Source organism: Sus scrofa, chromosome 12 (assembly GCF_000003025.6).
Source record: "Sus scrofa isolate TJ Tabasco breed Duroc chromosome 12, Sscrofa11.1, whole genome shotgun sequence".
Taxonomy (NCBI): domain Eukaryota; kingdom Metazoa; phylum Chordata; class Mammalia; order Artiodactyla; family Suidae; genus Sus; species Sus scrofa.
Genome location: NC_010454.4, coordinates 10,831,144 through 11,407,859, shown reverse-complemented (window position 1 = coordinate 11,407,859; position 576,716 = coordinate 10,831,144). Strand labels below are relative to the sequence as shown.

At 41.3% G+C, this 576,716-nt stretch overlaps 7 protein-coding genes and 1 long non-coding RNA gene across 42 annotated transcripts in view; 1 reads left to right on the top strand and 7 right to left on the bottom strand.

Moving 5' to 3' along the window:
* LOC100520512 (ATP-binding cassette sub-family A member 8) overlaps positions 1–41,126 on the bottom strand; it is an 80,564-nt gene extending 39,438 nt beyond the window's left edge. For 3 of the 14 annotated variants that reach the window (XR_002337431.1, XM_021068089.1, XM_021068095.1), the window contains exons 1-20: positions 40,738–41,126; positions 38,944–39,055; positions 37,760–37,971; positions 36,008–36,401; positions 33,466–35,753; positions 31,650–31,751; positions 30,141–30,345; positions 26,894–27,058; positions 19,630–19,733; positions 18,088–18,314; positions 16,120–16,261; positions 15,334–15,519; positions 13,925–14,072; positions 7,350–7,518; positions 5,222–5,280; positions 4,159–4,269; positions 3,175–3,350; positions 2,601–2,720; positions 2,223–2,361; positions 1,279–1,369 (exon numbers count right to left, since the gene is read on the bottom strand). Coding sequence is in view for 13 of the 14 variants with exons in the window: in XM_021068089.1 (XP_020923748.1) it covers positions 1,279–1,369; positions 2,223–2,361; positions 2,601–2,720; positions 3,175–3,350; positions 4,159–4,269; positions 5,222–5,280; positions 7,350–7,518; positions 13,925–14,072; positions 15,334–15,519; positions 16,120–16,261; positions 18,088–18,314; positions 19,630–19,733; positions 26,894–27,058; positions 30,141–30,345; positions 31,650–31,745 (2,138 nt within the window). In the remaining variant the exon portion in view is untranslated. Of the gene's footprint in view, positions 1–1,278; positions 1,370–2,222; positions 2,362–2,600; positions 2,721–3,174; positions 3,351–4,158; positions 4,270–5,221; positions 5,281–7,349; positions 7,519–13,924; positions 14,073–15,333; positions 15,520–16,119; positions 16,262–18,087; positions 18,315–19,629; positions 19,734–26,893; positions 27,059–30,140; positions 30,346–31,314; positions 31,564–31,649; positions 31,758–33,465; positions 35,754–36,007; positions 36,402–37,759; positions 37,972–38,943; positions 39,625–40,737 lie in introns of those variants that run through there. The other 11 variants (XM_021068092.1, XM_021068097.1, XM_021068096.1 and 8 more) reach the window with 10 other exon arrangements.
* ABCA6 (ATP binding cassette subfamily A member 6) lies at positions 38,699–182,792 on the bottom strand. Of its 9 annotated transcripts, none has more exons than XM_021068081.1 (41): positions 182,222–182,780; positions 181,328–181,445; positions 181,044–181,144; positions 179,605–179,809; positions 178,414–178,575; positions 176,927–177,030; positions 176,317–176,543; positions 172,859–173,000; positions 171,923–172,108; positions 166,754–166,901; positions 165,234–165,402; positions 161,935–161,993; positions 160,700–160,810; positions 159,854–160,029; positions 159,523–159,642; positions 157,533–157,671; positions 156,723–156,813; positions 154,543–154,682; positions 150,532–150,648; positions 149,058–149,238; positions 148,510–148,676; positions 146,244–146,377; positions 144,535–144,672; positions 141,164–141,271; positions 139,975–140,148; positions 139,638–139,751; positions 135,899–136,024; positions 135,465–135,575; positions 133,993–134,070; positions 132,390–132,481; positions 131,596–131,713; positions 130,913–131,030; positions 129,760–129,851; positions 129,350–129,528; positions 128,248–128,323; positions 128,076–128,170; positions 126,907–127,026; positions 126,334–126,474; positions 124,963–125,042; positions 123,308–123,363; positions 122,931–123,180 (listed from the first exon to the last, which is right to left on the bottom strand). In XM_021068081.1, exons 3-41 carry the CDS (start codon positions 181,137–181,139, stop codon positions 123,079–123,081), a joined length of 4,992 nt encoding a protein of 1,663 aa, XP_020923740.1. In that variant the 5' UTR covers positions 181,140–181,144; positions 181,328–181,445; positions 182,222–182,780; the 3' UTR covers positions 122,931–123,078. The 9 variants fall into 9 exon arrangements, with proteins under 9 accessions (XP_020923747.1, XP_020923740.1, XP_020923742.1 ...); XM_021068083.1 differs by having other exon boundaries at positions 181,328–181,435; XM_021068080.1 differs by having other exon boundaries at positions 182,356–182,780.
* On the bottom strand, positions 48,331–113,131 carry LOC100520216 (ATP-binding cassette sub-family A member 9). 2 transcript variants are annotated; one of them, XM_013980819.2, is made up of 40 exons: positions 112,798–113,018; positions 112,026–112,313; positions 104,074–104,175; positions 101,792–101,999; positions 99,711–99,875; positions 99,035–99,138; positions 98,230–98,456; positions 95,364–95,505; positions 94,939–95,124; positions 93,911–94,058; positions 92,532–92,697; positions 88,692–88,753; positions 87,774–87,884; positions 86,608–86,783; positions 86,292–86,411; positions 85,747–85,885; positions 85,146–85,236; positions 82,893–83,032; positions 79,986–80,105; positions 77,761–77,959; positions 76,065–76,231; positions 74,392–74,525; positions 72,079–72,216; positions 67,555–67,662; positions 66,322–66,495; positions 66,008–66,121; positions 65,731–65,850; positions 63,297–63,365; positions 62,733–62,824; positions 61,414–61,534; positions 60,484–60,601; positions 59,702–59,793; positions 57,434–57,594; positions 56,006–56,081; positions 55,841–55,935; positions 54,164–54,283; positions 53,815–53,955; positions 52,816–52,895; positions 49,430–49,485; positions 48,331–49,309 (listed from the first exon to the last, which is right to left on the bottom strand). In XM_013980819.2, exons 3-40 carry the CDS (start codon positions 104,167–104,169, stop codon positions 49,214–49,216), a joined length of 4,872 nt encoding a protein of 1,623 aa, XP_013836273.2. In that variant the 5' UTR covers positions 104,170–104,175; positions 112,026–112,313; positions 112,798–113,018; the 3' UTR covers positions 48,331–49,213. The 2 variants fall into 2 exon arrangements, with proteins under 2 accessions (XP_013836273.2, XP_020923774.1); XM_021068115.1 differs by lacking the exon at positions 86,292–86,411 and having other exon boundaries at positions 112,798–113,131.
* On the bottom strand, positions 195,230–242,674 carry LOC100626206 (ATP-binding cassette sub-family A member 10). Its single transcript, XM_021068074.1, is given in 34 exon segments — positions 195,230–196,157; positions 196,278–196,333; positions 197,543–197,622; positions 200,497–200,554; positions 200,557–200,636; positions 200,774–200,893; positions 201,684–201,778; positions 201,849–201,924; positions 202,274–202,452; positions 203,441–203,532; positions 204,423–204,476; positions 204,479–204,539; positions 205,396–205,516; positions 206,776–206,829; positions 214,310–214,538; positions 214,838–214,957; positions 216,091–216,230; positions 216,760–216,850; positions 219,394–219,532; positions 219,771–219,890; positions 220,797–220,974; positions 221,463–221,509; positions 221,511–221,572; positions 222,893–222,951; positions 224,255–224,423; positions 227,778–227,925; positions 229,441–229,626; positions 230,083–230,224; positions 233,396–233,561; positions 233,564–233,621; positions 235,759–235,862; positions 236,479–236,643; positions 238,018–238,225; positions 241,953–242,674. Coding segments are annotated over 34 exon segments (3,852 nt in total). The 5' UTR covers positions 242,049–242,674; the 3' UTR covers positions 195,230–196,058.
* On the bottom strand, positions 242,731–244,059 carry LOC110256158 (vegetative cell wall protein gp1-like). Its single transcript, XM_021068073.1, has one exon. It carries the CDS (start codon positions 244,057–244,059, stop codon positions 242,731–242,733), a length of 1,329 nt encoding a protein of 442 aa, XP_020923732.1.
* On the bottom strand, positions 254,944–389,168 carry ABCA5 (ATP binding cassette subfamily A member 5). 12 transcript variants are annotated; one of them, XM_021068106.1, is made up of 41 exons: positions 388,927–389,034; positions 372,968–373,048; positions 370,916–371,016; positions 313,821–313,940; positions 311,449–311,653; positions 309,015–309,176; positions 308,017–308,105; positions 306,061–306,290; positions 304,110–304,251; positions 302,681–302,869; positions 300,863–301,010; positions 298,447–298,615; positions 297,091–297,149; positions 295,131–295,241; positions 293,731–293,906; positions 292,584–292,703; positions 291,106–291,244; positions 289,750–289,840; positions 289,432–289,571; positions 287,903–288,022; positions 285,172–285,373; positions 282,412–282,581; positions 279,250–279,377; positions 278,671–278,808; positions 274,970–275,083; positions 272,225–272,395; positions 271,154–271,267; positions 270,656–270,790; positions 268,746–268,820; positions 267,985–268,076; positions 265,057–265,183; positions 264,487–264,604; positions 264,294–264,385; positions 263,321–263,496; positions 262,294–262,369; positions 262,086–262,180; positions 260,908–261,027; positions 258,359–258,508; positions 257,619–257,698; positions 255,985–256,040; positions 254,944–255,465 (listed from the first exon to the last, which is right to left on the bottom strand). In XM_021068106.1, the coding sequence occupies exons 4-41, from the start codon at positions 313,920–313,922 to the stop codon at positions 255,358–255,360; spliced, it is 4,929 nt and encodes a 1,642-aa protein (XP_020923765.1). In that variant the 5' UTR covers positions 313,923–313,940; positions 370,916–371,016; positions 372,968–373,048; positions 388,927–389,034; the 3' UTR covers positions 254,944–255,357. The 12 variants fall into 12 exon arrangements, with proteins under 12 accessions (XP_020923765.1, XP_020923766.1, XP_020923769.1 ...); XM_021068102.1 differs by lacking the exon at positions 388,927–389,034 and adding an exon at positions 389,049–389,168 and having other exon boundaries at positions 255,167–255,465; XM_021068103.1 differs by lacking the exon at positions 388,927–389,034 and adding an exon at positions 389,049–389,163 and having other exon boundaries at positions 255,167–255,465; positions 313,821–313,937.
* Positions 389,243–516,415, top strand: MAP2K6 (mitogen-activated protein kinase kinase 6). 2 transcript variants are annotated; one of them, XM_013980816.2, is made up of 13 exons: positions 389,243–389,534; positions 468,635–468,701; positions 478,365–478,413; positions 479,011–479,124; positions 482,021–482,140; positions 484,327–484,443; positions 485,832–485,883; positions 487,900–488,027; positions 488,898–488,975; positions 490,822–490,961; positions 498,339–498,384; positions 505,364–505,479; positions 510,555–516,415. In XM_013980816.2, the coding sequence occupies exons 1-12, from the start codon at positions 389,519–389,521 to the stop codon at positions 505,439–505,441; spliced, it is 1,005 nt and encodes a 334-aa protein (XP_013836270.1). In that variant the 5' UTR covers positions 389,243–389,518; the 3' UTR covers positions 505,442–505,479; positions 510,555–516,415. The 2 variants fall into 2 exon arrangements, with proteins under 2 accessions (XP_013836270.1, XP_020923775.1); XM_021068116.1 differs by lacking the exon at positions 389,243–389,534 and adding an exon at positions 466,200–467,208 and having other exon boundaries at positions 505,364–516,414.
* LOC106505399 lies at positions 439,290–455,002 on the bottom strand. The gene is made up of 2 exons (XR_001299802.2): positions 453,141–455,002; positions 439,290–439,583 (listed from the first exon to the last, which is right to left on the bottom strand). It is a non-coding gene; the product is annotated as an uncharacterized LOC106505399 (long non-coding RNA).

Genomic DNA, 576,716 nt, shown 5'->3' with positions numbered 1-576,716 from the left:
AAAATGGGAAATGTGATGATGGTTGTACAACTATAAATATAATAAAGTTCACTGAAATTTTTTTTAAAAAAATGGGAAATGGGAGTTCGCTTTGTGGCTCAGTCGTTAATGAAACCAATTAGGATCCATGAGGATGTGGGTTTGATCCCAGGCCTTGCTCAGTGGGTTGAGGATCTGGTGTTGCCATGAGCTGTGGTGTAGGTCGAGGATGCAGCTTGGATCTGGCATTGCTGTGGCTATGCTGTAGGCTGGCAGCTGTAGCTCCTATTCAACCCCTGGCCTGGGAACTTCCATATGCCATGGGTATGGCCCTGAAAAGCAAAAAAATAAAAAATAAAAAAGGGAAATGTAGGCCAAGATATGGTATGTGCAAGGAACAATGAATAATTCATTTTAACTAGAGGGTACTAAAGGCAGGTCATGTGGTATTCACGAGTGGATGGGCTATACCAGCCTTACCTGGCTATACCATTTGGACTCTTTTGGTAAAATGGAATTGAGTTTTTATTTGTTTGTTTGCTTGCTTGCTTGTTTTGTCTTGTTATTGTCACATTTTTTTTTCTTTTTAAAGTTAGTACAAATCAGAACTGCACCTTAGACAAAATGAGTGATTCATGCCTAAATTAAAAAGTAATTTAAAATATGGATTGGGATACTAGACTTTGAAGTTAAAAATATCCAGGTTCAATTTCTGGCTTTACTACTTATTAACCTAGAGAGCTTATAATTTCATTTTATGTAAAGTAAAAGTAACAACGGTTCCTACCAAAAAAAAAAAAAAGATTTAAATGAAATAATGCTAAATAGCCTATCTCTTAATCACTCAGGATATAACAGCTAGAAAAATAAAATGAAGAGGATGGAAAGGATAGGAAGACCAAGAAAGAAGAGGAGTAAGAGGTAGGCAAGGAGCCTACCTAAGACATTATGTTAACACCTGGGTGAGAGAGAGGAGGAGATGTGAAATATAACAGGTCAGTTGAGAAAGTTCCCTTAATACACCTTGTCCTTAACAAACAATATGTTGTGAGTTAGAGGCTCAATTGCTAAAATCTACCAAATCAATATCTCTTATAGATACATTTTCTTTCTCCATATAACATACATATATGGATATATACACACAAACATCTCAGTAAGAATATGTGTATGTGTATATACAAACATCTGTGTGCAATAGTAAAATATTTTCTCCCGTGTTGTAATGTTTTGCTGCAAGGATCATGCCTTACTGTAGCCAGTTTCTCCTTTCTCCCCAGCCTCCTCTGGTGTCTATACCTTAAGTGATATCCAATCCCCCATTTCTTCTTTAGAAACAGGGAAGAGCCTGCACACTTCAGCCTCCCTTTGGAGAGAAACACTTTCCTATCTGAAAAACAAGAAGCAAAGAAGAAGGTTACAATTTGCCCATTCTTTCCAGAGAAAATCATCTACATTATCCAACTCTTTTTTTTTTTTTTTGTCTTTTTAGGGCCGCACCTGTAGCATATGGAGGTTCCCAGGCTAGGGGTCTAATCAGAGCCACAGCTGCCGGCCACAGCCACAGCCATACCAGATCCGAGCCACAGCCATACCAGATCCGAGCCACAGCTCACGGCAACACCGGATCCTTAACCCACTGAGCGAGGACAGGCATTTAACCCGCAACCTCATGGTTCCTGGTTGGATTCCTTTCCGCTGCACCAGGACGGGAACTCCCCACTACCCAACTCTAATTCAGTGCTCCTACATTTTCATAGACAGGGCTTCCTTAAGACTCATTAGATCAGACACATTTTAATCTTATGTATATACTTTAGGTGACAGTGTTGCCATTCAACCAGGGCAGGAGGTTAAATTAAGTGGTGTGGATATATCTTCTAATATAGAGAATCATTACATTATAAATCGTAAGGGATCAAACATCGAAATTACACATCTACTTCAGATATACCTCAATTTTGAGTAGATTCATGTCTTAGAACACTGGCTCTCAATTTGCAATAACTGATTTTCACAGCAGATCATTGCTCCTGTGTAATTAAAGGATGCAAATTCTAGGCGATACATGGAAATGGTTGGGAGTAAGACTCTTTCAGCCCAGTTTTATCATGACCGGGGTTCAGATTACCAGATGCAGCTAGATGACCAGATTACAAAATACGGCTGTTCGCAATGCCAATCCATATGTCTCAAACCTCATACAGCCCTCATCATGGTACTTAAAAGAAGCCAGCAATTACCAGCCAGGATGTCAGCCTCATCCATGAACTGGGTACTGAAGAGGATCACGCGGTCTGTTTTCCGCTCTTTCAGGATGTTCCACACTTGGTGCCTTGAAAAGGGATCCAATCCAGCAGTTGGTTCATCCAATAGGAAAATCTACAGGGCAGGGATGTGTATAAAGGGGTTTTCCAGTAAGGGTCAGTTCTTCCAGAAAACATGTAGAAACTATTTATTTATACTTCAAAGGATATGGTGATTCTGGTTCTTCCTTTATATTTAATGCTCTATCATAAATATTTTATCACAGATGTCCTTTGTGAAGAAATGTTTTAAACTACCACCAAAAGTTTCATTTTTAAAATTTCGAATTCAACTCTAAATTTAGTCTGACTCACCTGAGGATCTCCTAAAATGGCAATCCCAAAGGTTAGTTTTCTCTTCTGTCCACCACTTAAGTTTTGAGCAAGGATGTCCTGAATATTTTTCATTTCCAATTCCAGCAAAACTCTCTGAACCTAGCCAAATGACAACATTTATGTCACAAACCAATATGTCTTTCTTTTTTATTTTTAAATGTATAAATATGAGGCTGAAAAATGTAATGATTCAAAGCATGGGTACTAAACCAGACTGCCTGGATTTGAATACCACTCCATATTAACTAGCTGCATAATCTTGATCAAGTTACTTGTTCTCTTGAACCTCAGTTTCCACATGTGTAAAATGGGTATAGTACCATCATCTTAGGGCTGTTTTGAGTAATAAATGAATTACTATATTTAGAGCTAAGAATGATGCTTCGCATGTTGTACATTACATATAAAGGTTAGATGTTATCTAAATTAGATTTTTTGGGTCCAACGTATGTACAACGATTTGTACAGAGATAATTTAATGAAGTCATAAAAGCTCAGTGCAAACAGTTAATCTCATTTTGACGAACACATTATATCCAGCATATTTAGATACCTCTTTATCAATTTCATGTGGCTGAATTCCTTTTATTTTTGCAAAGAGCCTGAGATTTTCTCTCACAGTAAGGAAGTCAAACTGCACATTGATTTGTGGACAAACTCCAGTGAGCTTGCTGATGTTTTCTAGGTATGCCGTTTGTGAGAGTTTATTATCATAGATGGTGACTGAACCTATAACAAAGATCTCAAGTTAATATCAGGATAATGCTTAAATTAAGATATTTCTAAATGAAAAACCACTATTTGTTAATAGGATATTAGATGATTTTTTATCTTCAAGTTGTATACAATTCAGGCATTATGAACTTCCATTTTAGTTGTGCGGGTATACGAAAAAGAAAAAAAGAGGTCCTATCTGCAACTCTTCCCATTAAGATGTAGTCTATTTTATCCACTCCTCACATTTAGGCTTGGCTGTCTCACATATGGAATCTTAGCAAATGTGATACAAGAAGAGACCGTGAAATGCCTCTGCCCTGGGATTTACCCTGTCCTTGCTTCTGGGGTCATGAAGACCTCTGGGTGAAAAATCCAAGACCAGCCTCCTGGAAGAGGGATGTCCATGTAGAAAGAGAAGTACAGCAGTCCAAGCTGAAGCCTACATATGTGAGTCGACCTGTGTTAAAATATCCAGCCCCAAACAGTTTCGTCCAGACAGAGAAACTGCCAGTTGACCCATAAAATCATGAGAAAAAATAATATATTTTTATTCTAAGCCATTGATATGGGGGATGCTTGTTGTGCAGCAAAAGTTAACAGATACACACTGGAATGTCAAATGATGATTAATGACTCTGAAAATAATTATCATGAAATACTCAAATTCCTTAAATATCAATTAAATACGACATACTTGAGAATAATGCCACAATTTAACTCGTTTTCTGCTACTTGCCTGTGTTTATGATTAATGATCAGAAGGAGTTTATATTAATAGCTAATTTATTTATCAATCTGACTTTGGGAAAAACCCTTTTACCTTTGGTGGGAACAGATAGCCCACTAAGAATGTTTAACAGTGTGGATTTTCCAGCTCCACTGTGACCAAGTATTGCAGTGATTTGGCCTTCATATATGTCAAATGCCAGATCTAGGAAGAAAAAGCAAAGAAAAGGATGGGCGAGAATAAGGAAGGAAAGGATGTAAAAAGGAAAACTATTAAAAGCATAAATAACATTATGGAGCTAATTAATTGTTTGGGGTTTTTTCCCCCCTTGAATGTCCATGCTTTTTAAACACGAACATACTGGGTCGTTAAATTCAAAATAAAAATAATAAGATACTTTTCATAAATTTACTTTTTAATCCTACTTTTTTTTCTTTCTAGGGCCGTACCAGTGGTGTACGGAAGTTCCCAGGCTAGAGGTCAAGTTAGAGCTGCAGCTACAGGCCTACACCACAGCCACAGCAACTCGGGATCCAAGCCACGTCTGCGACCTACACCATATCTGGTGGCCACACCGGATCCTTAACCCACTGAGTGAGGCCAGAGATCAAACCCACATTCTCATGGACACTACGTTGGGTTCTTAACTTGCTGAGCCACAATGAGAACTCCTTTAATCCTATTTTGAAACATAAAAATTACTTGGTTTAAAGGAAACATGTGTTACACTCTTAGGCTCAGTGAAACTGCCTGGCATTTGGTAGATGGATGCCAATATTTATTGACTGGAACAATAAATCAATAGTTTAGTAAATTACTATGTGGCTGGAACTCCTTTGAGGTAAATGACTTTTATGCACAGAAGAAAAACATATACTATTTACAACAGCTTTGGAATTACAGAAGAGAAATTTAAGTTTACTGAAAAAAAACCCAGAATATGTTTAGACTACATTGTAAATCTTTAAAATACATGTAATTCTAAAATATGCTCAATTTCTTCTAACTTTTATACAACAGAAGTAATGTGTTGGAAGGAAATTTATCATGTGGTTCAAACAATTCATTTTAAATCCGAAATACAACCACTAATTGCTCACCGAGAACAAAACAAATTGAATTAAAATCAATATCAATATAATAAGCAACTTTTTACCTTTCAAAGCTTCTATTTTATCAGGTTTTCCTTTATATTCTTTTGTAACATTTCGGATTCTGAAAAAAAAATTAAAAGTACTTCAAGTGGTGACAATTTTCTTTAGTTTGTAATCCTAGGTTTGGTTGACAATATTGGATGAATCTTATCTTCAGGGAACAGGAAGTTTGGGATTCCATTTGCATGCAGTTGTGTTTGATTTTTTATGTTTGTTTGTTGCTTTTTAGGGCCGTACCTGTGGCATATGGAAGTTCCCAGGCGAGTCATCGAACTGGAGCTGCTGCACCTGCTGGCCTACGCCACAGCCACAGCAACACGGGATCCAAGCCATGTCTGTGACCTACACCACAGCTCACAGCAACAACAGATCCTTAACCCACTGATTAAGGCCAGGGATCGAACACACACCCTCATGGATATTAGTTGGGTTTGTTACTTGAGCCACAATGGGAGCTCTCAGTCGTGTTTGTTGAGAGAGTAACTGGAGTACTGCTTGCCAGCTCTAGCTGCACCCTGGCATTACCTAAGGCGTGTTCAAAATGTACCTATGCTTGAAACCCATCACCTTCTGATTCTGGAAGCTTAGCATTAATATTAGGAACCAGAATCATCTCTGAATTGCAAAGTCAAGCAAATTAGACCAAGATGTAACAAAGTCATCTGATACTAAAAGGCTCATTGTGAACGACTGGAGTGGACTGGAGATATCTTTGAATATTTTGCATCAATATAAGAGGTTGCTTAAGACAGACGAGGTTGGGGTTAGGAAGAGAGGCAAAGAAAATAGCAAGGGCATTGGTTCCCTAGCCCTACCTGCCTGAGTTCATCCCATCTATACCACTTAGCAGCTCTGTGACCTAACTAACGTACTTGTTTTAGGTTTAAGCTTTCCAACCTGGAAAATCGGAGTGCTTTCGGGTTGTCCTGAAGGGCAAGTGAAATATTCCATCTTGCATTGTGCTTGGTTCATGATAAATATTCAATAAACATAAGATGATATTGGTTAGATGAGGATGATTATACAACTAGAAAGGAATAGAATTAACATACGCTGGTTGCTATTATAGATCTAGAATCCTAGGCAGTTTATCTGTTTTATTCTACCAGGTAAATACATAATTCATCAACTGAATTGACTTCATGTTTCTTATTTTGTCATCTCCTAGTCAACAAATGATTCAGGCTCCATTCATAATGAACTCATCATGATTTAATTAGATTTTTCCATCTGTATTTTAATCCCATTTTACCATCATTCCAGAGCACTTATAATTGGGTGAGGTGCTAAAGAGACAGAAGACAAACAAAAGGAAGACGCAAACAGAGCAAATCGTGCCATTGCTCTGCCCCAGGCTGCCCTGATGGAGGCTAAACCTAGATTACATCACAAGATAAATACAAGTATGAAAGAGAAATGGAACAGGCTAAAATGAAAACATGAAATGGGCTCCAGAAGCTCCAGAGACTAGACTCGTCTGAGACCATTCATGGAGGACTGACATGTGCGGCCACTGATGGACAAGTAAGACTTAAACAGGGCTCAAGGACTTTCTTCTTATTTTTTAATTTGGTAATAAAAGTTACCAGCACCAAACACGATGCCCACAGAATGAGGATATATATGACTTTAAAGGGCACACCTTCCTCGAGTCCTTCTGAGTCTACCTTTAGGTCTTTCCTCCCTTGCCTTTCTGTGCTCTTTCATCCTCTTTGGAAAGGCAATAAATAGAAGATGAATGAGAAGTCTAAAAAACTGAGAAGAAAAACACGGGATATGTAATAAATGAGGTGCAGGCAAAGTGTGAAGAAATGAGACCCAACAAAGTAATGAGTGAGGGTAAGAATGGAGAAGAGAAACAGTAGGTAAAAGATGGAGAATCCAGACAAGGTTTCCTTGAATGATCTTTGTTGGTGAAATCTAAATTTGTACTTATTGTGAAAGTCAACAATACAGGGCAGCAAAGGTTGAGGGCAGTTTTCTCTAAACTTGAAGTGGGAAGTGATGGATGCAGTGGGTGAGGTTAGGTGGGAGCCATCTGTGGAGCATAAAAGAGAACTTTGCTCCCCTTCAGGTGCTCACTGCTAGCTTCTCAATTTTTGGCCTCTTCTCCATGTGCCTCCTTGTTACCTGATGGCTTCTTTCCCATGGAACTCTGGAGACATTGGTTCAAAAGAGTCATTAGATGAAGGATTAGAATCCAGTTCGTCTTCAAGGGCTATATGATCAGTCCTCTGTTGTTTTGACCGAAAGGAAGACTTCAGGAAAAACAAGGGTGAATATCGATGTCCATATTCACCTACAAGACAAATACCGGGTCAATCACCACCGGAAGGGAGAGAGCCACCCTCTTTCAGTACAGCAACGCACACGCTTTGCCAGTAAACCGGAATGCACAATCAACACAAGGAAATGCACATGCTGTTTTTGATACGTGTACCTTCATAAGGGAAAACAATCACTAGCATACCTCTATTTCAGTAACTGCTCCTACAGGAAGAAATAAACTTGTGATTAAAAAAAATCCAGCAGGGAACGTGGACATGCAGACAACCAAGAGGCATATGAGAAGATGTTCAATATCGCTTATCATCAGGGAAATGCGAATCAAAACCACAATGAGACATCACCTCACACTGGTCAAAATGGCTCTCATAAAAAGAACACAAACATCAAATGCTGGCAAGGATGGGGAGAAAAGGGAACCCTCAAACACTGCTGGTAGAAATGTAAATTGATGCAGCCACTGTGGAAAGCAGTATGGAGGTTTCTCAAAAAACTAAAAATAGAACAATCATATGACGCAGAAATTCCATTCTTGCATAATATGAGAAAAAAAATCCACTAATGCAAAAACTACAGGCATCCCAGTGTTCATCACAGGATTATTTATAATTGCCAAAGCATGGAAGTAACCCAAAGGTTCATCAACAGATGAATGGGTAAAGACTACTACTCAGCCATAAAAAAGAATGAAATTTTGCCATTTGCAGAAACATGGATGGACCTGGAGGGCCTTATACCAAGTGAAATAAATCAGAAAGAAAAGACAAATACTCTATGATATCACTTATAGGTAGAGTCTCAAAAAATACAACAAACCATGAATATAACAAAAAACAATCAGATTCACAGATAGAGAGAACAGACTAGTGGTTACCTGTGGAAGGGGGGCAATGTAGGAATGGGAATTATAAACTATTGGGTGTAAGACAGGCTCAGGGGTATATTGTACAAAAGGGGAATATAGAAAATATCTTGTAATAACTCTAAGTGGAAAGTATCCTTTAATAATTACATTATTTTTTTTTAATCCAGGAGGATCTTAAATGTTAAGACCCCTTAACTTCAAAAAAGACAGATATTGGACTACACTGAGCATGCTGCAGTCTACCTAGGAGTCCAGGTGTCATTACACTGGCAAAGGAAGAAGAAATTGAGAAGTTATTATTGTATATATAAAACAAATAGTCCAAGAAAAACAGAATAGGATTCAATAAAAATAAGTGTAGGAAAGGGAGAGAGTAGGGCAAAATAATTGAGTGCAACTTAACACAGAGTAGAATTTTAACATGCTACTTTGTACTTATGCTTTATCTCATCCCCAAATAGTAACTTTCCTCTCAAGCAAATGTATTACTTGCTCTAAGAATATATTATTCATGAAGCTCTTTCTGGAAACTAATCCACAGTGTATCTGCATGTAGTAGTCACTTCTGTTTTCATGCCTGTTAGGAGATATGATGAACTGAATAATTCTATTATTCTAATATTTTGAAATTGACCCCTACTGTACAATTGATGGGTTTTCAAACTTATGCGTACTTTTCACATGTTAAGTCATTCACCCATAAAAACATATTTGCTGAGCTCTCTTTATATATGTGGTGTTGGTATATTATTAATTGGTACCTATTTCTTCCCCTTGATTAGAAAGTCTAATAAAAGCATGTAGCTATAATTGAAAACATTCCACCACTAAATTTACTAAACATGACTTTGTCATTCTGTCTAGTTAACTTTCCTTTCTGTCATTCATATTTTTAATATTTTTAGAAGAATTTTGAACGAGGTTGCCCCTGATCTTAAATTTAGGCTTCATGAATAGGTCCTACATTAGGAAGAAAATTAACCACTCAGTTTAGATTAAAGAAACTTTATAGTTATATTAATAAAATGGAATGGTTTTAAAACTGGAAAAAGTATACATGTGAAAAATACCTTTGTGATTAGAATAAAATGTTGAATAAAAGAATAAAGTTAGAAAGGGGGTTCCCTGGTGGCTTAGCAGTTAAGGACTTGGCATTGTCACTGCTGTGGCTTGGGTTACTGCTGTCATGAGGGTTTAATCCTTGGCCTGGGAACTTCTGCATGCCATGGGCATGGACAAAAATAAAATAAAATAAAGCAGAGGCATGAAAATGTAACAATATCTGATATAAGAAGAGACTGATGGGGTTCAGAGCAAGCCACCCCAAAATCCTTTCCTATGGTGTATTGATTATTTTGAATTAAAGTTACTTAAGAAACAGGAGTTCCCATTGTGATTCCATGGTAATGAACCCAACTAATATCCACCAGCACTAGGGTTTGATCCCTGGGCCTTGTCCAGTGGATCAAGGATCCAGCATTGCCCTGAGATGCGGTGTAGGTCTCAGACACAGCTTGGATCCTGAGCTGCTATGACTGTGGTGCAGGCCTGTAGCTGCAGCTCCGATTCAACCCCTGGCCTGGGAACTTCCATGGGCCAGGAGTGGGGCCCTAAAAAAAATAAAAGCAAAAAAAAAAAAAAAAGTTACTTAAGAAACAGCCAGTACAAGAACCCTCTGACCCTGCTTTGTAACTGCTGAAAGCAGGAAATGAGCTCTCTATGTGAGGGGTCCCCTCACTGCAGAGTGAAAGGCATTCTCACCTCCAGAGACAGGGATTCAGGGCCGAGAGGGCTTTGTAAATAAACTTCATTACTTCTGCACGGGTTTGCTAGGCCAAGCCCAAACCCCCAGGTCAGTTTTTCACAAACAACTGTTTCTTTGTTCAAAAGGTCTAACACGGCCTACTTTGGACATTTCTTAGAATCTTATATATTTCTATGTGCTCCCATGCATATGACGTTTAATTTGTTCTTCTGTTCATTTGTCCTTATGTCAGTTTACTTCAGCCAACCAAAGATTCCAGAAGGGAAGAAGGGAGAAGTTTTCTTCCCCTACAAGATTAAAACATCAAAAACTAGAGTATTTAAAGTCTTAGTATCTGAATGTGTTTAAAACAAAGCCTGAAAAAAGGAGAAATACATCACATAACGCACATCAACAGGAAATTTAAATTGACGAAACACGTGCCTAAGAGGATCCTATGAAGCAATTGGAATATAGTGACCTCTGCTTGTGGATACATTGGAGATAAATACATTGGAAAAACAAACAAATACGGAAGAAAATATGAGAATATTTTAAGAAGTAGGGGAAAAAAGAGAAGAATTAATGGTTATAAGGGTCACAGAAGTGGCCCGAACTAAAGTTCTCTAGGAATAAAGACTCTATGATGTAAACATGAACAAAGATTGTTGGGATTTTGCCATGAATGCAAAACCACCAACGCAGAACGGAGGAGAAACTGATAAAATATAATTCATACAGAAACAGTATTAACATAGGGCAGAAGAGCTTAGAATATTAATGGGTGAAACAAATTTTTCAATATAGCTGCATAATTTTTACATCTAATGGCAAAAATAAAGCAAAAATATATTATATGTATTCAAATAATTATAATTGTATAATCAATGTATTAGCCCAAAACGGTAGATCCTAACATCAGGCTTCTCTAAAAGGCAGAGACAGTTACGGTTCTAAGGCATTATCTAAAAAGAACATGGGAGTTCCCGTCTTGGCATAGTGGAAACGAATCCAACTAGGAACCATGAGGTTGAGGGTTCCAACCCTGGCCTTGCTCAGTGGGTTAAGGATCCAGCGTTGTTGCCGTGAGCTGTGGTGTAGGTCACAGACGCAGCTCGGATCTGGCATTGCTGTGGCTCTTGCAGCAACAGCTTCGATTAGACTCTGAGCCTGGGAACCTCCATATGCTGAGGTTTCGGCCCTAAAAAAGACAAAGACAAAAAAATACATTAAAAAATATAAAAAATAAAAAGAACATGATCAATTCACTGCTTCCAGACCTTGTCACTCTTTCTCTTTCCCCTTCTCCACTTTCTGCAAGCGCTGAGTCATTTTATTTAACCTACTCGGTGTGTGTATTTCATCAGTGATTTCCATAGCTTTTCCCAGTTTTACTGAATCACTGTTAACAAATAAAAATTATATACATTTAAGATATATGTCATGTTTTGATACGTGTATACATTGTGAAATAATTACCACCATCAAGCTAACTGATATATCCGTCACCTCACAGTTACCATCTGTGTGTGTGTGTGTGCACGCACGTGTGCGTGCATGGTGAGAACACTTGAGATTTACTGTCTTAAATTACGAACATATGAGACATCATTATTATTATTTTTTTTTTTTTTGCCTTTTCTAGGGCCGCTCCTGCGGCATATGGAGGTTCCCAGGCTAGGGGTCTAATCAGAGCTGTAGCCACTGGCCTACGCCAGAGCCACAGCAACGCAGGACCCGAGCCGCGTCTGCAACCTACACCACAGCTCACGGCAACGCCAGATCCTTAACCCACTGAGCAAGGGCAGGGACCAAACCCGCAACCTCATGGTTCCTAGTTGGATTTGTTAACCACTGTGCCACGACAGGAACTCCGAGACATCATTATTAACTACAGGCACCATGCTGTACATTAGGTCTTCAGAACTTATTCATCGTATAAATGAAAGTTTATATCCTTTTGCATTTCCTATTCTTTTGTTTGTTTGTTTGTTTGGCATTTCCTGGGCCGCTCCCGCAGCATATGGAGATTCCCAGGCTAGGGGTCCAATCGGAGCTGCAGCCACCGGCCTACGCCAGAGCCACAGCAACGTGGGACCCAAGCCGCGTCTGCAACCTACACCACAACTCATGGCAACGCTGGATCCTCAATCCACTGAGCGAGGCCAGGGAACCTGCAACGTCATGGTTCCTAGTCAGATTCATTAACCACTGAGCCATGACGGGAACTCCTGAATTTCCTATTCTGTCCTCACCCCAGCCCCCAGTAACTACCATTCTATTCTCTGTTCCTGTAAGTTCGACAGTTCCACATATAAGTCAGATCATGCAGTATTTGTTTTTCTGTGTCTGGCATTTCAGTTAGCGCAGTATTCTCTGGGTTCTTTCACCCATGCTGTTGCAAATGGCAAGATTTCCTTCTTTTTTAAGGCTAAATAATATTCCATTATGTATATACATACAATGGAATATATATATGTGTGTCCACACCCCCCCCCCACACACACACATATTCTTTCTTCTACCATCCCTTGATAGACTCTTGGGTTGTTTCCACATCTTGGCTGCTGTGAATAATGCTGCAATGAACAGATATCTCTTTGAGATAGTGACGTTATTTCCTCTGGGTATATACTCAAAAATGAGATTGCTGGATTAGAGCATGTAAGGAAGGGCACTTAGCATTCTGTTTTGAATGGGAAATGCAGACATGGAGGACACAGACCCTGCCTTTGATTAAAAGAAGGGAGGGAAGAAAATGCACCAGCATTTTGGCCACAAGTACTCCCAGGGCCCCTAGTGTTCATTAGACACTGAGGTGTCAGTTGGGGTGCATTTATGAACAAAGCAGATCCTTGCCTTTGTGGAACTCAAATGCTTTTAAGTCGAAGAGTGTTAAAAATATAACCTGTTGCCTCTGGGTGACTTTTAAAAATATAGATACCCTGGCCCCACTGCTGATTAACTGAATCAGAATCTCTCAGAGCTGAGCTGGGTTTGGTATCTCTCTCTCTTTTCTTTTTTTGGTCTTTTTTGTCCTTTTTAGGGCCACACCCAAGGCACATGGAGGTTCCCAGGCCAGGGGTCCAATCTGAGCTGTTGCTGCCAGCCTACACCACAGCCACAGCAACACCAGATCCGAGCCGCGTCTGCAACCTACCCCACAGCTCATGGCAACGCCAGATCATTAACCCAGTGAGCAAGGCCAGGGATTGAACCTACAACCTCATGGTTCCTAGTCGGATTCATTTCTGCTGTGCCACGACTCCGGGTTTGGTATCTCTTTAACGTTCCCCAAGTGGTCTGGTGTACATCCAAGGCTTAGAACCACTGAGTAAAAACAGACAGGCAAAAGCAGCTGTAAATTTCCATGATTAAGTACCACGCCAGACCCATTCGGGAACTAGCTTTCTAAGCATCTCTCTCTCTCTCTCTCTCTCTTTTTTTTTGCCACACCTGTGGCATGGAGAAGTTCCTGGGCCAGGGACTGAACTGCACCACAGGAGTGACCTGAACCACTGCAGTGACAATTCCATATCCTTAACCCACTGAGCTACATGGGAACTCCTGAGCATCTCTTTAAAAAGAAAGAAGCCAGACACTTGAAGTTAGTGATTCTATAAACAAAATTCGGCTTTAAATTCTGACCAATCCAGAGAAACGTAGAGAGCGAACTTGACCAGTGACAGTGACCTCCTCTATTTCCTTCCCAAGTGGGTTCTTAGAATATAAATAACATGTGTTAGGAGATTTGCTTTCAGAAATAAAGGTATTAAAATGATATTCAATTTCAATCGCATCACTACTCACTTGATAAAATTCTGTCAAAATAAATCGCCAGTGCCAGATAGAAGAAAATATCAAAAGTTAACACAAAGTTTGTTGCTATTATTAGATTCGAGCTGTCCGATGCGTCAAGAAGTGCATTTGAATTCAAATCATAGTCCGAGCGTAAAAGCTGAAAACAAAAAAGCAGTTAAGTAAAGGCGTTCAGGTTTATGATGAATTTTGAACAGTTAGGTTTAGCATCAAAATAAAAAAGCTACTTTTTTGTCTCATATTGGGAAGACAAATTTGAATGAGACTGCCTGCTTTACAATTCTTACATCTAAAGAAAGGCATGAGCATGTGAACAACTATAATGCAATTTAGTAACTGCTCCGATAAAAATATGTTCCCAGTGAAACTGAAGCAGTAGGAAGAGGAAAGGGAGTATAGGGAAAAATGCATTTTAGCTCAAACTTAGATACATTTTTACTAAATATGATACAGGAAATGGTGTGATGTTCCTTAAAAGTGTCTGCATGAAAGACCATTTATGCTCTTGGAAAAAAACCGCTGGTGTGCTTAAGGAGAGAACAGTGAAAAAAGTGGGCTTGTCTATCATGTTTAAGTTAATGAGTACTTTATAATTAATAATCCTTTTGTTAAGCACTAAATAATGGATATGTAATGATTGACATTACCTTTTAGTTGGAGGGATGGCAAAGTACATTCAATGGGAGACTCAGATAATGAGAAAAGACATTTTAGGAACAGAAATGTACTAATCAATTAACGTGTTTTTAAGGTGTTTTCAACCTTGAATTTTCTCTTCTTTGTGCTTTTTACGGTCATGTGTGCTATTCAATTATTAAGTCAATATGTGCACTCAAATAGTTATTTATTTTTTATTTTTATTTTTTGTCTTTTCTAGGGCCGCACCTGAGGCATATGGAGGTTCCCAGGGTAGGGGTCTAATCGGAGCTGTCCCTGCTGGCCTACACCACAGCCACAGCAAGGCCAGATCTGAGCCGCATCTGCAACCTACACCACGGCTCATGGCAACGCCGGATCCTTAACCCACTGAGCAAGGCCAGGGACCGAACCCGAAACCTCGTGGTTCCTAGTTGGGTTCGTTAACCACTGCACCACAACAGGAACTCCTCGAATAGTTACTTAGAATTAGATTTTGACCTTAAGTCCATTATTTAATAGCCAAAGAAAAAACTTTCTGTCTCTAAAGAATTCTGTAATACTGATCCTCCATTTCCTCACATACCAAACGGCTTATTTTGCAGGGCTAAATACTTCTGAAGCTTTTAAAAGTGCATCTTTGCAATCTCCCAATAGTCTTCCCTAGGGCTTTAAGCCTTACAAACATGAGCTACAGATGACTGAACTCCAGAGGGGAAAGATGTTTCAGAAATGTCATTATAAACAATCTGATTGCTTCTCACCTGGGTCATTCCAAGCATGAAGGCAAAGGGACTCAGAAAACTTAAAATCCACTCCAAGGATGCAGGGAGGTATCTGTACAAAGCCATGAATCCCAGACTCCCGCAAAAGACAGTGAGAAGGAACACTGTCAGGCCAGTGAGGAAAGACTTCTTAACCAAGACACTCATCAGAAAAGTCAAAGCGATCTAAAGCGAGAGAAGATTCAGTTGGCTTACAGTCCTCTGAGAGTTATTATTACCATAATAAAATAAAGGAGATAATATACAAAAGCAATTATATATATATATATATTTTTTTTTTTTTTTGCTTTTTTAGAACCACACCTGCAGGATATGAAAGTTCCCAGGCAAGGGATCGAATCAGAGCTGCAGCTGCCAACCTACACCACAGCCACAGCAACTAGGGATCCAAGCCACGTCTTCGACCTATGCCACAGCTTGTGGCAACACCAGATCCTTAACCCACGGAGTGAGGGGGGCCAGGGATTGAATCTGCATCCTCATGTATAATAGTCAGATTCTTAACCCACTGAGCCACAACGAGAACTCCCCCGTTACACTATTACTTTGTTTTGCAAAATACAAAACTATGTTTTGCAAATTGCACTACAAATTGGCATCACAAAACACTACAAATCAAATGCTACCAGCCCACAGATTTTTCTCATGCAAACAGAGCAGACAGAAGAGAAAAGGGATATATGTAAAATTATAATCTAAATGGAAAAAAACACTTGATCCTTAGGGTAAGAGCTGGATGGGAAGAAATTAAATTCATCCACTCACTAGAGACAATCCATAGAGGAGAAAGAGGGCGAAGATCACCACGAAGCCAGACAGGATGATAAACTGGGCAGATTTTACAATGAGCGTCAAGAAAAGGGCCATGATGAAGATGAAACCAGCATAGAGCAAACCCCAGGAGAGCCTAATGTGGAAACAGAGCGTTATTTTAATTTTTCATGTTCAACTGAACCTGACATCATTTGTTCATTCGTTTATTCATGCAGCAGCTATTTATGGTTTTAAGCATATGTGAATACAGGGAAGAATTCTTTAGGAAGTAGGAACATTCTTTTTCCGGAAATTAATTCCAGAAACACACATACACACACACCATTGTGACAAAAAGGAAAAAAATAGGCTTCCAGTCTAATAGATTTTGTTACACACATTTTCTGCTGCATTCTTTTTTTTTTTTCTTTTCTTTTTAGGCCTGCACCTGTGACGCGTGGAGGTTCCCAGGCTAGGGGTCAAAATCGAGCTACAGCTGCCAGCCTACGCCACAGCCACAGCAACACTGGATCCGAGCTGCATCTGCAACCTGCACCACAGCTCACGACAACGTGAGATCCTTAACCCACTGAGGGGGGCCAGGGATTGAACCCACCTCCTCGTGGATACTAGTCGGGTTCATTACCTCTGAGCCACAACGGATACTCCTCTGCTGCATTCTTAATCTGTGATCTTGGGCAAACTCTGTAACCCCTCCAAGTTCCTCCTGCCCTGGACGATAAGAATAATACTGCAGTGTGGACTGGATGAGGCCATGTCCACGGAGGACCTGTTCCTAGTACAAGGCAGCCCCTCGGTGAATCTCAGACCCTTTTCTATCTCTGAGGGCTCCGGGGTGGGGAGCTTCATGGATTTCCTTGGAGATAAGAAATTCTGTCACTTCTCCCTTTTTCCGGAAGCGGTTTTCGTTGTTTTCTGGATGTGTGTACCAAAGAGGTCACACGCTTGCCTTAACTCCATTTTCTGTTAAGACAGAACAGCTCACTCGCTTCCACAATTCCCTTATTTTGTTTATTAACATTCTCTGAAGGGTATAATGAAGTAATAATAAAAACAAACCAAAAACAGCTGCAAAAACCAACAAAGTAATAGGCACATAAAACAATTAGTATGTGCTACAGAATGTTTTAAGAATTTAGGAAATACGAAATCATTTTATTTTCACAATACGCTATACGAAAATACCATTATTCTCCTCATTTTAGAGACAAAGGGCCTACTAAAGAGGACCTTGAGTGCTACTGTTCAAGTCCAGGCATTTTGGCTCTGGAGCCTTTAGCTTTCACTCTTTGGCTAGCTTCCCTCCACTATTAATTCAATAGAGATTTATAGGATTTGCTTCTGGACTCTTAAGCTGCTGGCCTATGTGGATTCCACCTGGCTCCTTAGCTTCTCTGTTGTTTTACTTCCTTCTCACTATCAACATCACCTCCACACTTTTTCAATTATTCACAAGCTTTCCCACAGGACTCTCTGTTCATACTTGGAGTCACTCAACCCCTGATATTTTAAATTCAAACTACCCAGCACCTATAGCCAATCTTGTTCTGCCAGCTTATTCCCTCAAATATATCCATCATACGTGCTCTTCAATCTCAAAAGGGTTCCTGATCCTTGACCTCTTTCTTTTTCCCTTTCAGTCCCATCCTGGCTTGAATTCCACTTCCACCTGCCTTAGACACCAAAGTCTATCATTTTTCCCACCCTCTTACCTGTGGACTCTATGGTCAGCCCCCAATATCCATGCTTCACAATCACCCAGCAAATCACCCACTTCAGACGGAGAAGCACAGTAACACCTAACCTGAGCCTGGCCAGAATGACACCAAGGATAATTTATTCCATTCATAGGGACAGAGGAAAAAGGTAGAAAATCAGTTGATCTTAATCATGATGTTTGGAATAAGCCCACTTTTCCTGGAGTCCCCCGTTTCTTTACCAAGACTACACTTTACTCACCAGAATGCTGAGTCTCGAAGACCCATCATTGTCATCAGGCCCTTCATCTTCTTCCTCTCTCTTGTGACATTAATAGAAGCATAGTAAGTGAACGGGGCAAAGGAAATAACACAGAAGAAAATGAAGACATCCGTGGCGATCCCCCCTTGACTGATGAAGGGATGTATCTTCATATTTTTTCCGGTAACTGACATCAGCTGCTCCATCACTGACTGATTTGTTGTGAACTGAAGAGAAACATCAATAAACAAAATGTGTATCTTAATGAGCGTCATGCTCTGTTTTCTTTCAGTTCCTCTCTCTTTTCCTGGGAACCCGGAGCAGGATGATTTTGTAGATTTTAATTATTTTGGTTTCTCGACTGGGTCGGATGCTAGCCTACCTCTGCACTTCGTGTCGGGCCACTGGCCCACCTGGAGCCTCAACTCAAGACATTCCGAGCTACTCACGGTGTCTCATCACCGCCTCACCTCCCTGGCCACCACTGCCTCGTGATGTGCTTGCGATGCCTTTACGACCTAACAAACGTAGCAAGCCCCTCACCTCAGGCTTCAGTTTCAAATGGGATCTCAGTTAGGAATTCTTCCACGGCATTCTCAGTCGAGAGCCGTTTTCTTATTTCCGTGTAAGGACTTTAGGGTGTGTCCTCTGATCCGTGTTTGGCTGCGTCTGTGGCTGTGGAACCTGCACATACGCAACCACAGAACCCGCAGGTATGGAGAGCCAAGCGTGAGGAACTTGGCATCGGCAGAGATTTCAGTGATCAATATCCCACGAACAACGAGGAACGTTATTTATTCCTCCGTGGTGGCCTACTTCTACTTTAATCATTTTCTTATCATGGGTCTGGCTTCCTGACAAGGTCAAGTCCTTCAAAGGGAAAATTTCTCTTCTGTCTGTGTCGATGTCTAGGGGGCATAGCGCAATTTAGTAAACTTTATTTTAAGGAAGCTAGTGAGTACCTGAGCAAACAAGGTTGTCAGTTCTTTTTTTGGGAAGGGGGGTGGACGGCAGGGCTTGCGGTTGGAAAAATGATTTTGTAGATTTTAATTATTTTGGTTTCTCGACTATAAAATGCCAGCACTAACGTAGCAAAAAAAAAAAAAATATATATATATATAATTATGCATACCCAAATGTTTCCTAATAGAAAATAGAGACTGAACATTAAAGGCTGTCAGTTCTTTCAGGAAACTTTTGTTTTTTATTTTTTGTCTTTTTTTTTTGCTATTTCTAGCGTGGCTCCCGCGGCATATGGAGGTTCCCAGGCTAGGGGTCTAATCGGAGCTGTGGCCGCCAGCCTACGCCAGAGCCACAGCAACGCAGGACCCGAGCCGCGTCTGCAACCTACACCACAGCTCAAGGCAACGCCGGATCGTTAACCCACTGAGCAAGGGCAGGGACTGAACCCGCAACCTCATGGTTCCTAGTCGAATTCGTTAACCACTGCGCCACGACGGGAACTCCTCAGGAAACTTTTGATGCCCCTAATATTGTGAATGTGCCTGGAACATGGGTTTGCCTTGGATATTTTGTACTCACTTCTATAATAGCAGCATTAATGGCAGCTTGAACAGCCACAAAACCTTTCTTCCAGAATTCTGACACCTCGCAATCAACAGCTTCGTTCATTTCATAACAGTGAGCTTGACGATAGGAAGCAAACCAGAATTATTTCAGTCCCAATTATAAGCAACAGTGGACTTCACAAGGGCCCCAAATTCCAAATGTTCTTACTGTGACACACAGGCTATGAAAATACAAGTTCTAGTCACAAGTCTCAAAGTTGGGCAGGCAGAGCATGCCTAGGAGATGTTCTGCATAAAATTGTAATACACGCTCTCAGCTTTCTCACCCTGTCTTCCATGCTTCATTTGCCAATTAAGAATTTGGTTGAGCTCTTCTCTTTTCTGATTTTTCTACTGTGAAAACAGTATCTTCTGTTTTTTAAGAGTTAGCAGGGCCTAGCATTGCTTGATTCACATGGAACTAAAGCTTTATCTAACATCAGATATAACACAGGCATAACAGGTGAACAGAGGTTAGGATGACCCAACTCACTAGGTTAAATGATGTCAATTGGAACATATCTTTCGAAGAAAAAAAAATAATTAAAAAAAAGCCTAGCAAGCTACTGAATATTACACTACATTAAAGAATTTTGTTTTTGTTTTGTTTTTGGTCTTTTCTAGGGCCACACCTGTGGCATATGGAGGTTCCCAGGCTAGGGATCTGATCGGAGCTGTAGCCGATGGCCTACACCACAGCCACAGCAACTTGGGATCCGAGACAAGTCTGCAACCTACACCATAGCTCATGGCAACACCGGATCCTTAACCCACTGAGTGAGGCCAGGGATCGAACCTGCAACCTCATGGTTCCTAGTCGGATTTGTTAACCACTGAGCCAAGAGGGGAAGTCCTAAAGAGATGTTTAATACAAAAAAATTAAATTTGAGCACAGGAATGAAAGGCATGTTTCATTAAAGTGTTAAATATTTAAGAATTATTTGGAAATATTTTAGATATACAGATGATAGATGACAATGCAATAAACACATTGTGTACCTTGGCCAGATTTTAAAAAGAAATCATCAAGAATGCATTTGGCACCCTCTGTGTCCTGTCTATAATTTTATCACTTCCCCTAGCAGCAAGCCCCTAACTGGCTCTTTCCCGGACTTTGTGTTTATATGTAAGCTTTTAAACTTTCCCTGTGTATCCCTCTTCTATGTATGTAATTTTAAAAAATATCTTAACCTTATTTAAACTTTATATCTCATTGTAGTTACCCTTCTGCATTTTGCTTCATTTTTTCTATGTTATGATTTTGAAATTTATACCAATGGCCCTGTTTTTTTCTTCTTCTTTGTATTTGTATAGAACCCCACTGCAGGAATGTAATTCAAAGTATTTATCCCTTCTCCTACTGATGACAATTTGCTTAAGTCCCTTTTTTCTCTTTACTGTCTCTCTCTCTCTCTCTCTCTCTCTCACACACACACACACAAACACACACACACACGCAAGCTTCTGCTACGAAAGTCCTTTTACATGCCACATCTTTTGATCATTATATGTATATGTCAGGATAGTCTACATTATGCTATCACAAAAAAACAACCCCTGAATCTCCAGGGTTATCACAGCAGAAGTTCACTTCTTACTCAGACTACAAACTCCGTAAAAGTCTTTGGTAGGAGGGGTGGAGAGTCCTCTACTCCACATCAAAGGAAGGGCCCCAAAGTGATGGTGTTTCCTCCAAGGGCAGCTGCACTGCCTGTGAGGCAGGGCTATCTGACTTGCAGAAGCAGGTGAGAAAGGGTTATAAAGAACTTGCACCTGCTTTTCAGTGCCTGGAATCCAGGTATCTGCTTATAGCAACAAAACTCAATTATCCTGTGCTCTCTGGAAGGAGAGGAGACTAGGCAGCCAGTCTTTGGTTAACACAGGCACAAAATGCTCCCCAATAAGATGCTGGTTATGGGTTCCACTTAAAAATGAAATGTCTCAACTTTTGTGGAATTTAAAATATTTTGTAATATTGGGTTCTCTTTGCCACATACACTTGTCAATATTGCGTATTGTTCTCTTGACCACTTTCGGCCAATCTGATAAATGTGGAATAATATCCCTTTGGTTTCAAAAGGCATTGTCCTGATTGTTAATGCAGGTAAGCATCTCTTCACTGGTTTACCCTTTTTCTTCTTTTTTAAAATTTATTATGATTGATTTAATAATCTGTTTTTCTCTCTCTTTTTTATGGCTGTGCCCACAGTATATGAAAGTTCCCAGGCCAGGGTTTGTATTCGAGCTGCAGCTTTGACCTGTGCTGCAGATGTAGCAACACTGGATACTTTTAACTCACTGCACAGGACTGGGGATTGAACCTGCACATCCGCAGTGACCTGAGCTGCTGCAGCTGGATTCTTAACCCACTGCTCCATGGTAGGAACTCTTGTGTTGCTCTTTTTATGAAATTCCTATTTATGTCTTTTCACTACTTTCTCATTTCTAAAGTTTTTCTTATTTATTCAAAAGAAATCTTTATCTAGGCTGGATATGAATCGTTTGTTACCTATAACTATCTCATCACAAGTTTTGCTTTTGTGTTTCACTATCTCTATGATGTCTTTTGATACAGAGAATTCCTCAATTTTGATCTAATCAAATTTATCAATATTTTACAGTTTACATATTTTCATTTTGTTTAGGAAATTATTTTCTATCCCTCAGTAATAAAGGTATTTTCCTATACTGACTTCTGAAAGGTGTATAGGCTTGTTTTCATCACTTAATTCTTTACCTGGAATTGGATGTTCCATATGAGATCATTTCATTTTATTCTTAGGGAAAGGAAATTTTCCTAGAACTGGTGTGTAATGTCTTCTCGGTCACTTGCTAGTTTTCACGTTTATATGAGAGCTTTCCAGGGCTTGTTCTTCTGCTTCATTTGTCAATCTGTGCATTTCTGTATGTTACTATGGCAACAGCATCTGTCTTAGGGACTTATAACACCATTCTTTTTAAAGAGCACCTTGGCTATCAAAGCTGTCAATTTATCTGAAGATTTATTATGATTTTGATTGGAATTACATCAGGTCCCTGAGAAATTTGGGCAGAATTCACATCTGCAGCAGGCAGATATCTAAAAATAACCCCCACTGGCTTTCGCTCTGGTATAATCCCCTCTCCTACGTGTGTGGGTGGAATTTGTGAATATTATGATATGTCACTCCTGTGATTATATTTTAAAGCAGAGTTAACCTTATGTAGGGAGAATGTCCAAGTGGGCTAATCTAATCACCAAGCTTTTTAAAAGTAGAGTGCTCAGGAGTTCCTGTTGTGGCTCAGCAGGTAAGAACCCGACATAGTGTTTTTGAAGATGCAGGTTCGATCCCTGGCCTTGCTCAGTGGGTTAAGGAGCCATAGTTTGAAGACACAGCTTGGATCCCACGTTGCCGGGGCTGTGGTGTAGGCAGGCAGCTGCATCTTCAATTTGACCCCTAAGCCTGGAAACTTCCATATGTTGCAGATGCAGCCAAAAGAAAAGAAAAAAGGAGAGTTCTCTCCAGATGACAGCAGAAGGGGGAAGTCAGAGAGATCTGAAGGAAGAAATTCATTGCATTACTGCTGGCTTCGAAGATGGAGCAGTTTGCATGCAAAAACCAGAGAACTGCCTCCAAGTACTGAGAGTGAACGCCACCTGCTAGTCAAGAAAGACAGGAGGACCTCAGCTGTACGGCTGCAGGGACTGGATTCTGACAGCAACGTGAGTGAACTTGGAAATAGATTCTTCCCAAGAGGCTCAAGATAGGAACTCAGTGGTCAATCCCTTCATTTCAGCCTCGAGAGACCCTATGCAGAGACCCACTCAAGCCTGCCCTCACTTTTCACTTGCAGAACTGAGAGCTGACCCCTGAGTCTTGTTTTAAGGCACTGCTTGTGATAACTTGTCCTGCAGCCATGGGGACTAGAGACAGAAGTTCCTAGGAATGTGGTATAGCCTTGCATTTATTTGGGTCTTTTATAGTTAAGTTTTACACTTTTTTCATAATAGTGATCTTAATCTTTCTTAGGATTTTTTTCCCTACAAAGTAGATCATCAGCTGCTCTTACCTATTTCTTATTTAGTCAGTTAGCTGACTGTATCTTGTAAAAATGATACTTTCCAAATTATTTCTTATGGCATCATTTTTCCTTTCTTGTGTTTTTGTTGTTGTTGTTGTTTGTCTTTTTGCCTGCTCCTGCGGCATATGGAGGCTCCCAGACTAGGGGTCTAATCGGAGCTACAGCTGCCGTGCTACACCACAGCCACAGTAATGCAGGATCTAAGCCATGTCTGCGACCTACAGCACAGCTCATGGCAACACCGGATCCTTAACCCACTGAGCAAGGCCAGGGATAGAACCCGCAACCTCATGGTTCCTAGTCATATTCGTTAACCACTGAGCCATGATGGGAACTCCTTTTCTTATGTTTTTGATTCTTTTATTCTTTAACCTTTTAGACAGGCTCATTTAATTTTCTCAGTTTTATAATTCCACTAGGAAAGCTATATGCTGCTTTGTTCCTTCTCCTGATTCTTGCTAATGACCCCTTGGGTCTTCTCATGCTGGACTGTACATTTATATTCAGAGATATTTTATCTTTGTGGCCTGAGCTGAGGTTGCACTTTCCTATAGAGGATGTATAATTTCTTCTGCTAAGCACCTCAGTGCCTGAACAATCCAGGATCACTTTATTTATATTTATAGTTGGGGTTTCCATGAATATGAATAAGAATCGACATGAATAAGAATCCCAGGCCCCAGGGAAGGTGAGCTACAAATTCTCCAAGGGGAATTTTCTTGTTGTCATCCAGAGCCCACGGTGAGACAAACAAGCCTCCTTCGGTTCTTCCTTTGCCGACAGGTGTTTTCTTCCTTGTCTGCTCTTTCACTGAGTACGCAGCCTCTCCAGGTTCCAAATTAATACAGGAAACTTCACCTTATGTAAACCTAAGATCTTCTCACCTGTCTTCATGCAGCTACTAAAACCCAAATCTCTTAGTTACTGAGACTGGCAAAAAATCATACAGCGCGGATAACAATTGAGCCCTTTGGATTCAGAGCCTTCTTCATTTTGGGTCCTTGGGAACTTTTCTTTTCTTTTTTCTTTTCTTTTCTTTTCTCTTTTCTTTTCTTTTTTCTTTTCTTTTCCTTTCCTTTCCTTTCCTTTCTTTTCCTTTCCTTTCCTTTCCTTTCCTTTCTTTTCTTTTCTTTCTCTCTCTCTCCCTTCTTCCCTTCCCTCCTTCCTTCCTTCCTTCCTTTCCCGTTACACCCTCGGCATATGGAAGTTCCCAGACTAGGGACTGAATCCAGGCTGTAGCTGTGACCCACGCCACTGACCAACACTGGATCCTTTAACCCACCATGCCAGGCCAGGGATAGAACCCACACCTCTGCAGTAAGAGGAGCCACCGGAATCAGCTTCTTAACCCAGGAACTCCCCAGTTGCCCTTATTTTCATGTAAACTTACTCAAACATTTAAAGGGAAGTTTGTTGTATTTTATCCATAAACAATTTTATTTTTAACAATAATGTCTCATAACCATGTATTACATATAGTATATATGTATATGTATACATGCATGTGTATAATACACATATGTATTTGTATATATATAACCATATAATGTACATATGTATATATTCCAATCATGTGTAACAACCACATGATAAATATGTTAATATACCCAAAAATCAATGTATGTTCTTAAAATGTGTTGATTGGAGTGCCTGTTGTGGCTCAGAGGTAACGAACCTGACTAGTATCCATGAGGTTGCGGGTTTGATCCCTGGCCTTGCTCAGTGGGTTAAGGATCCAGTGTTGCCATGAGCTGTGGTGTAGGTCGCAGATGAGGCTCAGATCCTGCATTGCTGTGGCTGTGGTGTAGCAGGGCAGCTGCAGCTCAGATTTGACCCTTAGCCTGGGAATGTCCATATGCCAGAGGTATGGTCTTGGAAAGCAAAAATAAATAAATAAATAAATAAATAAAAATAAAATGTGTTGCCTGGTCTGTTGACACTGTAATGGAGCAGGACCCTGTGGGGCTCCTGGTCACAAAAGCCTTGCTGTGTCCCTCATTTCCTGTTTTTAGGAAATGGGCCTCATTCAGCCTCCACAGCCTTCCCTGAGTTCCAAGGGGCAGGTTCAGACAGTCGCTGGTCAGGGAAGAAAGGAGATGCAGAGACAAGGGAGCAACAGTCAAGCACCAATAGTACGTCCTTGGGGCAGGATCCCGGTTGCTCCTCAAGGGATACACATAATGACACAGGCACCTTATACAGCTAAGTGAAAAGTTATGCTTTAAACATAGTTTTCTTTATGCTGCTTTTAAAAATGAATACTTTAAAACTGAACCCCTTGGAGCCCTTCCTTGTAATTCTCTCTCATTTGATTGCATCCTAAACATGATCACCCATAAGCTAAAAATTAGGCACCCTGAGCACAATTGCCTGTGGGTTAAAGATTATTAGCACATGATGTTTTTCCTTCCTAGTTTGTTCTAATCTCTGATCAATATGCCCCTTTTTTTCAAGTACTGGTATTCTAGGCAACAACCCAGAAAACCCCCACCAGGATCATGGCGCAATCTCCTGATGCCGCCTGCTTCGATAACCGAGATTCTCCCAAAGAAAGAAGAATGCAAGTTTGCCCCAATCCTGATTTTTTCCTCCTTTAGGCTATAGAACTCCCTGCAATCCCTCCCCAGAGGAGGGTGCAGACTTTATGGCATTAGAAAGCTGTGGCCTCCTTCGCCTGGCAAAGCAATAAAAACTACTTTTTTTCTCCTTCACCCAAAACTGTCACCACATTTCTATTTGGCGCAGGGGGACAGAGGCTGAGTTTTGGCAACAACATCACCATTGCAAACAGGGATTTTTTTTTTTTTGTCTTTTTTTTTTGTCTTGTTGTTGTTGTTGCTATTTCTTGGGCCGCTCCCACGGCATATGGAGGTTCCCAGGCTAGGGGTTGAATCGGAGCTGTAGCCACCAGCCTACGCCAGAGCCACAGCAACGCGGGATCCGAGCCGCGTCTGCAACCTACACCACAGCTCACGGCAACGCCAGATCCTTAACCCACTGAGCAAGGGCAGGGACCGAACCCGCAACCTCATGGTTCCTAGTCTGATTCGTTAACCACTGCGCCACGACGGGAACTCCCAAACAGGGATTTTAATAATTGCTGTACTAACATCTGTGCTCATACATGGCTTGTGATACAACTGAAAGAGAGCAGAAGTATACATCTGGGGCCTTACCTGTGTGGTCCATGTGTTCCTTCCTTACTGGGATTCTGTGTCCCGGCGAGAATTTCAAATGATATGCGAATGTATCAGTAAAGATGACTCCTATGATCTCCTCAGGGTGATCTGCTGTTAGTTTCTTAATACTTTCTTCATTGGACAGTCCCAAGACTTCTGTATCTGTCATTATAAGAAGGGTATCTCATCGTTAGTAAACTACCAGGAGACCAGCATCAGGATGTCATGTTCCACTGCCTTTACTAGAGTTCTTTATGGAAAGACAATGAAATAAAGTATTAACTTCCAATATGTTAGGCTGGAGTATAGGTTAGGAAAGACATTTCTAAAGCGCCCTCTGGATACAATCAGAAGTAATATCTGAAAATTATTTTGTTTTCATATGTTGTAAGTATTGAACCAATTTTAGTCACATATAATACTGCACAATATACCATTTAAACTATTTACAGAAGAAGTAGCATTGCAGTCTCCAAAGATAGTAAAAAAAATCGTTAATAAGTAATAAAAATAAATATATTTAAATCACAGTCACTTGTTTCTTTCTATCAGGTGGAAATAACTATGTAACTTCATTTTCTTTCTTTTTTTTTTTTTTTCTTTTTGCCTTTTTCTAGCACCACACCCGTGGCATATGGAGGTTCCCAGGCTAGGGGTCTAATCGGAGCTGCAGCTGCCAGCCTACGCCAGAGCCACAGCAACGCGGGATCCAAGCCAAGTCTGTGATCTACACCACAGCTCACAGCAATGCCGGATCTTTAACCCACTGAGTGAGGCCAGGGATCGAACCCGAAATGTCATGGTTCCTAGTCGGATTCATTAACCACGGAGCCATGATGGGAACTCCATAACTTCATTTTCATTGAACAGTCATGACGGTGTGGTTAATATGTGAAAAAAGTGAAAAGTTTTAAAACATGTTGAGTGACTATATTGTCATCACTATAATAATCCCTCTTTTCTGGAGATAATGTGTAGATGTTTTATTAAGGCCGAAAAAAATGAGAAGGAATATGAGAAAAGTTCTGCCCTTCGGTGGGAGCATTGGAGATGCAAGTGGAGGCAGCAGGCAGCACGTATTTTGATAGAGTTAATTTTTTTTTCTTGAATCTATTCTTTGAATCTTTGTGATCATGAGCAAGTCACATAACTTTTGCTACTCAACTTCCATATTTGTAAAATAAACTTAGTAATATCTATTATTAGTAGTGTAGAATACTAATACAGAGTACAGAAAATTTTAATGCAGAATAATATTATTACAAAAATATTCTATTACTACAGAGCATAGCTCCATAGAAATCTATCACATGGTAGCATTTAATAAATATTTATTATCATAATTGCAATAATTCGTAAAGATAATAACATGTTCATTGTGGGGAGAAAAACTTGAGGTAAGACCTTGTACATGGTAGTCATTTAATGACTATTTATTATCACAATTGCATGCGATTTTGGATGAGGGTGTTGTTGAGAAGCACAAGTTCGTAACACTGTGGCACCCAGGAGGACGGCTGTGAAACAGACGGTGAGAGCAAACACGTCTCAGCACAGATTGGGAGACGGGGCCTTAAGTGAACAGCTCCGATCCCGTTATGAGTATGAACCAGAAGTGGATTCAGGAGTTCCCACTGTGGCTCAGTGGTAACACACCCGACTAATATCCATTAGGATGTGGATTTGATCCCTGGCCTCGCTCAGTGGGTTAAGATCTGGCATTGCCATGAGCTCTGGTGTAGGTCACAGATGCAGCTCAGATCTGGTCTTGCTGTGGCTGTGTGTCATCAGCTGGCAGCTGCAGCTCCGATGTGACCCCTAGCCTAGGAAATTCCATATGTTGCAGGTGCAGCCCTAAAGAGACAGAAAAAAAGAAGAAGAAAGAAGAGGCCGGGGTGGAGAAGGGGGAGGAGGGGCGGGTGGAGGAGAAGTGGATTTAGCCTCTGTACTCGAGATGCACGGTGGAAGCCGTGGTGTGGGGTGGGGGTGGAGGAGAGAGGTCCCACGGTAAAGTGAGTTTGGGTGGCTTACACCCACCTGGCTTGGCAGTGTGCTGTGAAGCACGGACAGGAAGGTAAAGTCCAACATAACCCGGGGACTGCGGCCACAAAGACTCCAAGTAGCAAGTGCCCACATACAGACTATGGAGAAGGTGGACCTCTGGATACTGAATTCAGTTAAGGGGTCAGAATCCAAGCACAAAATTAATAATTACCTAGGCTGGGTGGAATTATGGACAGAGGCTGACAAAGAGAATGAAAAATTTCCAGTGACCAAGTGGAATAAGATCCATAGGGTTCCCTTACAATAAAACTCCTGGGAGGGAATTACAGTGCTTAAAATTAATACTGAGTATCTTCAAAATCACATTTATATATCTTTTTAAAAAATGAGATATAAAAATTTATTATAAAATTCATCCTTTTAAAAACTTTTTCCATGCCATTAAATATTCTTGTAAAAAAACAAACGTTATGGTTGTGCAGTTTTTGGTGATACCGACGTATTAAAACCTCCGATTGATGGACATTTTTCCAGTTTTGTTGAGATATAATTGACATACAGCACTGTATAAGTTAAAAGTGCATGACACAATGATTTGACTTACATACTCATGAAATGATTTCCACAATAAGTTTAATTAACATCCATCACCTCATATACACAGTGAGAAAAAAAAGAAAAGAATATTTTTCTCCTTATGACAGACTTGTTGAAAGCCTGTGTGCTCCAAGCGGCAATCTCTTGCAGGCAAGAAACAGATGCGCAGGAGTTCCCGTCGTGGCGCAGTGGTTACCGAATCCGACTAGGAACCATGAGGTTGCGGGTTCTATCCCTGGCCTTGCTCAGTGGCTTAAGGATCCGTCGTGAGCTGTGGTGTAGGTCACAGATGCGGCTTGGATCCTGCGTTGCTATGGCTCTGGCGTAGGCCGGCAGCTACAGCTCTGATTAGACCCCAAGCCTGGGAACCTCCACATACCTCGGGAGTGGCCCCAGAAAGGCAAAAAGACAAAAAAATAATAAATAAAATAAATAAAATAAAAAAAAAAAGAAACAGATGCACGGTGTTGGATTGGATAGCGAGTGACAACCTCTTACTTCCAACCAAGGGAAAGTAGATTTACATTTCATGTAATCTAGACATATTGACAACTGACACAGTTTATCAACTGAAAAGCAAACATCTGCAGTCAAATGAACCAAATATTGACATCCAAAATTCTTAGGTTGCTAGAAAACTCACCTTTCATGAAGGAGGCTGAGGCTACTATATTCATTATCTGTAGGGTTGTATTGGTGACGGGTGTGTATGCAATTTCAGATTGAGATGCATTAAATGAATCTACCTGTCCCAGGTCCATGGGAGGCAGTGAAGAAAAATCATTAACTTCATGAACATGAGGATATAGATACAAAGCAAGTAGCAGGAACAATGCAATCAACCATTCCTATACAATCCAAGAGAAAGGATAAAGAAAATTAGGATTTCAAATTGGTCATCTGTAGTCATTTGGTCATATGGTTTGTCTCGTTGGGCACTTTTTATTTCAATGTATCTTGGAATGCTTCATTATAACTTTAAAATATGTGAAGTACAAAATTCAGCAGGTCTGAGTAATTCCAATGAACTTTTCTTTTTTGGCCACACAGTGGCATACGGAGTTCCCCAGCCAAGGATCAGATCCAAGCCGCAGTTGTGACTTACACCGTAGCTGCAGCAATGCCAGATCCTATTAACCCACTGTGCAAGGCCGGGGATTGAACCTGCGTTCTTGGTGCTGCAGAGACGCCAAAATCCTGTTGCACTGCAGTGGGAACTCCTCCAATGAACTATTGATAAGAATTCAAATTTACTGATCCACAGCACCAGCCTGAAGCACGCACTGATCATAAAACTATGAGAGGCAATAGTGGCAAGCTATAATAATTTATTATCAGCTGCTATTACCTGGTATTTGATTCTGCTGAAAGCCTATGTGTTACATGACATGGTTCCAAGGCACTGTTCACTTAATAATATACTGGTTACATGCCAAGATTCTGGTATTGGAAATGAAATATAATGCAGGCCACCTGAGAAATGCGGTCTCGGTTATTTATCAATACTGGTCACTTGCAAACTTCTAAGAAGAAACCACTTTATTTCCTAAATGCATGATTGCAGGAAAAATTCACAATAGATATACAGCAAAAGTCCAATTTAGTTAAAAATGCTATTTTGCTATATCTCTGATTTTAAAACGGCATCAAAGTTCATGACCAAGATTTTTGTTATATGCTAAAATCATAGGAACAAATGCTAATTTTTTTCTTGGCACTGATTGCATTTCTATTTTATATTTATTTTTACTATTTTGGAAGAAAATGGTTTTATTTTTAAAAAGAGGAAGAGATTTAAAAGAGAAAATGCCAGTTACCTATTTCTGCAGGTTGGTTTGTTGACTATACCTTCAGAAAACCAGCATCTTAACCTGAGCGGCCATGCGTGGGCACATTAGTTAAAGGCATGACCATTGGCTTTGAAAACATCCATTAGATACTCTCCTGCTGACCAGCCTCAGTGCTTTGAGACCTCAAGTTATGGGCCTGTGTCAGCGGAAACATCTTCAGATAGCTTAATGATGGGAGGAATAGCTTCTTCTGTCGTATGAAGGTATTTTATTTGTCTGGAGGGGAGAGAAAGCATAGATGCCTCCCAAGGAATATGCATTTGTTATCACACATACGAAGCGACACAGATATTGAATCATACCATTATGGGCTCTCTCTTCATTCTCCATTTTTTAAGAAAGTTCTTGCATAATAAGGCCCCAGTTTGCTGACACACACTCATCTCTCTCTTACTCATTTTGTCCTGTTTAATAAGGAAGAATGGGAGAAGATACAATAAACACAAAGGTGGTAATGAGAAAAAAAATACTCTGCAAACCCCAAATACCTGAGTTCATAATAATAATAATAATAATAATAACACACTTTTCCATAGCCCTAAACAACCTGTACGACACAAATACGATTTGCTGAACCTCTCCTAAAAACCTTGAGACTTGAGAGTTCGCCAAAGGTCTTCACTGCAAGAAGAAACAGTGTGTCTCAGCTGAATTAGACAAAGCAAAGAGATTCTGGAATAGTCATCAGTTTTCTGGGAAACACACTAAGGATGTGACTTGGAAGACTGGGCCAAGACTTTGGAGCACAAAGCTCCATCCTGAATGTGGTCCTTAGGTTGAATCTGGGCCAAGGGGTCTGCTACCTCTAGGCGTCTGTCACATTGGCCAGGCATAGAAACCGGATGGTTGCCACAAACTCATCCACAGCCCCTGCCTGAAGCTCTTACTCCATTCGTGGAGCAGGATGACAAAGCTCAGGTAAGAGGTGCAGGGGCCAGTTGCATCAGGAGGCGTATTAATCACAACAGCCTCAGAGGAAGAACCTCCTGTGGCTGCTTCACGAGGCTGAGAGGCAAGTCTAGACAGAAGCAGACTGAGTAAAGAGTCTGGAAAGCCCATGCGGTGACAGCTGGAGGAAGGAAGAAAGTTCCCGGAAAAGAAGCAATAAGTCAAGAGTACAGTGAGAGAGAAGTGAGGAGCCTCAAGCTGGTCCTAATGCAGAGAATTCTGTGTAGACACGTCTGTGTGCAGGAGGCTGAGCTGGCTGAGAGGGGGATCTCCTCCCTGTGGAGTCAGCCACAGCCCAACAAAGCACCGAAACTTCTGTTTGGCTCCAAGCCCTTCGATTCTTCCCACTGTAAATTAATACTGCCTCCTTTATTTTTCCCCAATTCATGTATGCGCTGGAGTTTCTCCAAAGGCTAGCAACCACTAGAATTCCATGTTATATCATTCTTTCATTATATTGCAAAGGAGACGGTTTCAAATGGCAACGACTTATTTTTCATCTCTCACGTAGTTGTTAAATCAGAACAACATGTTTACGCTACAGGTGCCTGGAAGTTCTGTTTGTTGCAGAAAATGTGCATTTGAAATAAGACTGTGATAAGGAAAAGCTACATAGTTCAACACATGGTGTGCGCAGGATGAAAACATCCTGGAAAGCACCTTACATTTCTAAAACTGTTAAAGCCTGAATGTGAGAGATAGGGACAATAAAAATATTTCTGTAAATGCTTTTGGTAAACAGTCTCGAAGTCAGAAAAACGGTTTAACCAGAATGCCACTAAGTTATTGTGCAATAAAAGAAAATAACTCTAACTTCAAAAACAATCCACATTCTCAGTTCTCAAAATTCTTTGTTCTCCATTATCAATTTGTTAGCAAATTTCCACTCTCAGTGTCTGGCTTCAAACCAGCTTCATAACTTAAAAACAAACAAACAAACAAAACTCTTATGTTTTAACTCATTGGTTTCACCTTTATAATATCAAACACCAGATATCCAAACCCATCAAAAACAGCCCTTTAATTTTCAAATTAATTTCTCCATAGACATTGGCATTCATTTCTTAAAAAGTCTTATTTATCCTTTTGTGATAGGGAAAAAAAAAAGAAAAAGAAAAACCTCAAAACAAAACATATAAAACAAAAACAGAAAAACTACGATGAACTTACTTCTGAGACGTCTGAAGCAAGAAGGCTGCTACAAGCCCAATGGATCCCCTGGTCTCCCTATTTAGAAGCAAAGGGTTCACACTCTTTTTCCTGGTTTCTACATCTCTAGAACTTGCTTTAACTGTTTGACTTCTGTGAAAAGTTCCTGTGAAGACCGCTGTCAGAAGAGAGTTAATGCTCTCGATTCTGTTGGCCCTGCTAAAACATCAGATGCACGTGATCTCTCTGAAACTGTTTGTCCTCTCTTTGATATCCAGCCAGTTCCTGCTGAGCAGTGGCATTTACACTCGGTTGCCAGGCCGTACTGTAACCTAAAGAGCAATCTCACAGGGGCAATCCAATATTCATGAGCTTTTCTCTGTTATGACCAAGATGATGTGGCTGATACCAAAATTTAAAGCAGTGTCTTTAAACCACAAGAAAGTCAATGGGTTTAATTGGGGAAAAGCACTTTTCTCCACATAGACCACTAGCCTGCCTGACTTCATCACTTGGATAAAAAGAATTTTCATTCCTTTCTCCTTTTCATTCAGCTCAGAATATTGTCTCACCTCCCTTGAGACTTACTCGATGACCCATGAACGCTTGAGCAGTGTGTTGTTTAATTTACAAGTGTCTGGAGGCGCTCCTGTTATCTTTTGGTTATTGATTTCTAGTTTACTTCTGTTATGGGCAGAAATTTTATTTCGAATATCACACATGTAAAGACTTGTTTTATGACCTAGGATATAAACTATTTGGGTGAATATTCCAAGTGAATATGCACTTGAGAAGAGGTAAATTCTGCCACAGACTGAGTGGAGTATTATATAAATATCTACTCGATCTAGTTGGTCGATGCTGTTATTTACTTTTCCTCCTTGCTAGTTCAGCCTAGTAGTCTGCAATTTTTTGTCTACTTGTACTCTTGATTATTGAGAGAGGAGTATTAAAGATTTTAATGAAAATTCGGGATTTTTCTCATTTTCCTTTCAGATAAAACAGATTTTGCCTCATGTAATTCGAAGTTGTGGTGTTCAGTCCTCTTGGTGAATTGGACTTTTTTATTATTCTATAATGTCCACCTTTTTTTTTTTTTTTTTTTTGGTTGTGCCCTTAGCATATGGAAGTTCCTGGGCCAGGGATAGAACCCATATCACAGCAGTGACCCAAGCTGCCTCAGCGACAACGCAGGATCTCTTCAACCAGCTGTGCCACAAGAGAACTCCTACAGTGTCCATCTTTGTCTTTGGTAAATTTCCACACCCTGATGACTACTTGTCTGATATTAATATAGTCATTCCTACTTTCCTTTGATTAGTATTTGCATGGTGCCTTTCTTCCACCCTTTCATTTTCAACTATACCAATGTGCCTATACCATTCTATCTGAAGTGCGTTTATTTTGCACAGCACGTAGTGGAACCGCGGGTTTTGCTGTTGTTACTGTTGTTATTTTACGTCTCGTCTGACAATACATGTCTTAGTATCACCACCCCAATGAAAAGGTATCCCTTGCTTAGTGCCCAGTCCTGAGCTAAATTTCAGATCCCAGTTTACTGTCTGAAGGAGTAGCCTGAAAGATGAAAGATCCTGCAGCATCTTGACAAGTCCATACTCTGATTGTTTCCCCAAGTCCCTATGCAAAGGGATCGACAGCCTTTTATTTGGATGACCCCGCCCTGGAGACATTTCGAGGGCTGTTAGGCGTAGGATCTAAATATGCATTGACCCCTGGAAAACCAAGGTGTTCCTACGGCCCCCCTGTTAGAAAGGTAGCAGAGCCACGGTACTAAATGGAGCTCTGGTTAAGTTCAGCTTTATGTGGCCCTCCCGGTTCTCTAAGCACACCCAGTGGTCATTTCTCTATCACCAAGCATAGTATTGGAATAGACAGACTCAGCAGTTGGGATAACCCCATATTGGGTCCTTGCTGTGGGCTAAGAACTCTCATTACGGGGAAGGAAAAATGAACGCCTCTGACAAGTCCCCCTATCCCACCCCACGCCATCAAGAGCAATACTGCATCTCGAAGAGGGAAAAAGCAAAGACCATACATGGCACCGAGAATACAAAGAGAGAGGTGTTACATCTTCACTTAATTCGACGGCCCCATCCCTCCAGAAGTCAGATGGACCCTGGAGAATGACCAGGAGATGACAAGTGAAAACAAGGAGCGGTTCCAGTCACAGCTGCTTTTCCGACATGACACCTATTCCCAGAGCACATTCATGCAGTGACAACGTTGGGTCCTTAGCCCGCTGCGCCACAGGAGAACTCCTTGGGTTTGGTTCTGTTTTTATCACAAACCTGTGAGGAGTCCAGGAAATAACTAGAATTAGTATTTAATTTTTGTCAGATAGTATACAACATCTAACATTGGCCTAAATGAGAGCTGTGACACTTTCAACGTTCAGGACCTGTATATCTACCAGCTTGATGTGTTAGTGAAGAGAATTATCTCTCAGCTATCTAATGTCTATGTACCATCTATCTGTCTGTCTAACTATCTATCATCTATCTATCATTATTTACTATTATCTATTTAGCCAGCTCTTACCTACCTGGCTTTCTATCATGTCCGTCCATCCATCCATCCATCCATCCATATCTGTATCTCCATCCATCACCTATCTACCTTGGCTACGACTGGGTGATGGTCTCAGCCCGTGCCATCACTGATTGACTTCAGCACAAGCTCTCCATCTGGCACGAAGACTTACATCAGCACTTCTGGGTAATGTCGTAACATGAGTTCCACGACAGTTTGTGCCAAATGATTGATATCATCATTACACACTGCCAAAATAATTCTCTTACAAAACAGCAGAGGTTTAAAGAGAATCATAGGGTATCTGAGCGTTAAGGCGCTTCCTGCGGGAGCTTCCACTTCACCGAAGGATCAAGATCTGCATCAAAACCATCCACGTCCTGCCCCTTGGAGAGCTCCAGGAAGACCTGAAAGGGGAAAGGAATAAAGAGAGAGGGGTCGCCATGCAGCTCCAAGTGGATAAGATGTGTTATTAACCTATGATGTTCACTTGCTGATATCTAATTCTTAAAATACGACCTTCCTGTTCCAGGGTGGACTGCAAGAGGCTGCGCTCCTCCAGGTCAAAGGATGACATTATTTTAAGGGTTCATACATTTTTACATCCAGAGGTCTAAAAAACTGACATAAAGTGCAAGTACAAATATGAAAGTATCTTAAATGAATAAGATAATAAACAGTTATGGACTGAGCTTGTCATAGGGTTAAAACACACCCCTGCGTTTGCTTACGTTTGAGAAAATTAAAAGTGCTTCCGTATGCATAGTTCATGACATCTGAACCCAAGAGGAAGGGAAACATGCTTAAAAGGGTCCTTCCCTGCATGGGAGCCAGCATTTTGGCACCCTCAGTACGGCAGCAGAAAGCTGGAGGAGGAAGAGACGTGTGAAAAAGGAAGCATGAGATTTTAGAGTAAGGTGTCTGTAGTTTCCCAGGGAGCAGATATCCTCCTGGGTCTCTTTCCAGAAACCACAGCAGCTGCACACCCTTCTTCTTGGCCAAAGCAGATTGAGGAGGGCAGTTAGAGTCTAAAGAGGGGTCCAGCAGACTGAAAATACACCAGCAGCAGCACCCTCGAGTCAGCACAGTGCCAATTTGGGGAGGGTAACAAATGACCATATGACCCACACAGTTGGGGGGCTCTGTTTAATCAAAAAATGGAAAGAAGACATGTCCCTGTGACCGGGAATGCTGTCTGTGGGACTGAGAAGAGCCTTCTGGAAGCAGGAGACCTGAGTCTTCCTTAGGGCAGGTGAGAAGCAAGCCAAGATGCCACGGAGCAGTGAGAAGGAAAATCCCGCAGAGAGGGAGTTCTGACCCACGGGCTTCAAGGGCTAGAGGAGGAAGGAAAACAGACAGACGGAAAACATAAGGCTGCCCCGGAGCGAATCCTGGAGGAAGCTAGTTGTAAAGTGCAACCAACCAAAGGAGGATGTGCCACTCGTGTGGGTGAGTGGCCTGGGAACAGTGTAAACTTTATGGTATAAACAATGCAATAACATCAAGTACAAAGAGATGCATCTTATAGTTAATGCATGTAACGTGCATGGCTCTACATTCTAAAAGAAAGTCATTTCCCTTGAATACAGATACGTATATATTCATATTTATCATATATATATATGAGTATATAACTGAGTTTTGTCTTACTTTGTACTAACATGTATGTGAAACAAATGAAAAAAAAAAAAAAAAAAGACTCTCAAAGCAAGAGAAAAAACCCACCCCAGTCTCAATGTATGCACATACGAACACAGGGCCTCACCTCCACGGTTTCACGCTCTTGGACCGCAGCTGCAGGTCGTAACACTGACCATGTGATGTCCCAATTCAGGGGATTACAGTCATGGATTATTTACATATTTGCAATTATCTGCCTCCCAGAGTCTCATTTCAAAAATATATTTCCTCTACATCTTTAATCCGAAGAGAGTTTGGGCTGAATGTTGCCTTTTGTAGACCATGAGAGAAGAAGACCTGAGAGATACAAGTGAGGCTGGTCTCTGGGGCTGTCAGATTACACGTCCAGGAGCCCCACAGGGTCCTTGCTCAGTTTCATTAGCTTCCCAGACACCATGTGCCCTGCAGTCACACAGAGCTTCCGTCTCCACCATGTAATGAGGGGTCCATAGGCACTCCTCTCAGAGTTCCCATCGCGGCGCAGCAGAAACGAATCCAAGTAGGAACCATGAGGCTTCAGGGTTCGATCCCTGGCCTCACTCAGTGGGTTAAGGATCCAGCGTTGCCGTGAGCTGTGGTGTAGGTGGCAGACGCGGCTCGGATCTGGCGTTGCTGTAGCTGTGGCGTAGGCCAGCAGCTGTAGCTCCAATTGGACTCCTAGGCTGGGAACCTCCACATGCTGCGGGTGCAGCCCTAAAAAGCAAAAAAAAAAAAAAAAAGAATTTCTTACAAGAGGACAGAAGGGAGGCAAACACAGAAACCACGATTGTCAGGACTAGCCCAGAAGAAAAGGAGTGCATAGCAAATGTACAGTTGACAGCATCCATAAACCTTGAGCTGTACAGGTTTGGTGAACTAGGTCTGCAAGCTAAGCATTGGAGCCGTGTGGGTCTGGCACTGTCAGCAGACATTTGCACACCTACAAGGTCAACAAGCAGCTGAAATACTACATGGATGTGGAGCTCTGAATGCTCCCCCCACCAGTGAAAACTGGATATAAAAATATGAGATAAAGTGTTATTTTATGAAATATTAGTTTCTAATGATAGGGACAGTGTTTGCTACATTTAAAAATTGTTTTAAGGGACAGTTCTGGTTTAACAGGAAAAAAAACACAGATTTCCCAAAAGGTTTCCGTCTGCAAGGGCTGTGACCAAGCGGTGCCCCCTGGGGTCCATCCCTGGGTGGACGGCTCGTCCAGAAGCACCACCGACGGGTTTCCCAGGACGCTCAGCACAAAGCACAGCTGGAACCGCGTCTGTCACCCACCTGTGGGTGCGCAGAGGAGTCCCGAGCCCCACCCCTTCCTTCTTTTTTCCCCTCAGATAAGGTGTTCTCGGGAAGCTTCAGCTGGTCCTGCAGCTTGAGTGCATCCACCAACCTGAAGGAGATAAAGGAACGTTACAGGCTTCTGGACAGAAGGGAAGTTGATGGGAGAAACAGCCTCAGAGGACAAGCCTGGGGACTGGAACTCAGAAATGAGATGCTAAAAAACAAACAAAACAAAACAAAGCAAAACAAACGCTGGACCATCTTAAATTGGTCTGATCTTCCCCCAAAGATAACTTTTCCTTTTAAAGCAATGCAAGCACATTATTAAGATATACACATAAATTTTAGCCTTTTTGATTAATTTTATCAATGATTTTTTTTTCTTTCTATGTTTAACATGCAGAGAGCAACAATAACTCTTTGAAATCCAAGAAACCAGTTTCTAGTTGCAAATCTATCCGGTGTGGTCTGGGTCTTCACTGAGATCCCCTGCCCTGAGCTTCCCGGATGCCCCCTCTGCGCCCTGCCCAGCCCCCTTAGGTAGAGAACAGGTGTGGCTTCTCTGCGGGTCGGAGGCCGCTTTCCTCGGCCCTTTCAGGTGCTCCTCCACCATCACCTTGGGCCACAGCATTACAGGAAGGCCAGGGGGGCCCCTCCGCTGCTCCCTTTTAGTAGCACCTGCAGAGAAACGTTCATTCTCAGAGCCTGCAGCCTCTGAATATTTCCACAACATCCTTCTCTTTGTAGTAGGCTCGGTAATAACCTAGCAAAGGGGAAAGCATTCATTCTGAGCAGGAATACCCCAAATCAGGTTTATACAAAGATAGGACATCTACTGTGTTGAAAAATGAAATATCCCAGACTTGTTAGATCTTGCCTTTGTGGTTGAGGTCTTGTGATCAAACTTCTTCATCTTTGTCAGAATAAAGCACCTTAATTGTTCAGCACGTGGCTTCATTCACACCGCGTTATTATTTTTTTATTCCTCCTATGTCACAGACATTGCATAAAGAGATTTTCCAGAGGGAGCAGCAAGGTAACTAGAGTCCCTAGCCTCATGGAACTTAACCTACATTTGCTAACTGTTTAATTTTCTTAATCTTATCGTTATCTTTTCCTTTGTTGTATGGAAGTTTTAATGTTGCTATAATGAAACACCATAATTTTTGCTCTATGATTGTGTGTGTGTGTGTGTGTCCTGGTTTTGGGGGGCCTTGCCCTGCAGCACGCCGAAGTTCCCGGGCCAGGGATTGAACCCAGGCCACAGCAGTGACAACACCAAATCCTTAACTGATGGCCCACCAGGGAACTCCGTGGGTGTATCCTGTTTTAGAATCACTTTCCTTTCGGGACGTCAAAATACACTCTCCTATATTTTCCTCTATGACTCCTAAAGTATGTGTCACATTATGTCTTCAGCTCACCTACAGTTCCTTTTCGTATAAGGCACAAAGCAGTGATCTAAATTTTTCCTTAACATTTGTCAAGCTAATTGTCACAACACCATTTACGTAATAGCTCTTTTCTCATGGATTCTTTCTCGGGGGCTTCATTCTCATTTTCTGGCTTTCTGTTCTTACTACTGGTTTCTTTGCATATCCCTTCCATACTGACTTAATTACAGAGCTTCATAAGACTTGGTAAATGATTCCTTTATCCTTTCCTTTAAGAATTATCCTGGCTCCTCTGCAACTTTACCCTCTGTGGTTGACATTATGAGCTCATCACTTAACGGTATTTCTTCAGTGTTTATAGGTTTCTTTCCCCCCATTTACTTTCCTAAGCACTTACCTACAGTCCATTTCCCAGTGTCTCTGCAGTCAGGTATGGCCATGAAACCAAGACCTTGCCAGGAAATGTCGGCGGGAGTTTGTCCCTCTTCGTCTCCCTCACCTCTTCTTTCCTTCTCCCGCTCCTCCTTCCCACTGCCACCAAATGTTTGTTCTCTGCATCTGTGACTCTTTCTGTTTGTTCATTTGTCTTGTTTTTGAGATTCCAGATATAAGTGAAATTATACAGTATTTGTCTTTCTCTAACTTATTTCACTGAGCATAAGTGTCTCCAGGCCCATTCATATTGTTACCAATGGCAAGATTTCATTGCTTTTTTAAGGCTGGGTAAGATTCCATTGGATATGTGTACCACATCTTCTTTATCCATTCGGCTCATCTACGGATGGATACTTAGGTTGCTTCCATGTCTTGACTCTTGCAAATAATTCTTCAGTGAACATAGGGGTGCATATGTCTTTTCCAATTAATGTTTTTGTCTTCTTCAGATAAATACCCGTCCGGGAAAGGTGGATCAAAACCACAATGAGATATCATCTCTCTACTGTCAGAATGGCTGGTATCCAAAAGACAACGAACAGCAAGTGTTTGCGAGAATGTGGAGAAAAGGGAATCCTTATGCCTGGTGGGAGGGAAAGTAAACTGGTGCAGCCACTGTGGAAAACAGTACAGAGATGCCGCCTCTTCCAAATCTTTGCATCTTAGAAACATTTTGATAAGAAACATCTTAGAAACATTTCAGCAGTGAAATGTCATTCCTTCAGTGTTTAATCCTTACATTTTGGACATTGCTTCATAGCTATAATTTATTCTATCAAAGCCTGACATTTTTTTACTCTCATCTTGGCTGCTAAGAAAGAAACGTCAGCATACCTTAACTCTCCGTGGAATTCCCAATCCCTGTCATCCTGGTTATTACTGTATAAAATTTCAGTTCCACCTTCTCTGTTTGTAACACACACGAGCAGACATTTTACTACAGTCATAAGCTGCCTAGATGCATGAGCGGATGGTACTGGTTACCGTGGGAAGGCCGCATATACGGATGGGATGGGAAGAACTTCCCTCTGAAACTGAGATGCGGATGGGCTTTAGCTGGTAAAAACTCAGGTTCTGCTGACCTGTCTTCTTTAGCTTCCTGTCATTGATGATCTAGGAGAATAAAGACGGTGTGAATTAGAAAATGAGTGATTAGGAGTTAGCAGAAACAAGTCTGACTAGTATACATGAGGACTCAAGTTTGATCCCTAGCCTCATTCAGTGGTTAAGGAGCCGGCGTTGCCAAGAGCTATGGTATAGGCCACAGATGCGGCTTGGATCCCACGTTGCTGTGGCTGTGGTGTAGGCCGGTGGCTACAGCTCTGATTCGACCCTTAGCTCGGGAACTTCCATATGCTGAGGGTGTGGCCCTAAAAAGACAAAAAAAAAAAAAAAAAAAAAAAGAAAGAAAAAAAAGAAGAAGAAAGAAAAAAAAATAATAATGTGAGTGATTATTTTAGAGGTATCCTGAAAAGTGGATGTGCTCAGGTGGGAGAAACTGGAGATGGGGAGAAACAGCATTTAATATTTTGGAGGCTCGTTTACTAGCAGGACTGGGGGTGGTGATGTAGGAGAGTATGAGCCAGACCAGGGTAAAGAGCCTCCTAAATAATCTTCCCTGGTGAGGAGTGTCTGTTGCCATAGACACCAACCTCAGCCACTGTATGTCAGGCACTTAGGCAGAACTGCCCAAGGCATGGCTGGTTTCTGGCCAGTGAATACAGTTAAAAAAAAAAAAAAAAAGTGAGTGCATGCTTTTATAACTATTCAACATTTCTGTGACCCTACAGTACACTTTTTTTTATTTTTTAAAAAATATTGGTCTGCAGATTAGAAATGAAATAGCCCCTTACCATGAACAGTTTGAGAGATATTACTGGATAATGTACTGGCAGAGTAAGATTTTTTTCCAGAAGTTGACAGCCTGCTGGGCTGTGGTGGAGCTTGTTGACACAGAGACTTAGATGTTATTGTGACAGGGGTGCAGGTGGAGCTGTGTGGATGCCCTCGGCATTTGGCAGGACTGTCACTCTGTCCCTAAGAGAGCAACAGCAGTAATTTCCAAGAATATGATACAAGTGCTACTTCTGCCTTTTACTGTTTGCCGCTATGCATGTGCGGATGCCTGTATGGTTTGTGTGTAGGTAAAGGGATGGGAGGCAGGTGGGATTGGGAGGGAGATAACAGCAGCAGTGAACCCCCGGGGAGTTTAAGCCCTCAGTAATCAGAAGCAGACCAGATATACAGCAGCAGACCAGCTCCCTCCTCTGGCAGCAGCAGCAAATCACAGCCTTAGCACGTCCTACCTGTGGCAAAAGGAGTGTTTGCTGAGCTTGGCGGGGGTGGAGGTTCTTATACCTTTTTGGGTGTATTGGTCAGGGTTCTCCACGGAAACAGACCCAATGGTGGGGGGGGGGGGAAGAGTGAAAGAGAATTTGAGGAATTGGCTTACATGATTGTGAGGCTGACAATTTCTGAATCTGTAGAGCAGGTTGGCCAACTGGAAATTCAGGGAGGAGCTGATGATGCAGACTTGAGTGAATTCTCAGGGCAACGGCTGGAAATGCAGGCAGTAGTTCTATGTACATTCTTAAAGAGAATTCCTTATTCTTTGGGAAACCTCAGTCTATATTTTCAAGGTCTTGACTGAATGAAGCCCGTCCTTGTAGAAAGCGTGTCTGTTTTACTTAAAGTCCAATGATTTCAACGTTAATCACCTCTAAAAATTACCTTCTCAACATCGAGATGGGTGTTTGACCAAACAACTGGGCACCACAGCCTAGCCAAGTGGACTCATAAGATGAGCCATCGCAACAAGATGATTCACACGCACTTTCGTTGCAGCAGTGAATGTTTGTTCTGGTCACCAATTCCAAAGTGCATGTGGGGAAGGGTTTTCCTCACCCCAAACCAAACAAGCAACACTCTGGACGCCAGCTGGATGTCCCGCAATTTAACTCATTTCTGACACTGTCTACCCAGAGATGGAGCGAGATACCACAGGTTAAGGGTTCAGTCCCACAAGATCGCCAACCAGACCCTTCGGAGGCCAGTCTCAAGCCCAGAAGCCCTGTGCTTCTGACCAACTGGCTATGAATTAGAGGTTCCCACAACCCCTTCTTCCTTGAGTTTGATCAGTTTGCTAGAGCAGCTCACAGAACTCAGAGAAACATTTTACTTATTAGATCACCAGTTTATTATAAGAGGATATAATCCAGGAACAGCCAGATGGAAAAGATCCATAGCACAAGGTATGTGAGAAAGGGCTCAGAGCTTTTATGTCCCCACCAGGAACACCAGGCTTCCCAAATATCCCTGTGTTCATCAACCTGGAAGCTCTCTGAACCCCATCTTTGGGGTTTTATGGACACTTCCTAACAGGATCATGACTGATGAAATCATTGACCACTAGCAACTGGTTAAGCCTCCAGCCCCCTCTCCCATCCCTGGAGGTCAAGGAGTGGTGCTAACAATTCCATCCCTTTAATCACTTGATTGGTTTTCTTGATAACAAACCCCACAATCCTGTGGTTCTGTCCAAAGTTCATTAACATAACAAAGACACCAATACAGCTTTTCATCACTTAGGGAACTCCAAGGATTTTAAAAGCTCCATGCCAGAAAGGGGGTAAAAGCCAAGGACATATTTCTGATTATAAATCACAGTATCACAGAAACCCAAAATATCTCTCAGGGGACACTTCATTGCATAGTCGAGTATCATATCTTCCCATAGCTTCAATCAAAAATCCCATACCAATATGATTTTCTGGGTCTACTCCAAAAGCCGTGGGAACTTAGTTGTTCACAAATGATCTTCACTGCATACGAAAATAATTTCTCAGTCTGAATTAGCAAAGAAAAAGTTATTTTAGAGGGAACATTAGTTTTGAGGAAAGAATGCCAAGGGCATAGAAGCGGATCAGGACTTTTAAGCACAAACAGCAGCTCAGCATATGGAAACTCCCAGGCTAGGGGTTGAATCAGAGCTGTAGCTGCCAGCCTACACCACAGACCCAGCAACCCAGACTCAAGCTGTGCCTGCAACCTACACCACAGCTCATAGCAATGCCAGATCCCTGAGCCACTGAGCAAGGCCAAGGATTGAACCCGCATTCTCATGGATACTAGTCAGATTCATTTCTGATGCACGACAATGGGAACTCCCTGTTTGGCATTTGAAGGGATCTTCCCTTCCCAACTCCACTGGCCAAGAATGATCCACACAGTGTCATGGAATATTGCAGGGAGCTAAGAAGAGGTACCCTGTCGGAAGGCTTCTTCTTATTCATGGAGCAGGATGACACTCGGGTCTGTGCTGTTTCCTGGAGACAAAGCTCAGGTAAGAGGTGCAGGAGCCAATTGCAACAGGAGGCACATTAACCAAGACAGCCTCAGAGGAAGAACTTCCACGTGGCTGCTTAATGAGGCTGAGAGGCAAGTCTAGACAGAAGCAGACTGAATAAAGAGGTTGGAAAGCCCATGTGGTGACAGTTGGAGGGAAGAAGCTAGGTCCAAGAAAAGAAGCAACAGGTCAGGGTGTCCAGGATCCCCCCAGATTTCTCCCAGGTGTGTGGATGCTTTTAAAAGGATTGTGCAGGGCTTCGGGGGAGGGTCAGCTGGCCAAAAGATTCCTGCCATGGAATCAACCATAGTCCAGCATAGCTTAGAGAACTGAGTCTGACTCCAAACCCTTAGATTTTCTATTGTAAATCAGTCTTGCTTATAAACAAGTTCAGTATAGTCATTTTGACAATATTGATTCTTCCAATCCAAGAGCACCGTATATCTTTCCATCTGTTTGTGTCCTCTTTGATTTTTTTCGTCAGCATCTTATAGTCTTCAGAGTATAGGTCTTTTGTCTCTCTAGGTAGGTTTATTACTAGGTATTTTCTTCTTTTCGATGTGATGGTAAATGGGATGGTTTCTCTGATTTCTCTTTCTGATCTTTCATTGTTAGTATATAGAAATGTATCTGATCTCTGTATTAATTTTGTAGCCTACAACTTTGCCAAATTCACTGATGAGTTCTAACAGTTTTCAGGTGTTGTCTGTAGAGTTTTCTAAGCAATGAGGTACCACCTCACACCAGTCAGAATAGCCATTATTAACAAGTCAACAAATGCTGGAGAGGGTATGCAGAAAAGGGGACCCTTCTTCAGTGTTGGTGGGAATGTAAATTGGTACAACCACTATGGAGAACAGTATATTTACGTTCCTCAGAAAACTCAATATAGAACTACCATATGATCCAGCAATCCCACTCCTGGGCATATATCTGGACAAAACTTTCATTGAAAAAAATACATGCACCCCTCTGTTCATCACAGCACACTGCTACTCATAATAGTCAAGACATGGAAATAACCAAAATGTCCATTGACAGATGAATGGATTAAGAAGATGTGGTACACATATACAATGGAATACTACTCAGCCATAAAAAAGATAAACTAATGCCATTTGCAGCAACATGGATGGAATTAGAGATTCTCAGACTAAGTGAAATAAGCCAGAAAGAAAAAGACAAACACCACATGATATCACTTATTTGTGGAATCTAAAATATGGCACAGATGATCTTATCTACAAAACAGAAACAGATCACGGCCAAGGAGAGCAGACTTGCAGTTCCCACGGGGGAGGAGGGCAGGAGTGGGATAGGCAGTTTTTGGATACAAATTGTTATATTTAGAATGGATGGGCAATAGGAACTGTATGTGATTGGGTCACTTTGCTGTACAACAGAAGTTGAAGAAACGCTGTAAATCAACTATACTTAAATTAAAAAAATAAAAATATAAGTCTGAGTGTGAGGCAGAGACAATGAAAACATTTTTCTAAATGTTATTGATGAAAAATTCTTGAGGTTAGAGTAATTATATCCAAAATGCCTACAAACCATCAGGCAATAAAATCATTTATAGGGAGTTCCTGTCATAGTTCAGTGGTAATGAACCCAGTTAGTATCCATGAGATGCGGGTTCCATTCCTGACCTTGCTCAGTAGCAGGTTAAGGATCCGGCATTGCCGTGAGCTATAGAGCAGGTCGCAGATGCAGCTCGGATCCTGTGTTGCTGTGGCTGTGGAGTAGGCCAGCAGGTGCAGCTCCTATTCAACCTGTAGCCTAGGAAACTCCATGTGCCACAAGTGTGGCCCTGAAAAGGAAAAAAAAGAAAAAAAAAAAGCTGGAAGAAAGTGAAAAGCTTAGTCAGAGAAACTTCTACTCAGAAGTTCTGGACCTTCTGAGTGACATGTTGACTTGGGTCATCTAGTCAGGTTCTGAGCATTCTGAAAAGCAAATTCCTGAATCTTCTCTGCTCCCAAACCACCTCTTCCATTCCTATTTCCTTTATCTTAGGAAACAGCACCATCTTCTAGCTGCTCAAGAAAAAATACAGGAAGTCTCCTGAACTATTCTTTCCTCCATCTCTCAACACTCGCTTCACACCTAATCCATCAGCAAGTCTTATCTGTCACCTTTAGTTCCCAAGCATATTCCACTCCATTCACTGTCTCCATATCCCACTGGCACCACCGCCCTACTCCAACCATCCATCATTTCTCATCATTGCAACAGCCTCTAAATGAACCCTCCCCCGACACTGACCCCTGCACCAAACCCACTGTTGATATCACAATCTCTTCTCCAGTCTGAGGTCAGCGTTATCCTTTTAAAAGTGTGTATCTGAGATGTAACACGGCCTCTTCACACCCTCCAGACTTCCCGTTGCACTTGGTTTAAATCCACATCCACGTCCTCATCTCACCAGGTCCCTCCCTATGGCTCCCACATCATCTCTAAAGACTCAAACCCGTTCCTGACTTGAGGCCACCGTAGGTGCGCTTCTCTTGGCCTGTCCCTCTCTCCCCTGTTTTCAATACCACTGCCTTCTTCTTGTCATTGAATCCTCAGTTTAATTGTCATCCACCAAAGAGTCTTTTCGAATAAACCTCCCCAGAGTTTCCCCTCCACCTCTTCTGTTATCTGATCACATTATTTTATTTTTTGCATAGCATTTACCTCTGTGTCAAGGTTTCTCTACCTCAACACTATTGACACTTGGGGCTAAATAATTCTTTGGTGAAGGAAGGAGCAGTGATGGAAGTGAAATAAAGGAAGGGCTCACTGGAAATGAGAAAGTTTAAATTATAGAAATGTATTTTCTCATGGTTCTGGAGGCTAAAAGCCCGTGATCAGGGTGCCAGAAAATCTGGTCGCTGGCGAGGCCTCTCCTGGTTAACAGACAGCCACCTGCTCACTGAGCCCTCCCGTGATCTTTTCCCTGTGAGTGTGCAGGTAGGTGAGGTGTCTTTTCCTCTCATTAAAAACACAAGCCGCTATCAGATTAAGGCCTCACCCTTATGACATCATTTAGCCTTAATTATCTCCTTAAAGGCCCCAACTCCAAACACAGCCACACTGGAGACTGGAGGCGAGGGCTTCAGTATATGAATTGGTGAGCAACATAATTCACTGTATACCAGCTAACAAGAACAGCAGCAACAACAGCAATAAAAACTCACCCAAATAAGAATGTACAAGAATAGTGCATTGATTTTAAACTGTTTATAGGATCACCAGATGGATAGGTCATAACATATACAGATATGGGAAAGTAATATCTATGACATTTTAGTGCTTTGCGTAAGAGTAGACCCTTATATTGTAAGAAAACATAAAATAAAACTATGCTTCAAAATTGTAAGATATATATTTTTAAACTTTTGTCCACTGATGAAATTCTCACTAGAGTTATTTTGACAGGTTTCAAAGTTTCCATATGGTCATGATAGACAAAATATGAACTCTGCAACTAAAGTCTGAAAAAATGACAGAAAAGGAAAATCAGTAAACTAAGAACAGGTGAAAAAGAAGTGAATTACAAAAAAGCAATACTGTGCTGCTGTGCAATCATTTGACTGCCCTTCCCTACAACCAACAGTCAGCACTGTCTCTCTACATACTTACCTACTCAAAAAGAACAACTATTATCATCACTATTATTACTATTATTGGCCATGCCTGTGACTTGCATAAGATCCCAGGCCAAGGACTGAACCCCTGCCACAGCAGGGGCCTGAGCTGCTGCAGTGACAGCGCCAGATCCTTAACCCATTGCGCCACAAGGAAACTCTGCCAAGAAAATATTTAACATTTTAAAGTTCAGAGCAAGAAAATTAATCTCTGTATCATCCTCAGAAATAGAAACAATTCTGTAATAAATGCATTTAGTTTGCTGCTGTATGAAACATGGGGTTTGGTTGCTGTTACGAAGGCTGCATTGTGTCATCGCTCTCACTGACCTTAGTCCCATCATGCATAATAGTATAGGACAAAAACAAAGACGAGAATTTCAAAGGCATTGGGAAACTATATCTGAGATAAGGTATATTAAGATTGCAAAATATTCTCTTAAAAATAGGGTACTTGGGCTCTAAGGGTCTCCAGGCAGGAGCTTCCACTTCACTGAGAGATCAGCTTCCCCATCAAAATCATCCAGCTCCTGCTCCTTGGAGAGCTCCAAAAAAACCTGCAACAGGGGAAAAAAATAAAGAGGGTGCTGTCATGCTGCCTCCTGAGTGCAATGCAGTATGCACACGTTGTACATTTGTAGCCCAAGGATGCTATAAAATCCCTGAAATGGACCCACCTGCTCCAGGGTGGACTGCGAGAGGCTGTACTCCTCCAGGTCGAAGCTCTGCTTAACTGCATGAGGACAGCCATGTATTAGGAGTGCATGTGTTTTTTCTTTCATTCATAGAGTTTTACCAAGTCATGTACAAAAAGCATGTACAAAAAGATCTTCAATATAAAAGATAAGGTAATCAACATTCTTGGATTAAATATGGGAATGCAAATTCATCATATGGTTCTGTAACGGGATGGAAATACGCTCCCATTGTCATAGAGCTTGGCCGGAGGCTCCACAAGCTGGAAAATGTTGTAAGAGGTTCCAGACCCCCAGGCAGGTTAAGCTACGGGATGGACAACTCCCGTGTGCCCCTCTCCAGCCGCCCTCCCTCTCCTCTACCCTGCTCTCTGCTCCAGACTTCGGAGGCTCCTTCTGGTGAGTCCCACCCGTGGAGAGCTGAGCAGGAGGGACAGAGGACAGAAGAGATGATGACTTTTATTCCTTCTCTTCTTCCCTGACACCAAGTGCGTCCCTTGATTCAAGGTCACGACTCCCCTCAACGTGACAAAGGCGACATGACTCTACTCCCGCGTTCTAGTCACTCCCTCCTCTCTTAGTCCCCTTGGACCTGGGGATGGGCGACACTTCTGCCATTTCCAGCCTTGGGTAACTGCACTGTTCCATGCACCTTGCCAAAGAATCCCTTCATAAACAAAACTTACTGGAATTATCCTGTTTTTGAGTTTACAATCTGTTACCCACGTGGACTGTGACTGAGCCCCCAAACGTGCAAATGCATAAGAGGGAAGGGCAATGAATGGGAAGGTGAGACTGGAAAGCAAAGATTTCCTCTGGACACATATCAGAGGGCTGTGACACCTCCTTTCTCCTCTCCAGGGACGGAGGATGTGGTCGGATTGGCCTATAATTTGGGGACATGGGCACTTGTGTCTGGAAACATGCGAAGCAGAAGCATGGTAGCTGGCTGACTGCCCTGCACTTCCAGAACTTGGAGAAGTGAAGTGAAGGTGTGTATTTCTCCTGGACTTCAAAGGGGAGGTTCCCCAGAGTACCTCCTGGAAGGATACAAAGATCCTAAGAAGGGGGCCTGGGGCTGCCAGGTGTTCACAAGAGGCCAAAACAAGGAGGCAGCACCTGCTCCAGGAAGCCGTGGACAGAGATTACAGATGGGAGGGGAGAGGAGTCTTCAAGGGGCTCACGAAAGCATCCCACGAAAGAAGGGCCAGCGATTGTTCAGACTGTTCACCTTTACACGGGAGGCCCTGACACCCTACTGCAGCTCAAATGGTCAAGTCAAGCTTTGCTGCTCTGTTCGCACTTCTCTCCTTAGGCTCCACCAGCACATCAGCTTATGAGTAGAGGGGGGAAGAGGGTAAGAAGAGAAAGAAAACTGAACATCCTACCCTCTTAGTTTCAGGTCTTCAAATCTGAGGCAAGTCTGACCTGGAGGGGGCAGGCGAGGCCCGCGCTTGGCTGGAGTGTGCGTTACCCAACAGTGCTCCGATGGTGCAGAGGGACAGGTCTAAGTATCAAGACCACGAAAGCGTGCCAGGCATGTGCGTTTTGCCTGCATGACCCCGGGCCCAGCTTACCCTGGGTTCTAGCTCATTCGATACGTGTATTGAAGCTGAGAATATACTTGTGTGTAAACTAACATTTGGAGGAAAAATTGCCAGCCTACGTTTCCATAATGTGCACTCTGTGTAATTGGCACACAACGGGGCAGAAAACTGTCAGAAAAAGTTGTTTCTTCTCCCTAAATGAGAACATCAGTTTTAGTAAGTTAGGCACAGCCGGAGGAGTGAGAGGTGGGAGGGAACACTCTGAAAGCAGGAACATTGGAAGGCTCTTAAGAACAAGGCTCCATTGTATTCTAGGGAGGCAGCCTTCCTGGACCGGCTCCCTCTCTGCTCTGAGCACAGTATAAAACCCTTCTGTTGAGCGCAGTCGGCTGTGGGAACCCTCCCCAGTGGAAGGATGCAAAATCAGTCATTCGGCCACTTGGGCAGTGTGGAGAACGGCCCCATGAGGGGTGGCGTGAAGGTGGCCAGCAGAGTGAGAAAGTGGCTAGAAACCCTCCCTGGGATGGCCACAACCTTGTCTCCAGGAGAAGAATCTCTTTAAGAACTCGGGTGCCGGGACTTCTCATGACAGGTCACAAGCAGGAAAGTCAAGACCACGAAGAGGGGAGGGTGTTCGCTTGTTACCAGGTTTCATACACGGGTGTGACGGGCAAACCCGAGTCCACATAGACCCACGCAGTGAGTAAAGATCGAAAGCCCAGAGTCTAGAGCAGAGTTATGCCCTAGCCCAGCTCCACAGAGAGGAAACGTCTTACCAACATCTAAAAGAGCATAAAAGGGAGTTCCCCCGTGAATCAGCAGGTTAAGGACCCAGTGTGGTCGATTCCCGGCCAAGGAACTTCTGCATGCCATGGGCACAGCCAAAAAATAAAATCAAGTAAAATCAAATAAAAAAATAAATAAAATAAAATAAAAAGTAGGAAAGGCAGAGTTCTGGACACCTTAGCCCCAAATGCCCATGGTCTCTGCCTTCTAGAGTCTCATTCAGTTAGGGTGGGGTTTTCAATCTTGGCACCACTGACGTTTTGGTCGGATCTTCCTTTGTTATGGGGTGGGGGCTGACCTCAGCACCCCCAGCCTCTAGAAGACCTGCTAAATACCAGTTGTACCTCCAACCCCACCCCGAGTCATGACAGCCAAAAGTGCAGACCTCATTTTATTGTGCTCTGCTCTACTCTGCCGCTTTTTTTTTTCATTAACAAACTGAAGGTTTGTGGCAAGCCTGCATCCACCAAGAGTACTGGTGCCACTTTCCCCACAACACTTGCTTACTTTGCGTTTGTGTCATATTTTGTTAATTCTCAAGCTATTTAAAAATTTTTGTTATTATAATATTTGTGGTGATAACCTGTGATCTAAGCTTTCCGATGTTACTGTTGCAAAAAGATTATGACTCACTGAAGGCTTAGATGAAAGCCTATCTTTTTCAGCAATAAAATATTTTACATTACGGTATGTACATTTTTTATACATGCTATTGCACGCTTAATAGATGACGGTGTAGAGTAAACATCACTTTTTTATGTACTAGGAAGCCAAAAAATCCCTGTGACTCACTTTATTGTGATACTTGCTACACTGGGTTGGTCTAGAACTGAACCCCCAATATCTCTGGAGTCTGCCTCTACTGTACCCCCAACATTGCCAAATCACCTCTGCCTGCGAACCACTGGATTAAACATCTTAATATTTATTTATGGTATAATGTCATCATTGTATGTTCACTACTTATCATGCTGGTTTTATGCAAGATTTGGAAGTATGTTTCCCAGGGTCCCTCCTCCCAAGGCGCACTCTTACCTGTCTCTAATTTGAAGAAAGCCTGTGATAAAGGTCGCACATCCTCAACTGGCAACTTGTAGACCATCAGGGAGGAGAACCTGCGAGGAGAAGACAGAGAGGCTGAACTCGAGTTGCAAAAGCACAGTCACCATGGATGCAGATCTAAAAAGGTCCATGTGCACGCAACTCGGCAGCGCTCGAGGCAGCCATGGTGTGAAGGTTCTCTGATCAACGCAAGAGGTCAACTGATGGGAGCAGAACCACTGCAAGGGTCTTGGGAAAAAGGCTCCGTTTCACTCCAGGCAGGAACGGGAGAAGAAAGGGAAGAAACTGACAGCATCGACACCTCAAGGAGGGAAGAAGCAGGACTGCATCTCATCTCCCTTTCCTAGTGAGAACAGCACTCAAGGAAAAAGAGCCAGGTTCACCTTCTGGCTCCAGCACTAGTCACTGGGCATCCTCTCACCTCCCTAGCGTCAAGTGCCGTTACTGATACTGATAAAAATGTGAAGAGACGCCGTTCACTGAGCTTTGACTGACGCCTGGTCCTGGGCACAGGCTTTATGCAGGTGATCTCATTTAATGGGGATGGGTTTAGCCTCTAGAAAGAACTGCCGAGATGACTTAGGTACCTGCCTGTGTTAGGATCTGGCCCATTAAAGAGCCACCAGAGATGCTCATTTCCTTCAAGAACAGTTTCCGAATCAGACTTTGTTCTCTTATCTCCCCCCAGTGGTACCCCTTGGATGTGTCTTTGGAGATGTGCCTTTCTGTAGTCATTAGAATACTCAAAAATACCATAAAGATTTTCTTAAAAAGAATGAGAAGATGCAGCTTTTCTCTTTTTACGATTTTTATTTTTTTCCATTATAGCTGATTTACCGTGTTTCGTCAACGTCTACCGTACAGCAAAGTGACCCAGTCATAGATATATATACATATTCTGTTCTTTCTCATTTGCCGTAACAGAAAAACAAAACAAAGACCAAGAGGAAACAAAACAATTCCTGTGTTTACCTTTCCTGCCGAGCCGCCTGGGGGAACATCCGCAGAATTTCGCGGTGGAGAGCCTCCACTTGGGCCAGGGTCTTCACCTTCATCTCCAGCAGGTAATCTTTGCCAAATTTGCTCTTCAGATGTTGGATGGAACCGATACACCTGGAGGCAAGAGGAGGGTGAAGCCAAGCAAGAAAAGGGAGAGAGAAATCCCTTGCTGCTATCTGGGGGCTTCTGGAGCCAGGGCAGGGCGGCGGGGAGCCAGGGCAGCCAACCGCCCCAGGTCCTCACAGAGATACATGTGGGCGGGGAGACGGCCTTTGCGCTGAGCACACCTGGGGACCAGGTGTGGGCTTGGACGGGCACCCACCTCAGCCTTCCGGACACCATGATGGCCACGCGGTCACACACGGCCTCGGCCTCGGCCATGTAGTGCGTGGTCAGGAGGGCGCCCCTCTCCGTGTTTTTGAAGGTGGCCCGGATCGCCTGCCTAAAGTGAGGTTGAGGGAAAGTGTGAATTTGTGGAAATGCTCCAGGCAATGAGAAAATCAATGTTTAAATGTTCCTCCGGCACATACGAAACAAATAGTGAATTCAGATTAGATAAAGAAAGGGGCTTTGGAGGGACCAGAGGCGCAGGAATATCCAAACTATTTGAGTGTTTCATTCAGACCACGGCTTGAGCTGAACATAGAGAATGATATCGGGTACAAGGTTGTTTAGAAAGACGCTGGGGAATTCCTGTCATGGCACAGTGGTTAACGAATCCGACTAGGAACCATGAGGTTGCGGGTTCAATCCCTGCCCTTGCTCAGTGGGTTAACGATCCGGCGTTGCAGTGAGCTGTGGTGTAGGTTGCAGATACAGCTCAGATCCCGCGTTGCTGTGGCTCTGGCGTAGGCTGGTGGCTGCAGCTCTGATTCGACCCCTAGCCTGGGAACCTCCTAGAAAAGGCAAAAAGACAAAAAAAAAAAAAAAAAAGAAAGATGCTGGATTTTCAGAATACTTATGAGAAGGCAGTGGGAAGAAAGAGAATGAGAAGAACTTATTTAAAAGCATGACAATAATGATATTTTCCCTAAAGTACAAAATGACAGATTTCAGAATGTTCTTAAAGTAAAGAATAAATTAAAGAATACACTGAGTATAACCTATAAAAATTTTTGAATCACTATGTTGTATACCTGCAACTAGTACAATATTGTAAATCGACTATACTTCCATAAAAAATTTTTTAAAAATAAAATGAACATTTTTTATGGCAAAAAACCACAATATACTGGAATTTATTTTTCCCTCCATAAGAATTTGTGTATCAGGTGACACTGCAAAAATTTTAAACTTAATAATAGATTGATTTGATTGAACATAAAAATGAGCCTTGCATACCTGGGAGATCTAAGATGAAACTGAAATTCTTTTTTTTTTTTTGTCTTTTTGCCTTTTCTAGGGCCGCTCCTGTGGCATATGGAGGTTCCCAGGCTAGGGGTCCAATCAGAGCTGTAGCTGCTGGCCTAAACCAGAGCCACAGCAATGCCGGATCCAAGCCACATCTGCGACCTATACCACAGCTCATGGCAACGCCGGATCCTTAACCCACTGAGCAAGGCCAGGGATGGAACCCACAACCTCATGGTTCCTAGTCGTATTTGTTAACCACTGAGCCAGTACAGGAACTCTGAAACTGAAATTCTTAGAGTGAGTCTTGAACTGTTAGAATTATCTTTTGCTTTTTCTCCCCCATAGTGCTTTTTCTTTCACTAATCAGATATAAATGTGAATATCTTTCACTATATAAAAAATAATTTAAAAAATTTTTGTTGTTGCATTAAGGACATTCCTAGGATTAAATTTCAGACTTGCCAATGATGACTGTGAAGCAGCTGCTCAGGTGTATTTATAAATTGAGTCAAAGGAGGGAAAACACCTTTCAGCACAAAAAAATTCACTGAATCTCACCATGGGATCTGTTACAAACAACAATTTTGAAGGTCAGTTGTTACAGGACTAATCGATTCCCTCAGGGCTACTCCTGACATCCCCTCACCACATCTGCTGCTGCCCCTCAGGGTCCATCCCCGTGGACGGCTCGTCCAGAAGCACCACCGACGGGTTTCCCAGGATGCTCAGCGTGAAGCACAGCTGGAACAAGAGGAACTGTGTCTGGCACTGACCTGTGGGGGCGCAGAGGAGCCCCAAGCCCCGCCCCTACCTTCCTCTTTATTCCCTCGGACAAGGCCTTTGTGGGGAGCTTCAGCTGGTCCTGCAGCTTGAGTGCATCCACCAACCTGCAGGAAACAGAGTGAATTAATCCACATTATCTCGGCTCCAGGGAAATGGGTGTGGGATAATGGGCAAACCAGAAAAACATTACAGCAGAGACATTTTTAAGAGCTTGCCCAGTGACCATAACATTGAAACTACCTAGGATACTTTATGAACTTTTCATGGCAGCGAAACACATATTTTCAATGACTTCTTTCCGTACTGACATTAATCCTTAACCAAACAGTGTAGTTTCCTTTAAAAACTAAAAGCAGAGGGAGTTTCTGGCACAGCACAGCAGAAACAAATCTGACTAGGAAATATGAGGTTGCAGGTTCAATCCCTCACCTCGCTTAGTGGGTTAAGGATCTCACATTGCCGTGAGCTGTGGTGTAGGTCGCAGATGCAGCTTGGGCCCTGGCGTAGGGTGGCAGCTGTAGCTCCAACTGGATCCCTAGCCTGGGAACCTCCATATGCCGAGGGTGCAGCCCTAAAAAGACAGAATAAAAATAAAATAAAATTAAATAAAAACAGAGCTGCCATATGACCTAGCATTCCCACTTCTGGGCATGTACCCAGAAAAGAGGAAAACTCCAGTTTGAAAAGATACATGCACGCCTGTGTTCATAGCAGGATTATTTACAATAGCCAAGGCATGGAAACAACCCAAGTACCCATCAAGAGACAACTGGCTTAAGAAGATGTGATATACTGGTACATGGAATATTACTCAACCATAATAAGAATGACATATTGCCATTTGCAACGACATGGATGGACCTAGAGAATATTACACTTAGTGAAGTAAGCCAGATAAAGACAAATATTTTATGCTGTCACATACTTGGAATCTGAAAAAAATAATACAAATGAATCTACCCACAAAACAGAAACAGACTCGGACGTAAAAAACAAACGTATGGTTTCCAAAGGGGAAAGTGGTGGTGGGGGGACAAATTAGGAGTATGGGATTAACAGATATAAACTACCATACCTAAAACAGATAAGCAACGAGGATTTACTGTGTAACACAGGGAACGACATTCAATATCTGGTAATAACCTAGAATGGAAAATAGTCTGAAAATACACATGTGTACATACACTGAATTTATGTGCAGTACATAAACGGAATCATTTTGCTGTACACCTGAAACTAACACTGTATGACAAACCAACTATAGGTCAGAAAAAAAAAAAAAAATCCGTAGCCTTTTCCTCTCCAGGCTTAAATGAGAAAAAACACTGCGTCGGGGTCTAGAGGATGAAATCTTCTCCCCCAAGAGTGGAGTTATCAGCTAGACTCTCCCGTCCTTATTATGTATGACGGGATCGCGTCCCCCTCAGGTAAGAACAGGTGCGACTCCTCCACGTACCGCTCGATGGCCGCGGCGGCGTCCGCTTTCCTCAGCCCCTTCACGGCGGCGAACACCTCCAGATGCTCCTTCACCGTCAGGCTGGGCCACAGCGCGTCCTCCTGGGGACAGTACCCCAGGAAGCCCAGGGGGTCCCCTCCGCTGCTCCCTTTCAGGAGCACCTGCAGAGAAAACGTTCATTCTCACATTCTGCCCAAAACTGGGTGGAAAACTCAAATTCCAAGCCAGAGCCCCCAGGTGGCTTCATCCTCCATTAGAGTTTAGACTTTACTCCCAAGTCCATCACCACCAGGGAGTTCAAGGTTGCTCATTTGGATGTCCAGTGCTGGACTTCATTTACTGATCCAGACATTCAGAGGAAGAGACAATGTGGTGAAGGTTCTGGTGTTCCCCATATTAAAACAGTACAGGATCTATTTTGACAAGTTTATTAGGAGGATTAAATCAGGCAGTTCTTCACCACCTGGGGCTCTCCTGGGGCATGTCTGGCCATGTCAGGGGACATTTTTGGTTGTCACCACTGGGATGCTACTGGGATCTCGTGGGTTGAGGCCACGAGTGCTTCTAAACAGCCTGCAATGCCCAGGACAGCCCCTCACAATAAAAATAACCTGGTCCAAAATGTCATCGGTGTGAAGCCTGAGAAATCCGGAACTCCAGTCTGACACATAGGAAGCAGTCCACACATGAAGGCGTTTATTATTTGTATGAGCCAGATACTGTGCGATATAATCATAATAACAGGTAACATGTGTGCCCGTGCTTACATTTTATATGTTTTGAATTGCTTTAGCCTTAGAAAAACCCTAGATGGCTGAGGCGTTCGTTTGGTCATCCCTGTTTCATATATGAATGGACATGTGCACAGATGTAGGAAACGGCAGGAGGTCACACATGGTAACTCTGGGAGCTGAAACTGGGATCGCCCTTCCACATCCGAGCCCTTGACCTTGCTGCTACATCATCTCTCTCCAGGACAAAGGAGGAGAGACCTTGCTAACCTTGCCTCACAGAGCTTTCAATCTAGAGAAAGAAAATAAACAATAAACACAGACATGAAGGAATGACAGCTCCAGCTTAATGCTTTCAAGGCAATCAGGATGCTGAAAAGGAGGAGACAACTTAGCACCTAGTGTAACGAGGGAAAGGCCTTTTGGGGACATAAATTTTAAGGTGATGAGAAGGAGATAACCAAACACCTAAAGAACCAAAGGAAGAGCTCTCCAGCCACCAGAAAAACAAACCTGAAGATCTTACAATGGGAAAACAACCAGAGGCCAGTGGGAGCTGATGTGAGCAGGGGGTGTGAGCAGGGGCCATGGTGTGAAAAATGCTCCCAGCTCTTACAGGGCCTTTTGCAGCTACAGTAAAGATGCTGGATCACTTCTAACTGAAGGGTTATAAGCAGGATAATGACATGACCTCATTTGCCTTTTTTAAGGACCACTCTGGCTGCATGTGAGGTGAGAGCAGAAATGGGAAGCTAATGCAGGAAACCTCTGTGCAGCCTCTCCTCTTTGCAAACACTCTCTCTGGCCTTGACCTTCTGTCAAATGTCAGTAGCATCTCCCCTTCAAAGCTAAAGCACTTCGGTCCTCTGTCTGTTATTTTACACAACTTGGCCTAGACACACCACCACGTGGTCTTCATATACGATTCTAGCTTTTGCTTTGGAATTTGGGTAATGTTTCTTTAACCTATGATCTCTATTTTCTGAACAAGTCCTGGATCTTGAATCATTCGATTCAACTAGTCCTCAAGACACATAAGTCAAAAAACAAAACAAAACAAACAAAAACAAAACCCAAAGATCTTTGACCGTGAATAAAGCTCATGTTTGGCTTTATTTACCAAAATATGTCTTGTTGATGCCTCTATTTTTCATTCAATAAAAGACATAGTATACTTAACATGTAGCCCCTTTTAGCACTTAACTATTTGTGGAATTAAGGGGAGAAATTTTTAATTAATCCTCTCATTCAATGCATAAATTATATTGATAAATAAGAAGGGACCATCTCGGCATTCCTTGTGGCACAGCCAGTTAAGGATCTGGTGTTGTCACTACAGCGGCTCTGGTTGCTGCTGTGATGCGACCCTGGAAACTTCCAGGATTGTGTTCAATTCCTGGCCTGGGAACTTCCACATGCTGCAGGTGTGGCCGAAAGAAAGAAAGAAAGAAAGGGCCATCTATGTAACTTTAAGGCTGTCCTTATAAGATGTTTGTTCCAGGCAGCATTAATAACCACAGTTCTGTGTTTTACTGACCTGCCCCGCAGTTGGCTTTGTGTCTCCAGTTATCATCTTAATAGTTGTACTTTTACCTGCTCCATTGTGTCCTAAGAGCCCTATGACTTCACCTGAAAGAAACAGGTATGGTCACAGAATTATAACCACAAATTATTACAAGATAGAATAAATACTATTTCAGGGTTTGCCATGTGTCAAACTCGTCAAATTCACTCTAGACTTCATTTATGCTTCACACATACAACACGCGAGGGTCATCACTAACTTCATTTTGCAGGCAAGGCAACTAAGTCACAAAGAGGATAAATGACTTGCCCACGGTTATCCAACCAATAAGAGGATGAGCTGCAGTTTGAAACTAATGTTGCTTTGTTGCAGGGAACCAACACTCCCCAACATGGGCTCTTTGTTAGAATGCAGAGTGTGCACTGCTGCTGTTATGTACCCCCAGCGAGTTCCCGTCTGGGGGTGGGGGGTACCCCCTGTTGTGAAATTGATTATATGGCTTTAAAATCCATCTTTCCTAACAGAAAGACTGCCTCCTTTTTTTGGTCATTGTTCTTATTATTACTCTTTTCTGTTTGTTTGAACAGAACAGACATACTGTCTTCCTATGCAAAGAAAGACATTAGAATTAACTGAAACTTTTCAATAGGGTGGATCAGCCTTAGCCTGCTCATGAGGGGCTGCCATTCCTGTTGATCAGTAGATGGCCCCAGATTCAGATGGTATTAGCGCCTTCAAAAGACCTCATCTTCAGGGGGCAGGATGGCTCTGCTAACAGAACTACTGCTTCCAACCTTTTTTAACACAGAAAGAGATATTTCTTGTGGCTACTTTCTTCTTCCTCCTGGCAAAGCAGTTTCTCTTTTTGCCTGCATATTCCTTCCGTAGACAGCTGGCGATAATAACTGGTTTCTGTAACGACAAGGAAATACCCATGGGGCTTCATTCTCACCTTGAAATGAGCAAGTGCCCCAGACTCCCTAGGACCAGATTTTTCTCTGTTCAGTACCATGAATCAAACCAACCATTCCCCTAGAAACCTGTTTCCAAGCAAACCCGCCCAACCGCTCTTCCTGTATGGAAAGCACATCTGTACTGTTCCATGTCCTCTGTGCTTGTTCTTCCTGAGAGAGCCGGAAGAGAGACAGCCACCCACCAAGATATCTGTGGAGACACACACACTTGCACAACACACTCACACACATACAACACGCGAGGCTCATCACTAACGTCATGTTGCAGGCAAGGCAACTAAGTCACAAAGAGGATAAATGACTTGCCCAAGGTCATCCAACCAATAAGAGGATGAGCTGCACACAAATGCACTCATACACAGACACACACGATACACAGACACACGCATGCACACAAATGTGCACACCTCTCCGATGAAGCCTCTGTGAACTGCTTGCAGCAAGCTCTACTCAGTTTATAAAACTCACAAAGTCTTACTCAGATCTTGTAATAATTAGTTTTACTTGCAAAACCTATGACTCTGAAAAATAAATGAACAACTCTTGGATATGTGTGTGTGGGGGGGTGTATGTGTGGTGTTTTTCCTTAGTTCTCTTCTCTTTGGGGGCATATTTAGAGAAGCCAAATAATGCGCTATAGGGGTAACGACGACGGAAGAAACTTTAGTGTTTTTGAAAAAGTAAGACTACAAAGTGGTTCACTTTCTCTGACAGCTACAGTTATGTGAGACACATTTTTAGCAGTTCTACCTCATCAGAATCTGGGACTGTCACAGCATTTGCTGTTTTTATTCTTTCCATCTGGACATCTTCATCCTCTCCGTCGGGTTTTTCTGGGTTTGGAAAAACACTGCTGCCTCTTGGTGAAATTCTAAAATCAAAACATTACCATCAGGTTTCCAGTTGTAAAACCTGGAGCAAAAATAATAAATTTCGTATATACGGCTCTCAGTTTTTTGAGTGGATTGAGGGACTGTGAGCAGAAGCTATTCTCCACCTTTCTCCTCTACAGCGTTTGCCTTTCAAACAGGCTAGTTTCCATCCGTGATTCAAATGATGCTGCTTTTATATCATCCTGGATTTTTGCATAAGCTTAATTCTACTTACCCGTCGTGACGTCTTTAAATAATAAAACAAGGATTTTTGAGGCAGAATTCCACGTGAAAGGAAACTAAGAACTGTAGTTTTGATACAGCTACTTTGGAATTCTGAAGGCTCCATGACAACAATGGATCGAAACATTTAGAATCAGAGACATGTCCTAGAAAACCCAGGACATATGATCACCAGTACCTGGGCACTGCTACTGCTTGGGATTAAGCGTCAGAATCCCTCTTCCCCGACTGCTACCCAGCCAGTTCTTTCCTTATCCTCCCACACTACTGATTACTGCTGACTGTGTCTCTCTCTCCCTCATGCTGTTCCAAATGACTGCTCTCAGCTGATCTCCTAAAACAGGGCTGTCATCTTGTCACTTTCCTGCTCCACTGCCTACACTGGACTGAGCTGGACTCGTGTCCTGTGAGGTAGGCAAGGTTTGCAAAGCACACCTGTCTTTGTTTCCCATTATGTAACTTGCGAACCTTCCCTATGCTTCCCTATTGAAAGACCCTCCAATAGCTATAGTTTCAATTGAATTTTCCATTAACCTTCAACACAAGCTTCAAGAGCGTTCCCGCTGCCTTCTCAAATCGACAGGAAGGTGTTATTTATTTCAACTTTTGTCCTTTTGCAGAGTCTATTCCTCCTTCCTGGGTTGGCTATCTTTACCCAGTTGCTTACCTATACTTACTCATTATTTTAAAGATTCTACCTCTTGGATATAACTTTCTTCTCGTCTGTCAATGAAATGATGGTGTGCCTTCATTTTTCAGTTGTCATATGTGTGCTAATGAGGCTTCTCTCTCTAGACTGTAAACTCCTTAAAGAACCATGAATTATGTATGCTACACAGTCCCTTAAAAACGATCCTACACAGTACTTTTTACTCAATTAATTGGGCATATTAAAATGTCTTTAAACAATGAATATTAAAACAAAACATGAAATTCTATTTGAATTGTCTTAACCTGAACACGGGATCCTTTCTCATTGACTTCTTCCTAAAGTTCATTTCCAGACATCGTAGAACAAAGAGGAAAATGAAAAAATGAAGGTAAGGCTGAGGAGAAAAAAATAAAAGATTAGCATCACCGGAAAAACAACAATTTCCATACTGGAATTGATTTAAGGAGTTTGATCATGTGCAAAATTTTTAAGTACCTGACAACATTTCCACAAGATGGAAAGATAATGGATTTAATATTCTATGAAACTCTCATGGGTAGCTTGACTCCTCATAAGAGAAACCCTGACAGAAATAGCAGGAGTAAGTAGACATTCGTATTAGCCATGCCTTTGAGAGTCTGGGCTTCCCACTCAGTGATCTGTATTATTAAGATAGTGGTCCAGATTTTAATGCCTCTGTTGTGTGTGTGTGTGTGTGTGTGTGTGTGTGTGTGTGTGTGTGTGTATTGCTTCAGATGCCTAAAGTGAGGAAATTTTAAGAGACAAAATTAAAATTTTAACCTAATGCAGAGCATACAAATGCATCCCCTCATGCAAAAACATTTAAATGAAAAATGTCCTCTTACTATTAGCAATGCCAGAAATACAATTTGCTGTTCTGAAGCTCCCAAATAATCCATCGAGTCAGGGGAAATCTGCAAAACGAGAGGCACAGTATGTTTAGGTGAACTTTGCAGATTGCTTCTCACAGAAAATAGTGTCCATTCAATAACCTTGCCAGCGTTCTCTGTGGTTCTCTTATTTTAAATTAAATTTTTTTTTTTTTTTTTGCTTTTTAGAGCCACACCTGTGGCATATGGAAGATCCCAGGCTAGGGGGTCGAATCAGTATTGTAGCTGCTGGCCTGTGCCACAGCCACAGCAACACAGGATCTGAGCCATGTCTGCAACTTACACCCACATCTCACGGATCAAACCCGCATCCTCATGGATATAAGTCGGACATTTCCGCTGCGCCACAATGGGAACTCCCCAAATTTTGTTTATTGAGCTACATATTTCTCAAGACTTTTTTTTTTCTGAGCAACTTTAAGCCTGTGTAATAAATCTCTAGCCATCACAGCTATCCACCATCTAAAAAAGATTTTTTTTTTTTAACATCAGATGATTTGCCAGGACCCTGATGTCATTTCAGATGATCTTGTTCCCTAAATGCTTCACTCCCGCGCTTCTAAGAACTAGGTCACATCCAAAGTCAACTTCAGGCCCCCGTCTGTGCCCAGTGTGCCCTCGTACTTTATTTCGTCAGCTTCCTTCCTCGGGCATCCTTTCTGTATGATTCGGCATGGATGAACCTCCAAACCACCAAACCCACCACATCTTCAGTGCCCTTAACCCCCCTCATGTACCACCCTTCTTCATTCTGAGCTTAGACTCCGCAGTCCTTGGAGTTCCTGTGGCTCCAGTTGGCTCAGCAGTAACGAGCCAGATACATTCGAATGTGTCTCCCCTCTTCAACCAAAATCTATTTTTATCCATCCACTTTTCCATTTCTTTGGTACCCTTTTAGAAAAACTCCCAGAATATGTGTCCACATCCACAGCACTACCCCGCAGCCTCAGGTTCTCTACTAAGCTCACTTTTCTTAGGCTTTTGTATCCACCCTTTCACTAAGTGTCTTGTTAGTATCACCAATGACTCCCATTGGTCAAATCCAATAGTCTCTTCTCAGTTGTCTCCTTTTAGGACCTCTCGTTTGATGAATCACTCTCTCCTTTTGGAAACATTTTTTTTATTGCCATCTGGCACACATCCTTAGGTACTGGTATTTTGGGTGTTTAGGAGGGGCTTCGAAATTCCCATCGTGGTGCAGCAGAAATGAATTCGACTAGGAACCATGACATTGTGGGTTCGATCCCTGGCCTCGCTCAGTGGGTTAAGGATCTGGCATTGCCATGAGTTGTGGTGTAGGTCACAGATGCAGCTCGGATCTGGCGTTGCTGTGGCTGTGGGGTAGGCTGGCAGCTGTAGCTCTGATTCAACCCCTAGCCTGGGAACCTCTGTATGCCATGGGTGCAGCCCTAAAAAGACAAAAAGACAAAAAAAAAAAAAAGAGGGGCTTCTGAGAAGAGTTTCTAGCACATTAATTTCCCCCATTTTTTTCTTGCACCTCATAGGCTCCTCAAATTGATCTGCAAACTCCTCCTCTTCCTGATCTTTAAATTTTGGAGTTCATATCCAAGTCATTCTACTAATACTTGCTCTGTAGATTGTCTTATCTAATGTCAGGGCTTAAAATAAATATCATCTATAAGGATATGAATCTCAAGTGTTTAGCTTTAGTTCCAAACCCCGCAGAACCATAACCACACACGCTCTACTTCAGACTCATACACCCAACCGGCCACTTGCCATTTCCTAGTGCATGTCTATCAGGAAACTTAAACCCAACAGGTCCAAAATTAACCCAAAAAAGCCATCTCTTCAGGCTTCCAGTAGGGTCAGGAATAAGAGTTATGAGGCATGTAAAATTCTTTTACTGTGGAGTTGCTTTAGAGCCTCATAAACCACAACAGGGCTCCTTATTGAATGAGAACGTGACCCTTGCTTGTGGTACATGAATTTGCTTTCTTTCTTTCTCCTCTTCTTCTTCTTCTTTTTTTTTTTTTTGTGTGTGTGTGTGTGTGTGTGTCTTTTTAGGGCCACACATGTGGCATATGGTGGTTCCCAGGCTAAGGGTGGAATCAGAGCTACAGCCGCTGGCCTACGCCACAGCCACAGCAACATGGGATTCAAGCCATGTCTGCGACCTACACCACAGCTCACGGCAATGCCAGATCCTTAACCCACTGTGCAAGGCCATGGATTGAACCTACATCCTTGTGGATCCTAGTCGGGTTCGTTAACCACCGAGCCATCACGGGAACTCCTGAATTAGCTTTCTGAAGCCAGAGATGTCGAACATTGCACAGCTAAAGACTCTACTTACATTTTACAATATCCAAGGCTTTCTCCAGTGGCAACCCATTTCCTAACCCTAGGGCAGAGTGTACTTACTTACCTCGGAGAAAATGAATAGAGAGCCAATCAGGGTGAAGGGTGGTATTAATATGGTGCAGAGAAATAGCCCTAGAAATCCGTACTCGCTGAGATCGATGGCAACTATGGAGAAGATGGTGATCTAAAAATAAAACGAGAGCATAGTTTCACTGAAGTATTAACAGCCTGACGGCGATATCAATTTGCCACTATTCCTAGGAAAACGATGAAAATGCATGTTCTTAGAATTATTAAAACTGACTTAAAAATACAAGAATATACACTGTGTGCATACTTACAATTAAGAAGAAAAATGACCAAATGCCACTGTTTTTTCTCCCGTTGCGGAAAATGAATGAAATCACGTATGTCAAGAAAACAAGAGAGGAGACATATCCAATACTACACAGGATCTGAAAACAGCAACATCAAAGCTGCCTTAGGTAAATGCCATCTAAGAAGCTATTCATACTTACACCTCAATTTTCCAAAACTTGGCTATAACGAAGGCGGTCTGAAGTTTTTTGGTTTAATATTTGGTTTAATATTAAGAATGCTACCGCATTCATGACAAGTCGTCTAATGAAGCCATTCAATAACTTTTGCCACTTACCTGAACTGACAAGTTTTGAATTATAAATATAATCTCATCTGGGCTAAAAATGTAATCCATTATTTGCATTAGAAGCAGGATCAGGAAGTACAGTGGGATGTCCACCAGCGCCTGTCCAAACCAGTAAGCGGAAGGATAGAGGCCTGAAATCCGTAGCTGGGAGTAAGCTTTTTTCTGATAAAGAAACAGAACAATCATTAAAAGGTCCTGAATAGCTGAGGCTTGAAATATTGCGAATAGGTAATCACAAGAGCATTAATTTTCTTTACATCTCTTTTATGTATTATGTGAGTTAGCAAATGACGCCGTCACTGGCCACGCTCCTATTCCAGGGACATTCATAATGCTGCAAGCCACTTGACGACCTCATTGTCTATAGGGAAAAGCACCAAATGAGCTAGCTCACTTTCCATCACAGAAGGACTGAGCATGGCCTCAATGAGAAGATACCTGTTCTTTCCTTTACAAAGCTACTGTTCCCTCTGAGTCTACGACAACTTGCCAACTGCACAACATTTTGACAGGTGTATGTTTACAGTTTCTTGTGAGAATCTTAAGTTTTATGCTGCATATAAATCGTGCACTTATAACTGGCATTTTATTTTGTTGCTCATGGGAGAAATTGCTAGAGAGAGGGATAGTTTAAGAGCAGAATAAATTGAAATTAATTCAAGTCCACCAACAATATCTCCTGAACTTTCACAAGGCTCAGCAGCACAAAGGGGGTCCTCTGATGGTGCTAAGAATACGGAGACCTAAGAAAGGAACTTTTCATGGCACAGAGGTAACATGAAGAGGCAGAAATGAACTATCATGGACTCCTTACATTTTTAGAACATCCCCACAACAATGAAGCTTTAAAGGGACAGTCTTTTCCAACCATAAACCAGACTACTCTGGTGAGCTGGTCAGGGCTGTTTAGCAGAAAGTGGAAACCATCCCTGAGGGGATGTGATTATGCCAGTGGGTAAGTGGCTATAAACAAAGGGCTCAGGGACGTGCCAGGCAGTGGTTGCTGTTCCTGGTTCACTGACGACACCTCCTAAGCTATGCTTTCTGAGGTCTCACATTTGTTTAGGAAAAAGATCCTTTTTTTCCATATGTGCCAATCTTTTGTTAAATTGTTTCACGCATAAAAATTAGGTGCGCTGCCTACATATAAATCTATGGTCGTAAGATGGGGACGGGGTCTCGGGTATGAAGAACACTCAGGACTTTATCAACTCTTCTTACTTTGTAGTCTCCGATGCTGCTCAGGGCAATGTAAGGAGTAAAACAGGCTGCCACCGGGATCCAGAAGAAGGCGTTGCTCAGGTACCCGTACTCGTAAGACATGTGCTCCTGAAATCATGCAGACAAGTGAGCTGATGGCAACGGGGCAGATGCTTCATTTGTACTTTCTAAGCTGAATCATTCAAATGAGTGACTCTTTCAGACCGCCCAAAGTCCTTGCCAAGGTCCTAGCTCCAACTGCGTACCCACATTCAATTTCGATCCTGTGTGACAGCAACTTGGACATTTGAACCTGTATCCTGATTTATTCATGAAGAAGCCAGCTCCACCAAGGAGTATGAATGGGCTAAGATGCCACAGTTAACAATGTTGCGTGGTTAAGTACAAAACTTCTGCTCCCCAACTTTATGAGGACAACACTTAGGCGGATGTTTTAATAGACAACAGAGTTTGTGGACTGTCAGTGGAGGAGTTATTTTGCTACTCTCAGAAACTGAGGCCAAATCTGTTCAGTTCAACATTTTCGAAGGGTCCTTTCTCTTGCTTGACATAACGCATAAGTGGAAAGTTCAAATGCCTTCAAAGTCCTGGCAGATATAAGTGAATGAACAGGTGGATGTTAGGAAATAACTGTGATGGGGATTGGAGAAAGATGGTCAGCACGCACACCACATAAAACACTGAATTTAAACACAACCAAAACCGAAATCCTGTACAGGTTAAAGAGGACCTTGGGTTCTGCAAGAAGCCTGACGTGACCTGCGATCTGTTGCCTCCCTACAGTGCAGGCCATCTGAGGTCAAATCTGAATGGAAATCTCCTTACTTCTCTCTTCTCATGGTCCCTCTAAGACTTAGTGTCCTCGAGCTCTTACAATGTGTAAAAGCTGCCTGAATAAAGATGCACACGTGGAAATGAGACCCCAGAAGGGAAGACAGTGCACCCAGGACCACCTCACTCATTTGGCCTGTGGTCACCCTTGTCTATTTCCCAAATTTGGAAGATCTTTGGGAATGGAAAATTCACACTTAATCTCAACAGCCAGTCCCCTTACTCACAGCTTGGATCATCAACAACCTATTGTGTCCATGTTGAATAACATTCACCCACAGTCAGAGTTTTGGAGAACTCAGCCCGGAGGGACCCACAGAGACACTTGATATCAACCACGTAGTGTGGTCAGGTGTGAACACACAGGGTGGTTGCCAGGACGCTCGGATAGATGGCTGAAGTCATTGAGGGGGTCAGAAGCAAGCCCTGAGAGCTGGAATCAAGGAGAATGGGCTTGCAGGATTGTACAAGCATGCCAGGAGCTGACTCAGGGAATCAACAGGGGTAACTCCGACAGCATGTATCTCCATAGGAACTTGAGGTCAGACCGGCTGGAGACAGCAAGCACTTTGCAGCAAAGACTTCTCTGTAAAGTCAGGAACTCAGTTCAGGTTGTTTTCTCCACTCCTGGGAGCATTCTATTCTTGGTTATGCATATAATAGTATCTTCAAAGACAATAGCTAACGAGACATATCAACACGTCTCTGTGCTGCAGTTTCCTCCGCTGTGTAAAAATGATGATGACGACGGTGTTCATAACCCCATCACCTAGCTCAAACTTGTGTTAGGACATTTAAAAACGAAGAGTTCCCACTGTGGCTCGGTGGGTTAAGGACCTGTCATCATCTCTGTGAGGATGCAGGTTCGAGCCCTCCCCTCGACCAGTGGATTAAGGATCCAGCATTACTGCAAGCTAAGGTGTAGGTTGCAGACGCGGCTCAGATCTGTCAATGCTGTGGCTGTGGTGTAGGCTGGCAGCTGTAGCTCCGATTCGACCCCTAGCCTGGGAACTTCCATATGCCGCAGGTGTGGCCCTAAAAAGAAAAGAAAAATGATATATAAAATAATACATGTAAATCACATAGTAAATGATCTAAATATTGAAGGTAAATTGGGGCCTCATGTGAACAGGGAGACAGTTGTTTCTGCCTTAGAAATCTCACAAGGAAGAAGGATTGCTGACACGTGGCTTGAGAGGACAGTGGTGTAAGATGCTTAGGAAAACGACAGGCAAGCCTCTGTAGCTTTGGAGCAGTCAGAGTGCAAGAAGCGCTCATCAGTTCTCACAACTCTTTTGAAGATGCACGGAGGCTAATGCAGGGGCAGAAGCTGTTAAACTACCCGGTGATGGCAGGTCCCACAGTGAGCAGGGGAAACTGGAGAAAGCCGGACAGTGTGGACGTCTCTGCGGAGCCCAAGGGGAATTGTACTCTGCAGCACCGAGTGTGTCTTCATCTACAGAAGGGACTGGGGTTGAAGCTAAACACTACCCCGAGCAATCACACGGGTCATCTAGACAGTGGTGCCCACATAAGGAGAAGCTACCAGGAGCAGAGACAACTAGAGGAAGCAGGGATGGGCCCTCAGCACCATTTCTTTCTCTCTTGATCTCTCCATCCTTCTCCGCTTCCAGAACCCCCAGCATTTTACTCAGAAGGGAGAATAAAGGGGTTTCCGGAGAAAGATTCACTATCCTTTCTTCTCCAAGATGTTAGACTGTTAAAGAGAAGGAAAGAACAAACTGTATCACCAACAACCCACCCTGGTCTTACATCCGAGGCCATAGCTGACCCTGCAGTGTTTAAATTGGGTAAGAAGCTTTGGACAGCACTGGAATTTTTTTTTTTTTCTGGCTGCACCCACACCTTGTAGAAGTTCCCAGGCCAGGGCTCGAACTCAAGCCACAACAGTGACAATGCTGAATCCTTAACTGGTAGGTCAACAGGGGACTCCAGCACTGGAATAATTCTTTTTTTTTTTGTCTTTTGTTGTTGTTGTTGTTGTTGTTGTTGTTATTGCTATTTCTTGGGCCGCTCCTGTGGCATATGGAGGTTCCCAGGCTGGGGGTCGAATCGGAGCTGTAGCCACCGGCCTACGCCAGAGCCACAGCAACACGGGATCCGAGCCGCGTCTGCAACCTACACCACAGCTCACGGCAACGCTGGATCGTTAACCCACTGAGCAAGGGCAGGGACCGAACCCGTAACCTCATGGTTCCTAGTCGGATTCGTTAACCACTGCGCCATGATGGGAACTCATGGAATAATTCTTCATAACAAAAAGAGACCCGGAGTTCCTGTTGTGGCTCCGTGGCAATGAACCTAACTAGTATTCATGAGGATGAGGGTTCGATTCCTGGCCTCTCTTGGTGGGTTAAGGATCTGGCATTGCTGTGAGCTGTGGTGTAGGTTGCAGCTGTGGTGTAGGTTGCAGGTGTGGCCTGGATCTGGCATTGCTGTGGCTGTGGTATAGGCTGGCAGCTGCAGCTCCTACTCAATCCCTAGCCTGGGAACTTCAAGATGCTGGATGTGGCCCTAAAAAGAAAAAAAAAAAGTGACCAGGAAGCTATAGGATAGGGCCTCATTTAAAGAAGACAAAGGGAGACTGAACATAGCAGGATGAAAGAGGTGACCTGAAGATACAGATTTGCACACCTTGCTCCCCACTGTGGAGATTTTGACTCAGAGGGTCTGAGCAGAGATGGCAAATCATGTTTTAACCCAGACCATCTTCTAGTTCTAATTTAGCCAGTCCCCTGATCTAGTCAAAGCTGAATAGGCTTTAGTGGAAACTTGATAAATTGCCAAGAAAAACAGTATTCATCTCAATAATGATAATTAGCGCAATTGACTGAGTGCCTATGGTTTCCTATGTGTGTTATCACTTGTCTTTACAGTAAACTTGGCCAAATCAACTGTGCTCATATTGCCTTGCTTCCTTCCTTTGTGATAAAGCTTTTTTAAATTTTTTTATTTTATCGGAGTATAGTTAGTTGACTTACAATGTTGTATTAGTTTTAAGTGTACAGCTAGGTGCATCATTATACCCATATATATATATCCATTATTTTTTCCCATATAGGTTATTAGAAACTTTTGAGTAGATTTCCCTATGCTATACAGTAGGTTCTTGTTAACTATCTATTTTGAATAACATATACACACTACTTTTTTTTCTGGCTGTGCCCACAGTATGGAGACATTCCCCAGGCCAGGGATGGAACTCCGAGCCACAGCAGTGACAATATCAAATCCTTAACCGCTAGGCCACCAGGGAACTCCCATACCTATATCTTTTGTGGAATGGTGACCCATGGTTTAGGAAAGTCAAGTTCTTTGAAGGCCACATAGCCTGGTATTTAAGATGCTGGTCCAATACTGAAGGCCACAGACAGTAACGGATCTAAGACCAAAATTTATCATTTCTTTTCCCCAATTAATTGTATTTTCTAATGTTCCATTGGCCCTAAGTCTTCCAATTGAGGTTATAGTGTTATGTAGTCATTGCTAAGTATTGTATGTGTAAGAACACATATATATGTGTATTATATACACATATATATGGTAATTCCAATGTATGTAAAACAAACATTCAAGAACGAGTTCTAAAAATTAACACGTTATTTCAACATTTCAAGCACTCTCTTGAGATCTTCTTATGGCTCAAGTTAAGTGAGATGATATTATACTTACTTCAAAATACGTGCTTCTGTCGGTCTGAATGTGTTCTGAAGAATTAAAAATTCTAAGTAGCCCATTGCTAATGATATCCATGAGGACAGGAAAGCAATTCAGTCTTTTGGTATTACATGCAACTGAAAATCTGTAATCCTAAAATGTAACAAATATGGATTATAAGTCCTCAGAAAGCAAACATAAAATTTAATGAATGAGTTTGGTAGGAAATCATTCAAATTATGGACATCGCAGTAAAAAAAAGGCTAAAGCACCAAAGGCCATTAATGTCACCGTCATTCATACTATTTGATTAATTCCCAATATACTGCAAGGAATCCAGTATTTCAGTCTCTACCAACCATGGCATCAGCCATATGGCTATTTATGCCTAAACTCTCACAAAGCAAAATACCTCACATGACTTTTAGTGGCAACACTATAAAATCCCATGATGCAACCTCACTTTAACATGGGTGTAGGCTTTGCTTCAAAATGTGGTGCATTCATTTTATAAATAAAGACTATGCAGATACTCGGGAAGAAAGAGGCAGGTAGCTGTTGTTTAACGAAAGCATACGTTTTCATGAAGAGTAAGCTTCCAATGATAATGTTGCATTAACATATATATCTTTAAATGACATTTTAAAATCATTTCACAATGTATGCAAGTCAAGTCTTTATACTGTACACCTTAAACTTACACAGTGCTGTATGTCAATTATATCTCAATAAAACTGGGAAAAAAACACATAGTATAAAGGTGACTACACACATTTTTTAAAAAGTGTATATAAAAACACGATTATTTCTCCCCAGATATAAAAAAATGTACATATGTTATTATCTATGTCGCCCAAAATGTGGGTAAGCTTTGAGTGTACATTTCTGCAATCATAAATAAATCAAGTGAATTTTTTCTAACCTAATTATTTAAATGTTTACTGATATTAAGAGTGATATTTTTGGAACAATTTTTCTGAATATACTGGAAATGAACCTATTTGAGACATATTAAGGAATAGTTAGATCAGAGGTAATTAAATTTTTAACTTTATTTTTGGTGTGGAAATTATTTTTGAAAATTAACTCTGACAAGCCACAAATGGTTCAGCTTTGTGACGCTTAACTGCTGTGGTTTATGCTTTTAACACTATCTTCCTGTCTTTTTCCGTTTGTCAGGTAAAGCTAGAAATTTATTTATTTCAAAGAAACTTTTTATTGAAATATGGTTGATGTACCTACCACATTATGTTCGTTTCAGGTGTACTGCACAGAGATATGACATTTGCAAACATTATGAAAAGACTGCTATGATAAATTTAATAACCAGCTGTACAGAAGCCAGTAATTTAAATTTTATTTTATTTTTCAGGGCCACACCCACGGCATAGGGAAGTTCCCAGGCTAGGGGTCAAATCAGAGCTACAGCTGCCGGCCTACACCCAGCCACAGCAACGCCAGATCCGAGCTACATCTGGGACCTGCACCACAGCTCATGGCATCACCAGATCCTTAACCCACTGTGCGAGGCCAGGGATCGAACCCACAACCTCATGGTTCCTAGTCGGATTCATTTCTATTGAGCCACTAAGGGAACTCCTCAAATTTTATATGAAATATACAAATCTTAAATATTGCCCAGGAAGGCAACCCCTCTCAAACTTTAATGCCCATACTAGTCCTCTGCACGTTTTACTTAGGTGCAGACTCTAACTCAGTAGCTGGAGTGGGCCCCGAGATTCTGCATGTCTCACAAGCTCCCAGGTGACCGAACGATGTTGATACAGGAACCACACTTAGAGATGCAGGAAACCAAGGCATTTTTTTTTTTAAAGCAACGGATAGCTGAGCATACATATTTATCCGAGGATTTGACCCAAGTGTGTAGGTAGGAATTGAGCTTTTTTCCCACAAAAATCTACTGGAAAAATAATTAAGAAAATGTTTCAGTAACTGAAGCTGACATCAGCTCAAGGTATTCATTAGGTTTATGTTTGGAGGATTCATCAAATCCAATTGAAATCCAATTGAGAGTGAGATTTAAGTTAGTTATTGGAATAGGTACAATCCATAATGAGATTTAAATTCTTTGTTAATTTATAGCAGTGCCTACAACTTAATAAGGAATAAAATCGAACAGCCTTTCATTGCGTGTTGTTACAGTGGAGGCTGTAGGGGAATAATCACAGGCTAGCTTCGCCTCTAAAAGTAATAATTGTCCCCTCTGTTGGTGTCAAACTGGCCTCTTATGCCAGTTGATATATATTATTCAAATCGCACATTTAGACTGTACCTTTGGTGACAGGCAGCCGTCAGAGCGCCACATACCTTGTCATCACCGGACACAGTGATAGCACCATTGTACAAAGACTCGTTTGGGCCATTTCTTGTTCCAAGGGCATCCACTTCCAAAGCTATGTCCTGTTGCCTCAGTGAGTAGATGAAGTCATCAATGCTTGACCCTACCATGCAGGTAAAGATCAAAAGAAGCAAGAATGAAGTGAAACTATGGTTAAGTAAGATTATGTCTTTATTTGTTTGTTTATTTGTTTATTTATTTTTAGGGCCGTACCTGCAGTACATGGAAGTTCCCAGGCCAGGGGTCAAATCGGAGCTGCAGCTGCTGACCTACATATGCCATGGTCACAGCATCGCCAGATCTGAGCCGTGTCTGAGACCTACACCACAGCTCAAGGCACCGACAGATCCTTAACCCACTTAGAAGGGCCAGGGATAGAACCAGCATCCTCATGGATACTAGGTGGGTTTGTAACCTGCTGAGCCACAATGGGACCTCCAAGTAATATTTTTTTAAAACACTAAATGATGTCACTCAAAGCATACCATGATAAGAATTTCCTTTAAAAGACAGACTTGAAGCTGTAAGACTAAAATTCTTTTTTTTTTTTCCTTTTTAGGGCCACACCTGCAGCATATACAAGTTCCCAGGCTAGGGCTCAAACGGGAGCTGCAGCAGCCACAGCAGCGCTGGATCCCAGCCATATCTGTGACCTATACCGCAGCTCATGGCAACACTGGAACCGGATCCTTAACCCATTGAGGGAGGCCAGGGATCAACCCCAAATCTTCACGGACACTATGTCAGGTTCTTAATCTGCTGAGCCACAACAGGAATTCCCTAAAATCCATCCTGATAGCAAGGATATGACAAACTTACTTAACCTAGAGCCAAGACATTTTCTTATCATTTCTGTTCATGTGCAAACACTTCTTAAAATTAACATTCTAATCCTTAGCATTCCCTGGCGGCACAGCAGGTTAAGGATCCAGCCTGGGTAGCTGCTGTGACATGGGTTTAGTCCACATGCCGTGGGGAAAGCCAAAAAGATTAATATTCTAATCCTTGACTATATTACTCTTCTATCTTAGAAATTTCGAACAGATTTTTTTTTTTTTCACCCAAAGCCCAAGACTGCGTAGTCCTTAAAATCTTTTCTGGAAAGATCTCAAAGATTAGTCAATAATTGCCTTTCTAAATCCCCTTTTGTTGCAGTGTGCAAGAAGCTTTAGGGTTAAGGTGAACTTGCAAAATACGTTTCTAGAGCAAACTCCCCACCTTGGAATTCCTGTCATGGCTCAGTGGTTGAGGAACCTGACTAAGATCCATGAGGACATGGATTCAATCCTGGCCTTGCTCAGTGGGTTAAGGATCCAGTGTTGCTGTGAGCTGTGGTGTAGGTCTCAGATGTGGCTCAGATCCCATGCTGCTGTGGCTGTGGTGTAGGCCAGCAGCTGCAGCTCCAATCTGACCCCTAGCCTGGGAACTTCCATATGCTGCAGGTACGGTCCTAAAAAGACAAAAGACAAAACAAAACAAAACAAATAACAACTCCCACCTTGTATTTTCCATTATGGATTTAATTTCCTATTTGGCCTCATATACACTTTCTAAAACATACAGGATTTACTTTTCCCTTGTTGCCTGGGGAAAATCTCAACACAAACCAGCAGTTAAATGTCGTCCTTCACCCCACGTTCACCTGTCTTATTGATGACCAGTAGGTGGGTCAGAGGTGCTCGAGGTGGCTCTTCCGGTGAGAGGAAGTACATATTAGGAGACAGTCCCCAAGAATAACTTTTCTGATATAACTCATAGAATAGATGTTCCAAAAGCTGAGGGCAAAAGCTAACCCCAAAAAGCAATAATCTGCACAGAGGAAAAGATAAGAGAAAAAAAATTCATATAGCAACTTTTGGAGGTTTTTACATTTGAGCAGTAGAACAGGAGTGATCACAAAAGTAAATGAGAAACACTAGCCTAACATATGAACATGCTTCCCCCTGCCCCTTTTCTTCTTTCTAAACTGGGAGACTGCCAATGCATTCACCCTTGGTCTCTCTCTAAACGCCTCCCCTCTCCCCACCTTTGAACTCGTCTTTCAAGCTTAAGAAGGGCGCTGGCTGAGAGACTACATCTCTCTCTCCAATGCCCACTTTGTTCTGTTTCAGGCTTGCATGTCTTCCTTTTTGGACCCCTGCAAGCTGGCGTGTCACCAACACCCAGATTTACTACAGTCTGAACCCTTTCCCCTTCCTGTTCCCAATTTCTGTAAATTACATTTTCTCATTTGCTCGAGATCTGAACCTCACTCATTTCCCACTCATTTCTCTCCCTTATGTCCCTTTTCCAAATGGTTGGAAAATTCTGCTTATTGTATCATCATTATTGCTTGCCTCCAAAATCTCTTTCGCCTTTCCAGTTTGGACCTTAATGATCCCCGCCTGACCTCTTTCAACTTGTCCTAAATGTCTGTTTTCCTTTTTTCCCAGTGCCTACTCTTTCCAAACTATTTTGCATTGTTGCCCAATTAGGTTTCCTGGCATTCTACTCTAATTATGGCAATTGCCTATTCAAAATAAAAAATAAAACCTCACTAGTTCCTTATTTTTTAATAAGTTCAAACCCTTTAGCTCTATTTAATATAGGATCAGAACTATTTGCACTCTTTTGTGCATCCTATGTTGCAATTAACTCAAATTAATAACAATTCTTCAGACTCCCCATGTATCTCCATGCCCCAAACTGTTCCTATACACCAAATTCAAATTCTCCCTCATGTAAAATTCTTTTTTGGTGATGCCCCTATTTGGACATAATTTCTCTTGTACTGAATGCTGCAGTTGACAGTATTGTCTCATTTTGTGCCATGCCGAATCTATGTCAGGTTCATTTTGACACATGCTACAGACATTTCACACAGAGTGTTGTGCAGGCGTCCTCACAAATGTCCTGGGCAGAGAGAGGGCTTTTGTAAGGAGGTATTACTCAGCAAAGAGCTCGAAGCTTCAGAGGAATGTGTGAACCATATAATAAGTTTCAGACAGTGACTTGAATTCTTGGCTAACACATGGCCTGGCACAGAGCTACTTTGGGAAAAGAGGCACGTCTTTAAGATGGGACCTAGGATCTAACTTCCATGCTTCTGAAAAACAATGTCAACCCTAAGATCAGATTCTGTGCAAAATGAAAAGAAAACCCCAAGCGTCAACTGGTTTAATTCCATATCTACCAAAGCAATGAAAAATTGATTTCTGTGCGAAAAACCATATGCAGCAGCTGGATTTTATCTCAGGGTTTTTTTGTTTTGTTTTGCTTTTTGTTTTGTTTGTTTCTTTCTCTTGAATGTATTGGTGAGGGCACCTCTCAAACACATCTGAAAACACCCGGTTACTCACATGGTCAACAGCGTTCTTTTTTCAGTCTTTAACTTCAGGAAGCGAACTCTTGCTATTGCGCGGAGCTGCTGCCTCCAGAGAGCCATGCCACCGATCACTTTCGGTGGCTCATTAAAAGAAGACAAAACTCGCTCCAGCTCGACAAGACTTCCTGTGTCTTTTGTCCTGTCGCTTTGTAATTGTCCCCAAGTGCCAATATCTATAAAGCATAAAATCAGTAACTTATAAGGTGTCCCTTTAACTGTGCATTATTTATATTGTCCTATGATCACTGTTTCACCAAATGGATCAGAGTAGAGAATCTTGGCCAGAGATACAAGTGATCTAATTTATGGCATTTCTAGAGCAACTACTAAAGAAATGGGAACAAGGCGGGGGGGGGGAGATACAATACAGGAAGAAAAAATAATGACATAATAAAAGAAAACCTTGTTTTGAAAAAATAGATCTGTGTCTAGAGCTTTAAAGGATTTAATTCCTTCTAGGAATTCAATGAACAGAAACCCATATTTAGGCTTGAAAAATCTCTTCATTGCAATACTATCTTAGTATTTTTAACCAAGGTAGAAGAGTCAGCGTGCGTAGAATTTGAAATTGGTAGTGGAAATATTTTTAATATAGCTCTTGTTGAAAACTAGTTAAAAATTACCTCAGAGTTCCCATTGTGGCTCAGTGGAAATGAATCTGACTAGTATTCATGAAGATGCAGGTTCGATCCCTGGCCGGGGTTAAGGATCCAGCATTGCCATGAGCTGTGGTGCAAGTCACAGATGTGGCTTGGATCTGGCATTGCTGTGGCTGTGGTGTAGGCTGCCAGCTGTACTGACTTGACCCCTAGCCTGGGATCCTCCATATGCCACAGGTGCAGCCCTAAAAAGGAAAACCAAATTACCTCTTTTGGAAGAGATGCCTAGAAAAACTGATGGACTCCAGACTTTTAGAAAGTTCTAATATATGTACTCTAAAGGTTAATTATAACCACTAAAAAAAGACATCAAGTATGTAACTTCAAAAGTGGATAAGACAAAAAAAAAAAAAAAAAAGAGTTCCCTTTGTGGCTCAGTGGTTAATGAATCCGACTAGGAACCATGAAGTTGCGGGTTTGATCCCTGGCCTTGCTCAATGGGTTCACGATCCGGCGTTGCCATGAGCTATGGTGTAGGTTGCAGACGCGGCTCGGATCCCACGGTGCTGTGGCTCTGGCGTAGGCCAGTGGCTACAGCTCCGATTCGACCCCTAGCCTGGGAATCTCCATATGCCGCGGGAACAGCCCAAGAAATGGCAAAAAGACAAAAAAAAAAAAAAAGTGGATAAAAGAGGGAATGTGGGATCAAAAGCCCCTCCCACTTAATCAGTCAAAAAAGGAAAAGAAAAAAGAGCTAGTAAAGAGTAAACACCGTAGGATGATAGAAACTAGAAATAAAGAAATATCTTAGAGCAACTAGAGAAGAAATGCAGAGTACTTTCCAAGGAATGGTAATTACACCGACAGCAAATCTCTCCACAGCAATAGTGGAATAATATCCTCAAAACATTCAAGAAAGTAACTGTCACCCTATAATTCTACCTTTCTTTTCTCTATAGCACTTATATTCAAGGACTATTATACTGCATACTTATATCTGCTGCACAAGGACCTAGTCTTGGACTCTACATGCTTAGAAAAATGCATGGTGCGAAATAAGGAATTCGGTATGGGAGACCAGTATTGAGGGAAGAGGGAAGCAAACAAGAAATGCATTTTCTCTCTGCTGTTAGTTTTCTCAAGACCATTTTGAATCGTAGCATCCCTAAAATCATATAACTTCATCATTTTCAAGATAAAATATAGCACAGAAAGATCAAATTCAAGTTAGTAAGAATGTACATACATGTATGACTTGGTCACTCTGATACACAACAGAAACTGAAGGAACACTGTAAACTGAATATACTTCAATACAAAATTTTAGGGAGTTCCCATTGTGGCTCAGTGGGAACAAACCTGACTAATACCAGTAAGGACGAGGGTTTGATCCCTGGCCTCACTCTGTGAGTTAAGGATCCGGTGTTGCTGCAAGCTGAGATGTAGGTTACAGATGTGGCCTAGATCTAGCATGGCTGTGGGTGTGGCGTAAGGCAAGCAGCTGCAGCTCTGATTTGAACCCTAGCCTGGGAACTTTCATATGCTGTAGGTACATCCCTAAAAAAAAAAAAATTTTAATCATTAAAAATCTATTTATTACCTGATTCATCAATAGCTGATTTTCCTTCTAATTTCAAGAACACCTCATTCAATGTTGTCATGGAAACACCATAATTCTCAATGCCCTGATTAGAACATCTATCAAGATCCCTGTAGAGGTCTAAAAGTAAGCATAAAAATGCAACAAAATAGTATAAGTTGTAACAAGAGTCATAATAACTATATTTTTCAAAAACAGAACATTTGTGATAAGCCAAATGCATTCATCAGAAACAAAACTATGACACAGACATTCCCCTATTTCTAAAAGAAACTAAACAGTGTGTTAGTGTCTATAGCTTCTTGAGTATAAAAGTCTGGACATTTCTCTTCCTATGCCTAGAGAACTACATATGTGGGGGGAGGGGTTGAAAAAATGTATTATATTTTATGCGTTTTTGCAAAAATTGTTAAATTATGGGAAGTGTTATGGATGGACTGAATGTCTGTCCCCCCCAAATTCCCATGGCGGAAACCCGACCCCACAATGTGGCGGTATCAGGAGGTGGGGCTTTGGGGAGATGACTAGGATTAGACGAGGTCACGAGGGTGGCACCTTTGTGAACGAGAGCCACATCTTTCTAAGAATCGCACAAGAAAGCTCGCGTCCCTTCTCTGCTCTCCGCCACGTGAGGACCCCAGAAGTCAGCAGTCTGCCTCCCAGAGGGATAACTCACCAGAACCCAACCATGCTGGTACCATGACCTGGAGACGGTCCAGCCTCCAGAACTGTGAGAGAGACGTGTCTGATGTTTCTGAGCCACCCAGTCTACAGAATCTGTTAGAGCAGCCTGAACTAAGATGGGAAATATTTAACTCAAAACCTTCCTTAATTTAGGAATGTTTCCCAGAAAATTGAGATTTGTGCTTTCACATGACGGATAATTGGTAGGCAATATAGCAACAAATACCAAAAAACCCCTAAGGTTTATAGAAATAACTAGGTGCTGGAGATCTTTCCCTCACTTAAACATAAATCAATTAAAGGAAATAACTTTGAATTCTCACTCTCTCACTCTTTCCTCTCTTCCAATTTCTGACTATGGTGTGAAAATTACACAAGAGCCTTGAAAGAGGGAAAGTATTTATAAGGGATTACTAGGTCATTTGGAGAGGGTTTTTTTTGCTTGCACAAGGGTTTTGTTTTTGTTTTTGTCTTTTTGAGACATTGGGAATGATCCTTGGGCAGTTCAGGAAAATTGCAAGTAGAATAAAGAATAAACTAATTAAAATAATGGGAGAAATTAAAGGTTTCTATCTTAACTGTGCATAAGATAAAGAAAAACAGATGTATTCATGATTTCTAACAAGTTCTTACATCCACTTAGGTGTTGGGTTTTTAGTCCTTCTCTAAATTGTGTTCCTGCTTTTTTTTTTTTTTTTTTTTTGCTATTTCTTGGGCCGCTCCGGCGGCATATGGAGGTTCCCAGGCTAGGGGTCCAATCGGAGCTGTAGCTGTCGGCCTACGCCAGAGCCACAGCAACGCGGGATCCGAGCCGCGTCTGCAACCTACACCACAGCTCACGGCAACGCCGGATCGTTAACCCACTGAGCAAGGGCAGGGACCGAACCCGAAACCTCATGGTTCCTAGTCAGATTCGTTAACTACTGCGCCACGACGGGAACTCCGTGTTCCTGCTTTTGAAATGCATTTAATAATCGGGTAGTACTTTGTTCTGTGGGCTTCATAAAGATTTCTGTTTTTGTAAACAACACATATATCAAAGGCATTGTGCATGCATCTGAAACTATCATTATTTCACTGATTCTCAGATGAACACATTTCATTATCTTTTAACATATCTGAAGTGGGCCTGCATCATAAATGCTAGTAGGTCATGTTTTAAGTGCCAGCATTATTTCTTTCTGTTTCTTTGTTGGTAGCACATTCCGAAGTTGAGGGGGTCTTCGACTTGGTGAAATTCCATAGATACTACATATCATGTATTTTTCCAGGTGCTTATTTATATTTAATATTTTTAAATAAATTTAAATATTTTATATAACTTAATCTTCATTTAAAAAAAATCTATAGAGTCAGTACTACTGTGATCCCTTTTTATAAATGAGCAAACTGAGGTCCAGAAAAGTAATACAGCCTGTTTGAGATGACAGAGCTGATAACAGCACAGCTGGGATTTGCATCTGCCCTGTCTGGCTCTAGCAAAGCTTTCGGCCACCTCACCCCATTGCCTGGTGCTGAAATTCCTTATTAACCATGATTATGATAGGCTTATTAATTCAAGCATGCAGCAAGGGCTCCAGTACCCTCCATCAAGAAGCAGGCAAATTCCCAGAACTCAATAAAGTAAACACACTTATACTTGTTAAGTGTACTTGAGCTCAGAACTCTTGGGAAATGAAACAGCATGTTGGGAAACCAGATAGAAAAGTAGCAAAGGCAATGATTCTCCAGGATTTTGTATTTGCAGCAAAGTCGTGGCTCTTACACTGCTCAGCAACAATGGGTCAATCATAATTACTACTGAATTTTTAGATGGTCACATGTCATGGTGTTTATAACACAATCTACATGTTGGGTATCACTCCCTTAGCTCCCATCCAACATGCTGCCACTGTTTTCACAGCCTCTTCCCGCCCAGACCACCCTCTCATTCATTCCTGAAAAGTATTTCCCCAATAAGCCTAATTTTAGCTTGATTCTGCCCTGGATCTCTTCATTGCAGAGCTGCAACTTGAAACATATGTAGTATCTTCCATCTTCAGTTTACTCATAAGTGTTGTGGGGACAAGGTCCAGGGCAAATATTAGAAGTGACAATGGGGCTAGGGATAGTAAATAAATTAATGCATAGGGCCACGCACTTAGCACACATTACAATGTGAGTCTTCATTCTATTCTTAGTAACATCATTACAAATCATTCTGTGGTCTCTACATTCTGATACCTGGAAATCTGTTTGTCCTTTCCAAAGGCAAAATATACACCAGCTTTTCTTCACTTTGTGCTGCTAATTTGGCCTCAGGGATGTGCTGTTTGACAAGCGATGTTATACTGTCTGGATCACATGTTTCCTTCAGATGCAAACTGACATTTAAAGAGTAAGTTAAAGCTATTGTTATCCAACATGCTCTCTATGAATAATCATAGCATATGTTTGTCACTTCATTAATACTTATAAGACAAAACAGTATAATCTAATAGAAGAAGCAAGACTTAAATGTATTGATATCATCCAAAATGTATAATCTACACAACATGCAGAGAGACTTTTGTAAGGGATAATTGGTGGCAGATAAGGTGACTCAAATTTTGTTATTTGGAGAAAAGAGATGTTGGGTTCCTTCTTGGCTGGGATCAGGTGGAGGGGAAAGCCCAGCTTTGTCTCCATCCAGTCAACAACTTAACTTTGAATTCTCCCTTTGCAGTAAAGTTGAGTTCTGCAAAAGCTAGGATTTGAACATGGTAAAAAACAAAGACGGTAGCAATGTGGGGCAGTCACTGAGAACGTGGTCCCTTTGCTGTATAGAAGAAGTTGGCTCAATGCTGTAAATCAGCTCTACTTGAATAAAAAACAAAACCAAAAACTAATTTTAAGAAAAGAACACGGTCCTCATGCCCTGCTGATCCATATTCCAGAACTCGGGCTTAATGTCTCTGAGCGTCGGTCTTCTAATTTGTGATATCAAATAACGCTCAGCTCTCAAAGAGTTTCAAAAGAGAATACAATGAAGCATGTATGAAATCACACAGGGCATCACACTAAGTACACCCTCAAGATATAGTCAATAATTTCATCATAATTTTCGGTCCAAAATTTGGTCAAGTCAAAGCTGGTCTGTCTTCTTGATGAAAACATATAAAGTCCTTCATGAAATCACCAGGTTTTAGAATCCCCATTGTTAGTCACATCAGAAATTTACAGAGGCTCTATAATGATGAGACTATCACAATGGATCTGGATGAGATAAACCTAAAAAATCACCTGCAGATAAAACCATTCTGTGTTTACAAGACCCTATGCCAGTCATTATCCAGGACCACCAACTAGTACCTTTCCTGGAGCTGGGAACTTAAGAGTAATACAGAGCAGTCTGTTTACAGATGTGAGCGCTGAGCTAAACCAGTTAAGCATGTGGCACCTTGTCCGGTATTCATTCATTCAATATTTTTAGCTTTAACGGCAAGTAGGTATCATTTGCATTTCCTTTACCAATGAAGTTACTGAGGATCAAAGAAAGTAATTCAGGTTCTCAAGGCAACAATTCAAAATTGTGCTTGCAGGGTTTCCAGAAAAGAAGATGCTTCTTATTAAAGAGAAAAGACTCCGACAAGAACTTCATGAATGGATAAGATGTAAATGTGGTTAATAGTCCAGCAGAGACAGGACTCTAAACTGTGGGACACACCTGGAGAACAGTGAGTGGTTCTTTTAGCTGAGTGTACTGATTCAGTTAGATCACGTTAAACATGGGGTACATAATGGGGGATCCATTTAACCACTGGGCATGAAGTGACTTGAATTATTTTTAAAGTATTAATACTTTAGTGGGAAATATAGCGAGCAATTTATATCACACCTGTAATCTTGGTCCAAATATTCTACCCCTTATCAATGACGTGGGATTGAGTGGATTATTGCAACTCTTTGTCATGTCAAAGGAGCCTAATAATATCATCTTCTTAAAGCTATTTGGAGGATGAAGTATGACCATATGGGTATATTATTCATAAACATCTTAGCAAGAACCTAAACTATAGCCCACACTTAGTAGGTGATGGACATTACTTAATAGTGAAAATAAGTCTTAGCAGAAAACAGGAGACAGAAAAAAGCAAAGGAGAAAATGAAGTCAGGGAGAACAGAGAGGAGACTATTGAGATTGCCAAGATGAACAGAAATAGACATTAGAAATAGGATAAAAGAGAGGGCTGGAATAGCCAGAAATTTCTCCTAGCAAACAATGTGTTATGAAAATATTTTCTACTGTATTGAAACATAGGTTAATCACCCTTCTAGTCTCACTGTCTACAATCCTATCAACCCCTCATTCTAGCGGAGGAAGAGAGCAGTTGTGGTGTCGTTCTAACACAGCTCTCTTGAGATGGACGTACTAACTGCATAGCCTACGTGAACATACTGAGATAGCCTCAAGCCCCCACATTTCCAGCACATTTGAACATACAGTCAGGGCTATACCTTAAGTGGTAGCCAATGCCCCATTTCTTCTTGAGGAACAGCGAAGAGCCCGCACACCTCAGCCTTCCGTTGGATATAAACACCTTCCTATCTGTGTAGAAAGAACAAAATAAATTGCACTAAGAGGTGATTTTTTTCACTACTGATGAGAGAACAAATTCACTAATAAAGAATGTATCTTAGGAACATGGCTCACTAACATGCAAGCTAATTCCGGCCATATATAAGCCACTTTCTTTGCCAACCAATAAATAAAAGGATATATTATGTTAGTTTATTCTCTAGTCCATTTAGAAAAGGTTGGCATACCTCAAAAGGACCTCTTTCAAGCCGCCTGGCCTTCATACTGAATAAAGCATACTATATCTTTGGGAGCAGGATATGTGTTTTATAACCAGTGAGATGCTTTGCAATAGGGTCAGGATGCTTCCACAGGAGGCTGCCCTCAGGGACAGAAGGCTCAAATGGGTGAGAGGACGATTCTCCTGTCCTGGCTCATGGCAGGCACCTGCATGGCAGCTGCGTTGGAACGTAGCTCTACATATTCCACGTGTGTCCCTAATTGGTCACTCAAGATCCATGAAAGAAAACCACGACTTACCAGCCAGGAGGTCAGCCTCATCCATGAACTGAGTACTGAAGAGAATTACTCTGTCTGATTTCCTCTCTTTCAGGAGGTTCCACACACGGTGCCTTGAAAGAGGATCTGACCCAGCGGTGGGCTCATCCAGTAACAAAACCTGCAAGGTAGGAAAAGCACATAAAAGCATTTTCCCCTTCACGCATGATTCTTAAAGACAGCAGCACATAATGGTCCCTTGAACAACATGGGTTCGAACTGCACAGATCCACTTGGAAGTGGGTTTTTCTCACGACACACTACAGGACTACACGACCCTCGGTAGGCTGAATTTGCAGAGGCAGAACCGCAGATATGGAGGGCTGTAACGTTAGAGTCGGATTTTCAACCGGGCCTTGTTCCAGAGTCAACTGCACTTGTGAAATGGGAGGGAGAAATATTGCAGTACTTACTTTTTCATGGTAAGAATCCTTCTACACTGATCATTTGCAAATGAAATGTTAGATTGAATACAGTGGTTTCACAGCCCTTAATCTGTTGTCACCCGTAATTTCAGTTTAACTTACCTGAGGATCTCCTAAAATGGCAATCCCCAAAGTTAGTTTCCTTTTTTGTCCGCCACTTAAATTTTGAGCAAGAATGTCTTGAATATTTTCCATCTCTAAGTCCCGTAAGACTCGTTGGACCTAACCAAATAAAGGATTTTTAGTCCAAAACCTAGAAAGGTTCTCTTAAAAACACTTATCACTGTGCTGGTCACTGCAAAAGGACTTTTTGATCTTTCGATGATGAATTTTGCAGCAATCACACAAATTCATTTAGAATTTTCTAGGTAAACAATTTCCTTTTCACGGTTGCATGACCTCTAACATGCTCATCTACCTCTTGCTCGGCTCCCTGTGGCTGAATCCCTTTTATTTGAGCGAAGAGCCGGAGGTTTTCTCTCACGGTGAGGAAGCCAAACTGCACATTGACTTGCGGACAAACTCCAGTGAGCTGGCTGAGATTTTCTAGGTCCGCCACTGCTGACAGTTTGTTATTGTAGATGGTGACTGAACCTAGAAGGGACAGAGTTAGTGTCAGGATAACGTCGCATGCTTCGTTTAAGATTTTGGTTTTTTCTTTTTAGGGCTGCAGTTGTGGCATGTGGAGGTTCCCAGGGTAGGGGCTGAATCGGAGCCACATCTGCTGGCCTACACCGCAGCCACAGCAACGCCAGATCCGAGCCACATCTGAGACCTATGCTGCAGCTCACGGCAATGCCCGATCCTTAACTCACTGAGCAAGGCCAGGGATCAAACCCGAATCCTCACAGATGCCAGTTGGATTCTTAACTGGCTGAGCCACAAGAGGAACTCCTAAGATATTTTTTAAATGGAAAACAATGTGTGTCAACCACCAGAGTCCTCTCAGCATATTTTACCCATAAGAATACTGTACACTCCTTATTTTTTTTTTTTTTTTTTTTTTTTTTTTTTTTTTTTTTTTTTTTTTGCTTTTTAGGGTCATACCCGCAGCATATGGAGGTTCCCAGGCTAGGGGTGGAATCAAGAGCTATAGCCACTGGTCTACGCCAGAGCCACAGCAACGCGGGATCCGAGCCGCGTCTGCAACCTACACCACAGCTCACGGCAACGCCGGATCCTCAACCCATTGAGCGAGGCCAGGGATTGAACCCACAACCTCATGGTTCCTAGTCGGATTCGTTTCTGCTTCGCCATGATGGGAACTCCAGGAATACCGTACACTCTTGACTAGTTAAAAATGTAATGTTCGCAATACATGTGATCCAGTGGGAACACCACTTAGGAAGGATAAAGCTACTTAATCATGAGATATTTATGCCACAAAGATTTTCCTAAATAAATAAAATGTAAATCTATACGATAATAATAACTGGAGGAGATGTCTAAAGTTTTAAATACCTGGGTGTGACCAGAAGTTAATGAAGCTAATTATTGAAATTAACTAATGAAACTAATTAACTAATGCAAAGCACAGTAAATTCATTTGCCCTCGTTCTTGTCATTCAATGCTTGTCTTCTCACCTGATGTTGGGACCGAGAGTCCACTGAGTATATTTAACAGGGTTGTTTTTCCAGCTCCACTGTGACCAAGGAGGGCAGTGATGTGGCCTTCATATACGTCTAGTACCAGACCTGGCATTATTTCAAAAAAAAGGACACCGAGAGCCGAGATAGTAACTTTACATTCTCTGAAACTGTTATAAGTTCTTATAAAAATTATGTGTATATTTGGCTAGCAATATTCAAAACAAAACCCATTCCCAAAATTCTTCCCTTTAAAATTTCATCTTCAATGATGCACATTTTATAGATGTAGGATAGCCACAATCTATCATGACATGATTAAAAAGGATTTTTTTACATTGAGAGTTATTTATTTACTAGTAAACCGAAATTCGAGGCTATAATATTGCTTTAAACTGTGAAAAATAATAGTTTTACATGGGTTTCAACGTGCAAAAAGCCAATTCTACATAACGGTTTCCATTGACCATTAGTCTCCTTAACTGGTCCAGTTCAGAAGAATCACTGTTTAACCTCGTAGACCTTAGAGAATGATAGATATAATAAAGATACTTAGCTTCCTGTTAAATTATACTTAACCTTAGAGCTTTCAAGCTCAAACAATTTTTTTTTTTTTGATAAAAGCTGTTCTGTCATTCAAGATAGGCTGACTACCATAAAGATAGCTTTAGGGTCACAGCATATGATGAGTTGAATATGAACAATATTACGCTGTATCTTTCAAACCTATGACATCAATGGCGCATCTGATTTCCTAAAACTGTAATAAGATTTTTAAATTTACTTGGAAGAAAACATAATGTGTTCAAATAAAAGAGAGCCACGATATCTGGAATACGGGCTCTTAATCGCTACAACGGTGAGGCAGAGTCACTAGATCAAATTGCTATGTTAAATATGACGTCACTTTATTACCTTTCAAAGCTTCTACTTTTTCATGCTTTCCTTTTACATAGTCTTTTTTAAGATTTCTTATTCTGAAAAAAAAAAGAGGAAAATGTTTTGAGCCAATTGCAGAGGTGGACAGAGAAATGCTAAGTCAAGTCATTGAGGCTGTTGGGAGGTCTGGGGGTTCTTTTTCATCACACAGGACCAGGGGACTGGCAGAGGGTGTAGGGCATCTCACAGAAGCAACATTCCTGATTGTTATAAACGGAACAGGTCACACGATGAGGAGGTGGCGAGGGGATGGGGACAGAATGCTGCAAGGACTGTGAGAAACGGCTCGAGAAGAGGAAGGCGGGAGATAGAATCAACGCCTGGAAGAGACGATGGTGGGGAAAAGAAGAAAGCAGTGCACCCTAACAGAAAGACCGGAACTTTGGAGTCAGACCATTCGGGATCAAGTCCCAGCGGGGCCACTCACAAAATCCCTGGTCTCAAAACTCACTGAATTCAGTCCTTCCACAGTAAAACTGATGGCATGAACTATGTCATAGGGTTGACTGGCAGAGTGAATAAGATCCTACACGCAGAACACAGAACACCGGCGACATCGTACACTTCCAAAGGAGAGGCGAGGAGAGGAAGAAGATAAGGAAAACGGACTACAGAGAAAGAGCAGTGACGGTCTCCGGTAAGCCAGGTCCTGTGAATTTTATCTGCATTATTCTCTTACATCCTCACAAGAAACCAGCAGGTGGGGACTCCGATCCTAGCTTGCAGACGGCTGCCTTCTCACTGTGTCCTCACGTGGCAGGGAGAGAGCTCCAGTCTCTCTTCCTCTTCTTATAAGGACACAGATAGCATCATAAGCGCCCCACTCACATGACCTCATCTATCCCTGAATACCTCTCAAAAGCCTCACCTCCACATACCATAACACAGAAGGTGAAGACTTCAAGACGTGTGCTCGCTTTAGCAGCACACGTACTAAAATTGGAACGATACAGAGAAGATTAGCATGGCCCCTGCACAAGGAAGCCATGCAAATTAGCGAAGCATTCCATATTTTTGAACTTACCTAAAAAACAGTATCAGACTCGGGAGTTTGCATTGTGGCGCAGCAAAAAAGAATTTGACTAGTATCTATGAGGATGCGGGTTCAATCCCTGGCCTCGCTCAGTGGATCGGGGATCTGGCACTTCGGTGACCATGGTGTAGGTCGCAGACGTGGCTTGGATCCCACGTTGCTATGGCTGTGGTGTATGTAGGCTGGCAGTGGCAGCTCTAATTCAACCACTAGTCTGGGAACGTCTGTATGCCACAGGTGCGGCCCTGAAAAAGAAAAAGAGAAAGAAAGGAAACAGACTCACAGACATAGAGAAAAGACATATGGTTGCCAAGGGGGAGGGGAGGGAGGGGGATGGGCTGGGAGTTTGGGGTTCATGGATGCTAACTATTACATTTAGAATGGCAAGCAAGGAGGCCCTACTGTATAGCACAGGGAACTCTACCCAATCTCCTGTGATAGAACATGATGGAAGATAATAAAAGAAATGGAATATATTTATATGCATGATCTGGTCACTTTGCTGTAGAGCAGAAATGGGCACAACCTTGTAAATCAACTATTCTTTAATAAAAAAATTCAATTGAACTTTCTTTTTTTTTAAAAAAAGACTTAAAAAAAAAAAAAGAAAAAAGAAAAAAAAAGAAAAGGAGTTCCCGTCGTGGCGCAGAGGTTAACGAATCCGACTAGGAACCATGAGGTTGTGGGTTCGGTCCCTGCCCTTGCTCAGTGGGTTAATGATCCAGTGTTGCCGTGAGCTGTGATGTAGGTCCCAGACGCGGCTCGGATCCCGCGTTGCTGTGGCTCTGGTGTAGGTTGGTGGCTACAGCTCCGATTCGACCCCTAGCCTGGGAACCTCCATATGCCGTGGGAGCGGCCCCAAAGAAATAGCAAAAAGACAAAAAATAAATAAATAAATAATAAATAAAAAATAAATAAAAAATAAAAAAAGACTTCAACACAGGAGTTTGGAGGGGACAATTAGTCCATTTAATTCCAGTTAAGTATGGAAATAACCGAAGAGGATGGGCTGTGAAGTGTGATGTCTGGGGAGCTGAGCACACGTGAATTCAAGTGCCGCCTCTTTCCGTCCGGTGAGACTCTGGGCAAGCTGCTTGGCTTTTCTCAGCCTCTGTTCCCCTGCCATTTCTTTCTCAGGGAGTAACAGGTATTGGTTTGTTTTGCTCCTTAGTTCCAAATAAACAATCGGAGTGATGGCTTTTTTCCGTATGTTTTAATAGAATTTTATCTTAATGTTTTGGTAATAGAGTCTAGATGAGGTAGACCCACTCTGTGGTTGGCACAAGAATGCATTTTAATTGACATTCCATTCTTCTGCCTTCTCTCCTAAGAGGTAATGTGAGCCCAACTAGTTTGGTCTCTGGGGTAGAACTACCTGGCGTCTACTGGTTGCAGTACAGGCCATAGCAATGAAACAAGAGAGGTAGCCTCAGGTGGCCAATCCATAGATCAAACTTCTAAGCTATCTGACAATCAGTCAAATATGTGTGATTCTCTGCTCCCCATACCTCCATCCATTGCTAGCGATACTTTTCCTAGAGCATAGAGCTAATTCACAAACCTTCATACCCTGCTCTTTGCAATGGCTAAGTCAAAATGCTTTCTCTTAGCATTCAAGGTTTTCCATGACTACTCTGACTGCACCTGATTCTGGCCTATACACTGCAAGAGACATAAAAATGAGAGTTCCAATTTGAAGGGAGATCACAATTCTTGATAAAAACAGCACTAAAACATCAGGAATGAAAGAATACTACCCTCTGCTGTCTGTTCCTATTGGACCCATGCTTTCAGATGTTAATTAACTATTTAGACTGTAAGTATCATAAGTGGTCAGAGTTCAAATAGATTAGTGGAAGAGGTGGATTGGAAAGGTTTTATTGGTGAGTGAGACAAAGGCAACACTGAATGACAGGCAAATTCTTTTTTGTCCTTTTCTCTTTAGGGCTGCACCTGGAAGTTTACAGGCTAGGGGTCGAATCAGAGCTGTAGCTGCCAGCCTACACCACAGCCATAGAAATGTGGGATTCAAGCCGTGTCTGTGACCTGCGCCACAGCTCACAAGAATGCCAGATCCTTAACCCACCGAGTAGTGCCAGGGATCAAACCTCCATCCTCATGGATACTAGCTGGGCTGGTTAACCACTGAGCCACAACAGGAACTCCAATGATGGGCAAATTTTGAGCCATGAGCTAGGGATTTTAGGTTCTTCTAGTTGTTTGGAAATAAAGCAATCAGCATTGAATAAAACACACACACATCATCTCAGAGGGAAGATATACATGGCATGAATACTTATAATTTGCATTTCCTTCCCATTTTTCCGGAATCTCTCTTCCCCTTTTCTGTGCTTCCTGTGTCTTCCTTCTCATCTCATTGATCAGGAAGCAAAAGGAAGGGGACAAAGTGAATCACACAGAAAAAGAGGTCAGAATAATGAAGATAATGGCCGTATCTGTCATAAGGGAATGGGCAGGGAAAAAACAGAAAAGGATGAGGAAGAGAAAAAAGAAATAATCGGGAAAATGGAAATATGAAGATTTTTCTCTTCATTGATGGTTATTGCTAACTCCTGAGATCTCAGTAGATGTAAATGTGGATAATGTGAAAAAACAAAGTGCTATGAAGAAGGAGTGAAGCCCTTTAGGAGTGTAGCAGCCTGGGGTACAGGTGGGTACAAAGCGACACTAAAAGAAGTCTTCGTCACATTTGGGTTTTGCCTGATACATCTCTGGTTTCTGACCTGTTCTCCATTTGCACCTCCACATAATACATTTATTACCTGATGGCTTCTTTTCCTTGGAATTCTGGAGACACCGGTTCAAAAGAGTCGTTAGACGAACAATTTGAGTCTATTTCATTCTCAAGGGCCACATGACCAGAGCTTTGGTGTTGAAACCAAAACGATTTCAGGAAAAACCAGGGAGAATGTTGACGTCCATATTCAGCTATGCGAACAGGAGGCAATTAAATACTGGGTCAGTCACCACTTTAAGGATTACTGTCACCATAAGACAGAACATCAGTGCAACTCATTTGGGAAGCATTTAGAAATTTCTAAGGTCCAGTATCAAATACTAGCATTCTTTTTTTTTTTTTTACACTGCACCTGTGGCATATGGGGTGGGAGTGCAATCGGAGCTGCAGCTGGGGGCTACCCCAAAACCACAGCAGCACCAGATCTGAGCTGAATCTGTGACCTACACCCAGCTTAGAGCAACACCGGATCCTTAACCCACTGAGTCAGGGTAGGGATTGAACCTGCATCAACAACTAGGTCCTTAACCCCCTGAATGGGAACTCCAAGCACCACATTTCTTTAACTTTCATTCTGACACAAGCACCAACAGTAATGATTATCCTTAATCTCTTGCAAGTGCTTTTTTTTTTTTTCATCTTTTTTTTTTTTTTGTCTTTTTTTTTGCCATTTCTTGGGCCGCTCCCGCAGCATATGGTGGTTCCCAGGCTAGGGGTCGAATCGGAGCTGTAGCTGCCAGCCTACACCAGAGTCACAGCAACGCGGGATCCGAGCCGCGTCTGCAACCTACACCACAGCTCACGGCAACGCCGGATTGTTAACCCACTGAGCAAGGGCAGGGACCGAACCCGCAACCTCATGGTTCCTAGTTGGATTCGTTAACCACTGCGCCACAACGGGAACTCCTTGCAAGTGTTTTTAAAAGAAAGTAAGAATGAATGAAAGAAACTATCTAAAGTGTTATGGTAGAGCAAAATCTTAGAAAGAGATTCTACAAACAAAGTGCAGAATACCACTAGGCTTATTTTATAAATTTGGGGAAAAAATGCTTGAAAATTTACATTCAATATGTTGTAGGAGTTCCCGTTGTGGTGCAGTGGAAAGGAATCTGATTAGTATCCATGAGGATGCAGGTTCGATCCCTGGCCTCACTCAGTGGATTAAAGATCCAGCTTTGTCATGAGCTGTGGTGTAGGTCACAGACACAGCTTGGATCCCGTGTTACTGTGGCTGTGGCATAGCTGTAGCTCTGATTCGACCCCCAGCCTGGGAATTTCCATATGCTGCAGGTGTGGCCCTAAAAAAGCTAAATAAATAAATAAATAAATAACTGTTGTAGACAGTTCTTTTAAAGAAACACAATAAATGAAATTATGTTGGATCACAACCACATTACTACTTACTGGGCAAAATTTTGTCCAAATATAATGTCAATACCAAATACAGAAGAATATCAAAAACCAATATGAAAAGAGTAGCTATTATTAGGTACTGGTTGTTTGAAGAATCCAAATGGCTGTTAGCATTCACGTCATAGTCCAAATGTATAAGCTGAAAAAAAAAAAAAAGGTATGTTTGGAATTTAAAAAGGATAAACAAAGCATTAAGAATTATTATTGTCTTATTCCTGCTGGACCCTGGGATTGAAAAGATAAATGAAACAGCCTCTATCTTTACAGTGCTCTCGTCTGTTGGAAGATACAGCAATGAAACCATCTAACAGCAAAGGAACTTGGGAAGTAAGTGAAGGTAGGTACCAAGTGTTTAGAAACCCACAGGCATCAACAGCCAAGTCCTCCAGGCAGAGGTAAAAGCAAGGAAGGTGATACCTGAGCTGGCTGCAGGACTTCACCAGGTTTATGACGGGGAAAAGGAGGGCATTCTGGATGCCAGACACCGTTTGAAAGTGAAAACAGGAAAGGGGAAGATACTTCCATGGTTGAACAGAAGACAGAGTAATTTCTTAGTAATAGTAAAATACAAGTTTATATGTAATATAACCTTTTGTTTAGCATTTTATAGTTGTGATGTCATAACTAGAATTAAAGTTTCTGAGAGGAGATTCAATTTCACATAGAACTGGCCCATCAAAAAAATAAAAATTTGTTTCTAGGGAATTCCTGGTTTTCAAATAATTGTGATAAGATGAAGGGGCTTGTTTCCTGAGCATTAAATTGGATAAATGTTCCTTGGAACAGTTCAATGAAACCAAAACTGGACCCATATCAATAATGGAGTATCAGTCTACATCAGACTTTAAAGGAACGTTATTTATGCTGAGAACGTAGAAGAAAAAGTCTCATATCTTCCCAGTGTGTCTTTACAAAAGTAGATGGGGATTTTAATAAGTAGCACATGTTGCATGAATTATGCAGAGGGAATCTGTTTTAGATGCTTTGTAAAAAAATGAAGTGGTTACATTAACTCTTACCTGGGCCATTCCAGCAGTGAAAGCAAAGGGGCTAAGAAGACACAAGGTCCACTCCAAAAATGCAGGCAGATGTCTGTACAAAGCTGTGAATCCCAGACTTCCCCACAAGACAGTGAGGAGAAAGACGACCAGTCCAGTGAGGAAAGGTTTCTTCACCAACACGCTCACCAGGAAAGCCAAAGTTATCTGAGAGGAGAGAAAAACTTCAGGTAGTGTATAGTCCTCTGAGAATCATCAGTACTGAAAAAAGAATTTCATAATTCAAGAGTATATTTCATTATTCCCCCCAACCTCTAGATACTGTCTCATGCAAAGAATCAAAAACAGAAGAGGGTGAGCAGAATCAATGAGAAGTTACTGGTCAGTGTCTCAGAGAAAGAATCCAGAGAGAGAGAGAGAGATTGATATTCAATTCACCAACTCACCAAAGACAGGCCATAGAGGAAAAAAAGGGTGAAAACGACCATGAAGCCAGTCAGGATGACAACGGGGGCCGATTTTATGATGACAGCCATCAAAACTGCCATAATAAAGATGAAGCTGGTGTACATCAAACCCCAGGAGAGCCTAGCCCAGAAATAAAGCATCAGTTCAAAGGACTGTTACATCATCACTTTATTCATTCATTTTTTTCAGCAGATGACTTGTTGAGATTACCATAAACCAAGAGTTAAAGGAATGCAGCCGCTAATAAATCAGAAAATTTCTCTGCCCCAAAAGTTCATATTTTAAAGGGGAAGGTAGGCAATAAACAAGTCAAGTAAAATAAGCAGCTAATTTCAAAATAAGACAGAAATAAACTGGATAATATCATGAGAGTAATTTGGACAGGTTTCCAGGGAAGACATTTATGACGACTGATTTGTCAGTTCTGGACTTTTTCTTTCGGTAAGTATATAACATCATGGGGTAAAAAAGGATGATGAAGCAGGGATCAGTAAACTTTTTCTCTAAAGATACAGAAAATATATATTTTAGGCTTTTCAGACTAGTCTCATTGCAACTATTCAATGCTGCCTTTGTGACACAAAGGCAGATGCAACACGCACGTGAGTGTAGTTGTTTCCCAGTAAAAATGTATTTGCAGACACTGAAATCTGAATTTCACCTAAATTTTCGTGTGCCATAAAGTATTATCATTCTTCTGATTTTTTCAGACCTTTATAAAAGCCATTCCTAGCTGGCAATTTGTAAAAGAAGAGGGGGGGAGGGGCACAGAGTTTGCCAACCCCTGGCATAAATGATCAGATATAGGTTAGATATAGAGACAGGTAAATCCATAGACATAGGCTATGGATAGATACAGATATACAGATGGATATGAAAATACGATTTCCCTGCTATCAACTGCAGAGAATCAGGAAGAAAGTTATTTATAGAGCAGAGAGAATGAACTCTCCAATCACGGCGATCTGGGTTCAAGCTTTCTCTGCTACTTGGTAACTATATGATTCTGAGAAGTAGCTACTGAACCATCTCGAACCATCCTTATCCTCTACTGAAAAATAATAAGAGAATTAAATGAAATGTTGTATTTCATGAGTTTAATATGGCAACTAGTTTATAATGGGTCCAGAATGAATAGTAAGTTTTATTTGAAGGAGAAAATGCCACCATGTTTTGGGACGTCTCCCCTTGTTGTAATGATTCCTTTTGCACAATACCCTTCTGTTCTTCTGAAATTGTTCACCTCTCTTCATTTTTTCAACTGCCATAATTTCACTCACAGGATCTACAGAGTATCACGTCTTTTTCTTGTGGGGAAAAAGCCCTGACTTTTAAAAATCTTCCTTTGATGCATTTGTTTTCTTTTTTAAAAAAATCATACTGGGGAGTTCCCTTGTGGCTTAGTGGTAATTAATCCGACTAATATCCATGAGGACATGGATTCAATCCCTGGCTCTGCTCAGTGGGTTAAGGATTCAGCATTGCCATGAGCTGTGGTGTAGGTCACCAACATGGCTCAAAGCTGGTGTTGCTGTTGCCGTTGCCATGGCTGTGGTACAGGCCGGCAGCTGCAGCTCCAATTCCACTCCTAGCCTGGGAACTTCCTATGTTGCGGGTGCAGCCCTAAAAAAAAAATTAAATTAAATTGGTTACTTTTCTCTGTCTCTGTACATTTCCATGATTTAAAATATATATATAATGACCAAAATTTCCTTCAGAATTGAGTTACACAATTTCCATACAAAAAGAGACACCAAAAAAACTCCCATTCTAGATCAAACCAGCAATCCATTTTCTCCACTTTTATACTCAGTTTATTCAACACTTCCAAAGGAAAAATAAATATATTTGGTATAAATTGGAATTATGAAAAATGTGGGCTCTTCCTACTCAACAGTGTTGAACATTTTTTAAACAACTACGTGGCATATGTCTAGAGCTATTCTATATATTTTATAAATCTTGTTTATCATTGAGCATATCATCACAGTGTGTAAAGGCAAATTCCAACCACTGCTCTCTGACTACATCTCAAAAACACCCCTTGGCCAAACTCATTCAAAAAATTTTTATGGCTAATTGGGGATTCGATCCTTGGTTTCTTAACTAGCATTTACTGTCTCCTTGGGCCATGATACTTCCCAGAGTTCAATGAACTGCTATTTAACATCAAGTATTTAATTTTTGTTAAGCTCAATAAAACCTACTTTAAAGACATTCCTTTTTAGAATGCTCATGACCAATGAGAGACAGATACTATTACCAGTGCTTCACAGAAAAGGAAACTAAGGCTTAGAGAGATTAGGTAACTTGGTCAAGGGAGTAGGTACCAAATGCTCAGATGGACATGATCCATGGCTTCCCACTTCCCTGGTCTGCCTTATTACCACCCTGCTACTCCTCCACTAAGGAAATCTCTATACTTAAAATGCGTAACAGGCTCTTCTCCTTGGGTCTCATAAAAGTGGTGACCCATTCATTGTGGGGGCAAAATTGCTCGCCCTTCCTAACAAAATGTCTGAAACATATTCATTGAACATAAGAAACCTCAAGTTCTTACATATTTAGGTTCACCCAAATATGGTGCCCAGAGGACAAACTGTCATCATTTGTATTGGTTATTGGCCTGTGTTTCAACCACCTGTAGGATCAGGCTTTCCTTAACTCAAAGAAGTAAGAAAAATTTCATTTACCAAGCCCATGGGTCCACCCACTCCATTTATACTGCACTACTTTATGAAAGCATCAGGTTTAAATACAATACTTTATAGGTCTACGGAGTGCAACCAGCTAACTTGATCTGTTTACTTATGTTGCATGATGGATTGTGGCCCTGTGATTTACCAGAATGCTGATTCTCGAAGTCCCATCATTGTCATCAGTGCCTTAATGTGCTGTCTTTCTTGTGTGACATTGATTGATACGTAGTATATAAATGCAGAAAAAGAAATAATGCAGAAGAAAATGAAAAAATCAGTTGTAACTCCTGCTTGGGCCACAAAAGGTAATATCTTCATATTTGTACCAGTAACTGACATCAGTTTTTCCATCACTGAATGATTTGTTGTGATCTGAAGAAAGATATCAGTGAACACATTGTTACCTTAAGCTCATTAGAAGCTCGTGCATTTCTTCTCAGTTATAAGAAGCTATGTGCATTCCACATGTAACTGCATGTGCCCATCATGATCTGTCCCCTTGTGGTTCCCTGATTCCTGGCACCATCTCTACTTACCATCTTCACCAGACAAAATTCTACATATGCTTGAAGTCACAATGGAAATGTCACTTCTGTTAATAAGTCTTGTCTGACATTTCTCCCCAGAGAACCTCCTGCCTCAGTGTTTGCGTAGCACATCGTTTACAATTCCAGGACAGAACCAAACTACTTATTCATATTTATAACTATTTATTCATTGCTTTATCCCCCCCCCACACACACACACCCAGTATCCCAGGAGAAAAGTGCCTGTGTTCTACTCATTTCTGGATCCTTAGGGCTTAGCATAAGATTTAAATAGAGTAGCTGTTCAGTATCCTGTGCCAAATTAATTCAGTGAATAAGTTAATTCAATGATGGATCCATTTTCTCACCATCCATGAAAACTGAATTTACAATGCGATGAGTTTCCTTTAACTCAATACTCACTTCTATGATAGCAGCATTAATAGCAGCTTGAAAAGCTACGAAGCCTTTCTCCCAGAACACTGAACTTTCACATGTGGCTTTTTCATCCATTATTTGACAATGAGCTTTAGGGAAAGAAAAACACACCCATTATGATAGGATGGGACACTCTTTGTTGCGGGAAATATCGAAATTTCAAATGTTCCAAATACACTCTAGGGCTATAATAATATAATGGGTGGGAAGAGTTTTCAGGGGAGACTTAAAAAGAGTTCACCAGAGGAGAATACACCAGAATTACTTTATTGTTCTTAAGAATGGCTCTCAATGGTTTTTCATTAAATCTTACAATTGTCTCCATGAGTCAAGAATGTTCCCTTAAGCCTTGCTCTTATGCTGCTTGTGCCCAGAAAACACTTTTTCAAAAAATGATTGGGAATCACTGAGCAAGAGCCTCTTTGTGAGGTTTTCTTTAGACGTAACACAGGAATAATAGCAAATATAATTTCTTAGTAAAACAATACACCTAAGAACATAGGCTTCATTTAATAAGAAAGAATCTCATTTCTGTTCAGAAATTAAAAGTTTATGTTGCCTGTGTCTGTGTAGACGTCTGCTATTACATACGCCTCCTTGTGGCTAATGATGTAATAGCAAAATTTAAAAAAAATTTTTTTTTTTCTGATAGAAAAGTTACCTGAGTGATCTCTGTGTTCCTTCATCCTGGGGATTCTGCCGCCCCAGAAGAATTTCAAATGATAGGAGAAAGTATCTGTAAAGACGACTCTCACTGCATCCGTAGAGTAGTTTAAATCCAGTTCATCCATGCTCTTTTCATCAGGCCACCCCAGGATAGGTCTTCCTGACATGTGAAAGGAAGGGACAGCTAAGAAAGAAGATGTCTGTGGGGTCCAGCACAGCAGATCATCTTCAGTGATATTAAAGCTCTTTTATGCTAGTTACTTCTTCACCGTAAGCAGGGCTGATCCTAAATAAAAGACTCCCACTTGGAGAGACTAGATGGGGGAATCTTAACATTTTAGATAAAATTAGAAGCATTATGGAGCAAACGCTTTTTTTAAAAAAATAGATTATACCATTCTGAATAAATTATTTAATCCATAATTCAAAACACAAGGCATCTGGAATCACAACAATGCCAATGTGTCCATTTAAACTCACTGCAACACAGATCTACCTAAAGTTGACACAGATGCCATAATTCTAAGTATACACTGTAAGTAGAGTATATATTTCCATTTGACAACAGTGTCAATGTAGCCAAACTTCCAAAGGCAGCATAAGATTGTTTAATTCAGACAGCATCTAAAGAGACGTTGCTTATTCTAAAACATACAAACGGATGACCGTTCCCAACCATACCCCGACCATTTAACCTGTATAACTTTCCACAGTCTGGATTCTGCTGCAAGTGTGTGCCTAGTGCCATTCAGCATCTTCCTTTATCCTCTGCATTTCCTGCAATCTGGTGTCTGGATCCAGAGGCCGAATCAAACATGGGTCTAATTCTTTTGGCAAGATCATACAGTGGTGGTACCTGCCTTCATCAGAGTGTCATAATTTTGGATTGTCTCTCTTTTTGAGATAGTAGCATCCATGGATGCTCAGTACCTAGATCCATTACCTTAGTGGGAATTTCAAAATCATGATGCTCTCTTGCCATCATATGTCTTTCCTTTATCAGTAGAAAATGTTTATAAAACAGTACTTCCATCACCTTCTTGGTTACTCGATTGTACATACAGTTCATATGAGATAAATGCTAGTATTTCCCCTGACTTACAAATGTTCACAAGAACTGATTTCCTACCCTCCTTCAAAGGCAAACAGGTTTTTTTTCTTTTAATATTCTTATGAGAGCATGGATCTACATATACTTTGGATGAGTTTCAAATCATTGCACTTACTCTTATTGAAGCTCAACGTAAGCCAGCTCTGACCAGTGGCACTCTCTTCAGCTGAGTCCTTCGGACACCACCTGTTCATTCACAAGGGCTCCCTAGCTCTCTGGAATGACAGGATTCTTCATCCTGTCAATTTCCCTTCTTCTCACACTGAGTCTCCCCATGTTTCATGGACACAGGGGTGAGAGAGTAGAGGAGTCCATAATTACCTATTAGGTATTTTCCATGTTACAAATCTAATATCCTCGGAAAAACATTCGGATACTGCACCACCAATACAGCTGCTGAAAGTGGCTTCTGTAGCCCTCATGTTGGGCTTCCCTGCTTTGCAGTGGCCGCTGGTTTCCTCTTAAAGGGTTCGTGCTCCTGTCTTGGGTCCATCAGATACCCTACTGCTTCCCCTTGCTCTCTCCCCACCCCCTTACATTTTGAGGTTCAAAGAAACATTTTTGTCACCAAGTTTTGTTGTAAGTATTGCCCATGGTTTCTTGGTTTTGCTATCTGATTTCTCTCTCAATTTTTACATGAGTATTTGAAGAGATTAAAAAAATCGTGCTGTCACCTCTGTCCCATCTTCCCATAATCTTCTCACAAACATACATTTGAATGATCCTGCGCTGTCTCATTTTGATGTGGATTCATAAGAGGATAACCTTTTTAATGTAAAATTTCTCAAATTAAGAGACAAGTAAATAGAGTAAAAAAGCTCCTTGATAGTTAACGGGAATATGTATTAAAGGTGTTAATTAAATCTAGACACTTGAACATTTAACACAATTTATCAAGGAAATTCCAAAATGAATCTGTGTATTTCACAAATAAGGAAACCACCATGAAGTGCCAGGGAACATACCTTTCATGAAGGGGGCAGAAGCCACTTTGTTCATTATCTCCTGGATGGTTTTGGATTCGGGTGCAAAGGCAATAATGTAATTAGAGTCATTAAAATTATCTACACGTCCCAGATCCATCGCAGGCAGTTGAAGGAAGTCATTAACTTGGTGTAAATTGGAGGAAAAGAGGAATGCAAACAGTGCTAGAAGAAATGAGAAAAACCATTCCTACCCAGCAAAGAGAGAAAAATGAAGCAAGTCAGTAGTCGTTCCACCACAGATTCATCATCCACGAACAATTTAAAACACTTAATTCTGTTACGTTGCTTGGACACCGTTTTTTTCTCTCTCCCACTTTCAACTTCTCAATTTTCTTTTGTCCTTTAATCTGCAGATTTTGAAATATGTACATCACTCACGAAGACAGCACTGTGGTCTCAATTTCAATTAGAATTAAGAATCTAAGTTTATCATAGTTCAATTCAAATGTTAAGGGTTGGATTGCTTCATGAATGGCCTTGTGATATGCAGTTGTGTTGAAACTTGAGTGATAATGATAAAGAAATGTTAGGTGGTATGAAAGAGATAAGCAGCTTCTATAAACAAGAGTGAGGCCATATACTTATCTTCCGCTGCCTGCGTATCAAAGATCGTTCCAAAATACTGCTTCACAAAAAGAATTTTGAAAGCTTTTATCATTATAACATTCTGGAATTGGAAATGCAACAGAATACATTTGAAATTTCATGATAAGAATGCATTTGATGGTTTAGTTATAATTTTAAACACATGGCCTTTAAAGGAAGTATTGATTTTATTCACTAGATGATCTTATTTTAGCTATATATGTTGGTCTATTTTTATACCTATATCTATCTAGGTAAATACAATGACAGATATAGTACTTATACTGAAAAGAGATGAAAGGTTAGAAATAAAACATCTTTATAGTGTAGAATCCAACATTTATATTTATATAATCTTTGCTCCACACAGGGATTTTTGTATGCTTTTTTCACTGCCAATCTAAGCACTCAGTGCATATTTGTTGAAAGAACACACAAACACACACACACATACATGCACACAATGCTCAGAAATTGAAATGTTCAGAAACAGAGGCAAAGATTTTGAAACCAAATTTATGGTTACCAAAGGGGAAACGTGCCTGAGGGGAGCTAAATTAGAGGGTTGGGGTTGACATATACACACTACTATATACAAAATAGATAGGTACCAAGGACCTACTGCATAGCACAGGGTAATGTACTTAATACTGTGTGATAACCTATGTGGAAAAAGAATCTGAAAAGAAATGGATATATGTATAACTGATTTACTTTGCCGTATACCTGAAATTAACACAACTTTGTAAGTCAACTAAACTCCAATAAAATTTATTTTAAGAAAGGAAATGAAATGTTAATGTATCAACTCCTGAACTGGGGTATTTTACAAGTGATTTTAACTTATTACATTTTTCTGAATTTACTAAATTTTCTACTCAAATAACATGTAATCATTCTTATGATCAGAAGAAGCTTAGTAGAAGCAAAAGTTCAAAATGCCATTTTCTTTTCCTGTTTGTTTATAGGCTCATTAATTCTTTCAAACTGACGTCATCTCTCTCCAGTGTGGAAGTGCTACAATTTGTCTTTTGAGTGTTTTTAAAAAAAGTGTTTACTCTCTGGATTAAATCTTGCCCTTTTCTTTGTCTTCACTCCTAAACTTCTGTACTTATTCCTTTATGAGACTCAAGTGAGTTCAGATGTTAATTGTTATGCCTGCAGTATAAAAATGTGGTTTTATTTCTCCAGGAGTTTCTGAATATGAATTCTTTACCAAATGTCTGCAGTAACACATGTCTCAATGACATATTTCAAAGGAATCTTTTTTTTTTTTTTCTTTTTTCGGCCTGATCTGTGCATTTAAAAGTTCCCAGGCTAGAAGTCAAATCAGAGCTGCAGTTGCTGGCCTATGCCACAGCCACAGCAACAAGGATCTGAGCCACATTTGCGACCTATGCCGCAGCTTGTGGCAATGCCAGATCCTTAACCTACGCAAGGTCAGGGATGGAACGCACATCCTCATGGAGATAATGTCAAGTTCTTAGCCCATTGAGCCTCAACAGGAACTCCTAAAGGGATCTTATTTGAAGTAACAGCAGAGTCTAGAATTCGAAAAAAATCCAGCCTGCTAGCCAGCTGTAGAATATATATGACACATTAAATAATGACTGTGCTGCCCAAGAAAATCCTTTTTCCTCTTCTAAACATGAGAAGACATCAACTCTGAACCATACCAACAAGGTCTCTCTTTTCATCCTCCATTTCTTAAGAAAATTCTTGCAGAGAAGGGCCCACGTTTGCCGACCCACACTGATGTGCCTCTTGCTCATTCTGACCTGTTTATTTTAAAAAGAGAAAGTAAAGGAAGTAAATGCGAAGGTCCGAAATAGAAAACATTATGCAATCCAACCCAAAAGAAACATCGTAGCAGCTGTTTCCAATTGCGTGCAAAGGAAGGAGCCAAAAAGCTGAAAAACACACGAAGGGATATTCGAGCACAGGACTGAAGGAAACAAAAATTAAAACAATTAGGAGATACAGACAATTCATACTGACCCTTCACTGGATTGAAAAGATTATGGAGAATTTAAGAGAGTCAAGGGTTGTTGTTCCATCACTTAGCATTGGTAAATTTTCTCCTGGGGAAAAAGGAATTTTATGTACTGCTGGTGGGACAGACTCACCCATTTTGGTAATTTGTCACCAGTTCATTACTATTTAGCAATATCCTGCTGTCAATCAGTTCTGCTTCTGGGTACATCTGGGTATGTATGCCAAGGAAATTCCCACACATGTCCATGAAGGCACCCGTACAAGGATGCTCTTCATGATGTAAAAGATTGTGGTGCAGTGTCATGGAAGGAATTTTATTTTATTTATTTTTTGTCTTTTTGGGCCACACCCATGGCATATGGAGGTTCCCAGGCTAGGGGTCCAATCAGAGCTGTAGCTGCTGGGCTAAACCACAGCCACAGTGATGCCAGATCCAAGTCGCATCTGTGACCTACAGCATAGCTCACGGCAAGGCCAGATCCCTGGCCCACTGAGCAAAGCCAGGGATGGAACTTGCATCATTGAGCCACAACAGGAATGCCACAGAACAAATTTTAATGGATACAGTCCAGAGAGTACAGTGTAGGATTCTGAAGCAATGGATTCACACCCACCCATCAACAAGAAGAGATCTTAAGGGAGTTCTTGTCGTGGCACAGTGGTTAACAAATGCGACTAGGAACCATGAGGTTGGGGGTTCGATCCCTGGCCTCACTCAGTGGGTTAAGGATCTGGAGTTGCCGTGAGCTGTGGTGTAGGTCGCAGATGCAGATGCGGCTTGGATCCCGTGTTGCTGTAGCAGTGGTATAGGCCGGTGGCTACAGCTTCGATTAAACCCCTAGCCTGGGAACCTCCATGTGCCGCAGGAAGCGGCCCTAGAAAAGGCAAAAAGACAAAAAAAAAAAAAAAAAAAAAAAAAGAAGAGATCTTAAAAACATACTGGCAATTTTTTAAAAATTGAAAAGGTTGAGAGTAATACCACAATATCATTTATATTAATTAATACTGCATACAATACAGAGTTTTCAAGAACATCCAGGAAATAAAGGATTTCCATCAAGTATGATGCAAAGGTGACCAGTTGAACATACATCAAACATACATAACAGCTCCTACAACTCCATATCAAAAACACCCAACCTAATGACAAAGGAGGCAGAGGACCTGAACAGACATTTTTCCAAAGAGGAAATGCAGATGGTCCACAAGGCACACAGAAAGATGCTCCACACCCCTAATCATCACGGAAATACAAAGTAAACCTACAATGCGATACCACCTTACGCAGGTCAGAATGGCCATCATCAAAAAGAACACAAATACAGATGTGGGCGAGGATGTGAAAACAGGGAAACCTAGTACACTGTCGGTGGGAATGTAAATTGGTGCAGCCACCAGGCAAAAGAGTATGAAGGTCTCGCAAAAAACTAAAAATAGAGCTATCATATGACCTAAAAGTTCCACGCTTGGGTATACACCAAAAAAAAAAAAAACCCAAACTATTAATTTGAAAAGATAAGGCCCCTCAATGTTCATAGCAGTATTATTCACAATTTCTAAGGTATGAAAGCAGCCTCAGTGACTGTCAACAGATGAATGGTTTTTAAAAAATGAAGATCCCATGTGGCTCAGAGGGTTAAGGATCTGGCATTGTCCCTCAGTAGCCTGGGTTGCTGCTGTGGCTTGGGTTTGATCCCTGGCCCCGGAACTTCCACCTGCTGCAGGGCTGCAGGCATGGCCAAAAAAAAAAAAAAAAAAAAAAAAAAAAAGAGAGAGAGAGAGGAGAGAGAGAGAGAGGAACGGATAAAGATATAGTATATATGCACAATGGGATATCAGCCATAAAAAAGAAAGAAATTTTTCCATTTGCAGCAACACAGATGGACTTGGAGCGTATTATGTTAAGTGAAATAAGTCAGAGAAAGACAAATACTATATGATATCACCTGTATGTGGAATCTAAAAAATACAACAAACTGGCGAATAAAACAACAACAACAAAAGGAGCCTCACAGATGTGGAGAACAAATCAGTGGTTACCAGTAAGAAAAGGGCTGAGGGGAGGGCAACACAGGGGTAGGTAGCGGGAAAAGTGTCATTGTGGGATTATATGAAATCATGTCTGTAAAACTTTGGAAAATTGTAACGCACTCTAGAATTTAAAGAATCTTTTACTCAATTTTTAAAAAATGATGACTAGTGGCAATGGGAATTGGAATCAAGGTGGAGTATGACATGGGTGTTGTAAATTCAAGAAAGTAAATAACCAAAACAAGAGAGATGCTTTCTTTGACCCAATCATTCTGTGTGCCAAGAACCCAAAAAGATGAACTCAATCTTTATCAATTTTTTATATGTAATAAGTCCAAAAAAGTCCCAAGCCAACCATGAAAACAACAACAAACCCAATAGCAAAACACCCAACCACTAAAACAACCACCACCACAAACCCAATAGCAACAAACCCGAAGGCAAGTAGATAGAAAATCTCATGAAATTTTAGAGAATTTTACACTGTTCATTAATAAGGCTGAAACAGAGCTAGGAAGTGGTATGAACATAGGACATCAGAAAGAAAACAACATTAACTATATTCAGTGATGATTTTCTATGTTCTAGGTAGTTCTGAGTGTTTTATAAAACTTAATTAGTTTAAGCCTCCCAATAAACCTCTGGGATATTATCCTCCCTGTTTTACAGAGGAAGAAATTGAGGTACAGAAAGGCAAAGTGGCTCATCGAACACAGCTCAGGGTGGTACAACCCAGGTAGCCAAGTTTTGGGGGCCTCCCTCTCAACCAGTGGGTCAAGGGATCAATTCTCCCTTCAGAGCAAGATCAGAGATGCTACCAGCATCGAGCAGTGCGGGGAGGACCCTAAGGAGGGTTCCCTCTAGCGATTTATTCACAGGCTTCATTGTGTGCAGTTGTTATCAGGGACCCCCACGTGCTAGAACATAAGGAAAGCTAGATTACCCTCAAGAGCCAAAGAAAATACAAAATTTTTAAAGAGAAAACATCATTACAACATACAGAAGAAAAGCGTTAAAACCTTCCACATAATGACTATAACAAAATTCAAGAAGACAAAAAATGGAATGGAAATGAAAAGCAAATAATGTCCTTAAAATTCCCATTGAAGTCAGTCTAGAACAAAACATCTTCCACGATACAGAGAAAAATGTTGTAATCGTCCCAAATTTTCAAAGAAAATTAAAATGCACTTGAAAACAACGTGGGACAGACATAGAGAACAACAGACTTGTGGTTGTCAAGTGGGAGGGGAGAGCGAGTGGGGTGGATAAGGAATGTGGGGTTAGTGGATACAAACTATTACATTTAGAATGGATAAGCAATGAGGTCCTGCTGTACAGCACAGGGAACTCGATCCAGCCTCTTGGGATAGAGTATGATGGAAAATGATATAAGAAAAGGAATGCATATACATATGTATGACTTGGGTCACTTTGCTGTATAGCAGAAATTGGCACGACATTGTAAATCAACTGTACTTTAACTGGGAATTCCCATCGTGGCTCAGGGGTAATGAACCCGACTAGTATCCAGGAGGACACGTGCTAGATCCCTGGCTTCACTCAGTGGGTTAAGGATCTGGCATGGCCGTGAGCGGCGGTGTAGGTCGCAGGCATGGCTCAGATCCCACACTGCTGTGGCTGTAGCATAGGCTGGCAGCTGCAGCTCAGATTCATCCCCTAGCCTGAAAACGTCTATATGCCATGGGCGTGGCGCTTTAAAAAAAAAAAAAAGGCAACTATACTTTAATTAAAAAATGGAAAAAAACCAATGTGAGATAAAAGTACATGAAGTAGAGAAAAAGTATTTGGTAAAGAGATATTCAAAAAAGAAGAAAACAGTTGCAAGAAAATATATTGGAAATTCTCTCAAAAAAGTACTATGGAAATTAATTTTTCAGGGGAGTGGGAAGACATGCATATTTACAGGAAAGGCTCTCTGAGGACCAAATATAATGACAAAAAGTATTTCTTTTTAAATTAAAGGATCAAGGGAAAAGTCTATAAGAATCAAGTTGATGGGTAGGGTGGGATAGTTCAGAAGGGAGGGAATAAATAGTTTATAATGGAAAAAACGAATCTGATATCCTAAAAGGGGAAGTGAAAAGTTGATTTCTTCAATTCCCTTGGAAAAATTTACCAAAACAGGCAAAAATAAAGAGCACTGAAGAAATACCCATTTGTGATAAAACTAGACTTTGATTTAACCTCAAGCCTTATACACCTTCTCCCACCTCCCAAAAAAGTCACCCAAATTATTAAAATTCACCTCCAATTAAGGAAAACACACAAATGGGTTTTTCAACTCTGCTGACCAACATGTACATATTAATCTAAAATAGATTGAGCAAGTTAATTCAATCTGCAACTATGCAGAAAGCACTGAAACCCACACAATATTCCTTCACTTGAAATGCCCTGTAGTGCCAAAGGTCAAGACAGACCCACAGGGTCTGATTTCATCTCACAGAAGGTCAGGGAGGTTTGGGGGGAAAGAGATGTGCATGGGTATGATATCTCTGTTTTCTTCAAGTCCAAGGCTGAGATACAAAAGAATGTTAAACACCTTTACACCAATGGCAGAAACAACAATAACCTAAACATAGTTAAAATCATATTCGCCATGGTGCTTGCAAAAACAAAAAGACACTGTGTGCAAGGAGCACACAAGCCCGTGAGGGGCAGAAAAAGAACCATTCTGGCAGCTTTCAAGCATCCTCATCTAAATGTGGGCAGAGAAGGTGAGTCTACTAGAAAGGGTATTTGCAAGGATGAGGGGAAAAAAAAAATCAACCCATAAATGATAGTATTATAGGCAGGATGGAATCTGAAAGAACACAAAATGCAAAAGAAAAAAAAAAAGTAGCCGAAATAATGTTTCCTTCCCTCTACAGCCACGTTGGATTCCTTGCCCCCTGGGCCCCCATAAAAAAGCGAACGTGTAAAAGGACCTGAAAAACAGAACAGACTTGAAGCTCTGAGTATTCCGTCTTCCTGTGATGCCTAGATTCTGAAGCCTTGCCTGAAGGATCCCTACTGAAGAGGGATGGAAACCACATCTCTGCCTCTTCCATTATTTGACCATTCCAGCTACTAGGTTCATGGCCTAAAATCCAAATCTTACCCACGGGGCAGGAACCAAGCCACGGACGTGCTGGCCCATGCTGGTGCTCAGCAGGTGGGGCACTGCCAGGGGTTTATTTCAGGGAACGCTGAGATCCTACCAACAAGGCAAGAATAATTGAAAGGCAAGGAATAACTGAAGAGGAACATGGCAGGCAGGAAAAAAAAAAAAAAAAAAGTCCTGTTCTAACCCTGAAATTGGCAAATCTATTACATTACAGGGCAAAGGAGAATTAAGGTAGCAGCTGACTGTCAGGTTACTAGACGAATGACTTAATTTTTTTAAAAAATTTATTGTATTAAAGTATAGTTGGCTTAGAATGTTGTGCCAATTCCCGCTATACAGTAAGGTGACCCAGTCATACATATACATATATATGTATTCTTTTTCTCATATTATCTTCCATCACGTTCTGTCATAAGCGATTGGATATAGTTCCCTGTGCTCTCAGGGTTAGGGTTAGGGTTAGGGTCCCTCAACAGCAGGACCTCATTGTCTATCCATTCTAAATGTAAGAGTTCGCATCTACTAACCCCAAACTCCTTGTCTATCCCACTCTCTCCCCTTCCCCCTTAGCAACCACAAGTCTGTTCTCCAGGTCTGTGAGTGTATACTAAACAACTGACTTTATGTATTTATTTATTTTGCTTTTTAGGGCCACACCCCCGGCACATGGAGGTTCCCAGGCTAGGGGTCCAATCGGAGCTACAACCACAGCCACAGCAATGTGGTATCAGAGCCGAGTCTGTGACCTATGCCACAGCTCATGACAAGGCCAGATCCTTAATCCACTGAGTGAGGCCAGGGATCGAACCTGCATCCTCATGGATGCTAGTCGGATTCGTTTTCGCTGTGCCACAATGGGAACTCCCTAAACAACTGATTTTAAATCAGGGAGATAACCTCAGATTTTCTGGGCAAATTCAGTGTCATCACAAGGGTCCTTAAACATAGAAAAAGGAGGCAGAAACGGAGGTCAAAAAGTAAAGCAATGTTATGAGACTGTTCTAAGTCCGCTGCTGGCTTTGAAGATGGAGAAAGAGGGCATGAGCCAAGGAATGCAGATACTTCTAGAAGTCTTGAAAGACAAGAGAGCAGAATTCTCCCTCCTTCCTCCAGAAAGGCATTGTCCCTTGCCAGCATCTTGATCTTAGTCCAGTAAGACTCAGGTCCCACGTCTTACCTCCCACACTGTACGGTGCTCAACCTCACTTGGCGTTAAGCCCTTCAGTGTGTGGCCATTTGTTACAGCAGCAAAACAAACAAGCAAACAAACAAAACCTACAAAAGGAGAGTCTGAGAGCATAAGGACTGAGAATGAGACAGGAGGAAAGCCTAAAGTCAGGCCAGGACAAGGGCTTTGGGACAAAAACAGCGGCTGGAGCTTCCCTACATGATGCGCCTCATTCACAGAATAGAAGAGGGCACGGATTCGTGTTTTCAGAAGTGTCCGGGAATGAAGGATGGGATTCAGAAGCCATGGGGATGAATTCCTGATACGGATGTCATCAGAGCAGACAGGGACAGTTCGAGACCCACCCCAACCAAAGCCAAAATGGAGCATTTCTAATTAGGCAATCAACGCCACAGTGAACCAAGGTATCTGAAAGGGTTAAACATCTTCCTTGCACGGCATCTACTTTTCTTTCTTTCTGTGGATGAATGTGCGGCTGGAAAATATTTATAAATAAAGAATAATTAATGTGATCTAACTGCCACGACTGTCAAACTCTTAGGATCGTCAGACTGTTAAGATCAGTTTTTTCCACTGCGCATCCTGATCAGGAAAAAAAAGATCAGAAAAATGAGTACTATTCACGACAGTGGCACAAAACGTCTAGTTAGCTTAGATTGCTCTGAATAGGAAGTCGTGTGATCTAGAAATAATAATGTGGCTATAAAAAGCCAGTCACTTTCTAGTCAGAATTCCCAGTATTCAGAGAATAAATATTTTACACAAGTCAGATCAAACGTCTTACATACGTAGGATGATGGAAAATGCCCATAAAAATATTGCCTTCGGATTTCTTGATGAAAATATTCTCAAGCCAGTTAAGTCAGTTAAAAATTCAGAAAATCATGCACCCTCCAAAGCTTTTAAATCCTCTGACAGCAAAACTGAAAATGAACATAAAAGAATAAGTCATTCCACTAACTCGGGAAATGGCCCATATTTGTAAAGAGTCAGCATAAAGTCACATTCCTTTCAATTTATTCGATAGTCTATTAGATAATATATGTTATGTGTCCAAATACGTTTTTAGTCATAGGGTAAAAATGAAAACAAAAATCTTAGTTCTCCAACGGGTTATTTAGTCAGAGAGCACAAAACACTCAGACGATCTGAAAAATCAAAATGACTCACTAACAACTTACTACACTTAATCCTTTCCATCCAAATGTTTGGCATTCCCTATCTGAAGTCAGCACCTTATATTTTCATACGCAAAACAACCACAATCTTAGAGGTTAACTTACTCTCAGGAAAGCTGGAGCAAGAATCTAGAAACAGTTCATCCACAGGTCTCTGCATGTCCTGGAGAAGAATTCACATTCCTTTTGGGTCACTACTACATCATGCTTTTAATTTCATGTTTATTGTGAATAGTTCCGTTTAGAATGATTTCCGAAAAGGATTATGGTCTTCATTCAGCCAGGCTGCCAAAAACTCTCTGCTCACATCACATGGCGACTTCTTTACAGTTTTCCATTTCTTTGTCTCCCTGCCAGTTCCTCAGCAGGGAGTTTGCAGTCGCAGATGGCTGGCTGGACATAAGCAAAACATGAGGAATTATCAAATCAAAGAGAACCTAGTCTTTCTCCATTAGATTTTTCACACAAGGTCCTCAGGAGAGAGGTGGCCCCCAACACAGCCTTTTAAAGAAGCATGGGCAAATAAACAGTTCGGAGCAGAGTAGAGAAAAGGAGGAAAGAAAAAAAAAATTTTAGTCACAGTTACAAATATACAAACAGGCCAGAAAGGAGCTCAAAAGCTTCCACTAAGAAATTTAGTTCTTAAAACCTGGATGTAGAAAAATTGCAAGGAAGCCATGCAATTTTTATTCAGGGGAGCAAAATGAACTCTGAATTTTCATCTGCATCTCAGCTGCACTGCATGCCAGCTACCTGCAGCATCTTTCCTGGACTGGAAAATAGGAGACTCCCTAGAGCAATGCCACATGAAAATATCTGCATTCCTAAGAGGTACAGGCTTGATACTTCTGCAACAAGTCTCAGACAATATACTTACTTTCTCTGTAAGGAACCACTGGTTTTTAGCATGTCCTGCTTTCCATGTTGTTCAAGAAAAATTTTTATCAGATAAGAGCTGCTGTTCTCTCTTTTTTGAGCATTTCAGGTAAGTCAAAGACGAGGCAATTCCAAAACTTCTTGTAATTAATGGAATTGGTCTTTGGATGAACCAGAGTGGTGAAAAGACACCACCATCTTCTTGCTGGCAGTCAGTCTGTTAAATTCCTTTGCACTATAATTACTTCCTGAATACATGACTGAGGCGGGAAATGATGTGCAATGGGTAGAGTCCCCAAAGCTAACAGACTCTGTGTTGCTCTGGCCACGACAATCACACAAAGTCTTCCTCACCTACGTCCCGTTCCCTCAATATTTACTCGTTTGCTCATTATATATTGAGTCCAGAAATTGCTCAGCCAGCAAAATGCAGGCAGATTGAACTCATTAATGCACCAGACTGTCAAACTTAAAAAAGAAAAAAAAAATCTCTGATTGTTTCTGTATGTCTGCTGTCTTCTGCAGAAGATACAAAGTTATCACATTTAATAGCACTATTGGCGCTCGGCCCGCAGAGGATATAATTTAGCAAATTTTTTCAGTAACTGTTTCCTAGAAGAATTTCTTACCTACTAGACAGCTTCTGTCTTCTTGCCCTGGTTGGCATCTGGGCTGTATTCTTTTCTTTCAATATGTTGGCCTCTTCCTTTACCACGTGGTAATTTCTGGAGCCCTGTCACAGAGCAAGCTCACCCTGGTTAATCTTTTTTTTCAATATGTTCTTGATCAAGTCATACGTCTGCACGCTTCTAAATAAGCTTTAGTATCAGCTTGGCAATTTAAAAAAAATGGTCCTGATGGGATTTCAAAAGTGAAAAGCACTGATTTTATAGCATAATGTCTTACTGAGCAACCACCGTGATACTATAAGCGTGGCACCCTTAAATATCAACACATTTAATCCACATAATCATCTCATGAGGTAGGCATTATTCCAATCACTCCCACTTTACAGAGGAGAAAAGCGAAGCCCTGAGTTTATTGCCCAAATTGAGCAGCCAGTGAGTAACAGAACCTGGGTGAAAATGCACCTTCAGTCTGTGAGCTCAGATAACAAGTGCCGTGTCCTCTGATTCGTGTATGATCTGTTCCCTCGGTGATTCTCATCCGAGGCGCACTCCTTAGACCATTCTCCTTGGCTTTTGCTTCACGTATTTTGCAGTAACATCTCTAGGGCTGGATGCTTTCTGGATGTCAAAGGCTGGACTTTGCATGTAGCTAAAATCTCCCCCTTGGATTCTTTCCTGGCTACTTTCCTGGCACCATGGGGCTCGAATGCTGTGTCGTGTCACGTAAAGCATGAAAAGCTGATCGGCAAAGAGAGAAGGTGGCAGCCCAGCTGCCTGATAGAGAGAAAGGGAATGGCTGCTGGCTTCTAGGCCTTTTCTGCTCTTGGCCTTCATCCTTCCTCAGACCCAGCTGCACTGCCTGCATTGGGTTTCAGTGGATACTGTCCAAAAATGTCTCTGGTTCTTAAACATATAATAAAGGAGTTTTATGTGATCTTGCTTTTTTTTTTTCCCCCTTGCAATATCTTTTGTATGACATATTCCTGCACTTTATGTGCAGTTTGATTTCTTGGGTATATTTTAGCCTCCCCTTATGATCTGTCTATAGGATGTCTCTTGAAACAGTATGATTTTGTGTTTCTTTCATCTCTTCTGCAAATCTTTTACTTTGCACAAGGGCTGTAGCTCCCTAGGATAACCAACCCATTTCATCCAGTCTCTAAATTAAGCTTTCCAGTGGTTTTCCGTTTCTCCATTCCTACACCCATCATGTTTTTTCTCTGTTCCTTTTTTTTTTTTTTCCAGGTTCCTCTGGCTCTATTTTCCTCCTCTGATCTGGTAAGTTCTAAGTGAGAACTTTCTGGTGTTTCATTCTACTGGTGCTCAGCTTCAAATGCTGGCAGGCAAATGTACTAATGGCTGGCAGGCAAACATACTCGAACCTACCTTATTCTGGCGATGACAGTATCCGTAACCTCACTTTCCTCTGACAGATGACAGTTAATGAATCCACTGCATTTTCATTTGCCTCTGTTGGTCTCCTAGAATGAACCCCACCTCTCAGGAGGCCATCCCATAATGACTATATGCATCTGCCTAATTCTTGTCCTGTGTGTCTCAGGTCTGACCTCTTCTCCCCAAGGAGGCTTCCCAGCCCTCCTCCCACGTCATTAGATGCCCCTCCCAGGTGCTTCGGTCACACACCGTGGTCACTGCCATTGTTGTATGTATGCACCCAATTTTAAAGAAAGTCTCTCTCTCCCACCACAGATGATAAACTTCTAAAGAAACCACAGAATTCTCACTGCTGTACACACCACAGAACCTGGAACATGAGAGATGCTCAATACTCTTACTTTGAGTTGTAAATATATATTGTTGAACATGATATAAGGAAACAAAACAAATAAACAAAATTAGCGTTTATTCTTTCCAGAAACCTAGTTATGAAAGGAAAGTTTCTGTTGAGTGGTAGCCAAAATGAGTTGTTTTGGTCAAGGGTAGGGTTTGTTTTTTTGTTTTTTTGTGGTTTTTTTTGTCGTTGTTTTAAAGAATTTCAAGGGAAAGGGAAAAGGGAAATACTGAAAATACAGAAGTACGCAAGTAACAAATCGAATGGTGCCCTTTTGGGGGTGGAGGGTTGGGGGTAATGAGGGATTACTCCAGAATTAAGATGAGAGGACGGACTTGAAAAAAGGGAAGGGAGAGTTTTTTGTCATTAGAAAAAAAAAAGAAGTGAAAGTGAGAGCTGGGAGAATTTTTAAATATGACAACATCCAGTACAGATGTACTTCTGAGAGTTAAGATATTTTTCTGTGAAGTTGGAAGCAAATTCTAAGAACAGGTACCAGATGTGTTTGACAACTGAGAATAGTGTTAGTAGCCTTGCAATAGCTCTCAGGAGAACTGGAGACCTTTACCTTGGATGTGCAGGGAGTTGTCCAATCACGCTGAGAGCCCTCAAGAAGTAGGTAGAGCTTCTTAAAGCAAAAGAGAAAACTGAAGTCTGCCTTTGAACCAATGACTCAAAATAACCTATTTTCAAAAATCGTCTATTGTTAACTAAAATCAATGGTGGATCAAGAAAGGCATCAATAGTGACAAAAACTGACAAATGAATTACTTAAAGGTGACAAGAAAATGACTAAAATGAGCAAGAAAGAAAAAAATACAGTTATTGGACAAACTGAGTTATTCACATTCAAGGCACTCAGCACTAGTAGCTCAGTAACTACAACAACAATGCAAAAACAAAACAAAACAAAAAATGCATGAACTGACAAGCTATGGTTGAATTGTGCAATGTTTTTGTTATTTCATTTTTGAAAAGTGTGATTTGCCAAATGCATAACTAAATATGATTTAATAGTGTTACTTATACTCACTAATTTTGAATTTAGAAAATAAAGTCATTGGCTCTACACGGGCTGCTCTCTCTATTTTTACTTCATATAAGCCTAACTGGTAAGCTTTGGGCTCCTTGGCCATCACCATCAATTACAAGCTATAGGTAGATTTAGCAAAAGCTGCACACAGCTCTTGGGTTTGAAGGAACTAAGCATTACTGCCACTGAATTCCTCCTCAACCTTTGTTGACAGTGGGCTAACATCACAGGGCCTTGTGCAAAATCCCAGGGCAGGATGCCTGACTAGAGCCTGGGAAATTTCAGCTCCTTCTCCATCAGAGACTACGAAGTCCAAGCCTCACCCTGCAACATCTTTGGCTATTAATCTCTCCTAGATTTGTTTTTCAGATTATTTGATGAAATCCACATACCTTAAATTTTGCGTGAGCTTTTTTGTTCCTTCGTAGAAATTATTACTCTTACCCGAGAAGCTCAGATGCTCAGCCCTTTTGCCTATTCAAATGATAACTTCAGACAAACATGTATTCAGTCCTCTGAAAGTATCTGTTCACAGTGTACAATCATTACTCTTCTAAATCACCCCCCAGGAGTCTCTTCTGCAAGTTTTCTGGTTTACTTTAATGGAAAACTTTAAAAAGCTGAAGAAAATATTGGGCCAGTTAGTTACCTTTCAACTGGTTATTTGCACTAAAGTAATACACAGTATGATTTTAAAGACAATAGCAGGATTTCTATCAGTGGTTGAACTACTGATGGGTTTTCCTCACTCCCATTTTAAAATGGATGACTAAAATACAACAAAAACAGGGATTAAATTCAAAGAAAAATAAATACCCAGAAGCCAGAAATAAGACAAGAAAACAAAGCTAAAAAAAGAGTGCTAACTTCAGCAAGTAAGTTTTGGAATGGTCTGGCAAAAGCTGATTGATAAACTAAAGCATAATTCATGTGTAAGGATACAATAGCCACACTGTTTTGTCTCCAAGGGCTGCGAGCCTTTGTCATGGGCTACACAGGGCTACTCTCCAGAGAATATGTTGGGACCAGCAGGCAGCTTCAAGCATGTCATTAATTAAAATGGTCATCTCTTTAGTCTATATTGTTTTAAATTACCTACCTGTGTGGGTTTTGGCAGCTCCCTTGGTTCCCATTTTAGTGCATCCAGTTCAGACAGGTCTGAGGGCGGACTTTCAAGCTTCCTGTTGATAATATTAGGTAGAGAACGCAACCTCCAGTCAGATAGAATATCTATCTTAATAATATCCATCCCAACAATACAGTCAGGTGAAGAAGACCCACTCACCTCCCATAAATTTTGCTCAAAAATCTCAGTTTTTACCTTAATCCCATCAACTTTGCATCTCCATATCCTCCCTCTAATTTAGCTGCCATTAAGATTTCACCAACAGGTTACAAATGACGGTGTATTGGGCTCCTGTGTCAAGGAGTCCCAGACGAGTCTCGTCCCCTCCTCCTCCCTGGCCCCAGCAGGTAGGACCAGAACACTCAAGCCTCTCCCTCAATCTTTACCTTGATTAATCTGCTTAACCAAGACCATTCTGGGTGGGATATTTCATAATAATGTTTTCCCTCTGGTTTTTTAAATTCCTCCAAACTAAGGTAGATGGAGTGGACTTGTCTGGGGTCTTCTGGTGTCGGGGACCGGCAGTGGGTCCCACAAGTCCACCCAACCTTCGACAGTGCTGCATCAACACCTCTGTTTCAACTCCACCAATGTCCACCACATTCCTGCACTTTCTCAATAACCATCTAAAGACCTTCCCCTCCTAGGTCAAGTTCTTTGACTCTCCTTTCTGTCTCTCCTCATTTTTTCCCCAATTACTTTAGTGACCTTGATGTACCAGGAAGATCCATATGAGGAAAATGAGGCAGCCTATCTTTTTTTCTTAATGGCCACACACATGGCACATGAAAGTTCCCAGGCCAGGGTTTGAATTCACATCTCCACAGTGACCTGAGCCACTGCAGTCGGATTCTTAATCCACCACAGCACAGTGGGAATTCCAAGGCAGCAAATCTGATAAAGCTTCTCAGACTGTTGGATTTTGCAAAAGTAATACCAATGGGGTGTCCATGTAATAGGGACCCTCCCCCCCCGCCCCTGCTTAATCACTGCATTTACCATAACCTGGTAACAGGCATATTCAGGGGATGAATGTCCCAGTCATATAAAACCAATCCTACTTGCATTCCGAGCATATCGACTGCTTCATCTGAGATGTCCCACTTGGCATTTCTCAAGGGAGTTGGGCACTCATGCTTTTCAGGATAAATGCACTTTACGGCTGCTTTTATCCAGTCCACTAGTTTGGCCATTCCCTCAAGAATAACCTTCTGTGTGTCCAGATCACAACGAGCCATCTGAGATGGTTCAATAGGGAGCTGCAGGTCCTGTAAGACCCAACTGCAGCATTCAAACCAGATGCGCTGCTTTTACGATGCACTTTCGTAAAGCTCTGTGGAAGCTCATGACACCAATCCATGCAATGAGACAACTCCTTCGCACTGTACCTGCAGCTTCAGTCATTTCTCGTTTTTTGTTTTGTTTTGTTTTTCCTTCACCATGCTGCCTTTCTTTTTGGAGATGAGAAGCCTCAGAGATACTTTCTTGGCATAGGTTTTCCCTTTGCAGGCAGCTTTGAAGTTGGTGGCCAGAGCTAAGGCTACTCAAATCTGAGCTTGGTCCAGCATCAAGGTCCAACTCAACCTTTCTCTCATCTTAGCTATTACAGATGATGACGACTTGGGGAGATAATATGATTAGCCTGCTTATTGTTCCTTATATATCCGGTGAGCCAGCTTCCCAGGATTTGCGCCTCCTCTCATCTCCAACTCCATGGGTCACTTTCACCTTCAGTAACTGATGGAAGTGCAGCTGCTGTTTTATCCCACGAGTGATTAGGGAACAATCAGGGCTCCAAAGTTCTCTATCCCCTACCCTTTTATATTTTCTCTTCCCAACCCACAAGTCTCCATGAGCCAGTTGTTCTACTTCCAAATTCTACTTTGCTGACACCAAATATCTAGGAAAATGACTGTTTTCTTCGGTTCCCACACCGCGCATTTGACCACCAAACATCAGTTTGCCATAGTGACCAATTCTCCAGCATTAGCTGGGTGATGGAGCATTCAATTCAATTTAGTTCTTTTTTTTTTTTTTTTTTTTTTTTTGGTCTTTTTGCTATTTCTTGGGCCGCTCCTGTGGCATATGGAGATTCCCAGGCTAGGGGTCCAATCGGAGCTGTAGCCACCGGCCTACGCCAGAGCCACAGCAACGCGAGATCCGAGCCGCGTCTGCAACCTACACCACAGCTCACGACAACGCCGGATCGTTAACCCACTGAGCAAGGGCAGGGATTGAACCTACAACCTCATGGTTCCTAGTCGGATTCGTTAACCACTGTGCCACGACGGGAACTCCTCAATTTAGTTCTAACACTAGCGCTCTGGAGTCAGTGTCCCATTCCACAAGTTAAGGGCTCAGTCTCACAAAATTACTCCCACTAGAGATGTTAATTGCAAGTCCTCAGGTGATCCCCGTGTGCTTCTGACCAGCCGGCTATAAACTGGGCTTCCCATGACTCCCCTCATTGGCTTCAATAATTTGCTAGAACAGCTCAACGAGCTCAAGGAAACTCATACTTACATTTACCAGTTTATTATATAAAACAGTTAAGAAAAGGGATTTAGATAAATAGCCAGAGGAGGATACACAGGGTGAGGTCTGGAAGGGTGCTGGGCACAGGAGCTTGGGTCCCTGTGGAGTGTGGGTGCCTCGCTCTCCTGGCACGTGGATGTGTTCACCACCCCAGAGGCTCTCTGAACTCAGTACCTTTGGCATTTTTATGGAGGTTTCATAAGGTAGGCATGCTCAATTATTAATTCAATTCCTAGGCCCTCTCCCCTCTCCAAAGAATGGGAGTTGAGGCTGAAAGTACCAAGTTTTAAATCATAGCTTGGTCTTTCTTGTGACCAGCCTCTATCCAGGAACCCACCAAGAACTGCCTCTTTAGAATAAAAGATGCTTCTATCACCCAGGAAATTCCAAGGAATTTAGGAATTTTGTGTTAAATACTCCCATTGTTCAGGAAATTACAAGCGTTTAGAAGCTCAAAGACCAAATACGAGCAGAAGCCAGGGGCAAAGCCCAAGGTACATATTTCTTACTCTTTTACACAAGTGAATGTAGAGAATGATAGCCAAGATCAGCTTACCTATAGCAGAAGTCACTAGTCATAAACCGGTAGGAGCAAACACTTACATGGTAATTTTGATGAACTGCTGGAGACTGAGTGTGGACTAAATGAGAAAGAGACACTCCTAGGGTGAATAGTCTTAAGAGGGGCAGTCAGAAGCAGGTGGACGTAACTGGAGGGGAACAAAGACTATAGGCCTGGAAAGATACAGCTGCTCCTAGAGATCTGAAACTAAAACAGGAGGAGGAGGTGAGAGATCCTCTGACCTTTCGCTTCCACTTTCTCATCTCTTGTTGCTACCTTCTATTGGATTGTTCAAACCCAACTGGAAGCCACCCATCAAAGATGAGAATTGGGATGCAGTCCGTGGCGGTCAGCCTCCCCTGGGAGGGGATGCTAGGAACAGAGAGAACAAAACCAGCACAAGATCCATCCAGAATAGAATTAGAGATGACGCAAACTCTATCCTTTTTAAAAATCCCTTCCTTTGTTTTATTCTGATGGCCTTCTCTTCTGGTACCCATTTCCCTGCTCGTGAACACAATTTCAATAAAATACAAATTAATAGTTTCCAAAACAACTGTTTTATGATGGTTTTGGCAAGCTGTGTCCAGATTAATCTTTTAAAATATTCATAGCAGAAGTTCCCTGGTGGCCTATTGGTTAAGGATCCAGCATTGTTATTGCTCACTGTCACTAAGTTGGCTTGGGTTTGATCCCTGACCAAGAACTTCTACATGTCATGGGCACAGCCAAAAATTTATATAGTCATAGTACTATATATGATACTGGTTATCCAGTGTTTTGTAAATGTATTTCTATTACAGTTTTTAAAATGTATAATTTATAGAGTACAAAGATTTCTTCATATTGTTATGTAACATGTTTATATATTTGGTGATGTTATATAGTTGAGCAAGATAGAATTGTTTATAATTTGAGGTTTAGAAGTTATTTATTTATTCATTTATTTATTTATTTTGCTTTTTAGGGCTGCACTGTGGCATATGGAAGTTCCCAGGCTAGGGGTCGAATCAGAGCTATAGCTGTCACTCTATGCCACAGCCAGAGCAACCTGGGATCAGAACTGTGTCTGCGACCTACACCACAGCTCACAGCAATGCTGGGCCCTTAACCCACTGAGCGAGGCCTGGGATCAAACCCGCATCCTCATGGATCCTAGTTGGGATTGTTAACCACTGAGCCACGAAGGGAACTCCCAGAGGTTTAGAAATAACTTGAATTCAACTCTCATTATGACACGGATTTTTTTGGCAGGCACTAAGGGCTCCTGAATAAATAGTAAACTATAGATCATTTATCATAGATTTAGAAACATAAAGCTCCAGATATAATTGTGATATACGTAAAATATTTACATAAAACATTTAACTCTACCAAAAGTTTATAAAATGAATAAGAAAAAGATGAAAGTACAAAGATAAACAAAGAATACAAATAGCTAACACAAAATAAAATGCAACATGTAAAGCTGCAACCTCACCATACATTTACAAGTAAACTAAAGCTATTTCAATGTTATATCAGCAAATATGCATATATACTTAATCAGGAAATTATATGTACTATCATGATTGTAGGTAAAAATTCACTAGAGAAAAAATAGTTGATTTGGGAGGTATGAAGAGATGGTGATGACTCTTTTATTCAATTTTATTAAATTTCTGAATTTTCTCTATTCTATAAATTTTCTTCTATGAGCATAACAATTTCTTTTAAAGTTATGTAACAGATCACCCCCCCAAAAGCAACAAGAATACTGCTTGGTCTTCAAAATTTTTCTGGTGGTATTCAAAATGAAACAGCTCTTAAGAAAAAAATAAAATAATATGTAAAGCTGGCAAGGATTTTTTTTAATTTGAGTAAGAGAAAATATGTGTGTATATGTGTGTGTGTAAGATATATAAGACATAAATGATCTTAAAACAGTATTAAATATACAGAAAACTATGGATCAAGTGATGAGAGAAATCAATGCCTGCCACAATCATAAGAACATAAATATATCCTATTCAAATATTTTAAAATGTGAACATATACTGCTGTGACTCTCATTGTTTTCAACAGGTATGTTTGAGCTGCTTTTCCAATGCACATACTACTTCATGTGTGAGTCCAAGGGGCTCCTAATCCTATGAATTTTAAATCAATTTCTGAAAAGGTTTCAGAGGAGGACCCTAGGTTGTACTTGTGTATTAAAGCACACTCACGACACACACCCATGTCACAGACCAAGGGCAATGATCCTGCCGCTTCTGGTTGTGGAAGTTGTCCCTCACCTCTGTCTGCAAGGAAATTTCGGTACACTGTCATATTTCCCAAAAAGTTGTATTTCAAAACATCCCCAGTCCGTGATTTGATTTTCACAACACCCTATGCCTGGCTCTTCAGGTATCTGTACTAATATTTTGTATGCCTTTATCGCAGGCTTTTCTATCCTCCTAAATTTGAGAAGAAGAAGAAATTTCTCATTTTATTTGTTTATTGATTAAGTACACAGAATATGCCTAATACCGATATCCATAATTTTTTAATTATACATACGGCCAATTATTACATGAGATATAAGCTTATATGACATTAACAAAGAATTATTAGGCTTGAAGTTTCAAGGGTCCTCTGAATAAGGGAGGAGTTTCCATCTCATGGTCGTATCCACCTCTTCATCAGCACTGCCCAGCTCCTGCTCCTTGGAAAGCTCTACGAAGACCTAAACAGGAGACAAGGAGGAGAAAGAATTAGTAAGCTGTTGGTCCTCTTCTGAACATCCAGGAAGAATGCATGTCATTTTCACGTGAAATTACAGGGATGTTACAAAACCACACGGGTTAACTCACCTTTTCCAAGGTGCACTGAGAGAGGCTGTATTCTTCCAGGTTAAAGTCACGTTTCACTGAAAAAAAAGACTCATCGTAGATGCTTACAATTTACTTCGAGAAATCTTTTCAAAGTCATTAAAAAAAAATGCAAACAATTACTCCCAATGGAACGTAGAGTTGAAGAAACACATGCTGGGTGAAAGAATGAAGCAGTGAAAAGTCACAGCATCACTATAGATACATGTTAAAGTCATCTTGATATTGGAATCGTCTCCTATTACCTTTTGAAAACATGTGTTTTTCAAGGTGTGTGTTTTGAGGAGACATATAAGTTCCTAGAGGAACTGCATAATTGATTGATATACTCTTACAATACCAAGATTTCAGTTCCATCCCGTTCCCTTTCGAAAGACCCAACAGTTCCGTGCAACTTGTATCGGCCCGTTCATCTGCTGTACCAGATTTACTGGGCTTCCCCACCAGGAAACCTGCAGGCAACTGGTCCTCAGATTTATAATTCATGTGTCCATCGTTCACTTTTTACACATTAAGAATCTAGGCCTGAGCCATCCTTAGGTGCCAGGGGTAGAGCAGTAGAGAAATCAGGCAAAAACAAAACCTCCTGCCTTTATGCAGTTTGCATTCTAGTGGGAAGAATATGGGCATCGTCTAAATAAGCACTTAAATAGGTAATAAAGTAAATAATGAAAAAATAAAACCAGTAAAGGAAATAAGAAACACTGGGCATAGGATAGCTGGGGAAGGCCACAGTAATAAGGTAATAACTGAGCAGAAACCTGAAAGAAAGTGAGGAAGCAGCCTGGATATTTAAAAAGTAGAGTTCCAGGAGTTCCTATCACGGCGCAGCAGAAACGAATCCGACTAGGAACCATGAGGTTGCAGGTTCCATCCCTGGCCTCGCTCAGTGGGTTAAGGATCCGGTGTTGCCAGGAGCTGTGGTGTAGGTCACAGACCCGGCTGGAATCTGGCGTTGCTGTGGCTGTGGCTGTAGGCCAGCAGCTGTAGCTCTAGTTAGACCCCTAGCCTGGGAAACTCCACATACAAGATACACGCACCCCAGTGTTCATAACAGCATTATTTACAACAGTCAACACAGAGAAGCTCTCTAAGTGTCCATCAACAGATGAATGGATAAGGAAGGTGTAGTCTATATATACAACGGAATATTACCCAGTCATAAAAATAAAGAAATTCTGCCATTTGCAACAGCACAGGTAGACACAGAGGGTATTATTCTTAGTAAAATAAATCAAAGAAAAATACTGCCTGTTATCACTTATATGTGGAATCTAAAAAATAAAACAAACAAATGAATATAACAAAATAGAAATAAACTCACAAATATGAGAACAAACTAGTGGCTACCAGTGGGGAAAGGGAAGAGGAAGGACAAGATAAAGGTAGAGAATTAAGAGGTAAAAACTACTGTGCATAAAATAAACTACAAGGATATATTGCGTAGCGTAGGGCATCCAGCCGATATTTTGTAACTTTAAATGGGGAATAGTCTCTAAAAATTTTGAATCATTATGTTGTACACCTGAAACTAATATGATACTGTAAATCAACTTACATCAACTGAAATACCGAAAAATATTACCTACTTCTGGATTCATTCTTCGGAAGTTTTATTTTAAAATGGTCATCCTTACCTGCCTCTAATTTATGAAAGGCCTGAGATAGAGGGTGAACATCCTCCACGGGCAGTTTATAGGCCAAGAAGGAGGAATATCTGGAAATAGAAACACGTCACACTTGACCTTGCGTATCAATGGAAAAAAAAAATAATGACCAAAATGTTGATATTAATGGCAATTTCCTTTTTAAGATAATGCAAGTAAATGTATGGCTTAAACATGCAATAGACAAAACAATTAATCAACAGACGATTCCTGCAGTGGCTTTGGTGCATAATTCTGGCTGCTGGAGATAATTCTCTTAGAAATGATTCAGAATGATTACATGTATGCTCAGTTTGTGCAAACCCTTTTCTTGTGGAACACAGATACTCTAAAGGAATCCCTTTGATTAGCTCGAATTAGGTTGCAACTCATCCCAACTTGTTACCAGAGAGCTAAGGAAAGCGAGAGACCAGGTGGAGAGTGGAGGGATTCAGCGGGTTCTCAGGAAACCTTTCCTGACCTCCAAGGAGAGGAAGAGCCAGTACTGATCTCTGGCATCGTCTCCATGTGCTACTTCTGCCTGGACGACCTCCTGCCCCAGGCTGAGTTCATTCCCCAACAGAGTCCTGGTGCTCCCAAGCAGCCCTAACGCTGGGCTTCAGCCCAGTCCTTGCTCTTCCAGCCTCACCATTCAGGACCGTGTCAGCTGTACCAAAACTGCTTCTTAGATTTGTGCCACCACGAGTCTGGGAATAAGACAGAGCTACATGCCTTTGTATATCCGTTAGGTAAGTCTATTCAACTTGCACTGTGCTAAAAGGAAAGCTTTCTTGGATGAGCTTATTCTTCCAAGGAATTTCAGATTTCCTTCTTGCTCCACACCCCCCGCCCCCGCCCCTTAATAACACACAGACCCATATGCTCTCACATAGACGCCTTTCTTTGTTGTGAAGCATGAAAACGCCATTGGAGGGACACTGATTATCTCAATGTGACTGATTCATCTCTGATGAGGGGGCTTCACCCTAAGTGGCTGCATCTTTAAAACCGTAAATATTTTAGATCTTTATAGGAAGGCCTAGGGAAGGTGCAGCCCTGTGAAGATCTGAGTCACCCAAAGCTCCTTCCCCCACTTTTCCCAGGACCCCCACCAGAGCTGGGGACCAGCCCTGGATGGACGAGGAGGGCCATGAAGGATGTCCCCAGGGCTCCCTAGGCGGGGACACTGCTTTCTGCGAAGCTCCCACGTCTCCTATGATGTGGAAGACCCAACAAATCAGTTTCCAAGGTCCCTAACTTGATTGTGAAGTCCAGTCGCCCTGCAGTCCCCACAGACGAGAAAAGGACCCCCCTGCGTGGGTAAAACCGACACAGTCCTCCGTAATCAAGAGCTCCTTTCACCTTTCCTGCTGGGCAGCCTGCGGGAAAAGCTTCAGAATCTCGGTGTGGACCGACGTCACTTGAGACGTTTCCTTCACTCTTAGTTCGAGAACGTAATCCTTGCCCAGTTTGTTTTTCAGGTGTTGGACGGAGCCGATGCATCTGTGAGCAGGAAGGAACACATGCTGGCGAACGCCCTGCCCCTGACAATTTTTCACATTAGCCTTACATTTCTTCTTTTGTTGCTTATGGTTTAATTTTTTTAACGATTGTTATTTTTCCACGATAGCTGGTTTATCTGTCCATTTTCTGCGGCACAGCAAAGTGACCCCATCACCCATCCATCCATCCACACATGCTTTTTCTCACGCCATCCTCCATCCCGCGCCATCACAAGTGACTAGAGAGAGTTCCCAGTGCTCTCTCTACTCAGCCATGAAAAAGAACAAAATAATGCCATTTGCAGCATTTGGATGGAACGGGAGACTCTCCTTCTTAAACTTCAAATGTAGGGGACAGGGCACCCCTGGAGGAGGCGAAAGAAAGCGCCCCACTTTCCACAGGACGTCACATTTTGAAAGTCAAGACACCCACCTCAGCCTTCCGGACACCATGATGGCCACGCGGTCACACACGGCCTCGGCCTCGGCCAGGTAGTGGGTGGTCAGGAGGGCGCCCCTCTCTGCGGTTTTAACAGCCGTCTGGATCGTCTGCCTGAAGGGAGCCCCAATATTAGCACCATGTTTTTTAAAGACAGGAAAAAGGAGAGATGCAAAGGAAACCTTATCGATAAAATACAATTCATCAATCATATTGAAATCCTAATTTAAAAAAAAACAGGGAATGTGAATACTGAGTAGGATTTTTATAACATTAAGAAAAGTTTAGGAGTCCTCTTGTGGTGCAGTGGGTTAAGAATCCAGGGTTGTCACCGCACTATCTCTGGCTGCATCTGTGGTGCAGGTTTGATCCCTGGCCTGGGAACTTCCACATGCCACAGGTGAGGCCAAAAAAAAAAAAAAAAAGAAAGAAAGAAAAATTTATTATTTTAGGTGTGTTAATGGTATTCTGGTTACTTTTTTTTTTTTTAAAGAGGAAACTCCATACCTTGGAGAAACTAACTGAAATGTTTGTAAGTAAAAGATATGCTGCCTAGTATTTATTTGGAAATAACTGCAGAGCAGGGAAAGAAAAACTGGCCTTACAGGGATAATTCTGGGTATTGTGGGTTCAAAAGTGATTCCTTTCCATTTGTATAAAATTTCCATTTGTACAAAGCTCTTTTTAAAAGTTGGGAAAGTACTGGAGAGTCCCAAATATGAAACTGGATTGAAGAATTTTATAATTCCAAGTGGAGCATCCTAGACTGGAAAGTAAAAAGAATTTAAAAACTAAGAAAAATTGGATCAACACATCTGACAGATTAGGTAAAAGTAGGGGGAACAAAAGGAAAATCCATCAACAAGTTAATAGTTTCTAGGGAAACAGCTACAGACATCTCTGTTATCAAAGGCAAAATGAAAACACGTTCCAAACTGCAAAACCTAAAACTCCAACTAAATATACTCAGAGGGGTTTTTTCTTCAATGTGAACACCATATGAATACGATGCAGTATTAGAGAATATAATTGTTCAATATTTGTTGTCCTAAGAATCTGGATTCTCTCCATTAAGTTAGGAGCCAGTGGACTCGATTTTCCAAGATCCGTTACTTTTCCATAAGGTTTGTCCTCCTGGCCCTGAGGGTGATGCTACGTCTCACCACACTTGCTGCTGCTCTGCTGGATCCATGCCTGTAGATGGTTCATCCAGAAGCAGGACAGGTGGGTTTCCCAGGATGCTCAGCACAAAGCACAGCTGGAAAGCAGAGGAACACGGCTATGTGCTGCCACCACCACTTCAGCCCTCAGAACAGCCCCACCCACCGCACGTACCTTTCTAGCAGCTCCGGCGGTTAAGTACTGCACTGGAACATTCAGCTGTTCGTGCAGTTTGAAAGAGTCCACCAATCTGATGGAAAACAGGATGAGACGGTGAGGTCAAGAGTGGATTTGGGGAAAAGGGACTCAGACGCGAGAGTGACAGCGCTGGAGTTCCCTTCCTGGCACTACCTATCTCAAAACTAATGATCAGGAGTTCCCATCGTGGCGCAGTGGTTAACGAATCCGACTAGGAACCATGAGGTTGCGGGTTCGGTCCCTGCCCTTGCTCGGTCCCTGCCCTTGCTCAGTGGGTTAATGATCCGGCGTTGCTGTGAGCTGTGGTGTAGATGCGGCTCGGATCCCGTGTTGCTGTGGCTCTGGTGTAGGCCGGTGGCTACAGCTCCGATTCAACCCCTAGCCTGGGAACCTCCATATGCCACGGGAGCGGCCCAAGAAATAGCAACAACAACAACAACAAAAAAGACAAAAGACAAAAAAACAAAAACAAAAACCTAATGATCAAGGTAAAAAGTTTACTTTGGAAACATGAAAGATTTTTCATCATTAAAAGCTTTTTTAAAATAACTGAACTCTGGAGTTTCCATCATGGCGCAGTGGAAAAGAATCCATCTAGGAACCATGAGGTTGCGAGTTCGATCTCTGGCCTCACTCAGTGGGTCAAGGATCAGCTCTGACTGGACCCCTAGCCTGGGAACCTCCATATGCCATGCAGGTGCAGCCCTAAAAAGACAAAAAGACAAAAACAAACAAACAAAACACACAACAATGAATTCTAACTGAAATGGATGATTATTCATTCATTCATTCAACTTTGTCAATTAGTCTATGCAATTTTTTTGAAAGACCCCTCGATCAGGGAGTTCCTGTGTGGCTCAGCAGGTTGAGGATCCGACACTGTCACTGCAGGGGTTCAGGTGGCTGCTGTGGTGGGGGTTGGATCCCTGGTCCGGGAACTTCCGCATCCCTCCGTCTTCCATCCCTGCCCTACTGCTGACCCTCCCCTGGAAGGTGACGTCATTCCTACTCGCCACCCTTTAGGAGTGAACCGTCACTGAACCTCCTGGCACAAAGCAATCACATGACCACGCAGTACCGTGAAATGGCAACGCTGGCATCCGCTTTCCTCAGCCCTTTCACAGCGGCGAAGACCTCCAGGTGTTCCCTCACTGTCAGGACAGGCCACAGCACGTTCTCCTGAGGGCAGTACCCCAGGAACTGGACCCTGCCGTCCCTGCGATGACCCAGGCCGGAACCGTATCCCGTCAGTTCTACCTAAGAAGGGACACTGGTTTTAGAAATGCAGTCACTCCAAGCACATGATTGCTCAGGAAACTGACAAGGAGCTAATGCCTACATTTTTTGAGCATCAAAGAAATAGTACTTCATCTATTAATTATAGGAAACCATGTAAACTGCTAAACGTACAGTCTTAGGAAGATACAATCTACATACATTACGACATTTCTCTTTGGGGAATGGAAACCATTTTTTCAGTTTCTCTACCTCTCCAGCCGTGGGCTTGGTGACCCCAGATATCATTCTAATAGATGAACTTTTACCAGCACCGTTAGGTCCTAGCAATCCCAAAATTTCACCTGAAAGAGAATCATCGACTATCAATGTTGGAAGTAAAACAGTAAGACAAACCTGTTCCTTTAATAAGCTTCCGAGGTCTATGTGCACCACGAAGTAGCATTCGGAAATTTCTAACATACGCGTAATCCACGTCACCCAAACATGTTAACGCCTACGATTCTATAAAGTGTTTTTGAAAAAGTTTAGGGATGGATATTCACTCTCAATACATGGGTCTTTTTTTTTTTCAGTTTACTTTTTCAGTGAAAAACGGGCCCATATTTTTATATGTACATAGCAAGTGGCTGATGGCTGAGTACATAAATGATTCCTAAACTGAGAAAGTCAAGGCCGCTTTCTCCATCCCCCATTCCATCACCTGTGTCTGAGCTACCAGCATCTTTCATCTGAACTGATGTAAAAGCCTCTTAACTTGTCTACCAGCCCAATTCATGAACAAAGAGTAGCCAGGGTGTAGTTCCTTTTGAAATATAAATTAAATTGTGACAAAAAACCTCTAAGAACTCTCTGGTGGGGTTCCACTAACTTGGTGTAAGATCTCAAGGGCTCTAACCTGGCCCTGCTCCCCTCTTTGACGTCACCCCAGAGGCGTCCAGTCACCTCTTTGTGCCTCCACCACTCCAGAGTCGTCCCTGTGTCTGAGGCCCTGCCCTCCATGTTTCCTCTGCCTCGAGTTCTCGTATCTCTCCATCCCCACATAGCTGGCACCTTGGTATCACCTAGGTCTTGGCTTAAATGTCACTGCCCTAACCTGAAGTGAATGCGGCCCTAAGGCACTCATGTCACTTCGCATATTTGAACCTGCCAGTGTGACATCTGAAACTTCTCTTTTTAGGTTATTTTTGTTTGTCGACCCCTTTAGGATGGAAAACCCATGAGGTGGGGAATGTGCCTATCTGTTTCATAACATTTCCAGATCCTAAAACAGTTCCAAGAACACTCAGAAAAATACAGGTTGAATGAATGAACGAACGTTTCAGCAAGCACAAGGTGATGGTAACAGACGTTCGGCGGGTATTTCTTAAAATAATGGTGAATTTAAAAAGTGATCCTTCCAAACCTTTTTTAACACAGAAGGAGATATTTCTTGCTGCTATTTTCTTCTTCCTCTTTGAAAAGCAACTTTTCTTCTGGCCTGCATATTCTTTGCGTAGACAGCTAGCAATTACGACTGGTTTCTGGAATAGATGACAGCGTGATTTTCCTCTTAAACTTGACTTTTCTACGTTTCTTGCCCTATGTCATGAACCAAACCACATTTTGAGTTGAGGGTGGATCCATATCGCTCATTTCACATGCATCATGCATGCATGATGTTGACATTTCTTGCTTCCAAATGGACTGCGTTAACAGCATAGTTTCATGGAAGCCAGTTCCTTGCCTTCCCAGAACAGAAGTATCTACGTTCATGGGTCAAAATCAAATCGAAGAATAATCCTTAAGATCTGAATCTCTACTTGGCATTTTATAACAACTCTCACGTAAACTCTTCCACTTATGAAATTTCTGGTTTGGAAAGGATAATTCTACCTATCCAAGCCCATTTCTCTCAAAAGAATAAAACCACTATGATCTGTGTTCTTCTCCGAGCTTTCAGGACCCCCTCCAAAGAAGTGCCTGCATATGTACTTATATAAATGCGCCCAAATCCAAGCTTTCAAACCCAAACTCAGCGTATCGGCCTCTGTTTGGACAGTTCTGGAATAGCTCCACTAACATCCATCTGGTCACTTGCTTTTCTACCTCCTCTATGGATGTGGTCAGGGCGGTGGCTGTCCTTATTCTTTCTGCTTGAACATCTTCATCTTCATCTACAGGCTCTTCTGGATTGGGACGAGCATCTCTACTTCTAGGGGCAATTCTGTGGAGAAAGTGCAATGAGCGACACATGAGTTTTCTGGGTGTCAAAGATGTATCAGAAGTCATGTGACTTTTACCATGGTCCTTCCTTTCCATAAGCTGGTGAGGAAGATGGCTTTATGAATACTGCATCTGCTTTTGCCAAGAGATTCCGTCTCGGCGGCCAAATCCCTTTCTCAGGGTTGTCATTCTCCTAATGAGCATCTCTGACCCTCTCAAATTTGTCAGCAAGCACTGCTGCTTCTTTGAAAATCAGGTCACCTACATTTTCTCTGTTGACTGAGCCCATGTTAATCACACCCAGTCTGTGCCTCAGCGTCTTTTACTGTTTCCTCTTTCTAGAATCTGTGAAACACTTTGAACAATTTTGCTAAATCAATTCCATCCCATCTCTTCTGTTTAAACATGTATAATGCTCTCGAATAAGAGAATGGCACATCTGAGCATTCGTTAAGGTTTTGAGAGACTGAAAGCTTCCCTCGGCTGATTTGTGGCAGAACTTGGCCCTGGGGGTCCTATTTCCTGGCAGGGAAGCCAGAAATCCATAGACTATCATGAAAATCATTATACTGTTTACATTGTCAATATAAATCAGTATTAACAGGCGGATAGTATAGCCACTGTCTAGGAATATTAAAGTACAATATTAAGCATGAAATCAAGTTTTTTTTCCCAACCTGAAAACAGGGTCCTTGTGCATTATTTTCTTTCCACACTTTGTTTCCAAGCATCTTAGAACAAAAACGAATAGCAAAGCCTGAAAGTAAGGCTACAAGCAAAGAAAAACATGTAGGCATAAGTTGATAAATACTATTTAAACATTCGAATCAAATATGTGGTCTTTTGTCTTCAGATAAAAGAGACATGAATCATTCTTACAAATCAGGGGAGGAACGGAGCCCTACAATGATAATCCAGTTTGGAGGAACCTGTTTCCTTTCTTCTCCTACAGCCTACATCTAGCCCGACAGCAAATTCTATCTGCTCCGACTTTCTTCTCTCTGAGAAGAGCCCAACTGCTTCTCAGCCCTGCTTGTGCTGCTCCCATCCCGACCAGGTCACTGTAATTGCTCATTATAGCACGATGGCCCCCTGCTACCTGGGCTCCCTCTTCTTCCCTTGCCCCAAACATCTATGCTCAACACACGAACTAGAGCTCTTCTTTTATTATATTATATTATATCTTATTTTATTTTATTTTATTTTATTTGTATTTTTAGGGCTGCACCTGCAGCATATGGAATCTCTCAAGCTAGGGGTTGAATTGGAGCTGCAGCTGCAGGCCTACACCATAGCCACAGTAACACCAGAGCTGAGCCGCATCTGTGACCAAGGCCAGGGACTGAACCTGCATCCTCATGGAATCTACCTTGATTCTTAACCCGATGAGCCACGACGGGAACTCCTAGAACTTTTCTTTTAGAATGTAAGTCCAGTCATATCACCGAGTGACTCCTTGATTATTCAAAGTAAAATCAAAGTCCTTAAAGTGGCCCGGACTGCTCTGTGGACCCCTCTATCCACTCTTCGTTTTGCTCTGTTCCTTCTGTGCCCTTCTTCACACCACTCTGCCCTGTGATTACTCTGCACAACCACGCTGGCCTCCTGGCTGACCCTGGCACATCCAGGGTCACTCTTTCCTCTCCTCCTGGAATGTTCCTGCCCACGTTACCCCTACAGCTTGCCTCCTTGCCTCTTTCAGGTCTTTATTTTCACAGTCAGTCCTTCCCTGACCACCCATCTGACACAGCATGTGTTATTTCTTAGTTTATTAGGTGTCTTCTTCCACCAGAATATAAGTCCCAGGAGGGCAAAGACTTCTATTTTTGCTCTATGCCTAGAAAAGTACTGACACAGAGTCAAAGACAGTAGTTTTCTTCAGCTTAAATAAATATACTAATATAATCAGCTTTTTCTTTCATTTTTTTGGTCCTTTGCTTTTTTATCTCTAATGCGAAGGACTGAAGGGGTGTGTGTGTGTGTGTGTGTGTGTGTGTGTGTGTGTGTGTGTGGTTTTACAAGCTCTGACAAATTTGGAGGGGGCAATAGACAGGACAAACATGAAAAAGTAATTTTGTTCTGAATTCTGGACATATGCAGTCCATTCATGCATATAAAAAGTATCTAGGATTTAGAATCTTGTCCGAATGTAATTGCTTTATCTAAGCCTATATGAAAAGCACTTTCAAAGTCGGCACACTTTAGACAAGATCAAATAGTTATTACAGTAAATGATAACTATTCAAAAAAGTGGATGATGAGGTAGAAAGGTCTTCTTACTATTAGGCAGAAAAGTAGGTCAGCTGCATTCAGGTCGTAATTTAGGTCTCCATAGTTCATTTGGTATTTGTGGATTCTCTGCAAAGACAAAAAAATGACTAAATGGAGATTTATCAGTCTTCTAATTTGCATTTAAATAGTATGGAATTTCACATATTGAATATTCCCCTCATTAAACTTGAGTTCCCTTTGAGCACTGGTGGCAAGCAATGCCCCGCAGAGAAGGAAGAGGGGGACTCCCCACCTCCGTCTGCTCAACCCTGAGGGTCTCTCAGTGAGGAGGCAACCTACGGCTGTTCACCTCTTCTTTGTTTTGTTTTTCTGGAATATCTTGGTTTAATGTTTCCAAAAAGCCCGCTGAAAGCATAACAGAGAGAGGCAGGCACCTGCATGGTGAGAAATGCTAGGGGTGGACTACATTTGCCCGAAACGCCCCTCATGAAGCTTTCTGGGCCCTTCCTACGCCAGTGGGGACTGTTTCCCGCCACGATAATTAGTCCCATCCGGTGGTTCTTTCTTCATCAACAATGCTTTTAGAAAGCAACAATGCGTGACAGACTTCGGTTACTGTATTTTACCTTACAGGTCTAATTATATTTTAGGAGAGAGACGCTATAAGCAGAGGAAGGAATTTCCAGTTGGGAACTGCAGGCATGGCTTCAGGAGGGGAAAAGAGTTTTTTGCAGACTTTCCAGGGCTCCGAGAGCACAAACCATGAGGGCAGCCCTCTCTTTCTTTACAGCCACTTCACCCTGGATGCTGCAGTGCCCTCACACGTCCGTTCCTGACTGAGCCCCTCTGCTCATCTATGGTCCACTTCCTTCCATTTGAAGCATCTGCGTTTCTTTCGTGCCTTCCAGACTTTCCCGCATAAACCCTGTGCTTTCCTCTGCGAGACCCCCTGCATGGACTTGCTTGAGGCTGGTCTATCTTTGCACCACTAAGTTCTGCGAAAGGAAGTTTGGTGCCAGTTTGTTCACTGTGTCCCCAATTACTGGCACAGCACCTTTAACACAGAATAGTGTTTAATATATATTTGGGAATGACTGCTATTGTCTGAATATATCCTGACAATGGATAGTGGATATCCATTAAATTAGGCAACATTTTAGAGTCTGGCATTAGTTTTGAATAGCATTTGACAGTGCCTATGTTTTGCAAAGTGCATATGGCAAAGCTTTTTAAATAGTTTTCTTGAGGTTAAATTTTCATGCCATAAAATTCACTCATTTTAAATGTATGATTCAAGGATTTTTAGGGACTCTACAGAGTTGTAAGAGCATCACCACAACTCAATTTTAGAACATTTCCATCACCCCAAAGAAGTTCCTCCCAGGCACGTGCTGTCACTCCCCCTTCCCGGCTCAGCCCCAGGAAGACACTAGTGTACCTCCGGTCTTTATAGATTTAGGAAAAGCACTTTAACAGGCTGCACGGTCAACATTACTGGCACAGTTGGTTACATTTCTTACCGTTTCCAATAAAGCTACAAATCCACCCAAAGTCATTGAGGGAAACAATACCATGCAAACAATCAGGTCGAGGTAATCTATTACAATGATGCCAAACGTGAAGACTGGGACCTACAAGGTAAGTTGACATACGTTACATGTCACACACACTCAGTCCATTGATACCTGAGAAAATAGTTACAATGTACGTGTTCTCATCAAATACAGCAGAATTTTCCCATAGGCGGATATACCCCTTTCAAAAGGAGAAGGGAAGGAAGAAGCTTTTGTTAATGAGAATATATATGACCTTCAGCTCTCCAACAGAATATTCTTAGATGAAAAATCCGGAGGCGAAAATGAAAGCTAAAATGACCAAAGAGACTTTCTGAGACTTTGATCTTATATCTGAGTCTGTCACTAATTTTTGTGTGACTTTAAACATGTTACTTAACTTTTCCCTCCATAAAATGAGGTGAATCATAGGAGATACTCTTGACTTCTTTCAAAATCTGAAATTGCAATATTCCATAACTATGTAGTCTCTTTCCAATGGTATAAACATGAAATAGACAAGGATACTGAAATTGATAAAGATGAGAAAGGAAAGGGGAAAATAATCAGAAATTATAAACAAATATTATACTGTAACAATATGGTTTCTTTTTTTTAACATTTTGAACAAAGAAAAAAATTGTTTTAATGGCTGCACTCACAGCATGTGGAAGTTCTAGAGCCAGGGATTGGATCTGAGCCATGGCTGCGACCTATTCTACAACTACGAGATCCTTTAACCCACTGAGCCGGGCCAGGAATTGAACCCGTGCCTCCAGAGCAACTGGAGCCACTGCAGTCAGATTCTTAACCCACTGTGCCATAGTGGGAACTCAAAAAATGTTTATTTTACAAAATTTACTTTGCTTTTGCAATAGTGTTTTGTCTTATTTTACTCCATCATAACTAAAAAATAATTGGCAACAAAGAAAAAACTGTATCCAATCATCCGTAGTACATTTTGATTCAAGAAACAATGTTTCACAGTCAAATGTTCAGTTCTCCACTGTGGTCCTTGATCAATAGTTTGTTGACATCATAATGAGGAGATCTTAATCATCACATTAATCCACAAACCTAACAGGAAAAAAACCCCTGTATTATCATGACTTTCCTTAGACACAGCAAAGTCAAATGTCCTCATTTTTTCATGCATTCACTTGCAGCTGAGGAATTACGCAAGAGGAATTCACAATAAGATAATGCAGATTCTGTTCTGCCCTCTACCACGTACTGAAGAGACTTTGCCCGCATTAGACGTTCATTCCTTATTATGTAAAGAATTGGGGGAAATGCTCTCTGCTCTCTAAGCCCGGAGAGGAAAGCTATTGCTCTGGAAGAGTCTGGTGTATTAAGTTCCAGAAAGCCTGTCATATTCTGCTGGAACTGATGCATTGTGAAATCCTAGAACTTGGCTGAGAAAATTCTGTCCACATTTTTTCCAACCCCACACATCACTCCAAAGCCTGCATCCACGAGAAAAGCTCCATCCCTGAAAGGTGAAGGGTAAGGGGCTGAGGCACAGTTCGCTGCTGGTTCTGAGGGCGCCCTCGTCTGAGATGGTCAAATCTGTACAAGCCAGGGCCAAGTGGGAGTATGCGGTCAACCAGGGGCTGAAGTTTTGCTTGGACACGTAGCAAAAGGGCATTCATCAAGATGCCCGTTCGTCAGTTTGGAATGGTTTCTGTTTGAGGGCAGCCAACACGAAGAGTGGAAAAAGACACAAAGGTAAAGGAACCATGACGCCAGGCTGCTGGTTTCTTAGGACGATGGCCAGTAAGCGTAACGAGTGTCTCTGAGGTCACTCTTAGAACACCTCATGGACACTTCATCCCCCTCTCAGGCTGACAGTAACGGACCTGTCAACAGCCAGACGGGCCAGTGCCTCTGACACTGCTTAGCATCAGCTCCAAAAAAGGCTTTGTTCAGAGTTGAAACAACTAAAAAACACAGAGTGTGGGTGTGAATTCTTCATTCACCTCTGCTGGATGTGTACAGGAGGGGAGACTGAGAAGAAATCAACTATTAGTCAGACTATACCTGTTCTTCTTATTCAATATCTGGGTTTACACTGGGAAAAAGAATTAAGTCTGCTGACTGAACAAAAAAGAGTTTCCTAATGCACAGCATGAATGGAAAGCTTGTGATGCACCCAATGACTGCCTCAAGGCCAGTCTTCCAAGTCAGACAGCTCTATAGTTTTTTCTGGGACATCTGTACTTGGACTGGGTTGTGCTGATAGTGAAAAGAGGGATTGTAAGAGACACAATCTTCTGAATACAGAGACCAAATCAGAATACTGTCCGCTGAGAAAAGGTTAAGTCCACAGCTACCTGCTGACCAGAAGAGCCCCAGACTAATTTCTTATAGAAGTCAGCGGATGGGAGTTCCCGTCGTGGCGCAGTGGTTAACGAATCCGACTAGGAACCATGAGGTTGTGGGTTCGATCCCTGCCCTTGCTCAATGGGTTAACGATCCGGCATTGCCTTGAGCTGTGGTGTAGGTTGCAGACGCGGCTCGGATCCTGCGTTGCTGTGGCTCTGGTGTAGGCTGGCAGCTACAGCTCCGATTGGACCCCTAGCCTGGGAACCTCCATATGCCACAGGAGCGGCCCAAGAAATGGCAAAAAGACAAAAAAAAAAAAAAAAAAGAAGAAGAAGAAGAAGAAGTCAGTGGATGATGTCGTATGCATTTTCTTAGCAGATGGACTTGGACTGGGTTCCTCTCATGATCTCAGGACTCCTATTTCAAGAGGGGGCAGCTGTGTTTGAAAGACAGACATTCAACATCCAGCTGGGAATATCAGCTAAAAGGCACCTGATAAGTCCACAAATAACAAACGCTGGAGCGGGTGTGGAGAAAAGGGAACCCTCCTACACTGTTGGTGGGACCGTAAATTGGTACAACTACTATGGAAAACAATATGGAGGTTCCTCAGAAAACTAAATATAGAACTACCATGTGATCCGGCAATCCCACTCCTGGGCATACATCTGGGCAAAACTGTAATTCAAAAAGATACATACACCTGTATGTTCATAGCAGCATTACTCACAATAGCCAAGACATGGAAATAAAACAGATGTCTGTCAACTGATGAATGGATTAAGAAGATGTGGTACAAATACACAATCGAATACTACTCAGCTGTAAAAAGAATGAAATAATGCCATTTGAAGGAGTATGGCTGCAACTAGAGATTCTCATTCTAAGTGAAGTAAGTCAAAAAGAGAAAGACAAATACCATATGATATCACTTATATATGGAATCTAAAATATGGCATAAATGAATCTATCTACAGAACAGAAACAGACTCACAGACATGGAGAACAGACTTGTGGTTGCCAAAGGAGAGGCAGTGGGATGGATGGGGAGTTTGGGATTAGTAAATGCAAACTCTTACATATAGAATGGATAAGCAATGAGGTCCTACAGTGTAGCACAGGGAACTGTATCCAATCACTTGTGATAGAACGTGATGGGAGATAATATGAGAAAAGAACACACACCCATGAGCAAGTCACTTTGCTGTACAGCAGAAATTGATAAGACATTGTAAATCAACTATACTTTAATAAGACAATTATTTTAAAAAGTCACCAGAAATGCTGCGATTAGGTACGCTGGGTCTCTAGAGCCTTGATAAACTTTTCCATTCAAGTTTTCAGTGATCTTGGACTTTCAGTAATCTTTCACTTAGATTTACAAATAAATCCTCTGGCATAGGTATAAAAGCATCTTAAATCTCTGAACTTATTAGTATTTGAGGTAAAGAGAGACTTTCTTGAAGACTATAGAAATGGGTTGTACTGTTAAACATTATAAAGCCATTTTTTCTGTTCCAGTGTTGCCAGGAAGCCCTATATTCTGAGAGATCCAGTAACTCAATCATAGCATCTTGAACGTCAGGACTTCTGTAAGGTTCCCCATAAATTCAAGTTAAAGTGTGTACATGAACTAATTCTCTAGGAGCACCACTGACTCCGTAACATGTTACATTCCCTCACCTTTCTAGGGCATAATTTTAAGGTGTTAATTTCCCCCATTGTTCAAGGTAAATGTGGCTATATTTAATATTACATTAAAAGTTTTTTTTTTAAAAAAAACACCTCTATTTACGTGCTTGTATAAGTACTTACGATATAGAAGCAAAAGGACCAAAGGCCACTATTTGTTCTCCTCTTACGAAAAATAAATGATATCACATATGTCAGGAAGACAAGAGAAGCTGCATAACCAAATGTAATTACACCCTGAAGATAAGACAAATAAATAACAGAGTCAAACAAAATGAAATATTAACTGAGGGTAAGATTACAATGTTTTTATGATTCTTATTACACGTGCACTTTGATGGTATTTGTTTAGGTTTCTGACAAAATAAAAATGAAAAATTCATGTTTATATAAAAATACCCATATTAAAATGTATTAAGAACTGCTTGAGAAGATATTGTCCATGTCACATGTTACTTACCAAAGCAAACACAATTCGACTTGTGAGATAAACGTGCACCAGGTTTGCTAGGTAGAAAATTAAGTACATTGAAAGGAGAATGAAATCGTAGAGGCTGACATCCACCAGGGCCTGCCCACACCAGTAGGCAGAAGGGAAGAGTCCCGAAATCCACAGCTGCGACTTAGTTCTCTTCTGATGGAAAAACACAGATGGTGTGCATAGGTTAGGGTGAAATCCAAATCCAAAATAAACACATCGGAAGATTTTTAAAGATAAATATGAGCTAATATTCTAATGTTTTAAATCTTCTAATAGTTTTAGTTAAGTGTATACTATTTAGGAACCTGAGGTCTACTAAAGAGCCAGTTCCAGAGTTCCTGTCATGGCTCAGCGGTAATGAACCTGACTAGTACCCATGAGGACTCGGTTCGCTCCCTGGCCTCACTCAGTGGGCACTGCCGTGAGCTGTGGTGTAGGTCGCAGACGTGGCTCTGGCGAAGGCCGGCAGCTGCAGCCTGGAAATGTCCATGTGCCGAGGGACATTAGACAACTAACTAACTAACTAACTAACTAGAGCCAGTTCCATAAAGGTGGACATTTTGAAAATGACAATTGTTTTATTTGATAGGCTTGAGTCACAACACAACTTTAATTCGTGAAGAATTAACAGAAAAGTCACGCTCATAATGCTCCAGGCTTTACCCTCCTTCAAAACACATGTCACTTTGTGATCTCAAGGACTACAGAGTCTCCATTATCCACCGGGGAAGTCACTGACTCAGAACGCTGAGAGATGACCTATGTAAATCTGATGTAACTGTTTGCCTCGATAATGGACAAACCCAACACAAATATAACCCCCCAAGCTGTACTGTCCACACTAGAAAGTGGGTTCAAGTTTTCAAGGTGGCCCCCAATTTCAACATCGATTCTCTCTTCCTGACAGCTAGGAGACAAGGCAGCTGACAGTTTTATAATACTCCCCTTTGAAGGTTTAGCTTAACTGGAGTCCCTGCAAGATTACTGCACTTTTCCTGTACCTTTGAAGTAGAAAGAATCTTGCGTTTTTTAGAAGTAAATTTTCTGACTTGATAGAAACAGGCTTAACTACATTATTTAACTTAAACATATGCTAAAATGTTTTCCTGTGAGGAAACACACAGCATTTAGACGACAATGACTGAAGTCCTTCTCCTCCTTTCCTTACTTTGTAATCACTGACACTGCTCATGGCGATGTAAGGAGAAATGCTGCACATGACGAAAAATAGGAAAAAAGAGCCTTTTGGCAGTCCAGTCCAGAAGAGTGCATAATTCTGCAAAGAGAAAAAGTACTGTGCTTGGCAGGGTATACAGAAGAAATATAGTGTCATACACATGATAACTTATGTGATAAATCAAAGTTACCTCAAAACAAATTAATTACTTAAAGTTATCGAATTAATTAACTTAAAGTAGTGAATATTTTTGCAAAATGAAACAAGTACTAATCACCATAAAAGAATGCACTTCTTCGAACACTGAAAAATCAGAAGAAAAGTGTATGTTTAGTTCATCAACATCTACACAAGGAAGTGGGAGGAAAAATAGTTTCTGATCATCCAACATGAAGCTTTAACTTCTAAGGAGAAAGAGAAGTGAAAAATAACGCAGGACCAGTTTCAGAAAGAACCAAAAGCAAGGTCTCAGAGAGATGTCTACACACACGCATGTTCACCGCAGCACTGTTCTCCGGGGTAGCCAAGAGAGGGAGGCAACCAAAGGTCCATGGATAGATAAGTGGATAAACAAAATGTGGTATGCACATGCAACGGAATATTACTCACCCTTAAAAAGGACAGAAATCCTACCACTTGCTACAGTGTGGATGAACTGTGAGGACATTATTCTGAGGGGAATAAGCCAGTCACCAAAAGGCAAATATAAGTATATGACCCTACTTAGATGAGGTATCAAAAGTAGTCAAATTCCTACACTGCAAGGAAAATGGTGATCACCAGGGATGAGGAGGAGAGGTAAAGGGGAGTTTGTTTCCTGGGCACAGAGTTTTAATTACATAAGACAAAAAAGTTCTGGACATCTTTTTTTGTGTGTGTGTGTGTCTTTTTGCCACTTCCTGGGCCGCTCCCGCGGCATATGGAGGTTCCCAGGCTAGGGGTCCAATCGGAGCTGTAGCCACCGGCCTACACCAGGGCCACAGCAACGCGGGATCCGAGCCGTGTCTGCAACCTACACCACAGCTCACGGCAACGCCGGATCATTAACCCACTGAGCAAGGGCAGGGACCGAACCCACAACCTCATGGTTCCTAGTCGGATTCGTTAACCACTGCACCACGACAGGAACTCCAGTTCTGGACATCTTAATTACAACAATATGAGTATATTTAATATATTTATGTACACTTGAAAATGAACATATGGTAAGTTTTCTTTTTTAATGGCCACACCTACAGCATATGGAAGTTCCCAGGCCATGGACTGAATCCCAGTTGCAGCTCTGGCAACACTGGATCCTTTTTAATCCATTGTGCTGGGCCAGGGATCAAACCCCTATCTTCAGAGCAACCCAAGACACTGCAGTCAGATTCTTAACCCATTGTGCCACAGTGGGAACTCCAATGGTAAGTTTTACGTTGTGTGTGTGGTTTTTTTCTTTTTTTAATACAAAAAATAGTAATTCAGGAGTTAAGACCCTAGAGAAACTGATTATTCAGGCTGGAGCATCATGTCTTTCTCTGCAAACCTAGTGAAGAAGATGTGAAGATACTGGCAACTGACTGGATGCTTCTGAAGCATATACTTAAAACGAAAACTCGTTGCACAAAGCCCATCCTCAAAGAGATCAACTTTATATCTTTTTTTTTTTTTTTTTTGCTATTTCTTGGGCCGCTTCCGCGGCATATGGAGGTTCCCAGGCTAGGGGTCCAATCGGAGCTGCAGCCGCCGGCCTACGCCAGAGCCACAGCAACGCAGGATCCGAGCCGTGTCTACAACCTACACCACAGCTCACGGCAACACCGGATCGTTAACCCACTGAGCAAGGGCAGGGACCGAACCCGAACCCGCAACCTCATGGTTCCTAGTCGGATTCGTTAACCACTGCGCCACGACGGGAACTCCCAAAGAGATCAACTTTAAATCGCTACCCCCCACCCCTCCACCTGCCACCCCTGCAAATCAGTGACTAAGGCTGGGCTTATGCTCAGGTACGGTACAGGGCATCCTCCTGGCTTTATTTGCGGGAAACCAGTACAGTAGACTCTCAAAATAATCCTACAATTCTCAAACATTACTTAAAGCTTTGGAGGCTATAGCTACAAACTCTAATTTTCACCAGATGGGAAAATGCATCCTATCGTCACAAGAATGGCTGATGATCACTGGTGATGCCTAAGAGAATAACCATGGAGCCTCAGTCCATTTTCATCCTGAACACACAAGCAATGAAATGAAGAAACTAAAGGACCAAGAGGGGGTAACATCTACCTCTTTCTATTACCAGAAGATTCCACTTTCTGGAGCGGTCCTTTCAGACACCATGACCCTGGGACCCTGCCCACTTTCATGGTCAGTGGTGGCTTCAGCTCACAGATGCATGTGTCCATCACTGATGGTATATCTCATTCATCTGCTTCTGCATGTACTCCCGGCACCACTAATGCAGGGAAGCCCCAAACTGAATCCAACCCCTCTGTCACAAAATGTCCCTTTTTGAGGGCTCCATTTCAAATCCTGTTTCCTGCTCTTCCAATTTCCTTGTTCGGAAGAGCTGGAGTCAGCTTTGAGAGATCCATCTTGGGTATCAAAGAAGGTCTAACCAGAAAGTGCTAACCACCTTCAGGACTTAAAATAGAGAGAAGCTAATCATGCAATGGTTACATGGGCGGGAAGAGTATAGGAACCAACAAAGTTGATGAAGCCAGAAGCCCCGGTCACTTCTGGGTTAAAAAGCGAAAGGAAAGGGGTCATACGATTGAAGCCCAAGGTGTGGGGATCTTCTACTTCCCTGGCTCCTCTAACAGCTTCCTGCCATCTAAATCCAGTCTGCAGCCAGCTGACAAAGATCCTGAAAATGTAGCCTGTGGACATCTGATACCCTTGTGACGTAGAGCAATGATGCATAAGTAAATGAATTAATCAGAAGGCATACAAGTCCAAGAACTGACAAATTTTCCATCAGCTCACTACCCGTTTAGTCATTGAAGGGTCCATCAACAAATTACATTGGATTTATAAGGTTCGAAAGCTGGGTTACGAGGGCTCTTGATTTCCAAATCAGCACCCCCCCACACACACACTCACACACACACTCACTCTCACACACACTCATTCTCTCTCTCCCTCTTCAAACACTTCTGCAATCAAGTATTTAATATTTCAGAAGATTCCCTATGAGACTCTGCCGTAATATTGAAAAGTATTCTCCCATACAAATTCTCTAATAATAACAAGAGAAAACTCATATTTTGTTAGGTATAGTCTGTTTAAAATGTTAGGACAAAATCATTTTTAGGATTAGCAATCAACTACAAATATTTAAAAGCCAAAGAGGGAAAATGAGTAAACCCAATACTTACAAAAGGAAATGAGCCGCTCTCAGTTCGAATATATTGTGTATAATTAAACATTCGAAGTAGCCCATTGCTGATAATATTCATAAGAATAGGAAAACAGTGCAGTCTCTTGGTATTGCACACAACTGAAAATCTATAATCCTTCAAATAAAACAAAGACAAATAAAAATAGTGTTAATTCTAAGTCATTAAAGAACAAAAAAGGTTTTCTATAGCAGAACTTAACAATACCACGTTCTAGCTATGTGGCTACCTCTGAGTTCACTGGCTTTCCTGAGCTTCAGCTTCGTCTGTGAAAGCGGATGATAAATGGGTTGTTACATAGTTTAAATGAAATCATGTATATTAGGCCCTAGCACAGTGAATAGCAGTCAGCAATATAAATTTTTATTATAATACTAATTTTAGATCATTTTTTCTTCATTTTGCTGATGAGGAAATTTCAACCAACAGAACTTAAAAATGGTCCTGACAAGTCAGGAGACACTAAGTTTAGGAACTCTGATTTCCTGGGTGGAAATAAAGAACAACAAAGGATCTCCGTTTTTTCTGGGTGGGAGATAAGCACAGGATTCAGAAAATACCCATGGTTACACTGCCAGTGAAGCATTTTCACACTTTCTAAGGCAATATTCGTGTTTATGACAATGTTCCTGCTTGCATCAAGAGGCTCAATATTGTTTAAACAGTACCGATAGTTCTTGTAATAAATATATTAGATAAGTAGCAAGTAAAGCAACTGCCAAGTAACATAGTTTCCCAGAACTGGCACAAAAAGATTACATTTTTAGATGTACTTAAGCTAGACTGAACTGCATTCAGTGATACATCTTCAAAGGCTTTGTTCTTTGTTTTTAATGTCCCTCTTAGCACGAAATAAACAGGTAGCTTCATTTAATTTAGCCTCCAGCTTTTCAATGGAATGTAAGATGCAGAGTTTTACTTAAGATTAGACTATATTTTCAATAGTCTTGTTCCTGAAAGGATCTTCATTGCCAGTACTCTTTTACCCAAATTGAAACATATTAAATGATAAACTGAGAACACTTTTAATTCAGAGATTTCCTGCAGCTATTATAGTATTTAGTATATTTTCTCAATATAAGAAAAGTATCATGTGAATAGTCATTAAACAGGATTTCTTAAATTCATAATTATATTGGTAGGTAATTATAAGGTCTAATATTTTGATTCTGAATAATGCAATGACATTCAGCTATTTTCAATGTAAAAAATCATCTAGTTCAAAAGCTAAGGTAGAAAATGGTTTACAACAACTTATTTATTTATTTATTTATTTATTTTGTCTTTTTATCTTTTTAGGGCCACACCCGTGGCAACATGGAAATTCCCAGGCTAGGGGTCCAATAGGAGCTATAGCTGCCAGCCTACACCACAAGCCACAGCAACACGGGATCCAAGCCTCGTCTTTGACCTACACCACAACTCACGGCAATGCCAGATCCTTAACCCACTGAGCAAGGCCAGGGATGGAACCCGTGTCTTCATAGAAGCCAGTCAGGTTCGTTAACCACTGAGCCACGACGGGAACGCCTACAACAACTTATTTAAATGTCACAGTTTACTCAATAATAACCTCAAATGTCTTTGAGTCAAGGTGCTGTATACTACTGGGGTTGACTTTCTGGAGTTTTTGAAAATAGTTAAAATGTAGTATTAAAGCAAAAACAAAATATAGGTAGCAAACACACCTTTCGTTTACCAGAAACTATGATAGCTCCATTGTAAGATGGGTCATCAGTGCCATTCCTATTTTCAAAGTCATCTATTTCCAAAAGTATATTTTGATGCTTCACTGACTGTATGAAGTCTTCAATGTTTGATCCTAACATGAAATCAATAACAGAAGGCCATATTAAGAACATATATGTCATTAAAAAAAAACATGCAGACAATTTAAAATCAATATTTATAGAATATTATGTAAAGGGCATCAAAATAATAATACTGGCCCCCAAACAGAACCCATTCTCCTATCTTCTAAGAGACACTGCCAGAGGAAAAAAGTAGGGCAAGATCTAAAGTTACCCCAGACAATAAAAAGGCCAGGATGGAGTGGAAAAGGAAGAAAGAGGATGTTTGCTTTTTACTCATTTGAACTTTTTTTTTTTTTTTTTTTTTTTTTTGTCTTTTTGCTATTTCTTGGGCCGCTCCCGTGGCATATGCAGGTTCCCAGGCTAGGGGTCCAATCGGAGCTGCAGCTGCCAGCCTACGCCAGAGCCACAGCAACACAGGATCCGAGCCGTGTCTGCAACCTACACCACAGCTCACAGCAACACCGGATCGTTAACCCACTGAGCAAGGGCAGGGACCGAGCCCGCAACCTCATGGTTCCTAGCTGGATTCGCTAACCATTGTGCCACGACGGGAACTCCTACTCATTTGACCTTTGAAATGAGAGTTTATACTGGGATCAGAAAAAGAAGGCCAGGCCACAGATGATAGGGTTCCTGCCAGGTGGGAAAAGGATGACCACATTGAAAATAAGCTTTGCATGTGCATCCTGGGGCAGTCACGCCCCCACTCCGCCTCCAGGGTCACTTGAAGTAGGACACCTTCCTGGTGACCCACATTCATCTAAGCCAGCAGGGACGCTCCGACTTAAAGAGGAACATCTAACCTATAATCATCAGGCTTTGAGAAAAGAGGAGGAAGATGGCATAGACTCGCCAAACAAATCACAAGACAGCTAACAGCTGAGAAAAAATAAGTACATTAACACAAGGATACTGATCTTGGAGTGACTGGGGAGGCAAACACACACGTGAAACTGAAAGGTAAAGGAACAATTCTAGACCTCGGAAACCCAATACACAATTAGCAAGATTTGCAGTTTTAAGGTAGCAGAGTGAATAAAACTTACTTTCTAAAACCCAAATGGAAAACAAGAAGAGGAGAAACAGAAACGCAAAGACCACTTGATTTAAGGTGGAGGCATCTAGAATTCTGAGGCACAAATTGTTATAAAAACTGGAACGTGTGGGGGACATCATCGAGAGAGGGCTTGTACTCTGAATACATTTTTTTTTTTTTTTTTTGGCCACACCTGCAGCATGTGGAAGTTCCCGGGCCAGGGAACTTGATTGAACCCGTGCCACAGCAGTGACACCACCAGATCCTGAATATGCTGACCCACAAGAGAACTCCTGAATATATTTCTTAACATCTTAAGGAAAAAAGTATTAACAGCTTATTCCTCAAAGTTAAATAAGTAGTTAGGCAAAGCCAAGTTCGCATCATTCAGGATGACAAGATCACAGGTTCCAAAAGGACTAAAAAGGAATCTTCCTAGATTTTCCTGGAGTGACATAGGGTATTAAATGCCATCTTAACACATCAATCAGTATGTACAGTATTTATGGTATAGGTTAGGCTGCTGTAACAGAGATCTAAAAGTAGAACGGAGAATTGTGGCTCAGTGGCAAGGAACCTGACTCACATCCATGAGGACATGGGTTTGATCCCCAGCCTCACTCAGTGGATTAAGGACCTGGCGTTCCATGAGCTGTGGTGTAGGTCACAGATGCTGCTCGGATCTGGCACTGCTGTGGCTGTGGCTCAAGTGAGCAGCTACAGCTATGATTCAACCCCTAGTCTGGGAACTTCCACATGCCATGGGTATGGCCCTAAAAAGACCAAAAAAGTAAAAATAAAATAAAAAATAAAATAGATCGGGTCAGTAAATATAAAAATCTATTTCCCCCTCACATAAGAGCTTAGATTAGCTAGGTAAATAGGCTGATAGCTTAGCTAGGTTAGATAGTGACTCAGGCTCCTTGTCTTAGCCACCACCTCCAAAGTCACAGCAAACATGCACGAGTCCTCATGAGTTGTTTCCTATAAACACAGTTTAAGTACATGTTTTCTTCTCTTATAATTCGCTTTCTCCCACCTACATGTGCTCTTTGGCAATAACCGTAACTTACTTCCGGATTTAAATTTTGTTTTGCTGTTTACCTGTGTTATTGATGATCAGTAAGCTGGTACGAGGGTCTTGGGGAGGTTGTCCAGGAGAGAGGAAATACAATTCAGGTTTAAACTCCCAATCAGTCTTTTGATTTAGTACAGCATAAAGTATCCCTTCCACAATCAAAGGGAACACTGCAATTCCAAATACCAAGAGTCTAGCAACAAAAAAAAAATTACCCTATGAGTCTATAACAATGTCCTCTGTTCTGCCAGACATTTCACAAACATGTCCCATCTATAATAGGGGCTAACACCTTGAAAGTCCTGTCTTAGCATGCCACACAGTACTAAGAGGCATTGCTATATAAACACGGGGCTATCAAACTATGCCTATTAAACAGACCCGTGAGTAAGGCTCATTGAGTACCAACATACAGGTAGGTATTCCCACCACTGGTATCCCAGTGCTACATTTATCCATCCACTCTGCCGGCAGCAGTATTGGGTGAGTGTTGTGTTCTTGCTTTAAATTCACTCCTGGTTTAACCCTCTCTGGACACTCACTAACAAACAAACCCCAGTGCTCTGATACTCACAGCGTAGAAAGCGCTTTCTTTCCACGTTTTAACTTTAAGAAACGGAGCCGGGCCACTGCGCAGAGCTGCATTCTCCAAAGGCCCATATCGCTCACAGTCTTCTGCATTTCAGGAAGAGAAGAACAGGCCGGCTCCATTTCATGCAGGCTTCCTGAGTCTCTTATCTCTGCTTGTTCCAAATCTGTACACAGATGCAGACATACACACACACACAAAATATTAATGCCATCTTTGGGTGTCATGGTTTTCTTTTTTCAGTAATATTAAAAATTGCTTTAGAATGTCTGTCGTATCAAAGCAAAGAAAATAAGAATTATGTTTATCATGTCCACATGCAATAAACTCAGTGGTAAAACACACTGAATTCACACCAAAGGAAGATTCAGTAAGGATAAACTCATTATGCCCAGTCTTTGAAAAGGTAGAGAAGGTCCCTTATGTAAAAATATTCTCAGGGATTTTGAGATACCTTCTCCATAGGAATAGTCAATCACTGATGCCTAAATGCCTCCTATTAAACTATCAATAATTTAGAAACACAGGTGAAAGATTGCCAGCTCTGAAACCACCAGACCTGTATCTGATCCCCAAATATAGCAGCATGATTTTGCACAAATCACTTAACTGCTCTTAGGCGTGAATGTCTCATATGGAAAATGATGCCAATAACATTTATTGGAAAGGTTATTGTAAAAAGATAATGCAATATAGCTACACAGTACTCAGAGACTCCCTAATCGATAGCTTATATTATTAGAGCTCATTAAAATACATTTTAGGAGATAATCTAATCCTTTTCCCCATGAGGACCATAGTGGAATTTTGTATTTCAAAAAGCTAAGGGTCGGAGTTCCTGTCATGGCGCAGTGGAAATGAATTCGACTTGGAACCTGAGGTTGCTGGTTCGATCCCTGGCCTTGCTCAGTAGGTTAAAGATCTGGCATTGCCGTGAGCTGTGGTGTAGGCCGGCAGCAACAGCTCCGATTAGACCCCTAGCCTGGGAATCTCACATGCCGCAGGCGCGGCCCTAAAAGGACAAAAGACAAAAAAAAAAGAAAAGGAAAGAAAGAAAAAAAGAAAGAAAGAAAGAAAGAAAGAAAGAAAGAAAGAAAGAAAGAAAGAAAGAAAGAAAGAAAGAAAGAAAGAAAGAAAAGAAAAGAAAAGAAAAAGCTACAGGCATTTTTTACTAGAAGTATCTGATCAGACTTTATGACCCTAATTGAAAGCCTTTCACATCCACGTTAGCAGTGACCATCTGGGGACAAGAGAAAACCACTGAAATAGGAAGCAAATAGGTCCCAAAGGGAAATTTGGGATATTCCAAGAAGGGATCTGCATTCAGGTCTAGTAGGAATGTTAAGAAACTATGACAGCCCTTCCCAAACAGCAGAGTCGAATTGAGTATCTGTCACATTCTTTGGCATGAATCATGCATAAGATGTTGATCTTCCATGAATTACACACATGGATCTACCTTGTTCGGTAGCTGACTTTCCTTCTAGTTGCAGGAAGACTTCATTCAGAGTTGATGTGGAAACGTCATAACTCATCACACCCAGGCCGGAGCCCTTATCAAGATCACTGAAGAGGTCTGGGTCAACAGAACGAAGCAGGTACACGTGAAACAGCACACTGAGAAACCTTGTCAATTAACCCTTATTTTAAAACGATGCAGAACACTATTCAGGAAATGTAGGTCTTTGGAAAGTCACAGGAAGCAAAACCGTACTAGTGGATACGTATGGCAGACCTCTCCCCCAGCCTCAAACCACCTTCACTCCATCTTCTTATCCCCAGCTCATCAACGGCCTGCAAACTTCTCTGAGGAAAGACAGGCAATCAGAAAGCATCCTCTTCTCACCTTGACACCACAAATCAATGCATACGTCTACCTGTATTCCTCACTTTCCTTTTGTATGATCCGTAGCTGCCTCCACCAGAGGCACCTCTTCGACTTGTGCCCTGAATTCCTTCCCCTTTGGGCATCTCGAGGATACCTCAAAAATAATTTTATCTCTTTCTCTCCTGAATCATCAATTGTTCCTACATGCACTGGGTCATCCCAAACGAGAGGCAAAAAAATGCTCTAAGGTCACACAGTGAGCAAAGACAAGCAACAGCAAAAACAAAAAAACCAAAAATCTACTCCTGTCCCCCCTCCCACATGTATGCATTGCTCCAAAGACTCGTCTATGTTGCTTTCTTTTCATTAGTCTCGTCCTATTCACGCTTTACATACACAAATCCTACCCTTATCTCTTCTTGAAGCTACTCTTTTCAAGGTCATCGGTCTTCCCAGATTTTTTAATTCAATGGACCAGTTCTGGAGGGAGGGATTGTTTGTTTTTATTCTTTTAACTTGGTCTGTCTCCCTCTTTGATTTTTTTCTGTTATAGTCTATTACAAGGCACTGAATATAGTTCCCTGTGCTATAGAGTAAATCCTTGTGGTTCACCTATTTTATACAGTATGTATCTATCAACCCCATCCCCCAATTTATCCCTCTCCCCCTTCCCCTTTGGTAATCTTAAATTTGTTTTCTATGTCTGTGTCTCTGTTTCTGTTTTATAAATAAGTTCATTTGTACTTTTTTTTTTTTAGATTCCACATGTAAGTGGAATATCATACAATATTTGTCTTTTTCTCTCTGATGTACGTCACTTAGCATGATCACCTTTAGGTCCACCCATATTGCTGCAAATGGCATTATTTCATTCTTTTTTATGGCTGAGCAATATTCCAGTGTATATACCACATCTTCTTTATCCATTCGTCTGTTGATGGACATTTTCCATGTCTTGGTAGGGTAAATAGCGCTGCTATGAATACTGGCGTGCCTTATCTTTTTGAACTAGACCTTTCATATTTTTTTTTGGATATATGCCCAGGAGTGGGATTGCTGCATCATGTTCTATTTTTCTTTCTTTTTTGACTCAGTGGCATTCAAAGCTGTTGACTGTTGACTTCTAGAAACATTTCCTCCCTTGAGAACATAGTCTCTTGTTTTTCCTTCAACTTCATACAGGCTCCTGAATTCCACCACCTCCGGCTCTTCCTCTCTCTACCTTCTCCTGAGGGTTCAGTCCTAGATCACCTTCTCTTCCCATACATCTCAACCCAATCCTTTTGCATTAAATCCATCTATGTGCAAATGATTCCCAAATTCAATTCTCACTTTGTTCTCTGATTTCCAAAATCCTATAACCAACTACATCCTTGGCGATCAGTCATCTCTGCTTGGAAGTCTAAAAGCGTATCAAGGCAAATATTTCCAAAACGGAACAGTAGTTCTTCCTTCTACAGCCTACCCAACTGTTCCTTCCATCATTTTATACAATAAATGACATCCCCTCCACCCAGTGATTTCAGCCAAAAATGCTACTACAAGTCCCCCTTGATTTTTCACTTTTGTGCTCCACAACCTGCCATCTGCCAGATTCTTTGGCTTTATCTCCAAACGTGTTTCCAATCCACCCACTTCCATCCATTTCTCAGTTGGCAGCACTACAGTAACTCCATCACCATCGTCTTCCACCTCTACCTCTAAAACGGCCACACGGCTGGTTTCCTGGTGTCTACTCGTGTTCCTCTATCTCTAGTGGGATCTTTTATATCCAGAGAGTGAAAATATAAATCACAGCACATCAATCCCCCATTTAATGACAGGGTTTCCATGGTTTCTCCACACATTTGAAACAAAAATTCAAAGGCCACCCAAGAGCCTCCAAAGCTCCATAGGAAGAAGTCTCCATTCCTACAACCTTACCCTCCACCGCTGCCGCTCCCCCCGCCACCGCAGCCAGGACACCTCAGCTCCCCCTCAGCTTAGACTGCTTTGACAGTTTTCTTCTTGCGGCTTTTGGTGACCATGCTATATAAACCCAAGCCCGACACCAGTCAACCCTATACGTGGATTATATTCCTAGACAATGGAATACAATTTGGTTTCTTGTGTACGTCCACTCCTCCCTCCCCAATGGACTGTTGGCTCCTTGAGGGTAGGGACGCATATCTTACTTAATCCTTAGCACACCAAGCAGGTTCCCAGTAAACACTGATGGTGGGGACTTGGACGAGGATGCAAGCTTTTTGAGAGGCTTCTCAGCTGCCACTTTCTACAGTGGGCGGGATGGTGACAGGCCAGCAACATTACCGAGGAACTAGAGAAGACCTGAGGAGAAGCACTGCATTTCCCCGTGGCCTGCACATGACATACGGGGATCTGGGAGTCCCCTCATATCCCAACAAGGACAGAAGTACATCATCGGATTGGCAGAGGCCTGGGCTCTGCAGACGAGGCTGCCACGGGCTGACCCTGGCTAAGTGACATACGCTAGTAGCGGTATCAGCTTACAACTCACTATCTCCTTATGACCGAGAAAGACGGTAAGCTAGTCGCACCTCACTGGACATTAGCCCAAGAAGGGAAGAACCTCATACAACCTGAGGACCTAAGGACAGCATCTTCCATGCCACCACAAGGACAGGGACAGCTGCTCTATCTATACATGGGGACGAAATCTGAATTCCTGAGTATTTGCCTAGCGAGATGGAATCATCCAAAGACACCCGTTTGTTCAGGCCTGTGGGGAGTTAAACTTTTAACAAACCAAATATTTAAATAAAAAGAAAGCCGTTCACATGAGAAAAAACTGAGATACACTTTGTAGCACCAACCCCACAGAGCAGTTGTGAAGGATAAATGGGTTAGTTAATATGCAGGAAACAACAGAAGAGCGTCTGACTCGTGGCAAGCACTGTGCAGTGATGGTGAGAATCACGTATTAAACGAACCCTGGGTGGACAGCGCTGCCCGGCAGAATGGAGACCCATGATGAATGTGTTTGCAGAATAAATAAACCATGTTTCTCTCTGCAACGTAATTACCTACACTATCACATTACAATTCAAAAGGCAGATACCTTGGCACTCTGCCCCCACCTCTTCTGCACTCGCCCACACACAGCAAATCTCTTTATTAAGGACACCTGCCTGAAGGCATTTTTCTCTGGGTTCTGCAGGATGCTAAGTTCATGGTGAGCACAAGCCAGAAGGGTCAGAAAATTAATGCTCCTGGACGCATCTCCTGACCGATGATGGATGAGCGGTGAATAAATACCACCACCCCCCACCCCCGATTTCTCACCCTCCGGTGACAACTCTGAGCCCCTTACTTATACATTCTTGTATTTCTTGCAGTGGTTTCACACCTCAGATGCTGACTGCAGTTACCTGCCTGATAATGATAAGGCACACTTTGCTGGCCTCCTCCCCTTCCTTCTCTCAGGTCCACGTTCCCTACTGGTTCTTCTAGGCATCCTTTGCTAAACAAATTAGTTGCACTAAAATCCACCTCTCAGGTTCAGCTTCCTAAGAAACCCAATCCCCCCAACAAAATCCACACCCATTAAACGAATGAAAACGGTAATAGTAATGAGAACGTTTATTCCCCCATTTCATTCCACCATATTCATATTTAAATTACCTGGAAATTTAGTTGTCCTTTCTACAGGCAAAGTATACACAAGCTTTTCTTTGCTTTCTGTTTTCAATTTAGCATCAGGGATGTGACGATTAATGAAAGATGTTATTTTGTCTGGATCACAGATTTCATTTCTGTACAAACTAATACATAAAAGGAAAGACAATTCATTTGTATTTTCTCTCTTGCTCCCACAAAAAAAGAACTTACTGGAGTGCTACCTTTGTGTATTACTTTACCATAGCTTTAGGGAACCAAGAAAATGAGTAAATGAGAACAAAAATCATGACAATGCCATTGGTTTGAAAAAATCTTATGATCCATACATAAACTCAAAACAACTACAAAAATACAAACAAATACATAATGTAATTAAAACTATATATCTAGTATGCAGATAAACAGAGGGAGGTGAAAACATTAGATTTCTTAAGGAAAATAATGATCACACCAGACTGCGTAGATACCAAAAGATTAGTGTCTAATAGAAAGATTTTGTCCCCTCCATGCATGTTGTGTTTGGCCATCAGGGTTTTGTTTTAAATTCTCTTCGCCTGGACACACTTTCTTCTTAGACACAGCCCTCTTCACTCTCTGCCAGCAGATGGACTCCTTGTTGATACCAGCTACTAAAGTATGTGACTTTGTGCCTTGTTGAAACAGAGCAAGACCCTATGCTCCTTCCCCCATCATGTCCTCTGCCTGCCTTTTTTTTCTTTTTCTTTTTTCTTTTTTTTTTTTTTTTTTTTTTTGTCTTTTTGCCTTCACTAGGGCTGCACCCTCGGCATACGGAGGTTCCCAGGCTAGGTCTAATTGGAGCTGTAGCTGCCGGCCTACGCCAGAGCCACAGCAACCGGGATCCAAGCCGCGTCTGCGACCTACACCACAGCTCACGGCAACGCCGGATCCTTAACCCACTGAGCAGGGCCAGGGATCAAACTGAAACCTCATGGTTTCTAGTTGGAGTCGTTAACCACTGAGCCACGACGGGAACTCCCTGCCTGCCTTTTTTTAATTACGGATTTTTTTTATCTTTAAAAAAATTTTTTACAATTTCTGCTGTACAGAATAGTGACCCAGTCATACATTCATATACATACACATTTTTCCCCTCATACTATCTTCCACCATATCCTGTCCCGTGATTCTGGATACAGTTCCCTGTTCTATACAGCAGGACCTCATCACCTATCCATTCTAAATGTAATGCTTCACCTACCTTATCCGTAGAAAAATTTCTGTCAAAGAATAAGTTTACTTAATCAGAGAAGTAAGGAAATGCAGAGCAAAGGAAAACAATCAAACAAGACCAAATAACAACAGCTTAGTCATCAAGCAAAGTCAGGGATCTTCAATTCCTTCTCAAGGGTTATAGATAATATTCCGAGCCATATCCTGTTAGCTGCCTTGTAGATACTAAAACACTCACCTGGTGGAAGAAGTTAACTACATGATGACCAGACTGTAACCATGACATTAGTGCCATAATTCCAAGAACTGGCCTCAAAGAAATAGGAAGAAACAGATCTTGAAACTGAAGAGTAACCATACTTAAAACAGTCAAGATGACGCTGGTCAGACTCCTGCACGACCAATTTCAAGATGACAGTCAGAGCTAACTGTGTTGTTTCGGCATGTAGCCCCTCTCTCTGCCTATAAAAGGTCTTGCCCACCCATGGACTGTCAGTGGGGGTGGGGGTAGTGGTGGTCGCCCCTTTGGACAGAAGACCCCCGGTTGCTGGCATCTGAAATAAAGCAAATTTCCTTTTCACCAGCCCGGCCTCTTTACTGGCTTTAGAGCAGTGAGCAGCCAGATCCCACTTTCGGTAACGCTACGAATGAATGAAAATCCACTGCAGAGATGTGAGGCTCGGCCGAAGAAAGCGGAGGGTGGAAAGACAGTGAGGTTTAGGCTGCTCAGGGCAGCATCCTGGGAAGTGGCCCATGACGTAGGTCTGCTGTGACCATCAGCCTGGGCGGACCCTTTTGGAATCTGGCCTCTCCTTAGAGTCAGTGAAGATACGGGAGGCAGGCACACAGAAACAGCATTTGGGACACGCCGCACATCCTCCAGCTTAGCAGAGCGGAAGCAGAAGGCCGAGTCTCTCTCAGAACGGTCTACTTTTTTGATATTCCAGTGCTGAAAATACAGCTACCGAGCTTTTCTACCCTCAAGCCTTTACCTTAAGTGATATCCAAGACCCCACCTTCTCTTCAAAAAGATGGAGGAGCCTGCACATTTCAGTCTCCCGCTGGACAAGATCACTTTTCTATCTGAGTAAAAGGAAGGAAGAGAGAAAAGATGAGGAAGAGTCATTTCTTCTTTCTCTAGAAAATATGAGGGAGGCACCAAAGCTTAGATTTCCAAAGGAGAAGGGTCCTATGGGGCATAACTACATTTAATGTACACTTAAATATTCAAAACATGTATTTAAAGGGGTGCATTTAAAATGAGCTTCTGCGGAGTTCTCTTGTAGCCGTGGGTTAAGGATTTGGTGTTGTCACTGCAGCGGCTTGGGTCGCTACTGTGGCATGTGTTTGCTCCCTGACCGGGGAACTTCCACATTCTATGGGTATAGGCAAAAAAAGAAAAGAAAAGAAAAAAATAAATAAAAAACGAAATGAGCCTGTGCATTCCCATCTACTTCAGTGCTCTCCAACACTTCTTGAAAAAAAAAATAAACATTTGACATATTTTCTACTCTGGGTGCTAAAAAAGGAATGGGTATTTTTCAACCAAATATACACAAATGAAGATTTGGATGTTGAAATCAAGCAGAAGTTGATCTGAGAAAACATCACGGTATTTTATTAGCACTCACAGTCTAGCGTATACACAGTTAGTGAGTAGCTCTACAGTAGGACTAGATGCCTGTCGTCCCCAGATGTCTATGGAACACAGACACACCAAGAGAACGAGAGCAAGGATCTTCCCCTGGGAACAAATATTTCCCAAAGTCTTTACTGCCACATGAGAGAAAACCAAGAATTACCAGCCAGGACGTCAGCTTCATCCATGAAATTGGTGCTGAAGAGGATCACACGATCTGCTCTGTGCTTCTTCAGGAAACTCCACACTCGATGTCTTGAGAAGGGATCCAGTCCTACAGTTGGTTCATCTAATAGCAAAACCTACAGAGGATGAAGACACACAAGAGGTGTCCTCTCCCTGCTGTTTCCACAGTATAGCATGAGAAACAATAAAAACCAAGAAAAATAATAATAATTATCCAACCAGTTATAGTCAATACACTCATATTCATAGTTAAACATAGTAGGTTCTTGCTGGATAATATTACAGTGAAACTCCTACTACTTTTAGTGGAAAAGGAAGAGCTTGACTTCTTGGACATCAGTCCTGGCAATATTTTTTGGGTACATCTCCTCTAGTAAGAGAAACAAAAGCAAAGATAAACTAAGGGGACTATATCAAACTAAAAAGCTTTTGCAGAGAGGAGGAAACCATCAACAACATGAAAAGTCTGAGTACCGAATGGGGGAAGATATTTGCAAATGATATGACTGATAAACGGTTAATCACCAAAATATTCAAAGAACTCACATAACTCAACATCAAAAAAAAAAAAAATCAAATTACAAAATGGTCAGGGTCCAAGAAAGACAAAACAAACAAAAAGGAGTTCTTGTTGTGGCTCAGCAGAAATAAATCTATCATCCATGAGGATACAGGTTCGAACCCTGGCCTCACTCAGTGGGTTAAGGATCCGGCATTGAGGTGAGCTATGGTGTAGGTCGCAGACGTGGCTCGGATCTCATGTTGCTGTAGCTGTGGTGTAGGCTGGCAGCTGCAGCTCCTATTCAACACCTAGCCTGGGAGACTCCATATGCTGAGGGTACAGCCCTAGTAAAGGCAAAAAGACAAAAAAAAAAAAAAAAAAGTCGTCAGGGGACCTGAATAGACATTTTTTAAAGACGACATACTTATGGTCAACAGACACATGAAAAGACACATCACCAATCATTAGGAAAATAAATATCAAAACCACAATGAAATATCACCCCCACTTGTCAGAATGGCTATTATCCAAAACACAACAAATAACAAGTGTTGGTGAGGATGTGGAAAAAGCACACTTGTGCACTGCTGGTGAAAATATAAATTGGTACAGCCACTATGGAAAATAGCATGGAGTTCCCCCCAAAACTTAGAAACAGAACTACAATACAAGCCAGCAATTTCACTTTTGGCTCTTAAAAAAACAAAACAAAACAAAAAAACCGAAATGCTAATTCAAAAATACATAACAGCCCCTATATTCACTGTACCCTTATTTACAACTACCAAGATATGGAAGCCACCTAAGTGTCTATCAGCAGATGAATAGATAAAGAAGATGTCAGATATATACATACAAAGGAATACTGTTCAGCCAAAAAGACGAATGAATCTTTGCCACTGTGACAACACAGATGGCCCTGGCGGGTATCATGCTAAGTGAAGTAAGTCAGAGAGAGAAAGGTAAATTCTGTATGATCTCACTTGCATACGGAATCTAAAAGACACAAAATGAACACACAGAACAAAACAGAAACACACTCAGAGATACAGAAAACAAATACGTTGCCAGAAGGGGAGAGGGTGGGAGGATGCATGAAATAGGTAATGGAGATTAAGAGGCTCAAACCCCCCCTTATAAAATAAATACGTCTGAGAGATGAAATGTATAGCATTGAGACTACAGTCAACAGTATTGCAGTTACTCTGTATGACGACAGATGGTAACAGCTAGATTTACCATGATCATTCTGTAATGCATAAAAACACCCAATGCCTATGTCGCACACCTGGAACTGACATGAGAGTGCTAGAGATCAATTATACTTTAACAATAATAATAATAAATTGAAATGAAGTTTCATCATCTGTGTGTGCAATGTTTTCACCACACACGAATAAAAAGAAGAGCTTGACTTTTTCCTGACCCTCCATCTGCCTTCCTTCACGTGCATAACCTCACTTACTTGAGGGTCTCCCAGAATGGCAATCCCAATGGTCAGCTTTCTTTTCTGACCTTCACTTAAATGTGTGGCAAGACTATCCTGAACGTTCTGTATGTCCAATTCCAGTAAAATTCTTTGCACCTGGACAAGAAACAGACAAAGCTGGAATCCAAGATGACTCACATTATGTAATTTTAATCACCCATTAAAGCAGTAGATACCGACATTTTAAAACACCTCACTGCCTAAATTTCATGCATAACGAGGCAGTACATCACTGAGGGGAGTTCTGTGGTCGGGATTTAACTTGGCAAATGGTCGGCAGTTCAGTAAATCCGAGCGCACCATCTACCTCTTGTTCCACTTCCTGCGGCTGAATCCCTTTAATGTGAGCAAACAGCCTGAGGTTTTCCTTCACAGTGAGTGTGTCCAATTGCACATTGAACTGAGGACAAACACCGGTTATCTTTCGGACTTCCTCCAAGTCTTGCACTTCAGAGAGATTTTTATTATAGATGGTAACTGATCCTGAGGAGTTAAAAATAATTTAACATTGGCAAGATAATATACTTCATTAATCTTTGGAGATCTTATTCAGAAAAATATTGACATATATTCAGAAATACCTAAAATGATGCCTTCATAATTTATGGATGATGGCCTAACATTAACGTAACTGAATGTTGACATTAACATATTACTTAATAATAATGTTAATAATAATGTTGACATTAACATATTACTTAATAATACTACTAATAATAATGTTGATATTAACATATTACTTAATAATAGTAATAATAATGTTGATATTAACATATTACTTAATAATACTATTAATAATAATGTTGATATTAACATATTACTTAATAATAATAATGTTGATATTAACATATTGCTTAATAATACTATTAATAATAATGTTGATATTAACATATTGCTTAACAATAACATAAAACTCAGAATAGCGTACATTTCCTCTGGAGTATCACACAGCAATGGAGTAAAGATAATGATTTTCCTGAAAATTTGGAAAAATACAAATTTTGTATATCAAAATCATATCTAACAACTTTAGATAAAGAAACGTTATTTCTTCTTAAAGCAGTTAAATTTAAACCTTAAAATGAGAAAGGCATACTTATGACCTCATTCTACTATCAGACCTCTTGCCTTTGGGAAATTTCTTTTTGTCTACCTTCTGTCGGAACAGACGATCCATTAAGGATGTTTAACAATGAAGATTTGCCAGCTCCACTGTGACCCAGAATCGCTGTGATTTGACCTTCATATATGTCAAAGAACAAGCCTGTTTGTAGAATAAAATAGTCATTATAAATAAGAGGGCAGTAGACAGGGCTGGTTCTAAAAACAGGATAAGACAATTGATTTTAATTGTGTATTCTCAAGCATTTCAATAGTTTAAAATGCATAATATTCAAAAAAAATCAAATACATAAGAGTCAGTATTTCCCTGGTATAAGCACAATGGACAAAGAACTCTCAACCTTTGGAAGGGTCGATGATGCTTCCTTTTTTAACTTTTAAGGCTTCTGTCTCTTCCACTAATAATTTACTTAACTTCTAAAAATCATACTTCATAAAAGCGAGGGAGTTCCCGATGTGGCTCAGCAGTAACGAACCCACCCAACTAGTAACCGTGAGGACGCGGTTCGATGCCTGACCTCACTCAGGGGATTAAGGATCCAGCGTTGCTTTGAGCTGTGGTGTAGGTCACGGATGTGGCTTGGATCCCACGTTGTTGTGGCTATGGTGCAGCCCAGCAGCTACAGCTCCGACTGGATCCCTAGCCTGGGAACTTTCATATGCCCGAGTGCAGCCCTAAAAAGACAGTAAATAAAAAAATAAATAAATACTGCCCTCTATGAAATGTAGCCACTAGCTTTGATGCTTGCCTAAATGTTTGCCATAGAAAACTACATTTGTGAGAACACTCAGTATCAAATATGTTGGTTCACTAAAAATTATAAACTATGTTTGTCATAGGATATTAACCTGTGAAATTTAACTCACGGTTAGCAGTGTCACTCACCTCGTTTTAGTTAATCTCACCAGGACATACAAGCTCTGTAAATTCCCTAATACCAAAATTTTATCAATTTTAGGCCTAGACATTCTTGCCTCATAGTGCAAATAAAATGTTATTTATAGCAAATTTATCTTTAAAAATGAAATGGCAGTTTTCATTGCGTGATTCCATTTTTGTAGATTCACAGATCCATGAAACATCTGGAAGGACTTTACATTCAGTTCTTAATCAGGGTTAATTTCCAGGTGGTGGAGTTAGGTTCCTTGCTTTTTTTGTTTGTTTGTTTGTTTTGCTCATCTATATTCTCTAATTTTTCACCCTGAATTTTCTCCATTTTTTTTATAATAAAGAGGTAAATGAAACAATGCAGTGTTTTTCCTCACCTTTCAAAACTTCCACTTTTCCAGTCTTTTCTTTATATTCCTTTTTAACGTTTCTGATTCTGAAATGACAAAAAAGGTGCTTACGTAGCCAACAGAAACATGAAAATAATACAGATCAGGAGCAATCCTAGAGTGATGGAAGCAGTCAACTTTATGTGGGATAAGGGATAATGTAAGAGTCTACTCGAAAGATGGAGACTTATTTCCCATTAAATGCTTTCTCCAGGGGGAGAAAATTAAAAGAGTCCCTTTAGAATGTTAAAACTAAATTACTAGCATTTTGCTTAGCAAAGTAGAATGCTCTATAAATTCCTCACTTTCCTCCACACTTTCAGTAGCTTAAAGGCTAATCGGGAAAGAGGAAGAGACCACTCGTAGATAAAGCAGAGACAGACTGGGAAGAGGGAATCAAGACTAGGACTGTCTATATCCGCGCAAAATCAAGTTCACCTGCTGGGACTGACTGCAACAGATCTGATACTTGTCTAGGGGTGGAGAGAGGCAATGATTTTCCTAAGGAAAAAACCTCCAGAAGAGACAGGACTTGTGGCTTGGGAACCGCATCTAACACTGGGTGGTACAAGGTCTTCGGCCTGTCATGCGGCTGAGACCCTGCTTCGGTGGGACTGAGTGTGCAGCAGCACGTCACGGAAGAACTGTCATGCTGGGTACCTAAGCCCACCTCGCTGCTTCTGTGTGGATCTGGGGTGAGACACCCCACAACGGAGCCAAAAGCTTGAGTCAGCAGGCCTTGGATCAGACGACTTTCCTTTCCTAGTGTGTCAGTGGCCCCAAGCCTCCACATTAGCAAAGAATCCAGACGAGGGGCTGGGTTGGTCCAGAATCAGTGCTACACAGGTTCGTCAGGGTTACAGGTCAGGGGGACAGGAGTGGCGGGGAAGGTTATTTCACTTTTCTCTCCTTCACCGAAGTTGAAGAACAAGCATTTTTTTTAACCTAAATAACTAACCTTGAGACTTTCTTAGGAGATTAAGCCTGAAATTACTATACTTTGAACAATGATATATATAATTTTATTATTTTGTGCTCTCAACTGGTAAAGAGGGGTTGATGGCAATGAGCTTGGGGGGATTATTCCTGACTTGGCTTTTCTCTCTGAATTGATGCTTTCTATAGAGCCGGGGTTGGGAAGAGTTGTAGCCCCTCAGAAAGCTTAACAGACAGGAGGGTCAGAAGGAGAAGGATGAAGCTTAGGTATGTAGGTTCATGCTATGCTCTCTTAGAAATATTTTACTTCATAGCTATAGTTCCATTTCATTCATCTTCCTTGGCCTCCTGATACCTGTACAGTTGCTAGAGGTTAAAGGTATACACTTTGGAGCCAGACTGGGTTCCAATGTCAGCTCCTTGTTTATGAGTGTGTGACACTGGGCAAGAGACAACCTCTCAGGACTTCACTTTCCTCATTTGTAAAATGGGCAACATAAAAGTGCCTGTCTTCTAAGCCTCTGTGAGAATTAAATGCACGTCCAGGACACGGTAAGCACTCTATGAATATCTGCTCAATAAATGCTTAATGTTGAAAACTCCCTCATTTTTTACCGTTAGTGCACGTTAGGACAATCTACAGGGCTCTTTAAAATCCACAGATACGTGGGTTTAAGACCACAGTCCCTGAGTTAGAATCACTGGAGGCAGGGGATGAGAGCAGAGATTTCCTTTCCTTTTTCTTTTTGTTAAAGCCGCACCTGAGGCATATGAAGTTCCCAGGCTAGGGGGTGAATTGGAGCTGTAGCTGCTGGCCACAGCCACAGCCACAGCAATGCAGGATCCGAGCCGCATCTGTGACCAACACCACAGCTCATGGCAACGCCGGATCCTTAACACACTGAGTGAGGCCAGGGATCCAACCTGCGTCCTCATGAATACTAGGAGGATTTGCTTCTGCTGAGCCACAATGAGAACTCCGAGAGCAGAGGTTTTTTAAAAGCTCCTCACATGAGTCTGTTACAAATAACCCTACAAAGCAGACATTACTCTCGTTTCATAGAGGATACTAAGATTCAGGGTCTTAAAGTATTGGTTTCTCCAAGAGTTCCCATTGTGGCTCAGTGGTTAATGAACCTGACTAGTATCCATGAGGACAGGGGTTCAATCCCTGACCTCGCTCAGTAGGTTAAGGACCCAGTATTGCCATTAGCCGTGGTGTAGGTCACAGACGCAGCTCAGATCCTGCATTGCTGTGGCTGTGGCTGTGCCCAGCAGCTGCAGCTCCAATTCGACCCCTAGCCTGGGAACTTCCATATGCTGCAGGTGCAGCCCTGAAAAAACCAAACAAACAAAAAAGAAAAGATGGTGCATCAAATGAGAGGGAAGGGTGGTATTAAGATGTATAAATTGTGAATGCAGATTTCTTACTTCTTCCATTATACCATATAATCCAGACCAAACTATCGAGAAAGGAATTCAGGGTGAAATAAGAGCAGCAATAAAAGAAGGGGGACAAGATACAGAGAACAGAGGGAGACAAGATGGAAGGTGATGTGGTAAGACACAGCGCTAAGCAACAGGAGATTTCCTTTCACGCATCCGTAGGAGATGTGCTTAGTGATGACAGTGGAAAAGTTCAAGCTGACATTCACAAGAACAAACCTATTCTGCCATATTCTGCTTCAGGTTCACCCTGTTGCTGTCTGTTAATGATCCATTCATCCTTTTATATGTAGCTGTCTAATTTTCTCAGCATCACTTATTGAAGAGACTGTTTTTTTCCCAGTGTATGTTCTTGCCTCCTCTGCCATAGATTAATGGGTTTATTTCTGGGCTTTCTACCCTGTTCCACTGATCTCTACTTCTGTTTTTGTGTCAGTACTATACCGTTTTGATGAATGTAGCTTTGTAGTATATATATAGTCTGAAGTCAGAGAATCTGATTCCTCGAGTTCCATTTTTCTTTTTCAAAACTGCTTTGGCTACTCAGGGTTTTTTGTGTTTCCATGCAAATTTTAAAATTTTTTGTTCTTGTTCTTATGGTTACCAAAGGAGAAACATGGAGCCAGAGTGATAAATTAGGAGTTTGAGATTAATATATACACACTACTATAGATAAAATAGATAACTAACAAGGACATAGTGCATAGCACAGGGAAATCTACTCAATATTCTTGAAAAACCTACATGGGAAAAAAATCTGAGAATGAATGGATATTCCTATCTACATAACTGATTCTCTTTGCTATACACCTGAAACTAACATGACACTGTAAGTCAACTCTGCTCCAATAAAAAAAAAAAAATTCATTCACCTTGCACCCATATATTAGTATGCATATGACTACCTGATGGCTTCTTTTCCTTGGAATTCTGGAGCTATTGGTTCAAAATAGTCGTCAGAAGGGTGATCCGGATCTAATTCTTTCTCAATGACCTTATCATCAATCCTTTGGTGTTGGAAACAAGACGATGATTTCAGGAAAAATAATGGAGAATAATGGCGCTCATTTCCATCTATTTAATCAAGAGGCAATAAAATATTCACTCAGTAACATTAGAACAATGAGCAAAGAAGCTTGTTCACAACAGTGCAGAATATGTTAGACATCTAAGCATCAGAAAGAAAGTCTTGGCTTTCTAACCTCCTATTACTGAGAAGAAAACTTGAAGAGTGAAGAAAACAATGAAACTTAAATGACATATTATTAGAAAAGTTACACAATACGACAGAAATTTTGACGAGATATAAATCAAAAGTTAGAATAAAAAGTGTTCTAAAAGGTAGTTAGAACAATAAGTGACATCAAATACTCTGGGGTAAGCCTTAATATGGCACACACAAATAATTTTAAATACATTTTTGAACATAAGAAATCACTTGACAACAATATGATTCAACATAATACGGAACCCTATATGGTACATGAATAAAAAGTACATGGAGAAATTAATTTGTTCAGGATGAATATATGATCATTTTTCAGATTTTAAAAAACGAAATACTATTTGTTATTAAGAGTCTTCATATATTAGTCAGAAGTGATAAAAAGACAGAAATACACACAAATAATACATGGGAACACATAAGACAAACTTAAAACAAAACAGAAGGAACATAAAAAATAAGATAAACAAGATTGTGCAAGAAAAGAACGTTCTGATTCTAGCATGTGTGCAGGAATTTTAGGCTTATATAAAAATTGGTTGGTTTCAAGATAAAGAAAATCTAATACGGTAATACCCTTCTGTAAATATGAACAATACGTGAAAAGTTTTCAGAATAATGCTGAAATCATTCTAATTTTCATGGGTTAGCTCCTTAGATGATGGACATCTCAAATGATGCTCCAATAAACAGGGGGAAGTGAGGAAAACACTGGTAATTTCCCACCTTAGGTCCTGTCTAGCTGTGTTTAGTTTACAATCCATCCCTAATCTTGTAAGAATGACAAATATTTATTAGGAAACAGTTCCATGGTACAACAGCCCTACACTAACCAGAACCATCTTAAGAGCAAATTTATTTCCACTTGTTCTGATACAAATCCTAAATATTATTCTTTGAAAACCCTTTTAGGGATCTTTGAAAGGAGCAACATTATTTAATACCATATAGTTATATAACAGGCATTAGAAATGATTGTATATTTATCACTATATATTTATACTCAGAAGCATAATTATTTTTACATCACAGCTTCTTCAGACCATGAGAACTATAAATAGAGACAAAGAACCAATTAGGCCTGTGATGGGAAGCATCTGTCCTTCTTCATTTCTTAAAATATATGTATATAACCTTAAGAAAAACTCTTCAACGTGATCAAGATCTATAGAGGTCAGAGAAAAACCCACTGTTACTTACAGGGTAAGATTTTGTCAAAGTATAATGCCAACACCAAGTAGAGAAGAGCATCAAAAACCAATATGGAAAACGTTGCTATCATTATGTATGACTCTCCTGAAGCATCAGGTAACACTACACCATTCATATTATAATCCAGGCGGATAATCTAAGATTCAAACAGAAGGAATAATAAATGTTTAATTAAAATAAAATAATTCAGTGTGGCAGCAAGGCGAATAATTTTATTCTGTAGCTTTTTCAAGAAGCCCTCGTAGTGAAGCTGTTAGTGAAGCAATTAAAGGAACATTACAAGGAAATAACTGATTTTTAAAAATACAGTGTTTTGGAGTTCCCGTTACGGCTCAGCGGTAGTGAACTTAATTAGTATCTATGAGGATGGGGGTTTGATCCCTGGCCTCACTCAGTGGGCTAAGGATCTGGCGTTGCCATGAGCTGTGGCGTAGGCTGCAGACTGGCTTGGATCTGGCATTGCTGTGGCTGTGGTGTAGGCTGGCAGCTGTAGCTCCAATTGAACCCCTAGCCTGGGAACTTCCACATGCTACAGATATGGCCCTAAAAAACAAAAACAAAAAACAAAAAACAAAAAAACTGTTTTAATAACAGGAATTTAAACTATGATTTTGTTTTCATAAAGTCATTGCAATATTGCAAAATAAATATTCCAAGCAACAAGGAAACAGACATTTTAGAAAGAATATGATGAATTCTTTGAAGTTTCCCATTAGGAAAATAAGAGAACTTATTTCTTTTTTTAGTTATTACTGTAAATAAAAATTTGTATTTATAATTTTGCCATGTAACAATAGCTACCATGTTTAGGAAGTGTTCTATATGCTTTTTATATCATCTCATTTAATCTTCATCCTAACCTTATGAGGTAGGACTCATTACTTTTAATCTGCACTTTACATATGATGAAACAGGCCCAGAGAAGTTGAGGAGCATAACCAGATAAAGTAAAAAAAATCATACAGTGAGGTGGCAAAGCCCAAAGCTGGGATCAGAATACAGGAAGTCCAGCTCCCAAGCCCAGTTTCTTATCCTAGACACTCTACAACTTCTCAATTTATGTTAAAAATGTTAACATTTCTTGACAAATTTGAGTTTATTCTAGGTATGTAGAACTGGGTCAGCATTTGAAAATCAAAGTAATTCAACATAAAACAGACAAAAGCAGAAATAATAGAATTAATATAACAGATACAGAAAAAGCATTTGATAAAATTCAGTGCCCCTTATAATAAAGAAAGTCTCTTTACAAATTAAGAGGGTAAAAGGTCTTCCTTAATCTGGTGAATTCAATATAGGAAGATAATATCAAAATTCTTGCTTAATTGTGAAATGCTGAAATCTTTTTTTTTTTTTTTTTTGCCTGCATTTCCATTCGACATTGTACTCAAAGTTCCAATCTGTGCACTAGGCAAGAAAAATAAGTAAGTGGCATAAGGACTATAGAAGGAAAAAATAAACCATCATTATTTGTAGATGACATGATTATACATAAGGAAACCTCAAGATAAAACCTAGAAAAATACTAGATTTAACCAAAGAATATAGCAAGAATACTGGATATAACACCAATGTACAGAAATCATTTGTATCTCTCTACATGAGCAACAAATGTTGAATAGGAATTTAAACACAGATGCTATTCTATAATGGCATCAAACGTATCAAAAACTTTGGAATAAATTAAAAAAAAAGTTCAAGGCTCTCTACAGAAAACTAAAACAGTTACTAAGGAAAAATGAATCTCAAGATAAATTATGCGTATGCCAGAAAAAAGTGTTCATTTCCCCAAATTGATTGAAAACTTCAACTTCGTCAAAATCTTAACAGTTTTGAGCACATATACTGTGTTTTATATATACACATCTTTTTTTTTTTTTAATTTTCTTTTTATGTCCACACCTGCAGCATATGGAAATTCCTAGGCTAGGGAATGAGTCAGAGCTGCAGCTGCCAGCTTAAAACCACAGCCGCAGCAACGCAGGATCTGAGCCACATCTGTGACCTATACCACAGATTGTGGCCACGCCAGATCCTTAACCCACTGAGTGAGGCCAGGGAGTATTCTCATAAATACCCGTCAGGTTCTCAACCCAGTGAGCTACAATGGGAACGCCATATATGTATAAATTACAACTTATACTGTGAACTGAAGTTTGGCACTAGCCATCAGCCTCCGCAGGGAGTAAAACATGAACCACTGCAGCTACACACCCACAGCACCCCCCAAGTGGAGCTCAGGGTGGAGACCAGGAGTGAGGCACTCTGCGCTCTGGGAAAACTGGAAGAACAGGCCTTCAGACAGTCAGAGGTTTCTAGGAGAAGATTTGATGTGCCCAACTCTTACAGCTCTTCATACCTAGAAAAACACGAAACATCCTTAAGGATGATGTCCGCTCCTTGTGACTCGTAGTAACCTTCGGGAGATCAGCAACAAACGTTTGTAAAACGTGTGTGTGCTGCACGCACCTCCCCTCACCTTTATCAGATCCTGATATTCCCCCTTCTCCCCCTCGGGTGGTATTTCAGCCCGTAGTTAGGGATACAGAATGTCACCGTCATCTGCAAATGCATCACCTCCCAGGGTGAGAGCCCCTGAGTCCTGGAGGCTGTGAAAACTCAGGATGCTGGCCCTGATGGCGGAGGTGCATATCAAAGGATTTATTTCAGTGAGCCCAGGCCTCTTTTGTTCCTGCTCCCTGTCCTCTGTTGCAGAAACCCCTATATATCCTAGCTCCTCCCTCACTGCCTTGGAGCGGTTTCTCAGGGCTACCTGAGATGCTGTCTCCTGAGCTTAAGTCCTAATTTCACCCCAAATAAAACTTAACTCTCAACTTTCAGGTTGTGTATTTTTTTAGTCGACAATATATATAATTTGGTAAGTTAATTCTAAAATTAACATCATTTCAAAGACCTTAGAAAAGACTCTTTTGAAAAAGAAAATAAAGTGATAAAATTGTTACTGCCAGATATCAAGACATATTATAAAGCAAAACAATGATGACAGTGTGGCAACAGTGCAAGGATAAACAGATGGGTGAGTACCAAGGCAATTAGTTCAGTCATGACAAAGGAAACACGTCAGCGCATTCAGAGAAAAGACGTCTCTGCAATAAATGGAGCAGAAGCAACTGGATACTTATGCACAAAACTTAATATTGCCTCCACCTTTACATACTTGAAAGGTATTTTTAAAAGAATTTTATATCTAAATATAAAAGCTGAATCAATCTAGCTTCCAAAATAGAGCACAGGACACTATAATCTTGGAGTATGCAATGATTCTTAAAGTTACAAAGCTTTTGGAGTTCCCCTGTGGCTCAGGGAGGTGGGGATCCTGTGTCATTGCCGTAGCTCTGGTTACGGCTGTTACGGCTGCGGCGCAGGTTCCATCCCTGGCATAGGAACTCTGCATGCCATGGATGTGGCCAAAACAAACAAACGAACACCTAAGGAGACAAAGCCTTCTACATAAAAGAAAAGCTAAGCAAAATGGACTTTATCAAAATTAAGAACCTCTGGTCATGAAAAGCACCATTAAAGCATTAGGAGTAAAAATGTCAGCAACAAATAACTGAAAAAACGTCTCATATCCGTCATGCATAGGAATGCCTACAAAATCAAAAGGAAAAGACAGAAACCTCAGTTACAAAGGGGGCCGGGGTGGAGAAGACTTGAAGAAGGAATCTGTAAAACAGAAATTCTAAAAAGCCATTAAGCATATGAAAAGGTATTCAACTTCACCAATAATCAGGAAAATACAAATCAACGCCACAATGATTTAGCATTACATATCTGCCAGAATAGCTAAAATTTGAAAGACTAACAGCACAAACTGGTGGTGAAGACTTGGAGAAAATGAAACTCTAAACATTGTTGATGCAAAAGTAAACACAATCAATCTTTCCACAAATATTGGAAAGATATTTGGCAATAACTATGAAGATTACAATATTCATATGCTCTAGGGTTAGATATACATACGCTGTTCAGCTTCTTGATATATCCTAGAAAATAGGTGTAAGAATATTGGCAGTTATTAATTAATAAGAGTAAGAAGCTGGGATATTTTTGTCCATCAAAAGAAAACATTGTATTCACATGATAGAATACTACACAAAACTATGCTACAGCTATAGGCAAACTATCTATGACATGTACAAACAATGCTGAGTGAAAAACCCCAGATTTTCAAAAATACGCTTTGGGAGTTCCCTTGTGGTGCAGCAGGTTAAGGGTCTGGCACTGTCACTGCTCTGACGTGGGTTCAATCCCTGGGCCAGGAATTTCTGCATGCTGTGGGCATGGCCAAAAAAAATAAATAAATACACTTTATACAATATCACTTACATAAAGTTGAAAATAGGAACAACCCAAAATTATATTTAGAAATGCATACTTAGGTTATAATTAAAAGGAAGAAGGTGACTATCACAAAACTTTCACCATTTAGGAGGAAGGAGTATTTAGAAATGCTTCTGGGGATGTGCTTGGGCTGTGGGATGGAAATCATGTGAAATCAGATTGTTATGATCATTATACAACTACAGATGTGATAAATTCATTTGCGTAATAAAAAAATTAAAATTTTTTAAAAAAATAAATTAAAAATAAAAATAAAAATAAAAAAATTTTAAAAAGCACAGAAGTATAAAAAATTTTTTTAAATAAAAAATAAATTGATTATAAGGATAAAAAAATAGAAATGCTTCTGGGATTGCATCCACATTTTATTTCTTGATTTGGTTCATGGGTACTTTGATTCATTTTAAATTATTTCTTGAGCTGTAAACTGTCTTGAAAGTTTTTCATATTTGAAGTTTCAAAAAGATGTTCATACAGCAATTTTTAATAAACCAGCAGAATGTTTTCATTATGTGATGAAAAAAGAAAGGTAAATGTTTGCCTACAGGAAAAAAAACTAGAATAAAGTACTTCAAAATGAAAATACATCTGAAACAGGAAAATCTGAAAGATTTTCTTCAAGTTTCCTTGTGAGATAAATATCACAAGGTAATATCAACAATGTAATATCAACATTTTCAAATCTAGGTTTAGAGTGGAATTTAAACAAAAGCTCTTCAAAATATTATGAAGATTCTAAAATGTCTAATTCTTTTGAAAGTTCAATAGTAAACCCATAGACTATGATCTTACCTGAGTCATTCCAGCAGTGAAGGCAAAGGGGCTACAGATACTGAAAATCCACTCCAAAGGTGAAGGCAGCTGTCTATAAAATGCAGTGAATCCCACACACCCCCAAAAGAGAACGAGGAGAAACACCGCTATACTGGTGAGGATGGATTTCTTTAACATCACACTCATCAGGAAGGCCAAAGTTATCTGCGAGAGAGACAAGACATCTAGCTGTTAGATTCTGTTCACACAGAGTCATTGGCAGTGCAATAAAATAAGGATCTTTATATCATAACATGAATATCTGTCAGACAGGCAATGTACACTATTAAGATGTAATTATGCTCAGTCCTTCTCTCAACCTCTCTGTGAAGAGAATCCTTATATTCCATACTCAGATTCTCAGGAAAGGGTGAGGGAAAGCTGCAGGAAGAGCTGAGGAAAGGACAGAAATGCAGACTTGGAAAGATGGACAGAAATTAAATTGCATATTAACAAAGAATGTCTACCTACCCTGGAAGGCAGGAGAAATTAGAGGCTCTTGTTCAGAGAAGGAGGGGATGACACGGGAAGTCAGAGCAAGGTAAGATATTCGAAGCAGAAGAGATGTGAAAAGTTGTCATGAGATGGGGAACCTCAAGGGGAAAAAGGTGGGTCCAGCCCTTAAGAGCATCTTCATTAATCACATAAAAAAGTCTTAGACATTTTTTGATGGAAAATAACTCTTTTCTTTTGATGCATTATTTCATTAATTCAGACCTTAATGCAAAAAAGAGGTCCAATTTTACTTAGGTTGCATTATTTTCTCGTACTCATAAAGACTTTCTCAAGCAAACACACACACACACACACACAGAGCATGAAAGAACTGCTATAGCAGCCTGCTGAGACATTAATCATCACCACACATAACTAAGACCTAAAGCAAAGAAAATGGTAATAAATGTAGGAACTTACCAAAGATAAGCCATATAAGAAAAAGAGAGTAAATATAACCATGAAACCCGTCATGACTATAATTTGGGTAGATGTTATGATGACTGTAATGATTATGGAAGCAATGAAGATGAAGCCGGCATAGATTACACCCCAGGAGAGCCTAAATAAAGACAAAAATTATTTCAGCTGTTTTCGCTTCATTATGAAATATTCGAAACATACAAAAGTATCTAAAGAATAATATAATGATGACTTTGTACCTGCCACCTGGATTGATAACTAAAATGTTACTGATACTGCATTGGCACAGCTGTGTGCTGCCTTGGCTGGGAATCAGCTCTGTATTCGGGTATGGTATAAGTAATATAAACGTGGATAAACAGTATCATCTTCTATGTCGTCTTCTGCAACTTTGCTTTATCAACACACGCAATATTATACACGGCTATTTACAGTTCATTATACGAATATATCTCAGTGATATTTAGGTTGTTTGACAATTTTTCTTTCTAATACACCATTGCTAAGAACATTCTCATACTTGTCTTTTTTTGGGGGAAAGTGCACAGAAATTTCTCTAAGGTGAAATTGCTGAATTAAAGGAGATGAGCATTTTGTGTCTTCAGCTTTATCGTATATTACCAAAATGTTCTAATGATAAAATTGGAAGGAAACGTAACAGCAGCTGATGAATCATGCCATTGCAGGAGCACCAGGGGCAGACAATAATTTGACCATTCTTGAGTACCTCAGCCAGCAGCACCTCCGCTCTCCCCAGGAGGGGAAAATGGAAATTTCAACTGCACTAACTAAACCCATTCTGCACTTGCTATTCCTACTCATGATTTCTTTATATAAACTGATATAAATTATGGTACATCCTTAAGTGTTTGCACTGTCCTGCTTTACATGTATTAGTGTTCTCATTTTTATGAGTTGGTTATTAGGAATAAAAGTCAACCTTAGCTTATCAGACACAACTTAGAATAGATTTACAAGGAGATCCTGCTGAATAGCATTGAGAACTTTGTCTAGATACTCATGTTGCAACAGAAGAAAGGGTGGGGGAAAAAATGTAATTGTAATGTATACATGTGAGGATAACCTGACCCCTTTGCTGTACAGTGGGAAAATAAAAAAAAATTATAAAAAAAGTCAACCTTAGATCTGACAAGTCTAAAGGGTGTTTTAGTCCATGTTTCTTTCACAGATGAGTAAACTGCAGTTTCTATTACTAGTTAATGGGCCTGCTCAAGGTCAACAAAGTGAATCAATAACCAAGCTAAGAAAGCAGTTGCAGGCTTTTCCTCAGTCCCAAGCTCTTCCCACTACATAAAATTCACTCATAAGAATTTAATAACTGGAAAAAATAGCAAAAGTATTAAAACCAGGAACTTGCATTAATATGTCCCAATAAAACATGTTTAATTATTGCTTATGTGGTTTCTTTTTAAAATTTCACACCATTATAATGGTTCAGTGTGTTAGAACATCAGCATTTTTGGAAAAGCATACCACATTCTGCAGAATTCACTTTCTGAGTAGTGAAGGGAACTTTATAGATAGGAATTGAAAAACCACAGGGTAAGGAAACTACAAATGAAGGAAATTCAAACATAACCTAGAAAAAGGAACTCAGTGCAGGAGGTTGTGAGCAGAGTCTGGGGGTGTTAATAAGGCTATGAAAATCTTCATGAGAAAACCAAGCAATTTCAGACATTACACTTAACAATAAATGTTGATTACATTTCACATTTATTGCATTAGCTAAAGTAAAAAGAGAGGGAAGGTGCCATAAAAGTTATTTCCAGCAGATACTTCATATTTAATCAAATATGTTTCAGAATGTTTTTCCTTTTTAGTTTTAACAACACATATTCATTTTGCTCAATTGTAGGTTACACTAAAAGCACTTACCATTAAGAGTGAATCCACATCTAAATAGCCAGTCCCTTTCTCATTTTAAGGTAGAGGTGCCCCGTCTACCGATTCTAAGGTGACTACAGGGATGCTAGTCCTGGGCTGAAATATGGTCATTGTCACAGCTGCTCTCTTGCCTAACAAACTCCATCCATCCCTTTATATTTCCCAAGGTTCCACTGCATAACTTTACCTTCCTTTTTGTATTTCAAGACACTGTCTTTTTCTTTTCTTTTTTTTTTAAGGCCCGTGACACATGAGGTGCCCAGTCTAGGGGTCTAACCAGAGCTGTAGCCGCCGGCCTACACCACAGCCACAGCAACACCAGATCTGAGCCGTGTCTGCGACCCACACCACGGCTCATGGCAACGCCAGATCCTTAACCCATGGAGCAAGGCCAGGGATCGAACCTGCAACCTCATGGTTGGATTCGTTTCTGCCGAGCACGACAGGAATTCCACTCTCTTCTTTTTCTATTTCACAATTCAGTTGTATTAGAATTAAAACTTTATTAATAAAACATACTTTATAGAATTTTTTAAATTTCCTAGACCATAATTTTATTTCAGGGAACATGTGTCTTCCAAAGGACTGTTCCATAAGTGGTTCCTCATCCATTCCAGATAGTACCACATCCATAAAGACTATTTTCTTGATATGAGGAGCCTACAGAGAAATATCTCCCAGGATTCAACACTGGAAAAAAAAATGCTAGGTTTCTTTTGAACAAATTAAAGAACGAATTGATTGGTTTTTTTTTTTTCTAGACTTTTTTTTTTCCAGAATTTTACCGATTGTATTGCAGAATTCTCTGCTTTGACCTCTTAGAAGCTTAGAGCTTGTATGATTATCTGTTAATCTTACCTATTTATTATTTTGCTAAGTCTTTGTTTTTACTTTTCGATTATTTGTTTTTTATCACAAATATACACACAGATACATACATAATAAACATGTTGAAACATATATTTCAAAATCACTTTAAGTCACTGGTGGAATGGGACAAATGCTCTCATTAAGTCCTCCCTATATGTCAGCCTATGCACTGGGCACATTTACAGGCTATCTCAACTCTAACATATGGTATTTAGTTGCTCCCCAAAATATACCTCTGATGACCCAATCTCTAAACACGAGCTAGCCATTATAGGATTACACTTTCTTCAACATGAGAAAGGGTGGAGAAATCAAGAGAGAACGAAGAACAGACCCAGAAGGAGAGTTGGAATCGGGGAACCTGGGTTGGAGTCCCTGCTCTGGCACACATCACCCATTTGATACTAGGTGACTCTTTTATTCCCTGTGATTTGAACGGTGCCTCTGTCATAGTGTTAGCCTAAGACACATATGGCACAGAAAAAGTGCCCTGTAAATTATAATCACTATCTTGCAGAGCAAAATTTACCAAAGACTAAGTCAAAAAGTTAGAAAAACAACAACAAAGTAGCCAACATTCCAAGCTTAAATCATGGTGTCTTGAAACAGTAACACTTTTTCACTGCTTACAAATTTCTCCATGTATTCATTTGCACTACTTGAATCAGTCGGTCACTCACCAGAACGCTGAATCTTGTAGACCCATCATTTTCATCAAATCCTTATACTTTTTTCTCTCTTTTGTAACATTTAGTGACAAGAAATATATAAACGGGGAGAAGTAAAGCAAGCAATAGAAAATAAACATCTCATTTTGGAGGTTCTCTTTAAAAATAAAGGGTAATGTCTTCATATTTATAGCAGTAACTGACATCAACTCCTCCATCACATGGCGATCTGTTGTGATCTAAAGAAAAGGTTTACACAAATGAAATCATGTTTTAAGGTACAGAAACGGGGGAAATCTGAGTAAGCTATGGGAGTGGGTCCTTTATTTCCTGACTTCAGTACTACGCAGTGGTTGGGCAAGATCTATGAGCATGAGGAGAAACGAGGTAAAGAGGACACGGACCTTCCTGTACATCGTTTTTGCAACTTCGCACCATTTTATCACTACTTGAAAATTTACATTTTAAGAAAAGTAATGTGCTCCTTTGCCTACAATTCAATTTCAGCATTTTGATGCCTGCTTCATGATATAAACGTATGAAAACCTGAGGGGACACCATCTTTTATTAAGACCTTGATGCCTCTGCACTTATTCATGTTAATTTTTAGACCTTCTCTTACTTGGATAATAGCAGCATTAATTGCAGTTTGTAACGTCACGAATCCGTCACTCCAGTATTTGGTCAGTGAACATGAAAATTCATCATCTGTACCCCAGCAATGAGCTGTAAGCACAAAGAAAAAAGCATAACCAGTATTAAGGGATGAAGGAAATTGCAGAGTGAAAAACAAGAACCCAAGAGAAAACAATCTAGATGAGATTCCACCAGGAAGAATTTCTAACCATACAGAAAAAAAGCCCATGAAAGTTCTTTTTTTTTTTTTTTTTTTTTTTTTTTTTTTTGGCCTCACTCATGGTATGTGGAAGTTCCCAGGTCAGGGATCGAACCTGCACCACAGCAGCAACCTGAGCTACAGCTGTGATAATGCTGGGTTCCTTAACTTGTTGAGTTACCAGGGAACTCCTGAAAGTTGTTAATAAGGGAGTTTTACTCATGGAAAACATGGCATGCATAGAAAGTCTTAGAAAATAAAAAGAGGATGAAAGCAAACACTGCTTGAACCGTACTGGACTTCCTGGTGTGCCTCAAAATGCCAAACACACTGCAGTAGTGATTTTTCTTTTAGTTCAGTGCTCTCCCCCCAGATGGGACCATGGCTCAGTCCTTCCTTCATATCCTTATCTCTTTTCAAAAGTAAACTCATTACGGAGGTCCTTCCTGGCCACCATAATGAAAAACATCTCCACTCTGGATCTAAGCCACCATCAGCTCACTGGTATGTTTTACCGCATTCTTCCCAATTCCTTTGTATTCCATTCTCTGGGTTATATCCAGAGCACTCCCTCAGGGCTTGGAAATCTAATCAAGTCTCTTTCCTGATTTAAAGAACCACAATGGCTCTCCACTGCTGTAGGTTTTCAAGACATCACAAGATCTAGCCCTTGAGTAACTTCAGCCTCACTCTCCCATCACATTCCTTTTTGTGCACTCTGTTCAGCTAGACAGTGCTGCTCCTATTCCATATCCACTAAGAGATGCCCTGTTTCATCCGGGGCCCCCACACTGGCCTTTCTTCCACCTGGAATACCATGCCCTCTGCACCCCACGCATGCTATTACTTCAGGTGTTTGTTTAAACACCACTTCTCCGGGCAGAATTTCTCTAATCCCACAGTTTTTTTAGCAACCCCTGGTCTAAGTCCAGCCAGCACCTTTCCTAGCACCAGTCATTAACTCCTCACTGGCTGCCTTTCCGGTTAAACTCAAATCTTGGCCTAAGGCTGCCACCCATCAGTCCTGATTATCCCGTCATCCTCTGCAGCATACACTTGTGAATTCACTAGGTATTGGTTGGACGACTCGATGGTTTTTTGAGAGCCGTCCCCTCGTGGGAAGATATGACCTGGCTCGGAATCTGTTCAGCAATAAAATGTATTCTGTTTCTTTTCTCCTGCCCCAACAAAACCATCTTTGTTGCCCATCTCATCCCATTCTTTATGTTAAAAAGATGAAAAATGCCATAATGGTACTTTATATTGAAAGTCACCTGTGAAAAGATCTTCCTTCGAAATTGGAATGTCATATCCCTGAAAAAATTTTAACTTATAAGAGAAAGTGTCACTAAAGATGACTCCCACGGTGAATGGGAAATTGTCTAGAAGTACTTTATCCATATGTTTTTGATCTGGTACGGCAATGATTTTTCTTCCTGTGAATTGCAAGGTTAAAGAAAAAAGACATAAAGGATTGTTAGGGTTTCACGAAAATAAAATGTGATACCCAATTTTGTCATCCCATATTTTCCACTGAAATTAACCCAAATCATTCTCCCTTTAAATAAAAAATTATCTCCAAAAGCAAAAAAGGAATTCTCAGGAGACATTCGATGAGAATTGTTTACTTTTAACAAAACAAGTGGTAGGGTGAGTTTTAGGTATATAAAAGTATGATGCCAAGATAAGTTTGCAAATAGAATTGGGGTACAAAAATAGAAGTAATGGCAGCAGTTATTATGTAGTCTGAGGACTCCAGATTTTAGGTTTACTAAAACAAAGGCATTTCATATGGTCTTTGTCTTACTCAGGAACCAACATCACAAAGTGACTCTAATTCTAATGGTCAGCAATGTCACCTATTAGAAATCAGGCACTAAGAGTAGACAGACTGTACCCAGTTGCCCATAAGTGCAGTAAATGTTTTGGTTTCATCAGTTACATAGAGACCTCATTTAGAATGAAGACTTTTAGAGATGTGTACAAATTAAACTATGTGTGGGCAATCTTTAGATATCCATCCTTATTTCTCATAGTTCTGAAATTATTGTTTAATAACCATGACCTCATTTGTTTTATTTATATAGTTTTTCTTATATTTATAGTTTTTTACATTTATGAGCTACAAATCTTAATCATTATATTTCCATGTTAAAAACACCCACACTCACCAATAGCATATTCCTCCTAGATATTATTCTGTAAATCTGAAATTATAAATCTATCATTTTAGTTAAATTCCAATAGAAATGGAGGCCCATCTACACTGGACCCTCATCAAGGTGGAAGAGTTTAAAAGGCTGTTATGAGAAGAAAAAAAAAAAACCAAAAAACAATTTGTATGCTATCTTAAAACCAAGATAATTAGCACAACGGATAACCTCTAACTTCAAATTAAACGTATACATTTTGTCAAAAAGATATAAAATAATATCAGTAGTTATTTTTGCCATTAGTTCACCTACCTTTTAAAAAGGGAGCAAATGCTGTCTTATTCATTATCTGCTGGGTTATGTCAGAGATCGGTGTATATACAACATCCATAGAAGAGCTATTAAATTTATCTACCCTTCCCAGATCTTGAGGAGGCATTTCAGGAAAACGTACATTTTCTTTTATATATGAAAATACACCCATATAAAGTCCTAAAAGTATTGGGAACCCCCATTCCTATAAAAAAGGAGAGTAGATTTAGATTATATTCCCTTAAGGAACTCAGTCAACATCAATTGAAAGACAAATTTCAATTTTCCATAAAGTTGGCTTCTCTTTACTCTCCACTCTTCAAAGCAAAGGGAAGCCAGGTCAAGATATATATGGAGATAGTTGTCACATCTACCACTTTCTGATATGAGAACTGAACCATTGCATTTAAATCATGAACTCCTACAGAAGCTGTCATAGAAACTAAGAGGAAGGCTAACAGGATGGCGATCCCCAAATGCATGGACCTCTGGCTCTAGGGTCTATAAGGCACAGAATATCCCAGATGGAGTTCATGGTGGCAAACAGCAACACTTTTGTCAGCTGTCACATCCTTGTATTGGAAGTCAAAACAAATGAGAAGGAGCTGAGTGTGGAGACCGTCCAGGGGCTCAACAACATTAGGGAATCTCTTCTGGCTTGGTGCAATGCTGGGCTACCCTCCCAGTCTCTGGATGAATGAAGTGGGACCAAATGATGGATCCTGGCCAATGAAATGTGGGCAGAAGTGACAGGCATCACTGCGAAGCCTGCTCATGGAACTCTGCACACCCTTCCACTGTTCTCTCTGTCTTGGTCCTTCTACTTCTGCATCTGACTGGATGCAAAGGATCCAGCGAATGTCTCCAAGGTCTCGTGAGATGGCAGAGTCCCTAGATGAAGAAGCCTGGGTCTCTGAATGACTGTGAGGAGAAGTTTCCTCCACCTACCAAAACCACCCGACATCCACTGGCAACCTTATGCAGACTGTTTTGAAATTTGGGGCTTTAATGTAAACTGTCCATCAGTGGTGTTACTCGGTCATAATCCTTGGAAATACTCTGTGCAGAAACTTCATGGCCTTGAAAAGAAGCCCCTCAAGTTCAAATTCCTCTATTTCTGCTGGACACTAGTTTTATTATTTCTTGACTCTAAATGTATTACCCATGATAAGAGCTTTAAGAGGGGCTATAACTTACTATACAATTACATTTTCAGTTACTCTCCTTTTTAAAAAGTATGAGTAATACTTTCATTCTTTGCCATTCTACATTATTTTTCAGAGACGGCTGTGAATCTCTCAATTCAACAGGTACACCTAGCAACAAGCTCACAATCAATAAACCCAATCTGCTACTTCAAATGTAAAACAAGAGAATCACGAGGCAATGAAATACAAGCATAGTGATAACTGTGTAAAGAGGCAAGCTGGCAAACGTACCAGTAAGCTTTCTCTTTTCATTCTCCATTTCTTAAGAAAGTTCTTGCACAGAAGTGCTTGGGTTTGCTGGTACACACTTTTCTGTTTTATACGCATCTAGCCTGTTCATTAAACAAAGAGAAAGTACACGCAATGGAGCATAAACTAGAAAAATACCTGTAAGAAGAAATACCTTGATCATATTTTGGGGAGGGATATTTTCTACCTTTAAGAACTGCAAAAAATGGATTTAAAATATGAGTGCCATAATCAGGATTGTAAAATTTTACGTCAGATATACTCACTGTAAGTGTTTCGGGAGATGAGTAAAGGTGAGGAAGAGGAGAGACCCGTTCCCACGATTTTACAACATGGAGTGGTACCAGGGAAAAGCTGTCCTTAGATTTCAGAACCTGTAAGACACTTCCCACGTTGACACTTTCTAACAGAAGTTCAACTACATGAACGGAGTAACTACACTCTATATTTCATCGGCATAATAATTATTTTTGTTCCTTACATTTAAATAGAAACCCCAGAGCTCATCAGATTACCACAGACATTCTGATTACTTAACTTCATCGAAGTAATTGTTCATTAGAAGCAGTCCCAATAGAGTCCTTTCTTTTGGTATTTACCTTCCGGAGTGAAAGGAACAACTTTTATCGAAAGAGGTAGGCCATGGGATAACAACTCCGACTCAAAGGACTTGAAACTTGATTGTGATACACAAGAATAATAAAACAATTTATCTCAATGTTCTGAATTCAGAAGTCCCTGAAAAACTGAGGAAACAAACTACAAAGTAGGAAGAAAGAAAGAAAGAAAGAAAGAAAGAAAGAAAGAAAGAAAGAGAAAAGAAAAGAAAAGGAAGGAAATCACATGGAAAAGTAATTTTGCTCAAATGTTTGCAAATAAAGTGGCCATTTTTTTCAGTTCCTACAGTCTCAAAATTAAACTCTTAGATTCGCATATCAAAATATTCAGACAATTCCCCCTCAGCTAGTACACAAGCAAATTTTACTGTTTTCCTATTGTGTGTACACAATAAAAGTTGTCTGGGGAAAAATAGAAACATTCTGTCATTAGGTGTCAACAAAAAAACACATACATCTTTGGAAACATCTGAAACATACATTAATTTTAGCAAGGTCCACCCACATATTTGGCATAGCACACGAACAGAGAGCTTTACTTACTGTCGGGAAAATGAGAAATAAAGACAAAAGCACTTGAAACACTGTCAAAGCACAGTTGTTTTCGCCTAAGGCAACAAATTAAAATTTCTTTATTGCCACTTCCTCATTTATTCCTTAAATGAACGCTTACTCACTCGCAACAGTTCTTCCCCAGGCTGGTTTCTGAGAGGGGATGTAGCCAGACCAAGCTGCACATGATGAACTTGTTTTGTTTTCTCTCTGTTCTTCCCTAAGCCAATTATTCTGCAGGGAAATGACTGTTCCGTGGTTGGTTGGGAATAAAACAAACCCTGTGTTTGTTCACTGGGCCTTTCAACTCCAGGGATAAGGGGGAGACAGTAAACAAGGAAAATGGAACCAGCCCTTCAGACAAGATGAGACCAAGATGGGAGAAAGGGTAATAAATGAGTAACTAACCAAAGTAGTTAAATTTGTATGAGAAATCGTTAGCCGTGCTTTTCTTCCTCCCACTACTAATGCCTAAACACAACCAGCATTGATATACTGGACTGACTTAGACACACTTCAGAATTTGCTGAAGCTGAACTTTTTTTTTTTTTTTGCCTAAAAAAAGCTAAGCCACCCATTGTCTGTCTTGGAGAAACACCTAAGTTGGACAAGTGAACAATTAGGAACAAATTTCTTTCTCCTGCCCACTTGATTGTGGATGCAGGGCTTCATAAGGCATATGAACAAGATAAAAAGTAAGCAGATTACTAAGGCCAAAAAAAACCAGAATAAGATTCAGGTCAATTTTTATACATGAACACTAGAAAAAAACTGAAATGTATTCAATTCCCACTGCATCGTCTATCCCTGTAAAGAGTTACAAACTTTTCTTGACCTGCCAAAGTAAATCGCAAAACAAGACACCAAAGTCCATGAATTGGGAAATCGCAAATATTTGACATGGCTCCCAATCCCCAGATGTTAATCATCACAGAGCTGAGAGACGTTCCAGAGAAAAGAAGGATAATTTAAAAAAACTTTAAAGCCATGGGATCTTGTCTACACATCACTCTCCTCAGTAATTCTGTCTTCAAAAAGGGTCAACAGTGAGGTAGTACATGCCTTGCATTTTAAAAATTGGCAAAAACAAATTAATCAAGATGTTCTGATGTCTCATGGAAGGCAGGGTAGACTGGACAGCTGTAAACACTGTTTAAATTTTGTACCAATAAAAGGTCAATGGGCCAAACAAAAATCCTTACTTTCTTTTAAATCACTGGAAATACAGATCCCGTTTTTATTAATTTTGCTACAGTTGTTTTAGACCCTCTATATTCTATTTTCAGAATCCTTTTCACTTTGCCTTTCTTACAATTGCATTAAGACTTACAACTAGAATATCAAGAATTCAATGTATTTTACTAGTTTCCCTTCTCATCGTGGTTTCATGTGTTCTTTGTATTCCTCTTTCTCGACTTTTTATTCTGATTTATTTTTATGGGGGGGGATTTCCTTATTTAAAGCTGAGGATTTCCCCACAAAATGAACTAATGTGATGAGGAAGTGAACCTCCAGCACATTGAAATAGTAAAATATATCTAATGCAGAAGTTAAGATGTATAACCAAATCTTTAAAAGGAAGAAGGAAAAAAAAAAGGAAAAAGAGTAAGAATCAACAGAAAAAACAAGGAAAAATGAAGGCGCAGTGCCAGAAGTTAAAAGTGAAAAGGGAAATTAAAGCCAGAACTATGAGTGATAGATCAGAAATACAATAATCCAAAGAGGTGTTTCAATACCTCTGTGACCTGGGCTCGGTCCTTGACAGGTTATAAAGCTGGATTTGATATATCTGCATGAATCGAGAAACTTCACAAGATGGCTCAGTGCTAGACACAGAGAATGGAAAAAGCTTCACCTGTTACCCCAAGGAAAAGTAAGGATACATATTCTTTGCCCAATCTCTAGTTAAAAAATATGTATTCTCCATAGAAATGAAAATCCCAAGTATGTACAGCATATGTCAGGAGTAAGACACGGGAGAGAAATCTGAATTTATTCTTCCTGCATAGCAACATGCCTAAGAATAATATAGCAGCTAGTGCTATTATTATTTGGCTTTGAACCTGAAGCCAAATTCAGGTTCAAATTCTGATTCCACCAAAGCTGCGTGACTTTGCGTAATCTATTTAATCTTTTTCTCCCCTTAAGTTTTTTTCATCCATAAAAATGGAGGTAACATTGTGTGCATATATACATTTAATACATACAGTAATTTGGGAATTAAATTCATTAATATAAGTATAGAAGAATGCCTGATCCAGCAATTCCACTTATGGGCATATATTGAAAAAAATGAAAACACCAGATCAAAAAGATGTATGCACCCCAATTGCATTATTATTTGCCAAGATATGGAAGGTACATAATTGCCTATCAACAAATGAATAGATAAAAAAGACTGATGTGTGTATATATACACACATATACACACATATATACAATGGAATATTACTCTGCCATAAAAAAGAATTAAATTTTGTTACTTTCAAGAACATGGGTGGAACTGACAGATATTACACTTAGTGAAATATGTCAGACAGAGAAGGACAAATATTATGTTATCACTCATATATGGAATCTAAAAAATACAACGAATGTAAAAAAAATGCCTGGAAAATTATAAAAACTAAAAAAATGTTACTTCTTGTTGCTGATACTCCTTCTCTTCCTTCTCCTCTTCCCTCGTCTTCCCTCTGCCTCCTCCTTCTATTCCAAGAAAGCAAAAACAACTCTACAGAAATATGTCCAGAATTCAGGGCACAAAGCAACAGAGTTAAAAGCAAATATTCCTTTTGGAAGCTAAACTCATAATCAGAAGTCCACCATCAAAGACTATCAGCAAACAAAAAAATGGGACTATTAGCAATCTCAAATACTGAAGATAATAAAAATTATGACAGAGACTACAAAATATATAACTAAAATGTTCAAGAGGCAGCATACTTTAGTTAAAACAGGAGACAATGAAAAGGAAGATTAACAGGAAAGTAACCCATTAAAATTTATAGAAATTTAAAGAGATTAATATTAACTAAGATTAAAAACTTAATGGATAAGTTTTACAGCAGAGTAGACACAGATGAAGAGAAAATTAATAAACCAGAAATACCTCTGAAGAAATCACATAAAACTTAGTGCAAAGGCAGAACAAGATGTAAAAGTATTGAAGAAAGATTAAACACATGAAAGACAGAATGAGGGTGTGCAGTACGTGTATAGCAAACATTTTGTAATAAGCAGAGTAAAGGAATAAATAAGAGGAATGTTCAAAGATAAAATGTGTTAAGATTTTTGCAGACTTGAAGACATGAGTCTTCAGATTAGAAAATTACTGTGTCCTGTGCAGAGTTAAAAACAAACAAAAATACAACAACTTCTTTGTAGAGAGCCTTCAGAAAGAGAGAAGAGTAGTCTGCACTGCGGCTCCACAGGTTAAGAACCCAACTAGTATCCATGAGGATGCGGTTCGATCTCTGGTCCTGCTCAGTGGATTAAGGATCCAGCATTGCTGCAAGCTGTGTAGGTCACAGATGCAACTAAGATCCTGTGTTGCTGTGGCTGTGGTATAGACCAGCAGCTGGAGCTCCAATTCAACCCCTAGCCTGGGAACTTCCATATGCTGCAGGTACAGCCCTAAAAAGAAAAAAAGAGAGAGAGAAGAGAGGGAAATATTAAAAATAATAAAATACAAAAGACAGATTATTAACCTAGGATCAACAGCCAAAAGATGTCAAAAAGAATAATAGAATAATGCCCTCAAAGAGCTGAGAGAAAGTGAAATGTTAACCTCGAATTCTATACCTAGCTAAGTGTGCATGAAATAAAGATATCTTCTGAGGGAATTTATCTTACACAGCCAGGCAGAAAATATACTAAAGGATGTACTTCAGTAAATAATAACAGTTTTTACAATGTAAACTGAACTCAGAGCTTAGTGTCAGAAGGGTTTGGCAAATAAGTTGCCCAAGGTAAATATTCATTGACTGTTTTGTGGAAGAGGAAGCAGAACTTCTTGTCAACCTACATATTTCTTCAGTTTTTGATAATGGAATCTTAGAGATTTCTATGATTTTACAGAGCCTTAAATGCTAGCTAAGAACACAGACTAGGCAATAGGAGTGGATAATAGTAGGGTTTTCACATGTGGACTATGCCACTGTTTCCCTCAGAGTTTGCTGAGGGGCCCCAAATTATCTGGGTTACAATTCTCATTTATTTGTCACTATAAATCTCCCCTTTCGCTTTAAAAGCAGTACTTATGATCCTTGTGAGGGGTGGGCATTTGACAGAGTGTGTTCTTTAACAAGGGGGAGAGGATGATGAGGGGATGTACAGGTGTGGATATTGGCCTTACGGAGAGGAATGTTACTTATTCACACTAGTGGCAAGAGAGTCAGAGTATACGGTCCAATGAAACCTGGTTGATGGCTGAGATTGTGAAAGCTTGCGAAGACACGCCCCTTTCATTGATTCCACTTTCACAGCCAAATGGAAAGCAAGGTCTCCTACTGAGAGGAAAAGAAGAGGTAAGAGAGACTAGCATCTGAAAAGCGATGCATATGACTAAGTCATTTAAGCAGTCATCCAATTCAGTGAAAGAGGGAATATATTTGGCGGATGTGGTGGAGTTGGCAGGAGGACCTATGAGTCCATCTGAAGGCAGTGGTCATTCACTTAGACTGAGAGAGACATTCTGTTCATGTGTATCTTCTAGTGTATCTTCCTAACACGGGTTTAAGCAAGATTGGAGTTCTGCCAGGCAATTGCGATGAAGGGTGAGCAGGTCAAGCACTGATGGTGAAAATGAGGGACTGGCTACTGGCTGAGGGAAGCCTCTCCCTTGAAAGTTGGAGGAGCCCTAAGTGGAGATGGTAGATGCCTCTTCTTTCTTGCCAACTTGACTTGGTCCACCGGCTCCTAGATTATGCTTTCAAGTACAAGGGAGAAGGTGTCCTCGCTGTGTCCAAAAAGATGGTGTACTTTGGATGGCTTGGCTGTCCAAGATTACATCAAAGCCTTAATGAGGTAAAACAAACTATGTGGTCATGATTCACTTTCTAAATAAAGAAACTTTCAAGCAAACTAAAACTTAGCAGCTTGGCAGCATATTAGCGCTAACCACACGTTTTCCGGAATTTTAGCTGTAGCATCTATTGCTTCTCCTTGTGCATGTTTTTCTCTAACAAGCTTCTATTCTGTGCTTATCTGCTTCAAGAAGAATGTGGACAGACATCCTTCTGTGGCCAGAATAACTAAGATCAAATTATCAGCAGCATTATCAGAAAATATTTCAGCATTGGGAGTCTGTAGCTCGCTCTATAGAGCTACACCAGCTGCCAGCAGGTCAGTGCTTACTCAGACCTCTGGGGCAGAGCTCAGAGGATCCTGCCTGGGTCTAGCACTGCTCCAGCTCCTATCTGTTGTTATCCTAGGTTTGGAGTCACATGATGTAGGCTCAGCTGCTAGAGGCCCTCCCCATGAGCCTGCCAAAAGGGGAGGCAAAGCTATCCCCAGAAAAGGGGAAATGGCTGCGAGCTTCAGCAAGCACTTCCAAATGTGACTGAAACAGACTTCTAAATTGCACTGTTACGCTCTTCCCTGTTTCTGGAATTAACTATGCCACTTTCTTTAAAGAACTCTGTTGATTATTCTACGAAAGTTCACTATTTCTATCATCTAATACTCTTCACCTGGGCAATGAATTTTTTTTTCCATTAATGGCCATATTACACAGGTCTAAGTAAGTTGCCTGGCATAATCAATGATTGCTATGGATGCCCTTGGCAACTGAATACGTCAATGCTACTTTTCATTTTTTTTTTTCAGTGTCCATAATATCGTGGGTGCTCAGCATAGCGATGGTGTTATTAACTAGGCCAAGGGCCTGGTGAGATGCCTTTTTTTTCCTCTGCTGCAAGGAAGAACCTGCCAAGGGATGTTGCCGCAGAGATCAATCGGTATCCTCAGATGCGAAAGGGAAACCTTGCGAATTTCTAACAATTCAACCACCTGCCCACATGTTACCATCTTCTTCATCTCGGTACTTTCATTTTTTGTTAGTTTGTTTTTGCCTTTTCACCGCCGCACCTGCAGCATATGAAGGTTCCTGGGGCTAAGGGTTGAATCAGAGCTGTAGCTGCCGGCCTACACCACAGGCACAGCAATGTGGGATCCAAGGCGCATCTGTGACCTACACCACTGCTCACGGCAACACTGGATCCTTAACCCACTGAGCGAGACCAGGGATTGAACCCTCATCCTCATGGATGCTGGTCGGGTTCGTTAACCACTGAGCCAAGACAGGAACTCCCATCTCAGTACTTTGACTACAGTTTCATTACAGGCTGAAGTTTACAGTTTGGTTTATACTGAATGCATTTCAAGTAAGCTCTTCCCTAACAACATATGAAAAAGCAGAATAATCAGACTGGATACGTGGCCTCTGCATCCAACTTCTAGGAAGTTTGCCCGTAGACTGAAATGTCACTGACGGATGTTAGACACTCATGACCTTCAATTCCAAGGGGCCTAGGTATCCTTGACCTTATCTTTTTTACCTTTCTCTTCTAATACTACAGCTATACCCATTTTATGGAAGTCTGCAGCATTTCTCCCTAAACACAAAGACTAGACATGAACATTTTTAGTTGCAATACATGCCTAGCACAGATTCATATAAGTGATCAAACACTTGCTGAAACAAAGCAAGTTTTAAAACATATTTACTTCATCAAATTTTTTTCTATTTTTATGAGAAACAAGAAAAAAGAAAATGCTAAAAAAAAGAAAATTAAAGCAAGAAATAAAGAAATTATAGGAACAGCCTTTAAACTCTCTTACTGATCAGTTCAAAAGCTCATAAGAGCCTTAGGTTATAATACAGTGAGTAAATTCTGCCCCTCAGACCTCTGTTAGCCTCTGTCAGTGTCATCAAATACTCAGTTCCACGTGAAAACTCTTGCCAGTTTTCAAAGCTGTGAACTCCTTTACGTCATCTTCCACTATAAAATGATGACCTTTGGTATTCTTTCTTTATCAATGAATCTGTGATAGAGATTTCTGGCCACAAATTCATAGACTGTTTTGGTTGATACAGGCTCGTATGTTTGCTAAGCATTGCCCTGTCGATGTCTTTAATAACTCCATTAATCTGACAATAGCTTATGCAAAGTTTCCTATGTACAGGAATACCATTGAACTTGTCAGAAATGGTGTTTCTTTAGCATGGTACTCTTTGTTTTTGAAGAACTTTTTTTTTTTTTTTTTTTTTCTGCTTTTTTGGGTCACACTCTTGGCATGTAGAAGTTCCCAGTATAGTGGTTGCATGTGGGATCCAAACTGCGTCTGCAACCTACACCACAGCTCACAGCAACATCAGATTCTTAACCCACTGAGCGAGGCCAGGGATGGAACCCGCATCCTCATGAATACTAGTCATATTCCTTTCCACTGTGCCACAATGAGAATGCCCTGGAGAACTTTTTTTTTTTTTTTTTTGAGTGTAGATTCCTCAATTTTAGTTCTTCTGGGTCAAGGACCTTTCCCTTAATAAATCTTTGGGTTACTCTGGTTACTCTTACTTGAGACAAATGGGAAGGACTCTTTTCGAGAAGTCCCACATCTTTATAATCTTCAAGAGATTCATAGTGTTCCTTGAATAAACCTGGTTGATTTTTCACACTGAACTTCCAATTTAGTTAGAAGTTGACTTACTACAACGATCTCATTTCCTATTCTATATCATATAGTCTTCAAGGTAGGTTCCTGGTCATGGTTTCTTAATGACAGAGTTTTTTTTTTTTTTAAATATTGCCAATCTTCATTGATATGAGGGTATAACTGTTCCAGATCTGAGATCATCCTTTATGCCTCTCATAAAGTCTAAGAGCGAAGACCAATGTTTTATATATATATATATTTTTTTTTGTCTTTTTGTCTTTTTGTCCTTTTAGGGCCACGCCTGTGGCATATGGATGTTCCCAGGCTGGGGGTCGAGTTGGATCTGTAGGCAACGTGGGATCCAAGCCATGTCTGCGATCTACACCACAGCCTGCAGCAACACCGGATCCACAACCCACTGAGCAGGGCCAGGGATCGAACCTGCAACCTCATGGTTCCCAGTCGGATTTGCTTCCACTGAGCCACGAACTTCAACGTTATATTTTTAAGTAACATTTTCCTTTTTTTCCCTTTTGGGAAGGTTGCCTCTCTTTGCCTTTCCCTCCGTTTCTCTCTCTAAGTTGAGTAAATACAAGATTCCTCAAAACAGAGACCCTCTTCACTGCAACCACAGCCTAGGGATGGCTTTAGCTGAGTATCAGAATTCTTCCTGGGATTTTTTTTTTCACTCCATGTGATCTTTAAGTAGGCTCTGAGGGGAAAAAAAGAACAACGTGGTGGACCCAACAGAATGAAATTTAGCCGAATACTTTCTTCTTCAGACTAACTGCTCCGGACTCCCCAGTGAACAGGCTTTCCCTTGGTTTGACCTTGCTTTCAGAACTGACCCCCACGGAGGAGAGAGACCAGAATAGGGGCTTTCAAATTCCGCTTCACTTTTCCCGGATCACATTGCTCATGCATCAGAGAGGTGTGTGTATGTGGACTCCTGGCCTCTTCCTTTCATTCAGAAATTGGTGATGATGCCAATAAAGTTATAATAAAAGAGGGTTATAATAAAAGTCTAGGACATTTCTGAGTTCCATTGTATACATTTCTGCCATCTTTTTTTTCATGTTAGTAGATAAAGGGTATTATAGAAATGGGCCCTTGACTTGTCATTATTGCCAGCAGTCTCTAATGCCTTCCTTTCTTTCTTGATAGACTTCCGCTTTAGAGGAGCTGACTTCCAGGGAAAGTCAGGGAACGGGCTTCAGTGTGCAGGAAAACTCTTTGGAGATTCTTGTGCAGAAAGCTGAGGCACATAGAGGACTTGGGACCCAGGCGTTCTAGGAGTGTATGCCAATAACTAAGTAGACAATCACCAAAGGTTTATGTGCAACATTCTTAGTTGCAGCATTGTTTTTAAGAGGGAAGAACCTACGTATCTTTCAATCAATTTTCAACTAAGCATTCTTGGTACATTCAAACCCTGAAATAATACACATGCATTACAAACAATGTCACAGGTATCTAATCAACTGGGAGGGTGTGATATTCACAGCATGCTGTTAAATAAGGCAATTACAAAACAGATATGCTAATATCCTGTGTGTATATGATAGAAAGATATTAGCTAGCCAAGAGAATTTTCATATTTTAGACCAATATACTCTATGTGATTTCTTTACAGCAATCATGTGTTATGTCAGAATGATTTTTAAATTACATTTTTAAAAATCAAATGAATTAGATTTGCCATTGTAACCATTTTTAAGCATGATTCAGTGACATTAATAACATTCCCAATATTGTGCAGACATGATCACTATATAGTTCCAAAACTTTTCCATTATCCAAAACAGGAAATCAATAATTATCAAGCAATAACTCCCACTCATTCCTCCCCAGCCCACTGTAACCTTTAATGTTCTTTCCAGGTCCATGAATTTGCCTATGCTAGATATTTCGTATTATTTTTCCTATTCATATCGCATGTATGTCTAGATTATTTCAAGCAAATTTTGTTGTACATGTATTTATGACAATTTTTAAAAGTCACATGGATTGAGACACTGAGAATTTCTGGGCAAGACATGATCATTTATTTTATTTGTAACCATTAGCATTTTTTTATCTAATCCAGAGCCATCCTGCTGGATCTTCCAAGGCACTTGCTTCTGTAGTCATCCCATCAGCATCATTTCCCACTGCTGGCTTCAAGTGCTACATGTTACAAACACGTGGGAGTCAGTGACTGCCTGTGAGTGCTGCCTCCAGCCAGCCTACCATCTCACTGCGGCTTCTAACTCTCTTTTCAGGGTGGCTTCTGTGTCAGTTGGTTCTCCTGCCACTTCTGGAACAAGCCGCATTTCGCTTAGATGTTTTTGTCTGCCTGACCTGATCCTCCTTGGTGTTCCACAGGTCACTTTTTGGCTCACTTCCCCCGCCCCCCAGTTTTATTGAGATGTAACTGACATATAACATTGTGTAAGTTTAAGGTACAAAAAGTGTTCATTTGATACATTTCTATATTGCAAAATGATTATGTGTGTTAGCTAACACCTCCAACACGTCACATAATTACCACTTCTTTTCTGTGGGGTTGCTGTATCATGTGATTGTTCTGTTTTAATTTTTTGAAGAACCGCCATGCTGTTTTTCATGGTGGATGCACCAATTCACATTCCCACCAGCACAGCACAAGGGTCCCTTCTCTCCCTGTTTTCACCAACACTTGATATCTGTCTTTTTGAAGACAGAGGCTGACTTTTTCAAATAGGATTCCTGGACCACATGGAGAGTATAAATTCTTGCCCCTCCACCTGAGCATTGTTCAAACTTTTCTTTTCTCCATCCAATGTCTGGAACAGCTGCTCTAAATAGTGGGTTCTGCATATCATGTTCCCTGTCCCAGGCTGGCTAGCCTTTCATAGAAGCTGGCTTCATGCAGCAATCCTTGTTCTAAGTCCTTATTTCTCATCAACTATAAACCACTTCTCCTCATGTAGGCATATAAATCTCAGTTTCACACTTAGGATTTAATATCCAGGTTCCATATGATGTTGGGTCACTGCAACACAAGCCAAAGCTTATTGTTGTGATAGTATTAGAGTAGTTTTTTTTCTCATTTTTCCCAGAATTTCATGCATTTGCAATGGGAGGAGGGACACAAACTCTATATATGAGTTAAACTCCACATGGGTTTTATTGAATGTGATACGCATGGTGCTAAACAGCTTCACAGCTGCATCACAGGAAGATGGGGCCAAGGTGGTTCTAAACATAAGGCAGACGGTAATTTGTATCAGGGGTCCAAGACCACAGCACATCCAGCCAATGTGTTCTTGGCTGTAAACATCTCGGTTCAAACAGAGGCAAAGCCAATCACAAATGTTGGCTTTCTAGAAATTGTACTGGGAAATATAGAGGAAGCTAAAAGGATTTACACAGAAAGGCAATGAGGCAGGAGGAAAAATGGAAGACATGGAGTAAGTTAATACAAGAAGTAAACAAATATGCTAAGCAAGCAGGAGTGGGCTGAGATGACACAGCAATGGGTGGAGCAGCCAGTGGAAGAAGTAAGACTACAGATAACAAAGTATAGCAAGACTGCTGATCTCTCTATGGGTGGAAGAATCTGGTGGAGTTTCACAATCTCCGGGACATTCCTGAGGCTGTCCTGAATCCACAGGGACCTTCCTTCAGGCAGGCTCTTTCAGTCCTGTCCTGGGTACATCTAAGGCTACCACAAACCCCTCCTTACCTGAATTAGTACGTCTGAATCTATGTCTTGTAGCCAGAGAAACTCCAGGGACACAGAAATTACTACCAGGAATGGAGATTTGTGAAATACAAAATCATCAAGAATGTGAAGATTTTAAAATCAGTTAAGACAGAATACCTGAAAGCACTGAGAATGTTCCACCTATTCCAAAACTGTTTTCTTGGCAGTCATACAACAATTTCTTGGTGGCCATCAGCAAAAGTTGCAAAGCTACAATTTGAAGGATGTAAGAAATGAAACCAAGCAGAGCTGGATGATTTTAATTTATAGGAAGAGGAAATCTGAAAGATTAAGGTGCAGGATGCCCTAGTCAAAGCAGCTAAAGAAATCTGTTAGAGAAAGTGCTTTATCTGACAGCTGACGGGGTCCATTTGCAAATAACTGCACCTTTCTTGGTCACAGCTAATCCCTGACTGACAAGAATGAGGACATTTGTGGAAAGCAGAAGGTGTTACCTTTTGCTGAGCGCCTCCTTCCGACCAATTGTGAAAACCCATCATGTTGTGAAGCAGACCTTCCCGCTAATATCCTCCTACCCCACCTCTGCCCCACCTGTACTAATCAATGTGCATCAGAAGAAAGGGTGGGGGAAAAAATGTAATTGTAATGTATGCATGTAAGGATAACCTGACCCCCTTGCTGTACAGTGGGAAAATAAAAAAATTATTAAAAAAAAGAAATAATTAAGACACACACAAAAAATTAAAAAAATAAAAGAAACTGCCAAAGGGTTTTCTAAAAAAATAAAAAAAAATCAATGTGCATCAATGTGGAATTAACTGTAAACACCAGGTGTTTTATTTTCATGTCTGTTCACTGATTTTTTTTTTTCTTTGCTTTTTAGGGTCACACCGTTGGCACATGGACTAGGGGTTCAATCAGAGCCATGCTGCCGGCCTACACCCCAGCCACAGCACCCTGGGATCTGAGCCAGATCTCCGACCCACTGAGCGAGGCCAGGGATTAAATCCACACGGATACTAGTCGGATCCGTCTCTGCTGAGCCACAACAGGAACTCCCCACTGATGTTCTTATTATATAACTTTGTCCAGTATTTCAAGGGCTTCTAAGGACAAGATCTTTTAGCTCTTTGTATCTTCAAGAGTACATACTAATCAAGAGAAAACGTATCATGTGTATGAAATAATATTCGGCTTGAAATACATGTCAAACCTGTATACACGTTTTAAGCATCCTCACAAGCCAGGAGGACTTACCTTTTTGAAGTGGAAGGTGTTACTTCTCACCGAGAGCCTCTTTTTGACCCAATGGGATAATCTACCACAAACAGGAAATAAACCCTCTCCCTAATACCTGTGGAAATGGTTTGTAGGCATAAAGGTAAGGGGCCAAGTCTTACCTTTAAATCAATGCCAAGCTGGAGGGAAAGGAACGGAGCAGCGCAGATAACAGAGTTCAGCACATGAGCGAAGTCAGAGTCAGGAAGGAGTCTGAGATTAAAAGTTCCTGGGGGGCCGTTTCAGAAGCTTAGGATGGACACTGAATTTTTCTAAGGGTAAGAGAACAAAGTTACTAAAAATCTCATACAGCAGCGAGCCGAGAGTTGATATCTGAGCTACTTCCCTAAGACTGTAACATAGACGACTAAAAAGAAGGTCACTGCAGCTTTATTTATGAGGCCAAAGTGCACGTAACCCAAACTCAGCTATGGTGAAAAGGAAAAGGAAACACCGTGAGGGACATCAAAGGAATGCCACGGAGCCGTTACAGGACCCAAAGGGGTTAGGAGGACATGGGAAATGTTCCCGGACTGTTAGTGAAAAAATATAAAGAGAACTATGCTCATGAGATCAACTTTGAAAAAGTACTGAAAAAGCACACTGAATACAGGTAGACCAAAATATTTACTGTGGTGTCTACTAGAGACTGCTGTTATCTTCATCTACATACTTTCTATATACCCTAAAATTAGCATACATTTATTTTATACTCAGAATATACAATTATTCCTAAAGGTTACACTGTGTCATTTCATCTGTGGTCTTATTAGATCTTTTGACTGTCCCTGTAGCATCCATGTTGCATTAAGTTGGTACTGAAGTAAATAATGCTTTAAAAAGCTGTATGCATAGTTAGGTTTTAAAAAGCCTACAACGTTTTATTTGTAAAATGTGCTCAGTGGTCAGCCTGATACTAACAAAAAACTAGTCTAACATTATGTAATTTTTGAATTAATATTAAGCACAAAATAGGCCAATATTCATGACTGATATGATGTCCAGTGATGTAAATTTTGTGGGCCACCTTTCCGTCTTTGCCTCTTCCCTTCAATCTAAAACTTACAAAACTATTTAAATCCTTAATCATTACTGAAATGACTCTACATTTTGCTAACTGGAATCATATGGAAGATTCTTCTCAAATCATGGAAACTAATAACGTAGTAAGATAGGACAGCTAATATCAGGAGGTTCAGGGCTTTAAGGCTCTTCCTGGGGGAGGAGCTTCCATCTAACTGTTGTATCAACTTCATCATCAAAATTTCCCCACTCCTGCTCTTTGGGGAGTTCTAAGAACACCTAAGTAAGAGAAAATAAATAAAGAAATGAAAATTTCAGGGCACTTCTGAAAGATGGATGCACACAGAAATACACACAAAGGTGACCCAGATGATGTTCACTGCTTTAAAGAAAACTCACCTGTTCCAAGGTAGCCTGAGAGAGGCTATATTCTTCCAGGTCGAAGGTCTGTTTCACTGCACTTAAAGGGACTGACATGAGTGGCTTAGAAATGTTTCACCAAAGCATTTTCTTTCTTTCTTCCTTTTCTCCTTCCTTCCTTCCTTCCCTTCTTCCCTCCTTTCTTTTTTTTTTCCCTGTTCTTTTGTGTGTGTGTGTGTGTGTGTGTGTGTGTGTGTCTTCTTAGGGCTACATCTGCGGTATATGGAGGTTCCCAGGCTAGGGGTCAAATTGGAGCTATAGCTGCCAGCCTACACCACAGCCACAGCAAACCAGGATCCGAGCCGTGTCTGCAACCTACACAACAGCTTACCACAATGCAAGATCCTTAACCCGCTGAATGAGGCCAGAGATCAAATCTGTGTCCTCATGGATACTACCAAAAGCATTTTCAAAGTATGAAATATAAATAGCAACTTAAATCTATGAGAAACTTTATGATATGGGCCAAGTATTTAAATTTTCCTGAAGGATAAATTAGAGCACCAATATTGCTAATCAAAAGATAGCAATGCATTAAACTTTCCCTTTAAAGAGTTCCTTCTGTTCTATTTCAGTGTTTCACCTTTAGATTCTTTGCATGTATATTCTGGACTCCAAATCAACAGCTGAGTATTGCTTTAGTCTATATTTACAAATCTATGGAGCACACACCATGCCGATCCCCTCTTAATGACTGCCACGTTTCTTGTCGAGGCCTCTTAAACACCCAATGTGAGTTCTAGTCAGTGTCTCTGGAACTGGTTCAGAACCCCTCTCTGATCATGACTTGTCACATCTCATCCCTATGCATTTTTCAAAGTAACCATGGCACTAATATAAACAAATGGATCAATGGCATAAAAGAATATCAACAGTTGGATTCAATCGCTGGCTCCGCATTCTTGCTCCTGTGCCTCTGATCTTCATAAAAATGGAGATGCTAGAAGCTCAGCTGGGTGTTCTTTGGGATCTCATGCTGATCATTATCCTCCATAACATGCAATGGAACGAGGACAGGATTTTCTGACTTACTTGCAATTGGATGTACTTGTTAGCAGAGGGAGAATCAGGCAGAGTAAACCCAAGTCTAGGGTCACCAATTCATTCCTTCAGGACTTTAAGACTATTCCAGTAGAAATTTTCCAAATTTGACTGATTATATAATCTTTCTACTTAAAGTTGAAATAGGTATTTCATGTGAAAATACGCATGGTACGTAAAGTCTTAGATATGTCTAAACTTACCTGCCTCTAATTTGGAAAAGGCCTGAGAAAGAGGACGAACATTTTCCGCAGGTAATTTATATGCCATCGCAGAGGAAGATCTGGGAGGAAGAAAGAATGAGTTACTGTGCTTCAATGTTATAGTAGGAAACGATAGCTGAAATAACCAGAGAATTTTTCAAAGTTTTCTTAAATAAAAAGGTAAACAGTTTAATTTGATAAAGCATGAATCTGAGCCCAAAAAATTACCTTTAGTCATAAAAATCTGATAAGAACAAAAATCTGGCTGCCCCTAAGGTAATACTCAAAACAAATTCTTAAAAAGAGCTCTGACAGAAGGAAGTGAGATAGAAGAGGAGTTTGGAGTTGGGAGAAGCAAACTATTACATTGAAAACGGCAAAGCAGTGGAGTGCTACTATGCAGCACGGGGAGCTGCTCCAACCTCTTGGGGTGAAAGACGGTGGGAGACAGTGTAAGAAAAGGAATGTATGTACACGTACGACTGGGTCACTACGCTGTACAGCAGAAATGGACACGACTCTGTAAATCAACTACACCTTAATAAAAAATAAATTTTAAAAATAAAAATATTATTTCATATGTGTTACGTGCATAGTAAATATGCATATTGTATGTATGTTATATATACATTATATATGTATTATACAAGTGTAATACTTCAAAAAACTAGCTCTGATAATCTTTCAGACTCAGCCTACAGTATCTTTCTTTCCTGGTATATTTCTTACTCTCAAAAGCCAATCTTTCACTGCTCCCTGGAACCTTTTTATTGAATGTTCTTCTCTGCATTTAATTCTCAATCTCTCTTTAAAGAATTAAAATCTGTTGAACTCTCTTCTATTTAAAAAAAATTCTTCCGACTTCTAGCCTCCCCAAATAAATTCCTTCAGGACTTCTGTGTTGCACAATCCAGTGAACAGTCTTTACACATTGTTTTTTAGACTCCTCAAATGCATTAAATAAAATTGTAAAATCGTACATATCCTCCTTAAAATTCTCTCCCCCTCCCTCTCCACCTCCCCCCACCCCAAGCTTCTGACACAACCACATTGTATGATTTTTCTTCCAACTCTCTAGACTGGCTCTGTTTATTATGTTAGCTACTAGCTACACGTGGCTACTTAAATTTGAATTAGCTAAAAATAAAATTTAAAATGTGAAGTGCTCAGTAGCCACATGCGGGTATCGGCTGCCACACTGGACAGACACACATAGGACACTTCCATCCTCAGAAATTCCCTTGGACAGGGCTGCTCCAGACAGGCTTCACACACTGGAGTGTTTGTCGTTACGGCTGTCGCTGTGGTGGTGGCAGTTTTCCCCACTGGATTGATTATTCCTCAATCCCCTCTCAATACAGAGAATTCCGAGTCCATCCTGGATCCTCTGCTCTTTCCATCTCTCTTTTGGACCTCATCCATTCTCCTGGCTGAATGGTCTATGTCTATACGTAACAACGCCCTGCTTTGGTTATTGACAAACCAGGTCTCTCGATAACCTTTCTCTTTCCTTCTGAGCCATAAACCTACGTCTTTGTATACTGGCACCTCCACGTGGGCAGCCCTTTAAACATCAACCACATGAACTTTTTCCCCATTCTTTTCATTCCTGACTTAAGCTATTTACACACGTTTTCTCAAAAGAGTGACTCTTATCCTCATTCTTCAACTGGTCAAACCCCACTCGGCCTCAAGTCCTACTTCAATGTCATGTCCTCATTCAATTGCATCTTCATTTGCTTAACTTCCTTGCCTCAAAAGACTGCAAGCCCCACAAGAACCTTCTCTACTTATTGACGACTCTATACATAGTCTCTAGCACATGGTAGGTGCTCAATAAATACTATTTTTAGGAGTTCCCATTGTGGCTCAGTGGGTTACAACTACTATCCACAAGGATGTGCCTCAATCAGTGGGTTAAGGATCCAGCTTTGACGCAAACTGTGGTGTAGGCCACAGACACGGCTCGGATCCCGCACTGCTGTGGCTGTGGTGTAGGCCGGCAGCTGCAGCTCCAATTCGACCTCTAGCCCAGGAACTTCCATATGAGGTAAGGCCCTAAATATATATATATCACACTTCTCATTTTAAAATTCTTTAAAATTTTAAAATAAGAAGCAGGATATAAGAAAACTTTGTACAGTTTTCAATTAAATTCAACCTCATTTTGCAATTCACCTGGGTTTGACTATTCTTGCTTGTAACTCATCACTGACCTCATACAACTTTGGAAAAAAACCATAGTGATTTATAATCAATAATCAAAGATAGGAGCTCCCATTATGGTGCAGCTGAAACAAATCCAACTAGTATCCATGAGGATGTGGGTTCAATCCCTGGCCTCACGCAGTAGTTTGGGGATCCAGCACTGCCGTGAGCTGTGGTGTAGGTCACAGACATGGCTTGGATCCCACATTGCTGTGGCTGTGGCGAAGGCGAGCAGCTGTAGCTCCACTTGGACCCTTGCTTAGCCTGGGGACTTCCATATGCCATGGGTGCAGCCCTACAGAGGAAAAAAAAAAACAAAGATAATCAAACCATGATTTATAATCAATTTAACTTAGGACAGAGTCAATCTCGCTGAAGCATGGAAGTCTGTTTGAGCTCTTGATGCAAATTTATATTTGGGAAAATGCTATAGCTTCATAAGGAATTTTCATCGTCTCTTTTCAAAACCATTAAATTGACGGCTAAATTTGTCCTTTTTCTCTAAGCTCTTAGTTTCCCATCATTGACACATACACACACTCCGTCTACCTTTTCTCAGTATGAAACACTCACTGAAAATAACTTTTCAAGGCTCTATTTCTTCTCTTCCCAGAGAACCCCAAACAACTTCTTTTGTCATAAACAAGCAGCTGAGGCTTTCTCTTCCTGTCCCGACCCGTCTAAGACTACGTGACACGTACTGGAAAGTCTTCGTACCTGTCCCCCCAGCCAGAAATGTCTTTTACCTTCCCTGCCGAGCAGCCTGGGGGAAGAGTTTCAGGATCTCTGTGTGGAGAGGCTCCCCTGAATGAGTTCCTTCACCTTCACTTCCAGTAGACAGTCTTTACCAAACTTGCTTTTCAGATGTTGAATGGGACCAATGCACCTAGTTCAGGAAAGAGGAAAAACACACGTCCCTTAATTTCTTCCTCAAGGGGTGAAGGGCATCAGCAGTTCGTGGTGAACAGCAATTCTCTGTCCAAGAACGTGGGGCTCAAGTACTGGCTCTGGACGGGCACCCACCTCAGCCTTCCGGACGCCACGATGGCCACGTGGTCACACACGGCCTCGGCCTCCGCCATGTAATGCGTGGTCAGGAGGGCGCCCCTCTCCGTGTACTTAACAGCGGCCTGAATTGCCTGCCTAAAGATAAGGTAATGGTTTGTTTGCATTAATTCTCAAAAACAGTTTGGGAAAATAGATGAATGGGAATACGTATGAAGCCTAACAGAAAATTTTAGAGTAGGTTACAAGAAAAAAAGTCCTTACGGAGTTCCCATTGTGGCTCAGAGGTAACAAATCCCGCTAGCATCCATGAGGATGTGGGTTCGATCCCTGGCCTCGCTCAGCAGGTTAAGGATCCGGTATTGCTGTGAGCTGTGGTGTAGGTAGCAGATGTGGCTCAGATCTGGCGATGCTGTGGCTGTGGCGTAGGCCAGCAGCTATGGCTCCAACTGGACCCCAAGCCTGGAACTCCCATATGCCACAGGTGTGGCCCTTAAACAAACAAACAAAAAGTCTTTACTCTGGAGAGAAAGAAGAAAATCTGCCCAGTGTTATGTAATTCTAGTTCCACATGAACAGTCTTCGTGGAATGAAAAGTTGAAGGTTGGGAAATAGTAAAATATATTTAAGTTGAAGTACAGAGAAACACCACATTGTAGGATTTTTAATAACTGAAAAATAAGATAGAAGAAGAAAAGGGCTGGAGGAAGACTAATAAGAGAAAGAAAATTCAATATAACATCTTCGAGTGTCCATTTGATTCTTACTGTCTATTTTTCCTTGCTTGAGGATTTATGAATACTATATAGTCCCAGTGAATTAAATAACAGAGGGTGGGTGAGCCTCAGAGGTTAATGGAGCAAATGTAAAATTAAATGAGACTAGACTTCTATCATTGACTCTGACACTCAATATGACATCCCCTCACCACACCTGCTGCTGCCCCTCGGGGTCCATGCCCGTGGATGGCTCGTCCAGAAGCACCAGCGACGGGTTTCCCAGGATGCTCAGCGCGAAGCACAGCTGGAACCAGAGGAACCGTGTCTGGCACTGACCTGTGCCTACGAAGAGGAACCATGAACCCCGCCCCTACCTTCCTCTTTATTCCCTCGGACGAGGCCTTCGTGGGGAGCTTCAGCTGGTCCTGCAGCTTGAGCGCATCCACCAACCTGCAGGAAACACTCCCATCAAGCACAAGGAACGTCCCTACCTAAGGCATGTAGATAATCCTAGCACTTTCTTTTTTATTATTACAGTCGATTTACAATGTTTCTTCAATTTCTGTTGTATAGCAAAATGACCCCCAAGACGCTAGCACTTTCAGTCTGAAAATAATCCACTAAGCATCATTAACAATGTCACAAATAATCTTATGATTTGGTTCTTATTCAAGAGTTTCAATCATTTTATTTGCATGGAATTTAAGGACACTTTATAATCGCCTTTCCACATTTAAGGAGGAAGTCCTACATTCTTCCCTTCCTCCAGCCACAAAGCGTGAGGGAGGCTTCTCTGTACCTTGAAACACTAAGAGCAGCATCCTCTGTGCCCAGTCCTTTCACTGCAGCATATAACTCCAGGTGTTCTCTCATCGTAAGATCGGGCCACAGCGAGTTCTCCTGTGGACAGTACCCCAGAAACCCCATGACACCACCTTCCTGTTGCTTCAGAGCTGTTCCACTGCCATGTAGAACCACCTAGATAGAACAACGCATGTCAGATTCACGCCTGGTTTTCATGCCAACACTCTTCCTACTTCTAAAAGAGACAAAAGTGGCCATTAAGCTGCCATATTTTTTGAGCATGCAAGAGATATTTTATAAATCTTCCATCTATTCTTTTTCTTAACTGTTTGATTTACTGATAGCAACAATATAAAGAGGCCATTAGTATTTTTTTAATTATCTTGAAGTATAGTTTCCTTACATTCAATGTTGTGTTAAGTTTCAGGCGTACAGCAAAGTGAATCAGTTACACATATACATTTATCCATTCCTTTTCAGATTCTTTTTTTTTTTATTTTTTTTTATTTTATGGCCACACCTGTGGCATACGGATGTTCCCGGCCCAGGGACTGAATCTGAGCTGCAGCTGTGACTTACACCACAGCTGTGGCAACTCCGGATCCTTTTAACCCTACTGTACTGGGCCAGGGTCGGAACCCACTCCTCTGCAGCAAACAAAGCCACAGAGGTTGTATTCTTTTTGTTTGTCTGTTTGTTTTGCTTTTTTGCTTTTTTAGGGTTGCACCTGTGGCAAGATGGAAGGTTCCCAAGTTAGGGGTTGAATTGGAGCTGCAGCCACCAGCCTACACCATAGCCACATCTGTGACCTACACCACAGCTCACAGCAACACCGGATCCTTAACCCACTAAGCAAGGCAAGGGATCAAACCTGCATCCTCATGGATACTAGTCGGGTTCATAACCCACTGAGCCATGATGGAAACTCCTGATATCAGATTCTTAACCCTCTGCACCACAACAGGAACTCCAGGTTCTTTTCTTATGTAAGTTACTACAGAGCACGGAGTAGATTTCCCTGTGCTATATAGCAAGTCTTTGCTGCTTATCTATTTTACATATAGTGGTGTGTGTTAGGCTAATTCCAGCCTCCTGAGTCATCCCTCACAATGTTGCCCCTTTTCTCCAGGCCGTGCGCCTGGCTCCCTCACATATCACGTACCACTCCTGCAGCTGGCTTTGTGTCTCCAGTTACCATTTTAATAGAAATACTCTTCCCAGCTCCATGGTGGCCCAGCAATCCCAACACACCACCTGGAAAAAGGTTCACCATCAGCTTGTGTACTTTTATTTATTTATTTATTTATTTTGCGTTTTAGAGCCGCACCCATGGCATATGGAAGTTCTAGCCGCTGGCCTACGCCACAGCCACAGCAACGCCAGATCCGAGCTGCATCTGCGACCTATACCACGGCAATACCGGATTCTTACCCCACACTAAGCGAAGCCAGGGATTGAACCTGAAACCTCGTTCCTACTTGGATTTGTTTCTGCTGCGCCAGGATGGGAACTCCAATTTGCATACTTGAGAGATCAATAACCTAAAATTGCTTAACTCAGTAAGGTATTGAAATAAAATGACACTTTTGAATAGCACGTTGGTAATTTTCTACATTACGGCGTTAATGGAAAGACCCTGGATTTACATGAGAAGGATGTGTTTTTCCTAATCCAAGATTGGCTGCTTTGCCATTTGATTTGAGACAGGATTTTGAAGTAAAAATGTTTTTCTGGAGTTCCCATCGTGGCTCAGTGGTTAACGAATCCGACTAGGAACCATGAGGTTGTGGGTTTGATCCCTGGCCTCGCTCAGTGGGTTAACGATCCGGCGTTGCCGTGAGCTGTGGTGTAGGTTGCAGACGCGGCTCGTATCCCGCGTTGCTGTGGCTCTGGTGTAGGCCGGGGGCTGCAGCTCCGATTCGACCCCTAGCCTGGGAACCTCCATATGCCATGGGAGCGGCCCAAGAAATGGCAAAAAGACAAAAAAAAAAAAAAAAAAAAAGTTTTTCTGCTGACGTGTCAAGTATTTTTATAATTACGTTAACCAAGATATATGAACAGACTCCGAAGTGGAACATTACTCCCTTCGTAGTCTTAAACCTAAAGAATAAGCTGCATTCTAATAGAGGAAACATTCGCCAAACCTTTGTTCACACAGAAAGAAACATTTTGAATGGCAATTTTCTTCTTTCTTGTTGAAAGCAACTTTACTTTTTCTCTTTATATTCCTTGTGTAAGCAGCTGGCCATTATTACTGGTTTCTGAAAAACATGAGAAAGCATGATTTTCCTGTTCAAATCGGGTACTTCACGCAGTCACGTTTGGCCTCTCTTTTCCTAGGCTGTGAGTTTAACCAGATACTGTGCCAATGGTAGGTCGGCCTCTTTTCACAAATAAAATGCTCAAATGTATGTTCATGAATGAAGACTAATTTCTCAACTTATTATAAAATGGATTCCCACCCAAATATATGCCCTTTGTGTTATGTTAGCCTGGTCTTTTGCATTTCTATTCCGTTTCTTATTGATATGCATACACTGTAAACTCACTCGGCTCTTTTTCACATGCTATCTACAGTTACTGACATTACAGTTAAAATGTATCGCAAGGAGTTCCCGTCGTGGCGCAGTGGTTAGCGAATCCGACTAGGAACCATGAGGTTGCGGGTTCGGTCCCTGCCCTTGCTCGGTGTAGGTTGCAGACGCGGCTCGGATACCGCGTTGCTGTGGCTCTGGCGTAGGCCGGGGGCTGCAGCTCCGATTGGACCCCTAGCCTGGGAACCTCCATGTGCCGCGGGAGCGGCCCAAAGAAATAGCAAAAAGACAAAAAAAAAAAAAAAAAAAGTATCGTAAAATGAGATTAAAATTCCTGAAAAAATGTGGGCTTGTGTTAAAGTTGACAAAAATATCAGAGCTCTTGAACTGCACTGATGACAATGAAGACAAGATAAAATAGAAGAGAAAATAGGGTGATGGCAGGGTAAACACTTCAAAAGATAATGACTAATATGATCTAAATGAAAGCAAAGTTTTACACTGAAAACCAACAGTTGATGCACTCTGCAGGGTAAGCTGCTATCTCTGTGTTTTATCCGGGGTTTGGTCCCTCGTTTTCAACCTCATCCAAGTTTGAGGGAGTGAGTGCACTGGCTGTTCTGGTTCTTTCAACTTGAACATCTTCATCTTCGTCTTCTGGCTCTTCCGGATTCGGATGATTTTCCCGTCTTCTTGGAGAGATTCTAAAGAGGAAATAAAATTACATTAAAATTAAATTCTAAAAAAAAATATTAAATTCTAACGGTACAGTAACTACCGAAAGAATGTAGCCTCGATTATTAAATTATTCTTTGCTTTAAGAGACCATAGATGATTCATTGATTACCTGTAAGTTTCCCCTTGATGGTAACAACCTCTTTGAGTAGTCAAGTCCCATGAAATACTCTCCATTTCTTCTCTTTAAAACCTTTTATCCCATCTGGGAACTCCTTTGTGGCTCAGCGGTAATGAACGCAACTAGTATCCAAGAGGATGAGGGATCAATCCCTGGCCCCACTCAGTGGGTTAAGGATCTGGCATTGCCATGAGCTGCGGTGTAGGTCGCAGATGTTGCTTGGATCTTGTGTTGCTGCGGCTGGAGTATAGGCTAGCAGCTGCAGCTTTGATTTGACCCCTGCCCAGGAACTGCCATATGCCATGGGTGCGGCCCTAAGAAAAAAAAAAAAAAACAATGAAAACCTTTTATCTCATCTGTCAACTCGCTTTCCAAATTCTCTGAAATACAGACTTATCAGTCTTTTTAGTCTGTTGGCATCCAGGTCATCATCACATTACATCATAAGTGATCACCATAACTGGCTTCTCTTGCCTTTTCAAAACATTTTGCAATGACTAAGTCTTCATTATTGTGGCTTCTACTCAGAGACCTATACTTGCTATAAGCAGACAAAAAAAAAAAACAAAAAACAAAAAAACCCAGCTTTGATGCTTAACCACTGCATAAACAGATGCACAAGATAAATACTCAACTTGCCTAAAATCAGTAAGACTCATGACATAGAAACTATGTACCACTGAATTCAAACTAATTTTTTTTTTTTTTTCTTTTTGAGGCTACACCCACATCATATGGAAGTTCCCAGGCTAGGGGTCAAATTGGAGCTACAGCTGCTGGCCTATGCCACAGCCATATAGCAACATGGACCCAAGCCACGTCTGTGACCTACACCACAGCTCATGGCAATGCCGGATCCCTGACCCACTGATCAAGGCCAGGGATCCAACCCACATCCTAGTCTGATTCTAGGATACTAGTCTGATTCATTTCTGCTGCGCCACAACGTGAACTCCCAATCTAATCTTGATTTTCCTTTTTTCAGCATAACACTGTCAGTGGGCCTAGCAGAGAGCTGAACAGGATATCCATCCTAATAAACGGATATAAAATGTACTGCCATAAACACTAAATATTTTTATAGTCAGATGTTGAGGTTTGACGAACCTGAAAACTGGATCTTTCCTCATTGTTTCTCTGCCATACTTCATTTCCAGACACCTTATAACAAAAAGGAAAAAAAAAAAAAAAAAAAAGGAGTTCCCTTTGTGGCGCAGCGGTTAACGAATCCAACTAGGAACCATGAGGTTGCGGGTTCGGTCCCTGCCCTTGCTCAGTGGGTTAAGGATCCGGCGTTGCCGTGAGCTGTGGTGTAGGTTGCAGACACGGCTTGGATCCCGCGTTGCTGTGGCTCTGGCGTGGGCCGGTGGCTGCAGCTCCGATTGGACCCCTAGCCAGGGAACCTCCATATGCTGTGAAAGCGGCCCAAGAAATAGCAAAAAGACAAAAAAAAAAAAAAAAAAAAAAAAAAAAGGAAAACGATGCTATGAAGGTATGGCTAAAGGCAAAGAAAAATAATTAGAATTAGCATCATCGTGGGACTCAAACTCTGTGAGCAATATATGCCTCTGTTATAGAAGATTTGATCATTTAAATATCAATAAGTTCATATTTATGAATAATTACTTTAAATATCAGTGAACTAAATGCTAGGATCAGAAGACACAGAGGGTCTCACTGTATTAAAAACAAACAAGAATCTGTACTAAACTGCCTACAGAATACTCACCTCAGGGTGAAAGACACACACATACTGAAAGTCAGAGGTTGGAAAAAAGATACTTCAAGCAAATGGTAATAACAGGAAAGGAGGGTAGCAATACTTATATCAGACAAAATAGACTAGAAAACAAAGACCATAAAGAAGACAAAGAAGGGCATTATATACTGATAAAGGGATCAGCAGATGAAGAGGATATTACACTTGTTAACATATACACTCGCAATATAGGAACACCTAAATATATAAAACAAATACTAACATACACAAAGGGAGAAACTGACAATAATGCAATAATAGTGGAAGACTTTAACACCCATTGACCTCAATGAACAGATCATCCAGACATAAAATCAATATGGCAGCGGAGGTCCTAAATGACACAACGAATCTGCTGAATCCCACTGATATCTATAGAACACTACATCCCAAAAAAGCACACCACACATTCTTTTCAAGAATATGTGGAATTTTCTCTAGGCTAGATTGCACAAGAGACCACAAAACAAGTCTCAGCAAACTTAAGAGGACAGAGCTTCTATCAAACTTGTTTTCTGATCACAACAGGATGAAACTACAAATCAACTACAAAAAAACAGGAAAATAACCAATATGTGAAAACCAAACAACATTCTACTGAACAAATGGGTCAATGATAAAATCAAAAAGGAAATCAGAAAAAACCTCAAGATAAATGAAAGTAAACAGAACACTTTACAAAATCTATGGAATGCAACAAAAGTACTTCTAAGAGGGAAGTTCACAGTGATACAGGCCTTCCTCAAGAAACAAGAAAAATACCAACTATTTTTCCAAAGAAGACAAAAGCACTAGTTCACAAAGATATATCCATCCCTATGTTCATTACAACATTATTTATAATAACCAAGATATGGAAACAATCTAAGTGCCCACGGATGGTTGGATAAAATAGATGTGGTATACGATACAACAGAATATTCCTCAGCCATAAAAAGGAATGAGACCTTGCCATTTGAAACAACATGGATGGACATAAAAAGTATAATGCTAATAAGATTAGACAGAAAAAGACATCATAAGATTTCATTTCAATATGGTATCTAAAAACTGCAATAGGAGTTCCTGCTCAGCAGAAACCCAACTGGTATCCATGAAGATGCAGATTTGATGTCTGGCCCCACTCAGTGGGTTAAGGATCCGGCATTGCTGAGACCTGTGGTGTAGATCACAGACATGGCTCGGATCTGGTGTTGCTGTGGCTGTGGTGCAGGTTGGCAGGGCAGCTCTGATTTGATCCCCAGCCTGGGGACTTCCATGTGCTGCACCTGCAGGCCTAAAAATAAACTAACAAATACTGAAACAAATGAGTAAACATACCAGAAATAAAACTTACAGATACTGAAAACAAACTGCTGCCAGAGGGGAGGCAGATCAGGGGATGAGTGAATAGGTGAGGGGGATTAAGAGGTACACACTTTCTTTGTTATTTATTAAATAAACAGGTCATGGGATATCATTTACAGCAAAGGGAACGTGGGCAATAATAATAAACACAGTACCTCTGAATAGTAACAGATGTTAACTAGACTTACCATGGTGATCATTTCATAATGTTTGAAAATATCATATCACCATGTTATATACCCAAAACTAATATTAAATTTTAAGTCAATTCTTCTTCAATTAAAACCAATAGGAGCTCCCCTCATTGCGCAGCGGTTAATGAATCCGACTAGGAATCATGGGGTTGCAGGTTCGATCCCTGGCCTTGCTCAGTAGGTTAAGGATCCGGTGTTGCCCTGAGCTGTGATGTAGGTCACAGACGAGGCTTGGATGCCGCATTGCTGTGGCTCTGGCGTAGAACAGCAGCTACAGCTCCAATTCGACTCCTAGCCTGGGAACCTCAATATGTTGGGGGAGCGGCCCAAGAAATGGCAAAAAGACAAACAAACAAACAAATAAAAAAAACAATAGACTGTACAACACCAAAAGTGAATTCTAAATGTTAACTATGATAATGACACATCTATGTAGGTTCATCAGTTGTAAAAACCACCAATGGTGGATGGTGATAGTGTGGGAGGCTCTGCATGTGTGGAGACAGCAGTACTTTCTGCTCAATTTTGCTGTGAATCTGAAACAGTTCTAAAACTTATCTTTTTAAAAACAGAGCAATAAAGGACTCATTACATGGAGATGAGCATCAGCACAATTAATGGTTAACGTCTTTTCAGAAACAATGGAGGCCAGAAGAAAGTGGAATGTCATATTCAAAGGGCTTTCAAAGAGTTGGAAAAAAATTATCCAGGAATCTATATCCAGCAAAACTATCCTTTAACATTAAAGGTGAAAAGAAAACACTCCCTGATTGTATTGTCCCAGACTGACTTAAGGTGGCCATCATCATACTGCGTGTGTGTGTGTGTGTGTGTGTGTGTGTGTGTGTGTGTGTGTTTGAGAGAGAGAGAGACAGAGACAGAGAGACAGAGAGAGACAGAGACGGAGAGTGAGAATAAGGAAATACATCAGATATAAAACTTGTATCTGACAAAAGGCCAATTGACTAGAATGCAAAAATAAAGATTTGGCCAGACTTCCCCTCACATATTTGGTCAAATAACATTCAACGAGGATGCCTAGACTGCTCAATGGGGAAATGACTGTTTCAGTAACGTACAGTAATAGCAAGAATAATACCACTCATTCTTTAGAAATTCTGCTATATGTTATACTGTCAATTACTCTATATAAAACAATACCTTTAGGTTTTACTACCATTACATTCGATTGTAGAACCCAGTAAGAGATGGTATTTGGGGAATATTTAAATTTCCTGTACTTATTATATGCATATTAGATCAGGTATATTACATGGTTATAAATCCTATGCTCTATATATTCAAGTAGAAAGATCTTCTTACTATTAATATTGTTGGGATAACGATTTCATCGATAACAATTCTTTCATCGTTCTGACTTTCAGATCTTCCCTTATACGTAAAGGACAACTGTTGAAGAAAAACAAGGGTTATACGAATGTTCTCTGCTTTATGGATGTCAAATTTTCACATTAAATATGCCTACATTGTACTTGATGTTCATGGGACATGAGGTAATGTTCCAGGAATTGGGACAAGACTTTTCCTCCGATACCAAGTCTGTTGTGAGCTGACACCCTTCCTTAGTGAAACTCTCCAGCACTTTCTGGTTTCTGGTTCTGTGTAGTAGGGATCTATAAGTTCCTTTTTTGCGGGAGTGACTAAGTATAGAAAAGTAGTATAGAAAAGTATAGAAGTATAGAAGTATAGAAAGTATAGAAAAGTATAGAAGTAGGCAAGCTTTGGCAACACTTCCCCCAAATTCTCAGCATGCTGGGATTCTCCCAGAGGTGCTTCAGAGCGTCAAGCTTGCCTTCCCTCCGAAAGCAGCTACCTGACACTCCCGGCATGAAGTCAAAGAGCACAGCACGTCCCATCTTCCATGCGGTCTTACGTTTTAGAAAAAGGCAGACGTGAGCACAATAATAATCTTAGATAGTTATCAAAACTGAAATGGGAAACTTGTATTTCGTGGTAAGAAGAAAGTGTTTTATAACAGTGGGAAAATTATCGTTCTTTCTCGAGAACCTCTCTCAGAATTCATAAACCAAGGTTGGGCTTCCTGCTGCATTTGTAAATGGATTTACCTATTTTCCCTCTGGGTATGGGCTCAGTTAATGTGACAACTTTCAACTTTATACAATGTTTAAGTCTTATTTTCAGAACTTACTAGCAATTGAATAATTTCTAAATCTTATAAAATGCACCTGTTCCAACACTGGGCAAAGACTTTGCATTAGGCTACATGGTCAAGAGCAATAACACAGCGGGTAATACTGCTTACCTCTATCAAATGTGTAACAAAATTGAAGTGTACGAAGGTATTAAAATTATGCAAATAATTATAGCGATAGTTTCAGCATGAGTTAACGCCAGGATGATGAGTACAAATACTGAGATCTAGAAGAAAAAAGTCCAGAGAAATAATGCGCTCAATCATATTTACCATTTTAAGCTACCTTCTATGCGTAATCTATTTTCCTGGAAAGATATTCCTATTTTCAATTTTCACCGTATACACAACACTATTGCGAGGACTTCCTCTTTAGGAAACATCAAACTATCAATACAGCTGAAATACAGGATTACAATAAGGTCTGACATAAACACTTAAAAGATTTTTCCCTGCCTGGTATGGACAGACAGCAACAATAAAAGAAGGGAATATAACATTATTTACTTTGCAAACATACATCTTCATATGCTTTCAGCATCAGAATGCAATTAACATCCTATTAAATGGCATTGTAGTTACAGGAATAACAACACAAAGAAAAGAAGAGAAAAATAGAAACTTTCATTAAGCACCTACTGAAGATACACTATTACCAGGTACTTTGATGAGCAATTTGCCAGCACAAGCTAGTTAATGTGCTTTCAAAACTCAATCTTAACTCTCATACAGCACCATTGCTACTATACATATTTTCTGAGCCTCAGATAACTGAGCCTCAGAAACCTGAAGTAACTTCCCTGATGTTTCACAGCTATTCGGTGCCAGACTAGAATCCAAACCTGGGGCTCTCTGACTCCAGAGCCTCAACGCTTAACCTCTATACGGTTTTATAAGAAGATACTGTATGAGTCCACCATCCACGCATCAGGTCAGTGAGTCAACGTATAATGTGTTGGGGAGCAAGAACTTATACACCTGTGCAACTGACTACAGAATTGTAAAAGCATATGAACAGCATTCATTCCACAAGCATGAGAGACATTTTCTCATGGAAAAAGCAATATAAACTGAAATAATCTGAAGTGAAATTCATCAGTTTTTTGTTTTTTTGTTTTTTTTGTCTTTTTGCCTTTTCTTGGGCCGCTGCCACGGCATATGGAGGTTCCCAGGCTAGGGGTCGAATCGCAGCTATAGCCACTGGCCTACACCAGAGCCACAGCAGCGCAGGATCCAAGCCGAGTCTGCGACCTACACCACAGCTCATGGCAGCTCACCACAGCTCACGGCCAGATCCTTAACCCACTGAGCAAGGGCAGGGATCGAACCTGCAACCTCATGGTTCCCAGTCAGATTGGTTAACCACTGCGCCACCACAGGAACTCCCTCATCAGTTTATTTTATGACCTGGATCAGATTTTCCTCAAAGATTTCCCAGACATACCGTTTGTGATTATTAAAGGTATTGCTTTAGCAAAACACGTGGCAATACATCTTTAGTCTGGTAGCAACCTGCAGGTAAACTTTCGAAATCTGACAATGCAATGAAAGCACGTCTCTTTGGCCACACCATTTCCTTCCTTCTATCCCCTTTTTTCAAATTGTCTTACTATACAATTATCTCATCTACCTTGTCTAAACCATCAGAAAAATAAAAGGAACCCTTCCAGTAACACTTCCTTCGGGCAAGCAATAACGGCAACACTACTTCCTTTTAGGAAGTAGTGAAACCGTTCCTGTTTCTCCTCCCCCGTTCTACATTTACTCTTCCATGTGCTAGAAACTAGACTCCATATTCGCTCTTTAATAAAACTGCAGTGTTAAAAGGTATGGACTTCTGCATGTGGAAGTATGGAGGAATGGACACCCCCAAAACCTTACACCATAAAATTAATTTGGGGATGTTAACATATGTCCTTTAAAGGCACTGCTAGTCCTAGAAAAGAAATGAGAGAATTCTTCAAGGAAGGGCAAAAACAAAGCTTGACACCTGACTTGGACAACTAAATAGACACTAACTCTGAGTGATCTGGAAACAAACCCCGACTCCAGCCCAGGGATCAGGAGGCTAAGACTTAGGCCCTCCTTAAAGTCTTTCCCCACAAATACCATCAGAGGAATAAAATGAAACCTTCTTTATGGGTGTTTCTTGCAAATCCCATGTTAAGGCACAATACTCGGTGATGGTTTATGCAATTGTAGGTGGGTTCTACACTGCATTTCTCACAAAAGTAACTGAAAATTCCTTGGAGTTCCCGTGTGGCTCAGTGGATTAGGAATCTGACTAGAACCCATGAGGATGCAGCTTCAATCCCTGGCCTCATTCAGTCGGCTAAGGATCCGGTGTTGCCGCAAGTTGCGCAGATGTGGCTTGGATCTGGTGTTGCTGTGACTGTGGTATTAGGCCGGCAGCTATAGTTCCAGTTTGACGCCTAGCCTGGGAACTTCCATATGCCATGGGTACGGCCATAAAAAGAAAAGAAGAAAAAAGAAAAAGAAAATTCCTTGAGGGTGAAAGCATCCCCAGTTTAGGATCACAGGGCTTCCATACTTAAAGGTCGACCAAACCCAACTAGGAATCACGAGGTTGTGGGTTCCATCCCTGGCCTCACTCAGTGGGTTAAGGATTTTGTGAGCTGTGGTGTAGGTCGCAGATGCAGCTCGGATCTGGCATTGCTGTGGCTGTGATGTAGGCTGGCGGCTACAGCTTTGATTCGACTCCTAGCCTGGGAACCTCCACATGCCGTGGGTGTGGCCCTAAAAAGACAAAAAAAAAAAAAAAAAAAAAAAGTTTTCCTTCAAACGAATATGATGGACCCAATTCCAAGTGGGTAAATTAATTCAGGGAGGATAAGTAAATTAATTTAGGCTTCTTGCGAAGCATTTATTCTCTCATACCCATAACAGCAGCTCTTCACTAAGGGATTTTTTTGCAGAGCAAGTCTTAACACAAAAGCACAGGAGAAGGCGGTACAGCTGCGCTTCTAAAAGCTCCCCTGCGTCGTCTGACCGACTCCTCTGTCTCCTCCACAGGGTCAGTTCATCCTGGACGACGACTGCCATTCAGGGACACTTCTAATTCACGCGGTTTTAGGAACGTCCACGAGAGGCCTCCTGGTGGCGTTCCCACCTTCGCCTCACGTCGGCTGCGGGGCTGCGGCTCCTCACTCAGCCTCTCTCCCTCTCCGGTGTCTCCCCGGCATCGTGACGTTATTCACGGGAGTTAAGGACTCTGTGACCCAACAGCTGAGCACAGTGGCTGCTGGTACATGGTAGCCTTCTAATCTCTTCAGATGATTATTATTATTACAAAGTAAGAGAAGACGACATCTGATTACACTATGTGTCCTCAAGATGTTAATTAGCATTCGTTGGTTAGCTAAGGAGGCACACATCCCTACAGGGGATGGCAAGTAAGAGACAGAAGCAGACAGGCCATTAGCCACTGATGGTAAGGGGGATGTGGGCATTGCAACGGGCTGAGACTGTAACCGACTTGGGAGGCGGACACATCTCAGAGAGCAATCTGCCTTATTATGCTGGATATAAAATAATGATGCCACTTTAAAAGGGGGACAGCCCTATTTATATCTCATATACATTCTAGGTAGAATTCCACATAAAGATCAACAAATATGAATGGATATGTGATCATTTTCTTTTCCTTAATTTTCTGCCAGACACACATTGTTATACCTGGCTCATCAACTGCTGATTCGCCTTTTAGATTCAGGAATACTTCACTCAGAGTTGTCATGGAAACATCAAAATTCATTATGCCCTGGTCAGACGACTCTTCAAGGTCTCTGCAAAGACCTAAAAAGCAGAGAGTAAAAGGAAAATGATGCAATTAATATTAGTAATGAGTACACTAAAATACTAATTTCTAAAAATTTCTCAGGACAGATAAATTCAAAAATATTTTCATGTTATAGACCTGCCGGGAATTGAAGCAAAACATTCCCATTAAAGTGGGAATCAATTCTATTATTCTACATCTCCGTTTAGCTTCATAAACTAAAATCTCTTATATGGCTATGGCCATGTGCGTGTCTGTCAAAGTATGCCTATCTGTATGTCTACTTAAAAACTCATTAAGCATGGGGTAAACTGTATTTTCTTCTTTTTATTTTCCTAAATTTTTATACCAAGTATAATTATAACTGAAATTATAATTTATCAAGACCCTATGGAACTGCTTATAAATTTTTTCTTTTTTTCTTTTTCTTTTTTTTGGACATGTGCAAATTCCTGGGTCAGGGGTTGAACCTGCAGCGACCAGAGCCATGGCAGTGACAATGCCGGATCCTTAACCTGCTGTGCCACAAGAGAATGCCAAATAAGTTTTAAAAACAAGGTTGTACTTAGGAGTTCCCACTGTGGCTCAGTGGTAGGTAATGAGCCTAACTAGTATCCCTGAAGATGCAGGTTCGATCCCTGTCCCCGCTCAGTGGGTTAAGGATCCAGCATTGCCATGAACTGCAATGTAGCTCAGACCTGGTGTTGCTGTGGCTGTGGTGTAGGCTGGCAGCTACAGTTCTGATTCGACCCCTAGCCTGGGAACTTCCAAATACTGTGAGGGTAGCCCTAAGAAGACAAAAATAAAAATAAAAGTAAAATAAAATAAGGTCATATTTAATCTGTGTCTCTAACAGAAATTGAAAGTTTCTGCTGTTTCAGAGAAGATTTATTTCGAAGCTTCAGTTAATGCCGACAGAGCAAATCTGGGTTTTCGTCAGTGAACTACATTCATGGAAAATTTAGCTGTTCTCACATCAAAAGCACATCTGGTAACACACTTCACCATGTTGGAAATGGGAGGCAGAGGACTTACGAATAAATAGTTTCATGTGTATAAGCTTTAGAACACAACTGATAGAATAACGGAAAATGCAAACAGCATAATCATGGGCTAGTGGCTGTATTCTATGTGATCACACGTAAGTTACCTGGAAATTTGTCTGTTCTCTCCAAAGGCAAACCATACACAAGTTTGTCTTCACTTTCCGCTGTTAACTTGGCGTCAGAGACGTGGCGTCTAACGAGGGACGTGGTCCCCTCCGTACCGCACATTTCGTTCCTGTGTAAACTCATGTTTCAAAAGAGGCCTGAGTCTCTCGAACTTCTCCGAGAAGTGAAAAGACAGTTTTTGGTTAAATGATATGTAAATACCACAGGCATATCCTGCCAACTTCAATCATCAGCTCTGACATTCTACAAACGGATTTGGAATATGATTTTAGATTTTAGAACAAACTGTCCTAATAGAAATGATCAATTACTTTGGGGGGTATAAATATAGACTGTTTTTCCATATAAATATTAGTCTAAAAAGTGTTATACTGAAAGATAAATACACTTTTAGAAATCTGCATGCTGAAAACCAAGAGGGAACCAACTGAAAAATGTTTGCTTTTAATTTTATTGGCGTATAGCTGACTGGCGATGTTGTGCAGAAAATATTAGTGAGGGAGATACCACGTGGTATGATTGAGTCCCCCCCCCCAAATGAAGTGAGTTTCTTACAGCTCTAAAGGATTACGTGCAATCAGGGTATAACCGTCACCCCTCATGCTGATACGCCCATGCTAAAAACAACGCCAGCCAGAATACACTACCTTAAATGATATCCAATGCCCCATTTTCGCTTCAGAAACAAAGACGACCCCGCACACTTCAGCTTCCCTTTAGACAGAAACACTTTCCTATCTGAGAAGAGAGAAAGAAACACATTCTGTGAACTCTCTATATGGGGAGGTTCTCTCCTCCGGAGACCATAACAGGCTGGGTTTTTCAACAGGAGAGCAATGGTCATACAGCTGAGCCCCCGGGCGCAGCATCACCTCTCAGGCCCACGCCTACCTTCAAGCAGAACTCAGAAATTCACACCGCGTCCCCACGGCCGAGCCCGTGGCACCAGACATTGCCCGGCTGGCCCAGCTCCTCAAGTCTCCCTCTAGCCACAGAGGTGGCTATGTAGCTTTGCAGTGTTCTCTCACCGGGGCAAAGGGACCTGCTCCAGCCCTAGCAGACCCTGGAAGCAGAGGTCTGAAGTGGGCTTATGGTTGCGTCAACGTAAATATGCACAACCCAAACACTGAGAGTTGTTTTACTGGGGGCAAAATGAAACTAGAGCCCCGGAGGCAGCATTGCCGAGAGCTCTGACAAATCGCTCCAAAGAGGTTGGGGGGCGAAGGTCAGGGTGTACGTGATTTTGGTGAAGGGGGAGGTACACGCCACAAGCAGACGTTTTACAGAAGTTCGCAGCTACTCTCGTGAGGGTTCCTGCTAGTCACGGGACGCAGACATCACCACGAAGGATTTGAGTGCTTTCTAGATACGAGGACAAGCAAGGACTGGCTCATAAAATTGTCTCCTGAGAAGTCAAACTATGTGAAGACCTGTTCTGCCAGAGCGCCCCACTCCTGAGCTCCACCCTGGGCTCCTTTCGGGGGGGCTGAGGATCGACAGCTGCAGCGGCTCATGACTCCATCTGTGCAGAGGCAGGTGGCAAGTCTTGTCTTTTTTTTTTTTTTTTTTTTTTGCCAGACCCATGGCATGCAGAAGTTCCTGAGCCAGGGATCGATCAAACCTGCACCAGAGCAGTGACCTGATCCACATCAGTAACAACACTGGATCCTTAACCACGAGGCCACCAGGGAACTCCAGGTCTCACTCCCCTGAGGCTCAGTGACTGCCACGAGAACACGCCTGGGCTGGCCTGCTGGAAGGCATGACACCTGCATGGTGGCTGAGTTACCTAAGTCACCCTAGCCAGTGACCACTCAACCACCAGACCTGTGAGTGACCCCAGTGGAGATCCAAACATCTCTCAAGGTGAACCCACGCTGAACGGCCAACTCTCCAACTCATGGACTAAATGCGTGCTTTACTGCCGTAAGGCTCTGAGTTTGGAGGTGGTTGTTACACAGAGCTTTTGAGGTAGGAGATAACTGACATAAAAAGTAAAGTCTACTTTGGAGATCCTGTCATGGCGCAGCGGAAATGAATCCGACTAGGAACCATGAGGTTGTGGGTTCGATCCCCAGCCTCGATCAGTGGGTTAAGGATCCAGTGTTGCTGTGGCCGTGGTGTAGGCCAGCAGCTGTAGCTCCGATTCGACCCCTAGCCTGGGAACCTCCATATGCCATGGGTGCAGCCCTAAAAAGCAAAAAAAAAAAAAAAAAAAAAAAAAAAAAAAAAAGAGGTAAAGTCTATTTTACCTCAGCTTTCATGGAGAAAACAGAATAGTTTTAAATGGCACACCAAATAGCAACAATTTCTCTTCCTTTACTGAGTCCCTTTCTGACTTCATTTTTTCCAAATTCTTTCTCCATACACGCTCCTGCCTCCCTGAAACCAGTCTTTCCCACCTGCCGCTATTTCCCAGGTGAATATTTGTAGATTCTCTAATTTTCCAGTCTTCACACTCAACATCTCACTCAGTGAAAGAAGGACTCTGCTCAGAAGGCAACAAAGAGTTACAAATTTATAGTCAAAAAGAATTCTTCCTAGCCTTTGTTTAAGGTCAGTTAATTATTTATGCCTGACCATAATAAGACTGTTGAATACATACACAAAATAACTAGAGAAGATCTTTTTAAAAAGATGGAGTCATAGCGTCACATGCTCAAAGACAAGATTTTTTTCTTTTACACTGCATATATCCAAACTTCCTTCTTCTGCCATTTCTAAAAAAAAAAAAAAAAAAAAAAAAAAAAATTTCCCAGATAAAAGTTTTTTTATACCCCGCCACCCGAGTTTTTTCTAAGCTATGGTAATACTGGTGCTTCAAATTTTTACATATGTGCTTTTTTCTTCCTTTCACGGCCACACCTGTAGCACACAGAAGTTTCTGGGCTAGGGGTCGAATTGAAGCTGCAGCTGCTGACCTGCACCGCAGCTCAAGGGAGGCAATGCTGGATCCTTATAACCCACGGAGGGAGGCCAGGAATGGAACCCGCAAGCTCATGGATACTAGTCGAGTTCTTAACCCACTGAGCCACAACAGGAACTCCACAAACGCATTTTTGATTTATGTAGGCTGTCAAGAAAGTTATGGACAGGAAGACACATAAAGCCTGAGTCTAGGAACTCAATGGGGGATCAGAATTCTTTGAAGGCAAAGTGTGTCTTTAAGATACACTCACACAAATGGATGGCAAACAAGATTCTCTTCTTTTAAAATCAAATTAGAGAGACTCATGCTACATCCTCATATAACTTGTGAGAATAAAGAAATCAAGAATCACCAGCCAAGAGGTCAGCCTCATCCATGAACTGGGTACAAAAAAGAATCACGTGGTCTGTTTTCCGCTCCTTCAGGAAGTTCCACACCCGGTGCCTTGAAAAAGGATCTAGTCCAGCAGTTGGTTCGTCCAGCAGCAAAACCTATGAGGGAGAAGATGTGTGGAAGCATCTTCCGCTTTAGAGTAAGGATCTTTGGAACGTAACAAGGAAAGCTGTATGATCTCTAAATTCAAATACGGTCCACCCCCAGAGCCCTAACAGGCTTGTGTTTTTATTATAAATTTTCTCTCACATTTGGCAACTAAAACAGAGTTTGGACTTTCATATGAATTTTAGATCCTGCGACCCAAATTAATCTCCAAGATATTTTTTCTCTCACCTGAGGATCTCCTAAAATGGCAATCCCAAATGTTAGTTTTCTCTTCTGTCCACCACTTAATCTTTCAGCAACGACATCTTGAAAGTTCTGTATATCTAATTCCATTATAACTCTTTTTACCTAACAAAAAATACCTGCATTAATAGAAGATATGTTACCTTAAGCAAACTTAATTCTCTAATAATTAGAAAGAAATTATCCTAGAGCTTCATTAATTAAGCTTTATTTGTGAAAGAGTAAAGTAACAGCTGAAGAAAAATATGGTCAGGAGCAAATGAAGAAAACAGTTTCTTGTACAACCACTATGGAAAACAGTATGGAGGCACCTCCAAAACTAAATATAGAACTACCATATAACCCAGAAATCCCACTCCTGGGCATACATATGGATAAAACTTTCACTGAAAAAGACACATGCACCCCTATGTTCACTGCAGCACTATTCACAATAGCCAAGAAATGAAAACAACCTACATATCCATTGACAGATGATTGGATTAAGAAGATGTGGTATATATACACAATGGAATACTACTCAGCCGTAAAAAGAACAAAATAATGCCATTTGCAACAACATGGATGAAACTAGAAACTCTCATACTAAGTGAAGTAAGGCAGAAAGAAAAGGACAAATCCCATATGATATCACTTGTATCTGGAATGTAATATACGGCACAAATGAACCTTTCCACAGAAAAGAAACTCATGGACTTGGAGAACAGACTTAGGGTTGCCAAGGGGGAGGGGAGGGAATGGAACGGACTGGGAGTTTGGGCTTAGTAGATGCAAACTACTGCATTTGGAGTGGATGAGCAATGAGATCCTGCTGTAGAGCACAGGGAACTATGTCTAGTCAGTCGTGATGGAGCCTGATGGAGGATAATGTGAGAAAAAGAATGACTGGGTCATTTTGCTGTACAGCAGAAATTGACAGAACATTGTAAATCAACTATAATAGAAAAAATTAGAAATCTGTAAACAAAGAAAATTGTTTCCAGAGTCATCAATTCTAACATGTTCATCTACCTCCTGTTCCACTTCTTTTGGCTGAATCCCTTTTATTTTAGCAAATAGCCTGAGATTTTCTCTCACAGTAAGAAAATCAAATTGAATATTGAATTGTGGACAAAATCCAGTGTTCTTTCTGATTTCTTCTGTGCTCATTATTTCAGAGAGCTGGGTATTATAGATAGCGGCTGATCCTACAGACAAAAAAATATTTAACACCAGGATATTAATTCTATGCAGAATGATAATATAGGATATTCACTAAAGAAATTTCACATTTTATAATTGCATAATTAACATATTGAGAAATTCAGATTATCTTTTTTTTTTTTTTTTTTTTTGGCCATGTCCATGGCATGCGGAGGTTCCTGGGCCAGGTATCGAACCCATACCACCACAGCAGTGACAACACTAGATCCTTAACCCGCTGAGCCACCAGGAAATTCCAAGAAATTCAGATTATTCTTGACATAAATATCAGTGTCTAAAACAAAGCATACATGGAATGATAAATAACAGCAGAATAGAGATTACAAGGGTTCTAATTTATGTAAATACAAAATAAGTATTTCCCCTTCTAAATTACTCAACTTTGTGAAAGACCAGCTTTTGAGAAACATTCTTCTTTCACATATTCAGATTGGGGAACCTGTTTTATCAGCCAACTTGTTTTGTAAAATTATGTGCTCACAAACAGTCAAACCACTAAGAATGTTGAGCAGTGTCGATTTTACCAGCTCCACCATGTCCAAGTATTGCAGGGACCTGTCCTTCACATATGTCAAGAAACGCGCCTGTTTTGGAATAAAACGTGAGTATTAGGTGTTGGACTACATTCAGATGAACGAGGCCTTTAAAAACCTGAAGGAGCAAAATGAATCTCAGCACTTCACCTCATTCGTAGCTTAGTATGTCCCTCTACAATTAAGCGCATCTGATTGCGTCTGTTTATGAAGACAAAGCACCAATGCATCTGAAGAGATTGGTTCAAGCCTGGGAGTGTAAACCTCTACTTTCCTCTCTACCCCAATCCTTCGAAGGTCACAGAATATATACCTTAACTTGTAAGGAATACAGCCAAAGCTCTGAGAGATAAAAACAGAGTAAACAGAGGATCTGCCTCCTGGACAAAGGAAAGTCTCTACTTCCATTAAGAAACAGCCTCACTGAGGGGCCCAGAGCTGGGGACGGAAGGGCCAGGTATGAAGGGAAAGGGGTAGTTTATTCCGCATGAGGAAGGAAGGAAGGAAGGAAGATCGGTGAGGAGAGGAGGGTAAAGTTTCCCCGGGCACTGGGCAGCGTGGTGCCACATCACAAAAGTGTGGGCACGCTCTCTGCAGAGGTCCGCTGGAACCCAAGACGTGTCACAGACTTTTTAATATATGCATGCTTAGGATTTGACAATTTTCCTTTGAGATTCGAAAAATCATCCAACTCCCTTGGGAAACAAAAGAGTTCCATTAGTACCCCCAAAATATTTAAGAAATTTTCCGAAGACATAAAACATACAGGATTGCACTGGGAGAGAACTAAAAATAAGAGAATCCACAGCCCAACAAAGATGATGAAGAGTCCTAAGAAAGTAGAAACGATTCCAGTGATACTCCAAGCTCAGTTTGACAAATCCATGGCAAAGATTATAAACCAGTATTTTCAACCCTATTTTTTAATAATCCTATTTTAAAATGTTTTTTATATATGCACAGAAAATTTTTTTTTGTTTTTGTTTTTTGGTTTGTTTGTTTGTTTGTTTGTCTTTTTGTCTTTTCTAGGGCTGCACCTGTAGCATACAGAGGTTCCCAGGTTCAAATGGAGCTGTAACCACCGGCCTACACCACGGCTCACGGCAACGCCGGATCCTTAACCCACTGAGCGAGGCCAGGGATTGAACCCGCGTCCTCATGGATGCTAGCCGGGTTCGTCAACCGCTGAGCCATGACGGGAACTCTGAAAATATGTATTATTAATAACTATACCTCATAGTAGAAACTTAAATTTTTTTTCTTTTTAATCCACATTCATTCTCTAACTTTCTCCTATGACTGTTTGTATTTTTAGGAAACAAAATTTTTTTTTAGTTAAAAACATCAAAACAAAGAAGTTCTTCTCTTTACCTTGCAACGCTTTTACTCTTTCAGGCTTTTCATTATATTCCTTTTTAACATTTCTGATTCTGAAAGAAAATTAAGCAACTCTGAGGTGACTACAGTTTCTAATAACACAGACGATGATAACTGCCTCTGCGCCAGTTCACGACTGAAACTGAACTTCACAAAGGAGGGATTTGGTGTGAGCTCTTGGGTGGAACGTGGAAACACCAACCAAGATGCAGAATGGACGTGCGCCTGGTTTAAGGGAAAGTGGTCAGAGGAGTCATCGTCAGGGGATCTGAAGAGGGCAGAGGCAAAAGCCTGCACCACCCCCAAAAGACAGCTGCACACACCTGCTCAGACTCCCATCACGCTTGGCCTTTCATCTAGTCCAGCGATCTCTCTAAGTTAGCAAATGAAGGGGGAGCTACAACTGAAAGAAAGGAAGGACAGAAGACAGAGTGGCAGGGAGCCCTCTCTAGCGATTATTTAATCTTTCTTCTCCTCCAGGGCAAATTTATCAAAATAGTCGCTACCCTTTGTTCCATCTCTTCACCTCACCTTTGTTCCCAACCTAAGACACACAGCTTGAGACTCGACCACAACACCAAAGCTATTTTCAGTGACGTCACCAGTGACGTTCTAATTACCAAATCCAATGGGTACTTTTCAGCCCTTGTTTCCTAAACGTCATCACTGACTGGACAACCTCATCACTCTTTTCTCCTTGTAAGGCTCCTCGTCCTTGACTCTATCCCTTGTCCTTGACCTATCCCCTTTGTCCTTGACTCTATCCCCTTTGTCCTTGACACCACCCCCTTTAGGTTTCTACGTCTTGATACTCCTGCTCGGCATCCTTTAAGGACTCCTTAAATTAGATTTACTGATCACCTGTTTTTCCGATACTCAGATCTTTATCATGCACTGTCACCCACTCTCATTGCTTCCACCATCACAAAAGAATCTCATCCTAACATTTGTGCCTTTCGACCTTTCTTCAACGTTTCACGTTTCCCTCTTCCACTTTCTACCATACACCTCCACACAGGCCTCAAACCCAGGGGGATCTAGAACACAGCTCCCGTTCCTATTATGTAACAGGCATATTTGTTTAATTACCTCACTGACTCTTTAAATTACTCAAGAAGAAGGCATTTTACTGTGGAACTGCATCACACATCTCTTAGAAATGAAGACAATGAGGCTTGGAGAGCTCCTAGTTTAGCAAAAATTCACAAAGCTCCTAATTATGAAGAAGTCTTTAAGGATGATGGAACTTCCAAAAACACATCATCTATAATATCTGACCTGTGCTTGGCCCTGCTGCAGCTTAGTTTATTAAGTTTTTACCTAAAAGTGTACAGAGTCACACGATTTGTTAGTCACCTCACGGCTTCTTTTCCATGGAGCTCTGGAGACACTGGTTCAAAAGCATCACCAGAGGAATGCTCAGGATTCATTTCATTCTCGAAGACTTCACGATGAGTATTTTGATTTGGGGACCACAATGAAGACTTCAGGAAAAACAACAGTGGAAGCCGGTGGCTGTCTTCATCTAATCAATCAAGAGGCCGTTACATATTGAATCAATCATTCTCCATCAGTAAAGAACATCTGTCTTCGTGGAGCTTGGTATCAATTTTTTCTACACATTTATGATTTTTATCAATTTTTCCAGTTTTACTGAGATGCAATTGACATGCATAACTATACACATGTAAGGCATACAGCACAATGGTTTAATTTATGTATATTCGGAAATGATGACAATATGTTCAGCTCTATCATCTCATGTAGACACAATGACTAAGAAAAAAGAAAAAACATTCCTTGTGATGAGAATTCTTAGGATTTACCCTCAACAACTTTTCTGTACGTCCTACAGCAGTGTTAACTATGGTCACCATGCTGGACACTATATTCCTAGTACTTACAACTGGCCTTCTGTACCGTTTAACCACCCTCCTCCAATTTCCTCCCCCCCCAACCCTATATCTCTGGTAGCCATAAGTCTGATCTCTTCTTCTATAAATCTGTGGGGGGGGGGCTTGTTGTTATTTTTTAGATTTCACATAACAGCGAGACAGTATTTTCTATCAATTTTGAATCTGTTATTATATGGAAAATTCATGTTTATAATGTTCAAGGTAAACTATGACAGAGATATTAAATTTAAGACACTGTGTTGGCCTTTAATACATCCTCAGCTCTGGCTCATAAAACTAAAACTTTATCAAAGACGATAAAGCTCAGCTATAATGGAAAAATAAAAATCATAAAAAATAAAATAAAAAGACATAAATAAATTGTATCTAAAAGAGGAAGAAAAAAAGAAGAAGATAAAGTTGTAGCTGTAGGAAATCATATCAAGCAGCAGGAACTCAGATAAACAGACAGAGAGAGAAACGTGAGCAAGTGCCGGACCCACAGAAGGGCTGAAGAGGAGGAGATATGACCACAGAGAACTTCCAGAAGCAAGAAAGCAAAAGCTGTTAAGACATACAGAAAAAAATGTAAGGGCAAAGTACAGCTGGAAAACAAGTGTCTTTGAAGAAGAGAGAAGCGAAAAGAATCATGTGCTGTGGCTTTAAAGGCAGAATACAGGAAAACAGAAACACTCAGAGACGAAAATAAGATACAGCGGAGTTCCCACTGTAGTGCAGTGGATTAAGAATCTGGCTACAGTGGTTCAGGTTGCTAGGAAGGTGCAGGTTTGACCCCTGGGCTGGCACAGTGGGTTAAAGGTTCTGGCACTGCTGCAGCTGTGGTGTAGGTTGCAGCTGTGGCTCAGATTCAGTATCTGGCCAGAGAATTTCCATATGCCATGGGTGCAGTCACTAGAAAAACAGTAATAATAAAAAAAATAAACAAACAAAAAAACCCAGCTGGAGCCAAACTGGCTAGAGAGGGGAATTAGCCTGTGAATAAGCAAAAGAAAAAAGGGGGAGGGGAAATTAAAATTGAGAAATAAATTTATTTTATTTTTATTCGTTTAACTGGAGAAGAGCCAGCTAATTATGAATGAGTGGAAGACTTAATAAGAAGTGGAAATGTTACCTATTAAAAATAGGAATTAAATTCTAGATGGAAGTATTAGAGAAGAAAATCACTTTTAACACAGTTAACCAAACATTTAGGAAAGGACAAACATAACATGGCACAGAGGTGTGATGGGGTAACACTAACTCTGGAGTATTAAAAGTTAATGCCTTCCTCTGCGCATTGGAAAGAGTTCTGATTTTCATACCGGCTCGCTTCCTGGACCTGGGGGGGACCAAAAGCAAACTGATTTGATTTATGTTGCAAAGGGCCATGAGCAATGGGAAAAAGAGACAATAAGAAGCTCCAAAAGGAGGAAGATAATGGGAAAATGGAGAAGAGCCCCCCCCCCATTTAGTTGGGGGACATTTTAAGAGTTTAGAGAAAAGGAAGTTTTTACAGCCACTGCTGTATGAGTGCAAGAGAAAGCGAGTGCGTATACAAGCAGATGAACTCAGGGATTGGAATTCCCATTTTACAGGTTTGAGAAATGACAGTAAAGCAATTTTTTAAAATTATTCAGACACTAGAGTGCTGATTCTCTGCCTGTGACCTGTGCCAAGGCAAGGATATATGTTAACTTGGTTTAATAAGCTTTAGATATATTATATGCTACTTCTCGGCTCAAAGAAGAAATGGCATTTAATTTTGAGAAATCATTTATTCACAAGATTAACTCTGCGAAATACTTTTGAAGGCAATTTGCTAAATGCATAAAAAATAACTTATTTCAAAATGATATGTTATGAAATTTTAAAATAAAATGTTAATGGAATGACAAAGAGGCACAGGGGACAAAAACCTAAAATCATAGTGTAATGGAAATAAAGAACATGAAACAAATAGAAGCTGAGAAGAAAACTGTATTTTTAGAGTAGAACACCTGAATTCAGATAAAAGAAGATATCTAAATAAATAGGGTTTATGAGGAGAGAAATATTCAGATTCTGACACATAAGAAGGGATGATGTATGTGTGAGTAAAATCTGTGAATTCATTTGGGCAAAAGGGAATATAAGAATATAAGCTCTGGAAGTTCCCGTTGTGGCTCAGTGGTTAATGAACCCAACTAGGATTCATGAGTATGCGGGTTCGATCCCTGGCCTTGCTCAGTGGGTTAAGGATCCGGCGTTGACGTGAGCTGTGGTGTAGGTCGCAGACACGGCTCAGATCCTGCGTTGCTGTGGCTGTGGCTGTGGTGTAGGCCAGCATCTGTAGCTCCTATATGACCCCTAGCTGAGAACTTCTTTCCATTTGCCACGGGTGCAGCCCTAAAAAGAAAAAAAAAAAGAATATTAGTTCCTCAGATTATATGTGCACGGGAATTTTATAATCATTATTTAAAAGTTGTTTATAGAGTTTATTTTATTAATTTGTAAAACACTGTATAAAGCATTCTTGTTAGGCTGATCTTCTCCATAAAGAGAGAGAAGACTCATCTGTTAACTTATATTTGTTTCTTCATATTTTGAGATTCAGAAGAGCAAGTTTACGGGGGCCAAATATTAGCAAGATCAATTTAACGAACTACCTTAACGCCAGTGAGTTCAATTCAAGCACAAAAAAGAATCATTCTCCAAGAGCTGTTTTCCTTTCCTTTTCTTTCCCCAGCTAATACACACACACACACACACACACACACACTCCCTACCTCTATAAAACATAAAAGCCAACAGAAATGCAAAGTATTTTTAATTAAAAGGTCTTAACATACTTCCACTCAGAACATTAAATTGCGAGATGGAAATGAGGAAGTTCTAGTGTTTAGACTGTTTCTCCTTTCCTCTGCAATCAGAAAGGCTCCTTAATCACCAGTCCACAAAGAATGAGACATTCCCTTAAAAGAAACAGAGTTGTTTTAAATTCTTACCAGGCAAAACACGCTCAAAATATAATGTTAACATCAAATAGAGAAAAGTGTCAAATGCCAAAATGAAAAAAGTCATTATCATCATATATGACTCTCCAGAAGGATCAGGAAAAACAACACCATTCACGTAATAAGCCCGGTGTAAAATCTGAGATGAAAAAGAATTTAAAAAGTAAAAGTTAGATGACTCTGTAACACCAAAGTTTGTTTTTTTTTTTTCCCCACATCCATAGCATGTAGAAAATCCTGGGCCCAGGATGGAACTAGTACCACAGCAGCAACCAAGGCCACAGCAGTGACAAGCCAGATCCTTAACTCACTGTGCCACAAGGGAACTCCAAAACTAAATTTTTTTTTAATGGTGCAGCATAAACAAATATAATTCACATGTTAATAGTCTTTCCTTTTCTTGTTTTTTTTAATTTTTCTATTTAAATTTTTATTTATTTATTTACTTGCTTATTTATTTATTGATGGCTGTGCCCACAGCATGCAGAAGTTCTGGGCCAAGGATCAAACCCATGCCACAGCAGTGACCCGAGCCACAGCAGTGACAATACTGGACCGTCACCACAAGGCCACCAGGAACACCTTACCGTCCTTTTCTTCAAAAACTGCACGGTGAAGCTGTTAGCAGAATTGTTGCTGTTTACAGACCAAATTATTGTCACAAAGGGTCAGAAATGTTCTTTGAGAAAGTAAAACAACTAAATAACCGAAATCGATCAGAAGGTTTCAGAAGGGAATTTAGAGATGTGAGCAAGCGACCAAAAGTAACATTCTGGGAAGAGAAACTGAATGGGCAGTGAAACTGGAGGATACTGAAAGGAAATCTAAAATCCTCAGTAGTCAGATGCTGCAGAAATGGCCAAATATTAAATAAACATGGAAGACTTGAAGAGATTCATTTTAAGGATAATGAAGAGCACAGAAAACAAAGATAAGGAAGATAAGAGCTAGCCTGCACACAGCAGGGGTCAGGCACTGTTCTAACACTATACATGGACAACGCGCGCGCGGTGAGGTCTCACAATGACCCCCATGAGGTGAATTCTACCGCCCTCCTCATTCTGCAGTGACTTGCCCAAGGTCACCCAGCTGTCAACTGGCAGAGCTGAGCCTGATTCATGCCTCATGGCCCTAACTCGGCCCTCCTAACCTCCACCTTTACTGCCTCTTTAAATGGGAGATGCAATCCAGCGTCTGAGTGGTCTGATAATGAGCAATTATTTTTCTTATATAAGTTTTCTAAGATTTTACACATAATCTTTTGTGTTTATCATTTTGATAAAAAAATTTTTATTTAGCTTTCCTTTTTTTTCAAGGCCACACCTGTGGCATATGGAGGTTCCCAGGCTAGGCACTGAATCAGAGCTGTGGCTGCCAGCCTACACCACAGCCACAGCAACTAACTACAAGTCGCAGCCTGCAGCAACACTGGATCCTTAACCCACTGAGCAAGGCCAGGGCATCAAACCCGCATCCTCATGGATGCTGGTCAGGCTCTTAATCCATGGAGCCACAAGCTTACTCCTAGATAGCTTTTCAATAGCAGCATTTCTTAAAATGCAGGGTGACTGACCATTTCATTTTACAAAGTACTGAACTCTTCAATAATTTCGAAAATCTAATATGTAAAATCATGAAATGGTTTCGCTCTTACCTGAGCCATTCCAGCAGTGAAGGCAAAAGGGCTGAAAGGACCGAAGGCCCACTTCAGCGGTGAAGGAAGCTGTGTGTACAGTGCAGTGAACTCGAGACACCCCCAAAACACGGTGAAGAGAAACCCAACCAAACCCGCAGGAATCAGTTTCCTTACCAACACGTTCAGAAGGAAAGCCAGTGCTATCTGAAGGAAGGAAGAAAGATGGGTTCCCATTGGTACATTATTTCCTGTAAGAATCTTCAATAGTAATACTGTTCATTCATTTCTCACACAGACAAAACACTTTCTCAAAACATACAGAAACCAGGATACAAGACAAGCAGTTCTACCCTACCGATTTCCTGAGGAAATACTTTTTTCGTTTGTTTGTTTGCATTTTTAGGGCCACACTAGCGGCATGTGGAGGTTCCCAGGCTAGGCATGGAATCGGAGCTGCAGCTGCCTGCCTACCCCACAGCCACAGCAACGCCGGATCCTTAACCCACTGAGCAAGGCCAGGGATCGAACCGGCAACCTCAGAGTTCCAAGGCAGATTCGTTTCCGCTGAGCCACAATGGGAACTCCTTGAGGGAATACTTTTATTTGCTCATATATCTGAGACCTAGAACAGGTGGAGAGACATATATTTTGCAAACTCACCACAGACAGGCCATATAGGATAAAGAGTGCGACTATCACCATGAAGCCAGTAATGACTATAATTTGGACAAGTGTTATGACCAGAGCCATAAAAGCGGATATGATGATGATGAAGCCAGCGTCCATCAATGCCCAAGAGAGCCTATGACGGAAACAAAGGGTTAATTCAAAATGTTGCACATGCGAATGTTTAAAGAGGCAGTGTGCGAGACAATTCAGAGGACACAGTCTGAAAAACGACATAGTTGAGTCCCGTCTACTATGAAATTGTGGCTGAGGTGGAGTTCCCTTGTGGCGCAATGGATTACGGAGCCAGTGTTGTTACTGCAGAGACCCAGGTTGCTGTTGTAGCACAGGTTCAATCCCTGGCCCAGGAGCTTCAACATGCCACAGGCACAAATAAAAAATTAGTAAATAGGAGTTCCCGTCGTGGCGCAGTGGTTAACAAATCCGACTAGGAACCATGAGGTTGCGGGTTCAGTCCCTGCCCTTGCTCAGTGGGTTAAGGATCCAGCGTTGCCATGAGCTGTGGTGTAGGTTGCAGATGCGGCTCGGATCCAGCGTTGCTGTGTCTCTGGCGTAGGCCAGTGGCTACAGCTCCGATTCGACCCCTAGCCTGGGAACCTCCATATGCTGCGGGAGTGGCCCAAAGAAATAGCAAAAAGACAAAAAAAAAAAAAATTAGTAAATAAGTAAAAATAAAATTGTGGCTATGTGCATTTTAGCTGTGTGATCAGGGCCAAATTTCTTGTCTTTTCTCACCTCCTCTGTAAAATGAAGTTAATTGTACTAGCTATCTCACATGGCTGTTCGAGGATTAAATAGAATAATGCATGTGAAGACGTTAGCTTAGCAATTATTATTATTATTATTTTTGTCTTTTCTAGGGCCTCACCCACAGCATATGACGGTTCCTAGGCTAGGGGTCTAATCGGAGCTGTAGTCACCGGCCTACGCCAGAGCAACGGCAACGCGGGATCTGAGCTGTGTCTGCGACCTACGCCACAGCTCACGGCAACGCCGGATCCTTAACCCACTGAGGGAGGCCAGGGATCAAACCCACAACCTCATGGTTCCTAGTCGCATTCGTTAACCACTGAGCCACGAGGGGAACTACCTTAGCAATTATTATAATTACCTTTACAACATTATTTTACCTATTCTCAGTTATTACGATGAAATAATACTAGTATTGTTGTTAGGCTATTGTATTCTGTTTCTTGATTAAAAATAACTAGGAATATTCTAATTTTAATATTTTCTGCATCTCTCCTGGAGAACCAGAATTCTCAGTGCATAAAAACGGGGATACAGTTCTAATATGGAAGAGGTCAATTAAAAGCCCTAGAGTATTGTGTTTGAACTGCAAGTATCAGCGTGAACTCACAAGACATCTTTAAGGTGTGTATTTCATTCTATATATAATAGGTAGAATACATATCATTATTTTCTGTCTCTACCCCCTCCTCCTAAAAAGGCCAGAATAAGTGACTAAACCCATAACAAAGGCTATTTCTAGCCCACAATCGTCTTGAAATATATTCCAACTATAAGATACTGGAACATTGCCTTTGGAATGGATTAGCACTGAGATCCTGCTGTGAAGCACTGGGAACTATGTCTAGTCACTTATGATGGAGCATGAGAATGTGCGAAAATAGAATGTGCACATGTGTGTGTAAATGAGTCACCATGCCGTACAGTAGGAAAAAAATTGTATTGGGGAAATAACTATTAAAAAATAATAATAATAATAAAGTAACCTAAAAAGATTTTATAAAAAAGATACTGGAACATCTTATAGCAAGGAATCCATCAAAAAAAATGGAGTCCCTGCTGTGGTGCAGTGAGTTTCAGAATCCGACTGCAGTGTCTGAGGTTGCTGCGGAGGTGTGGTTCCATCCCCTGCCTGGTGCAGTGGGTTAAAGGATCTGGCATTGTCCCCGTTGTGGCTCAGATTCAATCCCTGGCCCAGGAGCTTTCAGGTGCTGCAGGGAGAGCCATTAAAAAAAGTCAGAAACCAACCTGAAGTAGCTCCCTTTGGCCAAAGATGGAACAATGGGAGTTTGAATAAAAACAATATTCATAGTGGATTAAAGCCTACTAGACATGTTTAAATCCATGAGTTTATAAGGATATTTTTCAAACTATCCATCTTTGGAGGATTTTAGCAAAACAGTTAATTATCTCAAAAACTAATAAAGGGGGAAAAATCAAGCAAAAATTATGTTTTAATCATTGTCTTATCTTTTTCCTATCCCGCCCTCTTTTTAAAAGATGAGCCCCAAGAGGAGCTAATCTTAATTCACGTATATTTAAATCAAATCCTCTCACTTGTTAAGGTTCATAGAATTGAAATTACTAGAATTCCATGTAAAAGCACTGTACAGTTGGAGATTACTATGGATAATTTTCATGATGTATTCATAATATTTTTTATAAGAAATTACTCTCAAGATTCTTTAGAAGTTCTGCATTCTTTTTTTTTTTCTTGTCTTTTTTTTTTTTTTTTTCCATTTATTGGGCCACTCTCGCAGCATATGGAGTTCCCAGGCTAGGGATCTAATCAGAGCTGTAGCCACCGGCCTACGCCAGAGCCATAGCAACTTGGGATCAGAGCCGCATCTGCGACCTACACCACAGCTCACAGCAACGCCGGATCTTTAACCCGCCGAGCGAGGGCAGGGATAGAACCCACAACCTCATGGTTCCTAGTCGGATTCATTAACCACTGTGCCATGACGGGAACTCCGGGAGTTCTGCATTCTTGAGCCTTAGTTGGGTAAAACAGATTGTAGCAAAATTTGTACTTGACCAGGAGAAAAGTGGAAGAAGGTAAAATATATAAGAATTTTATAAGAACTCTATCAGCTTTACCTTAATACCTGGGATGTCTGCATCTGGTAAGAGGTTTTACATTGTCAAAGTGATACTTTTTATGCATATTATTTATTTTTAAAATCTCTATTCTTTATCTTTGTTGAGAAAGAGAGGCAAAGAGCATGTTTACACAATAACTAGTGTGATATCAACTAAATTTTAAAAATTTAGCCAATGCAAACCCTGCTATCTTGGACAGATCTATATCAGGAAACCTTTCTGCTGCTGATAAATCCATCATACTTTTTCTCAACTCAGGGAAGCATAAGCACGATCCTTATTTTCTACTGCTACTGACATCTAATGCAAGTAAGGTCATTAAATTGAATGCACGCAAAACCAACCTGTGAATGCATCTAATTTCTTTTATAACCCAATGAGTTTCCATGTTTTTGGATGAGTGCTACACAGGTGCAACAGCACCTTCACTTACCAGAATGCTGACTCTCGGAGGCCCATCAGTGTCATCAGTTTCTTACATTTTTTTCTTTCCTTTGTCATGTTTAATGATGCAACGTGCACAAAAGGGGAGAAACAAACTACACAAATAAAAATAAACCATTCATTTACAGTTTCTTGCCGAGAAATGAAAGGGGGTTCCTCATATTTATTCCAATCACTGATGTCAACTCTTCCATCACGGAATGATTAGTTGTGACCTAAATCGGATATTAACAAACAAATGTATGACATTAACTATAGAAGAAATACATCAGAAAACCACACACCTTGTGGGGTTTTGTTTCTTTTCATTTTCATATAGTTCAATTTAAAATATGTGAGACAGAGAGATGGAGAGATGGAGAGATAGACAGACAGGCAGACAGAGACAGACAGACAATAGATGAGCTGAAAAAAATAAACTACTCCCTTAGCTCAAGCAAGAGATGATAATGGCTTGGACAACTGCTGGTGGCAGAGTTGAGAAGTTGGCAGATTTGAGCTTAGAATTAACCGGGCTGGATGAGAGACGGGATGAAATGAGTGAAGCAGAGGAAGTGATCTCTGATGATCCCCAGCTAAGTGAATGGCTTTGGTATTCACGGAGATAAGGAAACATTTTAGACTCCGTCACATTTGGAGAAAAACATCCCCATATGCAGTTGTGAACCATGCTAGTCTGACTTACTTATGGGGCATCAAAATAAACAGTCAAATACTTGGGACCAGACCTCACCCACCACCTGTTTTTGTAAATAAAGTTTCACTGGATCACAGTCATGCCCACTGGTTTATGGATGATTGCACATGAAAACAGCAGGGTTGAGTATCTGCAGCAGGTACAGTCTGGCCCCCAGAGCCTAGATTATTTGCTATCTGGTGCTTTACAGCATGAGTTTGCTGGTCAACAGATTGAAGCAGGGTTCTTGGAGTTACCAGCATGTAAATTATAATTAAATATAAGGAAATGCATGGCATTCTCTAGAGAAAGTATATAGGAAGGAGAAAGATGTCTAGGATAGAACCTTGCAGAATTACAGATTTAAAGAAGTGAAAGGGAGTTCCCGCTGTGGCCCAGCAGTAACAAACCCGACCAGTATCCATGAGGCCCTCACTCAGTGGGTTAAAGACTCAGCCTTGCTATGTGTGGTGTAGGGTCACAAATGCAGCTTGGATCTGGCCTTGCTGTGGCTGTGGTGTAGGCCGACAGCTGTAGCTCTGATTCAACCCCAAGCCTGGAAACTTTCATATACCACAGATATGGCCCTAAAAAGACAAAAAATAAAATACAACAAAATAGGAGTTCCCATAGTGGCTCAGTGGTTAATGAATCTGACTAGGAACCATGAGGTTTTGGGTTCGATCCCTGGCCTCACTCAGTGGGTTAAGGGTCCGGCGTTGCCATGAGCTGTGGTGTACACAGCTTGGGTCCATCGTTGCTGCGGCTCTGGCGTAGGCTGGTAGCTACAGCTCCGATGAGACCCCTAGCCTGGGAACCTCCTTATGCCATGGGAGCAGCCTTAGAAAAGGCAAAAAGACAGACAGACAGACAGACAGACAGACAGACAGAAAGAAAGGAAGGAAGGAAGGAAGGAAGAAAAAGAAAGAAAGAAAGAGAAAGAAAGAAAGAAAGAAAGAAAGAAAGAAAGAAAGAAAGAAAGAAAGAAAGAAAGAAAGAAAGAGAAAGAAAGAAAGAAAGAGTGAGAGTGTGATGCTGGATAAGACTGCAAGAATGGCAGGGAAAGTGAAGGAAAACCAGGTGAATGCTATGATTTTTAGTTCAAAGATGAAGTAAGACAGGGAAGGAAAAATGTCACTTGTCACTTGGCCTGAGCATCGTTACTGACCTTAGAAAAATCCGCTTTGGCTGTGTGCTGGGAACAGGAGCTACACTGAGGCGAGTCAACCCTCTCAAAAAGTGGAGGCAATGAAGGGCATGTGCCTGAGGAGGAAACGTGCACGAGAGAAGCGCTTGATGAGATGTGCAGACATTCACCAGCTGAAATGCTGAAGAGAAGTCCCTCGTTAAAAGGGGAGGTGAAGAAAGGGGACGCGGCGGTGGTGGGGGGGAGTCCACTGTGCAACTTTCCTGCTCAGGTTGAAAAGGACAAAACCTCAGCCGAGAAACTGAGGAAGGACATGAAGGATGAGGCAGAAGGGAAAGGATGGGTGTGGAGACAGCAGGGTCGTCGTTGTAGAAGGTTCGTGTTGGGAAGCTGGAAGAGAGTTCCAGCTTCTGTCTTCTCAGAACAAGAGGCAAAGGAGTGAAGGGTACGACGGAGGAGGAGGCCGAGACTGCAAGTGAGGGGGAAACAGACAGAAGATCTCAACAGGGTTTTGAAGTTAGGCACTTACTTCTATAATTGCAGCATTCATTGCAGTTGGAAAAGCCACAAACCCTCTTTGCCAGTACGTTGCCAAGGGACAAAAAATTTCATCATACACAGCCCATCAGTGTTCTTCAAAGAGGAGGAAAAACACGGGGTCATTATGCCATGGAATCAATGAATGGAACTAAAATATGAACTTCGGCTCTAAATGAAATATCTAAATGTCTGCCCAAAGTCCATGATTGCACAATCTACAGCATTTTTATTTTATTTTTTATTATGATTTTTATTTTTTCCATTATAGTTGTTTTACAGTGTTCTGCCAATTTCTACCGTACAGCAAAGTGACCCAGTCACACACATATATATACATTCTTTTTCTCACATTACCCTCCATCAGGCTCCATCTAAGGGACTAGACATAGTTCCCTGTGCTGTACCGCAGGATCTCATTGCTTAGCCACTCCAAAGGCAAGAGTCTGCAGCTATTAACCCCAGACTCCCAGTCCATCCCACTCCCTCCCCCTCCCCCTTGGCAACCCCAAGTCTGTTCTCCTACAAAGCTGGAAGAAAGAAGAATATTACCGCACGGTTGCCAAAACAATGAGACTCATTCTATAATGAAGACTGGTCATAAAAGAATATTACTTCTTTTCTCGATTTTATTAATATTCCTCTCAGTCATTCCCAATAGGGGATTGGATGAATAGCCGAAGAATACTGGAATCCATTCTCCCGTGGTTACCTGAGTATTCAAAGTGTTCTCCGATATCTGGGGTTCGATGCCCCCACGGGAACTTTAGCCGATATAAGAAAGTGTCAGTGAACACAATTCCCACCATTTCAGAGTCGTTTTTTGGAAATACTCTGTCCATGGTGTCTTCATCAGGAGTCCCAATGATTGTCCTTCCTGCCATGTGTAGAAAATGTAACTAATCATATAAACTTATTACGAGAGGACACAGAACCAAGTTGCAAGTATCTGGGTTTCCCATATAATCATGGGAGTTATACACTATCCCAAATAGGTGCCTCTTAAGTTAAGGGCTGAACGTCTTTGCTGCTGTTTAAAAGTCAATGTCAATGTGTGAGGCTTGAGATGTGAATGACATACCCCTGACCCTGAACAACAGAGGTCTGAACTGCACGGGTTCGAGTATACGTGGAGTTTTTTGGTGGCAAATACTGCCTTTCTACACTGCCCAGGGATTGGTCGAATGTGCAGAGGCGGAACTGCAGATGGATAAATCTTGGAAGCTGAGGACACCCAGATCCAGGCGCCAACTCTCAATTACTCGGATTTTTCGACTTCCTGGAGGATGGGTAGCCCCCTGTTGTTCAAGAGCCAATTATGTTGGTTTTAAAAAACCAATTTGCAGCATATATTTCTAGCATGATCCCCAGGTCAGTAAAGAAAAGCTGAATTTGTGCACCTATATGCATGTAGAAATACACGTTTATATAAGTGGGCATGTGTATGTTTGTGCACGTATTATCCTAAAAAAGGTACACACAGATTTAAACGGGACCCATGGTATGGATGGAAGTTAAGATGAAGGCAAAAGCGCTCTTCTTTTTTTTTTGCTTCATCCAAGTCTTTACTGCTTAACTTTTTTTAGCCTGGCTATTACCCTGGCAACGAAAATATATTTAAAACTGAAAAGAAAAAAAATTTAAATAATCAATAGAAAGACTTGAGAATGTGGTGGGGGGGGGCGGTTTCTTGCCAAGATTATAAACCGATTGCTATCATGTGAAAATAGTATGCCAGGAGAAATAAATTGCATGCAAAGAATCAGAGCACAACAATCAGAAATTACAGCCCACCCACATTCTTTGGAGTCAAGAACGCTCTCTAAGGCGTTCCCTGATAGCCAAGCGGTTAAGGATCTGCCCTTGCCACCGCTGTGGCTTGGGTCGTTGCTGTGGCCTGGGTTTGGTCCCTGGCCCAGGGACTCAATTAAGCTCCTGACATTTATAATGAACATGTTTACAATCTGCAGAGGTAAACAGGCAATCTGCAGAGGCCAACAGGTTGTTAGTAAGTTCAATAATAATGAAGGCTTTGGAAATTTCTGAAGTCCAATGTATGGCCTTCTTTTAAAATACTTTTTTATACTTTCATGTATTATGTCCTAAAATTTGTATTAATTTTAACACAGTTGCCCCAGTTGAGGACCACGGACCCACAGGCAGGGTAAATAAACTCGATCTGCAAAACGAACTTCAAGTTAAACGTGAGCTGGTGGCATAATCATGAGACCTCGATCACCAAACAACACACCTGTCATAAAGGAAGCCATAGCCATCTTATTCATTATCCTCTGCGTCATGTGAGTGACTGGGGTGTAGGCCACCACCTCTGGATCGGAGTCATTAAATTCATCCACGTGCCCCAGGACACGAGGGGGCTGTTCAGGAAAATGATTAGCTTTGAAGATTTCCCGAAAGGTGCACAAAGACAGCACGAGAAGCAATGCGACTGTCCATTCCTTCAGCACACAAAAGAGAAATGAGCCAAGTTACAAGGGGGCCAGAACAATGAGAAACATTTAAACACAACTTAAGACAGAAAGTCCTTGAGCGTGGCCTCTTTCCTCTCTCCAGCTTTTTTCCTGTCCCAGTTACTAACTATCTTTTGAAGAAACCATCATTGCAAAAACACAACTCTTTTTTTGGAAAAACACTATTAACAAACTTGTTTTATTCAATACACATTCTTCTAGGCACATCTGCAACATTTATAAAAACTTAAGACTAGGTCACAAAGTAAAGCTCAAAAATCTCAAAGACTCAGATTCATACAGACCAGTGTCATCTAGCCACAATACAATTAAAATATATGCAAATAGAAAAAGGTTGTAAAAATGTTCCCCTTGTGTAATAAATAACTCATGACTCAAGTGAAATAATACCAAAAACATTTTAAATACTTAAAACTGAACAGAAAAAATACCATGTATCAAAACTTAAGAGACACAATGGACACAGTTACTTAATGGGAAATGTATAGCCTCAAATACCTGAATAAGGGAGAAGAGGGGCAAAAAACAAAAAAAAAAAACAAAAAAAAAACTAAGAATTCAACCCAAAAGATTAAATAAAAACATGGATAATGTTAGTAGAAAAAAAAATTCTAAAATTAAATAGAAAACAAGTATTCAATCTTAAGAATCAAGAAAGCCAGGAGTTCCCGTTGTGGCTCAGCAGAAATGAACCTGACTAGTATTCATGAGGATTCGGGTTCAGTCCCTGGCCTTGCTCAGTGGATTAAAGATCCAGCATTGTCATGAGGTGTGGTGTACGTCACAGACGTGGCTCAGATCCCGTGTTGCTGGCGCTGTGGTGTAAGCCAACAGTTGCAGCTCCAATGCAACCTCTAGCCTGGGAACTTCCATACGCTGCAAGTGTGGCTGTAAAAAGCAGAAAGAAAGAAAGAAGGAAGGAGGAAAATACTACGTCCATGGATCTTAACCTAGTAGCACAGCACTCCTGGTAGTAAGGCCACTTCAGATTACACGCCCTCATACGGTGCGATGACAGCATTACATGTGATATATTCTTGCCAAAAGTGGTGAGCCTGAAGTTAATCCAATTTTTTGATCTAAATTGTGTTTACAAGAAACACAGATGGTCAAGGGAATGAGTTAAACGACAGAATGAAGAGGGAAGCAGGTAAATACAGAACATAGTGAGTCAGCTCGAGCACAGTGTTGGTCTCATCGGTTTGGTTTGAACAAACCAACGGGAAGCGGCATTTGCGGGAGATTTGAGGAAATCAAACTTGGACATGGAATTAGATGTCTACTCGCAGTTAGACACCTAGATGGAATTACGGCTAACTCTGAGAAGTGTACACGGCGATTATGGAGGAGAACACGTCCTTGATTTTTGCAGATGCTAGCTGAGTATTTAGCAGTCAAGTGTCATGTATTTTATGACACAAATTGAGGGGAGATAAGGAGATAAAACAAAAATGGCAAGATATTAGGATTTCTCACTGTCGTGAAGTGGGTGAACAACCTGACTGCAGCAGCTCGGGTCACTATAGAGGCACAGGTTTGACCCCTGGCCTGGTATGCAGTGGGTTAAATGATCCGGTGTTGCCAGAGCTGCAACTCTGATTCAATCCCTGGTCCAGGAGCTTCCACGTGCCATAGACGGGTGTGACCATTAAAAAAAAAGGAAAGAAAAAAGGCAAGAAGAAGTTAACAGTGATCACACTGCAGCACTATTCACAATAGCCAAGACATGGAATCAACCCAAATGTCCGCTGACAGATGACTGGATTAGGAAGATGTGGTATATATACACAATGGAATACTACTCAGCCATAAAAAAGAATGAAATAATGCCATTTGCAGCAACATGGATGAAACTAGAGACTCTCATATTGAGTGAAGTTAAGTCAGAAAGAGAAAGGCAAATACCATATGATATCACTTGGAACCTTTCCACAGAAAAGAAAATCATGGACTTGCAGAATAGACTTGTGGTTGCCGAGAGGGAGGGGGAGGGACTGGGAGGGACTGGGAGCTTGGGGTTAGCAGATGCAGACTATTGCCTTTGGGATGGATTAGCATTAGGATCCTGCTGTGTAGCACTGGGAACTCTTGCCTAGTAACTTATGATGGAACATATAATGTGAGAAAAAAGAATGTATACGTGTATGTGTAACTGGGTCACCATGCTATACAGTAGAAAATAATAATAATAAAAGGTTAAAAAATGTAAGTTAACAGTGATCAAATACAGATTGTGGGTACATAGCATAGGATGTGACCTCATCAGACTTATATTCTACATTTGGAGATTTTCTTCTTTCTTTCTTCATTTTGCTTTTTAGGGCTGCACCCACAGCCTATGGAGGTTCCCAGGCTAAGGGCTGAATCAGAGCTACAGCCGATGGCCTATACCACAGCCACAGCAACACAGGATCCGAGGTGCATCTGTGACCTATACCACAGCTCACGGCAACGCTGGATCCTTAACCCACTGAGTGAGGCCAGGGATCGAACCTGCATCCTCAAGGATCCTTGTTGGGTTCATAACCCCCTGAGCCACCATGGGAACTTCCGTTTGGAGATTTTAAACACCACTAATAAGTTTTTTAAAAACTGAGTGGGTCTAATATATGCCACAAATAAACCTTTCCACAGAAAAGAAAATCATGGACTTGGAGAATAGACTTGTGGTTGCCAAGGGGGAGAGGGAGGGAGTGGGATGGACTGGGAGACTGGGGTTAATAGATGCAGACTATTGCCTTTGGGATGGATTAGCAATGAGATCCTGCTGTACAGCACTGGGAACTATGTCTAGTCACTTATGATGGAGTTTGATAATGTGAGAAAAACGAATGGATACATGTATGTGTAACTGGGTCACCAAGCTGTACGGTAGAAAAGTGACAGAACACTGTAAACCAGCTCTAACGGAAAAAAATAAAAATCATTAAATACCAAAAAAAATTGAGTGGGTGACCACTATAATGGTACCCTTTATCAACATAACATACTAACGGAGTAGAACTGAACTGTTTTAGGAGCCATCGCACAATAAAAAGGGGGCTGTGAACTCTGTGAGCTCCCACTGAAATGTTAGTGGCTATTTTTAAACAGGACCCAGATCTATGTGGCCATGGCAGCTCCAGCCACACCTCATGGTAACACAGAGCAAATCTCTTCATCCTAAGGTCCATGCCCCTGTACTAAAAAATCTGCAGAAAGCAAACATACTGCACAGTCTTCCCTCATTTTTTGCTAATGAATTTTTCTCCAGCCTTACCAATTACCAAAATTTTATCAAAATGTCCCCAATAGAGCACTCTGAGTTACTCATTTAAAATCTATTTCATTTTGCCTCTTTCTTTTTTTTTTCTCTCTCTCTCTTTTTTTCCTAATACTGAAGTTGGCCCAGGGTAAATCAGAACGACTCCACGAGATTCAAATGGATCACATCTTTGGAGAATGGCTAGTTCTATTCAATAAAAATGCCACTTACTTTGTTTTTCAGGAACTGACATATGAGCCCTTTAGTTAATTTCACCTTTTGCCATAATCTTTAACCTATTCTGCAATATTTGCCAAGTACTATATTGAGAACCCCAAATCAACGAGCCCGTAGAATTTGTGAACATAAAAAAGCAAGAAAAATGGCATAATATGAAATAGTAGATTTTCATTCACTAAATAGGGAAAACTATATATTTGCAGACCACACCAATAAGCTTTCTTTCTTCATCCTCCATTTTTTAAGAAGATTCTTGTAGAGAAGGGCCTGAGTTTGTTGACACACACTTATCTCCTTTTTAATCATTCTGTCCTGTTCATTGAGAGAGATGAAAAGTAAATACTGTGGACCAATAATGAGGTGAGAAAAAGACACACCACCCCCCAGAAAAAAAAATTCCAGTTACAAAAAAGCTTCTGAACACTTTGAAAACAGAGTCCCGGATGTCTTCACTGGAAGCAAAGTAACACACATTCACGAGGGGTTTTTTTGGTTTAAAAGCAGGAAGTATTAATGAGTGCACACTGTCCTGCCAGCTCAGCCTCCTCTCCAGGCTCTCTGGTTACGACACAGATGAGGGCTACGGGGTGAGAGGTCTCTTCCCTCTTGTCTCAAAAGTAAGCTTTTCTGCCAAATCTTGACCTGATAACAATCTCAAGTCAGTCAGAGAATGAGACGTCAGAATAATATTTAGAATCCAGTTGTCCCTTAGTTTAAAAAAAAATAAATAAGTACTCCAGGAATAAGAACCAGCTCTGGGTTTCTGTTATTCAGAGGTTTGCCACACTGGTCTGCCCTTGGAACGGCAGGCTTCTGCGTGCCTATGTGATGGCGTCTAGGAAACCACTGAGGAAAGGAAAGCTGAATCATATGACAGTCATTCCTAAAATCCCAAAGACCTCCTATCTCGCCTTGAAACTCACGGGTGGCCTTTTAGGAGGCAGAGAGGTAAGATGCCTGCAGATGGAAATCGAAATCGAAGTCCTCGTTAGCTAGGATGCCTGGAGTGACTCGGGTGTGCAGGGTCTGCTGGAGTGACTGGGGTGCGCATGTCTGCTGGAGTGACTCGGGTGTGCAGGGTCTGCCGGAGTGACTCGGGTGCGCAGGGTCTGCCGGAGGGACTGGGGTGCGCAGGGTCTGCCGGAGTGACTGGGGTGCGCAGGGTCTGCTGGAGCGACTCGGGTGTGCAGGGTCTGCCGGAGTGACCGGGGTGCGCAGGGTCTGCTGGAGCGACTCGGGTGTGCAGGGTCTGCCGGAGGGACTGGGGTGCGCAGGGTCTGCCGGAGTGACTCGGGTGCGCAGGGTCTGCCGGAGGGACTGGGGTGCGCAGGGTCTGCCGGAGGGACTGGGGTGCGCAGGGTCTGCCGGAGTGACTGGGGTGCGCAGGGTCTGCCGGAGTGACTCGGGTGTGCAGGGTCTGCCGGAGGGACCGGGGTGCGCAGGGTCTGCCGGAGGGACCGGGGTGCGCAGGGTCTGCCGGAGTGACTCGGGTGCGCAGGGTCTGCCGGAGGGACTGGGGTGTGCAGGGTCTGCCGGAGGGACTCGGGTGTGCAGGGTCTGCCGGAGTGACTCGGGTGCGCAGGGTCTGCCGGAGTGACCGGGGTGCGCAGGGTCTGCCGGAGTGACCGGGGTGCGCAGGGTCTGCCGGAGTGACCGGGGTGCGCAGGGTCTGCCGGAGTGACCGGGGTGCGCAGGGTCTGCCGGAGGGACTCGGGTGTGCAGGGTCTGCTGGAGTGACCGGGGTGCGCAGGGTCTGCCGGAGTGACCGGGGTGCGCAGGGTCTGCTGGAGGGACTCGGGTGTGCAGGGTCTGCTGGAGTGACCGGGGTGCGCAGGGTCTGCCGGAGTGACCGGGGTGCGCAGGGTCTGCTGGAGGGACTCGGGTGTGCAGGGTCTGCTGGAGTGACCGGGGTGCGCAGGGTCTGCCGGAGTGACCGGGGTGCGCAGGGTCTGCCGGAGGGACTGGGGTGCGCAGGGTCTGCCGGAGGGACTGGGGTGCGCAGGGTCTGCCGGAGGGACTGGGGTGCGCAGGGTCTGCTGGAGTGACTGGGGTGCGCATGTCTGCTGGAGTGACTCGGGTGCGCAGGGTCTGCTGGAGGGACTCGGGTGTGCAGGGTCTGCTGGAGTGACTGGGGTGCGCAGGGTCTGCTGGAGTGACTGGGGTGCGCAGGGTCTGCCGGAGGGACTGGGGTGCGCAGGGTCTGCTGGAGTGACTCGGGTGCGCAGGGTCTGCTGGAGTGATTGGGGTGTGCACCTGACGGATAACGGGGCTGCTTCTGCGTTTTCAACTTGAAATCCTGGAGGCGGTCTTTCGGCATCACAGCACTGGTGACTGAAATTCATGCGTATCAGTGCTGATGTTCTATACAAATTACAATGTTTAGAGAACTGACTAGACGTCTCCTTTTTTGATGAAAGGTAAAGCCATCTCAGTTCTCCCCTGAGAGTTTCTAAGGGGAAACACCCATCTCCGTGTTAAGGGCTGGAGGGGGTCCATCAAAGACTTTTTCAAAGAAGAAAGAAAGCACAGGAAGAAACAACTTGTCCTAAAGCCTACACTTTCCCCAAAAGTAAAACCCTGCGAATTCTTGAAAAGGCTGTTCAGAGACGCGTAAACCTGACACACAAAAATATTAATAATATTTAGGCACGCTTCTGAGTCTATCTTCCCTTTGACGACCGCACTAAAATACGCTTTTACCACGTTTAAAAAATTAAACCGCTCAGGAAACAGGGTGATTTAGAACCATCAGAACAATGTAACTGCAACACTGTCCATCAAGAGGTCTGGCCTGAGCTGGGTCCTTTGCGCCTTAATTACGTGATGCCGAATGAAAGGTAAAAACAAACTTGGACTTACTGTCAGGAAAACCAGAGGGAGGAACTTAGAAGCACCTTTGAGTCACTGGTCTCTTTCTGTCCAGAAGAGTGGTTCTGTCTGGCCCCTCTTAAAGCTGCTTTCATTCAGTTTGGCTTCTGAAAACAGGCCATGGTGTGTGCGTAAAACGCCTGCCAAACTCATTCTTCACTTGGTAAGATGTTTTCTTCCCAAGTTGTTCCACGGGAGGGTGCTGCTAAGGGCGGTTGGCTATGCATGTCACGTGGTATTTGTTTACTGGTGTTTGTTTAGTGCTCCATCTTCCTGGCATATGCAAAAAGTGATCAGCTTCAAGAAGGAAGAGGGGGGGAAAAAACGGTCCTGAACAAGTCTATATTAACTTTGAATGATTAAAAATTCAACTGCCAAGCAAAAAATGGGCAGATTAGAAAGAAAGGAAATTGAACAGAAAGAGGGAAAATGAGGATCTCAGAAATCAGAATAATTTATACGAGAAAACCTTACCAAAGACTTGACTTGACTTCAATGAAATCGTTCTTTGTACTCACCGACGCCTATGTGCTAGAAAGGACGCTAAGGGTCTGAACTGAACTATTTCATTTACACGCAGAGCAAACCTTTGACACTGGTGCTATATTTGCACACGTTTTACAGATTTAAAAATCAAGACTTAAAGGTGAAGTTATTTGCAGAAGCTCAAGTAAAGGCAGAGACACTCTTCTGGACTCCAAGCCCCCTCACTCTTAGCTACCACTGTGAAAATTATGCTAATAAAAACAAAGATATTTAACACCAATTTTAATAGATTAATCACTTAGACTAGATGGGCAGAATGCTTTTTTTTTTTTTAGCTACATATATTGGACAGTCTCAGAATTATAAACAACCCCTGTTCACCAACCCAGAAAATCTCCTTCCATGATTTTAACTGTAATCAATACATTTCTTGGGATATGGACACAAGTTAATAAGCACTCGTGAAAGGGAAGGGCAGAGAGAGAGTGAAGGACTCTGGTGACTATTCATGCCGTCACTGCTTTCTCGAAGAACACAGAAATAAGTATTTCCATTTACTTTATGTTCCCTCCTGTTTTTCATCACATTTCTCTTCTTGTTTCCTAGTTATTACTAGAAGTAAAATTCATGAACTGGAAAACTCCAAATATTTAACCTGGTCCTGATCCCAGACATTAATGAGAATATTTATTTTAACAGGTAGGAAAAAAAAAAAACAACTAAAATCACATCATAGGGAGTTCCCGTCGTGGTTCAGTGGAAACGAATCTGACTAGCATCCATGAGGACAGAGGTTCAATCCCTGGCCTCGCTCCGTGGCTGTGGTGTAGGTTGCAGACACAGCTCGAATCTAGTGTAGCTGTGGCTGTGGTGTAGGCCGGAGGCTACGGTTCCAGTTTGACCCCTAGCCTGGGACCTTCCATGTGCTGTGGGCGCGGCCCTAAAAAGACAAAAAATAAAAAATAAAATAAAATAAAATTGTATCGTAATACACACATACACTTTCTCAGAAACAAAACTGAAAGAATCCTGGTCCGTTTCCATAGTTTCAGGGATGGCAGTCTCCAAAATGGTGCAAGGAAGTGCTTATAGGATTAGGAGTCTGAGACCCACATTCCAAAGTGTCACTCACGGGCGAAGTGCTTTGGACATGTGACTGTTGCACATTTCCCACAGGGCTGGACCTTTTCTGTTCCAGGACTCTGTACTCTGAGAACAGGGCCGCTCTTCTGCAGGGTCCCAATGCTGAAATCCTCCAAAGTTGGATTTCTGGGTGACCGTGCTCCCTGACGTCAACCCAGCCTTCTTCAGCACACCTCTCACAGGTCTATATTCTTTTTATATTTTTTTCATTGGATCTTTTTGGGGGCTTTTATTTTTTTTTAATTGAAGTGCAGTTGATTTACAATATTGTGTTGGTTTCAGATGTACAGGAAAGGGGTTCGGTTATTTTTCTTTTCTGATTCTTGGACATTAGCGGTTATGACAAGATACTGAATATGGTGCCCTGGGCTGTACAGTAAATCCTTGTCACTTTTTTCTTTATATAGACTTGTGCCTGTGTGTTAATCCCGTCTTCCTAATTAATCCCCCAGCTCTTGCCTTCCTCTTTAGTTACCTCTTTTTCTCTATATCTGTGAGTCTGTTTCTGTTTTGTATATAGATTCATTTGTATTATTTTCTAGATTCCACATATAAGTGATATTACGTATTTGTCTTTGTCTGACGTCAGTGAAGTATAATATTCTCTAGGTCCATCGATGTTGCTGTGAATTTCGTCCTTTTTTTTTTTTTTTTTTTTTTTTGGTCTATTTGCTATTTCTTTGGGCCGCTCCCGCGGCATATGGAGGTTCCCAGGCTAGGGGTCGAATCGGAGCTGTAGCTGCCAGCCTACGCCAGAGCCACAGCAACGCGGGATCCGAGCCGCATCTGCAACCTACACCACAGCTCACGGCAACGCCAGATCCTTAACCCACTGAGCAAGGGCAGGGATCGAACCTGCAACCTCATGGTTCCTAGTCAGATTCGTTAACCACTGCGCCACGACGGGAACTCCCTTTTTTTTTTGTTTTTGTTTTTTTTTTTTGCGTCCTTACATTTTTTTGATAGCTGAGTGATATTCCATTGTGTATATGGACCACAACTTCTTTATCTGGCAATGAACACTGAGGTTGTTTTCAGGGCTCAGCTATTGTGACCAGGGTTGCTCTGAACATAGAAGTGCATGCATGTTTTCGAATTAGAGTTTTCATCTATTCCAGAGAGATGCCCTGGAGGGGAACGGCTGGATCCCATGTGGTAACTCTAGTTTTAGTTTCTAAAGGAACCTCTGTACTGGTCTTCACCGTGGCTTCACCAATTTACACCCCTGCCCACAACAGTGCGGGGGGGGGGGCTTTTCACAAATCTTTTTAATCTTCTCCTTAACCCTCTTATTCTCTGAGTCCCTAGCCCTACGTCTGCACTCTTGCCTTGTGCAGCTACATGACCAGTTTCACGAGGAATCAGAGCCCCCTGGGCTGCCCGCAGCTCCCAGCCCTCCGGGGGTAACTTCCAGAAAGAACGGGGCCCAGCCTGTCCACAACCCTGCTGCCCAGTCTCATCAGACATTACTTTATTGCCAAAAAAACAAAAACCAAAACCCAAAAACCACCACGCTAAAAGGTTTGGAATATTTGGAGAAACACCAGCTCGGGAGGCAGGGCCAGGCAGGGAGTAGACGCCGTGGGGACAACTGCGCAGGTGCCTCGAACTTTCCTGTGAAAAGCGCCTGTGTCTGTGCGGTTCCCACAAGCAGGTCTGCCTGGCCCTGCCTTTTCTGCTGGCTCGCAAGCTCTCCCAGTGCCAGGTGAAAGCTGCACCGGGCGCCCCAACACGAGGGCAGGGGGAGACGCAGGAAAGAGGCGAGCGTCCAAACCGAGTCGAAACCCGGCGGTGGAAGGTTCAAGAAGCAGGAAACTCACCGGCCAGGCTGGTCTTCCTCCAACGGGACCGAGACGTCTCAGCGCCTCCCGCCAGAACCTTCCACGTCCGCGTAGACGCCTTAAAGGGGTTCAGCCAGCGGGTGTTCCATCCAGACGGTCTCGACCACCCGCTCGAGGCGCGCCCTTGAAAATGGCCTTTCCCCGCGGGCACGCGGCGGGGGCGGGGCGGGGCGGGCGGCCTCCCGTCACCCCCAGCTCGCGGGGCAACCAGAGGTCACGTCCTCTCCATGACCCCTCCAACAAGGGCTGATTTTTGCATTTATAACTTAATTTGAAGTCACCTCTTAGTCATATTGGATTTTCCCTCCCGCAACATGGTGAAATTCTTTGGTTCGCTGTCTTTCCCAAAAAATGTATGTTTTACCCTAAAAGTCTTGCCCATCTTTTGCGAGGTTTTTTATTGCCGCACAGTGGTAGCGTTTCCATGATTAACCTAATAGGATTTATTTTGTAACATTTTCTAATTAATTGCTGCTTGTCTCTAGGAGCCGCAGTAATTTTGTATGTTATTTTGAACTCTGCCAAACTCTTATTTATCCTAATTGTACATGTTTGAATTTTCTAAACGACAGATTTATCTAAATAGATTGTTTTATGATTCCTGTTTTCTTAACAAGTCTCTGAATTTGAATCGCTGGGATAAACCCAACTTGTTCCCTCACCCTCTGAGGCTTTCATAATATCCCAATTATTTTCATGGTGCTGGTTTAATTATATCTTGTGTAGCTGGTGTTTCCTTATACAGTCTCTGCTTCCCCCCAATTTTTTTTTTCTACTTGGTCATTAATTATAAAGCTAAGTGATGCTCAGGTTTCTGACCTATAGAAACTGTGAACTGATGAATGTATGTTGTTTTTAAGACGCTACATTTGGGGACAATTTGTTATGCAAAAGTAGACAACTAATGCCCCCTTCTATTTCTCTGTAATGCCCAACACACTCTTAGCCCGTGAAAGTCAAGGCTCTTTCATATCCCCAACTCCTAACCTAGTATTTGGCACAAGGTAGGAATTTAAGAACAAAAGAAAAAGTTGAATTTAAATCACGGACAGACTGACTTACTACAAAGCTTGTGACTGAATCTCAGTCCAGTCTGGGGTGAGTCACTGTACACCAGGCACTCATACACCTCAGAGCGATGTAAAATCTCTTGACCATAGTAAAGTAATCTTTATTATTATTATATTATTATTATTTTTGTCTTTTTAGGGCCGCACCCTCGGCATAAGGAAGTCCCCAGGCTGGGGGTCGAATCAGAGCTGCAGCTGCCGACCTGCACCACAGCCACAGCAACACCAGATCCGAACCACATCTGTGACCTACACTGCAGTTCACGGCAATGCCAGATCCTTAACCCACTGAGCAGGGCCAGGGATCGAACCCACATCCTCATGGATACTAGTTGGGTTTTGAACCTGCTGAGCCACAGTGGGAACTCCCACAGTAACATAATCTTCCGATGGTGGACTCTTCACAAAATTGTCCTTTCTCCTCTAAGTGACTAAACAGCATTTCAGTCAGGCAGTGTTCGTTGCCAGGAGCCCCTCAGGGACAGTTGCCAAACATTCTGAAGTCTGTCCGCGGAGACTCTCACAGCTTTTGTCCCTCAGGTTTCACCTGAAGCGAGACTATCTTGCACGCAGCAGGCAGTTCGGCTGGCCATTCAAGTCTGAAAATCACTGCCTCAGCTAAGGCCAACTCTCACGTTCCTGGGCATCTTGCATCACTCTGACTGATCATCTTCCATTGATTTGGCAGGAAGCCGAGGCAGTGGCAGCCAGCCACCACCAGCCCCCTCTGGCCACTCACACGCCTGCAGGTGTGTGGAGGCCTCGCAGGGGTCGACCTATGACGGCTCTTACCTCATCAGTTCAGTATGTGTTGTCATAAGCCAGAAGCCAGATACCACAAAAAGTCAGAGGTCAAGCATCTAAGCTCTCAAGTCCCACTTCCCCGGGCTCAAATCCCAGCTCTGCCGCTTCAGAACTCAGCGTCATCGGGCAGATCATTTAAGGTCTCCGGCCTCAGAGTCTCCAGCTATAAAGTGGGGGTAAAAATAAACATCTTCACGTCTCCAGCTTGTTGTAAGGATTGAAGGGAAAAAAGAGTCAACCCCAGGGGTTCTCAAACGTGAGCCCACGTCGGAATCCCCTGGATGGTGTGTTCGAACACCAATGGCCGGGTCCCACCCCTGGGCTTTCTGATTCAGCAGATTTGGGCCAAACTGAGGATTTGCAGGGAGAACGAATCCCCAGCTGATTCTGGCATGGCCCGTCAGGGAGTCGCAGTGCAACAATACCCTGCACGGGGTAAACCCTCGATAAATGGCAAGCCGTTACTATTTCTAAATCGCAGTTCTTACATATCAAGTATCCTTTTAAAATATTCCAATAAAATGACACCTTATGGACTTAATCTTGATGCCTTCTCCCACCTGAAAACGATCATTGAGAGTTTTCAGTAATTGCTTATAGGGGAAGGAAAAATCGGAGTTTTCTCAAATATGTATCACTAGTTTAACTATTGGGAGAGAAGTAAAATGCAGACTGTGATTCTATCTTTATTGTTGATGATGCCCCAGGAGCTTATTTCCTGCAAATTTTACCATTCCTGCCCATCCCTCTCCTGAAGAGCCCAATACAATTTGCCTTCAGATTAAGAAATGATAACGGAGCATTCCCTGCTCTTCCTTTGGAAAGCACCTAAAAAGTTTCAATTTTGTGGCTCCTTACAGGGACCAAAGGAGGGAATTAAAACTGGTGATTTAAGAGCTCTTGCTATCAAGTTCCAGCTACCACACAACTCCAATCCATTCCAACCTCTGGCTGTTCTGCCTTTTTCCATTTGAAATAGAATGATGAATGGCTGGGATTTCTGGCTCACTCCTCATTTTTTGTTCTTTGTTCTGACATTCTGAACCCTGTTGTCTCCTTACTATTTCCCAAATGAACTAGTACAAGGATGACCCTTTGGCTCAGCAGTTTACCCTCCGGCTTCCTGGACTGACTTGCTGGCTCCAGCGTGGGCTCTTCTGAGGCCACTGCTCACAGCTTTGCCCCACCCTTTTCTGGAACCAGGAAGGGTCCCCGGCAGCATGGCCCTCTGCTGCCATCTGGTGGTCAAAGGGTTTCACATCTTGCCCTGCCTCTACCAGGCACCTGAAGCATGAGATGCAGGATTGGAAATGGAGCGGGGAGCCTGGACCTTAATAGTGAAGTCTGAGATAAAATGCTTTTTTAATTAAAAAAGGGGAGCCTGCATTTACTCAAGTGTGGTATCAAACCTTCTAATCATGTAGTTTTGTGTATGCTGTCTCTTTTTAAAATGCTTAAAATTATGCTTATTGGCTTAATCTGATTAGATGGGCAAGAGTTGCTTTGGTGCTTGAAAAAAACTTGTTCGTTAAATCTAAAATCTTGTCTAAGTGTTAAAGAGAATCAAATTTATTCAGACATTCTAAGGAAATTGATAAATATGTAAGTAAAACATTAAATACTTGGTAATTTAATCTGTCAAATGTAATAAAACGGAAGTAAAACGGAAGTATATTTTCATGAAATAGACTTGAGATAAAAAGATCCATGAGGATATCTGGTTTAAGTTTAAAAAGTGAATGTGAATTAAAACACAAGTAACGATCAACTTTCTTTCTCTATTTGAAGACTCCCAACAGATACTAAAAATAAACTACAATTTTTAGCGCAAGGTTTTTTCATGTTTAATATGAGCCACTCATTTATTCATTTGTCAACGCTAACAAAGACTCCATTTCATTGTACAAAATGAAGGACTGTCTTAAATGTTCATTTCTTAAAGCTTATTACTAATAATATATTTCTTTTTCGTAAACGGCAGCATTGAGAATTACTTACATATATTATGAATTAAAAATAAGTAAACTTTTACCTTATAAGAATAGCTGATATAAAAATTATTCACCTGAGGATAAATTCTTTCTTTTTTTTTTTTTTTTTTTGTCTTTTTGTCTTTTTTGTTGTTGTTGCTATTTCTTGGGCCGCTCCCGCGGCATATGGAGGTTCCCAGGCTAGGGGTCGAATCGGAGCTGCAGCCACCGGCCTACGCCAGAGCCACAGCAATGCGGGATCCGAACCGCGTCTGCAACCTACACCACAGCTCACGGCAACGCCGGATCGTTAACCCACTGAGCAAGGGCAGGGACCGAACCCGCAACCTCATGGTTCCTAGTCGGATTCGTCAACCACTGCGCCACGACGGGAACTCCCAAATTCTTTCATTTTTAGGTAACATGTTCTTTCAGGAAAGAAAATGAAAAGTCAATGTTGGCAATATTAAATACAGTCAGGATTAAAAAATAAAAAAATACAGTATGGGCAAGTATTCCTACTTTTTAAAAATGAATGCCTTTTTATGTGTTACATAAAAATACAGAATATTTCATCAAATTCAGAGTACAACCAGAAGGAAACGTGTGACCAACAGAACAATAAAAAAGCAGGACAGCGCTTACTCTAAGTAGCATTGTGCTCCAATAAAACAATGTTAGTGCCGCTAGCAAAGCCTCTGTCATATTATATTAGGGTTAGTTGTGTGAGTAGGTAACTTTCTCCTGCGGGACTGTAAGGTCATACAGGCTCAAGTGGGTGGTTATCATTCTATCCGGAGAACCCCCTGCTGGAAACCTGATCACTGAGAAGTCTGTTGAATTCAATTACTGTAAGAAACATCTTAATCATCAAAATTAAAATATTCATTTTAGATAGTTTGGGCCAATTTAAAGAAAAGAGTGCTTTTAAACAGAACCTACAGCTGTTCATTGAAAACCGGAAAAACAAATAAACAAAAAACCTAAGAGCTCACAAAGGGAAATGTAAAATACACACATCAGCACATTTTTTATGCTCGTTCCTAACCCTGCAGACAAAGGTTTGCCCTATTCATCACTAACCAGAGTCACTCAGTGAAGTCCAGCCTTTACTTTTAAAATTTGGTCGTGGATGGAAAGTATAAGCAAGGTGATGCTGCTTTTTCTAACTTTCCCCTAATATATGTATTTATATTTATTCGTATTGGTACAGAAAGTTTTGAAATGAGAATTTAAGACATTTTGAACGGTACACTGTCGATACAGATAAATTTCATGTTTGACCTGCCGTCTCCTTCTCTGCCTTCCCCACTCACCCATGCTTTCCTAAGTATTAAATTATACTTCTGAATAGGAAAACGTTTATTACTGTGAAAAAACAGGAAGAGAACATTCCTACAAATAATTTAATTCATGACCAAAATATGTTCACTCTTAAGTATGTAAAAACTAAAAAAAAAAAAAAAAATCAAATGTCTTTAAAAAACAATGCATACAAGAGCCCAAGAATAAACAAACTGAATGAATTTAATAGATAGAAACCTGATTATGACTGGTCAGCATAGCTACAAAAATACATCCCAAAAAAGCCCCTGGAAATTCACTTGAATATTAGACACTAAAAGATATCTCCTTGAGTTTATGGCACCAGTTAGCAATGACTTGCTTAGAAAATTCTATGTGTTACTTATTAATGTATCTACAGAGGTGAAGATTTTCTTTCCAATGTTTCTTGACTTGTATTTTTACCAAAGATGTAAAAGCAGGATTCTCAGGGTAGGAATCCAACAAAAGTTTTAGTAGCGTGAGGCAAGTGACTTGATAATGAAAGATTAAAACCTAGTGCCAACTAATTCACACAAGGAGAAATAACGTGGCTGTCAGATGTAAAACCCAAGCAGAGACAGTAAAACATTTAGATTAGTTAGAAGCTCTCTGAGACGGTGGGTAAAGTGCCCAGCGGGATCAAAGCCACGGAGGAAAGTATCACTCATGGACCTTGTACTGAGGCTGAAAAACATACACTGCTGTAAATCAGCTGCTGGAGCCTAAAACCACAGATGTCCTATGACACAGCAGAGCAAGAGTTTAATAAGTTTTACCTACATTAGTTATAGCTTCCTTAAAGGGTTTGGCTCAAATTTAAAGCAACTCAGTACTAAATTCTCCTGTTGTGATCAGTGTGCTTTAATTAAGGCTCTTTGTAATGTAAGACTCACACCTCCAACATACTTACTTTTTTTTTTGCAGAGTTCATTCTTTCATTCATTTGGGCTGAACTATGTCAACTGGTAGATCTGATACTTACTGTCCATACATAGGCTCTACAAGGAAGTACTTCTAAGATTACCTTAAGCATCATCTTACTTCAACTCTGTTACAGAGTGAAATTCCAGTTTCTTATTAAAGAGAATTATCTCTTATTTACTTATCCTTAATTTAACCCTCAAAAGTTTATATTCCACCACACTCCAGAGTGAATCTAAATAAACCTATACAGTGATACACTTAAAACTCCATAAAGGAGAGATACATGCAAATAAAATAAAGTTTGTTTCTAGAATAAAATAACACGTGCCCCTTGGAAGGAAGACGATTAAAAATAAACTTATATCTTCCAGGAGGGATGGAGGAGAAGGTACACCTTAATTCTGACAACTCTAAAGATGACTTATTACTCTGGCCACAAACAGTCAAAGAATCAGACTATTACATAATAAGAGTCTAGACATAATTTTCCATAATCATTGAAACACCTCTGAATTTTACCATAAGCAAAAGAACTCTAACTTCATATACCTGAGTTGCTTATGTCTAAAATCACCTAATAGAACAAGGTCTCACTGCAGTTATTTTGGCTGGTGAGCGCCACCTAGCGGATGTCACTTGCCACAAACCTCTACTTGCACTGACACTGTCCAGTGTTCATGCTTTCCGCTCTTGAGAACACCAACTTCCATTCAGTTTCTTCAGAAATTAAAAAGGAGAAGCAAGACATTTTTGCATTCTGTCTCTGTTCTGTGTATTACTTGTGTATTAGGTTTTTATTGAGTTCTGGACATGGCATACTTAGGTAACAAGATGACAGAAACCTAAAAAATAAAGAAAACTGTTCCAAATAAAATTATTCTATCCCTGTTGCTTCAAATCATAAACTTGCAGTTTCTGAAAAGTAAAAAAAAGTAAATATTCACCTTCACAGACAGGCTACAGTTCAATATACTTCAGATACAAACATGCAGTTTCAATGAAGAACACGTAAGTTTTATTTGAAGAGAAGCAGAACACATAACCACAGTATTTCCATGAATGAAGTTGGAAAACTCCAAGTGCTTTCACGGTTCCTCAATTACCATCAAACAACAAACTTTTCAAACCAAAGTTAAAGTAAAAGAGAAAGAAGTTCAGTAAGCGGACCAAGAGCAATGCAAATTCAAAATACTACTCTGTCTTCCTGCGTTCTTTCCCACCAAAGGGTGCTGTTTAAAGTTCCACAACTATTATCTTCTTCCTCTTGTTCTTTCGTGAGTTCCACAAACACCTGCATGAAAGCAAATAAATGAATACAGTATTTTGCACTGCAATTCTCTCAAAAAAATATTTAAATAAATCAGAAATGGTATAAGGCTATACCTAATTATATTAACACGTCAGCTCACAAGAGATACATTGCCATTAACATTATTTAAACAGAATAATCTCCATTAGTCACATCTAAAGATGAATGTTATTTTAGAGGGTTATAGATGATGTGTTTTTTGATTAAGTAGCACTGTCATAAAAATAACTTACAAATATTTAAGCAATGTAATTGGACAGGATAATACGACATACCATCCATCATGATTCATTTCCGTTACTACATTGAAAAAAACAATTGAGCTATTCAAAATAGGCAGATGGAGAACCTCAAGGTGTTTAAAAATTACGAAGTTTAGGAATATTTTTAACCACTGGTCTCTGGCTCACAATCTCCTTTCTTCTCCAATATAAAACGAAACAGTTAGATACTGGACACTTCCTTCTACAGAAGAACTTTATAAATTTAACTTCATGGTACCTGCTCCAGTGTTGCTTGAGAAAAGCTGTATTCTTCGATGGCAAAAGTATGTTTAGCTATTGAAATAAAAAATAAAAAATTACTGTATATAAAATATAAAATTAGCTATTAAAATCTTAAAACACAAAATTAATTATAAAATTAATATTTCTAAATAATAAAGTAGCAGTAACTACTGAGTGGCTAACAGTCTGGTATTTTTTTTTTTCCCCAAATCTCTACAATCAAGTCATTTCAACTGGAAGTTGCTAAAACATGTCACTGTCCTCTATCTTGCTTCCTCCCCCCTTCCCCTAATTCTCTACAGTCCTAAGCGCTATGTATTTAATGGCACCTGCCTTATTTCACCTTTTTCCAAGCAGCTCCTCTTTACCCTCCTTTTCCTTCTTCCTCATTATTCCTTCTTTCCCTGTTCCTTTTGACCCCTGCTCTCTACCTCCCATTCCTCAATTCCAATACAACCTGCCTCGACTTCCTAAACTAGACTCTGGATATTGATCATGTGTCCATACTTTTTTTGTTTTGGACACACCCATGGCATACAGAAGTTCCAGGGCCAGGGATCAAACCTGAGCCACAGCAGTGAAAACACCAGGTCCTTAACCCATTGCACCACCAGGGAACTCCCTCATATACATTTTAATATTTATTTTAGATCCTTTCACAATCTATTCCAATATCAAATTGCTAGTTTTCTAGTCACTCCTTTAATTTAATTCTGCCTAATTACTTCACATGTTATTAATCATGAAGAAAACACCAGGAACTATATAGGTTGTTTCACAGCTTACAAATGCCAGAAAATAACCTGTATATAAACATGGGCCCCAGCCAGGAGACTACCTTTCTCTACTGGGGAGGTGTCTTTATCCTACCTACCATTTATGTTTAAAATGCCAATATCCAGGAGTTCCCGTCGTGGCGCAGTGCTTAACGAATCCGACTAGGAACCATGAGGTTGCGGGTTCGGTCCCTGCCCTTGCTCAGTGGGTTAACGATCCGGCGTCGCCGTGAGCTGTGGTGTAGGTCGCAGACGCGGCTCGGATCCCATGTTGCTGTGGCTCTGGCGTAGGCCAGTGGCTACGGCTCCAATTAGACCCCTAGCCTGGGAACCTCCATATGCCACGGGAGCAGCCCAAGAAATAGCAAAAAAAAAAAAGACCAAAAAAAAAAAAAAAAAAGCCAAGATCCAATAAACTTCCTTAAAAGTTTAAATTTAGGAATGCCTACCCTTCAGGCACTAAGAATTCTCTCCTTTCTCCTGCAACGAACTGGAGTCTAGCTACCATCGCTACTTCAATGGCCTAATACGAAGTATGGATTCAAGAAACTCAATGCTCTCCCTTCTGGACTGAGCCCATGAGGGCCAATGAAGCTGAAGGTCCTCAGAGATGCAACGGGAAAACCGCGGCGATGTCCACTGAAGACAGTACAGGGTTTACGCTATGGTCCAGTTGGTGTACAGAATCCCTAGGCTAGGAGGGTTCACCTAGAGCTTAGGGGAAATTAATAAAAGGCCATCTTCTTATTTACCACAGTTTCTATAACAAACTGAGCCCCAACTTCTAAACGTCATAATAAAATTCTTTCATAATGTGAAAGCAACCTTACAATGTTTTTCAAATATTACTTACCTTCTTCCAGCTTTGAGAAAGATCGTGAAAGGGACTGCACATCTTCCTTAGGAATTTTATAGGCCAAAATAGAAGAAAAACTGCAAACAGAGATAAAACATAGGAAAATTCAAAAGGAACTATGACTGTATGTTCTGAAATTAAAGCTCAACATTTTAAAAGTTCAAAATGAAACGCTGGGAGTTCCCGTCATGGCGCAGTGGTTAACGAATCCGACAAGGAACCATGAGGTTGCGGGTTCGATCCCTGCCCTTGCTCAGTGGGTTAAGGATCCGGCGTTGCCGTGAGCTGTGGTGTAGGTTGCAGACGTGGCTCGGGTCCTGCGTTGCTGTGGCTCTGGCGTAGGCCGGCGGCCACAGCTCCGATTAGACCCCTAGCCTGGGAACCTCCATATGCCGCAGGAGCGGCCCAAGAAATAGCAAAAAAAAAAAAAAAAAAAAAAAGACAAAATGAAACACTAATAACTCATTTTGATACTTATTTAGACTAAAATCATTTGAAATCTTAAATATTTCCATGCACAATAACTCTCTCTTTACCACTGAATAAGAACTTTTAAAACTTTAATATTATTACATATTGAAAGATCTACCATTAAGTTAGACATAAAATTCCAGTCATTAAACTACATTAGTCCAATATTAGTGACCGTTCATTCTTCCTCTAATCCTTAATACAGCAACCGATTTTTATGACTATCTCTCTACAAAGAAGAATGACTAAATTTTTAAAATCTTTACCTTTCTTGACGGTTTGCATTTGGGAAAATATACTGAATCTCTCTTTGAAGACGGTCTACTTCTAGGTTTTCGATACAGTCCTTCAATTTAATTTCCAGAAAGTATCCTTTTCCAAATTTACTCTTCAAATGTTGGACTGTCCCAATACATCTGTAGTAATTTTTAGAAGAAAGTGCAAATGTAAAATAACCTGACAGCTTCAAACTTAAAAGTGATTTAGGGACTTCCCATTGTGGCACAGCGGAAAAGAGCCTAATATCCATGAGGACAGGGGTTCGATCCCTGGCCTCGCTCAGTGGGTTAAGGATCCAGTGTTGCTGTGAGCTGTGGTGTACGTCACAAACATGGCATGGATCCTGCGTTGCTGTGGCTGTGGTGTAGGCCGGCAGCTGTAGATTGGATTCGACCCCTAGCCTGGGAGCTTCCACATGCTGTGGGTGTGGCCCTAAAAAGAAAAAAAAAAAAAAAAAAAAAGGTGATTTAACTACAATCCTTACATTGGAATGCATGTGAATTTTTAAAAATTTTTTTATTATAGTTGATTTACAATGTTCTGTCAATTTCTGCAGTATAGCAAAGTGACCCAGTTATACATATACATATATATATATATATACACATACTTTTTCTCATAGTATCTTCCATCCTATTTTATCACAAGTGACTGGATATGGAATGCATGTGAATTTATATAAAGACTGCAAAGATAAAAGATAATACAGAAAGTCCCCATGCACCCCTCACCCAACTTCAGTTCCCCAAGGCTGTCACCTTACATTGCCATGACACGTTTGTCGAAATTAAGAGAGCAGCCCTGGCGTATCTCTATTAACTTCACAGACATGACCTGCACTTCCCGGGTTTCTCCTCCAAGGTCCTTCTGACCCAGGGTCTATCCAGGGTCCCTCTGCATGGAGGGGTCACACCTCCTCCGTCTCCATCGTCCTGGGACAGTTTCTTACGCTTTCCTTCTTTCTCACAACTTGGACAGTTTTGAGAACTGGTTGGGTGTTTCTGCAGAATGTCCCTCAGTTTGGGGACATCCGTCTTTTTCTTATGATCAGACTGGGGTGTGTGGGTCTTTGAGGCAAACAACGTGGAGTTGCAGTACCTTGCTCATCGTGTATCGGAATGTGATAACCATGTGGCACTGCTTGTTCGGGGCCGTATCTGTCACATTTCTCCACGGGAACCTTACTACCCTCCCCTTTCCATACTTTAAAGAGACTGGCCAGTGCAGCCTAAACTTGGGAGATCACATAATTTGGCATCTTTCTGTAAAGGTTTGTCTCTTCTCCCACATTCATTTATTTATTCAATCACTTATTTATATATGAACTCATGCATATTTACTTTAAATTTTGGGTTATAATCCAATACAATGCCTAACTTTTTTTTTTTTTTTTTGTCTTTTTAGGGCCACACCTATGCCATATGGAAGTCCCCAGGCTAGGGGTTGAATCCGGAGCTATAGCTGCCAACCTATGCCACAGCCACAGCAATGCAGGATCCAAGCCATGTCTGCGACCTATACCACTGTTCACAGCATCCTTAACCCGCTGAGTGAGGCCAGGGATCGAATCTGCATCCTCACGAATACTAGTTGGGTTTGTTACCGCTGAGCCACGATGGGAACTCCTGCCTAACAATTTTTAAAAAGAGCAAATATCTTGCTTGCTTCAGCAGCACATATTCTAAAATTGGAACAATACAGAGAAGATTAGCACGGCCCCTGTGCAAGGATGACATACAAATTCATGAAGTGTTCCATATTTTTGATGAATGGATTAAGAAGATGTGGTGCATACACACAAGGGAATGCTACTCAGCCATAAAAAGAATGAAATTTTGCCACCTGCAGCAACATGGATGAAACTAGGGATTAGTAAGTCAGAAAGAGAAAGACAAATACCATATGATATCACCTATATGTGGAATCTAAAATGTGGCACAGATGAATCTATCTACAAAACAGAAAGAGACTCACAGATATAGAGAACAGAACTGTGGCTGCCAAGAGGGAGGGGGATGGGGTAGGATGGACCGGGAGTTTGGGGTTCGTAGATGTAAACTATTACATTTAGAATGGGTAAGCGACGAGGTCCTACTGTATAGCACAGGGAATTAAATCTAGTCTCTTGTGACAGATCACAGTGGAAGATAATATAAGAAGGGGAATGCACATATATGTATAACTGGGTTACTTTGCTGTACAGAAATTGGCACAACACTGTAAAGCAACTATACTTTAATAAAAAAAAAAAGAAAAAAAATTTTTTTAAGAGCAAATATCATGGCTGAAAATAACACTCCAAGTTGCTGAACAATTACGCCAATTCCAAATGCAAAGTAGCTGGCCAGCTTGGGGGGAGAAAATAACATATTTCCAAGTAATTCTACAGAAAGCGGATTAAAAACTCAGATTTTTAACATTTGAATTAGCATGTGTTATGCATTATTTTAAGTTTCTGAACTGATGGCATTCAAAATCCACTCGTGCACCCACGCTGCAACCCCCACCTCCTAGCAGCACACTGTTCAACACCAACCTTAACTGCCCAGACACCATGATAGCCACTCGATCACAGACTGCCTCTGCCTCCTCCATGTAGTGAGTGGTCAGAATAGCAGCCCGCTTTCTGTTTTTAAATGCAGTTCGAATGGCTCTCCTGCAAAACATAAATAAAGCACAAAGAAGAAAAGAAAGCACCTGAATGTTAATAACAACACCTGAGTTTCAAAAAACCCAACTGTTTGGCTCACTTCATTTATCAAGCATCAATTGCTAGAGTTACTGCATTCCGCTCAACCATGATTCTTCTGATCTCACTCATTTTACCTTATTTCTGAAAGACGATCAAATGGAAAGTTCATAATTTCAAAAAAGTTTTTACCAGTTAAATGCATGCTAGCTAACCGATTAGAAAAACTGATGGCATTTCATGTCATAACAAAAATAGCCACAAAATCAGAAGGAAACAAACCCTTAACATTTCAACCAAACCTCACATTTTACACGTGGGAAAATCTTGAGTCAAAGAGTTGGTCACTGATTAGCCCTGTGAATCCCCAGAGAGCGAGTTTCAACACCAACGCAAGACCATACCACTATGGGATGTTCACTTATATATATGTTCCTTCCTACAGGAAAAAACCTTTTCAAAACTATTCAGACAATGGGGCTTTCATCGTTTTTCTGGAATACGTAACAGACTTGTTAATAACACTTCATGAAGAATACAGCACAGTTTAAAAAGGGTAGGGGATCTCTAGAAATGAAATGTTTAATGACTTTTTTCTTTTGTGTGGGCTTTTAAATCAGCATGTCTATATAGCTAATACTGTGAATTGTAATGAAATAAACTTTTTTTTTTTTTTTCTAAAATGTGACGGAGGAGTTCCCTTCGTGGCGCAGTGGTTAACGAATCCGACTAGGAACCATGAGGTTGCAGGTTTGGTCCCTGCCCTTGCTCAGTGGGTTAACGATCCGGCGTTGCCGAGAGCTGTGGTGTAGGTTGCAGACGCGGCTCGGATCCTGCGGATCCTGCGTTGCTGTGGCTCTGGCATAGGCCAGTGGCTACAGCTCCAATTCGACCCCTAGCCTGGGAACCTCCATATGCTGCGGGAGCGGCCCAAAGAAATAGCAAAAAAAAAAGACAAATAAAATAAAATAAAATAAAATGTGACGGAGCACAAGGGTCTCAAGCGTCTTTAACGTCATACTCACCACATGTGCTGTTTGGCTTTAGGGTCCATACCTGTAGATGGTTCGTCTAGCAGAGTAATTGGAGGGTTCCCCAGCATACTTAGAGCGAAACACAACTAGGTGGAAAGAAAACAGAGGAAGGAGGGACTCATGAGGCTTCACGCTAAGAAATGTTATCAGGATAGTGTCAGGCCCTGAATGATACATATTGGTAGTTTAACAAAAGTACCTTTCGCTTAATTCCTGTGGGTAGTTTCTTTACCGTTTTCTGAAGATGTTCTTTTAAATCAAGTGCATTTGTTATTCTGCAAAATAGATAATGCGAAATGAGTGTGTAACATGATACATAAAACACAAATTGTTTGCGATCACTGACACTTTCTTCCAAAGAACAGTTACTCAGTTAAAGCTCATTTTAAACAAATTAATACCTTGATTGAAAGGTTCACTTTAGGAGTTCCCGTCGTGGCGCAGTGGTTAACGAATCCGACTAGGAACCATGAGGTTGTGGGTTCGATCCCTGCCCTTGCCCAGTGGGTTAACGATCCGGCGTTGCCGTGCGCTGTGGTGTAGGTTGCAGACGCGGCTCGGATCCCGCGTTGCTGTGGCTCTGGCGTAGGCCGGTGGCTACAGCTCCGATTCAACCCCTCGCCTGGGAACCTCCATATGCCGCAGGAGTGGCCCAAGAAATGGCAAAAAGACAAAAAAAAAAAAAAAAAAAAAAAAGAAAGGCTCACTTTAGGGGAGTTCCCATCATGGCTCAGCAGTTAACGAACCCAACTAGCAGCCATGAGGACGCAGGTTCAATCCCTGGCCTTGTTCAGTGGGTTAAGGATCTGGCATTGCCATGAGCTGTGGTGTGGGTCGAGGGTGCAGATCCTATGTTGTTGTGGCTGTGGCATAGGCCGGCGGCTACAGCTCCAGTTGGACCCCTAGCCTGGGAACCTCCATATGCCGTGGGTGCGGCCCTAGAAGGACAAAAAAACCGAAAAGACAAAAAAAAAAATAGAAAGATTCACTTTAAATTAAAATAGGTTTCGTGACATTTACAGGTACATTTATTCTGTAATTAGAAGTAAAAAATGTTTCCTTTTCATTTCCAAGGCTGTCACAACTTGGTAAAGGATATATGAAAAAGTGATGATTTTTTTCTATGAAAATTAAGATTTGTGGAAATGCCTGCTATGAAATTGTAAAACTGCAGAATGTAAACATCCCCCCTGGGCAGCAAAAGGGTTCTAATGACGATATTTTACCGATTTATGACCTCTTTCATGTCACCTGCACTCATTCCTTTCACAGCTCCGTAAATTTCGAAATGTTCCTGTAAGGTAATATCTGGCCACAGCGGGTTTATCTGAGGACAGTAGCCCATACACTTAGCGGAATCATCATCTTCAGATGGGTCTGAAGAATAATCTCCTAGAAACACCTGGAGAAATACAAGCCAATTTTAAGTAACTGTTTTGGCTTAACATTGTGAAGGAAGTGGCCAGTGGGTTAATTCTAACTCCCTCCTAGCGTCAGAGTAGGTCAGCTTCCCGCTCCTTTCTGATGAAGGAAGGACAGACGTAGCGCAATGGGACTTCAGTGACGTGGCCAGAAAGGGCGACTAGGAATGCAGCTGGAGCAGCTCAATTCTAAGGAGGAGGACCAGGGGGCCTGTTGAAAGGGGATTTTTGAGACAAGGAAATAGTGAATTTGGTCATTTGGTTTTCTAAGGGGTAAGGAAGAGCCGATATAAGGAACCTCGAAGGCAAAAGAAAAAGAATAAAGAGTGCCTGGCATTTCCCGGGGAAGCAGTGGGAAGGAACCACGGGGTGGAGAAGCGGGACGGGTATGAGAGCAGCTCTTCGAGGTCTCCACAAAGTGGCCAGTGACACGTTTAGAATCAAAGGCTAACTGATGGCAGGGTGGTGGTTAGCGCCTTTGTTTCCATCGTTACTACGATGGTCTTCTATTAAGTCAGCAGACAAATCACCGTGCTGGTAACAGTCGAAAAGCGGAGTACTAATTGTGCGTGCATTCTGCACGTGTGTGAGAAAATTTTACTATGATGTTATCTTCAGAGATAACCAAAAGGATTAGAATTTGATCAAGCTACCCTAAAAACTTAACACGACAAACACAAAACCCAAGCATCAACATCCTATTTGTCGCTGAGCAATTTCTTTTAATTAAAAATGTAAATGATAGACAACACAAACCATACTCATATTTATATCATACCTGGCCTGAAGTTGGTTCAATATCACCAACCAGAATATTAATAATTGTGCTCTTGCCCGCACCATTTGGACCCAACAGTCCCAAGATCTCTCCTAAAAGAATCAAGAGAAAAATCATCACAGGTAAATCAAACTCAGCAATGGAAATGACTCTTCTGGAAAAGCTATTTAAGAAAAAATAATTAAATACCAGCCTTTTTTCACACAGAAGGACACATATTTATTTGCCACTTTCTTTACTTTTCTTGTAGGAAGAAAGTCTTTCTTGTCTTCATATTCCTTATGCAAATTATTGACCATAATGGCTGGTTTCTAAGAAGGGAAATAGGATTTAGAAAGAGAGTTACTGGAGTTCTCTGCTGGCTCAGCCGGTTAAGGATCTGGCGTTGTCACTGCTGTGGGGCAGGTTCTATCTCTGGCCCGGTAACTTCTGCATGCCACGGGCATGGCCCCCGCCGAAAAAAAATCAATAAAATTAAAATAAAAAGACAATTATAAATCAGATATCTATCACTAAATGACAGGCCATACACACCTCATGTCCAAATCACAGGAACTATATTGGCCAGTAAAGGGTACTGTATGAATAAATATCCATTTATGACTGAAATAGCAGCTTATTTAAAAGTAAGTGGACAAAAAATATTTTTCCAAAGACGAACTTTTCCCAGATTGATCCATATGAAAGAAGAATCTTTTCCAGGTTAATTCTTGTGCCTGAGAAAATGATCCTTGCATGCCCTGGGCAATAAAAACTAAATTACCTCCTCACAACACTGGCAGCTCATCAACTCTTTGACCTTTAGTCTTTCAGCTTTGACATCTTCATCTTCATCTTCATTGTTTGGTGGTTCTGGAAACTTCCTAGTTTTGGACTTTGTTGAAAAGGTTCTGAAAGTATAATTAATTTTTAAATAATTTAAAAAGTAAGAAATTCAAACACTACACAAAGACTGAAAAATATATCAACTGTATGCATACATATATATCTGTTATCAGAGATCAGTTGTCTCTTAACAGCGCAGATTCTAGAGCTATTTTTCATTCACTGACATCATCTGAATGATATTATCTAAGTTCAGTCATTTATTCAATAATTACTTATGACCAGTATGTGTCAAGCACTGGTTCACAGAAAGTTAAAAAGACTAACAATACAGCAGAGATCCTGCTTGCAAAGCATTTACATCTTGGGTGTACATGAGACACCGGGGCAGCAGGGATGTGGAGGCTGAGGTCAGAGTCCTCAGGAAAAAGTGCTTCCAAAGGAATTTCTGAAGTACCATTAAGAGAGGTAAAGAGGCAAATAGGAGTGGACATTATGGGGGGAAAAAAAAAAGAAATGGAAGAAAAGTTTGAGGAAGAATCAATCACATTAAAGGCTGCAGATTAGAGTTGAGCCTACCTGACAAGACAAAGAGGAAGTCATTAGTTACCTTACTGAAAACAGCAGAAGTCAAGAGGTAAGGGCAGAGAGTCAAGGAGTGAATGGGAGGTGAGAAACTGGAGAGGGAGGGAGGGTTTTTTTGGCTCTGAAAGGACAGAGATGGGATTAGAGCCTGAGAAGGAGTCAGGCTTACATGAGATTCATGAGTTCTGACATCTATTTCTTTTGTTTACTTGAGACAAAAGTGACCCTCTCCCAAAGGAAAAAATACCCCACTAAGATCCACAAGGGAAAGATATAGAAAGAGAAACTGGGCAGCATTCATAAGCAGACAGAATAAAAGCAGGAGGGACAGCTTCCTCTGGGTCTGGGAAAAAGCAAAAAAAAATGAAAGGTGTGGATAAGTGTGTACACATTTTATTTATAATTAGGTGCTTCTGTTTTCTGAGAGAGATGCAAAATCATCTACTGAGAAGTAAGAAATGAGATGAGAGGAATCTGCGAATCTGAGGAATACAGAAAAGGCTTGGGAGCTCTGGGAAAGGACGGACGGGAAGGTGCGGACCTGGGGACAGGGGCGGCAAACAAAGCTGAGTTTACCGTGATGAGCATATGCAGTGTCGGCCATCGCTCTCAGACAGGGGAAGTGGAACAGAGACCAAAGTCATGGGCTTGGAACTGAGGGGTTATGGTGTTGGAAAAGTTATCGATATGGATGTTGAAATCTCACCCAAAATGACAGCAGGAATAAGGGTGAAGATGAAGGGGAACCTGGATGTGGGGAGTACCCGGTAGTTAATAAATAACTGCTGTGGTGCAGTGGGTTAAGGATCCGGCGTTGTCTCTGCTGTGGCCTGGATTCCATCCCTGGCCTGGGAACTTCCATGTGCCACAGGTGCAGCCCCAAAAGAATAAATAAATAAATATCCATCCAACATTTATCAATACGCTGCAGTTTTCTGTAGGATGTTAATATTCAGCAAATAAATAAATGTATGTAAAACAAAAAAAGAAATTCAGTACCAATTTAGTACCAATAGCCATAGTTCAATAAATAGCTCTCTCCTTTAAAAATATCCTGAGAAAAGAAAATGCACAGACTTGGGGAAAATACTTTCAAGTCGTATATGACAAAAGAGATTTGTATCCAGAATAGATCAAAAACTCACAACTCAATAATACAAAGACAACCCAATTTTTTAAATGAGCAAAGGACTCAAATTGGCATGTCTCCAAAGGAGATCTAAGAATGGACCACAGGCACATGAAAAGATGCTCAACATCAGAAATCGTCAGGGAAATGCAAATGAAAACCTCACCAAGACACCAATTTGCACCCACTAGAATAGCTAAAATCAAAACGACGGTGATACGTATGGGCACGAATGTGGAGAAAACAGAACCGTCATCCATTCCTGGTAAGAAGCTAAAACGATGCAGCCACTTTGGAAAACAGTCTGGCAGTTCTTCATAAAGCTACCACATGACCCATCAATTCCACTCCCAGGTGTCCACACAAGAGAGATGAAAAGCTATGTCCATACAAATACCTGCACTCAAAGTGCTTCATAGCATGACTCACAACAGCCAAAGAGTGAAAACAGCTCAAATGCTCATCAACTGATAGGAAAGATCAAGTGTGATATATATCCCTACAGTGTCTGATTACTCAGCAAAAAAAAAAAAAAAAAAAAAAAAAAAAGGCGATGAAGTATTGCTACAGGCGCTCACTGATGAGCCTCCCGAACATCATGCTAAAGAAATCAGACCAAACAAACAACAACAACAACAAACAAAACCACCACATCGTGTAGAATTCCATGTATATGAATATGTGAAATAGGTTTATAGAGACAGAAAGCAGATTAGCGGTTATACAGGGCTGGGGGCAGCTGGGGGGGGGGAGTGGCTACTAATGGATACAAAGCTTGTTTCGGGGGTGATGGAAATGATCTAAAATTAGATTATGGTGTTGCTTGCACAACACTGCCAAATATACTGAAAAAAAAATTAAATTAAAAAGAAATTAGGAGTTCCCGTCGTGGCGCAGTGGTTAACGAATCCGACTAGGAACCATGAGGTTGTGGGTTCGGTCCCTGCCCTTGCTCAGTGGGTTAACGATCTGGCGTTGCCGTGAGCTGTGGTGTAGGTTGCAGACGCGGCTCGGATCCCGCGTTGCTGTGGCTCTGGCGTAGGCCGGTGGCTACAGCTCCGATTGGACCCCTAGCCTGGGAACCTCCATATGCCGCAGGAGCGGCCCAAGAAATGGCAAAAAGACAAAAACAAAAACAAAAAATTAACTGACCTGAAAAAGGGATCCTTTCTTAACGACCTGCTTCCGTATTTTTTCTCATAGTACTGTAAGAGGAAAATCCACAGCACACACTGCAGGTAAGGCTAAAAGAAAAACATGTAACAGCTCATGACTGAATTATTTTGGTTGGTTTTTTTCTCCCTATACCAACAGAACCAAAATCACACATATCAGGTTCCTTACCATCACTGAAAAAATGATCACAATTTTTTTTTTTGCACATCATACAATGAGTTCAACATAAATGATAGATTTTTAGTAAAATTATCCTTCACATATTTTTCTGTCTCTGTAAAGTTCATTCGTTGTCAGCTTCCTAAATTATAATTTCTATCTTTCATTTTTTTGGCTGCAGTTCAGCCATGTGGAAGTTTCCGGCTCAGGGATTGAACCCGTGTCACAGTTGTAACCTGAGCCACAGCTGCAGCAACGCTGGATCCTTAACCCACTGAGCCACATGGGAACTTCCCTAAATTACGATCTTTTTGAAAAGCTTTGTTTTTGCTTCTATGGAAGCCAGAATTATTATTAAATAGAATTAATAATATACGAAAAAGCCAAGTATATTAAAGTGGATGTATTCAGCAAGCAGAAGGTATTATCACTGAAATGCACATTAGGTAGCATTAACTAACCCACTTGACTTTCTATGCACCTTCATTTTTATGCAACAGTATAAAAACTAAAAAGAGAGTTAATATCACATAACCAAATCATTCTTAAGGTAACATGCTAACATGGTTATTTCTTACCGATATAACAGCCACCAAAAGCTTATCCCATGGGGTGTAGGTGTTCTCACTTTTCTGAGTAGTCTGCCAAGAAATCTAAGACAAAAATTGTTGAAAATTTATATAGGGCTGTGACATAATGATATAATGATATTGGTCTTTGATCCCAGTTCCTGGGACAGAATTTCTAAAACCCTTGTAATTTCCTGAGTGACAGGGGTGTTAGGAATGTATTTAAACAAGCCCCTCAACCTCAGCTGAGTTTATGCTGACAAGGTGACGCTGGAGGATGGAGGCTGATACCAGAGGAGTGGCCCAGAGACAGAAACTGGAACTTTCAGCCCCATCTGCTCACTGCCAAGAAGGTGGGCAGAGTTTGGAGACTGGTTAAGTCATCATGCCTACGTAATGGGACCTCCACGGGGTCCCTACACATGGGGTTCGGGAAGCATCCACATGCTGGGAGGATGGCTGGTGCCATCCTGCAGAGGGACAGAGCTCTGCACTCAGGGCCCTTCTGGAGCTCGCCCTGTGACCCTCTTCATCGGGCTCTTTGTACATCCATTATAATATAGCAATGATAGTAGGCAGACGGCTCCCCCACGTCTGTGAGCCATTACGGCAAATTACGGAGCCTTCTGCAAAGGGGGTTCATGGGAACCCCTGATTTGTAGCCGAATGAGACAGAACCATGCGTAACCTGGGGACCCACAACCTGCAACTGGAATCTGAGGTGGGGTGGGGGGTAGACTGTGGGACTGAACCCTTAACCCATGGGGTCTGTGCTAACTCTGGTCAGTGTCAGAATTGCTTGAGGTAAGAGGAAAAACCCAAACATTTGGTGTCAGAAGTGTTGTGAGCAGAGAAACAATTTTCTTTTAGCTGTAGTGTGGGGAAATATTTGTATTAAAACAAACAGACAAACAAAAATTATTTAACAGCAAACATCTTCTCTATACATTAGCTAGCTATTAATATTAACAGCCATGTTTTGCAGTTAGATTAAAATGTTCCTCACCCCCCAAATATTCCTATCAGAGTACGTATAAATTAAACTTATAAGCTGAAGCCAAAAAGAAGGGAGGGGAGAGAGGTCGGTTTGTGCACCGAATCACCAATCCTCCTAGGTTAATACCTCATCACTTCAATTTTTTTTCTAATCACATGGAAATTGTTTTCAACTAACCAGGCTTAACAAAACCAACGGGTTTCTCTATTTTTTCCTTGAAAAAAGTCTCTCACACTTTATTTTTCTCTTGTCATTGTACAGTATAAGACATTTTAATCTTTCAATTCCCCCCCAAACAAATACTGACTGGCATCAGATCACAGTTCTAATTTGTGAACACTGTCTTGGGCACGAAAGAACATGTAATGAACACAGTCCTTCTCCTTTGAGAATTCAGTTTAAAAACAGGCTTAAAAAGATTCCACAGTAATTTTAAACTGCTACATGAATAATATCTAAATCAAGCAGTAGCAGCTAACCTGATGCTTCTGATTTTTTTTAAAACTATTTCAGCATTTTGTGACTCTGGGTGATCCACCTGTCTGGGGTGCTGAAAGGGCTCTGTGGCCCTCTTCTATAAAATGTATGCAATTTTCCAGAAGGCCTTCTAATTCAACCCCTTTCTAAGGAGATCTATTTCATGGTAAACAGAGCTGTCTGTGGACTTCTGGGCCGGAATCTGGAGAAGATTTCGAGTGATGACTACCTCTGCTGGCCCCTCAAACCAGGCACCCTGCCCACCAGGGTGGCATTTCTAGGGGACTGAGGGAGGGGAGTTCACCCCCCCCACCCCAAATAACCCTTACAAACCCAATAAATAAATAAATAAATAAAAACTATTTCAGCACAAGAACTCAGATCCCAAAGATTAGGCAGTATTTACTTTGCTTTTTTAAAAATATGAAAACATCTAAAGACCTACCTTAATGAAACAAATCAGGCACCCCAGAAGTGGGTAGATGGGTATGAGTAGGCAAAAGGTATAATGAAGAATAGCTGTAACAGTGTATTCCATAAAGTAAGTTATTTCAGTGACTGCAATGCAAGCTAACGCTGTCTAAAGAAAAAAAAAATGAGAAAACATGTGAAAAGATGTTTAAAAATGTCACACAAACTTACTGTGTGCCTTAGCATTAACTATGCTTTCAATCGTCTAATAAAACATGGAGACACAGCACTTAGCCAGGAAGCGTCAGAGCGTGGGTGCCAGTTGGCATCCCTGCCATGCCAGCTGTTAAATGCAACAAGATAGTGTCCCTTCATGGAGTGGGTGGTGCTGAATACAAACACACACACAAAAAGGTGCTGCTAGCTAGCTACCTCAGCTCTGCACTTCGAAGAGACAGAGCATCATTTTTGAGTATGGCTTTCGAATAACATGCTACGAAAGTGAGAGGAAATAATTCAAAATGTGACTTACCACAGAATAGATAAATGACCAAAATTCTTTGGTATTTACAATTTTTTTAAACGTGAAAGAAGTAATATAGGTAAACAGAATAACAGATGGAACGTAACCAATGAGGCAAAAAACCTGTAAAACAGAAATGTGTATTTTTATTTTAAAATGTGAGTAGTGAGCAGTACATATGATGTAAAATACCAGTCATATTAAAACATGAGGAATAATTATTCTTCAAGCTTTATTCGAAGGCATAAGTATTCTTCAAGTTTTAATGCTCAACGAATCACTCCAAAAACTGAAATTGTGGTTACATAAGGACTTAGCATCCACATTTCTAAGCCAATAAAATTCATGTTTTTAACTGTTTACACAATCTTGAATAAGTCATTTAAACTAAACACTGTTTGTAGTTCTTTTTTATGCCAAGTAAAATGCCATCTCTTATCATCTGATTATAAAAAGCAAGCACAGCAGGTTACAACTTTATCAATCTCAAGCAACTATTACTTACTGTTTTAACAAACAGCACTTAAAGCATTTGGTAAATTTTTAAGAAAAACATTTATTAATTTATAAGGTAGAAATTATTGTGTAAGTCAGTATGATCTCTGGCAAAAATGCTCTTTACTTTCAGCAACCCCAACCTAGCTCTGTTTTCCCTTTTTCCTAATATAATTCATAGGAAAGGCTCCAGTATCAGTCACTGACATATGAATATGAATGCAAAGCATACTCTTCCTTAGTGTTTTAAGCCACACTTTAAATTGTGGAATAAAAGAGCCACTTGTTTATGACAAAGACGACATTTTAAGGAAGGGCTGTATAAATACTCCTGATTACATATAAAGAGGTAGCCTACATGAAAGACCATCTCTGTTTCAAGGAATTATTTTATAACGGTAAAGTTATTGTCTTTAAAAATCATTTATAGCAATATGAATTGCACTGGTTACAGGTAATCATATACAATAATTAAATAGGTGCTGGTTCTATTTTCTGTAACATCAAAATTAATCAGAGAATTGGTTTTTTAAAATAACATTTTATTTATAAGTAGCATGAGTACAACTGATGTAAGTAACTTACCACAGAAAGGAACTTTACAGCATATAAATATAATCCATAATGAAATGCAAATAAACTTCCCAGCATCAAAATAAGGACAACAAAAAATAAGGGGATATCGACAATAGCTTGTCCAATCCAATAGGCAGATGGCAAAAGACCGGAAAGTTTAAGTTGAGTATAAGCTTTGATCTACCAAAAAAAAAGAGAGGAAAAACTGATTATAATTTTAAACATCGTACAAACAAAAAACTCCAGTAAAATGTAGAACTCATTTAAATCAACAAAAAAGGCCACATTCCCAGTTGATAGGTAACAGAGCCCACCGTATAGCCAAAATTCCATTGAGCTTTTAATTTGGCTCATTATTTCTCAAGTGTAACAACAAAATTTTTCAGCATCGGAGTGCAGCAGTGCCGCTAAGAAACACACACACACAAAGTAAAAAGTGTCACAAAGTTATAGCTGTGCAAACAATAAGCAGCAAAAACATAACCGCTTTTGAAATTCTGTAGCAATATAAAATAAAAATCTAAGAAAAAAGATTCTCACTTTTAAATACTGACCTCTCATGAAAATACTAACAAATGGCCCAGCACCCTCTGATTTACACTGCACTTTCAGCCTAAGTGTGAAACTTTGTACTGATGATGCCTTTGAAAGCCTTTTCAGTACTCTTGTGTGGTACAAAAATGTTAGCTGTTATAACTGCCACAAGGGAACAGCATTATCCTGTGTATGAACAGTAAACCTAAATGACCACAGTTTTCTTAACACTCTCATTATTTACTCTGCAATTTTAAAATTTTTTCATAAATCCAAATACCTCATAATCTTATTCAGTTGATTTATGTCATCTATGAAAACATCCACTGCTAATAATTAAAGCTATTATATGAAAAAGCTCCCATAGATGAGGTAAGAGAAGAATGGACTGTAAAGATTAGTTAAGAAAAGGAGAATAAATAATTTTTAAAACTGAACCACATTTGCATTCAGTGAATTAAAAGAACAGAAATATAAATTCCAACATAAGTGCAAAACAGACCAAGTCAAACACAGTTATTTCGGATAATCTAGTTTTGTCATTTAGACATCTGTTGGTGAGAATGTAAAATGGTTTACCCACTCTAGAAAACAGATCAACGGTTTCTTATAAAACTAAATATGCAATCACCACACGACACAGCAATTATACTCTTGGGGATCATCCCAGAGAAATGAAAAGCTATGTTCACACAAAAACCTGTAGCAAATGTTCACAGCAGCTTAATTCATAACAGCCCAGACTGGGGACAATGGAGACCCACAGCACAGATACTACCCAGCAATTTATACATACAAATTGGATGCATTTCCTGGGAATTATGCTGGGTGAAAAAAGCTGATATGACGTGATTCCAATTATACATTCTTAAAATATGAACACTATAGAAATGGAGAACAGACTAGTAGTTGCCAGAAGTCAGGGAGGGGTGAGGTGGGTGTGTGGGCTTGAAAGGACAATAGAAGGACTCTTCATGGTGATGCTTGAACCTGGACCACACCTGTGTCAACATCCTACATGTGATACTGGACTACAATTTGGCAAGATGTTATTACTGGGGTACAGTGAGTGGGGAAGGGAACATGCGGTCTTGCTGTAATGCCTTATAACTTAATATGAATTATTGCTCAATAAAAATTTGAATTAAAGTGTATAAGTTGAAACAAAAAAGAAAAAAATGCAATTGTCTAGTAAGTTTTCAATCTGAGTAGTGGGGGGTTAGAGATACTTTTTATTTTCCTTATATTTTCTTATATTTTCTAAATCAGTACAATGAAAAAAGTATATATATATAACAGAAAAATGGAATATGTTTTAAAAATATGTCCTGAGACTCAAGCATTACTTTTCCACTAAAGAAAATTATCAAAAGACCTAATGCAGTTATGCTATGAGGCTTAACTTCATCAACCATTACCCCGTATAAATTAATTCAGACAAATCTGTGTCCAATGAACTAAGAACAGCCAGGGAGAGGATGAGAATTTTGATTAGAGGAGTAAGAGACAACCTCAGCAGAGTGGAAGCCAGAAGACAAGAAGGTGAAATAAGAAAAAAAACAAACCCTCTGTCCACAAAGCAGTTTTCCTAGGCCCTGGTGATCACAATCATTTTCTATCTTTTTTTTTTTTTCATTTAATGAAAATTTAGTTCCTTATACATTCCAGATATTCTGTTAAAGGTTAAAAAAGAGCAGCGCTCTACCAATGGAGAACATAAGGATCACAGTTCTAGATCCACCACTTAAACAAGCCCTGTCAACTTGGGCACGGTATATGAACGCCCAGCCTCTGTCCCCTGACCTACAGAAAGCGGGTAACAGACAACTTACCTCACCATGTGGTAAGGATTAAAGGATGTAACCTCTGAAGCAAGCACGCAGATATAAGTGAGAGGTCCTACTATTATCATAATAAATGTAGTTAGACTCCATTTACTTTCTTTCTTTTTTTTTTTTTTTTTTTTTTTTTTTGGCTGTGACCAAGGTATGCGGAAGTTCTGGGCAAGGGATCAAGCCTGTGCCACAGCTGCCGTCTGAGCCACTGCCGTGACTATGCTGGATCTTTAATACACTAGTTCCCACAAGGGAACTCCTCTATTTACTTACTCTTGAAATTAAGAACTGCATGTACATCTTTTACTCACACAAAACAGGTTAATTTTTTCTTCTACTTTGTTTTTAGCAAGCTATACCTGTATTTTTTTAAATGAGTCATTACCTTATGATTCTCTGCATTTTCCATGGCAAAGTAAGGTGGCATTGCAGTAACAATAATCCCAAGTAAAGCCGCTTGAAAATACAGCTCAATTCTAAAGACTATGTCTGTAATTTCCTGAAAAACAACCACAGAATAAGAAGAGAACTGAGAATCACTTTATATCATTTTATTACTTTCTAAAAGACTATCAGAACTTCTGAAGAAACACACGAGGACATCTATCCCAGACAACAGCCCACTTGAAAAAACAGACGGCAGAGTTAACATGCGGTGAGCTACGTGCCAATTTGACACTGATTAAAGAGCTATATGATCCTGGGCAAATTTTTATGTTTTCATCTTCTTAGGAAGTACATGCAATCATACAGCACAATTTTTTTTTTTTTTTTTTTTTTTTTTTTTTTTTTGTCTTTTTAGGGCCACACCTGCAGCATGTGGAAGTTCCCAGGTTAAGGGTCGAATCAGAGCTCCAGCTGCCGGCCTATACCACAGCCACAGCAACGTGGGATCCAAGCCTCATCTGTGACTGACACCACAGCTCACAGCAACGCTGGATTCTTAACCCACTGAGCGAAGCCAAGGATCGAACCCACATCCTCATGGTCACCAGCAAGAGTTGGTTACCGCTGAGCTAATAAGGCATAAAATTAAGCTTCACCATTTAATTAAAAGTAATCATGTTGGAGTTCCCGTCGTGGCGCAGTGGTTAACGAATCCGACTAGGAACCATGAGGTTGCGGGTTCGATCCCTGCCTTTGCTCAGTGGGTTAACAATCCGGCGTTGCCGTGAGCTGTGGTGTAGGTCGCAGACGCGGCTCGGATCCCGCGTTGCTGTGGCTCTGGCGTAGGCCGGTGGCTACAGCTCCGATTGGACCCCTAGCCTGGGAACCTCCATATGCCGCAGGAGCGGCCCAAGAAATGGCAAAAAGACCAAAAAATAAATAAATAAATAAAAATAAAGGCATTAGTTAAAAAAAAAAAAGTAATCATGTTGGAGTTCCCATCGTGGCTCAGCGGTTAATGAATCTGACTAGGAACCATGGGGTTGCGGGTTCGATCCCTGGCCTCGCTCAGTGGGTTAAGGATCCGGCATTGCTGTGAGCTGTGGTGTAGGTCACAGATGCGGCTCGGATCCCGCGTTGCTGTGGCTCTGGCATGGGCCCGCAGCTACAGCTCCAATTGGACCCCTAGCCTGGGAACCTCCATATGCCCCAGGTGCAACCCTAGAAAAGACAAAAAAAAAAAAAAAGTAATCACGTATGGGAAAAGCAGGTCACATGTCCACCAGGTCCCACAGCATGAGCTCAACCGTCAGAATGATCTCGGATGCCTTTACTGGTTGCCTGGACCAGACTATGAGTCAGCTCGGAGTGCTCCTTTTCGCCACTGGGAAAAGGCGTGCCCAAGCTCAGCTTCCTATGGGACTAGGAACTTCTTATTCCCAGTGGTAGGGGGAACTATAACTCCCACAGGCCCATAGATCCGGGCCCATACCGCAAACTTTTCCCCACAATCTAGTAAAAAGCTGGTGCCCCAAATGCAAGTTACCCAGAAGCACCCTCAACAAGGCCATTTTCTTATACTTGCTGTGTAGACAACATACACACGGGACAGGGAAGGTACTCAAGCAGACCCCGGCCCTAGGATGCACACACACACCTCTCCCAGTCACAGGAGGATGTGGGAGCAGGGTGCATCTGGCTGGCCCTGGCCATCTGAGTTTTTGGCAATAAAGCCAATTTCTTAATTCACACCAAATGATATTGTACAATTTGATTCAAACTCTGGTCCCTTACAGTGGAAGACCTAGAGAGAACCAACAATTACATAAGCTGAGTAGTACAAGAAGTGGAGGTTAATGAGATCACAGTTGGATTCAATTACACTGAATGTGATCATGAGGGCAGGGGTGGAATATAAATAAGATGATACCTATCAATAGTGAGTTCTAAGAAATCTCATTTCTTTCCGTCTGGTTTTGAAAAATGGTATGGTGACATGTCAGTGTCTGAGGGAAAACATACTGTCGCAAGATCTTTTGTAATAAAGATACATGCAAATGCAGTAACAACACCCTAAAAACATGTATAGGAATTATACATTTTGAACTATGGTTACTTCATGGAGGAGATGAGGAGACAGGACTGGGACGAACAAGCTGGATGTTTCAACTGTATCATTAAAGTTATAATAAATGAGAAAAAGTGTGACAGGATACTAATGTTTGAAGTATTTGGGTAGTGGTTGCTTATTTTCTGGAGGAATGAACTATTTCACCCCAGCAACAACAAAAAAAATCACAAGAGATGTGCTACCACTTCCATGATTTCAATATCACTTGTGCTCAGATGACTCACAAATATTTATTTCCTGTCCAGAAATCTCTCCAGAGTCATACACTCAAATGCCCACTCCATGACCATCGGGCACATGCCACGAGGATGATCAGTAACTCCACAGGCTCAAAACAGAACTCAGGATCTCCATTCCACCAAAACAAAGCCAAAATCTCTCTTCCGCCTACATTCTCGGAACTGGTAGGTGATACTACTATGCACCACTTTACCTCAAAATGTAAGAAATACGATACTTTCTTCTCCTTACCTCACAAAAGCATCAGTGATAAAGCATGTCACATATTTTAACATCTTGTCCCTCTCTCACTGTGGTTAGTGCCACTGCATTAAACCAGATGCTCATCTCTTCTCATCTAAACCATTCAGTAAAAGAACATCTGATCTGATTTCTCTAATTTTCTTCCTCCTCCTCCACGACAATTTCCCCCACAGAAATCCTTCCCCACCCAGGTGCCAGTGCTCCTTTTAAAATTCCAACTTTGTTCCCATGTCTGGTTAATCTTGATGTGATTTCCAGTTAAAGAGGGCAAAAGATCATAGCACACTGAAAAAAAATCTGGATGTGGATCAAGTAGCCATAAAGATAGAAAGTAGATTAGTGGCTGACTGGAGTGGGGGTGCTGAGGGGAAATGGGGGTGACGAACTGAGAGGTACAAAGGTTTCTTGGGGGAGTGATGAAATATAAAACGGACTGCAGTGAGAGTTGCAAAACTCTATGAACATAATAAAAAACCACTCAATTGTACACTTTACACAGGTGAGGTAGATGGGGTACAAAAAGTACCTCTCAATAAAGCTATTAAAAAAAACAGTATGGCAACAGAAAACAGGATACACTATTACAGAAAGGTATCTGTCTAATCATTTTTCAAGAGATGAAAAGCATTATTAGGGTGGAGAGAAAAATGTTGAATATTCTTTTAGAAACTCAAGTGAACGTTCATATCCATAGTCCAACAGTCCTATCTCAGGAGAATAAGACTGGGTGCCTTCGCAAGGTTCAATATCCAGTATGTAGATTTTGGCTGCCAATATCCATTTTTAATTACCTAAATTGTTCTTCTATGACTAATATAAAAAAGACTCATCCTTTACAAAAATATCAGTACCAAGACAGGACCTCCTTGAGCCTGAAGCAAAGTCATACTAGAGGCTCTTAAACCCAGAATACGAACCATCCCCAACCCAAGTTTTAAGACGAGGAGATATCACAAGATGAACATCTTCAGATTTCGTTTGCTATCACCACGTGGCTTTTATAGTTATTTTAAACACACACACACATGTATATATATATATATATTTTTTTCCCACTGTACAGCAAGTATTTAAAGTCTGTTTACCTGAATGAATGGGGTGTTCCAGACTTGAATGCTTTCTGTCACATTTAAATGATAAAGATAGTAGTTACTAATGATATTCATCAATACAGGTAAAGAATAAACCATAGTGCTGTTGAAAACAGCTGTAAAAACATAGTCCTGCGAATCAAAAAAATTGAAGAGTTATTACATATTTTATGTAAATATAAATGAATGGTACATGACTGCTATGTACCAAGCTTTTGGTACAAGTTGGTGAGCAACTGAGTTAATTCTCAGTAACTATACTGAAAACTGGTCCAACAAATCACAGAAATAATACTCACTGATAGATAAAAATAATCTGGTTTGGGATCTAGATGTTTGATATTTTAAACAAACAAAAAAACCCCATAAATGTAATTAAGCTCCTCATAGCTTTATATATGGGTCCTCCACCAGGACATAAAATATATCATAAGTAACACAGCTTGCTATTTCCAAAAGTAAATTTTAATTTCCAACTAATAATGTCAGATCAGCAAACGATTAATTTTAGAGGAAATATCTTCATCTTTTACAGGCTTCAGGTGAGTATTCACTGGCGCAGGTCACTCTTACCTTTTCTGACTGCATCACGTTGAAAGCTGCGCTGTGGGGAGCAGCAGACAGGTAGTCGCTGTCATTAAACATCTCCACCATTATGTTCTGGCTTGTGAAAAAGCTAATGAGATCACTGATATCCGAGTCTGGCGTTAGAAAATAAGCAAATAATAAAGGATCAGCTTAAATGAGGAACAGACACAGCCTTTTAATAACACTGGAAAGAGCTCCCTTTTTAGAGAAATGTTTTATCTTCATGAGCTAAGACATGATAATGAACACTGGCTCTGGGACCAGTCAGCCCGCATTCAAATCCAAGTCAATGCAAACCCAGGCCTTAGAACAGAACCTGACACACAGTGACTGTGCAAATTTTAGCTGGAATTGCTGCTCTTAATATTCCTCACTTTGAAAGTTTACCTGTAATACACACACGAAAGGTGGTTAAATGGTGAGAATAAAAATCTACCTGGCTGCGAACTATTACTTTAAGAATGGATAAGCGGAGTTCCCGTCGTGGCGCAGTGGATCCATGAGGTTGCGGGTTCAGTCCCTGCCCTTGCTCAGTGGGTTAACGATCCGGCGTTGCCGTGAGCTGCGGTGTGGGTTGCAGATGCGGCTGGGATCCTGTGTTGCTGTGGCTCTGGTGTAGGCCGGTGGCTACAGCTCTGATTCGACCCCTAGCCTGGGAACCTCCACCTGCCACGGAAGTGGCCCAAGAAATAGCAAAAAGACAAAAAAAAAAAAAAAAAAAAAAAAAGAATGGATAAGCAATGAGGTCCTGCTGTACAACACAGGGAACTCTATCCAGCCTCTTGGGATAGACCATGATGGGAGATAATATAAGAAAGGGAATGTGAATATATGTATGACTGGGTCACTATGCTGTACAGCAGAAATTGACAGAACACTGTAAAACAACTATACTTTCCAAAAATATTTTTTTAACCTACCTGGCAATTTATGTAACAAGGTAACCTGCCAGGCTCAGAAAGGCAGAAGCCAGGCTGTGGACTAGATAACATCTCTCCTGGGAGGATTTCTATGTGCCTTGAACTTTGAACAGACAAATCTTATAAATGTCAACTGCCTTAACTACCTTAAAGTATTATAAACACATAACCAGTCTATATTGTCTGGGTTGCCTGGAGCCTGTCTGAGATCTAAATCTATACCATCTCGTCTGGTGAGTGGAAACGGTTCCCTGTCTATCACCATCAAAGCCAGGATCTGAGGAAGGACAGTGTGGCTTTGACGGAAATCAAAACCCAACAGAGGAAGACACTATCAGCAAGTGAACAGTACGGCTGGGGGGCTTAGACCCGGCACCAAACGTGAGGGTGCTCTTAGTGACATGACACCCACCCCTCCTCCTGGGCCCTGCTGATCTGTCCTCCCCCAGATGCCGGAGCGGCCCTGCCCTCCTGCAAAGGAAGCTCTGTTGTAACTGAAGGAGCTTTGTGGGGAGGGTAAGACACCACCCAAGATGTACACACACAGCCCAGCGATTCCCAAAGGAAATGTGCCTTTAGAACCAACAAAAGGCCTAGGAAAATATGAGATGGACAGATATGCAAGCAATTCAGAAATACTAAAACACACACACACATACACACACACACACACACCAGATGGGACCAAACTTTGAAAATACTAGAATTTCTGCAGATCAGTGAGCGGGAACTCAAAGCAGAACTTCTTGAGATCCATATACAATTCCCCAAACATGAAAAAGAAGTCACAATATCAGAGTGCAAGGCTCCCTGGATACTATTTTTCAGCAACATGGAATGTACATTGAAACCAAAATAAGAATCCTAATGAAAGAAATAAATTGAAAAACATATTCTCTATTCAAAAGTGTCTTCTATCACTAAGGACATTCTTCCACCAAAAGAGTAAAGGTTGTATCACAAACTGAGAGCGAGAATTTAAGAGTGATGATTTTAACAGCCATCTGTAATGGTCCCTAACCATGACTATTATTTTAACACTGGGCAAAGCTTTTCAGTTAATAGCAAATCAAAGAGGAAAGATATGAGAACATAGGTGAAGGGCTGGGAAATGTTAAACCCCAAAGAATTTGTGAGTATAGAAAGGGTTATACGAGATACGACTTTCCGATATATTTCAGCAAGACCAGCAAATGAAGCTGCTTTTGTTTTACCATAAATTTGCCAGCGTTAGCTAACTTTAATTTTCTCTTCAAGAACCGTGGGGGTACAAACTATCTATGCAGATGGGAGATGTTAGAGAAACATTTAATTCATGTAAAATTTGGAATTAGCTTTTAATGTAAAAATCAAAATCTATCAGGTTTTTAAAAATTTATTCTGAGCTCTGCTCAAAGCCGTATGTTTAACTTTTTCCCCATATCTGATAATTATGTAAAAAGAATAATCAATAGCAAATCAAAAAATATCCATTACAAATTTAATGTATTTGATTACAGATATTTACATCTAATTAGAATTGTCCTTAATTCTAATTTTTTAGGTGGTCGTTAAGAATTGTTTAAACACTCACATTAAGATATATAACTGCATAAATAGTATATGCTGTCACTTTAAAGAGGGTTTTGCAATTTCTGAAGTTTATTTTGCTTATCATAAACTTTGAGATGAAACATGCTGCTCTGAGAATAATGTTGTCACTCTTAAAATAGAAATTTTATGAGGAGTTCCTATCATGGCGCAGCAGAAACGAACCAGACTAGGAACCACGAGGTTGTGGGTTCGATCCCTGGCCTTGCTCAGTGGGTTGAGGATCTGGCACTGCTGTGAGCTATGGTGTAGGCCACAGATGTGGTTCGGATCTGGTGTTGCTGTGGCTCCAGCACAGGCCAGCGGCTACAGTTCCAATTAGACCCCTAGCCTGGGAATTTCCATATGCTGTGGGTGGGGCCCTAAAAAGACAAAAAAAAAAAAAAAAAAAAAAGAAATTTTATGATTATAAACAGTATAAATCAGAATATTTCTGAAACTACCATCTTCACTTAAACCAAAATTTCACTCCTGTAATACATTACTCAGCATCAAAGAGTTTTATTTAATTTAGGTTTGTGTACACAGACCATGCCTTTAGCTTACACATATTTCTAAAATCCAAATCTCTGACCTCTATCTACCCTCGCCCCAAGCCCCAACCAACACACATTCACAGACCTTCACACACTCTCACCAGTAGAATTTTGAAGAAGCAGACTTGTTTTGTATCTATCAGGTTTATCTCCAGGTCTCAGGAAGTATAAGTCTGGAACAAGTTTGATGGGAACCACAGCATTTTTAAAAGAATGATGCACCAAAAACATAAAAATCTGAACTGCGAAAAAAATTAAAAGGAGAAGCAACCTGAAAGGGAAAAAAAATAATACAGTTCAAGGCATATTAATAAGTAAATCTACCAAAAAAAACTTCCTTCATGCAACAGTTAAAAAGTACTCATTAAGGAGTTCCCACTGTGGTGCAGTGAGTTAAGAATCCAAATGCAGTGGTTCAGGTCTCTGCAGAGGTACAGGTTCAACCCCTGGCCTGGTGCAGTGGGTTAAAGGATCTGGCACTACTGCAGCTGCAGCTTGGATTCAATCCCTGGCCCAGGAACTTCCATATGCCATGGGAGCGCCAAGGTCGAGGCAAAAGGGAGGGAGGGAGGAAGGAAGAAAGGAAGAAAAAAAATTCAAAAAGTAGCACGGGGGAGTAGAATTTCTTCTACTCTCCAAAATGGTCTCCTCACAATATTGGAAAGAAAGCCAATGATCAATGATAACATTCAAAGTTATATATTTTATATTAGAGCCACCATGAAATTTTTATGAGGCATATAAACCTGCAGTTTATAACTTTTTAATAAGTGGACATTATGTCACATTTACATCTCTATTCTCCTGAAGGAACTATTTCCTGTCCTACCTCTACCCTATTTATTCTCCAAATATTTTAGAAAACAGATGACACAAAAGTATTTTAGGTACAGTGAGGAAAATAAGAATACAGTGAAACTAAGAATGGTATCTTTGAAAGTGCATCCTAACCTTGTCAATTCCCATGTCTCCTCTAGAAGCAGAGATAAACTAGTCAGTTATAAGGATCATCACTGCCAGCTGGTCCCGAACATAATTTTATTCCTCATTCAAAATGCCCTTTTAGGGAGTTCCCGTTGTGGTTCAGCAGTAACAAACCCAATTAGTCCATAAGGATGTGGGTTCAATCCCTGGCCTCCCTCAGTGGGTTAAGGATCTGGCATTACCATGAGCTGTGGTATAGGTCACAGATGCGGCTCAGAACTGGCCTTGCTGTGGCTGTGGTGTAGGCCAGCAGCTGCAGCTCCGATTCAGCCCCTAGCCTAGGAACGCCCACATGGTGCACATACAGCCCTAAAAAGCAAAAAAGGAAAAAGGAAGACAAACAAAAGGCTCTTCTATTTGGAAGACAGATAACCTTCTATCTTAGCCTGCAAAATATCTCTACATTATTTGTGGCAGGTGTCACAACAGGTGGGTAGAGCTTAGATCACCACACTTTAGCGTTTTATAATTTTCAGAAACCCTATAATTTTGTTATTCTTAAATTGTTGTAAGCAGACCTAAATCAACACTGCCAAAAGCATACTGCATTGAACCCTAATGCCATATAAGTTAATAGGTGTTTTAGATTAAAAAGAAAGTTCATGGTTAAAAAATATTTGGAAACTCCAAATTAAAGCTGAAATGTCTTTACTGTAAAATCTCTCATGTGTATTAAAGAATGTGTATTTACCCGCATTCTTTAAGAGAGGAAATATAAGGTGCAATATTTTTTAAATGCATAGAAGGTAAAACACCTATTTGGCCACAGAACTCTTTCTGTTGTGGACGGAATGTCTGCCACCCTCCTCCCAAATTCAGACCCTGAAGCCCTAACCCCCAAAAGTGATGGTATTTGAAGATGAGGTCTTCAGGAGGAAATGAAGGTTAGATGAGGTCAGGAGGGTAGGGACCTCACGGGGGGATTAGCGCCCTTGGAAGAAGGGGCACCAGAGAGCTTCTTCTCTGCCTCTCTTCCTGTGAGCACAAGGGGGTCTTGTGGGCACAGCAAGATCGTGACACAAAGAAACTTCTGTTGTTCAAGTCACCCAGTCTGTGTTACTTTGTTACAGCAGCCAGAACTGAGATACTTCTATTGTTTTTCAGGAAGTATTTTATGAAAGTAGTATTCAGCTAAATAAACTGAAAACATGAAATATTTTTCTTTTACTAATGATGACACATGAATAAATCAGATACTTGACATTTCTTTGAGAGTGAATAAATGGGGGCAAAAAAAATGAATTCAGCATATTTCAAACATACAACAAAACTCTTATTCTTGGGTGAGTAAGATTTATCTCTACTCCTATTTTGGATTTAACAAGTATGTCATGTTATTTCTGAGTAATTCAATGCCTGGCAACACATGGGAACCCAACTGACACGGCACGGCTAAGTGGAAAAAGACATCATTTTGATCCCAGTTCTACCCTCTTTACAAACCCTTCTTTACATCTGTTTCTTCATCTGATAAATAAAGATAAAACTCACTCTTACTGCTGTTCATAAAAAAAATGCTAAAAAATATTAGAAATAGAGGTAAAACCATTGTGAAAAATATAAATGCAAAATAAAATTTAAATTCAATGACAGTAATTCAAAAATTATACAATTCGAGAATATTATTTGTCACTCTCTCAAGTTATAAATGAGACCCAAAAAATTCTAGTTTTAAAAAAGAGTAAGGCTCTTATGGTATTCAATGAAATTACTCGTAGCCATAAATTTTTTTTCTCTGACACTGTGAAATTACTGTTTTACTCTTTCAAAACCACATAGATTACTTATATATATCTACATTTTAAAGATGAAGGTGCTAAGTCCGGTTTGTATCCTTAAAAAAACGACGCATCCGGCAGAAGAGTGATGGTACTTACACTGATCTCACGGATTTGCTTTCACGTTTCAAGGTGAGGAGATGAAACTTGGCCATTGTGCACACCTGCTGTTTCCAGAGGCTCATGGTGCTCACCAGGGAAGCCTTGGTTTCGGAAAGAATAAGCAAGCTCTGCTCCATTTCATCAAAAGATTTTGAATCCAATTCTTCCTCTGGTGGCTGCTGAGTAAATACACTATAATCTATTGGCCAAAACAAAACAACAGAAAAGTATGATATGTTTCTAAAAAAGATGACAACCTTTGTGAAGCATGTATATTTCAAAGCAGGACACATCTGGCAGTGCGAGGAGACAAGGGGAGCTGACGGGAACTTTGGCGACATTATCGAAACTGAACGTGTGCACAGCTTACGACCCAGGAATTTTCTATAAGGGATAAATCCAACGGAGATATGAACAGAAGTTCATATGTACAAGGATAGTCTTAGCTAGTGCCTGATCAAATACCCTTACGCTGGAAAGAACCCAAACAGGTGAGTGACTAAATAAGTCCATCCTCAGGTGAATGAGTCAGTCAGTCATTACACATCCCTGTAATAGAACAGTGTAAAAGAGTGGAAGTGAACAGATGGCTCTACACTATAGGAGGGTGACCTTACAAACACTGCATTAAGTAAAGGAAACCAGAATATATGTAAGTAAAAGACACATGCTGTGTGATGGGTTCCACCAGACAAAAACCAGACAAAACAACTCCATGGGGACAGAATTCAAGATTTGTTATTTTCATAACAGTGGTTCAGTTGAAGAGATGAAAACTGGCGGCAGTATGAAGAAGGACTTGAGATAAATTTTTTTAAAAAGTGAACATTAAAAATTTTAAGAGTGTAGCAGAACAATACATAAAATAATATTTAGGTACAACCTGGTTGTCCTGGCTTCCCACCACCTCAAGAGTCAGAATAATTCACTAGATAAACAGTCTAATGTCTCTCTCTCTTCCCTGATACAGTGGACTAATCAACCTAAAAGGGGGTGCTAAAATGCTATAAATCACATTCGTGGTACTCAGTGAGCATGAATTTGCCATCTACAGAATTTGGCAGGTACTAAGCTTTAAAAAATAAAACTACTGGAGTTCCTGCCGTGGCTCAGTGGAAACGAATCAGACTAGTATCCATGAGGATGCAGGTTTGATCCTTGGCCTTGCTCAGTGAGTTAAGGATCTGGTGTTGCTGTGGCTGTGGTGTAGGCCACTGGCTATAGCTCTGATTCGACCCCTAGCCTGGAAACCTTCATATGCTGCAGGTGTGCCCTAAAAAAAAATTAAGACCAAAAATTAATTAATTAATTAAAACTATTAAAATTGGTCAAACTGAAAGTGGGCTGATATTAGAGGTAAATTTATTTTGGGTAAAGGTCAGAAATAGATAAGATACAAAAAAGGCTAATAATACCGCAAAAGAACACACCCTTCTCACCTTTATTCCCACAAACCAAACATTTCTAGAAACCACTTCATATATCTCAAAATAACAGGACACACACACCATCTAATTCTCCTCCACCATCCCCAGGACTTCAAACATAATCACTGATGACACAGGCTACATCCTGACCTCTGACTTCCTTTATTTCTTCTATTCCTGTACATTTATCTCTACTCAATTTCATCAAGCTGGATAGATGCCCAAATTTAAGATATCTCTCCACGTGTATGAGATCCAAAATTCTTACGTGAACTTTCCTTCGCTAACTTCATTTGGATACCACATCCTCATCGTGAACCTGACTTTCCTCCATGCCTGAGAGAGACATCCCCGCTTCCTTTGCTCTCCTGACCCATCAACACAACTGTCTTGCTAAACTTCCATCCTAAAAAGGGTTTCTTCCACTCACTTTTTCTTTTTTTTTTTTTTTTTTTTTTTGTCTTTTTGCCATTTCTTGGGCTGCAGGGACCGAACCCGCAACCTCATGGTTCCTAGTCTGATTCATTAACCACTGCGCCACGACGGGAACTCCAGCAATGATTCTTGACTCCTCCCTTCCCCAACCCCTAACTCTAATCCATCAGCAAGTACCCCTAACACAACCCCAGTCTATTCACGTTTCCCTATTTTCACAATCATCCTAGTTTAAGATGAACTGTAATTGTTTCCTAACTAATCTTCCTGCCTCCAATCTTCCTCTATAGTCCACTCATCATTCAACAACCAGAATGCATTTTTTAAAAATGCAAATCAGATCATGTTACTCCTTTGCTTTCAATCTCTCCGATACCTTCACATCATACTAAGAAAACAAACTGAACTCTTTCCCAGATATTCAAAGACTAAACATGAGGCGGCCCCCTGTCCACACCTCTGACCTCACTACCACTGCCCTCTCCTTGGCTCTCCATGGTGGCCTGTGTTCTGTCATCAAAAACATCCAACTCGTTCCTCAGTCAACACCTCTGTAGTACCAACTCCCTTTGTTTGGAAGGCTCTGCAGTACAATCTTATTTTTCCTGCCATCTGGGTCTCACTTTAAATATCACCTCAACAAGGTCCTCCCTGAGATACAATCTCAGCTACCTGCCTCCCAAGACCACCCCCTACTTCCTGCATAATGCCTCTCACTATCAGTACATACCTGAACTACTTCTTCACCTGTTTATTTCTATCCTTTCTTCCCCCAAATCTAAATGTCACAGGCTGGTACAATTATTTATCTTGTTCACCATCTGTCTGGTTCACTGCCTAACATGTTTTGTTAGTTTTGTTTTTACCGGCTTGGTCGATTTCTGCTTCAACTTCTAGCTTCAAGAATACGTCTTCCAAAGTCGTCATGGAAACACCATAAGAAATGACACCCAAATTTGAATGAGCGTCTAGAGCAGAAAATAAACCTAAAAGAAAAAAAAATTAAAGAATGTTGTGTAGTTAACCATACTCCCATGAATTTTTCTAAAATATCCTTTAAAAATAGGATATGACCAAATTTACTCTGCTAGCACAGTGGTTCTTCAACTTTTTGGTCTCAGGACCCCTTTAACATTCTTAGAAATAGCTAAAAAAACCTCAATGAATGTTTAAGGAGATATACCTATTAAATATGTATCATAACATAAATTAAAACTAAGAAATATTTTATAGACAGAAATTATAGGCAGAGTACATTAAGCTGACACGAGCACTTCAATTCAGTTAATTAATGATTCCTTTTTCTTAAAAGAAACCAATTAAACCAACAGAAAATTTCTATCTCATTACAGGAATATTATGGGAATTCTGCACAACGTATCTACAATACATTTAATTCCTTTTGATTATTGAGAGCTCCCTAAAAAGGAGTTCCTGTTGTAGCACAGAGGTAACAAATCTGACTCGTATCCACGTGGAGGACACGCGTTCAATCCTTGGCCCTGCTCAGTGCGTTAAGGTGAGCTATGGTGTAGGTCATAGATGGAGCTCAGATCTAGCATTGCTATGGCTGTGGTGTAGGCTGGCAGCTATAGCTCTGATTCGACCCCTAGCCTGGGAACTTCCATAGGCCACAGGTGCAGCCCTAAAAGAGACCAAAAAAGAGAGAGAGAGAGAGAGATCCCTAAACAAATAAAGAATACTGAGTTTGAGTTCCTCATCAAGAAGAAAACTAATGCCGTGAATAAAATAATCCAAAAGTTTACCATGTAATAATGTGATTCATTATGAAATTATGAAACTGGAAAAGAACTTGGAAGACATACAGACGACTATACATGTGTGTATGTATATATGTGTGTGTGTGTATACTCATTTGTGTGTGTGTGTATACTCATTTGTGTGTGTGTGTATACTCATTTGTGTGTGTGTGTATACTCATTTGTGTGTGTGTGTGTATACTCATTTGTGTGTGTGTGTACATGTATATTTACATTCCTATTCCCAGGAGGCCTGCAAAGGGAGCAACTTCTTCCAAGGATCAAACTCGCACCACAGCAATGACAATCCTTAACTGCTAGGCCACCAGGGAATTCCAATTTCTTTCTTTCTTGACAACAATGCAAACAATTATTTATGTAAGTTAATGTATTAATTGCAGTTTCTTGCATATCATTTATTAAAAAAAAGAAACATGTTAGCTTACAGAATTTCTGATTTTTTTTTCCAGAATTTCTGATTTTCAAAAGCAAAATAAATCAGAAATGGAATATGAACTCTGGCTACCAGGGAACTTGTAAATATTACATAGAAAAATAAACAAAGTAAATTAAGAAAACTCATTCCCAATGCAAGATCCTGGTTCAGCAATCAAGAAATTGAATTTAGGGCATACCTGAAAATTTGTCCATGTCCTTGAAAGGCAAACTGTACACAAGCTGTTGGTCATTCTGCTGTAATAAAGTAGCTGCAGGTATATGTTGTTTAACCAGAGAAGAAAGTGATTCCGTGGCACAGTACCTGTCTATGTACATGCTGAAGAAAACCAAATATCATAATTTTCTATGATTAATCAGTAAACAACCAAAAGTAAATTCTGAATGCTTTAAGTTACAGTGTCATGAAAAGTGGCCAAAGCACATTATGGCAAACCCTAAAAATAGTAACAACAGATTAGTATAATAAGAACAAGTCAATAAAGAAGGAACAGTACCTGAGGCGGTAGCCAATCCCCCATTTACTTTTGAGAAAAATTGAAGAACCAACACACTTTAACATTCCTTGTGATATGACAGCTTTCCTATCTGCAAAAAGAGATTTGCATTTCAATTTTAAGGTTAGTGACAGCATTAATAACTAGCCATTATATTTTATGGATTATTGTCCGAGACACCAATGTATTATTAGCTCGTTCAATTATCACAACTACCTTATGAGGAGGGTATTGGATTAACATCACCCACCTTTTCAAGGAGAACATCGAGGCAAAGAGAAAATACACAGTTTGCCCATGTTTCCCATGGCTATCAAGTGGTGATAATAAAGTAGCTCCAGGCATATGTCACCCCGGCCGTCCAACTCCAGACTCCACTTTCCTACTACTGCTCCAAACATCTCAGGCTTTTCTTATACGGTTTACTAGTACTAATAGGGGCACTTTCATAATTTCCTTAATAACCAAATGTAAAAATTACAAGAAAGCAACAAAAACAAAAAGTTCATTTTTTTAAAAAAAAGATACTACTAAAATAAAAAATGAATGACATGCCCAAATTCTTAGATTATGTTATAAACAGATTTTATTAGAGGTTGCTCCGGAATGGCAAACTCTTGGATCTTATCATGGTTACTAAAAATCATGGGCTGGCTTAAAATTGGATTCTTTTTATGTGTGAATGGGTTTAATAGTGTGCCCGAGGCTGCCAACCTTAGAAAGGCCTGCTGCCAAGGCTGGTTCCGACTGGCATCTGGAAACCTGGTCTGGAGAGGGGAGAGCTCACCACCCCAGGACAGATACGGGGGGCTCGCTGCGCCTACGCGGCAGGACAATGCAGATGGTATTTAACACTGGCTCCCTGCTCGGCAGCTGGCACTGGGGACCTGCCAGGCAGAGGTCCCACAAGACCAGCTCCCAATAACAACCTTGGACACTGAGTCTCTGAAGAGCTTCCTGCGCAGGCGGCGTCTCGAGGGGGCTCTAACAACGCACCGAGGGAGAGACTGAGTGCATCCCGTGGGGCTCCATCAGGAAAGGACTCTTGCAGGTGCATCTGGTTTCCCCAGACCTCGTCTCACGTGCCTTTCCCCTTTGTTGGCTCTGCTTTCCCTGTAATAACTCACGCCTAGACTGTGGCTATGGTGAGCCCTCTGAGCTTCTGTGGCAAATTACTGGGACCTGGGGTGGTCAGGGGGATTCCAACACAAAAGCATGTGAATGTTTAAAAACTGTGACAGTTTTGTGAGAAACCCCCCACTTCTCTACGTATTCCTCAGAGTTTAGCACGACTATGGCCTGTCTCCCATTTGGCCCCAAACCTCATCCTTTAAAAAAAGAGAGTAACAATCTCACCAGCAAGAATGTCAGCTTCATCCATGAAATGAGTAGTAAACACTGTCACCCGATTAGATTTTCTGTATTTCAGAAGATTCCAAACAATATGACGAGAACAGGGGTCCATTCCGGCTGTAGGTTCATCCAGCAACAATATCTGTGTGACAAGGGGTGGGGGGCGGACAGGGAATCCTCAGGGAAAGTATATGATATTTATGTGGACACTGCAAAGCCTCCCTATTTAGTCACTATATCCAATCAGACATACATTAGATCTGGGTTTTCCATTCACATGTGAGTTTGCCTAAACTTGAAAAACTAAGAGTCTGGCAGATGAATACTTCCCCTGGTTTCCTTTTAAAAGACTAATGTCTGTAATAAGCAAAGCGTAAGCATAACAACAATTAGGTAAACTAAAAAATAAAATATTAAGTATATTGCTTTTACCTGAATAATTAAATTTTGTAGATGTAACAATTGCTTGTTAGAGAATTATGTTCTGTATCAGTTCAGGGAAGCAATTTAAGACTATTGATAATTTCAAAACCACGGTGATGGGAGATTAGGAGGAAGATAAATTAAGATACATTAAGAACCAGAGTTCTGCAATGGCTCAGCAGAAACGAATCTGACTAGTATCCATGAGAATGCCGGTTCGATCCCTGGCCTCGCTCAGTGGGTTAAGAATCAGGCTTTGCCGAGATGTGGTATAGGTTACAGACGCTGCTCTGACCTGGCATTGCTATGGGTGTGGCACAGGCCAGTAGAAGCAGCTCCAATTTGACCCCTTGCCTGTGAACTTCCATATGCTGTGGGTGCAGACCTAAAAAAAATAAAAGATAAAGCCAGAACCCAGAGTTCTCCCCAAGCTACAGCAGCAAGGGACATGTGACAGGATGGTGGCGACCGAGGGGGCTCCTACAGCACTGCCATGAGCTATGGTGTGGCACACACCTAGCAGCTATGGTGTGGCACACACCTAGCAGCACTGCCATGAGCTATGGTGTGGCACACACCTAGCAGCTTTCCAGCACTGTGCAAAGCACTTTCTACAGTACAAAGAACAACACAAAGAGATACAAACAAAATCAAATCAACAGAACAGTGAAAAACTGAACTACTCCTTTGATTTTGCTCTAATTTTTAAATTTTTATTATAACCATTACAAATACAGAGAGAACTAAAGAGAACAATAGAACAAAATCTTTTATAGCCACCATTGAAATGTGATGCGTTATTTTTTCTTCAGATCTTTTTTCAAAGATATAACTGAAGTCTGCCCTATTCATTCCTTCCTAGAGATGACCGTTATCTTAAAGATGGTGTGTACGTCTCTGACTTCAGTTTTAAAAGCTCATTATTACAGTTATGTCTATAATACTTTACGTATGTATAAAATTCACATACTGGAGACATATATATATATTCCTACAACTCACTTTTTCACTCAACATAACTTAAAATTCCCTCATCAACGACACTGATATTTGCTTACCTTTGGATTCCCAAGAACAGCAATTCCTAAAGACAGTTTTCTTTTTTGACCACCGCTTAACTTTTTAGCCTGATTATCTTTGATAGCTTGCATGTCTAAGTCCAGTAAAACCCTCTGTACCTATAAAAGTAAAACAGGAATCATGTTTATTTTTTACAACACATGATCTATATAATTACCAATATCAGGGTCCAGTCCCCTCCTCTCCCCTCTGCAGCTGCACTTGCGGCATATGGAATCGAACTGGAGGGATCGAACTGGAGGTGCAGCAGCCACAGCCATGGCAACCCTGGATCCGAGCTGCAACCACAGCTAGCAGCAACACCATGTCCTTAACTCACAGAGTGAGGCCAAGGATTGAACCCACATGCTCACAGAGACAACCCATTGAGCCACAACAGGAATGCCCCCATGTTAGTTTTTAAGTGTTCCAATTTTTTTTCTTTTTAGGGCTACACCTGGGGCATAAGGAAGTTCCCAGGCTGGGGGTCGAATTGGAGCTGCAGCTGCAGCCTACACCACAGCCATGGCAACACCGAATCCAAGCTACACCTACAACCTATGTCAGATCCTCCAACCCACTGAGCGAGGCCAGGGATCCAAAGCTGCATCCTCAGGGGCACTGCTGAGTTCTTAACCTGCTGAGCCACAACAGGAACTCCGAGTGTTCCAATTTCAATACCAGCTTTTAAAACAGAAGCTCTTTTAGGCTCCACAGCTCAGCGGTTAGGGTACTGGTCTTGTAAAAATGTTTAGTACAGATTTAATTTTAATATATATTTATGTGTAATTTTGAAACGACAGAGAAAGATTCCTGATAGAAGGGTCTGTTTCACTTCTGCGGGGACAGGATCAATATGAGGGCTCTACATGTGCGTGGGGGGAAGGGGGATGGATGTGAAAAGAAAAGAGAAAGAAATGACTCTACTGAGAGACTGTTACCCTCCAGCTGAAACGAGGACTATTTCATACGTGCTACAACTTTTGCTCCCAGTTCTGGTTAATTCTTTGTAATAACTTCCTGTTTACCAGCTCAGAACAGGTTTTTACATTTAGATTTTCAAGCATATTTTTATTATGCAAGTTGTTGCAAAAGGTTATTAGTTTACAGGGAATAAAAGTAAAGATTTCCATATAAATAACATACTTCTTGTATTACATTATTGGCTGGTATTCCTTTGATTGAAGCCAAAATGGATAAGTTTTCTTCTACTGTCAGAACATCAAAGTGTATATCTAACTGCGGACAAATGCCAATCATCTTTCTTGCTTCAAACATTTCATCTATTTCAGAGACTCTGTGTCCATATATGGATGCAAACCCTAAAAGCAAAATATGTATTTATAATGAATATAATAAGTATTAAAAAGTACATATGCTTTAATATGTAGTAATAATTTGTTAGTTATATGTAATGGACATATAAAGTAAGAGTTCATATAAATTTGGAAGGTAAAACACACCCTTATTTCCATCCTACTGGTGACGTTCTTCCACTTACACTGCAATCTCCTTTCCCTTCATTTTCAGGTCATATTACGGAGTGGAAAGAGCAAGGAACCAGAAGCTTAACACAAACATACTTACCTATCAGTGCACTAATTATCCTAATGTCCAGTAACAATTTTCCTTCATTTCCAGGCATCACGCAATGATGAGGAGAACAAAGAACTTAAAATTTACCCCTAACAAGCTGTATGGCCTTAAGAAAATCAGAGTCTAAATTCCAGCTTTTGTCTTCTAGAAACTGAATATTAATATATCCCACTTTACTTAAGAACTCTTAAATCGATGTGCTAATGTACAGAGAATCATCATGGAGATTATTCCCATAATCATAAGGCAATGAATTCTCATATGAATGTAAGATGTTATACCTCTCATCAAAGAGTGACACAGAGATAAGAAATAAAACCAAATTAATTTTAAAAGCTAAACTACATTTTAAAAGGTGTAGATTCAATACATGGAAATTCAGTCCCTTCTTAAAATAGTTATTGTACTGCCAACACTTATTTGGCTACTGTGGAAATATGGAGGTGATATACTGAATTCTCACCTACAGGGCAATCACATACAACAATTACATGTTTGAGGTACTGCTCTTAAAATTTTTTTAGGAGATAGTACTGACATTTACCCTTCTCTCCTTTTGAACTACTGTTGCATTCTTAGAAATCTTTATTTTCTCAAGTGAAATGTCTACAGGCCTCATTTAATTTCCAATGAATTACTGGTTTATCCTTTCTTGAAAATGAGGAATAACCAACATACACAAAACATCAGAGAAATTAGATACAGAAGTAGATGAAATCAGATTAGACTTTTACTTTATTAAATGTGACTGAATCATTTTTGTTTTCTATTAAAGAATAAAAATAAAAAAGCTAATAGAGAAAACATTATAGACACAGAGGTTGATCCCAAATCACTGACAAAAATTGTTTAATCAGTACATATTTCAAAGATAAATGATTATACCATGATACCTTTGTTAATAACACTCATAAAACAAAGTAAGAGTTTTTAAGTCAGAGAACTCTCACCATCAGAAGGCGGGCAAAGTCCACAAAGAATATTCATCAATGTACTCTTTCCTGTCCCACTGTGGCCAAGGAGTGCAGTAATCTGACCCTCATATATGTCAAATGACAAATCTAGTTCAGGAAACAAGAAGATTCAAATGCAATTTTTATTTCTGTTGACCCATGTAAGATAAATCACAATACTTGAGTGATCTTGAAATAAGCCAATAAATTTAGAGACCAATTTAATGTTACCAGCCTATTTAATAATATTTAATATACCACAATAATAATTACTTGTTATAGTCAATAGTATGAACAGTAAGAAAAGTAATACAAAATAAAACATTTTTTTTTCCTTACGCTAACAGATTTGGAGGGGGCATGAAATATTGGGGGGAGGGTTTCTGTGTTTCTACTTTGGGAAATTTCCAAGGGTATTTAAACACAGGGACAAAGTAAAATTTTTCCCTAGGGTATGTACAGGCATGTTACATACACTGGCAAACAGTTACAGATTTCCCTGGTGGCTCAGTGGGTTGAGGATCTGGTGTTGTCACTGCTGTGGTGTAGGTTCAATGCTTGGTCTGGGAACTTACACATGCCAAAGGCATGGCAAAAAAACAAAACAAACAAAAAACCTAGAAATTAACCAATAGTATGGGAAAGGGTAAGTTAAATGCTTCAAAATTTCAATTTAAGGAGTTCCCACCGTGGCTCAGAGGTTAGCGAATCTGACTAGGAACCATGAGGTGGCCTCACTCAGTGGGTTAATGAACAGGCATTGCTGTGAGCTGTGGTGTAGGTCGCACGTGGCTCAGATCCTGCGTTGCTGTGGCTCTGGTGTAGGCTGGTGGCTACCGCTCCGATTAGACCCCTAGCCTGGGAACTTTCTTATGCCGTGGTTGCGACCCTAGAAAAGACAACAAAATAAATAAAATAAATAAATAAATAAAAGTAAAGGAGAATGAAGAAATATCACAGATGCGTATCAATGACTGAAAAATGATCTGAAAACCCAGCTTGAAATAACTATAACCCCTGATCTAATGAAGGTGACCTGGGATGGTCAGTAGCCTGAGAGCTGCAAAGCCAGAAGCAACTTCAACTCTTGCCTGAGTTTCCAGCCTGCCACTCCACCCTAGAGATTTGAGACTCGTCATGCCCCACAATCATGTGAACCAATTCCTTAAAAATAATCTCTCCCTTCCCTCCCACCGTTTCTCTAGCTCTCTCACTCTCTGTGTGTATGTATCCTATTGGTTCTGAAGAACCCTGCTTGGTACTGCTAAACACTCCACAATTCTCAGGATAGTTCCTGCAACAAAGATTATCAGACCCCAAACATCGAGAGCACCAAGGCTGAGAAACCCTGGTTTAGACCCAAAGGAAAAAAAATAAAAATAAAAAGTAGCTGATATGTACACACATGCATAATAAAATAAAAAAGAATACAGACTTGTTCAAAGAGTTGACTATTTTTCTTTTCTTTCTTTCTTTCTTTCTTTTTTTTTTTAGGGGGGGGGGCACACCTGCAGCATATGGAAGTTTCCAAGCTAGGGTAGAATCAGAGCTACGGCTGCTGGCCTATGCCAAGACCCACACCACAGCCACAATAACACAGGACCCGAGCCACATCTGTGACCTACACTGCAGCTTGCAGCAATACCAGATCTTTAACCCACTGAGTGAGGCCAGGGATCAAACCTGCATCCTCACAGAGATAACACTGGGTCCTTAACCCGCTAGGCCGCAAGGGAAACACCACTATTTTTTTACCTTAATAGGTATTACTTTTTTCTTTTACTACTTTGATGTGAAGTTTCATTATGAACATTAATCACATAAATAAATGAAAGTATCCCTAAAGGAAGGAGATAAAATTATGGTTAAGAAGTTTATAAATTTCCTACAAACTATGTATCTTGTTTTTCCATTTGTACTTTAATATTATGAACTGAACACTAGGAAAGTTACTTACTTCTCAAAGCCTCCACATTTTCACCTTTCTTTCTATATGTCTTCTGAATACTACTGATTCTGAAAAACAACCATTTTCTACTTTAACTATTTAAAGCAATGTATATGTGTACGTTTCTGTATTTTTTATCAAAACTGTCATTTCAACAAGAATAATAATAAAGTATCTTCCTACTAAGACAATAAACCAAAGATCTAACAATAATAAAGAAACTACAAGAGAAAAGTATAGTATTCCTTTCCATTTTAAGTATTATTCATTCGTTTTTCATGACTCACCAACTTCCAAAAGGAACGGAAACATCTGACACAAGCAATTTATAGATTTCTTTTCATATTGGATATTTTTCTGTTTAATTAATCAGTAGTCGTTACACCAGTTAAGGGAGATTAAAAACCAAATGCTACTTCACATCAGCACACATTTCAAACTACCTATAAATGTAAAGTGATTCTCTCCACTTTAAATGTGTACTGCTAAAAAGAATTAATGGTTTTTTTTTCACCAGTTTATATTTTATTCTTAAGAAGGCAGACCACCAGCCCACTGACTACATTTTAAATATTTAAATCTCCCTTGCTGTTAATTATTTATTTAGTTGGCTGCTCTGTGGCATATGGAGTTCCTAGGCCAGATTCATGCTATTGTTACGACCTATCCTGCTGTGGCAACACAGGATCCTTAACTCACTGTGCTAGGCCAGGGATCAAGGCTGCATCCCAATGCTGCAGAGATGCCACTGATCCCACTGCACCACACCAGGAACTCCTCTCCCTTGCTTTTATGCATTTTTAAATTTAAAAAAAACACAAATTACACTTCACTTTTTCTTTCACTTTTATTTTTCTTTCTCCTTATTTTTTTAATTTGGTTTTGACTGAACTAGTAAGGAATAGTAATAAATTTCTTTCCTTCTTAGAAATTAAGTTGATGTGACATAAGTTAATCATTTCACAATTTCTCAAGGTCTGTGAAATTAATGGAAGATAATTTAACATGTTGCACAATTCAGTCAATGTAGCCTGAATAAAATTATAAAGTTAATATTTATTGTTTTAATGTACAGAATGGAGACATTTTAAAATAGCTTAATTGTTTAAATACTAGGTTTTATTACTTTTAAAGACTTCTATGGAAACAAAATTTCAAACCTTAGCAGCAACCTTATTCTAAATGGTTGCAAAGAAAATAAAAACCTAAAAAAGAACCAGCCCTTAATACTGTTTCTAAAAGTCATGAAATCGCACCAAATCTCCTAAAACACCGTACTTACATACATTATTTAAAGATAGGATTTACATATGGCACATTCCATCAGCAGTTCTTATACCTAAATTGCCAAAGATTAAATCTTACCTTATAGCCTCTTTTCCTATAAATTCTGAAGAAACAGGCTCAACAATTTCACTAAAACTAATATTCCCATTAACATTCCCCTCTGATAACTCCTTATAATTTCTTTTGCTCTTTGACCAATATGATGGCTTCAGAAAATATAAAGATGATCTCCGTAAGCCAAATTCTCCTGAAAAATAAAAAAAAAACACTTGAGTTATGCTAACAAATTATTTCTGAAAACTAGTTTTTTAATTTTTATTTTTTATTAAAGTATAGTTGATTTACAAGATTGTGCTAATTTCTGCTGTACAACAAAGTGACTCTCTCTATATATATTCCTTTTTGGAAAACCAGTTTTTAAATCATAAAGGCAGTATGGGAAATCTAAGACAACCTGCATCTAAAGTTTAGACCTAAGTACTAAATCCATAGGGTGTGAAAAACACAAGTTTTACTGACCAAGAACTCTCACCCATAAATAGTTTCAGAGTGGCTGAGAGTCCAGGGAATGTAAAGCACATTTTCTGCCCTAAAGGAACTTCTATCCTTTGAGTACATGCATATACCCAATGGCTAGAACACAACATACAGCATGAGGCATGTCAAGCATAGGGCTAATGAGAGTTCAGAAAAGAAAGAGTTTGTATCTGGAAGTCCTGTAGGCTTGAATGAGTATCATCTTAGTCTGAAAACAGGTAGTACTCAGCAAAGTCGATATGGTTCCCAGGGAAGACTTTTTAGAATTAGGAGAATAGCCCAACAGGGCCAATGTGGGAGACACAGCTGTGGCAGATGGTGATGGCTATGGCTGCCCACACAGAATGGGTACATTTTCCCCCTTTTCCCCTCAAGGAACCGACATTCCCCATCTTTTTAACAACCGCTCCCCCTCCAGATGACCACATGCTTCAAAGGAATCTGAGCCCAAGTCCGCAGAGACTCTCATGAATCTCATCAGTGCCTGGCAGGCTCTGGTGCTGCTACTGCTCCACCCACAAGCATGTAACCCACCAGATGGGAACAAAAGGTTTAGCAGGGGGAAAGGTTCGCTCTCCCTCTGCCACTGGATGTGAACAAAGAGACATGGCACTATGCAGCCAGGACGGGGGCAAAGCTGCCAGACCCTGAGACAGTGGTGGCAAAAACATGGAGAAAGTGGGTCCCCAAGGACCAGCTCAGCATCCATCCTATCTCTGGACTTCCTTTTAAGTAAAACAATCCATTTCCTTCCTATTTAAGCCAATTAGGAAGGTTCTCTGCTATGAGTTGCTAAAAACAATCTGACACCCTGAAGATGTGTTTAAATAGATTAAAACAGACCATACAGACCAAGTAAAATACAATAAGGGGAGAATGGTAAGAAGAGATTAAATATATAAAGTATTGCGGAGGACATTAATATATGAGTTTCTATTTAATTCGCCAGGATGCACTCAGCAAGGTTTCTGAGCAGGTGATTAAAGAGACTGGTGATATTCTTAGACAGACCTGAGGTGGGTGATGAGATGAAAGCTACCGCAACGGTCTGGACCAGTGCTGCCCAATACAACTTCCTGCAATGATGCCAACGTCCTAAGCTGTACTGTACTATATGGTAACTAACAGCCATATGCGGCTGCTGAATGTGGAACATGGCTTATGCTAATGAGGAAATGAATTCATTTATTTAATTCTAAGTAATAATTTAAATTTTAAAAGCCACAATCTTACCATAGAAGACTGCAGGTCGTTCACAGACAGAATGAATGAGGAGCTCAAGGGGAAGAGTAGAGGGGGGTGTTGGTTATTTAATTATATTCTGAAGCTACACAAATTTGCTACAGATGCAGGATAAGAGAAGGGGCAATGGGAGGAGTTCCAGATTACTCCATAGCTCTGGGTAATAACAATGACACACTTTAGCCAAAAAGACGTGGGGAAGGACTGAGCTAAGAAGTTCAGTTAAAAAGAGTTCCTGTTGTGGCTCAGCAGGTTAAGAATCTGACTAGAATCCATAAGGATGGGGGTTCAACCCCTGGCCTCACTCAGTGCATTAAGGATCTGGCGTTGCTGTGAGCTATGGTGTAGATTGCAGACGAAGCCTGAATCCCACATTGCTGTGTCTGTGGTGTAGACCAGCAGCTGCAGCTTCTATTCAACCCCTGGGCCTTCCATGTGCCACAGGTGCAAAACTTTAAAAAAAAGAAAGAAAGAAAAGAAAAAAGGAAGTTCAGTTAGGGACTTAAGGTTCTCAAAACAAACATTTCTTTTTACCCAATCTCTTTACATTCACTAACAGTTAAGGCATAAGGTACTTAGTTAAAATTAAAAACTGTAACAGGGAGTATGACTTAAGGTAGTCACCTAGGGGGAAAAAAATTAAATTCAGTTGACCTTGTGTGGGCCAAAAAAACCTAAAAATCTTTAAAGTAAAACCTAGTAACTACCTGCATACCTGGAATGACTTGATCAAGATAGATGGCCAAGAGGACATAGAAAATGCTATTAAGACCCAGCATGGTAAGAGTAATAATTAGAGGATATGGTCCTTCAGTCAAATTAGAAAACAAAGCGCCTTCATTAAAATCTTCTAAATGCATTACCTGAAAAACAGAAACATCAACTTTATTACATAAAAGTGATAAAAAAACAAGCAGAAGCTAACACTACTAGAGGTACTCATTTTATCCAGAGTCAATAAACTGGGCCTTTTCATAGATTAAACAGTCTACCAAATTAGTAACATGAGTTTATAAAGAAAACAATAAAACCTTGACCAAAATATGAGTTTATCACAACCATCCCTTTCAATCATGTTTTTTAATGCTGTGTTTCTAAAACCAGTATACCTCTACTTTTGAGGCATGTAAATCTAAGGCTATGACTAGAACAAGATAAATGAAATAAAAACCAATGCAAACAAAAGGGTTGTGAGCCACAGAGAAGTCAAACAAATTAAGTATCAGAAGATAAAATGATGGTCAGTACCTTTTCAACATTGAAAAGGGAGAAGGTACCATAATTAATTCACACAACTATTAAATTATTCACAGCAGATATATGTGATAGAGCAGAAAGAAAAGTACTAGAGGTTGAGGCCTCATTTACGTCCCAGATTTGCCATTAAGTAAATAGTTATACTTTTCTGAACTTCTGTCTCATCTGTGAAAATTAAGATGAATTCAATGACACTGAAACTCCCTCCCACTCAGCAAAAACCTATGAATCTATAATTCTACTTTCCTAAGTGAAAAGTGGACTCTCAATACATGAATCAACAGCTCGAAGGTCTCAAATAGTTAAAATATTCATAAATAATCTATTTTAAGCCTCACAAATCAGAAGTTATCCAATTAACATGAATAATCTCTTACATTAATCACATTTCTTCTTTGCACATTAACCAAATTTATAACTGCAACATACAAAGCAGTTTCTTATTAGAATTTTTCTCTGTGAACCTGACTGCCCTTATAAAGACTAATAAAAACCAAAGTTATAAATCTAAATACTATTTAGGTAAAGATAATTCCATGAACCTTGGACCTATAAAAATCCACTGGGCCTACTTATTTCACTACTACAGTTACGAAAAATTTGTTCCATTTCACCCACAATTTTCTCCCAGGCACACATGTGAGATAAATTTATAATAGACAGCAATAAAACCAGGCCACAGAGCAATCTAGATTACCTGATGCTTAAACCAATGACTTCTCACAGAGTTACTATAGTAAAAACAGATCACTGCAAAACACTAAAGTAAAAAGTGGAGAACTTATAAACAGGTCACATAAATTAAAAACTTAAAAATGGAGAAAATACAAATGACACTAATATAAAATATACCCTATTATTCAAATATCATTCCCTTCTCATGGTGAAATTGTAAAATATATTTTTGCAAACCAAAGGCAGTGTTCATGGTAGTGTAACAGGCCGCATAGACGTGGAGAGAAAAGAAAATGCTTAGTGGGGCTTCCCATCGTGGCTCAGCAGTAACAAATCCAACCAGTATCCATGAGGATGCAGGTTCGAACCTTAGCCTCACTCAGTGGGTTAAGGATCCAGCATTGCCGTGAGCTATGGTGTAGGTTGCAGATGCAGCTCAGATCTGGCATTGCTGTGGCTGTGGTGTAGGCTGGCAACTGCAGCTCCGATTTGATCCCTAGCCTGGGAACTTCCATATGCCACAGGTGGAGCCCTTAAAAAAGACCAAAAAAAAAAAAAAGAAGAAAGAAAACATTTAGTGAAGGCAAGATATTTTACCTACCTGTGCAACACCAATTAAAAAAGTGCACTGACAGAAGGGACTTAAAAGCCACACTAATGATTTGGGAAAACTTTCCATGAGGACAATTAAAAGGCCAACAAATCCAAAAGCCACAGTGACTAAAAATTCAACTATTCCCACATGCTTGGATTTTTTAAAAAGAGGTGTCAGCATTAAAGCAAAAAATACCTATAAAATATAAATATTAATGTTAATGCATTGTTCATATACACTGGTATGAAAAAAAATTAAATTTTGCTTATGAAAGAGCAAATTATTTTCATTAGAAAATACATTCATTAAAATATAATAAATTTCTAAAGGCCTTGGTAAGGTATTTAATTTTCATATAAATAGGGCTATACATTAAAATTTTAAACCTATAGATAGTAAAAACTGCCTTTTATGCAAGTACTAGGCAACACTATAGAAACTATAAACCACCATGTGTTTCTGCATTTAGATACAAATATGAATGAAACAATAAGTCAAAAAGCTTTTAAATGCAGAACTCATCTTTTAAACTTAATGTGTTGATAAGAAATGAAGCCAGTTAAAAACCAGGCAATTATATGGAGAAGTATGTGAGTAATTTATAAGTTATTATGTTAAAGAGCAGAGGAGATAGTCGAAATATTTAACAACTGACACAGCACAGGCTCATAAGCCAATTAGAATGGAAACTGGGCCGACTTAAAACAAAGGCTGGTCATTAACAGCCAGCATCCAACCAAAATGCCCAATGAACATTAACACTGTCAAAGAGCTACATTTACAAAGACCTATCTTTACACAACATCATCCTGAAACATCCCGAAGCAGTCAGGATCTCTTAAGAACAAAGGGATAAAAAGTCTAATACCAGACAATCTTAATGGTGTATAAGCCAATTATATGAAGGTAGTAAAAGGAAGACTCAGAGGAACTACATGTGAAATAAATCAAATAAAAACAAGTTAAATTTAAACTTGAAAATATTTTGCAAATTTCCTAAAAACATGGACGGACAATGATACAACCACTTATCAGTAATCTAGTAATAATCTTGCCTTTCATGAGAAATCGACTCTAAGTAAACCAAAAAATAAGACTTTACTATATTAATCAAATATTTTGACAGCTCTTTAGTCCCATTTCAAGTAAAAATGCTTAAGAAATGAGGAATTCCCGCCGTGGCTCAGTGGTTAATGAATCTGACTAGGAATCATGAGGTTGTGGGTTCGCCCCCTGGCCTCACTCAGTGGGTTAAGGACCCGGTGTTGCCTCGAGCTGTGGTGTAGGTCACAGACACGGCTCGGATTCCGTGTTGCTGTGGCTGTGGTGTAGGCTGGCAGCTGTAGTTCCAATTAGACCCCTAGCCTGGGAACCTCCATATGCCACGGGCGGGTGCGGCCCTAGAAAAGACAAAAATAAAGAAATAAATACTTACAGATGATAAGCCATACAAGAAAAAAAGCAGAAATATCACAAAGCAGCTACTCTGAGGGAATAATGAAGAAGCTGTTGCAATGACTGCCATAAGCAGGGACATAAGAAAAATCAAGCTTGTATACAGAAGGACCCAGGAAAGCCTAAAATGAGAATACAAATACACCTACAGTTAAATACACAGGCTTAAAGAAATCATTTTAAACAAAACTTTTGCTGTATTTTACCCATTTTAGTCTAGTCTTTTCCATGGTATGCTCATGTATTGAAAAATAAAGCTCTTATACGTAATTAAAAATACAGTACTAGTGAAAATGTAGATAAAAGTATAAACTGTTACAGAGATAAAACGGTGATGATCTTCCCAAGAGTCAAAAAAAAAACCCTTCCAAATTTATAGCAATTCATGATTAATTTAAATCAAATACCCTCCAAAGGTCAGTAATGCACAACCTTTCTGATTTTCTTAAAATATGAAGGGGTTCAATGACTGAAAATTTTCTTTATGGCATATGCAACAATTAGATGCTTTTGGTACTTCAACAGTAAAGGCTGCCTTACTAATCAACACCATGGCTACGACACGTGTGCAATGAGAGGTCCGGAAGATGGACGATGAAAGGACTCCTCAAATTTCTGCTCAAGTCAGAACAGTGGAACTGCTATAGTATTTAGTTTCATTTCATTTTAATTTTTCAAGTAAGCAGATAATTCAACGTATACTACTATAAAATCATCAAAATAGGGCTAAAAGATACCTAAACCACCAAAATTAACTCCATCATCTCATAGAGGCACTGAGAAACTGATTAGCCTAAATTCTTCCAGCTACTATTTCCTCACAAAATACTTCAATAACCCAATGCATCTTAAAAACCATCACTAGTAAAATGACAGCAGAAAAAAATGAGCAAAGATGATATGTTATACAGAATATTCCCATTATGTAAGGTGTTATCATTAACTGTTACACTGAGCTAAACAGAATAAAATGGACTACAGTAACAACTTATATGCACAGTATTCACTTTTCCCCTAAATGAGGTCAAAATAAATGTTCTTATTACTACATAGTGAGAAAAACAAGGAAAATATACTTAGAATTATTTATAAAAATGCTTGCCTCTAAAAAATTACCACTATATAAAAATGCTAGTATGTTCATTGTGAACATTTTTTTATTTCTCTACAAGTTATATGTGTATTTTCATCTTTTTTTTTTTTTTGTCTTTTTGCCATTTCTTGGGCCACTCCCGCGGCATATGAAGGTTCCCAGGCTAGGGGTCCAATCGGAGCTGTAGCCACCAGCCTACGCCAGAGCCACAGCAACACAGGATCAGAGCCGCGTCTGCAATCTACACCACAGCTCACGACAACGCCGGATCCTTAACCCACTGAGCAAGGCCAGGGATCGAACCCACAACTTCATGGTTCCTAGTTGGATTCGTTAATCACTGAGCCATGACGGGAACTCCTGTATATTTTCATCTTAAAACATTCACAAAAATAACTTTTTCCAGGGGGGAGGGGGGAAAGCTCATATACTATGGACACAAACTCCAGTCATTTTGATTACATTTTTAATAACATGTATATGCTATAATATTTGAGGGGACTTACAGGCTAATAATTTCTAAAGTTCCAAGATCTCCTATTTTCTGTATGCTGAAATACATGGAAGATGCCTCATCAATTCAAATAAAATATGAAATAAAATCTAAATACATAATAACAACCTGAACTTTCCAGGTGCCACCTCCTTTATGTTAAAACAAGCCGATCAATTGCTGAAGCTTTTCGATAAGTCTCAAACTTCAAGACAAAAGCAGTAACTGTCAGAAAACCGGATCAGTTCTTCATCAAGTCAAGTGAATGACAAAATTACAATTCTAAAGATCTGTATACTTATACAGTTATTAATCACACTAAATAACAAAGTTTTAATAACATACCAAAAGGCAGTGTCATGAAGTCCCATTATCTTTAAAAACTCTTTTAACTTTTTCTCTTTTTCTGCTACGATATGAATTGCCAAAAAGTATCCAAAAGGTGAAAATGCTATAACTAGGTATATTAAAATTACTCCTCGGGGAAAGGTATCTATTTCTACAACAGCAGTTTCTCCCATAATAACAGCTTTAGTTGACTCCAGCTCCTTCCAAAAAGAAACATTGGTCTTCAACTATAATTAGAAAATGTAAACACATTCGATTAATTTAGTTCTGATAGGAGTCCCTAATAAAGTGTGACAATTAAACCTCTAAATTTAGTCAATAACCTAGTACAAACATAATCCTCAAAAAGCCACACACCTGAAATAAAGGGATTGACCCCGATAGCATGATACCTCATACAATATTGCTTTTATTCATTCTGGAGGCATGTGACAAAGTTTAAAGTCTCAAGATGGGAAGTACATAAATTTTGTTTAAACAGTTTGTCAAAGAAAACAAAACTGCAAAATTATCATCTTAAACTGACAATTACATGCATTCTAACATTATGCATTTAAAAACTTGAAGAATTAAAGAATGATTATTAGTCCCAAGAAAGAATGACTCTCTTTTTTTTAAAATGTTCTTTTAAATAGGAAGTCCTTCTGTCATTTTATAATCTGTACATGCAACATGCATAGACAATAATAAAACTACTTATGCCAAAGGATATACTTCTCCCTAACATTCAACAGAATGCCATGCTATTCTACCTGTTCACCCAGCATGGTCTGGGTTGGGGATGGCCAGGACGTCTGGCCAAAACACAGATAAGTTCTCTAACACCATCAAGGTGATATATCCTAAATTTCACTGTCATTACCTAAACTTCTGAGTTATTGCATATTGTATCTATAAGATGTTCGTACCATGTTATGAGAGTTTCTAAGACATTTCTATGTATATCATTTCATTTCGTTCTAACAGCAACCCTGACAAGTAAAGCATTATTTTTGTAGTCATTTTACTATGTAGCAGTCTAACAACTAGCCGAGAAAGTGCTCCTGTTCATTTATGCTAAAACCTGAAACAATGGATTAGGTCTAAGCAGGTCTTTAGACTGTAACTGCAACATTTATACACAATCTCAGTAGCAGTATAGTATTAAATGCAGAACTGGGAGCCCAAAAGTGATAGTCTGAATTAGCTTTGCCATAATTAACTGCGTTTTAGAAGGTCACTTAATCTTCTTGTGCTTTAGTTGCAGGTATAAAAATGGAGACAATTTAACAGCACCAATCTCATAGTGGTTTTAAGGATTAAATATGTTCACATTAGTACATATCTTAGAAATAATGTTTGGCAAATAAGTGATAAGTGTTTATTCAATAAAAAATAAAATCTACCACTACTAAGATAATAAAGATACTAACTTTCTTTTAACCAAATTATCCTTTTGTTTGTTTTTTTATGGCTGCACCCACAGCATATGGAAGTTCCTGGGCCAGGGACTGAATCTCAGCCACAGCTGCAACCCACACTCCATCTGGGGCAACACCAGATCCTTTAACCACTGTGTCAGGCCAGGGGTGGAACCCGTACCTCCACAGTGACCCAGGCCATTGCAGTCAGATTCTTAACCCACTGCACCCAGCTGGAACTCTTACGGAGTTCTAGGTACTAAGTTCCTCTTTCTCAAAGGGAAAAGTCTATAAATATAGATCTTTTATAAGATATATATACATGGGTATATGGAGTGCTGAATCACATGCTTAGAAACCATCAAATAAAATTGCTTTAAAAAGTTAAATCAGAAAACATGACTTCCTCCTTATCTTTTTCCTTATGGAAGTTAATATTAAGTTATGTATTTTGTACAATTGACAGCAGTCAAATGAAACCCTATGGTAAAGACTTAGGGCATAATTGTTAATACACAGGTTGGCTTTATTTTTCTTTCTTTATCATATTTACCTGTATAATGGCATCATCTATGGATGCTTGTAAAACTGTGAACCCTGAGGACCAGTACTGAACAGCCTCACATGATTTTGAACAGCCAGCTATGGAGGGGAAAAAAATGTGAGACATAAGATTCTGCACAACACACAAGTGCTTTCTTTTTAAGATAAAATACAGAGGGTTATCAAAGTAATAAAATTAATCAATCTCTACAAGACCAAACAAAGAAAATAAGCAATTGCCCTCCAAAGGCAAACAAAATCTATCACACTCCTTATTGTTTATTTGAAATTCTTGAAATTAAAGAGTTACATGGGTTAGGATACTCAGAGGTAAATGAATACAAATTCAAAGAAAGACATTAATGGTAAATAGAGTTATTTAAAATAAGTCACGTTTCTATCATAAGGTATAAGTCATTCTGCAGTGATTCATCAGCTTTGAAGCACTTCCAGATGCAAGGAGAAGTTTGGGTTGAGAGAACCGAAAAAAAGAAAGTATATAGGGCTTTTCAGAATGAAGTCACAAAGACAGTACTTGACATAGCTACTTTAACAGTGTTTCATAACTGGTTGATAATTATCTCTGCAAAGATTTAGGCATTGAAGACTGTTTTTTCATGTTTCAAACATAAAACTAATGAAGTTTATTAGCAAAAGACTTTGGTATTTTAAAGAGATATAGCATATCATATATGAAAACAACTGCATGGAGTAAAGAACACAGATTTAGAAAGTCTTATAATTCAAAAAAAATTTTTTGTTACTGTAATCGATATATACAAATGTATGAAAATTGAAGTGGATGCTACATAAATTATCCTTCATATTATATATAAAGGTGTAGATAACTAGACACACATAATTTTATGCTAAACTTGACAGTCTTCTTCTCTGAGTAACTATAGTTGAAAATGCCAATGTTGGACCCCATCGAATTTTGCATATGAATTAAGAGCAGCAAAAAAAATGCATTTAGTTGACTTTCACTGATTATTTAGGGCTATTTACCTCTCGAATCCATGTAAATAGAAGACACTGGAACTGTATCAGGAAAAAAACGGAGTTCGTAGGACACGCCGTCTTTAAAAACCACACCTACAAAGTTGCTGGGCTTAGAAAGACTGGATGCTATCAATTCTTGTTCATTCGTATATTCTTCAGTAATTATGACTATAAAATAGTATAACAACATAGTTAACTCACAAATTTCAAGAGTTTACTATAATACAACAAATTTACCATTATATTCAATTAATGTAATGTAATTTTTTTTTTTTGGTCTTTTTTTTTGCCATTTCTTGGGCCGCTCCCGTGGCATATGGAGGTTACCAGGTTAGGGGTTGAACTGGAGCTGCAGCTGCCAGCCTACACCACAGCCATAACAATGCCAGATCCAAGCCACGTCTGTGAGCTACAGCACAGCTCACAGCAATACCAGATCCTTAACCCACTGAGCGAGGCCAGGGATGGAACCAACACCCTCATGGATACTGGTGGGGTTCACAACCCACTGAGCTGCAATGGGAACTCCCTGATGAATGTAATATTTTATAAGAACTTGTTTAATGCTCTAACTTCTTAGTAAATGAATACGATGCTTCTAAAAAAAGAAACTATAATGAATATTAAAACAGTACAATTTTATAGACATTATTTCTTAACTGTCATTTGATTACAAAAATTATGCGTCAGTGTAACATGATAAAATAGAGTACATACTCTATATGTCATATATGTAGTTCATTTATCTATCTCAAAGTAAAACCATACAAACAACTCCTGGATAAATGAACGGATATTTTATTTCCAAATTTCCCTTCTTATGAAGAAAATTCCATAATCCTTCTCAGAAACTAAATACGTATTTTAGTTAACTATGACACAACTTCTCTTTAAATAAAAACTGCCACTGAAACCCAACATTGCTTGTTCCTTTTTTAGAAGATATAAGGAGAAAACCTGTAATCATCATTTAGCCCCTTTCCCATCAATAATCTAAATCTTGAAAGATTTTTTTGAAGTTTTATTTAAAAGCAAGTAGTCTTCACTACAGAAGCTTCAGAACATGTGATAAAATGGAAAAAACATAGGCTTAGTACTTAACGTCATGACTTATGAGCTGTGTGAGAACAGGGGAGCAATTTACCTCTCTGAACTTTTAGTATCCTCCTTCACAACACCTAACTGATCATACTGGGCGGTTAAGATCAAACGTAGTTATAGATATGAAAATGCCTTGTAAATTATTAAGCATTACTTAAGTGTTAATTATCAGGATTTTCCAGACCTTTAAGGTGTACATGGAACGCCAGGATTGATCTGAAGAAAGAAGATGTTAATTCAACATCCTATCAGTCTTGCTACCGTGCATGTAAATATACCTCACTTTCAGATGGTTGCTGTTAAAAAAGATAGAACTTTTTTAAAAAAAAATCTACACATATTTCTACTATTTTGGCCTCTAGGTTAATACACACTGACTTGGATTTCTTTGGTGTACACACTTTTCTTCTACCCAGAAATACCAATGAATTTCATTCTCGACATTTCTGATGAGTTTTCAGCGACACTCTAAATTCTTAAGGCTACCCAACTTGGACTTAATAGGATAAACCAACAAATGTATTATATACCAATAGGATAAAAATATTAAATAGTAATAAGCCAGAAAGAAACCAATGGGGAAAAAGTTATTTGGCTCCTGACTGCATAAAACATCTTCTAGTCAATGATATATCATGCAATAATGTGAAGATACATACTAGAAGCCAATTGCAACTATCTATCCTGGTATGACAGGGATAACAGGTTAAACTCATTTTCTACAATTCAGTATTTCAGTAAATCAATCATGATTGGATATGCATTACTGTCACTTGCTCTAGATTTTGCCTTAGATTTTCTCACAGCCACTTCAGGATCACTGGTATCTCAGGCACTGTTTTCACCGTTTTCTAGTCCCTTTCTTTGCGAGAAGTACAAACTGACAAAAACAGACTCATGTACACAGCTGCAGTCAGTCTCCAAAACTGAGTGCTTCTTCTGCTTCCACCATTTACCTCTACAAACAGGCATGGCAATCTGAAAATATTACTGCTTTATAATCTTTACCATGTATTTCTAGCTTCTTAATAGTTATATGAGTAAACCAAAATGAAATATCCCTTCAAATCTTTTATCCTACACAAATATACTTATTTTATTAATGGTCTATGACTTAAATATAAAACATGTTTCCTATTACCAAGAATATAAATTAAAAGTTCCACAAGAAACATAAGGCAGCAGAAGTAGATGACTTTAATATTTTTATAAAACTATGTTTTGTTGATGAGATATATTTCAATATGGTAAGAATGGTATATTTACTCCATAAAACAAGCAGGAAAATACGGAAAAGGCTTTCTGTTATAGATCGCATGCATATATAAGTTCACAATACCATCAGGAAGGTGATCAGAAGAAACTTTTTGCATGATGTTTCTTGTAATATTAGTCACTGGAGTATATCCAAGAACCACGTTAGCGAGCATAGATTTGTCCATGGGGTTAAGTTCTCTATCAGGCACTTCTTCGTATTTCTTATTTGGATGCATCATGCTAATTAGTATTAACCAAAATAAGAAAAACAGTGGAAAAAGAATTTCCTATAATAAAGGAAACAAACAAAATGATTACTAAGTATAACAAGGGCAGCAAAAATCATCAAAATTTCTACGAAGTGTAACTATCGCTAAGGAAAAAACATGAGGAACTTGGATCGCCTTTCTTAAGTACAAAAAAAAAAAAAGCAGTTCTATCCCCAAATAAATATCGTGTTGAACTTAATCCAACAGCATATTAATTTTTCATTTACATTCAATTTTATTGAAGTATTTTTTTCTTTTTGTCTTTTTAGGGCCACACCTGCAGCATATGAGGTTTCCAGGCTAAGGGTTGAATCGGAGCTGCAGTGGCTGGCATGCGCCACAGCCACAGCAACACCAGATCCTAGCCCCGTCTGCAACCTACACCAAAGCTCATGGCAATGCCAGATCCTTAAGCCACTGAGTGAGGCCAGGGATTGAACCCACAACCTCGGGGTTCCCAGTCGGATTAGTTCCACTATGCCACAATGGGAACTTCCCTTACTAAAGTATTTTAAAATTCAAGTCACCATAATACATTTCAATGGCATAAAAGCTCATATCTAAACATCTTAGGTTACTAATATAAAACATAGTAATAAACATACTCATACGTAACTTTATTTAGAGTAACTTACTAAACATTTTTAATAGGGATCACCATAAAAATGTCTTTATTTTCAAGTCTAAGTTAAAACTCATGCTTCCACTACTAATTTATTCGATAATCATACATAGAAAACCCTAAAGACTCAACCCAAAAACTACTTGAACTGATCAACAAATTCAGCAAAGTAGCAGGATATAAGATTAACATTCAGAAATCAGTAGTATTTCTGTATACTAACAATGAAACTTTAGAAAAGGAATATAAAAACACAATACCTTTTAAAATCGCAACCCAAAAAATCAAATACCTGGGAATATATCTGACCAAGGAGGCAAAGGACCTATATGCCAAGAACTATAAAACATTAATCAAGGAAATTAAAGAAGATGTAAAGAAATGGAAAGATATTCCATGTTCCTGGATTAGAAAAATTAATATTGTAAATATGGCCATACCATCCAAAGCAATCTACAGATTCAATACAATCCCTATCAAATTACCCATGAACAAACAATCCAAAAATTTATATGGAACCACAAAAAACCCAGAATTGGCAAAGCAATCCTGAGAAACAAAAACCAAGCAGGAGGAATAACTCTCCCAGACCTCAAGCAATATAACAAAGCCACAGTCATCAAGACAGTGTGGTAATGGTACCAAAAGACATACAGACCAATGGAACAGAATAGAGAACGCAGAAATAAACCCTGACACCTATGGTCAATTAATCTTTGGCAAAGGAGACGAGAACATAAAATGGGAAAAAGACAGTCTATTCAGCAAGAATTGCTGAGAAACCTGGACAGCTGCATGCAAATCAATGAAACTAGAACACACCCTCACACCATGCACGAAAATAAAACTCAAAATGGCTTAAAGACATAAATATAAGACAAGACACCATCCAACTCCTGGAAGAGAACATAGGCAAAACATTCTCTGACATCATCTTTACAAATGTTTTCTCAGGTCAGTTTCCCAAAACAACAGAAATAGAAGCAAAAATAAACCAATGGGACCTAATCAAACTGAAAAGCTTTTGCACAGCAAAGGAAACCAAAACGAAAACAAAAAGACAACTTACAGAATGAGAAAAAATAGTTTCAAATGATGCAACGGACAAGGGCTTAATCTCTAGAATATACAAGCAACTTAAACAACTCAACAACAAAAAAAGCCAACAACCCAATTGGAAAATGGGCAAGAGACCTAAATAGATATTTCTCCAAGGAAGACATACAGATGGGCAACAAGCACATGAAAAAATGCTCAACATCCCTGATTATTAGAGAAATGCAAATCAAAACTACCATGAGATACCACTCACACCAGTCAGAACGGCCATCATTAATAAGTCCACAAATAACAAATGCTGGAGGGGGTGTGGAGAAAAGGGAACCCTCCTGCACTGTTGATGGGAATGTAAGCTGGTACAGCCACTATGGAAATCAGTATGGAGGTACCTTAGAAATCTAAAATATAAAATTGTAATAAAAATCTATCCAGCAAAATAAATCATTTCTTAAATATGGAACATATTAATGCAAAGTAAACTGCAGTAACAGTCATTTAACTTACCTGAACACTACTTTTTTTAGTCCTGCATTTAACTAGGTAATTCTTCAGTAGGAGTGTTCTGGTCTGTCTCCAAACTCCAACTTCCCTAATTGCAGTAGCCATGTTTTCTGGATTAGTCTACTAAAGAAGAGAGATTAAAAAAAAAAAAAAAAAATGGAACCACACAGTCAAATATATGCCATTTTTAATGTCAAAATCAGACAGATAGATGGTTCAATCTCAGGTTAGAGAGAGTTAAGCATATTCCAAGCTGTCCCTCCTACCTGGGCAGCATGCATGGACCAGCAACTTGAAGATTCAGAAAAGTAAACGGTAGCACATGAAAAAAGGGGAACCAGAATTCCAAATACCACCCAACAACCAACAATGAGCTGAGCACTTCTCTCTCCCAATATCCTCTAAACTGAATGCACTGGAAGTAAGGCATAGAAAAAGCTCTAGAACAAGTTTTCTAGGTCTAGCTTGCTAGGAATAGGAAGCCTTCTGCTCAAGGAGAACCGGGAAACAGCCAATCTTTTTTTTCTCTTCTACATCCTCCTGTGTCCCCGCCCCCAAGCACTCCTGTGATAACACGTCAGATTACAGTAGTGACAGCCTAATGCAGCCCAACTCTGAGGCAGAGGAACCTTTCTCTCCATTAAGCGCAGTTCCGGTTCTAAGAGGGTGGGGACAAATCTCACCGCTTTCTGCCCGACCTCCTGCCATAGGGCCCTGAACTTGGGAGACACGGTGGCAAAAGTGTGTGGCCTAATGGGGCAAGTAAAGCGGAGCCTGCTGGCTGGAAGAGGGAAAGAGGCGCCGCAGGGAATCAGGAGGCGGCAGGGAGAAGAAATGCAAAGAGGAGCTGGGGAAAGCAAGGCCTTGTTTATTAAGTCCTAGACTAACCCCAAGCGGGGTCTACATGGATCTAATCCCATTCTGTGTACCAAAGGCTTGAGGAACTGAACTGACAGACCACAACCCAGGTCCAGCCCGGTCACTCAATGGCTGGCACACAAAGGGCAGGTTCATACTGCGCTGCCAAGGCTTCTGAAAACTGAACTGAAATTAGAACCACAGCTCAAAGCATGTGGGTGGAAACTTAAGACCTGGACCTAAACAGGCTGACAGAATGCGAAAGGAAGACATCAACACTCTCTATAGGATGAAAACAAAACTCAGAGTCTGTGAGACTTCAGATCGACTCCACTAATGAAGCATGAAAATCAATAGATACCAACGGCCACGAGGATAGAGATTTTGAAATTATCTGACAAAAACTTTGAAGCAACTATTTAAAAGGTGCTCCAGGAGTTCCCATTGTGGCTCAGAGGGTTAAGAATCTGATTTGGTCTCCATGCAGATGTGGGTTTGATCCCCGGGCTTACTCAGTGGGTTAAGGATCTGGCGTTGCTGCAAACTTCACAGGCGCAGCTTGGATCCAGTGTTGCATTGCCTGTGGTGTAGGCCGCACCTGCAGCTCTGATTTGGAAGTTCCCTAGCCTGGGAACTTCCATATGCTGTGAGTGTGGCCTTTAAAAAAAATTTTAAGGTATTATTACATAGTGCTCCAGCAAACAATGGCAAGGACTCCTGAAAACAATGAAAAAAAATGTCGGCAAAGGAACAAGACATAAAGTAGCACTGAATAGTCATTTTAGAACAGAAAAACACAGTCACAAATAAATAAATCCCAGAGGACAGGCTCAAAAGCAGAATGGAGACAACAGAAAAAAAAGCCAGCAAACTAGATAGATCAAAAGAAGCTATTCCATCTGCACAAAAGAGAGGAACAAAGTTTTCTTTAGGAGTTAACAGTACCTCAGGGAACTATGAGACAATAAAAAAAGATCTAATATTCAAATTATCAGAGTCCCCAAAAGAGAGAAGTCTGTTAATGATGAAAAAATACTTAAAGAATTAATGGTTGAGGAGTTCCCGTCATGGTGCAGTGGTTAACGAATCCGACTAGGAACCATGAGGTTGCAGGTTCAATCCCTGGCCTTGCTCAGTGGGTTAAGGATCCGGCTTGGCTTTGCCGTGAGCTGTGGTGTAGGCTGCAGATGCAGCTCGAGGCGTGGATCCTGTGTTGCTGCGACTGTGGCGTGGGCCAGCAGCTGTAGCTCCGATTAAACCCCTAGCCTGGGAACCTCCATACGCCGCGGGAGCGGCCCTAGAAAAGGCAAAAAGACAAAACAAACAAACAAAAAAAAAAGAATTACTGGCTGAAAACTTTCCAAATCTGGGCAGAGATAAGAAACTGAAGGGTTTTCAAGAAGCTTGATGAAACACAAACAGGAAGGGGGGAGGGTGGGAGGGGGAGAGACAGAGAGATCACACTTATTCCAGGATGATTTACTACAAAACAAACATAGAAACACTAACCAACACAACAGCAAGAACATTCTCAAGTTATCTGCCAAAACACATTGATTTAGCTGGTGTCACTGAATTATTCATTCAAATTGAATGCTGCATGCTTAATTCTTCATTTTTAGAAAACGGGCTCCTCATAAAGTAGCTGATGGACTTAACAATATGTTTCCTTTTTTTGAGACCGGCCCCCTGAACTCAGGCTTGAGTCTTCAGTAGCCTTGGCTGAAGTCCAAGAACCTTTGCACCCACCCCACCTCCCCACCTCTAATCAGAGCTTTTTAAAGCAGAACCTCAGCCCTATTCCCCCCAACCCACCATCCAGCAGACACACAAAGCATCACCATCACTACCTCAGGGCTGTATCAATTAAATTTTCTCCTGGCAGTAGGAAACTTTTAACAGAAACAGTGACATGAACGGAAACATTTAAGAAAGTTCATTCACTCTTGGGACTAAGCTTTCCCTTCAGGTTTGATACCTACTCTGACCGATGCTTGATTTTTCTTCCTTGGAGTATGTGAAATGCCCTCTTATCCAACCCACACATTTTATTTTCACTGAAGCTAGCCAGAATCCAATGCTATTTCTCACACCAAAAGCACTCAACCAGTGTAACAGTATCATGTGTTCTTCACTCCATGGTCAGCATGCTCATAAAGATAAGGATGATTTCCAGAGGGAAGCATGGCAGGAACAAGGGGAAATGTTAAAAACCTGCCCGTCTCTCTCCTACTAAGTGTAGAATTCCACTGACACTAGCGGGAGTGAGTGCAGATAAAACCTTGGGACCCACTGGTATAAAGTTTCTGAAGTAGCTTTAAAGTAGTAGGAACAGGGAAATGTTTCTGCAGAAGGTAACATACAATGACTAATCAAAGAAGTCACTTCAGCATCTATTCGGTCTGTTTCGTCCTTTCTTCCAAAGCACAAAGTCCCTTCTTAAGCAAAAGGTGTTTTCATGCTGTTTTGTTTTTGCCCCTCGGCTCTATTCTGGGTAGCCTTTTCTTATCATTTTTCCTTGGCCAAAATGTCTTTTGTGACTTTGTGCGGGTTTTTTCAGGGAGTACTTGCTACTTATTGGCTAGATAATCTCATCAAACTAACACGAGGTGATCTATCCTAATCTGTCCTTCCTCTCCGCAGGGGGGAAAAAAATCAATGCACACATCAACTGAGCTAACAGTTTACTCAATATTCATAAAAAGGAGATAGCACATCTACTCTTTATTTTGATACTTAAATTCTATCTTAAAATAATACCTTTTTGTTTTTGTTTTTGAAGCCTGGACTGTGGCATATGGGAATTCCCAGGGTAGGGTTGAGTTGGAGCTGCAGCTGTCAGCTTATGGCACAGCCACAGTCACACCAGCTCCAAGCTGCATCTGAGACCTACACCGCTTGTGACAATGCCAGATTCTTTTTTTTTTTTTTTTTTTTTTTTTGTCTTTTTGTCTTTTTGTTGTTGTTGTTGCTATTTCTTGGGCCGCTCCCGCGGCATATGGAGGTTCCCAGGCTAGGGGTCGAATCGGAGCTGTAGCCACCGGCCTACACCAGAGCCACAGCAACGCGGGATCCAAGCAGCGTCTGCAACCTACACCACAGTTCACGGCAACGCCGGATCCTTAACCCACTGAGCAAGGGCAGGGACCGAACCCGCAACCTCATGGTTCCTAGTCGGATTTGTTAACCACTGCGCCACGACGGGAACTCCACAATGCCAGATTCTTAACCAACTGAGCAAGGCCAGGGATCAAACACGCATCTTCATGGATACTAGTTGGGTTCTTAACCCACTGAACCACAATGGGAACTCCCAAGAAAAGAATTTCTAAGAAGAGCTGACCTATCAAGTAAAATTCCAACCTTAGCTCTCCATCTACAGTCTGGAAGAGTGGGTGTTTATTTAAACCATGGGGCAGAGCCAATCCTTAGGGGGCTCCAGCAGCCTAGCACCATTCTCCCCTCCCCCAACACAAACAATCAAAGGAAACAGGCTACAGTAAACCCAATCAGCATCTTTAGACATGTTAAAAGAAAAGGGAACTGGTCAACATTTATGGAAAAGCTATATTGTGAAGAGACACCAAAATCAACAAACACAGGTTTGTTTGCCTGAAGAAGGAGCATATGCGTAAGGGGTGACTTCTGGAGCCACGTCAGCTAAACAAGAATCCTGCCTCTGCTGCTTACTGGCTTTGAGATTTCAGGCAAGTTATGTAACCTCTCTGTGCTCATCTGTAAATGGAGGAAGAATGGTACCCACTTCTTTAGGTTGTTAGAATGACTAAAAGAATAAATAACACATAAGGCTGAAAATGGTGCCTGGTACATGGCAAGTAATTACGCATGTTGACCACAACTATCTATAAAAGTAGTATAACTAATATTCTCAAGGGATATCAAAGAATATCATACTCATGAAACAGGAGCAAAGCGATTAAGAGAAAGCTGCTAGAGAACTTGGAAGTGAAACAGACTAAAAGAAATAAAATTCTCACTAGATGGCTCAAATGGCATCAGAAAGCAAATTTGCGAGGTAGAAGGAAGACCGAGTCAAGGAAATCCACCCTCCCCCAAAAAGGATGGCAAAAAGACAAAGAGAAGAAAATGATGAATGGCAAGTATGAACTCTGCTGTGAAACATCTAGATGAATCAGTACTATGATGGACCTGAACAAACCGATGTTTCTTATAGTCATAAGCTCTAGTCTACTCATGTGAAAGATGTTAAATTTCAATAACCTTGAACTTCTATCTATTCAAGCTATTAAAATAAAACATCTTAAAGAAGAAAAATCGACTGACTGCTTTTTTTCTTCAAGATATGAAACATCTGGTTTGGCTCTTAGAAAACTAAAATGAAACCGTCTTTTGGTTGTTTCTTTTTCTTTTTATGGCTGCACCTCCAGCACATGGAAACACAGAAGTCAAATTGAAGCAGCAGCTGCCGGTCTACACTACAGCCACAGCAACACTGTATCTTACTGCATTGAGTAAGGCCAAGGATCCAACCCAAATCATCATGGACACTATGTCAGGTTCTCAACCTGCTGAGCCACAATGGGAACTCCCAAGAGGAAATATTCTTAAAACTCATTCTTCCTTAACATTTAGTTTAACAGTCATCTAATCAGTAACTTCAAAGCTGTAGGCGGGTTTTTGTAAACTTGACACCACAACGAACCTGTCTGAGCACCCAGAGCCCCACAGTTTCTAAGCAGGTGCAATTTGGAAAAGGCCAAGGGGTATAATCAAGCAAGGATGGCTCTGTGCAATAACGCAACGTACTACCTCTACGGCCAAAGATGCCTTGCAAATTACAGGTGTTTAGGAAAATATCGTGCTGCTTCCTCAAGTGTTGAGACCATGCTGTCTCTGAGAATTAATGCTTGTCCTTAAGGGAGAAGATCAAGGAAAAAGAAAGAATAAAGAAGCAGTGTCTACAACTCACACTGAGAGGGTGCTCACGAAGTTCCACCTCCACTGTTCTGCAGGGCTTGGAAGGGGAAAACTGGGATGGAGGAAAGATGGAAGACGGTGTTTTCTACGTGGAAGAGCTCGGCCAAAGATAAAGAGGTGGTGTCAGAGCGGAAACCAACGCCTAGGGGTGGAGCAGTGGGGTTTCCCAAAGAAAGGTGGAGTTCCACCCCACAGAGGTGACATGAATGGGGTTCTCCGCATTTAACCCTGGCTGTAAGTGGGAACAGAAGCAGACAGCCAACACCCAGGAGTTTACTCACTAGTCACAGAGTTCCTACAAGACCAAGGCATTGTCAGTGGAAAGGACCATACGATGCTAAAAAGCAGTTTTTTGGGGAGATGTGATATATATTAGCAGATGATCCTTGGAAGCACAAGGTAACAACTGAAGTACAATAAACTTCTAATTGCATATTTTCAACAAATCATACTTTTTGGAAAACTCATAATACTTGATAACTCAAAGTCTTACCTATGCAGTACCTTTAAAACTCCTTCACAAAGCCCATTCTTTACTGCTAAAGAACTATGGCAAAGACATAGAAATAAGGGTACAAAATTATTTTTAAAATCTTTACAGTGGCTCTCCGCTGCAGCACAACATATCTGGGGAATAGGTTAAGTATGTTATAGAGCTTTAAATAATAATTAGACAACTTTTAAACACCTAATATCACTAAAGGTTTAATCAAATATTTGACTTTCTACTGGAGGAAGGAGAGAACAAAAGTGCTCACTGAACTGAGAAAGCATCTTGAGACGGGAAAACCAGGCCGGCAGCTCCATGTAATCAATGGATCCGTTTATTACAGGCTAACTTACTCACAGAGTGGGACCGGGATCAACAGACAACAGCGTGGAAGCATGTGCAGCTGCGCGCTGCACGGCCAAGGGGCCCTGAGATGATTTTACAGTTAACCTACAGTGTGCAGGTAGGGGCTTGGAAACAGGGCCTGCATTCCTAAGTCAAAATTCATGAACAGGTAACTAGTTTTGTGGGGGCAGGGAATATGTCATCATGGTTTGGGGACTAACAGAGTATAGAGACCACCTCATCCTAATGAAGTTTCTATCGTGGCACAGTGTAAAGGAATCCAACTAGGAACAATGAGGTTGCAGGTTTAATCCCCAGCGTTGCTGTGAGCTGTGGTGTAGTCACAGACACAGCTCGGATCTGGCGTAGTTGTGGCTGTGGGGTAGGCTGGCAGCTGCAGCTCCAAATAGATCCCTAGCCTGGGAACCTCCATATGCCACAGATGCAGCCCTCAAAAGCAAACAAAAAAGAAATATTTACTAACTGCAAGGCCTTTGACACACAGAAGTGATCTACTGCACAGTTTAGTCCTGGGTAGGGTCAGTGAAAGGACAGGAGAAACGGTTACGGTCAAGACAGCATCACTTATCATTACAGCCATATGCTTTTCCTAGATAAAAATAATGCATACTAAATCTAATAAATTGCAAGAAAACTGAAAGCCCACTGAAGTCTACTGCCCTCTTCTAATACATCAATAATGGACTGAAGACTAAAAGTTACTTAAACCAAAATTCAATACCAAAAGTCATTTATTAATTTATCAAAGAAATATTGATTACTCTGTTCCATTGCTGTGAATTGTATTTTACCTTTCTCAAAGCAAGAAAAAAATAAATACACATGACCTTGACACAAAAGACTGCCTTCCTTATCTCTGCTTCTCTGCCACCAAGAGTAACATTAAAACTGATATCATCTTAATTGCAAATTCCTTTATCAAGGTTTGCTGAGAGTCTTTATAGATCCAAGGTCTACAGTAGCGAAGGTGGAGACTAAATCCCAGTCCACAACCTGTTTTGTTCAGCCCATGAGTTAAGAATGTTTTTCACATTTTTAAATGTTTCAGGCGGGGGGGAAGCAAAGAATAATAATAATAGTTTGTGACCTGTAAAAACTGTACGAACTTCAAATTTTGAGTCTATAACAAAAGAATTCTTGGAAAAAAGCCTTTGTTTCTGTGCTGTCTATGCCTGCTTTCGTGCTCCAATGGCAGAGCTAAATAATTAAGGCAGAGACCATATGGTCTACAAAATCTGAAATATTTACTATGTGGCTCTTTACAGAAAAGGTCTGCTGACCGCTATTACAGATTAAAGGAAAAAGAAAGAAGAAAAGTGGCATATTCATTAAACATTTACTGAGGGACTTATGTACCGAACATTTAAAAAAACCTGATTAGACACAGTCACTGACTTTGCAGACAAATAAAAATTTAATATAACATGATAAATGCAACTGGAGGGAAGAGTTTGAGAAAGAGTGGAATGCAAATTCCAAGTGGAGAAAAAGAATGGAAAAATTAGACTCCCAAATGGCTTGACTTGCATAGAAAACAGGGATACCTGCAATAAAGCAGAGGCACAAGTAAAGTGAATGGGGCCAAAGGGGCAGGTGTGCGCTCTAGATGACCCCGGAAATGGGTTGTAAAATACCGTGTTTGCAAAATTAGATTAAACACTTTTATTTCATACACCCAATATTTCCTTAACTGTACTCTTCATACTTGAGAACAAGTGTTTAATTACCTGGCAATCACATATTTCACTAGTCTGTTCACTCTCCTAAACCCCAGACCTCCAAAGCTTCCACTCATAGCATCGCCTTCAGATAACAACCTTGACTCCTACTTCATTGAGAAAACTGAAACCAAGAGAAGAAAATTCCAAAATCCCCCACTAGCCCTCCTATCCACCTCACCTACAGTCATGCCTGAGGTGATATTATACGTTTCAACAATGCGCCGTTTCAGCCTAAACTGAAGACTTCTTTCACAAGAACTCGGCGATAAAAGCATAAATCGAAATGGAATATTAACCATACCTTTAAAGATTTATATTTTGGAAGAAGAGGTTAAGGACGTACTTGTCAGATGACTTGAAAGAAGTTCCTGCCCAGCTACATACATCACTGGCCTCTCAACTAATAAAAGCACTATTAAAATCAAGCCTTTTAACTTAACAGGGGATAAATTATAAATGTTTTCTTCTACAGTGTTTTAAAATTTGCTGAATGCAATGTAATAATAAAGCAAAACAATAAATGTCAATAAGAGGAGTTCCTGCCCTGGCACAGGGGGTTAAGAATTTGATGGCAGCAGCTCAGGTCAGTGGAGGTTTGGTTTAGATTCCTGGCCTGGCACAGTGGGTTAAAGGATCTGATGTTGCTGTAGCTGCAGCACAGGTCAGATTCAGTCCTTGGCCTGGGAACTTCCATATGCCTTGTGTGCAGTCATAAAACGAAAATAATAATAATAATAATAATTGTCAATATGATTTAAACTAAATTTTATGACAGTATTTCTCAATGAATGGGAAAAAATGCAATGGTACCTACATGACAAGTTATCCAATACATTTTCTTTTTTTTTTTTTTTTTTTTGCTATTTCTTGGGCCACTCCTGCGGCATATGGAGGTTCCCAGGCTAGGGGTCCAATCGGAGCTGTAGCCACCGGCCTATACCAGAGCCACAGCAACGCAGGATCTGAGCCGCGTCTGCAACCTACACCACAGCTCACGGCAACGCCGGATCGTTAACCCACTGAGCAAGGGCAGGGACTGAACCTGCAACCTCATGGTTCCTAGTCGGGTTCGTTAACCACTGCGCCATGACGGGAACTCCCCAATACATTTTCTTATACGTAAAAGATCCCTAAAAACTTGTGCTTAAAGCGATTTTAATCCAATTAATTCATACATTAGCAAAGATTCCAGTTTATTGGAATACTACAAAATTCTTTATATGATCATCCTCTCAAACTCAAGGGCAGAGATTATAAATTGCAATCACCGTGGTATTCTTGGCACACAGTTTAGCATCTAGAATACAAAAGACATTCAAAGAAACCTGCAATGTATTAACAAATTTGCTTTTACCCTGAATGTAAGAGTTCCCTACACTAAATCTTGTCCGAAGGAAAACATACCAGCACATACTCAAGGATTAATGTCTTGTTAGTTTGTTTCTTTCAAATACCCTAAGAGCCCTAACTGTCTTAATAATGTTCTGTTGTATGGGCTCCTCCCTAAAAATGTGTAATACGTCTTTTTTTTTCCAGAAAAGAAATACTGGATAAAGCATCAGAATTTCGAGTCTGGTCAGCTCTACCTTTTCGCTAGTTGGGAGCTTAATGAGTGACTTAACCTCTTTTCGAACCATTTTCCAAATCTGCCCAACTAGAATAACCCCTATCCCCAACTTCAAAAAGATGCTGTCAGGATTAAATGAGATAATACCGAGCTTGGCTTGCTGCTGGGAAGCTAATATACACTCCTCTTCTCCTCTTTTGTTCCTGAAGAACATTCTCGATAGAAAGTAAACGTGATGATCTTTATTCTTTCAGGCTTATTTATTCTGATAAAGAAAGGTCTATCTATGCCTTTGAAGCCCGTGCTTCAGCTATCCCCTCAAACCGAGATCGATGCTGCCAGCCCACCTAGCTTCCAATTCCGCTTGAAATATTTTCACCCCTGGAGCTTTTCTTTGCGTTTTAGGAGTCGGGGTGTTTTCCCCCAAATCGTGTCAGGGTCTCTGTGCATTTTCATCTCTCCCAAACTCCTTTTAACACACAGGGTAATGATCCGTACGAAGCCTCCAAAGAATAACCAGTGCTAAGGACCCAGGTGTTGGGAGGGAAATTTACTTCCACATCTTCTCGCTAACGACTCCGCAGTGATGGAAACGAAACGACCGGGTCCAACCAAGGGCAGCCTGGCAGTGGTCCCACGGCCGGACCACCCCCGGCGCCCAGGGCATCCATACACCAACACCTTGGGAGAGGCAAACAGCATCCCTAGCAGGACACGCCGCAAACCGCGCCTCCTCCGACCTGGGGGACTTTCTCTCGCCCTCCTGAGTCACCGGCTCGGCCCCCTCCCAAACCCCGCTGCACCCTACGCCCCGGGCCCGCAACCCCTCCCCCTGCCCCTCTTTCGCCCTCCCTGCTGCGGCCCCCGCCTGCCGCCCCTCCTCGACCCCTTACTCTCCCGAGGGTAGCAGATCCCCCGCGAGGCTCAAAACCCGCAGCCCTCGGCCTCCGCCTCACCTCAGGGACGGAGCCGCAGGGCTGTCACGAAGGGACGGACCAGGTCCGCGCGGACCAGGCGAGTGACGGAGCTCGGAAATGTGTCCGAGAGCACGGCCGCGCGCCACCGCGCGCGCCCCCGTCACCGCAGACCGGCGGTGCGCCTGCCAAGGGAGGGCGCGACGCCGGAAGCCGAGCTCCGCCCTCTGCTGGACGCACCTGAGGTCGGGGCTCCCAGAGGGACGGGTCCGCGGACGCGCGCGACCCCGCCGCTCGGCCCCGCGCCTCCGCGCCCGCGCAGGCAGCCCACCTGGGGGCGGGGCTCTGGGCGGGGCGAGCGCGGCGAGCGCGGCGCGCCGAGGCCTGGGTCCCCAGGGCCGGCTCGGCAGCTGAGCATTGGGAGCGCGGCCTGGTGGCTGAACCTCTAGGCCTGCGCCGCCTAGGACCTCCCTCCTCCTCGGAGATCTCGCCTCTCTTTCCCTTGAGGCACAGGGAAAAACAACCAGCCCGAAGTTAGGGACTGCAGCCTCCCAGCGTGTGACTTTGGTCCTCTACCCTCTCCTTAAATGCCTCCCCCATCACACCCCTTTAAGAATTGTTTCCTGGCTTTGTAAGAGTTCTCGCTCAGAACTTCATTTCCCAGCCCCTTCTCCTTCCTGCCTCAGCGTGTGGGGTGCAGTGGCCTCGTTGTCATAGTTGCTGCTTCGTTCCCCTGCAACATCGCCCTATGACATCTGGACATTAAGGATGCTTTCGTTTCTGAGGTGTCCTCCTGAGAGTCTGCAATGTGGCAGGTCCTGAAACTTCCAAAGGAGACATATGGCCTCTATGGGAGATTCTATGCCGCAGTTATTTTTGCTAAAAATGTAAACTGTTTAGCGTTTTAATGCCCAAAGTGACAAGTGGTGGCCAAAAAGTATTGCAAAGGGGAAAAAAGTCACAACAGATTTTGCTCTCCAGATTTCTGTATACTCACAGTTCTTTGCACAGTTTTTTATTTTTTGGTTATTTAGCTGCTTAAGGACTTTTTAAAAATTCCATTGACCCTGTGTACATCATGTATTTTTTTTACTTAGTTTTTCTGCTTCTTAGATTTAAATCTCCCCAGTTATTCTGCTAAAATAGAATAAATAAATAAAAATAGTTATTGGAGTTCCCGTGGTAGCTCAGCAGAAACGAAACTGACTAGTATCCATGAGGGCGCAGGTTCAATCCCTGGCCTTGCTCAGTGAGTTAAGGATCCAGCGTTGCCATGAGCTGTGGTGTAGGTCACAAACGTAGCTCAGATCCCACATTGCTGTGGCTGTGAGAGGCCGGCAGCCATAGCTCCAATTCAGCCCCTAGCCTGGGAATTTCCATATGTCAAGGGTGAGGCCCTAAAAAGATAAAAAAGACCAAAAAAAAGAAAAGAAAATAGAGTTTCCACTTTGGTGCAATGCATTAAGAATCCACCTGCAGCTCCAGTCCCTGCAGAGGCACTGGCTTGATCCCCAGCCCTGCCCAATGGGTTAAAGGATCCAGCAATGTGGTATAGGTTGAAGCTGCAGCTCAGATTCAATCCCTGGCCCAGGAACTTTCATATGCTATGGGTGGTGCCATTAAAAAAAAAATTAAGGGGGAGTTCCTGTTGTGGGGCTCAGTGGATTAAGAATCTAACTAGTATCCATGAGGATGTGGGTTTGATAGCTGGCCTCACTCAGTGGATTAAGGATCTGGCATTGCCGTGAGCTGTGGTGTAGGCCAGCAGCTGTAGCTCTGATTTGATTCCTAGGTTGGGAACTTCCCATATGCTGTGAATGTAGCCCTAAAATGAAAAAAATAATAATAATAATAAGGAAACAAGCTCCATTTCTCCCACTGAATATGGATTAAATAGGAAATTCAAAGAGCTTCGGTGGACTCTGTGATGATTCAAAATCTGACAGTCAGTGTTGGGGGGTGGGGGGAAAGGAAGAGAGAATGTCCTTTGGGACTATACCAGAAAACTGAAGAAGGCAAATCATGAAAACTATGTATGATATATTTTTTCTCTTTTGATATATCTAAGATATTTTAGTTATAAATTCTGAAGAATGCTTTCTTAAGAGCCTAGGATTTGTGGATAAGTAAATAAATAGAGGTCAAAAATAAATCTACTTGCAAAAATGTTACTGAAATAACACATTCACCCCAGTTCTCCAATTGTACTTCCCACAAGTAGCCTCAACCTGCTTTAACCTCAGAAGTCCATGCCTCATTTCTACCGCTATTCTAGACATTTGTTTCCTGCGTCTCTTATCCCTGCAATGTTCTCTGTCATTCTGTCCACAATATCTCTTCTTTTGCTTCAAGATAACATGACCCAAACCCCCCAAAACTCTCATCACCCCAGACAAAATGATCTCACTTTCCTTTCAACTGTTCACATCCTGTTCACATCATTTTACTTAGGTACTGTTTTCTTCAATTAAATTGTAGGTAGACTGAGATTTAGAGCTTTTTCTCACACTGATTTAAATTTCCAGGCTTTCGGCATCATAACGGTGTGTGTAGTCACGGATGTTGCAGATAGCACTGCAATGTTTGTTGTACACGGATGTTTTACATGAGAAAACACATGCACAACAGTTTGCAAACATTGTCACTGTCCTCACAAAAGGTCACCACTCACTCAATGAAATATACCTCATGAGAGAAAGATATTAAATTCTTCTTATGGATGGATGGCAAAGCTGATAATATGACTTCTAGAATAATATGACAGAAAGAATACTAAATAGGAGGTTTTTAATAAAAAGACTGCTGCAAAGTAACGTATTGGCCCTGACATGTTTTACTGTGTGTTTGAGCCAGCTACTTATCAGACTGGATGCACTTGGTAAACAATTGAGCCAGATAATCTCAATCTAAATTTCCTTAGTTACCAGGTCCCAGTACTAAATAAGCAGCTGAAAGAGAAGATGTTTCCTGTCTGAGCTTCTGTATCTAGGAAAGAGCAAACAAGCCATACTGCTTGGTTGTCATGGTGGCAACCTAAATCCCCATATCTCATTAATAAATTTCTAGACAAATAAATCACACGGGAATACAGAGAACATTGAACTTGTAGATTGAGATGTAACAAGCTGCCTCGCTGAACAAAATAAACCAGGATGAACCTGGTTTTGGATTCAACATTTAAGTTAGGTATAATTTCAAAGGATTTCATATTGATACCTTTTCCTAGAATAAGGCAGGACAAGGCAAGAAACACAGCTTTGGCTGGCAAAGTTGAAAGAGAATTTCATGTTTTTAACCACAGATTTCCAAACTGCAATCTCAAATGTGGCTGAGACTGTTAATAAATGGCTTGGGGAAACGATTAATAATTAGTGCAAGGCTGGAGAAAGGAGTGACTTCCAAAGGTAGTTTTAGCTCGTTTGGCTTTAATATTGTTACTATTACTATTAATTATTATTATTATTATTGTCTTATTACACTTAAAAGAATTTCAAGTATATTCTGTCTTTGTGTTTCTCCACATAGAGACATTTTTCGAGGGGATTAATATCTGAAGATTATCTAGCCAAATTTGATATTTAAAACCCAACTAACCAACAAATGACTCACGAGTACCTAGTATTCTTGCTTGGCAAGAACCCCAACTTGCTAAGTCGGGTTGAACAAAAAAAGGTCAAGAAATGAACAATTATTCTGAGAGCAAAAAATAATAAGAAAGAGCATCTAATGACGATAGATGCTGTTCCCACTGCTAAACTATGTCACGCCAACTATAAAGCACTATAGAGAAATCATTGAGGACTAGAGTCACCTGGTCCCTTCAAGAGAAACAGATGGGGAGATTGCTTTAACGAGAGTGGAAAATATATTAGAGGGCATAGAGAAATACGCCTGTATAGGTTTTTATAAACACAAAAATGATCGCTTTACCTAAAAGAATCTCATATAGGCTAAAAAAGAGACTTGACTCAGTCTGTGTGCTCTTTTCCTCTTCCGTAAGGAAAACGAACTTGAAAGGGGAAACAACGTGAGAAGAGAGCTGAAACTCAAGAAGGCTGAGGAGACAGTAAGCGAACGCCTATCTATTTCAAATAAGTTCATGTTTCTAGGCACAAATTACAACCCACAGCTGTTTTTAGGTAACCTAAGCTCTACAGCATGGCTGGTTAAGTTCAGAGAAATGGTAAAAAACTGAAAAAGATTATAGATCATCTGCTTTTTAAAACAGTGGTTAAAAGACATTGAAAACTTTAGAACAGAAAAGTAAAATCCCAGAGTACATAATTAAATATATGTTATGAACATTTAGAAGAGAGTTTGGTTGTCACTAAAAACCAGAATAACTAAACTAAGGATAAAGGATACTATACTTATTTACTGATTTGATCTTTGAAATTAAAATGGGAATTACATAGGCATGATAAAAATTAACTTCAGCAAAGCATGTTCTCTGGTTTTTGGGACGTTTGTTTGTCTGTTCCTTTTTCTTTTCAGAGGCTGCACCAGCGGCATATTGAAGCTCCCAGGCTAGGGGCCGAATCAGAGCTGCAGCTGCTGGCCTACACTACAGGCACAGCAACTTGGATTCTGAGCCACATCTGTGACCTATACCACAGCTTGCAGCAATGGGGGATTCTTAACCCACTGAATGAGGCCAGGGATCAAACCCACATCCTCATGGATACTACTCAGGTTCTTAATCCTGCTGAGCAATGACAGGAACTCCAAAGCTTGTAATCTGATCTTTCATAATATTTGCGGATGAGACTGTAAAATAAGGGTTTGGAGTTCCCTCGCGGCTCAGCAGGTTAGGGATCTGGCATCACTGCTGTGGCTCTGATTACAGCTCTGGCGAGGGTTCCATCCCTGGCCAAGGAACTGCTGCATGCCACAGGTGTGGCCAAAAAAATAATAATAATAAATTAAAAATAATATAAAATAGGAGCTTGACATAAGTATGATTGGGTAAACTCAAAAGTTAGTTGGATAAACTGTAGCCAAATATTTGTTTTTCTTTTCTTTTTTTTTTTTTTTTTTTTTGGCTTTTTAGGGCCTCACCTGCAGCAAATGGAAGTTCCCAGGCTAGGGGTCAAATTGGAACTATAGCTGCCAGCCTGCACTACAGCCACAGCAACACCAGATCTGAGCCGTGTCTGCGACCTAACCACAGCTCATGGCAACACCGGATCCCTGACCCACTGATCAAGGCCAGGGATCGAACCCACATCCTCATGGATACTAGTCAGATTCGTTTCCACTATGCCATGACGGGAACTACTGTTCATAATTTTTCATAACTTACATAGGTTAGCATATAGAAATCTTTTCTGGTCAAATCAGAGTAAAAAACAAAACCTCTGTAGCATAGAAAATATGACCAAAGACAGAACTGGGAAACGAAATTATTTTAACAATTTGAACTCTGAGTTAAAAACCTAAAAGACAAAATTTAACAGAAATATTTAACACCTCCTACATTTGCTCAAGTTGGGGGGAAAAGAAAAAAAAAAACACTACAGAAATACAAAATAGGAGAGATTCTGGTGTGACCATGTAAAACACATGCAGAGGTTTTAGTGTCTGTCAAGATCAATGGGAGTTAATAGAAGAGATCAGGTAGTTTACAGTGCTACCTCTAATCTTCAGTGTGAAAACACCATGCCCACGAGCACCTATCCACTCCTTTCATTTGGGGAATCTGTTGCCCAGTATCCCCTAGAAGCCACGATCTCTCTAGAATAGGCAGAGTAATGCCCCCATTCATCCAAAGATGTCCACATCCTGACCCCTGGAACCTGTGAATTTGTTACTTCGCAGAGAAAAAGAGGATTAATCTTGCTAATAAGCTGGCCTGAAAATAGGGAGATTATCCTGGATTATCTGGGTGGGCCCAATGTAATCGCAAGGATCCTTAAAAGTAGAAGAGGAAGATGAAGAGGCTGTCAGCAGACTTTGCTGTGAGAATTTAACTCACAGCTGGCCATGAAGACGGAGGCAGGAATGGAAAAGTCTGGCAGACAGATTCTCCCCTAGAGCCTCCAGAAAGGAAAGCAGCCCTGCCAACACCTTGGTTTTATCCCAGAGTGAACTGGGTGTTAGACTTCTAACCTATAGGACTATAAGATAACAGTTGTTTTGTTTTGTTTTTTGGCTGCACCTGCAGCATGTGGAAGTTCCAGGCCAGAGACTGAACCTGCGCTACAGCAGCAACTCAAGCTGCTGCAGTGACAATGCAGGATGTATAACCCGCCCCACCACAAGGGAACGCCAGATAATAGCTGTTTGAAGTCACCAAGGTGGTGATCATTTGTAACACAGATTAAGGTAAAAATTTGTAACCAAAAATTTGTTACAACTTCTTCTCATTCTCTGCATGATAGCCCTATGCTTATTTTGTATCCGAATGTTTTTCATTTTCCTTTCTCCTTCTAGGTAAGCAACAGGTGATACAGAAGAAATGATGAACAATTACTTAGATGCTGTGGACTCAGAAACTTCATAACTGATGTGACTCCATAATCACATTTGCAGAGTTAGTCTCTATGGTCACTAGTCTTCTAATTTGCAAAAAAAGACTTTTAAAATACCTGCTTTCAGGAGTTCCCCTTGTGGAACAGCAGTAATGAATCCAACTAATATCCATGAGGACACAGCTTCATCCCTGACCTCGCTCAGTGGGTCAAGAATCCAGCACTGCCGTGAGCCGTGATACAGGTCAAATATGCGGTTTGGATCCTACATTGTTGTGGCTGTGGTGTAGGTCAGCAGCTATAGCTCTGCAGCTCCAACTGGACCCTTAGCCTGGAAACCTCCATATGCTACCAGTGCAGGCCTAAAAAGCCTAACAAACAAAAAAACAAAAAATTACCTGCTTTCTTTGACTCTCTTGAGTTGCTTCAAGGAGTTTATGAGGCGAGTGAAAAAATAAAAGCCAACTTTTTTTTCAGCCACGCCTATGGCATATGGATGTTCCTGGGCCAGGGACTGAACCCCAGCCTCAGCAGAGACCCGAGCTGCTGCCGTGACCACACTGTATCCTTAACCCTTTGAGCCACAAGAGAATTCCAAAAGCCAATAAATTATTAAACACATAATATGTGCTAAACACTGGTCTGTGTGTTTTATATGTAGTCTTTAACTTAATCTCTACAATAACAATATGAGCTGTTTTCTTCTGTTTTAAAAATATTTAGTGTTTAAATATTTGTAAAATACTTAAGTATTTAGTATTTTAAATAGTATTTTTAAAGCTACTATTTTTTTCCTCCACCAAGGTAGATGGAAGCTAAATACTCTGAAATTTTTAAAGCAACAGAGATTACAAGTAAATGGACTTCATGCATGGACTCAATATACAAGGAAGAAAAAAATTTTTCTACCAGTACTTTTTCTGATAATATTTTCTTTTTTCATTTAAGCTTTACTGTTACTAACTTTCAATATTTGTTCCCTGAACACTTCCATCACAGTTATTCTCTTCATTAATCTGTGCATTCATTTTGTATATAATATTTGCGGAGTGCCTGTTATATGGCAGACTCTATCCTAAGCATTAGAGATAGACAAATACCAGTAGTATGGTAGCAGCTGTTAAGGAGTTTAAAGTGTAATGAGGTCTATAGATAAAAATGGGAAGTGACCTCCTCGTTTACAATGGCTTTCCTATTCTCCGCTCTCTCTATGAACTCAACTGATCCTGCATTAAGGCTCATTTTAAAATACAATTTGATGTTAAGTCCCTGACGAGAAAATTTTGTTTCATATTAAAGAAGCCTTTGTCTATAATCCGGTTTTAACTGATCCCAGAGTCTCTTAAATCAATGATTAAGCAAAGTTGTCTGAGATGGAGTTTCCTCGTGGTGCAGCAGGTTTAGGATAAGTGTTGTCACGGCAGCAGCTTGGACTTGGGTTCAATCCCTGGCCTGGGAACTCCTGCATGCCCTTGGGCAGCCAAAAAAAAAGTTGCCCGAGACAACTTGATTTCTCTATCCAGTTAGAATATGGCCCATTTTAGAAGGTAATCATGATATAAATAGCAAGTGAAAAATAAATAAGTAAATGGTTTATCATTTTCACTCCTGTGGTTACCTTCTTTTGCCACTAGATGGTGCCTATATGCCTGAGAGACAAAAAAAAACACCATACAGTTGAACTTGGAAACTGGTGATCAGATGATCACAAGTTGAGAAGAGGAAACTGCCCAGACTAAATTTTACCTAATCCTGATTCTTAAATTTATACTTAAAAAGTAAAACCAACATCTTCCCTTCCTTTTGGATAAACAGAACAGTAATAAATTTTAAATTAAATTAAAATACCTGCCCATGTTGTACTACCTCATCAGGACCTAGGCTTTATTTTCATTTATTTTTACATTCTAATAACATGGTCTTCTGAGAGCCTAACCTGGACTACTTGCTGTTCCCTATTTATGCCCTCCACTCTCCCATCTCCTTATCTAGACTTAGTTTTTTTCTCTCAACCGAAAAAGTCACTTCCTCTCCCAACATCTTCCTCCATTATTACTTTTCAGAAATCCCACTCATTTAAGACACATTTCAACTAGCACCTCTTCCATGAAATTCTTCCCGTTACTACTATACCACAAGAAAACGCCTTCTTTCAATGCCCTTTTCATCCTTTTAACAAGCTTGCTCTTTCATTTAATAATATATGGAGCCCAGAGTTCCCAATGAAGCTCAGCAATTAACAAATCTGACTAGCATCAGTGAGGACACAGGTTCCATCTCTGGCCTTGCTCAGTGGGTTAAGGATCTGCAATTGCCCTGAGTTGTAGTGCAGGTTGCAGACGTGGCTCGGATCCTGCATAGCTGTGGCTGTGGCTGTGGCTGGCAACTGCAGCTTCAATTTGACTCCCAGCCTGGGAACCTCCATATGTTGCAGGTATGGACCTAAAAGGCAAAAATAAAATTAATAAATGGAGTCAGAGTTCCCACTATGGTGCAGTGGGTTAAGGATTTGGCATTGCTACAATTATGGCTCCAATTCGATCCCTGGCCCAGGAAATTCCATATGCTGTAGGTACGGCTATAAAAAAATGTAGCATGCATTATCGCAATGTGATATGCATCTCTATAGCACTTAAAGATTTTCCAACTTGTGATTATTTATGAACATTTCTTAATCTCTGTACTATATAGTGTTTGCCTCCTGAGTGCAAAGACGATCTTAGTCATCGTTCTTGAAAGTTACCATAATACCATGTACTGAGTTGATCTGAATAATATCCATAGTCTTGCTGCCAAAAACTCTAAGAATCAAAAATTAAGTGATAGTTTATTGAATAATTTGGATGAAGTTCATTAGCAAGACCTGTAGAAACAAATCATCTTTCTACCTAAAAATGACAGTCATGTCATGAGACTCCAAATTTTTAGAAATGACGGGTACAGTAAAAACTATTTTAAAATATAAAGCTGAGCTCAAAACAGAGAAAGCAAAAGCTTCAGGGCCAGAAATAAAGGAGAAATTCAAAGGCACTGTAGCAAGGTCCAGGAATTGAGGTTTTAATCCCATGCAGATAGGGTCCTAGAGCCACTTACTGAGAAGCTGAAACTGATATTCTTGTGTAAATTAGGACCCTAAAGAGGTTTTTAATTTTTAAAAACTATGGAAGTTGCCAAGCTTATCCTCTATCCATTAGTCTTAATTGAGTAGAGACAGAAGGTAATGGTTCCCGTGAAAATCGAAAGTCCCAGTCTATGGAAGTGCAATTTTACATTATCATTTGAAAACCGAATCCCAAGCTTAGAAACTCGGAAACTGCCAAGTCCCTAGAAGACCAAATACAGAAATCCTCAATGAGGACACTTGCACAACTCAGGGCTCAGAAGAATCCCACAGAATAAACAAGTTTCCCTGAAGAGCTCTCAATAAAATCAACACACCACACAAGGGAACAACCCACTGCAAGTGAGAGTCAGCAGATACATCAAACTGAAAAAAATCTGAGCCCAGATAATTTCAGTGAATAGAACCACCTGAGTTCTCTTATGGCATAGCAGGTAAAAGATCCAGCATTGTCACTGCAGCAGCTCAGGATGGGTCACTGCTATGGTGTAGGTTTGATCCCTGGCCCTGGAACTAAAAGAACAAGATGAAAAAATAGAAATAGTTGAAAAAGAATAGGACTTTATTGGTTCATTAATTCTCTTAACAAATATGTATTGAGCATCCGAAAAGTTCCACCCCTGTTCTAGGTGGAGGAGATAAAATAAGACATGCAAGTTCCCCACTATCAACAGGTGGGTTAAACAGATGGTCTAAAAACAGGAGATGATTATTACACTGGAAAATAAATCTGAGAAAATTACCCACAGTGCAGCACAGAGGATTTTTTTTTTTTTTTTTTTTTTGTCTTTTTGTCTTTCTGGGACCCATGGCACATGGAGGCTCCCAGGCTAGGGGTCCAATCGGAGACCCAGCTGCTGGCCTACACTACAGCTCACGGCAATGCCAGATCCTTAACCCATTGAGCGAGGCTGGGGATCAAACCCACATCCTCATGGATGCTAGTCAGGTTCGTTAACCACTGAGCCATGACGGGAACTCCAGATTTTTTTTTTTTTTTTTAATGGAGAATATAAAAGTGAAGTTAAAAGTTATGGCAGATTGAAGTTCCCATCGTAGCTCAGCAGAAACAAATCTGACTAGCATCCACAAAGATGCAGGTTTGATCCCTGGCCTTGCTCAGTGGGTTGAGGATCTAACATTGCCATGAGCTATGATGTAGGTTGTAGATATGGCTTGGATCTGGCATTGCTGTGGTTGTGGCGTAGGGTGGCAGCTGTAGCTCCTATTCGACCCCTGTCCCGGGAACCTCCATATGCCATAGGTTCGGCCCTAAAAAGACAAAAAAAAAAAAGAAAAAAGTTATTAAAGGTAGAAGAAGATCCAAGACACATTTAATGGAAGTTGCTTAAAAAAAAAAAAAAAAGACATAATGGAGTGAAAGCACTATTCAAAGAGAAAATAGCAGAATGTTCTTCAGAAATAAAGAAAGACATGAACCACGGAACAACATAAGGAGTCCTCAACAGGGTAAGTTTTTAAAAGAAATCAATATCTAGACATTTCTAATTAAAACTAAAGAGCATCATGGAGTTCCCATTGTGGTGCAAATGGATTGGTGGCATCTCTGCAGCTCCAGGATGCAGGTTGGATCCCCTGCCCAGCACTGTGGGTTAAAGATGCAGCATTCCTGCAGCTGCAGCATAGGTCACAACTGCAGTTCAGACTGGATCCCTGGCCTGGGAATTCCATATGCTGTGGAGTGGCCCCCCCAAAAAACAACCAAAAAAACTGAAGATCACCAAAATCAAAGAGGAAAAATCATAACAGTAAAGGAAAAAAAAAGGAAGGAATGCCTACAAAGTGTGTAGACAAACAAAAGAAATCTCATTAGTAAAAGTAAGATTGAAATAAAAATTTTTAAGTGTTAAGAAAATTCTATTCTTGGCTAAACTGTCATTTAGTGAGGATCAAAAAAAGACATTTTCAGAAAAAAATCGAGTTTATCATTTACAGACCTAGGCTGGAAGAGCTACTAACCGAGGTACTTCAGTAAGAAGGAAACCGAATCCCAAAAGATGAAGCAAAGTGCAAGACACTGAAGAAAGGAAGCAATTAAAATGTTTGGGGAAACTAAAAGAGTATTTATTGTAATAATAATTCTAACCAAGAAAACTGAAACACTATAACATGAAAGAAGGAGAGGTTAGGGTTGAAACATTTTGGGTTTCTAAATTCTGGCTCATCTGAGAAGAAGCTACAACTACTGATTAATTTTATACATTGTAAAATCAAATATGTATGTTAAAAATTTCAAGACTAATCACCTGTCATGTGTGTTTGCTGCATCATTTAAGGATATTCAACTTTGGAATAGAAAATGAAAGAAAGAAACAATAAATAAAAAGACATGTTGATATAGATAGAGTGCATGTGTAATAATGAACATGTAGACAGAAAGAGACAGAAAGGCCAAATAAGCACATCCAGAAGACATACAAGACACCAAATATTCATGAGGATTTCCTTTAGTCCCATGTATCCTCTGCTCAGGCCAGTTAGATAAAACCCATGGATGCTCAGGAGTTCCTGTGGTGGCGCAGTGGTTAACGAATCTGACTAGGAACCATGAGGTTGCGGGTTCGATCCCTGGTCTTGCTCAGTGGGTTAAGGATCTGGCATTGCTGTGGGCAGCTCGGATCCCGCGTTGCTGTGGCTCTGGCGTAGGCTGGTGGCTACAGCTCCAATTAGACCCCTAGCCTTGGAACCTCCATATGTCGCAGGAGCGGCCCAAGAAATGGCAAAAAAAGACCAAAAAAAAGAAAAAGAAAAAAAAAATCCATGGATGCTCAGCAAGTTATCAGTGTTGAGTTACAACTATAGACAGGCATCCCAGTACCTGAATCTGGTAGAGAAAGTATGACTTGGCTCCAGTTCCCTTCCCTTGGTGAGTCTTCTTAGCTCACCCTCAGCTTTGGTCATCATAGCCACAAGGTTAGAGGGGAAGCTGATGTGGGAAAAATGGGAGATGGGGGACATGAAAATTTCCTAACACAGGATTCAGATAACTTGGTCCTTCCATCTCAATGGCAGCCTTCCCTGAGGACACTACTAAACCATTCCATTCCTTTTCCCTGTCTCTTACTATTGGCTTTAAATGGATTCCACAAACCATGTGATTCCAGCATCCTAATGTGCTCTGTGAGCCCTTCCAGGCTAACCCCTTAGTTGTGGCCTTGAAGGCTACCACTGCATAAGGTAACTCCCCAATGACCTATCACTAGTAGAGGTAAACATATAACTCATAAATTAAGAAGAGCAGGAAAGAGAAAGAAAAGAAATCATTCCAAAAAAGAAAGAAAGAAAGAAAGAAATCATTCAAACAGAAGGCTTGAATTTGACCCCTAGCCTCGGAACCTCCATATGCTGTGGGTGTGGCCCTAAAACAACAACAACAACAACAACAACAACAAAATTACATTTGATTACCTTTTCCTCTATTTCAAGGATGGACAACAATTTTTCATTTGCATGCCTTCTCGTATGGTAGTGGCTGAATAGAATAGCAGGTTAAGGATTCTAGATTCTAACACCAATTCTCTTCTTGAAAAAAAGAGTGCCCTCATCTACTAGCCACGTCTGCCAAAAGGCAATGGAAATGAGAAGAGATAATATGAGAAGCACAAATTTGCCTCTCTTGGTCCATGTTTTCTTTTTCTCCTTCTTTTTAAATTTTATTGGACTTAACAATGTTGACTTACAATGTTGTTCTTGGTCCATGTTTTCTAAGCTTAAAAAATTTCTAGCACTTTCAACAATTAAATTATATATTTTCCTTTTTTTCTTAAGGTGATGCTCTTACACCTAAGTCTTATACCTACCTAGGATAAAAGTGAATTTATATTCTATTAACTTAAATAAGAATATTTACAACATCCACAACAGCATCAAAATCATAAGGTAACAGGAGTTCCGTGGTGGCTCAGTGGTCTGAGGATCTGGCATTGTCACTGCTGTGGCTCTGGTTACCACTGTGACACAGGTTCAAAACCTGGCCCGGGAACTTCCACATGCCATGGGTGCAGCCCCCCAAAAATCATAAGATAACATACACACACACACACACACATATGCATAAAATATATACAATGCTACTGCCTAGGAAAGAAGGTACAATGATATATCTGGCAAGAACTTTCAGCTGTTACATTACAAATGACTACAAATGGTTATTGAGTTCTTACTGTGACATATGCAAGATATTCTACAGCAGCAAAGCATACTGCCTGCCCTCAAGAAACTGAATTATAGTGGAGAAATCCCTGTACACAACCAATTATAAAACAGAGGATGATTATCAGTAGATCCTAAATCAGGTTGAGCACCAGGATCACCCAAGAAGCTTTTTTGTATAATTGAAATATATTTAACATATAACATTGTGTAAGTCTAAGATATGTAACATGTTGATTTGATATATGTTTTTCCTCATTCAATCTCTGATTTGATATATTTATATATTTCAGAAAATTACCATTGTTGCATTAGTTACACCTCTTTCCCTTCACATTGCATCACATAATATTTCTTTTCTGTGATGGGAATAATTAAGATCTAGGCTCTTAGTAAGTTTGATGCTTATAAAGCAATATTGTTGCCTTAACACATGAGTCGTAATTCAGCTGGGCACAGGATTCTTGAGTAATGCCCTTTCCCCCTCAAAATTCTGTAGACACACACACATTTTTCTTATCATCTGAACCATTTGAGAGTAAGTTGCCTGCATCAAACCCCCCTGCCCCTAAATATGGTGTGCATTACCTAAGAACAAGGATATTCTCCTACACATACATAATTATTAATTTGCTGACTTTCAGTTTTCCTTCTAAGCTCTGAGCGTCACAGGAGCAGGAGCCACTTCTTTGCTGGTCCCTGCAATATCCTCGATGGCTAGACTAGTAACTGTCATTTACAGAACAAGGGGTAGGCAAGCTTTTCCTGTAAAGGGCTAGAGATAGATATTTTAAGCTTTGCAGGCCAAGAGGCAAAATCGTGGATATTATATGGACACTTCTATAACAAGGGAGAAAATAAATTTCCATAATTTTAAGTGATAGAATTCAACATATAGTAATAATAATTGAATTTAAATTCTTGGTACTACTACAGGGCTGGTGAAGCAGAGGAGAGGCAGCGAGGGCTTGGCCAAGAGAGGATCAGTGGAGCAGAGAGTTCTTTGGGAGAGGAGACAGCAAGGGGACAAAACAAACGGGGCGGGTGATGCTGGGAGCCCCACCCACACCCCAGTTCTAAAGGGACCCTCAAGTGTTCGGCTGGACTCAGAGAACTAAGGTGATGTCAGAATCCTTTCAGCCAACGGGAGTCTGGTGGAGGGGGGAACCCAGGGAAGAGGTGAAATATGTAGATGAGAAAGAAGGTGGCAGAGAGCAAGGAGATGAGACCTGGTCTCTGTAGAGCAACTGAACAACATAGCAGGAAAGCAGTCATCGACACTATGCAAACTAAGGCATATGCCTGTGCTCCAGTCAAACTTCATTTATGGATGCTAACATCTGAATTTTGTATAAACATTCCACGGCCCCCAAATAAGATTTTTCTTTTTTAAATTGCTGCAAATGTAAACATCATTCTTAGCTAGAAGCCAATACAAAAACAGGACTGGGGTTGGATTTGGTCCCTGTAATAGATGCTCAAATGGGAGGGAGAAATAAAGTGTTTTTAAAAAAAAAAAGTTAATGGTGAAACTGTGAGTTGTAGATAAATACAAAATGAACATATGCCAAAGATTTCATTTAACTCATTATATAATAGGGGAAATCAGTCAAATGTTACAAGTGGTTTAAAGGAGAAATCAAACAACATACAGACACGGACACTCAAACACTCACCCACAGTCGGGAATACTGAAGTAAATTTACTCAAAGATGCAAAATTGATTGGTGTCCACAGGGTGATGATCTTTCCTCTGCACAAAATGCATCTATCTGTGTTACTCCAACTTTTCCATAACACACAGAGTCGTAAACCAGTCCAAAGACAACGAGACCCTTCTATTCAGAGTTACATTTGGGAAAATGAGACCACTTAGCAGTTGAAAAATTAAGTATTAGAGTTCTCTGGTGGCTCAGAGGATTAAGGAGCCCACATTGTCTGTGGCATATGTTCATTCCCTGTCCCAGGAGCTTCTGCATGCTGCTGGTGGGGCCAAAAAAAAAGAAAGAAAGAAAGAAATATGAAGCATGTACTGGTTACGAATTATCAAATTTGTACCTTGGACTTGCTTTACAGGGAATGCTGAACATTTATTTGTATCCAGTTTGCTTATTAAATATCTAACATTTTAATAATATGGTAGTCCCAGAAACATTATATTCCAACTCCTCTATCACAAGAATACTGCCTATAGCGACAACTTTGTGCTGGATCAGGAACTGTAGAGCAAAGTAGCTTCCAAGATGTAGATTCAGGAGTTCCTGTCCTGACTCATTAGAAATGAATCTGACTAATATCCATGAGGACACAGGCTCTATCCCTGGCCTTGTTCTGTGGGTTAAGGATCTGGTGTTGCCCTGAGCTGTGGTGAAGGTCACAGATGCGGCTCAGATCCCATCTTGCTATGGCTGTGGTGTGGGTGGGCAGCTACAGCTCTGATTTGACCCCTAGCCTGGGAATCTCCGTATGCCATGGGTGCAGCCCTAAAAAGACAACAAGGACAAAAGATATAGATCAAATCACAATTCCAGTACACACTGACTGTGTGGTCTGGCCAGTGGGGGTATAAATTAACATCTCAGTCTCAGTTTCTTCATCTGTTAATTGGAAATAATAATGCTAACTGTTTCATAGGGCGGGTATGATAATTAAATTACAGAGTTCAAGTAACATGGCATACAGAATAATCACAATATACCATTATTGTTTTTCTTTTAAATCAGGGCTTGATAAGTTCTAATTTGTCTAAAATTTGTCTAGGACCACATATCACTTTGGGGCAGTCTTAATAAGGCTGTGAATTACTATTGCATGGCATGTTTATCTATTAGTAGAGAAGGTTCCCTTTTCGGGGGGGTACCAACACACTTAATTCTCTAGATCCTAGGTGAACTGTGGGTTACCCCGTCTATCAGCGATGTACATGTCAACCAAAAGAGGAGAAACACCGCCTGATTTTCTGTAAAAAGCAAAATGTTCTTTGAATTAGAAGCAAGTATTTTCTAGAAGTCCACATTGAAACTATGTGAATATTATTCTCCAGCGTGCATTCAATTGTATTAGACCCTAATATTAAAAAAATCATTTTTTCTATATGACTATTTATTTATGTATTGTCTTTTTAGGGCAGCACCTGCAGCATATGGAAGTTCCCAGGCTAGGGGTCAAATCGGAGCTGTAGCCACTGGCCTACCCCACAGGCATAGAAATGCCGGATCCTTAACCCACTGAGGGAGGCCAGGAATTGAACCTGCATCCTCATGGATGCTAGTCAGATTCATTTCCGCTGAACCAAGAAGGGAACTCCTATATGACTATTTAAAAACTGGCATTTCCTACACTACAATGGGCACAGAGGAAGAATTAAATTTGAGCCTAATTTCATTCCAAGTACATAATACAGACTTAATTACTTCTTTTCTGTTCAATTTTAAGGGCATTAAACATTTAAGAAATTAGAATTGTTATACCTACACTTGAAATCAAACTAAATAAGCATCACTGAAATGACTTTTTTAAAGAACCACAGAGGGTTTGTTTTTTTTTTTTTCCTGAAATAGAACATTTTTCTATATTCCATATCCCCCCATCACTGCTCAAATTATCATTTCAATTCCTCAACTCAGTGGTTTGTTGTTATTGTTGTTGCTTCTACTTATGGTAGATGAAAACCAGTACTGATCCTGTAAAAATAACATTAAAATGCAAACTCAAAGCTCATGGAAACACTCTTTCTCTCTCTGTCTCTCTTTTTTTTTTTTTTTGCTTTTTAGGGCCGCACCTGTGGCATATGGAGGTGCCTAGGCTAGGGGTCAAATCAGAGCTACAGCCTACACCACAGCCACAGCAATGCCAGATTCTTAACTCATTGAGCAAGGCCAGGGATCGACCCTGCCACCTCATTGTTACTGGTTGGATTTGTTTCCCCTGAGACACAAGAGGGACTCCAGAAACACTTTTATTTATTTATTTAGTCTTTTTGCCATTTCTTGGGCCGCTCCCGCGGCATATGGAGGTTCCCAGGCTAGGGGTCCAATTGGAGCTGTAGCCACCAGCCTATGCCAGAGCCACAGCAACGCGGGATCTGAGCCGTGACTGCAACCTACACCACAGCTCACGGCAACGCCGGATCATTAACCCACTGAGCAAGGGCAGGGATCGAACCCTCAACCTCATGGTTCCTAGTCAGATTCGCTAACCACTGCGCCACGACGGGAACTCCCACCTTCTGAGCTGAGGGTATTTCTGGCTGGGTTTTCCATAAAACAAAAGTCTGTTAAGATTGACTTTTGAAATATCCTTTGGTTGACATTGGATTGCCCTCTTTTGCCCACTTGGTCAACGAAGGCGAATTTAATTTTCTCTTTTGTTTGTTCGATTATCACCTCTGCAGGCACCCTTCCATAGAAATCCAAACAGCTATCAGAGGACCCAGTAGGGCAGAACTGCCCTTGAGATGGTAAAATGGGGAAAACAGCTTGAGAATGTTATGAGGCAAGACAGACTGACGTGAAAGATATTTTCATCTCCACTCACTTGGTGCCAGCCTGGGGCAGGGTTAGGAAAACAGTGTGCCATGTGCTGTAAAGTAATACTGAATGGAACAGGTGAGTTAAGAATGGAGTAAGAATGGAAACGTGAGTCAGACACAAAGTCACACCGTTGTGAAGTTATCCTCAAGATAACCAGCAGCGGTAATAATTGCAAATTTCGGTTACAGTTTAATAGTAAACTAATTTATGCTGTGAATATCTGCATTCTGAGAAGGGCACAATACAATGTTCTCAGTATGAAAGCAGACGAAAAGTGGAATTGAGTTCTCAATTCTAACTATCTCTTCAGTTACTGGTTTCTATTGTAAGCTGAAGGAAAGAAAATTATTAAATTGTGAAAAATTATTAAACTGTTACGATGTCGACAATATAGGGTGCATATTGAAGAAAAAAGAGTGTTCATTTAATAAGGGCTTTATTTAAAAGTATGACAGAAAGTTACTGAGGGGGAGTATAGTTTCTGTGACAATTTTTCTATATTACTATTTATGACAAAAACAACATTTTTCACTGCAAAAATAGGTAAGGGCTTCACACTGAAAAAAGTTTTATTATAGGTCCTTGTCAACTCTATTAACACCTGGCCTTGAAACTCAAATTCTTAGTTATTAGCTTTTTCTTTCCATGAATATAAAATTGGAGATGATGAAATAATGGGAAAATTTTTTTAATGTTCTTATGTGTTTGCTTTGTTTTAAAATTTCTGAGCGGAGGAGTTCCCGTCGTGGTGCAGCAGAAACAAATCTGACTAGGAACCATGATGTTGTGGGTTCGATCCCTGGCCTCTCTCAGTGCAGTAAGGATTTAGTGTTGCCGTGAGCCATGGTATAGGTCGCAGAAGTGGCTCGGATCTGGCGTTGCTGTGGCTGTGGTGTAGGCTGACAGCTGTAGCTCCAATTGGACCTCTAGCCTGGGAACCTCCATATACTGTAGCTATGGCCCTAAAAATCAAAAAATAAAATAAAATAAAATTCCTAAGTGAACATTTTTATCTTTATGAAATATTACTTACTAACACTTGGACTTCAAAATATAGTGGTATATCAGTGGGACTATGCCATACAGGCTGCCTACTTGGAGAAAATAAAATTTTAAAAGAATGAGTTTTAAAAATCTTTTAGGAGGAGTTCCCTTGGTGGCCCAGGGGTTAACGAATCCAACTAGGAACCATGAGTTTGCGGGTTCGATCCCTGGCCTTGCTCAGTGGGTTAAGGATCCGGCATTGCTGTGGCTGTGGTGGCTGGCGGCTACAGTTTCGATTGGACCCCTAGCCTGGGAACCTCCATATGCCACGAGTGCTGCCCTAAAAAGACATAAATAAATAAATAAATAAATAAAAATAAAAATCTTTTAAAGGATAGATAGATAAATAGGTCTTAAAAGGATAATGCTAAAAAATTTTAATGTGCTGGTGAGGGAATAGGGCAATAGTGCTCCATATATCCTGCTGCAACAATGTATATTGGTTACAGCTTTCTGGGAGATAGTTTATTGATATGTATCAATAACTTCTAAAATGTGTTAGTCTACTCAGCCTGCCATAACAAAATATTAGCAACTGCGTAACTTAAATAACAGAAACGTATTCTCACTGTCTGGAAACTGGAAATCCAAGATCAAAGTCCATTTCCTTTTTTTTTTTAATTTTTATTATAGTCGATTTACAATGTTGTGCCAATTTATGATGTACAGCAAAGTGACTCAGTCGTATATATATACATACGTATATGCTTTTTTTTTTTTTTTTTTTTTTTTGCTTTTTAGGGCTGCCACGATGGGAACGCCTATATATGCATTTTAAAAATATTACTTCTGTCGAGATCTATCCCAGGAGATTAGATAGAGTTCCCTGTGCTGTACAATAGGACTTTGTTGTCTCTCCATGCTGCAGGTCTGTTTCTATAAGAGCTCTCTTCCTGGCTTGCAGACAGCTGCCGTCTCTCTATGTGCTCACACATGGAGAAAGAGAAAGAGCCCTCTCATCTCCTCACCTCCTTTTCTTTCTTTCTTTATTTCATTTTTTGCTTTTTAGGGCCCACATGCGGTATATGGAAGTTCCCAGACTAGGGGTCAAATTAGAGCTGTGACTGCCAGCCTACACCACAGCCACGGCAACACAGGATCTGAGCCACATCTGCCACCTACACCACAGCTCACTGGCAATGCCGATCCTTAACCCACTGAGCGAGGCCAGGGATTAAACCTGCATTCACACGGATACTGGTCTATTTCATTACTGCTGAGCCACGACAAAAGCTCCTTTTCTCTCTCCCCTTTTTTCATTTCTCCCCTTTCTTTCTTTCTTCCTTCCTTCCTTCTCCCTCTCTTTCTTTCAGCTGTGCATGTGCAAGTTCCCGGGCCAGGGATCTGACCCTGGACAAACAGAGCCACAGCAGTGGCAATGTCAAATCCTTAACCCACTAAACCACCTGGGAACTCCTCACATCCTTTTCTTACGAAGTCATATCCAACAGAATTAGACTTACCCTTATGACCTCATTTAACCTTAATTACCTCCTAAAGGCCCTGTCTCCAGATACAGTCACACTAGGGGTAAGAGTGTCAATTTATGAATTTGAGGGAGACACAGTTCAGTTCTTGGCAGTGCTCATACTCTTTCTGTCCCAAACAGAAATCATCATATTCCCACCCCTGGAGCCACCCAAATTCAAAGCCCTGAAGCTGTCTTTGATTGTTATGTCTCCCCCTTTCATCTTACTCCAGCTCACATTTCCCATCCAGCCTTGGATTGGTATTAAATTGAGTTAAATTTAGCAGATAACCATTATATATGTTTGCATTTTACTTTTATGTGCTACAGAGAAGGTATAGCTTTTGGTCATATTAATCTATATATATATATAGATAGATAGATTTTGATATCTTATGAACATGTTAAGAGATGTAGGTGTATCTTAGTGTCTTCAGGCTGCTATAACAAAAACACCGTAGACTGGGTAGGTTAAATAACATTTGTTTCTCATGGTTTTGGAGACTAGGAAGCCTAGGATCAAGGTGTCAGTAGATTTGGTGTCTGGAGAGAGCCTGCTTCCTGGTTCATAGAAGGGCATTTTCTCTGTGTCTGCAGGTGGCTGACATGGCTGACAGGGCAAGCAAGATCTCTGGGGTCTCTTTTATAAGGCACTAATCTCATTCATGTGAGCTCCACCCTCCATAACCTCTTCACCTCCTAAAGGCACCACCTCCTAATAGCTTCACATGGGGGGTTAGGATTTCAATATGCGGATTGGGGTAGGGGCCACAATCATTCATTCCATAACAATACAGTTCAGAAACTTATGTGTATTTGTTGCTAGTCTGCTAAAAAATGCTCCTGTTTGCTAGTTCTCAACTGTCCACTCCCTGCTTTTCCTGTGAGATAGAAGCTAGTCACCTTTATTAAAAGATTATGAGCAAGAAGTTGAAACTATTCCAAGAGTAATAGTGACAGAGAGATTGTTTTCATTTTTCAGGGAAGAGCAGTTTGGTCCTGAAATAGCAATCTTTAGGCCTTTTGGTCTCTGAGTTACTTTACACTTTTAGGACCTGTGAGTATCCCTAAGAACTTTTGTCTATGTGAGTTATGAATACCAAGACTTAATGTATTGGGTAGCTCCTGCTTCTGTGCAGTGGGTTAAGGGTCCAACTGCAGCAGCTTGCGCTGCTACAGAGGCTCAGGTTCAATCCCCAGCCTGGAGCAATGGGTTAAAGGATCTGCTGTTGCTGCAGCTGCAGCTTATACCACTGGAATTCAATCCCTGGCATGGGAAGTCCATATGCTATGCTGTGGCCATAAAAAAAAAAAAAAAAAAAGACTTTATGTACCGGAAATTGAAAAGTTATTTGATTGATGTGAAGATAGCAATAATGCACAGAATACATCCTAACAATACCATCCTATTGTTAATATTAGTATTACTTTGACATCACAGATACCCTAAGAAACTACTGTCCTAAAATGTCAGTTTGTTCCCGAATAGGAAAGAGCATAATTAAGCACAAAACTCTGAAAGTGAATTTAGCTGCTTTGATTTATTAGACTTGAGTCTCAATAAAAGTTATGAAATGTTAAAAATTATAGGAGTTCCCTGGTGGCTTGGTGGGTTAAGGATCTGGTGTTGTCACTGCTGTGGCTCTGGTTACTGCTGTGGCCTGGGTTCGATCCCTGGCCCAGGAACTTCCACTTACCACAGGTGTGCCCCCCCCACCTAAAATTTATAACAAAATGTTCTCAATTCTGATGGTTTGGCTTCCTTGGTTTAATAATTAGTGCCTTCACCTATAATATCAAAGTTTACTGTTTACATTATGTTTAATCTTCCTACAAAGCAAAGAGTCTGTGTCTTACCAAAATTAATTTTGTTTTATATGATTTTATTATGAACTCAATTATCCAAGAAAAAGAAAAGATCCTCTCTTATGAAAGAGCTAAAGTTCTTTACAATAATGCTATTCCTATGCTTTTTAAAAATCATTGTATTTATTAGTAAACAAGAGAAATCTATTTCTTATAGTTCTGGAGATTTGGATCTGAAGTCCAAGATCAAACACAGGTAGTTGTAGAAGTCCCAGTAGTGGACCTTAGACAGAGAGGGAAACCCAGGGAACTCTGGCAGATCACTGAAAGTTAATAAGCACTGAAGAAAGCCAACAGAATGTCCTGGAACTAAGCAGGCTTGCTTAACTATGAAGCCATCAATAAAAGCACGAGATACGCCTCAGGTCATTCGGGGAAACATAAAACGAGGCCTGCACTCAAGTTCAGCAAGATAATGATCCTGAGGACCAAGGACAGGTATTTAAGGGAAAGAGGACGTTCCAGAGTCGGAGCCCCTCATTACCCAGAAACCTGAGATGATTCAACATAGCCTCGCATCTGTTACCACCTTCTGCTGATTTGAATAAGCACCATGACAGTCCTAGTCTGACCTCATAGGGTCCAACACTCTCTTACGCAATACGAAGGAGGAGCTAGTGATGTCAGCCTGGTCTCTGCCTTGAAGAATGAGGAAGTAGGTGGCTTTCCTTGGATTATAAAAACGTAGCCCACCTAATCTTCAGGGCAGAGCCTCCCCCCCGCCACCCCTGCCTGCTTGTACCCCTCACAAGCCTCGTATCTTAATAAATCTATTTCTTGCCTATCGTTGTGTCTCTCACTAAATTCCTTTTGCGCTGAGACACAAAGAACTTGAGCCTCAGTAAGTCCAGACACCAGGTGAGTGATTCTAGTTAAAAACAAAACAAAACAAACATGGGTTCAAGTTCTAATCTGGGTTTTGGCCGGGTTGGAGTCAGAGGTGTTTTCGGTTTCAAAAACGGCAGGTAGAGTGAAAAGATTTCACAGCAGTCCCTCCTATGTTTTTGGCTTTTCCAACTGCAAGATGAACCTGAAAAGAAAATCTCATTATGTTGCTCTTGCCAGAACAAGTGATTTTTTCAGCCAAGCATGTATTAGCAGGGGACAGATGATCTCTATTCCAAAGAGACATTGCAACACTCTTTCCTTGTTCACCAGATGTGCTCCAGCCTTTAGGTCATATAATAGCTAAACAATCTTTCTCCAATACTACTGTTAACTGACTAGTTGCTGCTTGATCAGAGGAATGCTTTCTCTAAGTCAGAGAGAATAATTTTGGAATAGGGACATAGACTAAGTCCAAAGAACAGAGCTATGGGACTCAGTTCATTGCAGGAGCCTTTGCTTATTTCCCACAACAGTAAATTAAGATACAGTTTACTTACTGTTATACAGGCATATCTCATTTTATTGCACTTTGCTGTACTGTGCCTTGCAGATACTGCTTTTTTTTCTTTTAATTGAGGTTTGTGGCAACCCTGAATTGATTAAATCTATTGGTGCCATTTTTCCAACAGCATATTTTTTAAATCTTTTTTTTTACTATAGTTGATTTACAATGTTCTATCAATTTCTGCTATACAGTAAAGTGACCCAGTCATTTAAATATATATATATACATACACACACACACACACACACACACACACACGCTTTTTCTCATGTTATCTTTATCATGTTCTATCACAAGTGATTGGATATAGTTCCCTGTGTTATATAGCAGGACCTCATTGCTTATCCATTCTAAATGTAGTAGTTGGCATCTACTAACCCAAACTCCCAGTCCATCCCACTAAAAATCTTTATTGACCAATTTATCATTACCAGTATCACTTTTTAAATTTAATATACTATAACATTAAAAATGCTTATAAATTGGAATCACATTGTGTATATATATACTGCTTTTTAGCTGTCTTTTTTCGCATAACAGTACAGTACCCCTTTTCTGTTACTCAGGTTCCTCTAGCGTGTGATTTGGGGGGAGGTATGTATTTATAGATGTGATATAACTTTTTAAGTCCTGTTCTCAGATCTGTAGACTGATTTCAGTTCTTCATCATTCTAGAAAGCACTCAGGTGAACGTCCCCATAGACGCAGGCTAGCAGTCCAACAGCATAATTTTTAAATTAATTTATCTACATTTTTTTAGACATAATGCTATCACACACTTAACAGACTACAGTATAGTGTAAATATAACTTCTATATGCACCGAGAAACCAAAACAATTTTGTGACTCGTTTTACTCCAATTTTCGCTTTGAGTGGTCGGGAACAGAACACACAGTATCTCCGAGGTATGGCTGTCTTGGCATTGATCTGAACAAGCAGACCGATGGATTTCCAAGACTTCCCACGTGTGAAAGTAAGTTAAATCAAACTCTGATTCCCTATTTCAGAAGCTTAAATAGCAAAGAAACAATGTAACAAATTGATTTGATTTTATAAATATGAATCAAATCTAAACATGGCTTGATTTTTAATTCAAATATTGTACCATTCAGGTTAGTTATGTGTTGGATTAAATGACATTCACCTCCTTAATTTACTAAATCAGTGCTCAAGCCTGTAATTGAAGTAATCTCTTTGAAAAATGTCTCCTTAGGGCAGGGGAATACTGGGGTTTTTTGGGTTTTGCTTTTTTTTTTTTTTTTTTTTTTCTTTTTAGGGCCACATTCGAGGCATATGGAAGTTTCCAGGCTAGGGGCTGAATCAGAGCTGCAGCTGCCAGCCTGCACCACAGCCACAGCTATACCAGATCCGGTCGCTTCTGCGACCTAACCACAGCTCAAGGCAACGCCAGATCCTTAACCCGCTGAGGGAGGCCAGGGATCCAACCCGCATCCTCACGGATACTAGTCAGATTCTTTTCTGCTGCGCCACAATGGGAACCCCCCCGGGGGGGGGGATACTTTTGATAGGGAACAGAATAGGGTAGTTAAGATGGTTGTAGAAGTCCCAGTAGTGGACCTTAGGCAGAGAGGGAAACCCAGGGAACTCTGGCAGATCACTGAAAGTTAATAAGCACTGAAGAAAGCCAACAGAATGTCCTGGAACTAAGCAGGCTTGCTTAACTATGAAGCCATCAATAAAAGCACGAGATACGCCTCAGGTCATTCGGGGAAACATAAAACGAGGCCTGCACTCAAGTTCAGCAAGATAATGATCCTGAGGACCAAGGACAGGTATTTAAGGGAAAGAGGACGTTCCAGAGTCGGAGCCCCTCATTACCCAGAAACCTGAGATGATTCAACATAGCCTCGCATCTGTTACCACCTTCTGCTGATTTGAATAAGCACCATGACAGTCCTAGTCTGACCTCATAGGGTCCAACACTCTCTTACGCAATACGAAGGAGGAGCTAGTGATGTCAGCCTGGTCTCTGCCTTGAAGAATGAGGAAGTAGGTGGCTTTCCTTGGATTATAAAAACGTAGCCCACCTAATCTTCAGGGCAGAGCCTCCCCCCCCCCTGCCTGCTTGTACCCCTCACAAGCCTCGTATCTTAATAAATCTATTTCTTGCCTATCGCTTTGCTGCTTGCTGACTTTTGCGCTGAGACACAAAGAACTTGAGCCTCAGTAAGTCCAGACACCAGGTGACTGATTCTAATTTTAAAAACTGTGGGTACAAGTCCCAATCTGATTTTGGCTGGGTTCCAGACAGAGGTGTTTCAGTTTCACTTTGACTTAATTAAAAAGAGAATGTCAGTTGATAGGTGTGTCTTTTCAGAGAATGTCTCCTGGTAGATACACTGAATCAAAGAAATAATAATCAACCCAGTGAAACCTTAAGTTTAGAGAAAATATTTGTAATTTGTAATTTTATTATTTTACAATAATATTTATTTATTTATTTATTTATTTATTTATTTATTTATTTATTGTCTCTCTGTCTTTTTAGGGCCACACCCACAGCATATGGAGGTTCCCAGGCTAGGGGTCAAATCAGAGGTACAGCTGCCGGCCTACACCACAGCCACAGCCACAGCCACAGCCACGCAGGATCTGAGCCACGTGTGCGACCTACAGCACAGCTCATGGCAATGCCAGATCCTTAACCCACTGAGCGATGCCAGGGATTGAACCCTCATCCTCGTGGATGCTAGTCGGGTTGCTTTTCTGTTATTCTCCGTGATAATTGTAAATTAAGGATAAGGCATGGACATTTGAGGATTTTTCTCCCTAAAGACAAAATATGGGTTGCAGCCAGCAGCTTGCGAGAAAAAAAAAAAAGCTCCAGAGCTAGGGACTGAATCTGAGCTGAAGCTGCTGCTCTGAGTGAGGCCAGGAATCAAACCCACAACCTCATGGTTCCTAGTCGGATTTGTTTCCCCTTCGCAGTGACAAAAACTCCTAAAAATCTTAAAGGCTTTAGAATGGTTGTTCTTGGGAAACTTAGATGTATAGGCTAAAAAAGCACAATTCTTAGTCATATTGATAAATGAGGGTTCGCTAACCTCTGAGCCATGACGGGAACTCCGGGTAATATGTAATTTTAAAATGAATATGCCATTGTGTAATTAGGCAATGTGAATTTATCACATTTGCCCTGATAGGAGAAAGTAAGTTTTCTGATACCAACAGAGTCTCTGATATCATCCTGAACTATGATCTCAGGGAATTTTCCTAACTGATACTTGCTTCAGTTCATTTTTATCATAGTGAAATCAAGTCCTTCTAAAACCAAGTTCCCCTGCCACGTTTATGGTTAACCTCTCTATCCAAAAGTGTATTTCTTTTCTTGTGCCACCCTTGTTTCCCTCAGGATAGAGGAGTATCAAAGAAATGAGGGGATTAAAAATTCCGTGGGGCCATCCTGGGTACCAAAACCATGTGTGTCCTCTGCTTCTTGTTTGGAAAAAGAGGCTTTAGTCTCCTAGGCCTGCCCTGAGTTCCAAAGAGCAGATTCAAGCAGTTACTAATTAGGGAAGTAATGGGGTGCAGAAATAAAGGGAAAATATCCAAGCAAAAAAAAAAAAAAAAAAAGTAATGATGGCTTAAACAATAGTTCAGCGATAAAACAGAGTCTCAGGTCCTGCTCAGAGGATATACACAGTAATCTGACACTTACCTTTGAGTTGTTCTGCAGAAACTAAGAGCTCCCTACCCAGGTAGAGGGCGGTGAGTACCTGCTGACCACAAAACAAAAATGTAATCCCCAGTTTGGTTGGAACCAAAAGGTTGATGATTAAAATTCCAGAAACAGCACCGTGTTACCTTCCCATCAACCAGTGAGAAGAAAGTCATGTACCCTGCAACCCACACCAGAAATATTGCTTTTAAAAACCCTTCTGTGGAAGTTCTCACTATGGTGCAGTGGGTTAAGAATCTGACTGCATACAGTGGAAAGTGGAAGATTTTTGTTTACCAAAAATGGAAGATTTTATTTATAGTAAGCTCATCTTTTATTTCTATGTAATGAGTTCTAAAATCTTCAAAGTTGGAATAATACTTTCAGAGGAGTTCCCTGGTGGCTCAGTGGGTTAAGGACCTGGCATTGTCATTGCTGTATAACAGTGAAAGACTTTATAATGGTTTTTTTTTTTTTTTTTTGTCTTTTATTTTTGCTATCTCTTGGGCCGCTCCAGTGGCATATGGAGGTTCCCAGGCTAGGGGTCGAATGGCCACCGGCCTACGCCAGAGCCACAGCAACGCAGGATCCGAGCCGCATCTGCAACCTACACCACAGCTCACGGCAACGCCGGATCGTTAACCCACTGAGCAAGGGCAGGGACCGAACCCGCAACCTCATGGTTCCTAGTCGGATTCGTTAACCACTGCGCCACGACGGGAACTCCAGACTTTATAATGGATAGAATACTGGGTGACCTGTTTGAACAACCTTCTAAGTTATCTCTACATTTCACTGTCCTTGAGCTATTTTAGAATTCCAGTAAGATGTAAAATATTGATAGTAATTCAAATGAGTCTTACCACAGATATGCAAATTGTGTCAACTGAAATGCAACTGATCCTTGTCTTTGTATAGTAATCTGTTTTACATTTCTTTGTAAGTTCATTTCCGTACTCCTAATTGCCTATGTATGTGTAGTTCTTTGAATTTTTTTTTTGGGCTGTACCTGAGGCATATGGATGTTCCAGGTTAGGGGTTGAATCAGAGTTGCTGCAGCCGCTGGCCTACACCACAGCTCACAGTAATGACCAGATCCTTAACCCACTGAGCAGGCTAGGGATCAAACCCATATCCTCATGGATACTAGTCAGGTTCGTTCCCACTGCGTCACAGTGGGAACTCCTGAATTCTTCTTTGAATCAGTTATAACATCTTGTTGCTTTCCTCATTAATTAATAAGTTAAATAAAATTAATGGACATGTATTTATGTTTGTATTAGGGTCATGATTTTAACCTTAAAAAATTATCCTTTAATTTACCTAAATAATTAGATTTCTGAGAGGATTAAATAAGACGATATGTGTTTGGGAATTCCCGTCGTGGCGGAGTGTTTAAACGAATCCGTCTAGGAACCATGAGGTTGTGGGCCTTGCTCAGTGGGTTGGGGATCCGGTACTGCCGTGAGCTGTGGTGTGGGTTGGAGATACAGCTCGGATCCCATGTTGCTGTGGTTCTGGTGTAGGCTGGTGGCTACAGCTCTGATTAGACCCCTAGCCTGGGAACCTCCATATGCTGCAGGAGTGGCCCTAGAAAAGGCAAAAAGACAAAAAAAAAAAAAAAAAAAGATACGTGTTAAATGCTTGGCACAGTGCCTGAAACATAATCATGATATATTTTTTTTCATATTTAGTTTAGGGACCAAATGAGCTTTGATTCTAGTGAACAAGTATCTTCTTCAGAGCTAACTGGTAAGAATTCAAAATAACATAAAGGAATTAGCTGAGATGGTTTAACGATAGTAAGACTATGATGTACTTGAAAGAAGAACTTATGTACCATTAAACTACATAAACTTTGGTTATGAACATTCAAAATCAATATATCACAGCAAGTCGTGTTTTGACCTCATCTTAAATACTTTCAAGATCCGTGAAGGGGTTAGAAGAGATCTAGTATTACCCGAGGCGCCTAGGGATGCAGAGGCTCAAGGAAAACCACCTGGAGATACACAGACATAGAGAACAGCCTTGTGGTGGCCACGAGGGAGGAGGTTGACGAAGGGATGGAGACGGAGGTTGGAGCTGGCAGATGCGAGCTCTTCTACATGGGATGGATCAACAACAAGATCCAACTGTAGAGCATAGGAAACTATATTCAATAACCTGTGATAAATCACAGTAGAAAAGAATTAAAAAAAAACAAACCTGGAAAAATATGTAGTAGATGATAGTTCCCAGGAGGATGGAGACAGACACCTCCCCCCCGCCCCCCGCCCCGAATGTGACTGTTCACCTTGGAGACCTGCTGCGGACATGGGTACAGCCCAGCACAAGGACTACCCCCTTTCCGGAATGTGGAGCATAGATTAACCACCTACAAGGATTCGCTGTCCTCTATCACGGGATTCAACCACCTACTCCTCCCTTGACCTTCCCTCCCCCTTTTTCATCGTTCCTGCCACAAGTTCCAGCCATGAAGTCCAGTCACAGAGCCTTTATAAACCCAGCACCTGCTCACAGTCAGGGTTGGTGCCATCTTGAGTTCAGCCCATGCCCCTCTTCTGCTTTACCAACTTGGCCTTGCACGTTCCTCCCGCGGCAAACCTAACAATAGTGTTTGAAGGAAACCCAATTCCCACCGCCTATAATTCTGCCACTGACAGAAGTCGCCACCTTGCTAAAGATTCATTAGTAATATGGGGGGGAAATATAAGATGGACTGGAAAATCAATGAATCAAAATAAGAGAGTTAAGGGAGTTCACGTCGTGGCTCAGTGGTTAACGAATCCAACTAGGAACCAAGAGGTTGCGGGTTCGATCCCTGGCCTTGCTCAGTGGGTTAAGGATGAGGCGTTGCTGTGAACTGCGTTGCTGTGGCTCAGGCATAGGCCAGTGGCTACAGCTCCGACTGGACCCCTAGTCTGGGAACCTCCATATGCCGCAGAAGCGACCCAAAAAATGGCAAAAAAGACAAAAAAAAAAAAAAAAAGAGAGAGAGAGTTAAAATAAACTTGCACCTGCCTTCCTTTTTCCTCCTAGCCTATCTTACCACCAAATAGATAGATTTTGCAATGGAGAGAGTGAAGGACATTTTATTTAGGTATGTATTTCTATGTTACTCCATTGAACAAAGAAACCTGTGCTGCTGATGATTAAAGGTAGAGTTTGGATAAACTGCTTTCCAAGGAAGGAATCCTACTAACCAGCTGGATCACACCCAGGAAGAGGTTGATTAACAAGCTTATTACACACTGGATCAGGTTTTCTAGAACCAGACTGGCATTCATCAAGATACTGTTTAGGAACACTGAGTGAGAGGATGTGACGGCAGGAAAAACATCCTTAAAGAATTTCTCTCCCTCAATGTCATGAGCAAAATAAACAAAACAAATATATTCAACAACATTAATTAAAGGCTATGTGTCAGGTGCTATTTTAGCCAGGAAATCTCTGCCCTCATGAAGCTTATCTTGGGTGGGAGCAGAGCAGCAGAGACAGTCTGTAAATAAAATGAGGTAAATGATACGGGATACAAGAAAGTGATAGGTGCTCTGGAGAAAAATGAGAACAAGCAGCCAGGACAGTCATTTTGAAGAGCTTGGTCAAAGAAGGTCACTTTGAGAGATGTTGAGCAAAGATTTAAAGAGAGATAAGGAGCAAGCCCGGATAAGGATGGAGGAGGAGAGAATGCTCCAGGTAGGAGACCTCGAGGCAAGTAAACACCTACTGAGCTTGAGGACTAACCCGGAGGCCAGCAGGTCTCAGCAGAAAAAGCCAGGAGAGTAAGGATGCAGGCAGTACCTTACAGCCCAGTGAGCCAGTGAGAGGTTGCAGTTTTCTCTCTCAAAGAGAAGCGGAGCCACTGGAGAACTTTAAATTTAAATTTTAAATTTATCACCTCACTTGGATTTTAAAAGGACCTCCAGGGAGTTTTCTTGTGGTGCAGGATCTGGCTTTGTTAACTGTAGTGGCTAGGGTGGCTGCTGTGGTGCAGGTTCCCTCCCTGGCCCTGGAACGAGAAAGAGACGAGTCTACAGAGGAAAGAGGAAAGCGCTTGGTCTAAACTGGATCCCACGCCTCCCCCACCCAATCCGCTGCAGCCAAAAAAGCCCTATTGAAAAAATTGCTTCCCCCTAAACCTGGAGACAATCAGGCTGGTTCTGTGAACTGAAGTTTGGCACTTGCCATCGGCCTCTACGTAGATGAAATTATGAGCCACTGCAGCTGCCGACCTGCAACACCCGCTGAGCAGAGCTCTGGGTGAACATCAGGAGTGAGGCACTCTGTGCTCTGGGAAAACTGGAAGAACAGGCCTTCAGACAGTCAGAGGTTTCTAGGAGAAGATTTGATGTGCCCAACTCTTACAGCTCTTCATATCTAGAAAAACACGAAACATCCTTAAGGATGGTGTCCGCTCCTTGTGACTGGTGGTAACCTTCGGGAGATCAGCAACAAACGTTTGTAAAACGTGTGTGTGCTGCATGCACCTCCCCTCACCTTTATCAGATCCTGATATTCCCCCTTCTCCCCCTCGGGTGGTATTTCAGCCCGTAGTTAGGGATACAGAATGTCACCGTCATCTGCAAATGCATCACCTCCCAGGGTGAGAGCCACTGAGTCCTGGAGGCTGTGAAAACTCAGGATGCTGGCCCTGATGGCGGAGGTGCATATCAAAGGATTTATTTCAGTGAGCCCAGGCCTCTTTTGTTCCTGCTCCCTGTCCTTTGTTGCAGAAACCCCTATATATCCTAGCTCCTCCCTCACTGCCTCGAAGCGGTTTTCAAGGGATGCCTGAGATGCTGTTTCCTGGGCTTAAAACTTAACTTTCAACTTGTAGGTTACGCATTTTTTTTTTTTTTTTTTTTGTCGACAGTTCATTTTTTCTTTTTTTTTTTTCCTCAGAGGACTAGTAAAATAGTTATTTTGGGTTCTGCACCCAATCCCAATGTGTGGAGGGGGCATTTCCCCTATACCACCAAGCAGTGCTCAGGATACCAGCTGCATGTACTACAATTCAACCTAATTCTGACACTACAGGCATGCCTGTTTTTATTGCATGCTGATTTATGGCATTTTTAAAATAAATTGAAGGTTGTTGGCAACCCTGCATCCAGCAAGCCTATCTGCACCATTTTCCCAACAGCATTTGCTCACTTTGTGTCTGTGTCACATTTTGGTCATTCTCACAATATTTCAAACTTTTTTCATTATTATTATATTCGTTACGGTGATCTGTGATTGGTGATCTTTGATGTTACTATTACAAAAAGACTATGACTTGCTAAAGGCTCAGATGATGGATAGCAATTCTTAGCAATGAAATTTAAGAAAAAATAATGTATGTACATTTTTTTAGACACAATGCTATTGCACGCTTGGTAAACTGTAGTCTAGTGTACAGTAGATAGTCTAGTATATGTACTGGGAAACCAAAAAATTCACGTGACTATCTTGCGATAGTCGATTTATTAATTAGCCTGGAACCGAATCTGTGATATCCATGAGGTGTGCCAGAGAGTGTGAGACTCCACAGATAAAGGGCTAGGTCCCACAAGACTGCCCTCTACGTCGGATGTCAACTGCAAGCCCAGGTTGTTATCTGTCCTTATATCCCACAGGCCACAGACCGAAGGTTCCCAAGACCTCCTCCCTGGACTTTAGATGCCAGTCTCAATCCAGACCGTCATCTGTGCATCTGACCGGCTGGCTTTAAGTCAGAGGTTCCCATGTCTCTTTCCTCGGGTTCAATTAATTTACTAGAGCAGCTCACAGGACTCAGGAAACCCTTTCACTCACTAGGTTACCGGTTTATTACAAAGGATATTAAAGGATTTGAGCCGACAGCCAGATGAAGAGGGGGATACATAGGGTGAGGTCCTGAACAAAGGAGCTTCTGTCTTCCTGGTGCTTGGGGCCCAGCATGGCGACACATGGAAGCATTCTGGTTTCCCCACTGGGAAGCCCTCCAAACACCCTCTTCCTGGGCATTTTTATGGAGGTTTCGTTACATAGGCATGGTTGATTAAATCACTAGCCATTGCTGATCGATTCCTCCAGCCTCTCTCCCTTCCTCGGAAATCAGGGAGTAGGACAATTGGTTTCCTTGGCAACTAGCCCCATCCTCAGGTGCTTTCCAAAAGTCTCCTCATTAACATAAACCCAGTCTTGTTGGAAAGAGGCTTCCTGGAAATAACCAGACACCAATTCCACTTTTATGACTCTGAAGCTTTTGCAGAAATGGAGGACAAGACACCAAACATTATAACAAAAATGCTCCCATTTCTCTTATCACTAGGGATGCTAAGTCCAAGGATTTGGGGAGCTGTGAGCCAGGAACTGTGAATGCAGAACAAATATATGTGAGAAATATATTTTTGTCATCTGAATGTCCAAATATATGTATTTCCCATAAATCACTGTTGTTGGGAGCTGGGAAGTAAGATAGAGAAATGAACAATGAGCCTGACTCTCTGTGCAGATACAAAGGTTCCAGGGCCATACTCTGGACTGAGGGAATTGGTCCAAAGGCTGAATTAACAGGAATAATGCACTGTGGGAAAAAAGTCAAGAGGTCATCACACTGTATCAGATGAGGCAGAGGCACTCATGACTTCAAACGCAACTTCATAACTATGCAAATATCCTATAAGGGGAAGTAGGAATATAGCTTGAAAGAGGCACAGAGTCACCTTAGAGGAAAACATAGCTCAAGAACAGAATAAGGAGGAGTATTACTGACCTAAGGAAAAAACATCACAAGGTTTAATACAACGTAATTAGAAAACTAAGTTTAAAGAATTAGAAATAACAGCTAATAGAATAGACACTACTGGAAACTGAATTACTGGCATAGGGGAGCTTCAGACAGTGGATGCATGTAAAAATTACACAGAATAAAGAAAAAACAAAACTAATATATCCGGAACACAGACCAAGATCATCCAAACAGTGTAATTTCTCTCCATGAAATAGGTATCCTGTAAGACGATACAGGTGTATTTTAAAATATAATTCAACGAGTTCCCTGGTGGCTCTGCAGGTTAAAGATTTGGCATTGTCACTGCTGTGGCTCTGGTTACTGCTGTGGCGTGGGTTTTATTCCTGGCTGGGGAACTTCCATATGTTACGGGCATGGCCAAAAAAACAAATTGTGTGTGTGTGTGTGTGTGTGTGTGTGTGTGTTTGTAAAACCCAAGAGGCATATCCCACAGATAAAGAAAAAACACTGCATCTCCAAATTTAAAAGAACACTTTCTCTCCTAAAGTCTGAAAGAGAATGCTCAAATCCAATGTGATGACTGAATCTCAGGATAGAAGAAATCTTCAGATATCCAGGCAGAAGAAACAAATCATCCTCAAGAGGGGAGAAGTAAAGCTGGTGCTAGCTTTCCCTACAACAACATTTGGGATCCAGAGTCCACAAACATGGCAGAATGGCCACTATCTGGACCCTTGTGAGAAACACAGTATCTCAGGACCCATGCCATGCACTTGTAACAAGCCCCTAGGTCATTTCTATTGCAGATTAAAGTTTGAGAATTAGCAATCTGCACAACCCTCATAGAAACAAGACTTTGTCAGGAATATTCTATTGCAGTTCATTTGTCACTCAATTGTAAGGTTGTATTTTCAAAGATGAATTTATTTGGCAAAGTGCACCCTTGAGTTTTTCTGAAGGCTTGATAACAAAATTCAGATGTCTCAAAGAATCCAGGAACAAAGAAGGAAGAAGTGAAAGCCCAGTGTTAACTTTGAATCCATTTGAACAAAGAGCAAAACAACCACGAGAATTATAGCAAAAGAAATGAATGTCAATGCAGTAACGGGGATAATGTAAAAATGATAGAACTCATAGGCAATCTGCTATGAAAGATAGGGATATTCTTCCTCCCAACTTCCCTCTTATAAGTACTTTTGAAATTTGAAGCATGTAATGTTTTCAAAAAGCATAATGACTCCAGTATCTTAATGTTTTTCATGTTTACACCTGTGCTTTTTTTAAAAACCTGAACCTTAGAGGCATATTTTAGGAAATGAGTTTCCTTGTGATGACGAGACATATGAAGTTGAACCATTCCTTCGATTTCACTTCCTTGTATTTTTCTTACACGAAATTCAAGAAAAATCTGATATCTGAATGACATAACATTTATAGTTATCATCTCTACAAAAGCAATTTTATCTTTCTGTTTAGCCATCCATCAATATTTTCTCTATCCACCTGCAAAACAAAGTTGTATGTATGTCTGTGGTGTCTAGAATGTTGTCGAATGTTGACAGCATAATTTTTCTTTGTCTTTATTTTTTGAGGTTACATTTTTAAAAAGTTAGTATAGTTGATTTACAGTGTTCTGTCAATTTCTGCTGTACAGCAGAGTGACCCAGTCATACACACACACACACACACACACACACACACAGAGGTATACATTCTTTTTCCCATATTACCTTCCATCATGTTCTATCACAAGTGACTGCATACAGTTCCCTGTGCTACAGAGCAGGACCTCATTGCTTATCCATTCGAAATGTAACACTTTGCATCTGCTAACCCCAAACTCCCTGGACCATCCCACTCCCTCCTCCTCCCCCTCGGTAACAAGTCTGTTCTCCATGACTGGACAACACAAGTTTTCAAATGCTCAGATAATTACACTTCTTTCTTGTCTAAATTACTTCAAAAGAGCATGAATCGTTTTTAAAAATAGGGCAAAAGAAATAGGAGAGGATATAAACAGTAGTTAACTGTAGTTGGTGGAAATAAAGTTAATTTTTTCCCTTTGGATTTTTATGTACTTTTTACTTCAATAAGAAAATTTACCCAAGCTTTACATGAAAGCATCAAAGACATTTCTGAACTAAAGACTTTGCTGATCCCTCATGCTTGGACTTTAGCTCCATTGCCTTAAGTGGAGTAAAGCAGAAGCCAAAGACCAAAGCACATCTCAAGTGGAGTGCCTTAGAAAGCATCCTCCCTCAGGTCTGAGCTGGGATCCCCCCAAAAAGGCTACATTTTCAGGGTAAAGGAAAACTACAAGTGACCTCCCCAACCTCAGGGCTGCCTTGATATAAAGGTTGCATTGCCATGGCATGGGGGTAAAACCACTATTCTGGCCACAGACCAGCCTCACACAGATCCGCACCCTGGAAACGCAGAGCTGGGATGGGCCAGGGAATCCCAAGCCTTGAACTCAGTTGGAAGTGGTACCCAGTGGGTAAAACACACTCAGGTACTAGCAAATGTGAATGGTAAGTCTCTTTAGAAGGAGGCCACCTGCATTATAGGCACTGGAGAATCCCCAAGTGTTCAACAGTTATGACCAGTATTCCATCAAGGAGAACCATGACACAAGGTAACAAGGAAACATGAGTGATAACCAGCAGAAACCATCTCCCAAAAGGCCGGATACAGATTATAAAACAAACATCCTCAGCGTGAAAGGGGATAAATGACAAGCTCAGAAAAGAGGCAGCAAGAATTGAAAGAATGACCTTGCAGTTTGAAAAAGAACCAAGTGGCATGTCTGTCTGTCTGTCTGTCTCTATGTATATATAATATATTATATACATATATAATAGCTAGAGTTAAATGCTCAGTAGAGGTGTAAGAAGCAGATAACACAAAGCAGAAGCACTTAATGGGAAGATTACTCACTCAGAATTTTAGTACGGAGTAAAAAATTTGTGGAAAATGCAGGAAAGAGCTAAAGAAAGAGGTGGAGAACTTTCGGATATGTTTAATTAGTTATCGAAGGAGAGGGGGAAAGACACAGGGACCATTTGAAGAGATAATGGCTGAGAATTTTCTAAAACTGATGAAATCATCAATCCATAGACTTACGTGGTGCATCAATTCCAAAAAGGGTAAATAAGAAGATAAACATATTCATAGGCATTTGCATATGTAAATCACAGGGAAGCTGGGGTAGCCTAATTGATATCAGAGAGAGTGGATAAGATAAAAAGCATCTCTAGGGAATACATGGACCACTTCCTAAGATAAGACACCTCATTTAAAAGGAAGGTAACCATCTCACGCTTTTGTGTACACCTAATACAGCCTAAAAGTATATGAAGGAGAATACAGAACCACGGAAGATAAGGGGAAAAATCCATAACTTGTATGTGGGGGGGACCCTCTAACTAAATTGATGCAATAAAAAATTAAAATGTCAGGGAAGATATAGAAGATTGAAACAATATGATTAACAAACAGAATAGACATTTATAAAACATTGCTTTCAACAACCATAGAATGACATTTTTTTTTTTTTCCAAGAATATAGCACTCCTGGAGTTCCCATTATGGTGCAGCAGAAATGAATCCAACTAGGAACCATGATGTTGCCGGTTTGATCCCTGGCCTCGCTCAGTAGTTTAAGGATCTGGTGTTGCCATGAGCTGTGGTTTAGGTTGTAGATGCAGCTTGTACCCTGTGTTGCTGTGGCTGTGGCGTAAGCCAGCTGCTGTAGCTACAATTTGACCCCTAGCCTGGGACTCTCCATATGCCATGGGTGTGGCCCCCCAAAAGCAAAAAATAACAGTAATAATAAATTAAAAAAAAAACAACATAACACTCCTTCAGAGCATTGATATTTAACATTTCAGTAGGCAATTAAACAGGTTTTACTCAAACTGCAAACCATCACCCGTGTATTGAGTGGGGCCTCAGCCCTGGGTTCAGACTGACTTCAGTTTGTTCCATGTCTGGTCCCAGGGTTAGCCAGAGACATGGCAGGTTTTCCCACAGACTGTATGTAGAGTCCTCATTCTCTCATTCTCCTTTCTGAGATTTCCCCCTTCACTCTCTGAAAGCTCTGAAAGCCCTGAGTCCCTTCCCTGGCTCACCTGCCCAGAAAGAGGAAGAAATTTCTATTGGTGTGTCAGCCTTCCTGTACTTCCAATGGGTCTGCAGATGCCTTCAGGGTAAAGCTCAAAACAAAAACAAAAACAAACAAACCCCCAAATCAAACAAACAAAAAAAAAACCCACCCCAACCTAATAGGAGCAAAAAGGAAGGCTTCCACCAAGGTATACACTCTCTCCAAGTATTGACTCTCTTCCAAAATCTGCCTGCTTTGGCTTGTTGAGTTTTTTGCTGTTGTTATTGTTGTTTTGCACTTTGCTCAGTTTATCCAAAGGAAGGCCGGGTGGGATGTAACCCCATCATGTTCAAAGTGGAAATTCCCTGCAAGGGAACTTTGGCAAGCTAGTTTTATGTAAGTTTATGTAGGCTGGATTCCTCAAGTACCACTAAACATTATTAGACCTTATCCTATCACGCACTCTCTAAAAAAAAAAATTTAATTGAAGTATAGTTGATTGACAATGTGAACTCTGCTTTACAGCAGAGGGATTCAGTTATGCATAGTATATATTTTTTCATATTCTTTTCCATTATGCTTTAGCATTCCCGGCACCATACAAGAGGGCCTTGTTTATCCATCCTTTATATAATAGTTCGCATCTGCTTATCCCAAACTCCCAGTCCATTCCTCCTCCATCCCCCAACCCCCTCTTGGCAACCCCAAGTCTGTTCTCCATGTCTGTGAGTCTGTTTCTGTTTCACAGATAACTTCATTTGCTATCACAGACTCTTGCACACACTCATGAACCGAATCCAGCAGAATCCTTCCCAGGTTTGGCTGCTGTGCTCAGTGAGTACCTGCTCATGGCTCAGTGGTCCTCCAGTTACCAAGGTCATCAGATGCCACACGGCTTCCCCTGCTTCATCCCACACAGATGGTGATTCCATCTGAATCTTACAGGTTTGGATGATGTAACACCCAAAGGAGGGTTGTTGTAACAAATTACCACACACCAACTGGTTCCAACGACAGAAAAGTATTCTCCCACAGTTCTGGAAGCATGAAGTCTGAAATCAAGGTATCAGCAGGGTCATGCTCCAACCAAAGGCTTTCTTTAGTCTTCCTTCTGATGACTGCTGGCAATTCTTGGCTTTCCTTGGTTTTTTAGATGCATTACTCCAAACTCTGCCTGTTGAAACATGACCTTCTCCCTATATGTCCTCAGTATGCCCCAATTTTCCGTCCTTTATAAGGATACCAGTCATCGGATTAAGGCCCACGTTAATCCAATATGTCCCAGTCCTAACTTGACTGGCTCTGCAAAGATCCTATTTCCAAATAACGTCCAGTTCACAGGGATTAGGACTTGAGTGCATCTTTTGGGGGAACACAATTCTACCTAAAACAGGTGATTTGTCCCCAGTGGATCACATTGGGAAGAAAAAGTAGGGATAATCTGTAATTCATGGAGGTCATCCATGGATCTTTGGTCTGTTTTTCTAGGGGTTTTTTTGGTGGGGGGGTGGTCAGGAAATTTGGAGAGATTCCAAAATTTGAAAATGTCAGATATCAAAGTAATAAAGTGAGTTGTAGATTTTGTAATGGGAGAAGGGGTGTTGTTACAAGAGGGCAAATAATAAAGAACAAGGTGACGGAACTATAAACAAATCTGCCTTCAGCATAAGGATCACCCAAGACAGGAATTAAAATAGGCTGGAAAAGACTGTTTTTTTAAAATTAATTAATTTTTTAAAATTAATGAAAGATTGAGGTGAAAACATTTACGTTATGTAACCTGGGAACCAAATTTCTAAATTAGGGTATTTATTTTATACATAGTAAAAATGTTCTAAATATTCAGAATTTAGTGATTTGTATAACATCACATAAATAGCAAGACAGAATCCAACCCATGTGTTCTTCTATGCATTAAACAGTAAATAATTTTCACTTATTTAACATTTCTTTTAAAATTGGGAAGCCATTATTGAAAAATGTATAAAAAGGGGGAAAAAAATCATCCCAGCTTTCTTACGATCCTAAAACCAAAAATATTTTCTTTTTTTGCCTATTATCTTCCAGTCTTTTTCCATTTGCGCCAGTATTTTTACATACTTGCAAGAAATCAGCTTTTAAATAAAAATAAGCAAGCAATAGAAAGTATATGTAATTCAGGGATTCACTTACAGGAAAATTAATTGCTTTGCATTTTCACTTAAAATGAAATCCAACACACCCAGGGGAATTTTCAAAGTCTTTTCAGCTGCTTCTTGGAATCTTCCTTCAAGGAACTGCTGATACTGGTCTTATGACCGTTGTGTCTCACAAAGACACATTAAACACAAGGGTCTGGTACACCTGCCCAAGCTATCAATTAGGCCTCCAATGTTTTTTAATCAGCCGTCTCATTAATTTCAATGAGTTTCAGGTATAATAATTACACATGGAATAGAAAGTTTCTGTGACGAACCATGATTCATGACACACAGATTACCATCAAACTCTGCAGATACTTGAAGCAAAGATTATCTGATTCAGAAACAAATGCCCTGAAATGAGGTCACGCAGCGAGGGAGCACAAAGGGAGATGTGCCTCACTGCTAAGGAGGAGCTTTGACTTTGGAACAAATTGGGTATGGCTCTCGAGACCTCTTCTTGCTGGCTGGTGAAGATGCTTCAACCTCCCTAAGCTTCAGCTTTGCTATCCATTAGTGGAGAAAATGCAACTTAATTTCATAGGTTCTTTTTTTTTTTTTGTCTTTTTTTTAGGGCCACATCTATGGCATATGGAAGTTCCCAGGCCAGGGGTTGAATCCGAGCTGCAACTGCTGGCCTACACCAGAAGTGTGGCCTACACAGTCACAGCAACTCGGGATCTGAGCCATGGCTGTGACCTACACCCCATAGCTCACAGCAAAGCCTGATCCTTAACCCACTGGGTGAGGCCAGGGATTGAACCCTTGCCAGGTCTTGATGGATACTAGTCGGGTTCGTTACTGCTGAGCCATAACGGGAACTCCCATAGGTTCTTGAAAAGGTTATAGAAGCAATACCACGCCTAACACTTAGGACTTCAGTTCCTGAATTACTCAACTGAATGTTGACTGAATACTGAATCATTCAATTTTTGAATAAATATTCAAAGAGTAACTGGTACTACAGAGATACCCTTTTATAAAGCAAGTTGCTCATGCAACTGGTTTGACTCTAGTCACTTGAATCATCTTCTTTTTCTACTATATAATGATTTTTATTGTTTTCCACTATAGCTGGTTTACAGTGTTTTGTCAATTTTCTTTCATTGTCCTCACTGCTCTGGTCTGCCTGATTGAGGAATTCATCTCAAAGACTCCACGGGGCACTTTCTACCCATGACTTCATCATGATAATAGGAAGTAGTAGTTATTAATCGAAACCTCAAAACATGAAATAAACTTTATATAGTTTACTACCCATCAAACTTAAAGACATAAGTTATGTGTATATGTAATTCATAGGTAGGCATAAGCATAGCATAGTCCCTAATTCCAGTCCTTTCCAGATTAAAATTCAGGAAGGTGAGGGGAATATAATTTGATCTGGTGTTGACTTTCCTCTTCTTTTTTTAAAAAATCTTTTTAAAGAATTTCATCTGGAGTTCCCGTCGTGGCGCAGTGGTTAACGAATCCGACTAGGAACCATGAGGTTGCGGGTTCGATCCCTGCCCTTGCTCAGTGGGTTAAGGATCCAGCGTTGTCGGGAGCTGTGGTGTAGGTCACAGATGTGGCTCGGATCCTGCGTTGCCGTGGCTCTGGTGTAGGCTGGCAGCTACAGCTCCGATTAGACCCCTAGCCTGGGAACCTCCATATGCCGTGAGAGTGGCCCAAGAAATGGCAAAAAGAAAAAAAAAAAAAAAAAAAAGAATTTCATCAAAGTATAGTTGATTTACAATGTCTTACTAGTTTCAAGTGTACAGTACAGTGATTCAGTTATACATATATATGTGTGTGTATTCTTTCTGATTCTTCTCCCATATAGGTTATTATAAAATATTGAGTATAGTTCCCTATGCAATACTAGGTCATTATTGGTTATGATTTTCCTCTTGTATTGTCCAGGCTCCGGTCCTGTGCTGTCTCCTTGTTTATGTTGAGTTAGGACAGGTCTGTCACTTCTTTGCTCCAGAAATGGGAAGCTCAGACTGCAATTATTCAAAGTTCAAGCACAGTCTTGATTGATGGCATTTATTTTTTGGTACCAATTCCCAAACCTCCCTTAATAGGTTTATTCTCTTTATTTATTTATTTTTGCATTTTTTTTTAAGGGCCGCACACGAGGCATATGGAGGTTCCCAGGCTAGGTGTCTAATCTGAGCTACAGCTAGCTGCCAGCCTACACCATAGCCATAGCAATGCAGGATCCGAGACGCGTCTGCAACCTACACCACAGCTCACGGCAACGCCGGATCCTTAACCCACTGAATGAGGCCAGGGATCAAACCCACAACCGCATGGTCCCACGACAGGAACTCTGGTTCATTCTCTTTAGAAATGCATACACTTTCAAGCTGTCTGCTGCAGCTGCCCTTGGCTTTCGGTGTGATAATTCACCCAGATGGAAGGTGTCATAAAGAAGGGCTTCAGAGAGGCCATTCCATTTCAGTAGAACCTTGAAATATGGCAGGTAGACCATATGGGGGTGGGGAGGGCATTCCAGGAGCAGGGAAAAACCTGAAAGTGTTTCGAATACATCTTGTTCTCACCTATCTGCTGAGCAGGAAAGGCTGTTTGGAGGCAGGTGCTACAGATAAGTATGGACAGGGAGCCAGATTATGACGAGCCTCACATACCATGCTAAAGAGCAAGGACCCCCTAGCAGGTGAAGGGGTACAGTGGTGAGGAGCCACAGGCCTGAGCAGGTGGCTTTACACTGCAGTTCATGCTCTACTTGCCTTGCAGCAGCTAAGCAGCTAATGGACTGCGACTCAGCAGTAAGGAAGTATCAGCCCTTCACCACCTCCACTTCTTCCTCCACACACTGAAGTCCCTTGTGCTCCGTCAACCCCTTCTACCCCTAGCTACTGCATCTGTGCATTCTTCTCTTTCATGCAGGCCTCTCACCCTGCAGTGCTTATTTGTTCATGTGCATGTGTCCCCCACAAGAGCTTGAGTGTCTTGAGGGCCAGGACAGGACTGCACTCACTTTCCTATGCTCAGGATTTAGCCCAGCGCCTAGCAGAACGTAGGCACTCCACATAGGCATTATCGCATTCATTCAATACTGACTGAGTGCCTACTCCACGCTTCCTAGGACAAGTGCTAAAGCCACGGAGTGTAGGACATCGAGCAAAACTCCTGCCCTCCTGGAGTCTACATGGGAATTCTCAGAGACACACAGCAAATCAGGAAGTGAGGATATAAACAAATGGGTAAAATTTTCATTATGTCAGACAGTGATTAGGGCTATGGTAAAAAAAAAAAAAAGCAATAAATCAGAGGAGATAAACAAAGGGTGTGACTTGAAATAGGGTGGTCAGAGAAGCTTTCACTGTGAAGTGGATATTAGAATGTAGACTTGGAGCTCCCTGGTGGCCTGGTGGGTTAAGGATCAGTGTCACTGCAGTGGCTTAGGTTGTTCCTGTGGTGCAGGTTCGACCCCCGGCTGGGAAACATTGCCAAAAAAATGAGGGAGCGAAGCTAGGTGGATAGCTGGAGTGGGGAGAGGGGGAGGCTGGGAGTAGAAGACACTGGAAGAGAAGACAGAGGAAAGCCCTGGAACAAGACCTGTCTAGTGTTCAAGGAGAGGCCAATAGAGCTGGAACAGTGAGCCTGAAGGGACAGGTCAGAGGGGTCAACTGGAGTGGGGAGGGGATCAGTGGTTAGGCAGATTTTTTGTTTCTTTCTATTGGCTGAGATGTGCAGTAGCTTGATGTGGTATCTCAGTTCCCAGATCAGGGATTGAACCCAGGCTGCAGAACTGAAAGTACAGAGTCATAACCACTAAACCACCAGGGAACTCCTTAGACAGATCTCATAAGGTACTTTTAGGCCACTGTAAGGACTTTGGTTGTTATTCTGAGTGGAATGGGAAGCCACTGAGGGATTCTGAGCAGAGAAGCATGATCGAACTTGCTAATTAAACACAACAGCTCTGGCAGCTTTAAGAGGGACATATGTTCTGGATGACAAAGGAGGTCGCCTGGACCTGTGAGGGATTAGGAGATATCTAAAAAAGTGTTGGATCCTACTCACAACAACTAAGACATGGAAACAACCTAAATGCCCATCAACAGAGGAATGGATTAGGAAGATATGGTACATATACGCAATGGAATACTACTCAGCCCTAAAAAAGAATGAAATAATGCCATTTGCAGCAACATGGATGCAACTAGAGATTCTCACACTAAGAGAAGTGAGTCAGAAAGAGAAAGACAAATGCCATAGGATATCACTTATATGTGGAATCTAAAACACGGCACAAATGAACCTAGCTACAAAACAGAAACAGACTCATGGACTTGGAGAACAGACTTGTGGTTGCCAAGGGGGAGAGGGGAGGGAGTGGAGTGAATGGAGAATTTGGTGTTAGTAGATGCAAACTATTACATTTAGAATGGATGAGCAATGAGGTCCTGCTGTACACCACAGGGAACTCTATCCCTCTCTTGGGGTAGACCAGGATGAACAATCATATGAATGACTGGGTCACTTTGCTGTACAGCAGAAATTGGCACAACACTGTAAATCAACTATACTTTAATAAAAAATATTTTAAAAAGAGCCCCAAAGTTGCAAAAGGACAAACAAAGTGCTGGATCCTGTATGGAATTTGAAGGTGGTTTTCTTCAAATGGATTTGCTAGTGGTTGATGGGGGTATGAGAGGCTGAGGGGAGTGAAGACTGTCTCCAGAGCTTTGGCATGAACGACTGGAAACCTGGAGTTGATGTTTACTGAGATATGCTGGGTGACCATATTATTCTGCTTCCAGCACCCAGCAGGTAGAGGCCCAGGATGCAACACCCCACGACAAAGGGGTGTCTGGTCCAAAATGTCAACAGTGCCCAAGTAGAGGCAGAGAAGAGGATGGGAAGGCCAGGTTGAGTAACATAAACTGAGATGAAGATCAATGCAATTGAAGAGAGAAACGATGAGGACTCGAAATTCTTCATTTTTATCATTTCTATCCAGCCTACTTATCCAAAATCTATAAAGGTCATTCACCAAAAAAAAAAAAAAAAAAAAAAAAAGACATACCCTTGAACATAGCAGTATATTAAGAAATTACATGGCTAGGAGTTCCTGTGGTGGTTCAGCTGGTTAAGAACCCAACATAGTGTCCGTGAGGATGCAGGCTTGATTCCTGGCTTTGCTCAGTGGGTTAAGGATCCAGTGTTGCCTTAAGCTGTGGCATTATGTCACAGATGCGGCTGGGGTCTGGTGTTGCTGTGGCTGTGGTGTAGGCTGGCAGCTGCAGCTCCTATTCCACCCCTAGCCTGGGAACTTCCATATGCCGCAGGTGCGGCCATTAGAAAAAAAAAAGTTAAAAAAAAAAAAGAAAGAAAGAAATTAGAAATTACACAACTGAAAGACTCTACAGAACTCATTAGCCTTAACGTTAAAAGAGGTTTGAAAATGGGACAAAGAAATAAACGCCATCAATTAGTACTATAATTAGGGTTTTACCGGGATTCTCACTCACTCCTCAGCTGTCCATTTCCGATGCTCAGTTCAGATACAACGCCATTGATGCTGGTGGCTTCCTGGATTTCCAAAGCAGACACGCACTGTTAACAAAAACAATCACGATGACCACCACCCATCTAAATACGGTTAAGCTGAAATTCATTTTATAAGCAAAGCTCTTCCTATTCATAACAGATGGGTAGATCTCTCAGGAAGAAGATTATCAAGTGCGGTACCCTGACTCATTCTTATCCTCACTCCATCTTCCCTCCAAAGCAGAATGAATGAAACACCGTTAAAATAAGTGGCAGGCCGCCAGATCTCTGTGGCCATTCTCTTCCCTCTTCATCTGTTTGGACCATCTGTGAAGTTATAAGGAAAACGTCACACTGGCTGACCTAAAAGCATTCTCCTAGTTCCAGCTTAGCATCTTGCATTTTTATTCCCTCCTTTTTTTTTGAATTTAGTCACAGAAGGAGGTAACTCTGAATATGTCTCTTGATTTCTGAGCGGCTAGAAACTAAAAGTAGCATCCCAAGTATTAAGCTAATGAAAGGAAATGAAACTTTCAAACCATCCCTAATATTCTGGATTCAGGTCTAATAGACAAGGCTTTAGGATCCCAAACCCTTTCCTATCTCCATTTTCCTTTGTGATCTTATAATGGGGTCCCAAGCTTTAGCAAAATGGGTAAAAGTGCCTTTGTGCCTGTGCCAAAATACTGAGACCATAAGATTTTAGTTTGGGGGGAGTTCCCGTCGTGGTGCAGTGGTTAACGAATCCGACTAGGAACCATGAGGTTGCGGGTTCGGTCCCTGCCCTTGCTCAGTGGGTTAATGATCCGGCGTTGCCGTGAGCTGTGGTGTAGGTCGCAGATGTGGCTCGGATCCTACGTTGCTGTGGCTCTGGTGTAGGCTGGCAGCTACAGCTCCAATTAGACCCCTAGCCTGGGAACCTCCATATGCCTCGGGAGCGGCCCAAGAAATGGCAAAAAGACAAAAAAAAAAAGATTTTAGTTTTGGTAGAGAATTACATCAAGGCTTAGAGCTTTTTTAAAAATTAATTTATTTTTATTGAAGTATAGTCGATTTACAATGTTGTATTAGTTTCTGGTGTATAGCAAAGTGATTCAGTTAGACATATACATATATCTATTCTTTTTCAGATTCTTTTCCCTTATAGATTATTGCAAGATACTGCATAGAGTTCCCTGTGCTATACTGGAGGTCCCTGTTGCTTACCCATTTTATATACAGCAGTGTGTAGCTGTTAATCTCAAACTCCTATTTTATCTCTCCCACCCCTTTCCCCTTGGGTAATGTAAGTTTGTTTTCTATGCCTGTTTTGTAAATAAATTCCTTTGCATCATGTTTTTTAGGTTCACGTTTGATATTTGCCGAGATTTCGTTCTGTGCTATCTCCCTCCTCCTGGTGGTTTACAAGCAGGCAGACACACAAGAGCATTTATAGCTATTACGTAACATGACAGCAGGCAAGGGTGAGTGTGCACACATTTGAGAACTCTGCCCTCTGTGTGGAATGCGACGGAAACAAGTCTAAACAGGACTGCGCCCCCAAACACGGGGGGACCTGGAGGGGGGAGCCTGTGGAGAGAGGCATCCACCAATCTCCGTGTTCCTTTCTTTCAGGAAAAGGGAGGCAGGCTGAAAAGGATCTGGGTTTTGTGCAATCCATGGATTTCCACATTGGATTATCTGTCAGGTAGCTATGAACATTTTAAACACAAACTCTGTTTCTACCTATGTAGCGAGGGAAACAGTTTGCCCATAAGGCACCCTTGGTGCCTTGACGAATAAACAAAACCGTGTAAACATTCAAGGAAAAAATAGACTAGCAGAGATACAGGGTTCCTTGTGAACCTTAGGATCTCCCATGGGGCTGCCCTGGGCTTGAATGCCACAGTCACGGACAGAATCACAGGAGGGGGTCTGCTGTGGGGCCTTCAACTCTCAGCCCTACTGTCTCCCCAAAGCACAACAAAACAAGCAAACCGCCTCTGAGGTGCCAAAAGGATTAAGACATTGTCCTTACTCGACCTCTTCCTCATTTCCATTTGAAGACAACAGGTGGTTCGCTTCAGTCACACAGAGATTCCTGTCCCCATCCTGAAACCTAGACGAAGGATCATAAACAGATCAATCGGATACCTGTTTTCTCGAGAATAAAAGACACTGCTGTGCAGAAGCTGATGCCAAATCCTTTCAGCCCTCTATCTTCCACCACACTCACTGTTAATTACTACTTGTCAATGCTTGTTAAGAATTGCCTAGCTCCACTTTCCGAATCTGGGCATAAAATAGATACCCAGGGGGCCTCCCTTCCGGAGACTCAGTGGGGAGACGCTGTGAACTGAGCACACTTCATTATCTAAATGTGACAATAATTTTTTTTTTTTTTTGGCATTTGTAAAATTCAAGAGTGCTCATCACCTTCTGGGAAATTGGTCTTTGTTCTTGGAGTGCTGCAAGTGCACAGCATAAATTGCTCGTTCCAATGAATATGGAAATAAAGCCGAGAGAGCACACGTATAGCATCTTGAAAAATGATTTCACGTATAGCATCTTGAAAAATGATTTCGTATTACTTGTTATTCTGCTTCCAAAGCATTATACAAAGTTGATTGAAGAGATAACTGGAATATCATCCACCAAGTCTCAGTGCTTCCCCTCCCTTATGATTTATTTTCAAAACACCGTTTTCGAGAGACAAGGCTCGATTCCTTTTTTGGAAGGCACCCTGATCGATCTTTGCTTAGGTCTTGCCGTGGAAACTTTTTTCTTTGAAGGAATCTCAGTCACTGTGAACACGGCATCTTAAAAACACTTATTTTCTTCACTTTCTACCTACTCAAAACCAGCACTGACTGACCATAAATGGCTAAAATAATTCATCCAGATCAAAGTTACAGGGTTAAATGTACATACTTTTAGGAAAGCCAAAAATCTAGCTTTATAATTCATAATACCTGGAGCAGATGGTGATAATATCATGGACAGAAAGCAAGACCACATGCTACTTCCAGATCAGACTTCTGAATTTCTTTGAACACTGAAAACTACTTTATTCCTATCTGTCCTTTTGAAATTCTGGAGATTCTTACAGGATAATGCTCATGTCTGGACCCTACTTAACAGTGATAAAAGAAGAATATGCAGTTATTTTCTGTGTATTTTTTTTTAATTCATCATGATGGAAAATAAAATTTTTTAGCTATTAAAAATATTAATTTGGGGAGTTCCTGCTACAGTGCAATGGGTTAAGGGTCTGGCATTGTCACTGCAGCAGCTCGGACTGCTGCTGTGGCACAGGTTCAATTTCTGGCCCAGGCACTTTCATATGCCACAGGCACAGCCAAAAAAAGAAGAAGAAGAAAAATTAATTTTCTGATTCTTTCTTTTCACCCTCGCCTAATTCCAAACAATTTGTATGGATCATTTTGGATAGGTATTGAACAATTATTTTATTTTATTTACTCTATATTTTTAGGGCCTTAGGTGTGGCATATGGAAGTTCCCAGGCTAGGGGTTGAATTGGAGCTACAGTTGTTGGCCTACACCACAGCCACAGCAACACTAGATCTGAGCTGCATCTGCAACCTACACCACAGCTCATGGCAACACCAGATCCTTAACCCACTGAGTGGGGCCAGGGATTGAACCTTCATCCTCATGGATACTAGTGGAGTTTGTTACCAATGAGCAACAATGGGAACTCCTGAACAATTATTTTAAACATAGAATCAATTAGTAAATCATTAATGAGAATTTCTCCATTTTAAAATAATAATTAATATATCCAAGTCATGCTTAAACTCCTCTACTATTTAGGTATTAGGTAACTAGACCCCCAAACATACTTTGGTGGTTTAAAAAATATGCCTAATGCAAATTTTTTAATTGAACCAATTAGTTAATTAACAGGTCCATTAGCAAAAAGACAGCAACCAGTAGTAAAGTTACAAGAAAAAAGTTACTGAGCAATGAATGAGATATATGTAGGTAAAATGAATAAAATGGGAGGATTTAGGATATTAAGGTCCTAATGCCTTCAAATGATTAGAAAGAACCAAAAAAGCAGTGTATTTGTAATTCACTGTAACCTGTTTTGTTTTTTTTTTAATAAAGAAAACCATATCACAGAAACTGATCATTGAAGCCTGACAACTCTTTCCACCTTTCATTAACGACCACTCTGCCCCCTGCTGTTTGCTTTATAAGGCTATGACATTACATGGTCAAAGGCCTGCATAATTCATGTCCTGGCTATTCAGCTGTCAGTTAAATCCACTCCACATAGTGGAATGGAATTGTTTTCTCCAGATGGCCTCCATTTCCTCTTAACAAGCATCCAACAGCGTTTTGATTTGCTGCAATAATAAAATATTTCTTCTCCCTTTCTTTTTCATTAAACTAAGCATTTCTATTAATATTTGCTTATGTTGGTGGAATCATTCCTCTAATTTCAGAGCTCTCTCATCTCTTGTCTTAAAAAGTTTTATTATTACCACTTGGTAGGACACACGTTTTTACATCTCAGTTTTCTTCTATTTCAAACACCGTATCTTCATTCTCAAGAAACGGACCAATATGTGGAAATTTAATAGCAATAAGAATAACAAAAGCTTCCATAGCTAATAGCCATTGAGCATGTTTCACGGATCAGACACTCAGAGCTCTTTTTTTTTTTTTGCCATACCTGCAGCATATGGGAGTTCCCAGGCTAGGGATCAAATCTGAGCTGCAGCTGCAACCTACACCACAGCTGTAGTAACACCAGGTTCTTAACCCACTGCACTGGGCTGGGGATTGAACCAGTGCCACCACAGAAAGAAGCCAGATCATCAACCCAATGCACTACAGCAGAAATTCCTCTTCTTAGAGCTCCAAGTGTATTAATTGACTAAATCTTCTTAGTGCTCTGTGAGTGTGTACTATTAGCATTGCCTTTGTACAGGTAGGAAACTGAGGCATAGCAAAGTGATCTGTTCAGCCTGTCACAGAACTAGTGATTACTAACTATTAATTAGGAACCAGACACAGAACCAGGAACTAGAGCTTGGGAGTCCAACCCAGGCTAACTGGCTCCAGAGCGTGTGCTTCCATCTCCTCACAATTAGTCGCCTTCCTATGCAGCCACAGTGTAGTAACATTACACCTATGAACAACTAGAAGAAGATAATGCAAACTGGAATTAGTCAGGGAAGTGTTAGAGTTGTGTCAGTTTATGTGCTTTCTACTGTACATGAAAAAATATATATATTCCAATGGTATATCCTTGGTATTTGACACTTTCCTATTTCTACTGAAGTCTTCAGAACATAAAACCGGGGTCCAAAATTCACATTTACTTGAATATTTATTGCACCTAATCCTTCACAATATTTACAGCCGGAATCACAACGAATGGTAACCCAACAGCTGAACTGTCTAAAGTCCATAATCAGCAACTGTTCGGGTGAATTAAAACAACGCGGATTATTAGTAAGGTAACAGAGAACTTCATCTACTCCCATGTGTATGACGCAGGGGCAATCATTTTCCATCAAATAGATGGGGAATAATTTATTTAATCAAAAATGGATTCATCTGCTTTTTGTGTGTATTCATTTAGTATTTGAGGTAGAAGTAGCTCAAATACATTCCAAATTATCTGATTCTTTCATTTTTTCAATGTCTGACCATAGCCACCAATTCTCATGAGATACCTACACTGTACTACAATACATGATCATTCAGAATCTCTCTACCACTTCCAAACCAGTTTCAATAGAACACTTGAATTTAAGAAATATTCATTTGGAGTTCCTGTCATGGCTCAGCGGTTAACAAACCTGACTAGCATCCATGAGGACAAGGGCTCGACCCCTGGCCTTGCTCAGTGGGTTAAGGATCTGGCATTGGTGTGAGCGGTGGTGTAGGTTGAAGACGCACCTTGGATCCCACATTGCTGTGGCTCTGGCACAGGCCGGTGGCTACATCTCTGATTGGACCCCTAGCCTGGGAAATTCCATATGCTGCAGGTGCGGCCCTAAAAAGACCAAAAAAAAAAAAAAAAAGAAATATTAATTTTATTTTACTCTTCTATTAACACAAACTTTAAAAACAAGTAGGACAGGTATTAATTTACTTACTCAAATTCCTTTCCCAAATTAAATGTAGATGGCTGAGAAAAAAAAAAAACTAGCAGGAATCCTTAGAAAAAATTTTTTCATGTAATATCTATGGATTCATGATCAAAAATGGGTTTGAAAGAGAATACATGAAACATAGAATGTGGAAGGGGACTTGAATAGCAGCACACGTCAATAAATTCCAGGTTTTAGAGTCATCATCGACCTGGAAAAACAGTCCATGGCATTAGACTCTAGACATGACCTAGAGATTATGTGAAGTCAGATAGAGAAAAACAAATATCATAGGATACCAGTCATATGTGGAATCTAATAAAAATGCTACCAAAAAACTTATTCACAAAACAGAAACAGACTCAAGCTTTCAAAATCAAACTTTTGGGTACCAAAGGGGAAATGCTGTGGGGGCGGGGTAAATTGGGAGGTTAGGATTGGCGTACACACACTACTATAAACAAAATCGGTAAGTAACAAGGACCCACTGTATAGCACAGGAAATCTATCAATAACTCTGTGACTAGCCTATAACAGAAGAATCTGAAAAAGAATGGATCTCTCTCTCTCTCTCTATCATGTCTAAATATCTGATTTCACTTTGCTGTACCACTGAAACTAACATGACATTGCAAGTCAACAATACCCCAATAAAATTTGTTTAGAAAAAAACAAAACAAAACAGTCCATGACTATTGGTTACATAGACTTGAATCTGAAGTAATTAAACAGATTTATAAAGCACAGGCTTTATGTATCTCAGTTGCAAGGTGTATTAACACATCAGTAATATTCAAATAGGTATAATCGTGTTTTTTTCTTCTTTTTTTTATTATAGCTGACTTACAATGTTGGGCTAATTTCTGCTGTACAGCAAAGTGATCCTGTCATACACACAAACACACACACACACACACACACACATATACACACACATACATATATACACATTCCCTTTGTTATATCATCTTCATCATTGGTCTATGCCAAGAGACTGGATTTAGTTCGCTGAGCTGATATAATTTTGTTTAACCATATTTTGGAAATCTCTGGCTTTCCAATACTTAATTTTAAATGTAAGAGAGAGAATAGCTACTAAGGATTTTAGTTTCAGCTTGGTATTGTTCCTAGGTTAACAACATATAAATTAGACCCTTAAAGCTATGAAAAGGAGGGTTCTCAGCTTGAAAACTAACTCAGTGCTTTCAACCCACCAAATTAAAATCTGAATTGACCTGGCTCTTCCGATGTTGACAGACAATGAAAGAGGTATCAGTACACACAGGAATACACAGAGCAATGCATTTTACACATGAGGTGTCTTTTTGCTACTTTCTGTGCATTACAATTTTTTAAATCGTAGCTTAGTTGATAGTTAGATATCGTAAGCATGTGTAGTGGTGTTCTGCTTGCTTTTTTTGATTCTACCTATAATGTCAAAAACACATATTACGGATGAACGTCAGTTTCCTCAACCTCAAACTGAGAGGTACTCTGGTTTGTTGTCTTATTAAGATGAGGTAAGAATATTATGATGTTGATAAATCCTTCAAAATTTTATGTAGCACCTGCTCTAGGTTACATAACATTAATGAGTCTTTAAAAGCTAACGGTCCAGGAGTTCTCATCATGGTGCAGCGGAAATGAATCTGACCAGGAACCACGAGGTTGTGGTTTCGATCCCTGGCCTTGCTCAGTGAGTTAAGGATCTGGCATTGCTGGGAGCTGTGGTGTAGGCCACAGATGTGGCTTGGATCTGGTGTGGCTGTGGCTGTGGCATAGGCCGGCGGCTGCAGCTCCAATTAGACCCCTAGCCTGGGAACCTCCATATGCCACGGGTGCGGCCCTAAAAAGACCAAAGACAAAAAAAAAAAAAAAAAAGGCTAACAGTCTAGCATTACGAGGTTTTGGGTTTTTTTTTTTTTTTTTTTTTTTCCACAAAGCACTATCTGGCTATTAAAAAAAAAAATCATTGAAATATCTATTGAAAACCTACAGAATGAGTTTCTTAAATCATGGGTTTCCCATGTTTAAGAAAATATTAACCAAAGTTCCCCCATTTTTCTTTGACATTTCCACAAGCATTCCAAAACTCATTCCCAGTGCCAGATGGCATTACTATGCTCCACACAGTTTCTTTATATTCAGTAGCATCCATCTGGCAACATGCCCCAACATGTTTAATAAATGCATTTTGATATTTGTTTGGATTGGAAAAAAAAAAAAACAGAAACAAAAGGAGAAATAAGGTCCTGCAACATGGAAACTTCTAGTCTTTGGCAAATGAGCAGATTTCAGTGTTCTCTTTAATTCCTATCTAAATGTCAGTAGGTAAGGCTGCTAGAAAGGGGCTCCTAGAATAGATTTCCAACGACTTCCAGCGGCAGCAGAGTACCATCTAATGTATCTGCTGTTTCACTCTTTATACAGTAGGATACAAAGTCATGAACAGGCTTGGCACAGGTAGCTCCTGTTAAAGCCCAAGCTAGAAAATGCTGTCAGGAATGAGTGCTATTTATTCCCAAATCCTTCATGTCTACTATTACACCTTCATAATACTTATAAAATACTATTCAGTTATACGATGTTCTTAATTTAAAGATTATATTGAACCCACGGATTTATGAGTTTGGCCAACAAATACAATTATTAGTCTACCCATCTCAAAAAAAGAGTAAATATGAAAAATTGGTAGTGTTTTCTGTGATTCTTCCCTAGGCTATTCATAACACAACATTCCCTTTGTATACTAATCCAAATGGAACAATTTAAGAACAAGTGGATTTATTATGTGGAACTATAATTATTTTTACACCATTGTAAGTCAGATAGTTTCTTAATTTTCTGTGGACTTTTGAACTTTTTCTATAACTTGCATATATCACCCATATGAAATATTTTCTAGAATATTTTAGTTTTTTTTTTTTTTTTTTTTTTTTTAAAGTGCAGCAGGTCAGTCTGACCTGAGTTATTCAGGCCTGTGACTGAAGCCCAGAACCATCTATTAATATCAATGTAAACAAACCAAGGAGCCCTGAAGGGCACAACAGTGCCTTCTATCAGTGTTTCTAGTTCATCCTCAAATAGTACAGCATTTACTGAATTGTCCCAGAGCATTGGCTAAGGTACAGAGTATAAAGGAAACATATAGATTTATTATGGACTTTGTAAGCCCCAAACTGATCTTGTTCCATTAATGACAAATGTAAAACGAAGCCAAATGTTACCAGATTACTTTTAGCCTGAAAAAGGCACATTTCTAGAGCTGTTATTAAAAGCCATCTAGCTTAAGACTAGATTGGACAGCTTAACTAGGAATCAGAAGACAAATTTTTACATCTGCAGTCAAAACAGTTTTAAATCACACGTTCTTCCATCCTGTCCAAAAGAAGTAACAGCATGAGGTGATGAAGACAAATGGGGACGTTGGAACCACCCATTCCACAGTGTCACTGTAAGGATAAAATGATACGGAGTATATATAAATTCTGTAATATTTTAAGCTTGTAGAAGTATTACAAAATTAATATTTTGTAACATTCATTAATTGTAATATTCATTTTTAAAAACAGCTGCAGAATTTTAAGCTTCTCAGACCAGGGATCATATTTTGTCCATTTTCTTAACCTATATCATACCTGTTATAACTGTAGGTCTTGACAGAAGTCTATTATTTCTTAAAACAGGACAAAATAAACTGGGGTGTTTCCCTCTTCTGTTTTCTTTTCGTCCCAGGGATAAAAAGATTTGTGAGGTGTGTGTTTTACAGCTGGCAATACCTGTATTTCATATTTTGATTGTTCTGAGTCCTTCTCTAGTACATAGACCTAGTATTTTAAAATATTAGGATTTGAACATTCTGAAAGATATGTAGGATAAGTAAAATAGGTGGAAAATCAGATACATGCAAGGAAAACTGAGAGCTAATGTTTTTTAATAAGATTCATGATTCATGACTAAATGCTCAATTTAGTCAATCTACCAATAAATATTTGTAACACACTTGCTAGGCACCCGCTGCTGGGCTGTATGGGATTTCCGGGGTATGCTAGAATATTCTCAAGGGCCTCTAATATAATTGTGGAGTTAAGATTGTTGTATTAGAAACAAGTTAAGTACAGGGTGTTTCCAAATGAATTGAACGCTGACGGAAGCGCACCCATCAGTTCCTGGGGTTTAAAGGAATATGGAGATAAGGCCAATTTGTAAAGCTGGGTCTGCACATTTAGGCTGTAAAGCACTAGACAGTAAATATTAGGCTTTCTGGGCCAGTACCTGTCACAATATTCAGTTCTGATGTTATACTACTAAAGCAGCTGTACACAATACATAAGAGAATGTGTGTAGCTGTGTTCCAATAAAACTTTATTTACAATAACAGTGAGCCAATGGATTTGAAGCAAGGGCCATAATTTTTCAACCCCCATTGTAAAGAAATCCTCTAAAAAAAAAATAAATAAATAAAAATAAAAAATAAAGGCGTTCCCGTTGTGGCTCAAGCAGCTTAGGAACCCAACACGGCGTCCATGAGGATGCAGGTTCCGATCCCTGGCCTCACTCAGTGGGTTCAGGATCTGGCATTGCCACAAGCTGCGGTGTAGGTCTCAAATGCAGCTAGGATCTGGTGTTGCGGTGGCTGTGGTGCAGGCTGGCAGCTGCAGCTCTGATTTGACCCCTAGGCTGGGACTTTCCATAATGCTGCAGGTGTGGTTGTAAAAAGAAAAAAAAAATTTAAATAAATGAAAAAGAAATTCTCCCAGCTCTCTCTATAATAATATTCAACATATCCCTCTTGTGTCACTAAGGCATGCATCAATCGCCCTTGACCTCTTTGTAATATATCACCTTGGACAATTCGAAATGGCAGCTATGACAAGATTGTTCATGAAGGCGCAGTGCAAACACGAAGTTCTGGAGGTAGCCTCTCTGCAAGAAGTTGCAAAATGAGGTATCTGGGGGTACGGGTGGCCAAAGTACAACTCTTTTTGAATCACCCTGTATAATACAAATCAGTAATTAATGAAATAGGGAATGGACTAGGAGTGTTGCAAAGGAGTTCCAAATTTAAGTGGAACTTAATCTGTACCTTGTAGAGCACAATCATTTATTTGACTTTCTGTAGAGCTCTGGCTTCTTCAAACTTTCAGAAGCCAGCCACGGCAGGACCAGTGAGTGCTGTATGAGAGAAAGAAAGGTATATGCCCACACATACACATGCATAAACATGTCTGTGTACACACACGTATACATACACAACCAACCTTGGATGGAACATATTAAGAAAAATAATTCCAGAAAGTTCCAAAAAGCAAAACTTGAATTGGCCAAACACCCCAGCAATTATTTACATAACATTTACATTGTATATACAACTGTTTACATAGCATTTACATCATATTGGTATTATAAGTAATCTAGAGATGATTTAAAGTATATGGGAGGATGTGCACAGGTTATACCCAAGTACTATGCCATTTAATAGAAGGGACTTGGGCATCAGAGGACTTGGGTGTCTGTGGTGGGATGGGGCAAGGGACGGCGTGCTAGAAACAATCCCTTGTGGATAGCAAAGGATGAATGGATGCATACATTAGGTTAGCCAATATTCCAATTTCAACAGGGGTTGACATTTTTTTTCATTCCCTATATTACTTACATCTAATGATTTGAAATAGTTCACCACCTGCCAGTGCTTTTAACACACCATACAGATGATTACTAGTACCCTTATAGGGTAAACGCTGGGCTGAAACCATTTCTATTTTTGCTTTCCTAGAACCTGCATTTTTTTTGTCAGTCAACTCATGCTAATATGTCCAGCCAAGCATCAATATACTGTTTGGGGGCAAGGGTGAGTATCCTGCTGGAGCTCTACACAGTTCCTGATTGCTCACAAACAGAGAACATTCATTTTACATATTTTTTATTCAATGAGAATGTAATCCAACAAGGATTCTGGATAGTTGGTTGGCATTTCCATAAGATACATCAGACACTATTAATTTTATTTATTTATTTATTTTGCTTCCCAGGGCCACACCTGTGGCATATGGAGGTTCCCAGGCTAGGGGGTCCAATCGGAGCTTCAGCTGCTGGCCTACACCACAGCTATAGCAATGCAGGATCCGGGCTGCGTCTGCAGCCTAACACCACAGCTCTCCGCAACACCAGGTCCTTAACCCACTGAGCGAGGACAGGGATTGAACCAGCAACCTCATGGTTCCTAGTCAGATTTGTTTCTGCTGCGCCATGACAGGAACTTCAGACACTATTAACTTTAAAGGCTGTTGATATGACTTGAAAATCTAGAATCTTAAAAGAAGTTTTTTTTTTCTTCTTTTTTTCTTTTTTTTCGGCCTCGCCAGGCCAAGGACTGAACTTGAGTCACAGTAGTGATCCAAGCCACAGCAGTGCCAATTCTGGATCCTTTAACCACTAGGCCACCAGGAAACTCCTTAACAGAAGTCTTAGTAAAACATTTTTTAGATAATTAGATATCATAGTTAAATAAAAATTCTTCTTCTAAGCAAATCCCTAACAAAGAACTGTAAGACAAGCTAATTAACCTGTTTTAGATGAATTCATTTACCAGGTAAATCCATCCGTCAGATAAACAGGTATTGATTGAGTACATATCACGTGCAGGGTACATGGTAAAGCTGGGGCTACACAATGAATAGGAAAGTGTCCCTGCCCAGGCTTAGATTCAAGGGCCAAATACAGATGAGCAAGGAGGTCTGCCCAAGGGAGTGGGTTAGAAATGTGCAGGAAACAAGGGATTTAGCAGAAGAGATAAGATTTGTGCTCAAGTAATATTACTGGAAGATAATACTGGATAGACGGCTCAGAAGAGCTAATGGACGCCTCTGGAATGAAAGGGGAGGGATGTTCTTTGACAAGACGGAAGGACATGACCCAGGACAACCTCATGGCAGAGACGACCCTGAACCTTTGATGAAAGGTACCACTTGCAAAAATGAAGAAGTAGGTGGGGGCCAGAGAAAGGTTAAGACAGAGAATAGCACAAGTTAACATACAGAAATGGTAACATGTAAACTCAGATAAGTCATCCTGTTTTGACCAGACTGCAAAACGAAGGAGACAGAGAAGGTGAGTGAGAGATAAGGCTGAAAAGGTATAGTTGCACCATATTGGGGAGGACACTGGAAGACAAAGCGAATCTATTTTGGGATTTCTAAAATTTCTATCAGTATTCATAATTCACTGCGATATTTTGATATAGTAAAAAATGTACTTAAAGATACTGTATAATCACAACTCATCATCCAGTCCCCAAACCAATCCCCTATGAGCTTCTACCCAACATCCTTCATTATACATAATAAACCTATTTATACCATACTTTTCTAAAAACTGGGAAAGCAGATTATTCAGACTGGAACTATTAGCTTTACCCCTGGTGCCTTCCTTTCTCTTGTTCCTGATACCTAGTGGACACTGTTGCAAAACATTCATAAATGTCACCTCCAGATGAGTATTGCTACTTGGGAGGCAATATTTCAAGCTGTACTTTGAATATTTCTTGTCTCATCTCTTAAGTGATATTGCTATGGTGGTCGCTGGCTAGAGCAGGGGTCCAGGAACCCTTCTAATTCCTGAATAGAAAGATATTTTAGCCAATGGGAAAGACAGAATGTGTGATCATGAGCGTCTTTCTCTTTTTAAATCGTTAGCGGTTTTAATCAGACATGTGAGCTGGGTTTAGAAGTATGAAAATTGTTGCTCAGTGGTTAACGAATCCGACTAGGAACCATGAGGTTGCGGGTTCGGTCCCTGCCCTTGCTCAGTGGGTTAACGATCCAGCGTTGCCGTGAGCTGTGGTGTAGGTTGCAGATGTGGCTCGGATCCCGTGTTGCTGTGGCTCTGGCGTAGGCCAGTGTCTACAGCTCCGATTGGACCCCTAGCCTGGGAACCTCCATATGCCGCTGAGCGGCCCAAGAAATAGCAACAACAACAACAACAAAATAAGTATGAAAATGTTAAAACTAGGAGGGGCCTTGGTCTGACCCTCATTTGAGTGGAACAGAAAGAGGTGCAGAAAGGTGAAGTGACTTGCCTTAGAAGACAGAGCAATGTTTTTCTACGGTCAGGACTAGAACTCACAGCTCCCAGATTCTAGTGTTTTCTTACATCACAAGTTGCACCTTTCCAAATCTCATTAGCTTTAAATTCACCTAAAAAGTAGGACATAGGTAACTTCTCATCTACTTAGCAGGGTTTCTCAAGTGCAGTACTACTGTCTTTTGGACCAGATAATTCTTTGTTGTGGGAGGCTTCCCGTGTCCTGCAGTGTAATTGCCAGCATCCCTGACCTCTATTCGCTAGCTGCCAGGATCACCACCCTCACCCCCTGGGTTGCAATAACCCAAAATATCTCCAGACGTTGTCAAATGTTCCTGGGGGAAGATGACACTCTACCTCCACCATCCACCTTCTCCACCCCACATAAACCTCGACAGTAATTCCCCAAGAGCCAGTCTGATCTAACCTAAGGGCATCTTTCCAAGAATCTCCTACTTCTAACCGGACAGCAAAGGGCTCATTCCAGGTGGTCCAGTTTCCCCTGCAGGTATTACCTCCATTGTGGAATCTAGTTATTCCAGGTGGTCATGGTCACAGGCCCTCTCCCACCGTTTCCATTCCCTATTTCAGCATGCATGTGAGTGCCTATTACATGCTAGATGCTGGGCACAGGTGCGGGGGGGTGGGGGGGTGGGTGGTGGTGGTGCAGAGATTAGTCTCTGATCTTCAGCAGCTCAGTGTCTTGGAGGAGACACATACAAAACTGAACACCTGTCTGCCTTATGATGAAAGTTGGGAGAGAGCTGTGGGCAGGCTGCTATGGAATTAGGGAATATGCTCATTCACATGCAGGTGGCCGATAGGTGATGCATCACAGGAAGTGGCCAAAAGGAAGTGCCAGGTAAGCAGTCTTCAAAGACAAATCAGAAGGCACCAAGAAGAGAACAGGACAGGCCTGCCAGGCAGAGGGAGCAGTAAATCTAAAAAGAAGGAGGGAGAAATCCTGGCTTCTGGCTCTAGGATCAACACAGAGTGAGAATGAAGTTGTGGAGGAAGCAGGAACCAGGTCTTGAGGAGCCAATTATACTGCACACACACATATGGCACCCATCTTTGTCTCCCCCCCGTTCGTTTGCACCCATGGCAAGGGGAAGTTCCCGGGCCAGGGATCACACCTGTGCCACAGCAGTGACAATGCCAGATCCTTCCCACTAGGCCACCAGGGAACTCCTGCCATTGATCTTGAAGGTAACTAGATGCCGAGGGGAGAGCACATCCAACCTGCATTTTAGAAAGATTTGAAGTACAAAAAATTTCAAAGATGAGGGGTTCAAAGGAGGAGCCCAGGTCACCTCAAGATAAACACCTGATGTGCCACCTAATAAAAGAACAATCATGCCATATCTGGCTCTTGCCAAGCCTGCCATGGGAGAAATAATCTTCGGTAGGAGCCTTGCCACAAACTGGCAAGAAGAGGGAAAGGTTCACAACTGTGCCTCTTCTTCCACCCAGGAATGAGGCAGAAGGAACCTTTTACTATCAAGGCAAGAAGAACTTTTTCTTTAGGAATCTAAGATTTCACAGAGCGGTTGAGCTTCCTGGGGAAATGTGAAATATATTTTTCCCAGAAAGAAAAAGGATAAAAGTTACAATTTTTAAATATAGGATTTGGCCAATTTATGGATCAAAGGTGTTTTGCATAGGTGTGTATACAGTGGCTCTGAGACCTATCATTGTTTCTACGGGAATATGAATGACAGACTAACTTTCAGGACACAATCCATTTGCCAGATGTGCACTGTGCATGCCCATGCAGACAAAGTACAAGCATCATGACAGCAGCAAAATGCACCAGACAAGATGTGATTAGAGCCCTTCCATAAAGATGGGAGCCTGGGACAATTGAAGAGTGATGCTGCTGACCACATAAAATGCAAATTGGAGTGAGTTCTAGGTGACTGTTTGGTTCTGCCTGGGCTAAGTGAGTCCCTGAGCAGCTGCTGTAGCTATCCCAGGGCCTGGCCCATAGCAGGTGCTCCATCAATGTTTAAAAAGGTAAACTGGATGCACGGAAATGGATCTCCATGCCCACATGTCTCCTGCTTAAATGAGACTTAAGGGGGAAAAAAATGTTATTTCAGTGAGGCTGAGATGGTGTGTGTAAGAAAGGGAGGAACAGACAGCATGGATTTGCCGAGGACAGTGAAAGAAAGTCAATTAGTAAGTCTTTGCATCTATGCTCCTGGGATTGAGATCCCTTCCTCTTAGAGGCAGAAGCTAATATGAACATGAGTGACCTTGATTAATTCTCATTAATGACAGCAGAGGGGATCAACTTAAGTAAATTAAGATTAGCTCCATGACCTATTGCATATTTGTTTGAATAGCTGATTTGCTGACTTGCAGCTGAAGCATGGTGGCCTTCTTCCCTCTGATTCATCCATTACTCAGAAGGCCCTGGCTTCTTAGAATTCTTGACAAAATTCTAACAGTTTTCATCAGCAGCCATCAAATATAGCTGATCCTTCTTTCCAGTGCCTCTTTTTGCCTTTCACTACTGACCTGACCTATCTCTAAGCCTCTCCTGGTTTCAACCCACCTTGATTGCTGAGGACAAATTTACCTTCTTGAAAACCTGGGGAGTTCCCATTGTGGCTTAGCAGTAACAAACCCAACTAATATCCATGAGGATGCGGGTTTGATCCCTGGCCCTGCTCAGTGGGTTAAGGACCCAGCGTCGCCATGAGCTGTGGTGTAGGTTGCAGACATGGCTCAGATCCCGCATTGCTGTGGCTGTGCGGTAGGCCAGCAGCTGCAGCTCTGATTCGACCCCTAGCCTGGGAACCTCCGTATACCACGAGTGCGGCCCTAAAAAAGCAAAAACAAAAAACAAAAAAACAAAACCAAGGCCTGGATTCAGTTATACTCCTTTTCAAAGCCCTTTTACCATGTCCCAAGTACCTGCAGAATAAAGTCCAAACCTCTGGCCTGACTTTAAGGCCTTGTGCAGTCCACTCTGAATGCAAGGCAGCCTGGTGGCATCCTTGTGTGGGAAACAGGCTGTCTTCAGACTCCCACTGGGCTTGTTCACACCTCCGCAGCCTCACACCCTCAATTCCTCCCTCCTTACCTTAAAAGCACATTTCTGAGTCTGGTCTAATCAGTGATGTAGAAGTCCATGCTCATATCAGCCCAGGTCCCTTCACTCCTGTCTGTTCCCTGCATGGAACAGTCTATGCCTCTCTAGCTTCCCTGAGAAGGGGTGACCCTGTTTTCCACCAGGACGCTTGTCCAGCCCCTAGCTGTGAGCAGTGCTAGATAAACAGATGACCCAAGGTCCTAGAAAGGTGCCTGGAACACCCAAGAAGCTTAACAAAAGTCTGTACATTTTGCTGAATACATTCAAGATATTTGATTTTATTAATTTAAAATAACCACCCACTTTCTCCCTGAGGCCAGGGACTTTCCTCCCCCCAGGTGAGAAAAAAACATCTAAACATTTTAACTCTGATAAAATTGGCTTTGACACACAAAGAGCAGAACTTCCTCTTTTAACCCTTCCAGAAATGAGAACTCCTCAATCTCCCCACCTCCACCCCGCCCCCATACTGAATTTCAGATGGCTCAAAAATAACCGACCTGGATCATTTCTTATTCAATAAAACTTTGCATTTTCTCTGCAGTTACCTCCACCCAGGCAAATCAGTACCAAATTCTCCATGCGAGAAAAAGATTTTTAAAAAATGGAGATGTCAGGGAAAAGCGTCTACAGGCAGCAGTCCAACAGGTGCTGCCCTGCAAGCACTTCAACACCGAAACAGACCTTCTGAGCGGGCCGAGTGCTTCTTAGCCAGCCTAGTATGTTTTTAGCTCCTGTTCCACGAGCTTTTCGACAACAAAAATGCCCGCTCCCCTTGGCCTTGCCCTTTTTCTCCCATCACTTACTACCGAGTGCGTGCCTGACTTGTTTATCTGGACGCAATCTTTGTCGCACCCAGTCATCTCGCTCAGCGACCCGCGCAACCACGTTTCCTTAAATCAGAGCCCGGGGGACTCTGCTCGGGAACTACATTTCCCAGCGGCCCCCGCGCCCTTCGCAGGAAGGACGTCTGCGCACTAAGATACTCAGTTCCAAGTTTGGAGCTTTTAGCTGCCAGCCCTGGCCCATCATGTAGCTGCAGCACAGCCTTCCCTAACGTTGCAACTGGGGGAAAAATCACTTTCCAGTCTGTTTTGCAAGGTGTGCATTTCCATCTTGATTCCCTGAAAGTCCATCTACTGCATCGGTCAAGAGAAACTCCACTTGCATGAAGATTGCACGCCTGCAGCTTGCATCTTTGTTGCAAAACTAGCTACAGAAGAGAAGCAAGGCAAAGTCTTTTGTGCTCCCCTCCCCCATCAAAGGAAAGGGGAAAATGTCTCAGTCGAAAGGTAAGAGTCTATTTGCATTACTTGCAAAAATGCAAAGGGTTGTGCATGCATTTATGAATGCATGGATGCAATTTTCGCCTGGCGATTGCATTTTTAAGTTTGAGGTTTTCCACAGCTCAGTTGCATTTCCTGTTTAGTATGTGTCTTTTTTTTGCAGACACAGAGAGTTCCTGTAAGGCAGGGCTTGCAGTTCAGCTGTGCATTGACGTTATTTGCATTCTTCTGCTAGGATTACTGAGCTCTTTTTGCCTTTTGCACAGTCAGGAGAGATAGAGCAGGTTGGTAGCGTCTAAATGTGCAATGCTTTATATAATTGTAAAATTCTTTGGTATGCACACAAATAATAGGTTCTTTTATGTGCAACAGGAATACAAACTTTTAAGAAGTCTGTAGATGAAGATGAAAGGTAAAACTCGAGTTAAACTAGTAGGAAATTAATGTAATCTTATATTCCTTTGGGAATGAACCGTCGCGGTGCCAGTATTTAGCTAAATTTCCATTGATAACGCTTTGAACATTAAGCAACTTTTGATTTTTAAAGGAAGTAAAGGTGAAGTGTGAATAAATAGCATATTACAAAAAAGCAGACCAGAAGTCTTTCTCTTCCGAGATTTTGCACTTTACACCAATTGCTTATTGGTTACGGGTATTTAGAAGCAGCAGCATGGATATTTTATGTCTTCCCATTTGGGAGATGCTTTGCATCTCGAGGGAAAATACTGGGAGAAAAACTGTACTTTTAAGCATTACACCAGCGTGGGGGGACTGGACTGTTTCATTAACAACCATAATGAAATCTTTAAAGTGTGTAATTGCATATATTTAATCAGCTATAATAGGTCAGAAGTTCAGGGTTATGATTGTTTTGTTTTTTCCTTAAAAAGTTTTTTTTACAAAGTTGTATTTTGCAGGCATAAAGTCACGCTGGGGAGGGGATTAAAAATATACAAATCTTGACATGGCCTTAGGGAGCTGAGGGAGTGTTGTCAGGTGTCCCTGGGACCGTACGTAAGTCACTTGTTTCAGAGCAAATCGTTATTGACCATAGAGAAAGCATATGCCCTGTGAGAAGGTATGGAAAGAAGAGGTGAGTTAGGCACTTAGGTGAGTTAGGCTACACAAGGCACTACATAAGTAAGACCTGGTGAAACCAAAGTGTCCCATAAGCTTTTTGCTACTTTTTGGGGAGTTGTTGCATCACTTTTTAGTTCTATCTGACGGAATCATACATCTCAGTCCAAGGACATAATGTATATTATTAAGAATTCAAAGTGGGGCTTTTCTTTTCTTTGGCTACTGGGGGAAAATGGAAATCCGAAAAGCTAAGAGTGTGGAAGTACCTAGGAATTGATATTATGACGTGCAGATATGTATTAATGTAGGGAAAACCTACCGTCTCCTGATTGAGCAGAGAAATAACAGCTTAGAAGGGGCATTCCATGCTTTGATGTATTGAAAAGATGGCATCGAGTTACTTTGCATTTGGTGTACACTGACTCGTTCATTCGTGTGTGTGTGTGTGTGTGTGTGTGTGTGTGTGTGTGTGTGTGTACAGGATTTGGGGACATGCAAAAATATTTCATAGGTAGTTGCTTCCTTCCAGGACTTTACCATGTGGTTGGTGAAGGAGAGAGCATGTATACATACCCTTGTGATACGAGATAATTGCATAGATAGTGAAGTAAAATGGCACAGTTGGAATTTAGAGATGGACGTGATCTCTCTAGGAGATGGGAAGGTGGTGCTGTAGTGATCTGATCTTTGGACCTTAGGGTTTAAACTAAATCAGGTTTCTTTTTGCATTTTGGGGGGCTCCCTCCTAAGGTAGTTACTTCCTAACAGAGTAAGTTGGGAAGCTGAAAGAGATGTTAACGTAGCTCTCTTTTATTATGGGTGCCCCCATAATAGATCTGGTACTGGTCATTCTTCAAATTATTTCCCATTTATCCAAATAGTTTTCTTAATTGGGCCCCATTGGAAGATGGATCTGGTATGAATGTGGGATTCCTGTCCAAAAAGAAAGTTATTGATAGAAGAAAGTGGGTGATCATTTCAGAAGCGCCCAAAAGACTTTTGGCCTGGACTTTAAATATGGAATTGGCCTAATTCAGCCACGGTAATCTCAAAAGGCCAAGATGGGATTTTTTTGTTTTTGTGGGGTTTTTTTGTTTTGTTTTGTTTTGTTTTTGTTGCAGTACCAAACTTCTTTGTAATGCTGTAACCAAATGGAATGAAGGAAAAGTGAAAGGTGGCTACAACCTCATAGTATTGAAGAATTTAACAACATGTTCAATTCAAGGACCTTTACGAACTTTCTAGATCACTATAATTCGGTTTCACAGACCTCTAATTTAAGGCACAGCAGAGGCAAAAGAATTACAGACTCCCTGGGAGCTGGAAGGACTGGGTTACCTCTTTCCAGCCTTACCAGCAGTGAGATTCTGAGAAAGAATTTCTTAAAAAGAAATTTCGTTTTCCACAGTTGTAACTTTAGGTGGTATGCTTTTCAGCTTGTTTATATTAGCTGTCTGGGGTTGAGCTGACATTTTTCAAATATTAAAGTGGAAGAATGCCTTTTGAGGAAATCTGAAATGTAAGTTAACAGGAAGGGCACCCAGAAAGTGCTGGAATTCCTGCACTTTACAGGAAGACAGGCTACAGGAAAAATGTGTCATCTACATTCCCCTGGAGAGTAAAACTATTGTTATCAGCCATAATGATCTGAGGGGAGGGAGGGAACGAGGGAGAGAGGGCCGGCTGTCTGGCATCTCCCAGTTCACCTGAAAATATACAAAAAGTGTGACCCTGTGAAAAATGCACTTTTCCCTCTACTCACCTTAAAAAATATTACTTCATCTTAATTTAAGATGGTAATAGGTAAATCATGTCATGGGAACTGTATCTAAGGCATAATTCAAAAGCATGTAGAAGAGTGGTAGGCAAGGACTTAACCCTACTGTGGGTTCTTTGCTTCTGTAATTCATTCCACCCTGGGATACGAAATGTGTAAATTTCTCATTCTGCAAATTCCTTTGTTAGGTTGTACCAGAGAGACTTGTCATGCCTAGCCTGTAATCTGAGCCAGTATGCTTTATAACCTCGTACATCTCAGGACACAAAATCAGAATAGGTACCCTGGGTTTCCTGAGTTTGTTTTATATCAGGGGGGCATACATTACTTTATCACAGGCTGCAGGTCAGCTGCAGGGGCTTTCTGGGGGTCTCTTGGCGGTAAATTTGGCACTGGGGGAAAGGGTTGAGATTCTCATTCCTTTGTTTTTCACAGATTAATATCATTATAACTATTTTACATTGTTTTCAAGTCTGAAAGGTCTATAAGGAATATTTTTAAAAGTGAAAAAGTACATAAATAATACTTATTCCTTGTAGAAACATTTTAAGAATCACTAGTTACATTTTGCATATATACTCTTGGACTTTTTTTTTTCCATTTTAAATATGTGTAAATGAATACCTCTAAAATGTGTATAAAATTATCTAGTTACTTTTTGTTTCAGTTACCAATGCCATGAAATACTCCAAGCTGATATATTACATTAATGATATCTAATTCTAGTGTATTTATTTAAATAGCACATTAATGTTTAATAACTTTCAATATTATGAAAACAACATGATAATCATCCCAGTTCATACATAATTATGCATACTTCGACTAAATGCCAGGACACAAAACTACAGGCTATGTAATTGTTTTCCATGTCCCATTCTTTCCTTCACCTTTTAAAAATAGCTATTTAATTGCTACAGAAACAATTCAGACCCATTGAAAAAAATTCAAGCCAAAGAGAAATCCATAATAAGAAAACAAAAATCACTCAAAGTCACACCACCCACAGTTAATTACTAAACACTTTTTGGTGACTATCTTTCTGCATTTGTATATACATACATAAATTTGCATAGGTGTTCTTTTACACCCTATATATGATATTTTGCAACTTGCTTTGCTTTATACTTCGCCATATATCTTGGACATCTTTCCAGATTCATGCACATACAGCTACCTCATTCTTTTTAACAATTGCTCATTTTAATTTGTAAGAATGTAGCTGTTTAATCAATCTCAAATTGGACTTTCACATAGTTCCGTTTTTTTTTTTTTAACAGCTGTAAATAAAACGGAAAGGAATACCTTGAACACACATCTTTGCACATTGGTTCAGTTATCCTTTTAGGATGAATTCCTAGAAGTGGAAGTGAGAGCAGAGGGCATGGATATATTGCTCTCCAGAAAACCAACACTTATCCTTATTCTCACCAATAATGTTTGGAAGTGCCCATTCTTTCCTTTTAAGCATCCTGGTAAATATTGTCAAATAAGTTGCTCTTCACATGCTCAGCTTTCTTTCATCCTGGGTATAATAATTTGAAAAAGAAAATCTTTGCCAATTTGATAAAAAGTATTAATATTTTACTATTATTTGCATTTTTTAGTGATAAAGATTTTGAATTTTAATCTTTTGGACATTTGTGTTTCATGTGTGTGTTTCTTTTTTTCTTCATAAAATGTATCTTTAAAAATTTAATTTGGGGATCAGGGAGTCCCTATTGTGGCTAAATGGTTAACGAACCCAGCTAGCATCCATGAGGGCACAGGATCAATCCCTGGCCTCACTCCGTGGGTTAAGGATCTGGTGTTGCCATGAGCTGTTGTGTAGGTTGCAGACACGGTTCGGATCTCGAGTTGTTGTGGTTGTGGTGTAGGCTGGTGGCTACAGCTCTGATTCGACCCCTAGCCTGGGAACCTCCATATGCCGCGAGTGCCACCCTGAAAAGACAAAAAAATAAAATAAAATTAATTTGGGGATCAAATTATTTTTGAAGTTAGGTCAGAACATTCCAAGATGGCAGAGCTTAAGTAATCATGGTTGAAATTTGGGTTCAACTTTCATGCATTTAAACACTTAGTTCCCTGGTGAGTTCTGATTTTAATTTTAACCAAAATATATTAAGTAAATACATATTTTATAAACTCATTTTGTTATACTGTCTATAGCTATCCAGATCCATATGAAAATGATAAGGAAAATATAATGATTTGATTTAAATTCTATCTGCAATTTACTAACTTCTGGACATTCTGCAGTTTTAGTTATCTCTACAGGCAGAAATAGTTTTGCTTTGATTTCATTCTCACATAGCACCTGTTTGTGTTATGGGCATTGTTGAAGAATAAACCTTTTTTTTTTTTTAATTTTTGTCTTTTTAGGGCCACACCCTTGGCATATGGAGGTTCCCAGTTTAGGGGTCGAATCAGATCTGTAGCCGCTGTCCTATGCTGCAGCCACAGCAACACCAGATCTGAGCCACGTCTGTGACTTACACCACAGCTCACAGCAAAGCTGCGACCTACGCAGCTCATGGAAAAGCCAGATCCTTAACACACTAACAGGGATTGAACCTGCATCCTCATGGATACTAGTCTGATTCATTTCTGCTGAACCAAGATGGGAACTCCAAGCCTTTTTTCTTTTAAGGTTCATGTGCAATTCCTAATCATAAAAGGTGTTTTACTTTAGTTTACTAGATGTGTTAGAAGAATTTAGCAAGGATCCACTTTTTAAAAAAATTTTATTTCTTTTTGGTCACACCTGTGGCATGCAGAAGTTCCTGGCTAGGGATTGAACCCATGCCACAGAAGTGACCTTAGCCACAGCAGTGACCTGAGCCACAGCAGTGACAATGCCAGATCCTTAACCCTCTGAGCCACGAGGGAACTCCAGCAAGGATCCACTGATCATTTCACAAATTATATCAGGTCAGTCACACTTTGCACATTCTTCACATAATTTATACATCCGGATAGTAGAATTTAGAGCTATGAAAGGAGTTTTATAGTCTAATCATCTTATTTTACAAATGAGCAAAGTGAAGCTTTGAAGCAAGTGATTTGCCTGGAGAGCCATAGGTAGGACTCACGTTTTCTGATTCTCTTCCCCAATGTTCTTTTCACTAAACCACACACAAACACTAGTAAGCCACATTTATGAAATATTTTTTTTCAGAATCTTTAGTGTATTTCACATTTTTTGTTTTGTTTGTTTTTGTGGGGAGCGGCTGGCAAGGAGAGCTGACAGTACAATCAGCAGGGGTTCTTTTTTCTGTGCCCAAGAAATGGCAATACATGAATCATGGTGATGGAGCTTCTTACCAATTTTCTGCCAAAGGATGTTTTGCAAATGCTCTCATTTAAATTCCCAATGCCTACACTATACAGCTGCAAGTTTTAACCACTGTAATTGTTGTTTGCCTTTTATGGATGATCTTTGAAAGCGCCTGCTGGGTAGCTAACAGTTCTTCTTATGTATTTTTGCATCCTTGCCTTTTTCATTTAGCACTGTACTTGTAAATAGTAGGTGCTCAATAAATGTCTGACAATGAAAGTATTTTTCATCCATGGGGGTCTCTATCATATTTTCCCACATTTCATTAAAGTTTTGGGATAATTTAATTACACTGCATTTCTTCCTGGGCTTCCTTCCTTGCATTCATAGTCCCATTATATCTTTGCTTGATTATTTGGAATTTGCAAGGACAGTATAAAAAGCAGCCTATACTGGCTGAAGAAGTGTCATTTCTCCTACCCAGGCCCTCTAAAGGTTGTATGATCCTTGGCTAACTTTTTAAAATATGCAGAACTAAGATGAATTGTTTGAAGAAACCAGCGGGATGGGATGGAAGGGAATTTCTTGGTTGTGTACTGGTTTTATAAGTTACCTCTGAACTTGAGACTCTGAAGTGTTGTCAGAGATCATCTGAAACTTTTTAACAGGTGGATGCCCTATGACAAACGAGGAACTCTGCAGGGATAACCCCCAATGGAACAATGTTCCACTTCCTCCTCGACCATCACCACCGTCTCTGCCTCCCCTTTTCCGTTCTCAGTTTTCTTTCCCACTCTGCTTCCTCAGATGGTCTTTCTTCCCTGAGCTGGTCCATGGGACATGGTTCTTAAAACCCCCTCTCTCTACATTGACAGGATATTCAGATCATAACCTACACACATGAAGTCTATCACACATCATCATAATTTAGTCTGCTTGGTTCTAAGTTGAAGCATTAAATAAGCACGTACTTATTTTCTAGTCTGTATATCCCTCCTTAGGTTGAATTGGAATCTGCCTTGTGTTTTTTAAGAGACCAAGGCTATAGATCTCGATGCCCATCACAAGCCACCCCCAGATACCCATCATCATCATCACCAGCATCATTGCCTATATTTATGTCAGTCACTTCAGATATCATGCTTTGAACATAAAGCCTATGGGGCCAGATACAGTTATCATTAATTGACAACTGATGAAACTAAGGTTCAGGTCAGTTAAGTAACGTCACCTGGCTGGACAGCCAGCAAGCAGCCCAGGCAGGATGTAAGGCCAGGCTTGTCTGGACATGGGGCCCAAGCTTATAACCAGGGGCCAGCAAATTACAGCCTGGGGGCCAAATCCAGCCCCACCTGTTTTTTTTTTTTTTCTTCTTTTATCTTTTTTATGGCCGCCCCATGGCATATGGAGTTCCCTGGCCAGGGATCAGATCTGGGCTGTAGTTGTGACCTACACTGCAGCTGTGGCAAAACTGGATCCTTAACCCACTGTGCCGGCCGGGGATCGAATCTGCCTCCCAGAACTCCAGAGACACCGCTGATCCCTTTGCACCACAGCGGGAACTCCCAGCCCCACCTGTTTTTAAGTACAGTCTGTGAGCTAAAATGGCTTGTACATTTCCAAGTTATTGGGAAAAGAATAACATTTCCTGATACAGGAAAATTATATAAAATTCAGTCAGTGTCTGCAAATAAAGTTTTATTGGAACACGGCTATGCTCATTCATTTATTTGTTGTCTTGGGCTGCTTCCCCACCATCCCCCACCTCACCCAGACATAGAGTCAGACAGTTGTGATGGAGACTGTGTGTACCACAAAACGAAAAATATTTATCCCCTGGCCTTTTTCGAAAAACATTTGCCGACCTTGCCCTTTGTGGCTTTCCTCAATCAAGTAATGAATCCTGTTCCATATTGCATTCCTCTTCAGCTTTAATTGGAAGTTGTTAACCTGGATAACTACTCACCCGTGACTCCACCAGTGACCTCTGGGGCCCAGCCCACAGGAAACGTCTGAGTGGTGTTTCTCCTGGTTGTGAGATATGTCGGCCATTGCTCATTTCCGCCCGGCAAAGCTACCCGTCTCCTTTAGCCCATCCTGGGGTCCTTTCCCTTCAGCTGCCCTCTTCCTGTTTGCTTTACAAGTCTTCTCCTTTCTTGTCTTTCTTTATCCTTTTCCTGGAGAAGCCGTTCATGAGTTCTGCCCCTGGTCCCTTCATCCAGCCCTTTGTCATTCCACATTTTACTTAAAAAGCAGATAGACTAAAAAACGTCTCTCTCGTGGAACCACCATTGCCTGGCTTTGTTGATTGTTATCATGACCCAGTTCAGAGGTGCCATCATGCCTTGTGTCTGGAGTGAGGACAGACGCCTCTCTCCATCACAAGGTCACTTCCGTCTCACCCAGACAGAGTTCAGGTCATTGTCTTCTACAAAGGTTAGAGCCATTTTCTCACATTAACTCCTCCAACCCTGGGTAGAGTTTTCTTTTGGGTATGAGTATCCTTTTGCGTTCAGAGTCATTGCTATTGTGGGAAGTGTGTATTTAGCAGGGAAGGTCCTTGTGGAGGTTCTCCAGATGGTGGGGATGGAGGCTACATGAGGCCAGAGTGGCTTCAGGAGGATGAGCCAATTTGCTGACCTTTTCTAAAATGAGGTCAATTTAAGTGCCATACGAGGAAGTGCTATAATTTCTACCATCCTAAGATGGTAGCACCACTGTTGATTCTTTCTATATTCCAGATACTGCGCTTAGTGATGAACATGGATTAATTACCTTATTCATTCTTCATTAGGGCTTAATGAGGTGATGCCCAATTTTGTATATGAGCAAAGTGAGGCCAGAGGTGAAATATCAGGGATGGTAGTGGCAGAGCAGTAGCGTTAAATCAAGGTCTCTGTGATCCCAGAACCTGAGCAGGAGCCATTTTCTCACATTAACTCCTCCAACCTTGGGTAGACAGTTTTCTTTTGGGTATGAGTATCCTTTCGCGTTCAGAGTCGTTGCTATTGCAGGAAGTGTGTGTTTACTTGACTTGTTACTCCATAATAAATTTCTGAACCCATGATCCAACAGTCCTGGTTGGAGATAGAGAACAATGAATGGAGGATATTATCTCCAAGAAGATAATATTCCATCGAGCATGTGTGCGCATGCACACACACACACACACACATAAACACGCAAGAATATTACTCAGCCATTAAAAAGAATGAAATAATGCCATTTACAGCAACATGAATGGACCTAGAGATTATCATACTACGCAAAGTAAGTAAGAAAGACAAAAGGCTAATACAATATGGTATCACTTAGATGTGGAATCTAAAATACAACACAAATCAACATATCTAAGAGACAAAAAGAGACTTACAGACATAGAGAACTTGTATTTGCCAAGGGAGAGAGGTGAGTGTTGGAGGGAAGGATTGAGAGTTTGGAATTAGCAAAGGCAAACTATTATATATAGGATTGATAAACAACAAGGCCCTACTGTATAGCACAGGGAACTACTGAATGCAATATCCTATGATAAAACTATAATGGAAAAGAATATGAAAAAAGATTTATGTATATACACACACATACATATATGTGTGTAACTGAGTCACTTTGCTCCTACAGCAGAAATTAACAGTGTAAATTAACTATATTTCAATAAAATTTAAAAAAAAGAAAAAGAAAACATGAGTGTATTCCATGGAGATGTGTGTATAGCAGGTCCAGTTATGGTAATTAGGAGGCGCTGACCTCTGTCTACCTATATATAGGTTCCTTTTAACCTGTTACTATTAAATTCTATGATTTAATAATCATAGAATACTGAGTCTGACTCATTCTCTGCATTAAGGTTGAATTCCAAGTACAAACTGCCCATTAGTTGAAGGAAGCTGGTTACAATTGGTCGTCTTTTTTTTTTTTTTATAATGATTTTTATTTTTCCATTATAGCTGATTTACAGTGTTCTGTCAATTTTCTGCTGCACAGCAAGGTGACCCAGCCACACATACATGTATACATTCTTTTTTCTCACATTATCATGCTCCATCACAAGTGATCAGACATACTTCCCAGTGCTACACAGCAGGGTCCCATTGCTTATCCATTCCAAAGCCTATGGTTTGGATCTATTAACCCCAAACTCCCATGCCCTCCCACTCCCTCCCCTTCCCTCTTGGAAACCACAGGTCTGTTCTCCATGTCCATGATTTTCTCTTCTGAGGAAGGGTTCATTTGTGCCCTATATTAGATTCCAGATATAAGTGAAATCATAGGGTATTTGTCTTTCTCTTTCTGACTTATTTCACTTAGTATGAGGGTCTCTAGTTCCATCCATGTTGCTGCAAATGGCATTATTTTCTTCTCTTTTATAGCTGAGTAGTAGTCACAACTAGTCTTCTGATAGATACTGATGTGAAGTTTATGTTAAATTTCAGTAATGAATATTGATTCTATTAGCTGTCTTATAGTCTGTAACTAAGCAGATCTAAACTTTATGCGTTTCCCTATGCAGTCAAGATAAATGCTTTTAAAATAGTAGTGAAAACATGGCCAGTTTGGTACCATACCTAAGTAGAGCAATAAGGCATTTTGGCTTGGTGATTTCCTTTCTTCTTGGTTATTTCTATGTAAAGGTAACATGCGCAGTTTCCTTGAAATTGTGAATGAACCTGCATCTGTTTTCCTTTTACTGGATGGTGCAGAAGAAACTAGGATTACCTCTTTTGTGTGTGTAGTAGAAGAGGCAGAGGGGTTTGGGAATGAATTTTCTTTTAAACCAATGAATTCTCCCCGGGCTTTCTCTCCAGCCAAAGCAGAACAGCTGTACCTATGCTTCAGCTATTTCCTGTGATGCCAGCCTGGAGCCATGGGAAAAGATGGTCTGGATGTTGAATGACAGGTTATTTATTTCCCTCTCTAGCCTCCTCCTCCAATCCTGCGTGAGAGGGATGTGTTAGAGATAAGGGTAAGGCTGCAGAACCAGCGGGAACAGAATGGCAAAGAGTGTAGGAATTATTTTGGAGTGACTGTGTGGAGACAGCCTTTCTGCGATATTTGAAATCTTTATAAGCATAGTCTCCCTACTTTATTTCCTCCATCCTGCACCCCAGACGCCCTTCCCATTGAAAAAATAATAATAATCCCAAAGACCCCAAACACATCTAAAGAGAGAACTTGGATAAGGGGTCTGTCCAGATCAATTCCACAAGGACATTTTGGACTGATGATTATGCTTAAGCTACTGTGCTAGGCAGAACCAGGCAGGAATGGCTTCTGCTCTACTCTCCCGCTCTACTCTCACACGAGCTGTGAGCCTTGAAAAATCTACTTGACCTCTAGCTTCAGTTTCCTGACCTGCTAAATGGAGAGACTGACACTCATTCACAGGATTGTTATGAAAATTCAGGAAGGCGATGTATGTAATGCGCTCTGGCCAGGACTTGGCATTCATGTTGTTTTTTTTTTTTTTCCCCCAAGAAATATTTATTTATTGAGAGCCCTTCTGGATCTGAGGCATTGTGTTCTAGTAAGCCATCAACATAGATTTGCTTTACTCTTTTTTTTCCCTCTAGCCCTTAAGGAGCTTACTAGGAGATAAGATTGCACAGAAATGTACGGAATAAAAGCGAGAATCCTAGACAGGCTTGGAAGAGGTATTATGAGTTGGAAAGCCTCACAGAGGAGGGTGGGGGAGGATCAGGAGAGTCGTTACAGTGAGCACACGTGATTTCGGAGCTGATGAGGAAATGGTGAAGTAGATCCAAAGTAGATATGGAGGGAATCCCGTTGTGGCTCAGTGGTAACAAACCCAGCCAGGAACCATGAGGACGCAGGTTCAATCCCTGGCCTCACTCAGTGGGTTGAGGATCTGGCGTTGCTGTGAGCTGTGGTGTAGCCTGGCACTGCAGTTCCGATTTGACCCCTAGTCTGGGAACTTCCATGTGCTGCAGGTGAGGCCCTAAAAAAGCCAAAAAAAAAAAAAAAAAAAAAAAGGCAGATATGGAGAAGAATCATCACTTCAAGATCAATGGAAGAACCAACAGAATATTGATACAGACAGAACGTTTCCTTAGGATACAAAAATAGAAGACACTCTCAGAAAATATCTGGAGCTTTAAAGGCCTTATTGTGTTTTTCTAAGAACTTCCTTTTTCTTACCAAGCTCTAGACTGTAGTTATGGCTATGGTCACAATAGGTTAATAAATGGAACATATCGTATCTCATACTTTTAGGTGTTTTTCGGATTGTGGAAACTCCAGGAAATCTAGAGGTTAATAGTTAAACAAGTATATCATATCAACTGGGTTTATAGGCACACTGTAATTATATAAGCAAGCTGTCGGTTCAATAATCAACGTGTAGCTAGGTCAGGGGATAGTTTCCAGAGCATGGCCACAGCTGTAATTTTCATTTTTTTATAACCTGCCAACCTGCCTTTTCCATTTCTTAGTTCCTTTTCCTTTTTTCGAGGATCATCTGAAGTCCTTTAGGGAAGGAAAACTGTTCTTCCGAATTCTTATTTTACTTTTCCCTTAGGAGAAGTGCACCAGAAAGTTCTTTGTTTTACCCAACTTACTTAAGCATGCTATCGGGTGCTGGCAAGGGAGTTCGTAATTTTGTGTGTATTTTTTAATTTCAGAAAAATTCCACCTAAAAGAGAAGTATATTTAATACAATTGCTATTTTAATGTAATTGTTGGATTAAATCTGTTTTCCTTTCATTATCTTGGTTTCAAAAACGCAGTGACTTACAGCTCTGGAGCTCACAATAGGCTGTTTCTCAGTATAACTGGTACTAAGTCATCTTTTTTTCTCCCGGGTGACTTCATTCAACGCAGGGGCAGCAGAGTGGATTAGGTGGGTGGGCTGAATCACCCCCGGTCTGAGACACGAAAGCTGCAGGGCGGTTTTTGCCTCACCTTGCTGTGCAGTTTAAGAGAACATATGACCAGCCAGGGTCATCTGCCAGCTCTGTCGTCTCACTCAAGTGACTTGCCAAGTCTTCTTCTTCTTTTTTTTTTAGTTTTTTTGCCACACCGGTTTTTATTTTTTCTTTAAACTATTAAAAAAAAATTATCGTTGATTACAATAGTCTCTCAGTTTCTGCTGTACATGCCAGGTCTTCTTGTTTGGGACCTTGTTCCTGTATGAGCTTCTATTTTTATAGGTAAAGTCGGAAAAAAAATGCAGATTTAATTCTAGAATTGATTTAAGAGGGAGATTGAGAAATTTTGATACATTAGGGTTAGGATGACTTTTTTCTATCTTAAATATCAATCTTTTTTTTTTTTTTTTCCTGATGTGACCTTATCCAAGGACAAGACCAAGAGCAAATCAGTATTGGTGGGGTGGGGGGTGTGGCAGATGGGTGAGAGTGTGGGGAGGGGAAGCAGATGACCATATATTTCCTTGTTGAATTTAATAGACATTATTGAACAGTTATACAGATAATCTGTACTGTGCACTGTGCTAGGTGACTGCAAAGGTGCCTAGAATTCCACCTCTACCCTCAAGAAGCTCACTCTCTAGGAGGATGGATGTATTCATTCACTAGGGCTGCCATAACCAAGGACCAGAGACTGGGTGACTTACACAACAGAAACATACTGGGGGCTCGAAGTCTGAGACCATGGTGGCAGCAGGGTTGATTCCTTCTGAAGGCTGGGGGAAAGAGTCTCCACTCTTTTCTCCTAGCTTCTGGTAGTGTGTAGGCAATCTTTGGCATTCCTCAGCTTATAGAAGCATCACCCAGATCTTTGCCTTCATTGTTACATGACCTTCTCCCTGTGCCTTTGTCAGATGTCTCCTTTTTATAAGTGCGCCAGTCCTATTGCATTAGGGGCCCACCTCCACCCCGTATGACCTCATCTTAATGATATATGCAACCACCCTATTTCTAAGTAAAAGAAATTCTCACCTTCTGGGGTGCTGGGGGGTAAGATTTCAATTTAGGAATTTGGAGGAGTGGACAGAGTTCAACCTCTAACATGGGGGAGATGAGCATGTCAGCAGGTTCACACTACTGTGTGTGATATGCATGTCGGTTCTGGTATAAGGCACAGCTGGGATACCGAGGAAGGAGAGGGCATCCCTGAGAGTGCCCGTTGTGGCACAGCAGAAACGAATCCGACTAGGAACCATGAGGTTGTGGGTTCGATCCCTGGCCTTTCTCAGTGGGTTAAGGATCTGGCATTGCTGTGAGTTGTGGTGTAAGTCACAGACGCAGCTCGGATCTGGCATTGCTGTGGCTCTGGCGTAGGCTGGCAGCAACAGCTCTGATTCAACCCCTAGCTTGGGAATCTCTGTATGCTGCAGGTGCGGCCCTAAAACAAACAAACAAACAAAAAAAACAAACAAAAAAAAAAAAAAGAGAGGGAGAAAGAGAAGGGCATCCCTGAACCTGGGAGGGATCAGGAAAGTCTGTTAGTAGAGGAAGACACTCAGTTGGCAGAATGGAACTTTCAGCTTGGTGCTGCTTGGGAGAAGAAGCAAGTAAAACAGAAGCCTTGCCATCCCGTCCTTGAGCACGCTACTTGCTCTTTCTTCTGATTTTTCTGTCATTAATGACAGACTAGATGCTTCTAAACTGGGGAGTGTGTTCAATTAGAAAACACACACATACACACACACACAAACACACACACACGTTGTTGCTGTCTTGATTCCCCAAACAGAATTAGGGTTTGATGGCAATGAGACCAGCAAACACTTTCCTTGGTTGTCACAGGCAGCTTCCACGTACAGACACAGAGGTGGAGGTTGGGGGATGGGACATCTTTCCCTTTGTAACAAATGGTTCTAGTCCTAATGGAATAAAGCTTAAGAGGGAATGGGAGTGAGTAAGAACCAAGGATCTGTAGCCAGGCAAAGCTTATTTTTAGAAAAGGCCTGTAAGCCTTAAAAAAAAAAAAAAAAAAAAAAAAAAAAAGTACTACCCGAGTATTAACCAAGCTCTTACAATATGGATTATGAACAACAGGTCTTTTAAAGTTGTTTGTATACTTATTTGTGTTCCTAGGCAGCTTTATTTTCTTAATGTGGTCGCGGCATGTCCAGCATAACATTCTGAGTAAAAATACTAGGGCCAGCTTCAGTAAGAGATGACAATAAGGGATAAGCTGTCAGAACGTGTTATACGAGGTGGTCAGGGTAAGGTCAGTGGGAAGGAGCTTTCCCAGCTTAGGACAGATGTTCATCATCTGTCAGACTGTCCTGCTGGGGTGTTGATGGTGGCCTGCTGCAAGGGCGGGGCCCGGTGGACAACCCAGAAAAAGCCACAGGAAGGTGAGATGTCCCTCAGAGCTAGGTGGATGGCCCTGGGGCAGGTGATCCAAACTGCAGAAGAATGTGCAGCAGCAGTGAGGCCGAAAGTCCAGAAATAGATGAGTCAACATGGAAAGGAAATAAAGAAATAATAAGCAGGGATATCAGTTGGCAAGCGGGGAGCGGAGAGTGAAAGGGGCTGCGGAGCCAGGGTGCAAAAGCTAGGCACGAATATACATGTTTATTTGCCTTGCGTGTTTGAAGTAAGTATCCACGTCACCTATTTCTCGCAGCTTCAGAAGCGATCTTTGTTCCTCTGGCTATTGTGTGAGGATGCCCTCCTGGGCAGCCCGGGGAGCTAGCGTGTAGAAGGATACGTGGATAAAGAGCAACAGAAACTAGTTTGGGGCCTGTTTAAAACGAGTCCAGACTTATCTCCCCACCGAGTACCTGCGCACGGCTCTCTTAAGTGGGACCAACAGAGTCAGAGGAAAACAGGAAACCGTGAATCAGCTGGATTGTCAGGCCACTTGTTTTAGGACTAAAACCAGCTACTGATTTTCCACCTCAGATTAGGAGGTGAATACGGTCCAGTGTGAAAAAGCAGCTCTGACAGCTAGACATCCAATTCCAGGGCAAAGCCGGGAAAAAGAAAGACAACTTCTCGAGGAAAAGTTTGTGCTGCTTTTCCGTTCTAAAAGGATATCGAGGCAGTTGAAACGAGTATGATATATGTCCATTGGACTGAAAAAAAGTATATCGGGAACGTACCATCCCAGTCTTTGCAAAAGCAATTGGGCAGTGTTTAGAAACTGTACAATTTTGTTCCCATTTATGAGAATCTATCCTATAACAGTGAGGAATTTTTGAGTGAGAACTGTGTGCAAGGCTTCGTGGTAAGCACTAAACTTATTGTTGCTAATCTTCATAAAATCTTGAGAGGTAGGTAAAATTATTCCTGTTTTATAAAGGAAGAAATTGGAACTCGGGTTAATAACTTGCCCAAGATCCTGCAGTTAGTGGTTGCAGAGCTGGGATTTGAATTGAGTTCATTTAAATTCCAAAGTTCATGTTTTTCACTATGTAACTGCTATGTCAAAATAGTGAAAAATAGAAACGCTCTATTGCATAATAATAAGGGAATAGCTTAAGTTACAGATACTATCTGCTACAATATGTAAGGAAGGAAGGCAGCAGCATTGGTGGAAAGATGCCTAAGACCTGGGAAGAATGGATGTAAATATACAGGTAGAGGGATCACAGGGTTGTGTATGTGTTTGTGTATTTGTGTGTGTGTTGTCTTACCTCAAATAAAAGAGTCTTTATTAAAGAGAATCTTATTGAATCCAATTGCAGGAGGTAGAGCCGGGCCTGGCAGGAACCAAGAAAGGTATTTTCTGACTCCTCCTCTCTGTCCTGCTTTGCAGGGGACCTCATTCTGCTTTTCTCAGAGACTTCAATCTTTTTCCCTGCAGATCAGGCTTTTGCCACCTCGTCAATCTGCACATGGTTCAAAAGATCTACAAGTTCTGCATCTATGTGACTTTGTAATTTGAGAACCCACCATTCTTTGTCTAGTGACAGTCTCTGGTCTGAGATCAAAATCTCTCATTTGCAAAAGAGAAAAAAAATTTCTGCTGATGAATGGCTGCTGGATTGGCTGGATCTAAGTTAGGTGTTCAATGAGGATTAAACACATGGCTCTCTGACCACTTAGAGGTGCTGGAGAAACAGGTTATCTGAGTAGGGGCCTAAGTGAGACAAATGGATTGACATAATTAATAAAGCAGACTGGAAGGAAATACATGAAAAAATGAAAACAATGAATACGACTGCTTGAATGCCTGAACTTGAATGAAGTTTTGACAGTTTTGCAACCTGTGATATTTTATATTGGCATAATATCTCAAAAATTTGCATACTATTAATAATGAAGAACTTGGTGATTAAAGAAGGAGCTGTGTTTACTCCAATTCTCTCCTAGTTTCTGTGAGTGGAAGAGACTCAGACCATATATACCATCATTTGTCCTGCTGGCAGCTGCCCTTAGAAGGAGGCCACTTGAGCAGTAAACACAGCAGTAATACCATCTGGTGAACACACTGAGTCAATGCTCAGGGAACTCAAGAACAGCACAGAAAAGGCAAAGCGATGCTGTCTAATGGCTAAGTGATAAACACAAGATTAACTTTCCAATGATGTGACAGTTGCCCAGGTATACGTGGTACCCAGAGTCTGGTCAATTACATAGGTACCTCGCACAATGTAAAGAGTTTAGAACCAGGGGGTGTTATATTTAGGCTGAAAACTTCATTTTATAAAAGAAGCAGGTCGATCAAGGAAGGTTAGTAATTGGGAAACCCAAGGTGACAGTGGGTTGGGTGGGGAAGACATCTCCAGATTGCACTGTTGTTAACAGCCCAGGTGCATCTGATGCTAGGGTAACCTTTGACTCTCTGGGGAGCCCTTCTATTCGCCCTATAAAGACAAAAACTAACCTCTGAGGCTTAAATATGAAAAATAAACGAGAGCACTAGGCACAGGAAATCAGGACTTCTGTTTATTCAATTGGCCATCAGATGATTGAATGGGTCTGTTCAATCATGCATGCTGTCATTCATCCATTTATTCACTCTCTGACCATTTATTAGATGATTCTTGGTGTGGTTCACAGCTCGGTATCAGGGTGGGTGCAGGGGGATGATTCCTACTTTCAGGAAGCTCCCGTTCTAACAAGGGAGAGACGTGTGTATCAACATTTGTGATTTAAGGAAGGATTCAAAGGAAGGGCTAAACAACTTATTGGGTCTTGGGACGTGAATGGGAGAGCTGGAGATTGGGCGAGGCGGGGGAGTCCAGGCAGCCCCAGCTGTGCTCTGGGGGGCAGTATGTGAGTTCATGAGTGTCCAGGAAATCCTAAAGTCTGTGTGGCTGCAATGTAGGGGGTCTTCTAGCAGAGCAGCGAAGTGAGGGAGGAGAAATAGGCAGGGGCCCGAGGTACGGAAGGCCTGGCAATTCAGGACGCATTCATTTTCTGACTCAAATACACAGCATGAAGTAGAACTACGAGAGGGTTTCTTCCAGCAGCTAGATTAATATAATTTTGTATTTTAGACTCAACTCTACATCTATGTCCCTTAGCAACAGGTTTTGTTAATATTCTGAGCTCGAGATGAAGTGGAGAGCCAAATTGGCAATGGAGAGCTTTCCTTTGGCAAGTCTACGATGAACTTTCTTTATCAGTTAGGAAAAAAGAAAAAGATATCAAGCTTTATAGGAAAGAGAGTTTGCAGGGGTTGATTAGTATCGAAGGTAGTTTTCTTTAACTACCATTTGATGACTCAACTCATAATGACGTTTTGCTGGCGTTTCACCAACTCACACTTGCCTCTGCAACAGGACATGCCTTGAGGTCTGATTATACAGTTTTCATTCCTAGGGGCATGTCTCCCACCCTGCCTTTTTTTTTTTTTTTTTTTTTTTTTTTTTTTTGGTTTTTAGCTACTCAACATTTCTGCCTGCCAAGACCAGGAGATGGCCTGCTTTACCCCATCTGTTTTCCTCCCGTGAGGTCAGGCGAGTGCTACTTAAATCTGCGTGCCTGCCATGATGGAGGTTTTACTGAACAGAATCCCCAGCTCCTTGTTCTAGAGCCTGAAATTCTAACTTGCTGGCCCTTTGGAAGTGGGTCTTGATCTCCAAAAAAGAAAAACATGCTCCATGGTTCCCAGAGTCTTACAAAAGTGTGCAAGGGAGCACCAAACCAAGCCTAAGGTGGTTGCTTCAAATTTTATGAGCAGTTCATATCATTTTCATGTTATTTTCAATTCTTTTCTAACTTGAAATTTCCAAAGTCTATATCCATAGCCTTGCATAGGTCTTAGCAACAAACTTAGCAACAAAGCAGAGAAAAAAAAAAAAATTAACCAGTTTTCTGTTTTTTCACTTGATTTGTAATCTCATTTGCTTCATTTTAGCTCCTTGGGCCTTCATTTCCTTGTAACTGGAATGGTCACAAACATTCTAATGTTTTAAAGACATGCCTAATTTGATTTGGAATATACATTACAACGAAAACATGTGGAAAGCACTGTGATACAGTGCAGATACAGAAGCACGAAATTAAGATGGGTGAACCCTAGTGAATGAAGTATTTTAAACAGTTCACCTTTCCTCAACTCCAGTTGGGCTCAAGAAAATCATCCATGCTTTTACTGGTGGAAGTTTGGAAGAAATTAACTACTTAAACTATACTCTCACTGTAACCTGAATTTATATTTAACTGGACTCTGGTTTGTTTTCCAAATGGCATTTATCTGTTTTTGATCCTCTAAGACTAAAAGGTAAACATGGTCCAGCAATCCCACTCCTGGGCATCTATCCAGAGAAAACTCTGATTCAAACAGATACATGCAGTCCAGTGTTCAGAGCAGCGCTATTTACAAGAGCCAAGACATGGAAGCCACCAAGTGTCCATCGACAGAAGAATAGATCAAGTACATGTGGTATATACATACAGTGAAATATTACTGAGCCATAAAAAAGAAGGAAGTAATGCCCTTTGTAGCAATATGGATAGACCTAGAGATTATCATACTAAGTGAAGGAAGTCAGAGAAAGACCAGTCTCATACAATATCACTTATATGCGGAATCCAATAAAAAATGAACTTATTTACAAAATAGAATCAGACTCACAGATTTTGAAGTCAACCTTATGGTTACTAAAGGGGAAAGGTATGGGGGGGTATAAATTAGGAGATGGGGATTAACGCTGTTACACATAAAATAGGTAACTAACATGTACCTACTATATAGCACAGGAAACTATACTTATTATCCTGTAATAACCTATAATGGAAAAGAATCTGAAAAAGAATATGTGTGTGTGCGTGTAACTGAATCACTTTGTTGTATGTGTGAATCTAACACAACAATGTCTATTAACTATATTTCAATTTAAAAAAAGAATAAATTGTGGAGATTGAGGAAGAACTTTGTTCATTGTGTAAGTTATAAATCCAAGAATATATGACCAAGAAAGGTAAGGAAGTCTTCAAAAAAAGGACAGACGCAGCTTTATGGGTTGTTTTAGATTTGATGTTCCTAGAAGTTAAAAAAAAAAAATCTGAAATACATTTCAATCGTTTGGAATTGATTTAAAAGCAAAAAAGTACATGTGCTGCCAGCAGTGTTAGACTGCAAACAACACTTTAAAAGAAGTACAGCTGTCACACTTCTCTGTCCTCAGTAGAGATTTAACCTTGCAAAGATAGCAAGTTTGCAAATGAACAGATCTCATCTAAATTCCATCCTTTTTCCCTGGTTTCTGCCACCCCAACTCTACCCTCTCTAAAGAGCACAATCATTTGGTTTTCTTGATTCAAAGAACACTTTTTCCTTTTTCTCACTGTTGGATATGCTAGTTATCAGGCAGATTTAAAATGAGGATTAAGGAAGAAACACTGTCATTTAAAAAATTGTAGGGGGGTTCCTGTCGGTGGCTCAGCAGAAACGAATCTGACCAGGAACCATGAAGTTGCAGGGTTCGATCCCTGGCCTCGCTCAGTGGGTTAAGGATCTGGCATTGCCGTGAGCAGTGCTATAGGTCACAGATGCGGCTCAGACCTGGTGTTGCTGTGGCTGTGGCACAGGCTGGCAGCTGCAGCTCCCATTCGACCCCTAGCCTGGGAAACTCCATATGCCACAGGTGAGGCCCTAAAAAGCAAAAAAAAAAAAGAAAAAAAATTTGTATGATAGGAGTTCCCCTTGTGGGTCAGCAGGTTAAGAACCTGATGATGTCTCTGTAAGAATGCAGGTTTAATCCCTGGCCCCGTTCAGTGAGTTAAGGATCTAGCTACATTGTAGGTCACAGATGCAGCTCAGATCCAGTGTTGCAGTGTCTGCGGCTTAGGGTGGCGGATGCAGCTCTGATTTGACCCCTAGCCTGGTAACTTCCATATGCTGCAGGTGTGGCCATTAAAAAAAAAGCAAGCAAGAAAGAAAAAAATTACATAATAATGACTCTACAGTAAATATTCTGCATATATTTTTGTAAAAATGACTGGATAGGGCTTTTGCTTTAGTTAATTATAGACTAGAAAGAATTGTAGGAAACACTTTTCTATTATACTTACTATTTTATCCTCGGAACCAGGCTCAGTACATGGCACATAGTAGGTACTTAACAAGTACTGTTTGAATAAATTATTAGCAATATACAGAGTTAGTCTTTTGCAGACGTGTAACTTAGATTGAGATGGTCTTTGATGAATTTGGTCTCCCTGTTTTTTTCCTTTTATGGCTGCACCTGCAGCAGGGAAGTTCCTGGGCCACGATTGAATCCAAGCTGCAGTTTGGACCTGTTGGATCCTTTAACCCACCCTGCTGGGCTGAGGATCGAACCCGCACCTCCACAGTAACCTGAGCTGTGTCACAGCGGGAATTCCAAGTCTCCTTTATTTAACCTCTCTTCTTGCTTCTTGCAGGAAAACTTCTTATCACACCTGGAGAACCCTCTTGCATCTTCTTTATATACACTTTTTTTTTTTTTTTTTGTGGTCAAATACATTTAACATAAAACTCACCACTCAGATCATTTGAAAGTCTACAATTCCGTGGTTTTAGTATATTCACAGGGTTGTGCAACCATCACCAGTGTTGAGTTCCAGAACATTTTTATCACCACAGATGGAAAGCAATCACTCTCCACCCGCCCTACCCCCAGCCCCTGGCAACCGCTGACTTTCTGTCTCTATGGATTTGCCTATTCCAGATATTCCCTGTGCATGGAATCATACCATCTGTGGTCTTCATATCTGGCTTCTTCCACTTAGCATAACGTTTCCAAGGTTCGTTCTTGTTGTGGCTTGTGTCAGTGCTTCATTCCTTTTTATGGCTGAATAGCATTCCATTGTGTAGACATATCGCATTTTTTCCCTCTTTTTATTTCCTATCCAGATCTAATAGAGCCTAAGAGAATCTCTTAAAAGTAGTTGACAAACTACATAATAAATGGAATTTAAGTTAGGAGCTCATCCAAGGGGAATCTGCTTTGTTTAAGTGGAAAGCAGCTTAAAATAAAGGAGTCTATTTCTAATGGTGAACTCTTCAAGATGGGAGAAACTTCTAAGGGGACAGGGGATTTTTTTTGGTGCCACTGAATTACATAATTATGAACTTCTGACTTCTCCTAAAGCTAAGTCTACCCATGGCTGTGGGACTGGAAAAGGTATTGAACTGAGATGGGCCCAAGGGTTCTGGTCCTGGGTTAGTTGTTAGTTAACTATGTTGCCTAGTGTTTGCTGTTTGGGTTTTTTTTTCTTTCTTTTTTTTATGAAGGTTCCCAGACTAGGGGTCTAATTGGAGCTGTAGCTGCTTGCCTACACCACAGCCACAGCAACACCAGATCCAAGCCACATCTGCAACCTACACCACAGCTTCACAGCAATGCCAGATTCTTAACCCACTGAGCAAGGCCAGGGATCGAACCTGCATCCTCCTGGACGCTAGTCAGATTTGCTTCTGCTTCACCACAATGGGAACTCCTGTTTTGGTTTGATTTTGAACCAGCCCTTTGGCTAGGCTATTATTTTTTGGCCATGCCCACAGCATGCAAAAGTTCCTGGGCCAGGGACTGAACCCACGCCACAGCAGTGACTGGAGCCACAGCAGTGACAATGCCAGATCCTTAACCTGTTTAGCCACCAGGGAACTCCTCAGTTTTTCGTTTTTTTTTTTTTTTTTTTGACTAAAATGTATATATGCTCTTAGAGTTCCCGTCATGGCTCAGTGGTTAACAAATCCAAAAAAAAGACACACACAAAAAAAAGTATATGCTCTTCTTCTGGTACTTCATTCTACTTCCACATAAAAGTTCTCAGTAGAGTTGGTACTAAAACATTTTTTAGGCATTCTCACCTTCTAGACTTGTCTTTCTGTACCACTGAACTACAGTTTTCTGACTTTCAGGTGTTTTTTTCCCCCTTTTCTTTTCTACCTCTCTCCTTGCTATGTGATGCACATTGTGAATGGAAAGGTTGATAGGCTTATAAGGTTCGTGGTACCTCAATTGGAAGTTTCTGGATAGAACAGGATGCTCTGCTGGTTGAGTTCTGAGCTTTGAGGATGATGTCTGAATCAACACAAGTTCACTGTTAAAAAGTATAGAAACTGATTCTTTCTGATCTTGGCCAGAAATGAATCTTTGAAAGAATTTGAGGTGGTTTCTAAAAGATGCCAAAGAGTCAGAGACCTGGAATCAGAGACAACAGAGCTGGAACAAAACCCCAAAGATATCAAAGAAGGGGCTGGTGCAGACACCACCACCACTACCACTACCAGGAATGAGTACAGATACACAGCTTGTATACTGTTGCTGGACATGAGGTGCAGCCATCATCACAATGGCTCCAGTAAAGCTTCCCAAATGGGATGGAGCGGCCACTACTATTTTTTTTTTTTTTTTTTTTTAGGGCTGCACCCGAGGCATATGGAATATGGAGGTTCCTGGGTTAGGGGTCGAATCAGAGCTGTAGTTGCCAGCCTACACCACAGCCACAGCAACGTGGATCCAAGCTGTATCTGTGACCTACACCACAGCTCACGACAGCACTGGATCCTTAACCCACTGAGCAAGGCCAGGGATGGAACCCGAGTCCTCATGGATATTAGTCAGGTTCGTTAACCACTGAGCCACAACAGGAACTCCATGCTACTACTATTGTCAAGTCCCCGAGTGGATCCTGTGCTGTCCCTGCTTGTTTACCTCACTAGGGACTGATTCAAGTCCACAGTGGCTGCTCTAGTACAAAGACTCTAGTGCCAAGGGTGCCAAGAGAATGAGTACCCAGCAGTCTTAGCTTCCATCACAGGAGATGGCTCTGCTTTCTGAGGCAGCAGACCCTCCAAACACAGACGAGGGACTCAGATGCTAAAGAGAGGACAAATATCTGCTGCCATCTCTGAGCTGGCCCTTATATGCGTGCCACCAACTTTCAGACATATGGGAAAGTCAAAGTGTATTTGCATCATGAAAAGATTTTACCAACTGTCTGAGATAGAAGAAGGAAATTCGACTCGGAGAAGTTAGGTAGCAGAGAGAAAACTCCCAGTCTTAGATTACTTACTGACCTCAAAAGCAAAAGGGCTGGCTCAGCCTTAGTTAGGACTGTCAGGGAGCTCATTCTACTTCACGTAACAAAAGTGAGATGTTAAATGTGAATGGCATTGCCTTGATTTGTGAATTGATTTTTAGAATTCATAGACTACATCACAGATAAAAGTTGGTTTTATCCTAATTAAAAACTTGTGTCATGGAAGAGGTATTTTTCTCATTTCACAGAAGGGAAAATTGTTGCATGTTTAAATGGACTAGCTCGTTTTAGGGTTATATAACTACAAGTGATAGACCCAGGCTAGAACCTAGTCTTCCCATTTTGCTTTCGGTATTTTCACCGTGGGTGTTTCTCTATAGAAACTCCATTTTCTTTGGGTCACATATGACTTGATGTAAATGTCTGAGTCCTATGAAGAGTATTTAAAGAGCTTGGATTTTTATGCATAACAACTGGGCTGGTAGGACATAAACAGTAGCTTTATTTCTCATGGGTGGTTATTTGGATATATATTGCCTTTCTATACTCCGGCTTGAAAAAGTAAATCTCCTGAAGGTCTCTCTTCCTTATTTTGAGATATTTATACTATCAACTTCACTTTAAAATGTATCCATCTTAGCTGTAGTTCAAATTTATTTCAAGTCATGAAACTATGCGGGTCAGATTGCCTAACAAATCAGATAGGTGCACACACACCTAAGGAGTTAAGAGTTTCAGCAAGAAAAAAAAAAAAAAAAGTGTTGTTTATTTTTTACCCTGCAACAAAGGTATTTCGGGTATGTGGCATGTTGTCTTCCCAGCTGCTGCCTCCTTCAGTGTTAGATTAGCTTTCGTTGCGTTAGTCTCTTCTGGTGATTAATGGAAACTGGGGCGGGGGAAGGGCAGATCTATCACTTTGCCTAAGAATATCAAGTTTATATAATCGAGCCAGTAATTGACAGTTTACTGTCCAGCAGCAGTGTGTTGGCATTCTCTTTGGGGATGAGAATGCAGTGCAAGGATACAGCTTGGATTTGCGTTAGTCAACAAGTTTCTGGAGTGACGCACAGGAAGCCTAGACTATACTAAATGCTTAGAGATTGAATTGCTGGACTCGGAATCGCGTTACATGGGCTAAATCAGTAGGAGCAAGACGGGCTGAGCCAATTTGCTTTTTGTACCTCAGTTTCTCCACCAAGATCGAGAGTTATTTCCTAGATCCTGAACCTCTCCTGTGTGTTTCACTTATCACTTCTTCCCTGCTAACCTTTTATGTGGGTGTTTTCTCTCGGTGGCAGGTGAGGAAATCAAGGCTCAGGGAGGTTGAGTAATTTTCTTTGAGGTCACAGAGCAATTACAGGGTGGGAATGCAAATTTAGAGCAGGGGCACTCCAGAGCCTCTCAGCCTAATTGCCTCCTCTTGTCCCCTGCCTTTCGGCATCTTTGCAGTGTTCTCCACCGACACTGAAATACACACCTGCATGCCTCCTCCACCTTTTCACCATGCCTGTGTTTTGAGCGTTTTGGGGAATGGGTGCTTGAAAACACAATGGCAAGACTTCCTAATAATTTTTTTAAAGATATTTAATTATGCAATTCTGTGAACTCATCATTGAATTTGCTACCCTTAGCAGGTTTGATGATGTGGGTGATTTATATAACTTCATATTTCATTGTCCTGTTTGTTTCCTACATGCAAAGGAGCCATATATAAAAGTACGTTTGGGAAATGGAATTGGATGGTGTCACGGAAGGCAGTTTGGTAAACCAACAGGGAGGGACTGAAGAGGGAGGAGATGAGGAAAGGAAGAATTAGGGCAGTGATTTCACTTAGGGCCATTCAGAAGGGTGAGCATTAGCAGGCCAGAGGGAAGTCAGTTCATAAAGGAGGGAACAGGAGGCCAGGGACATGTCTCCCCAGCAGAGAGCCCAGAGCAGGGAGACGGGTAAAAGAGGAGGCTGGGCTGGGTCCAGGGAAATGCAGACCGGCCAGACTGTTGAGGTCAGCTGGGAGCTTACAACCTGAAATTGAGAGGCAGCATATGAAACAAGCAGAAAGAGGACCAAGGCAATCTTTGGGAAGCAAGTCAGGCAGCCCAGGACTGAAACAGGAAGACATCTTTAAGTGCTTGTTGCATCAGGAAGCCAGGATAAATGCACCTAAATATTCTTACAGTGTTTCTCTCATTTGTCTTGCTCTTTATAATTTGTATCCCCAGGACTCCTTGCCCCACCATAAAATCTACTAGCTCTACTATCTAACTTTGTAGGGAAATATTCTCAGATCATTTTTTTTTTTTTTTTTTAGAAAACTAAAGTTTACTCCTCTAAGCATTGAGGACTCCTTAAAACTTGTTTTTCATGAGACTCTCTCAAAAGGCAATGTCTTTTCTTCTTGTCACTTAAATGCAGTCTGACTTTAAGAAACATGACCACCGTGCTGGTCCGTGGTGCACAGAGAGCCCATTCGGGTTGCTCAGGTGCTGGACCTTCCTGTTCTCAGAGGCGTAGGAGGCCCTTGGGTTTCCCCGCTGCTGTCCTGTTGCCTCACCCCAGTCAGTGTCCCCAGCCTGGCCTCACTCCCAGTTGCAGCCGCCATCACCGCTGACCTTGGCTCTTTCCACTCTTCATTGCATTTTACTTTTGCTTTTTTCCACAGCCATATCCCACTCTTGGCCCCTATGGTTTACTTCTTTAGCATCCCCAGGTAATGAGAAGCTCCTTCCTTCTGGTCGGTGGACAGACCATTTGCAGGGCTGGATGTCCTTTTTGGTGCTTTGCCGCATCCTCGATCTTTTCAGGGTCATTCACAGCGTTTGCTTTTGTAGCTGGTGGCGGAGGTACTTTCCTTGCCTTTTTTTGCCTCTGGTTTCTTCTGTCCTTGGGGTTCGCAGCCTTTTCCACAGGGTGCAGATGCTGAGTGAAAGGCTCCCCTGACAAGTGGGGTGTTAGTAAGGGTTGCAGGGCTGGTGGAACGGAGCCATTGCAGGTGATCAGCCGTGCGTGCTGTGTCAAGGTCTAGGGCAAAGGCTGGCACTCCCAGGTTATAGCTTTGAAAGGAACGTCACCAGTCCTTTGCTGACAGTGATGGACAGTAATAAAGGAGTCTGTTTTTCTCCTTCTCTTGGCCTGATTAAGAGCATGGATTTTGGAGCCAGGCTGCCTGGGTTTAAATCCCGGCTCTTTTCCTTGTTAGCTGTGTAGTCGTAGGCAAATGACTTAGCATCTTTATTTCTTAATCTGTAAAATAGGGGTAATACTAGTACCCTGGAAGTAGGGTGATGTGAAGATTCTGCAGTATAAATGTTATATATACACACATATATAAAACACATCACATACAAAATAAAATGTTATATACAATGTATTTTACAGTTATATATAGATAATATATAACAATCTTATAACTTATGTTGTAGATAATGGCATTAAAATTATATGTAATATATAACACACAGTGTATAAGCTATACATATATAGTTAATACATGTGAAGACTTTAGAACAGAGCTGGTATACAGCAAACAGGTGCTATATAAGAATTTATTATGACTGTCACATTTGATGGAGTATAATCTGTAAAACTACTGAACCACAATGCTGTACACCTGAAACTAATATAATATTGTAAATCAACTATACTTTCACAGAGAAATAAATAGCAAACCAAGTTTCTTCCTCTGCTTTTTTTGTGTGGAGCTTTTTGGGAGAGGGGAGTGTGTTTTTGGGCTGATTATTGTTGTGCAGACTGCCCTGCGTGGTTAGTTGTCATTTCTAGCCTTAATTTAGAGATGCAGCATTTTCCAAGTAGTAAATGAGTGTGCATAGCTGAAGCACAGTAAGCATCTGGTTGACTCTGAGACTGAGGCAGCAGCATTTAGGTGGGTCTCCACATTACCTGGCCAGGAGGTTACTCATCAGCCCACCTGCCCATCTACCTCCTTGGGCCTGCCAAATGTTCTTCTCGTTTTCAGTGCTTTTCAGCTTTCTCCTGAGTTGCTTGGTTTGGGATGAAGGCTTGAAAGTCATGCTCTGGCCCAGACTTCATCCACACTTTGACTCTCTGCAGCTTTTTGGAGGTGGTGGGCAGGGCATCAAACCCACTTTTTCCAATTCTGGGCAATATTATTTTTTCCTTGAGACAGTTTTCTTTTAAGATCTATATTTCTGGCTAACGCTGAGCTAGCAAGGGAGGCCAGTTTTTTAGTTTATTCGAAAACCACATTTTGTGGAGCTCCCACTGAGGCTCAGTGGGTTTAAGAACCCGACATTGTGAGGATGGGGATTCAATCCCTGCCTTGCTCAGTGGGTTAAGGATCTGGTGTTGCCTCAAGCTACAGTGTAGGTTGCAGATGTGGCTCAGATCCACTGTTGCTGAGGCTGTGGCATAGGCCGAAGCTGTAGCTCCAATTTGACCTGGGAACGTCCATGTGGCACAGGTGCGGCAGTAACAAGAAAAAAAAAACAAAACAAAAACATTTTGTGAGCAGCTTCCATGCCAGAAAAATAGAAATAAGACCCTATCCTCTGATTAATTACAGTCTAAACAGTACAGTTTTGTAAATACATCACACACACACACACACACACACACACACACACACACACATAATGAAATATAAAAGGAACACTATGTTAGGAAAGTATTTTTGGTACCTGTGGATACAAAGGCAAGAAGGTTTTATTTAACCTTTGAGTGTAATGGGATGAGCAGGAGTGACTCGTGAAAATGTTTATGGAAGGAATTTTATTTGCGCTGAACCCAGAGCATGGAGTAGGTCTGTATGAGTCAGTCATGGAAAGGAAGCATATTCTAGACAGAGAAAACAACATGAATAAGGGCACAGAACCTCAGAGCATTGTGGTGGTCTGAGAATTGCAAGAATTTGTCATGGCTGAGATGAAGTATGAGTGAAGGACAATAAGCATTAACAATAGTGACTGGTCAGGGGTTATCAGCAGCATGCTGGCACCAGCTTGTGTCTGGTTCATGAAAGCCATTTATTAAATAGCCAGTAATTTTGCAAGCTGGTTGTTAAATGGTGGGTAGCTTGAAAGTGACAGAGGTGGAAATATTTACACCATGGAAATCAGCAAATATCACGGTTTTTTTTTTGTTGTTGTTGTTTCGTTTTGTTTTTTTCCCTGAAGACTGCTTTATCAGTGCTCTGATGGTGGTGTCCCACTAAGCCACTCTGATCATTACTCTTTAAGGCCCTCAGTGTAGGCCATGGGGAGCCAGAGCAGGATGCTGGCAGGGCAGCAGCATGATCAGATTTGTCATTTAGAAAGATAACTCTATGTCTTTGCCTGTATCTTGTCCCTCAGGAAACAGACCTAGAGAGAGGGGTTTTCACACAGGAGGTTGTGTGTGGGGGTGTTCTTGGGACTAAATTTGAGGGAGAGGGAATGAAACATGATTGGACAGAAAGAAGAGCTGAACGATGAAGCAGCGGTAAGTCCAACAGGATATAGGCCTTTATCCACCTGCAGTCTCTGGATGAGGCTGGCCCTAGGAAGGGGTGTGTAACCATGGTGACGTGGCTCTCTGCCACTGAGGATATTCCCTGGAGAAGTCTCAGCAAGTAGGGGAGGGCGTGCCTCAGGCTGGATGTTTCAGCCCTGCATCCACTTGACCCCAGTGGCAGTCTGAAGGATATATGAGCTACGTGGGAGGTGGATGGCTAGGAAACTGGTTGGGAGAATATTACAGTGGTCCAGGTTGAAGAACTATGAGTGAGCTTGCAGTATTCCAGAGTAAGGTGGCAGCCATGAGGATGGAGAAGGGAGGGGGAGGGGTAACTAATGAGATCGTGGGGTCTATGGGACTGGTTCCCCTCATGCAGTGGTTTTCAGCTGAGGGCTGGACCTGTCCCCTAAAGCACATTTGCCAGTATCTGGAAACTTTTTTGGTGGTTGTAACTGGGAAGGATTGTATGTCTGTATGTGTGCTATTGTGGAGACAGTACTTTACTGATGGACAGAGAGGAGAAGAACTTTTATCTGAGAAGCAAATCTGTATCATATTGTCGCTAAAACGTTTCCTGTCTCCTGTGAACATTTTAATTCTAGGTGGCAATAGATTCTCATGTTTTTCCCTTCCATCTCCCTTCCAGAAAGTTAAATCGGAGCTTCATTCTGTATTTAAAAATACAGAGGCGAATGCAGGCAAATAATAAGATGGCTTTTGGAATCACCTCTGGTTTCTGCTACCATAGTCAAAGTCACGCAAAGAAATAGTAGAACTATGGGAATAATTTTAAAATGCATTGCCTAGGTTTTGGTAAAGTAGTAAAAGCAAATAAAGAAAATGAAATTTAGTTAGGGAAAACCAGAAGCTGATAAGGGAGGTTTGAACTTGGGTCGTAAAGATGCATCATGTCAACTATCTTAGCTGACTTCTAATATGAGTATATTCAACTTTAGCAGGGTGGTGAGGGCTTTGGTGCCTTTTTTGGGGGCGGGCTGAAAATTGGTTATCGCACAGGGTGATGGTCAGCCAAGGCTCCCTGTCAGAGCCAAGGAACCACCTCCAAGTGGATTGGAGCAGGGTGTCTCCTGGAGACATCACGAGTGCGCTTTGAGGGGACCGACCAGGCAGAGTGGAGGTGTTGGCAGGAGCAGGAGCGTAGATTTCTAGGATGTGCACAAGTGGGAGAAGTAAAAAGGGAGCCAAATTAATGCCTGGTACCGGGAGGCCAGATGATAGACTAGAGCAGTTGTCTTAAAACTGTTTCTGTACAGGGCCAGATGTGAGGCTTTGGGGGCCATATGGTTCCCTTCACCCCTCTGCTGCCGCAGTGTGAAAGCAGGCAGCTAATAAGTCGATGAGTGAGTGTGTGGTATTCTAGCAAAACTTTATTTACCAAAACAGGTAACAGGCCAAATCTGGCCCATGGGTGGTAGTTTGCTGACCCCTGGATTAGGATCTTGAGAAACTAGGTGCACTTAAAAAATGATTTTGAACCAGCTTAATGGAAAAAAATAAAAATCATTATATAAGTGAAAAAAAGAGATTTTGATGTGCAATTTAAGGCAGGTGTAGATAGGGAGGCATAGGTAAGATTAAGGACGAAGGAGGCGAAACACATTCCTTCTCCTTCCTTAATTTTGGTCTCTTTTTCCTGATCATCTCTCTCCTTTCTTTAAATAATTTGCAGTGTGTGAGTATGTGTGTGTGTGTGTATTTTTTTGAGTTGCTTATTGATTAATAATAATTGATTTCCTGTTATTTTTGGAAGTGTTAAGTAGTGGGAGGAAACTTTTTCAGTTCTCTCTGTTAGCCCTTTGTAAATGCAATTTAGTTATTTTTCTCTTGGGTGTCGCTCTTTAATTACAGTTTCTTCTATTTGCCATTGACCTTGGGTCGGTGTTTCTCAACTTTGACTTGTATATTTAGAATCACCTGGGGGATCTTTTAGGCATCCCAATACCCAGGCTGCATTTGGAACAATTAATCAGAACTCTAAAGGTAGGCCCAGGCGTCATTATATTTTAGAGCTCCCTGGGGATGCCTAGATACAGCCAAGGTTAAGAACCACTGCCTTGGATTTAAAGGAGAAAATATCCCCAGCACATCGTCCTAGATGCTGACATAAAGGGGGAAACTTAACCTGCGTAAATAACCACTTACGGCCCACAGGTTATCATTATGAAAATAGAATTCTTCAAACTTTAAGGGCTGTATTCAGACGAACTTATTTCCCAGTGACACAGTAGGAATTCTTTGTTGTGGTTTGGTAGAGACAAGAAAAGAAAGATCAGGGAGCTATTGTGACTTGGCCCATGTCTATATTTGTAGCCAGAAGCACTTTTTCCATCAACCAGTGCGGTGACAGCCTTTGAGCACGGTGAAAGCTTCCAGGTTCCAGTGATTAAGTCATTATCCACAGGAGCCAGGCTTTGCCTGAGTAAATGATCAGGACAGATGTTGTGACTGTGTCCAGAGGGGAAAACCTTCTAAGTCGGTCATGGGCACATACATCTTTGATGATGTTTCTTAAAGAGAAGCTAATTGATCAAGTTCAAGGTAATTTTTGTTTCATGCAAGGAGACACGGCAACGCAAAAGATACATTCAAGAAACTTTCATAAAGATATGCTAAAGTTATTTTGAAAACATGTATATGAGGATAGTAAGATTTTGTAAGTAGCAATATTTTTAAAGGGTTGTGTCAATAGCATCTTGTTTGCAAAAAAAAATTTTTTTCTTGTTCATTTTACAAATGGAAGATTCTAACCTTGTGACCCTGGGATGGCTCAAGCATTTCCTCTTCAAGGCTGAACTTCAAAGGTTTCTTTCCTAAGCAAGAGTTAGGGAGTCATGTTTCGGGGGGCGGGAGGGGGGGGACGGTGGGAGGGGCAGCATGCAATGTTCTGAGGAGAATGCCAGCTGGGAGAAAAGGGTCTATTAAGGACTGCAGCTTCTCAGGTTCCTTTATACTAGGGATGTGAGAGTTGCTTCAGTTATTGAAGGGTGGTGGACAGAGAATAGGAGTCTGTCCACTGCAAGTCACTAAACACCAACAAACATGGTTGCAATCACAGAGGTTTATGACCCCCTCTGCAAAAATACCCGGAGATGTACCCTTCCAGAGTTGATGAATTCAGGAATATAACCAACTGCCCTGGCTTGGGAGGGTAGCCCTTCAATTTGTGGTCCCCTTGACTTTGTCTTTCTGGTCACAGGATGGCTGTTCTATAGCCTTAAATAACATGACAACCTTAAAAGGCAGGAAGAGAAGGGGGTGTTTCTCCCCTGGGTCTCCTTATTATTTTATTATTATTTTTTTTTATTTTTTTATTTTTTTAATTTTCCTTATTATTTTAATCAGGAAGGAAAAGCTTTCCAGGAGCTCCCAGCAGACTTCGTCTCAGCTTTCAAACCTGGAGTTGAGAGCTGTGTTACTTATTGTCCCTCAAACCCAGCTGGGCAAAGGGGCTTAATGCACTGGATGATGGGGTTGGCGTGAAGTGGGGTTAGCACACTTTTTCTAAGGAGTCTGACTGTGACTCTTTTGGCTTTGTGGGCCACAGTCTCTGTTCCATAGTCCTCTTTTTTCTTTTCTTAACCCTGGAAAAATGTAAAGAATCATTGTTATAGCTAGGGGTATATGCCAGGCATAAACTGATCAATTGCTTCTCATGGCCTGAGGCTGGTCAAGGGGCCCACCATCCCTGCCACCCATTTTCCAAACAAAACTGATTTTGTGAGCAAACCGAATGGGCAGCCAACTGTGTCTGCCTCAGTATCTACTTTGTAAAGTTACTGTGATGATTTTTACATGCCATAACTAAACAAAGCAAATAATGTAGTTCTGGGCACACCACAGGCCCTCAACCAGTAGTAGCTACTTATATGATGATTATTATTGGTTTGTATTATTGTCGTATTCCTGTTTCACCCCTGCGAAGTTCCGTCATCTGAATTTGTCTTATATATACACACAAAGAATTCGGATTAGAGTGTAGTGAAACATATTTTGTGATTTTTAGTTGCTTCAGCTTTCCTCTGCTGGGGGAGGTGCGGTCTCTAAATTCCGTATCTCATCCATTTAAACAGAATTTTAAAGTAATTTCGCAGTGGGCAACGTGATGAGCAAAAACTGGGATATGAATTCTGAGAGTAGTGTCTTAACTGGAATGGAGTTATTATTCTTACTATGTTAGTCAGCTTAGACTAGGTTGCAAAAGACCTCTACATTTCAGTGGCTTAATACAAGAAAAATATTATTCCTTGCTCATGCTCCATGTCCCAAATGAATCTTCAGGAAACCATGCCCCACTCAGTAGTGACTCAGTGACCCGGTCTGATGGAGTTGCACCACCATCTGGAAAAGAAGGCCTTGTCCGTCTCTGTGCCGAGGCAAAGAGGGAGACTGGACAATAACAGCACTTCAGCGTCTTGCTGCCTCAGCCTGGCACTGACATGTTTCAGTTCTCATATGTCAACGGCCAGGACTGATCACGTGGGTCAAGGAAGGCTGGGAAATATGGGTGACCAGATGGCATATTGGGTCAGTATTGTTGACCCTTCGGCAATCCCAGTGTTTTATTCATTTTCTTCAGAAGGATAAAGTCAATGAAGTTGTACCCTTTGGACACCAGGAGTTCCCTGTCCTTTATCGTCTATCCTGCCTTATACTCTTGTGTATCCCATTCTCGATATCCCTTTTTTTTTTTTCATTTTCAAATTGCATCCTTCTTCCCCATGTTTTTTTCCTTCTCTTATACAGTTTAGAATCTTTCCCATCTTTTCTAAAAGTCACAATAAATGTATTAGAAAAGGATAGAAGTCAAAATGTGCAGTATAATTGAGAGATTATAATATGGAAATTCAGTAAGATTCATCATCGCCATGTCAAAAGCACCTTCTTCTGCCCTTTGAATACTCTATCCCAGGGAGTCTCAAAGGGGACAGATGGTGGTCCCTAGAGAATATCAGGCAACATCTGGGGACATTTTTGCTTGTCACAGTGGGGTGGGGGTTGCTGCCAGCAACTGGCTGGTGGAGGTTAGGTCTGCTACTGAATATAATACAATGCACAGGACAGCCCACAGCCATGGAAAATTATCAGGGCCCCATATCAACAGGGTTCAGGTAGAAAATGCTGCTGCTTACTCTTACTAATTACTTACTAATTTTGAGTCTACTTATTCTCGGGCAGCCTTTTCATATTTACCTGATCCTGACTGACTTCAAATCTTTGTGGAACATATCCTGGTAAAAATATAACCCCCCCCCAAGCATAAGTAGTTAGGTGATTTCTTAACAATTTTTTTTTTTTATTACATAGACTTTCTCAGGATTTGGGTAGAATCTCTGAATGCAATTTTAATTTTTAAAATTTTTATTTATTTAAATTAAAATTTTTTTTTTTCTTTTTATGGCTGGTGTTCCCAGGCTAGGGGTCAAGTCGGAGCTGTAGCTGCAGGCCTATACCACAGCCACAGAAACACCGGATCCAAACCGTGTCTGCAACCTACACTGCAGCCTTCAGCAACACCGGATCCTTAACCCGCTAAGCAAGGCCAGGAATCGAACCTGCATCCTCGCGGATGCCATGTTAGGTCCTTAACCTGCTTGAGCCACAACGGGAACTCCTGAATGCAATTATTACATGTTTTACTTTTGTCCTTCTCAAGCTTTATACATCCCTGGAGTTCTAGAATATTTCACTTTGATTACCCAAGTCACCATCGTCAAAGTACAATTTCTAAATAGTTAAAAACGTGACTCATACGAATATATAGGGGACATATATTGAATAATTATATCATTCGTTAATGAAGATAGCAGAGCTGGCTCATGGGAGAAATCAAAACACTGAGGATGTATAGACATTGAAGAAAGAATGTTGGCATAGGATTGATAATTTAGATACAAAACTGGTTAATATCCTTCAGGGCTATACGACTATAACCACTGGGTTAATTTTAGTACCAGACAGAAATCATTTGCATCTATACACATATTAACCCAAGTTAACACATGACGTCATCAAGTCTGGGCTGTAATCAGTAGGAGATACTATATCAAACAACTAGAATGGTTTAGAACATTGGTTCTCACATGTAAGCCTGCGTCAAAATCACCTCCAGTGCTCAGAGCAACCAGATTAGCGGCCCCTGCCTCAGTTTCTCCTTCAGGAGGTGTGTGGTGGGGGAAATCCTGGCATGTCTAGCAAAGGTCTCAGGTGATACTGATACTGGCCATCCAGAGATTACACTTTGAGAATCATGGCTCTAATGTGCCATTGAGAAAGACTGTTGACCTTCTGCCTTGTTTTAGGTTTGGATGCGTTTTCTCAAGAGCCATACAAGAAATTTCATAATTGAGAGAAAACAAAGGAAAAAAGGAGAGTAGCCAGGATAAGCTATCCTGGGATGACAAAGTAACCTGAAGATCTCAGTGACACTGCACAAAGTGGTATTCCACTTGTTTTATATCAGATAAAGTCGGATGAAGCTTAGGCGACCCTTCTTAGGCCATGCTATCTAGGAAATATGGGTTTTGAGGGTATCTATGGCAGAAGAAGAGAGAACGAGAGATTCCAACTTGGGTTTCTCACTAACTCCTAAACCAAAATGGCACCTGCCACTTCTACTCACATCCCGGTGACCGGAATGAACTGCAAAGGAGGCTGGGGAATGTGGGGAAAGTCACGGATAATCCAGAGAGCATCGGACACATCTACTGCATGTCCCCAAAATACAAAGAGAGTGTATAAATATGTGCTCACAGTTCAAAGGACCCAAAGCATTTAAATAATGGTAATGCTATCCTTACTAAAATTATATTTGGATCTCCGTATCTCACATGTAACATTTCAGATTTCTAGGAGAGCAACTAAGGGAGAGTGTAACCAAAGAAAATGATCAAGTTGAATTAGGAAAGATTTTAACGTGGAAAACTGCCATTAATGACTGTGAAAATATGTCTGGTGAAGAACAGTAATTATATAACACAGTTACGTACACATTTGTAACCCTGAGTGAAGAGCGAGAGAACCGTTAATTATCTTACTGTGATGGTGAGCTCTTCTACCTCAGGATGCAGCAAACTGCAGGGCTGGAGTTTGCAGGGTAGGGCTACGGCTCTTGTCTTGCCTCAGTTCCCCTTATGAGTGTATGAAACCTTTCTGCTCACCAAACATTTAGTTAAGGATTACAAGATAGCCTATTCAAGGTGAAATGAACCAAGTGATCCTTAAAGGCTTTCCTTTCTGTTAATGACTAGCTATTGTGTAGCTTTGTGAGTCACTTTCTGATTCTCAGTTTACTTCTCTGTAAAATAGACCCCATAGAAATATTGTGAAAGTTAAGTGAACATTAACACAAAATTCCTAAATATCCCTAACCTAATGGTTCCTTTGTTTTTCTTTATGTTATGGGATGACCAACCCCACACATTTGCCTGGGACCGAGTGGATTCCCAGGACCCTGGACTTTCAGTTTTACAACCAGGAGGCATGTCCAGGGCGAAGCCAAATATGTTGGTCCTCACATTAGGTGAAGCATCTTGGAGCCTGGCTATGGCTGGCCTGGGGGAAATGGGTATACTTTTGATCTTTTGGTGGGAAAACAGTACCTGGGCTTTGAGATGTCTCTTCCATTCTTTACAGGGAAGGCACTTCATCAGGAATAGCCTGGGGTGTTGAGTCTTATTTTAAACTAGGGCCTCCTTATGTCTTTAGAACTTTAAAATCAGTGATGCTGGAAACTGGCTTGAATTAACCTTCCCCATTGTCATAATCAGATCTTTAAACTCATTACAGTTTGGTCTGCTGAGCGCTACACATCTATGAGCTTCCTGCTAGAGAGCTAGTAACTTGAGGATGAGGAGTTGCTGCCAATGTTTATAGAGTTATGCTTGGTTGGACCAATAGTTTCCTCAGTGAGATTTAGGCATATGGGGTGATGTCTGTCCTAAATGATTTTCCTTCCCACTAAATCCTGTTATTCTGCATAGATGTCTCCCCTGCCAGGCCTTCTGTCTTCATTTGAGTTACTCCCCTGCCAGGCTTTCTCTCTTCATTTGAGTTAACTGCTTGGTTTTGGATGCTGCCTATCTCTCGTGGGTACTCTGACACCACCTGCTCTTATGTATTTTATCACCAGTTTCTTCAAGTCCTTCTCTTACGTTGCTGCTAAGCATCCTCCTCCAAAACATCTATTGTCATTCTCCTGCTTTAAAATCACTCTTGCTGTTTCCTTCTGGCCACCATGATAAAAGTCAGCTTCTTAGCCTAGAACCTTTGTCTGACAGGCCACCCACCTGGAGCCCTTTCACAGTCCGCACCTGCTGCTCCCTTTTACAACCTCCTCTTCCTTCTCCACCTGGACGTTCTGTACCCATCCTTTTGGATCCAGGTCAAGTGCTCTCTTCCCTGGGAGACCTCCCCAGCAGGAGTTTCCACCTCAGAGAGATCTTAGTACCTTTCTGTGAGGGTGGTTTCTTTTGCCAAAAGACACAGCTTGGGGATTTAAAGAATGAGGTTGTCATTCCCTCCTCTACCTCAAGTTGCTCCCCACCCCTTTTCTGTCTTTTTAGGGCTGCACCCATGACATATGGAGGTTGCCAGGCTAGGGGTAGAATTGGAGCTGTTGCTGCTGTCCTACACCACAGCCACAGCAACTCGGGATCCGAGCTATGTCTGCAACCTACACCACAGCTCATGGCAACGCCAGATATTTAACCCACTGAGCAAGGCCAGGGATCGAACCTGCCTCCTCATGGATACTAATCATACTTGTTTCCACTGAGCCACGACAGGAACTCCTGCCTCAATTACCTTGATGCACCTACAGTGAGCGCTTACGGAAGGACTTCATGGCTAAGCACTGCCATGGTGTTTTTCTTGTCTTATCTAGTGTCTGCTAACATGTTTATCCCCCATGTTGAGCAGTATTTATCTGGAATCCTCAACGTTTGTCCCACCATTCTGCCTGAATGCTTGAATGAAGGAAGGAGCCCAGTGTGGAATTTTCCCAGGGGTTCCTCTCCTTTTCAAAGTACATCCTTTGCTGGGGCCTTGCTCTCCCAGGTGTGGTCCCTGGACCTGCAGCCTAGCAGCCTGGCATCATCAGGGAGCTTGTTAGAAATGCAAGATCTTCAGGCTCACCCCAGACCTGAGGCATCAGCATCTGCGTTCCACCAGCGTCTCCAGAATATTCATAAGCACTTTGAAGTTTGAGAAATACTGCTCTGGGCTGGTTTCAAGTTATGCTCTCCTTACTGCTTATAACACAATCAACCTTGAATGCAGGGGGTCCTTCAAAAAAAAAAGAAAAATTACAACTCTCTCCTTTCTTTCCTTCTCTTCCTTCCTTCTTTCCTCCCCTTTTCCCCCTCTTTCCTTCCTTCTTTTTTAAAAGGCACATTCATAGGGCCTGCCCTTGAGCTACTAAATCAGAATCCCAGGGAACAGGGCCACAGCCTTTGAACAACCTTTGAAACAAATACCCCAGGTAATTTATGTCACCCTGAAGTGTGAGAACCATATCCCAGCGCATTTCTTTTCTTTTTTCTTTTCTTTTTCTTTTTTTGCCATGCCTGAGGCATGTGGGAATTCCCAGGCCAGGGAATGAATCTGTGCCACAGCAGGAACCTAAGCAGCTGCAGTGGCAATGCCAGATCCTTAACCTGCTGCACCACAAGGGAACTCTTCCCAGGGTATTTCTTAACTGTTAATTTGTGTCTGAGTTCTCCCAGAACTTTGGACTTGGGATGTCTGTCCTCACAGTAGTGGTAACTCTGCTCAGGTCTGTGCCCCTGGACCGTTCCAGGTCCCTGTGGCTCTCAGTGGCGCTGTCCTCCTGCTGCTGCCCCCAGATTTCCACCCAGCTTTCATCGCATTATTGGAGTATTCCTTTACTGTGCATTAAAAAAAATACAGTGTCTCCCAGTTTCAGGCAAAGGAAGAGATGTTTTTGATTACATCTGTTTCTTTTTCTGGTAATTGTCCACTTCCCTGCCCGTGTCACTTCTTTTAAGTCCTGTGTCACCTCTGCCTCTCTTTTCTCGGCACCCACGCATCTTTGAGTGCCTGTCGTCTGGCATCTCTCCTCACTTCGCCACCAAAACTCTTCTTGCAAAAGTCACCAGAGATTCATTTTCATATTTACCAACCTTTTTGAGTGCTTTAAGGCAGACCTCTTAGAGGCTGGCAGCCCTATTAAAAAAAAATCACATATCATGGCTCTGACTTGCTTTGCTGGTGGGCGAAGTTGAGCATGAATGTCCGCCCCTAGGCCAGGGAGAAACTAGACCTTACTCTTTCTTCACTTGCCAACTCCCAGGGTAGGAAAGTAGTACTGAGGGTTTTTATACTTTAAAAACATGTTTTACAATTAAGGTTTATGGCAAAAAAAAAATTTTTTTTTTTAGCATTAAGCTAGGTTTTTGTTTGTTTGTTTGTTTGCTCTTTGGGGCCGGACCTGAGGCATATGGAGCTTCCTAGGCCAGGGGTCGAATTAGAGCTCTAGCTTCTGGCCTACACCACAGCCACAGCAATGCAGGATCCGAGCCACATCTTCGACCTACACCACAGCTCATGGCAACGCCAGATCCTTAACTGCTGAGCTGAGCAGGGCCAGGGATTGAAGCTGCAACCTCACGGTTCCTAGTCAGATTTGTTTCTGCTGTGCCAGGATGGGAACTCCATTAGGCTAGTTATTTTAACTCCTAACTCCTTTAATTACCAAATTTCTTCAGCTAAATACTTGCTTATAGTATTCTTGAGATAGTTATCATTCTGCAGTTGATGCTGACTAGAATCTCCCCTTGTTTTATAGAATGCACTCATATTTGGGGTAGCTAAATAAGTCATCATCTTCTCTTTGAAAACTTACATGCTAAATCTATAAAATTCAATGGAGAGGTATGTATACAGGTTGAAAGGAAACAGAAGAAGAATGCACCAAGCAGGACATCGTTCAAAAAAATTCATATGTATATAAAATTTATTTGTTTTATATATAAAATAAATAAAAATAAAAAATAAAATTACTTTAAGAATTATTTTTATAAACAATTTAATTTTTTGAAATAAGAAATTTATTTTTTATATAAATAAATAAATATATATATATAATTTCCTTTCTCCTTCTGTTTTCCCATTCCTTCTTTCCTTCTCTTTTTTACATATTCAGCCAACATACTCCCGTAGTACATTAGGCTCTGGCGGTAGTACAATGAAACATAGATGGCCCTTGCCTTTAAGATGCTAAGAGTTTAGCATGGTGCACTCTTGTTGTCAAATAAAGAAAACAACTTGCTAAACATACAGGGAAGTTGAGGGTCCAACAGCCGGGAGGGAGTGATGAAGATGGAGTCAGCGGATGAGCAGGCGGAGACCCATAATAGGAGGGATCGTGCTGGAGGTGAATCTTGAAATGTGAGCGGGCATCCTGGGTTGCAGCATTAGGAAACGGAGACAGAGGTATCTCAGGCACTGCACCCTCATGTGCAGGACCCCGAAGTGTCCTGAAGGAATATTGACAGGGGAGGCTGGGGGAGTCAGGAGAGCAAGGCGGAGCACAAGCCTGGATTGTACGGACCACCGGTCTGCGATGGCCAAGAGGACTGTGGTTTGAAGTGCAGTCCTGAAAGGTGTGACATCAGAGAGAAGACGCTTGCAAACTGTAGCTCAGACTCACGTCCAGCCTGGGGTTTGGTATCAAGAAGTTGTAGAAACCTTGACAAAGGGGGAGAGGTTCAGGGAAAGAATAGGCGAGGGATGGAATCTTGGGTCAGGTCGGCCTTTGATGGGGAGACTGAAAGAAGAGTTGCTTAGAGAACTAGGAGGAAAACCTGCGTGGAACAGATGGAAAACACCCACTACCTTTTCCGACTACTCGTAAGAGTCCTTTTTCTAGTGATACGACTCCTGCTCCCTTATTCCTTCACTTCCTGGAGTAACTCAGAAAAGGGGATGCTGCCTTTCGACACACAGCTCTTGAAATGATCAGACAAAGCTTTGTGAGCTCCCATAGTCATTTCCTCTCTATATTACACACTCCCTGTGGTTGCCACGGGTCTGTGTGTGACCTGGTTTCTGAACCACTTACCTGCCCTGTTGGCACGGCCAGCAGCACGTGGTCCCAGCGAAACGGAAAGAGTGAGAGAAATGACTTCCCCTCGACTTCATTCCTTCCTCCTTTCACAGACATTTCTTTCTTCGTTTTTACAGCCGACTCTGCATGAGCTGTTGGGTCAATGAGCCGGAGGGGTGGAAGAGTCAGCTCTGGGGACTGCTGAATAGCCTTGCTTTGTCTAGAGGCATGTTTTTCTGACTGTTTATGGTGCCTGACAGGGTCGTTTTTGTTCTGGGAAGAGATGGTTGGAGAGCGCAGGCTGCTGAGAAAGCTGTGGGGCTCCACTCCCTCTGAAGCCATCTCCAAGGCCCCCCAGGGAGCTGCCATTTACCAACCCGGAGGCGCCCCTTGCTCGGCAGCGGTCATCTGAGGCCTCTGCCTTCTCGTCCCACGTCTAACTCGGAGAGTCAGGGGAAACTGTCACCAACTTCCCCAGCTTGGTAGTAGCCAGGAAAGAGCCCAGGCCAGCAAGATTCCATTTTAATTGTCAATCACACATTACGGAAAAAGAAAAGAAAAGAAAGCAGCTGTGTACCACTTTTCATAACTTTCCCTCCATGGTTGGCAGTCAGATTGCTTTCTTTTGCAGAAAGCACGGTGTCGGTTTTGGTCAGAGGGTGCGTGTAGAAATTTGAAAGGAGGCAATTTGGAAAAGAAGGTGAAATTAGTGGGATTTTCACCTTTGGAATGAATCACACACATCTGGGATGGTAACGGGCAAATATCACGCTAAGTTTTCCTTCTCAGGCCCTCCTGCTTCCTCTCAGACCCCTGGGCACATTGCAGAATCCTTTCCAGGCAGGCTTTTGATACAGCCAAGGGGAATGCTGGCCAGAGAGAACGTGAGAGCCTCTGCCTCAGCAGGGAGCAGGTTAGCATCTTCTTTATGGGGCATGGACTCCGGTCAGCTGATATGTGTCACAAGTACATTCCAGTAAGGAAGAGATGCTTGGCTGCTCATATGGATTCCAGAACATGCGGTCCTACTGTAAAGTGACAGCAGAACACAGTGTGCTACTGCGTGCTACTGGGTTTGTACCACTATTCTCCCCAAGGCCATGATAAAGGTGGTTTCTTTGAGTGAATTCTAGACCCACAGTCTAAAGAACTTTCGTAGGTTCGAGTCCCAATTCTACCCCATGTTAGTCTGCTAGCCTGAAGTTTCTAACCCCTCTGAACTCTGGTTTCATCTTCATGTCTATATGCCGAGGCTATTTCTGCCCTGCACAGGTCATCCTGCATGACTGAGTCCCAGCCTCATTTCCGGGCCTCTCCCATCCTTCACGTAGTCTGGGCTTCCACTTAGACCTTCCGCCAGGCCTCACTTCCCCACACCCCTGCCCTTGTGCTTACTGCTTTCCTTTCCCTCCCCTTAGAATGTTCTGTTCTCCATATTTGCCTTGTAAGAAGTCATGTTTTTAAGGCTTAGCTCAAATGATAGCTCATGGATAAAGCTTTCCCCAAAGACTCCTTACTATTCAGGAATACATGCTGAACAATATACGGAGGAAATCAAATGATGTCTGGGATTCGCTTTTAAGCGGTCTAGCAGGGGTGGGGCTGCAGATGAAGCAAGACTGGTCCAGAGCTGATCATTGTTTCATGGGGGTGACTGGTACATAAGGGTTCCTTAGATTGTTCTCGTTTGTATATGTTTAAAATTTCTTATAATAAAAGGTCCAAAAAGTCTCTTTAATTACCCAAGCCAGGGGTGATCTCTCCCACATGTGTGAAGTTCCATCTGACATCTGCTTCCTGTTCGGGCAGTTGATTAACTAGGATAGCTTGGTAGTTTGAAGACCGTGCATCCAGATTTGCTCCGGACAGTCCTGGAAAACTCCTTTGTCCTGCATTCCATTTGCTTTAGCATTTTACGCTCGATTTTTTGACTTCTATTTATTTTTTAAGAAAAGCATCGTTATTTAGTAGATGCATTAAAACAAGCCAGCATGGGTCTGACAGACTACCCCTTTGTAGTTCTGGCTTCCGCCATGATCTCAGTTCACGTGTGGGATGTTAAGGCAGTGAGCAGAGTTTTATGTTAATGCACAGACGTAGCCGAAAGATGACCAACAACGACTTAGGTCTCTTCTCCTTGCCTTTCTTGAAGAGCCTGCAGGGCGCTTGCTTCCTGATAAATCCAAGTGGTCAGGGTTGACTAGTTCCTTCCTATCTTGGGGTGAAGGGGGGATTATTTGACATCCCTGGGGCCCAAGCTGTGGTCTCTGAGACAGCGTGTCAGAGACTTGATGGCTCAGAAACTGACTTTTAAGTGAACATGGGCTAAGAAAAACAATACCGCTTCTGTCACTTGGTAGTGTTCAGATAATCAGTATGAAGTATTGCTCTACTTAGTGCTTTAATGTATGTATGTGTATGTATGTACATATATATGTATTTTAACGTATTTTTTGAAAAAAGGAGCTTTGACTTGTATAGGTTCACCACTATCCTTAAACCAATCTTTTGATCAATAAATATTTAGCATATAGTGAAATTTTAAAAATTATTTTTCGTATGATCTGTTACTCACGGAAGTGTCCCTATTTAAATGATAAAGTACATGATCACCACATTCAGAGTCAAGAAAATTGACTCTGAAATTAAACTCTTGGCCCCACATCCCAACTCTGGGATACGTGAACTGTTTCTCTTTAGGTCTTGGTTTCCTCTTCTGTGAAATGGAGATGGTACTAGTTGATTATAGAATTTTCATGAAGATTAACTATTGTCATAGGTATAATATTTAACATAATGCTTTACCATTTATAAACATTCGATCACTGCTAATTACTATTTTTAGTTTGGTATTTTTATCTTTTCTGCTGTAGTCTATACCTCACTTAAGAGAGGAAAGGTTTCATTTATTTTTATAGACCTTCACAGAGCTCAATGCGTAATAGCTCCTTGAAAATATTTCTTGAGTAAATGAATGATAGCTGTGTGAAATGACTGGAGCCATTTTTGGGTCACAGTCTGTGTATGTGAGATGGAGCAATGTTCGTGCAGGAATTCCAGATCCATCCTGTCCTTATTGGGACCCCAGCTGGGCTAAGTGAACTGACCATCATGAACACCGTCTTAAATGAGAGACTGTTACTACCTGTAAGTTACTGTTACTGCCAGTAAGTTACGGCCTGCCCACTTAGGACTCTTATTTACACTTTTACCGGCCTCATGCATTTACTATCAAAAGCAGCCTAATTTGATCTTTGAACGTCAGCAGAGGTGCACATTTCTTCATTTTGCTTTAAGATCTCCAGTATATGTGCATTCATTCAGATCACGTTTGTCAAGCAACATATAATGGGCTGCAGGTTGAAAGAACGAAAACCATTCTCTGATGCTTCCTCAGTGCTGATTTTGTTCCTTGCAGAGGTGAGGAGTAGGGGGCTCCAGAGGGAGGGTTCACCCATCCTGGTGATGCTACTGAGTGCTCCCATCCGGTTTTCTCCTCTCCTCGTTCACCCCTCCCTTCTAGCACTGCTTCGCTGCTTGTGTTGAGGGCATTTTATAAACAGACGTGCGAAAACACTCTAGGGGGATATTCTCTATTGTTACCTTGGTTATGAGCTCAGCTTTCCCAGCAGGTGTCTGGATCCTCCTTCCCAGGCTTGACTTCTGTTCCTGGGCTGGTTTCTTTCTGGAATTCATTTCTCAAGCCATCGGCACCACATCCCTTCTAGGGGTTTGAAACTGGGAAAGACTTTGCATCCACTCTGAGAGTGAAAGCAGAAATTGTGTACTCTCAGCATTCCCAGTGGAAATCTCACAGCCCTGGCTCAGAGAAACTGATTATACTTGGTGCATAGGTTCAAAGCGTTCTTCACAGGACTAATTATATGACCTGCAACAGCCTCAGTTTCCTCCTCTGTGATGGATAAGATGACTTCCACTCACTTAAAGACTTGTTCCAGCTTCAAAGATCTGTGATTCTCTCATGTTATCAATTAAATGGGTGATCTACAGGGAACTCCCTGTTGGAATATTGTGAATCTATAAAAATAGATTCAGAGTTGTAAACCATCAGATCTTTGGATATGTCATCTTTTTTGTTAAGGTAGATTCAGTCATGAAATCTGTTAAGAGTAATATTAACAAAGCAGAAAAGCGCATCCTGATAGGGACGTGGATTACAATAAGAATCAGTAATGAACTGGTCATCTTACTGGATACCGTTCTGTCCTTCTGGTCAGTGCTTTACTTAAAGCTGTCTATTAAATAAAGGGGGCTTGAAAAGGCAAAGAATATGGGATTAAATAAAGGAAGAGTTACCATATATAATGAACATCCATAGGAAAAGACTAGAACATGCTGGAATCTGTGTTTTACTACTTCTCAGGGAGAAATCATGAGCTGACATTCTACCTAAGGCTTAACAATATCTGATTGGTCAGCTCTGCAGGCTTCGCAGCCATTTGGCGCTTGGGGGCTGAGCTTGGTAGGAAGTGGGCCATCTGTAGCCAGGAAGGTTTAAGATGATCAAGGGGGAAGAGCTGGAAGGAAAGGGGCTTGTATGGAGTTCTGAAATGCCATTGTGGTGTGCTTCCTTTCATTGTGTATTGATTGGTTCTTCCAGAGGAGAGCCCTGGGCTGTGTCCCTTTCCATGTTCACCGCTGCTACGCTGACTATTAAATAGTGGTTTTAGACTTGGACTTTTTGATGAGACAACTGGGAACATCCTGGAAATACTATGTTATAAAAATGATAATATGCATCTATCTGTAAACAACAGTAACTCTCAAATCTTGGTTGCCTGTCCAATCCTTTTCTCAAAGCTTTTTGTTTGTTTGTTTGTTTGTTTTTGTTTTTGTCTTTTTGCCATTTCTTGGGCCGCTCCAGCGGCATATGGAGGTTCCCAGGCTAGGGGTCTAAAAGGAGCTGTAGTCTCCGGCCTACACCAGAGCCACAGCAACGCAGGATCCGAGCCGCATCTGCAACCTACACCACAGCTCATGGCAACGCCAGATCGTTAACCCACTGAGCAAGGCCAGGGATCGAACCCGCAACCTCATGGTTCCTAGTCAGATTCGTTAACCACTGCACCACGATGGGAACTCCTCAAAGCTTTAAACAGACAGTTATTTGCTGGGTTTCTTTACTTTACTCAGCCTCATTCTACCCCAACCCAAGCTCATCTCTTCCCATTTTTAAACATTTGCTTCTCCTGTGTTCTTCTCAGTTGGTATTTTCCCATTCCTCTTAGAAAGACCTTTTCAGTGTAACTCATTTTCCCCCCTCTTCATCTTGACTATTTACTGACCTAGTCCAGGTTCCTCTTTTCTCTTATTTGGACCTCCAGGTAATCTCTCAGTCAGTTTTTCTATCTCCTGTCTTGTTTTCCATCTCCATCCACTCTCCATCTGCCCCCAGAATGACTAACGATATAAGTAATTTAGCAACCACTTACTGACCAATCACCCTCTTTCCAGGGCTAAGGATAAAACAGTGAACTAACCACTGTTTCTGCTCTCACAGAGCTTATTTTCTAGTGCTGCAGACCAACAGAGCTGTGTCATGTACATGGATAAGCAGCTAACAAGTTTATAAGCTACACTACATCACAAAGGAAAGAGATGAGGATTTGAGATGGAGGATTAAAGAGTGGACATGTTTTGCAGTGTAGATAAGCAAGGCTCTCCTTTTTTTCTTTTTTCTTGGTCTTTCTGCCTTATCTAGGGCCAGCCCCGAGGCACATGGAGATTCCCAGGCTAGGGGTCTAATCGGAGCTGTAGCCACCAGCCTATACCAGAGCCACAGCAACGCGGGATCCGAGCCGTGTCTGCAACCTACACCACAGCTCACGGCAACACCAGATCCTTAATCCACTGAGCAAGGCCAGGGATCGAACCTGAAACCTAATGGTTCCTAGTCGGATTCGTCGACCACTGTGCCATGACCGGAACTCCGAGCAAGGATCTCCTTGATAATGACATTGAAGCTGAGATATAAAGGATGAGAAGGAACTAGAATGAGAAGGGGTGAAATCAATGTTCCAGGCAGAAAAGTAGTTTGGGCTAAGAGCCTGAAGTACGTAAAAGCTTGGTGGGCTCAAAAAAACTGGAAACCAGAAGAGGATGATTACGACATAGAGCCATCCAAGAGAGTGGTTTAAGATGGGATCAGAGAAACGGGCAGGAATTGTACCACATGGGGCCTAATAGTCTATAGGCAGGAGTGCATTTTACTCTCTTAAGTTCCATGGGAATCCCTTAAGGAATTCTAAGCCCAGGAGCAGTTTTATCCAATTTACTTTTCACTAACACTCTTGCTTTGTGGAGCATGGTTTAAAGGAGGATGAAAGAGAAAGTGTCGAGACCGTGTAGAGTCCAGGTGAAAGATGATGGTGGTGGAGACTCAGGTGGTAGCAAGAGACGTGGAGAAAGGAGCAGATGCAGAGCAACTTCTGGAGATAAAATCGATGGGTCTTCTGTTGGATTAGACATGAGGACAAAGGAACAGGAGGAGGTTAGGGACGCCTGGTTTGAACAACCGAGTAGAGGAGGTCCTCTAGGCAATGAAGACGTTGGCCCTCTGTCTCCTCTTCTACTTTTAAGGACTCGTGTGTTCCACGTGATCTCCCCACCTCAGGGTCTTTACCCTTAACCCCATTGGCAGAGTTCTTTTGCCATGGAAGGGAACATATTCACACATGCTGGGGATTAGGACCTGGAAGTCTTCGGAGAGTGGGGATTCATCTGCCTAGCACAGAGTGTGGCTAAAATGAGAAAAGCATCCACAGGGATGTTTGGTGACTTTGACAAGAGCTTTATCGGGGGTGTGATGGCAACAGTGAGCATACCAGGGCAGGCGGAGCGAACAAAAGAGATGTTCGGAAGGCAAAACAACGTAGTAGTGTGTAGACAGCTCTTAACGAACTGGGGTTATGACTGGAGGGGGGCGTGGAATGAAGCGAAGCATTCTTTATGGCAGATACAAGAGCGCAGTTCTTTATGGATGGGACTAAACCAGGCAAGAAGAGCATGATGGTGATGCTGAGGAGCATTGTCAGAGAGGGAACACCTCAAGTACTGGAAGCTTTCCTCGGACGAGAGTGGACGGATAGATCCAGAGCCGAGTAGAGGAGCTGGCCTTAGATGGGAGGGGCATGCCTACTTTATATCAAAGGGGAGAAGGAGAAGAGGGATGCTTTGTGACCCTGGGATGGGAGACAAGGGAGGTCTCCCCTCATGCCTTCTATTTCTTCGTATGAAGCAGAGTCATGGTTTAAAACAGAACTGTGACCATACCAATTAACTTTTCAATGGCTCTACCTGCTTACCTGTGTTTTCATTTCCTGGCACTCCGCCCAGGATTTTGCACTGTGGCCTCACCTGTTCCTTATAGCTGTACCACACCTCTCTGCTTTTGACTGGAGTTTGCTCGTTTCCTGGACTGGAATGTCTTTCCTCTTCTTTCTCCCTCGCCCCCTCTGCCACCTCCCATGCACACTTCTCCAGGAACCAGCTTTGAGACACACCCTCAATCAGGAGAGTTAGCTGCTCAAGTTCTCCAGGGCTCCCCGTTTATGCCCCTATGACCCCTTGTGCACTTACTTGTTCTGTATCTGTAATCTCTACTAAAATGTGAGTTCCTTGAGGGCAGAGCCATGCCTCTTTTGTCTTCATTTCCATAGCACCTAGCACAGGGACTGCACACCATCAATGCACATAAATGTTGGTTGCATTTAATAGTATCCTAGCAGATTAACTGATTGACCATGTATCAAACAATACCAAAGTGGAGTAGAAAAATAAATCAATTCAGTGTACATGCATTTTTATTCTACTCTTCATTGACGGCTATTGCTTCATTGTGCCCACTCTTCACAGCTGGATCACAGCAGGATCAAGCATTCAGGTGTCAGCTTTGAGTCTGTATCACCCTATACACTGTAAAGTCCTTCAGACTAAAGATAACGGTTGAGTCATCGTCGTGTCGTCATTACTTGGCACAGGGCAAAGCCTGTAGAAAGCACACAAATGTTTAGATCAATGATTTCATATGATTTTAAAATTATCATCTGTTTCTCCAGAAGCTGTAAGATCTAGCAAATCTCCCCTTCCGGAGCATGTCCTTCTGTTCTCTGATCAGCCTTTAGAAAAAAGCGTATCTGATACCACTCAGATTTTGATCTCTATTCATTTCAGAGGTCTTAGGTTGTTCTAAGTGGATTGATTCCAAGTTTTGTAAAGCTGAGTGACTTAGCATATCGTTCAACTTGGTTTTTTTTTTTTTTTTTTTCAAGAGCCAAACATATTTCACACTTGCTACTAAGGCATGCTAGCTATGCAACTGGTCATTTAACAATTACAAATAAACAGACATCTTCACAACTGGTGTTTGTAGGGCTTTGAATGAAATATTTGGCAACTAAAAAAAGTTTACGAAACTCTGGTTAGTGTGTGCAGAAAATATTCACAATAAAATTCTAAGGGATAAAAGCAATGTTAAAACTGCATACACAGTATGTCTTAATTTTAGGAGACCATTCTAGATCTACATTTGTATATATAGTTACAGATATGTGAACAAAAATGTCTGCAAAGTCATGCACTGAAATATGAATATTGGCTTTACCTGTTGGTTGGAATTTATTTGGGTAATTTTAATTTTCTTCTTTTATACCTATCTTTATTTTAAAAAATTTATAGTAAATATTTCCTACTTTTGAACTCAAGAAATCTGTGGTATTTGTTTTTAAAAGTAATCTGTTATTCTTTATGTCTTGGTGTTTAGGGATCTTTTAAAATTTATTTTTTATTTTAGCCAGGGATGAAGAAGCTAGAAGCCAGGAGTTCTAGATTTGAGATGTTTCTTTTAGCCAAGAGGACTTAAAGAATGCAGGTTAATGTACATAAATGATTATTGACCCCAGAGAGGATTTGGAGATGAATTAAAGTGTATTCTTATACTTTACTAATCATTTATGGGAGTTCCCGTCATGGTGCAGTGGAAATGAATCCAACTAGGGACCACGAGGCTGCGGGTTTAATCCCTGGCCTTGCTCAGTGGGTTAAGGATCTGGTGTTGCTGTAAGCTGTAGAAGCAGACCTGGCTCGGATCTGGCGTTGCTGTGGCTATGGTGTAGCCAGCAGTTGTAGCTCTGATTAGACCCCTAGCCTGGGAACCTCCATATGCTGCAGGTGTGGCCCTAAAAAAAAGACAAAAAAAAAAAATCATTTATGTACATTAACCTGAAGTATTAAGAATATGCCTTATACAGTTTTCCAAAATCAGCCAAAAATTTTATTTTATATTTTTGGCAGAGGGCAGGAATTATGTTATTCCCCATCTCCTGCTCCACCTTGATTTATTACCATATGGTTATCTTAACTAGAGTTTGCAGCCTCAGAAATGTATTCTTCGTAGGTTAAACAAAGATTCTGAAATTTTGGTACATTAGCTGATATTCATATGTTTTCCAGGGAGTAAGAATTGTTTTCACTTTATCCTCTCAAGGTGGGAAAATTCCACTGTGAACACAGTGCACGTCGGCTGTGCCCCGGGGGAGTGCTGTCTTGTGTATTTCATATTTAATACCATGACAGTGTTATCTGATTTTATAATTAACATTAAAGTTTTATAGGAAAAAGAAAAAAAAAGTATAAGCATATGATCTGGGCTTGAGACATTTTCAAGGGGTGCCCCATCAGATCTGTTTGATTCCCCGGCCTCAGGCAGATGTTCCAGTGGTTTCTTAGGAGGGCCTCTGTCTACCCTGGTACGTGTGATTAAAGCAAGACTTTCTGAATACAGCTCGATTCCCAAGACCAAAATAGGCTAGTGAGTCACTTGGATGTATTCTGAATCAAAGGTTTAAAACCAAAGCATGCAAATGGACTTCATGCCTTAGCGTAAACTCAGTTAATTTCGATTGCAAGGCTACCAACATGGCTATTGCCCAAGACGGCCAGAGTCATGTTGGAGTGAAGAGAGGCAAGGACTCCATGTGATGGTGTGTCAGGGTTGGCTCTTTAAATTCAAGTACTTTTTAGTAGTCTCTGTGAGTTTAACACAGTAAAAGATCCATGCGAAGGGCTGGATGAAGGACAGAGACCAAAGCAGAGGAGAGTAGGAGCTAGTACTGAGCCAGCGGGGTGCCGTTCACCTGCGTGGCTGGGACTGCCCCTCTTCACACCTCTCGTCTTGGTTTAATCCTCAACGGTATCCTCTTCCACTCTCCAAAGTGTCCCGTTGGGAGGATCATTTTATAAGGGTCACCCTGTGGCCGAGGTGGCGAAGCAAAATCTAGATTCCGTGATTTCATCTCTGTCTGCACAGCAGTTGTCTGCCTGGCAAAAATGTAGACGCCACACCCAAGGGCACATGCTTTCTAACAGACCACTCCCTCCCTACCCCACGCTGGCTGCAGTAGATGCCTTTATATTAAACTTTTTTATACTAAGCTTTTTTTTTTTTTTTTAAACTACTCCACACTGGCTGCAGGAGATGCCTATATGTTATAGTATGCCTTTGTAGTAAGCTGCTGAAGGAGCCCTAAAAGCTGAAAGCTCTGGGCAAATTGATCTCTATTACCACAGCTGTCCCAGATGGCAGTGCTACGTCTAGGATTCTGAGCCATGCATTTGGGGCCAACGGGATAAAATCCTGAAAACACACTGAAACTGACAAGCTGCCTTGGCATTTGTTCCTTGGCTTTTAAGTCATAGATTTTCTTCTTATTCATGACAATTTGCACTTCTGTTTCCGTCATTCCTTTGTCCACTCCCTCTGTCTCCCATTCCTTCAGAAGAATGAGAATCTAACAGCAGTGTGGCTAATTCGATGAGGATTTAACACCCCTTAATTGCCTTCAAAGTCAGAGAAGTCAGTCTCTAGGCACAAGCACAAGGAGAACTCAAATTGAGACAGGCTTTTGTGCTTTGACAAAGACTAAGCCATTGTTTTCCAACTCCTGCTTTAAGAGCAGAGGTGTGATAAACGAGGCTGGTGCAAATTCTGAATTAGGGCTTAAATTCCTGGAAGCCTCTTGTTCTCTGTAAATTTAAGAGGAAGGATTGGGCTAGTTTAAAACAAAAACGGTTCTAAAATTTTCTTGGGTCTGTGAGCCCTTGGAGAGATGATTACTGAGGATCCTTTCCCTGGAAAATTATGTACGTGATGCACAAAGAAAACTTTCCACATAATTTCAGAGGATTTCTGTTGCCAAGTCCATTCTGTGGGTTGTAGGTGAAGGTGGCAGATACATTTGGTTGCTGCTCTGAAATCCATGCCATATTGCTATCCTTCCCTCTTCCTACTGGAAGCCCTATTTTCTTCAGGTATGTCACCTCTTCCATGTGACTTGAGGGGAGGCCCAGACCCCATCGCCCTGGTGGAGGTGATGGGGAGCATGGTTGGTCTGAGCCAATCACAATGGCCCGGAGTCTTTTGCCAGATTGGTTCTGGCACAGGTATGTGATACTTTGTCGGCAAATAAGACAGGAGTGCCATTCTGCTAGGGAGCTTTGGGGCAAAATGTCATCAGTCTTAAAACGAGAAATATACAGTAGTGTGAAGAAAACTGCCTTGACACTCTTTCAGATGTATTATAGGATTGAGCAAATAAGAGAAAGTGAAAGGCACTCTTGGGGATGGATTGCAATGGACCATGTTGGTTGGTATCAATTCATGTCTAAAATATACACATTGATGTATACATGTATGTTCATATGCAGATGAATATATACGCACATTTTAAAAAAGCTTTTTACAGCTGCACCTGTGGCATATGGAAGTTCCCGGGCTAGAGGCTGAATTGGAGCTGCAGCTGCCAGCCTATGCCACAGCCATAGCAACACCAGATCTACACTGCAAGCAACCCCAAGCAGTCCTTTATAATTTAAGGTGATAGTTGCTGTACAAACACCCCAGCAATCTCACCCCTCAGATGGGATAATTGAGATGTGTGCCCTACCCCGCCTCCCTCACTTTTCCCAGTGGGACTGACATCCAGGTGCCCTGAGGTGGCAGCTGGCTTCATCCCGCATCCCTCAAGGCTGCCTTCTCTTACCTGCCTTTTTTTTTTTGTGTGTGTGTTTTAGGGCCACACCCAGGGCATTTGGAAGGTCCCAGGCCAGGGGGCAAATAGGAGCTGCAGCCATAGCCACAGCAACCAAGCTGCGTCTGTGACCTACGCCACAGTTCACCGCCACATCCGCAACCTACACTGCAGCTTGCAGCAAGCCGGATCCTTAACCCACTGAATGAGGCTAAGGATTGAACCCATTGCTCATGGACACTATTTTGGGTTCTTAACTAGTCGAGCCACAGTTGGAACTCCCATATGCATATTTTTAATGTACAGGTATATGATATCTGTATGTCTGTATGTGTACATGTGCACACACATTTCTGTATTTCCTACCTGTGAGTGACTGATGGAAGAAAAGGGCCAAGAAGTAATAATACCAATTAACAACGAGCACACCTAGAACCCAGATCTAGTGTACACCAGTACACCACTGACCACTGAAAGGAAACAAGTCTCCTTGTGGAAATTCCAGGGGTGGGGCACAAATCCAGGTTGTTTTTCTCATGCTGGTGCCTTAACAGCCTTTAACAGGCCATCCCACTGTTCAGTTTCGTGGCTGCTTTTGAACAATGAGGTTTGTGATCAAATTGGTGGATTCCTTGATCAGACACTCAGTGTTGGCCTCCTTTGACACACAGCAGTCCCTTTGTTTTGCAACACTGTCATGTGGGATACCATGCTGATAGGTTAGGCTTTCTTTCTTTCTTTCTTTTTTCTTTTTTTGTCTTTTTGCCATTTCTTGGGCTGCTCCTGTGGCATATGGAGGTTCCCAGGCTAGGGGTCGAATCGGAGCTGTAGCTGCTGGCCTACACCAGAGCCACAGCAACGCTGGATCCAAGCCGCGTCTGCAACCTACACCACAGCTCACGGCAACGCCGGATCGTCAACCCACTGAGCAAGGGCAGGGATCGAACCCGCAACCTCATGGTTCCTAGTCGGATTCGTTAACCACTGCGCCACGACGGGAACTCCAGGTTAGGCTTTCTGATGTCCTCGGATTGTGTGCTTGCAGAGGCATTACGTGCAGAGAAGGCAAATCCCTATTTGGAGTGGTAAGCACGAATTCCAGGAAGCACATTGCTCTCTCCTCCTTCCCCTCAGGGTGGAAGTGGTCTGTTGTTAATTAACCTTCCACCAAGGTGCTGGCCGATTATCCTCGAAGGTGCTGTAGGGATTGTCATCTGTCTCTGCTATTGGTTGACTGGGCATCAGCAGTGGCAATGGCTAAGCCTTAGGTAAGAGGGAGCCTATTTTCTGGACCCCTGCAAGGCCTCCTTCCCTGTCACCTGAGCCATTCCATTCATGGGTCCCTTGTGCCAGCACTGGAGTGACTGAGAGGAGGAGGCTGGCTGATGTCCACAGGTGAGTCATGCATTCTTCCAAGAACACCTCAAGCACCACTGGATCTGCTGATTTACATGGCTTGAGGGGAAGGCCGATTGCACACCACTTGCACTTCTGCTGAGTCCTCCTGTGCTTTGGCCCACATTTCTGCTACCTACTGACTCTAAACTCAAAGCTTGACATAGAGGCTGGGGTGCAAGACACTCTTTTGTCTGTGTGATATCAATATGTAGGAGGGGTGTTGCCACGGTGGTGCAGAGGAAAGAATCCGACTAGGAACCATGAGGTTGTGGGTTTGATCCCTGGCCTCCCTCAGTGGGTTAAGGATCTGGCGTTGCCGTGAGCTGTGGTGTAGGTCACAGATGTGGCTTGGATCCTGTGTTGCTGTGGCTGTGGTGTGGGCAAAGTAGGAGGGGCTGGGTGGATGAAACAGGGAAGGAGGGAAAGCCAGTGCAGTGGTCACTGCCAGGGACAACTGATGTTTAACACCATCAGATCATCTGAAATGTGTCTCTGAACTGGGTGCCCAGAGGACTGTGGGGGTTTTCATCTGCTCCCATCCAACACTGATGCGGAAACTGACAGCACTTATGGCTTGAACCTAGCTGGAACCCAGATTGGACCTGGAACCCACAGTTTTTAAATTAGAATCACTCACCCAGTGTCTGGACTTGAGGTTCAGGTTCTTTTCCCTCCTTGAAGAAGGAACTCAGCAAGAGATAAAGTGATAGACAAGAAATAGATTTATTAAGATAGGACGCTTGTGAGAGGTGGAAGCAGGCAGGTGAGGAGGCTCTGCCCTGAGGATTAGGGGGGCTATAGTTTTATAATACAGGGGGAGTAGGGGTGGGAAAAGACCACCTCTTCCTCTTTCTTGGGGTAGTAGCTCCTCCTTGGTATCCAGTAAGAGAGTATTTGACCCTGTTAGGTCAAACTAGGACTGTCATGATACTTATTCAAATCAGCAGAAGGGTGTTCCTTAAACACCTGCCCTGCATCTGAACCTGAATGCAGGCCTCACTCCATCCCCCACCCAATGACCTGAGAGCCTCCATTATTCAGGCAAGGCTGCCTCATCCTGATGGCTTTTTCTGAGCAATTATTAACTCTCGTGATCTCCCAAAGTTCCCTAGGTTTCCCTCTCTATCTCTGGTCCCTTATTGGGATTTCTACAACTGCCTTTGTAACTATCCTACTCCATCCCTATCAACCCCAGGTGGCCTCACGTGCTTTGGGCCCCAGGTTTTGCATGTGAGCAGGCCCAGCAGGTTCCTCAAGTGTCAGTGGACTCTTAGGGCAGGAATCCAGTGGTGGAAGAGGGCCTCTGGTGCAGCCAAAGACCGTGGTGCCGTCAGTTCCATCTCTTTGGAAGCTGCTCAGAGCCTGTGCTGAATTGGAAAGCCACATCTAGGAGGGAACTTGGGCAGGTGGTGGCTGGAGGGACACTGGGAATGGAGAGGAGAGTTGCGCCGTGCACACACTCCCCTGCAAATGGTCAAGCAGGGACAATTCAGGATCTGAGCAAAGCACACTTTGCTGCACTCTTATCTAGCTGTGATACCTTGGGTTATTTACCTGGCCATTCTAAAGTTCATTCGGCCTGCTTCCTAGCTACCACGGAGGTGAGTGCTCCGAAGCCCGGAGGATAAAGCCTGGGAGGGGTTTTGAGCTGATTTACAGGTTAAATGTATGTGTCTCCATTTTTCTTCCTAGGGCAGATTAAGCTGTGTTTTGGCCTGTGCTTGCACAAGCATTCAGTTCACTGAAAAAGTGATGTGGTCAGGTAAATATGCAGAAGGAAATGTGGTGTGGCCAGTGATCACAGCCTCTGCCAGAATATCTAGAACAGGTTGCATTCTGCAAGAAAAGAGACTACTCCAATAGCTGTAGCTATTTATTCTATTTTTTTTTTTTTTAAGTCTTAGCCCTAGTTAATGGCCTACTTACTCAAAGCATTATTCAATAGAACAGAATTTCTGTGCCACCACAGAATCTGAAGAGTTCCCTGGAGCCTATATAGCAGATTTTGACTTATTGTGAGAATATTTGAGGCACTAAGCCCAAGGAATATGCTTTTACTTTCTCTAATACGTCTCTGGCTGAACAATTTCCTGGTGTTTGCTCTTCCTCAGTACAGAGGGATTTGGAGCGTTAACCTGATATTCCCAAGTTGAAAGCTTTCTTATTTGTTTGTAAAATTTAAGAAGTCATTAAAAAAAAAAAAAAGTCATTCGGCCATGCACGGGGCTTATTTTTCTTCAGAGCTCAGCGTTCTGAAGAACTCAGTAGCATTTCCTGGAATTTCTGCATCTCTCCCCCGGCCCCCTTGTGTTCTTTCACTTTCGTTCCCCAGCACGTGAAACAGCGTGGCTGCTCCTCTTGTTGCTTGTGGCCACCTCTTTGCCCCTCCTCCTTGTCACAGGACATTCCGTTCTCCCCACCAGCCCCAACCTGTTTGCAACTTGGCACGCAGCGAGAGCAGGACTCGCTGCGGAGTCTCACCCCTGGGACGGTACTGGTTTCAGGCTTTTCAGAGACCAGTGCTCTGGCCCAACAGCTTGTGGACACTGAAGCAATTGGTAGAAGCAGTCATACACTTAACTTCAGAAATCATAGTCTTTGGCATAGAAGGAGGAAGCTATCTTGGCGTCTGTCACCGTAGCCCCTGGGGATTTTGGAAAAGTTCCATTACATGCTTACTTTTTTGGATCCCAAAATAGAAGGCCACAGTACAAGGCAGGAATATGAAGCTTGGTAGGACAGACAAGGAAAGGGAGAAACTCAAGTAGCCTTCTGAAGAAAGCTTCTACCTCCAGAGCAGGTAAACAAAGGAAATGCTTTTTTTTTTTTGGAAAACGAAATCATCTGAAGACAATCTGAGTTTGGAAATGATAGAAAAGAATTTTTAAAATGGTGTTTTTTCCTGACTTAAAATTAAAAAACAAAAACAAAACAGTTTAGTGGTTAGGATGGAGAAGTTGAACCTCTCTCTAGCTTGGGCTTTGGGTTCGACCGTGGATGGGAATAACTTTCTCTGTGCATCAATGTCCACATTTCCTAGGGACCCACCATAATGACCATAATTTAACTTAAATACTTCTCCAAAGACCCTGTCTATAAATACAGTATGTGACACTGGGGGTTAGGACTTCAACATGTGAATTTTGTGGGGGGTATCTCAGCCCAGTGTACTCCGCTTTCAGTTGTTGGGGGTATAAACTCAGAAGTAGAACTGCTATATCATACAGTAATTCTCTTTCCAATTTTTTTTTCTTTGTATGACACGCCTGTGGCATATGGAAGTTCCCAAGCTCGGGGTTAAATGCGAGCTGGGGCTGAGGCTTACGCCACCGCCATGACAGTGCTAGATCAGAACCCCATCTTGGACCTGCACTGCAGCTTGCTTAACCCACGGAGCGAGGCCAGGGATGGAAACCTGCGTCCTCACAGAGACAATGCCGGGAGCTCCCCTCTTTATCTCATTTTTTAATGAAATAGTTTATTTTTGTGGAGTGGCCTAGGAGATTCAAATGGCCGTAAAGGACGTGGCATACGGTTGCCCTCAGAACTAGGCTGTAAACGAGTGGGCTCCCAGAATTTTCAGGCAACGAAATTGAGTCCAGAAAAATCAAAGCAACTTATGTCTCCAAGTTCCTAGTTAGCAGCAGACTCAGAAGAAGAACCTAGGATCTGAGGAAGTCAAGACGCTTGATACCACCCTGCACCAATTCTTTCCGGTCTTTTGAAGGTTCTTATTTGCTATTAACTACTTGCTGGCTTTTATGGCATTTGATTTTATTCTTCACTTTTAAATCTTATTTTTCTGAGGAGGTAACATATTTACATAGTTCCAATGGAAAAAGTACACAAAGGTTTGCAATCAAATCTTTTTCCTACTTTTGTCCTGCAGAATCCTGGCTGCTCTCCCATAGGTACCCAATATTACTATTTTCTAATGTTTTCTTCCAAAGTCTTTATATATGCATAAGCAAATCTGTTTATGCATTTTCTCACCATTTTTAAATACAAGGTCACAAATAGTCTTTTGCATCTAGGTTTTTTTCACAATGTATTTTGGAGATGTTTCTATATCAATATACAGAAAAATTCCACATTCCTTTTTTTTTTTTTTCAACTGCATACAATTTCATTGTTCAAATGCCCTACACTTCATTTAGTCCATCCCCTGTTGTTGGTTAGTAGATGTTACAGACAGTGCTGCTTTTTTTTTTTTGGTCTTTTCTAGGGCCGCACCCATGGCAAATGGAGGTTCCCAGGCTAGGGGTTAAATTGGAGCTACAGCTGCCGGCCTACGCCAGAGCCACAGCAACTCAGTATCCAAGCTGCATCTGCGACCTACGACCTACGCCACAGCCCCCGGCAACATCAGATCCTTAACCCACTGAGTGATGCCAGGGATTGAACCCTTGTCCTCATGGATGCCAGCTGGGTTTGCTTACCACTGAGCCACAATAGGAACTCCCAGACAATGTTGCTTTGACCAAACTAGTACATACATCATGTTTTGTAAGAGGCCAATGTATTCGTAGGATAGAAGTCCAGTGATAGAATTGCTAGGAGAAAGGGAATGTTCATTTGTAAGATAAATTTTTGTCAAACCACCCATAATAGGGCTTACACAATTTACACTTTTACCATCATCTTAGGGAATTTTATTTTATTTTATTTTTTTATTTATTTTTTATTTTATTTTATTTTATTTTTTGTCTTTTTGCCTTTTCTAGGGCCGCTCCCGCGGCATATGGAGGTTCCCAGGCTAGGGGTCGAATCGGAGCTGTAGCCGCTGGTCTGCGCCAGAGCCACAGCAACGCGGGATCCGAGCCGCGTCTGCAACCTACACCACAGCTCACGGCAACGCCGGATCGTTAACCCACTGAGCAAGGCCAGGGATCGAACCCACAACCTCATGGTTCCTAGTCGGATTCGTTAACCACTGCTCCACGACGGGAACTCCCATCTTAGGGAATTTTAAATAACAAGGAAGAATGACTATACTATGCCAGGCCCTAGTTTATTTACCCAGTGAGAGTTGTCTATGTCAGGGGTGGCATGTGTCAGGGCAAAAAACCAGAGGGCATTCCCTTTAGGTCAGGAACAAGAAAAAGACGTTTGATTTTGCTGCTTCTATTCAACAAGGTACTACCAGGGCAGTTAGGCAAGAAAATGAAATAAAAGCCATCCACACTGGAAAGGAAGAAGTAACAACAACACAGGTGTATATAGAAAATCCCAAGGTATCCACTAAAAAACCGTGAGAACTAAGAAGCAAGTCCAGTAAGTTGGCAGGACACGAATTTACTATATAAAAATCAATTGTATTTTTATACACTAGCAATGAATAATTTGGAAATGAGATTAAGGAGTTCCCATCGTGGCTCAGTGGTTAATGAATCCGACTAGGAACCATGAGGTTGTGGGTTCGATCCCTGGCCTTGCTCACTTGCTGGGTTAAGGACTCGACGTTGCCGTGAGCTGTGGTGTAGGTCACAGACGAGGCTCAGATCCCGTGTTGCTGTGGCTCTGGCGTAGGCTACTGGCTACAGCTCTGATTCAACCCCTAGCCTGGGAACCTCCATATGCCATGGCTAGCGGCCCTAGAAAAGGCAAAAAGACAAAAAAAAAAAAGAGAGAGAGAGAGATTAAGAAAAATAATTCCATTTATAACATTAAAAATAATAAAATAATTGGTAATAAATTTTATAAAATAAGTGCAAGGTTTTTTTTGTTTTTGTTTTTGTTTTTGCCTTTTAGGGCTGGCACCTGCAGCATGTGGAAGTTCCCAGGCGAGGGGTCAAATTGGATCTTCAACTGCCAGCCAGTGCTACAGCCACAGCAATGCAGGATCCTTAACCCACTGAGTGAGGCCAAGCATTGAATCTGTAACCTCATGGATACTACTGGGCTCCTTTCTGCTGAGCCACAACAGGAACTCCCAATAAGTACAACTCCTAAACTCTGAAAGTTACATTGGCAAGAGAAATTAACAAAGGCCTAAATAAGTAGAAAGCTGTGCCCTGTTCATGGATGGGAACATGGAGTATTGTCAAGATGGCCCTACTCCCAAATTAATCTGAAGATCCAATGCAATCCCATCAGAATTCCTGCTGGCAGCTTTGAAGAAACTGACAAATCCTAAAATTCACATGGCAGTTTGAGGGACTCAAAATACCCAAATAACCTTGAAAAAGAAGAACAAACTTTGAGGAACCACACTTCCTGATTTCAAAACTTACTGCAAAGCTATAATAATCAAGACAATCTGATACTAGCATGAAGATAAACATAGATCAATGGACTAAAATTGAGAGCCCAGAAATAAACCTTCATTACAATCAGTTGATTTTCAACAAAGTTCCCCATATAATTCTATGGGGAAGGGTAGTCTTTTCAACAAATAGTGCTTATACAACGGGATCCGACACCTGCAAAGAAGTGAATTTAAACTCCCACCTCTAGGTACACATCCAAAAGGACTAGAAAGAAAAATAAGACATTAACACTAAATAAATAAATAAAAATAATCCCCCACCTCACATCATATAAAAATTACTTCAAAGTGAATCAAAGACCTAAATGTAAGAACTAAAACTGTAAACACTTAGAATAAAACAGAGTTGTAAATCTTCATGACCTTTGATTAGGCAGCGATTTCTTAGATATGACAAGAAACCCACAACCAACCAGTGAAAAGAAAGGCTTCAGACATCATCAAAATTAAAAACTTTTGTATGGCCTAAGATACCATCAAGAAAGTAAAAAAGACAATCCAGGGAATGAGAGAAAATATTTATAAACCATATATCTGATAAGCAACTTGTTCTAGAATATATGAAGAACTTTTACAGCTTAATAATGAAAAGATAGATAACCTAATTAAAAAACAAGTAAAGGATTTGAACAGACATTTCTCTAAGAAGTTGTATAAGTAGTCAGTAAACACATGAATTATGTTCAATGTCATTATCAGAGACATGCAAATCAAAACCACCATGAAATATTACTTCACATCCACTAGGATGACCACTATTAAAAAACAGAACACAAGCATTGGCAAAGATGTAGAGAAATTGGAACCTTCATACAATGCTGGTGAAAATGTAAAATGGTTTAGCTGCTTTGGTAATTTCAAAGTTTGAAAGTTTGGCCCTTGCAAAAAAAGGTTAGAGTAATTTCATTCCTGGGTGTATTCCCAAGAGAATGGAAAACTTAATGTCCACACAAAAACTTATACGTGAATGTCCATAGCAGCATTATTTATAATAGCCAGAAAGTGGAAATAATCTAAATATCGGTCAACTGATGAATGGATAAGTAAAACGTGGTATATCTGTACAATAAAATATTATTTGTAATAGGCAGGAAGAAGTATTGGTATAGGCTACAATGTGGATGAGGTTTGAAAACATTATTCCATGAAAACATTTGTTTTGTTTTTTGTTTGTTTGTTTGTTTTTGTCTTTTTGCCTTTTCTAGGGCCGCTCCCACGGCATATGGAGGTTCCCAGGCTAAGGGTCTAATCGGAGCTGTAGCCACTGGTCTGTGCCAGAGCCACAGCAACGCGGGATCCCAGCCGAGTCTGCAACCTACACCACAGCTCATGGCAACGCTGTATCATTAACCCACTGAGCAAGGCCAGGGATCGAACCCATAACCTCATGGTTCCTAGTCAGATTCGTTAACCACCACGCCGCCACAATGGGAACTCCGAAAACACTTCAGTTTTTATAGGAAGCTTGAATAGGCAAATCTATAGAGACAGAATGTAGACAAGTGGTTGCCTAGGATCAGAGGGAGGGTAGTATTGGAGGAAAACAGAGAGTGACTCATAAGATATGATGTTTCTTTTGTGGGTGATGAAAACATTGTAAGATTGATTGCAGTGACTGCTATACTGCTCTGAAAACACTAAAAACCGTTGAACTGTACATTTTAAATAGGGAACTGTATGTTATGTGAATTATATCTCAATAAAACTGTTATATTAAAAATCTGAGGGCAAAGGCCACATCATGGATCTATCATAGACCTTAAGGTTTTCAAGTATGGAGATTAAGAATCCCAACTCTTTAGCAGCAAACTTTCTAAAATTTATTGATGAGTAAAATGCATCTTGTACTCACACATGAGCTTTGAGACTCACGGACGTCTCTCGAGCTGGGAACTACTTCTGACTCTTTTGTTTCCAGGTTTTTATGATGAGCAGCTTTGGGATGGAGGAGATTCTAAGAAGAAATAAGACAGTTTTGTTTTTAGCCTTACATAGTTGAGTTGCTTGTTGGAATTTTCTCTTACATTTTTTCATAGAACATGAGCTACTTCCTAAGGACCTCAGATACTGCAAGAGTCCTTGGTAAAATTTCGTTCGAAATGACAGGAACTCCTTTGCTGACCTATTCTGGCTGTTTCTAATGTTTCTTGGCCTCGTGTTTCCTGAGACCCCATGGGAAATCTTGGCAGAACACCCTGTTATCTGTCAATACAAAGTGCCTCTCTAACTTCCCTTCGCATTGAATTTTCTCTTTGTTGTCACTCTTTACGTCCTTTCTTCTTGTCCTAAAGAGTGACCCTCTACTCCTTTCTCTGAGCTTACGTTCTCTCCACTGGGCTACTGATCCCACCACGTCTTTTGGGATCTTGCATCATTATTGCTGTGCTCTGGTCTTGGTCTCTTTTCCTACTGGCTTCTTTTCTTGGCCAGACCGTTGCTCATATTTTCCAACACCAAAAACTTTCCTTAGATCCTGATTTATTCCATAGTATCTTATGTTCTCCCCCTGCTCACAGTAACCTTTTTCTTTTTTTTTTTAAGTCTGTGCCTTTTTCTTCTTTCACTGATACGTACTTTTAATGAAGAGACTGAGCTTTTAAAGTTCAGAGCCCTTTGCTAAAATTAAGTCTAGAACATGTCATACCTAGAAAAATTCTGGATGGGAAAATGGAATGAGATTGCAGCAAAGAGCAAATTCTCTAAACGGCTTTCCCAGGCATTAAGCTGGAAGCCCAAGGACCACAGGCGGACTTCTGTTCTGGTTACATGGCCAGAAGCAGTGAGAGTGTTATTTGGTGTAAGACCTAGTTTGTTTTGTTCATTTATTTTTTAGGCATTAGAGAACATAGCAGTTTCCTAGAGAGAAAATACTATCCTTAGTAAAAGAAAGGAGTTCTTCCTACATAGAAAATGCCCAAAGATAGTTGTGGAGATGTGTTTGGTTTTGCGCAGTTATTTTATTTTGAATGTGACGGTTTCTAGCATATAGCGTGATTTGAGTCTCAGGGACCTTGAGTGTTGTGTTTAGCCTGAGACAGGTGCATCCTCCAGTAGGAAGTAAGAAACATTAAGTTGAGATTACTCTCAGGATGAGGTGATCAAGGAATTTTTAGGTGGACTAAGCACCCCTTTCCTTGATATTGAGGGGGGAGGGGGCATCACCACACAGCACAACAGAATTTTGCAAACAGAAGACACCGTCACAACTTAGAAATTGTCACTTGACTGATACCCTCATGCAAATGTAATTTATGGGAATAGGGAATAATAGGATTATCAATTGCAACAGAAAACCCCCTTGGGGAAGGGGTGTTAGTGTATAAATGCACTGCCGAGCTCTCCCATAGCAGAAAACTTCATGACATTATCTGTAAAGCTGGTGTCATGCTCCTGTCAAATACCAGAGCACCCTTGAATGAGATAATTACCTAGTTTATAGATGAAATGTTTTCCATTTTAGCATCAAGGGAACTAAAGTCCAGAAAGGTTCCAATATCCTGGGCAAAGTTCATGGCAATAGAGTTTTTCAGTTGAGTTTGGATCTCCCAATAGCCCTAGTTTATGTCACAACAGTTCCTGGTAAACAGCTTTATAGCCTGCATTTATTATCTAGAGCAGTCTGGACATAAAAGCAGAAAGTAGGGGAGGGATGGATTGGGAGTTTGGGATTGGCAGATGCAAACTATTATATATAGGATGGATAAACAACAAGGTCCTTGGAGTTCCCATTGTGGCTCAGGGGTTAACGACTCCGACTAGCATCCATGAGGATGTGGGTTCAATCCCTGGCCTCGCTCAGTGGGTTAAGGATCTGGCGTTGCCGTGAGCTGTGGTGTAGGTCAAAGACGCGGCTCAGATCCCGAGTTGCTGTAGGCCGGTGGCTACAGCTCCGACTGGACACCTAGCCTGGGAACCTCCATATGCCGTGGGTATGGCCCTAAAAAGACAAAAAAACAAACAAAAAAACCCCAAAGTCCTATCATACACCACAGGAAACTATATTCAATATGAACCATAATGGAAAGAATAAACCATAATGGAAAAGAATATGGAAGAATGCATATATATGTATAAATGAATTATTTTGCTGTACAGCAGAAATTAATACAACATTGTAAATCAACTCTGCTTTAATAAAATAGATAAATAAACCAAACAAGCAAAAAAAAAAAAAAAAAAGCACCTGCCCAAAATAGCAGTGTAGCTGACCTGGCAACTTTCAGTATTTATTTATTCAACATGTATTTATTCAGTGGCCCTGACTATGTTGTTTTTGGTCCTTCAACCCCACTGAGGTAGATGTGGCAATTCCCACTTTAAGGATGAGGCTTGGATTAATAGCTTCTTAAGCTGTTACAGCGAATGAGTGCTATGGCTTGGTCCCTTCCCACAAGGCCTCTTTTTTTACAGTGCTGTGTTGAGTTGCTTTCCAATTTAACCATTTATATGAGAGGGTACTTCCTGCAGGCCTTCACCCTGCTCCCCAGTAATGAAGACGTGGGAACACTGCCATCCATAATATGCCACTGAAATCAATCCAACTGAAGAAAATCTTATAAAATTACTTTATCCAGGGATCATTATAAATTATCTCTGCATCTTTTTGGTTAGCCACGAAAACTAGTTTTGGGGAATTGTATAGGTAACTGATAAGGCATCCTGGAGCATACTGAAATTGATGCCTTTTACTCCCATTTCCGGTCCCATAGGTAGGCAGATCATTTTATGGGCACGGTAGGGAATTTATGTACAGTTGACCCTTGAACAACATAGGGATTGGGGCGCTGACACCCCCGCCCCCCCATCCCCTGCAATCAAAAAGCTAAATATTACTATCTCTGCCTCAAAAACAAAGGAACAGAAAAATAGCTCACCTAAGAGCCGGAAGCTGAACAGTTTGAGAAGAATCAGGACTGATACCGTAGGTCTTTTGAGTCCACTTATTGTGATCTCTAATTGAATACAAACTTTCCCCCACACTTAGTTAATTTAAAGAACTTAAAATGAAAATACAAATACTATATTTACTGGAAAAAAATGCCAGGATAGGTGGATCCACGCAGTTCAAACTCGTGTTGTTCAAGGGTCAACGCTGTGCTGTTTTTTTTGCCATTAGTCTTAGAGATGAACTGATTTACATGTTTCAAGGTGACTGCCTGGAACAATTTCTAGATCTATTACCTAAGACTGGGGAACTCCACTTCTCTGGCACCCTGAGTTATGGCACGGCCTGAAGCGATATTTGCTAATTATGGTAAGATGTGGGGCCCAAATCCTTCTACAGGACTGTGGAATTTTCCCCTAAAGGTTCTGTGAAGATCTGAAATAGTAATGAAATATGAGTAGATTTGCATAAAGACACCTCTTTAAAAAACAAGTTGTTTGCTTTCTCCTTTCAGAAAACCTCACATTTAAATTGTGTGGTTTTTCTTGAAGGTATTTCATAGTCTTTTTTTTTTTTTTTTTTTTTTTGTCTTTTGTCTTTTTAGGGCCGCACCCGTGGCATGTGGAGGTTCCCAGGCTAGGGGCTGAATCAGAACTATAGCTGCTGGCCTACACCACAGCCACAGCAATGCCAGTGTCTGCGACCTACACCACAGCTCATGGCAACACTGGATCCCACTGAGATAGGCCAGGGATTGAACCCGCATCCTCATGGATCTTAGTTGGGTTCGTTAACCACTGAGCCACGATGGGAACTCCTCTTAGTCTTTGTTTTTTAATCAACCATCCTGAACCTTTAATTAGCAGTGTCACCCATGGGAGATGCACTGATCCAGCAAAGTCTGTGGCAGAATGAAAGACAGAGGTCACACGTGGAATTTTTTTGCCAGGCTGTGGTTTGTCAAACATGACTCTCAAAAATGTCCAGCTTCCCCAGAGAGAAAAGTGAGAGATATTTCAGAAACAACCATGGCTCGGAAGAGTATCCTGAGTTTTTTCGGGCTGGAGGATTGGAGTGTCAGAGTGAGGAATCCTGCCCTATTTTCTGAGATTGTTTTGGCCCCAGTTCCTTTATCTTGTTTCTTGTTGGCAGGGGACATGAAGAATTTCAGAATGTGCCACAGGCCTGGGGAAAGGATGCACTTCTTCTTTATGATTTTTCCTCCGAGATGGCATCCAGTTAGAGAGAAATGAAAGGAGGCCAGCATCCTCTCCTTTGTTCCAGAGAAGGGCATCCTCCCAGGACCCATTTACCAATACCTATTCCTTCTCGTTTGCATTGGATTTCCTAACTTTGTTTCGATCCCATGTATTGTCAAGTCAAGGACTTTTCCAGATGTTTCTTGAATCCATGGATTAATGGACTCTAAGTTTCTACAACCTTTGACCATGCAGGACCCCAGGATGCTCAGGAAAGGCTAGTGACAGAAGCAGTGGAGAAGGAAAGAGAGTGAAAATGAGGTGGTGAAAGAAAGAAAACAGATAGGGAAGAAGCAAGACATACATTTATTAGAGAGCATGGCAGCTTGGGTGTAACGGGAAGGACACTGGCTCATTTCAATAAATGGTGCAAAAGGATTTGGTAACATTCAGTGTCCATTTCTAATACAGGGTTACCTTGTTTGATTAGGCTTCACTTTATTGCTCTTTGCAGATATTGAGGTGTTTTTTTTTTTTTTTGCAAATGGAAGGTTTGTGGCAACCCTGAGTCGAACAAGTCTATCAGTGCCATTTTGCTCACTGATGGTTAGCAATTGTGAGCAATAATGTATTTTAAATTAAGGGATGCACAGTTTTTTTAAGACATAATGCTATTGTACACCTAACAGACTACACTATATTATAAACATAACTTTAATATGCACTGGGGAACCACAAAATTTGTGTGACTTGCTGACTTGCTTTACTGCAGTATTTTCTTTATTGCGGTGGTCTAGAACTGAACCCACACTATGTCTAAGGAATACCTGTAGTGTACTAGTTTCTTGTAGCTGCTGTAACAAGTAACCACAAGTTAGGTGGCTTAAAACAACATCATTTATTCTTTCACATTTCCAGAGGCCAGAAATCCAAAATCAAGGTGTGGGCAGGTCAGACTCCCCCAGAGTCTCTGAGATAAAGAATCTATTCTTTGTTTCTTCCGGATTCTGGGAGCCGCCTGCTTTCCTTGATATTCTTCAGACTGTGGCTGAATCACTTCAGCCTCAGCCTCCATCTTCACAGCACCTGCTCCTCTGTATGTCTCATCTCCTGCAGTCTCCTGGTTGTAAGGACACTTGCGATGGCATTTAGGGTCCAGCTGGATAATCTGTGATAATTTCCTCGTCTCTGAATCCTACTGTAATCACATCTGCAAAAACTTGACCATGCTCATATTCACAAGTTCTAGGGTTTAGGATATGGGCATCTTTGGGGGCCATGATAAGCCCATCTCACTTGTAAATATGAATAGCTCTATGTTTCTTTGGTCAAACAGAATCTAACAGCAGCGTGACTTGGAGTTCCCATGTGATACAGCAGATTAAAAATCTCATGATGTCACTGCAGTGGCTTGAGTTGCTGCTTTGGCACAGGTTTGATCTCTGGGCCTAGGAACATCCATGTGCTGCAGATGAATCCAAAAATAAAAAAATAAAAGCAGCATGATTTTTTTTTTAAAGTGAAAAACTAGAAAGAGTTCTCTTAAAGTCAGGGTCAAGCAAAGATAGCCTGAATATTTAATAACTCTGGCACAGCAGCCAATGAACTTATGTAAGAGGATTATAAAAGAGGTATAAATATTAAAGATATGTTAACTCTCTAAGAAGAGGTATGGATCAAGAACTTTCTTGTGTATTTCTTCGTATCTTTTAGTCTTCGAGTATCTGGTTGAATCAAAGTTATGACATAGTTTTCCTTGGCTAAAAGGGATGTGATCATAGTGCTATTAAAATCATGATCTTAGAGCAGAGGGAAAAAAGAATACACTTCTCACAAGAAAAAAGAGGCAGCTCTTTTACAATCCCTCTCTTTTAACTATTAAAAAAGAGTTTTCTGTGACTCAGGAGCTATTTAAGAAAGCCTTTATGTTTTGGAAAATTTCAAACATACTCAAAGGCAAACCTAAAATGAACCACCATATATCCATCACTCAGCTTTGACAATTACCGACTCTAATCTAGGCTAATCCTGTTTTATGTATATCTCCACCTCACCCCCACATTATTTTGAAGCATATCCTAGAATCACATTATTTCATTTGGAGATCTTTCAATATTTATCTCTAAAAGTGCTGTTTTTAAATCTAACCAAAACTGAGTATGCACTTTGAAAAGATCAGATACATCACTAAATTTCTTTGCAACCTCCTGCCATGTTTTTATAGCAAAGTGTTATTTTTAACACTTTATGGCTACATTTCCTTTTAATGAAGACTCATGAATGAAGCAGCATATAAGTGAAGAAGGAGGTGAGCCCAGACAGTGGGGATTCCCCGTCTAACCACCACCCGCCCCCTGCCTTCGCTTAGCCCCAGACCACAACGGCAGGGCGGGCATGGGCTGCGACTGGCTTGTAGGTTCTTTCAGGAGCACAAAGTGGTTAACATGACCAAGCAGACTTCAGCTCAAGTGGGTCTGAAAAAAGAACTTTAATCCCATGAAGCTCTCAGAAAACCCTCCCGAGTGCTTTTATTCTTTGAAAATAGGACCTTTTCTGAATGAGTGGAGGTGCTGCCCTGCACACACTGGTTTTTCTACTTGGGCACATGCTTGGTGTCCTCTGCTGAGTCTTCGTTCACCTCCCATTCTCTCAAAATGTTCTTGCCATGGCTACCTTCCTTTCATCCTTTTGCTCCTCTCCTCTCATCTCCCTGCCTGTCTCATTTGACTTTCTACTTCTCTGTCACTTCCAGATTGATACTTTCTGCCCATCTCTTTCTTAAATTCCATCTGCCTCATGTCCCTCCAGCTTATCCGTAGCTCATCTGAGTTGGAACTCACTATCTTCTACCTCCCATTCAATTGGCCTGACTTTGCTTTTTTTTTTTTTTTTTTTTTTTCTTACAGTCACACCTGCAGCATATGGAAGTTCCCGGGCTAGGGGTCGATTCAGAGCTGCAGCTGCCGGCCACAGCCAGAGCAAAGCCAGATCCTTAACCCACTGAGCGAGGCCAGGGATCAAATCCGCATCCTTGTGGATACTAGACAGGTTCTTAACTCACTGAGTCAGGGAAACTCCATGACTTTCCTTTTTCACTGAATTTTATCTAGATGTGGAAAAGCCAGATTACTGCTACAACTTAGCTGCTTATCTTCGACACCTTGTATCCAGGAAACGACCACAATCTATAGATTTTGCCTCTGCAAAGGTGAAGCAGCTTATTGATTAGCCAAGTTCCTGTGGTCTCTGCCTCTTACTTCTTGGGTGGAGTGCTTCCTCTGTACGTGGGTAGGCATAGGGTCTGCCTTTGGAGAGCTTGCATCCTAGTGGAAGAGATGGGTGATCAGATGGGTTCGATCAATCCATGTAAGAATGAAGACATGAAGATAAGTGTAGAGTCCTGTGGCCACAGATGAGGGGCATTTATTGCATGATTTTCATGGAAGGCTTTTTGGAGAAGAACATGCTTGAGCTGCGTGTTGAAGGTGACCAGGGCGAGAGGCGATAACATTCCAGGGCAAATGTGAGCAAAGACCTGAAGGTTGAGACCACCAAGGGTGTACCTAGATTAGTGGGTGTGTATGCATGGGTGTGTATACAAGTATTATGTGTGTGTCCCACAGCTTCAAAACAGCCTGATTTAGATTAATCTTGTTACATGACTTCTTGGGAAACATAGCTGACATGGCATGGCACTCCTTTACTGAAAAACATCAGTGATTTCTCCTCCTAAATCTGAAAATTAAAAAATTATTTTTACAGACTTTATCTTTGGCTCCAACCTGCCCTTCTAGCCTTCTCTCTACCAGCATCCTTCACTTTGTCCAAAGTAGACAATGCACAGCCTCTGAATACATTAAAATGCCTTTCACCCACCATTGCAAGCTCTTCCTTCTCCTCCTGGAATCTCACTGCTGCCTTCCCATGTTCTGATTGTCACAATCCTACCCATTATTTTGAAAATCTTTCTATTATGGAAACACAATATACATCTAAGGATAACCTGACCCCCTTGCTGTACAGTGGGAAAATAAAATAAAAATTAAAAAAAAATATATATATATAATATATATATATATATAGGCATAATAGTATAGTGAGCTGTCGTGTACCCTCAAATTTTACCATTTATCAAAGAACCACCTAAAATACTACTTCCTCCGTGAGACCATTTGTTTTCCCACTTCCCTTGCCTGATTCCCTCTCTCCTGCTTCGAACCTCCCGTGCATTTAGGGTGAGATACTTGTATGGCACATCATGCATGCTCTCTGATATTATAGGAACTGGTTTGTATTAATCCCTGACTCTTTCAAAGCGGTATTTGTGGCTTGATGAGCTTTTTGTTCCTTGCAGTATCCACTTTGGTGTATTATTGACAGTCTCAGCTCAAAGCTTTTTGTTCCTTGCAGTATCCACTTTGGTGTATTATTGACAGTTTCAGCTCAAAGCTACAGTGAGGGAACTTCATTTGGAATTTCTTACTGGCCAGAAAGAACTGTTTGGTGATGGAGGAAATGACAGAAACTGGGGGAAGGTGACCATGTCATCATAAAGAGAGAAATGGTTTAAAAAAAAAAAGAAGACATTAATTTGACAAGGGGTTCTTGAACCTGACTAGAGGTTTTAAAAAAAGTGATATAGCCACGTTGGAAGACAGTTTGCCTGTTTCTTACAAGGATAACATACTCTCACCATGTGATCCAGCAGTCACACTTCTTGTGTTGACACCAAAAACATATGCACAGATGTCTATAAGCAGCTTTATTCAAAACTTCCAAAAGCACCAAGTGAATGGATTAATGAACTGTGGTAGATCCAGACAATGGAATATTATTCAGTGCTATTAAAAAATGAACTAATTAACTACACACACACACATATAATGACTCTAACTATATGACATTCTGGAAAAGACGAAACTATGGATATAGTACATAGAGCAGTGGCTGCCAGGGGTTGGGGGGAAGGAGGCAGAGCACAGAGGATTTTTAAGACAGAGAAAATACTCTGTATGATACTATATAACAGTAGATACATAGTGTACACTTGAGGAAACCCATAGGAGGTACAACATCAAGAATGAACGCCAGTGTAAAAATAGGACCCTAGGACCCTGGGTGTGTCTATAGAGGTCGATCATTTGTAACAAATGCATCTGTCTGGGGAAGATGCCAATGTGAGGGAGGCTCTGCAAGTGTGGGGACAGGGAGGCATGTGGGAAATCTCTGTACCCTCCCTTCAATTTTGCTGTGAACCTGAAACTGCTCTAAAACGTCCTTTATAAAAAGGATGAATTTTGAGGGCTCGCTCCCAGAGGTCCTGAGTCTATAGAGCTTAAGAAGTTCCTATAGTCAATGGGAACCAAGAGAATATGATTCAAGACTGATGAGATGTTTGAAAAATGTCATTTTCTCACAAATAATGTAAGAGAGGAAGGAACAGAGGACAGCATCTGAAGAAACAAGCTGCCCTTAGAGCCCTTAGAGGGGATGTTCTCTTTTGTTCCTACTTTATTATTAGAAATTTTTTTGGCTGTGCCTGTGGCATGTGGAAGTTCCTGGGCTAGGATCAAACCCGAGACACTGCAGGGACGACGCTGGGTCCTTAACCCCCAGTGCCACAAGAGAACTTCCATTCCTGCTTTAAAAATACAAGCACAAGCATGGAATGGAGAAAAGAAACTACTATTTAGTGAGTACCTACTATATGCTAGACTTCTTCACATATATTATGCCCACTGAATCTCTTACCAGAGTCTCTCATCTCCAGTTTGTAGGTGTGGAAACAGTTTAAGAAATATTCTCAGGAGGGGGAAGGGAGTGGGACAGATGGCGAGTTTGGGGTTGGTAGACGCAAACTATTACATCTAGAATGGATAAGCAATGAGGTCCTACTGTATAGCGCAGGGAACTCTACCCAATCTCTGGGGTAGAAAGGACGGAATATAGTATGAGAAAAAGAATGTATATATATGTATAACTGGGTCACTTTCCTGTACAGCAGAAATTGGCACAAACTGTAAATCAACTATACTTTAATAATAAAAAAAGGAAACATTCTTAGAGTCACAGTGTTAAGTGACACAGCTGAGATTCAAAATGAGGTCTTACTGATGCTCAAGTTTTTTTTGAAGTGTCATTGATTGAGAGTATTACATTAGCTTCAGATGTACAACAGTGATTCAACATTTTTTACAGATTATACTTTTTTTTTTTTTAATCTTTTTTGCTATTTCTTGGTCTGCTCCCGCGGCATATGGAGGTTCCCAGGCTAGGGGTCGAATTGGAGCTGTAGCCACCAGCCTACGCCAGAGCCACAGCAACGCGGGATCCGAGCCGCGTCTGCAACCTACACCACAGCTCACGGCAACGCCGGATCGTTAACCCACTGAGCAAGGGCAGGGACCGAACCTGCAACTTCATGGTTCCTAGTGGGATTCGTTTCCGCTGCGCCACGACGGGAACTCCAGATTATACTTTTTAAAAATATGTGAAGGCCTCAACACTAAAGTTCTAAACAGCCGAAAAAAGAACAAGTATTCAGTCAACAAACACTGATGGATGATGTAGAGGCAGTCAGCAAAATTGCTACTGTAACTGAATGTTTATGGGGGAGAAAGGTAACAAATAAGTAACAAGTATATCTAAAAGCGAATACATAAATGCAGAGTAAAGTGATTCGAGATTGTGAGAAAAGGTATGAGAAATATAAATGGAAGACGATCATGCAGATCTCTCTTATTTTAGGTAGAGTGGACATTTAAAACTGAAATAGTAGGTAAAATATTGTGTCTGTGGAGCTCCCTGGTGGCCTAGAGGTTAAGGATCCTGCATTGTCACTGCTGTGGTGAGGGTCTGATCCCTGGCCTGGAAATGTCTGTATGCTGTGGCGCAGCCAAAAAATAAAAATTGTTGTGTTTGAGATGCCAGCATGTGGAAGCTGCAAGGTGTGGCTTGTGATCCCTAACGAGTGTTCGGGAAGGCCTGGGAGGTTCTGTGGGGGTGTGGGATGAAGTGAGCTGAATTTGGAACACTGAAGTTCCTGTCCACAAGAAGGCCAGGGCCCTTTAGCAGAAGGACACGAAGGTAAAGGTGAGGTTTCAGGGAATTCATCTGTCTGCTTGAAATAAAAAGGCACGTTTTCAAATAAGCTTGGCGGCTTTCCGCCTCTAAATTTTATGCAGTTCCGAAGAAATCTGACACACGGGTTGGAGTGGCAGTGGTGGGTGAGATCGAGTGGAGTGGGGGACGAAGTGTCTGTGTCCACCTCTCTATGGCTGTGGTCAAGCTCCAGCTTTCCCCCGGGACTCCCTTCCTCCGCCCTGCTCCGTTGGTTGCTTCGCCTCTGATCATGGCGATTTAATAACATTTAATGACACTTCTCTGCCGATTTCAGTGCCAGCTACCCTTGGAACTTAAACCTACATGCAAGTATTAAGGCGAGGGCAGCCAAGGCCTTCAGGTTGCCAGTTACTTGGCTGGAGATCCCATTCACGTTGGGAAACGGATTTTTAAAATAAATGTGGCACTGGGAGCAGAGCCATCCTTTTGTAAAGCTGTGTCAATAATTGTAAACCCTCCTAATCAAGCCCCCACTCCCCCAGCCCCCGGCCAAGCTGACAAATATTTAGGTGCCAGTGTAGCCTCCTGGTGCCACCTTGTGTTGACCCTGTGGGCTTCTCTTGCTGTTTGACTTGGCACTGGAGCACGATCTTCTGTTTTATGTAATAAGGCACATGAGAGAAGCTCTTTGTGCTTTGCTTCTCTGAGCGGGTGCTGAGCAAGAAGTCTTGTGTACCCCGTCATTTTCAGTACGGTCAGAGCTAGTGAACATTTCTGTGGCTTGGTAAATGTTTCCTAACTCCTGGCAAGGGCTCCCCAATGCCCATGCCATTTTGCTCTAGGCTGGGATCATAATGACCCAGCTTTGGTTTAAGATGAATTTTGCAAATAGATGTGTGTAGTGGGACTACAATATTTTCAGAGAAAACAGCCATGAGTATGACATGGGCTGATGTAACAGAGTACCACATATACTTAGTCGGGCTGGGGAGGTTTCTACCCTTTGCAGATTGTACCCATAAGAGGACAAATCTGGTTGGAATCTGCAGAAAGAGACAGAATTCTCTCATTCTGAGAAGGCTTGTTAACTAGTGTGTGATATAACAAAGAGCCTATTTTTGATATATATTTCATTTTTGTTTTAGGACAGCAAGAGAAAAGGCCATTTATCATAGATAGCCACTTAGTTTCGTTATTCATATGGCTCCCTCGCATTAATTTTTTTTTTTAAGCCAGTGTTAAATGTTAGAGTCAGGTATTTCGAAGGGGAACAGATTGCTTTGAAAGAAACACAGCTGGAAACGGACCACATATTGTTTCCTTCCTTTTAAGAAGTGAAAGAGGCATTTATAGAAAGGCTGGGGGATGCTGTACTATCCAGCATGACTTTATGGATTCATTCCCTCAAGCCTGGTTAATGATTAATGTCGCACTGTGGTGTCCAAATGGACCCACTTCCCTTCTCCCTTCCTGAAGGCAGAGCTTCCCCAGGCACAATAAACGTGCAGAGGTTTGGGGCGCTCTGCATCGGAGAAGGGGGTGGAGTCTGTGCAGTTCTGTTTCACTCTCCTCAAGTGTGGTCTTCGGAGCTAAGGGAAGAATGCCTCCTGTGGGGTTTTCTTCTGCTTGCCCTCCTTGCAGCCTTGGAAACCTCGTCAGAGTCACTTCTGCCAGTGACTTACTGGGCGACTCTTTCCGTGATGGGCAAGTAAGTGTATTATGGACTGTTGGTGTGTGCCTTTGTGATTTTTGTTTTATTTGATGTACTGGAAAATAAAAAGTGAAGGCAGGGTGTTTTCTAACAGTGTGATTCAGCTAGGCTCTGTGTCTCCTGGAATTCTTTCTTATTTTTGTCAGAAGAGAGCCAGAGGGTCTCCTCTTCCCACATCTAGGAAGCTTTATTTTTGTTTTGGTTATGTATTTCTTTAGTCTCTGTGCCAAAACTTTTCTCTCTTTTGCTATTTCTTTGTCTAGACATTTTGACAATTTGTTGACTTGTAGTTTAATGACTGACTGCTATTAACGAACTACTAGTAATTCGTTTCTATGGTGTCGTAATTCATTGCTAGGTTAGTTTTTCAAAGGTGTTTTTCTGCATAAGTCGCTATTTCTTGTGACATCTTAAAGAGCTGAGTTAGAAATGAAGAAGAGAGAGGTAGGAACTTAAAGAGTAATATTTGCTTTCGGCTTGCTTACATGGCATCTGGGGAGGCTTTTGCAGAATATGTTTTAGTTTCCTTCTATTTTGTGTTATCTGGGATAACGACGGGGTTCTACCTGTTGGGAGCACCTGAATGATCTGTCATCTGAACTGGTGTCTGTTATGTTGGGATCTGGACAGGTCAACACATGCTCATTCCTTTCTAGAGCATCTCATTTAAAATACCTTCCCTGTCTGTTGGATTGAGGCCAATGGATGGGAACTGTTGGGTTGGCCACCTCTCTATATGGATTCCCATAGTCAGATCCGGCACTGTGTGTGCCTCATTCTGGTACAGGGGACAGGTCTATGTACTGTCGAGAAATGATGCACTCAGTGACATGGGCTCAGTGGCCATCTGAGCTCCAGGAAGAGCAAAGTAAATGGTGAGTTTTGAATTCTTATAAAACGCAGAGAGAAGTCCAAAAGAGAAGAGAATGGAGAAAACCAGTGACAAGGAAGGTGGTTCTGAAAGGCTTTCTCTATGTTGATGACTGACAAGCATATTGCTCCCTGGCTTTCGACAACTTGGCAGACTTGATCTACATTTTGGATTTTGAAGGCCCAGAAAAAGGTCTCAATTGTACATTCTATTGGGCTGGGATAATACAGCTAATTCTGTTCCTGAATATCTGAAATGGCTTATTTTCTTTAACGAGATTGTATAGATCGTTCCTCTTAGTGGTTATAATTAACGGCTACTTAAGAGGTGCTCATATCAGTCCAGGAACGGAGGCACCGATGTTACTACACTGCTTTATGATTGGAGATATCAAGGGTCAGATGAAAAGCGACTGGGGGGCGGTGTCCCTTGATGAGTGAAGGAACCAGATGTAATCCCACCCCCCCATCCCGTTCTCTCTGGTCACATCTAATCTTCATCCATTTTGGACTAGAGGGAAGCCCGGAGACCTGGATTCGGATTCTGACTAGGTCAGACTAGGTTGTTGGCTCTCTGATGTTGAGCAGTCACGGACATCTTTGGATGTCGTGTTCCTGCAAGGAGGTTACGGTGTTTGATAAGTTTCTACGCAGCTTCAGAATCTCCCTTCAGGGTCTTAACCAGGGTCTGGGTCGGCCCGCTGTGCTCCCTGCAGTGCAGAGAAGAGGGGAGAAAGAAAGTAAACCCATGTGTGTTCGAGCCTGCTCAGCTTTGGCTCCCCCCATCCCCTGCCAAGCATGAAGACATGCAAGATCTCTTTAGGGGAGGAAAATCCCAGGCTGTCACAAGACTGGTTTCTCTGATGGCTCCTTGAGCTGGCATTTCTCAGTCTATTCTTTTTAACTCATCAACAAAAGCATGTGAGCCAAGCTCTCTTGTGGTTTCAGCCCAGGAATGATGAACACATCAGCGACGTTCCCATCTGGCCCCCTAAGAAGCGACAGCCTCCTTGCCTGAGCCCATCTGTTATCTTAATCCTTTCTGGAACAGGGCAAATGTAAATAAATATTACTCTACCCTTCTCTTAGGTGTTTCAGCTTAAGGCAGGTGGTTGAGAATGGGCAGGGCCCAACAGTGGAAATGCATGTTGTATTCTACCTCCGTGGTTAACTCTATCAGTTAATCACAGATCAATTTAGAAAACTGGTATACTGAGATAAGGATGACTCCAGTTGACTGACGTCATAAAGGAAAAAACCAAACAGACCTGACACCAACACCGTGTACCATTCCCAGTGTTGTGTACAAGAAAGAAAAAAGGTTAGAAAGCTAAACTCCCAACAGGGAGAAAAGGGCGGTCTTCCTAGGGAAAGAGGCTGACATTTCGCCCTGGACTGGTGAAGAACCTCAACTGTGACCACAGTCTGAGTTTGGGAAGCTCTGCTCAGCCTGGGGATTGGGTACTTGTCACTCACAGACATGCTGGGGAGGGAGCGGAGTTCTGAAAGGGGAAGGGAGACCTGTGTTCCCAGGTCCGTCCTTTTTTCTGAGGCAGTGCCTGTCCCTGAATCCTGCTGTGCTCTAGAGCTTAACTTTATCCTTCTGTCTTTCCCCATAGGCAAGAAGCGAAACCCTGGCCTTAAAATCCCAAAAGAAGCATTTGAACAACCTCAGACCAGTTCCACGTAAGTTGGCGAGATCATCCTCTTAATTCAAAGGCTTGTACTTTACACATTTCCAGGGAATGGGAGTTCCTTTTTGGACTGGTGAGCAACACCAGTAACAGTTGGGAAAGAGAGCCCTTTAAAGCGGGAAGCCACATATTATTCATTATTCTGAGACTTGAAATAAGTAATCAGATTTGGTCAGTCTATTATTATTGTAGTTGTTGTTATTCTTATGGCCACACCTGCAGCATATGGAAGTTGCCAGACTAGAGGCTGAATTGGAGCTGCAGCTGCCAGCAGCCACAGCAACATCAGATCTGAACCATATTCGCAACTTGCACTGCAGCCTGCGGCAACGCTGGATCCTTAACTCACTGAGCAAGGCCAGGGATCGAACCCACATCCTCACTATGTTGGGTTCTTAACCCACTGAGCCACAATGGGAACTCCTGACTCAGCCAGTCTATATGAAATGGGTAGCTGTGAATTCAGTGTCTCATACTACTGGTTGGCTTAAAATTGAACAAATACATTTGGCAAATGGGGACCTGTGTATATCCATAAAGGTCCCTGGATGTGGACTTTTTGCCTGTCCCATATAAATCTGAGCAAACAAGCAAATCCCTGAGAGAGCCACCACTATGAAACTTGGGTTGAGGTGGAAAGATGGTATTTGGTGAGATCTCAGCATCCTGACACCTAAATCCTGCCTCCTATAAACAGAAGGCAAAACAAGGACTGTTTTTAGCTGAGCCCTTGGTCCACGTCCTCTATGAGCTCAAGTCCCTGGCCTCCCTTTGTTTCTTTGTCATTCTGTGGGTTGGAGAGGGTGTTTCCTGCCCAGCTGGGGGTATGACCACCTGTTGAAACATCTGCATGGGAGGAATGGAAATTCCAGGAGGAGAAAAAAAAAAAAACTATAACAGAGATACTACAAAAGCAGAGCGAGTAAAGACAGGCCATCCCAATTGAATTTTTTTTTTTTTTTTTTTTTTTTTTTTTTGCTTTTTAGGGCCGAACCTGCGGCATAAGGAAGTTTCCAGGCTAGGGGTCAAATTGGAGCTACAGCTGCTGGCCTATACCACAGGCACAGCAAAGTGGGATCTGAGCCACAGTGCACAGCAACGCTGGATCCTTAACCCACTGAGTGAGGCCAGGGAACGAACCTGCATCCTCATGGATACTAGTCAGCTTCCTAACCCGCTGAGCCACAACTGGAACTCTCTGTTGTTGTTTTAATGTTAAGTTTAAAGAGTTCTTTATATATCCTAGACTCAAAGTTTGTCAGATACGTGATTCAAGAACACAGTCTCCCAGTCTGTAATGGGTCTTTTCATTTTTCTCTTTCGATGAAGTCTAATCTTTCTGTTTTTCGAACACTGTAAATCAGCTATGATAGAAAAAATAAAAGTCATTAAAAAAAATCTTTGTTTTTCCTCTTATGGATTATGCTTTTGTGTGTGTGTGTCTTTTTGCCTTTTCTAGGGCCGCTCCTGCGGCACATGGAGATTCCCAGGCTAGGGGCTGAATCGGAGTTATAGCCATTGGCCTACGCCGGAGCCACAGCAACACGGGATCTGAGCCACATCTGCAACCTACACCACAGCTCACGCCAATGCCATATCCTTAACCCACTGAGCCAGGTCAGGGATGGAACCCGCAACCTCATGGTTCCTAGTTGGAATTGTTGACCACTGTGCCACGACAGGAACTCCTGGATTATGTTTTTTGATGACAAATTTAAGAACGCTTTGCCTAGTCCTGGGTCCTAAAGATTTTTTTCCCATGTTCTTTCCTAGAAGTTTTATGGTTGTACATTTTAGATTTAAGTCTTGTAATACATTTTAATTTTTGTACAAAGGTATGAGGTTTAGATTGGGCTTTATTTTTTTGCCAATGGATTTCTAATTGCTCCAACATCATTTGCTGAAAAGGCTCCTCCATTGAATTGCTTTTGCTCCTTTGTCAGATAATAATTGGGCACATTGGTTTGGATCTATTTCTGGATTCTCTGTTCTTTTCCATTGATCTGTGTGTCTGTCCTTTTGCTGGTATCACACCATCTTGATTACTGTACCTATAGTAAGCCCTAACATTGGGAACAGTGATTACAACTTGTTCTTCTTTTTCAAAACTATTTTGGTTATTCTCGGGCTTTCCTATATCATATTAGTTTTAGAATAAACGTGTCTATGTCTACAAATAAACTTGCTGAGTTTTTGTATTTTTATTTTTTGGGCTGTGTTTGAGGCATGTGGAAGGAAGTTCCTGGGCCAGGGATTGAACCTGCGAACCTCAGTCACAGCAATGACTCAAGCTGTTGCAGTGAAAATGCCAGATCATTAACTTGCTGGGATACAAGAGAACTCCACTGTTGAGATTTTTGAGGTTTTTTTTTTTTTTTTTTTTTTTTTTTTTTTTTTTTTTTTTTTACCCTAGAGATCAATTGAGGGAGAACTGGCATCTTTACTACACTGAGTCTCCCAGTCCACGAATGTGGTAGATTTCTCCAAGTATTTAGATTTTCTTTGATTTCTTGCATCGGTATTTTATAGTTTTCATCATATAGATTCTCTACATTAGTTTTTGCTAGATTTATACCCAAGTGTTTCTTTCTTTTTGAAGCAATAAAAACTGTCATCCACTTTTGGTTTTGATGTCTACTTGTTCATTGTCAGTATTTGGAAATGAAGTTGATTTTTTAGGTTGATTGCATAAAACTTAATTATTAGTTCTAGGAGCTTTTTTTTTTTTTTTGTAGATACCTTAGTTTTCTGTGTAGGCAGTCACACCTTATGCAAAAAGAGAGAGTTTTATTTCTTCCTTTCTTGTTTTCTTACCTTATTTCAGTGAATGTTCAGTACTAGTTAAATGAGACCGATGAGGTCAGGCAGCCTTGCTTTGCTTCCCATTGTAGAGGGAAAGCATTTAATCTTTCACCAGTAAGCATGATATGAAGTCTTTACAGATGTTGTTTATGGAGGTGAAGAAGTTCCTGTGTGGTCGGAGTATACTCAGAGTTTTTATGATGAATGTGTGTGTTGAATTTTGTGGAGCGCTTTTTTGTGCATCGACTGACGTGATCATGGATTTTTTTTTCTTTGTCTTGTTGATATGGATTATATTGATTGATTTTTAAAATACCAAAGTAGCCTTGCACATCCCCAATTAATCCCACTCGGTTGGGGTGTATAGACTACTTTTTAAAAACATTATTGGATTTGATTTCCTAAAATGTTGAAGATTTTTATATCTTAAACTCATAAGAGATGTTGACTTCTTGTGGGTTTGTGTATATATGTGTGTGTGTTGCTATGTTCTGCTTTTGGTATTAGGGTAATAGTAACCTTATAAATTGTGTTGGTTAGAGAACTTTCTTCTGTTTTCTGGTAGGCATGGTATAAGACAGGTGATAATTCTTTAAAAATTTTTTTGAGCTATGATTGACATATAATACATTAGTCTCAGGTGTACAACATAATGATTCGATATATGCACTTCTTTTAAATATTTGCTAAAAGTGAAACAAAATGAGCTTATGCATTTTTTCTGGAGCTTTTAAATTACATATTCATTTTTTTAAAAAAATAAATTTATTTTTTATTATGATATATATATATATATATTTTTTTTCTTTTGTCTTTTTAGGCTGCACCCATGACATAGGGAGGTTACCAGGCTAGGGGTCTAATTTGGAGCTACAGCTGCTGGCCTACCCCACAACCATAGCAACACAGGATCCGAGCCATGTCTGTGACACACACCACAGCCCACGGCAAAGCCCAGATCCTTAACCCACTGAGCGAGGCCAGGGATTGAACCTGTGTCCTCATGGATGCTAGTCAGATTTGGTCCACTGAGCCATGATGGGAACTCCAGGATATAGTTGATTTACAGTGTTGAGTCAATTTCTGCTGTACAGCATAGTGACCCAGTCATTCCTCTCCCTCTCTCTCTCTCTCTATATATATATATACACACACACACGCACACATTCTTTTTCTCATATTATCTTCCGTTATGGTCTATCCCAATTGGACATAGTTCTCTGTGCCATACAATAGGACTTCATTGTTTATCTGTTCTAAATATAATAGTTTGCCTCTTCCAACCCCAAACTCTCAGGCCATCCCCCTCCTTCCCCTCCCCCTTGGCAACCACAAGTCTGTTCTCTCTGTTCTTGAGTCTGTTTCTGTTTTGTGGATAGGTTCGTTTGTGCCGTATTTTAGATTCCACATATAAGTGATATCATATGATTTTCTTTAATAATTATAGGACAGTTCAGATGATCTGTTTCATTGTGACTAAGTCTTGTTAGTTTGTGGTTTTCAAGGAATTGGTCCATTTCTTCTCAACTGTTGAATTGATGAAGCAAAGTTGTTCATAGTGTTTCCCAATTATTTTTTTAAGGATCACAAGGTACACGTGATATCCACCTCTCTTTGGCTGATATTGATACTTTGTCTTCTTTTTATCTGTGTTAGTCTTGCTAGGTAGAGGTTTATCAGTTTTATTGATTCTTTTTTAAAGAGTGAACTTTGTTTTATTTTCCTGCTTTCAACTTTATTGATTTCCCTTCTTATTGCTATCATTTCCTTTGGGATATATTCTTATATCAGCTTCCCAGCTTTCTTATATTCCTTCCCTTTAAAATTTGCTAGTCTTCTCATTCTTTTTCTTTTTTTCTTTTTAGGGCAGCATCTGTAGCATATGGAATTTCCCAGGCTGGGAGTCGATTTAGAGCCACAGCTGCTGGCTTATGCCATGGGCACAGTGACACCAGATCTGAGACGCATCTGTGACCTACGCCACAGCTTGTGGGCAACACCGAATCCTTGACCCACTAAGCAAGGCCAGGGATTGAACCTGCATCCTCATGGATACTAGTTGGGTTCTTAACCCACTGAGCTACAACAGGAACTCCCATCGTCTTCTAATTTATAGTAATTTTCTGTTTTTTTTATGAATTTTTGCAAACCACCCTAAATCTTTCCTTGGTATAGAAAAGTGAGTAAAAACCTTAGTAAAGATGGAAATAGTTTATTTGGTGTCTTTCTCCCCTGTGGTAGAATAAATCTTGAATCTGCTTTTCTGTTTCATTATTGTAGAGTATACCGTGTTAGCGCATGGAGAGGATTATTATTATTATTGTAGTACTGAGGCTTAAATTTGTACTCCTAAAGGAGTAGCTTCCACATTTTGAGTTTTTCTTGGCAATGTTTTGAGGTTGGCTCAGTGACTCCTACCATTTATACCCTGCCACCTTCGGCTGGATTACACAAAAATAAATAGACTGGGACAGAGCCCCATTCTTTTTAGCGCCATGTGTGTGGTCCCTTCACTTGAACTCTTTCTTTGAGTCACTGATGCCAGTGTGTCTTTGACTCAGGTTTCTGGGCTGTCCGCTCAACTTGACTGGTGTTAACTCATTTTAAATTGATTCTGCGCTAGTCAATATTATTTCATGCAGTCCTCACAAGAAACTCAGGGGGCAGTTGTTCTTACTCCCCCTTTTAAGCAAGAAGACCGACCCACACATGGGTCAGGTGCCTTGCTCAAAGCAGTTGAACTCCACGAGTCCAGGCTCTGGTGCGCAAATGCCTGGATTCACCTTTGGGATCTAAATTTCACCAGCTGAATATCGTAGGCAAGTTCTCTAACCCTCCTAAGTCTTAATTTCCCCTTTTGAAAAACAGGAATAAACATTGATGTGGTTGCTGTGAGCATTAGATGTCATAGTCCATATTAAGTGTCTAGCCTAGTGCCTGTGCCAGTGTAATTTCTCTATGAATGTACCTCTGAGTGTTGTTGTTATTATTTCGCTTAATAAGTGGAAGAGCTTGTGTACAAACTGAGCGCTCTCTGACTCTCAAGTATGTGCTTTTAGCCACAGGGTAGACTGCTGGAGACCTGGCCAAATGGTCCATGGCTATAAAATGAGAGGCAGAAGTTTTCACTTCTGCAGGTGGAAAGATTTCATGACATGGTCCGACTGTCACCATCTCTTTGGTCATAAACTATCTAGTCTGTTTCAGTGTCCATTCTTCACATTCAAATAGAGATAAACCTCTAAGAGTGGTGAAAATTAAAGATATTTTATGTAAAGAATCCAGCATGGTCTCAGGCCCACGTAGATGCTTAATAAATATTATCTTTAGATTATAATTCAATGTTATTATTAATAAATATTGTTATTATCAACAAATAATAACTATCCTAGTGACCCGTAAACTCATTTCTCAGGTAGACTTATAAAGAAGTAATTATTACTATTATTATTATTTTTTGTCTTTTTCTAGGGCCGTAACTGTGGCATATGGAGATTCCCAGGCTAGGGGTCTAATCGGAGCTGTAGCTGCCGGCCTATGCCAGAGCCATAGCAACATGGGATCCGAGCGAGTCTGCGACCTACACCACAGCTCATGGCAACACCGGATCGTTAACCCACTGAGCAAGGCCAGGGATCGAACTCACAAACTCATGGTTCCTGGTCGGATTTGTTAACCACTGAGCCATGACGGGAACTCCAAGAAGTAATTATTTGAATAAACCCAAGCTGATGGTTTATATAAAAAGTAATAGTAGGTGACCCTTGGAATACCTTTGGCCTTCCAGAGTTAGGAGTTTTGTAATAAGTTTGGTTCTTTCTCCAGAAGACTGAAATGTTGAATAAGTGACAGAGAATGTCCACCCACCGTTTCAACCTCCTACAGAGACTGAGTGCCCCAGGCAAACCAGTATGCCCAGTCCTGGACAGAATTCAGAGTCAGGTCTTTCAATACGAGCTGTCCGTCTTGGCCTCATCATTTGATGCTTTTGGCAGACTCTGTGAACCCGGAGGCCTCAGGACTGGGTGGTTTGATCATTTCCAATGAGGAGGAGGCCTGGGTGTTGGGGCAGGTACCTCCAATTCAGTCACAATTTCACCACTTGGGAGCAAGTCAGTTAAACTCTAAGCCCAAATAGTTTTTTATCTGGAACCTGGGAATGATGACACTTATAGGTGTGTGTGTGTGTGTGTGTGTGTGTGTGTGTGTGTGTGTGTGTGTTTAGATTATGTGAGTTGCAGGTCAAGCCCTTAGCCCAGTTTTCAACCTATGTCCCATTTTCCTTAGTGAGACCAGGTGACGTGTGTTTTATTTTCAACTCTGTAGGGGACTGTGTGGTTTCTGCATATCCCGGAGTTTTTCTGGGTCTCCTTTTCCTCACTCTAGAAAATGGCATGAAAGCCTCCTCTTACGTAGAATAATAATGCAAGGTTAGTGTAAAACTGGAGTCAACAAACTTTGTGTACAAAAGACTAGATATTAAATATTATGGGCTACCCACAAGGGCCTCTGTCGAAGATTCTTTGCCGTTTCTTTTCTTTTCTAACAATGCCTTAAACATATGACCACCTTGGCTGGGTGGTCATAGGCTGTAACGTGCAGAGCTGTGGTCTGAATATTAGAATATGCGACCCGGAAGAGGTCTTACCTAACACTCATTGAGTGGCAGGAACACGGAGGTAGCCCCATATAACTGGTGACATTTTCTGTTGCTTCATCCTTTTCTAAAATTTATTTATTTATTTATCTTTTTTTGCTGCCCCACGTCATATGGAGTTCCCTGGCCAGGGATCAGATCCAAGCCACAGCTGTGGCAAAGGCGGACCCTTAACCCACGGTGCTGGTCCGGGGATCGAACCTGTGTCCTGGCGTTGCAGAGACATGGCTGATCCTGCTGTGCTCCAGTGGGAACTCCACTTAATCCTTTTTAAAAGGAAGGGTCTGAACAATTGCAGAGGATTTTTTTACTGTTTATACTAGTCACGTGTTTCATGTAACATTTGTCTTTATTTCAAATTTCCACAGCAATTAGTACAAATTGTGACAACTAAAGAAAAACAAGCTTTGGAGATTTTAAGGGTGAGAAATTAGATTTTCAGAAATTTGATTCCTCTGGAAAGTGTTTCTGAAGCAAAAAACATCTCTCCCTCACGGCCGGGTTGTGTGTGTGTGTGTGTTCTCTTTCTCTCTCCCTCTTAGTCCTGGTTTTAAGTTAGTACAGAAAAACTTTATTTTAGGTTTTCTAACCATTTCAAAGGAGTTTTGAGGTGAGGAAGACTTGCCATTAAAACTTTAGATACATGTGAGTATCTGTGTTTATATTCCCACATTTTCCTTATCTTTCTGTTTAGTTAGGTCCTTTTAGCAGGCGGGGTGGAATTATAATACACTAGGATTGGGGAAAATTGTCCTTGGGCCAAAGATTCTTTTCTCCTTTCTCTTCATCTTCCATTGTATTTTTCTAGAGCTAATTCTGGCCCAGAATGCCCCCCTCAGGGAGACCTGCATTTCCACCTTTTTTGGTTACTCTTTGTTCAGGCAGCACCCAGATTCTTTTGTCTTTAGCCTCCAGTTGCTTTATTTGTTTGATCATATGACCAGTTTGTTATGTGTGCTATGTACATTTTGTGTGTTATGTTTGCTCTGTTTCTTGGCGTTTACTACTTTTTTTTGCGGCACATGGATGTTCCCAGGTTAGGGGTCGAATCCGAGCTGTAGCCGCTGGCCTGCACCACAGCCACAGCAATGCAGGATCTGAGCCGTGTCTGCGACCTACACCACAGCTCAGGGCAACGCCGGATCCTTAACCTACTGAGTTAGGCCAGGGATCGAACCCGCAACCTCGTGGTTCCTACTCAGAGTCATTTCCACTGCACCACAACGGGAGCGCCTCATTTACTACTTTTGTCGTGAGGTCCTTGTGTATTTATTTGAAGACAGTGCTTCTCTAGGCTCCTAGTTAGGTGCACAGCCAAAGCCAAACATCTTTCTCTTAAGCGAATTATTATTAAGCGAGGTGGCAATGAAATAGTAGCAAAACATACACGTGAGGGGATGCGAGGGGACGAGTGCTCTTACGGAGACACACAAGCAGCAAACCTCTGGCTGTTGAGATGACCCTTGGAAAGTATGTACACAATGTATAGAAGAAATATCACAACTGGGTGTGCCAGCTTGGTAGAACAGATAGTTTTCTGTCCTGAAAATCAGGAGACCTGGGTTAACTGGCACCTTGGGCAAGTCACTTCACTTGACTGACCTTTTTTTTCCACCTTAAAGGCAAGACTAAATAGATTTGGAATTCCTGTGATCTATGAATTTTGTGAATTAACAGAACTGTACTATTGTTTCTTTTCTTCCTAAAGCAACTGTGAAAAAAAAAAAATGGTAATGGTGGGATAACTGGGCACCTGGGCGCTCTTAGTTGAAAGAATATCTAGTACTTTTACTTCTTTATGAGAATATAATTGCTTACACAGAGGCTTACTAGATTGTATAATTATCCACACAACTATATTTACACGTGCCTCCTATTTACTGAATATTTACTGTGTGCCAGGCATTCTGCTAAGCATTTTACTTGGAACATCTTATTTAATGCCCAGCCCTTCATGAGGCAGTGTATTCATATTCTCGTGTTAAAGAGTAAATGGACGTTCAAAGAGATTAAGTGATCTATACGCAAATGCATTCTATTCCAAACCCTACACTATCAACACCTTTATGCTGCTTTATTTTACTCATGAGCTTTCCACCTTATTCCAAAGGCAAAAACTCTCCAGTTGCATATCGTTTGGGATGGTCATATTTGACTAAATATTTCCTGTTTCCCTTCCCACCCCTTTTCTTTTAGGCCACCTCGAGACTTAGACTCCAAAGCTTGCATTTCTATTGGAAATCAGGTGAGAAAAACCGTGTCTGATTTTCAGTTAAGATCTTGACCATTTTATAGGTATGCTCTCCCACTGGCCAGTGAAAAATGCATTTTCTGTAACATGCCGTCAGGGGTTGGGTCCCGAAATCGTGAGCTGAAACAGAAATGGTCTGTGGAGCTCTTGCAGTTCTGAATGTCCACTGAAAATCTGGCTGTTGGGGTCCTGAGGGAGGATACTTGGCAGGGGGAGAGATGGTTCTCTTTTGGGGTGCAAAATCCAGGCGCAGATCTAGCAGCCATCAGTCAGCACGTGGATTCCACCTATAATTAATGGGGCAGGATAAAGAACCACAGTGTGCAGATACCTTAACCTGAGCATTTGGACGCCGAGTTGGAGTTGGATCTCTGCATTGCCTGTGACGAGCAGGTGGCATGCCGTGGGAATCTAAACGTCTCCTGGCACTTCTTGCATTCAGTGGCTGCTTGGAAAAGCTTCTGAACCAGAAGAATGGGTTATTAAGAAATAACCCTTAGCATGTGGGGAGAAATCAGAGAGAGGACAAGGCAGTCTAGGTCCAGTTGATTTCTCTTTTTCATATTGCATTTTTGCTTTTCTCTCTTGCAGAACTTTGAGGTGAAGGCGGATGACCTGGAGCCCATAGTGGAACTGGGACGAGGTGCGTACGGGGTGGTGGAGAAGATGCGACACGTGCCCAGCGGGCAGATCATGGCGGTGAAGGTAGAGTTCACGTTCCCCAAACGTTTTCTGTCCGTGGTGTGTACGTGTGTCCATCTCAATGGCAAATCTGCTCTTTCTGAACCAGCCCAGCCATCTTTGATGGGATGGAACAGAAAAGCTTATTTGTAGGGAAGAATGTTTTCCTCCAAATATATGAAAAAGGCTTCCTTGGTACGAGTTGCATCCATTACAGCAGGCAGGTAGTTAGGTATAAGCAGAGAAAAGGGAGGCCATAGGCCAGGTAGCAGGAAACCATGCATCTTATAAATAGTAGGGGTCCTTGGCAGACAAGGAAAAGAAGGAACCTCCAGACTGACAGGAGACCACACACTGGGGGGTGACAGGTGCCCTGTAGGCAGACAAGGAAAGTGGGAAAAGGCGAGAATCTCCAGCCTCCAAATGGAACCTGCTGCTCATTATACCCTCATTATGATAAAAATAGCCTTGGCGGTAAGCGCTGTCCACCATACACCAACACCATGACACTTCCGATCAGAGCTAGACAAGGGCGAAAATCCCTTCTCTTTTTGGGAAGATGGAGCTGGAATGAAAATCAGGGACTATGACCCTCTGCCCAAGCCCCTCCTTCCCAATGAATATTCTTCCATTCATTTGTATGCCCTTCATAACCTGCTTGCGAAAGCAGCTCAGGGCAGCTGCGGGCCTCTCCGCCTGCCTCCCCGCTAGAGGCCTATTTCCTCACCTAAATAAATCCTCACTTTACTTTCTCAGTTTCTGTCTCATTTCTGAATTCCTCGGTGAGGAGACAAGAATCTCCCTGTGGGAACACATCTACAGTTTTTTTTTTTTTTTCCTTTGAACTGATAAACTGACCATCTCCTTTGAATTTCTTATGCAACCACCATGTCATCAAGAGTTAACAATACTTGCTGTTCAGCTGAAACTAACACGTTGCAAATCAGCCAGATGCCAGTATAAAATAAAAATTAAGTTTAAAAAAAGAATTAACATTGGGGTGCGTGTATCTTTTCTAATTATAGTTTTCTCCAGATAGACACGGGAGGTGGGAATAATATATACACACCACTGTATAAAATAGATGATTAACAAGAACCTACTGTAGAGCACAGGAAAATCTATCTACTCAATAGTTTGTAATAACCTATATGGGAAAAAAGAGTGGATGTATTTATATATATGACTGATCCACTTTGCTGTACACCTGAAACTACTACAACATTGTTAAGTCAACTATACACCCAAAAAAAAGTAAATTAAAAAAAATTAACAGTTCTTCCTTAATGTCATATAATAGCAGGTTCAGATTAAAATTATCTGGATCAGGAGTTCCCATTGTGGTGCAGCGGAAATGAATCAGACTAGTATCCATGAGGACACGGGTTCAGGAGTTGTGATGTAGGTCACAGACGTGGCTCGGATTCTGAGTTGCTGTGGCTGTGGTATAAGCCAGCAGCTGTAGCTCCGATTTGACCCCTAGCCTGGGAACTTCCACATGCTGCGGGAACAGCTCTAAAAAGCAACCCCCCCAAAAAAAAAAACCCAAAAGACAACCCACCCCAAAACCTGGGTCATCTCAAAGTTGCTGTTTTCTCCAGTTATTTTTTTCAAATAAGAATCCAAACAAAAGCTCCGTATTGCGTTGGGTTTTTGTACCTCACAAGCCTTTTAAAAAATCTTTATTCTGTTGCTTTTAAAAAATTGTCCCTAAAAATCAGGAAACCAGAATTGGATTGAGGGAGAAAATTGTCTCCATTTGTGGAAAACAAGGAGGATCAAATCATCTTGAGCAAACGTGCATGGTTTTTGATCTATAAAAAGAAATTTAGAATCATTGCGTGTTTCTTGAGTAGCGATTGGAATGAGTGTCACCAGAAGAATTAATACTGTCAGGCCCTTGTTAGGCATGCGGATGGTCAGATGACTTGGATTCCTTTGTTTTTGAAGAATGGAGGTATCTTCCCCTAACCTTGTAGATTTTCCGGTTTGCTCTTGTGCAGACTCTTTGTCACATAGGCAGAAGACGTGAAAACCTAATGTTACATCATCCTGTCATATAATGACATAATCATGTGTCTGTAAGGCGGCTACCTTTACTGGTGTGACACGTTTCTCTTCTCTCAGAAGCAGTGGGGTAGGAAGGAACAGTCTCTCCATTTCAATTTGATTCCTCCTTTCCTTTCCTGTATCAGTTTTCTTGCAGCTGCTATTTAGTCTCAGTATTCTTACTTACTCACAAAAAGGAGCTTTTGCTTTTTTTTTTTTTTTTTTTTTTTTTTGGTAGGACTCCACATCAGTCACAAATCAATTAATACTCTGGCTTCTTTGCACTAAACCCACCTAATAAATCAGACCTGTTTTTGTGACTTGGAAATCATTTCCAAATATTTGCACACTCTCCAAAATATATGATCAGTTTGCTTTTCTAAACATTAAAAAAATTTTTTTACAGCCGCGCTTGCGGCATGTGGAAGTTCCCAGGCTAGGGGTCGAATTGGAGCTGCAGCTGCCAGCCTGTGCCACAGCCACAGCAACACCAGATATGAGATGCATCTGTGACCTACACTGCAGCTTGCAGCAATGCCATATACTTAACCCACTGAAGGAAACCAGGGATCAAACCCACATCTTCACCGACACTAAAAGGGTTCTTAACCCGCTGAGCCACAGCGGGAACTCCTCGTTTGCTTCTTAACGGGGATTATTTGGGAAATCAAATGAGTAACAGTCTTGCTTACTTTTCATTTGTTACAAGTAGCAAATCACTTACAGTAGTAGATATTTGAACGGTTGTTGCTAGAAGTTGTGCTGTGAATTTTGGTACTGTTTTCAGGACGGGACTCTTTAACGCCCTTGCCTTATTTATGGACTCATCCTCTGAGCAGTAACCATACCTTTTCCATGCATTCCTATTTAGCGGATCCGGGCCACAGTAAACAGCCAGGAGCAGAAAAGGCTACTGATGGATCTGGATATTTCCATGAGGACCGTGGACTGTCCTTTTACGGTCACCTTCTACGGCGCACTCTTCCGTGAGGTAGGTGATCCTTTCAAAGTCCAAAAAGAACAATAACTTAAGAAGTTTCTCTGCTTGCATAAGTGCTGTACGCTGTCACAGTGTATGTTTTCTTGTTTGACATGTTTGCTAAAGAGGGCTTCATGCTTGGGAAATGCTGGTGCAAGTTTAGCTTGAAACCACAGTATTTTTTTTTTTTTTTTCCCAATGTACAGCAAGGGGGTCAGGTTATCCTTACATGTATACATTGCAATTACAGTTTTTTCCCCCACCCTTTCTTCTGTTGCAACATGAGTATCTAGACATAGTTCTCAATGCTATTCAGCAGGATCTCCTTGTAAATCTATTCTAAGTTGTGTCTGATAAGCCCAAGCTCCCAATCCCTCCCACTCCCTCCCCCTCCCATCAGGCAACCACAAGTCTCTTCTCCAAGTCCATGATTTTCTTTTCTGAGATGTTCATTTGTGCTGGATATTAGATTCCAGTTATAAGTGATATCATATGGTATTTGTCTTTGTCTTTCTGACTCATTTCACTCAGGATGAGATTCTCTAGTTCCATCCATGTTGCTGCAAATGGCATTATGTCATCCTTTTTTATGGCTGAGTAGTATTCCATTGTGTATATATACCACATCTTTCGAATCCAATCATCTGTCGATGGACATTTGGGTTGTTTCCATGTCCTGGCTATTGTGAATAGGGCTGCAATGAACATGTGGGTGCATGTGTCTCTTTTAAGCAGAGCTTTGTCCGGATAGATGCCCAAGAGTGGGATTGCAGGGTCATATGGAAGTTCTATGTATAGATTTCTAAGGTATCTCCAAACTGTTCTCCATAGTGGCTGTACCAGTTTACATTCCCACCAGCAGTGCAGGAGGGTTCCCTTTTCTCCACAGCCCCTCCAGCACTTGTTATTTGTGGATTTATTAATGATGGCCATTCTGACTGGTGTGAGGTGGTATCTCATGGTTGTTTTGATTTGCATTTCTCTTATAATCAGCGATGTTGAGCATTTTTTCATGTGTTTGTTGGCCATCTGTATATCTTCTTTGGAGAAATGTCTATTCAGGTCTTTTGCCCATTTTTCCATTGATTGATTGGTTTTTTTGCTGTGAAACCACAGTATTTTCAAATGGGTCTAGCTCTGTTAAAATGCTGAGGCGCCCTTTCTCCTTTCTGGGTTGGTTTGTCTATTTTGGCAAAACTGTCTCTATCAATTGTCTATAGACTGATTTGGATAGATTCCTTGAAATCTGAATTACTTGGGTCTTTCGGCCACTTGGTAAGCTTCAGGTAGCTCTGTGTAGTGTACAGGCTTACGTTTACCTTTTAAACATTTTTTTTATTACTCAATGAATTTATTACATTTATAGTTGTACAATGATCATCACAATCCAGTTTTATAGTGTTTCCATCCCCCAAACTGTCTCCTTTGGAAACCGTACATTTTTCAAAGTTTACCTCCTTGCTCTCCCTGTGCTTTTCACTTTATCATGACATGGATTGTGATGCTTCACCTCACTCTTAACACACCTGCCTTTTATGAACTGTAGCCAGTGGTGAGTGTGGGAAGTCAGACATGGAGTAGGTAGTTGGACTTAACTCCTAGAGGGCAGTCACTACAGTAAAGGCTTGCATTTCCGGGATTCTATTGCTTCGGGCTATTTGTATTTTCATTAAGGACTGGAGGAGCATATGCAAGTTCCGCCAGGCTGCCTGCTAGTTTGCTCTTTGGAGGTAATCTTGCCTGTTTATAAATTCCTTTGAGATCTTTTTTTTTTTTTAATTTTTATTTTATTATTTATTTTTTTTGTCTTTTTTGCTATTTCTTGGGCTGCTCCCGCGGCATATGGAGATTCCCAGGCTAGGGGTCTAATCGGAGCTGCAGCCCCGGGCCTACGCCAGAGCCACAGCAACTCGGGATCCGAGCCGCGTCTGCAACCTACACCACAGTTCACGGCAACGCCGGATCGTCAACCCACTGAGCAAGCGCAGGGACCGAACCCGCAACCTCATGGTTCCCAGTCGGATTTGTTAACCACTGCGCCACGACGGGAACTCCTCCTTTGAGATCTTAAAGGGAACTGTACTTTTCCTTCACAGACTCAACCAAGAAGGGGCCCATTCTTCCTAGTAGATGCTAACTGTTTCTTCCTTTTTCCTCTTCCATCCTTCCTGATCGTCTCTGAACGGATCGGCCTCTAGGGTGATGTCTGGATCTGCATGGAGCTCATGGATACGTCCCTAGATAAATTCTACAAACAAGTGATTGATAAAGGCCAGACGATTCCAGAGGACATCTTAGGAAAAATAGCAGTTTCTGTGAGTACATCATGACCCCTCCTACGAGGAGAATGTGAGCCTTTTGTGTCCTCGTACCCCCAAAATGAGGAAATACTACCTGGACCCCAGCTCCATCTGTGGATGGATCCATGAATGCTTTGCCTTCAGGACATTCTGTAGAAGATTCTACTACTGACTTGGTTTGGTAAATGCTCAGTTAAAGAGCCTCTTAGCAGTACATTCATCTGCTGTGACCACATTCCTGGTATTTATGTTCTGGTATTAGTTTGCCAGTCTTTTTTTTTTTTTTTACTTCACCTGTGGCATGTGGAAGTTCCTAGGCCAGGAATTGAACCTGTTCCATAGCTGCCACCTGCGCCACAGCAGTGGGAACACTGAATCCCTAAACTCCTGAGCTATCAGGGAACTCCTGGTATTAGTTTGTTTAGATTTTTTTCCCCTTTTTTTTCAGTGCCACACCTGTGATATATGGAAGTTCCCAGGGCTAGAGGTCAAATCGGAGCTACAGCTGCTGGCCTACACAACAGCTACATCAATGCCAGATCCAAGCTGAATCTGCGACTTACACAGCTTGTGGCAACAGAGGATCTTCTTAACCCACTGAACCACAACGGGAACTCCAATTTCGATTTTTTTATATGTAGACTTTTAAATGTTTTCTTAGGATTAATAAGCATAGAAGAAAGCAGAAGAAAATGAAATGAAAGGTTTCCCCTTTCATGGCTTCTGAGGCCGAGGAGGATGGAGAGAAAAAATGCTGGAGGCTAGGATTTCCCTGGTGGTGCAGTGGGTTGAAGTCTGGCCTTTCTTTCTCTCGGGGCCACACCTGCGGCATGAGGAGGTTCCCAGGCCACGGGTCGAATTGGAGCAGTAGCCACTATGCCACAGCCACAGCAACACCAGATCTGAGCCGCGTCTGCAACCTACACCGCAGCTCACGGCAACACCAGATCCTTAACCCACTGAGCAAGGCCAGGGATCGAACCTGCATCCTCCCCATGGATGCTAGTCAGATTCATTTCTGCTGAGCCACGACGGGGACTCTGAGGTCTGGCATTTCACTGCTGTGGCTCAGGTCACTGCTGCGAAGCAGATTCAATCCCTGGCCCAGAAACTTCCCCATGCCATGGGCACAACCAAAAAAAAAAAAAAAAAAAAATGCTGGAGGTCAAGTGAGAAACAAAACGTGGGAGTGAGATGTCCCCTCTCCTATGTGATGTTCTCTGGTGGGTGGAATCCAGTTTGTACAACTTCCTGTGTATTTTCCAGGATAGGAACACCATTCTTGTGAAAATACAACTTCACCTTGTGACCTCAAGCTGGGGAGAATAAACCTGGATATGCTTAACATTTGATTTCTTTCTAGTGATGGGGGGAAGTAAATCCACCTTTTGTTTCTCTCGCAGATTGTAAAAGCGTTAGAACATTTACACAGTAAGCTCTCTGTCATTCATCGAGGTAAGCTTGGATCTTCCTTTTATAAAGTTTACTTCTTTTACTCGAGTTTTATTTTTTAATCCCCCCCCACCACCACCACGCAATGGATAGAACTGAGTCAGGCAGGAGAACAGAGGGTTTTTCCTTGGGGACTAGATAGCACATCACAGAAGCAGCTGATCTTTATCTTGTCTGAAGACATCAGAAGATGGGGGCTTATATTAGACCTGACTTGAATATGACATACCTGTTACCCAGCAGAGCTGTGGTGTTACCCACTGAGAACTTTAGAGAGTAGGATAAAAATTCATCTGATATGGAGAACATGTTTGAAAAGCAGAATCACAGGCCCCAAGACCAAGTGAATCAGAATCTGCATTTTAACAAGATCCTCAGGTAATTCTTTTGCACACTGAAGTGTGGAAAGTTCTGGTATAAAGCAGAGCCCTTTCAGACAGCAGGAGTCAGGATAAGGGGAAAAAATTGGTAATTTTCCTCTTCTTCTTTTCCTTCTTTCCCTTTCTCCCTTCCAACTGACCTGACAACTCTTTATCCATCCATCCTTCCTTCCAGTCACGTATCCATTCTTCCATCTTTCTTCCACGCCTTCATCCATCCATGAATCTCTTAGAATCATTTTCCAGCATTCATACAACGCTGTGTTTATACAGCACTGTATTTATGCAGCACTGCAGTAGATGCCCTGATTGGTATCTGAGAAGAAAATATATTCTTATGAAAATTCTATGTTAGGGATTCTTGATAGGGAAATAAGACAAACATACAAAAAACACAGGGGGAATAAAACCACATTAGAAATATGAAAGTACCAAATCTGGACGTGGTATACGTATAATACAAAACAAGGAAATAATTAGCACTGGGTGACTGTCAGTCAAGGAAAACTTCTCGGAAGAGGTATGTTCAATCCAGCCTCTGAAAAAATGTATGGAAAGTGTTGATAGCTAATACGGTATTGTGTATTGTGATTTGATCATTCTTACAGTCTCTGTGCCTGAGAATGATGTAAGGCGCCTCACAGTATGCCTGTTATGGTTGTCATTGCTATTATTAGTTGTTATTATTAAAAATGCAAAGAATATGAAGGAGGAAAAGGAATAGAAGGAAGTGGGAAGGAATCCAGAGAGGAAGAAGAATGTGGATTACTCACAAATGTGAAACTGATTTTTAAGGGCTTATTTCAAAAGCATAAAATATTTCACTCCTAGTAGAGAATGTACAAAACATAATTAAATAAAATGTGTATATCTGCCATTCGGTTTAAGGGGAAAATGATAAAGGATAATTTTTAAGGTATTTAGAATACCTTTTTTCTTTTGATTACTTTGTGAAAAGTGTCAAGAGGGAAAACATTTCTAATTTCTAATTCTATTATCCAGAGATAACAATGGTTTATCTACTGGGTGTGTGTGTGTGTGTGTGTGTGTGTGTGTGTTAAAGCTTTCCAGACTGAAGGATTCATTTAAGAACTGTAGAGTACAACCTCTTTATCCACATGTATAATCTGCGGTCTGCCTCATGGTCTGGAATACCTGGGTTTATGGTGAATTAAACCTTGTCCATCAACACTGGGCTTTTGACTGAATCTGGCCTATTGTTATGTCACAGACTGCCTTTTCATTCCGCTCAGTGTGCAACAGATCCTTATGACCTGGGCTCTTAAAACATTATTTTATTGTTATAAGAACACTTAACGTGAGCGCTACCCTCCTAACCACATTTTGAACAGTACAATACAGTATTGTTCATTATGGGGACAATGCTGTCCAGCAAATCTCTAGCACTTATTCATCTAACATAATAGAGACCATCTGCCCATGGAACTGGGCGTTTGGTTCAGTAATAAATTTTTTAGTTCTTACTACAATGGGGAGAGCATTAAGAGGTATGTAACCGGGATGGCAGTTACTGTCCCTTGTGGGGAAAGGATGGGGAAGGAGAAGTGGAGCGTTCAGGCCCCCTGGTGGTACAGAGGTGCCACTGCAACGATGAGCTCCTGATGGTTCTCACTTTCAGACGTCAAGCCTTCCAACGTCCTGATCAACACTCTGGGCCAAGTGAAGATGTGCGACTTCGGAATCAGCGGCTACCTTGTCGACTCCGTCGCCAAAACTATTGATGCAGGATGCAAACCGTACATGGCGGTAAGTACAGCAGCTGGGGGTGGCATCTGAGAATGCAACTGCTGACCAGCCACGCCAGGAAATAGGAAACGGATGGTCATAGAGAGAAAACTGAAATGTGCCTTGGATGCAAGAAAGATCCTGCATCTTCTTTAGTCTTTAAGTATTTCCTGTCCGAAATCCTTAGTCCCTGGCTTCGTATATCTTACTTTTAAAATACCAAGTAAAGTGGTCTATTTTGAAAAGCAGGTAGAGCCCACACAGTTTTCCACACTGCATGGCAGGGGTGTGCTACCTTGTTTGTTCAGAACAGGAAAAAGAATTTCAATGCCCCAAACAAGTCAGTTTGGTCCTGAGGGAACCCCCTCGCCGTGAAGATCCATTGCTCTAAGCAGAGAACTTGGGACTCCTTTCTGACCTTAAGTAAGGACTTTTACTGTAAATATTCTATTTTGAAATGATGTCCTGCTTGGAATTCAAAAGCTTTCTGTCCACGTTCAGCTAAAAGTTGTTGAGGTCTGTTCACATCAGACAGTAGCCCAGTGACTCTCGATGACTCTATCTGCTGAGTTCTGGACTGTTGGTGGTTTAAATAAGGAAATGGCCAGGCTGGCAAAGTGGCTTTACACCATGTGTCACAGTTCTTCGTAAGGCAAAACTGAAATTGCTTTTGAATTGTGAGGGAACTAGGAGGCATTATTATCCCCCAGAAAAGATGTATGTAGACTGAGGAGAAGCCCATGGAGATGTTGATGTTTATGGCAGGGAGTCTTCGTGGCCTGAGAGGCATGTTAGTTTACAACTCATCTGGCAGCTGGTGCCACCCCCACCCCCATGAGACCTTAATTGAGCCAGGAACGTCCTCTCAGTTGTCTTTTGTCTCCTTTCCAGCCCGAGAGAATAAACCCAGAGCTCAACCAGAAGGGATACAGTGTGAAGTCCGACATTTGGAGTCTGGGCATCACCATGGTAGCGTATGATAACCATCACGGATCGCGGGGTTCTGGGCGTGAGGCTGGAATGGAGTGGGGTGGACTTAGAGACCAAGAGGCAAATGCCCTAAATGCAGGTCTGAGACAGCAGGAGGTCTGGAGTGACAGTTGTCTGCAGCGCGTTGTAGGAGGAATACTGAACCGGGTTTGGGCAAAACCCACTTCTCTTTATTCCACTTCTAAGTAGTTGTAAGTCCTTCAGTAGCTGATGGAGTTGCCAGGGACTTTCTTACTGTCCTCATCTGTAAAATGAGAGGTTCTGACTTCTGCTCCAGGTTTTTTTTTTTTTCCTTTTTAAAGAAAAGCATTTTTTTTTTTCCTTTGCTTTTTTTCTAGAGCCGCACCTGCAGCATATGAAAGTTCCCAGGCTAGGGGGTGAATTGGAGCTGCAGCTGTCAGCCTACACCACACAGCAACACCAGATCCAAACCGCGTCTGCGACCTACACCACAGCTCATGGCAACGCTGGATCCTTAGCCCACTGAATGAGGACAGGGATCAAACTCGAATCCTCATGGATACTAGTTGGGTTCATAACCCACTGAATCACAATGGGAACTCCCAAGAAAAGCATTTTTAATGAGAAAACAAAAACAAAATAAAAACAGAGTTTCAGACAGTGATGAGCATTGCACCAGAAAAACAAGAGAGAGTTAAAAGTTGGTAGCTTATGTTATGCACCTATCCCCCCTATTTGTTCACTGTCTTTTAATTGGAAACAACTGCCACTCAGCAAACATGGCAGAATTTTTTTTCAAAAAGTATTTCGTATAGTAAGTTTGCTGCTGAAGTGGCTTGCCTCTTAAGTATTTCTGGTATTTACTGAGGTGTGAGTTCATTTACCTTCCTGTATTATGGCTTCAACAATAAAATGAGCAATAATTAGGTAAAATTACTATGTAAGTAAATAAATATACTCGTTAAACTATAGATATAAAATGTATATGTGTGCCAGATAGTTTTCTTTATAGTTTCAAAATAAATTATTCTAATCAAGGTATGCAGAAGCTTAAGCTACTTTAAGAGCGCTAATGTGTGTGGACTCTGATACAGAGTTTTGTTATCCAGGACATAACAGAATGTGATTATGGTTCAGCTTCCCAGAATGTGATTATAATAGAATTCTTGGTTGTTGAGTGCACACAGAGCCAAACACATAGTAGCAAGTAGGATAATTTCCGCAGGCACAGCCCTACAGGTATAGAGTTAGTGCCTGATTTGTATCTTTGGTGATTGTACATTTTCAGTGTATCATTGAGATCTGGAATTATCCATTGGGGTCCTGGATCCTTCCCAGACCTGGTAGTGAGTTATTAAATCCAGTGGGTTATTCCATATCCCTGCCCAGGAAACACATGATCTTGTAGCAGCAAAGTGGCCTTTGCTCAAGTCCAAAAAAAGATATGTCATTTGGGCCTAGGCTTTTTTTTTTTTTTTTTTTTTTTTTTTTTTCATCCCAGCAAGGGGCCAGCAGATGGCAGCAGATGTACAGTTCTGTAAAAGTCTTGGGGTAAGAGTTAACGTTTTAGACTAAACATTTGAAAACCTGGTCCCTTTACAACCTGAAGTTTAATACTGCTGGCTTACAATTTTATTAAGTGCCACACTGGGTTTTAGTGAGGACCCAGCTTTAAGCAGGCTTCAGGGGCTGTCTCCAGGAAGATATTATCTGAAAATCCCTACTCCAGGACTTGGGTTTTCCCTCCAATTTTACTTAACACCATCGTGTTTCCTTCTGGTTCTCCTGGATTCCCCAGTGGATTCCCTATTTAAACAGTAGCCCTACTGAAGTTCCTGTCCCCCTGTTTTCCTTTCCTCTCTAGATCGAGTTGGCCATCCTTCGGTTTCCCTACGACTCGTGGGGAACTCCTTTTCAGCAGCTCAAACAGGTGGTGGAGGAGCCATCGCCACAGCTCCCCGCAGACAAGTTCTCCGAAGAGTTTGTTGACTTTACCTCACAGTGGTAAGAGAGCTTGTCTCCAGCTGGTGTTGAGGAAGAGGAGGCGTTTTCTCATGACTTTGTTCCATCGGTTTTAATCCATGACACATACATTCACCCCCAAAGCATGGATGGAGTGTGCCCGCGACACTGAAGCAGCACAGACGCCTCTCCTAGTCTCTGCCCTCACTGAGCTCAGGGCCAAGGCAGTGAGTCTGACCCCAGTCATTAGAGTGTAGTATGTCAGGTCTGGGGATGGGTATTTGGAAACCCAGAGGAAAGGCACTAGGGTAGAGTTTCTGGAGGAGATAAATCCTGAGCTGGGACCAGGTGAGGTATGTCCAAGCGAAAGGAAAGTTGAGGAGAAAAGGGTGTTCCAAGCCAAAGGAACATCATGCATTAGGTCACAAAAGTGAGAAACTCTTTTCTGACAGTTTGAAGCCAACTGATGTTGACCAGAGCCAAGAGAGAAAGGGGGGGGTGGGTCCCCTGGAGGATTAGAGGTGGGAAATAGATAGGACACAAAGAACTGCCTTGGAGGACAAGCCAGTGGCTACTTTCAGAGCCTTCCTTAGGTACCTGGAAGTTTTGCAAAGTCATTCTAGTGTTTTGTAGGCTGCTTCTTACAGAACATTTGCTAACTTATGGATATGCTTGTCCGTAAGCATCTCATGGACAGGACTGGGGGTCTGAGAAGGGAATCTGGAGTAGGGAGATGAGGGCTGTACTAAAGCTGTAAACTTTGATTTCATGGAACTTGCCAGTGGACTTGAAACTGGGAGAGGGGTTGTTTTCTCCAGAAAATCTAGTGGTTTCTGTGTGCATAGGGATTATGATGTCTCACCTGACTTGCTGCTAAGGATCACTACATGTGATGCTGGAAAGAGGATGCTAACATGGAGCCAAGAGGGTTTATTTGGGTACCTGCAGAACAGATGAGAATTGGAGGACGGGGAATCAGGGGTGGTGAGAAGCAGAGCAGTTCTGGACACTTGCTGCTAAGGAAGGGGCTGGCGTTCTGAAGGCCATTGTGAGAGTCTGGCTTCTTCAGGGTTCTCCTTCCTCGGCTTCCATGCTCTTTGCAAGAAACATTCTGAGTCAGCTTTTATGGGGAAGCATGATGAGACCAAGCAGCTGTCTGTTGCTCATGAAACTACGGCCTCTTAGATGTGCGGTCAGCTCTCAGCTCCACGTCATCCCCAGTACTTTTCCTTAATGATATATGAGGCTGGCCCACCATTGTTTGTTCTTGTTCTAGTTTTGGAAGAATGGACAGAGGGGCTGGAGCAGTGGGCCATGGGACAGTCTGTTGTGCATCCTCTGGGCCCCTGGGATGCGCCCTCTTAAGGGCTCTGCTTGCGTGACTGTGCTGGATGTGGCGGTACCCCTTCCAGGTTGAGATGCATTCATGATTTTGCCTTCGGATTTCAAGAGCTTCGTTTTTGTTTTTGTTCTTTGCTTTCCTTATCCTCAGATGTTTAAAGGTCAAATAGGAAAAGGAATGAGTCATCTTGGATCGTTCTCAAGAGGGGTGATAATGGGGAAGGATCTTATCTCAGGAAGGCTTCTCGAACTATCTCCTTTATAACCTTTCTCCCACCTGGCCCCCCTTCCCAAGATTCTAGGAACTTCTGAAAATCTGGATGAGAGCAAGGCTGGTGTGTGAAGTTGGAGAAAACCAGGTTGCCTATTGTGAATCGCCCCTTAACTCCAGTAGTTCTCTCAACTCTGGCTGCTTCCTTATTAAATATGAGAGAGCTTTTGAGTATTTTGTCACCCTGGGTCTTGGCCTCAGAGATCCTATTCTACATCTACACTCTATTCTACGTCTGGGTTGAGAACCCCTGATTTACATCTAGGATCTGTGGACTCATTATCAACTGCTCCCTGTTCAGAAAACTGCTTTTCTTTAATTGACTGAAAAAGCGTTCATTTTGCTCTATTTTCCTTTTGCCAAGTTTTTCTGACTTAGAACTTCCCCTAAAGAGTCAGTGTTAAAGGTTTTTATAGATAAATTTTTAAAGTCAAAGTCTTGAAAAAAAATAAAAGTTTTCTAACTTTAATATATGCACACATTTGTGGAAATGCAGATACGTGTATTATTTCTCTTTATATAGCAACCACCCTCCCTGCCCTCCCCCACAGAACCCAGAGCGTCTTCATGGCCCCCCTTCTGAGGTCTCCACTTCCCTCTTGTTTTATCTCATTTTTAGAACCATTTACTCTAGTTCATTAATTTAAAAATGTTGAGTCATAGAATTTTTTTCAGCTTTCTTGGAATGGTTAATTCTGTTAATGCTATTGATTCTGTATCATTTCATTTGCACTCAAGTCAGCCAGTCTAGCTTGTTTCTGGGGTTTACTTAAAAAAAAAAAATAATAATAATAGAAACAAAACTCAAACCACTAACTTCGAAATTGTCAAAAAATAACTTCTTCCTCAAACTTTGAGTGTGGTAGCTCCTGTAAAACCTGATACTTAAAAAGATCAATTGTGTGTAAAATAGTAATTTTTGTTGGTATGAGACTTGGGAAGTAGAAGGAGAGCTGTAATTCTGAATTTCATGAGCAGTCTTACTTATCCTCAGTAGGATTGTTTTTAAGAGCACAGGCTCTTCCTATTTCAAATGCCAGGTCAGTGGTTTTTTGCCTACCGTCAACCGCCAATATATTTTCGTTGATACCTCCTTAGTATGAACATTCTTTTGAAGTCAGTTAAGTTGGAAAAGTTGCCTCATGCTTCAAAAAAATAGTACTGATTTCTTGGGATGATTTTATGAAGGGCTCAGACCTTTATGTAAGCAATTTTGTTTTTCATATGCATTAGCATATAAACACACAGCTATACCTAGCAGCAATCTAATTAGTCACTTGTTTTATTACTGAGTTTTAAGTTAGATCTGGAGCTGGGTGGAAAGAATGGAAAAATGATCATTACCTAAAAACACCTCTTCTACTTCTTAATGAAAGAAGGACAGAGGCTGTGAGTGTAACCCCCTTTTATACCTGGTCCTCCCTTGTCCTGTGTATAAAGCTGCATTTTTGGAGACACTTCTTCATGAAAGAGCCCTTTCTGGGTGTGACCTCGGTGTGTTTTTTGTATTTTTTTATGGCATAGTCAGGCTATGATCCTTCAAAACTTCTTGAAAGCCCCAACTCTTTGTGGAAAGGGGGCAAGAGGGGGGCGACGATTTGGAAAGTGAAAACTTTTAATCTTGAATTTTGGGAAAGACGCGTCTGTGTTTTTATTTCCCCCCTCTGTCTTTGGGTTAAATGTTGAGCTAGAAGAAACAGGGTTGCATTACTCACAGCTTAGGTGATCTGTCAGAGTATCTGGGACCTTCCACGGGATGCATTCTACCTAAGCATTGCTGGCATCCAAGGGCTGCCATGTGCTGTTCACCTTCATCCAGGGCATCGATGGGGGTAGTCACTCTCTCTTGGTCCCTACTGGCCAGCTGACAGTGCACTGTGGTTTGGAGAGCGGAACAGAAGCACTTATTCGCCATCACTGTCCTATCCAAAGTTATGGCATGAGAGAGCCCAGAGATCCAGCTGGTGTCTATCTTTTGCAGTGACATCAGAGAGACATATCCTCTGGGTTGGGGTAGGGGGTAGGGAGAGGAGAGAACAGAAAGGAAGTTAAGGCATTTATTCCGTACATACTTGTAAAAAAAACTGTAGCAACGATGCCCACTTACAGACCACTCCTTTCCGTACTTATTGTGACACAGGACCAGCAAGTGACAGTGTCTCCCTCTTTTTTCCCTGCATGGCTCTCTTATCGTAGGGGCTTTAGACAGTTCCTGGTGTGCGGGTGGGGGTGGGAGTGGGGATGTGCTGACCACGTAGGGCCTTGCTTTGGGAGTCCCAGTAAAGAAATCCACTAGGAAAGCCTTATGTTCTAGTCCTGAAGAAGGCTTCACGAATGAGTTTCTCCCCAGAATGGAATTTTGGCAGGCTTACATTTTCGTACCATCACCTCTTTCTATAGGTTCCTAGGCTTAGAGGCTGAGGGAAGTTCACTGGAGGCCGACCACCAGGTGCCAAAACAGCTTGGCTTCCCTCTTGCGTTGCTTTCGGGTCCATTTAAGAGCTCAGAGCCCAGTCGACCAGCCTGGGGGCATGTCAGAAGAGGTTGGAGGCCCACCCAGACACTGATATCAAATGACTCAGAGGAAACCTTGGTGTCATCAAAATGGACAATCAAATATAGTTCCCAACTTGCTCAGGAAGGATGGTAAAAAGAACCACTGGATATTTATTTAGCTTATAACAAATGTATGGCTTGAGAGGCGCACTGTGTTTTTATTCTGTGGATGCATCTAAGCGCCCTTCTTGGAAACAGGCGGGGGAATTCACAGAGGCAGAAATCCTCTGGTCAGCACAAACTTCCAGCTAGCAATTCTCAAGATGGCATGAAGCTGTTTCTTCATGTCAGCTACGGTCAGGAGTGTTGTGTTGTGGCATTTGGAAGAGGAATTAGGGCAGTTAGCTAATTGCACGCTTGAAAATGACAAGCCACTTGAAAATTCAAAAGTCTGACTCAAAGCCAAAAAGAAATTGGTGTAGCTTTGAACTCCACAGTTGTTATTTTGTGCTGAATTTCAAGCACTTCCTATTAAACATGGAAAATTTACTTTTTCCCCTAACCTTATCCTGAGTATTTTTCTATTCTTAGCCCATGTTTTGAAGTGTTCTTGATTTAAAAGACGGAGCACATAGGTTATATCAGTTATATCAATTTAAGAAACAGCCTTGGTTTGCTGTGTAAATATTTTCCGTCAATACTCTGCCATAGTGCTTGTGGTACATTCTGAGCTTTCTCGTCAGAGGCCATAAGTCAAGAAAGAGCCTGTTGACCAACCATCTCTAAGCTTTTAGGGCTTTTTAACACTTTATGATGATCAACTTGGGGTACCTTCCCTACATTTTCTTTATACAAATTTTAAAAAATTCTGGAGAAATTTTTACTCTACAAATGAAAAGATAAGACATCCTGACTCAAAATGAACTCTCCTTAAAAACACAAATATTTAATTTCTTCTGCCTGATAAGAGAGAGTCCTGTTGCATTACGTACTAAATAGAAGGTAAAAAATCAGCAATGTCTCAGGTTGGTAAAAGACGGCATTGCTTTAATTATTTGAGAAGCAGGCCTTTCTTTCTGTTATTCCCTTGGTTCAGTTGTTGACCAATGAAAGCTAGGAATGGAATGGCTGGATGTGGTCTTCAAGGAGACTTATTCGGAGTCAGTGTGTAGTTAGAGTTTGATGATTGACTAATGGTCCATCTAAAATAGAGACACCTGAAATCAGCCACTTGACTACTGAGGGTAGGTTTCATATCGTGTTTGTGCTTTTCCTCATGGACTTTAGGATGATAAATTGCTCAGATTATAGAGATGGCCTTCTGGTTCTTGATTTGCTTTGAACAACAGCTGGAAATCCAGGGCGTTTGTACGTGAGTCTGTGTGCTTTTACAATAGCGTCTGTGTGCAAGTCAGCCATGCTCCTGGGATCACATTTCTTCTGTGTTTCTTTCTAGGTGAAACTAGCTCTTGAACTTAGAAAAACTTTTGCTTCCTGGGGTAAAAGGTAGGGAGGGATGGTAGGAATGAGAAAGTGCCCAAATGAAGGATGAACCAGCTGGAGATGCTTCTAAGTGAATTTCATTTCAGAGAAAGAGATGGAAGGTAGCGGTGAGAAGCAATGCCCTAGGACACACAGTCCAGGGTTTCCCAATCTCAGCACCAATGACATTTTGGACTGGATCATTCTTCATTGTTGGGGATGGATCTGCGCTGTGCCTTCTGGGATGCTGAGCAACATTCTTGCCCTCTACCTATCAGATGCCAACAACACTCTCCACCACCAGTAGTATCAACCAGAAATGCCTCTAGAAATTGCCAAATGTTTGCTGCAGGGTGAAACCACCTGCAGTTGAGAACCACCAGCAGAGCCTTGTGGAATCTCAGGATATAGGTACATGAGGAGTCATCAGTGGGAGTTACAGAGTCTCGTTCATTTCACTCAGGCACACCTTCCCATGTCCACCCAGCTTTGACAGTGAATGATTCCTCTTTCTAATTCGCTCTTATTTTTATCCTCAGTTGAGATGAAACCTTCTCTCATAGGTGGTCTGGTCACTGAGGTCACTAGGCCCTAGATCTGCCCTCAGTTCCAGGTTGAAACTCCTCACATCTACCTGTACCCTGTCTCAGGCTCCCTGGCTTCTACCCACAGCACTGGCCTGGAGTCAACTGGTAGGCTGCTTTAAGTTGTTTTGGCTCAAAAGCTTCCTCCTTTTTTTTTTTTCTTCCATTTCATTTTGTTTTAAATCACAATTTTTCCAAGCCTCTCAACTGTTTCACTCTCTGGTCCTCTATCTCAGTTATTATTAGCCTCTGTGGGTGGAACAGAGCTCATGTCACACATACTAGGTCTCATTTGCTCAGAATGATCCATTAGCACAAATTCCAGCGAACCCAATAACCCGCCGCTTTTTGGTTCCTTCAACACCAGGCAAACTTCCTTTCCATTCATGGATGGTTTTTATGGCCCCATGGCCAGAGGAGCCTGTAGGTTGCCTTGCAAATCATAGTTTTCAAAATCATCCTTTTCTCCATTCTATAGCCTGGGATTCCAGCTCCAAATAAACTGCTTCTTTTCTTTTATTCCATGTTAAGGCCACGGGTGGATAGTGGGGTGGGTCTCTTCATACTGCGGTTTGATTACTGTTGCCTCTGTATCAAATGTGATTAAAGTGTCTGTGCATACAGACAGCTGAATGAGTGGGAGCTACCTGACAGGAGTGCATGATCACCAGGCATTTCTAAGAAGGATAACTGCGAACTCCCTGGCTGTGTGTGCTTTCTCTTTCATCAGCCAAGAGGTCGTAAACCAGCAGCGTGACCTTAGGTTATTTTACGTATGTATTGCTTCTCTCTCAAGTAGGTTCAGGAGGGAATATATAAAAGCAAATTACACATTCAAGGGGACCAGCAGCAAAGAGAACCAGGTATTAAAGATAGAGAGGCGGTAACAAATATAAGAAATACCTGCCAATTACTTTGCCAGTGAGGGTAGATTAAAAACTGTTTCGAAGGAAAGTAGATGTGTACTGCAATATATAATAAAAGCTAGTTTTTATGTTATTGGTAAAATATAAGGAAAGTACACACACACACACTCTTATTCTTCCCATTAATCACCCAAGGTGACTTAAAACATACTTTGTAAGTGTAACAGAAGAGGAAAGTCAAGCCAGGAGATCTAAAATGTTTTCAATGCATTTTTATAGGTGATTCTGTTTAGTCTTCTAACAGGCTCTGAATTCTAGTCTGGTGAAAATACAGATGGTTTCTAGATTTTAATGTGATCCATTTTTTTCTTCCTTTAAGCTTGAAGAAGAATTCCAAAGAAAGGCCAACATATCCAGAGCTTATGGTAAGTATTATTAGAGACGTTAAACATGCCCAGACTAACAGCTAGTACAGTCGAAATGACTAAGACCTAAATTATAATCAAAGAGCCATCCTGGAAGAGCCGATTCACTGAGACACTGAGTCCTTCGTTAGCATAACCTGCGGTGCATCACCTGTCTTAGCAATTTTTTGTGTGATAATAAACCTGTCATCATATAGGCCAGATTGTGTCAATGAAATTTATATCTTCAAATTTTAAAGACATTGGGAGTCACCAGTGAATACAAAATGAAGGAAAGAATCATTTAAAGGATTTCAATAGTGAGAGAAACTTAAGTGCCACATGTCTGGCCAATTTTTGATACAATATCTAGGATTAACTGGATGAACCTCTTTTTAGTGGGAGGGAGTAAAGAATCACTTTGTTTTCTCCTGGTTTTCACTTTAATGGAAAAAAAGTAAGACAAAGCCTTACTAATTTGAATTATGCAACCTCCGCATTCACAGTTTATTATTTGCACTATCTATGAAAAAAAGGCGAAAATAAGACCTCAGGGTTGTTGTTTTTAAATTGTTTCTTTTAAATTGTAGTCACTGCCCTTCTAAGCTAATTACAGAGGATGTTTTTAATTAAAACATACATGACTGGGACCTAAACTTGGCATCCTTATCTATGTATATGTTGAATATAGGAGAAACACATTTTCTTTCTGAAATATAAAACTCAGTATTTACTCATTTGTATTAACCCCTCCCCAGATTTGTTTCAACTATTAAGGTCTTAATTTTAGCAAGGGAAGGGAGAGTTCTGCTCCTGCACAGTTGCAAGCGAGATGCAAATATTAATACCATTTCTAATTGGAATGTAGTCATTCTGCAGGCATTAAATGCTTGCTCCCATCCCATCCCACCGGCAAGCAGTGCTCAGTCTTGAGGACCAACTCAGGGCAGGTGATAGAGTACAGGTTCATGATATATTGTAATAAATGGTGTGGTGAGGTGTCTTCAACCTGGAAAAGTACAGCTTGTTGACTATTTGTATGTCTTCTTTGGAAAAATGTCCAGTCAGGTCCTTTGCCCATTTTAAATTGGACCATTTGGATTTTTTTGTTTGTTACTGAGTTGTATGCATTCCTTATATATTTGGATAATAACCCCTTATCAGATATACGGTTTGCAAATGTTTTCTTCCGTTCTGTAGATTGTCTCTTCATTCTGTTGCTTGTTTCTTTGCTGTGTGGAAGCATTTTAGTTTGATGGAGTCCCACTTGTTGATTTTGCCAACAAGTACATGGAAAGGTCTATCATTGGTCATCAGGGAAATACACATTAAAACCACAGTGAGATATCACCTCACACTTGTTAGAAGGGTGTGAAAGACAAGATGAAAGTACGGATGAAGATGTGGAGAAAAGGGAATCCTTGTACACTGTTGGTGGGACTGTAACTTGGTATGGCCTAGTATAGAAAACAGTTATGGAGGTTCCTTATAAAATTAAAAGTAGAACAATCTTATGATCAATAATTCTACTTCTTTTTCTTCATTATCTGAAGAAAATGAAGTTACTATCTTGAAGAGATATTTGCCCCCCATGTTCATTGAGGCATTATATATGATGGCCCAGACTTGGAAACAATCTAAGTGTCCACTGATGGAGGAATAGATAAAGAAGGAAAAATATATATTTATACACACACAATGGAATGTTACTCAGGCATTAAAAAGGAAATTCTGGAGTTCCTGTTGTGGCTCAGTGGTTAACAAACCCGACTAGCATCCACAAGGATGTGGGTTCAATCCCTAGCCTCGCTCAGTGGGTTAAGGATCCAGCATTGCCATGAACTGTGGTGTAGGTGGCAGATGTGGCTCAGATCTGGAGTGGCTGTGGCTATGGTGTAGGCTGGCAGCTGCAGCTTCAATTCCACCCCTAGCCTGGGAACCTCCATATGCCGTGGGTGCAGCCCTAAAAAGACGAACAGGTGAAAAAGAAAAGGAAATCCTGCCATTTAAAACGACATGGCTGAAGCTTGAAGGCATTATTCTAAGTGAAATAGGTCAGATGGGAGAAAAAAAAAAAAAAAAAAAAAAAAAACAGTTCCCGTCATGGCTCAGTGGTAATGAACTCCAGTACCATCAGTGAGAATGCAGGTTTGATCCCTAGCCTCACTCAGTGGGTTAAGGATCTGGCATTGCCATGAGCTGTGGTGCATATTGCAGATAAGGCTTGAATCTGGCATTGTTGTTGCTGTGGCTCTTGAGTAGGCCAGCAGCCGCAGCTCCTATTTGACCCCTAGCCTGAGAACTTCCATATGCTGCAGGTGCTGCTCTAAAAAGCAAAACCAAAAACAAATACTCTTTGATCTCACTTAAATGTAGGATTTAAAAAAGTTAAATTTACAGAAACAGAGAGAACAGATTGGTGGTTGACAGGGGGTGGGATGGGTCGAGGTGGTCAAAGAATACAAATTTCTGTTTACAAGACGAGTAAGTTCTGGGGGTATAACGTATAGCTTGGTGACTGTCTTCAACCATACTGGGTTATGTACTCGAAAGGTGCCAGGAGAGTAGAAAGCAGAGCTAGACCGTAGGTAACAGTCACGGTGAATCACATGAATTTTTCAGTTCTGTTGGTTAAGCTTTGGTTCAGGTTAAGCCTGAACCATCCTTCCACTGGGTGACTGTGAAAGAATACTGGGAAGAGTCTGAGAAGACACAAGGCAGTCTTCTTGGGCCACTTTGTCCCTTTAAAAAGGAAGCCTCTCCTCAGCTGTGCCTGGAGATTCCTGGATGTGCTGCCGGAGTGTGGGAGCAAGATGCACTCACCAAAGGTCTCCTAACCCCCTACGGTCACTTCATCCCTTGAGACTACAGTTTTCTCTGAGTTTGGTCATCCCTGTTTAACACTGAGATTCAGCCTAGGACTTTGCAGAATATAGGGAGAACATGATTACCTCACAGGGAAATCACCTGAGTCACCTGGTTTTCATGTCGGGTGGTTATCGTCTAGGACGGGGATCAACGCTCAACTAAGCTTTACTCCACTAGCAGTGTTGAGGGAGAAGAGGAGATGAGCAGGGCCTGAGAACACTGCAGCTCGCTGAGTTCGGGGTGACTGTTTCCTCTCTGATGATGTCTGCAACAACCAGTCAGGGGCCTTTCCCATTCTGGCTGCTCTCTCACGGTAAGCTTGTGCAACCCCCAGAGCATTTAAAAATTAATTATCACATCGAGTGCAGAATAGATACAGTAATGCCTTTGTGGGGGGGGGTCCCTTTTCAAATAAAAGAACATTTTCTATCTATTTCTGGCTATTTAAAATGGTAGGCCATGGAGTTCTTGTTGTGGCACAGTGGAAAAGAATCCAACTAGGAACCAGGAGGTTGGGGGTTCGATCCCTGGCCTTGCTCAGTGGGTTAAGGATCTGGTGTTGCTGTGGCTGTGGTGTAGGTCATAGATGTGGCTTGGATCTGGCGTTGCTGTGGCTGTGGCATAGGCCTGCAGGTGCAGCTCCAATTCAAACCCTAGCCTGGGAACCTCCATATGCCGTGGGTGTGGCCCTAAAAAGCAAAATAATTAAATAAAAATAAAATAAAATGGTAGGCCATAATGGAAGATAATATGAGGGAAAAGAACGTATATATATGTATGACTGGGTCACCTGCTGTACAGCAGAAATTGACTCAACACTATAAATCAATTATACCCTAATAAAAATTAATTTAATTAAAAAATTTTAAATGCATAACATTTTCCCCCTTCTAAGCGATCTTTTTTTTTAATTTTTAATTTTTTTTAATTTTTATTTTTCTAAGTGATTTCTTATCAGAGGTTTCAGTGGAACACTTGAGAAAAAATGCTGAGTCCTAGCTTAATATACATTGGCAGCTGATGTTGAATGTAAAATTCATTTCTGATATATTTTAACACCGTGGTCTTTCATGGTCTGTATATTAATGTAAGATCATGTGGACTGTCCCCCCTCCTCCGCCCTTTTGTAATGGCATTAGTCTCTGTGGTACTGGAAATGGACTTGCCTTTTAAGGCCATAACTGCTCCCTGGTTTCCTGTGGAATTGAGGTTTTTAAGTGGAAAATCTGAGTCCAAATTCTTTGACTGTAGCATTGGGAAAACACATGCGGAGAGGCTATTGTTTAGGTTGTAGGAGTTGGTGAAGACGTAGAAAGGGGAAAAAAAAATCCTATTTCCAGGTGAAGAACAGTATAATTAAGGCCCCCAGCTAGACATGTACCTCTTATAGAAATCCCAGATGTTTTTCTCCCTAACTTGGATGGAAGATCGTTTCATTTGCTTGTTCTCTCAAACTTCCACTGGGCGACGTGACTCAGTAGGAATTGTTCTTCTGGAGTCGGGGGCTGGCCAAAGGCTTTGCAAAGGATTAGTGAGTAAATATTTTTGGCTTGGTGGGCTGTCACCGCAACCTGACTCTTGGTTTAGTATGAGAGCAGCCACATTCAGTAGGCGAGCAAAGGGGTGGGGCTGTGCTCCACTAAAACTTTATTTCAGAAATCAGCAAGAAGCTAGATCTGGCCCCTGGACCATCAGTTGTTGAGATGATAACCACCAGACATGAAAACCAGGTGACTCAAGTGACTGCCCTGTGAGGTAGTCATGTTCTCCACATATGCTGGGAGTCCTGGATTGAATCTCAGTGTTAAACAGGGATGACCAAACCAGAGAAAACTGTAGTCTCGAGGGGTGAGGTGATTGCAGGGGGTTTGGAGACTCTTGGTGATTGGAGCTTGCCTCCATGCTCCTGGCAGGACATCCAAGAATCTCCAGGCAGTACCAGTGGTAACGTCCTCCCTTCCTGTACCTGGCTCCTCTTTGGAGAAACACAACCCAGGACTGAGCTGGAGAGGATTCCATGACGCCTCACTTGTTGTCTCCTGGTTGCTCTCCTTGCTATTCTTAGTCTGTCGCTTATAGAAGAGACGGGTTCCTTCCCAACCTTTTACAGCCTCAAAACCCACACAAGAAGGCGAGTCACACTTTCCATTTTCACATGCCTGCCCACTTTCCCCTTCCCCTGGCCTCTGGCTCTCACAACATTTTCCCAGCCTGAGAATAAACTGAATGATGCCTGAGGAATTTTTTTTTTTTTTTTAAAGACGTCAGGGCAGGTTATTGAATTCTATCGCAGACCTAGGCTACCTCCACTGAGTTAAGAACCACGAGCAGAACCAGAGACGACATGGGGCTGGTAGGCATTGGAAGCAATCACTGAGACAATCTGAGGTCTGACATGTCCTGTTTTGATAGTAAAAACCTTTAAAGTACACTGAAAGATCTGTAAATGTCAAGAGGATGTGGGAAAGCTAATAAGCATGATGGGAAAACACTTGGTAAGTGTGCTGTGTAAGTGGTTAGTAATGAAAAGCAATGCTATTTATTTATCCAAGACGCTCAGGAAGGACCCAGCATCTCGAGCTTCAGTTATAGTAGGTAGAAGGCTCTGGGCCATCACCCTACCTGTATCTCCAGAAGGGCAAAGGCAGAAAACCTCTTTAACGTTTTCTGAGTCATGATACTTAGCAGTGACCACCTACCCCCTTTTGGCCTTCATTTCTTTGTTCCTTTCCCATTTGCATTGTTTTCTAAGACTTCCCCGGGTGGGCATTCAGTTTCCCACAGGGCTGACTCATCCAGCCCTCTGATGTCAGGTTTAAAACAAATATAATTAGAAAACCTACAGCTAGGCAACATGAAGGTTGTAAAGTAAAATCCTCAAAGTCAGGGGAAACAGGGTGAGTCATCGACATGGCTGTGTGTAAAAATGCTCATATTTGGCTGCTCCGTAGTGCTGGAGAACAATACCAGCAGACAATCAGGGAGGTGGCCATGCTAGGTCAGGGGGTATGTGGCACTAGGTTCTACCAGAAAGAACTGTCCTTTTTGGTTGGTTTGGTTGGTTCTGTTTCCACTGGGAGAACAGTGGATCATGCGCTGATGTGCCTACTTCTCATCAGAGGTGTAAGATTCCAGTGTGACAGCTAGGCACTTCCTGTAACAAAACTGAGCAAGGTGGGAAGGGTCGCTCCCGTGCAGAGAAGATGGCTTTGTTTCCTTCAGAACTGTTTTGACGTGTGTGGCTTCCTGAACTGGACCACCGTGCCTGTTTCCCCAGCAAAGAGCTAGACTTGAGTTCTCTGGTGGTGCAGCGGGTTAAGGATGTGGCGTTGTCACTGCTGTGGCTCAGGTTTGATCCCTAGCCCAGGAACTTCCGTATGCCACGGGTGAGGCCAAAAAAAAAAGCTATACTTGATGCTTCAAGTTTAACTTCATCTGAGCTGCATCAGTAGAGACTGTATTTTGCTTTTCAGTTTTTAATCTCCAAGTTGGTTTTTCTCTGCCCATACCTAGAGATGGCCAGGCTGCATAATTTATTTTCCAAGTGGATCAAATCATCACCAAGAGACATAAGTATAATAACGTGTAGGTGGGGCTTAAAAATGGCATTGTTAGCTGCTTCAGTCCAAACCAGCTCTCCAGTGTCAAGGGCAGAGAGTGCCTATTTATCGTTCCACAAAACTGGTTCTCACTCTACCGCCCATTTCTTGAAAATTGAATGTGTGTGAATCCGTGAGATTTCTAATTACTTTACTGCTGCATTTGTCTGAAAATTACTTTGCAGGGGACAAGGTTCTGTGCAAATCAGAGTTTTGGATCCTCCTAGTATTTTACCATAGATGGAATGCATTTAGCCTAATTACATATTTATGGTATATAAATATACGAATTTATACTTTAAAGCAACAGATACTCTGTTGTGGAAACAAAGAGATATCAAAATGGGAGGAGCATATCTTTAGGAAGGTTTACATCAATAAATGTGTACTTGATCTGAGAGGGGGTAGAAAGGGCCCAGTTTTGCCCTGATAGAGGCACTTCATTTGTTGACTCATCTGTTCTGTTAATTTGCTGATCTCACAGGTTGCCAGTGACAGATATTAATACAAGCTATTTTTCTTTTCTTTACCAGCAACATCCGTTTTTCACCCTACATGAATCCAAAGCAACAGACGTGGCATCTTTTGTAAAATCAATTCTCGGAGACTAAAAACAATGGACTCAATCGGTTGACCCTCCTGTGAATTGGTGGGTTTACAGGGTGAAGCAAGTTCACTGAAGCGCCAATAGAAACTCATCTTTGAGATAATTCAACCCTGCCTCTCAGAAGGTTTTTTTTCTCCCCATTTTCTCTTTTTTTTTCCCCTCCAAAGGGGGCCTTGGAATCTATAGTATAGAATGAACTATCTAGATGAATGAAATATGATAAAGGCTTAGGACTTGAAATGGTGATTAAATATTTAATGATGTGTCATATGAGTCCTTAAGCTTTTCAGACTTCTCTTGCTCTTTACAAAATGAATGCATTGGCCCTGGTAAAAAGGTGCTACCATAGTGATGAATTGTAAGTAGATTTGTAGTTTGTCCCACTTATTATTTTAATATTTATGTTTTAGTGCTTCGTTGAAAAGATTCCATTTTATGCAAGGAGGGAGAGACTAAAGATGAGGTTGGGTTGGCAGTATTTATAGGGTTTTTATTTTTTAAGTTCAATCGTGTCTGTGGTCCAGAAGAAATTATTTAATATGCATCTTTAAGAGTATTATAAAAGTATCAACCAGGAGCTCTTGTGAAATATATGTTCCAGTTGTTGCGGCTGCTTCCATGTTCCTAAATTTCTGCTCCATCCTGGGTAATAACCACATATTCTGGTGAAGTGGCAAGGTATCCTCGTCCTACTCTTTTCCCAGCTTTGGAAAATGTACAATCACTTCTATCACAGCTCAGAGTCATAGACTTGGTTCTCTTGACATTTGTGGCATAGGACTTAGGGAATGTGATTTGTGATGTGATTTTTATATTGCCATTCTATCCTTCTATGTGTGTGTGTGTGTGTATTTGATAAGTCACAAATTCTACTCAATAGCTATTATTAATAACATCTATATTTAATAAGGAGGACATTTGTCAGTCCTGAAACGAAATATGTCAAACTACACAGAGAATCAGTGCCTTCCTCTGCTTTTGACCCCTATGAGCCCCCAAGGATTGCCTCTGTGGTTAACGTTTTCTTGCTTTGTTTTGGTTTTTGTTTTCTGTTCAATGAAGAAGCCTTACTAAAAATGGAAGGGCTGCAGTAGAAGAAATTAAAGGTGGTTAGTAGTTCTTGCATCAGGTGAGATGGTAATAGGAAGGGTTGAATGAATTCCCAGGAATAGACTGCCACATTTCCCCAGGCTGAGTTCCAGGTACATTTCTTCAGTAGTGAATGGCTCCTAGCAGGTTGACAAGGCAACAGAAGCTCTTTCTCATGGCGAGGTGCACCCTTGGGTTCTCTGACTTGGGGCTCTAGGTTCCTCGAAAGGTCAAGGAGTGAAGTGGTCCACAGGGAGAATACAACTGCTAACAGCCAGGAAGCACTGCTTTTGAATATTGTGTTAATACAGGGCTATTTTTGCAGGACAAGGGCAGAGGATTTTTTATTTAAAAAGAAAGAAAGAGCACGCTCTGTTTCTCTCTTTGCCTTAAGTTCACAAATATGGATTGAGGATTGTTCCCTTGAGCAATCCCTCTTTTTTCCCTTTTAGATTTCAAAGTGCAATCCTATCTTTTCCTCTGCACTTTCTTCTTGTTCTTATGCCCATCTCATCGCAGCTGCCCAGACTATGGCTCATCTATACACTTCATCTTCAGCTCCAAGACATATCTATTTGATAAACATCAAATTCATCTGCTTTGATACTACCTCTGTCTTCGTCTTTTTCCAGCCAGAAAAAGCATGGTCCCAGTGATGACGGCCAATCACTTTCCTACCCTTCTTTCTAAATCTGGAAGTGTCTCCCTTTGATACCAAGAGAGAGAAAAAAAATCAAAACCACATGCATCCACCTTCTGAAAAAAAGACAGTAGCAGAAAAAAAAAAAAATCTGAGGCCATTTCATTACAGCATTGGGTGAAATAGGTAAAGCTAAACATCTTTCTGGTCTGGGTCCAATTACTCTCACCTCTTGTTCAGTGTGGCTTCTGTTTTGAAATATTCTTAACCAAGCGTGTTTCTCGTGTGTTCACCTCTCCAATCTGTGAGCTCAGGGCCTGAACTTGCAAAATGATCATACTGGGGTAGAGGAGTTAGTCAGTGTTTCTCCACCCTGGGGCACACGTATCCCTGGGAGCTTGGGAGCAAGGTGAATGCCAGGGTCCCAGAGACTCTAGTTTAATAGGTCAGGGTAGGACCTGGGAAGTGGTATTTTTTACCAGCTACTCAGGTGACTCTGATGTGCAACAGGGTTGAGAACACTGGTTTACTACCCTCTCAAGAGAGGGGTGGAATTCTGATTGGAGATCTGAGGTATCTTTTCCCTGCAGAAGCGACATGCTGCATGGTGATGAGGGTATCCTACGTACTCAAGGAGAATGCCCCGATAGCCTTACAAACCTACACTTTAGAGTTTTTTTTTTTAAGAACTGTGTTATAAGTTCTCAACAACTAATTTAAAATAAACATAGAGATGCATAAACTGTATTTAAGTGGATACAAGTTGGGATTTGCCTGTGTGTGTGTGTGTGTGTGTGTGTAGAGAGAGAGAGAGAGCAAGAAAGAGACAGAAGATATTCCCATCAGGGATGATGCTCCAAGTATTTAATGTGTGACCAGCATGGAACACTGAATATTGGCCCTACTGTCAGTGCATTAGAAAATTAACATATCTCTATAAAAGAGATGATGCTCTTTTTTTCTCTCAAATGTATTTGATTTAGTCTGATATAATCATCCATAGTATATGTTATCATCATGTTTATAAAGATATCTATCTCTCTTTAGATTGTTGATTTCAGAGGTGTGCCAAAAAAGTCATGTGAGTGACTGTTCAGACAGCTGCCACATATGTGTACCCATCAGTGAGTACTGCCCTTCAGAGTAACTACCTTCAGGATTATTTGTATGAATAATGCTACTTCTCTTTCAGAAAAGGCTTCAGAATCCATTTCCTCCCCATACATATAACACGTAGAATCCACATTTCATAATTACTCCTTGGTGGTTTTTTTTTTTTTTTTTTTTACAAAAAATCCTTACCAAGTACTTTCCCCTTTGTTTTACCTACCTTATTTATCAGACTTAGCACCAAATTGTATGTGACAATTTCTAGAAGTCAATTTGCCCTCAGAGCTGAAGTTTTACTGTTAAAACTTTTTCATGTTTTTTATAAAGACCATGCCATGGGCATACAAATTCATTGGAGCTGGTGGTCAGATCTAATAAAATGAATTAAACCTCTATTGTGCTGGGGATTTTGCCTTCCTAATGTCTATATATGACTTGAAGGGAGATTTCGTAGCTTAAAGGAATCTTCCATTTTTATTGAATTAGCAAGTAGGAGGAGTAGTTATCAATTGGACCCATGACAATTTACATATTCAGATGGAAAAATGCCAGAGTGGTAAAATCTAGGAAGTTCCCAACCTGATAGAATAGGAAAAAAAGATATTTTACGCTAGAAGGGCCACGTTCTTTTTTTTGTTTAGGGTGTGTGTGTGTGTGTGTGTGTGTGTGTGGCACTGTTAAACATATTAAAGACACTCTTTGGTTTTATTTGGCTTTAACTGGGGATACTCTGGATTGCTTTGAAACTCTGCTGAAAGCTAGGATCTTTTCCCTAGGAAAATGTACATTGTACATGGAACACATAGTTTGCAAACTTTTTCGTTGTGTGGGAGGAAAGTGGAGTATCATCCCCTGGGATAAATAACCTCTGCTCTGTAGAATGTGGACTGTGACACCCCAAATCAGGGATTGGCAGAATTTTTCTACAAAGGGCCAGATAGTAAATATTTCTGGATTTGTGTGCTGTGCAGTCTCCACTGCAACAACTAAAGTCTACAACTGTAGAGTGAGAGCATCCATAAACAATACATAAATGGATGAGCATGGTGCTATGTTCCAAGAAAACTTTACTTATAAAATCTGCAATGGGTCAGATTTGACCCATGGGCCATGGCTTGCCAATACCTGTTCTAGATCATCAACTACAAAACTGCAATTGATTGATTCTGTGTACAGAGTTCTTCCATTTAATGAGTATTTAGTCCCACTGCTGTTGAGGCAGACGAGGAAGACGGACATAGGAAAATGGATTCTGAAAAGACGGGGACTGTTCTGTTGCATAAAAATAGCCTCTTCATTTTCTCAGGTAATATTCTTCCTCTCGAAGCCAATGGGACAGTTTTCTTCAGAGTAAATTGAGTTTCTTGCTCTCGAAGCCAATGGGACAGTTTTCTTCAGACTACACTGAGTTTCCACCTTTTGCATTTCTATGCAATAACTCACTTTGTAACCTGGGAATAAAAGGCACACTACTCCTAGATGTTAACTGTGTTCTTGTCTCTTAGCTTTGCATTTCGTTCCTCTTTGTGGTGTGAGTCACGTGCACGGAGAATCATGAGCCCAGACATGAATCATTTGGTTTTCCTTTTCCTTGAACTGTATCAGGACTTGAGAATGTGGGAGGCCATACTAACCTTAGAGGCAAAGGCAGACAGAATTCTTAAAATCTTTCAGTTCCTCCACCTCATCCATCAGGCTCTCTTTTTTGGGAGGGATGGCTCTCTTTTAAGAAAGAATAGTTTGGGGTCAAAATACTTGTTCTTGGGTAGACTTAGATCTAGGAGACATAGACTTAGCCATTGAGTCCTGTCCCAAGACAGAAGGAAGGCTGCTTTACTCTTTTTTTTTTAAATCATCAGTACATTACTGTTTTAAGGGGCCTATGCAAAATGCCTCCTTTCTGACGTGACCATCTTGAATTAGCCAGTCTTGCTTGAATTTCTGGGCCCCACAGTCTCTAGAGAAAGCTGGGACCAGAACAACTGCATAATTTGCTTTGCCTTCTGTCAGTAAGTATCCTCTTTACTGTTCAGAAGGCTACACAAATAACTGCCTGCCGGTTATCTAAGCTATCTCTATTTTCTTCTTCCTGAACAGAATACCACATCTTCCTTAAAGCTTATAGCCTCTTTATTACTCAGAGACATTTTTTTTTTCCTGCTGCATCATCAGGGAGACATAAATTACACTTACAATGACACCTGCAAACTCCTTAAGAGAGCACATTTAAGAATTTGATTCAGCAATTTACCTAAAAGGATGTTTTCTCTTCACCTAGGGACACAAAACCTGAATTCCAGAGCCTCCAAAATGAAATTATCCTTCTGGGGGAAGCACATTGCCACCAAATACATCACTCACCACCTGTTCCTGGTGTCTGCAAAGAAGAAGTGTCATTTCCCTGAGGTTTAGAGAGTCACTGTTTACAGCTATGCAGATATCATCCTACCACTGCAGGTTTTCTAATGGAACCATCTGGAATCAAATTTAAGCTGGGGTTTATCTTTTCAGTTCCTGACCCAAACTCCTTTTTTTTTTTTTTTTTTGGTCTTTCTAGGGCCACACCTGCGGCATATGGACGTTCCCAGCCTAGGGGTCTAATTGGAGCTACAGGTTCCAGCCTACACCACAGCCACAGCATCGAGGGATCTGAGCCACAACTGCACCCTACACCACAGCTCACAGCAACACTGGATCCTTAACCCACTGAGCGAGGCCAGGGATTGAACCCGCAGCCTCATGGATGCTAGTCCAGGTTTGTTAACCACTGAGCCATGATGGGAATGCCTGACCCAAACTCCTTTTGAAAGCAAAATTTCTCTACAGGCATTTGTTTTGTATCTGAGGTGAAGAGGGCTGGGTCAAAGTAAAAACATAAAGCAAGGTGAAGGACTTTGTGACAGGGATTCTTTTTTTTTTTTTTTTTTTTTTTTAAAGAAACCAATAGCACCTCGTAACACAAACACGTGATAATTTTAAAATATCCAGCCTAGTTCCCTTGGACTGTCAGTATCTTGACAACACTTGCATTGTCATTTGAACTAGAACATTGAGCCCTTTGTTCCTGAAAGTTTACAGTGAGATTTTGGGAGATCTGCATTGTATTTCTTTCTTATAGTTGTCAGTATGGACAGATTTCTCTGCGGGCAATTAATCTTGATACACATGGGTTTTACCCAGGTTACACTTTTGCATTTCCAGGGTTTAAGGTTCTCTCTCTAGAAATGAGGCTAATGCTTTGATGACTTGGGGACTGAGTTCAGGGAAAGCATGGGACAGTTTAGGCACTTACTTGGGTCTTAATCTAGGAAACAGAACTTCCTAAGTAATCCCCAGGCTTTGTGGCTTCCACCAGGCCCTCACAATAGTTCCTATTTTCTTTGATTGCATTTGCTTGCTATTCCTCTGCGGACCTTCTGTGGAAAGGAACTGATCCAAACATTTTCATCTATCGAAAGTCAGAATCCACACTTTTGCCCTGGTCTTCTTGCCTGCATGGATTCTATTGTTCTCAAATCGTGAAACTGTAAGGGAAAGCTAAGAGAACTTTTAGCAAAACCCAAATTCGAAATATAAGATCTTATAATAAAATTTCCATTTAGCCTTTAAAGAAGAGCAGCTGGGTTGGATACATCTTCCTCTGAAATCATATTCTGTTATGGCCAGAAATGAACAATTAGCATCATTTGGTCACTACTGATGTTTGTGTTGGAACTTGCCAGCTATTTCGACAGAGCAAGTCAAGCTACTGCCTTAGGGGATTGTCATTGGACTTTGGAGTTTAAGGCTGAACAGTAATGTGAAATTATGTTTGGGGGCCAGAAGAAAAGACAAATGCAAAGGACAGTGCTAAATAAGGATGAGCAAGCTGATAAAAGAAGCAGACAGGTGTATCCCTTAATTTATTTTCAGTATTCCCGTAAAGATGATCTTCTATGGGAAAGCCCTTTAAAAAGCCAAACTTAAAATTTTTCTTAAAAATACTGAACTGTAAGAAGATTCAGTGAGTAGTATTGATTTGGATATCAGAACAGTTTCTCTTATTTCCCTAATATTAACTGGCTTTACAGAAACCATTTTTATTTTTATTTATTTTTTTGTCTTTTTAGGGCTTCACCCGCGGCATATGGAGGGTCCCAGGCTAGGGGTCGAATCGGAGCTATAGCTGCTGGCCTATGCCACAGCCACAGTAATGCCAGATCCAAGCTGTATCTGCGACCTATATCACAGCTCACGGCAACCCCAGATCCTTAACCCATTGAGCAAGACCAGGGATCAAACCTGCAACCTCATGGTTCCTAGTTGGATTCATTTCCGCTGCGCCACAACGGGAACTCCAGAAACCATTTTTAAGCTGATGGCACCCAAGAAAGGGTAAATAATTAGACAGGTGATAAAGCATTTTGAGAGTATACAACCCAGCTATCAGCTGCCTCCTGGGTAAAGAAGAATGAACACAAAACTGAGCCCTCTAATGTTTAGTTCTGGTGCTGAACATTGTCAAGAAAGGTGAACACCAAAGGTTACAGGATGAGCGTGCTTTTCTTCCACCATGCAGAGAACTATGAATGTCCGCAGACAAACACTACAGGTCTTTACCAGAAGAGCTAGCATTTACAATGAAAAAAAAGAAAAACAAAAAAACAAAAAAAAACCAAAAAACCAAAACACTCAAAAGCTAGTGTGAATTTTTGAAAGCAGTGGAAATGTGGAAGAAGTGGTGGTCTTACTTTGTTTACTTCTCATCTCAAGTTGCCTGTGCTATCCTAATACTCTGGGGTGTGAGAGTTAAGGGCGCAGAAGTTTTTCCAGACTATATTAACTGGTGCTTCTGGGGTGCGGGGGGCGGGAAGGGTCTCTTGTCCTGCAGAGAAAGGGAAGTGAGTGTGATAAAGCTCAACCTTGCCTGTCGGAAACCCCCGTCAAACTCCAATCAGAATATTTGGTTACCAATATTGTTCCCTTCAACTGGAAGTCTCTATGGCCATGAAAGTCTTGGGGACTTAAGATGCAATGACAAATTGAGGATCCTAAACAGCCCAGGAGTCTGGGGAATGCTGTATCCAACAGTATCTGTACGTCCCTGGCTTTTGCTGCACTGAGTATGCTAGCAGGGCTTGGAGGCAGAAGGGCTGAAAGGGAGGGTCATTTATTTTCATTTTTGAGCACAAATCATCTGAAAGAAAACACAAAAATCAATCTGTGATGGCCATGCAATACAGATCTGTAAACTGTTTATTGTTTTAATGTGGTTGGGAAGAACCTGATCTCACCACAAAGGAAGTGATGTGACTGGGCTCTTGATGGGCAGTGGAGTTTCTATATTTCTACATTTGCAGAAGCAGGACCTGTCACTTTTGTTCCTTGCCATGTAGGAAACAATGAGACTCTCTGGACAGTTTTGGCACAGAGAAGGGTATGAGCTGAGACTCGAGGTAACAGTTACCATTGCTGAGTTTTACAGAGGAGAACAGTAATGGGCCCCTGCGGCAGCCTGTTGGAAGCTAAAAACTAAGACAGTGTATCTTTCCTGAAGGGGACACAAGAGAATGCTTAGACAGCTAATGAATCCTATCAGGTGCCTTCTACACATCATAGAGTCTGGTGAACCCTGATAGTGGATGAACCCTGATAGTGGATGTTTGCTCCCAAACCAAATGTAATAGGGAGGGGGGAGTTCATAGCAGCCACTTTAGAACACTATTTGTATCGAAAAGTTACCTTTGGCAACAATTTGTAGAGTTCTGAGCCAATCTCTGTGTGAAAGCCACCCCAGGTTGATTAAGAAAATTCAGACAATTTATCTGTCATATTATCCCTGTGTTCGATTTATCCTCTAGTGTCAAATTTACTTTCTGAGTGGAGTGATTTTTCTATATGAATTGAAATGATGAAGTGATGTTTTAATTTTATTGAAGGTATTTTTAGAGGAAAAATGTTTTCTTTAGGTAATTAACTTCCACAATTGGGACATATTGCCTACGATACAGAATCAGGACCTTGGGTCACTTAAACGTGAAAGAGGTATTAGGGATGCAGTTCAAATTGTTTATTTAAATACATGAACATTTTTCTATATATTTTGTGAAAATATGGATGAGACCCTAGATATATAACTACTATATGGAATTGAACTTTACAAGAATTGTAGTATGAGAGGTGGGATTCCCCAGCTTCTTTTGTGCTTTAGTTTTATTGCTGAAAATGCTGCTTCCCTTGATTAATCTGGTCTTTGAATGGGAAAAACAAAAACCCCCACTTTTTTTCTTACCTTGTGTGAATTTTATGATAGACCTTTTTATTTGTATATATGATTGATTGTTTTCTTGTGTCACACCCCCAGTTTGTCTTTAAGCCATGTTTATTGTAAAGACAGCTGTTAAGCAAATAGAAACATGCCTGATCTTTACAATTCCTTGATGCTAGAATGAAGCAGTTCCACATGCTAGTTAGGAAGCCCTGAGCTCTCTTCCTGGAACCTGAAATAATTCTGAAAGGATAGGCAGTGCACCCCTGTCCTTCGAAACCCGTCTCCAATGCTGTGTCTCTGGAGAGTGTGAAACAGGAGAAAGACCTGCAACTTATGGACTCCCTCATCTGCCCTGCCGTGGACACCACGCTGCTACCTTCCTCTGGTACCATTCATCTCTTCTTCACGGATTGCCATGGCTTTTATGGTCAAGGCAGGCTGAGCTGCAGAGTATGGAATTCATAAGAAGTTCATAAAGCAAACACCTCTGAAGGAAGTGTTAGAATGTTTCCAGGCCTTTAAGGTGTATGTTTAATCTATGTTTTGGCCTTGGGAACTTTTCGCTTGTGAGCTGCAGAAGGAAAGCAGAAGGTGGGGGTGTATCCTCAACTCTGTGTTTTCCCATATGGAAACATACGGGGCAGCTTCCTTAGGGGAAAACATTCCTCGCCATTGTATAAGGGAGAGGGGAATTAGGAATATCAACTGATAACCTGCAGTCAGAGCTCCAGCACTGTATTTAAAAATACCTGCGTTGTGGAGAATGTGCCTTTGGTTGTCTTTACCTTATTAGCTTTGGTGGCCACCATGCATTTTCACTGTAGCCTAGCCTTCCTGTTATCCAGGCTGTGTGCATTGTTGTTGTTTTGTTTTTTCCTTTTGAACTACTGCTTACTGTCATTGGTGATGTTATCTCAAAATCATGGCACCAAGGAAATAGCTTCTGCGCAGGATTTGAGGTAGATGCAAATATTAGCATTGATGTAGGTTTTGTCTTAACAGCGTTACCAGAAATATACTGAACTGAGGGATAATGTGGCTTTAAAGAAATCACTGCTGTTTTTCACATTGGAGAAGCCACCTGTCCTACGTCCTTGTTCTAGAGAAATTCGCCTTTTCATGCAAGTACCACTGATGGGGCATACTTAATAGCCTAGACGACTGGTTTCCAGCCGTCAATAAAAAAGGAATTATAATCATTGTCAAAGGTGGGGGTAATCTTGTATCACATAGGTCATTCAGTGGTGAAATTTCCAATCAGCATTATTCTGTAAGAGGTGCAACTTTATAACGTGCCCCCCTCTTTTCTGATCTAAGAGTGTAGTAAAGGAAGGGTCAGGTTCCGACGTGCCAGGAAAGAGTTCTCCGAATCTGTGTTTTTGACCAAGGAGACGGCTGAGATGTTGAACTACGTGATGGCTCCATGGTTCACATTGGCGACCGCTCTGGCTCCCCTCTCACCACCTTGAGAGCAAAATGAAATCAGGAGATTAAGTCAAGCTTGGGACTCCTCTGTGGATGAGGAGCTGACACTTTGATTTCCTATCTCAGGATATTCTTCGGTTTCATACTGCTGCTGAGGAGGAAGGAATGAGCTATAGACACTGTACCTGGTCTCTGGATGTCTGTGCTGTGTGTGTGTAAGACTTCACACGAGGGTGTTGTGTTCCATGTCGTATCACCCTATGAATAGACTCAAACAACAATTTGAAGATGCCGAAGCCAGCGATGATGGAAAAAGACACCCAAACACCTCTTTCTGTCCGAGTGCTTGCTGTGACGTTCATGGCAAAGCACCTTAAGTCTTCAGGAGCCAGATGTCCTCAAAAGAAATGGTGTGTTGATCTCATAAGAAAATGTACAACCAATAAAAGACATTTCAAAAAGTGCAGCGAGTCTGTATATTAATTGTCTGTGGAAATCCTTTGTTCCAGACATGCTGCTTTTATGTGCAAAAGCCCTGCAGGTAAAAGCTTTGCTGGAACTACATAGTTTCTTGTTTTTCTGCAGCACCCCGCTTCCAAAACATAATGGAACAAAACCTAACAACAGCATCAGGGTCCTGAAGACGCGTAAGACAGTCATTTCATCTGTAACGAACTTCAGATTCCATATTCTTAGAGGCAATATTCGTAGGTTGGAAGTGAAGGCCAGTATTTCACTACTAAAATCAGATGGCTTGAGGTGGGGATGAGTGCAGATGGCTTAAACGAAAAGATTAAGATGAAGGCTTTTTGGCCTCCATGTGTTCCTAACACTGACCTGTTAGGCCATATGGTTATGTGAGTTTTTCCTGGACTGATCTGTAATATATGTAATATCAGGGAATTTGTTTGACACCATCAGGCAAGTGCTGCTATGCAGTTGTTCTGGGAAAGAAAATGGTATTACAGGTAAATATGGTTGGGTGTCTGATTTCTCTTATAAATGGAGTAATTGGACCTAATTTACTTGTGTCCACATTAATCTAGTTTAGAGTTGCTAGAGCTTGTTTTTTAAATGATAGTTTTTTGGTGTTTTTTGTTTTGTTTTGTTTTTGCTTTTTAGGGCAGCACCCGTGGCATATGGAGGTTCCCAGGCCAGGGGTCCAATTGGAGCTACAGCTGCTGGCCTACGCCAGAGCCACAGCAACTCGGGATCTGAGCTATGTCTTCGACCTCCACCACAGCTCACGGCAACGCCGGATCCTTAACCCTCTGAGCGAGGCCAGAGATCAAACCCGCAACCTCATGGTCCCTAGTCAGATTTGTTTCTGCTGCACCATGAAGGGAACTCCTAAATTATAGTTGATTTACAATATTGTGCCAATTTCTGCTGTACAGCAAAGTGACCCAGTCCCTCTCTCTCTCTCTCTCTCTCTCTCTCTCTCTCTCTCTCTCTCTCTCACACACACACACACACACACACACACACACACATTCCCTTTCTTATGTTCTTTTCCATCATGGTCTATCCAAGCTAGGACTTCATTGCTTATCAATTCAGAATGTAATAGTTGCATCTACAAACCCCAAACTCTCAAGTCCATCCCACTCCCTCCCCCTCGCCCTTGGCAACTCTAAGTCTGTTCTCTATGTCTGTGAGTCTGTTTCTGTTCTGTAGGTAGGTTCATTTGTGACATATTTTAGATTCCACATATAAATGATATCATATGGTGTTTGTCTTTCTCCATCTGACTTAGCATCACGTAGTACGAGACTCTAATCGCATCCATGGTGCTGCAAGCGGCATTGTTTCATTTCTTAATGTCTGAGTAGTTTTCCATCGTATATCTCAATGTTGGCAGTTTGAGTGGATCATCGACTGTACCTGGAGGCATATACTCACCTCTCTCTGGCTTTTTGCTTAAACAAGTTGGTGTTGCTGAATCAGGAGTTGACTCTTAAAAGTCCCTAGTGTTTCACCTCAGATTTACATTATTTCTACAATTTGTTGGAATACGAAACAGAGGGCGCACCTTACTTCTGCATCCATCATTCAGATGATTTTCCAATGAGAACAGGCTCTGTCGTACGGATTGTGAAGTCCTTCTCCCCCGGGACTGTATTCAGATTGCTGCAGTCCTTCATCTGTCTTAGGCGATAGGCCTTCCTTGCTATTAGCAATGTTACGTTCTTATTAGGAGTGGAGGTTTGCGGAGGTGGAAGGCACGAACAAGCTCAAGATTCTCAGGCATGGAATATGAATCTTCTTTTACCCACTTCTCCATAGCCATTCCTTATTTCCCACAGGAACCTATTGCCATTCTTTATTTTCATATGCTAAAATATCATCAGATATTTAAGATGTTTCTTCTGATGGGTATAATGCCTTCTTTCTTGGCACACCGTCCAGAAGACTCCCTGTTTACTCAACATTTTGTAGGAAACTGAGTTCAAGTGGAAAATGGAGAAAGGCAACTGGGTTGAGAGCAAAAGGGTTTTGTACTTGTTTTGTGGTGTGTTGCTCATCTTCTGTACCATAGCAAACCGCAACACTCAATAGCTTAAAACAACAGTTTACGACTTTCTCCCAGTCCTGCGGTGGCCTCTCTGTGTGACTGGCTTGGGTTCCTCAGAGCCTGGCCGTCTTAGAGAATTCAGAATTCTTCCATGGTGGTTGGAATGCCCCAGAATTAGTGATTCAAAAGGTCGAGGTAGAAACTTCGAGGAAATTACGTTGTGTAATTTCCACTGTGAACACTGGGACATATTTCATGGTGTTTCACGGCAGAGGCATCTTTCAAAACTTTCATACTTGGTCTGTCCAATACCATGGGAATGTATTTTATATTTGGATCTTATTCCATCTTTTCTTTCTTTTTCTTTCTCAGGGCCGCACCTGCAGCCTAGGGAAGTTCTCAGGCTAGGAGAGGAATGAAACAGAGCTACAGCTGCCAGCCTATGCCACAGCCACAGCAATGCCAGATCTGAGCTGTGTCTGCGACCTACACTGCAGCTCATAGCAACACCAGATCCTTAACCCACTGAGCAGGTTCAGGATCAAACCCAAGTCCTCACGGATAATAGCTGAATTACAATGGGCACTCCCTATTCCTTCTTTTCTAAAAGGGGGGTGGGGGGGGGCAAAAGGCGGTAGACAAAATGTACTAAAGTTAATGATGAAATTATTTCCTTTTACTTATCATCCACAATTTTGCCAAGGAAAGCACTTTGGTCAAAATGATATTATCCTACAGAGTGAGTTAGCCATCTCTGCCTGAAAAATCCTAAGTCATAGTTAGAATTAAAATGACACAAGAGGGAAGTAACCATTGATACTAATGACTCACGAAACTCCGGTCAGTATTTCCCCACCACCCCAGATGGTCAGGGTTCATAAATACTTGCTGAGTAGGTGTTTTCCGCTCAAATGGAAATAGCCTTGCTTCTTATTTTAAAAATAATACATTATGAGAAAATTTAGAGAATTACATGCAAGGAAACCAACATCCACAATTCTGAATTAATTGTTCATGTGTTCTTTAAAGTATAGTGATCTACACTATTTTACACACATGCAAATTCACACTCAGAAAACCTTAATGGGATTGTTATCTGCCTTGTGTTCCAAATTATAACATGGGCATCTTATGTCAATTAATATAGATGGCAGCATCATTTTTAATGGCTGCATAATATTCCAATACATATGTACATGTATATTTACATGTACATATGTACATGTAAATTCTTCTGTTAGTAGAATTTTTGATTATTTGCTTTTGATTGTTAAACCCCCCTATTCCTACATATTTATGCATGAAGCTGATTGTCTTAGAATTTTTTTTTTTTTTGTCTTTTTAGGGCCTCACCCTTGGCATATGGAAGTTACCAGGCTAGGGGTCAAATTGGAGCTGTAGCTGGCCTCCACCACAGCCACAGCAACGTCAGATCCAAGCTGCGTCTGTGACCTACACCTCAGCTCATAGCAATGCCAGATCCTTTAGCCCACCAAGTGAGGCCAGGGATCGAACTCACATCCTCATGGATACTAGTTGAATTCTTAACCCACTTAGTCACAATGGGAGCTCCCAGAAAAGCTTTAAAGAGCTGAAGGACCTCAAAAATCTTTCTCCGTGCTAAATGTCAACAAAGATTTCATTTGTTTCAACACAGTTCTCTCCTTCCATTATTGTGAAATTGGTGGTGCCAGGGCCTGCCCATACAATGGTGTCCTAAAGATCCTGAAGGTATATTTCTTGAATGGGTTGGAGTATAAGATACGTGTTTCACCAATATCCACAAAGGAAGATATGTGCACAAACTGTTTAAAGAAAAAGTACAAATCGTAGGAACAGGGATCAAGAATAAGAAGCAAGACTACATTAAATTTTTTTTTTTTTGCAGTTATGGTATTATGCAGAACAGACAAGGGCAGAATTTCCAGTTGGTCTGGTGGGTACCCAACCTTTTAAGGAGACCACATTAAGTCTCAACGAAGCTAGAACTAGAATTTTATAAACAAAATGAATCATTGTGCATCCAGTGGGCATTAGCTCTGGAATCCCTTATCAGATGTGATATAGCCATGCTGGTTTTGAGAAGCTCTGCACTATCCTAGAATTTGCCTTCTGTGGCCTTGCCCTTCAATGCCATAGCATCAGTGCCATCTCCCAGGAGCTTGCTGACAATGCAGAGCAGGGCGTGAATGTGAATCGCAGGATCCCCAGGTGATTTATATTCACAAGGTAGTTGGAGAAGGAAGAGTGGTCGTGGTCTACCCATCACATCCAATTCTGAAGTTTCAATGATCAGACCTCAAATGCTCCTGTAATTCTTTTGACATTTGCCCCATGTTACAGACAAATGATGCCTTAGGAAGTGATAATCAGATTTAAAAAGTAGAATTTCTATATTGGCTGGAAGAATATATATGTTAAAGTATATTTAATGATGTTTGGATAAATGCAGGTTCCTTTTTTTTTCATTACAGGATTATTGAGAAGAAGTATTTTAAAGGGAAAAAATAACCCTTAGGCTCGAATAACTTTACACCAGTTATTAACAAACGTGTGTGTGCCATGGTTTTTTTTTTTTTTTTTCCCTTTTTCACCCACACCTGCTGCATATGGAAGTTCCCAGGCCAGGGATCAGATCCAAGCTGCAGCTGTGACCTACGCCATAGCTGTGGCAATACCAGATTTTAAACCCACTGAGCCGGGCTGGGGATTGAACCCTCACCCTCACAGAGACAATGCCAGATCTCTAACCCACTATGTCACAGCAGGAACTCCAACAAATAAATGCATTTTATGGATTCCAAATGGAGAGCTGCTTTAGGGATACACAGCACTGCACAGGCTTCACAGTGAAGGAGGTGGTTGGTGATCATGAAGTTTAGAGCCCGAACCTAAATAATTCTGCTTCCAAACTCCCAGTCTCTGACCAGACTCCTGGGCTTATTTGGGCCTGAATGCACCTCACCTTGGGTTTCCTTGCACTAACAGTGTAGTCAGGAACTTCCTTGGCAAGGGGTAGCTCTCCGTGTCCCAAGGGAGGCAGACTCCGCATTAATGCTACTTGCCTGAGTAGTTAGCTGAGCTCAGGGCGGTTCACTTTCCTACATTCTAAAGCAAGCCTGTGGACTGGGAGGCAAAGGGCTGTCCTTAGGCAAGAACTTGCTAAACCACTTGACCTTTTCAACAGCTGCAGAACTGTTTATCGAGAACATGCCATCTCTCTTGCCTCCTCCAATTTGGCAGTCAGGAGAGTCAAGCCAGTGACATTGCGTGCTTTAGAAAACTTTTGAACAATTCACAACTTTCACCATCAAGTGGATAAATTGGTCTCGCTAGTTAGATAGTGATCTTTGGAGAGGTTATCTTCTCCTTGACTCCTTTGTTGGAATCCACAAAAATACTGCATCGCCAAAGCTGCTGATTCCCTAAACTATTAAGAGGAGACTAGGTCAGTTTCAAGACTTAGGGCAAGTGGCAATGTCTGCTTGCCAAGAGCAAAGAACATGAATCCTGTGCATGCAAGTGAGCAATTTCTGGAAAATTAAGGAGCCGGTGAGTCTTACTGCAGCTTATCTGAAAATGATTATGTGCAAAAAATAATCTATGATTCATGACACACTTTTGCAGGATAAGCTGAGTTGAACTATGACTTGATAATGCTAATAAAAATGGGCGAAGAATTATTTTAAAATAGTGAAAGAAGTTGTGAAGCAACTAAGCAAGAGATGGAGCTTGAGTCGGTATGGAAACAAGGAGGATGGCTCCAGGCTAGAGCCATATCGGCTGTTTAAAATCCTGGCTCCATCACTTCCTAGCTGTGTGACCTTGGACACATGTCTTCAACCCTCTGTCCTTCAGTTTACTCCTTCTTAAAATGGAAATAGTAAGAGAACCTACTTTAGAGAGTGCTTGTGAGAATTAAATGAAATACAGCCTCTTGGGCACTTAGTTCAGGGTCTGCCACACTATTATCACTCAATAAGTTGCTCTTATGTCATCCTCCAAACACATCCTTTTTCTACAAATACAACTGAACAAAAATGCATATAAAGTAAAGATAAGTAGGAAGGTATTTTAGACCATCTAGCCCAGTGCATCATAATAATACCTGGCCTGTGTTGGCTGAACATGAAGGAATACACACTGAAGCCAGATCTCAACATCACAAACAGATGTTCCTATTTTTCAGTTTGCATGTCAGATTAAAACCTTTGTTCACCTCCTCATCTCAGAGAGAAAACCAACATTTTTATTTCCGCAAACTCTGCTTTATGAGATTAAAACAGTGACATAACCACTTCTGAAATGGCAAATCCAATGTATACTGAAAGAAATTTTCAAGGTATTCAGTAAGATTGAAAAAATATACGCAGAATAAAGGGAGCCTCCATATACTTGCTGATTTTTCTTTTTAACAACGATTAGGCTCCATGTAACAAAATATTATTGATGGCTGGAATATGCTCTAAATACTGAAGATGTAAAAATAACTTGAAACAAAAATTTCTTTGCTATTTATCAAATACTTGAGAAAGCATTCCATTTGAATTGAGACCTTAAAAAACATATATACTTTTTCAAAAAAAAGTTGAAGTACAATTGATTTACTATATATTAGTTTTAGGTGTATAGCAAAGTGATTCAGATATATATATTTTCTTTTTCAGATTCTTTTTCATTATAGGTTATAAGATACTGAATACAGCTCCCTCTGCTATACAGTAGGTCCTTGTTGTTAATCTGTTTTATATATAGTAGTGTGTATATGTTAATCCCAAACTCCTAATTTATCCCTTACTTCCTCTTCCCCCTTGGATTACCTTAAGTTTGTTTTGTAGGTCTGTGAGTCTATTTCTGTTTTGTAAATAATTTCATTTTTGTTATCATTTTTTTTTAGATTCTACATATAAGCTATATCATCTGATATTTGCCTTTTTCTGTCTGACTTACTTCATTTAGTACGATAATCTCCAAGTCTGTCTGTGTTGCTGCAAGTGACATTACTGCATTCCTTTTTATGGCTGAATAATACTCCACTGAATACATCTACCACACTTTCTTGATCCATTCATCTGTCGATGGACACTTAGGTTGCTTCAATGTCTTGGCTATTGTAAACAGTAATGCTATGAACACTGGGGTGCATGTATCCTTTTTTTTTGGCCATGCCTGCAGCACATGGAAGCTCCTGGGTTAGAGACTGAATCCACACCACAAGAGTGATCCAAGCCACAGCAATGAAAACGCCGGATCCTTAACCCACTGAGCCACCAGAGAACTCTGCATGTATCTTTTGGAATTAGAGTTTTCTCTGGATAATTGCCCAGAAGTGGGACTGCGGGATCCTGTAGTAACTCTATTTTTAGTTTTTAAAGGAATATCCATACTGTTCTCCATAGTGACTGCACCAATTTACGGCTCCACTAATAGCACAGGAGGGTTTCCTTTTCTCCACACCCTCTCTGGCCTTTATTATTTGTAGACTTTTTGATGATGGCCATTCTGATCAGTTTGAGTAATACCTCATTGTAGTTTTGATTGGAATTTCTCTAATAATTACTGATGCCGAGCATCTTTTCATGTGCTTGTCGGCCATCTGTATATACATTGTTATTCTACTTTATTCTCAGAGAAAGCACCAAGCATATGTCAGTGGGAAAAATGTGGCCTTTGATGCCATCCATACCTGGGTTTGACTGATAGATTTGGGATCTAGGAAAATTTCACGAACATTCTTAAGCCTTACTTAGTTCCCTCTGCAAAAAATGGGGAATACAGTAAGAACATTACAGAGAGGGAAGTGAGGACTGTACGGATATGAAATAAAGAATCTAGGCCAGTGCTTTGCATACACAGATAGTCCTTGCTTTGCTGGGCTAATGTCAGTGACCAGCGAACCAGGCAAAGTGAGGACGCAGTTCCCACACACATTTCAGTCATCATAGCATCATGCTGCGTGAGGACGGTCCCTGGTGAAATTTCAGCATGTGATAACCCTATGTAATTTGGATACACTGAAAATCTCAGTAAGAAAGCTTAACCTTTTGCTTTAAAAAGAAACATATCTGAAACGACAATAACACTATGACGTAGCATTATTTCAAAAATCCTCACAAGATATCTGCAGACATGCACCATGGGTGCTCCCATTTTACGGGTGGAGAAATGGTGCTGGATGAAGTCATTGGAGGATGCGACCACTGGTTGACCCTCTGGCTGGACCCACGCAATCAGAAGCTCCTCAACAATCCTGCCCCGTGCCCTGTCCTTGGAATATACATTCCACTCACAGTCCCACAGTGGGAGCCATTTTTAAGGATGTAGCTTTGAGAGGATAATGCGTTGTTGAGACCATCAGGACTGAACACGTGACTGAACCCCATTAGAGTCTCTAAATACACGTTTAAGGTTCTGGCGGGTGGGTGTGGAGATCTGGTCTTGCAGCACCCAAGAGAAGCCTCCTATGTAAGTTCCCTTCTTCCTAAACCTGCCACCTCTCAATCTGGAGTGGATGCCTCTTTCGACAGGCTCTCCTTACCCTCTGTGTTTGAGCCCAGTTTCAGATTTCACTCGGAAGCTCCCGAGGTTTCAAACCAACCAACAGAAACCCGCCAAGTTCAGTAACTGGACCAAGCTGACACAGCCAAGTGGAGGTGCTAGACATCTGGCAGCCCACAGGAGGGGCTGATCTCTATTGTGTACCTTTTAGATTTGCATTAAAACAAAGGAAATGTTTTTTAACTTGCTTGACCCTGAGAGTAATTTTTCAGTCTTCCCATTTTACCAAGGAAACCAGTGTTTTAAATGCGCCAATCTGGGAGAGCTGGGTAAGGTAAACTAGGACCTTGGTGCCCTGTGTGATCCAGAGCAGGTAGAGGAAAGAGTTGCAGGCCAAATTCTCGAAGATCCAGGACTGGCCTAGCCAGTCAAACCGCAGGGGCTCTGCAAAGGGATGGGACGAGGGGAGGCAGGTGCGCAGGTATAACACCAGTGGGCATGGGGGCAGATCACCAGGATTTCAGCAGCTGGACCAGCTTTAAGGTGGCGCTTTGTTTCATTAGAGTGGCGTCAGGCAGACTAGAGGTTTGGATCCTAGTCACTGCTGAGGAAAGGGAATGCTGGCAGAAATCTAGACTGGTGGACAGAGAATAGTAGGCAGCCCAGGTGAACTGAACTCATCCCTGTGTGTCTGATCCCTTATAAGGATTGTAGTGAAGCAGACTCTATAGGGCTGAGGGTCAGGAAGAGGCAACCTGTAACTCAGCAGTCACCATGGCAGGACCTGCAGGTTTGGGAGTAGGGCTATAACCAATTCCCCTGTGAGAAGGGGTACAGAGATGCCAAAGGCAAAAGAGGCTACCCACCTGGTTTTCCTGCTCTTTAGACTGGCAGGCTGCACCTGAACCTTAAGGTAAAAAGGATCAGTGCATCCAACCAGGAACACGAGGGTAAGGGGGACTGGGAACCAGAGCCCATCATCTCGGGCTTGCAGCACTGGCAGAAATTTCTATTTCCTGGCTTGGAGGGGATGAATGATCCCACATCCACCATGTGGAAAGTGCAGGTTAAGGTGTTTGGGAGGAAGAGATCTCAGATCACTGTTCTTCGCTTTCAGGATCTCCTTAAGCTATGTCTGGGAGGGAGGCCACTGCCTCGCAAGAGGGTTCACCCTCTGGGGTTTGTTAGTAGGCACTTTGTCCAGGCCATTCAGATGGAATGTGAAAAGCCAGGCCCATTTGTTGAAACCCGTGGCCATAGAACACATAAACTACTTTTATTCCCAGATTCAAAGGAGAGAAAGAAGTTCATTCTTTGAGAGCCATGTCAGAGATAAATTCTATCATCATTCAGAAATGCAGTCATGCTTCACGGCTGGAAAAATACCCCTTTTGCTCCTTTAAACTGTTACAGTGAGGCCATTTTCTAACATCAGGTTGAAAGATCTGGGATAAGGGAGGGTGGGAGTAGAGCTCAGCCTTCCCAAATACACAATCCTGTCCTGATGAATACAGAAAAAAATCTTCTATGTCATATATAGTCTGACACGAAGTGAATGAATGTCTCCTGTGGTCAGAGTAAGTTATGGAAAATGTAAAGTTAATATCTTTTGCATGTGAATAGAAAGCTCCTTCCGAGCTAAATGATAGCAAGCATTTACTAGGTGTCTGTGGGGTGGACAGGCAGGGAGAGGTGGGAAGATGTGGTTGGGAAAAGATCCACTGAAACTCCCCATTTACCTCTTGTTAATCTGTGAAAGACTTTTGGCATTCTCCTATGGAAACTTCAGAAGCAGATGGAAATATTTTAAGATGTATAATACACATGGGCCTGTTACATGAATTTCCATTTCCCTCATAAGAGCGCACACAGGGAGGTTCTGAGTTATCCTCTGGATGTGAGCAAAGATTGAAAGGGGAAGTTAATATTGTATGCTACAGCTTCAAGGTGGTTTAGAAACACCTGTCTGATTTGCAAACAGGAAACAACACAAAAGCAGTGCTTCTTCCCAGTGTATTTCAAAGGTCAATGGTTAGCCTTCTATCGGGTAGTAGATGATCCTAACCCTGGGCAAGAATTCGGCGAATTCAGCAAACTTTTTTTTTTTTTTTTTTTTTTCCTTTCAAAGAATCCTGTCTTTTGGGGCAAGAAATTATCGAGTTTATAGGACATGCAATAGCCACCTCAATGTATTTTTCATTAGAGAACTAACAGCGACTATTTCAAATTGTAAAATTATCTTTGGTACGATTCCTGATTTAAGTGATTCACAGAGGGTGTAGTCATGCTTAAAAAAAAAAAAAAAAGGTTTGTAGGGGTGCATCAGCAGCATGGCCAGGACTAATATCTATAAAATAAAATTGATATGCAGGATGTTCATGGACCTATGAACAGGGAAATGAGACCACCTTAAAAAGCGCTGCATGAAATTCAGATTATACCAATCAATGAATCACGCTCCGGACACTTCGCTTTGTGCATCCCTTTGATTACTTACCAGTAACTGACATCCCCTCTCTTCCTCATCCTGGGTGGGACTTGTGTTCTTTCCATCGACTTGCGGGGCCTCCGTTGGTGCTGAATGGACAGCTCTGGATAGGGTCAGATCAGGCTGCCAGGAGTGCTTTGGGACCCATGGGTGGTTTCAAAAGGGCTGTGAACATGGCAAAATAAAATGCAAAACTGTATGAGAAAAAGAATGTATATATACACACACATATATATACATGTATGACTGGGTCACTTTGCTGTACAGCAGAAACTGGTACAATGTTGTAAATCAACTCTAATTTTAAAAAATTAAGTAAAAATCTCCTAAAATATCACAAAATTGTATGCATGGAATGTAAACACATTTTTCTGAGAGGAGCCATAGCAGTAAAACTTCATAACCAAAAAAATAAAATAAAATCTGTTATTTTACTCCTATCTGAAAAAAATGCCATTTTCATAGACATTCCAATATTTATCTAAAATTTTAGTAATGTGACTGGTCTCATATCAAGATCAGATAACAAAATGATTTTAATCCATTAACATCCCAAAATCTTTCTCTCTTTTTTTTTTTCCCAGCTGCGCCTATGGCATGGGGAACTTCGTGGGCCAGGAATCAAATCTGAGCCACAGCAGTGACCCGAGGCCACAGCATGACAATGCCAGGTTCTTAACCTGCTAGGCCACCAGGGAACTACCATCCAAATATCTGTTAACTTTTCCACAGAGTAAAACAAGGTCTCTCTATGCACTTGTATATGTACACAGGGCTTATAAAATACCTTATAATATTTTTGCTGATCCAAAGGCAATTTATCCCCAAACTTAAAAATGTTCCCCACTTTTAATATAAGTTGGAGTGAAAGAGAGTAAATTTTTTTTCAGGGGTGGGGTGGGGCATGCCTGTGGCATATGAAAGTTTGCAGGCCAGGGACTGAATCCAAGCTGTAGCTGTGACCTACATCACAGCTGGGGCAGCACTGGATCCTTAATTCGCTGTGCCACAGCAAGAACTCTAAAAGAGAGTAAATTTTGACAAAAGAAAAATCCACCAAAGAGCAGAAAATCATTTTCAATGTTTGATTACTGGTATTTCACAGTATATTAGGGAGTTCTTAAAATATTTGTTTTTAATGTGTTTGATGATTCTGGGAGAAAAAAAAAAGACTTTTAATGTTAGGGTATGTTTTGGGGATTCTGAGAAGAGGAATAAGCATTAAAAATTGTAGGCAAGAGTTGATAAATGTTTAACTAACCACTTCATTTTAAAATACCCAATAAAAATCTTCCTCTTAAAGTGTTCAGACATGTTTGGATTAGTCCACATATTTAGCAGTGTTTCATCATTCTGTTTTTCCCTTTATCAATCTCTCAGTAATGGTGGATCTCTCTAGCTATTCTCCAGCACTGATGAGCAAACTATAACTCATAGCTTCTTTCTTGTGCCCGCTCTCTCTACTTTAAATATTGAAATTACTTAACATTTTCACAGAAGCAGATCACACAATGATAAGTTCATAATTCTCATCCTGTCCCTTTCAATATAACATGTTGCTTATGTTCATAAAATGGCAAATGATCAAGCTCCAACACAAAATTCTAGAAAAAAAGAAGTTAACTCTACATTGTGGAAGTTTCTTTTTTTCCTTTGTTTTCGTCTTTTTGCCTTTTCTAGGGCCGCACCAGCGGCATATGGAGGTTCCCAGGCTAGGGGTTGAATCAGAGCTGCAGCCACCAGCCTACGCCAGAGCCACAGCAACTCAGGATCCGAGCCACATCTGTGATCTACACCCCAGCTCACGGCAAAGCCCGATCCTTAAGCCACTGAGTGAGGCCATGGATCGAACCTGCAACCTCATGGTTCCTAGTCGGATTTGTTAACCACTGAGCCACAATGGGAACTCCAACACTGTGGAAGTTTCAATCAAAAGATCCCTTTCAAAGTCAGCTGGGCATTCAGTCATCACTGTATCAGTTATAGCTCAATTAAAATGTGCTGTGTATACTTTTTTTTTTTTTTTTTACATTGATGACAGCGATACAAAGAATGCATCCTTGGTCCTCTGAAAAGAGTTTTAACTGCAAAATTTTTGTCACTTGAAAGAGAGAAATTTAAGATGGCCACAAGGGGACAGCAAAATACACTGGATTTCCTTTATGTGCTGAAGCAACAAACATTTTGCCATCTGGCTCATATATATATATATATACACATACATACATACATATATAAGGCAAATCACTAATTGAAGTACCTGGGACACGAGCCATCGTAAGCACTGCCATTGCTGGTAAAAACACAGTATACAGGGGACCATATTTCCTAGGATAACTGAATATGTGAGACACCAGCTTTCTAAGTACAGCTTTTGAAAAGCTACTGGGGACATGCACACAGAGAGGGCTGCAACCTGGCTGTGGCTAACTGTTCTTCCTAGCGGAGGGGGAAGGTTATGAATTCCTTTCCTCTATTAATACTTCTCTACACTTAAAGGGAAAATAGCAATAGGATAAGCTGTCAATAAGATTAATTTTTTTAAAAAAATAGAAAAAGAGACTTTCTTCAGAAGAAGCAGTAAATACTTATGAATCACTTATTAATTATCACACACTCTTCGGTAGGGAAAGTTACAAAATTAGAAGAGTTCAAGACACTGGAAAACCCTGGATTCTGTTATCAGAATTCCTAGCTGCAGAACTGATAACCTTGGGCAGATTTCCTAACCTCTAGATGGCTTTGTTTCTTCACCTGTAACGAGAGGATAATACAAGGGGTTGTTTCAAAGATTCAGGAAAAGAGTGCATGTCACCTACTTAGTTCAGTGCCTGGAGTACAGTTAAGAATTCCATTAAGTCAGCAGCTATAAAGTTATTGCAATAAATGAGGGGCGCACGGCAGTGCTCAGTAACTATTTCTTGATGACTAGCTGATTATATCTTATCTCATTTAATTCTCACAACTAGTGTAAGAGCACAGTTTTATTTTCTTCCATTTTTATAGATGAGAAACTTGAAGTTCAAAGACAATGAGTCACTTGGCTAACATTACGCATTAAATAGAAGAGCTTAAATTTGAACCTAGGACTTTCTGATTCTAAGCCCATGTCCTTTCGCCACACTTGGACGGGTATAGGACTAATATCCTTTTTTTTTCCCTCTGCTTTTGGTAACTCCTACAGTCACTTGAGAGTTCTTGGAAGTGACTCAGCAGTTTGGCGAAGCCACAGAACACAGAATCATATATATGACTTTTCCCATGGGCTAATCAGACCAATTAGAAACTGTGAGAAAGGATGAGAGGGGAGGGCTTTTTTGAAATCATGGAAGAAGAAATTGTTACCCTAACGTCTCCAACTCAGACCAGCATCAACTAGGAAGTCAGTCTTCAGGCCACATAACTTAAACTCATAATCACATACATTTCTTCATCTCCCACATTATCTATGCAATTATTGTCTATAGAAACTAGTGATTGCTGAAGCAAGTTGACTCATCTGTCATAAAAAGATATATGGATGTTTGGGATCAGAGTATATTCTTGAGGTCCTTAGGCCTTTCTAAGAAATGATAATTAAATTCATAGAACTGGCTGTACCTGGTCTCTCCCAATATGATACATAATCCCTCTCTCTTCATTAAAGGAGGCAAGAGCCCTCTTTCCATTTTCAACTGCCACCCACATTTATAGGCTTTCAGAAACACAGTCTTTACCATGTGCACTGGGGAATCACACTGAGTGTATATTCTAAATTGAAAATACACACATATAAACAAACACAACTCAAAACAAAACAAATTTCCTTTGGTTAAAAACCAGCTTGATAATCCACAAATTCTTTGTCATTTTAGATCAGAAATTTCTCCCAGAAAAGAAAGGAACAGCACAAAACTACAAACAGAAAGGCCACTAACAGTCTCTTTTTTGTTGTTGTTGTTGGTCAGCCCTGAGGCATGTGGAGGTTTCCGGGGTCAGGGACTGAACCTGTGCCACAGCAGTGACCTGAGCCACTGCAGTGACAACACTGAAACCTTAACCCGCTGCACTGCAAGAGAACTCCTTATATACACTCTCATCTCCTGAGGATAGAATTATGGAAATGATACAAGACATTCTCTTTCGTACCTATTTATTTTCAAAACTATTTGACAAAAACTCTGGTATGCTCCCAGATGAATAAAAGCTGTCCTTGGATCCCAATTTCTTTAGGTAAAATATGAGTATCTGTTGGGAGAAGCTCATCAAGAGGATGTGACTGCAGGTTAATCCATGTGCTGGACCAGGGCAATCAGAGGCTCTGCCTTCCTGCCCCCATCCTTGGAGAATACAATACACTCTTCCCACAGTTCCACAGTGGGGGCTGTTTTCAAAGATGCAGCCTTAAAGATGCATTGTGTTGTTGGAACCATCTGGATGGTGTACGTGGCTAAATCCCATTAATGCATCTATACAAGCTTCTAAGATTCTAGCAGGCAGGTGTGGAGACCTCTTTCTCCTCCAGTGCCCAAGATAAGCCTTATATGTAAGCCTGCCACCTACCAATCTGGAGTGCTGCCTCTTTCTTAGGCCCTTCCTTGCCTTTTGAGTGTGGGGTTCAGTTACAAACTAACAATTGACAAGCCAGCCAGGAGATCAAAAAAGTGGGCTTGGGAAAGAGGTCCCTGTGGGGGAAATCCTGAGATGGCCATTGCCTCCTAAGTGGGAAGAGGCATTGAGGCTGGTGGACTGCCACTTGACTATGGAGACGTCCCCCAAATGTCAGCTGGTCTAATGCGCTTGTCTGGGGAACTGCACATAGCGCATTGTGGCAAAGTGGGGGAAAGGAATGGTTGTGCAGTGGGCTGGCCTCTGCTGTGGGGCATTTGGGGGGTCACTGATGCCCAACTAGAGCTGGAGTTAGATGGAAGAAAAGCGTTTAGAGAAGAATGTGCACTTGTTCACTACTCTGCTAGCTTTGGGGGTTTGCAGACAAGGTAGGAGAGAGGATGGTAAGTTAGGGAGCCTAGCGTACCTTTTTGCAAAGCCAGGAGGACACAGCCGCCACAGACTGAGGTCCAAGCACTTGTGACAAAGCTTGTGACAAAGCTTGACTGAGATGTGAAGAGGTTGAAACTCTGAGAAAGTGAAGAGAGGTAGGGAGAGGATGTGGAGGTTAACTGGCTCTGAAACAGACGAAGCGCCCAATGCTGTCTGAGTCCTAATGCACAGGAGATTTGTAAATTGTAATTACCCTAGACTTCTGATAATAGAGAAATATGCCCCAAAACGCCTAAGGGAAAATTTGGATTCTTTCTTCAGCCATTTGAGTGACTTGCATTCAACCACTTTCTATAAACTAATGAGTTTTGTATGGTTGCACCTGATTTATGGCTAAAATTTTGGAAAGAAAGCTATAGGTTTCTGTGTGCATGTGTGTATGTTTGTTTATGTGTGTCCATAAATGCATGTCATGTATACGTGATATTTTTCCACCTCTAGAGGACATCAAAATTAATTTTTAAATACAACATTGTAAACCAACTATACTTCAATTAAAATTTTTAAAGAAATTAATTTTTAAAAGAGGTCTATTTAATTGACCTAAAAAATTTTTTTTTCAGGGCTGCACCTGTGGCATATGTTGGTTCTAGGGCTAGGGGTCAAATTGCCAGCCTACACCACAGCCACAACAAAGCCAGATCCAAGCCATGTCTGTGACCTACACCACAGCTCATAGCAATACTGGGTCCTTAACCCACTGAGTAAGGCCAGCGATCAAACCCACATCGTCATGGATACTAGCCAGGTTCTTAACCCATTGCACCACAATGGGACCTCACAAGAAAAAAACTTAATATCCATAGTGTACTTATGTAAAACTAAAATTTAATTTTCTTTTATCCGCCAGGATAAAGTTTTCTTGAAATATTGATCTATTCTTGATACGGTTGTGAATGTTTTCTCTTTTAAGTAACCTGGTTAGAAAACAAAGATACTGTTTTATTAAAATAATTTCTTGTGCTTTATGTTGTCTTTATTAGATCTTTGATTTAAGAACATTCGAGTCTTCTCTATTAAAAAAGCTAAGTTTTTTCCACAAGTACGTAATTTTCTGTACTTGCCTTCTAAGTCATCAATTGTCCTTTTGGTCAGATATATAACTAAGTATTATTTCACAGTGACCTATAACTCTATTTAATCAAGTGTTGTTTTAAATCTCTTGATATTTTTGATAAACTTCTCCAAAATCAAATTCTAAAATAAATATTTTTGACCTTGAACTAACTTTGGAATTTTCCAGAGGGTTCCTGGAACACCCCAAAAGATTTGTTCTCTCTCCTTATAAAAGAGAAATAGTAAACTCATTAGGCTTCTTTGATATATTAAATTACATGGGAAGCATTGTCAAATAAGAATTGGTGCCAAACTTTATGTTGCATCTATTGGAAATTCCTAAATATCAGATATGTCCTCCTGTAATGTTATCAATAATAATTCAAATTATTATTTTAGTAAGGATGTCACAGTAATAACAAAATTCCCTTGTCAACTGCATTACAGTGAACTCTCATCTGATCTTTAACTATGGCCATTTTAGAGTCTTCCGTCATTTACAGACAGTTATTGTTTTATTCCAAAGCTTTTGCAAAAGTGTTCCGACAAAAATGCTTCATCTTCAAGGAGATTCAAGAAAAAGACTCTGACAAGTATAGGCTTCTGATAATTAAGATCAGTTTGTCTTCACATGGTGGGGGTAACAATGGATTTTTCATGTATTTCCCTAAGGCTACCTGCACAGCCCCATCAAATGTGATGGGATGTTCACCTGAGATCTGTCTCTGTTCTTTCCCACATCAGTAAAAGAGGCCCATTACACTGATGATATGTTAACACGCTAAGAGGTGCATCCACTCAGGACACTTTGCAGACAAGGGAGAGAACAGGTATTGAACCCATGGAGAATTCAAGGTCCACGCACTCTCCTAAAATTTTGGGGAGTTGTTCTGTTGGGTAAGACAGCTGTTGTCTCAGAAACTGTGATTGACTAGATGCAAGCCTGTTCAATCCCTACGAAAGTGAAAGAGTTACAAGCCTTTGCAGGAATTCAGGAGGTTTGGAGGACTTTTTATTCCCCACCTGACACAGTGCCTCCATCCCTCATATCATTTGATAAAGAAAAGGCAGAGGTGGGACTGGGGATCAGAGCAGCAAGCTGCCTTTGAGAAAGCAAGAAGACCAGTAAAGCAGATGAAAACTCTGGGTGTCTCCCAAGTCAGGCTACCATTTCAGTAAGATGTGCGTAACTTTGGAAGGTAGGGGTGCGCACAATGGTGGAGACTGAAACTCCCTAGGATTGCCTTCTGGGAGGGGACAAAACCAACTCTTAACAAGGTACACGACACTCCTTCTGGGAGAAGCTCTCACAAGGAATAGCACATCATGGTCAGAAATTTTCTTCCTATCAAGGGGTGAATTGAAAATTTGTTCCAGGGACCCACCTCGCCATGGTTCAAAATCCCACAAATCCGACTCTAAGCGGCCCATTTGCAGCAAAGGAGCCCTCTGCCTGTCAGCTCACTACCTCTAGAAATGCAAGTGCTATGAAGCCCTGTAGACCCTCCAAATGCCCTACAAATGTGGCTGCAGAGAAAGAATGGAAGAAATTCTCTTTGAGGCCCTTGAAATACAGTGACCTGGTTATCGCAGTAACAGCATGCCCTCTGTGTTTTAAAGAAGTGCCCAAGGCAATTGCCAAGAGTCTGGGGTCATCCACGGGGAATCTCCAACCAGGGAGGGATGGGTAAACTAACTATACCAACCCCCCTCCCTCTGAGTGAAGGTTCTAAATATGCCTTGGTTTACATGGACACTGCACCTGGCCTAATCCAAGCTTTCCCCTGTCATTGTGCAAACCAGGCTATCCCATCAAGGGAATTAAAGAAGGCGAGTAACGGAGTTCCCGTCGTGGCGCAGTGGTTAACGAATCCGACTAGGAACCATGAGGTTGCGGGTTCGGTCCCTGCCCTTGCTCAGTGGGTTAACGATCCGGTGTTGCCGTGAGCTGTGGTGTAGGTTGCAGACGCGGCTCGGATCCCGAGTTGCTGTGGCTCTGGCGTAGGCTGGTGGCTACAGCTCCGATTGGACCCCTAGCCTGGGAACCTCCATATGCCGCAGGAGTGGCCCAAGAAATAGCAACAACAACAACAACAACAAAGAGACCAAAAAAAAAAAAAAAAAAAAAAAGAAGGCGAGTACCATGTACAGATACCTTCATCAAATGGTGCTTGGGGATCACCTTTCAAAGGTCATGCCATGCAAGACTGGACAAAAGAACATGACACTGGAGGGTTCTTTCCCTCAGCACCCACAAGAAATAACACTGGTAGAGAGGGAGAGTGGAATAGTAAATTCCCAGATTAAATTACTCACAGGTAAAGCTACCCTGGCTGGGTGGACTTAGGTACTTTCCCAGGCTTTAATACATTTAAATGATCAACCAGTAGGGCCTGTTGCCCCATATGCCATACTGGGGACCCCTGCCAAGACATCCAACACTGTAAAGGTATGGAAGTCATGGAAGACAGCCACTGCCTTGGCTCTCACTGTGGATCCGTGTGCTGTGCTGCTGAGAACACCAAGTCCCATCACACCTGGGAAAGCTGTTTTCTACTGGACTTTGCCATAGAGTGTCCCACTGGGATGGTGGATTACTTCACACCCCTGGGTGAGGGGACACATTCGGTCTCCCCAGGGATCCCACTGTCCTGCTGCAGGCGGGGGCCTGGGGACACGCACTGCACCTGGAACGGAACATGCACCTTTGAACACATCCCCTTCTGGCGTATCCTGCCCCTTGCCCATCCCCACAGCTGACAGGGCTGCCTCCCCCAGGCGGCATGTGTGGCATGTGCCACCAGGTTCCTAAAGCTCCCACCTCCCATCCCTCAAGGGCAGGGGAGCGTCTGTTCCTCCTGGGATGCTCACTGGCTGCCGTCTTCGTCCCTGGAAGCCCTTTCTCAACCCGCCCAGCAAGGCTCACATGAGAGCCGACGAAGCCCGTCTTGACAGAACGCTGCCCTGTCTCTAGTGAGAAAAGCTGCCCTCCAAAATACAATGGCCTTGGACGTTATTACTGCCTCTCTAGGAGGTACCTGTGCCATCCTCCAAACAAGGTGTGTTCACACCTTCACCAGCAAAGCTCCCCAACAATTCTTGGGAAATAAACATAGAATCCGAGTAGTAACATCAAGTCTAACCTTTTTTTTCCTTTTCCTTGCATTTTAGTCTAGTTTCACTTTCTTGTGAGGTGCCTCAGGCAGAGGCCTCGCACCGGGCCCTGCAGACTGGAATTCCTGGAGCAAAGGGCTGCACGGTCACCTCAGCTGTGCGGGCCGCGCGCACAAGCAACCGCGGAGCGCGACGCTCAAACCGACGCTCCATTCAAGATGGTGGCAGCGGGGACGTGCACAGTGAGGCTGCGCCGGGCGCCGCCAGGGGGAGCCGAGGAGGTGCAGGTGCAGCTGCGCCTGCGCGGGAGAATTCGGCCCCCTCCCTGCCCCCTGGGAACGGAGTAGAGCAGCACAGCTCAGCCCAGCTCACCGCCGGTGAAGGAGAGCTGTGTTCCAGAGCAGAGCTGACACTTCTCCGTTCCACGTGCGGCATGTGGGAGTTCCCAGGCTAGCGGTTGAATCAGAGCTGTAGCTACCGGCCTAGCCACAGCCACGGCAACGCCAGATCCCAGCCAGATCCCAGCCAGATCCCAGCTGTGGCTGCGACTCACACCACAGATCACTGGCAAAGTTGGATCATTAAGGCACTGAGCGAGGCTAGGGATCAAACCCAGCATCCTCATGGATACTAGTTGGGTTAGTTTCCGCTGAGCCACAACAGGAACTCCCCTCTCCATTCTTTGTTGAAAAAATAACCTAACACTCTCCTTTTCTTCTGAACCTAACTCGGTCTCACTCTGGTGGCTTAAAGAATACTGAGTAGAAGGCTCCTGGCTGGGACAGGATCTGGGAGGGTCTTGTAACAATACCTGATGAGCCCTCTAATGTGTCCTCTTTATTCAATCACATGAGGACAAAATGTGAGTGATCAGACCCCCAGCCTGGAGACTTAATAAATCAGTAGTTCGGATCATGTGGGTCTTGGTGGAAAGAATTGTAACTTATTTGGGGAATTGTTCCCTTCATCTGCGTTTCCTCTTGCCCGTGGCTATACTTTCTCTGGGCCATCTGCTTCCAGTGCAGCCACAAAGTTGCCAAGTGAGCCACCTCCACGCTGATGAGACCCTTTGCTGACTGCTTGGGCACAGCGCGGGAGAGAAGGGTGCGTAAGACTGTAAACGCCAGGGACGAGGGGTGGAGCTTGGCGGCGTCGTAGGAAGGACGTGACCAGTGGTTGACTCGCGAGCTGGACCCGGGAAATCGGAGGCTCCTCCCTGCTCCCTGGTCTTTGGAATTTTTGTACATTTTGCCCGCGGTTCCTCAGTGGGAGCCATTTTCAAGGATGCCACCCTGGGAAAGCTGCGGACCAAACTCATGACTGAAGCTCTTTAAAGCCGCGGTGCAAACTTTTAAGACTCTGGCGGTGGGAATGAAGATCTACTCTTGTCTCGATGATGGAGACAAGCCTTGTATGTAAGTCCCCCGCTTCTTAAGCCTGCCGCCTCCAGTCAGGAGTGGCTTCCTCTTTCTTCAGGCTCTCCCCGCCCTCTGAGCTAGGGCACCCATTTCAGATTTGACTCGGGAAGCTCCCCAGGTTTCAAACCAAAAGCATCACAGATACAAACTGTGTCTGATAAACACCCACCCTGGTAGATATTCTACTGTGGTGTGTGCCCCATTGGTACTTGGCCATCATAACATCCATCTCAAAAGATAATGGCTAAAGGGAGAACGACCTTAAAACGTCTTTTGAATTTTTGTTGGCTGACTTTAAAAAATGAATTCACGGAGTTCCCGTCGTGGCGCAGTGGTTAGCGAATCCGACTAGGAACCATGAGGTCGCGGGTTCGGTCCCTGCCCTTGCTCAGTGGGTTAACGATCCGGCGTTGCCATGAGCTGTGGTGTAGGTTGCAGACGCAGCTCGGATCCCGCGTTGCTGTGGCTCTGGCGTAGGCCGGTGGCTGCAGCTCCGATTGGACCCCTAGCCTGGGAACCTCCATATGCCGCGGGAGCGGCCCAAGAAATAGCAACAACAACAACAACAACAAAAATGAATTCACTTATATCCTAAGTGGATTCACTTATATCCTAAATGTAAACTATCTCATTCTACTCTGGTACCGTTGACATTAACTTGCTGTGGTTTGGGGGAAATTATCAGTGGATTCTATTTGTTCTTAGTGAAGATGGACCTTGAGAAGCACCTGCATCTTTCTGCAGTGGAGGGGGTCTTGGTGATCATGTCCCATTGTGGTCGTGGGTTAGGGAGGTGGAAAGCAGTAAAAAGCCTCTGGTTTCCCTCCATTCCTTAGCTTGTTCTAGAGCCAGACATACTCTGAAGCATAGTACCATCTGTACTCTGAAGAATAGTTTCATGATGTTTCTTTTGGTATCAGATATTTGCACTCGAAACTACTGTGACACATCACATTACTTTTGGTAGATTTTACACCACTTGTGATTATTTAAGCACATGGGAAGGAATTCTACAGAATATGTGTATGACATAGTCAAATATGGGGAAATATTTAAATTATAATTTGTAAGAAGGGTCCTCTACTCATTCTTGATAAACTGTAAAATACTGCTTCTCTTCTCACATTGGGCTTTCCTTTCAAATACTGAATGAAACACTCTGTAAATTTTTATAAAGGAGATTTTTTAGATCAGCCTTTGCCATGGGAACCTGCTCTTGCCAAATGAATAAGTCAAATGGGTATTTATTTATTTATTTAGCCAGAAATGCATCTGTACAGCTCGCCGTGAACCTGCCTGAATTGCTTACTGGCTTGACCGACACCAAGACATTGCCTCACAGGTGAACTTCAGTAGTAGAGGAACTACTGATGTTGTTTTTCTTTCTTTTTCTCTTTTCTTTCCTTCCCTTTCCTTCTCTTCCCTTCCGTCCCCTTTCCTTGTCTTTTCTTTCCTTGTTTTTTCTCTTCTTTTTCTTTTCCTTTCCTTTTCTTTTCCTTACCTCTCCTTCTGTTCCCTTCCTTCCCTTCCCCTTTCTTTCTTCCTCCTCCCCCTCCCTCTCCTCTTCCTTCTCCTTCTTTAAGAAATGACATAATTTAAGGCAGTGCCACAGATGATTTAAAACATGTACTTACCTTCCTATTTTGGAAATGACCTAAAAGGGAAAAATGATGTAAAGGAAGAAAATGACAGATTAGAATAGGTCACCTTCTCTTGGTGAGAATGGATTTTTTTGAGTAGAAAGAATGGTCTCCAGTAGGCATAATAGGATGGTGGTAGCTGGAGACACTGTTCATTAGCAGGGTGATGTTTTGTGCTTGTTTGGAAAATGAAAGGATAATTTGATCGTGTGTGTATGTGTGTGTGTGTGTGTGTGTGTGTTTAACAAGAACTACCCCCAACCCCATTGGAGCGTCAGAGTAAGGACCTCATCCCAATGGCCTAGGACATAAAATTATGGAACCAGAGGATGTGTGATGACTGCCAACCAGTATGGATCTTTTTTTTTTTTTTTGTCTTTTTGTCTTTTGTTGTTGTTGTTGTTGTTGTTGCTATTTCTTGGGCCGCTCCCATGGCATATGGAGGTTCCCAGGCTAGGGGTCGAATTGGAGCTGGAGCCACCAGCCTACGCCAGAGCCACAGCAACACGGGATCCGAGCCGCGTCTGCAACCTACACCACAACTCACGGCAACGCCGGATCGTGAACCCACTGAGCAAGGACAGGGACCGAACCCGCAACCTCATGGTTCCTAGTCGGATTCATTAACCACTGCGCCACGACGGGAACTCCCAACCAGTATGGATCTTTAGTTGTGTTCACAACAATCCATTCAGGATCCTCAATCCTTAACCAGGTGGTAGAGCTCATCTGTGTGACTTTAACTATCCAACCTGAGGTGGTTTTCCTCCTCCTGATGCAGGTGAGAAGGGCTTCACCAGGTCAGCAGGAAAACATCAACAAAACAGGGTAATCTGGAATTCTACTTGGGAGAAAAATCCTTTTGTCTGTGTAGTTACAGGTATCTTAATAACCTGACTTCTTAAACAACAAGCAGACAAACAAAAAATAAACTAGAACCAGGAGTTCTCGGCATGGCTCAGTGGTTAACAAACCCGACTCGTATCCGTGAGAACTCGGTTTGATCCTTGGCCTTACTCAGTGGGTTAAGGATTTGGCATTGCCGTGAGCTATGGTGTGGGTCAAAGATGTGGCTTGGATCCAGCATTGCTGTGGCTGTAGTGTAGGCTGGAAGCTGCAGCTCTGATTTGACCCCTAGCTTGGGAACCTCCGCATGCCTCAGGTGTGGCCCTAAAATGACAAAAGACAAGAGACAAAAAAAAAAAAAAAAAGAGTAGAACCAGAAACGGAGAAAAAAAATCAATACTATTAATGACCAAACCAAAACAAAAACTGGTTCTCTGGGCTGGTGATTTTTTTAAACATAATAAAAATTATAATAAAAACAGATTTTCTAGCATTCAGAAATAACATATACTGTTAACATTTTTGAATTCCCATTGTGGCTCAGTGGTTACAAAACCGACTAGTATCCTTGAGGACTCAGTGGTTAAGGATCCAGTGTTGCTGTGAGCTGTGGTGTAGGTTGCAGATGCGGCTTGGATCCCTTGTTGCAGTGGCTGTGGTGTAGGCCGGCAGCTGCAGCTCTGATTCGACCCCTAGCCTGGGGACCTCCGTGTGCCATGAGTGTGGCCCTAAGAAGACAAAAATAAAATAAAATAAAATAGCATTTCAATATTTATCTTCTCAACAGCAGTGTATTAGACTGCCTAGTCTCAGATGCTATTCCTGAGTATAAGCATTGAAGGTAGAACACTTAAAAGTGAATTTTTAAAGGAGCATGACCATCTAGTTTAATGCTGCCGTCTTGCATATTCAGACTTTGTTGTCGAACCAAGGTCTTTTTCAGAAATTCACTTGTTACCTAATGACTAAGAGTCATATTCAAGGCAGAAGTCGACCGTGGTCGTGCCAAAGGGTTGTACATTCATTTACAAGAAAGGTCACGTCTTTCTGGCTTAATTCAAAGGAGCGGAAGCTGGCTTGCTTCCAGGTGGGATTTCCTGATTGGAAGTCAGCTCTGACACTCAGCTTTGCTCTTTCCTTACCATCTTTTTGGTGTGAATTCCTTAAAGAAGAGCGTGATGTCGACACGTGCTGGTTTGCACACACACGGTGTGACGGACACTTGATCTTAGTCATCCTGTGCTGCTGCTGGGCCCAGGGGGGTGTGGGTGTGGGGTGCGGGGTGGGGGGGGGGACGAACAGGAAGCAGGCTGAAAAAATTGGAAATTCTTCCTGAGGTTCGTATCAAACATGAGTGTTTGGCTAACAAACAGTTGTTATGTGAATTATTCCTATTAACAACAATGAGTAATGATTTTTTTAAAAAATCATGTGTGCCTGCCAACCTTGAGTTCTAAACAACATGCTCAGGTCAAAGTCCTTGTTAGATCTTCTAGAGTTGCCTTGAAAGTGCTGCCCTAGGTTTGCAAAGGTCTTTGTTGACAATATTTTCACACGAATAAGCTCATACATGCTGAGATTTGGTGGGGCTTTCTGCTATTTCGGACCTTCTGGAGATATCTTTGGTTTCAGATTTGGGATTTAAATCCTTCCTGAAAAAGCAATGATGGGCTCAAATCTTTCATCCCATTTCTTAATGGGCTGCAATAAAATAGCAGATGTGGGTAGCCGCTGTGACACATTTAAATACATAAAAAAGATATAAAAGTCAGACTGTGGCAAGATAGGCTTTCACTCAGGGCCTTGTCCCCTGGAAGTCAGCATAAAAACGTCCTGTGGGCCCTGGATTAGAAAAATCCCCAAACAGCTTTCATGCACGGCTGGAAGTGTAAGACGTGGTGTCCTGGCTCTAGTCCAGTGCAAAGGGGAATTTCAAAAGCTGGTTCACATATTTGTAATTTTCCAGTTTGAAGCACACACTTCCTATCCTGGCCATGTGTGCTCTTTGGCAGCAGCCAGCAGATTGGTGGTGAAGAGGGCAAAAGCTTCTTGATCTCTTAAAATGGTAAAGTGCTGTGAGATGTGAAAATGGCAAAGTGCTGTGGGATGTTTTTGGACAGAGTTCATGGAGGTCATTAATTTTGTGACTCCTCCGTGGGCATGAGTGCAGTTCTAGACTTACGAGGTTTCGTTAGTGTGGTTTGCACTTTTAGTTTACTTGGAGAATCACGATAAATTATTGATGTTCTCATGCTACAGGGCAGAAGCCTTGTAAACTGGAGGAGATAAAAAGGCATAGATTTTCGCTGTTGTTTTAAATCCTGGTTTATGAGCTGCGGTGTTCTAAGTGCTTGGGAAAGCTGCAATGAGATTTGTTAATTCCCAAAAGGAGATGCTGATGTGCCAAGGGTGAGCAGAGAAGGCTTCAGAGAGCAGAGGGGTCCCAGCCGGCCTTAGAGCAGCAACATAGTAGCAGGAGAGTAGAAACTGGAGGATTCTTGCAAAAGGTGGGAGGCAGTGGGTTAAAAAGATGAAACCAAAGGCCATCTGACTCTGCAGCTGGAGAATGGTTTTTAAAAGTCCAGAACTAAATGGAAGAGAAATCTCCCAAGAAGCTGGATATACGTGGCGTGTCACTGCAGTGACTCAGGTAGCTGCAGAGTAGAGGTTCCATCCTCAGCTGGGAACACTGGGTTAAAGGATCTGCTATTGCCGCAGCTTTGGCTCAGGTTGCAGCTGCGATTTGAACTCGATCCCTAGCCCCAAAACCTCCAAATGCCATGGGTGTGGCCATAAAAAAAATCAGAAATCAGGGGTTCCACTGCGCCGTGGCGGGAATTCCTTGATTTCTGAATTTAATGACTGTGTTGCCTCCTTGTTCTGTGGCTGAGACTCAACTGATATCTGGTGACAGCACATGGGTATCCTTTGAGCAGCAGTAAAAGGGGTTGATTTTCCTTCCAAAGTCATTAAAAGAACCAATCTGATTATGGAGAATAATGATTTGATCACAACAGCCATGAAAAAACAGAGGCCCCACTAATGAAAATGACCTAGTTTAAAAATATTTATTTTGTTCATGGGTTTTAACGTTCCTATATTCTTATTTGGCAGACAGGGAATATTTATCTAACCCCGAGTGGAAAGTATTACAGGTAGTATTAATATAGCACGACCCAGGCAGAGCCATGTAAGGCTTTACACCTTCTATATCAGAAAATAGGTGTTCCAAAAATAATGGAAGCTAGGCTTTGCTCCGGTGACTTTGGTGGGTGGCTACCATTTGAAAAAGAAGAGTGAGTGAAGTTCAAGGCTATCTGAGAGCAAAGGGTACAGGGGAAAATTGCTGAAGGTAAATCCTACTGTCCTGAAATCTCTAAGGGCAGAGTGCATTGTGTCTGGTCTAATGTGTTTGGGAATTTCAGCTCTCTGAAAGATCCTGATTGGAGTGAACAATTGGCTTTGAATCCTGCCACTGAGATATAACTTGGAGTTTTGGGGAAATTTGATGATGACATTTGATGATTTTTTCCCTATATTTTTAAATTCAAGTATAGTTGATTTATAATGTTGTGCCAATTTCTGCCATACAACCAAATGACCTAGTTATACGTCATACATATATGTACATTCTTTTTCTCACCTCATCCCCCATCATATTCTATCCCAAGAGACTGGACGCAGTTCCCCATGCTATACAGCAGGATTCCATTGCCCATCCATTCTGAATGTAATAGTTTGCATCTACTAACTGCAAACTCCCAGTGATGACTTTTCTTACCTGGGAAAGAAGGTGCATTTGGGGAGTATTGTTATGGAGTTGGGGGCGCCAGTCTTTCTAGAGGTAACCAGTTTTGATTGTATTCATGCTAACCTCCCATGTAACATCATGGGGAATTCTTGTGTTGCTTCTAAACGAAGCAAGAAAACTTTGCTTATTCCCTGGTAAACAGGTAAGGCATTACGGGTTACCCAGGTTTCAGAAGCAGAGTTCTCTTCCAGCCACGGGGCTCAACTCAGCCTTTTGTAAAGGACTTGACCCCCTTTGAGTCTTGAGATTTGTTGTGCCAGTTTGGGCAAGGGGCACATGGACAGGCTTGATTGATTTGTGTTTATAAGAGGAAAAGACAAAGCAACAAACATACAGCTCCCTGACATTTATCTGGCCATCACCAAGTGTTTATGGAGAAGTTACTCTGCCCTTGCAGTAATGCCACAGGCTTTTGGGAATTTGACAATAAATTATGAGAAGCTTCTGGACCACCTCCCTTCCCACCACCCCTCCTCTCCAGGCAGGATCTTCCACTTATCTCTACCTGAAAGTCCCAAGTCAGATAACATTCAGGCTGGCATCCTGCCTTCTTAGAAACATCTAACACATCAAGGGGGAATACAGAGGTTGGCCCAGGCCGGAGCTCTGGCCTTGGGGTTGCTTGAACTTGGCTCCATGCCCTTTCTTCTTTATGTGTCCTGGGCCTTCACCGGCCAGCTTTGTCGGTGTTGCTGTTCGGGCGTCTACTGCCGGCCTCTCCAGGATCCGTGCCTGTCCAGGTGTGTGTCTGCTCCTGTCGGTCCGTTGTCAGGTTCCCAGCTTCACGGTCTTTTGGATTCAGGTCCTGTCAACTCCTGAACCTGTCCCTGTCTCAGCCTCACTTTGGTGACTCCAGTTTTCATTGTGGGCTCTAGAGTCTGTCCTCCTTTCAGCTCATAGCCTGATAATGAGCCATAGATTATACTTGTCAAGGCAACGTCCAGCTGGTTTTAGGCTGGGCAAGAGGTCATGGATGTCTTGGTGAAGAATTATTCCCTCTTTAGGGAAACTAGCTGCACTGTCCAGGGTAGCTGTGAACACACATCAGTGCTGTTATTCTTTTGTGGTTATAGGTTGGTGGTTAGGGTCACGTTCTGGAATTAACCCCTATTCTGGAGTTCCAGTTGTGGCTCAGTGGGTTAATGACCTGACATTGTCTCTATGAGGTTTGATCCCTGGTCTTGCTCAGGGGGTTAAGGATCCCATGTTGCTGTGGCCCTGGCATAGGCCGGCTGCTGCAGCTCCGATTCGACCCCTAGCCTGGGAACTTCCATTTGCTGAGGGTGCGGCCATAAAAAAACAGAACAAAACAAAACAGCCCCAATTCTGCCTCCCTGGATTTCCCACCTGTGTAGCTCTGAAGAGGTTATTAATCCTCGGTTTCCCATATGTAAAATGTGACTATGACAAATCAATCTCACAGGGTTGTTGTGAGGTAGGAAATGTATGCACCATCCTGAGCATGTAACTCATGTTTAGTAAAGAGACCTGGCACTTTCATCATCATCCTTTGGAGAATTAGGAGTGGCTAGATGTTATTACTGCCTGCTTTAGTAACTCGGAAGTTAGGACACAGGCTTCAGTTAATCCTGATGCATGATAACAGATATTTATTAGGCGTTTTCTGTGAGCAAAGGATTATGCTAAACATTCATTAGAATTTAAAGAGGAATAGAATGTGATTTCCCCTGAAAGAACTTACAGTCTATTCAGATACCCATCAAGCAGTGTTATTAAAAGGCCAAAGGTGAGAAATGAAGCAAAGGAGGGGCCAAGTCCACCGGGGACAGGGGGAAAGAATGGGAGGGTCTGTAGAACTGGGGAAGCTTCATCCAGTAGGGGAGCTCTAAACTGGTTCCTGAACGATGCTGATGTTTCTGTAGACACAGAAGGGAGATGTAGCAGTTGGGGTCATAGACATTGAGATAAGAAGGCTTGGCTAAGGGAAGATGGTCTTTTATATTGTTAGATTGTGGGTTTTCTTAAAAGCATAATTGAAGACCATGAATTGGCCTCACATGTCATGGCCAACATGCTTAGATTTTATTCTATGGCAAGTGAAGGATGCTGAGAAAAGTGAGGGTATAATGAGCCACATTTAATGATTCAGTGGATGATGGGCTGGAATGGTGCATGAGATGCATGGGAGCCGGAATGGATCTGGAGACGCAAGAAGAGGGAGGCAGTGATTACAGTTGTCTGGGTAAGAGGGATGACAGACTGTCTTAGGATGTAAGAGAGGGCAATGTGAGAGTCACCTCGGGGGTTAAAGCTAGAGGGGTGATTGAAGGTCAGAGGCAAGGAGGGCGGAAAAATTGCCTGAGAAAATCTGTGTCTGAGAAAATGGAGGAGTCACTGACGTAGAAATGGAGGGAAGCCAGGAAACCAAGGCCATGGGAATAAAGAAAGATGATCAGTCACGCTTTGAACACACAGGCCTGATGTCTAGCACCAGTGGGACATGCTGGTGGAGCTATCTCGTAGACCACTGGAAAAGCCTTGGGAGCTATTTCTGCTCAGATGCCTGAGGGATCTAGCTTGTTACTAAATCCATGTAGGCCAGATTCTTTTTCATACCTCTTGTATTCAGTATTACTTTTTTGCACTATGCTCCTTAGTATCTAGTTCCAGTGTTCCCGTTTGGAGGCAATGTGCCCAATGGTGCAGTTAGCAGATACATGATTCTGACTGGCCTCTGTGTGTGCATGTGTGCGTGTGCATGTGTGATCATTATGGCTTAGTCCATAAGGACACATACAATCCTTTAATTTATCAGACCCCAGTTTCCTAAGTTGTAATATATAGTTAACAATAACCAGCATGTCTACCTCCCAGGATGGTTCTATATCCAAACGAAAATGTTCTAAAAGTACATTCTAAAGGAATTAGAATTAGGAAATTCTAAAAGTGCAATTAAAGTGCTATCTCATGAAAGAAAATCAGGAGTTCCCGTCATGGCTCAGTGGTTAACAAATCTAAGAACCATGAGGTTTCAGGTTTGATCCCTGGCGTTGCTCAGTGGGTTAAGGATCCGGCGTTGCCGTGAGCTATGGTGTAGGTTGCAGATGCGGCTTGGATCCTGCCTTGCTGTGGCTCTGGCGTAGGCTAGTGGCTACAGCTCCGATTAGACCCCTAGCCTGGGAATCTCCGTATGCTAGGGGAGTGGCCCTAGAAAAGGCAAAAAGACAAAAAGACAAAAAAAGAATTGTTAAAAAAAAAGAAAGTCATCATACTCATCATGAAAAGTCTATTAATGGATGTCTCTAGGGTGATTTTTGAACGCATTCTCACACTGCTTCCTATAAAGTAGGAAATCACCGAAGGAGAGTTCCTTTTGGAGGGGGGGCATTCGTCTGTGAATCATAGGTTTATTTCTTCTAAAGTAACAAATGCAAAGAGAAAGAAAGCCCAACTGCATAAACACTTCTACTTCTATTTTAAACTCAAAGTGCATCACCCAAACCACAAAACCCCGGATCAAATTTAGCTCCTGCCCAGCCCTTGCCCGGCCCCCGGGCTCTCCCAGAGGTGAACTGCTGGGAAAGTGTCTGGGCTCCAAGCCCAGGCTTGTTTAAATGGCTTCTTCCTCTCCCCTCCCCACGCCTTCCCTCCAGCACACCTGTTTGCAGAACTCCTTCCTCTCTTGTCCAGGCGTCTTGATTCTGGTCACGACCACCTGTTAAGGATGACGCAGATTTAGCCCTACGCACATCCTTGCCTTGTTGCTGCCTTCAGGGTCCCAAACTGTGTTGATTCACCCCACAGGACATTATTTTTAGTCTTTATCTCTAAGTGGTTTTGTTTTCTTTCCGCCACCTTTTGACCCGAGAGCTGGAAATAAAGTCCACCTTCCATAAAGACGAGAAAGTTGTCAGCCGCTTCCTTCCTGCTCACATGAAAGACCCACCCAACGGAGCTTGGGGAAGATGCTGAAAATTTTCAATTTCCTAGTCCTGAAAACAGCCGCTCTGAGCACGTTGCATCTCTTTCTTGTACGCCAAGCAGAGTGTTATCCAGAATAGGCAGCCCTTTCAAAGGGTGGTGAAAACGTTCAAGGGGAGTGAAATAAAAGAAAACCACATTTGCCTCTCTGTTTGATTGTGGCTGCTGAACTCAAACATCTGGGTGGATTTGAGTAACTTGTCTACTTCTGTTTTTTGAAATATTTAAAAGAAATTCGCATCAATTCATAACACAGGGAAATTGACTCGATAATGTGTAATAACCTATCTGGGAAGAGAATCTGAAAAGGAATGGACACATGTATTTGTATAACTGAATCACTTTGCTGTACACCTGGACCTAACACATCATTAATAATTTTTTTTTTTAAAAAAGGAAAGTCACAGGCAAAGAGAGAAATTATTGTTTTTGGCATAAAACTATGTGAAACAATGGCTTCCGTGAACTGGAGACCTAGTTTTCACTCTGGAATAAAATATGGGAAATTGCTTTGTAAATTATAAGGGGCTAGGTATATAAAGGGCTTGAAAATTATAGTTTGTTATCCCTGATTTTGAAGTGAATATATAGATAAGATAACTGAAATAGAATAGGCAGATATAAAGACAAAAGTAAACAATGTGTGAGTACCCTGTATCTTTTCCCTAATTTTTTTTCATTTTTCTTTTTAGGGCCGCACCTGCAGCATATGGAAGTCCCCAGGCTAGGAGTTGAATTGGATCTGCAGCTGCCAGCCTTTACTACAGCCATAGCAACACCAGATCCGAGGCAAGTCTGCAACCTACACCACAGCTCATGGCAACGCTGGATCCTTTAACCCGCTGAGCGAGGCCAGTGATATATATATACATATATATATATATATATATATATATATTCTTTTTCTCATATTATCCTCCATCATGTTCCATCACAAGTGAGTAGATATAGTTCCCTGTGCTATACAGCAGGATCTCATTGCTTATCCACTCCAAATGCAATAGTTTGTATCTGTTAACTCCAGACTCTCAGTCCATCCCACTCCCACCTCCTCCCCCTTGGCAACCACAAGTCTGTTCTCTAAGTCCATGAGTTTCTTTTCTGTGGAAAGGTTCATCTGTGCCGTACATTAGATTCCAGTTATAAGTGATATCATATGGGATTTGGCTTTCTCTTCCTGACTTACTTCACTTAGTATGAGAGTCTCTAGTTCCCTCCATGTTGCTGCAAATGGCATTAAAAAATACAATTATTATTATTATTATTATTTTATCTTTTAGGGCCGCTCCTGTGGCATATGGAAGTTCCCAGGCTAGGGGTCCAGTCAGAGCTGCAGCCGCCAGCCTACGTCAGAGCCACAGCAATGGGGGATCCAAGCCACGTCTGCACCACAGCTCACGGCAACACCGGATCCTTAATCCAGTGGGTGAGGCCAGGGATTGAACCCGCACCCTCATGGATGCTAGTCGGGTTCGCTAACTGCTGAGCCACAACGGGAACTCCTAAAAAATATAATTATTGATTGTATCTGTGTTCATGTGCAGATTGCAGGTGAAACAGAAATAAAGGAGGAAGCTGATCACTTTAAGCACTTTCAGGTTACTTTTACGCTAATGAAAACTAGGCCCAGTCATTCCTTAAAAAAAAAAAAAAAGTGGTCTCTGCCACAGCAGCCATGCTCACGATCATGTGCAAAGCTTAAGCTACCTATCGTATCGCTGAAAGGAACCATGAAGAGATAGCGCATTGCAAGATTTCTTTCATTTCACCAGCCAATATCTACTTTCACGTTTCCATTCTCACCAATAAATAATGAAGTTACAACATTCATCTTTTGACAAAGATGGTGAATTTCCAGAGACGTTCATTTTCTTTTGCTATGTGTAAATTTTGCACAAAACGATGGCGGGAGTGAAGCCAATGCACAAGGTAATCCAAGAAGTGGAAGCCCACCTTTGCTGCACTTATCAGAATGTCTAAAATCAACATGGTTATTTCAGCCCGAATTATACAGGTTACTGAGTCATTTATAACTCTTTTTACATGTGTAGGCATCATCTATTTTAGGGTTGTATTCTTTATATCCACAATTAGACAAGCTAATGTATAAAACATTAAGCTTTGCCAGATAATTCCTCTTTCCGATTGCCTGCTCCTCCATCTTCTGCTCCTCATCTAACAGTATTTAAATTTCACAAACTTTGGGAGTTCCTCTTGTGGCTCAGTGGGTTTAGAACCTGACTGATATCCATGAGGATTGTCTGTGAGGACGTGAGTTTGACCCCTGGCTTCTCTGGATAAGCATCTGGCATTGCTGCAAGCAGTGGTGTAGGTTGAAGATGTGGCTCGGTCTGGCATTGCTGTGGCTGTCGTGTAGGCTGGCAGCTGCAGCTCTGATTACACCTCTAGCCTGGGAACGTCCATGTGTCACAGGTGCCGCCCTAAAAATAAAATAAATTTCAGGAATTTATTTGAAACCCCAACAATGGTGGGATTAAGGATGTGCTAAGCATCTACATTAAAAGGTAATCCAGAGACTGTATGGATGTATTTTTAAAAGACTAGAGTACAAATCAGCATCATGATAAAGTATACAAATTAACGAGTAGTAAAAATAATGATCATATTATATGAGGGCCTAGCATTGATGGGTTGATTGATTTATTCAACACTTATTTATTGAGTGCCTGCTCTGTATTAAGTTTGGTTCTAGATACTATAGATTGAGGGCTAAAGAGAAAAGATCTCTGCACACGTGGAGCCCAGAGCTGACAGGGAAAACAGACAACAAAGAGGAGTTTGTAGAACCAAGACGTTTTTTATTTCTTGTTGTCCTTCTTCTTCCCCTTCTTCTCCTCCTCTTTTTTTTTCTTTTCTTTTCTTTTTAAGCCTGCACCTGTGGTCTATGGAAGTTCCCAGGCTAGGGGTTGAATTGGAGCTGCAGCTGCAGGCCTACACCATAGCCATGGCAATGCAGGGTCCAAGCCGCATCCGCGATGTACACCACAGCTTGCAGCAATGCCAGATCCTTAACCCACTGAATGAGACCAGGGATTGAACCTGTATCCTCACAATGTGTTGGGTTCTTCACCTGCTGAGCCACAAAAGGAGCTCTGAGCCAAGACAGATGTAGGTAATGATCAGTGAGTGAATAAAATGGGCAGAGGTAAGAGATTGTGACAGGGGTCGGCAAGGTGGCTGGCGAGGGAGCAGCAATACTTAGGTTGGGCAGAGAAGAAAGTCTCTGAAGAGGTGATGTTTGTGCTGGGATCTGGGTGACTAAGCCTATGAAGAGATGGGGGAGAGGCAGCAGCTAGTGCCAAGGCCTGAAGGCTGGAATAAGCTTGGTGATTCCATGTTATGATGGCTAATTGTGTGTGTCAGATTGACCAGGCCATGTACCTAAATATTTGGTCAAACCCTGGTCTAGACATATCTGTGAAGGTATTTTTTAGGTGAGATTACACTGAAACAGACTGAGTAGAGTCAATTACCTTCCATTATGTCAGCAAGCCTCATCCCATCTGTTGAAGGTTCTTAAGAGAAAAAAGATAGATGTCCTTCCAGGAAGAAGAAGTTCTGCCTTCAGACTGTCTTTGGACTTATGCTGTTGGACCTTGCACATTTTAGACTTGCCGTCTTCCCCATCGGGCAAGATAATTCTGAAAAATAACACACACACAGACACACACACACACAGTCTGTCTCTGTCTGTGCCCTTTTCTCTCTCTCTCTTTCACGCACATACACCCTCTATCGGTTCAGTTTCTCTGGAGAACCCTAACGCATTAAGTGAATAACAGATTATAAGGCAAGACAGACAGAGCAGAAGGAAAGATGGGAAGAAATGGATGGCTTTGGTATGTGTCGAGGGTCCTGGGGACAGGACTTGCTTGTGGCCTGGATGTGTGTGAGACGAGGGAAGAATCAGAGAGATTCCTTTGTGCGGGGTTTCTATATTTTCTCTTTCATTTCTACGCCATCATGATCACTTTGTATGTGAGGGAAGCAAGACTGAGAAGAGTTGAGTAACTGAGGTCGTGAGTCTGTTAGATCACCATGTTCATGCATTTTCTGAGGATAATTTGAAGCTACGTAGCAAGCACGTGTTTTTCAACGGGTTTCTAATGCATGACCTGACGTTGGGCCTGGGGAAACGGATGGGTTGTTGAGGTGTTTTAATATTGTCCAGCTATAGCAGCATAAGTCCAAAGACAGTCTGAAGGCAGAACTTCTTCTTCCTGGAAGGACATCTATCTTTTTTCTCTTAAGAACCTTCAACGGATGGGATGAGGCTTGCTGACATAATGGAAGGTAGTTGACTCTACTCAGTCTGTTTCAGTGTAATCTCACCTATATCTGGACAATATTTTAGTTTGTCCTCCTAAATGTGGACACATCCTTCCAGAGGTCTTGTTTTTGTCATTCTTTATCTTTTTACCAGCCAATGACTCCTCACTTAAATCCCTGTATTTCAGGAGAGTTCCCGTCATGGCACAGTGGTTAATGAATCCGACTAGGAACCATGAAGTGGCGGGTTTGATCCCTGGCCTTGCTCAGTGGGTTAAGGATCCGGCGTTGCCGTGAGCTGTGGTGTAGGTTGCAGAGCGGCTCGGATCCTGCGTTGCTGTGGCTCTGGTGTAGGCCCGCAGCTATAGCTCTGATTCGACCCCTAGCCTGGGACCCTCCATATGCCATGGGAAGCGGCCCTAGAAAAGGCAAAAAGACAACAACAACAAAAAAAAAAAGGACAAAGCAAAAATAAATCCCTATATTTCAGTTGTTACTCAGCATCAATCTATTGTTTGACACATGCATGGGTGATTAGAAGATTTTTCACAGTGATATTGATGGTATAGCCTTGAGAGTAGAAAAGTGAGAAAAATCTTTGGTCAACTCTGGGTCATCTTACACATGATACGTCATTTAGTCCTTCCATGTATGTTGTAGAATCCATACTGTCATTCCCATGTTATAGAAGGTGAACCAGGGGCTCGATGAAGTAATGTGATGGATTTCAGATCACAGAGCAAATGGTGAAAGCAAGATGCAAATAAAGGATATGCTAGTACACTTCCCATTATTTCACGCTACCTGTGTTTATTTCATAAGCCAGCAAGAGCATTGACAAATTTCTAGGATTTTTATGTAATTCTAAATACTGATATTGATAACATTTTACGTATACAAATATAACTGAGGGAAGATTAAGGAACTCAAAATTCCCAGGTCAGGGATCAAACCTGTGCCACAGTAGTGACAAGGCTGGATCAGGCCCCCCTTCCTAGTATCTCTTCCTTTTGGCTGCCTCATGCTATGATTTTCCTGTTTGCCCACTACATATATATTAAAAACTTATTCCAATCAATAACTCACCAGTGACATAAGATGTTATTCCAGTAAGTGTGTGTGTGTCTGGGTGAACAAGAGTAAGAGAGAGGGAGAATGAATTTGCCTGTGAAGGTGAAGCTTTATTTTATTTTATTTTTTTGTATTTTCTAGGGCCACACCCGCAGAATATGGAGGTTCCCAGGCTAGGGGTCCAATCGGAGCTGTAGCTGCGGGCCTACGCCAGAGCCACAGCACCTTGGGATCCGAGCCGCGTCTGCAACCTACACCACAGCTCACAGCAATGCCAGATCCTTAACCCACTGAGCGAGGCCAGTGATCAAACCCGCAACCTCATGTAGTCAGATTTGTTAACCACTGAGCCACGACAGGAACTCCATAATTTTTTTTTTTAATGCTTAATGGTGGAGTTTCAGGGATGCAGGAAAAGCATCCGGAGACTCTTTGAATCCTAAGATAAGAGAGACTTATTTATGAAGGCTGAACAAAGTAAAACCAGTGTCATCCCAGAGATATAATTTTTATGCCACGGGAGCCTTTGAATTTCGAGGTAGAGCTTGTTTTATTTCCTTTGCGTCTGTGCGACATTGGTCTTAGTAAGGATTTTCCTTGCAGATAATCTGGATTTTTTTTTCCTTTGAGTGATGGCTTTTCATCATTTTTGCATCTTTGAGTAAACCCTCTCAGGATTTCCCTTTTATGCTTTCTATTATATATGGTGGGCGAGATGTTTGTTTGGACATCACTGCAATTCTGGTGTTTACCTGAACCAAACAACTACCTCCACATGATAGAGTCTCACTGAGGACTTTCAAACCAGGGAGGGAAAATGTTCACATCTTCACGGGCTTTTGGATCCAAGAGAGCCTCTAAAATAGACTTTATAATTTCATTTATTGTTGAGTCTTGATAACTTTCTGGGTGACCTCGGTGTGTGTGAACAGCATGGGCCAAGAAACTGTTTTTTTCCGGCTTTCAGACGTCAGATGACTTCCTTTCACACCTTGGAATGTCAGAAATTTATTAACTTCTTTCTCCCTGCGATGTTTTTCTCTGGCAATATTATTGTGGTGACAGTGCTATTCTGTTTACTTGTTGCTGAGTAGTTTTCCAACCTCAGTTACAATAGAAATAAAAAGCCAACCAACCCCGCCCCCCCACTTCTTCCACCGCACGTCACAGCAACAGGAACAACCAAATTGACCCTTGCCATCATTTTTGTCACAAAGAAATTTTACACACACCTTCCTGAAGGCTAGAGATTTAATACCAAAGTGCATTGTGACTTTTGTAAGATGTGCCTTTGCATAAAACAGGAAACTTGCTGCCTTAAAAATTCAGTTGAGTCATTGCATCATGAAGTCAACTCGATGTGTTCCCCTATCTGTTTTTTTTTTTTGCTTCTTAGGGCTGCACCCAAGGCATATGGAAGTTCCCAGGCCAGGGGGCAAATTGGAGCTACAGCTGCTGGCCTACACCACAGCCACAGCAATGTGGGATCCCAGCTGTGTCTGCAAACTATACCACAGCTTGTGGCAATGCTGGATCCTTAACCTACTGAGTGAGGCCATGTATCGAACCTGCATCCTCAAGGAGACTGTGTCTGGTTCTTAACCCATTGAGCCACAACGGGAACTCCATCTTTAGTGTTATTTTTTATTAGATTCCACATATAAGTTATATATGATATTTGTCTTTATCTGTCTAACTTCACTTAGTATGATAGTTTCTAGGTCCATCCATGTTGCTGCAAATGCCACTATTTCATTCTTTTTTATGGTCAAGTAATATTCCATTTTTTATATGTACCACATCTTTTTTATCCATTCCTCTGTTGATGGACATTTATGTTGCTTCCATGTCTTGGCTATTGTAAATATGCTGCAATGAATATTGGGATGCATGTATCTTTTTGAATTATGGTTTTCTCCAGATAGATGCCCAGGAGTGGGATTGCTGGATCATGTTTGTTCTATGTTTAGTTTTTTTAGGAACCTCTATACTGCTCTCCATAGTGGTTGCACCAATTTACATTCCCACCAACAGTGTAAGAGGGTGCATTTGACTTCTGAGCAAGGAATGAACACTTATCCCGTCCACTCGCCCACATGTTGGGTATTCTTTGTTACCTTACCATAATATAAGTTAACCTATTAGAAATTTTTCAAATTTGTTTAGTATCAGGATGATTATCCACATTTTTCTCATGGTTCCATCTTTCCTTGGAGAATATCCAAGATGTAAAGGTTTTATTTCCCTAGTCTTGTAATTTTTATCTCAGTAATTTAGGCATAAACTTAGAAAAGCCTTGGTTGCCATGTTTGGCAGCTTTTTGTCTTATGTCAAGTATTCCCATGAATTTTGAGATGCCCAGACAACCCCAACGATGTAAGGGCCAAGAAGGAGAAAATGTAGAAGCAGTTTCCCCTTGGAGTTATGCAGTTTGCATATGATACAGTGTAGGAGGAACATTTATGGATATTGTGTTGGAGGGGTGCTGTTGAAAATTATGGCCAATAAGAAAGTGAGCATCAGTTTAGGTCAAGATGGCCTCTGGAACTCAGCCCTGGAGGAAGTTTTGTCCCGATGATCTATCCCAGCTGTTATTTTTATGTCTCATCCTTACTGCCTATCACACTCCTGCCCTTCCTGTGTGTGTTCTTATGACATTCCACATGGGCTATCCCTCATAATTCTTCTCAACTTCTTCTAAAGACATAACTGTGCTGTGTGTCATTCCTCCAGTGAACACCTAATAAATTAATTAGTGCATTTATTCACTCATTTGCTTATCACATATAAAGTAAGCACCATCTGTGTGCCTGGTAGCAGTGCCAGGGGTGGGTCTTGTCCAAAATGCTTGCCCTGTCCCATGGATATTTTTTTTTCATTTAACTGTTTATTTGGAATTATTTCAAACTTAGAGAAAATTTGCTAGGTAGTTTCCATACTAAAAAGAGAGTTTCCTTCATCAGGTTGCCCACGTTAGCATTTTACCACATATATTTATCTGTCTTCTCTTTTTTTGAACTTTTTGGGAGTAAGATGCAAACAAAAATGATGTCTTTGACCCTGAAATGTTTCAGTATATGTGTCCTAAAAATAAGAATTTTCTTACATGACTACACTGCCATCATCACATTGGGAAATTAATGCTGCTGTTATGTAATCCAGCAGTTGGCGTGTGTAAGCTTGCTATCTGTGCTTGTAAATAAAGTTTTATTGGGACACAACCATACTCAATTTTTATAAATTGTCAATGGCTTCTTTCTTCCTAGAAAGGTAGGCTTAAGTTGGTTGTGTCTAGGGCCTCCAGAGCTGAAGATATTTCCTATTTGACCTTCTATAGAAAAACTTTTGACCCTTGATCTAATTAAGGGATCCTATCAAATTCATCATTTGTCCACAATGTCTTTTATTTGAAAAAGGAAAAAAAATCTGGTTTGGTATCCTATCCATGATTACATGTTATATTTAGTTATTATGTCTTTTTTTTTCTCCTTCTCTAGAAAACAGTTCTTCAGTCTTTCTTGATTGTTCATGACCTTGACATTTTTGAGAAATATAGACAATTTATTTTATTATACATTTCTAGCATGAATGTCCAGTGCAGCCTAACAGGAGATATTCAGCATCTATTTTTCCCACTACTGGTGATGTTAATTTTGATCCCTTGGGTTAAGGTGGTATCTGTCATGTTGTCTCCCTTGTAAAATTACCGTTTCCTTTGTATTTAATAAGAATTTTGTGGGAAGATACTTTATGTAACTATCCTTTTTTTCCTTCTCAAATGCTCATGCAGTAGTTTTAGTATTCATTGGTAATTCAGCTTTATAACAATTATTACTGTGGTGGTTGTTTTTTAAAGGGAATTTTTAAAATTCTTTATTCCTTTCCCTTTATTTATTTGGATTCTATTGATAGAAAGAACTCTTCCTTCTCTATCTATCTAGCTATCTACCTGCCTATCCATTTATTTATTTATTGGTTTAACTCGTGGATTTTAAAATTTTATTTTGTCGTGTAGAAGCTGCTACTAATATTGCTTATTTTGAGGCTTAAAATAATCCAGAACTTTTTGTGTGTGTGCTTTAAACAGTGATTCATTAGGGAGTAACTTGAAATAGCAGCGGACAAGGACTGTATCTGTGTAGCCATTGCCTGGTATAGTGCCTGGAAATACTAGGCATTCAATAAACATTTGTTGAATGCAGGTTCTAGTCCCTAAGTGTGGAGTGTTTGACCCTGTGGTCGATTTAGGGAAGACGTATTTTGGAGCCGTACTTCAGTACTGTACAGCAGGATCTCATTGCTTATCCACTCCAGATGCAATAGTTTGCATCTACTAACCCCAAACTGCCAGTCCATCCCACTCCTTCCCCCTCCTCCTCGGCAAGCACAGGTCTGTTCTCCATGTCCTTGAGTTTGTGTCTTTTCTATAGATAGGTTCATTAGATTCCAGATATAAGTGATATCATGGGGTATTTGTCTTTCTCTTTCTGACTTACTTCACTTAGTGGGAGAGTCTCTAGTTCCATCTATGCTGCTGCAAATGGCATTATTTTGTTCTTTTTAATGGCTGAGTATAATTCCATCTTGTATATGTACCACGTCTTCTTAATCCATTCATCTGTTGATGGACATTTAGGTTGTTTCCATGTCTTGGTTATTGCGAATAGCGCTGCAATGAACATTGGTTCCTTTTTTTTTTTAATTTCGTTTGCTCACTTAATTTTTTTATTGAGTGGAAAATTTTAAAAATTCTATAATGCTTTACAATTTTTAAAAGTTTCGCACTTTCCCCCCTACCCCTATATCGCCCTTCCCCACCTCCCTCTCCTCACTGCTAACTACGCTAAAATCACTGTATAGGAAAGATAGCTTTCCTTAGACACATTGTAGTTGCAACTCAGTGGGAAGAGTTCTCAATTCCCTCATGGCCTGGATACTACCTAGTTTTATCTCTGTTCTGGGGAGTGATTGTCTCTAGGGTTTCAAGAAAGGCTTTTACATGAACCTAGAAAAACTGATTGAAAGTAAAAGCAGTCTATGTATTTTCAATTCTCTATTTTCTGAAAGCTATAAAGACTAATCAGAAGAATTATTCTAAGAAACCCTGTCCCTTTATCCAACACCACCCCTCTCTCACCCCATTTTCTTTCCTAATTTACCAACAAAGGAAAACATTACTGATGGGGGTGCTGAATCTTGCTGTTGTGGTTACCATTTGCGATTTGCCTTTGAGGTCAGTGAATGGGTTGGGGTGGAAGTAGTATTCAGTATTCTGAATGCTACTCAGAATTACAGGACTGTTCCTTGAGACAGTGTATGTCTGGAAGGAAGCCGTGAGTAGTGAGGAGGAAATAGCTGAGACTAGCTTAGAGGAAGTGTCATGGGTGATATTTTCCCTCTTCCTAAGTCAGGTCTTTGCTTTTACCGTCAATAACCTGATAGCTCAGAGGATACAACCTTGTAATTCATTTCCTTAAATAAATGGCTTGTACAAGCATGGTGTTTATTTGTCAGCAGGCATTGAGGCATCAGACTGGGCTTTAGTGGGACTTCTAGATAGTTGGCATTTGTGCCTCTGTGAGCCTCTGTCTACCTGCTGCTCTCCCCCATCTGGGAGGTAGAGTTGGGCAGGGACTGACCTTCCCTTTGGCTCTAAAGCACAGCAGAGCAGGATCAGTAAGTTCAGGTGCAGAGGTGAGCATCCTTGCGTTCTGGTGAGCTCACGAATTGCCGTTGGAAAGAAAATCGGTCCATTGTCTCTCAGTTTTGGAGTCTTAATTATCCGAGGAGGTAACCACCCTTCTTTCCTTAGAAGGAGAGTTCAAAAAGTTATTCGCTCTGTCTGAATAGCTAAATCCAAGTTATTCTTTGGAGCAACACAGTGACCATCAGATGTGTGCAAAGCAATCTAGAAATCGTTGTGGAGAGTGTCTTGCATTCGTTTTCCCCAGGAGCTGTGAGCAGTGTATTGGTATCTACAGCATCTGACTATTGGAATTCCATTTAGTAGCTCAACGGCCCACTCCCTGACATCTTTTCGGTTTTTGTTTTTGTTTTTTTTTTTTTTTTGCCTTCTGAACCCTCCTTCAGCAAGACCTCTGTCTCCGCATATAAATGACCATATGAGTTTGTGATGAACTCTAGAAACTGCAACTCGGGTGGGAGATAACCTTTGATGGCCTTGGTCCTGGTCCTTAGCAGCCAGAATCACAAAGGGGCTGCAGGAAGTGGCTTCCAGCAGGCTGTGTGCCCTGAGGAGGAGACGATAACAGCGGGAGAAGCACCTGGTGGCAGCCAAGCTTCATCCAGGAAGAAAACAGGATCTCAGACATAAACAACATCCTCACAACACAAGCGTGTGCATGGCTCACACCGGAGCTTGTTTGACTCCATTCATTCAAGACTCTCGTGAGAATCTTTAGTGAAACAGGAAGATGGTCTAGAGATGAAGAAAAGTTTCACGACTTCCGGTGGACATCGCCAGAAACCCATGACGGTGGCTCTTTTATTTTTAAGCTCATGAGTATAACCACCCATGCTGCCTCGACAATGTTGAGCTTGTGTTCAGCTGAACAAAAACTGAAATACCACAGGCTGATACTTTTTTAAGGGAAATGATGTAAATTGGAACAAAACAAAAAGGAGGAAGGGTTTTGAGGATTTCATCTTTCCAAAAGCATCTCTTCTGAAGCAGATGCTATCTTTATTAAACGTCGTATTAGCAGCAAATGGTGACATTTATTAAGTGCTCACCATTTGAGGCATTGTGTAAAGCGCTGCACATGTGTTATTCACTTAATACACAGGGGAAACTTGTGCACAGAGAGGCGAGAACTCGCTCAATGTCCCGCAGCTAGCAAATGATGGATCCAGGACGGGAGCTCAGGCATTTCGGCTTAGTGCCAGCTCACTTATCCCTTATATTCTTCACTCATTCATACTGTCCTTACTTTTTAATAGGCATTGTATTACTTCCACACTCTTCCATAAAGACCCTGCAGTTGTTACTCTGGTTTATCTTCAGATCGCATGAATCTTTCGCCTTTTACTAAAGACCCTGCAGTTGGTGAATGAAAATTTGTGATCACTGTGTTAATTTTTGTTTATTAAAATTATCAATCACTCTTCAGTGCCGGGTTCAAAATACCAATGAAGTTTTATACCCAAAGCCATTTTCCTACAGCAGTGCAGGAATTCCGATGGCATCCAGCTGATGCCCTTACATGGTTGCTTAAGGGTCGGCCCTAAGATTGGTCTATAGATGATCAAGAAGTATAACATCTCTGCCTTAGAGCTTCTCTGTGCTCTCTTTGGTTGTTTCAAATAAAGAAACTAGGAGGAAAACAGACTGAGAAATAAATGTCGAAATAAAAATGCATCATTCTTATCTCTGAATGGGCGAAACTGCTGTTAGTTCTATAAGCACCACCATAAAGGCCATACCTCTTTATTCCTGTTCTTCAAAGGAGAATCCTCCTTATGGCTTCAGCTGTTGCTTCACTTGGATTGCAACTGGCATTTCTCAGAAGATGTGAACTACCCAGGGATTAAGGCTTTCAGAAGTATGTAGATCCGTCCTGCCATCTTGAAAATGCACCCACCTGTCTGGGCTGTTTAGAAATGCTGCTATTGCAGCCAAAAGCTTGTTTCACTGAAAAGAAATTGGAGAAAAGAACGCAAGATTTTTCAGGCTGGTGGTCAATCCTATCTTGTCATAGTTATCCTTGCGTTGTTAATTTATCTGTTCTTCCAGCAAATATTTATTGATTACATACCATGTACTTGGCATTGTTCCCTGGCTGGATGCAGCAGTGAACAAATGCTGTCTTCCTGAATCTTACGCTTTAGCTTGTTATAAAGTGGTTTCTATCTTGTAAGTACTTAATAATAGTAGGTTAAACCAACGAATGATGCAAAATGACAATTTAAAAAAAATGTAATTGTGAAGTTCCCCCTATGGTGCAATGGGATCGGCAGTGTCTCTGCAGTGCCAGGACACAGGTTCGAACCCCAGCCCAGTACAGTGGGTTAAAAGGGTCCTGTGTTGCTACCAGCTATGGTGTAGGTCACCACTGCAGCTTGAATTTGATCCCTGGCCTGGGAATTCCATATGCCGCAGGGCAGCCACGAAAGAAAAAAAAATGTGATTGCTTTGTTGAATTTTATCAGGCATGCCAGGCACTCTCCATATATTAATTCTTTCATCCTTGCAAAAAAACCTTGTCAGCTTTAATCTAAAAATGAATAATTTTATGATTCAACCATATGCAATTATTACTCCCACTTTCGAGGGGGAAAAAAAGAGAGAAGCGTAAAGAAATGGACAGGTTTCCTTGATATTACACAGCTACAAATGATGGTGCCGGGATCAAACCCAGGGCCTCTGAACTCCAAGGCCATGCTCACCATCACCATGCTGGACTGAGAAAGGCAGAACTTAAAATTAATTATGACCAGATGAATTGGAGATGGGTTTAAAAGAAGATTGGCAGCCGTTGATATCATCACTCTGGATGTTAATACAATACGCCTAGCTCCCGTCGGCTTAATTTTATTCCCATCATCATCCTTAGATGACAATAACATTTAGTCCTTCTAATGACTTGCAGGTGCCAAGATAAGGGCCTGGAGGAAGAGCTTCCTTTCACAGTGACCCTCGGTGAGTCATTTATCCTTCTTCCTAGGATCAGGAATTATTTTAAGTAACTGGCTTCCAGGGAGTGCCGTCAGGATCAACCTAGACGACTGGTCATATTTTGCAAGATTTCATTAACTCACCGGCTCTGACTTTCCCCAGGGCATATGAATAAATTGGGTCTATCTGTGAAAGGGTCCTTGTGACTTATTTTATGTGGGTGGAGTCCAACTGATCCTTGCAAAGAGTTAAGGAGCCTCAGCTTCCTGCAGGAAATCTGTGCCTGAGTCTAGGACCTAGAGCGGAAACATTAAGTGTATCGTGGGAGAAAAGGAAAGCAAAGTGCTAAAGTTATTACTCTGAACAGAGGATATTGGAGCATCCTGCGGAAAACTTCCTGTTTAGCCAGTCGACTAGAACACAAGATGAAAAACACTCAGCTTCAATGACTATTGTGTAAATATAGTTCTAAACTTTCATTACCTTGGGCAGGGTTTACTCACAAGAACTCACAGTTTCCCAAGGTGGAGAGTTGGTGACTTCAGCACACCCAGCTTCCCATCTTCCTTGTTTTGGCGGGCACATCAAATCCTTGTGTCATTTGTGTAGGCTATCCCCAGGCTTCTATTACATCCTCAGCTGGACTTTTCCCCTGGAATGCACTTCCTTTAGCGTCTATTAAACACTCTGTTGAGATAGATTCAGAGAATGTAGTTTGGGTATTTTGCTTCCAAAATATCCTGTCTCCTCCAGGGCTGGGCTGTGGGAACCACTGATTCGGTAAAGAGCAAGAAACACTGATGATTAAGGAACATTCAGCAGCTATTGAACCCTTTTATTCCCAACTTCCAAGCAGTAGAATAAGATAAAATTCAAGGTGAAAAAAAAAAATCAAAGTTGTAAATTTTTCTATTTAAAGTTTAAACATTTAAGAAAATTTCATATATATATTTCATATGTATATTTTTCATACATATATTCTTCATATATATATATTGAAGAATATATATATGTGTGTGTGTGTGTGTGTATTCTTTTTATGGCCACACCTGCAGCACATGGAAGTTCCCAGGAGCTCGGGGTTGAATCAGAGCTGCAGCTGCAGGTCTACACCATGCCACAGCAATACCAGATCTGAGCTGCATCTGTGACCTATGCCACAGCTTGTGGCATCACCAGATCCTTAACCCACTGAGAGAGGCCAGGGCTCGAACCCAAATTCTCATGGATACTTGTTGGGTTCTTAACTCACTAAACACAATGGAAACATCTATATATATTTTTTTATGGCCTCACCCACAGCATATGGAAACTCCTGGGCCAGGGACTGAATCCAAGCCACAGCTGTGGCAATGCTGGACTCTTAACCCACTGAACCACTTAGGTATTGAGCCTGAGACTCTGCAGTGACCCGAGCTGCTGCAGAGACAGCTCTGGCTCCTTAACCCGTTGCACACAGTGAGAATTCCAGAAAATTTCCAATATTTGGTCAAACATATCCCAAATAGTGTTATATGGTGTTATATGTTATGTACTGTTATGTGGGCTATGTTATGTTATGACAGGAAGCTACTCTGAAATAAAGTAGCAATGGTTTCAATGGGAAAGAATGGAAAGCTAATGTCTTTCAGTGTTTGTTAGCTGCCTAGACTTCCTGCTGCGTCTGTATAATGGATTTGTGTGAACTGTTTGGCTGTCTTTTCTCTAAGATGCTCTTCGTCATCCTTTTCTCTTTCCTCTCCACTTTCCAAATAAGGCTGGCCTCATAATCATTCTTTCTTTGGCCGTATTTTCTGTTGTGAAATTTTCTGATTGAAAAGCACTTGCACCAAATAGGTAGTTAAAGATAGAGAAGCATCAACAATATAAATCGGTAAAGATAAAAAATATACTTAATCAGCGGTATGTCAGACATTCTGTTCCCTCTCTATCTTTGAAACATCATAGATTTGAACATGAACCATCATTTAGAGACAGCACGCTGAAAGTACCACTTTTGTAAGATAGTATTTAGTTGCTTCCCAAGACCCTGAGACCTTTCTATATGGAGCTTTATATATTTCTTTGAAATCTTCAGAATGCTGTGATGATTTATACTAATAGTAATAACAACATTCCCAGTTGTTGAGTTATTACTTAACTCTGGACGGTGTTAGGACTTGGAATAAACGTGCTGTTATCCTGGCCAAGTTCAGTGTCACCTGCATGTGGCTAGCCAGTCCATAGCTTGCCCTTAATTTTGATGACCTCCTCATCACAATGACCTCCCTTACCCTGTTTCCAATGGCAGCACCTTGAGCCATCTTGTCACCCAATGTTGCTCTACCTTAGAAACTCAGAGTTCCTGCCCTGACTCTAGTCACTTATCTACTGATTCCTGCATATGCAAGTTCCCACGCTAGGGGTTGAATTGGAGCTGCAGCTGCCAGCCTACACCACAGCCACAGCAACGCGGGATCTGAGTCACATCTTCGACCTACACCACAGCTCATGGCAATGCCAGATCCTTAACCCACTGAGCGAGGCCAGGGATGAAACCCACATCCTCATGGATCCTAGTCGGGTTCATTACCGCTGAGCCATGACGGGAACTCTGTTATTTATATTTTAAAATTATGTCCCCCATCTTCCTCCATCCCTGATGCCATGTTCTTCTTGGCATAGGCATGGACACTGTAATATTAGGGTATATTCTTCCAATTCAGCTTCTGTGGATTTATTTTGACTTGAGGACACTCAACTACCTACTCAACAGGGTCATTGCTTTTGCCGTATCCTCTACCTGGAATACTTGCCTCCAAATACCTGGAGACTTTTCTTCTTTTATCTCCTTTAGGTCTTTACTCAAGTGTCGGCTTTTCAGTGAGGTTTCTATGTGGACCATATTTAAAATCGTACCCGCTCTTCAACATGGCTTATGCCTTTTCCATCTAGTTAGGACTCATTGCTGCCTAATATGCTACCACTTATCCTTACTTGTCTTATTACTTACTTTCCCTATGATTGTTATAGGAGAGATTGGCCCTGTTTTCACCGCCCCCCCCCCCATTACTCTATTCTCAGGGCTGATTACCTTGCTTGGCATGTGGTAGGTTTTCAACAAATACTTGTTGAATGTATGAGTGAAGATACCCCAGCAGTTGGTATCCTTGGATGTTCTGTCTTTTCCTGATTGGTGTAAGGTGGTATCTCCTTATTTAATTTGCATCCTTCTGATCACTAACTTTTTTTTGGGGGGGTCTTTTTGCTATTTCTTTGGGCCGTTTCCACGGCATATGGAGGTTCCCAGGCTAGGGGTCGAATCGGAGCTGTAGCCTCTGGCCTACGCCAGAGCCACAGCAACGCGGGATCCGAGCCGCATCTGCAAACTACACCACAGCTCACGGCAACGCCGGATCGTTAACCCACTGAGCAAGGGCAGGGACTGAACCCGCAACCTCATGGTTCCTAGTCGGATTCGTTAACCACTGCGCCACGATGGGAACTCCCTGATCACTAACTTTTGAGGGCAAGCATCTCTCCATTTACTTCTCACCTGTTTCGATTTTCTGTTCCAGAAAGTGCCTGTGCAAGTCCTCTGCCTACTGAAGTCCCTATTTTTCTCATGGCTGATTTCTAAACATTTCTCGACAAATGTGGGGAGTAACCCTTTGTCAGTTTTAGACACTGCAAACGTCTCTAAGGTCTTTGTGAAGGCTAATCTTCACTCAGCAAAGTCTCTCTGTTGCAGCTGTATCTGTGGTAAAAGGCAAATCAGATTATGTAATTGTCCTAATGAAAATCCTTTAATGAGTCTTAAGTCCTTAAGATAACATGAAACTTCTTAACAGGATCCATAAGATCCTCCAAAATCTTACCTAATTTCTTATTACTCTCTCTCTCTTTTTCTTTGCTTTTTGGCTCTAGCACAATGGTGCTATTTATCTTCTAAGCCAGGACATGTGTGAGATGAAGAGGAATGCTGCTAATGACTATATCAAAGCAGTTGATTTGAACAGGGACTGTCTAGGTAACCTGGGCCTTCTGGTCACCCAAGCTATATGGGACTTTCAGTGTCTTTGAATTTGACAAATATTTATGGACCTTTGTACATGGATTTTCCTTTATCTTCAGCATTCCTACCCACTCACTCACCTTTCCCTAGGATCACTCCCCCCCCCCCCATTTTTCAGGTCTCAGAGCTACACCAGTCCTCTGAGATGCCTTCTCTGGGCACAATTGGACACTTTAAAAAAGCTTTGTTTCTTCTTCCTTCTTAATACTCATTACACTTTTATTACGTTTCCTGCTTCGTGGCTAACTTCCCTGTCCCACTGTAAATTCCAGGAATTGTCTGCCCTGTTCATTGCTGTACCTCATGAGTCTAATAGAATTCCTTGCACAGAGTGGGTGATAGATTCATGCTTGTTCAGTGATGCAAATTCCTCTTCACAGTACCTATGTGGGGTGGTTATTACTATCCTCAGTTTTTTAGATAAGGAAGCTGAAGCAAATAGGGTTGTGCAAAATCATGTAGCTAGTGAATGATAGGAATAGTATGAGAACTAAATTTCAAACCCCTGCTCTTAACCTCTGTGCATTGTTCCTCTATAAAAAATTCTCTTTGTTCATAGTCTTTTATAAAACATACCTAAGGCACTCTTGTTGACAGCTATTTGAACTATTAATCTGCATAGTTTTGCTAAGAAAAAAAAATAAACTTGAAAATATATTTCAAGGAGTTCCCTGGTGGCCCATTGGGTTAAGGACCTGGTGTTGTCACTGCTGTGGCTGAGGTGCGTGAATTCAGTCCCTGACCTGAGAACTTCTACATGTTATGGGTGTGACCAAAAATAAAAGTAAAGAAAGTATGTTTCAAAACTTAAAAATATCTGCACTCTTTGTTCCCATAACTCCATTTCCAGAGATCTATCTTACAGGAATAAATAAAAGGTGAAGAAAAAAATTTATGCACAGAGATATTTGCTGCAAAATGACTTACATAAGCAGAAATGTAAATAATCTGAAAGTTTCATACAGATGGAGTAGTTAATTAAAGTATGACAAGTCCATGGGTGAATTATATATAACCACTAATGTTTACCAAATATGTTTAATAATGTTGGAACATACTTATAATAATACATTACATTAAAATCTGATAAAACAATGTAATTCTAAGTATGCTTAAAGTATTAATGCATGTGTATATAACCACATCCATATATTTAAACACAGACACATACTACACATATGTATGCAAAGCTGTCTGTAAGGTTGCAGGGCTCCAAGCAAGATGAAAAATTGAAACCCTGTTCTTAAAAATTTTTTAAGAATTTCAGAGTTCCCATCGTGGTGCAGCAGAAACGAATTTGACTAGGAACCATGAGGTTGTGGGTTCGATCCCTTGGCCTTGCTCAGTGGGTTAAGGATTTGATGTTGCTGTGAACTGTGGTGTAGGTTGCAGACGCGGCTCGGATCTGGCATTGCTGCGGCTCTGGCCTAGGCCGGCGGCTACATCTCTGATTCGACCCCTAGCCTGGAAACCTCCATATGCCGCGGGTGCCACCCTACAAGGACAAAAGACCAAAAAAAAAAAAAAAAAACGAAAAAACTAAGAATTTCAATTCAGCATAGAATTAAGCCAAAATTGGGGCCCCTCTGAGTGCGGAACCCCATGTAACTCCACAAATTATACACTCATAAAACCAGTCCTACATGCATATTTTAATAACAAAATAACTGCAAAAAATATGTTCAGTTATTTCCAGCAGTTACCTTTTGTGGTGGCATTATGGATGGTTACTTTCTTCCCGCTTCTTTACTCAATACCCAAAGTGTTTCAATTTCACGTATTACTTTAATAGTCAGAAATAAAAATTATTTTAAAAAGCTACAGCCTTTCATAAATCTTGCAAAGCTGCTGTATATATACCCTGAAGCTTAACTATGAGGTTTCCTAGACATAAATGTACCTAGCTGCCCAATACCCTAAATCCTTCTTTTCAGAATTTTGGTTATTTCACCTGTAATTGTCTAATAGCAATAGGATTAGCCCTTGGAAAACCTGATTTAAGTTGAATTAAGGTTGTCTTTGTCATCATTTTGTGTTTTGTTTTTTTCCTCCCTTGAAGGTCTCCCTAGGCATTTTCTCCTTTTAGCCCCTAGTGACTTCTTGGTTTCCCCCTTTATCAGAAGAGGAAAAGTAGTTATCATTTGCTACAGGTTACTGTGTGCAAAGAGCCACAGGACATCAAGTACATCTCCTTCACTCCTTTTAAGAGTTTCACACAAAAAAAAAAAAAAAAAAAAAGGAGTTCCCGTCATGGCGCAGTGGTTAACGAATCTGACTAGGAACCATGAGGTTGCGGGTTTGGTACCTGCCCTTGCTCAGTGCGTTAAAAGATCCGGTGTTGCCGTGAGCTGTGGTGTAGATTGCAGACGCGGCTCGGATCCCGCATTGCTGTGGCTCTGGCCTAGGCCGGTGGCTACAGCTCCGATTCGACCCCTAGCCTGGGAACCTCCATATGCCACGGGAGTGGCCCAAAGAAATAGCAAAAAGACAAAAAAAAAAAAAAAAAAAGAGTTTCACCAAGTAGACAGTGTTATTCCAGGTTTATGGAAGAGGGTGTTGAGTCCCAGAGGTTATATCTAGGGCCAAGGTCATAATACTAGTAAGAGGCAGGGAGGATTAGAATTCAGGTGGAGTAAGTAGTCTTCAGAAGTGGCCACCGACTCCTCCTAGCTCTGTGGGTTCCTGTATTCCTTAGATGAAGCGGTGGGATCACTTATCCTACTTGAGTTGGGAATGGCGTTACGACTTGCTTTGAATAGAATAGAATGACATAGAAGTCATACTCCAGGACTTCGGAGTCCAGCCCTTAGGAGAACTGGCAGTTTCTGCTTCCCCAACTTGGAACCCAGCCACCATGCTCTAAGGAAATCCAGACTAGAGCACTGAAGGATTGGAGACCATATGTAGGGAGGCTGGGAATCCATAGATCATATCACTGTGCTCTGAAACCTCATAGTCTACTAGGGAGGAGAGCTCGATAAACCAAAACGCACAAAGCTGGCTTTGTAATCTGCGCTGTAATAGAGGCAAGTAAAAAATGCTGTAGAAGCCAGAATAAAGAGTGAGTAACCGTGTGTGTGTGTGTGTGTGTGTGTGTGTGTGTGTGTGTGTGTGTGTGGTGGGGGAAGTTGAGAAGTTGGCTTTATGGAAGAGGTGGCAATATTTGTCCTGCATCTGGAGTGTTAGTTGGGTTTCCAAGGTAGAAAGGGACCTTCTAGGTATTTGCAAAGGCATGGAAATGTGCTCAGGGAACGGTGAGTAGAATAGAGCTTTTTACAGTTTCTTTTTTTTTTTTTTTTTGTCTTTTTTGTCGTTTTAGGCCCACACCCATGACATGTGGAGGTTCCCAGGCTAGCGGTCAAATCGGAGCTGTTGCTGCCAGCCTATGCCAGAACCACAGCAACGCCAGATCCTAGCCGTGTCTGTGACCTATACCACAGCTCATGGCAATGCCAGATCCTTAACCCACTAAGCGAGGCCAGGGATCGAACTTGCAACCTCATGGTTCCTAGTCGGATTAGTTTCCGCTGTGCCATGATGGGAACTCCCTCTACAGTTTCTTTGATTCTTATGCTTTCAAGCCTTATATATTCTACAAGCATTAAACTTTCTCGTAGTTTTCATGCTGGGGGGGGGGGTGGAGGCTGGATAGAGGAAGGGATTCCTGCAATGATTGATTTATACCTCCACCTAATTCTTTAGTTGTGATATTAAATGGTATATGAGCTTCCTAGGGCTGGTGTAATGAGTGATCACAACCCAGGGGCTTAGAACAAAAGAAATGGATTCTAGTTCTGGAGGCTAGAACCCCTAAATCCCGGTGTTGGCAGGTCTGCATTTTCTCAAATCTCTAGTGGAGAGTCCTTCCTTGCCTTGTCCAGCTTCTGGCGGCTCTGGTATTTCATGGCTTGTGGCCACATAACTTCTATCTCTGCCTTCATGTCTTATTCTTTGTGTCTTCTCAGTTCTTATAAAGACATTGTCATTGAATTTATGGTCCATCCTAATCCAGGGTGATCTCATCTCAAGATTCTTAGCTTAATTACATTGGCAAATACCCTTTCTCCCAATAGTCGCCTTCACGGGTTCTGAGGGAACACCTATTTTGGGAGAGGGGTCATCATTCTACCCACTGCAGATAGTAAACCAAGACCTCCCTTGGCTAATTATTTCTGTGTAGTGCTAACTTAAAAAAAAAAATGCCTTCATGGTTCATCATTTATACGCCTCAAAAAATGTAAAATCCTAAAATGTTTCATTTAAATGTGAATTTGGTCGGCTCTCTTTCCCAAGAGGCACCTTAGCAGGGTCTCCTAAGCAGGACTGTATCACAGGGTAATTGCTCATGGGACTAGCATTGCCCAGTTGAAGTCTTAAGAAATACAGCTCGTTCTATTAATGGGCGTTGCGAAGGTGCTCTCCATTATTACAAACACATCTTTTCATTATATTTTACTGTCAGTGAATGCCGGTGTGAAACCCGCTGGCCTTCCTCATTTGAGAAGAACCCAAAACACACCACCACCTGAGATCTTTGTGTCCGTTATCATGTGTATTCCAAGGATGACAAACTCAATTCAAAGAAATTCCATGGGGTTTGCATTTGGCCTTTATCCTTACTTCTCTTATCAGCACGGAATGACTGCCTAGAACTTGAACTTGTTGCTAGACCCCAGTTGTCTTTTCTTTGTAACTCGAGTTTCTATTTTTAATCAAAGCTTTTGGAGGGGGAGTTCTCCCTCAGTCCACAGAATGATGGAGTTTTACCTGCCAAGGTTACATGCGTGAATTTGCATGGGTTTAAGCTGCTTTCTCATTGGAAGCAAGAGAGCTTTAAAGCTTATATGAGCTCTTTCAGTCTTCTTCAATTGCTAACCACTGGGAACTGTGGCAATTCTAGGTGTTTCTTTAAAGGTCTATGTCTACAGAGGCAGCAGGGCGTCTGTTTTATTAAGGTCTTACAGGAAGCGTTGAAAACCTTCCAATTTCTTTATTGTTATCATCGCCATAATCATCTTCATAATTTTCACCTTCTTCTTCATTATCATCATCAATACTGTCTGAAGAATCCCCTCATTGAACTAATGATTGGTAATCATATTATCCTGGCCTCCTAAACAAAATGAAAAAAAGCGCTTTCCAGAAAATCCAAGTAGCTTCTTTGCCCGCTTGCTCTGTTTCTCTCTGTGCTGATTTCATTTACATGTTCAAAATATCCATGGATTCAAAGGCAGATCCAGTCATGATTCCCGAACAGTTGGTTTCAACAGTCCAGACCCAGCCTGGTCCTTCATTCTGTGTCCCTCTGTTTCTCATATCTCGCTACTTTGCCATTACGAAGGCAGAAGGTCTTTGTTATCGTGCAAGAAGAGGGGAATCACAGCCTCCTGGCCGAGTTGACATCAGAAAGGTTAAGTACACTCTGAAATAGGGCGGAGTGCCTTGTGCCATTTCCCTAGACTTTCTGACATTTAAAAATCAGTTTTCCACTAGATCGAAGAAAGCATTCCCTGGAGGTGAGCTTAGCGAAGACTCTCTTCTTAGAGATGCTCCCTAATTCAGGGCATAATAACTAGAATTCAGGAGCTAGGTCTCTGTGCATGTTTGCTAACAGCTTGGCACACAAAGATTTGTCCAATGAAAGACAGGTAGGCTCGGACCAGTCAATGCCTTGAGAAGCCGTGTAAATCCTACTTCAAGTTCCACAGACTTAGAGACAGGTTTTTCCACCTGACAGCTCTTGGGAGCAGTTTGGCTGCTCCAACTTCTGTCCCAGTTTCCATCATTCGAAATCTGTGAGACTTAGATCCAGGCCTCCTGGAAGACTCATTTATCAAAGGAGCTGAATTTGTTGAGTTGAGGAGATGTTGAAGCTAGGTGGCGCTGGCTGCCACAGGCTGCAAGAGATGCTTTTCTACATGTCAGAACATGCCCTGTGTCCTAGGGACCCAGCTGTGAAACCTTTCCAAGGAGTCTGGTATGAGATGTGGGGAGCCTGATTTGAAACAAATGAGAAATAGAGAAATGGCCCAGCCTTGCTCTTTCCCTATGCAATGTTACCACTCCTGCACGTTAACCGTCCCTTCTGACTTAGAAAGAAGGCACTGAAAGCACAACGTGTATTTATTTACTTTCTAAATAGACTCCTCCTGGTCCTTTGCGATTCTGATACTCTGTTTGGTGCTTTTGGTTTTGCCATCAGCACTGACCAGGAGTTGCACAGGAAACCCAGGAGATCTGAAATAGTCATCGGAAGAGAACTTGGTTTGGGTCCCTTTTCCATTAATGCCTATTTTCCACCAGCCACATAACCTGTGCATGTGGAATATTCCCAATAGCACTGGCTTTCACAAGCTGTAGTGCCTGTCAGGAAATAAAACTGCTTTGGTGGAAAGACCAAAATTATAGCTGAGAACTCAGCAATGTCGAAGGAGCCTTCGGAGCCCGGTGGAATGGAAGAGAACAAAAAAAACGGGCCATGTCAGGGAGGCAGGTTTACCAAAAGGAGATTCTTTTCTCATTTTCTAGTCACATCAGCTGGCCGCATCATCTTCTACAGAGACACTTAGCACAGGAGATTTTAATCTTATAAATCCGGTAACATTTTCTGTCTTGTGAATATGTCTACAAAGTGTTTTATAGGTAGAAATATCAAATCACATTTAGATGTACATTTAAAAAGTTCCATTTCTTGGCAATAACACAGCCATGGTAAAATGACACAGTCATCAAGAATATGCTTTTTTGTTAATATTTCCAACTGTCAGGAAAGATACAGGGCATAGTGTCCATACTTTTGTAATTGGGAAGGTTTTTTTTTGCACAAGAAAAATCGGAGTGTGCTGTTGATTTTTCTTTCTTACTTTTTCTTTTTCTTTTCTTTTTTTTTTTTTCCCGGGACATATTGTCTGGTAAAATGCTTATCCTAATTAATCCCTGAGTGGAAACAGGCCTACAGGCTGGCAGAGGGGTCATAAGCTTTAATTTTTTTTTCATTGGTCTCAGAGCTGCTGGAATCTTTATACCAAAGCAAGTAGCTTTGGCTCAGGTTAATATTTCTACTTCTGCTCAGGGCCCCCCCCCACCCACGCCCCCCTCCGCAAAAGGGAGCCCATTGAAGAGAATTTCTTTGCCTGAAAAAGTACACAATTTCCCTTGACCTGTCTTTCATCATCACCTCTCCCCCACTGAACTCATGCATCTATTCGTAAACTCTTGTTTTAACCCATGGTAGGGAGAAATAAGCGTTCCTAGCGTGTTAGGGACGGAGGACTTCGTGCAAAAGGAAAGGGGTTGAGAATTTCAGCTTTGCTCCTGCTGTGGAAATGGACTTCAGCCTTATCTAGATAGAAAGGGTCGCAGTAAACTCAGAGGAGAAAATAGGCTCAAAAACGGTGGACAGCTAGCTCATTCTTCTTGTTTATTACTGTATTTCTGGCACCCGGTACAGAACCTGGCATCTACTAAGTGCTTCTTAGCTAAGTTCCTTTTTGTTTTTGTTTTTTGTTTTTTTTTGATATCTGCTTCCACATTCCAAAGATAGGAGGCTCTCTGTTACCTTGGACTGGATGCGAGATGGTTGATCAAATACTAAACCAGTTGTATTGAGCAGCAGCTATAGGCAGAGCTGTAGTAGAAGCTAGGGGGCTGACTAATAATGACAAATTAATACAGGCTCTCTAGAGGTTACCTAGAAATAGATAACTGCCCATTTGGGAGGAGATGTTCTTGGACACTGCCTGACAGCCACCTGCCTCAGGATCCAGCAGTGTTTCCATCTCTCATCTGGTTAAGCCAGCCACCTGCCACACAAGAAACCACAAAGCCGGTTTGTATTCTTGGATAACTGTGTGCAGCATCCGTTGGCTCTTTCTGGGCAGGATTTGGCCCATAGATCTCATCCATTGCCAGTGCTCAAAGGAAGTTAGGGATTAAATACACTTATTTCTGTGTTCCTAGAGTCGTGTCCATGAGCCCACGACGTTCTCGTCACAATGGCACACTTGGCAAGTCCAGGGCAGTGTTATGCTACCTTTTGAATTCATCTTAGTGGCCTGTTTAAGATGCATCTGATGCTAAGGCAAGTTCTCTCATTGTGTTTCAAGGGCTTTTTTCCTTCCCATTCCAATGTCACAGATTTTGTTCTAGGACAAAGGTCGTGTCTCTGTTAGCTTCCTTTTGGTTTTTTTTTTTTTTTTTTTTTTTTTTTTTTTTTTTTTTTCCCCTACCTGTGGCATGCTGAAGTTCCCAGGCCAGGGATCAAACCCATGCCACAGCACTTAACCACTAGGCCACCAGGGAACTCCTGGATCCCCTTTTTTGATATCACGTGATAGCCTTTTTTTCCCCCTTTCCATTGTAAAAGAATTCATAGCCAAATTATGAAATGACTGGAGTTTCTCCACACTAGTAATATGGACATTTGGGACTGGATTATTCTTTTTTAGGGGGTTGTCCTGTGCATTGTAGGATGTTTAGCAGCATCCCTGGCCTCTGCCCACTAGATGCCAGTAGAACACCCCCTCTCTGCAATATCTAAAAATTTAGACATTGCCAAATTTTCTAGAGGTGTCTCAGCAGGTGGGGGCTACCTGTGGAGAACCACTGACTTGTACCAACATGATTTTTCTGCATAGAATCATAATACCATTACTCAATAGCCCCAACTTGACTAGTGGATTTTTTTTTTTTTCTCTGTGTTACCAAAAATTTATGTGAGGAAAATGCTAGTAGCGCGGGGGGCGGGGGGGAGCAATTACAGATCCTCACAAATTCCTTGACCAAGACGGTGCCTTGCGTTGCCCACCACCCTCTCTGTTCACTCTGCCCCCCACTCATATGTCCTTGTTTTTTAACATTCCAAGGCAGATATTGCTGACAGAGACCCAGCTGCAGAACTTCTGGAGAGTTCTCTGGCTGGAGAGTTATCTTGCGACAGATTTGCACGGGTGATGAAATTTTTTTAGGGGGCACCCTCCTGACCAGAGTTCCATTCTGCTGCCTCCACTTGATCCTGAGGTTGCTTATGATTGCACTGACAGGCAGGCAGAAGCTATTGTAAATTGATTTTGTTCTTCTTATTTACTGCTATGAGTAGGCTGTGGTATGGATGGTTAGAAAGCTTCCCTGGAGACTGAGGGAGGACCAAGGCAGATGCGAATGGTTAGATGTTGTAAGTGCACTTGGCAAAGCAGGAAGAAAGGCCGATTAACTGCCCTCCAAACTGTTTACAATCTTTTTCCGATATAACAGTTAGGCGTTTTATAGGTGATTTCCAAGGTGACCTTGGGCTCTTTTTCAGGGGTATCAGGGTATGTCCCTCTTGCACTTTAAAAATAAAACTTTAGGAAATTCCCAAGTGGCGCGTGGGTTAAGACTCTGGGGTTGCCACAGCTGTGGCGCGGGTGTGATCCCTGGTCTGGGAACTTCCATATGCCACAGGTGTGCCCCCCCCAAAAAAATCATTAAAATAATAAATAAAATAAAACTTTAGACAAAAGAATAGGGAGGTTATGTTAGTTTTTAAAATTTGTTTGTTTTGCTTTTTTTTTTTTTTTTTTTTTTTTGCAGGCTTTTCTGCCCCAAATAAATGGAAGGATTTGAATCCTTTGAAGGATTGGGGGGTTGGGGTGCCTATGCGTCTTTTTGGTCTATGCTGATCTACTTTCTCATAGTCCAGCACTGTAAGGCTGGACTACTGCAGGGCATGAGATGGGTACAGGAAGGGTGGAACTGGAACAGAGCTGGCATTTATTGGACTAGGTGTCAGTTGGTATTATTGCATCTGTTGCTCACAGGAACCTGCATGTATTTCTTTCTTACTTACAGATGAGAAACTGAAGTGAGAAAAGTTAAATATGAGGACGGTTTGAAAACTAAGAAGTGGCAGAATTAACGTTCAGGTCTCCCGTTGTGGGGCTAGAAAACCCATCCTTTTTCCATTACACTCTTGAGCCCCCAGACAAGATATACTGTCTATCCTCTCCGCCTCTCGTGACGAGGACACTGTTGCAATTACATAGGAGGGAACTGCCAAGAAATGTGTACATATTGATTACAATCTGGCTACCAAGCTTCCTATTTGGCTACCAAAGATTAATTGAAGTCCCTGTCTTTGGTTTGCTACTTTTAAAATTTTTGCCACACCATGGCATATGGAAGTTCCCAGGCCAGGGACTGCATTTGAGCTGCAGCTGCAACCTGTGCCACAGCTGTGGCCATGCCAGACCCTTAGCCCACTGTGCTACTTCGGGAACTCCTCTCGTTTGCGACTTAAACACATAATGCCCAGTAAAAGAAAATGTTAATGAAACCACATAAAGTCTTTACAGATATGTCATTTTCCAT

Bases quoted from the DNA above. Each gene is read 5' to 3' on its own strand.
- LOC110256158 (XM_021068073.1), bottom strand. From the start codon at position 244,059: ATGCCGAAAGACCGCCTCCAGGATTTCAAGTTGAAAACGCAGAAGCAG.
- LOC100520216 (XM_013980819.2), bottom strand. From the start codon at position 104,169: ATGAGCAAGAGGCACATCAGTGTGGGTCGGCAAACGTGGGCCCTTCTC. The intron at 86,784-87,773 runs GTGAGAAGACAA...TGTCCCTTCTAG, and splicing joins ACTCTCGGTCCCAACATCAG to GTTCAGTCACCATCTACAAT. The intron at 67,663-72,078 runs GTAAGTATAATA...GCATGATTTCAG, and splicing joins ACAGAAGCACGTATTTTGAA to GAGCACATGTCTTACGAGTA.
- ABCA6 (XM_021068081.1), bottom strand. From the start codon at position 181,139: ATGCGTATAAAACAGAAAAGTGTGTACCAGCAAACCCAAGCACTTCTG. The intron at 179,810-181,043 runs GTACGTTTGCCA...CCTTTTTTATAG, and splicing joins TGAAAAGAGAAAGCTTACTG to GAATGGGGGTTCCCAATACT. The intron at 165,403-166,753 runs GTAAGTAACAGT...TTGATTAAATAG, and splicing joins CTTTGACAAAATCTTACCCT to ATGGAAATGAGCGCCATTAT.
- ABCA5 (XM_021068102.1), bottom strand. From the start codon at position 313,922: ATGGCTACTGCAATTAGGGAAGTTGGAGTTTGGAGACAGACCAGAACA. The intron at 288,023-289,431 runs GTATGCCCTAAA...TTTTTCTTTTAG, and splicing joins GGACATGGACAAATTTTCAG to GTTTATTTTCTGCTCTAGAC. The intron at 272,396-274,969 runs GTAATGACTCAT...TTTTTTTGGTAG, and splicing joins AAAATGCAGAGAATCATAAG to ATCAAAGCTTATACTCAACT.
- MAP2K6 (XM_013980816.2), top strand. The intron at 468,702-478,364 runs GTAAGTTGGCGA...CTTTTCTTTTAG, and splicing joins CAACCTCAGACCAGTTCCAC to GCCACCTCGAGACTTAGACT. The intron at 482,141-484,326 runs GTAGGTGATCCT...ATCGGCCTCTAG, and splicing joins ACGGCGCACTCTTCCGTGAG to GGTGATGTCTGGATCTGCAT.